Raw genomic sequence first — 487,587 nt, 5'->3', positions numbered from 1 at the left:
CAAAACACTTTTTTAGAATGAGACCACCTGTTTTATTTGGTAAAGTGCCACATCATAGGACACATTCAGATGGATGGCTGGGAGGGGATACATGTCTACGTTCAGAGGCTGCTAAATGCTGCCTTTGGATACAGCTGCACTCTGTGCTGTAGGCATATACAAACTGACCAGGGCTTTTTTTCAGGGGGAACTTGGTGGAACCCAGTTCCATCACCTCTGGCTCAGACCCTTGGGGGGGGGGGCTGCTCACCACAATCACTTGTAAACACAGAAGTCTGGTAACAACAAGTGACAGCTCTGCAATCTGTGTGTAACCCCCATGAAGTCTGCACTCTGTATGTAATACAATCCTGGTATTTAATGTCCCTTTAAGACCCTCCTACTGTTCGTGAAGTTTGACTGACCACACCCACTATTTGATGTGATTTGGAGGGTGTGTGCGGGTGGAGGGGTTTTGGGGGGTGGTGGTTGAGTTCCGAACAAAAAATCTCCTGCGCTTCGATGTTTCGCTAGACACGGTTACGTAGTCCAGTCTTTAGTTAAAGGCAAAGCTCAAAGTCTTGCAGCCCTCCTCAGAACAATGGATGTTCGTATAGCTTACCAACCTAGTGCATTACCAAATGGTAAAGCTTTATTAAAAGTGAAATAAAAGCAATAGTCCTACTCACAAGCTAGCTTAGGTACAGACTTTTCTAGCAGTAAAGCTGGATTACTTGGCATCTACAGGCAGGACTTGATGACAAGAGGATCGGATGATACCCTGAAAGGCTGATGCGTTTCTGGGGGGCACCTCTTTCTTCAGAGCCTAGGCGGTCTGTGGTTAAGTCCTACCTGTAGATGCCAAGTGATCTAGCTTTACTGCCAGAAAATTCTGTACCTAAGCTCGCTTGTGAGTAGGACTATTGCTTTTATTTCACTTTTAATAAAGTTTTTACATTTGGTAATACACTAGGTCGGTGCACCCTCCTTCTTTTCTTTTTCTTTGTGGTTGAGTTCCAGCTCCTATTGTTTGAGAAAAAAAGCCCTGAAACTTAAGGAGTAGCCAATCTGTGTGCAGCCAGATATGCCATCTAAAAGGCTGTCCCTGGATGCAAACTACCTGTGTCTGGGGTCGGTCAGAAGCTCAATTTGCATGTAACTATTTGGATGAGTTGTTAAATGTAATCAGCAGTGATTCCGAGGATTGATTTGTGCAGAGTAGAAATCTGATAGCCACCACTGCTAGTCCTGGCTGTTCTTACGCACTGTGTGCATTCAGCATTTAGTTCTGCCAGCAGGAATCCATTGATACACGTCCTTAAATGCCCTCACATGGTCAACAGAATGTGGCCTTAAAGGGCAGCTATCATTAAATAAATGTTCTTCCTGAGGCACAATGACATATTCATATTTAGCTTTTACTGCATATCTAATTTTATTTTACATTTTATCTCACCAGCACATTTTCTTATGATTCCTCTTTGGTTATAGTAGTAATCAGAAAGTGACAGCTGTGAAGTCTGGAATAAATTATACCAGTGGATGGACAATACATTGCTTTACTTCCTAGCAGATGGCATTTTCCAGAAAAATTATGACTGTAATAGATAAAAGGTGCCCTTTGGTGCTTTCTTAGAGTGGAGCATTGGCACCATCATAATTTGGATCCCCAGCTAGATTACAGGAGGATGCTTTCAAGCTGGTGCAAAGACAGGTGAATAAACAAGTCCATTTCTTCATGTCAATAAATTGCACACACATGGGGAGAGATTTTACTAAAACTGGAGCACTCAGAATCTGGCACAGCTGTACATTGTAGCCAATCAGCTTCTAACTTCACCTTGTTCAATTAGGCTCTGGCAATGAAACATGGACACCGATTGTTTTCTATGCAGAGCTGCACCAGATTTTAGTAAATAACCCCCACAGTTACTAAATCTCAGACCTGCTCCTGTAACCAATAGCAGTGTCAAAGCAGACTCAAAACAAGAAATGTGCAAAAAAAAATGCATAATCACGTCAGAATGGGCTACCCAGTTACTTGCCTGATTGTGTACAAGCTAGAAAGGATCCTTACTGCAGGCTAGAGGTTTGGAAGCAATACAAATTATGGTTGGGTCTCAAATATATCATTGTACCACAGGAAGAAATACTGTAAATAGCCTCTACTGTGATTCAGTGGCGACTGGTGCTCCACCCGGTAGGGGGCTCATGTGGTCGGGCTTTCAATTGGCGCCAGAGCACTGAGAGATCGCTCTGGGTGGCCATCTCCCGAGTCCCGGATCTTCCTGTATATCCTCCCCCTGCCTGGCCAAGACCATCGTTCTCCTCTCGGCCAACCGCGCTCTTTTTGGTTCCTGTTTGGCAAGGAGGAAAAGCAGGAAGACAATAACGAACATTAATTCGCTATTTTCACACAACTGGGTGGGCACTGCGCCTCAAGCCCACCCTTTTTTAAAACAATTAGAGCCTCAAGCTGCATGCAGATTAGGGTTCGGGAGCATGGATTAAGGGGGCGGCGCCCCTCTGTCCTGTATTGAGTGGCAGACACTGCTGTGATTGTCCTCCTTTAACTCCCACAAGGAACAACTCTTCTTACCATGCTTTTTGGTGCAGTCACCTATAGTGTGAAAATAAAAACATACTTCTGTATATAATTATAATTGTTAGTGATTTTTACACAACTGATACAGACTTTTGGAGTCTTTTTACCCAGCATCAAGACTCCACCTCTTCCATGTAGATCCAATAGATTCCTATCTTAGATACTTAGATTTGCAGGGGCCAGAAGGAATTGTTATGCCAGGTGGATAAGTGTACTAAGAGGAAAAATCTTTAGGGAGGCAGGCAATACAGAATCCAATCTCCACATTGGGAACCACTGATCGGGTGCTTTGCATCTTTAAACACACATTTCTGTAACCACCCAAAATGATACAGCATGCCAGTTTATAATGTGCTTTCTATAAAGCTCTACACACCAGTAATGAATTGTCCAGTTGATAATTAAATAGTCAAGCCAGAAAGAAAAAAATCTTATCATAAAACATTGTATTTTTTATTTATTTCTGTCTACATTGCTCCAGCCCATGGTACCAATACCAATTTTGCATAATGGTTACTAACCTATAAAAATAACTAAGTTAACCCAGTCATTCATTGTGTTCTAAAGAACAATAGATTAAGATTACTATGTGTTGCACAGTTCAAAGTTAAGCTTTTATTTTCTTTGAAATTAAAAAAATAAATATTTTGTTATTAAATAGTGAAATGCATTCTAAGTAATGAGTACATACTAGTTATGTTGATTGGAATACCATCATAGAGACAACCATGTATCATTCAAACGAAGGTTATCTTGTATTGTTTGCTCAACAGTGGCAGAAAAATTTAGCTACTGTAAATTGTTTAAAAAGGCAAAAAGGTTTACAACAAACATTAGAACTAAACCTAGTTTGTTCTAATGAGTGACGTTCTATTACCAAAATGTGATTCAAAGTCTTTCTGTAAATCTCTGGCAGAATAATAATTTGCCTAAGCCTGCCTTCAGTACTATACCACAGTGCTAATGTCATCAGCTTCATCAGGTTTTTTTTGCCTGCTCGGCAGGGACTTCAAGTATTCTAGATGTCTTCTTGCATCCTCCTGGTTTTGCCGTACATAGTATACCACATAGGAAATCACCATGGTGAACCAGCCAAACATAGTGACCAACATGGCATAGTCTGTTGTCCGTTTGGGAAGATTACAAAGGTCGGCATCATTAGCATTAGTCAGAAATGCCCTTCCTGCATGTTCGTCCAGTACAGCTGTTTTGCAGATGACATTGCTGGCAGTCTCATGGTTAGATGCCATGCTCCGAAGAACTTGCTGTAGAGTACAGTCACAATGCCAAGGGTTGTTGGCAATCCGGGCCCTGGCCTTCAAGTTATTAAAAGCATTTTTATGAACACTTACAATCTGGTTATCTGACAAGTCCAGTGTCTGCAAGGTCTCTGCAACTCCTTTAAAAGAGTGTTCATCTATAAATTCAATAGCGTTTTTGGATAGGTTGAGAACTTTCAGCTGATGGAGATCTTTGAAAATCTCATTAGGAATCGAGGTTATCTGATTGGAGTCTAGATAGAGTAAAACAGTTTCAGGGGGAATGTCTCTAGGTATTTCCTTGAGATTGGCATTACTACAGCTGACATTTAAGCCTCCGTGAAGAGAGCAAAGGCAGCCTTTGGGACACATACTGGCAGAATGAAAACACAGTATCATCAGAACAAAGCTTTGTAGGAGCAGACACATGGAGAGAGAGCGTGTTAGCCACAGGTCTACCAAATTCATGCTTGGATGTCAGCATAATAACATGACTACTCCTCATTTACCCAAAAGAAGCAGTAAAGGATGCCCCAGAGCAAATCCGCACCTTCATTGTTTTATATTTCACAGAAAAGGTAACTGGGGTGAACATCAGCTCACGCGAAGTATCTGAAACACAGAAAAAAGGACTGATAAATATAATTGTTATTCTTGTATACAATAAAGAGGAAAAAATGCATGCAAATGTATAACCTTAGGCAGCTATATAGTTAAAGAGACAGTGAGGTTGATTTTTCTAAACCTAGAGAGTGCAAAAGCTGGTGCAGCTGTGCATGGTAGCCTCCAACTTCAGCTTGTTAAATTATGAATTAAAAAATCTGGAAGCCGATTGGTTTCCATGCAGAGTTGCACCAGATTTTGCACTCTCCAGTCATAGTAAATCAACCTCAATATCACCAGAAATTACCGGTGAGGCCTTGTACACACGACCGAACATGTCCACTGAAACTGGTCCGTCGGACCAGTTTCCGCGGACATGTTCGGTCGTGTGTAGGGCCGACCGGACAGTTTCCCGGCCTAGCAGACAGGTTTCCAGCGGACAAAAGTTTCTTAGCATGCTAAGAAACTTGTCCGCTGTAAGCCTGTCCGTCGGACATGTCCGATGGTCAGTATGACTCATCGGACATGTCCGCTGGCCCGAAATCCCACGCATGCGTCCAAGTGATTCGACGCATGCGTGGAAGCATTGAACTTCCTGGTGCGCGCACGTCGCGGCGTCATCGTCGTCGCCGCCACGTCACCACTTATTCTGTCCGTGGGGAATTTGGTCTGATGGTGTGTACATACATCAGACCAAATGATCCCAGCGGACATGTCCGATGAAAACGGTCCGCAGACCGCTTTCATCGGACATGTCTGGTCGTCTGTACGAGGCCTCAAAGCACAGAAAAATCAAATATGTTTGAATTGTGCAGTGTTTTCCTTTACATTTTTATTTACTTGCAATATGCCTTTGAACACCCTAGCACAGCCCCTTTCTCTTCTGGGAGTGTCTTTGAATTACTGTCTGTACTGGCACAGCTTTTCCACCCCTCTCATCACCTCTGTACATAACCTTTTATGTAGCAGCTGGGAGAGAAGCAACTGTGAATATTATAAAGTTTCACTTAAACAAGAGATCTGACTCTCCTTTAATTGGGACCTCTAAGATGACAGGGATCAACAGAAGCCTCATAGCTTTTACAGCTAAATTACAGTATGTTCATGAATGACAGTACATGCACCTATAATCCTATGAGAATTTATTTGTTGAAATGTATGGTTTGGTGACAGGGTCTCTTTAAATATTGCACAAGCCATGCCTGTGGTCACAACACAGACTGTAAAGTAACTTTATTCATTAGGGCTTCACAATTTCACATTTGTTTTGGTTGACTGGCCCTTTAACTTTAATGTACTAATTCTGGTTGAACACTGGTCAGTTGAGTCACCCAGTAGTTGTTCAGGTCATCTGGAGACTTTGTTAGTAAGATATCTGCGCCACAGCCATTATGAGATAGTCTTTCTCTCACGCTTAAATCTATTAACTTGTTCACATGTTTTACATTACAAAGAATGCATCAGAAAGGTTAAAGCAGTTAAAATGTTGTTCCAAACATGTTATACTTACCTCCACTGTGCAGTTCGTTTTGCACAGAGTGGCCCCGATCCACGTCTTCTGGGGTCCCTCGCCGGCTGTCTCTGGTCCTCCCCGCAATTACTAACCACAGTAATGCGAGAGCTTGCATGGTGGTGAGTAATTGCGGGCCCGCTCCCGTGATACAGCGAGCGGCCATAGCCGCTCACTGTATCACTCAGCCCTGCCCCTCGGGGCGCTGCATCACTGGATGTGATTGACAGCTGCTCTCAATCCATCCGCTCTAGCCAATCAGCGGCCAGGCTGAGCGGCGAAGAGGATCTCGGGACCGCGCGGGACTTTGGACGGGTCAGGTAAGTAAAGCGGGGGCTCGGGGGGGCCGGCAACATCAGATGTTTTTTCACCTTAATGCATAGATTGCATTAAGGTGATTTTTTTATTTTTTCATTTACAACTCCTTTAAGACCCTCTTGCTTAGTTTTGCAATGGATTTAACCCCCCTGACGGTAAACCCGAGCGTGACTCGGGGTTGGTTTTACATGTTAGGATCGGTAAACCCGAGTCACGCTCAGGCTGGACGGGCTTACCTTTCGCTGGATCCACAGGCTTGGTTTACTCACCTTGTCCCTGGATCCAGCGATGCCACCCGCTGTGTGAGCGAGCGGGACCTCCTCGCTCGATTCACAGTCCCCGTGTGACGCCGATCTCCGTTCCCTGCGACGTTACGACGCACGGGGACGGAGAACGGCGCCAAATTCAAAAAAGTAAACAAACACATTACATACAGTATACTGTAATCTTATAGATTACAGTACTGTATGTAAAAAATACACACCCCCCTTGTCCCTAGTGGTCTGCCCAGTGCCCTGCATGTACTTTTATATAATAAAAAATGTAATTTCTGCCTAAAAACTGTAGATTGTCCAAAAGTGTCCCTTTATGTCAAAAATGGTTTTAGATCAGCTAGAAAACAGCGATAATAAATTATAATCACTTGCAGAAATGTGCGATAGCGATTTGCGGGAAAATTCGTCATAAAAAAAATAAAATAATGACAGCGACAATTCTGCAACTGCAAATTTCAGTGATTTTGAGTTGATTACATTATTGAATAATTTTTATTATAATTATATTATTATTTGTTATAATTATTTATAATTATTTATTATATTATAATTTATAATTTTGTTTTAAAAAAAAAAATCATACCCGGGATGCCTACAAGACTCTTGCTTGGTCAGATTTAAGTGAGTTATTTCTAAAAATTACAGGCCTACAGTATAAAACGCCAATTTCCTTGCAAAATAAATGTACCGCTTTTGGTACGTAATTCCAGACAGAATCATACCGCCAGGGAGGTTAATAGAATATAGATGCAGCAATTTTAGCAAGCTGTTTTTATCACTGGATTAAAGCATAAAAGGCGGATAATCCAACCACCTGAGAATCATATTTTAAATAGCAATGACAATTTCTATTTATAATCCTGTTGTATTTTTTTTATTACATTTTTTATTTAAAGGTGTTGCACAGGTACAATGAAAAGACAACTTCTCATATCATACAATCAATGTCAAGTGTATAAAGCACAACCAAAACTTTGTGTTATATTGCAAAAGACCGGGGCAAGTTCAAAGTGCAATAAGAAAAACAAAACGATTGTATATAGATGTATAGAACCCTTCATTCAGGTTGTGCTTGTTTGGGGGAGGATATCCCTAAATTTCCAGAGATATCTACCACACCGTAGAAGAAATTCTAAGGCTTCATGAACACGGGACGTTTTTACAATCTCTCCTGAATGATTTAACTTCACAGATAGTAACCCACATTTAAAACGTCAGTTTTGCTGCGTTTACATGCCACGTTTTGTCGTGTTTGCATTTAGAAGCGTTTAAACCCTTTTTTTTTAAATAGGCTAAAACGTAAAACGCCTATAAACGAAACGCGGCTAAACGCGCTTAGAAGCGTTTGGCGCTTGAAATGCCTCTAAACTCAGCGTCTGAACTCATTTTTTTGCTTTCCAAAAAAACCCTCAAAATTCAACTGCCTAGAAACGACTATATACAACCCTGTGTACATGCACTGATAAGATAACACTGAATGAGTTTAGGGGCAGTTGAAAAAAAGTGTCCAACTGCCTCTGAATGTCCGTTTAGCAGCGGCAGTGTACATGGGGCATAAAACGGGGTATGTAACACATATCTGTGCATACCAAGTTGCTTCTGAACAAGCACATGCAACTGATGCTGGTGTACATGCATGTAGACAGGAAGTGGCTGAAAAAGCTGGGAGAGATACTTATAAGAATGTAAAGAAAAACCTGTAAAAAACTTTATGGTATACAAGTAGGTTTAAGTTTGAATCTATAAATAATAATATTTGTTTCCTCAATGATTTAACTGTTCTTCTGACTTTATCACTATTTATTCTGTCAGACAAACCCAGCACTTACCGTATTTTATGGCGTATAAGACGACTTTCTGGATGCAAAAAAATGCATCCAAAGTCGGGGGTCGTCTTATACGCCGGGTACGGTCTCCGTGCTGCTGCGAGCTGCTGCGAGCGTCAATGATTTAAAAGACGCTCCTTCTCCTCAGTGTGTTCAAATTGTGAAGAGGTGGGCGTGTTTTATGTAAATAAAGCATGACCCCACGTAAATGACGCTTTGAATGAACGGCGCATGCGCCGTCCGTGGACGTATCCCAGTGCGCATGCTCCAAATTACGCCGCAAAGACTTATTGGTTTCGACGTGAGCGTAAATTACGCCCAGCCCCATTCACGGACGACTTACGCAAACGACGTAAAAAAAATAAAATTCGACACGGTTCCGACGTCCATACTTACATTGGCTGCGCCATCTTTTTGGTGGAATATCTTTAGGCCTGAAAACGCCTTACGTAAATGGCGTATCTTTACTGCGACGGGCCAGCGTACGTTCGTGAATAGGCGTATCTCGCTGATTTACGCATTCTAGGCGTAAATCAGCGTACACGCCCCTAGCGGCTGGCGTAAATAGACAGCTAAGATACGACGGCGCCGGCGGTCGTATCTTAGCTAGATTTAAGTGTATCTCAATTTGAGAATACACTTAAATATACAACGGCGCAGATTCAGAGTTACAACGGCGTATCTACTGATACGCCGGCGTAACTCTACCTGAATCTGGCTAATAGTGTGGTAGCATGAAAATAAAAATTGATTTTTGAATTGTCTCCATTGCTCAATATCCTAGTAATCTTGCTTCATATGTGACAATATTGTTTTCACAAAGCCTGTTATGTTTTATTATGAAAAGGAACGAAACACAAGAATTCAGTGTTGCAAGGTTCTGTTATGCTTGCATTTACAGCATGCAGAAATATTGTGTTTGGTCACGAGGAAGCCATATGGATTTATGAAGCTTCCAAATGTTTGTTCTAGTTAATTAAATTCCAGTGATGACAGTAATGTTCTTCTTTATGTTTCTTCACCATGTGCTCAAAAGATATTAGACAGACACATTAGTTCCACAGTTCAATGCACTTTGATCAATATTTGCATATGCATTTTTCTTGCTCCTTTCGAAAACCTGTCATATAACCCAATGTTCATAAATGATAGCTGGATTAACTAAGGGCCTTGGAATACTGCCACCTGCTAGCAACCAATGGTACTACAAGGGTGACTTCACCTATCTATTTACAGAAAATCCAATTCAGTACTGATGATGCAAGAAATGTAAATACATTTAGACGCAAATTATAAATCTGCTGAAGAGGTGAAGGTAACACCATGGGCAAAATAAAAATAAATAACATACTGCATAGAAACTAATCAACTTCCAGGTTTTATTGCCAAAGCTTAATTCTGAGAGCACCAGTTTTATAGGTGTGTTTTCTCTTAATATTAAAAAAGAATTAAATAGTGTTTTTGGTTTGTGGCACTCAGATGCAGTGCAGTTTTGCTTTTAAAATTGAAGGGTGGGGATTATCATATCATACCTCATAATAGAAAAAGGAACACCTTTTACCACAAAGTATGTAGGCACCCATGCCACACCCCCAGCTTCATGGACTTTGAACATTTATAACAAAAAAAACAGAACCAAAAAACCTTAAAAGCACACCTGCATGCATCCCTGCGTGCTTAGAAGTAAACAAATTAAACTCCTGTTGCAGAATGCATTCATTTATTGTAATAAAATTGACTTTTTTTTCTGCATTTCCACCTCTCCTGGTGATGAAGCCAATGCCTCCCAGTGGCCTCCTAGGAAAGCTACATTACCAGTGTCTACCAGAGAGCTCTCCTAGTTAAAGCAGTTTAGCGCTATCCCCTAAGGAGCTGCTGAATTTTGGGTCCACTTATAGTCTGCAAAGCCAGGCAACACTGATTTTCTAACTCGCATCCAGACACAAGCAAACAGTCCATGGGCTTGTTTTTAGGATTTATTGGGGTTTCAACTTAGATAGCGTAAAATGGGTTATAGGATTCCCAACGTGACTTGAAGAATGACAAAGTAAAACCCTCCTAGGAGTTTGCTGCCCCCTGAGTGGATTTTTAGCAAAGTCCCAACTTAAAGGAGCTCTTGGTCCCCTTAATGAAAAATACCAGCCCACCTGGCTACAGCATCTGATCCCAAAGCAAGGGACTGGGTAAAAAATAAAATGTCCATAGGGATGGGGAGGTACTCAGACTGTACTTGTCCTGCAGCTATGGATAGAGCTGCTTTCAGGCCTTCTGCTGGGCTGGTTCCCTTCCAGGCTATGCAGGCTGTCCTTCCCCAGTGGACTTCAGGACAGTGGAACTCCCTCTGTCAGCTTCCCTCCTTCCTCCAACCTCCATCCTGGTGGCAGAACCCCCCTTCTCCGGAGCCTCCTCCCAGGGTACACAGCAGCACCTCTACCATCCATCTTCCATCAGACTCCCCTGTTGGCCAGACTCTTTAATATTTTATATAGCCAGATTCTTATAAATATTCAGATCAGCAACCTTCTGGCCTCTGCCCACTAGCTTCTAGAAACGTCTCCAAGCCTGCAAAGCCCACCAGCCTAACCTAACGTAAATCCTCTGACTCACACCCAGGCTTCTAACAAGCCTCTAGCTACACTGAACAACTATGTACACAAGAGGGTGCTACACAGTATTAACCTCCCTGTCGGTATTCCCGAGTGTGGCTCAGGGTTAAATTTCAGTACCATTAGCGGTAACCCCGAGTCACACTCAGGATTGCATTGCAGAATTCTGGTGCAGTGTACTTACCTTGTCACCTAGATCCTACAATATCCCGTGGCTGTGTCCTCCGCCGCATGGGGGCAGAGCCCGGCGGCAAATTTAAGTACACAAAACATAACACATACAGTACACTGTAATCTTACAGATTACAGTACTATATCAAATCATTTCACATCCCCTTTGTCCCTAGTGCTTTGCCCAGTGCTCTGCATGCACTTTTATATTATATATACTGTTCTTTCTGCCTGGAAACTTGAGATTGTCCATGACTCTTGGGATTATCCCTGGTTCCAGGAATTCAGCCTAAGTGAAGCCAGACTACTTGTTATGTGTAGTTAGTTGGGCATCCCTCCATCCCCCCTCTTCATTCCTTGCTTCTCCTGGTCTTTCCTTTTTTCTGTCTTTGTCTGCTATCCCTTTTTTTCTGTCAGAGTGACTTTTTTCTGACGTTGGTGATTTCCCGGAGGACGGTCTGGGGGGTATTGAGTCCTTATTGGGCATTCTTCTGGGGCGGGTGGGCTTCAGCCCTTTAGCACAGCAAGTTTCCTGTGGGGGTGCTTGGGGGCGGGGGGCCCATTGCGCCCGTCCGCTGGTGGGTTTGGGACATCTGTGGCTGTCCCGGGGGGTTCACTGGTAATGCAGTTTATGACGTGTCTTGGGGGGGATTTGCTCCCCTTCTATATGCACTACAGGTTATCCACTCTTTTGTTTTATTTTGTTTTTCTTATTTGGTCTGTATCCTGTGTTTGGATAGCCTGTGCGCATTGTTTTTTGTAAAATTTATGTTTGTTGTATCTTATTCTGTAATCTTGCTTTAAGACGATGTCATGTCTTTGCAATTTATTATTTGTCACTCTGTATCTTGTTCTTTTTCAAAAATAAAAATCTTTTGGAAGAGATTGTCCATGGCAACCAAAAAGTGTCCCTTTACGTCAAAAGTGGTTTTAGACCAGCTAGAAAACAGCGATAGTGAATTGGAACACTTGCAGAATTGAGCGATAGTGAATAGTGAGGAAATTGAAGAAGGTATTGAAGAAAAAAAAATTATTACATACTGTCACCAGAGCAGTGCAGTGCCACCATCCAGATGAGGGACAGTTCGGAACTATAGGAATACTGACATTGGGCTTCCTGAAATCTACTGTCAAGCTCAAATCCAAACGTCTCCTTTCTGTTTGTGCATCAAGGCTTTATTTTTGAATTTACCTTGCCAACAGTTGAGTGCAATTTTTCCTTGCCCTCTGGGCAGTCAGTGAGGTTATGATAGTTCATTGTTAAACTGTGACAGGTGGGTTCACACTACTAAAATCCAATTTTGAACAGATTTTAAGTGCAATTACTGTATTTAGTGCAACGTGGTTGCCTTTTGGATGTGCTTTGCACATTCTATGGGGCCAAAATTATGCTGAAATCTTACCAAAGTAGTACAAGGCCCTTTTACAAAATCATGCTGTGCTGAGTTACATTGATGTGAATAGGCATCATTGAAAACAATGCGATTTTCATTGTCATGTGATTCTGTGCGATTGAAATTGCATCTGAAATCACATTATTGTGAACCAGTCCTTAAGCTTATCTAAGACCAAAAATTTAACCAATCCCTGGTTACTAGTTCTTAGTGTAGTAGCTGCATTTGATTTATTTTTCATGATTCTCTTGCTTTATTCTTTTTTATTTCACTTCCTGTTCCTGGGTGGCTACATCACTCATCCACTGTATCTATAAGGAGAGCCTCAATTGTCACCCTGCTCTTCTGATATGGGCTACAAGCATGCCCATATTCTTAATCTCCATTACATAAGGGGCAGGGCAATCGGCAGTTTACAGAAGATCGCTAGGAAGGAAGTTAATCCTTGGGGCAGCTCACAGAAAGTGACAAGAACGTTGCATTTCTGCCAAGATATGTTTCAAGAGAAATCAATAGGTGTCAACTTTGAAACGCCAATTGACCTTTAACATTTTACAGTTTTAAGAATTGGCCTTGACCAAAACATACAAAATTACACAATACACGTATTCTGTCTGCAGATAACCACCCTGGAAGTAAGAAACAGTCAAATACACTAACAGTGGCAGACAGGTGCACTGAAGCTAACTATATGCTTGTAGGATTTCATGTTTCTATCATGTACACCATACTAAGGAAATGCAGCATAGATGAATGATTTTAATCTCCCCTGCGCCTTAGAAATATTTCATATTTGTTAACACTGACAAGTATCTGATTCATTTGGAAGGCCACATAATAAAACAAAATGAATAGTGAAGGCTTAAATGGAAAGTGCAAAACATCTATTTAGTGATTTGTAAAGGTAGGTACTACAAAAAGCATTGCATACACTGCATGACCCATATTTATATTTTAGGACTTATAACTGTCTTGGTTATATGAAATAAATCTGTATAAAGCGGGCAATACACTAGGCAATCAGATTTTGCAATTCCTGTGCAATGTCCTTCAGATTTACCAAAAGTATAAAATATGAGGACAAACCTAAATGCAATAGTTTTAATTTGTATCTAATCAGGCAGACCCTTGTACTCAGGGCTATGACAAGGGGTGGGCGGGAGGGTCTTTTGCGCGGGCACAGTGAAGCAAAGGGGCAAATAATGGATGCAGGCTGGTACACCCATTTTACGGCATTTAGTAATAGTGGGTGAGGGGGGGGGGGGGGCGCAATTCTGCATCCTTGCCCTGGGTGCTGAAAGGCCCTGTCCCGGTACTGCTTGTATTACACAGTTGAAGGTAGATCTAAAGAAGATTGTACAATATTGTTCGGCTGCATTGGGCTGTTTTGCTTAATGTATTCCCAATGAAGGGGCAAGGCAATCTGCCTCATTTCTTCTTAAAAAAAAATTTAATTTTTTTCCTCGCAGTGCACCCCAACATGCTATAATGCACTACAGCTCATGTTTATATAATATATAAAAAAATGGGAACAAAAAGTAAAAGATGCACATGCTCATTAAACTGTACATATGCTTACCAGTGTGCTATGGTGTGAAAACATATATGAGCTTAGAAAAAAATAAAAGATATATATATACAGTACAGACCAAAAGTTTGGACACACCTTCTCATTCAAAGAGTTTTCTTTATTTTCATGACTATGAAAATTGTAGATTCACACTGAAGGCATCAAAACTATGAATTAACACAGTGGAGGTGTATACACATTTTTCTGCATCCACTGAAGTTAACACTTTGACAGAAACATCTTCTGATGAGAAGGGTTTAAGAAAACCGCCATGCATGTTCACTGCTGTTAGCTAAAGAAGTAGAAATAGACCTCGGTTTTGTCAAAACTTTGGAAGTTGTTCTTGTGTTCATTAAAATATTGATTAAAATCTTACTTACAAAAGTTGTGTACTCATTTATGCTGAGCACTGCGTCTTAACAGTTTTCCCAACCTAAGGGACAGATACCAGGAAGTAATGGAAACATTTTTTATAGAACACACTGGTGGCTGACAGAAAGCAAATGTGGATATTCACAAAGTAGAAAAAGCCAAAAAAGCCCATAATGCCATGCAGTGCGAAAACAAAAACACCATGGACAATGCACCAGGTGCGTGCACCTTCTTGTCCATTTGTTTTTTCTAGTATCAATTGAATTATCCCATCTATGGAGGGCTGCATCCGCCTAACATCTGGAATTGCTGCTGTCCTTTCTGCTTCCCACCATAGAGGACATCATAGCGCTGGAAGGGATTGCTAGCTTGTGTGTATTTACACTGGTGGCTGAGGTAAGTCCTGGCCTAGAAGACAGAGAAAGCATTTTCTTTTCTGCAACAGGGGTAGGTTAAAGCGGTGATCCATCCAAAAGTGAAACTTTTGCTTATCTTCGGCCCCCCCTCCCCGATGCCACATTTGACATCTTTTAGGGGGAGGGGAAAATGGGTACCTGTTTTTGACAAGTACTTCACTGCCAGTTTCCCTTTTGACAAATGGCTCCAAAAATAGGCTGGGGTGCCGACATTGTGGGCTCCCTGGACAGGTAAGTGTCCTTATATTAAAAGTCAGCAGCTACAGTATTGTAGCTGCTGACTTCCCCCCCCCCCCCAGGGCGGATCACTGCTTTCATGTTGTATTGGTACATCCGAAAGCTAGAATTTAGAGAAAAATTTGAACTTAGCCTATAAATCAATTTTTAATAAATTCTAAATTCTAAATGTTTCTTATGGTATTTTTCTGCCATCTTAAAATACTCTCCATAAGCTCCCTAATTTGTTCTTTTCCCCCTAACTTCCTGTTGTTTGGAATGAGCGGTGCACGTTCATTGCGGCCATGTGCACTGCTTTATGCACAATACACATCCCATAGTCCAGGGATCTGCAATTAGCGGACCTCCAGCTGTTGCCAAACTACAAGTCCCATGAGGCATAGCGAGACTGACGGCATCAAGCATGACACCCAGAGGCAGAGGCATGATGGGACTTGTAGTTTAGCAACAGCTGGAGGTCCGCTAATTGCTTATCCCTGCCATAGTCCATAGTCCCTAATCCATCCCAGGAGCAAGCAAGAGAGGTTGGCTACATCTTTATATACAGTGGGACCATGGAGAATGAACATCAGCCTCTAACAGGAAGTCAGACCACAACAGCAATAAAAAGTAATTTGAAGATTTGGAGGAGGCCAAGAGCAATAGAAGTTTAAAAAAAAAAAAGAATTTAGTGTCTCCATAAGGTCGGCTCAGACTATGTGTTGTCTCTGTCTATATTCTGAATGCAGAAAAGCATATGTAATAGAAGAGTTACACTATTTAAAAATGATCCTTTGTCCAGAGAATTATGTGTGTCTATGAGGCTCTGGCTTGTGGCACAGTAATTCAAGTGAATTTTGTATGTACAAGGACTGTAGCATATGTGTGAGGTTTATAGGACAAGTATGCTTACAAGTTATTTTACAATTTTCATTTAAGCCACTCCAATAAATAAATTCAATAAATTGTATGCACGAGTCAGTACCTAAAATGTTTGTCCTATTTTCTCATTCATTTTAGCTCAAATGTCACCTTTATTTCTTCTGATCGTTGGTCACAGCAGGGGAGAAGAATAGATTCTAGAGATGAAACATCATGGGACATATTATCTTTGCCACCATACGGTCCGTTGCTGCCAGATTTTATGCTATATTCTCTGTCAATTTGGGTAGACATGCAACATACCGGTAGCTCTCTCAAAGTGCAAAATAATTATTTACAGTGTTTCATTGTTATAGGAATGCAGAGAAAAATCAAAGTAGTTTTAGCCGCAAACTCAGTGTTTCTGTATTAATACCAGTATGAAAAGAAAGGGGGCGCTACAGGTAATAAAATACCTTAATAAACAAAAGTATATCCAGATAAGTTATTAAATAATTAATAATCAGCAAACAGTAATTAATCATAAATGGTGATAATAATATTAGTAGTAATAATGTCCATCACAGTGCAAACTCCCAATTGGGAGATATATTAAACCAATATTGTGCAGAAAAAGTCCATAAATAAAGTTGATAGTATGCTGATGCTTAAGAGATAATTCCTCTTAATCAATAAAAGTTTCCACCTCCACCAAAAGGAGAAAGCAATCAGCGCAAAAAGTGCTCAAGGGTGGCACCTTAGATGTTGACCAATTTAATTAAAAAGAGGTCAATATAGGCATAACGCATAAACCATGCATAAACCATGGATTCCAGGCGCAGCTCTTGTTCACTTGATTCCACCAAACTCCACATCACATGAAGTAAACTAGAAAGAAAAACCGCCATAGAATAATATCGTTTTATTTAAAATGTATAAAAACAGACAGCGCCAAGTGGCCCCTTACTTTAGTTGGTGCCTTTCCCCGGCACTGAGGCAGATCAGCGTTGAATGTGCGAGTGGAGAGATGGTTCCACGGTCAGGAAGCCTGCAAAGCAGCGTGCGTTCCACCTCTCAGGTTACGATGAAGTACGATGATTGTGCGTGACCAGGCGCCTCGACGTACGTTTCGTGTTACCACGTCGTCAGGAAGCACTTTTTGCGGTGATTGCTTTCTCTTTTTGGTGGAGGTGGAAACTTTTATTGATTACGAGGAATTATCCTTCAAGCACCAGCATACTATCAACTTTATGGACTTTTTTTGCACAATATTGGTTTAATATATCTCCCAATTGGGAGTTCGCACTGTGATGGACATTATTACTACTAATATTATTATCACCATTTATGATTAATTACTGTTTGCTGATTATTAATTATTTAATAACTTATCTGGATATACTATTGTTTATTAAGGTATTTTATTACCTGTAGTGCCCCCTTTCTTTTCACATATTCACATTGTTACAGTTTACTGCAATTTTGGGGAGCTGCTCAGGAATATTATTCACTTATTATTTATATATTTGGCGCGAGAGTTTACCCCCCATATTAATACCAGTAGCCTAATAGGTCTCTTTAGATAAAGCCAAAGCTAAAAACTTTTAATATATTGATGCTTACTAATCTTTAGATGTGGTGGCTGCATTCGTTTTTTCCCCCTTTGTATTTGCCTGGTGATCTGGCCAGAAACACACCTCATGTATGCCTCCACTCTGGATGAAGGAGCACGGGGGGCACAATAGACAGCAGCATTGTCAATGGGGGGGGGGCAATGTTAGATTTAACAGCAGATTTAGATACAATAAAAAAATGTTGGCTAATCTTCAGCTCACACTGCAGTTACACAAGCAGTTCCAGCAACAGCTTTTTTTTTTTCTTTTGAGTTAAAGGTATTAAATAAATAATTAGAAGGTGATACAGTGGAACCTTGGTTTTTACGAGTAACGTGGTTAACGAGCATTTTGAATAACAAGCAACTTTTTTTTTTAATTCTGACTCGGTCTACGAGTGTCGTCTCACAAAAATAGCAGAATTCAAGCTAATGGGGTGTGCAGTACCATATTTGACCAGAGGTGCGGGGGTGCCGATGACACTCTGTTCGGAAATACTAGGAATCACTCAGAATTACTCTGTTCCCAAGTGTTTCTGAAACTTTCTGAGGGTTTCCAAGATCAGCCGAGCTGTCCCAGAGTAATTCCGAGGCTCTTCAGTGCCCACCCCACATCTGGCCACATGCAGTATTGCATGCCATAAAATTCAATGCTGAACAAATTATCTTTGTTTCCATTGACATCTATGGGAAAACTTGCTTTGATATGCGAGTGCTTTGGATTACAAGCATTCTCAAGGAACGGATTATGATCGTAATCCAAGGTTCCACTGTAATTGTAAGCACCCCTGTGAGTGATGAATGGTTTGTCTCATCCCTGTAACTGATATATCTGGAAGAGAGCTTATTCTTTTGAAAAACAAGACTTAGTGGCCAGATCACCAGGTTGAAAATAAAGGAAAGAAAGCCTAAACAAGAAAACAAATGTGGCCACCAAATCTTAGAACTGGTAAGCTGCAATAAAATAAATGATTGCTATTGGATTTAATACCACTTTCAAATAAAAACAAAAGTGGCATTAAACCACTTTCTACATGCAGCAACTGGCAAGTCACACTGTTGTCTGTATTCAATAATGTAAAGTGTAATAACGTATGGAAAAGAATCATGAGTCATCTGTCATCATCGTTCTGACTGCTATAAACTGGTGATAGGGGAAATCACAGGTGTTAGGCACATCAATCCTCTTTGTACAGTCGTAATAAATTGGAACTAAAATATCTCTTATACTGCGTTAAAAACAATTTACTTAGATGATATATATTGATTTCAAATGACGAAGTGCAATTTGGAGCTGGTGTGACAAGAGACAAGACATAAGTAAATGTAATACTGTAGGTCACAGCCTAGGGCATTTTAGGGTGTAGCATACTGATTTTCACATCATTACCTCAACACATTTTGTAAGAATTAAATACACTATATTACCAAAAGTATTGGGACACTTGCCTTTACATGCACATGAACTTTAATGGCATTCCAGTCTTAGTCCGTAGGGTTAAGTATTGAGTTGTCCCACCCTTTGCAGCTATAACAGCTTCAACTCTTCTAGGAAGGCTGTCCACAAGGTTTAGGAGTATGTCTATGGTAATTTTTGACTATTCTTCCAGAAGCGCATTTGTGAGGTCAGACACTGATGTTGAAGGAGAAGGCCTGGCTCGCAGGATCCACTCTAATTAATTTCAAAGGTGTTCTATTGGGTTCAGATCAGGACTATGTGCAGGCTAGTCAAGTTCCTACACCTTAAACTCTCCCATCCATGTCTTTATGGACCTTGCTTTATGCACTGGTGCGCAGTTTATCTATTTCCAGTTATGGTTTCTGTGCTTAGACACTGCCCTGACGGGTCAGTATTTGGCGCATTATAAATCTATTAAATCAATCAATCAATCAGTCATGTTGAAACAGGAAGCGACTACCCCCAAACTGCTCCCACAACATTGGGAGCATGAAATTGTCCAAAATGTCTTGGTATGCTGATGCCTGAGAGCTGAATTTACACTGCAGCCGCTCAAGCTTTAGCTCAAGTTTTAGCTCATTTTAGCAGTGTTTTACCGCTGTTAGAGCGGCGCATTGACACCGCTATTCCAGCGGTAGCGGGGTGCTTTTAACCCCCATTCCATGGGCAGGGGCAGTCTGGGAGCGGTGTATACACTACTCCTAAACCACCCCAAAGATGCTGCTTGCAGGACTTTTTCTAATGTCCTGCAAGCGCACTGCTCCAGTGTGAAAAAAATTAAGGCTTTCACACAGGTGGCAGGGGAGGCAGTTTTCAGACACTTTACAGGTGCTATTTCTAGCGTTAAACCACCTGAAAACAGCCCCAGTATGAAAGGGGTCTAAGATTTCCCAACCCCTGAAAAAAAACACTGTCACGCCCCCTTAAAGGATAATTATACAAACAATATATTAATTAAACCCACAAGTGTTTTTTTTTTACCACTACTATTCCTTTATATTGGCTTTTGAATATACATCAATTTAAAAGTTGGAAGAAAGATTTAGCACTGGGAAACAGTTTTCGAATGATAAGAAGTGCATTTTATATACAACTATATACAGTACAGACCAAAAGTTTGGACACATCTTCTCATTCAAAGAGTTTTCTTTATTTTCATGACTATGAAAATTGTAGATTCACACTGAAGGCATCAAAACTATGAAGTAACACATGTGGAATTATACATAACAAAAAAGTGTGAAACAACTGAAAATATATTTAATATTCTAGGTTCTTCAAAGTAGCCACCTTTTGCAGCAGACACATCTCTAGAACTGGTAAGAGGAGACTGTGTGAATCAGGCCTTCATGGTAGAATATCTGCTAGGAAACCACTGCTAAAGAAAGGCAACAAGCAGAAGAGACTTGTTTGGGCTAAAGAACACAAGGAATGGACATTAGACCAGTGGAAATCTGTGCTTTGGTCTGATGAGTCCAAACTTGAGATCTTTGGTTCCAACCCCCGTGTCTTTGTGCGACGCAGAAAAGGTGAACGGATGGACTCTACATGCCTGGTTCCCACCGTGAAGCATGGAGGAGGAGGTGTGATGGTGTGGGGGTGCTTTGCTGGTGACACTGTTGGGGATTTATTCAAAATTGAAGGCATACTGAACCAGCATGGCTACCACAGCATCTTGCAGCGGCATGCTATTCCATCCGGTTTGCGTTTAGTTGGACCATCATTTATTTTTCAACAGGACAATGACCCCAAACACACCTCCAGGCTGTGTAAGGGCTATTTGACCAAGAAGGAGAGTGATGGGGTGCTGCACCAGGTGACTACCTCTTGAAGCTCATCAATAGAATGCCAAGAGTGTGCAAAGCAGTAATCAAAGCAAAAGGTGGCTACTTTGAAGAACCTAGAATATGAAATATATTTTCAGTTGTTTCACACTTTTTTGTTATGTATAAATCCACATGTGTTCATTCATAGTTTTCATGCCTTCAGTGTGAATCTACAATTTTCATAGTCATGAAAATAAAGAAAACTCTTTGAATGAGAAGGTGTGTCCAAACTTTTGGTCTGTACTGTAGATCAGACTGACATGAGGGACAAGTGAGGAGGAAAGAGGGACTTTGTTTCAAATCAGGGACAGTGCCTCGAAATCAGGGACAGTTGGGAGCTATGCCGATGCTTAGGACTCTCTCTCTTGCTTTCTTTGCGGTGGAAGCCTGCTGCTGTGTGAAAAGGCTTACTGTTGGCAAAAGTTCTAAGGGCTATTTGTTTATTTCAGAAAACCTATTAGTAGATACAAAATAAATAAAAACACACAAATTCAGTGTGAAACTCAGCGCTAAAACCCAAGGACTGCAACGTGGTGTATGGCACCCATGGATAGTGTTAATTATGTTATTATGTAAAAAAATTAAATCTTTAGAAGAAAAATTAATAAAAGATAAGAAAGTCACTCCTGGTAAAAAAAAAGTCTAAAGCCCTGTACACGCGATCGGTTTGTCTGATGAAGACCGATAGACTGTTTTCATCGGACAAACCGATTGTGTATGGGCCCCATCGGTTTGTTTTATATCGGTGAAAAAAAACAGAACATGTTTTACATTTTTCCTATGGATAAAAAAACGATCGTCTGTGTGGAAGTCCATCGGTCTAAAATCCATGCATGCTCAGAATAAAGTCGTTGCATGCTCGGAAGCATTAAACTTTTTTTCAGCACGTCGTAGTGTTTTACGTCACCGTGTTTTGGCACGGTCGGATTTATGACTGATGACTGTAGGCAAGACTGATGAAAGTCAGCTTTATCGGATATCCGACGAAAAAATCCATCGGACTAGATTCCATCAGACATCCGATCGTGTGTACGAGGCTTAAGGGGTAAACCCTATCAGAAAATTTCTGTAGTATTGGCTGCTGGTGATGGTGATGCTGCTTCAGGTGCTGGCTGGGGACCCAGAGACTGTTAAAACAAGAGAGCAAGGAAAAAAAGGAGAGAAGCGCCAAACCACTATGCCTCCAAAACGCATTTTGATTGGCCAAACACTCTGGTAGGCGGCACCCAGGCTGACAGCTCCAGAATACCTCCATGCTCAGAGACGGAGCTGGTGTCTTTCCAAGTCCCATCGAGCCTACAGCTACAGCTGATACTCGACGCTGGTGGCAGACATTATAGGATCCACTGGTGGATTCTTCCACCGTTGCACCTGGCAAGCCCTCACCCACTGAGCACTATGTGAGTGGATTTTATACTGTTGTTATTTTTTAACCATTCATTACAATGATGCTGCACTAGAAGTGGATTGGCACGTCTCTCCTTTTTTTTCCTGGCCAACCTATTAGTACACATCTTGTTACCTGGGTTTAGTTAGTGGTTGGATAAGCAGATATTTAGTTTTGTTTTAAGCTATGGACTTGGCCCACTTGCACTGAAACTGTTTGTTTATTACCTTGCAAAATAAAAGTGTAGGACAAACTTGCGTACAGTGGAACCTTGGTTTATGAGTAACGCGGTTAACGAACGTTTTGAATAACGAGCAACTTTCTTTTTTTAATTCTGACTCAGTTCGAGCAGAATTCAAGCTAATGGGGTGTGCAGTACCGCATTTGGCCCGGAGGAGGGGGGGCACCGGTGACACTCGGAACCACTCAGAATCACTCAGAAATACTCGTAAATACTCAGTTACCAAGTGTTTCCAAACCTTTCCGACAGTTTCCGAGATCAGCCGAGCTGTCCCCGAGTATTTCTGAGACCTTCCAGCGCCCCCCCCACCTCTGGCCATGCGGTATTGCATGCCATAGAAGTCAATGCGGAACAAATTATCTTTGTTTCTATTGACTTCTATGGGGAAACTCGCTTTAATATGCAAGTGCTTTGGATTACAAGCATTCTCCTGGAACGGTTTATGCTCGTAATGCAATGTTCCACTGTATACTGTTCCTGGGTGTCTGTGTATGCCTATTTGTATCAATCTGTATGTATTGTATTGTTTTCCTGTAACTGTAAGTAGTTTGTATATGCATAATTTTTGTTTTGTAAAAGCACATTAACACATCGTACTACTGGGTCAGTCGCTTAGACTTTACTGCTATAATTAAAGCGGGGTTCCACCTGCAATTTTTTTTTTAAAGTCAGGAGCTACAAACACTGTAGGTGCTGACTTTTACTAAGGACACTTACCTGTCCTACTTGCCCGCAATGTCAGCTGCCCCAAGTCCGATCCCTTGATGCTAGCAGCCGTGAAGCTAGAAGCCGTGCGGCTTCACTGGCCGTTTCCTACTGCGTATGCGCGAGCCGAGTGGCTCTTTGTGAATGTGCCGGCTGCTCTCTGGGATACACACAGTTCCCAGAGGGCAGTACGCCCCATTCACAGGAAGACACCACAAGAGGACGGAGGAAGAAGACCCACCGCGGAAGATTTTTTTTTTCACGTTTTTTTAGGATTTTTGCAAAAAAAAAATTCAGGGTGGAACTCCACTTTAAGACAAAGACCTGAAAAAAATTGCACTGTTTGCCATTTAAAAGCAAAATAATAGAAAAAAATATTAAACATCCAAATATTTTGAATGAATAATATTCTACCAGTATTGAGCAGTAATCATCACCATTTCACCAAGTCATTTCTTACATAGGACAAGGATGCTCCTAATCTCTAAAATCTGACAGTATTTTAGGACCTTTATTTGCCAAACAGATGGGTAAACTAAGTAGAGCAAACATCGAGCAGGTTTTACTCATATGCTTCAGTGGAAGCAATTAACTACTAGATGGATGACACATACGACATTTAAATTATGATTGGCCTTGCCCACTTTACAGTAAATTGGGAAGAGTGGTGCTTCTACTAATCTTTTATGATGCATTTCCTCCATGCCTCACCCCCCTCTTACCTTCGTCTTGGACTGTAGTGCAAAAATATGGAATTAAAATTGTCAAAATAAATCCACAATCAATCACCAAGCTGAACAGTCTTGTTTTTTTTCAAACTCACAGTATTTTACTGTATCTAAATTCTGGAGCAACCAACTGCCCGATGAACTGTGTCAACATGCTTTGTGTTGATGGCATCAATTCAAGATACTTCCTTTGCCGCGTACACATGATCGGAAATTCCAACAAGAAAACCGTGTTTTTTTCTGACGGAATGTTGGCTCAAACTTGTGATGCATACACACAGTTGAGTAGAATTATAGGGGTCTGATAATGTTGAGTATATATATATATATATATATATATATATATATATATATATATATATATATTTATTTATTTATTTATATGAGTCTATCACTTTAAGAATTTGTAAATACACTTTCTTGCTGTTTTCTCTAGACATAGAGGTTTTCAGTCTATGATGACCTTCAGCGCCAGATAAGAAGCAGCAGCTCCCTTTTTGCTCAGAGAAATTGACAGCCTTATCTAGCTGGAATTATCCAGTGCTGTCATGGTGGCGCCCATGTTTTCTTTCACTTTCTATCAGTCACCCATTTAACTGTTCCCTTGCTACTTAGAAGATATGAATGCTGATTGGACTAAACTATACAATCACACCTATCTCACACCTAGAATATACTTGATACACGCCCATATCTTATGCATATTCATACGTATAAATTGTATAACCCTTATGCCGCGTACACACGAACCGTTAATCTGATGAAAACGGTCAGACGAACCGATCGTGTGTGGGCCCCATCGTTTTTTTTCCCATCGGTGAAAAAACGTAGAACCTGTTTTAAAATGATCTGATGGTTAAAAAAACGATGGAAAAAAACGATCGTCTGTGGGGAAATCCATCGGTTAAAAATCAACGCATGCTCAGAATCAAGTAGACATGCCCTCAAAAATTCACTCTTTTACTCGCATTTTGCGAGTATAATTTTTTCCAGAGCGGGTGAGGATCAGGAGTGAACCAGGCTGACAGTTTTCTGGCTGGAGCGATCAGCCAGGAAACTGTCAGGCGGCAGGTGGAGTAGGACACCTTAAAGCGGGAGTTCACCCATTTGCGTTTTTTTTCTCTTTTCCCCATAGCTGGATGCTCGTTTTGTCTAGGGGAATCGGCTATTTGTTTTAAAATATGAGCAGTACTTACCCGTTTTCGAGATGCATCTTCTCCGTCGCTTCCGGGTATGGGTCTTCGGGAGCGGGCGTTCCTTCTTGATTGACAGTCTTCCGAGAGGCTTCCGACGGTCGCATCCATCGCGTCACTAGTAGTCGAAAGAAGCCGAACGTCGGTGCGGCTCTATACTGCGCCTGCGCACCGACGTTCGGCTTCTTTCGGAAAATCGTGACGCGATGGATGCGACCGTCGGAAGCCTCTCGGAAGACTGTCAATCAAGAAGGAACGCCCAGTCCCGCAGCCCATACCCGGAAGCGACGGAGAGGATGCATCTCGTAAACGGGTAAGTATGGATCATATTTTAAAACAAATAGCCGATTCCCCTAGACAAAACGAGCATCCATCTAGGGGGAAAATGTGTTCTCCATGGGTGAACCTCCGCTTTAATTGAAGGACAATACAGTGTCCCGCAATGACAGTCTGGGAACAGGGGTGGACCGAGCCGCCATAGCGCTGGCTCTGGCTCTGCTTCCACCTCTTCCACCTACTACTGATCACAGCGATGGGGCACTGTAATGCTGCAAGCGATGGGGCACTGTAAGGCTGCAAGTGATGGGGCACTGTAAGGCTGCAAGTGATGGGGCACTGTAAGGCTGCAAGTGATGGGGCACCGTAAGGCTGCAGTGATGGGGCACAGTAAGGCTGCAAGTGATGGGGCACAGTAAGGCTGCAAGTGATAGGGCACAGTAAGGCTGCAAGTGATGGGGCACTGTAATGTTGCAAGTGATTGTGATGGGGCACAGTAATGCTGCAAGTGATGGGTCACAGTAAGGCTGCAAGTGATGGGGCACAGTAATGCTGCAAGTGATGGGGCACTGTAATGCTGCATTGATGGGGCACTGTAATGCTGCATTGATGGGGCACAGTAAGGCTGCATTGATGGGGCACAGTAAGGCTGCATTGATGGGGCACACTGAGGCTGCGTTCACGGGCACAGTGAGGCTGCACAGATGGGTACTGATATGCTTTATGTTACTTTTGTTAATATTTATTTCTGGAACGTAATTCTGTTTAAAATATTTAACAGTGTAATTTCATGAGATAATTTACAAGGTCGTGTTTAGGGGCGGACTTAGGGGTGGGGCAGGGGAAGTGTTGGTTGGGGCAACTGGTGGCGAGTAACTCTTAAGGCCTGGCTAGTGGCTCAGGACTTGAAATTTTTAGCCCTGAAGTAGACGCATGCTCAGAAGCATTGAACTTAATTTTTCTCAGCACGTCGTTGTGTTTTACGTCACCACGTTCTGACACGATCGTTTTTTTAACTGATGGTGTGTAGGCAAGACTGATGAAAGTCAGCTTCATCGGATATCTGATGAAAAAATCCATCAGACCGTTTTCATCGGGTGAACCAATCGTGTGTACAGGGCATAAGATGCAAGCTCAGAAACACTCTCACTTTACTGCCTTACTCACAACTGTGTACTGTGTTTCTCCACTGCAGTGTCTGTAATTAAAGCACCTACCTAATAATCTTAAATTTTGGACTCACTGTCTCATCACAAAAAGGTCTTCATTGAGACCCCCAAATCAGATTTAACACGGTCACACAAATCTTGTCGGAAATTCCGACCGTCAAGAACGCAGTGACGTACAACACGCATGACAAGCCGAGATCAATGAAGTTCAATAGGCAGTTCGGTTCTTCTGCTTGATTCTGAGCATGCATGTTTTTTTGGACGTCGGAATTGCAAACAGATGAGCGGATTTTCCGATAGGAACTTTTTCCGTCGGAAAAATAGAGAACTTGCTCTCAATGTTTTGTTGGCGGAAGTTCCGACAGCAAAAGTCCGATGGAGCATACACACGGTCAGAATGTCTGACCAAAAGCTCACATCGGACTTTTATTGTCGGAATTTTCAATCGCGTGTATGCGGCATTAGACTATTTGGAATGTTTGACAGGTGCATTTGACCTGCAGTTGATCTTCTTCTTCTTACCTGCATTTTCAAAGGAGGGTTCAGCAATGAAGCCTCCATAATCTCCCATGTAAAAATGTTCTTTACAAAGGCAAATATTAAGACAAGTTAAAGGGTCACTAAAGGAAACATTTTTTTTAGCTGAAATGACTGTTTAAAGGGCATAGAGACATAATAGTTAACTGATTCCTTTTAAAAATGATTAAAAATAGATAAAAAAAACAATCATATAATGTGCCTGCAGTGTAGTTTCGTTTTTGCTGTTGTTTGCTGGTTCTCTGATGTACAGAGAGCCACTAGAGGGCAGTCAGCCAATAGAGAGCAGTGATACTTTGTCTAAAACTCCTCAGCACCAATCCAGTTTCGTTTTACACACAGTAATCACACCTCCTTGATTAGTGACCACCGTGAGAAATCTCCCAGTACTGTGGTTATCAGGAAACAGACAACCAGGAAGTGTCCAGAACAGAGAGGAATTACAGCAACATCAAAGCAAAAACGAACAATGAGGACATGAAACCAGGACTGCAGTAAAGTAAAGGAAGCTATTTAGCTAAAAAAAAAAAATCCTTTAGTGACCCTTTAAAGGAGTTGTAAAGGACATTTTTTTTTTTGCTGAAATGACTGTTTACAGGGTACAGAGACATAATAGTTAACTGATTCCTTTTAAAAATTATTCAAAATAGATAAAAATCAATCATATAATGTACCTACAGTTTCAGTTTCGTTTTTGCATGCTGTTTCATGCCTCTGTGATGAACAGAGACAAAGAGCCAATACAGGGCAGTGATGGTTTGGAAAACGAAACTGATTGGTGTTGAGGGGTTTTAGACACACAGTAATCACACCTCCTTGATTAGTGACCACAGAGAGAAAGCTCCAACGACTTTTTTCATCAGGAAACAGACTGTTCAGAACGGAGAAGGATTACAGCAACATCAGAGCAAAAACGAACAATGAGGACATGAAACCAGGACTCTAGTAAGGTAAAGGAAGCTATTTAGCTAAAAAAAAAAATTCCTTTAGTGACCCTTTAAGTCAATTGTTTTAGAATTAAATTGTCATATAATCTCAAGATACATACTTCTGTTTCTGGAAGGCCTCTGAGTTCTTTAGAGAACATATTCGAAGTGTTGTTACCCTTTTGCAGCCAAATTGTGATAACACCTACTTTATATTTGTTACGGGTTCCCATTCACAGAGCATAACAAATAGCAAAAAATCTCATTATCCATTGTGCACTGATGTCCCTGTCAAATTGTTCAAAATAACTTTCATTCCATTTATAATCCTGCTCCAAAGAAACAACTAGAAATTTAAAAATGATAAAAAATAAATTTAGGTATAGTGTGTGAATGGGAACACATAATAAACATATGGGGTTGTTTTCAAATTTGACTGCAAAAGTGGAAATACACTTTAACAACTTGACCTCTGGAATGTTTTACCCCCCTTCATGACCAAAGCTTTTTTTACTATTTAGCACTGTGTTACTTTACCTGGCAATTTAACTGATACCCAAATGAAACTTTAATCATTTTTTTCAGACAAATAGAGCTTTCTTTAACCACTTGCTGACCGCCTACCACATATTTACTGCGGCGGGTCAGCCCTATTGTATCATTTTGTGTAATAGCCACGTGCCGCCAGAGGAGCATTAGCATGCTGTTTGGACACAGGGGATGCCAATCAGCGGGTCGGGCTGACCCAATGTCCTGAGTTCCTCGACAAGCCTAACAAGGAACTCGTTGAGGAAAACGATGTGTCTTTTCCAACGAGTTCCTCGGTCATGTGTACGAGGCCTCACAGTGCATATTTTTAGCACTGATCGCTGTATTAATCTCACTGGTCCCTAGAAAAGTGTCAGTTATGTGTCCTATTTGTTCGCCACAATGCAATTTCGTAGTCCCGCTAAAAATCACAGATTGCTGACATTACTAGTAAAAAAATTCCATAAAAATATCCCATCTTTTGTAGACGCTATAACTTTTACGCAAACCAATAAATATACACTTATTAGGATTTATTTTACCAAAAATATGTAGCTGAATACATATTGGCCTAAATTGATGAAGAAATTCGATTTTTTTCAATTTTTTTTAATGTTTTATATCAGAATTTTTTTTTTCAAAATTGTGTATAGCGCAAAAAATAAAAACCGCTGAGGTGATCAAATACCACCAAAAGAAAGCTCTATTTGTGGCAAAAAAGGACATCAATTTTATTTGAGTACAGCGTCACATGTCCTCAGCCTGCAGCTGCCATTTTACCACAGTATATGTACTGTCGCAGACAGCAAGTGGGTAAATAAACAGAGTCATGAATACTAAGAAGGTATCAAAACAAGTGAAAGTGTTTTTATGCAAAGTATTCTCTGATAGGATGAGGTAGAGAGTGTGTCTTTACTGCCCTGCCTCTCTACCTTGTCCAATTGGGGAATGCTTTGCATTCATTGAGGAAATAGAATGTGAATAAAGCCAATGCTGAGAGGCCAAATTCCTATGTTCAAAATGTAGCAGGGCAGCTGCTCAGCTCACCCAAATCATGCTGGTCAATAAAGTAGTGGTGCCTACAAGACAGGTGCACTGCCAACAAAAATTTTTAATTTTCGTTCAATTCGTTTTGGTATTCTTTCGTTTTTCGGGTCATTCGTTATGATCAAAATGTGTTATTTTGAATAAATTCTTAAAAATGTAATTTGTTATGTTCCATTAGTTTAGATGTAGTATTTGTAAATTAGAAATTCTAAAATTTGTAAATTTGTAAATCCAAAAATGCGAAAATCCAAAATAAAAACGAATTAACTAATAATAACTAACTATTAAATTATAGGTATTGGAATTTCCTTTAAAATTTGGCTGTTTATTAACATAACGGATCAAATGTATCCAAAGTTACAAACTATCCAAAATAAAGAATGGCACATCGAAATCAATGCAACGTAACAAATTAATAATAATAAATAATAGTAATAAAAAATGTTTTTACTATTATTATTATTATTCATTATTATTATTAATTTGTTACGTTGCATTCATTAAGATATTCGTTTATTTCGGGTAATTCGTAACTTCGGATAAATTCGTATTTGTTATGTTCACTAACAGCCAAATTTGAAAGGAAATTCCAATACCTATAATTTAATAGTTATTATTATTAGTTAGTTAGTTTAATTTCATTTTTTAAAATTTTCTGGGTTTTCAATTTTTCTTATTTTCATTCTTATTTTCGGATTTTTGTTCTCTTGAATTTTAGAAATGTCATTGTTATTTACGGATTATCAGAATTTTTCTAATTTTCTAATTTACGAATTTTTACATTTTCAAATTTTTACGAATTTTCGGAAGAATTCTTTAAACGGGTTTTCATTATTTCAATTACTTCCGAATGAATGAATTTGTCAAATTTTGTCAAAAAACTAATTTGGAACAAAACAAATTGCACATGTCTAGAGCTCTAGTGATTTTTAGCTTCTAAAGGGAATGGTATATATACATAGTTGCATTGGTCCAAGCTGGGCCATTGCAACTATGTAAAAATGACTTACCTGGAATTTTTCTCTTATGTATATACAATAGTTACAAACATTTTCTAGAAACATTAATGCTTCAATTAAAATAAATACACATATATGAAGCATCCAAAAATTTAAAAGCATATACATTTCCTTTAAGTCAGTTCTCTGGGTACAGCATTTCAAATGACATCTTCAGAAATACCAATTACATTAGAAAATCTGAAGGAGGAAAGTGCAGTATGTACATTTCTATTCACAGTATATTCTGCTTTCTAAATAAGCGCACAGTATTGAATTATTATGTATGATCGCTAGTGGAAATAGACCTCCCAGCTGTATTTCAGCGATCCTATACACTGCTCGGAAATATTGGAAAGCTGTAGAACATTGCTTTATTAGCTGCTTGAATACATGTAATAGCAACCTTCCCTGTGTTTTATAATTGCTTAGCTATGTTTGTATGGCAGCACAGTCAAGAACAAACAGTTAAAAATTAAGTGTAACACCCATTGTCACAATATACCCAAAGCTTTGTTTGTTTTTAAGATAGTTTCACCTACATCTTCCTTTAAATAATTGAATTGTTGGCAGATCACCAGCCACAGGATGGACTGTAACAGCCAGATTCAGGTAGCTCGGCGCATCTTTGTGCCGGCGTAGCGCATCTCATATGCGCTACGCCGAGGCAGGAGCAGTATTCACAAAGCACTCGCTCCCTACGTTGCACCAGCGTAACGTAAATTGGCCGGCGTAAGCCCGCCCAATTTAAAGTAGGAAGGTAGTGGGCGTGATACATTTAAATGAACCGTGACCCCATGTAAATGAAGGGCCGAACGAATGTGCGCACGCATTCTGCGCGCATGCTCAGAATTGCGTCGCATATACTCCCTAAGATACGACGGCTCAATGCGTACGACGTGAATGTAACCTACGCCCAGCCCCATTCACGTACAACTTACGTAAACGACGTAAAATACGACGGCTGTTCCGTGGTCCATACCCTAACATGACTTACACATGCTTTATGTGGAATAACTTTACGCCGGACGTACGCCTTATGTAAACAGCGTAGATTACAGCAACGGGCGCAAGTACGTTCGTGAATCGGCGTATATCGGTCATTTGCATATTCGACGCGTAAATCAATGGAAGCGCCCCTTGCGGCCAGCGTAAATATGCGCCCAAGATACGACGGCGTAGGAGACTTACGTCGGTCGGATGGAGCCAAAATTCAGGCGTATCTTATTTCAAGAATCAGGCGCATAGATACGACGGTGCATCAGTGCACTTACGCGGCGTATCAGAATATACGTCGGCGTAAGTGCTTTCTGAATCCGGCTATGGGTGTCTATAGTAACGCAGTGCCACGTCCTGAATATATTGGAACAGCAGATGTTAAAGATACAAAGGCACCAATTATAAAAATACAAATACATGTATTAACATATAACCCGTTAAGGTTTGTTAAAAAAGAAAAACATACAGTACATAAAATACAATTATTTTAAAAAGAGAACTACAGTAGCAACTGCAGTGACGATATATTGATCTAATAAGGCTCCAAAAAGAGTCAACACATCTCACAAGGGATGTGTATGACTGTAGTACATAATAAGACGAATGTTAGCTCAACATGTTTCGCGAAGACCGCTTATTCGGGAGCTAGTAGTATATCTAGAGAAAAACAGACTGTTATTGGTTTTTGGATTACATAGCATTGTAAAGAATTAAAATGCAACATAACATTGAGAAAAAAATATATATCAACAAAAGGTTGATATGGATATTAATTTAGTGTACCACGTGCATTAAAGCACCCTTATAGCCAGTCAGGACATGCAGACAGAACAGGGAACACCAAAACGTCAGCACCGAGGAGCCACATACAAAAGGCACCGCAAAGAGATGTGGGGACACACCCGTTAGAATAGGGTGAAAAAGATAAAAATATTGGGCCAGATCCACGTACAGTGGGCTTAACCTCCTGGGCGGTGTTCCCGAGTCTGACTCGGGGTGAGATTTTTGGGCTAGGATCGGTAACCCCGAGTCAGACTCGGGCTCGCCTCGCTGGATGTACAGGGAGTTTTACTTACCTTGTCCCTGGATCCAGTGATGCCATCGCGCTGTGTGAGCGAGCAGGTCCTCGCTCGATTCACACAGTGCCTCCGTGTGACGCCGATCTCCGTTCCCTGCGACGTTACGACGCACGGGGACGGAGAACGGCGCCAAATTCAAAAAAGTAAACAAACACATTACATACAGTATACTGTAATCTTATAGATTACAGTACTGTATGTAAAAAAACCACACCCCCCTTGTCCCTAGTGGTCTGTCCTGTGTCATGCATGTCATTTTATATAATAAAAACGTTTTTTTCTCCCTGCAAACTGTAGATTGTCCATAGCAACCAAAAGTGTCCCTTTATGTCAAAAATGGTTTTAGATCAGCTAAAAAACAGCGATAATAAATTATAATCACTTGCAGAATTGTGCGATAGCGATTTGTGGGGAAATTCGTCATAAAAAAAAAATAATAATGACAGCGACAATTCTGCAACTGAGCAAATTTCAGTGATTTTGATTTGATTACATTATTGAATAATTTTTATTATAATTATATTATTATTTGTTATAATTATTTATAATTATTTATTATATTATAATTTATAATTTTGTTTTTAAAAAAATGTCATACCCGGGATGCCTATTAGAAGCTTGTTTGGTCAGATTTAAGTGAGTTATTTCTAAAAATGACAGACCTACAATATAAAACGCCAAATTTCCTTGCAAATAATGGTACCGCTTTCAGCATGTTTTTTTCTGAAAGAATCATACCGCCAGGGAGGTTAACTTAAATATTGGGATTTAAGTTACACCGCTGCAAAATTTCTACCTAAGTGCCCGATCCACAAAGCACTTACCTAGAAATTTTCAGCGGTGTAACTTAAATCCGTCCGGCGCAAGGCGGGCCCAATCTAATGGGGTGAGTCCCATTTAAATTAGGCGCGCTCCCGCGCCGGACGTACTGCGCATGCTCCCGACGTGCTTTGCGCGAAGTTACGTTGCGCCAAGTTTTGTGAATCGCGCGGGGTAAAAAAAGTTGCGTCGGGGAAAAAAAGAGATGCGGCGGGAAAAAAAAAAATGTAAAAAAAAATTTGACAGCGTCGCGGGAAAGAAGGGTCTACTTTTACATGGTGTACTAACTTTAAACTTTTTAAAAGCAGCCCTATCTTTGCGTTTGCAAACTAACAACTTACGGAGACTTCACGAAAGGAAACCGCTTAGTGAATCTCCGTAAGTGCTAATTTGCATACCCGAAGCGGAATTTCGACGAGAAATGCCCCCAGCGGCGGCCGCAGTACTGCATCCTAAGATCCGACAGTGTAAAACTATTACACCTGCCGGATCTTAGGAATATCTATGCGTAACTGATTGTCTGAATCAGCCGCATAGTTAGAAACAGGGATACGACGGCGTATCAGCAGATACGCCTGCGTATCCTTTTGAGGATCTGGCCCATTATTATTTTTAAAAAAAGTATGTGGATATTGAATGATTGGATAAATAGCAGAATGTAGAGGGGGGAAAAAATAGTCAGGTAGAGAAGTGTGTACGCTAAAGAAGGTATACATTGCCAGCCACCATAAACTCGTGAAACAACAAGTGAAATAAAAATAACGCGTACAATACGCATATGCATACCATATAAAGTAGCAGGATGTGCTTGAAAATTAGTTGTTTTAAAGGGCAATTATAGAAGGTGATAGGTTATGTGTATAACCAAAAAACATCCTCAATTAAAGGGGTTGTAAAGGTTCATGTTTTTTTACCTTAATGCTCCCTTTGCAATAAGGTGAAAAAACATCTGATGCTTACTGGCCCCTTCAACCCCCCCCCCCCCCCCCCGTTTACTTACCTGAGCCCTCGAAAGTCCCGCATCAATAGCGAGCTTGATTTTGGCCAGGTCTTCTCTGCTCTTCGATGGATAGATTGATAGCAGCGCAGCCATTGGCTCGCACTGCTGTCAATCAAATCCAATGATGCAGGCGCCAGGGGGCGGGGCCGAGTCCAGCATTTGTGTCTATGGATGCCTATGGATGCAAATTCTGGACTCGGGAGCACGCCCACAGTGTAACCCCCTTGTAAAAGTGCCTCCCAGGGGGTTTATCTAATGCGAGGAGGAGCCAAGACAACCTCCAAGGGAACCCAGAACATGAGGATCGAGGCCACTGTGTGCAAAACGAGCTGCACAGTGGAGGTAAGTATGACAATTTTTTTTTCAAATCTTTAGTACCACTTGAAACCTGGAAGCTGATTGGTTTCTCTGCAGAGCTGCACCAGATTTTTCCATTGTGAATTCTGTCAATAGATCAAAGAATGCAAACCGTTCTGTGAATAGGCAAGGGGAGAATAGAGGCAGATAAACAACACTGGCTTCAGTGTATGAGAGTTGCAGCTCTACTGATGCTGAGCTGGAAGGATAGCAAGAGCCATACTATCCATCTTGGATACAGAACTTACAACATTTTTAACCATTTGCCATCCGACCTATGGCATAATCATGCAGGTGGATGACATGCAAGGCTGTGCAGCGGCGTGATCTGTCACCGACTGAGTCCACCAGACACAGCCGATGACTGATCACTGTACTGGCCCACTGCCAGTACCATGTGACCGCTGTAGCCAAACACAGCAGATCACATGACAGTTGAAAACAATGGATCACTTCCTTTCAAGCCATCCATTGTATACAATTGTGTTCCTAGTCGCGATTGGTCAGGGTGATCACATGGTACAAGCTGGGCCAATCACAGCCCATCTGTACCATATGATTAGCATCTGACTAATCACAGCTAAACACAACAAAATATACTGAATTACTCAATTTCATTCAGCAAAATGTTTGCATATAGCAATGTAATGCACTGCTACATGCAAACATAATGTGTGAAAAAAAATACTGATCACTTCCCCAGAGTAGTACAACGTTGCTATGGTGACATTATATTGCATATTGCTCTGGTCAAAGCGCGTAAAAGAAAAAAATCGTAAAAACAATATATATATATGTATATATATATATATATATATATATATATATATATATATATATATATATATATATATATATATATATATAAAAAAATATTTTTTTGTACTGTCACGCCCATTATATGATAATTCTGTACCGCACTGGTGACAGTATGTAAAAAAAATATATATATATATATTTTACTTTCTTCATTTTCCAAAAAAGTACAGTATGACAAAAAATGACAACTGTCTCTTACTAAATGCCTCGGACTTTCTACTTTCCAAAAAGGAGTCAATTGAGAGATATCCTGATATTTTTGGGCCCAGGATTTTCATAAATTTTCAGATATATACCATAGTTTGTAGACTGTATAACTTTCCTACAGACTAAATAATATACTCCGATTTGTGTTATTTTCACCGAAGAAATGTAGCAGAATACATTTGGCATAAATTTATGAAGAAAGATTATTTATTTGCAAAATTTTATAACATGCCTGTGCTTTTAGTATAAATCCTGCTCAGACTGATCACTTTGAATTCTAGTGTCTTACAGCTCTGGATTGACTGCAAGAAGTGTACAAGGATGCTTGTGTTATATTTCCAAAGCAAATAATTGACACCCAATCTGACTTATTTAACATTTGAAATGCATTATGCATATGTTTACTAGTTTTCATAAACAGCCAAAAACATATAATACAGTATGAAGATAAAGTAGTAGGTATTTATTTCTAACATTTAGCTGTAATAAGCTGAGCCAATATATAGAATATATATTTTTTAGCACTTTTCTGCCTGTTCTTATAAACTCATGAATTGAAAACAAGGACTAAATGGCTACACTAAAATATTAATATTACAGCACACATACTGCACAAACTTTGCTTCCAGAGAAGTGACAGTAAATCATTTAGTTATGGATGGTGTTTTGTGTCTTTTTAGTGTGCTAATTGCTTGAGAAATAAGGAGCAATCAACATAATGCTTGCCATTGTAATTACACAATTACAGTGCAATAAAACATCATATTGTAACACTTTTTGCTTTTGTTGTTATTCTGATTGATAGCTTCCGGATGGATGCAATCTAGTGGTCAAATTGCTCTCCATTTACTTGCTGTCTACAATGACATGTTCGAAATTTACATTTTGTAATTGTTTTTGATGGGAATCAAATTTGGCCAATTCTGTTTCTAATTATTTGTTTATTTTAATATGCACAGTTCTTTTTACCTTTTAATTGCTGCATTTCTAACAGTTCATTGCAATTTCCTTATACGTCTATAGGGGTTAATTTACTAAAGGCAAATAGACTGTGCACTTTTCAAAAGGCAGTTGCACTCTGCAAGTGCAGTTGCTACAGAGTATATTAAATGAGGTAAAGTGAAGCTTTGCAAAGAGAACCCAATTGAATGCAAGGGAAAAAAAACAGCATATTTTTCCTTGGATGATGATTGGATGATGGAAGTCAGCAGAGCTTCTTCTCATTTATCAAGCTGTGAAACAACTACTCTTGCAGAGTGCAACTGCACTTTGCAAAGTGTACAGTGTATTTGCCCTTGGTAAATCAACCCCTTAATATAAACCATACCCAGTTCACTAATAGAAAAAAAAATGTACTTAACCACTTCAGTCACGGATGATTTGCTGCTCAATGACTGGGCCATTTTTTATGATACGTCACTGCGTCGCTTTAACTGACAATTGCACGGTTGTGCGATGCTGTACCCAAACAAAATTGGTGTCCCTTTCCCCCCCCACAAATAGAACTTACTTTTGATGGTATTTGACCATCTCTGCGGTTACATTTTTTTGCGCTATAAACAAAAAAAGTATTTAGGGACTATAATTGCAGCAGATATGTCCAAAATCTATGAATTACATTTTTTACCAATACTAAGTAAAGTACGTGGACTACTGGAGAAATGGCACAGGGGAACGTTTACATGGTTTTGAAGAAGCAATATAATTAAGATGAATATCCTACCAAAGATCCTGTACCTTCTCCAGGCAGTCCCAATAGCAATACCAAGAGTATTTTTTAGACATATCCAAACATTACTTATGAAATTTATCTGGGCAGGAAAGCAACCAAGGATTAAGAGCACATTATTATCTTTACCAAAACAGTATGGAGGGTTGGCTGTCCCTAATGTATATAAGTATTATCAAGCAGTGCACCTAGGACGAGTACTGGACTGGTGCCGATATAGGGATATAAAAAATCTGGCCAAATTTAGAGCAAGCACAATGTAGGAAATAATTAAGCAGAGCCCCTTAGTGTTATAAAAATATTACAATCAATACTAGGATGCACCCAATAATAGGGCCCACATTACGAGTATGTCAAAATCTCTTTTCTGGGGATAAAATATCACCATGTAATTCACCACTGATGCCTATATTAGGTAATCCCCAATTTATACCGGGTATACAAATAGGACCTTTTGGTTCATTAATGGAACGAGGGCTGTTTCAGGCCTCGCATTTCATGGTCTCAGGTAACTGGCCAACAATGCAGGAGTTGATGCAAAAGAATGGCCCTTTTCAATTAGATTTCTGGCAAGCAGCACAGATAAGACATTTTCTAAGTACGGTAGGGGCACCAAGTAGGTGAGACCGAAGCCTAACACCACTCGAGAAACAATGTATAGAAAATGGGGGGGGGGGGGCGTTATAGGAAGGAGAGTGAAAGGGGACTGTAAATAGGAAGAAATAGATGGAATATTCTGGGACAGAAGCTGAATAGGAAGAGCCATGGGATAGCACCCCCAGGCCTGATAATAGGAGACGATATGAGAGGTGGGGAGAAGCTGAGGAAGCAGTATTTTTTGTAGTTTTGCTACTATTATTACATAAAAATTTTTTGCTTCACTCCTACCTTGGGGGGAGGGAATTGGTGTGAAGGTGGAAATTGAATGTATCAATTTATTTATTTTTGCAATATGAAGAATGGGATGATATATTTAGTTTGTATGAAGTTGATTTATCGACTCTATTTTTGTACATGTTAATGAGACTTGGTTTCCTGTATAAATGAAAAGGTGAAAAATAAAGAAATTGAAAAAAATAAACAAAAAAAGGCTGTCAATTTTGAAAAAAACACAATATTTTGTACTTTTTGCTATAATAAATATCCCCAATTATAAAAAAAAAAAGCATTTTTTTTTCCTCAGTTTAGGCCGATATGTATTCTTCTACATATTTTTGGTAATAAAAATCACAAAAAGCATATATTGATTGGCCATGTCCACCCACTGGCCCGCGGACTGGCGCCCTACTAATCACACTGTGACAAACGTGACACCAAACAAAAAAATACATAAAAGTGACAACACAGGGGTAAATAAAAAGAAAGTGGGTGAGAAGGAAGATGAGGGAGAGTGAAAAGTGACCATCGTGCAATACGATGGCCAGCCCTCTGGCCAGGAAACAAAATTCCTCTGGTCCCAGCCAAAAGGCTGGGCCCTAGAGGCAGGTGTAAAAAAAAGTGTGTATATGGTGAAGTGACCACAGTGCCAAAAAGCAAAAGTGCTGAGAGAACACTAGTGCAAGTATGACACCCCTGAACTGCCACTCCAGGGGCACATTCACCATAGGCTTTTCTCACAACCCTGACCAACAGCCCAGACAGTCACAGCCCCCTTCCCCACCAGGACGGAACGAGAGCTCTGGAAGCTCAGGGAGAGAGCCCTTCAATCAGCAAGCTCTCCCCATCACCTCTTTTGCTCCCTACCTAATTATACTCGGAAGGTACTAGCCATACTATTGCCCCCCCTTAACAGTAGGGTGAGGACGATGTCCCCTCTCGAGAAACTGGCAAGGTTAGGAACTGCATCAAATCCAGGCCAGAAGGCCAGGGACCTGACCCTTCAACTTCGACCGCATGTTTCTCTGTCCCGATCAGAAGGCTTTCACCTCCACGCCAGCAGGTTTTGCATCCGCTACCGCCATCCCTTTCCACCTCGCCGTGTACTAGGGACAGTTAGGGACAGTTAGCATAGCGCCACCTCCTGGCAACTGATAAGAACAGATACTACACTTGATCTTAGCCAAAAGGCCGAGATCAAACCCTTAGGATTTCCTCTCAACTTTTTATATGTGTCTGGTACACTCAGAAGATTCTTCATTTCAAGTTCATAATCTTTTTTATTCAGAATGACCTTTGTCCGCTGGTCTGATAATGATGTTCTTCTTTTTCTCTATTTCCTTTATCATTTTCCAAATATTGTTTCTTTTAGACCTTTGTACTTTTAGTTTACTGATATCATCTTCCACCATTTTCTTAAAAACTATGAGACTTTCATTTTGCTGTGTCTTTGGGTTAAAAGTTGAGTTGTTTCTCATATTAGAATGTTTGTATAATGTGGTGTTGTCCTCAGTATCTCCGAACTATACCCGATGGATTTTTCAGCTAGACACTCTCCAGCCCTCAGCCATGAACATAGATCTAGATCTTAACTGTTTCCTAACCAATTTTTAAAGTTTTAACACTTATTCTATATTTTACCTAATTCCCATTTTATTAGGTTTTATAATTATCTTCCACCTAAGACACTTCCAATTTAACCACTTGACCACTGGGCACGTAAACCCACTTAATAACCAGACCAATTTTCAGCTTTCGGTGTTCTCAAAATTTGAATGACAATTACTCAGTCATACAACATTGTACCCAAATTAAATTTTCGTCCTTTTTTTCACACAAATAGAGCTTTCTTTTGGTGGTATTTAATCACCGTTGGGTTTTTTATTTTTTGCGCTATAAGAGAAAAAAGACTGAAAATTCTGTAAAAAAAAAAGAATTTTTCTTTGTTTCTGTTATAAAATTTAGTAAATTTTGTATTTTTTCTTCATTCTTTTGCATAAATGTGGAAGACGAAGTTACGCCGAGTAAATAGATACCCAACATGTCACCCTTCAAAATTGCACACGCTCGTGGAATGGCGCCAAACTTCGCTACCTAAGAATCCCCATAGGCAACGTTGCAGGGTATTGTGGGGTATTGTGGGGTATTGCGGAGTATTGTGGGGTATTGCGGAGTATTGTGGGGTATTGCGGGGTATTGTGGGGTATTTTGGGGTATTGCAGCAGAGTATTTTGGGGTATTGCAGCAGAGTATTTTGGGGTATTGCAGAGTATTGCTGGGGCATTGCAGAGTATTGCTGGGGCATTGCAGAGTATTGACGGGGCATTGCAGAGTATTGACGGGGCATTGCAGAGTATTGCCGAGTATTGCTGGGGCATTGCAGAGTATTGCTGGGGCATTGCAGAGTATTGACGGGGCATTGCAGAGTATTGCCGGGGCATTGCAGTGTATTGCCGAGTATTGCTGGGGCATTGCAGAGTATTGCTGGGGCATTGCAGAGTATTGCTGGGGCATTGCAGAGTATTGCTGGGGCATTGCAGAGTATTGCTTGGGCATTGCAGAGTATTGCTTGGGCATTGCAGAGTATTGCTGGGGCATTGCAGAGTATTGCTTGGGCATTGCAGAGTATTGCACAGGGAGGGATGGATGGCTGGCTGGATCTGTGACTGCATGTGTCACAGATCCAGCCCGCAGCAGCTGCTGCTGCATGGGCTCTCTCCCCTCTCCTCTCTCACACTGTACCGTTCGGTACAGAGAGGAGAGGGAGGAACCGGCGTCATCACATGACGCCGGTTTGTTTACTAGTGATCGCTCCGTCATTGGACGGAGCGATCACGTGGTAAACCGCCGCTATCAGCGGCGGTGATCCGGCGGTCACGGAGATTCCCGTGTGCGCGCCCCACAGGGCGCGCGGGAGCGCGATTCTGGGAGGACGTACATTGACGCTCTCCCAGAATTAAGCAACCGCCTTGTAGACGTATTTCGTCTATAGGCCGGTTGCTAACTGGTTAATTACACAAATGGTAGGGGGTATTTGGATAGTAGTAACATTCCTTGTTCATATTTACTTTTATTTTTTATTTTATATTTTAATTTAAAATATATCACCACATTTCATTTTATTGATTCATGCATATTCTTATTCCTGGTTTATTTTCGCCTAAATTGATGTAGGAACATAATAGGGTTAGTGCATTACCATGGCACATATATATTTAATATATTTAATATTTTTTTAACTTGTTTTTTGACCAATTTTCTGAGCTTGTTGTTATCCATCTTAATATAGCACATCATGACCTGGGGATTAGAGGTTACAATATTCCAGTAACACATAGCATGTTTTACAACCTTGTATTGATCTGTGTCTCCAAAAATAATTTAAACGGCCGTCAGGCTAATACTAACAATTTAATTATAGGAAGTAAGACTTATGTCTCCAAAATCCCACCAAACATGGCCGCTGCCTGACTACTGTATTTGTGGTCTTCGGTCTTCAAAAACCTACCCAAAATGGTGGGCGATCTATTTCAGGCTCCAGTCTTCAATATCACACCCAAAATGGTGGCAGACGGTCTGCTAAAAAAAGGAAGTTAAAGTGACGCCCAGCGTGTTCCAGATGAAGTCACACGACGAAAGCGGTAGAACACGCTACGAACGTCACATTGTTTCCAGGCATCAAACTTTTGTTAACATTATATGCCATACTGTTTTTGTCTACATGTGAGTACCCATTTTTCGTTTATTTAAATAAAGTATAAAACGATACTACACTATCTGGGGCTCCTTTCTCTCCTATGTATGGGCTATTACTGCACTAACATCATTAGCGCAGGGGGACGAGTAACGGCCAGAGGACTACACAGTGGCCTATACTGTGAAGGCACCAGACCCTAAGAAGGGGTAAAAATGTTGGTGAGTGCGGGGTGTAAGGATTAGCTCCGGCGTGTTCGCACAGTCCATGTGCAGAGCCCGCCAGGAAGTCGGCACTGCGCTGCTAATCACAGGCAGGGAGACATTTCCCGATCCCTGCAGCCGAGCATCGGGACAATGTCTCCCTCCCTGCCGACTTCCTGGCGGGCTCTGCACATGGACTGTGCGAACACGCCAGAGCTCATCCTTAGCGGAGTGTATAAGAGCTAGGATTGCAGTGATCACGGCATACAACAAGAGCACAAAGCACTTTTAGAATCACTCAGCACTTGGCAATTGGATTTGTTTACTTCCAATAAGGACATTATATTGCACTGAAAAAAAATATATATATTTGGTTTATCAGCACATCGTTTAAAGGGTTAACATAGGTACCCTAATGGTACAGGAATTTTTACGTTTTGCACATTTTCTTTACCTAGCAGTGTTTACTTCACTTTAATTTTCACAGCACTGTGATATATATTTTATGGAATTTTTTATCTATTTTCATAGCTGCATTTATGATATATACTGTGGAATCATTCTAGTAGTTTACATAGGCACGTGGCACTTTGGATCGTTTAGTATCGTAGGACCAGCACCAACTCTACTTTATTTTTATTCTCAACACTTTCTTGCTCCACTTAGGTGGAAGCAATTAGTAGAGGCAGCTGTCCACTCATCACCTTCAACCATACCTAGTCCAATACCAAATACTTTTGCTGTCACTGGTGTTTTTAAATATACTTGCCCGGATTTATTTCAACACATGATCCACATCTCATCGGAGTAAATTGTGATCTTGCTGGTATATGTCAACACCTGACTCTGGAACGCCTCATTAGAAGCCTGAATCATCATTAACATTACCCGCAAGGGAAGGTGTTCATGACCCTCTATATAACATAAGGGTCCACAGTGTGAGGTGAGCGGCCAATTTTATTACTGGTGGAGGACCCTCATTATTCACGACATCACCTGCATGTTATTTATATGTCACCATTGAAGATCACACGGATGGTACTTGATTCATACTTTATATGTTTAAAATACCAATTAAAAGTGCATTATTGTTATATCTTCCTTGAATTCAATTTAAAAAAAAGTTACAAATGGGTAGGGGAATACAATTCCTCTCAGTTCAATATGGTAATTCCTTATTAACTTATTAATGCCAAACTGAGGACTGTGGATGCTAGACTACTGCATGTTCTTAAATTTCATGTTTTGCTGTACTTTAGGTATCATTTATTAAATTATAATCATAACACTATAAAACAGGATAAAACGATTGTGCTCTGTAGACCTTCAATCTACTTTCATGATAATGAGTTTCTTGAATATGTATTTGATGAAACTGCCAATCTACTGGGAATGATGCTACACAAAGAATGAACTTATTTCATGTACTGCTCACTTCTTACAGTCTACTAAGATTAGATGATTTGTAGGAATATTCTGCATAGGCGCATCTCCGTGCTCTTTTCATATGCTGACTGTAACATGCAGTTCAGTGGTATGAAGTTAGATTAGACATCAAACAAGCCTTCAGTAACTTGGGATTTAAGCTGCTCAAAGCTTAAAATGCATTGTCAGGTTCAATGAAAACACAGCGCATGAAAGCACTGCATGTTTTATAATAATCTGGCACAGTGGGTAGATTGAGTTCTTAAGGTCACATCATCATATGGTTTCATTTCAAACAGCACATTATTCACCATCTTACCAATGAAGCAAACTAAATAAAATAAAATAAAGTATATAAACAAATACAAATAAAGAATGCAAAATACCAACCCCACAAAGATAAATTGCATATAGCTCCACAAGCAGCACTTTGGTTAGAAAAAAATGTAAAAGTATTGTTCCAGAATCTAGTGTGCTTTACAAAAGACGTACAAAAAGCACCGCTTATCAATCACTTTCAGCAGCAGAATTGTTGCCACTGCTCTCATACGCTCCTATTTACCTACCAATACTGTGTCAATGGGCACCTATTCACTTGCCATCACCTCACCAATGCTCTTATTCACTCACCGCCACTGCACTGATCCGCATAATTCACTTGCTAACACTAAACTGACATTCATATCTATATTCATCATGTTTAAAGAACAAAACACTTTTGCAGGTACATCTTTTTTTATCATTGGTTATTGAATGAACTTGCCATATAATAACTGGATGTAAAGTATTTATTAAGTTTTGTTATTTGTGAACAATCACAGGATTGGTAAGGATGCTGAAAACCTCCATTAGGAGGGTAGAGTGGGTAATAGAGTGGATTAAATGTTTCCCCAAGATATTTGCTTTGGGGGCCATGTTGTAGGAGTCAACAGATGGTGTTGTAACAAGGCATGGTTACAGGCAACATTGTGAAAGGGTAGAACATGTGACCTGAGGAAAAGAAGTGTGCACTTTAGAAACAGATACCCAGGTATGTAGGCACAATCACAAACAAATGGCCACTAATCCCACCTATAACTGGCCTTTGCAGCAAGGAGTACATGTAAGGGCAATGCATGCAAAACAAAGCCAAAGAAATTCCCCGCTCAATTTACCGACCAACCTGCAACCAATCGAATTATCCTGTCTAACAGTATACGTTAAAAACAGGGGTTTCGTTTCCACACATTTGAAAATACAGTAAATGCGTAAGCTACAGAGCCCCATCAAGGCACCCCAGTATTTTCAATCCAGTAATTTAATCCCTGTTTTTAACGCATACTGTTATAAAGGATACATAAAAAAGGGAGAGCTGCACCAATAAATATCGTTCTGAATCAGTCCTCAAGGAAGGCAAAACAACTAATGATATTTAGCAGTCCTAAATGTGACCTAAAGGTGCCAATATATCATAAAGAGAAAAAGTCACAGAAGGACCATCAGCTGTAAACGTCCAAAAGTCCAATACAATGACACCACAGTGGTTGAAAACCGGAGTGCCCACCACCATAAATAAATTGGCTGCTTATCAGAAGTAAGCTAAAAAGCACCTAGCTTTTTAACCTAGCCGCGGCCTTTAGCTTGCGTGCAGTGTGTGGATGGAACTCGGACCCAGTATGAACACCCAGGAAAGTCCTCCGGTATACCATATACCCGTATGCTGTATTGCAAGCTCCGTGTGCAGTATGGATCAAAGAAAGGGAGAGGACCATAATGTGATAACATCTAGCAAAGATTTATTAATAAAAAGTATTGTACTTACATCACATGTAATATTAAAAGCATAGAAAAAAGTGCCGGCCGGCAAATGCAAAAGCTCTTCCTCAAACGAGCTGCGTGGTGACGTCACTGCGTGCCCCAGACGCGTTTTGTCACATAAAGGATAATTTGTTTGGTTGCAGGTTGGTCGGTAAGTTGAGCTGGTTTTGTTTTTTGTAAGCACAATTAATCCAGAAGCCAGACTTGTACTTGTCAATGTTTATTGCGGCTTTACAAAGCAGCTCAGGAACAGATGTGGTTCCTTGTGTTGGGGTGTTGATAACAACTAAGTTAAAAAAAGAGTGTGTTTTACTGAGAACTTCTTTAAGGCTACAGCTGGAATAGGCTACTGTAGTACTAAAGAAAGGACAATACTGGTCTCAAAGAGTCTATACAAGCGGTCCTAAAGAGTTATTGGTGAAACCAAACTTGTATTTGTATCTGGATGTATACTTTTGTTATTAAATAAAAGAAAATCAAAACTCTCTTTATTCAGTATTAATTTTAAAGATATTCTTTGCTGTGAAGACTATCATAGTTTTACTTCTGTTCTGGCATAGCAGAGAACACACAGTGGAAGCTGGAGTGTGTAAGCTTAGAGGCTCAGGCACTTTTTAACTATGCCTTCTAAAACCATGCTCTCTTTGGCAAGGCTCATTATTTGCTGCAGTGAGCCTAGCACGCTGCAGATATTTCCTCTGAGGGGTGCCCTGGGCATTTCATAAGCCTAGCAACATCCCTTGACATCCGTATCCATACTGCATTGTCTCTTTTCTACTCATATCTATGAGAAAACACTGCTGCACAAATGTCCACATAAATGGCTGCTTTCCTGTTTCAGCATAGCCTGTAACACAGGTGACACTTTTCAGATGCAGTCTTTTTAAGTCTACGGTATTGAATTTGTGAATACAACACAAAAAGCAATCAATTTAAAAGGGAAATATTTACAATACATCCAGTACAGCTGCACTGAAGCCTAAGGCTTCAAATAGAAAATAACACGACATTTGTTTTTCTAAAATTTATAGCATAGTTGTATTCTGTACCTGCATTACATCTGTTGGGAATACAAAAAAAAAAAATAGATAAATGCACACATACATAAATAAAAAACAATAATAAATTCGATACTTGTTTGGGAACTATTCTCTGGAGATTAACTGAATTTAGCGAAACTTTTATTTGTAAAAGTTGCATGTATATTGTTAGTCTACTATTGTAATACTTTCAGAATTGTGGTGCAGTCCTGGGAAACAAGTAGAAGCAAAAGAGATCCCTGCATGTTGTTATCCAATGTTATCTGAAAAGAGGTTCACTTTCATTTTACATATGACTTTGACATCACTATTCAGCTTCCTGTGTCACTTTCCCAACAACTGATTAGACTAAACTTTGAATAAAAATGACCACACTACTGAAATCCCTCCACTAAATATGACTAAACACATTAATCCTGAATGCTACCCCAAATGTGGTGAGATTTTGCCACCATTATTGCAGTAAACTGCACGCTTAACTATTTCACTCCCAGAAGAATTTACCCCTTTAATGACCAGGCCATTTTTTTGCGATACGGCACTGCGTCAATTTAACTGACAATTGCACGGTCATGCGACGTTGTACCCAAAAAAAATTGATGTCCTTTCTTTTAGTGGTATTTGATCACCTCTGAGGTTTTTATTTTTTGTGCTCTAAACAAAAAAAGACTGACGAAATTAAAAAAATATATATATATATTTTTTACTTTCTGCTCTAATACATATCCAAAAAAATATATAAAAAAACAATGTATTCACCAGTTTAGGCCAATTGATATTCTTCTACATATTTTTGCTTAAAGAAAATTGCAACAAGCGTCTATTAATTGGTTTGTGCAAAAGTTATAGCGTTTACAAACTATGGGATAGATTTATGGACGTTTATTATTTTTTTATTGTTTTTACTGGTAATGGGGGTAATCTGTGATTTTTAACAGAACTGCGACATTACGGCAGACAAATCTGACCCCAAGTGACACTTTGGGGACCAGTGACATTATTACAGTGATCAAAAAGCGCAAAAAAAAATCACGATCAATGAATAAATTACACTGGCAGGAAAGGGGTTAACACTAGGGGGAAATAAAAGGGTTAACTGTGTTCCCTGGGTGTGTTCTAACTCTGTGGGGGATGGGTTTACTTGGACAACACATAGATCACTATGACTGATCACTAGGAACAGCAGATCCCTGAGTTGTCCCCTGTCAGAGCGGGGATCCGCCTTGCTTACATAGGCAGATCCCTGTTCTGCCTCTCTATACTGCAATCGGTGGGCACAGGTGCCCGTTGTATCTTATGCACGGACCAACGTAAAGGTAAATCGGTTTGCGCAGTGCAGTGGGCGGTCTGAAAGTGGTTAAAATTGCGCCTGGTACAGGGCCAAAATTGTCGACTGACAAACACGCATAGGGCAGCCCATTCAAATGATACAAAATGGCCAGGGAGCAAATGGATGACACAATGCAGGTTTTTTATTTTATAAAAAATTTGAGTGTATTATCTGAAAGACAAAAGCCACAAATATTATACAGTGTATACACAATATGTAAACAGCTTGATTGCGATGCAGTTTCAGAGGAAGCAATGAGGCACAAAATTACAATGTATTATCTGTAAGACATTAATTACAAAATTTGGTAATACAAGAGGAAAGGACATGGCAAGCTTTATCTTGAAATTGAAATTACAGTGTATTATTTGAGAGACAATAGCCACAAATATTGCACAATAGGTCAGCAGTATGTAAGCAATTTGCTTAGGCTACAATTTGTGAGGGAGAGATAAGGCAGGTTTTCTCTTGAAATAGAAATCACAATGTAATATCTCAGAGACAAAAAAGTTGTACAGTGGCTGGGTAGTATGTCAGCAACATGGTCAGGTCACAAATAAAGAAAATCAGGACTAGGCAGGATTTTTATTAGTTTAGAAATTACAGTGCATTATCTGAGAAAAAATTGCGAAAAATATTGTTGAGTGGCAGGATAGAATTAGAGCACCAGAATAGGCTGCAAATGTGAGGCACAACACAGGATTTGGAAAATGTGGATAAGGGGGCGCTGGTGAGCCAAAAATACATTCAAAGATATACAATTTAATACATAAAGTGCATGTGCAATGATAATAATATTGCTGAATAAAAAACTTGTGATATAATAAAGGAAAAGGTGTGCAAATTCACACAACAAAAGTCCATAAAGTGAATGAATGATCTACTAAATGTCCATAGAGATCTTGGTTTTCACTGTGCCTGTGGTAAATAGGTTAGTAGGATTCCACCTCCACCGGTCTAAAACACCCAAACGTGTGTAAATAGATGGACCCTTACCGCATGGAGTTGACCTAGTTCGTTAGAAAGAGGTCAAATAAAGCTTAATTGTCACCTAAGGACAAAGATAGGAATGCCTGGAGTTTCTGCTGGTCAGTTTTGCGGTGCCCGCATCCCGGCACTGAGGCTTAAGGCTTAGTGAAGCAGCGGATCGTGTGCCCGATCTATGGAGAGGATGGTGTCCGCGCTGGTGGAGTCTACGGCGTGCGCTTCACCTCGCTGAGCCGAGAAACCAGCCGGACCGGAAGTTTACTTTGCGTGGTCTGCGTGTCGCCTCTGACACAGGATTTACCATCCAGCAAACATTAGAAATTTGGCAGAAGAGGTCAAGCCTCAGAAACATTGTGAAGCACCTTTACCGTGTTAGAGCACGGACTTTGAAACACATTGTCTGTGCACTATAATATGCCAAGAGAGGTAGCAGGAGCTGGCAATGGTGACATGATTATTTTTGAGGGGGTGGGAGAGTTGCTGGATGACTCTTAGAAGTTTAGTCTGTAGCATAAAGCACAGAAGTTTTGCAAACATTGGTTTTATAATCATTGGTAATCCATGACCAGTCTCTTTTGATAAAATGAGCAAGCTCACACTATCAGGGGACAGGCAGATTTTCTGCTCCAATACAAAACCTCCTGCCATGTTTGAAGGCCCCACCAGACAACACACTGACTACAGAGCAAACCAGAAGCTCTAGCATATATTATGCAAGCCCAGCCTTGACATCCAATGAACATCTTTACTTCTCAAAGTGTCTGCATCACATGTAGATCCAATGCAACCAGCAATTACGTTGTTCAGGAGCTGCATATAATTTCTGGCCACATGGGACACTCTACATTCATGGTAAGTACTGTCCCTGGTGCTGTTTCTAAAAAAAACTAACTAGTCTTTTTCATGCTTGCCTAGAGTTCCACTTTCAGCAAATATTATATCTATAGCAAATAAAAAAATAGTTTATGCCATTAAATAAAAATTCTCCAACTACTTGGTGATTTCTTGGCAGATCATAAAGGTACAAACAGGTACAAAAAGGTACAAAAAGGTACAAACAATAGTTTTTGCTCTGCAATCCTCTTCCCCAGCTTCACAGCTCCTCGCTCCCATGTGATGGCCCTGGGCCAACTATAAAGTGCTTGCATTGTCACACGAAAGGTGTTACATGCTCCTTCATAATGAAAAGTATTGGGAATTTAGTTAATATATCTTTCTGCATTTTTGCCTGCTGCATATGTACAGAGCTGCATACAGATGAGCTTGTGTTTGTCCTTCCAAAACATGTAGAGGTGTCAGACACCGATGCTGTCTGCATAAGATATAACCAAATATATTTTTAAAACATCTTTTACAGGCAATGTAAAAAAAATACATGACGTCAACCTAAGCTTCTATATCATTTAACCAAAGCTCCTGAGCTTGATGTACAGAGAAGAGATTAAAAACAAGAGATGGTACAAAAAAAAGCAACACTACCTCTTCTGGGGCAATAACCCACACTAAAGTTTCAGATGTTTCAGAAAATAGTAGATGTGCATATGTATGTGGGAGGGGTGTCCTAAAGTAAAAAAATATGTACAGTTTCTGTCAGTAGAAAAATAAGCAAACCCTTAATTTCCTTGACCTGAAGACACAGCAGTAGAGCTCTGGAGAACTTATACCAGCAGAGTCTCCATGAGCTATACTAGTAGCTTCAGGTCAGATGTGGTCAATGATGTCACCCAGGATTCCCAGAGGTATTACTGCAGGGAATTCATCATGAGTGCAAGTAGAAGTGCAAAGCATACAGATTGCCCATCAGTCATTGTGATTTATGTATATTATCTTGCTGAATTACTTCAATAATGGATGCATTGCTGGGATTTATGTGGATTTACTTCTGGGGAAATTAATACATTTTATTTTGAAATTTTTTTTTTTAATCAAAAAGCAAGTTTATTGTATACAGATAGGAATACAATCATATAATTGTACACAGACAGATCAACATTATTTGCAGTTTACAGGGAAGAATCAGGATATAATCCTATATCCAACATATCCATAAACAGTACAATCATGAGAAAATGTTATACTTTACAGTACTGCATGTCATATGTAGCATCACCCTGGAAAATGTAATCTGACTGTGTGCAGATGCATCTGACTGCAATCTCAGGAGGTAAAAGAAAGTGAAATAAACTAAAGTTGGAAGGAAAGGGAGGAGGGTAAATAGGAGAGAAGGAGGAAAGAAAAGAGAAGAAGAGGAAAGAAAAAGAAAGAGAAAGAAAGAAAAAGAAAGAAAGAAAGAAAGAGAAAGAAAGAAAGAAAGAAAGCTGTGGACCTCTGTCATATTCCCCGTGCCTTTTTAGGTTCTCCAATAAATGATGTAGCATGTTCCTCTCTCTCTCCCCACCCGCAGCACCATCACACTCCCTTTACTAAAGTAAGCTACTCTATCCCTGTAGCAATCTGTCTCTCACCAATTGCAAGGGACCCAGTCCCGGTACATCCAGCCATGGCTGCCACATAGAGTAAAACTTTTTTAAGGCACCCCGGTGTTGATATGTTAGTTTCTCACGTATTAAAATACTGTTAGCCTGTTTCACCCATTGCGCACCCGTTGGTACCCTAGGGGTGATCCATAGTTTAGCAATCTCCTTGCGGGCAAGATAAAGCAGTCGTAGCACTGCAGTATGGCCATTTGGTGACAGGTCAGGTAGTTCCAAGGCACCAAGGAGGCAGACCATTGGGTCAGTAAGAACTGGTATCTGAAACACCTGAGCTATAGTATCCAGAACAAATTTCCAATACCGAAATAGTTTGGGGCACTTCCACATCATATGCAGCAGATCTCCATTTTGTGCGGTGCATTTAGGGCACAAAGGGGTGTCTCTAAAGCCCCACTTGTGTAGCCTAGCCGGGGTCCTGTACACCATGTGTAGTAGATATAAGTGGGACAGTCTCTGGGAAGCAGAGACTGAGACTAAGGGGGCAGATGTCAGACACAACTCCCAGGTTTCCCCGTCTATAGGTCCCAAGTCACGCTCCCACCCACGTCTACAAGGAAGTTTACTGGCATCATGTGTATGTTGAAGTAGCCTTGCATAGACCCGTGAAATCATGCCATTTCTATCCTCCGTGGAGAGCACATCTCTCATCAACGGGTGTGCTGTCACAACTAACGGGGAGAGTCTACTCTCGCACTGTACTGCGTGTCTCAACTGTAGATATTGATAGAATTGAGTGTTATGTAAGCCAAAGTCCTCTTTCATGGCAGCAAAAGTTTTAAAGACATTACCAGAGAACAACTGGGTGACGTAATGTATCCCAAGCATTTCCCATGAGCCGAAGCCCTTCAGAATAAAGAGTTCCCCCAGGTATTTATTTCTCCAGATTGGAGTGAACTGGCAGATTGATTTAAGTCTAAAAATACTTCTCACATACTTCCATAGTTTGTTCAACAGGCCTATTGTGGGAAAAGTATCAGGGAACTGGGTAAGACCAGCCTCCAGATACACCAGAGCCGGGAGAGCCGAATCCACCGGGACCATCAGTGACCTAATCGGATCAGAGCTATCTACCACTCCCCAGTTGCCAAGATGTTGGAGTTGCGAGGCTATAAAATAGAATCTAGAGTGTGGGACTGCTAAACCCCCCTGGTCTTTTGTGAGCTGCAGTGAGTGTAGACTAATACGAGGTGATTTACCCCCCCAAATTAATTCCCTAAACTGAGAGTCTATCCGAGTAAACCATCTATGAGTGATCCAGATTGGGGAATTGTGAAAGATGTATAGGAGCTGAGGCGCCCATACCATCCTAATGAGGTTGACCCTACCAGTCACAGATAGTGGCAACTTCCTCCAGGCTGAACATTTTAGGCGGAGTTTCTGTAGCAATGGGGACAGGTTTTTGTCTAGGTAGTTAAGCGGGAATGGCGTGACTTGTATGCCCAAATATCGAAATTCATCCACCACAGCGATGTCCCTTGCGCACTCAGGCAATGGACCCGGCAGGGGATCTAAGGGCATAAGAACAGATTTGTTCCAATTGATAGTGAAACCCGAGAGCTGACCGAAGCCAGCAATCAGGTTCATGACATTTTGTAGAGAGTTGTCTGTGTCTCCCAGGTATATCAGAGTGTCATCAGCGTAAAGGGAAACCACATCCTTCCTAGGCCCTCTCTGAAACCCCACTATGTCCTGCATGTGCCTGATATGTATGGCCAATGGTTCGAGAGCCAGGGCAAACAGCAGGGGCGACAAAGGGCACCCCTGCCGAGTGCCCCTAGCGAGATGAAAGGGTTCTGATACTTCCCCATTGATGCGCATTCTCGCCGTCGGGGAGCTATACAGGAGCTGAACCCATTTCAAAAATGTGGGCCCCACCCCAAACCGAGCCAGGACCTCCCAAAGATAGGGCCATTCTACGCTGTCGAACGCCTTGGCGGCGTCCAACGATAGAACCGCCCTGTTACCCACATTATCTGGGGGGATTTGTAAGTTCAGGAAGAGTCTGCGCAGATTCTGTGAGGTAGACCTCGTTGGAATAAATCCAGACTGATCCCTGTGAATCACCTTTTGTATACATTTCGCCAACCTGCTAGCCAGAGCCCTGGCCAACAGCTTGACATCACATGTCAGAAGCGAAATTGGCCTGTAGGAGTCCGGTGACAAGGGTTCCTTACCGGGCTTCAGCAGAACCACCACAAGGGCTTCATTCATGGATGGGGGGAGGAAACCTGTGTCAAGTGCATGGTTATAGACCTTGAGTAAAGCAGGGAGGAGTTGGGTAGCATATCTTTTGTATACCTCAGATGGTAACCCGTCCGCCCCAGGGGCTCGGCCGTTTTTCGAGTGTGCCAGTGCTTCTAGTAGTTCCTCCTCAGTCAGAGGGGCATTAAGTAGAGCAACATCCGAGGCAGACAAAGACGGAATGGGGTATTTGTCTAGGAACGAGTGGATTTCGTCCTGAGTGGGATTAACTTTGGAGGAATAGACATCCTGAAAAAAAAGTTTAAAGGCCTCTATAACTTCTTTAGTTGAGTGGCAAGGGGACCCCGCGTGGTTCGTGATCGACGCAATGTAAGATGATGACTGTTGTGATCTAGCAAGTAATGCTAACATATGGCCTGTGTTTTCACCTTCTTCAAAGTGACTCTGTTGTAGGAAAAAGCGTTTATTTTCAGCTAACTGCATGGACAGGTCTTTAAGTAAGGTTTGAGTCGCTAACCACGATCTTCTATTATCGTCTGTGGGGTCTGCAATATACTTGGCTTCAGAGGATCGCACCTCCTCTAACACTGACATTTCCCATTGCTTTGTAGACGTTTTAACCTTGGAGATTTCCCTAATAAATTGGCCTCTTAGGAAGGCTTTGGTCGTATCCCATACCACGTCTAATGCTGCAGTGTTCAAGTTTCGTTCAAGAAAATTTGTGAGGAGTTCCGGGATAGGGTCAGGATCTGGGATAAGTGATAGCCAAAAGGGGTTGAGCTTCCAGAGGGTTTTACCCCTGCGGGCCCCACACCTGATGTCTATTGAAAGTGGGGAGTGGTCCGATACCTGTCTGGGGTGATATTGGGAAGACTCCAACATTGGTAAAAGCAGATCATTCCCCAAACCTAGGTCAATTCTGGATAGACATCCAATAGAGGCAGACTGGCAGGAGTAAACTTTGGCCTCTGGATTATAGACCCTCCAAACATCTGTGAGACCCATTTCCGCCAGTAAACGGGCAAACGGAGTAGGCCCACTCCCTCCCTGCCCCCCCACCCCTCCCCGCGCAGACATCCTATCCCTAGCAGTATCTAGACAATTATTAAAATCCCCGATCACTAATACAGGTATACCCGTAAAGCGGGCCATGAAGTCAGTCAATATCTTCAATATGCTAGATGAAAAAGGAGGGGGAATATAAATTCCAGCCAAAATGCATTTGGTACCGTGTATACAACATAAGATAAAAATATACCTTCCATCCGGATCAATTTGCGTTTTCAGGGCAGTGAACTGTGTGCCCTGCTTGACCAGGATACTCACCCCCCTCGAGTACACTGAGAAAGTGGAATGAAATTGGTGGCTAAATTGCCTTACCGCAAATTGGGGCGTGGAGGTCGGGGGGAGGTGAGTCTCCTGCAGACAAATAATATCAGCAGCTATCCGCCTGATCGTGCGAAGCACGGCCAGGCGTTTAACCGGGTTGTTTAATCCCCTTACATTCCAGGACATAAATCTAGTCAGTGCAGCCATTGTAGCATAGGAACAGGTAAAACATGTATGGGAATGATAGTACTACAGTGCTGAGTAGCAGGACAGTAGTGCAGACCGGCAAGGAGAACATGGACCCGGACAGTGCATGCGATACATGCGACATTGGTAGCAGGAATAAGGCAGAGGACATCATATAATAGGTACTTGAGGTAGTCACAAGAGAGAGGACAAATTCAGGGTGTGGTCGGAACATGACGGGTAGAAATGGTCCCACAGCAAGGGTGTCCAGTAGGTGAAAAGATAGTAAAAGGGAGAACAAGGTCATATAACCATAGGCCAACATGGCCAAACTTATGTGCCCGTAGGCGAGGTGGGGCCTAAGCCAGATCCACATGGGGGCAACAGTGGAAGTGCACCAAAGCGTTCAAACTTCTCAACAGCTAAAACGAATAGCCCAATTAGTGGAGTGTGGATTAAGCATCAGCAGCTTCCCCGCCTTGGAACAAGAGCAAACAGGTATTTATCAGTGGTAATTGAATCGGTGTATCACCCATCCTGTTGAGCGCGGCGTTGGATACGACCATCCCGGAGTGAGCGTTCCTCTCTGTCCAGCCATTGTGCGGCTGAAGACGGAAGGTCAAAAAAGTGAACGGAGCCCAGCGCTTCTACCCTTAGTTTGGAGGGATATAGCATAGCATACTTTATGTCCAGAGCCCTGAGACGGCGTTTAATGTCTATAAACTTAGCACGTTGCTTTTGTAACTCAGCAGAGAAGTCAGGGAAACAGGAGATTTTTGCATTATCTATCTTCATGGCTTCAGGTTTGAGCCTGGCATTGCGTAGTATAGCATCTCTATCCTTATAATGGAGCAGTTTGAACAGAAAGGGTCTTGGAGGGGCCCCCGGTGGCAGAGGCCGGGAAGGCACTCTATGTGCTCTCTCAACTGAGAATAATGGAGTGAAAGCCTCTTTGCCAAAAGCAGTCACCAGCCAATTTTCAATAAACTCGACAGGGTTCTTTCCTTCAGCTCTTTCAGGCAAACCCACCAGCCTCACGTTATTCCTTCTCATTCTGTTCTCTAATTCCTCTAAACGGGATGAATGCTGAGTAAGGAGATGGTTGTTGTATGAGAGATCCCTTTGCATGGGGGCCATGTCATCCTCTATGGAGCTTATCCTGCCTTCTACAGCAGAGGTTCTTTCCCTCAATTTTTGTGCATCTTGCCTCAGAAATGTTATTTCAGCCTTAACCCCTTTGATGTCAGCAGTCAGGGCAGTTAGGGATGTATTGCATGTGTTAATAGCTGCAAAAATGTCTCTGAGTGAGGGCTCACTATCAGAAGCAGGACTGGGGAGAGACTGCGGCCTAGTGGGGTTGCCATTAGGTGTACTCACGTCGCTCCATGTGAATTCCGGGCCTCCGCCATCCTCCAGGGGGACAGTATCGTCCGCATCGGATGAACCCCCGGATCTCTCGTTCTGCCTCTCTGGGTAAGTGCCGGGATCTGTAGCCAGTACTCTGGAAAAGAGCCTCTCCGCTCCATCCCTGTGCTTTTCTTTGGCTGTGCGGGAGGCCTGCGCGCCATCTTGGATCGCCATGCTGTCTGCGGTCCGGGACGTAGTTTGCTTCCTATTCGCCGACATCTTCCTCGGATCTAGGAACGGAGGGCACCGGGGTGGTCAGGGCTCTGTTCTGAAGCGATCGGGCTTCAAAACCAGGCAGGATGGGTGCTGGTAAGGATGGATGTCAGGAGATTCGGCGGAGCGAGCTGAAAGTGCGTCCGGTTACATCAGCTGCCTGGCCACGCCCCCTTATTTTGAAATTTGATAAATACAGTTGTTCTTGTTTTTTCATATCCATTCCCCTAGGAAGGAGTGAATATCTGGCCACTGTTGTGATATAGATTTTAAAGGAGTTCTCTGACCTAAAACTTTTAACCCCCGCTGTGCCCGGGCTGTAAAAAAATAGAAAATAAACTTTCACTTACCTGCCTACGATCCCCCGTTGTTCCGATATCGCCGTCCCGTTCTCCGGTCCCGGTCTCTTCCGCTTCCTGTGTGTCGGTGACTCATAGTGCGCTCAGCCTATCAGTGGCCGCGACGGGACATTGCTGCGGCCGCTGATAGGCTGAGCGCACTATGAGTCACCGACACACAGGAAGCGGAAGGGGCCCGGGACCGGAGAACGGGACGGCGATATCGGAACAACGGGGGATCGTAGGCAGGTAAGTGAAAGTTTATTTTCTATTTTTTTACAGCCCGGGCACAGCGGGGGTTAAAAGTTTTAGGTCAGAGAACTCCTTTAAGCATGAGTGTTGTCATATAGTAGTGGGATGATGCTAATTGATAAATAGTATTCAAGTTAAAGTCATTCCTGCAGCAATTCGGTTCATCCAGAGAGATGCAGTTATTTAGACTTCAGAACAGCCAACATAGGTACAGACAAGGCGTAGATGACAGGATGTTTTTGAATATTCTTGCAGCATTTAGACACCATCAAAGGACCCAGTTCCTCCTGTCACAATTTAGCCAAAGAGAGCCTGCCCTATAATACATATTGTTCCCAATGGGTGACAGGGACACGAAATTGAATTGGTCAGTTTTATCTGCTTTTGTCCTGGGTGACAGATAATGCCTCTAATGCTGCATACACACGATAGGTTAGTCTGATGAAAACGGTCTGATGGACTGTTTTCATCAGACCAAACCGATCGTGTGTGGGCCCCATAGGTTAGTTATCCATAGGTTAAAAAAAATGGAACTTGTTTTAAAATTATCTGATGGATACCTTACCGATAGTAAAAAAAACGATCAGCTGTAGGCACGTTCATCAGTTAAAAATCCACACATGCTCAGAATCAAGTCGACGCATGCTTGGAAGCATTGAACTTCATTTTTTTCAGCACGTCGTCGTGTTTTACATCACCGTGTTCTGACACAATTGTTTTTTTAACTGATGGTGTGTAGGCACGAATGATCATCAGTCAGCTTCATCGGATAACTAATGGAAAAATCCATCAGACTGTTTTCATCAGACTAACCTATCGCGTGTACAGGGCATTAGCTGTGGACAGCTGCAGTCCTAAAAACCTACGGACATTTCCTAACTTGCATAAGCATGTTGTCTACAATAAACAATAACTACTTACAACCCCTTTTGATGTTCAGTTTTCCTTACGATTCCTTCCGAGTCTGACCAGACCACCTATACTCCACATTCTTTTGCAAATTTGCTTTGTTTAATTAGACTGGCTCTCAAGGACAGAGGTTACATTAACATAGCACAGAATCATTATCTGTTCTTTTGATATGTAGAATATACCTGGTTTGGTCAGTCTCTTATTTAGTCAATAACAAGTACCCCTTTAAAATGCATAATTAGATAAATAATCTGTTCCCCAAATACCAATGTGGCCTTGCGCAACATAAACATAGCAAAGAATAACTCGCCCTCCTTTTCCTATATAGTTGGCTTGTGTCAAAACTTGGCCTGCATGTCTTGACACAGAAACAACAATTTGTGAGGCATATATATATATATGTATATATATATATATATATATATATATATATATATGTATATATATATATATATATATATATATATATATACACACTGTATATATATATATATATATACACACATATACAGTGCTTTGAAAAAGTATTTGCCCACTTTTTTGCATATTTCTCACACTTAAATCATTCAGATCCTCAAACTAATTTTAATATTACACACACAGATAACCTGAGTAAATCCAAGATGCAAACTTTCAATTATTATTTCATTTATTAAGGGAAAAAAGCTGTTTAAACCTGCCTGGCCCTATGTGAAAAAGTAATTGCCCCCTCCCATGCTGAATCATGAATGAACTGTGATTAACCACAATTTTTTGGAAAGCTGAGTTCAATTTCACATGCCACACCCAGGCCTGATTACCTCCAGACCTGTTGAATTAAGAAATCACATAAATAGAAGCTGTCTGACAAAGTAAAGCACGCTAACAGATCACAAAAAGCCACACATCATGCCACAATCTAAGAAAATTCAAGAACAGATTATAAACAAACATGTATCGATCTAGGAAGGGTTTCAAAGCTATTACTAAGGCTTTGGCACTCCAGTTGGCCACGGGAAGAGCCATTATTCACAAATGGAGATAACTTTGAACAGTGGTGAACCTTCCCAAGATTGGCGGGCCTACAAAAATTACTTTGAAAGCATGACGACGACTCATACAGGAGGTCATAAAAGAACCCAAAACAACTAACGAACTGCAGGCCTCACTTGCCTCAGGTAAGATCTGTGTTCATGATTCAACAATAAGAAAGAAACTGGACAAAAATGGCATCCATGGGAGAGTTCCAAAGCCAAAGCCACTGCTGACCAAAAAGAACACAAAGGCTCATCTCACATTTATAAAAAAACATCTTGATTATCCGCAAGACTTTTCGGCAAATATTTTGTGGACCGATGAGCCAAAAATTTAACTTTTTGTAAGGTGTGCGTCCGGTTACATCTGGCCTAAAACTAATAAAGCATTTCATAACAAGAACATCATACCAACAGTCAGACATGGTGGTGGTAGCGTGATGGACTGGAGCTGCTTTGCAGCTTCGGGACCTGGACAACTTACCATAATTGATGGAACCATGAATTCTGAGCTTTACCAGAAAATCCTAAAGGAGAATGTCCGGCCATCAGTTCGTGACCTCAAGCTCATTTGCACTTGGGTTTTGCAGCACGACAATGATCCAAAACACAAGAGCAAGTCCACCTCCAAATAGTTAAAACAAAGCAAAATGTAGGTTTTGGAGTGGCCTAGTCAAAGCCCAGACTTAAATCCAATTGAGATGCTGTATCATGCATGACCTTACACAGGCCGTTCATGCTGGAAAACCCTCCAATGTGGCTGAATTAAAACAATTCTGCAAAGAAGAGTGGGCCAAAATTGCTCCACAGCAATGTGAAGGACTCATTGCCAGTTACTGCAAACACTTGATTGCAGTTGTTGCCGCCAAGGGTGGCACAACCAGTTATTAGGTTTATGGGCAATTGCTTTTTCACATAAAGCCAGGCAGATTTGGACAGCTTTTTTGCCTTAATAAATGAAACCATCTTTGAAAACTGCATTTTGTATTTACTCAGGTTATCTGTGTGCAATAATAAACATTTTTGATGATCTGAGTCATTTAAGTGTGACAAATATTCAAACAAATAAAAAATCAGGTGGCAAATACTTTTTCACAGCATTGTATATATATGAATATACTGTACATATACACTATCCTTCTTAAATCATAGACTATATTCCCCCACTTAAATCGGTTTGAATTAGAATCGATTAAAAAACAATCAAACTGCTCTGCTCAGACATTTCTAGCTCTTAAGATTGATGCCAACTCTAGGCTTTCATTATTTCTCTGAACTGTTCTTAATCTAAGTTCTTTTAGCACAACAATATAAACCAAACAAAAAATATTAATATATATTGAATAATCGCAAAAACCATGGAAAGAGTTCTCAATATCGTGTGAGTAAAAGTGTTATTGGGTATGCTCCTCCAAGGCTCCTGAACTTCTTTACCAATTTTATTAAAACTCATGAGGTTTTCCTTCACGGGTTCTTGGAATTTTATAATCTTCCTACTATTCTTCTTAAATAATGTATCCAATTCAACTGTAAGTGGTGGTATTTTCTTGAATAAAGGAGAAATCATAGAGCTCAATGTCCACAGGTACTTGATTCATCTGGATATTGGCTCGAATGTCTTCTTCTCCAATCGTCAACAGTCTATCTGTTGACGATACCAGTCCCAAGCATACCAGCAGCTCCTACAACTACAACCACGGTATTGAACACTGACAATTCAAGTGTAGTCCAATTGATCACAAAACATGGGAGATGGAAGCAGTTGCAGGAGAGATAGAACAGGTACCCTGCTATGATGTAAATAGATTCATGGAATGGTTTTGTGATTTGCAGAGAGTCAGAGACACATACAACTTAAATATGGAAGACCTATTCTGCTAGAATTTTGAAGAAAAGTGCAGGCAATGGATTGTGGGCACTGATTTTGCAAAATTGTGGCTAGCGTGATAAAACTAAGGATGATTTAAAGGAATTGTTAAAAGCATTATATGGTGTAACCATATAAGGGGTATGCTATGTAATCATAGCCTAAAGAAAAACCTACCTGTAATCCAGAAAAACTGAGAGGAAGAGGACACAGAGCTGCTATGCATCCTGGGAATTACATGAGCCTGCTGGGAGGAACTAGGACTTTGGGGGAATGTAGTCCCCTGGGAGACAGAGTCTGTGTTTTAGATTAGCTCTGCAACTCTAGATCCCAGCATGACCAGAGCTCTGCAGGATGGGGAAAAGGAAGGACTGCTCCTGGTCACAGAGAGGACTAGCGAGAACACACACAATGAAAGAGGTTGCTGTCAGGTTGGTTTGCCATGTTGTTGGTGACACACAGAGGTTGAGTTGCAAACATTTCCTGATTTGTGGAAATGTTGCTCTTCTCATTGACACCCTAAGAGTTGGCCGCAGGCCATACTCCACCATACCCTACTGAACGGAAAGTATTGACTACAGAGGAGACCAGTCAGGCAACTAAACCTGGGTTCAGAGGAGCTTAATAGTGAGTGCTCCAACATTGGATGTGGGCCCCAAAGTACAGGCCAGATGGAAGAATTTGACAAAGACTGCAGGGCCTTTGTCATAGCCTTGCCCCTTAGATGGTACCTTCTCTAGTATAGTTTTTGCTATATAGTATAGTACTGTATATAAATGTCATTCTCTGGTCCGATTGCTTATTTAAAAAAAACAGAGAAAACAAAAATGGTGCATTGTCTCTTTAAGTCTGTAAACAATAGTAAATCTATATTATAATGCTGTTGTGTGCAATACAACAAAGTGCCAATGTGCCAATTAATTCATAATTTAATAAATTCATAGCATCATATAAAATGATTTTGTTCACCATTTCACATAACAAATACATAAACATCTTAATTAAAGTGCTACTGTATAGCGCATTAAAAAAGTATGATTGATTAACACCTACAGTATAATGATTCACATGCAAACACACATGTTCATAAACAATATAGCCTTAGAGTCCATCTACTACTATCCCACCAATTCTGTGATTCAAAGATCACACCGCTGAGTGTGAGAGACCACCACCATCAGTAAACTGCTTACCGAAGATTAAACTTCCACATTATCAGAAGTTACAACAGCATAGTTCTCCACTCTCCCAAACACAGCAGGTCAGCATAAGATGGGACTCAAATGGATGGCACCCATAATCAACTCTGCTCTCCACAGTTTCAGCTCCGGGAAAAGTGCCAATATCACTGTACTGCAGAGAAGAGCTTTGTGAGCACAGATATCTAATAGATGGCCAGAATGACGTGACTGCTGCTGGTACTCCATGCACCTAGCTAATGGTTGCCTATTACTAAGTATATACTTTATTTGTTGCCACTGTTTTGTTTAAGTGGTTATTGCCATTTTCCATTTTCTTTAATAATGGCATTATTGTGTATGTTGTTGCTTTAAATATCCACCTGTCATTCCTAGTGTGTTGTAGAGTGTGGTGCTGCTTGGAAAGTCATGGGCAATGGGAACAGGGGACCCCAGGAACAGTGGCTCCTTTAGTAAGCTCTATGCCTAGGGCAGTGATTCAGGTAGTGCACCTCAAGTTCCATGCATGCAGGGGCGGACTGACCGAGGGCCCCATGCCACTAGGGGGCCCCATCAGGGTTGCCAGGCTCAATAAAACCAGGGACAATATGTATAAATCTGTGTTTTTTTAACATCTGTCCAAAACCAACATACTTTTGATGTGAAAATCCTGAGATTTTAGCTGCCCTGCCTCTGCACTGCCTCCTGGCGTGGTGGCCATCTGTAAGCCCGTGGGCCCAATAATCTTCTATTGCCCGGGGGCCCCATGAGTTGTCAGTCCGCCCCTGCATGCATCTTTCATCACCACAGTTTCTATAGAATTCACAGGACTAGAAGTAAGATACGGCAAAGGGGTGATGTAACAACTAATCTTTTAGGTAATGTCTGCACAAATGTCTCACCTTACCACATAGTAGGAACATTAGATGGGGGTATAGAATAAAGAAAAAAAAATCCCAAAGCAGCTCTAGCCTGCCCTCTAAACTCATGATGGGTGCAGTGTTCATGGATTATGTTATTGATTCTGCCATATATAAGAATGAACTATGTTTGGAAGCCGAAGTATATAGGGTCTCTTTTAAGGCTCAGAGTTAATGATGTCCAGCTCCATGTGGAGAGTACCCGCTATCTTTACATGTCTTGGCACTTTTTACAGCAGCAATGTTGAGGGCTACTGTATATACTGTGCACAGTCTATGAAGTGCAAGTGTACAATTACGGCTCCTATTGTATCATTATTTAGCATTCAAAAGTCAGTCCAGGGATGCCTGAGGCAAATTCAAGTTGTTTGGCCTCAGGGAGCAGCCTATAAATGAATCAGTTTTTTGGTTTCTACCAGCCAATTGAAATAATAATAATAATAATAAGAAGAAAACTGACTCGATTTCCCCATCCACAGATTCGAGTTGAATGGAGGAATCCTTTCCACTGAGCTGTTGCACTTTGATAGTAGGAAGACTTCACCGTCATCAGAATATACTGATCAGCACTGCTGGCTATAGCTAGCAGTGCTGATCGAGCCGCAAAAATCCACTGGGGCGGTTGATCGGTAGATCGTCTTCTATACAACCACCCTGCCCATACATGGATAGAAATCCATCCGATCCCTGCTGAACCGAAATATGATTATTGTAAATTACACAGGAATGACACCACTAGTTGCAAAAATGGCCAATCACCAAGTGCATGCGCTTACATGTGAGAGGAAGGCTAATGAGTCACATACAAGCCAAACACAGAAGTACCAGATGTGTAACTTTGCTCCATGTGGCTAAAAGGGACAATGGGGAGGGTAAAGGAAGGCAAATATAATCTGTTGGTCAGGGAATTATTAGTGTCAACCTTTTACTTTGCTCTTCATGGGCAAAGCACTGGTGCGCTTTAGGGGTTAGAGGTTCTTACTGTACGGTGCAGTACTAAAACATTCTGAGAGACGTTACATGAGCTTGGGTGCTGTAGCAGAAGACTGCTATAAAGAATATAAATCTGGTTAGGTCCTCATTTTCCCTGAGCTCTATAGAAGCCCTGTGTTCTGCTACTACCAAAGCCATTTGATACAGGCTTGCACAGTACAGTATTTAGCAGCAACAATATCGCAGACATATAGCAATCTATATAGGGTGCAGGGGACTGCATAAGCTGTATTTGGCAGCAACAGAAACTAAGCTCAAACAGAAGCATCATAGTCTATATGAAATACAATAGGAAGATGGTAGAGTTAATTTATTCAGGCATGTCTTTACAGAATAAATAAGATTCAACTTCTGGTTCAGATGAAGTAATGGAGTGTGAAATAGCTTATCCTAAATTTGAATAACAATTAGAAAAATGAATTGCTCATTAAAGTGGCCAGCTTGTAGTTACATTCCTGAGATAAATGCAGCATAATATAACTCCTACAGTGTTTTAAAGCCCTTTAAATGGTCATAATAACTGATTTGCTATTTTCTGGCTACTTGTATGTAGGCATTGAGCTCCCACCATCGTATATGTCCAATCTTTGCACTGTATGTGGGGCTGATGAATAAAGATAACAGAAGTGTATTTTTAAATTAAGCAATCAGGTGTTGGCTGTCATTTTCCAATCTTCACAAAGAAATGACAGCTGGAATTAATGACTCATCACTTCTTGATTATCCTAAATATATAATCAGGAGAATCAAATAATTGCATTGTGCAGATTCTCATTTATCTAATGTAGCTGGAATTTGATTGGCTGTTATTGGTAATACATAGGGTTGCCTTTTCTCAATTTGTAACCATCAGCCCAACTGAGATTACAATTGCTCTCTTTAGTTACAATCTCATATTTTTTTTTTATTATTTCAATGTATCAGTGCTTATGATTGTGATTCTGTACACAATATATATTCTAATATAAAACAGTTTGAATTCCTGGAAATTAATTATACACTGAATATGTAATATACTATACCAATACTGTACCAACTAACTGCACCAATCTCATCTCTTTCTAGATCTATAGAAATCTGAAAGCTGTTAATAGTAAAATGCACACAGTGCAAGGTCTAGATAGATTGTCCTGAGATTGATTTTTTCATAGCCGCTTCTTTTTCCCTCTGGGGACATTTCTCCTTGTTTTGTGTTCCAAATATGTAACAGGAAGTGAGATGAAATCTCTAAAGATTCGTTGAATCTCCCTCTTAGAAAGTATTCATTAGAACAGGTAACCCGCCAGTCGCCACTTTCCATCATTCTGGTGACAACTGTAGCATGTTGGATTTCCTTTCATTTACTGTCTTAAAGACAATGGTCACCGGGGTAAATAGAGAGGGTGAATCTATGAACAAGATAACTGCTCCAAGTTTCTTTGAATTTCCTGCAGTCTTAAACTACTTCACTGCGCCCTAAAGGTGCCACCCCAGCTCATCAACTTTGTATGCTGTTATAGAAGAAATACTCCAGTCAGCTGCACACCTTTTTCCACTTTTATTGCTTCATGTGACAACAAACAAGCACAAACACAGTAGGGGGAGGAAGGAACAGGTTGACGTATAACCAAAGAGTAAACTAAAATCAAATGTTAACAATAATAAAGTAAACAGTAAAAATAAAGTGTAAAGGCTCAAACACACTATGGGCGAGCATTTTCGTCCGAGGAACGATCGTACAATTTTCTGATATTGTGTACACAACTTTTGACAGCCAATTTCGACATTGCAAATGAAAATTTCCGAAGGGACAAATTCCAAAAAATGTCTTGTATGAGAACAAAATTAACAATTTTTGTTTAATATGTATCGTTTTCGTACAATTTTCATACGAGATAAATTAGAAACTAAAGAGTGCGCATTATCAAAAAATAAATAAAAAAACGCCTTTCTCGTACAAGAATTTTCGTACCTTATTTCCTTCCTTGGTTCTGACTTGCTGTGAAACAACGAGGAAAATCGAATGATCATTCGCCCGATTTTCTTATAGTATGTACTCCACTTAAGAGTTCAAAAAGCCTCTGGGAGGCAAAGACCAGGATACATAGCTAGATCTATAAACTTAGCTAGATTCAGAAAGAGTTAAGCCGGCGTATCAGTAGATACGCCGTCGTAACTCTGAATCTGCGCCCAGGGCCGTTTGAAGGAATTTGGGGGCCCCAAGCAAAATGTCTGCTTTGTAATTTTTTTCAAAAAGCTTTAATACATACAGTGATGAAAATAAGTATTTGAACACCCTGCTATTTTGCAAGTTCTCCCACTTGGAAATCATGGAGGGGTCTGAAATTGTTATCGTAGGTGCATGTCCACTGTGAGAGACATAATAAATAAATAAAAATCCAGAAATCACAATGTATGATTTTTTTAAACTATTTATTTGTATGATACAGCTGCAAATAAGTATTTGAACACCTGAGAAAATCAATGTTAATATTTGGTACAGTAGCCTTTGTTTGAAATTACAGAGGTCAAACGTTTCTTGTAGTTTTTCACCAGGTTTGCACACACTGGAGGAGGGATTTTGGCCCACTCCTCCACACAGATCTTCTCTAGATCAGTCAGGTTTCTGGGCTGTCGCTGAGAAACACAGAGTTTGAGCTCCCTCCAAAGATTCTCTATTGGGTTTAGGTCTGGAGACTGGCTAGGCCACGCCAGAACCTTGATATGCTTCTTACAGAGGCACTCCTTGGTTATCCTGGCTGTGTGCTTCGGGTCATTGTCATGTTGGAAGACCCAGCCTCGACCCATCTTCAAAGCTCTAACTGAGGGAAGGAGGTTGTTGCCCAAAATCTCGCAATACATGGCCCCGGTCATCCTCTCCTTAATACAGTGCAGTCGCCCTGTCCCGTGTGCAGAAAAACACCCCCAAAGCATGATGCTACCACCCCCATGCTTCACAGTAGGGATGGTGTTCTTGGGATGGTACTCATCATTCTTCTTCCTCCAAACACGGTTAGTGGAATTATGACCAAAAAGTTCTATTTTGGTCTCATCTGACCACATGACTTTCTCCCATGACTCCTCTGGATCATCCAAATGGTCATTGGCAAACTTAAGACGGGCCTTGACATGTGCTGGTTTAAGCAGGGGAACCTTCCGTGCCATCCATGGATTTCAAACCATGACGTCTTAGTGTATTACCAACAGTAACCTTGGAAACGGTGGTCCCAGCTCTTTTCAGGTCATTGACCAGCTCCTCCCGTGTAGTCCTGGGCTGATTTCTCACCTTTCTTAGGATCATTGAGACCCCACGAGGTGAGATTTTGCATGGAGCCCCAGTCCGAGGGAGATTGACGGTCATGTTTAGCTTCTTCCATTTTCTAATGATTGCTCCAACAGTGGACCTTTTTTCACCAAGCTGCTTGGCAATTTCCCCGTAGCCCTTTCCAGCCTTGTGGAGGTGTACAATTTTGTCTCTAGTGTCTTTGGACAGCTCTTTGGTCTTGGCCATGTTAGTAGTTGGATTCTTACTGATTGTATGGGGTGGACAGGTGTCTTTATGCAGCTAATGACCTCAAACAGGTGCATCTAATTTAGGATAATAAATGGAGAGGAGGTAGACATTTTAAAGGCAGACTAACAGGTCTTTGAGGGTCAGAATTCTAGCTGATAGACAGGTGTTCAAATACTTATTTGCAGCTGTATCATACAAATAAATAGTTAAAAAATCATAAATTGTGATTTCTGGAATTTTTTTTTGATTATGTCTCTCACAGTGGACATGCACCTACGATGACAATTTCAGACCCCTCCATGATTTCCAAGTGGGAGAACTTGCAAAATAGCAGGGTGTTCAAATACTTATTTTCCTCACTGTATTACCTGATTCAAAAAAGAAGCAATAAGATGGAAATGGGATGGTAAAGAAAGAAAATGGAAAGAAAGCTATGGTAATTGTTTATGATACATATCATCCAGCCAGGTAGGGTTATGGTCAGCAAGCTACCATATTTTTCAGACAAAATTGGTGATGACTGCCTCCCCCCCTTACCCCCCATGTTCTTTTTACCCCCCTCCCTATCGCGTACCATGCGGCAGGAGACTCAGTTTGCTGTTCCTGGCCGTGAACTGAAAGGAAGTGAGCACTCAGTGTGTGCACTTCCTGTCAGTCCGCCCAGGAACAGGAACACTGGCATATGTCCACGGACGGCACATTCGCCATTCGTTAAAAACGTCAATCACGTTGGGTCACGATTCATTAACATAAAACACGCCCCCCTGTTCCTCATTTGAATTAGGCGTGCTTAGGCTGACACATTTACACTACGCGTGTTGTTTACACTGTACGTGTTGTACGTCACCTTCACCACGTTCTTGACGTTCAGGATTTTCGCCAACTTTTGTGTGACCGTGTATATGCAAGACAAGTTTTAAGCCAACATCAGTCGGAAATGTATCCAGGGTTTTGTTGTCGAAATGTACGCAGCATAACACCAGAAACATGATCTATTTGATCACCTGTGCAATTTGCATGCCATTTACTACAGTGCATGCTGATGAGTGGGCCCCAGCCAATGATTTAAGGCTGGAACTCACTGATCAGCTGAACGAATGACAGAAGAGAGCCCTGTGTTGGTTAACAACACAGGGCTCTCTACAGACAGTAGCAATGTGTAAAAACCAGCACAATGCTTAGTAAAACAGTACACAGTACACAATGTTCCTATACATTGTTAGGAACACAGTTAACCCCTTGATTCCCCCCGAAATTAACACCTTCCCAGCCAGTGTCTCTAACACAGTGACAATGTATATTATTAGCACTGATAACGGTATTAGTGTCACTGGTGATGTCAGTGTCAGTTAGTCAGTTCCTCCCAGCATCAGTTAGTGCCATATTGCCTGTGGCACATCGCAGTCCCATTATAAGTCACTGATTACTGGCATTACTGGTATATATATATATATAAAAAAAACAGTATATATGCACCATTGTTTGTATACACTATAACTTTCATGCGAACCAATCAATATACAATTATTGAGATTTTTTTTTTATACCAAAGACCAGGGCTTTTTTTCTCAGAGAATAGGTGCAGGAACTCCGACCTTTACCCTTTGTTTCTGCTGCCTACCCACCCCTGAGCACCGTTCCTTGGTTCCACCTCCTACCAACCTCCCAGTACCGCCCCTTTTAGAGAATACAGAACCAAGTATCAATTTTGCTGCCAAGTCATTTGCACTGAATTTGTTAATGGTAACAAGAAAGACAGTTAAATAGATCCCCTGCAGTGAGCAACAACAGACCCACCCCAACAACAGTAGACACCCCCAGCAATGATAAACCTCATCCCTGCAAAAATAGATACCCCACACAACAATAGACGACCCGCTGCAAAAAAATACCACCCCAGCAACAATAGACCCCCAGCAGCAAAAACAGATTTCCCAGCAGACTGCATCAATAGACCCGCCAGGAGCCAGCAACAATAGAACTCTCCCTCACCAGTAGATCCCTCCCAGCAAAAATTGACCCCCCCCCCCAGAAACATAAGACCTCCCTCCTTTAGCAACAATAGACACACAAAAATAAACCTCCAGCAGCAAGCATCAATAGACCCTCCAGCACACCCCAGCAATCCCTGCCATTACATTTATTGCTGAAGGTGCCGGAACTGCGTTCCCTCGCGTTCCCGCTGAAAAAAAGCCCTGCCAAAGACATGTAGCAGAATACATTTTGGTCTAAATTTATGAATATATATACTGTATATATATATTTTTAATTGGATGTGTTTTATATCAGAAAGCAAAGAATATTACTAATATGATATAATACAGTTGTGTTCAAAATTATTCAACCCCCCAATGCTGTAAAGGGTTTTAGGGAACTTAGTGTACATTTGTAATTGTATTCAGAATGAAATCCTACAAGGACTTCTTAAAGAACCATATGCAACTAAAATAACATCAATTGGTTTTGTAATACAGTAGTAAATGTTTATTTTGTGAATTCTTCATTTACACAATTATTCAACCCCTTAAAGACTACCACTCTGAAGAACAGAGGATGATAAAAATCAATGTCAAACTGGCCAAAACAATCAATTTCAGTGGGGGTTGAATAATTTTGAATACAACTGTATATATATATACCATTATCTAATAGTGTATATATTGTAAGATTGGGGTGATCAGACTCCAGCTGTAGGTGTGTTTTTTAGTGAGTACGCCGGTCCAGAACTGAATTTTTAAGGGCCTGGTAGCCCACTTTTATTTAAAAGCACAAAAAAAGTTCACAAATACATCAGTAGCCCTCACAGGGGGGGTTCCACCATTACTCAACACTTTAGCCTCCTGGCTTTCATTCTTGCCATCCCGCTCTTTCAGGCATTTAGTCTAGGCCTTAGGTCTGCTCCTCAGAACAAACAGAGTTTTCTAGAGTTAAGCTCTCTCCTAGCTTACTCCTGATCAGCGCCTTGCTGCTCAGTCACCAATGACATCTGCCTCCTGCAAACATGCACACTCTGGATGCACCCATGCAGCGTCTGACTCGTCTCAGAGGGATGGGAGTCCACCTGACTCCAAGGCACAGACTTCCTGTCTGTTGGGTTGGGCCCTGAGCCATTGTCAGGTCAGAACTAAATAGCCCAACACACAACTGTGCAATCAGTGTGCCTTTCTCTCCAAAATCTGGCGTAAACCAACAGTCTTTAAGATCGCACAGGGTCCCACTGCCACAATATATATATATATATATATATATATATATATATATATATATATATATATATTTCCAAATTTTTGGGTCTTTTTTTGTTTAGATAATAAAAAATGAAAAACGAAAAAACACAATGGTGATCAAATACCACCAAAAGAAATTTTGTGGGGACAAACATGATATACATTTCATTTGGGTACACTGTTGCATGACTGCGGAATTACCAGTTAAAATAGCGCAGTACTGAATAGTGAAAAATGGCCTGGTGATGAAGGGGGTCACATCTTCTGGAGCTGAAGTGGTTAAGCAAAATACGATCAGAATTTGTGGCATTCGTCCAGAAAACAGAGATTTTTTATCCTGGAGTGCTGGCTTTTCTTCATTTGATATTTTAAGAGATGCAAGGGTTCATTTGTAGTTTTGCATAGTTCTTTTTAATTAGATAAAGACATTAAAACACAACAAGAATATTTACAAACAATATGTTAGGCTAACAAAGCTTAGTAGCTAAGGGCCATGGGGACAGGATTCAAACATAAAACACACATGCCAACAGATGTGTTTTTATTATCCTTCCTAACTATGCAAATCTCTGTAAATAACTTCAAGTTATGTCCTATTTGTCTTTGATTTAATTCAGTATAATTCCACTTCTGCAAACTACAATCCAATATCAAACCAACATTGGGTAAACCATGGCTTCTTTGCATCTGTGAATATGAAAGCAATGACTCTATATTAGCTTGCAGGAACAAATTGAACACCCCTTTTCATTTGCAGGGATTTGCCACATAGTCCTATATAAAAAAATAAAAATAATTATCCTCACTGATGTGACATACCTTTACTGTCCCCAATCTTTTCAACTAAAAGTGGATTATCACATGAACACAGATTATAGATTACAAACGAATGTGTTATTAATTTTATAAGTATTCTAATGTGGATTTTAACATTTTATACAGGCTCAAAAACCAGAGTGATGTACAGTATATCTGATCTCACCGACCTTAAATTTGGAAACTGTTTTTTTTTTTTATGTATTTTAGTGACCACATATTTTCAAATATTATTACAGTGCTTATTATAATGTATGTTTTCATGTTCCCCTTTCAACATATTTGTTCTAGTATTAAAATGGAATGCTATGCAAACATAAAAGACACAAATTAACCACTTAAGACCCAGACCTTTAGGCAGGTAAAGGACCTGGCCAATTTTTGCGATTCGGCACTGCGTCGCTTTAACTGACAATTGCGCGGTCGTGCGAAGTGACTCCCAAACAAAATTGGCGTCCTTTTGTTTCCCACAAATAGAGCTTTCTTTTGGTGGTATTTGATCACCTCTGCAATTTTTATTTTTTGTGCTATAAACAAAAATAGAGCGACAATTTTGAAAAAAAAATCTATATTTTTTACTTTTTGAGAATTTTTTTTTTTTTGCACACTTATAATTATCACAGAATGGCAATGAATTGAGAGCACTTTGGGTAAACATAGCTGAACACTGATTTCCGCGGACACTAAAATGAACTTTTAAGAGCTTATAATCACATATTATGGAGCACATTGGTTTGTGGCACCCTTGGGTGGAGTGCCATTTAAAGTGTTATTTTCACTCATTTTGGATCACGAATATTATAGTGACTTATTTGATGTAAATTTTTTTAGTTGAGAGATTTATTAGTAATTTTTTGGTGGATACTGTATATATTCACATTTTGTTTTCAGCACTACACTTGTTTATTATATAAATTAGTCTTGAGGTATATGTGATATGCTTTTTGGTGCAGGAAAGAAAAGTACCAAGCGCTGCACACCAACACAATCCAACAGTCGGTATAGTTAAATCAGCCTCAGCCTGGCTCTGTCCAGGTCACACCCCACGTTTATTTTGCTCGATCCTTGAGGCTTAGTCATGGACCTCCATAACTAAGCCCTGTGGGCAGGGCGAAACTTGTCGGTGTGTGTGGCCTAGACGGAGTCAAGCCAAGGCTTCTTTTACTATATCAACTGTTGGGTTTTGTTGGTATGAGGCACTTGGGACTTTTCTTTCCTGCATCTAGCAAAAGTCGGGATGGGCACTTCCCAGCCAGCACCCTCAGAGTGAGTCATCAGAGCGGGACTCAGTACCTCAGGATCGTGAAGTAGTACCTCTCTTAGTTCTTTGATGTTAGCTCACATATACTTTTTGGTGTTAACTAGCTCTACAAATAGGTTATTGATGGTGATGGGTAGCTGTACAGGGAAATATTTGATATAGTACCAAATCTCATTAGGCTAGCAGTCAGAGGCAGCAGTGTCTTAGATGATCTCCTACTGTAGATATAAAATTATGAAGCTTAGGACCCAGATAAGTCTAGGTTTTATGATAATGATGTCAGAACAGAAGATAGATTTTCAGGGTGCTAATTAGAAACTTTTAACACTTCTAAATGTTCCCTATAAGATAGAAAATCTTTACTTTTTATTTCAGTTTCACTTTACCATAGTCATTACAGAGATACTACTCCATTTCAGCGTAATCCCCTAATTATTTGTTTGTGAATTCATCCAAAAGTATTATACCATCATTTGTTTACTGGAGTCCATGTGAGATTTAATAGATGAGTATGATATTCAGCTTGCCAGCAATCATGCAAAACTGTAATATCAGTTCTGAGTGGACATGGCTTTAAAGGGCGGTTATCTTTACTGCTTCTATTATTATCATTCTGCTGCTCATATGTCACGAACCACAGGAATTAAGTAAATAAATAACACAGAATCAGTCTGTGCTACATAAATGCACATGATTATTAAATAAAGTTTCAAAATTCAGAATGAAACCTCATTATGGTTTCTGATGCTCGGTGCTATTAATGAGGATGCCCAAATGTTAGATCTTTTTTAGAAATGGGACAAGAAATCTGCCCGTGTTTGAACATACTTATGGAATGTCTGCAAACGGATTAAAAAAAAAGGATGTATAAAAACATTCCTTCAAACAGCGTAAAATTATCAGATATTGAGCGTTTTTCTTTCTAAGTTAGCATAAAAGAGCATTTACTCCAGCTGTGCTTAAAAAGGGAACAACTTGCGAAGACCATTAGTGGCATAGTGCAGCATAAAGATATATTGATAGACATCCCATGCCATGCCATGCCACACAACACCCAGAGCAGATAGAAAATATTGCTTGCCTCATTTCTTGTAGTCATCCTGGATTTGTGACTATATGTGCTGTCTGGACAGCAGAGATAGCACAGTATGCATTTATATCTCTTTTTTTGCTATTTTACATTTCATTTTGTATGTTCTCATGGGGATTTGCAGTAACAGCACCAGCAGATACTGGTCAGTGCAAATACAGTACATTCTGTATATGGATTGACAGCTCCCACAATCTAGACTTTCATTCAGTTACTGTATATACAGTACATTTATCTACCTGTAAGATGTGCTTTTTGAAGTGAACTTCATTCTATCCTGGAGTCTAGCCGTCTTTCACACATGTGGACTGTTCATTTCATCAGTTCAGTCATGTCAAAATGAATTAAGTATTCATCAGTTTTTCATCTGTTTTTCATCAGTGCTCATCATTTTTTTTTAAATCCAATACCCATGAAAAAAACGGATGAAAAAATGACCATTTGTCTGTTTACATCCATTTTTTCGTCCAATCCATTTTTTGAACAGAAGAAAAATAGAGCTTTGATCAGTTTAACCACTTAAGGTAGAACATTACTTAGAACCCCCAAACATTATACAATTTTTTCTAACACCCCAGAGAATATAATGGCGGTCATTGCAATACTTTATGTTACACCGTATTTGCGCAGCGGTCTTACAAGCACATTTTTTGGGAAAAAATACACTTTTCAGAATTAAAAAATAGGACAACAGTAAAGTTATCCCAATTTTTTTATATTGTGAAAGATAATGTTACGCCGAGTAAATTGATACCCAACATGTGATGCTTCAAAATTGCGCCCCCTCGTGGAACGACAAACTTTTTCCCTTAAAAATCTCCATAGGCGACATTTAAAAAATTCTACAGGTTGTATGGTTTAAGTTATGGAGGAGGTCTAGGGCTAGAATTATTGCTCTCGCTCTAATGATCATGGCGATACCTCACATGTGTGGTTTGAAGACCATTTTCATATGCGGGCGCTTATCACGTATGCGTTACCTTCTGCGTGCAAGCTCGTCGAGACGGGGTGCTTTAAAAAAAAAATGTTCTTATTTATTTTACTTTATTTTGACATTGTTTTTTTTTTTTTTAATTGGGTCACTTTTATTCCTATTACAAGGAATGTAAACATCCCTTGTAATAGAAAAAAAGCATGACAGGTCCTCTTAAATATGAGATCTGGGGTCAAAAAGACCTGAGATCTCATATTCCCACTAAAATGCAATAATAAAAAAAATGGCCCTTTAAGAGCTATGCGCGGAAGTGACGTTTTGATGTCGCTTCCGCCCTGCTATGGTACGGAGATGGGTGGGGGCCATCTTGCCCTCACTCGTCTCCATACCCAGCCACGGACAGGTCACATTCAGCTTTCAAGTGCACCACTCTGAGCACTGGACAGCTCTGTATGCCAGCTCTATTATCGCTGGCTTCCTAATCTGTAAAGTGGTGGTGATTCTTTAAAAATCTGTCACTGCCATAGCAACAGGTTATTAAATTGTCCGTGATAGGAACTATCAGAATTTGTGACCTGTTTCGGAAATATAACCAAAAACCGGCACAGATGCTTGCCTGAATTAGATGCAGATAGTTTTAAAGGGAATTGTCACCAGAAAAATGATGTGCATTTTGACTAGAGGGCTGATATGTTATTGCAGAGCACAAACACAACATAAGGACCCATTTACTTCCCTATCAGGAAAGCACACTGGCTCCTTGTGTTCTGTGCAAAATGATCTTAGTCTGCTTTAGAGCTTCCATACATCTGGAACCAGGGACGGCCTTTGGGGTGTGCGAGCTGTGTGGCCGCACAGGGAGCCATTGGCAACAGGGGCGCTGTGCAGCCATCACAGCTCGCAGAATGTGAGTCGCAGTCAGTTACTCACATGATCATCACAGGAGTCCGACTCCTACGAGTCACAGCAGCAGGCGCTGACAGGTCCCCCGGCGCGCTGCCAGGTCCCCCCCTGCCCTGGGACTGGGTAAGGAGCAACGCATCGGCTGCGCCACCTGAAAAAAAATGTCCGCTGCTCGGGAAAGCCCGAAAACGCTTGGCTATTCTCGGGCAGACGGCGCATGCGCACTGGCGTCTAAGCACCGGCCTGCGCCATTTTTAAATGCAAAGCCACACCGTCCACCGAAAGGTAAGTCACACTGAGCCCTTGGCCCTGCATGCATCTACTTTTTCAGATAAAAAGAAAAAGTATTTACTTTTTATAGCCAGCCTACACACAGAAGGGGAGGAGGATATAAGGGACTTTACATAAGAAAAAAATAAAAAAGAGGTAAAATACAATAAAATAATATATAAAAATAACATGTTTACTACATAATTGCATTGGTAATGGCAATTACATACATGTGTATGTTTAGGTGACCAGGGGAAGATGAGGGGGGGGGGCTCCACAGGATTAGCTCGCACAGGGCGCCTAAACACCTAAGGCCGGCCCTGTCTGGAACTGACCTGACTCTCTGAATGGCAAATTTATAGAAATTCCGAGGCACAGCAACAAAGTAACCTTTGTACTGTTAATGGCACTCTCCATATTAATATATTCCTAGCACAGAACTTTTCATTGTAGACATCAAAATGTTTAACTGAGAGCTAAACCTGACAGATTAGTGTGAAGAATTCATATTTTACAGGAAATGTTGATTTTGACCTTGACTAAAACACCTTTTCAAATCATCCCTAACCAATCATGGAAACATCTCCATAGCAACCCTACATATTCTTACACTTTTTCAGCTTCCATTTTCATTCACTGCAGCTGTTCAATTTTTCAGACATGCAACAATTGGATCGGTGAGCCATGCTGCAAAAAGACGGAACTGTCACAGAATGGGCCTCCTTGGCTACAAAAACAGCAAACATAGTATACAATATTAGGCATATGATTAAAACAGCAATTCATTTAAAGCATATCATTGAAAAATATTTCACTATTATCATTTATTTATTTTTATTCTGTTTTATGATAAATATGTGAGCTGTTATTGCTGATCTCTTTTGAATATATTAGTTGCCTGGGTGTTATGCTGATTCATTGGCTTTAAAACATTGGAATTGTGACTCAGAACAAGCATACAGGAGTTCTGATGTTCCTCTGAATTTTATTATTGCCTATTTATTTTGCAAATGCACCAGTCAATATTTAACCCCTTGTTGACTGCTGATGCTTTTTCTCGGCAGCCAATCAGGAGGGTTGATCTCATCGTTGTGCATGCTGGGAAGGGGTATTTAGGGTCGTCGTTCCTAAGCCATTTTTTTGGGTCGTCGTTCCTGCGCCATCCGCCTGGGCAGTCGTCCCACCACCCCTGTGTGTGGCCCTCCTGGCCAGGGTGTGTGTGTTGCAGTGTTCCCGGCTCCGGGGCCACATTGGCCCAGAGCATTAATCTACCTCCTAGACTCAGTAGGCAGACTGAGTCTACAATTTGCAAGTGGTCCTGCGCTGTCCGTCCAAAGTGGGAGGAAGCCGACCGATGAGGAACCTGTCTGGGGGATACCGAGCACGAGGCTGGTGTCTCAGGAGAGGCCTACTTGCTCATCGAAGGACACTTCGTATCTGAGAGGCTGGATGACGGTCGCCTATCAGTTCCTGACATAACTAAAGCTGTTTGAAGAAAATCCGAGGGGTGAATCCAGTCGAGAAGGATTTTGGACCGAGACTATCTCCACCTTTAGGAGGGTCTGTGGCAGAGACTTCACCCTAAAGCTTCCGAGTGACACTCTGGCTGCTAGGCTGGTGAGAGAGGCCTATCCAGATGCACTATACCCACTCTGGCTAGAGTGGCGAAGAATGTTTTCGTTGGAAGCATGACTGTTTCCAGTAACCAGTTAACCCTGAATCCGCCTTCTTCCATTCCGTCTATCCCTTCACCTACAAGTACCTTTTTACTGTTTTTACCCGGCTGGGTAATAAAGCACAGAAAAGACACCTGTCGTGTGGACATTGACTTTATTGCAGCTCTCATCCAGTACCCTAGACAGTGGAAAGATAGAGGTAACGTGCCACATAAATCAAACCAGCAGCTCCTTCGGGGGTAGTGCTACATATATATATATATATATATATATATATATATATATATATATATATATATATATATACCGTATATATACACATATGATTCTACACTTCCGGGTAGGGGGTGCGCGCACACGCACCACCAGTGAGACACTTCTGCTGTGATTTGCCACGGCAGAAGCTAATCAGTGGGTGGCGGCCAAACATCAGGCAGATACACAGGACAGAGCTCTGCCTATGCAAACAAGGCAGAGCTACGTCCTAACAGGAGAGAGGTGATCGATATTCTTTCCCTGCATAGCAGGGAAAGAAAATCCATCACTTCCCTTAGTAATAGCACCACACAATGGGGGTTATTTACGGAAGGCAAATCCACTTTGCACTACAGAGCTCCATCCTGACCATCGTTAGGCAGAGACACAGGACAAAACCTCTGCCTATGTAAATAAGGCAGAGCTACACCCTGACAGGGGTGAAGTGATGGATATTCTTTCCCTGCACAGCAGGGAAAGAAAATCCATCACTTCCCTTAGTAAAAGCACCACACATAGTGTACACAAACACTGGCTAGGCATACATTTAACCCTTTGATTGCCCTAGCTGTTTAACCCCTTCTCAGCCAGTGTCATTAGTACAGTGTATATTTTTAGCACTAATTACTGTATTCATGTCACTGGTTCCCACAAAGTGCCAGTTGGTGTCGTAATGTTAACCAAAATATCACATTCCTGGTATAAGATCGCTGCCATTACTAGTATAAAAAAATCCAGTATATATTCCATAGTTTGCAGATGCTAAAACGTTTGGGCAAACCAATCAATATATGTTTATTGGGATTTTTTTAAAAAAAATAATTTTTAATATATATATGTAGCAGAATACGAATTGGCCTAAATTTATGAAGAAATTTGATTCTGTACATTTTTTTATCCGATATATTGTATAGCAGAAAGTATATATATATATATATATATATATATATATATATATATATATATATATATATATATATATATATATATTCTGTCTTCTTTGCTTATATTGAAAAAAATACAAAACTGCAGAGGCGATCAAATACCACCGAAAGAAAGCTACATTTGTGGGTAAAAAAAGGACATACACTTCATTTGTATACATCGTGACTACACAGTTGTTAGTTAAGGTAACACAGCCCCCCATGCCTATATAAATTGTTGCGCACTGCTCACACGGCACTACAGCGGGAGAGAGCGTTGTGTCAACATCGGAAGAAAAGAAGAGGGAAGAAGTAGACGGAGAAGACCGGGCCAACGCTAGTAAAAGAACTGGAAGAAGATAGCCGAGGAGCCTGGCAAAAGGCACCGGAGAGCGGGAGAAGGCACCAGAGAGCAGGAGAAGAGAGCGGAGAGTCGGAAGAAGACCCCCGAAGTCGGAAGAAGACCCTGGAGCTGCCTAATAAATGACTTTAAAAACCTGTGTAGTGTGTTTTGTTCTTGACACTTTTCCCCCCAGGTGAATGGGTAAGGGTATGATGTACCCCATACTCAATCACATAGGGTGGGGGGCAGGGATCTTGGGGCCCCCTTACTAAAGGGGGCTCCCGGATTCCAATAAGCCCCCCACCCGCAGACCTGACAACCAACAGCCAGGGTTGTCGGGAAGAGGCCCTTGTCCTCATCAACATGGGGACAAGGTGCTTTGGGGTGGGGGGCGGAAGGGTGCCCCCTGCCCCAAAGCACCCACCCCCCATGGGTGCGTGCATGCGGCCTGGTATGATTCAGGAGGGGGGGCGCTCGCTTATCCCCACCCCCTTTCCTGACCGGCCGGGCTGCGTGCTCGGATAAGGGTCTGGTGTGGATTTTTCGGCGTAGGGTTCCCCTTTAGGACCCAAGGGCCTGGTATGCTCCTGGAGGGGGAAACCATGCCATTTTTTTATTTAAAATTTGGCGTGTCGTTCCCTGTCAAGATTAATACCAAACACAGTGCCTGGTATTGGCAGGGATCCAAGTCGGATCCCCGTTCATTGAAAGTTGGACATATGTTGGCTTCAAGTCACAGGGCAAGGTCAGATCCAAAGTAGGAAGAGTGTCGTGTCGCACTAGTGTGAACCCAGTCTAAAGAAATGTTACTAAAAAATAACTGCTGCGGGCACCTAGAGGTTTATGCACATACTACAACAGTGTCTAAGACCCTGGTTTCACATCAAAATCCTGGGCCATTCAGATACGTATTACAGCTGGTGTCATCTTCATATTTGTGCTTCCTATTCTCTTCAACTGATCAATCTTGGTATTACACTAGCAACATCTGACATATAGCGGAACAAGGAAAGCTAAGGCTTGGGATGACAAGACTAAAAGAGATTGTTTGACCTCCTTATACTAGTACACCTAAAACTGATGGCTTGAAAAGTAGACAAGCTATTGACCCACTGCGCTAACAGTTTAGACCCTGAGTAGGTTAGCTCCTGCTGCCTAGTACCTAGTGCACTTTTCCACCAACAAAATTGTGCAAATTCACATACTGGGCAGAGATAACTAAAATGGAGAACCAGACAGAGTGCTCTGGCAGAAAGCATAGCAGTCAAGAAACTTTTATTATTCATGGGAATGGGTTACTATCAGTCAGCAATATGATGCATGGGTGCTAGAGTTGCCATATCATCTCTTTAATCCGGGACACATAATAATTGAGGCAGAGTTAATGCAGATAAGGCACCAAGTGAGTTTAATTACCACCTTAATCAGCCACATAACCTGTGTAATTAATGTGTATCCTGAATTAAAGGGATGATGTGGCAACCCTAATGGGTGCCCATGACCAAGATGTTTGCTACTATATGCAGACACTGGGTTACAGCCATGTAAATCTTGGTGCCTGTAAAAATAATTCCAGTGTGGGGTTTTAAATTACAATAGTCAGTTGTGGTAGTTACTTTGTAAGACATGTACTGTATGTGCATGTTCCCTATTAAAATATTCTTTGCAATAACGTTCCTCGCTTCCATAAAAGGTAAAGTCCCTCTCCTAGAACATTCATTGGTTATTTTTGGTTATTTTTGAGTCTATAAATGAATCATATAATTAACAATTACCTTTATAAAATGTCAGCGAGTGAAAGATGTGGTACAGCAACTGGTATTCCAGCCATAGATATCGGAAGGCTATCAGCTGTGCAGGCAAGAGCTGATCACCCTCTGCCTTAGCTAGGAGTCTTGCTGCACAGGTAGGTGCTTTCTGAGAGCAATAACAATGAATTGTTGCAACCAACATTATAATTCCAGCAAGTCAGGCCCAGATAGTCTTGTGTTTGTCACCAGCTAAAAATGTCCATGGTAGCTAAACTGGACACTGGGCTTTTCAGTGAAGCAGAGAATTAAATCTTCGCTGCAGACATGTATTATATAAAAATAACCCAAAGCAACCGAAGAGGAAATGTAATGCTTAAAATATACTGGGACTGTTAGGTCTAATATTTTTTTTGTAGATAAACCCAATCAGATTACTAACATATAGTGGGATATGGTCATAGGCGTGCGCACAGTGTGCCTATTAGTATTATCGCTGTGTGTAGCAGCAAGAACATAAAAAAGATCTCTCTCTTACCGACTCTGCCATAAGAGCAGTGTTTATGCTCTTCTCTTTCACTGTTCCGGCACGAAGATCAATGTTCCAGGGTCATATATATATATGTAGACACGCAAACATGTGTGTTTGAGCTTAAGGGTGCATACCCTAATGCAATAGGCTGCGCACACCTATGGATATGGGGAACACTGAAATATTCTATACATACTGACAAATTGACATATTGGGGCCAGCATGCAACAGCAGTGGACAAACTTCAGGCACAAGATCTCAAAGAATAAGAGCTGTCTGACATCAGGAATTAAGAGGAATCATCAGACCTGCCATTAGAATGATATAAAAAAAAGGCATTGCAATGCTTGGATAGCATGTTATTGGAGGAATTTCTGATTGCCTGGGGCTAATCTGTAACTGCACAGGTAAAGGTATAATCATTGACAAGGTTTAACATCACTCATTGCACATCTAAGGCCCCGTACACACGGTCGGACAAAACCGATGAGAATGGTCCGATGGACCGTTTTCATCGGTTCACCGCTGAAGTGGCCTGATGGTCTGATGTGTATACACACCATTAGTTAAAAATCCGATCGGGTCAGAACGCGGTGACGTAAAACACACGACGTGCTGAAAAAAACGAAGTTCAATGCTTCCAAGCATGCGTCGACTTGATTATGAGCATGCGCGGGTTTTGAACCGATGCTTTTCTGTACTAACCATCGGTTTGGTCCGATGGGGCAGCGGTCCATCGGTTCGGTTTTGAAGCATGTTTTAAAATTTTGGACCGAAGGAAAACAGACCGATAGCCTATACACACGGTCGGTTTGGTCCGATGAAAATGAACTTCGGTTCATTCTCATCGGACCAAACCGACCGTGTGCACGGGGCCTAACAGACATGAGTGATTAATATCTACCTTTTGGAAGAGTAGCAGCATGGTAAGAAGCTGTACATAGGAAAAGCTATGGCTTTAATGGGAGCTCTAACCCAATCTCCTGTAGCTATGCTTGTCTGGCACTGCATTAAAACATATTTATAATAATACACACCGAAACTCAGACCTGAAGTTAACAATTGTTCATCTTTTATGGTTGAAAAAAAAATGCTATTTTGCAGAAGATAAATCCCTAGTTATTCTCACAGTTCAGTTTTATTATTCTACCACTACTGCACTATTATCTACAGCACACTACTACTGTGCCTATTCTTTTTTATTTTATTTTGTAAGCTCCTTGAATAGTGCTGTTAGCCCTTGTATTAATCTAATTTGTACAACTCATGTCTAAGAATGTACAGTACCATAGAACACATTGGCAGCTTAGTGATATAAAAAATATTACAGCTATTATTACATCTTAGAAAGAAGTTTTGTCAATTTAGATAAAGAACACAAATGCTGTGAACTATGTAGTGATTTCTGTAAAGTTACATTGTACAGTACTAAATGATCTATTTAGCTATGCGGATACAGGAATTTAAACTTTTCTGCTGCTTACTGAGTCACAACATTTCAAAATGAAATTTAACTCTGAGAACTGAAATTACTTTGTACAGAGAATACAATCTCATGTTTCAAGGAGTTTTGTAAGTGTTCCAATTTAAATAGCTTTTTAATCCTTGATATTGTAGTGGTCATTGTGCACAAGTTAAAAATAGTTGGTTGCGCTGTGTTATTTCTGTGTGATCTAAATTTGCTTATGAGATCAATGAGGGGAATGCCGTTACTCAGTACTGGGAACTGAAATACAGACAAATGCATTTTTAGATTCATAGACATGGCATTGTGCTAGACAAGATGATACAAAGTTTCTAACATTAACAGGACAAGCCTCTCCCAAGGGGATAGTGTACATTCAGTCCTAAACACATAGATGTCTTTTTTTTTTTATGTGGCCCTCCAGGAAATTAACATGGGTCTACTCTTTTGACATTTAAAGGAAACTCCACTTTCCCTTAAATATAATACATAAATAGAAAATTTATAAAATCCAACATTTAGTTGCTACACATGCCATGTTGCAATTTTATAGAAAAAAAAAACATTGTGTACATTTAGTGATTCTACTAAATAATATATCTTTATTGAAATGTAATCACTGAAACGATAAGAATTTACAAAGAAGAGGAAAAAAGAAAAAAACCCCAATACAATTCACAGCATAAAGACATAAAAATATACAGTAGGGCTCATAAGAGCCGTAGATATATTTAATGATACGCCTATAGATCTTAACATAAACTGCCATAAGAAATATTAAAATAGAATTGTAAATATACTTTATGTAATTAAGCATTAAAAACCATGACTAATATGGTGTAAAAAAAAAAAGGAAAAAACGACATGGGCCTGTCGACGAGATATCCGATAATGTATAAAAGAATAGGGATATTGGGGTCAGGTGGAGGGGTTCTAGGATAGTTAAGTTGCAAAATCAGGGTTATAGATAAAGGATATCCAGGGGAACCATTCGTCCTGGAAATATTGTGTAGTTGAGGCGATAGTTCTTTCATTCTCATAAGCTTATAAAATGGAACTTCTGCTTAATCCACTCCTTCACCCCTTACATGCCACACTTGACATGTAATTTTTTTGGGGGGGTCAGGAGGAGTGGGACTTCCTGTCCCACTTCCTCCTTCCGCCGAGGGGCTGGTAAGGCGATTAGCTTAATCGCCTTATTGCAACCCCTCCCTGTAGGCGAGCGCCTGTCCAATCGGACGGCACCGCGCCACTCGCGCATGCGCATTGCCGCTCCCGCATGCGCAGTGGGTGCCCGGCCGTGAAGCCAAAAGCTGTCACTGCCGGGTGTCCACACTAGGAATAAAGACGGGGGGCGAGGAGCGAAGCCCCGGCCGGCGCGTCGTTGGAACCGTGGAGCAGGTAAGTGTCTATTTATTAAAAGCCAGCAGCTACAATTTTTGTAGCTGCTGACTTTTAATAAACTTAAAAAAAGGCTGGAACACCCTTTTAACTTGGTTATCCATTCTGTTGAAGGAATGCACTGTGATTTCCAGTATCTCCCGGTTATCACCCTGGAGCCACTTAAAAGAAATGGAAAATCCCTTCTTGACCTTTGAAACTGAATCTGGAAACATGTATAACAGTACTGTTTGGGGAGTTTGGGGCACTGTCTCTAGGGCAAAGCACTATTTTGTTTAAAAATGTTATCCCAAATTGGGCGCAAAGCAGGACAACTCCACCATATATGTTGCATGGTACCTACATGGGATAGGCATCGCCAAAATTGGTCAGATGTATTTGGGAATATTGTTTTTGGCAGTATCCAAGGGCAGCGGTACCATCACTTTGTAATTTTGTTCCTTTATTTTACACGCAACAGTAGATTTATGAGTCCATATGAGTTCATATGCAAGATTTACGAACTTCTTCCTCCATAAAAATAACTCCTAGCTCCCTTTCCCATTTTATGAAATATGAAGGTTTATCAAAAACGATCTTGGTTAGAAGAAAATTATGAAGAAGGGAGACAGTATGTATAGGGGGATCAGGTTGTATACATAGTGATTTAAAAATGGTAAGGGAGCGGTGAAGATCTGCTCTTGTTTTTAACAAATTATAGGAGTTATGGAGTTGGAAATACAATTATTAATATTATTATTATTATACAGGATTTATATAGAGGCAACAGTTTACGCAGCGTTTACAATATAAAAGGGAGACAATACAGTTATAATACAATAAAATACAAGAGGAATAAGAGTGCCCTGTTGTAGAGCTTACAATCTAATAGGGTGGGGAAGGTGGTACAAAAGGTTGGAACTGTGGGGAATGAGCTGATGAAAGTGGTAAAAGATTAGTTGAAGAGATGAGTTTTCAGGGATCACCTGATGGTAGCAAGAGTAGGGTATAGTCGCACAGGTAGAGGTAGCGAGTTCCAGAGGACGGGAGAGGCTCTGGAGAAATCCTGGAGACGAGCATGGGAGTAGGAGATGAGAGAGCTTGAAAGTAGGAGGTCTTGAGAAGAGCGGAAAGGACGGTTTGGGTAATGTTTGGAGACAAGATTGGTGATGTAGCTTGGGGCAAAGTTGTGGATGGCTTTGTATGTTGTGGTTAGTATTTTGAATTTAATTCGCTGGGTGATCGGGAGCCAGTGTAGGGATTGGAGGAGAGGATTGGCAGACACTGAGCGGTTGGTAAGGTGGATAAGTCAGGCAGCAGCATTCATGATAGACTGAAGACGGGGTAGCCTATGGAGAGGCAGGCCAATGAGAAGGGAGTTGCAATAGTCAAGGCGAGAGATAACAAGGGAGTGAATGAGGAGCTTGGTAGTTTCATTTGTTAAAAAGGGGCACATTTTAGAGATACAATGGCCACTTACTCGGATAACAAGGCAAGAACTCATTCAATTGTGTCAAAGGTTTCAGGCCAGTTGATTCCACATTTTTGAGCTATTATCACAGCTTAGTTTGGGGTGACTTACACTTTCACATCCAAATTGTTTATGTTTTAAATACAGAGATTGGTCTCTGTATTCCACTTTCATCAACCAACAGATGTTGTGATGCAATATCAACTATGCAGTGGGTTTGATTTACTAAAACTGAAAGTGCAAAATCTGGTGCAGCTCTGAATGGTAGCCAATCAGTCTAACTTCCGCTTGTTCAATAAAGCTTTAACAGAAAAAACCTGAAAGGTTTTCCATGAGCTGCACCATATTTTTTTGCACTCTCTAGTTTTAGTAAATCAACCCCCGTAAGGAGTTCATGGTTTTCCAAAGGTTGGCCAACTCATAGGGATAGATTTGTTCATAGCTGAGTATAAGAATCTGCAAGCCAGGCTAAAATAACCTCTTTTGGAGATGTACATAACTATGACAGGGTATATACAGCCAATTCACAGGACAAATGTGGTTTGATCACCAGCACACACTTAGTAGTGATGTGACTAGACTCAAAATTGGAATTTCTCAAATGTTTTTGGGGCTATTGTACACCTGTTAGCTCTTTTGCATTGGCCTTTCACATAGGAACAAAACATCATGAAGTGTGCATCGTTTTCTCTAAAACAGACCATATGCATTGCAGTCTGATTGTACAATTATTACAACTATTTCAATCTACCAACTACCTGTATGTTGAGAGCCAGCTTAACTTGACACAAATAGAATGAATTGTTTAGGTAGGGTTTCTACTACATAGTTTTGGTAGATCTAATAAAGATTGCACAGACTATAAATAAACCATACTGCATGCTTTAGGGCTCTTTCACACGGACGGACTGTTCAGGTCCGCCTGACAGTTTTTTAGGCGGAACTGAACGGGCGCTCCGTGCTCCTCTATGGAGCCACGGATGTCAGCGGTAAAATGCGATCCGCCAAAGTGTGACATAGGAAAACCCTATTTTCCATCCATCTGGTGGATCGGATCGGGTGACAATGGACTCTACGGTCCGTCGTCATCCGATCCCCCATAGGGGAGAGCGGCGCTCTGACAGGTCGGTCCCTGCACAGTGTGCGGAGACAGACTTGTCATCTGCCGGCTCAGTGGAGCGATCCCCCCTGAGCAAAGCCGAGCCCAGACACGTACCGAGTGAAAGAGCCCTTATAGATATTATAGCTGTTTGTGGCTTATGTAAAACTATGTTGCCATTAGGATTATATGTATCAAGCTTGATACATGTAGTTCTAATGGCAAAATTGTTTTACATAAGCCACAAATATAGTCTTTTTTGAAAGAAAAGTTCACTGTGATTGCAATGTATCCACTGAACAGGGGTGATTAGTTCACCAGATTACTTAAAGCAGGGGTGTTAAACTCAATTTTATCATGGGCCACATCAACATTATGCTTTCCCTTAAAGGGAAATGTGTATATTTAACACTATATAAATGTATCTACTCTTTATATTAATAAATAATTGCTTCTGCATTCAATTATTATTGGTTTTAGTAATAAATTAAGATTTAAGCTGTGAAGGGCAGGTGCAGACCAGCACAGAGCCCATTCACACTTCTGTAGCAGATGATGCAAGTATGAAAAGAAGGGTCGTACACCGCTGGTATCATCCACAAGAAAATGTTTTGGATACTGCCCAGACAGAACATGATTGTGCCATGGTGTTCCGTCTGAGCAGTCTCCAGGAAAGTTTCCTGTGGATGACACAAGTGGTATGCGACCCTCCTTTTAAATTGGCATAGAATTGTATTATTCTCATAATAATTATGAACATATGTCCCGAGCTTCCCCACCATCAGAAGTCAAGAGTCCCTCAACCCTCCTCTAATTCACAGTATACCCATCTGACCTTGTGCTGCTGCCAGGAGGAATATGGGGCAAAGCTGGGAAGCAGAAAATGCAGGGTCTGGAGGAGGCCCAGAGGAGGGCTGGAGTCAGGTGCCAAAGTCTGTTGAGCACTGAGACAAGGAGAAACAGGAGAAGACGAGGAGGTGCTGCAGCCGCACAAAGAGGTGCAGGTTCTGTAGGAGGAATTCTGTCCTCCTTTCTGCTTCTGAATGCTGAGATAGGTGGGAGGGATTGGAGGCACAGAGACAAACCCCTTAATGTCTGTTGATCGAAGAAGCGCAGGATCTGACAGAGGAGCCATGTCCTCCTCTCTGCTACTGAGCACTGAAACAAGGTGGAGGCAGAGATGAGGGGGGTGCGGCAGCTGAAGAGGTGTGAGGGCAGGGGGGGAAGATTTGGCATGTGGGCCTTGTGTTTGACACATGTGACTAAAGGAGTATCTGAAGTAATTTTTTTTTTTTTTTAGTTTTGAATAAAGTGGAGAAGGGTCAGCAGCTTTGTTAAGGTCTTATTTATGTGTACACACTGGGGAGGGTCTCCATCTCTATTAGGCTAGTGATCATTTTCACCAAGACTGAAATTAAGTGAAAAATGTAAGTTTTTTTTTTTTTTTTTTTTTTTAATTATGTTTATTGAATTTTTCAAAATATTAGTGTACAAGCATTTTCAATAAAGCATTACACATCAAACTTTTGCGTTGAGAAACGCCAACTTCTTGTCTTACATAAGTTTAAATGAACTGACATATTATAAACTTTAATAAGTATATATATTTAAAGCAGGACTTAAGTAAATGGGGAGGGGAAATGATAAGAGAGAGGAGAGAAAGGTTTTTCTGTTTACTGAAATGAGTAAATAATATTACGTATCAATAGGCATATTGTATAATTTCATTTTGTTATGTGTTGACTAAAAACGTCCAGAATAAAGGTCAATTTTATCTAGAACAATCCATCAGGACTCCAGTAAGGCATGACATTCAGCGGAATTCACAAAGTGTGTCCAACAGGACCATTTATCAAGATACGATCTTGAAGAGTCCCTAGATTGATGAATTAATTCTTCCATTTTGGAAATATGGTTTACCTTACGTATCCATTCCGGAATGGTAGGTGGGAGATTTTGTTTCCACTTTGCTGGTATGCAAAGCCTCGCTGCGTTGATGAGGTGTATTATAATGGTGTCTTTGTAAACGGAGTGAGAGAGGCTAGACAAGTGTAGTAAGTATTGTCCCGCCGTGAAATCGGGAGAGTAAGTAGTTATTTGTACTATCAATTTATGTACTCCCGTCCAAAATTCAGCCAATACATTGCATTCCCACCAAATGTGTATCAAACTTCCCGGCGCGACCATACATCGCCAGCAAAGGGGCGATGTGTCGGGGTTAAATTTGTGAATGACCAACGGGGTCTTGTACCATCTTGAATAGATTTTGTATCCGTTTTCTTGTGTACAGATGTTCAATGTGCCTTTGTGCAATCGTTTAAATACATTCGCCCATTGATCATTCGTCACAGAAACTTGAAGGTCCTTTTCCCAGTGAAGGTTTGTGTTGTCCAATTGAGGGTCTACGTCAGAATTTAGAAGGTTATAAGTGAAGGAAATGAGGTGGCTCTGAGGGGATTCCCTAAGGCAAATTGTTTCAAATGGTGTCTTTGGCCTATACCATCCACTCATTGGTTCTAGCCTTTCAAGAAATCTAGTGATTTTAACATAATTGATATTGGAGATTTTACAATTAGGGTCAGTAGTTTGGAAGGATTCAAGAGACAAAAGGATAGTATTCTTAAAGAAATCTGTAGCTCTGTATAACGTTACTGGAAGAGTATATAAAAATGTAAGTTTTGAGCTGTCCCCAGAACTGGAATAGCGAAAATGTCTTCCTAAGGGGATAACAACTTTCTAAATGAAAATGTAATTTGAATTGAAAATCACATAATGATGCTCAAGTTTTATTATATCATATCACAATCTTAGAAAATAAGTATTTTAAGTAAAATATTATGTTTCTGAATGCTCAGACATGCTTGTGCTGTCTTACAACATTATTTATTGCTACATAATGCCTTTCCATCTTATAAATAATTGATGAGATAATAAGACCTTGTCAAATATTTTTAACTTGATGGAGGGTGATATAAGGCCATGTCCTCAGATTTAATCTGACAGCAATGTTACCAGCAGATATATAACATCAGTGTGTAGGTGTTGCTAAGTGTCATTTAGAAATCCACCATTGCAAAATCAAAGGCATTAATGTTTATTAAAGATAATATAATACTTCATATAAATGAGTGTGAATTCTGTAAGAGGTCATGATTAAAATAGAAAATATTTAGATAAAGTACAAACAGATCATCAATTCTATAGCTCCTAATATGCAGATAAATATTAGTTAAAAAATCCACTCCTTTGGATCCACCAGCTACTTTGGAACCAGAAATCAATTTATACAATTTAATGAGGTAAGTTCTCCAAATATTGATTGCTCAGTATAGAATACTTTATTAACCACCAACCTTATATGACACCTTATTGGGATATCAATTGAAAGTGGGATTGAGCCTCATATGATCAGTTACTGTATCATGCTTAGTTTTATTCACTCCTGTTCCCCAGTCTTTACAATTTGCAATGCAAACCAAGCTGCTTTGCATAAAGATATGTTTGGTCTTTCTGGGAGGATTTCTCTGTTCCAAAATTCTAAGCCATGTACTGTATAATGTGTGTGTGTGTCTTTATATATATATATACATATATATTTATATATACAGTATATATACAGGCATACCCCACTTTTAAGTACACAATGGGGTTTATTTACTAAAGCTGGAAAGCACAAAATCAGGCTCACTTCTGCATAGAGACCAATGAGCTACTAACCCAAGCTTGTTCAATAAAGCTTTGGTAAAAAAAAAAACCTGGAAGCTCATTGGTTTCTATGCAGAAGTGAGCCTGATTTTGCACTTTCCAGCTTTAGTAAATAAACCCCATTGTTTACTTAAAAGTGGGGTATGCCTGTATGTATGTATGTATATATATATATATATATATATATATATATATATATATATATATATATATATATATATATATAATGTAGTGGGGGAAAGCTGCACCAAGTTTTTATTTAGTGCAAAGCAATCTGGTCTTCCCACTGACCATACATATAGGAAAAAAAGTCTAAAGGATCGCTGCGCTTAAAATTGTATTTGTTCAATCATTTTTCAAAAATAGTTACATAGTAAAGGGTTCAAAAAGATTTCCGTTTCGGGCTCACATGCTTACTCCCTTCCTCAGATTCCTGTGTTCTGATATGAGGAAGGGCGTAAGCATCTGAGCTTGAAACGAAAATCTTTTTGAACCCTTTACAATGTACCGTAACTATTTTGAAAAACTATTTTAAGTGCAGCTATCCTTTAGACTTTTTTTCCTATATGTATGGTCGGTGGGAAGACCAGATTGCTTTGCACTAAATGCAAACTTGGCGCAACTTTTTTTTTAAGTTTTAACATTTTAAGTGCAGCAGTCCTTTGAACTTTTTTCATATATATATATATATATATATATATATATATATATATATATATATATATATATATATATATATATATATGTGTATGTGTATGTATATATATATATATATATATAAATGTATATATATATATAGTATATCTTACAGATTTAAGCTGCTGATTTATTTTAATTTATGACCATAAGCACCTCTTTAAAACTTCAAATGCTCTGTGTTGTGCTGCATTTATCAGAATATACACTCTGAAAAAGAAGATAAAAAAAGATACCAGCCGGAAAGCACTTAAAGTGTAACAAGGTTACAGGATGGCTTATTGGTTCACATTTATGCCTTGCAGGACTAGCATCTTTGGTTCAAATGCCTACCTGAATGGAGTTTGTATGTTCTCCCTGTGCTTGCATGCATTTCCCCCTACACTTAGGGACCTTATATTGTAAGCTCCTTGAAGACAGTGACTGTTGTAAATGTATATTAAGTAAAATGAGTGTGTAAATTGTTCGTGCTATATAAATACCTGTAATAATTGATAATAAACAATTGCTGTTAAACTGAAACATGCATCAGTTCCCAATGCCAACATGAATAGCTGACAACCATAAGAAAGGTGAATGGAAAATATCTCTATCTCCATACAGATATTTGTCTTGTAGGTGAAATAAAATAGTTGATTTTAATTCTGGAAGGGCAAATGTAGATGGTCTAGTTGAAGAACACTTAAAGGCTCCTCTTTGTAAAACTCTCTCAGGACTACTAGTCAGTGTGACTATAGCATATACTGTTTGTAAGGAGCACCTAATAGGCTAAAGACAGTGGGCCAGATCCACAGCCAGCCGCCGTAACTTAAAAATTCCCATTTAAGTTACACTGCCGGAATTTTTTTTACCTAAGTGCCCGATCCACAAAGCACTAACCTAGAAATTTTCGACTGTTTAACTTAAATCCGGCCGGCGCAAGGCGTTCCTATTCAAATGGGGCGAGTCCCATTTAAATTAGGCGCGCTCCCGTCGGGAAAATGACGTCGTGAGCATGCACAGTACGTGCATGCTCACGACGTCATTTTCCCGATGTGCATTGCGCGGTTTTACGTTACGCCGAGTTTTGTGAATCGCGCCGGGTAAAAAAAGTTGCGTCGGGAAAAAAAAAAGATACGGCGGAAAAAAAAAAATAATAAAAAAAAAAATAACAGCGTCGCGGGAAAGAAGGGTCTACTTTTACAAGGTGTACTAACTTTACACTTTGTAAAAGCCGCCCTAATTTTGCGTTTGCAAACTAATACTTACGGAGAAAAAACGAAGCTGAAAAGCTTCGTGGATCTCCGTAAGTGCTGATTTGCATACCCGACGCGGCATTTCGACTCGAAATGCCCCCAGCGGCGGATGCGGTACTGCATCCTAAGATCCGGCAGTGTAAGTCCCTTACACATGTCGGATCTTCTGCCTATCTATTGGAAACTGATTCTGTGGATCAGTTCCAAAGATAGAAACAGGGATACGCAGGCGGAACAGCAGATCCGCCTGCGTATCTCTTTTGAGGATCTGGCCCAGTGTCTTTTATTCTATGGACAGGGTATTTTAATGGTCTTTGGACATACCCTTTTTTTTCTTAGTTCCCAAGGGTAAATCTCAGGAATCAGTTCCTGGTTAATTATTTAACCCAAATCCCCATTTAAGGCTGAAGTACCTTATTTTCACAGAAGGGTGGCGAATATTGGCTATACTGATGATACCACATTATATTTGACTTTACTAATCTCCAGGTAAATATAAGAGTACACTCATACAAGGCATGGGGTCTCTGGTTCCTTACTTCTTAGCAGGCCATTGCAGGAAATAAAATCACTTGCTTCCCCCATCAACACTACCCTACTGCTGAGCTACTGTGTTCTCCCAGCAGGGGAGCACAAGGAGCCAGCCCTGTCGGGAGCACATGTTTATTGTTAACAGCTACAGCCACTGGCATTAATCGCATGCTGAAAATACAACATGCTGGTTGTTCCCAAGCCAATTGATGGATTCACTCAGATACATTCAGCATGCCCATAGATGATTTGAATCTCGGCCAGTCCCTGCTAAACTGGCTGAGATTTGGACCATCTATGGCTGGCTTTAGAGCAGTGGTTCTCAACCTGGGGTTAGGACCCCCTCGGGGGTCAAATGACGATTTGCCAGGGGTCACCAAATCCTGGACTGTTCCTGGAGCCTGTGGCCGCCCACTCAGCCTTTTTTAAGCCACCCATTCAGTTCACGGTATGGGTGGGGGGCAGAGACTAGAGGTTAGCTGACTGGTGAGGAATGTGAAGTGGGAGGGGGCGGGAGGAGACCCTATGTCCTGATTGCGGCATAGGTGTCACTTCTGCGAGACACCACAGAGTTGAAAAGAGAGGGATGGGGGGAGAAAAACAAGAAATTACGATAGTGAAAGAAAGGAGAAAAAAAATGTACCATACGGTTTTTATTACTGTACGAAGGGACTCAGGGAGCGCTAAATGTCCATGGGTTAGGGATGCAAATTACTTGTCTTGTCTTAGGTGCTGGCAACCCACGCTACGAAAATAATATTACTGTTGGGGTCCCCACAACTTGGGAAATTTTATCAAGGGGTCACGGCACTAGAAAGGTTGAGAACCACTGCTTTAGGGCTTGCTATTTTATCATTGCTGTTTCTTTAACCTCCCTGGCGGTATGATTCTGTCTGGAATTACGTACCAAAAGCGGTACAATTATTTTGCAAGGAAATTTGGTGTTTTATACTGTAGACCTGTAATTCTTAGGAATAACTCACTTAAATCTGACCAAACAAGAGTCTTGTAGGCATCTCGGGTATGATTTTTTTTTAACCACTTGACCACTGGGCACGTAAACCCCCTTAATAACCAGACCAATTTTCAGCTTTCGGTGCTCTCACAATTTGAATGACAATTACTCAGTCATACAACACTGTACCCAAATGAAATTTTCGTCCTTTTTTTCACACAAATAGAGCTTTCTTTTGGTGGTATTTAATCACCGTTGGGTTTTTATTTTTTGCGCTATAAGAGAAAAAAGACTGAAAATTCTGTAAAAAAATAATAATTTTTCTTTGTTTCTGTTATAAAATTTGGCAAATTTAGTATTTTTTCTTCATTCTTTTGCATAAATGTGAAACATGAAGTTACGCCGAGTAAATAGATACCCAACATGTCACCCTTCAAAATTGCACACGCTCGTGGAATGGCGCCAAACTTCGCTACTTAAAAATCCCCATAGACGACGTTGCAGGGTATTGTGGGGTATTGCGGAGTATTGTGGGGTATTGCGGGGTATTGCGGAGTATTGTGGGGTATTGCAGAGTATTGCGGGGTATTGCGGAGAATTGTGGGGTATTGCGGGGTATTGCGGAGTATTGCAGGGTATTTCGGAGTATTGCGGGGTATTGTGGGGTATTGTGGGGTATTGCGGAGTATTGCGGGGTATTACGGAGTATTGCGGGGTATTGCGGGGCATTGCGGAGTATTGCGGGGCATTGCGGGGTATTGCGGGGCATTGCGGAGTATTGCGGGGCATTGCGGAGTATTGCGGGGTATTGCAGAGTATGGGGGCATTGCAGAGTATTTTGGGGTATTGCAGAGTATGGGGGCATTGCAGAGTATGGGGGCATTGCAGAGTATGGGGGTATTGCGGAGTATGGGGGCATTGCAGAGTATGGGGGCATTGCAGAGTATTGCACAGGGAGGGATGGATGGCTGGATCTGTGACTGCATGTGTCACAGATCCAGCCCGCAGCAGAAGCAGCAGCTGCTGCTGCTTCCGCTCTCTCCCCTCTCCTCTCTCACACTGTACCGTTCGGTACAGAGAGGAGAGGGAGGAACCGGCGTCATCACATGACGCCGGTTTGTTTACTAGTGATCGCTCCGTCATTGGACGGAGCGATCACGTGGTAAACCGCCGCTATTAGCGGCGATTTACCGTGATCCGTCATCAGCCGGGTCCGGAGGACCCGGCGGTCACGGAGACTCCCGTGTGCGCGCCCCACAGGGCGCGCGGGAGTGCGATTCTGGGAGGACGTACATTGACGCCCTCCCAGAGTTAAGCAACCGCCTTGTAGACGTATTTCGTCTATAGGGCGGTTGTTAAGTGGTTAAAAAACAAAATGATAAATTATAATATAACAAATAATTATAAATAATTATAACAAATAATAATATAATTATAATAAAAATTATTCAATAATGTAATCAACTCAAAATCACTGAAATTTGCTCATTTGCAGAATTGTCGCTGTCATTACTTTTATTTTTTTATGACGTATTTCCCCACAAATCGCTATCGCACAATTCTGCATGTGATTATAATTTATTATCGCTGTTTTCTAGCTGATCTAAAACAATTTTTGACATAAAGGGACACTTTTGGACAACCTATAGTTTGCAGGCAGAAAGAACCATTTTTATTATATAAAAGTACATGAAGGACACTGGGCAGACCACTAGGGACAAGGGGGTGTGTATTTTTTATGTACAGTACTGTAATCTATAAGATTACAGTATACTGTATGTATAGTGTTTGTTTACTTTTTTGAATTTGGCGCCGTTCTCCGCCTCCGTGCGTCGTAACGTCGCAGGGAACGGAGATCGGCGGCACACGGGGAGACTGTGAATCGAGCGAGGAGGACACAGCGGGGAGGCATCGCAGGATCCAGGGTCAAGGTGAGTAACTTGTCTGTGGATGCTGCGAATGGTAAGCCGCGCCGCTGCACGCTCTGCACATCCACCCCGAGCGTGACTCTGGGATACCGTCCTTAGCATAAAAAATCCACCCGAGTCACACTCGGGTTTACCGCTAAGGGGGTTAAGTACTAGTTTTCCAGGGTTGCTTTTGTTACTGGAGATACTGTAAATATACTGTACTTAGGAGACGAAGTGTGTCATGGTCTTTCAAAACATGTCTTCTGTAAAAAAAAAAAAACAATAAAGAAGGTGCTTAGGTATCTAACATAAGAAATCTATCTTAAATATTGCATTCTATTTTCTGCTACAGTAAATATTACACTGTTTTTAGTGCAGCAAAAGTATTATTTATGGTTTCATTATATTGATCAAGGTTTTTCTTCCATTGAACAATAATTTCTATATTTTTACCAGGGAAATGTGGTCCACCTGTGGATATAATATTAAACAAAGTAAAAAAAACTAGGCAAACCTTTTTTAAAGGCTGTGATTGTTTAAGGCCTAAGTACAATATTTTAAAGAAAGCTTATCTGATAGAATTGTTGACTATCATTTAATCATGTAGCTGTACGTCACCCTTTTAAGCAGGGATAGCACTGCGGGGGGAAACCGATCCGCATGTCCGGTGGTCACAATGACCGATGGCCATGCGCGATTGTGGACATGAGAGCCAGAACAGGGACGTGTGTATGTAAATACACAAATCCCTGTTCTGTAAGGAGATGAGAGACAGATTGTGTGCTCCTTTTAGCTAGGAACAATGATCTGTCTACTTCTCTAGTCAGTTCTATCCCCTGAGGCCCCGTACACACGACCAGTTTCCTCGGCAGAATTCAGCTTCCGACCGAGTTTCTGGCTGAATTCTGCCGAGGAAACTGGTCGTGTGTACACTTTCGGCCGAGGAAGCCGACGAGGAGCTCGACGAGGAGATAGAGAACATGTTCTCTATTTCCTCGTTGTTCTATGGGAGCTCTCGTCCCGCCGAGCTCCTCGTCGGCTTCAGTGCTGAACTGGCCGAGGAACTCGATGTGTTTGGCACGTCGAGTTCCTCGGCCGTGTGTACGAGGCCTCACAGTTAGAACACACACACACAATGGAACACAGTTAACCTAGTGTCAACCCCTTACCTGCCAGTGATATTTACAGAGTAATCAGTGCAATTTTATAGCACTGATCGCTTTTTAAATATCAGTGGTCCCAAAAATTTGTCAAAAGTGTCCGATCTGTCCGTCACAATGTCGCAGTCCCGATAAACATCACCGCCATTACTAGTAAAAAAAATAATAGGAATAAAAATGCCATATATCGTTCCCATAGTTTGTAGACGCTATAACTTTTGGGCAAACCAATCAATATACACTTATTGCGATTTTTATTACCAGAAATATGTAAAAGAATATATATTGGCCAAAACTGATGAAAAAATAGATTTTTAAAAACATTTTTGGGGACATTTATTATAGCAAAAAGTTTAAAATAAATATTATTTTTTCAAAATTGTTGCTCTTTTTTTGTTTATAGCGCAAAAAAAAAAAAAAAAAGCGCAGAGGTGATCAAATACCACCAAAAGAAAGCTGTATTTGTGGGGAAAAAATGACGTAAATTTTGTTTGGGTACAGCATCACACGACCATACAATTGTCAGTTAAAACGGCGCAGTGCCATATTGCAAAAAATGGCCTGGTCAGGAAGTGAGTAAATCCTTCCGGAGTGGTTAAGGATATTTTTTTACGTTTTCATGTGTACTCAATTTTGCATGCATTACCAGGGGTCCTGATTTTCTTCAGCAATCCAAAAACATGTTAGTCAGTTCCACCCATATTTTCCCCACTTTGGCTCACTAAATAAACTGGAGAAAGGAACACGAGTACAACAACCATAGTATGAGTGGACACCTTTGGGCAACGATTCAAATTTTTTGTTAATTTTCAAATTTCTCATTTTAATAAGTTGGCCCCAGTGTGTGTGTTTGTGTGTGTGTTTCAGTATTATTTGTATTGTGTGATTTTGGCAGGGATATTATTTCTTAAAGCGGTTGTACAACGCTGGATGTCTTTTTTTTTCTTCCTGAAAGGTAAAGTCATAATGTGCTAGCATGCATCACATACTAACACATTATGTGCAACTTACCTTAAAACTAAGCTATTCCAGCGCCGTAGCGCTGCAGCTGCTTCCATCTTCACCTGGCTTGCTTCTGGCTTTGCAGGGTTCTGGCTCTGTGACTGGTTGGAGCCGCGATTACGTCACTCCCGCTATTCACGGCACAGGGCTCAGAAGGAACAGCACTGATGGGCAGTTGCTTCAGAGCGCATGCGCCAGTGATGTCACGGGCTGCATGTAATTTAAACATCTCCTAAACGGTACACGTGTAGGAGATATTTTCACTACCTATAGGTAAGCCTTATTATAGGCTTACCTATAGGTTAATGTTAGCAAAGGAAGTTTACTTCCTCTATAAGATCCTGCAAGGGTAGGGAAAATATTATTAAGATAAACTGTACTTTTTTGATTTATTTGCGAGTTCTCCAAACTAGTAGATGAAGAGATTTATGTACTAGGAAAAGCACATGTTCACTCTATAAAATTTATGTTCACATTGCAAATCAAATATTCACTTAGCTTAGAAAATGAGTGTTCACTTCAATCCAATCATGTGCGAGCAAAAATCCTGTTTTATTTTCTATTTTATTTTTTCATTTACCTTGCACGTGATTTAAAGCTGAGAGCTAAATATTTACTTTGCTTAGTGAACAGTCTCTGTGCTTTCAATAATCAACCCCTTTATATATATATTCTTATTTACAAGGGATAAAAGCGATAATAATGGAAAGGGGATTTATTAACTGTGTAAAAATACCTTTAAATTTGACTAGAAAGATATAAATCCATATATAGACTTCACTTTAATTTTTTTTTCAATAGTGACTAAAATGCATTTAATATACTTTTCAAGGCAAATGACAATATATTCCTTGCACAAGTAAATACAGTAGGTGAACCCGATTTTGTGTCAATCTCGCTCTCTTTCTCAGCGAGATTGAGCACCTACGAGCCCCATCGCGGGAGCCAGCGCCGAGCTGGCTTGCCGCGATGGATACAGAGCCGTCATAGAAGCGACGGGAGATCCGACTTGGATTCCCGCCAATTCTACACGTGTGCGGCGTTTGTTATGAATCCTGAAGGGGAAGTCCCCGCCGGATTTTAAATAAAAATCCGGCATGGGTCCCCCCTCAGGAGCATACCGGACCCTTAGGTCTGTTATGGGTTGTAAGGAGAGCCCCCCTACGCCAAAAAAAACGGCGTAGGGGGTCCCCCTACAATCCATACCAGACCCGTATCCAAAGCACGCTACCCGGCCAGCCAGGAAGGGAGTGGGGACGAGCGAGCGCCCCCCCCCCCTCCTGAGCCGTACCAGGCTGCATGCCCTCAACATGGGGGGGTTGGGTGCTCTGGGGCAGGGGGGCGCACTGCGGCCCCCCCCACCTCAGAGCACCCTGTCCCCATGTTGATGAGGACAGGGCCCCTTCCCGACAACCCTGGCCGTTGGTTGTCGGGGTATGCGGGCGGGAGGCTTATCGGAATCTGGGAGCCCCCTTTAATAAGGGGGCCCCCAGATACCGGCCCCCCACCCTAAGTGAATGAGTATGGGGTACATCGTACCCCTACCCATTCACCTGCAAGAAAAGTGGTAAAAACACAAATAAACCACACAGTGTATTAAAATATTTTATTTTTCTGCTCCGGAGGCCGCCCCCTGTCTTCTTTATTAGCTCTTTTACCAGGGGGGGCTTCTTCTTTGACGTCTTCGGGTGGGTGGGGGCCGCCGTCTGGTTCTCTTCCACCGCCGGGGGGGGGGTGGCTTTTAAAAAAGCCCCCACCCCCCCGGCGGGTTTCCTCCGGCGTCTTCGGCGGGGCTCTTCTTCCGCTATCCCGACGGGTCTTCTCAACTCTCCGGGGTTCTCCTTCTGTCTTCGCCGCTCTCCGTTGTTGACTCGTCGCACCCCGGTTCTTCGTCTCGCAGTCTGGTCCCTTCTTCCGTGCTGTACGTCTTCTTCCGCGCTGTGACGTCATGTTCTTCACTTCTCTCCTTCTCCCGATGTTGCCACGCCGGTCCTCCTCGCTGAAATGACGGATGCGCGCCTTGCATCGGACCTATATAGGCCTCACAGTCCCATCATGCTCTGTACCTACCCATGTGATACCTACCCACGTGGTAGGTATCACATGGGTAGGTACAGAGCATGATGGGACTGTGAGGCCTATATAGGTCCGATGCAAGGCGCGCATCCGTCATTTCAGCGAGGAGGACCGGCGTGGCAACATCGGGAGAAGGAGAGAAGTGAAGAACATGACGTCACAGCGCGGAAGAAGACGTACAGCACGGAAGAAGGGACCGGACTGCGAGACGAAGAACCGGGGTGCGACGAGTCAACAACGGAGAGCGGCGAAGACAGAAGGAGAACCCCGGAGAGTTGAGAAGACCCGTCGGGATAGCGGAAGAAGAAGAGCCCCGCCGAAGACGCCGGAGGAAACCCGCCGGGGGGGTGGGGGCTTTTTTAAAAGCCACCCCCCCCCCCGGCGGTGGAAGAGAACCAGACGGCGGCCCCCACCCACCCGAAGACGTCAAAGAAGAAGCCCCCCCTGGTAAAAGAGCTAATAAAGAAGACAGGGGGCGGCCTCCGGAGCAGAAAAATAAAATATTTTAATACACTGTGTGGTTTATTTGTGTTTTTACCACTTTTCTTGCAGGTGAATGGGTAGGGGTACGATGTACCCCATACTCACTCACTTAGGGTGGGGGGCCGGTATCTGGGGGCCCCCTTATTAAAGGGGGCTCCCAGATTCCGATAAGCCTCCCGCCCGCATACCCCGACAACCAACGGCCAGGGTTGTCGGGAAGGGGCCCTGTCCTCATCAACATGGGGACAGGGTGCTCTGAGGTGGGGGGGGCCGCAGTGCGCCCCCCTGCCCCAGAGCACCCAACCCCCCCATGTTGAGGGCATGCAGCCTGGTACGGCTCAGGAGGGGGGGGGGGCGCTCGCTCGTCCCCACTCCCTTCCTGGCTGGCCGGGTAGCGTGCTTTGGATACGGGTCTGGTATGGATTGTAGGGGGACCCCCTACGCCGTTTTTTTCGGCGTAGGGGGGCTCTCCTTACAACCCATAACAGACCTAAGGGCCCGGTATGCTCCTGAGGGGGGACCCATGCCGGATTTTTATTTAAAATCCGGCGGGGACTTCCCCCTCAGGATTCATAACAAACGCCGCACACGTGTAGAATTGGCGGGAATCCAAGTCGGATCTCCCGTCGCTTCTATGACGCGCTTGCTGGGATGTGCTGTCACTATTCCAGTGAGTGTGAGATGTCGGCGAGATCTCGGCACCCTGTCGCCGAGTATCAGCGCGACGCTGTCGTGCTAAAAGCACAATATCACAAACACCTACTGTACATGTATTCCAGGCCCTGGTGATAATTGATATGACACACTTAAAAGCTCACCTGCATGACATGTTTAGTAAGTAACAGTGTCAATCGTTATGGACATCAGGAGCCAATGACTTTTATGAAATAGTACAATATGTCAATTATAAGTGGATATGAATAAAAAAATCTGCTACCCATTAAAAAAAATATACTGCTACAGTACTGTATATCAATATGAAATATGATGAGTACATGTTGTACAATGGCTGCTAAACTTCTCACTCTAAACACAACTCTTGACAGCTCAAAATGGCCTGGGGTCAATTTCCATATCAATTTTGATGGCCAAGAATGACAGGTTTGACGTGGAATTTAAAGCACCTATCACCCATAGCTATCAACAGAATACAATTAAAATACTATAGAAAAAATAAGTCACAGAGATGATACAAGAAAAAGGATGATAGTGCAATAGCAACCAGAAAATGTAGCAATGGACGCAAAATGTAAAACATAGGGGTTGATTTACTAAAACTGGAGAGTGCATGGTAGCCAATCAGCTTCTAACTTCAACTTGTTCAATTAAGCTTTCACAAACAAAAAAAAAAAAACAGGAAGCTGATTGGTTTCTATGCAGAGCCGCACTAGATTTTGCATTCTCCAGTTTTAGTAAATCATCCCCACAGTTACAGTACCTAGCAGATAAGGTTGAAAAAAAGGCATACAACCATCAAGTTAAAACTTAAGCCTCGTACACATGCACAATTTACTCTGCAAGAACCAGCAAGAAAACTGCTGGCAGAGCTTTCTTGCCGAGTAAACCGTGCGTGTGTATGAGGCTTTCAGGTTTCTCGTCAAGAAAACTGTCCAGAATCACAATGAGAAAAATAGAGAACCTGCTCTCTATTTTCTCGTCGTGATTCTCGGCAGTGTTTTCCTGTCGAGAAACCCGAGAGTGTGTATACTTACCTGTCACCGTGGAAACCTGCGCATGCTCGAAATGACTTTGATGCACGAGCGGTAGCTTCATTGGCATAGGTAGGGTGCAGCATGATAGCGGCGACAACATCGAATGTGACGAGCGCATGCTCGTCGTACGTGATGACGTCACTGCATTCTTGCCATTCAAAAGAATGGTGGTTCTTTTGAATGGAGTGTCTGTACACTTGGGCGGCAAGAGATTGTTGCCAAGAATCTCGTCAGAAAAAACAACGTTTTTTTCCTGACGAGATTCTGGCCCGTGTATACAGGGCTTTAGATTTTTTCCTCCTCTCCCCCCAATCACATACCAGAGATCAGATAAATCCCTGGATGAATCTCTTATCATATTTAAGATTTTTGTCTAAATTGCAAAAAATATTACATATACTTCCAAATACTCAAAGCCAATGCCGACAAAGTCTTTCTGATACTGAAAAAGCATGTTATATTTTTCCTTTTTCCTCAATTATTCTCAATACTAGGGACAAGCAGAATGTACAAGGCTCAGCTCTTTAAATTTTCCTAATGATACAAATATGAATTCAAACCCCATTTAAGTCAATGGGAGTTGAATCATTAAAATCAGTTCTGATCATTTTCAGAGCTAATAGGCAAGGTATTATCAAAGAAAGGGCATATGGAGCACTGCCCTGCAGGACATCTACCAATGAAAAAACAAAATTATAAACAAATACCATTTGGTGGGGAGCAACTCATTAATAATACTTTAAGGGAAACACAAAAAATGCACAATTTAAAAAAAAACATGGGGAATGCCCTAAAACTGTCTCTAAAGTGACATAACAATACAGTGAATACAGCAAACAACAGCAACAGCAAATGTATACTGTCTCTGAAGCTTCAGCCGATATTCAGACAATCATCGATCATATCTATATGTGTCAGACAGACCCTATCAGAATCCTTTCTCAATGACATTTATCAACAGCCCTGAGAAAGGGGGAGTCCTTTGTCCCCCAAAATGTGTTGGCGTTATCCTATCATCTATATTCTCTATAAAACGTTTTTATATTTACATCTACTGGACACCGGGCGCTTCTTTACACCCACTTTCCTCAATCACATATGGAAGCAAACATAAGGCCGCACCCCGAGGTAGCAGCCCAGGCCCCCAACAGGACCCACCATTCTCCCAACAAAGCCGGGCACTAATCTTTGGAAGGAAACCCTTCGTATCTGCCCTCTTGACCTCCTATCAACAAACAATGACTGAGCGAGTCAGTCCAGCATGATCTCTACCCTCAAAGAAAAAAAACACAGCAAATGTAACATTTCACAAAAAAATAAAAAAATTAAGTTGCGAGTAAATTACATTTTTATGCCAGCTTGTTTCTCTTTGTAAAAAAGGCATTGGACTCTTCCCAAATGCATTTGGGCTAAATGTGGAGTTCCAATGACATTTTTTACAAGAAAAAAAAAAGCCAACCAGGAAACATAAACTACTGGCAAAAATGCCACTTTTGCATCCTACTACAAAATTTATGAATATAAATATAGTTGGGTCCTACTATTCAAAACTAATACCGAAACCTTATCCTTGATGATAATCTAGTATAGATTTTAGTGGGTTCCCTACACAAAATACACATGCAGCATGGCTTTGGTTTTGTATACCACCTGCAGTGCAATAAAGTTTATAAAATAAATATGGATCTATTTGAACCATACAGTATCACCATTAAATGCTGGCCAGGGAGTACCATATACTACAATGTGTAAACACCAAGACCTCTAGTGAACAACAAATAGCTGCACTGCTTGCTCAATAAATTGTTTTATTAAATACACTTTAGTAAAAATTAGATAAAATTCAACCCTAATCCATAATCAATCAACAGAATGCCTTGCAAAATAGTGTAAGGTCCGAAAATGAAATGTGGCAATATATATATATCATACCAATGCTCAAAGAATCCAATATTTTCTCTTTTTGGTTCCATACTGACACTGTGGACAACATTTGCATATTTATATGATTGGGGAGAGCATATGGACGAACTTGGATGTTGGAGATTTTAAAACATTTTTAAGGTACAGTATGTTGTCTTTTGAAGTGCCCCGTATTTATTATATTATTTATATGTTGTCTTATGAAGTGGCCTAGAATCACAATATATGTACAGCTAATTGCAAATACAATCTTATGAACTAATCTTGGCCTTGGTAATTCACTTGTTTACTAATTTTCATTATATTTGTTTAGTTGCTTCACTGGGATTTTTTTTTATTAAAAATATGTAGCAGAATACATATTGGCCTAAATCAATGAAGACTTTTCATTTTTGAATTTTCTATTTTTTTATTGGATATGTTTTAAAGCAGAAGTAAAAAAAATAATATTTTTTTTTTAAAATGTTCAGTCTTTTTTTGTTTATAGCACAAAAAATAAAAATGAGTAAATACCACCAAAAGAAAGCTCTATTTGTGTGGAATTTTATTTTATTTTATTTGGGTACAGTGTTGCATGACCACGCAATTGTCAGTTAAACTAACACAGTGCTAAAAAGCAAAAAATTGCCTCACCATGAAGGGGGAGTTAATCTTCCAGATGGCCATGAGTTAAAGGATAACTAAAGACAAAACTTTTTTTATTTTGTATAGAGTAATGGATTAGAACCCCTGACACAGTGGCAGAACTACCGCCATAGCGACCCACGCGGGCGCTATGGGGCCCGCAGCTGAGTGAGGATCAGGGGGGCCCGGTGAGGATAAGAGCATCACCGGCATGGTCTCCCAGCCAGGGGAAGAGAGAGGAGAGGAAGAGGCGAGCTGTCCGTATCAGCAGAGAGCGAAATTGCCCGCTGTAATAGCTTTCATTAGAACTTCCAGTGTTGGGCAGTATTGGGCACAGGTCACGCTGTATGGGGCACAGGCAGTTCAGACTGTATTGGGCACAGGCAGGCCAGGCTGTATTGGGCACAGGCAACGCTGTATTGGGCACAGGTCATGCCGCATTGGGCACAGGCAATGCTGTATTGGGCACAGGTCACGCTGTATGGGGCACAGGCAGGTCAGGCTGTATTGGGCACAGGCAGGCTGTATGGGGCACAGGTCACGCTGTATGGTGCACAGGTCACGCTGTATGGGGCACATGTCATGCTGCATTGGGCACAGGTCACGCTGTATGGGGAACCGGTCACGCTCTGGGGGGCCCCATACAACATTTTGCTATGGGGCCCTGTGATTTCTAGTTAGGCCCCTGCCCTGACAGTATTATTTTTGCCATCTGTGTCCCTTTCCCCACTATTAATGTTTGATGTCAACCAAAAATGTGGGAATTTCTTTTCCTTTCACTTTTTAGTGATAAGGAGAAACAGTAAAAATAGAGGGAGTGAATCTTGCTAATGGGGGAACAAACAGCAATAAAAACTGACAGGTGTTCTAATCCCTGCCCACTGTATCCATCTCACTGGATATGACATTGCACGAGATAAAACATTAAATGGTTTCATGAGATAAATACTGCATAATCCAATGAAAGAACGCATTCCTTATTTAGAAAAACATTATGGGCTATTTTACCTCTGATCTTAAAGCTGAAAATACTATTTTGTGAATTGAGCCCAATGTCAATCTTTCTTGACATTCAGAAGTCATCAAGAGTCATTTATAAAAAAAAGCACTATACTGTATGACAATTCCAATTGCATATGTTTAAAAATCATACATTTCCACCCTTTAAAAAATATACTGCAATAGTATATCAATGTGCAATATGATGGGTACGTATTGTAAAATAATTGCAAATTTTCTCACTCTAAACAAAATTCTTCACAGCTTGAAATGGCCTCGGGTCAATTTCCATATCAACTGTAATGGACAAGAATAACATGTTTGGTGGGAAATGTAAAGCACATAACACCCATATCTAGCAATAGAATCCAGTTGAAATACTAAACTAATAATAAGCCTAAGGCCCCGTACACACGATAGAATCTATCCGCAGATAAATCCCAGCAAATGGGTTTCTGCGGATAGATCCTATGGTGTGTACACGCCAGCGGATCTGTTTCCGCGGAGAAATCTCCTCTGGGATGGATTCCAGCAGATCGAATATTTGTTGTGCTGCACAACATATCCATCTGCTGGAATCCATTCCAACGGATGGATCCGCTCGTCTGTACAGACTTACCGGATCCATTCGTCCAAAGGGATTCCCCGCACGCGTCGTAATGATTTGACGCATGCGTGGAATTCCTTATATGACAGCGTCGCGCCCGTCGCCGTGTCATAATCGCGGCGACGGCGCGACACGTCATCGGCAGAGGATTTCCGCGCGGATTTCAATGGGATGGTGTGTACACTCCATCCCATCGAAATCAGCGGATATCTTTGAGAGGATTTATCCGTGGAAACGGTCCGCTGGACCGTATCTGCGGATAAATCCTCTCGTGTGTATGGGGCCTAAGACATTCTACAAGATTACATTGGCTTTGACTACTGATATTATGGGAATGATTGTTTTTTAAAAAATATAAAAATGAAGGAACACTAGTGTTGTTTAAATGTTACAAAGAATATAACAGGATATGCAAAAAGGAAATCAAGGATGCAAAAATTCAAAACGAACGACAGATTGCAAAAGATAGTAGGACAAACCCCAAAAAATTCTTTAAATATATTAATAGTAAAAAGGTGAAGTCTGAGCATGTAGGCCCCTTACAAAATAATCTAGAGTGGGTGACTGGGGACAAAGAGAAGGCAAATTTATTAAATGTTTTCTTCAGCTCTGTGTATACAATGGAGCATGGGGGAGCTCATGTCCAAAATGGGGGTGGGAGTGACACAGCCCCAAATCCACAATGGCTCAAAAGTGATATGGTCCAGAAATATTTAGACAGAATAAAGGTGGATAAAGCACCTGGACCTGATGGCATCCATCCACGGATCCTAGGTGAGTTGAGCTCTGTCATTTCAAAGCCACTGTATCTAATATTTATGGACTCATTAAAGACAGGAATAGTACCACTGGATTGGCGCAGGGCCAATGTGGTGCCCATATTTAAAAAGGGAACAAAGTCTTTACCAAGTAACTATAGACCTGTTAGTTTAACTTCTATAGTTGGGAAGATACTGGAACGTTTAATAAAAGACCACATGGATGAGTTCTTGCTGGAAAAAAACTATTTAAGCAGCAGTCAACATGGATTCATGAAAGACAGAAGTTGTCAGACAAACCTGATTTCCTTTTATGAAGAGGTAAGTAAAACCCTGGACAGAGGCGTGGCTGTGGACGTGATATATTTGGATTTTGCAAAAGCGTTCGATACAGTTCCGCACACACAGCTCATGTGTAAGGTAAGGTCTACAGGATTGGATATATCAGTTTGTAAATGGATAGAAAACTGGCTGAAAGCCAGAATTCAGAGAGTCGTGGTTAATGATTCTTACTCTGAATGGTCCAATGTTATCAGTGGTGTACCCCAAGGTTCAGTGCTGGGACCCTTACTTTTCAATATATTTATAAATGATATTGGGTCTGAGATCAAAAGTAACATTTCTGTCTTTGCAGATGACACCAAGCTATGCAGTGGAATAACGTCCTTACAGGATGTCTCCAATTTACAAGCCGACCTCAATGCTCTGTCTGATTGGGCGACTAAGTGGCAGATGAGGTTTAATGTAGATAAATGTAAAGTTATGCACTTGGGGGCTAAGAATATGCATGCATCATACATACTAGGGGGAGTACAACTGGGGGGGTCTGTAGTGGAGAAAGATCTGGGGGTTTTAGTTGATAATAAGCTCAATAATGGCATGCAATGCCAAGCTGCGGTTTCCAAAGCGAGCAAAGTCCTTTCTTGTATTAAGAGAGGTATGGACTCCAGAGACAGAGATATAATTTTGCCCCTGTACAAATCATTAGTAAGACCTCATCTGGAATATGCAGTTCAGTTTTGGGCACCAGTTCTCAAAAAGGATATAGGAGAACTGGAGAAAGTGCAGAGAAGAGCAACCAAATTGATAAGAGGCATGGAGGAGCTCAGCTATGAGGAAAGATTAGAGGAACTAGATTTATTCACTCTTGAGAAGAGGAGAATTAGGGGGGATATGATCAACATGTACAAATATATAAGAGGTCCATACAGTGAACTTGGTGTTGAGTTATTCACTTTACGGTCATCACTGAGGACAAGGGGGCACTCTTTACGTCTAGAGGAAAAGAGATTTCACCTCCAAATACGGAAAGGTTTTTTCACAGTAAGAGCTGTGAAAATGTGGAACAGACTCCCTCCAGAGGTGGTTCTGGCCAGATCAGTAGATTGCTTTAAGAAAGGTCTGGATTCTTTCCTAAATGTACAGAATATAACTGAGTACTAAGATTTGTAGGTAAAGTTGATCCAGGGTAAATCCGATTGCCTCTCGGGGGATCAGGAAGGAATTTTTTTCCCTGCTGTAGCAAATTGGATCATGCTCCGCTGGGGTTTTTTGCCTTCCTCTGGATCAACTGTGGGTATGAAGTTGGGTGTATAGGATTTTACTGTGTTTTTTTATTTTGTTTTTTGTGGTTGAACTGGATGGACTTGTGTCTTTTTTCAACCTGACTAACTATGTAACTATGTAACTATGTAACTATGCCTTTCTACATGTGTTTTTCCAGAATAAGCAAGATGCAATAGCAACCAGAAAAGGTATGGATGACGAGTTTCTCAAACATCCATCAAAGCCAGATTGTTAAATGGAAAACATAGTTACATAGTGGATAATGTTAAAAAAATATACAAATATATCAAATCCAGCCTTTATATGTGGCTTTATTGTGAGTTGTAGGTGTTTGAAAAACAACCCCTACAATTTAGGCCAATTTACTGTGAAAGGATAAAAAAATAATCCTCTTTTTTTCCCCTTTCCCTTTCGCGCTATACTGGTGATCAGATTAATCCAATTAATTAAAGAATTCCATAGCCCTGTATATTATGCTAACCCAAAGAAAATATCTAAAGTTTTTTTGTTTTTTTTTTCATTTACCCACGCTCTCAGTGAATGGGGAAGAGAGTAAACATCTTACTGATCTGTCTAAAATTATAAAAAGTATTACAAATACTCAAAGCAAATGCTCACAAGGCCAATTTGAAAAAGAAAAAGTATTTTATATTTTGGACAAATGTGCAAGACGTATCTTCTGCTCAATACATGATTCTATTATGCCGCATACACACGATCGGTCAATCCGATGAGAACGGTCTGATGGACCGTTTTCATTAGACCAAACCGATCGTGTGTAGGCCCCATCGGTTATTTATCCATCGGTTAAAAAATGTGAAACTTGTTTTAAAATTAAACGATGGATACCTAACCGATAGAAAAAAAACGATCGTTTGTAGGCACATCCATCGGTTAAAAATCCACGCATGCTCAGACTAAATTAGGGGACGGGAGCGCTCGTTCTGGTAAAACTAGCGTTCGTTATGGAGATAGCACATTCACAACGCTGTAACAGACAGAAAAGGGTGAATCGTCTTTTACTAACACAAAATCAGCTAAAGCAGCCCCAAGGGTGGATTTGAACTTCCCCTTTATAGTGCCGTCGTACGTGGTTTACGTGACTGCGTTCTGACACGATCGTTTTTTTAACCGATGGTGTGTAGGCATGACTGACCATCAGTCAGCTTCATCGGTTAACTGATGGAAAAATCGTTCTCATCGGATTGACCGATCGTGTGTACAGGGCATAAGTCAAAGCATACCTTTTACTAATATGAAGCTAAGATAAAAACACAGGGAGTTGACCTCAAACTGGCAAGATGAAAGTTCAAAACTAATCTTAGAAAGTATTATTTCATTGAAAGAGTAATTGATGCTGGCTCCAGCATAGGTAGTGAATCAGTCACCACTGAATGAATTCAAACATGCTTGGGGCAAACATAGATGTATATGTAAGGCATGCTTGTACTTTGCCCTTTTCTGGCAGTCCGACTACACTGCAAGGAGGGACCTTACTTTTTTATTTTTGCATGGGTTTCCCTCTTACAATCCAAATCTGGGGATCTGCTGAGTAGGGGGTACTACTAGGACGGGCTTTAAAACAAAGAGAAAATCAACAGACACAGGGCATTTGCCAAGCTTCATTTAAGCAGATGCATCAAAAAGCATAAAAAAAGCATGTTGAAGCGGTAGGCATTTTAATGTGTGTTAAAGCCGAAGCAAGTAAAAATGAGCCCTAAATATATTCCCACATACATCAAAACCAACAATGTCAATATACAGTACTGTGCAATATATTTATTTGATTAGAAATAAATATATCATGTGTAAAACATTAGCGTATTTATATGTCATTTACACTCAATTCTGAATACGGCTTCCAGTGTTATTACAGAACACAATATTTATGGAGATCAAAGATGCATATGTAATGAGCAAATATACCTACCCTCGTGGTGTATTAAGGTTTTGTGCTGCCCTAGGCCTGACTAAACACCTGCACCCCCTAATTTAAATATGACCCACCCCTTCCTGTCAAAGCCACACCCCTTTCTTTTTAAGACCCGCCCTGACATTTTTTGAGTGGGGACACTAGTTCTGAAGGCCTGGGGGGGGGGGCAATGGATTCCCTTAATTTGCATAGATTTCCTCTCACTTCTTGTTTGTTTATGGGGCAGGAAGTGAGAGGAAATCTCTGCAATGGGACAGGGATGGTAAAAAATTATCTGACAGGGGCTCTACCCCCCCCCCCCTTACCCTATCCAAAATGAAAAAAGAAAGTTGCCTATAGTTCTAATTTAAGCACACATGTCTGATAATTTGATGGAGAGGACTAAGAAGATATAACCATGTCAATGGTGCAGCAGAAAACATATAGCACAGTGAGGAAGGTTTGTGGTCCAGGATGATAGGACAGTCAAAATTAGAAGCCTCCTCCCCCACAGTTACAGAAAGCCGGCCGCCCTCATTCCGGAAGCAGTGCATCCGCTTTATGGGCCGCTAGACTAATTTGCCTCACAGCCCAGTCCGCCCCATAAGACTGGCATTACACTAACATTGTAGCGCAAGGCGGCGGAGACTCTTTCCGTGCTGCCTCCCCTGCAAATTGCTGCCCTAGGCCTGGGCCTTGTTGGCCTAGGCCAGGATACAGCCAGGATACAGCGTTGCATGTACATATACTATATATTGTATATTGCTATTGTAGCCTTCATTTTTGGATGCTTTATTCTAGTCTGGCTTTTGCTATTATGTTGTAGAAAGTCTGACATTTGTAGGGTTTGAGATACTGAACACTCCCACTTACAGACCAACTTTATTTTAGGGTTCGTAGAACTTTAAAATAGAGTTGAGAAAATGCTTTTATCTCTTTATTTAGGAGCAGATTTTTATTACCTTTTACGAAATGTAGGCCAACACTTATTTGAATATAGGCTTCCTTCAACAAGCTGAGTCTGCTACACCAATAAAAAAATAACAGTTATCGCTTCTACCTCTAAGGTACAAAAATATGATGAAAGTGCAATTACCTTCCACACCTTGGAGATATTCTCCTATACAATTTATAGTTGCAGAATCAAATTGATCTGCAGTGAAGCATTTAAAACTGAGAAAGCCATAACATTTGAAGATATCAAATATTATTGCAAAGCCTTGCCTTGCAAAATAGAATTTGTGTCATACTATAATTATAATTTTATAGTTCAACATAAAAGGAATAAGAAGTTATCAACAATATTAAAAATTAAGTTGATTTCTTCCAACATATGTTCAATGTTTAAGCCATCATGCTGATTAGGCATCCAGAAAAATAGCTAGTATGAGCTGCTAAGTCATTATGCTATTTCATAGATCTACTGCAGTCTACTGAAGGCACTTAAAAAGCATTTAGATAATTGACCAGCGTGTTTTATAAACCACATCATGGCCCAGATTCTCGTACATCGGCGCATCCTTATGCGGTCGTAGCGCATCCAAGATGCGCTACGCCTTCCTAACTTAGAGAGGTAAGCTCCGTATTCCCGAAGCACCGGCGTTCAAATTTGCGCCGGCGTAGTGCAAATTCGTGGGCGTATGTGGGCGTAAGTGAAAGTAGGAAGGAAGTGGGCGTGATACATTTAAATGAACCGTGACCTTATGCAAATGATGGTCTGAACGGACGGCGCATGCGCCGTCACGTGACCGGGTGTCCCCCGCCCCTATGCGCATGCGCACAACGCGATTGGCGAGTTGCTCCAAACAAGTGCATAAATACGCCCAGACATGCGCCCATCATGTGCAAAAGTACACCTGTTAGTTTACTGTTGGTGGTGAGCTTACTTTTGCAGTGCTTTGCCATGTCTGCTGAGCGTACAAGTAGAAGGAAAAAGAATTTCTCTCATGAGGAGAGGGCCATCATTCTCGCAGGCATGGAGAGGCACTATGACCGCCTCCATGGGTCCAGGAGTAAAACCACAAGCAAGGGGCGAAGGGATGAGATCCTGCAGAGGATAACGGATCAAGTGAATGCTGTGGGCAATGAGGCGAGGAGGCCCCATCATATAGGCAAGAAAATTAATGATCTTAGGAGGAGGGTCAAGGACAAGATGGCCCTCATGGCGAGGCATGCCAGGGGCACTGGTGGGGGACCTGCCTCAAGGATCCGTCTGACACCAGATGAGGAGGTAGTTGCCCGGTGCCTTACCAGGGTTCAAGTTGAGGGAATGCCGGGCTATGATTCTGTTCATCCGCCCTTGAGGACAGGTAAGTGTTTATTTCAACTATCTGGTGTGTAGCATGTGTGTGGGGGGAGGTAGGGAATATGTGACAAGTTTGTGGGTCCACCAACATGTGAATGTTTTGTGTCATCCACAGGTGTCCAGGATGAAGCTGGCCCGTCTCGTGCCCCTGCCCGTCCCACACCATCCCCTGATGCTGATGCCCCTGCCCGTCCCACACCATCCCCTGATGATGATGTCCCTGCCCGTCCCACACCATCCCCTGATGCTGATGTCCCTGCCCGTCACACACCATCTTCATCTGATGAAGATGCCCCTGACCCCCAGGGAAGGCAAGCGGCATTGGTGGAGGAGAGTGGTGGCCACGCCTCCATTGAGGAGGTTCTGCAGGATGCGGAGCATTTGGGGGAGGAGGTGTCACTGTCCCTTTTCTTGGAGGATTTGGGAAGCTTGGCTGGTCCATCCCGGACCTCAAGCCCACGATCCTCCATATCCTCGGACTCCATCTCCAACCCAGCCACTCCCTCTGTCTCCATCTCCAACCCACCCCCTCCATCTAATCCCTCACCCTATGCCAGGCCTGAAGCCTCTCGTGGACCAAGGAGGTCAACGCGGAGAACCAGGGGGGTACCCGAGTTGCTGTCTGTGACCCTGACCACTGCGCAGGAAGACCAGACCCGCCTTATGGGTGCGATGGGCCAGGACTTCACTCGAGTGGCTGACAGCCTAGGGGAGAGGGGACATGTCACCGATGTGATTCAGGACATTGCAGGCAACACCACTGCAATTATCACATGTTTGCGGGATCTCGAAACCACCACAGCAAGCCTGGTGAAAGAGGTGCAGACCCTAAATGAGTCCGTCCAGGGGCACACAGCTGCCATTGTTGGTGTTCAAACCGAGACCAATAACCTCCTGAGGAGGATAGCGGTGGCATTAGAGGGCAGGCCTCCAGCCACGGTGGATGCTCCTCTGCCTGATGAAACCCCCCCCCCCTCAACCAGGCAGTTGAGGAGCCGGGGCCGGGGCCGTGGCCGAAGGCAGGCCAATTAGTTTTTCGGGTTGATTATTGCTCTGGTAAAGAGTTTTTTTAATTATTTTTCAAAGTATTGCTCTGGTAAAGAGTTTTTTTAATTATTTTTCAAAGTATTGCTCTGGTAAAGAGTTTTTTAAGTTAGTGTTGACAAATGCACACGGTGAGGCGTGCAGAATAGTGTGACTGGTGTGAGAATGGGGGGGGGGGGTTGACACTCCTGCCAGCAAAGGGGTGTCAACCTCTGCCGTGTGAAAGGTGTATGAATGTACAGTAACATAATTGGAGCCTTGGCGCGGCGTTACTGCTCCCTAAAACAATGTGGTTTGATTGGGTCTAATCCAATTCGATGTGCATGTGGGGGGTGTGTGCTAGGGACCACAGTGGTGTGCACGTGTGCATTCACATTGTGCCATTTTTAATGTGTGTGTTTAACGTTCAAAGAGACGTTCAACGAGGCATCTCCTGATTGCTGATCCCTCAGCAGACGGGGTACCCTCAGGCAGGGGGGGATTGTCGGGTTGGGGGCTCAGGTCATCACGTAGTTCAACCTCCAGGCCCTTTCTCACTGCGAAGTTGTGCAGAATGCAACATGCCCCGATGATCTGGCACACAAAGTCTGGGGAATACAACAGGGTCCCCCCAGACTTATCCAGGCATCGGAAACGGGACTTCAGTTGGCCAAAGGTTCGTTCCACCACTGCACGGGTACTTATGTGTGCAGCATTGTAGTTTTCCTCTCCTGGGGTTTGTGGGTTCCGGAATGGGGTCATTAGATGAGGTCCAAGTGCATATGCAGAGTCACCTGGAAGAGAAAAGACAGGAGGAGGTTAGTCATGCATGTGTCCCTCGTAATGTCTGCGTCATGGGGGGGACAGTCATACCTGACACCCATGTCACTCACCAACCAGCCAGCTGTCCCCGTACACATTCTGGTCAAACTCCATTGGGATGTCGCTTTGGCGGTAGATGAAGCTGTCATGAGAGGATCCGGGGTGTTTGGCACGGACGTGCCATATGAGGCCATGGGCATCCACGATAACCTGGACATTGATAGAATGCCAGTGCTTCCGATTGCGGAATAGGTGCTCTGTGTCATGGGGGGGCTGTAGTGCCACATGTGTGCAATCAATTGCCCCGATGGTGCGTGGGAATCCTGCAATTTTGACAAAATCTGCCCTTGCCTTATTCCGCTGGACCTCCTGGGTGGGTCTGACGATTTGGTTGGACATGTGTCTCAGGATTGCGGGTACAACCTGGTGCACACATCTGCTCATGCTGGTTTGTGACATCCCAGCCACACCTCCACTTGTGCGCTGAAAAGATCCAGTGGCCAGGAAGTGGAGTGTTGCCAGGACCTTGATCAGTGGCTGCACTGCATGTGAGCGGTGTGTTGGGCTTGTAAGGTCATCCTGCAGGATTGTGGTTATTTCCTGGATGGCTTGAGTATTAAATCTGAAGAGGCGATACACCTCTGCTTCCCCGATGGCCAAGACGTCTAATGGCGTTCGGTAAAAACGCTGCCGTGCCCTCCTCCTTCTCCTTCTCATTCGAAGCGCCTGGGCGCACACTAGTTGTGCTATGACCATGCCTGCCCCTGGCATGTTGGCATACAGAAGTCTTGTCCTGCAAGTGTGGTTGCTGAGCTCGTCCGTAAGGGTGCTGCTAAAGCTGCTCTCCAGCTGACCTGCACACGTCTGGTGCAAAGTTGCCCCTGCTTTTATGAGGGGCAAGTTTACACCGGACGAACAGCTTACGCGCACCGCTCGTAGCCTGCGCCGGGCGGTCGTACGTTCGGGAATCTCGGTATATCCCTCATTTGCATATTTGATTATGAAATCAATGGGAGCGCTGGGCGTTCTCGGCGTAAATGTGCGCCTACGCTACGCCGGCGCACAAACGTTGCGCCGATCGAAACAAGACTAATTTCTGGCGTACCTGGTTCTGTGGGTACGGCGCACCGATACGACGGCGCATCTGTTCAATTGCGCCGCGCAAATCAAGGTGCCCCGGCATAACGCCTTTGAGAATCTGGGCCCATGTTCTTAACATCCTTTAATGTTGCTGATAACAACAGCTTTTTTAACTTGTACTTAGCATGTACAGTATGTTTTCTACCTGCTGCATTATACATTTCCTACAGGAGTTTTAGAAATGTGAAATTTGTATAACTTCAATAAATATTTCATATTACTAAGCATGTTTATTTCTTATACTTAGTTTAGCTAATGGGTTTTAAAGGTTAGAACACTTTGGGAATCAATTTTTTAGCCCAGTGAGAAGGCTGCAGGCTGCAGTTTTAAATCATGGGGTGCCATACAGCCTAACTGCCCCCCCCCCAAGCATGTGGGTGCAAAAATATAGCACCAAAGACAGACAGTGTGCATATGTCAAATTAGGGCCTGTACCTGTGTGTGTACAGTCGCTGCGTCCCCATTGAGTAACACATAGCTCTAGCTGCATCAACAAACCACTCAGCCAGAGTACCAAGAGATAACATTACATTCAGCCGAGTTGTCGTAATGACAATCGGCTGTTTTTTTTCCCGTACATACCTTATTTTCACCGCCGCTTCCGGCTATGTCTTCTGTGGGACTGGGCGTTCCTATCTGATTGACAGGCTTCCGACCGTCACATACTACGCGTCACGAGTTGCCGAAAGAAGCCGAACGTCGGTGCGCAGGCGCCGTATAGAGCCGCACCGACGTTCGACTTCTTTCGTCATTAGGACAACTCGGCTGAATGTAAAGTTAAATATTTTTTTTTGGGTAAACCCCCGCTTTAAGGACATTCCTCAATCCCTTTTTCTGCAGCCTCAGCTGCACTGCAGAATGAATAAATAAGAACATTTGTGAACAGAAGCTCTTTGTTTATTCACAAACTGAAGCACAGTAAACACAGTTTACTATGCTTCAGTTATACATGAACACCGGGATGATCTGTACCCATTGCTTACTGAAGGAAGGGGGTCTGATTGTGGAAGAGGGTGAAGAAGGTGATCAAAATAGCAGGGGGACAAAATCACTGGAACCCAGAGGGAGAGGAAGAAACGATGGTTACAATGCAGGGTGGATTCACGGGGATAATTGCTCCCCACTCTGGTCTACTGGACTGCCAAAAGCTGTATGGGCCTCTCAATGAACATGGTCCCATTCAGGATAACTGGTACTACCCTCTTTTCAACGGCCCTGGCAGCCTGTATATCATATAGAGTAAAACCTTGGATTGCAAGCATAATTTGTTCCAGAAACATGCTTGTAATCCGAAACACTTATATATCAAAGCAAATTTCCCCATAATGATTCGTTCCACAACCATTTATTCATAGGTCCTTCAGTTTATAGTCCATATAAAAAGTTTATAGCAATGTGATAGGTTGTGTAACCATAAATTGACCATCCACAAATGGAAGCCTCCACAAGGGGATTAGAAGTAAAATCCAGCAAGAGCTACAGAGTATAAAAGAAAAGAGAGGTGTCTTGAAGTGTAGCAATATGTTGCTAAATGTTGTTTCTTCATTAAATGTAACCATATTGCTACACTTTAAGATGCCGCTCTTCTCTTTTATACTCAGTTGTGACATGGCATTAATTGTATATCAAGACATCACTTGTATATCAAGTCAAAATGTATTTAAAAATGTTGCTTGTCTTGCAAAACGCTCTCAAACCAAGTTACTCTCAAACCAAGGTTTTACTGTATGTACCACCACCTGTAGGGAAAATATACAGTTTTTGTTTTATTATTTAAAAGTAATACACTTATAGTGTGCTTTATGGTTTTCTCCCAGTTGGATCCTTCACCAGTTTTCCCTTTATGGTCATAGTCATGTACAGCTCTGCATTAGTGCTCATGCTGATTTCCTGGGCTCCCTTTTTTTAAAGAAATATTTATTAATCATGAGTTGCTTTTCATAGAGTTTGTTATCACAAGGGTGTAAATCTTTGCTATTACTTTGTAGCTAACTTTCCATATCCTAACCAGGGGCGGACTGACCATCAGTGCACTCTGCCCGAGGGACCCATGCCACTAGGGAGCCCCATCAGGGTTGCCAGCCTCAGTAAAACCAGGGACAGTGTGTACAAATCTGTGTTTTTAGAAAAATCACAAGATTATAGCTGCCCCACTTCTCCAGTACCTTTTCAGTGTGTGTATGTGTATTCTGTGTGCATGTATACTGTGTATGTATACTGTGTGTGTGTGTGTGTGTATTGTGTGTCTGTGTGTGTATACTGTGTATGTATACTGTATGTGTGTGTGTATACTGTGTGGCCTCATAATCTATTGCCCGCGGGCCCCATAATCTCCCATTGCCCGGGGGCCCCATAATCTCCCATTGCCCGGGGACCCCATAATCTCCTATTGCCCGGGGGCCCCATGAGTTGTCAGTCCTCCCCTGGTCCTGACCTTTCTAAAACTTTGCCTGCTTTGCCTACAATGTAAAAACTGAAAAACAGTTTGTTTCTTGCACTTGTTCTTGATGCTCACATTTGATTGTCGTTTGGCATTGTCCACTGGTGACACGCCTTACTGTGTCAATTTTCCACCTTTTGACTGTCCTTTCAACAGTATTGCTGTCTGGCCCAGTCTGTTAATAACTGCCCCTGCAGTATTTAGTTAATTTTGCCTAGATACTATAATGCATGAAATACGGTCTTGGCAGTACACAAGCATAAAGTATCCCAGAGGTGTGGCTTTTAAAAGCTTATTCACACTGGTATGATTCACAGAGGTTTATCACTGTAAACATTTTAACATGCAATATTTTGCAAGTTATCGTGTATGTTAAGTACCACAACACAATTGTATGGGTAGTACAATTTTAGTACAGTGCAGTAAACCACAAATCAGAGAAGGTACAGATGTGTGCACTGTGGTGTGTTAATTAGGTGCACTAAGGTGCCTTTCAGAGTGAAAGAACCAAACTTAGCTCTATGTATTGCCATGTGTTAATGCAATACACTAGTATAAATGGACCCTAAAGGTGAAAAGGGGACTAGCAGTGCTTACAGAACCTAAGAGAAGTATAGGCGCAAAAGCTAGAAGTTCTACTGTAACCCAACATGTACATAAAAGAAAGTTCATAGGAAATCTATGAATTAATTTAATAATGATAAGAGTCCATATACTAAGGGCTGCCACCACATAGGGATAAAAGCCAGATTTCAGCAGAGCTGAAAAAAAAACAAGGAGACGCCTCTAAGTGTAAGATTTAAAGCAATTTATTGGAACAACATCCAGATGCTTGAGAAAGGAGAGTGGCTGCCGTAACACACGCAACGTGCATGCTCAGAAACGCGTTACACTCAGGTGACGTTATCCCTCCATGTTGCCCGACCACCTGCACACCAAAACTCACTTTGGTTCCCTTCACCATACAGCTGTTTTTCATCACAGCTGTGAACAGCGGAGACCCAGTGCCTTGTGGAGATAGGAGCGGAGGAGTCTAAGGCCTCGTACACACGATAGGTTAAACAGAGGACACCGGTCTGATGGACCGTTTTCATCGGTCAAAACCGATCGTGTGTGGGCCCCATAGGTTATTTAACCATTGTTTAAAAAAAAAGCCAACTTGCTTTAAATTTAACCGATGGATTCCTAACCGATAGGTCAAAACCGATCGTTAGTAGGCACGACCATCGGTTAAAAATCCATGCATGCTCAGAATCAAGTCGACGCATGCTTGGAAGCATTGAACTTTGTTTTTTTCAGCAGGTCGTTGTGTTTTACAGTGTACGTCACCGCGTTCTGACACGATCGTTTTTTTAACCGATGGTGTGTAGGCAAGACAGACCATCAGTCAGCTTCATCGGTTAACCGATGACAACGGTCCATCATACCGTTCTCATCGGATGGACTGATTGTGTGTACGAGACTTGACTCCCCACCCCATGACATCTCTTGGGATTTTCTTCACACAGATGTGCCTGTTTATTACTACATAAATGTGAGTTACCAACTGGATGCTGTTCCAAAAAATTCTACACTTAGAGGTGCCTCTCCCCTTGTTTTTCTTTCCGAACCTAAGACAGTCTCTTCTTGTTTCTTTTTTTGATCCTATATTATATAGTAGAATCATATACAGACAAAACCAATAATAATAATAATCATCAGCATAATACAATATCTTCATCACCATCCTGAATTTCAACCTTTACATTAAAAAAAAATTCTAGAATAAATTCTAGGCCAAGCTGTTTTGAAAACATCCTCGAATATTTCATCAAAGCGCTGTCATCACTGCATGGGCATCACTTCTATCATTCAGCACAACAAGATGTCCTTGCAATCTTTTGCTGTCAACGAGAAATATTTGAAAAGTGCTTTGCAATGTCACCTTTCATACTTAACTGTTTAATTTTTTATTTTGCAAAGACTCTTGGGAAGTAGAATTGAAAGTTGACAAGAAGTACATTAAACTGTGTTTATAGTCTTCAAAATGGACATTGCTTTGGATTTATATTTATGCCCATGAAACTGTATGTATGTTGATTTTGGCACAACAGAACAGCCATAAATATGTTGTTTGTAGTCAAGCTGTTTTTGCGGAGAAGATTATTTAATTAATAATGAGTAATGAACATTACCATGTTGCTCATTTTAATTAAAGCTCTCCCATATAATCTATTTTAGCAAGATGCTATTTGTCATTACACATGACACATTTGTGACAAACACTTATGGAGCCCATTTAATGACCTTATTATGTTTACAGTACATCATACTTATTAAGTACATCAGGTGTCATGCTAATAATCGGGAATGTAAAGGTAAATCTAGTTTATACTATGTTGTTTGCAAGCAATACACGGGTACCCAAATTTACCTTTTGTAATATATGTTGCTAAGCAAAAAAAAACATTGCACACCACCTATCAAATGAAGGCTGCCCTTCTTTGTCCTAGCAATGTGAATTGCTTTCCCTATAAAAATGAATATTTTATCAGCATACTGATTCGTTACAGGCGCATGTAAGATTACATCATGATGAGTAAGGAGTGAACATAAAATAGATACTTGTCTGCTCTACCACCCAGCAGGGAGATCAACATAAACCAAGCTATGGCTTGGCTATTCTTGGTTATATTACACAGTGGGGGAGATTTACTAAAGCTGGTGCGCTCAGAATCTGGTGCAGTTGTGCATGGTAGCCAATCAGCTTTTAACTTCAGCTTGTTTAATTAAGCTTTGGCAATAAAATTATGAAGCTGATTGGTTTCTATGCACAAGATTTTGCATACTCCAGTTTTAATAAATGACCCAATGTGCGGAGAACCTTCAAAGAGACCCCATCACCTACCTCTGCTCCCCTATTAAACCCCCCACACACACCCGGACTGGTTCCTGCCTTGTCCATAGCCCGTTTCAATTTGTCCCTTTACCACCGGGCCTGTTTATTCCTGGCCCCCTATGCATCCGTCGATGCAGATTGCTGTGGTGAGTTCACCCCTGACCATTCCCCCCCTCCCCCTTCCCCCCTCTCTTTCCCTTCCCGGTTCCTTCTCCCCCTTCTCCCTTCCCCCCTTTCCCCCTTCCCTTTCCCCCCCCCCCCTTTCCTTCCCTTCCCCCTGTCCTTCCTCATCCCTCCCTCCTCCCTCGTTCCCTTCCTGTCCCAACCCTGTTCTTTTCCCCTTCCCTCTCCTTACCCCTAACCCTCTGCCCCCCTAGCCCTTCCTTTCCTGTCGTCCCCCCTCCCCCCCATTTCTGTCTCTCCCCACCCCCCCTTGTCCCGCTCCACCCTCAATTGTATGTACGTACTGGGCCACCCTAATCCAGTGTATGCCATTCTTTTAGAGATCACGCACCATCCCCCATGTCTGCCGCGGGGAGATCACCTGGGTAGACTCGGCTCCATGCCTGCTTTGTTACACATTGGGTAAAATGTCTTTGTTATGTATTTTTTAACAAATTGCTGAACTGCATTACATGTATCTTATATTTTTTCATTGCATTACTGTCCCTCAGATTGGTTCTCCTGAAGAAGCGGATACTCCGCGAAACTAGTCGAGAATATGACCAATCTTCTGTTGTACATTAATTTTAATGCAATATTTTAATTTTAATAAATATGTCTTTTTTATCTAAACTGGTTTATCTATACTCATCAGTACCGACATAGTCCACACAGCAATTGAGCGGGTCTGCTTGGGGTTTAGCTTCAGCAACTATTCCCTCATTCCCACCCTCCCCTTCCACTTGTTCTACCAAATATCTAGTAAGACTGATTGGAGTGACTATAAAGCCACCCAATCAGTTCTACATATACAGTAATGGCTTTATTTAAGTCTTTGGGGACACAATCCAAGGGTGCAGCCAGTGCTTAATGGAATTGCCAGATTGGATTGTTACAGTGGTAAATATGCAGCTGAATTGAGGGCTAATGGAATTAAAGCTCAAGAAAGCGTGATGTTGTTTAAGCTATCCTTTAACCACTTAAGGACTGGAAGATTTTCCCTCTTAATGACCAGGCATTTTTTTGCGATACGGCACTGCGTAACAAGTGCCGTTATTTTTTTCGTACAAATAGAGCATTCTTTTGGTGGTATTTGATCACCTCCGTGGTTTTTATTTTTTTGCGTTATAAGTAAAAAAAAGACCATACATTTTAAAAAAATATATATTTTTTTTACTTTATGCTATGATAAATTTATATATATATATATATATATATATATATATATATATATATATATATATATATATATATATATATATATATATATATATATATATATATCAATTCTTCATCAGTTTAGACCAATATGTATTCTTCTACATATTTTTCAGCTATAGCTGTTAAAGGGGCCGACATACAGCAATGGCGATTCGCGGGAACAAGCCGACCTGCTGCAGTATAATGATGGCGGCTGGTCGGCAAGCGGTTAAATCTGGAATGATGCCAGACAGGAACCTTTTAATTATCAAGATGTTCAAACAGAAGAGAATCAATGTTGTTCTGAAATAAGGATCTTTGAAATCGCTCCAAGTGGAACCAAGGCTGCTTTGGTAAAAAGGGCTGACAGGCAGGCATTTTTTAATGACAGAAGAGACTGTGTATGTCTCTTCTGCTCTAGAAGTTTCTTCTTGCCAATTAGCAATTTTCTTCTATAAGTGTACACTGTACCATGCATGCACATTATAGTGTACAGTCTTAGCATAATTCTGTGCTGGGACAAAGTAACTCCCATGTGCATGTATAGGAGTAATGTCCTCCAAGCCTGGTCAATCAAGAGGCTTAAAGAGATATTAAAGTCTACTATTTTTTCCGTATTAAAATAAAAAAGATGGTATACTCACCTGCCCTGTGCAATGACTTTGCACAGAGCATTACCCTACCTCCTCTTTGGTGGTCCCCCGCAGGCGCTGTCCTCTCCCTTCTCTGAGTGGCCTTACAGCACTGTGCACAAGCCTGGCTGTGTGTGCCCATAGACACAGCTGACAGGGATGGCTGGTGCTTGTGCCGGGTTCAGGAGCTCACTGGGCACATTGTTACAGTAAGGTAGAGAGACTCAGAACACTACAGGACAGCTATCCGCGGCTAGTGTGTTCTGTGTAAAACATTGCCGGTACTTCATCTGCGCCCCCCTCCCTCTAGCAAATTGTACACCGCCCAGCCCAAGGTATCCGTCCTCCCTTGTACCGGTCCAGCCCTGTCTATAGGCAGTACAGCGGTGTGGTGCAGTACTCAAAGTAATGGCTGTGCGGCTCACGCAGCCATTACCTTGACACAGGCTGGCTGTCTGATTCAGAAACTGGCCCACTGAGCCATCGGCCCTCCGGGATACTCCCGGTAGTCACGATGGCCACTTGGCCAGTACATCCCTGCTGCCCAGCCCCTCACGAGTGCCCTCTTTATATGGCGCCCATGGCATGTGCCATACCTTGGATACCCCACTGCCAGTAAGGGGGAGCAGGATGTGTGCCCAACCCATGCTGTGTGTGTTAATGGCCACAGAGATTCTGGCTTAGGAGCAAGCACACTCAAGGGCTTACCACAGGAAACATCTTCTTCTTATAGTGGCACACACAGAAGGGAAGGAGAATGCCATTGGGGGGCCCAGAAGAAGGGGTTCAGGGCTGCTCTGTGCAATACAGAGCAGGTAAGTATAACATGTTTGGTATTTTAGAAAAAAGGTAACCTTTACAATCATTTTAGGTAAACAATCACTTTAAGCCTCTACGGTCTTGGAAGAAGAGCAGGAGAAGATGGAAGTACTTGCAAAGAAGAGGAGAGCTGTCACTACAGCACTCAAATAGATGGCTTTGCTAGGTAATAGACATGTGCAATTAGTTTTTTAGGATTTTTTTTCAGACAAAATTCGGCATAACGAATATGAATGCATTCAAAGTAACGAATTATCCAAAGTAACGAATGCCGCATCTAAACAAATGAAATGGAATGAATAAGAATGCATCCAAAGTTAAGAGTGATCCAAAATAACGAATGCCGATCATAATGAATGATGCGAAAAACAATAAAAAACACAAAACGAATCTAAACACATTTTTTGGTAGTGCGTATGTCCACTAGGTAACTCTGCCATAAAGTTGTAATGTGCAGTGCCTACTAGCACATTTTGGCAAATACCCCCCAAAGGTTTCTATTTGGTTGGACGGTTTAGTTCCATTTTAATATAATCAAAAAACTCAACTTAAAATAGCAAAATTGCTACCATACAGATTAACACATACTTTTTGATTACCTTTTTTATTGTTAACCTTCCTGGCGGTATTACCGAGTCTGGTTCTGGGTGGAAATCCAGTACCATAAGCGGTATCCCCAAGCCATACCCAGGATTGCATCGCAGTATCCAGGCGGAGATTACTTACCTTGTCCCCTGGATCCTACGATGTCTCCCCGCTGTGTGATCGAGCTGTCTCCTCGCTCGATTCACACAGTGCCCGTGTGCTGCCGAGCTCCGTTCCCTGCGACGTTACGACGCACGGGTGCGGAGATCGGCACCAAATAAAAAAAAAATAATAATCTTACTGATTACAGTACTGTATAAAATAAATACACACACCCTTTGTCCCTAGTGGTCTGTCCAGTGTCCTGCATGTACTTGTATATAATAAAAACTGTTCTTTCTACCTGGAAACTGTAGATTGTCCATAGCAACCAAAAAGTGTCCCTGTATGTCAAAAGTGGTTTTAGACCAGCTAAAAACAGCAATAATAAATTATAATCACTTGCAGAATTGAGCGATGGTGATTTGTGGGGAAATTCGTCATCAAACACTGAAAGTAATAATTTTTATTATTATTATATTATTATTTGTTATAATTATTTATAGTTATTTATTATATTATAATTTATGATTTTGTGTTTCAAACTTTACCATACCCGGGATGTCTACTAGACTCTTGTTTGGACAGATTTAAGTGAGTTATTCCTAAGAATTACAGGCCTACAATATAAAACGCCAAATTTCCATGCAAAACAATTGTACCGCTTTCAGCACCTAAAATCTGAAAGAATCATACCGCCAGGGAGGTTAATCACCTATCACACGAATTTCTGCTCGGCCTCGCTATGCTAATAGCAAAGTTCACATGGAGCAGATCTGAAAGCTGCTAGTCAGAAGAGGAATCTGTACTGTGGTCACCTTTTATTGCATAGTCACGGCATGGACAGATCCTCTTGCATTGCAAACTTTTTTGACTAGTTCACATGAAGGAGTGCCATCATACTACATGTGTGAATGAGTCCTCACTTGCTAGGGAAGTCATTCCGAAACAATAAACTGTACAGATATTTTCACATGAATGGTTATATATTTTTTTTTTTTAAATTGCACTGGGGTTATATTTTATGGCAATTTCAGAGATAATTATTTAATTTTAATTCCCTGTATATTCTGCATCCTAATTTTAGTCTTAGCAAAGTGAAACCTCTAAGCGTTAATTATAGTAATATCACAATACTGTGAGAATTAGCAGATACTAACAGTTAGCGTAAGTGATTTCAAATTCCATTTTCACGTTTCTCAGGAATATGTTTAATGAATTTTCTTTCAATTCAAATTTTCTTTCCACACCTTTAAATTTATATGAAGTTGAACTATTCATAACAAAGACTGCCACTGCTGATCTTTAAAACAAATGCTATTTGCGTGGCTGTCCTAAGCTTCCATCTATACTACATTTGAATCACATTTACTGCACTAAACATGCAGCAACTGAAAACTCCCAATCTGCAAATGTTTTGGGGTCAATGACTCGAGAACTGGTCATCCAAGCAACTTGAATTTCTGGCAGGTCAGCAAATGAAGCCTTTGCATTTTCCCAATTAGAGATTTCCTTAAGCCCCTCTCAGGTGGAGTTGATCCTTCCAAGTGCAATCCACCTGCTCCATGGGGGATCTCTCCCCTGATCCCAGATAAGCAGGCAGATGACAGGTCTGTGTCCGCTCCACATTGCAGAGCGGACAAGACACAGCCCGCACTCCTATATGGGGCCTGCATGTCCGTTTCCATCCAATTGTCATCCAATCTGACCCACTGGATGGATGGCGAATGCATCGCCATATGTCTATTTTTATTGGATTTATCGGATCGGATGCCGGCAGGTGTCCACTGACATCCGCCGCCCCAAAGAGATCAGTGGATGGTCCGATTGGGTCCACCTGAAAAACTGACAGGTGGATGCGATCCGCTGTTGTGAAAGGGGCCTTAGGGAGGACCTGAAGCTGTGCCTCAAAAAAAGGCGAATGAAAAAATAAAAATAATGAATAAAAAAATAAATAAAAGGCAAATGACTAGTCAACAGTATTGTTTGTGATCTTCCTGCAGCTGACCTTTAATCCCTTACTGACTTACCAAGCCTTGTTCTGCACTGTGTCACTGTGCGGAGGAGACTTGGTAGAGGCAAAGCTTTGCTTTCTTGTATCAGTGTTACCCCTAATGACTAGTGTTAGATGAGCAAAAAGCAGCAAGAAAACTTTAGAAAATACTGATAGACAGTATAAATGTAGCATAGAAGTGAGATCCTTGAGATCCTTCCACTGCAAATCCTCAGGTAACACTTTCTCTCCGGCAAATGGAGCAGCACAGTAGTGACACGACTAAAGCATTGACATGACTAGAGTTGTCCCGATACCGATACTAGTATCGGTATCGGGACAGATACCAAGCATTTGCCCGAGTACTTGTACTCGGGCAAATGCTCCCGATGCTTCAACCGATACTTGTACGTTCAGCGGTGATCAGTGCGCGGGGAAGTTACAAGCACCGATCACCACTGTATAGATTTAAAAGTAATTTCTCCGCTTCTCTCTTCACCCCCCCGCAGCTTTCAGCTGCTTTAAAAATCAGCGTTGATCGGTGCTTGTTACTCCCCCACACACGATCACAGCAGACTGTCCCGTGTCCTCATTCCAGCCCCCCTCCGTTTTGCTGCAGTCTCTCTCCCTCCGTGTGTTTCCTTCTCCCTCCGTGTCCCTCCGTGTCCCCTCGGTGTTTCCTTCACCCTCCGTGTCCCCCTCAGTGTTTCCTTCTCCCTCCGTGTTTCCTTCTCCCACCGCGTTCCCCTCTGTTTCCTTCTCCCTCCGTGTTTCCTTCTCCCTCCATGTTCCCCTCTGTGTTTCCTTCTCCCTCATGTCCCCCTCTGTGTTTCCTTCTCCCTCCATGTCCCCCTCTGTGTTTCCGTCTCCTTCTGTGTCCCCCTCTGTGTTTCCATCTCCCTCTGTGTCCCCCTCTGTGTTTCTGTCTCCCTCCGTTTCCCCCTCTGTGTTTCCGTCTCCCTCCGTGTCCCCCTCTGTGTTTCCGTCTCCCTCCGTGTCCCCCTCTGTGTTTCCGTCTCCCTCCGTGTCCCCCTCTGTGTTTCCTTCTCCTCCATGTCCCCCTCCGTATTTCTCTCTCCCTCCGTACTCCTCCTCCACCCCCTGGAACTGCCAGGATGGAGAGCGGAGCTAGGAGGCGGTAAACTGTGTTTACAATATTTCAGTTTATGAATGAAGAGAAGCGGCTGTCTTCTCTCCATTCATTTTCAGCACAGCTGAGGCTGCTGAGAAAGGGACTGGGAAATCTGTGTCCCTAGTCCCTTTCCCTATCTCAGAGGGGAGATGTCAGAGGTCTGTTAAGACTCCTGATATCTCACCAAAGCCCCCCCAACAGGGCTGATTAAAAAAAAAAATTGCAATAAATAATAAAAAAATTAAATGTAAATAATAATAAAAAAAACGGTACTTGTACTCGGTCTCAAAAAAGTGGTATCGAGACAAACCTAGACATGACCATACACTGATTAAAATGTTGCCAGTTCAGCAGGAAGTGGCCTAACTTTGACATCTTTTATTCCAGTTCACCTGAAATCAAAAGTTGGCTGGCTGAACAAAAAAGAAACTAAAGGTCTATGGCCAGCTTTAAGATCTTTTTTTTAAATATCCTTGCAGTACACAACCCCTAGAATTGCAAGGGTTAACTGCTAAGCATCGAGGAGTAAGCTAATATATTAAAATGTGTAAAGTATTTCAAAGATTTACATAAACATTCTCTGAAAATAACCTGTTTATTGTCATCATGTATGATGTTACAGCATAAGAAATATCTAATGTATAAATTCTTCAGTGTAATAACAGGTTTTAGTGTGCTTTATTTTCTCAATGACTGCTTGTCGTGTGCAGTGAAGTCACTAGCAATCATATAAGACAGCAAGTGCTACTGTGGTTTTAAAGAGCAGTATAGTATGCATATTTTATACATAAGTACATTTGTCCAGTTTTTTGTAACAAACAGTAGTGGGAGAGGGGGAATTCATTTGTAAAGTGGTTGTAATAAAAGATATCTCCAGCACTCTCATCTACCATGGTCCCAGTCTCTGACTCTCTCTGTTACCTTTCTCCTTCCACACATGTAGCATGCTCACAGTCTCTGTCCATCTCCTCCGGTATGTCTTTAGTCTCTAATGCCTCGTACACACGATTGGAATTTCCGACAAGAAAAACGTGGATTTTTTTCCGACAGAATGTTGGCTCAAACTTGTGTTGCATACACACGGTCACACAAATGTTCCCGCAATTTTTGAACATCTAGAACGCAGTGACGTACAACACTACAACGAGTCGAGAAAAATGAAGTTCAATTATTCCGAGCATGCGTAGGATTTTTGTGCATCGGAATTGCAGACAGACGATAGGAATTTCCGACAGGAACTTTTCCCGTCGGAAAATTTGAGAACCAGCTCTCAAATCTTTGCTGTCGGAAATTCCGGAAGAAAATGTTCGATGGGGCCTACACACGATCGGAATTTCCGACCAAAAGCTCACTTCAAACTTTTCTTGTCGGAAATTCTGATCGTGTGTACATGGCATTAGGCTGCATTCACACTTCAGACTTTTCAATCGCCGACAGATTTGCTGCGAATCTGCCCGCGATTTGAAAGCGCTGACGAGTGAATGGCAAATTGTGGTAGTCGCATTAGACATGCCATTCATTTGATTGACACGTCAAATTGCAACACAGGTCTGCCACAATTGTCGTGCAATAAATCACGATGCAACTGCAGCAACACGCATTGTGGGAAGCATGTCGCCCAAAAGTAGCGCCTGAACTTTTTTTGGGTCTCATGCATGTTGCTGCAATTGCAGCGTGATTTATCGTGCGACAATTGCTGCAGACCTGCACAGCAATTTGAGGTGTCATTAAAATTAATGGCATGTCAAATGCTAGTTCAAATGCGGACCCTCTGCATACACCATTCTGTCACCTCATATTTGGTGAAATATATCATCTCATGTGATCATGTTTTTTATTCTATGTGTATATTTACATGTTTAATGTCAATTAAATTATATTTTTTACTTATACAAGTTTTGTCTACTATGTATGATCCCTGCGGTTCCTCACCAAACTCCTTGTAATCTTAATACATATTCCTAATTGCATTCGCACAGTCCCATGCCACATCCCAGAACTGGGAACATATATTCATTCAGCAAATCTACCCGAGATTCAAACACTGAAGTGTGAATGCAACCTGACAGTCTTCTGTAATATTTCTGCAGTCTAAAAAATTTGCTGATGTGTGCTGATGAGGCTGCACTGATGGGCACTGATAGGCTTCACTGATGGGCACTGATGATGTGGCACTGATGATGTGGCACTGATAGACGCTGATGAGGAGGCACCAGTAGGCAGTACTGATAGGCTTCACTGATGGGCATTGATGAGGCGGCACTGATGGGTACTGATAAGCGCTGATAAAGAGGCAATGATAGGCAGCACTGATAAGCTGCACTGATGGGCATTAATGAGGTGGCACTGATAGGCTGCACTGATGGGCAACACTGATGGGTGGCACTGATGAGCACTGATAGATGATACTGACGAGGCAGCACTTATATGTGACACTGATTGGCAGCACTGGTGGACACAGTTTGGCAGCACTGGTGGGCAGAATGACAGCACTGATGGGCACTGTTGGGACTGCACTGATAATCAGGACACTGATAATCAGTGTATATGTCCCTTTTACACAAGCTAGTTATTGGCTCTCTTCTCCTCTCCTCACGCTATCAGCTTCTGTTTCTTTTGTGACCAGTTGTGATTGGACATAGCTGATCACATGGTAAAGAGCCGCTGATTGGCTCTTTACCTCAATCTGTGATCATCTGTGTCTGGACGGACTCCCAAAACTGACCAGCCTCGCTTTAGCCATCATTTGGCTATAGCATTGTCGGCAAGTGGTTAAGCCCTGAAAAAGGCGTTTTGTGTCTGAGGAGTTCTCTACAGGTGGAGAACAGAAGATGAAGACATCTTTCCCCCATTTTATTCACATTCATGCAAGAGGGGTTTGTTATCTGATATCAGAGCAGCACATGCCAAGATTATGAAATTGTGCGTAATGAATATGCCATCAGTACGGTAGAGAAAATACATTTCTTCTATTTTACATTTTTCAAGATTTACATGCTGTAAAATTCGGAAACAGTCTGATATGTTCTTGGTATATATAGGCACTTAATTTATCTGTATGGCACTTATTTTTCAAATAAACAATTATACAGGCCCCGAATTTTGGAAACACAGCATAGCCTTGTGCCTAAAAGCGCGTACACACAATACAATTGTTGGCAGGGGATTGTCTGTTGACAGACTGTTGTCATAAAATCTTACCGTTAGTACGCTCCTTTTGACAATTGTTGTCCAACTTTCGGCCAACAAATGTTGCATGACATGCTAGTAAATTTTTGGCGGACAACGGTTTGTCGTCAGACTTTCTGATGGTCAGTACTCAAATCCGTCACACAAAACTCAAAAGTACAAACACGCATGCTCGAAATCAGTGCTCACCAAACACAAAATTAGCAGAAGGGGCCCAAAGGGTGGCGATCAAGAGCTGAAATTCCTTGTAGTACGTCATTACCTTCGTGTTTTGTGGCACGACAATTGTGCTCATCAAACATGAAATTAGCAGAAGGGGCCCAAAGGGTGACGATCAAGAGCTGAATTTCCTTGTAGTATGTCATTACCTTCGTGTTTTGTGGCACGACAATTGTGTAACGTTAGTATGCAAGACAAGATCCTGGCACACGCCCTTTTGACAAAAATCAGACGCTCAGTTGGCCAACAATCGTATCGTGTGTATGAGGCTTTAGAGGGCAGTTTTTAGTGGGGTGGTTATTTAAATTTTCAAGGGCAGATCCACAAAAGAATTACGCCGGCGTATCTCTTGATACGCCGCGTAATTTCAAATTGTGCGCGTGGTATCTTTGTTTTGTATCTACAAAACAAGATACGACGGCATCTTGGATTGATCCAACAGGCGTACGTCTTAGTACGCCGTCGGATCTTAGATGCAATTTTTCGGAGGCCGCTAGGTGGCGTTTCTGTTGAATTTCGCTTTGAGTATGCAAATTAGCTAGTTACGGCGATCCACGAACGTACGTCCGGCCGGCGCATTTTTTTACGTTGTTTGCGTTCGGCTTTTTCTAGCATATAGTTAAAGCTACTATATGGTGGCGTACTCAATGTTAAGTATGGCGTCGTTCCCGCCTCGCATTTTGAATTTTTTACGTTGTTTGCGTAAGTCGTTCGCGAATAGGGACTTGCGTAGAATGACGTCACCGTCGTGAGCATTGGCTTGTTCCGGTTATTTCGAGCATGCGCACTGGGATACCCCCACGGACGGCGCAGTTAAAAAAAAACGTTGTTTACGTCGGGTCACGGTGTATTTACATAAAACACGCCCCCATCACAGAGATTTGAATGCCGCGCCATTATGCCGCCAAAGATACACTACGCCGCCGTAACTTATGGCGCAAATTCTTTGAGGATTCGAAAAAAATAAAATAAGTTACGGCGGCGTAGTGTATCTTAGATACGCTGCGCCCGGCGGAGAGATGCGCCGATGTACGTGGATCTGGCCCTCAGTGTTTTATTATTCAAGCATTCAAGAAGAAAAACATAGTCGGTAGGTGGAAAACATACATTTAGAAAAAAAAAAGGCTGCAGTTCTGATAATGCACAGAAATTATTTGTCAGGTAACTTCCTACATAAACATTTTAAATGATTTTTCAATCTTTAACATTTTTTTTTAGCGCAGTAATATTCAATTTTAATTATTCACTCTCGTAATCTTCATCATAAAGCTCCAAGTAATACCCAGTATAAGGCCAAAATTATTCATGAACTTTCCCAAGGGTTCTGATTGTGGGAACTGAAGGCACAAGTAAAGATGAATGCAGAGATCACTGACAATCGGCTATACACTTCTCATGCATATCATGAACAGGGTGAATTTAGCTACTTTATAAATGTAACCTAATTGCACTTCCCGACACTCTGCTTTTTCATAAGTTTTTGCCAAGAATCTGAATTCAGTCTGTGTTAGTAAGAGTAGAGTGATGTTGTCATTCTTTGGAGACGTTGTGTTATTTTATTGCCTGAAGCCACCTGAACTGCAAAAGTTTTAAAGTTTGTCACAATGGAATATATTTCCCAGTTGATACATAACATTTCCTTCATCTGATTGCTTACCATACACACTAAGCCTTCTTGCCTTGCACATTTTTTGTTAGTTTCTCCTAAGTAAAGGAACTTATGAATCATTCTGCTCTAGATTTTCCAGTGCTAGGGTATCACTATGTCTAGGAATGAAGCCTCGTACACGCGACCGAGAAACTCGCCGGGCGAAACATATCGTTTTCCTCGTCGAGTTCCTTGTTAGGCTGTTGAGGAACTCGACAAGCCAATTTTCTCCATTACCGTCAAGGAAATAGAGAACATGCTCTCTTTTTGGCTCGTCAAGTTTCTCGACAGTTTCCTCGACGAAAATGTACACACGACCGGTTTCCTCGACAAAAAAATATCTCCCAGCAAGTTTCTTGCTGGTTTTTGCCGAGAAACTCGGTCGTGTGTACGAGGCCTAAGTGAATTAGTCCTCTTATACCAAAGTTTGTTGTGGATTTTGCTGATCCATGTGAGACAAATTGTAGGTCTTATTTTGTATTCTAAGCTACCACAGTTTATGCCAGTTTGTGGTGTGGTAGTGCTGGGGCAATAACTTTTAACAATACAGCAATCTAGCCCCAATTACATTCAGAATGTTTGTAGACTAAAACTGCTCTTATAGCTGATCTGGATCATCCACAAAGCTACCCAGGTGAGAGCCCAAATGTGTACCTGCCTGTCACTTACCAAGGGCAGATGAACTTATAGGCAGTTGGTGCCTGATGAGCCCATGCCAGTACGGACAATGCAGATCAGACAGATTTTCTGTGCCTACTGTATACCTCAACCCTTGCTTATATATGGGGCAGCAAGGCAGAGGCCTTACATCTGGGCTGCCACATATATATGCCTATATGCCTACATGGCTCCATGGTTTTGTGCTCCACTGTTTGACGTACCCAAAACTGTGACTGAACTGTCACCAACAGCTTGTGTTTATTGCATCTGATTGAAAACAGATGGGATGGACTTCCAATCACATGAAAACCTTGACAGCGATCATATAACTGGGAAGCCCAATGTTACAAACTTTGAAAAGGCCAGCTCTTGCTAGCTGAAAAGGACTAATCAATGACATTTAAAGGGATGTAGGGGATGTGCTACCTTGCCTGGGGGATCATTATGACAGATTTCTCCCATTTTTGATTGTATACAGATGCTGTTCAGCCAATGATTTTCTGCCCTGCCCTACAAATTTCAGATTGAAGATCGTCAGACAGGATGGTTCCAATAGGGCCACAATGACAGCTCAAACTGCATCTGGTTCACCAGGAATTTTACCAAATGTACTTTGTGAATGGCCAGCTCAACAGTGCCATCTGACTTAGACAAAAAAGCATTCTGCATCTGAGATGAGCTAGTCACACAATGCCAAACCATTTTCCAAACTGCCTAAAGAGGAGACAGTTATTCTGCATATTGTTCTCCTGCTTGCAAAGCTGGCACCTTTTTTCAGTATGACAAAAAACACCAAGGGCCAGATTCAGGTACAAATACGTTACGCTGCGGCGGGGTAACGTATCCCATTTATGTTACACCGCCGCAGGTTTACAGCGTAAGTGCCTGATTCACAAAGCTCTTACCTGTAAACTTGCGGCGGTGTAACGTAAATCCGCTCGGCGCAAGCCCGCCTAATTCAAATGGGGCGGGCACCATTAAAATTAGGCGCGTTCCCGCGCCGAACGTACTGCGCATGCTCCGTTCGTCAAATTACCCGACGTGCATTGCGCTAAATGACGTCGCAAGGACGTCATTGGTTTTGACGTTAACGTAAATGGCGTCCAGCGCCATTCACAGACGACTTACGCAAACGACGTGAATTTTAAAATTTAGACGCGGGAACGACGGCCATACTTAACATGGGTTACACCACCTAGACGGCAGCCTTAGTTTTACGTGGCGTATCTTGACGGAAACAACTTAAATTTAGAGCGACGGGTAAAGCGTACGTTCGTGAATCGCCGTAACTAGTCATTTGCATATTCTACGCCGACCGCAATGGAATCGCCACCTAGCGGCCGGCCTAGAATTGCATCCTAAGATCCGACGGTGTAAGTTAATTACACCTGTCGGATCTTAGGGCTATCTATGCGTAAATGATTCTATGAATCAGCCGCATAGTTACGACGGGTGGATCACAGAGATACTAAGGCGTATCAGGAGATACGCCGCCGTATCTCTTTTGTGAATCTGGCCCCAAGTTCTCAATATAGTATTCTCTCACTAGTCACCTAGTGTCAATACCAGCAGAGGAGAAGAAAGCCTGCATGTTGTTGACCTTAGAAAAGTTTACACTTGGTTTATTTTTTGCAATATGACATTCCCACACCACCCTACCAAATTATTTGCATGTCATGAGATGAAAAGAATGGCAGTCCGTCTGTCTTTTGTTGTACTCGACAACTAAGTTGACTTGTTTATTTACCTCTTCTCGCCGAAATGCTTGGAATTTTACCAAACTTTAAAAACCACATTTCCAACACCAGAGACAGCCAGTCTACATTTAGCCATACTTATTAGTAAAGCTGATACTATTTATGTTTTTGTTATACTGTATATTCTTTGCAAGCAGAAAAAACATATAATCTATTCTAAACCTTACATGCATCTTACATCCCAAACATCAAGTGCTAGTGTGAAAAAAAATAAAAGTTGATGTTACAACCAAAAACATAAATGTATTTTATTGGGAATTTTTTAGATAGACCAATACAAGGTGGCATATAATTGTTAAGTGGAAGGAAAATGATAAATGGTTTTCACAATTTCCTACAAATAAATACCGTATTTATCGGCGTATAACACGCACAGGCGTATAACACACACAGGCATATAACACGCTCTCTAACTTTAAGAGGGAAGTTTCAGGAAAAAAACTTTCCACAGCCCCCTGCGTATAACACGCAGGCACAGTTTACCCTCTATTTTCAGGGTAAAAAAGTGAGTGTTATACGCCAATAAATACAGTATTTGAAAAGTGTGGCATGCAATTACAGCTGTTAAGCCTCGTACACACAACCATTTTTCCCGGGAGGAAGACTGCCAGGAGAGCAGTTGGCCTGGGAATACTGGCCGTGTGTATGCTCCCTAGCAGTTTTCCTGCCAGGAAAACAGCCGGGAATCCCGACTGGAAAATAGAGAACCCTGCTCTCTATTTTCTCGTCGGGTTTCCTGGCAGAGTGTTTTCTGCCGAAAAAACTGGTCGTCTGTTTGCTTACCTGTCCGAATGTAAACCTGTGCATGCTCAATAAGCCTTCGACGCATGCGCGGTAGCATACAAGGCATAGTGTGGGGTGTAGCAAGGTGGCGGCAACGGCATCAAATGTGTTGAGCGCCGGCTCATCGTAGTCGATGACATCGCCGCGTTCTTGCCATTCAAAAAAACATCGGTTCTTTTGAATGGCCGTCTGTATGCACGGCTTTGCAAGAAAAGCTTGCCAGGAATCCTGTCAGGAAAACCAACGTTTCCTGGCCGTGTGTACGGGGCTTAAGTCTTTTTGGGAATGTCTCTATCAGATTTGCACATCTGGAGAGTGACGTTTTTCCCCATTCTTCTTTGCAAAATAGCTCAAGCTCTGTCAGATTGGATAGAGAGTGTCTGTGAACAGCAATTTTCAAGTCTACAGATTCTGATTTGAATTTAGGTCTGTACTTTGACTGGGCCATTCTAACACATGAATATGCTTTGATCTAAACCATTCTATTGTAGCTCTGGCTGCATGTTTAGGGTCATTGTCATACTGGAAGGTGAACCTTCACCCCAGTCTCAAGTCTTTTACAGGCTCCAACAGGTTTTCTTCTAAGATTTCCCTGTATTTGGCTCCATCCATATTTCCATTAACTTGGACCAGCTTCCCTGTCCTTGCTGAAGAAAAGCATCCCCACAACATAATTCTGCCACCACCATGTTTCGGGTTCCATACTGATAACCATGGACTACATTTGAACTTTCTTTACATGATTGGGGTGAGCATATGGATAACGTTGGACACTGGACATTTTGAAGCACCCTCAAGGTACAGTATGTTGTTTATAAAATGCCCCATAGTTATTTATATTTCTAACTCCTTATGAAGTGGGGAAAGGGATATGACTAATAGCTTATTAGCACACCAATAAGAGGAGGAGCCAGAAGCACCACCAAGAGGTTCAGAGCAGGTAAGTATAAGCCTGTTTGTTATTTTTTTTTTTTTTTTTTTATTGATTTTACAATCACTTGTAGGAATGCAATGGTGTCAACTCCCCACCCACAATGAACAAACAGCAGCAGAAGGATAAATCATTAGCCCTGCTCACTCCACTTTCCCCTCCGGTCAGCATAGCTCCAGTCAATACATGTTAGGTTTTTACCGGGACAGTCTGGGTTTTTAATCGTATGTCCAGATTTCAGTCCACCTGAAACCCGGACACAATATTCAGACAAGAATGTGGCTCAGGACAGAGCTTCACAGGAGGGTGAGGGGACACTAAATGCACCACGTTACTATTCTATTTGGGGTTCCCAAAGGCATCCCAGGTATGTTACAATCCTATAGTGTATACTAAAAAAAATGAAATAAATAAATTACTGTGCAATGATAAAGTGTTCGGGTTTAGCTTGAAGAAAAAGTGGCAACCCTAGTACATGTGCAGGCCAAAAAGTCAGATTAGCTCCTTGTGCTGGCAAGTAGAACCACAATACACAGCACGGAACCAGGCATGGATGTGTTGGTTACCAGCAGAGGCCATGGCTCTGCATGGGCATGAAGATTGAAGTCACTTCTCTTACAGTGTGCCAGTAGTTCATTTTTTTAATCTATTGACAGGGTCTCTTTAAGTATTTTTGTAAAGCAATATACTACTGCGACAAATGGTGTTTTCAGCTTTGAAGTTCCCTAAGCCTTTGCTGCATGTGAATTAAGATAATGGATTCATACCTATTTTATTCTAATTTTTGTAAACTCAAACAAGTAAATAACATTGAATCAGCAAGATGTAAATGGCAAAATGTTTGCATGAGTTCCCAAAGAAATCATGCTGTAAAAAATACAATTTTCCTATTCTAAATGCTTTGGCTTCTTTCCCTTTCTCACGGCTGGTAGATCTGCCTTAGGCAATTTCAACCTATTATAACTGCAGTATTGACTAGGACATCACTAAGAAACAGCTTATGTATAGGCGATTTAACTATATATTTCTCAGAAATGTTTCTCTAATAAGCAGTTAAGACAAAATTCATTCATTATAAAGTTTTCTATCCATTATATATTACTAGACAACTACCAATCTGCTAGACCTGCATTACTTGAGCTAAGCTTGAAGCATTATATTGGATCAAAGTTACTTTCTAAAGACAAAAAAGAAATAGAATGCGATGCATCATCCATTTTATTGATCACATTGTTTTTCTTCCATCCACAATCCACTCTGTAACACTGAATAACTCTGTAACATAAAAACACTTTACAATATTACATACAGTATGTTATATGTCATAAGAGACAGTGGGCCAGATTCATGTAGATCAGCGGATCTTTAGATCTGCTCGATCTACGTGTTTTACGATCCGCCAGTGCAATTTAGCGAGGCTAGTGCAGTATTCACCAAGCACTTACCTCGAAAATTGCACCGTCGGATCGTAACTCCCCCGGCGGAATGCAAATTCCACGGCTAGGGGGAGTGTACAATTTAAATCAGGTGCGTTCCCGCGCCGATTTAACTGCGCATGCGCCGCCGGTGAAATTTCCCAGTGCGCATGCTCCAAATGACGTCGCTAGGACGTCATTGTTTGCGGCGGCTATGTCAATTGCGGCCATCCGTATTCCCGATCGACTTACGCAAACGATGTAAAAATTAGAATCTCGGCGCGGGAACGACGGCCCAACTTAACATTAGCTACCCCTCATATAGCAGGGGTAGCTATCCGCCGGAAAAAGCCGAACGCAAACGACGTTAAAAAAAAAGCGACGGGCGGGCGTATGGACTTGAATCGGCGGTTGTCCTCATTTGCATATCCGACGCGTAAAAAAAAAGCGACGACACCTAGCGGCCAGCGGTAGATTGCAGCTTACACCAGTCGGATCTAAGGGAGATCTATGCGGAATCTGATTCTATGAATCAGCCTCATAGATCCGACCGGCTGGACTCAGAGGTACGACGGCGGATCAGGAGATCCGCCGTCGTATCTCTTTGATGAATCTGCCCCAGTGTGTTTTTGTTTACAACTGCAAAAAATCATTCTGTTCCTGGATTGCTTTTCATCGGTTTCTGACAGGTGGTGAGGAGACAATATATCACCTTCTCACCACTTGTTTTAACCCTCTAAATGCCGCACTACCCCACCACCACCACATGCATTGCACGTGGTTGCAGTGCAGCCCCATTCCTCCTGGGGTTTAACTTCTAACGCAGCCGTGACGCATAGCGTCACAGGCATGACATATGCCTCAACTGCTGTCTTTGCAGCCTAAAAGGGAGACCTACATGGCAAATGAGGTTTAATGTAGAAAAATGTAAAAAAAAAAGGTATTTGGGTGGAAAAAATATGAATGGAATCTATACACTGGGGGGAGAACCTCTGGGGGAATCTAGGATGGAAAAGGACCTGGGGGTCCTAGTAGATGATAGGCTCAGCAATGCCAAGCTGCTGCTAACAAAGCAAACAAAGCAAATGCATGAATATTGTCATGCATTAAAAAGGGAATCAACTCCATAGATAAAACTATAATTCTCCCGCTCTACAAGACTTTGGTCCAGCCGCACCTACAGTATGCTGTCCAGTTCTGGGCACCAGTCCTCAGGAAGGATGTACTGGAAATGGAGAGAGTACAAAGAAGGGCAACAAAGCTAATAAAGGGTCTGGAGGGTGATAGTTATGAGGAAAGGTTGCGAGCACTGAACTTATTCTTTCTGGAGAAGAGATGCTTGAGAGGGAATATGATTTCAATTTACAAATACCGTACTGGTGACCCCACAGTAGGGATAAAACTTTTTTACGGAAGGGCGTTTAACAAGACACGTGGCCACTCACTAAAATGAGAGGAAAAGAGGTTTAACCTTAAACTATATAGAGGGTTAACAAATACAGATGGTGCAGCACTCAATTAAAATAATAAAAGCTGAATAGAAAGTCCATAAAATCACAGTACACCTCCAGTGAGTGCCAATGTAATCGTTTGGATAATCGTTTGCCAATCGTTTGGATAAACGATTTAATCGTAATAAAAGATAAAAAACACTCACAATGAAGGCACCACGATCGGTGACGATGTATACAGCGTGTATATTGAGCAAAGTGATAGCCGTGGGTGACGTCACGACGCTCCTTCTGTACGCATTACATCCTCTATGGGCGGGGACTTCTTCAGCGGTGAAGGAGGCATCATGTAGAGGGTCATGTAGAGGGTTCTTTATTGTAAGAGCGGCAATGAAGTGGAATTCCTTTCCACAGGCAGTGGTTTCAGCGGGAGCATCGATAGTTTAAAAAAAACTATTATATAAGCACCTGAACGACCACAACATACAGGGATATACAATGTAATGCTGACATATAATCACACACATAGGTTGGACTTGATGGACTTGTGTCTATTTTCAACCTACTATGTATCTATGTAAGGTTGTTAAAGAAGCACTTAGAAGGACTTTCACTTTTTACTGGGAAAGGTAGAAGCTCTTTAGCAACAGACTTTGGCAGCTGGGTTCGGGCACCTCAATTTACTACACCACCAAATTTGTAGTACTGTGAGGTTTACTACATGCAACCTGCAAAACACAGGTATGAAGGGGCTTTTTTTGTTTTCCTATAAGCCAAAGTGTGCCCCAGTACATTATTCCCACAGCATCCTGATGAGTTTTATGTACAGAACATCTGCAGAAACGGCATTTGCCGCACATCTGAATGACTCACTGATGTTCCTAGAAGCTTTTCTTATTGTAACTCCTAGGACTGATCCTAGAAGGACCCACTCTCAGTTCTTCTTCATCCTGTCAGTTCAAGGACATCTCTAAAGTAGAAGGCGAAGGAATTTGTAATAACACTTTCTAAAAATTCCTTGCAGTTTTGATAATTCACCTGGAAATATTTTTTCCCTCAAGAAAGAACAGTAGAGTTAATCTTTCATAAATGCAACGTTGGAATTAAAAATAGGTTTTGCTGTTCTCCGTATCTGACTGTTTCAACTTTGTCAACCTCAGCACTTTCACACTGTCGAGCTGCGGTTTGGCTGCATTTTGGGTCCAGTGCAGTGTGTCCACGGTTTTCTGGGGGTACTCTTCTGCTTTCCCATAGAATTCTATAATATCGGCCACTTTATTTTGAATTTGTTTCCCCAAAATGTTTTTTGAAAAGAAATAGAACATAGATTAAGTATAGAAATAAGTCTTACAATGAATTACAAATAAATCCACGGTAATGCAGCACATGAATGCAGGTTGGTCCTGCTTTAACCATTACAAATAGGGATGAACGCATCTCATTGAATAGGAAATCTGTTACATGAAAGGGATTAATTCTAGCATGTTAGAATAGGCATTCAAAATCTCAATATGAGAGTAAGGTATTGGATAGGCCTATGGCTTGCAAAATCCGCTATCTAACAAAGTGGTGACAATGGGAGAGTCGGGACCATTTACCTGCTTACTAATGTTTGGCAGGAGAGTAGGTAAGTTAGTCGGTAGTACTCAGGAAGCAGGTATGTCTATTAGAGTATAGGAGAGGATGTTCCAAGTCTGTATGTACCATCGAAGTTTGAGGAAAGTCAAGTTTTGGTTGTGGTACTCATATGGTGGCCAAGCTGGAGATGATGTGCTGGGGGGTAGAGATCGAGAGAAAAAAAAGGAAGGGGGGGTGAGAACAGGGGGGGGGGGGTCATCTCTTGCTCCCCTCTAAGTATTGTTGTGAATAACTTTGACACCGGCCAGGTCATGTGTACATTATGTAGTGAGGGGGGACAGCCTTACGGGCATTTTTGTAATGCATTCTCAATTGATAGTTCCACTGTTTGATATATTCGCTACCCTTAATGGAACATGTTCATGTATGTCTGTAACCAGAGCTCATCTTTTAAACTCCATCACTATATTTGAATCACACTTTGTATGATAAAAGATTTGAATAAATCCAATACTTTTTTAATTTAAATACTTTTCTGCTATAAAAAAAAACCTTGGGGGAACGTCCCATTTTGCATTGTAAATAACTTTGACCCCAGCCAGGTCATATGTACAGTACGTAGTGAGGAGGGACAGCCTATATGGGCATTTTTTATGCGTTTTCGAAAACTCACCAAAAATGTCCGATCTATAAGAAATCTATTGGAAAGCATGGGTAACCCGAACAAAAAAAATGGGTACACTGGGCTGCACCCTTGCGGAGCAGTGTGGAAACGTCTCATATGATAATAATTATTTAGAAAAGTACAGTGTAAAAAAAAGCATGTGTGCATAAGGAAAACACAGAGGAATAAAGGCTGCATTTAGCAGGCAAGCCCCCGCAAATTTTAACTGATCATCTGTTATGTGACTTTAGTCAGCCAACTGACAGAAAGCTTTTAGAATTAAAGGGGTTGTAAAGGTTCGTCTTTTATTTTCTAAATTGGTTCCTTTAAGCTAGTGCATTGTTGGTTTACTTACCTTTTCCTTCCATTTCCCTTCTTAATGTTTTTTTTCTTTGTTTGAATTTCTCACTTCCTGTTTCTCCTCAGTAAGCTTTCCACCATCATCCCAGCGGTGGAAAGTCATTTACAACAGCTTACTGAACACCTTACTGAGGAAGAACAGGAAGTGAAAAATTCAGACCAAGAAAACAAAGAAAAAAAATGTTTAGAAGGGAAATTGAAGGAAAAGGTAAGTGAACCAAAAATGCACTAGATTAAAGTAACCTATTTAGAAAATAAAAAACAAACCTTTACAACCCCTTTAAACACAGACAAAGGGATGATAATATGTTTTGTTTGCTTTTTGTATTTCCAAGAAGGACCCAATATATTTTTCATCAATGCTTCAGCATACCTACCTACTTTTGGCAAGATGAAATGCTGAAAGTTTTTAAAGCTAGATCCGTGTTGGTGACCATGGTTCATGTAACTCCCATGTTTCCTTTTATTTCCATATTTAGACTGTACCATGAAGCATGATTGTATTCCCAAATCTCACACCCTCACACATCCCCTCTCTTCATTTACCCGATTCATGGGGATCTTCTCCCTGCAGGAATGTTTTTTAAATTTATTTTTTAGTGTAGCTCTGCCCACATGGCTGTATCATCCAGCCCAGAAAAGTTAACAAGTCTTAATGGCCACTGCAGGACAGCACCAGCACCAGCGCCATCTTACTTCCTCTCCAAGACTACATTTCATTTGAGCTGCACTTCCTCCAGCAGGTTGGTACCTCTGTATAAACCAGAGACTGGGGAAGACTTTGGAAGAACCCATGCACGGCAATTAACTTTTACAGGTGCATTGCTCTGCAGGCTTCATTGCAAAACATTAGTAAATGCACTATGATTATAAGATCAATGTTGCTGCATTAACTACTTTTTTTATGCAACGGGTAAACTGTAGACATGTGCACAGAATTTTTTTGTTCTGTTTCGTATCGTTCCGTAGGTTCGTTCCCGTTCGTTTTTCGTAAGACGCCCGTTTTCCTGTTCGTTCCCGTTCGTTTTCCGTACGACGCGATTTTTTCGTATTCCGATCGTTTCGTATTTTGGTTACCGTTTTATTTTCGTACATGCGGGATGGTTCGTTATTCTGTTTAATTCATGTTCATTACTTGTTAGACAATAATTTTCGTGAATTTTTGTCATTTTGTACTTTCGTAAATATATCGCGGGATTCGCTGCACTTTCAACACGCGGCTTATCCATATTAACTATTGTTAAGCCCCATACACTTGGTCAGACTTTTTTAACAACAAACATAAAAACGATCGTTTTACCGAACGTTCGTTCGTTTTTAAACTCCATCAGAAAACCATTTTTGGGTTCCAGGTTCAAAAGTCTGGCCAACTGATCTCTCCCTTCAGACGAAAATCCACAGAAAAGTTTATTTGGCTTTACTGTACTACTGTACTCAGCACAAAAGAGAAGCTGCTTCACTAACTAACTACACTCACTGTCCATTCAAAAAAAAGAAAATGACATCTTATAACAAAAGATTTGCATTCTGTATTTTGAAACCAAATTACGAACAGAAAAAAGGAATTCAGAATACAGAATACAAATCTTTTGTTATAAGATGTCATATGAACATACAAACAGAAAAAGGATTCAAACAAAATACAGAATGAAAATCTTTTGTTAGATGTCATATGAACATACGACTGAAAATCAAAATACGAACAGAACAAGGATTCAAACAAAATAAAGAATGCAAGTCTTTTGTTATAGATGTCATATTCGTTCTTTTGCCGTTTTCGTTTTGTCGTATTTTCGTCGGATCGTTCGTTCGTATTTGCGGTTGTTCGTTATGCAACTCATTCGTAATCCCGTCGTTTTCGTATTTTGGTGCTTACATTTTTTCATATGTACACATTATTCTGCGGGTAGGAAAATGAACATTTTCGTACGAAAATAACATTCGTACGAACGGGAATGCACATATGTAGTAAACTGTCACTTTAATCCTATCCCAATATGGCAGATAAGCAATGTTTATTCCAAACTGTGGCCTCAGTGATACACTGTCTAGATTTTGCTAAGAATGACTTTGTCAAGCTGTCAGCAGGCTGTCTTGTTGCCTTTCAGCAAAACTGGAGGCAAAGGTTGTATGAACAAGCATCCTAAGAATGAGGCACCAAACAGAGATGAACTACTTTTAAATATTCTCATACCATTGGTGTCTGCTGGTTTTACTAAAAAAAGTAAAAGAATATACAAGAAAAATACACGAATATAAGACACGAAAGCACATGGATTGAGCAGTCTTATATCTACCGGTATGTAAAGGGATGTTTTCAGTTTAATAAGGGACACAATTAGCCACAAGAAGAAACTAAACTTATAATTTTAATGCAATGAGACACTGGGAAATTGCATTAATTTTGTATATTAGTTAGTAAGAAAATAGGATAAAATATGATTTTATTTTCTATCAGTTAGCATTCCTTGATATTTATTTTAATATAATGATATTACTTATGATTTTACTTTTTTTGGAATGGAGCCATGTCCAACCCGACAGTAGGAGCGACATGTGTGAGTCCATTAACAGCAGGCTCTGACATGCAGCTGATTCCAGAGTGAAGCTGCATTGTTTGCCTCCCTTCAGGCCTTCAGCCTGCAGTGACGGATTCAAACTTCATGCTGAGTAGCCACTAGACATCAATGGCCATGGTGTGGTTCTACAACTTAAGAAAGATAGGGCTGCATTCAAGGCACTTTTAATCTATGAAATATGTGACTGCAACCATGGTTGATTTTATCAAAAGAAGGAGGGGGAGGAGGGGAGGGGCAAAGAGGGGGGAAGGGAGGGAAAAAAACACAGGGAAAGCACTCACATTAGCCACATCCGTATAGGGTAGAAAAGGGAAAACAATTGCTAAAAATAGTAACTGATGGTCGGACTTTGAGGCAAGACGGAAGTATATATAAAAAATATATATTTATTACAAAAATAGAAAAATTATACAACAATGCTGAAAGATAAATAAAACCATATGAATTGATAAATAGATATGGAAAAAATCCTCTGAAGTCGCCTACGCGTTTCGCCGTTGGGCTTCCTCAGGACCAGACAAAGGGGATTTTTGACAATGTATAGGTATTATTTCATAGTCTATGGCACCATGGTGGATATAGCCATCCAAAATGTCTATAGAGCATTCCACAGAGGTATATGGAGATATCAAACAAGATTTGTAGAGATTCCAAATGTATCAAAAAAGTGTATCGACCATCAATAGCAATAAATTACACCTGCAATAAGAATCAAGTACTACCAGGGAGAAGGAGAAAAATGTAAAGCGTTGCCAAATAGTCGGCAAGGGATAAACCCAGTCTAAAAGTCCAAATATAGGATTGGAGCTGGGGCGAATCACACTGTGTCATAAACAGGCACTTGTAGAGCAAGGATCCGGATGCTGATTTAAGTAGTCAGCAATATAGGACAATATAGTCCAATAAACCAGCAGCCATTGAAGCCGAGTGTGTGTGCATGTGCCCCAGGGTAATAGCCTTTGCTATACGTTAGTGCCTGTTTATGACATGTATGACATTTATGTTTATGTGTGATTTTATTCCTGCTATTGATGATCGATACACTTTTTTGATACATTTGGAATCTCTAAAAATCTTGTTTGAGATCTCCATATACCTCTGTGGAATGCTCTATAGACACTCTGGATGGCTATATCCACCATGGTGCCATAGACTATGAAATAATGCTTATACATTGTCAAAAATCCCCTTTGTCTCGTCCTGAGGAAGCCCAACAGTAAAACGCGTAGGCGACTTCAGAGGATTTTTTTCATATCTATTTAGCAATTCATATGTTTTAATTTATCTTTCATCATTGTTGTATAATTTTTCTATTTTTGTAATAAATATATTTTTTTTATATATACTTCCATCTTGCTTCAAAGTCCGACCATCAGTTACTATTTTTAGCAATTGTTTTCCCTTTTCTACCCATGGTTGATTTAAATACTTTTATTATAAAAGGTTTAACTGCTCCAAGGTATGTGCCAGACACTCACCAGCCCAGGAGACCAGTGCTGTCTATAACTGGGCCAGTTCTCCTGTAGTCTTCAGATTCCCCTCTGCCACTATCTTGGCTGTGGGAGCTGGCTGTGACTTCCTGCTGTTTCACAGCCAGCTCCCCATTGTGTTTGCGCAAAATCGTGCTGTGCTGTTAGACATGTGATGTGTCCTAGGAGGTTATGGAAAAGAGGGGGACAGGCCAAACTTCTATAATACTTGCCTAGTCTAGAACTACAGAAGTGGTAGCTGGTACCTGTGAAAAAAGGTACCCACTTCCCCCCCAAAAAAACTTCCAAATATAGTAGAGGGGGGGGAGAGACACATTAGTATTACTTTTACTTTTAATTATTAGTTAAGCAAGGCTTCATGTACACGGGACGTTGTTCAACCTCTCCTGAACGATTTAAAGTGGAAGTAAAGAATTTTTTTTAACTTTTAGCTACAGGTAAGCCTATAATAAGGCTTACCTGTAGGTAAAAAGAATATCTCCTAAACCTGTACGGTTTAGGAGATATTCCCCTCGCAATGAGCCGATGACTGCAGCGGCACATGCTCACAGGGGATTCTCGGCTAAAGGCCCGGCAGCCGCCGGACCTTGCCGAAAAGAAGTCTCCAGCGCTCATGCGAGGGAGTGACGACATTGTGGCTCCAGACACTCACAGTGCTGGAGCCACGATACCTGGAAGATACGCAGAGGCAAAATGACAGCTGCCTCGGCATGGATCGGGATGGATACCAACGCCTCGTTCTAAGGTAAGTATTTCATAATGAGCTAGTATGCGGTGCATACTAGCTCATTATGCCTTTTCCCTTACAGGTGTAATAAAAAAAGTCAGCGGTTTACTACCACTTTAACTTGACAGCTAGAAACCGGCATCTAAAAATGTCCGTTTAGCCGCATTTACATGCCCCGTTTTGGTAAAAATGAAAAGCTTCTGTAAACAAAATGCTGCTAAATGCGAGTTGCCGCATTTAGCCATGTTTGGCGCTTGAAATGCCTCTAAACACAGCTTCTGAATGCATTTTTTGGGGTTCCAAAAAAGCCTCTAAACTCAACTGCCTAGAAGCGACTATAAACGACCCTGTGTACATGTACTGATAAAGCCCTGTACACACGATCGGTCCATCCGATGAAAACGGTCTGAAGGACTGTTTTCATCGGTTAACCGATGAAGCTGACTGATGGTCAGTCATGCCTACACACCATCAGTTAAAAAACCGATCGTGTCAGAACACGGTGACGTAAAACACAACGACGTGGTGAAAAAAACGAAGTTCAATGCTTCAAAGCGTGCATCGACTTGATTCTGAGCATGCATGGATTTTTAACCAATGGTCGTGCCTACAGACGATCGGTTAGGAATCCATCGGTTAAATTTAAAACAAGTTGGCTTTTTTTTAACCGATGGATAAATAACCGATGGCGCCCACACATGATCGGTTTTGACCGATGAAAACGCTCCATCACACCGTTCTCATCGGTTTAACTGATCGTGTGTACGCGGCATAAGATAACACAGAGGAGAGTTCAGGAGCAGTTGAAAAAAAAATGCCCAACTGCTCCTAAACCTCTGTTTACCAGCAGCAGTATACATGAGGCCTTAAAGGCAGCGCCACCACCCCTCACTATTTACTAATTTTATCCCACATTCCTCTTCTTAGGTTTTTTTTAGGGGGGCAGCAGCCTATTCCTCCCCACCCTGTATCGCGGATTACTTTTATCGATTATTAACCACTTAAGGACCGCCTCCTGCACATATGCGTCGGCAGAATGGCACAGCTGGGCACATGCACGTACAGCCGTGGGTCGCAGTCACAAAAAAAATCGCTGATCACCGCCATTAGTAGTAAAAAAAAAAAAAATGATAAAAATGCAATAAAACTATCCCCTATTTTGTAAATGCTATCAATTTTGTGCAAACCAACCGATAAACGCTTATTGCGATTTTTTTTTACCAAAAATAGGTAGAAAAATACGTATCGGCCTAAACTGAGGAAAAAAAAAGTTTTTTTTATATATTTTTGGGGGGATATTTATTATAGCAAAAAGTAAAAATAATATAATTTTTTTCAAAATTGTCGCTCTATTTTTGTTTATAGCGCAAAAAATAAAAACCGCAGAGGTGATCAAATACCACCAAAAGAAAGCTCTATTTGTGGGAAAAAAAGGACGCCAATTTTGTTTGGGAGCCACGTCGCACGACCGTGCAATTGTTTGTTAAAGCGACGCAGTGCCGAATCGCAAAACCTGGCCGGGTCCTTTAGCTGCATTTTGGTCCGGGTCTTAAGTGGTTAACTGCATTACCTTTTCTTTTTCAGCTTTTCTCCTTTTTATTTCCACTTGGTAAATTTTCCAGCAACACACTTTCTCTCCTAAGGTGGCAACACTTACTTACTGTACTATATGGGGGCAGCATTGTCACCCTTGGGTGCTCTCTTGATTTGGACAACAAACACACTCTCCTTATCCCTGTGAAATAGGGAGGGGTGTTTTGTAGTTCCCAGAGGTGAAGTGACAAAGCTAATAACAATGTTTAATTTTTCAGCTAAAAGCACAGGAAGTTACAAGTAGAGAAGATCGAATATACCAGGTAAATTTGCAAACAGAGTCTGCGCATGAGTTTACAGTTTCAGCCAACTTCCATGAGGTCTAGGGGGCTGATCTTATTATTCAATTCTGGCCATTTGTTGGCTAATAAGAATGCTTGGAAGGCAATCTAAACAAAAAGCATAAGAATCTAGTCAGTCCACTGGGAATATTGCTAAATTTAAAGTATAATATAGCACAGTATCTTTCCCCATACAGACTTGTCAACTCTCCCTAAGAACACACATTGAGAATAAAGGTGCTGGCAGAAAAAAAACAATGGACAAATAACAAAACCCACACTTGTAAAGCGAGTGGCTGGATTACCAATTTGTTTTTAGATTATTGGCTTTTGTGACTAAGCTCATAAGATGCAAAGACACTAGTATTGTATTATGGGCAGTTCCGTATTTCTGGCGGAGCCAGAAGTTCATGATTTGCAAACCCAGTAAACCCTGGAGATTTGATCAGTGTTAGTTTTGGTAGCAAATGTAGATTTAGTTTTAGTTTTAGGACTAAAATGGCATTTTAGTCCCATTTTAGTCTTCTGCAATTGTTTTAGTTTAAGTCATATTTAGTCGACTAAATCTTCTTCTAAAATGTCCTACGTTTTAGTCAACTAAAATCTCCAGTACATTTTAGTTGACTAAAACTAATTTTAGTTGTCTAAAATCTAATGGATGTATTTAAATTGTAATGCATTAGTTAACATTTCTCTACAATTTCCAAACTCATTATAAACTGCTGAAGGGAAAAATTGAATATGTTATTATTTATGATATTAAGGTTTGAACATGCACTACAGACCAGTGTTAATTTTGAAGTCAAATCTCAATTTAGTTTTAGTCTTTAGTCTTTTGACTAAAATGGTATTTTAGTTTTAGTCCCATTTTAGTCTTTTAACTAAAATGGCATTTTAGTTTTAGTCGTATTTTAGTCATCGCAATTGTTTTAGTTCTAGTCATATTTTAGTAGACTAAAATAGTATTCATTAAGTCAACTAAAACGTTTTAGTCGTTTTAGTCGATGATATTAACACTGGATTTGATGCAACCCCATGGCAGTGGTGCACACCAGTTATCTTTCTATGCTTGCAGAAAATGTACTTAACCTAAAAATGGAAACTAAGAAATCTAATGACTGGTAAGTTAAAATACAGTATATAACACTTTTGTTTATGGGTTTAGGCACATATAGTTTTTTTGCTGTGAGTTAGGTTGTTAGGCTACAGTGGGGAATGAGTGCTTGAAATGACTATATACTACAATAGTGCTTGAAATGGCTACAATTTTATATTCTTAGTTTCAGAGACATTCAGGAGATGTGAATAGCAGACACTGTAAGGATTTTGCTAGTGGAGAAGTAAGCCGCTAAAGAAAGACAAATGTCAAGGTGAGGAATGTTTTTCAGCTGAAATAGCACTTGGTCTATAAGAATCATCGAAAGAATAACCCTGTATCTAGAGAAAGCCCAAAACTTATCTCATTCATTTTTTTCATCTTAAAAATAAAATGTTGTCAATTTCATTGTCTTTGACTTCAAAAGTTGTTATTAACCGCAGCAAGGACCCGATCAATAAAACCAGCTAACGAAATTCACTGTATTAACTTCAAGTGAGCGGAACTTATAAATAATTCCCAGGTTTAAAAGTGCTCTGCTCAAAAGCGGAGCTCCGCTCTGGGATTCACTTGCATTTGTGACAGGTGCAAAGTATTAGCTATTAAATAATTCTAAGTGAATTATCCATTTAATTATTGTAAAGTACAAAAGTGTTCAAATTTGCAAGCAAGGATACATGTTCCCATGCATTAAATATATAAGCTAGAAATACTTTGAATATAGATGGAAACACTTGTTTTTAGAAAACACGGTTTTCTAATTACATATATCTTGCTATAAGTGTAGTTGATAAAAGATAACTGTAGTTCAAAGTTTACCACTGAATCGCAGTTTTGTCGCATATTCTAATGGATAATGGATTAAAGGATCATTGTAGTTAGTCTTTGCCCAAACACTACCTTGTTAGGCCAAAGACATGTGGAAACAGCTTAGTTACCGTGTTATTCTCAGCGGGGCCAGCAACTAATTAAAATCTACAGACCTATGTAGCTTTTCTGCTTTCATCTTCTTGGTTTTAAGCAGAGATGGAAAATATGTTTTTCATTAACTACTTGTCGACCTGCCGCCGTCATTCTACGGCGGCAGGTTGGCTCTCCTGCGCAAGAGCCTGCTCGCCCCCGAATCCCGTGCGCGTGCTCGGCGGGCGCGATCGCCACTGGGCACACGCGACCACTCGTTACAGAACGGGGACCGGGAGCTGTGTGTGTAAACACACAGCTCCCGGTCCTGTCAGGGGGGGAAATGCTAATCCTCTGTTCATACAATGTATGAACAGAAGATCAGTGATTTCCCCTAGTGAGTCCTTCCCCCCCACAGTAAGAACACACCCAGGGACATACTTAACCCCTTCCCCGCCCCCTAGTGTTGACCCCTTCACTGCCAGTGGCATTTTTATAGTAATCCAATGCATTTTTATAGCACTGATCGCTATAAAAATGCCAATGGTCCCAAAAATGTGTCAAAAGTGTCCGAGGTGTCCGCCATAATGTAGCAGTACCGAAAAAAATCGCTGATCGCCGCCATTACTAGTAAAAAAAAAATTATTGAGAAAAATGCCATAAAAATACCCCCTATTTTGTAAACGCTATAAATTTTGCGCAAACCAATCAATAAACGCTTATTTCTTTTTTTTTTTCGAAAAATATGTAGAAGAATACGTATCAGCCTAAACTGAGGACATTTTTTATTTTTATATATTTTTGGGGGATATTTATTACAGCAAAAAGTAAAAAATATATTTTTTTTTTCAAAATTGGCGCTCTATTTTTGTTTATAGCGCAAAAACTAAAAACCGCAGAGGTGATCAAATACCACCAAAAGAAAGCTCTATTTGTGTGAAAAAAAGGTCGCCAATTTTGTTTAGGAGCCACGTCGCACGACCGCGCAATTGTCAGTTAAAGCGACGCAGTGCCGAATTGCAAAAAGTACTCTGGTCTTTGGGCAGCAATATGGTCCGGGGGGTAAGTGGTTAAAGCGGAGGTTCACCCTCAAAATGAACTTTTTAGCTAACCTATCTCCAGCCTTAATAAAGGCTTGTAGCGTTGTCATTTTTTTTTAAATGTGTACACTTACCTCTCTTCAGCCTCACTTCCGGGTCTTCTTCCTTGCGGGGAGTGGGTGTGTCGCTCCTTTTTCCCGACGGAGAGCTCTGCGCAATGTCTCCTGGGAGTGAGTGTTGATCCTCCCAGGAGACGCTCTGTGCTCGAGGCATAGATGATTGACGTGCAGGTAAAGCGCGTCACTCCTTCCGAAAATATCCGAGGGGGACTCGGCTCTTTACGGCGCTAGACGGCGCCTGTGCCTGCCGTGTAGAGCTGACTGAGCAGGCGCCGTAAAGTGCCGAGTCCCATCTCGGATATTTTCGGAAGACGTGACGCGCTTTACCCTCACATCAATCATCTATGCCTCGTCTTAGGAACGCCTACTCCCCGGGGGAGCGAGAACCCGGAAGCCGGGTGAAAAGAATGAAAAAAAACGTAAGTACAGCGTTAAAAAAAAAAAATCCAGCATACTGTTGATGTCAGCAGTATGCTGGAAGTAACGGTATATAGATGTGTATAGGAATAAATACTGCGCTGGTCAATTCAATCATAAATGGTATGAGACCAGCCACGAATGAATAAAAAACATAAAAATAAAAAAATAAAAATAACCAGATGAAAAACAAAAAAACAAGCTGCTGCAACTCATATGTTAGATGGACATAAATACAAATGGCTGTGAAAAAAGCTGCGCTGCGAAATGTGAAACAATATCAACGTGACGTTCAAATATAAATAGGTGCTACATGCACAAATCACTAGTGAATTCTAAGAAAACCAAGAAAACAAATGAATAGTGCAAAGTCCATATGAGTGGAGAAATCGCAGAGAATATCAAAAAGAAGGCAGAAAATTCTCCAAATGGGTGAAAAGTATCCTGGCAGTATCCCGTGAATCTGTAAGACAGATGATAGTGTCCTCCACCAGTAAATCCTAGCTGCTTACCAGATAGTTGAAATAATCAAGCATGTAGCCAAGTAAAACCACCGAGACAGTTTCCAGGATCTCCAGGGTACGTTTTTCACTTTCACAAATCAGACCACTCAATCTCCATAGTGTACCCCAGGAAGAAGTCATTGGACGAAACGGCGCTGGGAAGAGCGGCGTGCTGACGTCACCACGATTTGCGCTGTCTATCCGGAAGGACGAGCGGACAGTACAGCCGGCCGGCTAAACAAACTACACGCACGATTTTTACTGCATAATTGTAAGTGCAACCTTTTTTTATTAATAAAAACCCTTTTTATGGTAAAACACTATGTCAGCCTTCTCTCTTTTGGGTTACACTATGGAGATTGAGTGGTCTGATTTGTGAAAGTGAAAAACGTACCCTGGAGATCCTGGAAACTGTCTCGGTGGTTTTACTTGGCTACATGCTTGATTATTTCAACTATCTGGTAAGCAGCTAGGATTTACTGGTGGAGGACACTATCATCTGTCTTACAGATTCACGGGATACTGCCAGGATACTTTTCACCCATTTGGAGAATTTTCTGCCTTCTTTTTGATATTCTCTGCGATTTCTCCACTCATATGGACTTTGCACTATTCATTTGTTTTCTTGGTTTTCTTAGAATTCACTAGTGATTTGTGCATGTAGCACCTATTTATATTTGAACGTCACGTTGATATTGTTTCACATTTCGCAGCGCAGCTTTTTTCACAGCCAACGGTATATAGATGTTTTAGGGTGAACCCCCGCTTTAAAGGAGAAAATTCCTGGATGATGTCCGCTAAAGAAAGTATTTCTGTCGCTGTATGATAGGCCTGCAACTAAATGCCTCACCCTTTGTTCGGACATGGAGGTTGATCTAGTAAGGGCAAATAGACTGCTCCTTTTATCGTATATATTTGCCACCTTCTTGAGATAATCAATACCACATGTGCCATAGACAGGTGAAGACCATATATGAAAAGATATGTATGTTGAACAATTGTAAGTGTTAATAAACAAAGGGGCTGATTTATTAAAACTGGAGAGTGCAAAATCTGGTGCAACCATGAATGTTAGCCACTGAGCTTCTAACTTCAGCTTGTTCATTTAACCACTTAAGACCCGGACCATTATGCAGGTTAAGGACCTTGCCCCTTTTTGCGATTCGACACTGCGTCGCTTTAACTGACAATTGCGCCGTGGCTCCCAAACAAAATTGGCGTCCTTTTTTTTACCACAAATAGAGCTTTCTTTTGGTGGTATTTGATCACCTCTGCGGTTTTTATTTTTTGCGCTATAAACAAAAATAGAGCGACAATTTTGAAAAAAAAACAATATTTTTAAATTTTTGCTATTATAAATATCGGCCAAAAATATATATAAAAAATATTTTTCCTCAGTTTAGGCCAATACGTATTCTTCTACATATTTTTGGTAATAAAAATCGCAAAAAACATTGCAATAAGCGTTTATCGATTGGTTTGTGCAAAATTTATAGCGTTTACAAAATAGGGGATAGTTTTATTGCATTTTTATTAATAATTTTTTTTACTACTAATGGCGGCGATCAGCGATTTTTTTTGTGACTGCGACATTATGGCAGACACATCGGACAATTTTGACACATTTTTGGGATCATTGTAATTTTCACAGCAAAGAGTGCTATAAAAATGCACTGTTTACTAAAAAAATGACAATTGCAGTTTAGGAGTTAACCACTAGGGGGCACTGTAGGGGTTAAGTGTGACCTCATATGTGTTTCTAACTGTAGGGGGCAGGGCTGGACGTGTGACGTCATTGATCGTCTTTCCCTATATCAGGGAACAGACGATCAATGACACTGCCACAGTGAGGAACAGGGAAGGTGTGTTTACACACACCTCTCCCCGTTCTTCAGCTCTGGTGACTGATCGCGGGACACGGTCATTCTACGGCGGCAGGTTGGCTCTCCTGTGCGAGAGCGAGAGCCCGTAGCTCTACGACGGCTCTCTAGCAGGCAACTAGAGGCGCGTGCGATCACGCCGCCGGGCACACACGATCTCTCGTTACAGAGCGGGGACCGGGAGCTGTGTGTGTAAACACACAGCTCTCGGTCCTGTCAGCGGGGGAAATGCTAATCCTCTGTTCATACAATGTATGAACAGAAGATCAGTGATTTCCCCTAGTGAGGCCACACCCCCCCCCCACAGTAAGAACACAACAGGGACATACTTAACCCCTTCCCCGCCCCCTAGTGTTAACCCCTTCATTGCCAGTGGCATTTTTATAGTAATCCAATGCATTTTTATAGCACTGATCGCTATAAAAATGCCAATGGTCCCAAAAATGTGTCAAAAGTGTCCGAAGTGTCCGCCATAATGTCGCAGTACCGAAAAAAAACGCTGATCGCCGCCATTACTAGTAAAAAAAAAATATTAATAAAAATGCCATAAAAATACCCCCTATTTTGTAAACGCTATAACTTTTGCGCAAACCAATCAATAAACGCATATTGCGATTTATTTTTTACAAAAAATATGTAGAAGAATACGTATCGGCCTAAACTGAGGAAAAAAATAGTTATTTTATATATTTTTGGGGGATATTTATTACAGCAAAAAGTAAAAAATATTATTTTTTTTCAAAATTGTCACTCAATTTTTGTTTATAGCGAAAAAACTAAAAACCGCAGAGGTGATCAAATACCACCAAAAGAAAGCTCTATTTGTGGAATAAAAAGGACACACATTTTGTTTGGGAGCCACGTCGCATGACCGTGCAATTGTTACTTAAAGCGACGCAGTGCCGAATCGCAAAAAGTACTCTGGTCTTTGACCAGCAATATGGTCCGGGGGTTAAGTGGTTAAAGTGTAACTAAACCCACAGCAGTAAAATATTACTGTTATAGTATTATACTCGCCGTGGAATCTAAAGGGTTAATGCTCTGCATTGTGTAAAAAGGCTGTTTGATCTAGTATGCACAGATCCCCCTCTTCTTGCATTGTCCCCATAACATGTCCGGATAAGACAGAGTTACTGGAGTCAGGCTGCACATGCTCAGTTTGGTGCATATTGATAGAAAGTTTTTTTCTTTCTTGGGAGAGTGCATGTGATCAGCACAGGGCTAATCAGCACTGTCCAGACAGAGGGTCAGGGGGTCCTGCATCCTGCTAGGACAGTCAGTGCAGTATGAAAACTCCTCGTTTTAACCAGGCACTTGACTGCTATATACTGCAGATGAGAAAAGGTATTTAGCAGTTTATATATACTAAAATGGTTGCATTTCCATGTTCTGTGTACTGTGGGAGGCCAGATATAGTGACTGCAGGGCCCTGGGTTTAGTAACACTTTAAGCTTTTTTTTTTTTTTTTTTTTAAAGGTTTCTATTAAAATTTTTGCATAAACACATAAAAAGAACATTTAACAAAGGTGCCATTAAAAAGTACAATTGAATACATAAGGCAAGAATAAGTACAGTAGTAAACCTGAAAAACTTGTATATCAAGGAAGGGACCAACATATAGATCACAATACAGGTAGGTGACAGTACTGATTTTTTGAAATATAGGTGCCCAAAAAACAAAACACAACACATACACACACACACACACACACACACACACCACACATACCAGCGCCTTAGTCGCATGTGCATGTAACAGGAAAAGATTGGAAAAATCAAACTTGAGTCACAGACCATAAAAAATAATTACTTACAAACAAAAAGGTACATTAATAATTCAGACTGTCTAGGACAGAGAGACCTCCCCCAGAACGACTCAGAAACATCCAACCATGGTTGCCAAATCTTAATGAATTTATTAGGGCACACCCTACCCTTATATATCAATTCAACCTCTTTAATACAGGGCACTTTCACCCCCTTCCTGCCCAGGCCATGTTTCAACTTTCAGCGCTGTCGCATTTTGAATGACATTTGCGCAGTCATGCAACGCTGTGAGCTGATGGGCACTGATGGGCATTGATGGGCAGCACTGATGAGCAGGCACTGATGGGTACTCAAAAGCTGCACTGGCTGGCATCACTGATGGGCACTGATTGCTGTCACTGATAAACACTGATTGGTGGTACTAATGGGCACTGCTGGGGCTTTCCTGTGATCAGTGTACTGATGATTAGTGCCCTGATTACCTGCCCTGGTCTCCCCTGCGAGGAGATACCACTGATCGGCACTCTTTGCCACTGGGGGTTATTTACGAAAGGCAAACCCATTTTGCACTGCAAGTTCACTTGAAAGTGTACTTGGAAGTGCAATCCCTGTAAATCTAAGGGGTAGATCTGAAATGAAGGGAAGCTCTGCTGATTTTATCATCCAATCATGTGCAAGCTAAAATTCTGTTTTTTATTTTCCTTGCATGCCCCCCTCAGATCTACAGCGACTGCACTTTCAAGTGCACTTTCAGTGCAAAGTGGATTTTCCTTTAGTAAATAACCCCACACTCTGTCAGTGTGAGACGAGGAGAGCAAATTAACGGCTCTTCTGCATTTACATGTGACCAGCTGTTAAAGAGTTGTGTCATCGGCTTTTTGCAGAGATCGGGGTCACGCCATGTCCTAGGAGAGCAGCCGTTCTGCGGCGCCGTCATATAAAGTCCTCCCAGAATGAGAGCCGCACCGCTCCTGTGTCATTTGACGGTGGGCCGCAAGTGGTTAAACTTAAGCAGATCTGTATTCACTAAACGTTAGAATTGTTTAGCTGTTGGTGAAGCAGTGTCTTTCGTTTACCAAAATCACTTTTCGTGCATAGACTCAAAGCAGTTCATTTAAGCTTCGACAAAAAAAAAAAGCTGGGTTCTCTCCACCAGTTTGCACTCTCTAGTTTTAGTAAATCAACCACAAAGTATCCATAAATACAAATTCTGTATGATTAATAGCACTTGTTGATTATACTAGTGCATCATTCATTTATGGTGTTTATTCACTTTATGCTTGCGACTTATTTATAAATTGTGCGTAAGATCTTTTTTTAAAGCTCCATTCACACCTGGTGTGAAACGTGCTGCACACACGCCTCACACTTCTGATAACATACATTTTTAATGGCACTCCAAGCACAGGTAGCAGGTGCAGGCTTGCACGGCAAATGTTCTACAAACGAGACACAACATGCAGTGAAAAAACATGCCACACTCTGCTCCAATAATTATTCTTTAGGCTGTTTGTCGCACATAGGGCGGGCCATTCCAATGACCTTATGCACAATGAACAGAAATGTTCCAAAATGCGAGCATGAACACTAGATCCCGCTATGCTCAGATGTGAACCCAGCCTTAATATTGGTTGAGGACTGTTCCCTTTGCAAGGGCAGTTGCACTGTGCAAGGGCATTTTCCCACAACTTATGGCCAGATTCTTGTAGAATCTGCGGCGGCGTAGCGTAAGCCATTTACACTACGCCGCCGCAAATTACTGGAGCAAGTGCCGTATTCTCCAAGCACTTGCTCCGTAATTTGCGGCGGCGTAGTGTAAATAACCCGGCGTAAGGCCGCGTAATTCAAAGGGGGCGGCTTGTATTTAAATTAAGCGCGCCCCCGCGCCGATCGAACTGCGCATGTGCCGGGCGGAAAAATAGCCCAGTGTGCATGCTCCAGCTCACGACGGAAAACGTCAATGACGCCGACGTGAGCGTCATTGACGTAAAGTCGTATTCGCGGACGACTTAGGAAAACGACATAAATGACGGAAAAAGCCGACGCTGACCCGACGCCATACTTAACATGGCATACGACGGACCTTCGTAAACTTGCCCCTCATATAGCAGGGGCAAGTTTACACTTACGGAAATTTTGTAAATTCACTGCGTCGTCCGCGCGTACGTTCGGGAATCTCGTGTAAAGAGCTAATTTGCATAGACGACGGGGAAACCGACGAGGCGACACCTAGCGGCGGGAAAAAAAATTGCATTTAAGATCTGACAGCGTAAGAGCCTTACGCCTGTCGGATCTAATGGTTATCTATGCGTAACTGATTCTAAGAATCAGTCGCATAGATACGAAGTCCCAGATTAGGACTTACGACGGCGCAAATGGCGTTGCGCCGTCGTAAGCCCTTTGAGAATCTGGGCCTTAGTGAATGGGGTGAGGCTGGCTTCCTTCATCTAATTATGCACAAGCAAAAATATTTTCTATTTTCCTTTCACATTGAGTTTTCTTTTGCAAAGTGAAACTTCAACACATTCACTAAGCTCTGGGAAAATTTTCCTTGCAAAGTGAAAAGCCTGTTTGCCTTTATTTAATCAACCCCATGGTTTTCTAGCACCTGAGACAAAGATGCCAAAGTGTGCCCCAAGCTACAGTTCACAGGGGGCACATATTAAGGATTCCTAAAGGTGGAATGTTATGCCATCTATATGTATAGTGGCCAGGCTGGCACAAAGCATTGTACAGAATATACAGAGTGAGATCCAGTCCTGGGCCCATATTTACGGCGGCGTAAGGCCACGTAATTCAAATGGGGATGTTGGGGGCGTGTAGTATTTAAATTTGTCTTGACCCTGCGTTTTTTACGGGTTTTTTTTAACGGCGCATGCGCCGTCCGTAAAATATCCCAGTGTGCATTGCTCTAAATGACGTCGCAAGGACATCATTGGTTTCGATGTGAACGTAAATTACGTCCAGCCGTATTCGCAAACGACTTACGCAAACAACGTAACATTTTCAAAATTTGACGTGGGAACGACGATCATATTTATCATAGGATACGCCGCACATACCCCTCATATAGCAGGGGTAACTTTACGCTGGAAAAAGCCGAACGCAAACGACGTAAAAAAAAAACGCCGGGCGGTCGTTCGTTTCTGAATCGGCGTAAATCCTAATTTGCATATTCCTCGCGTAAAACATACGGAAGCGCCACCTAGCGGCCAGCCAGAAAATGCAGCCTAAGATACGACGGTGTAAGACACTTACACCTGTCGGATCTTAGGGATATCTATGCGTAACTGATTCTTTAAATCAGTCGCATAGATACGACCTCCCGCACTCAGAGATACGACGGCGTATCAGGAGATACGCTGTCGTATCTCTTTTCTGAATCCAGCCCTTGGAGATTACACTGGTAGTCCCCATCCAAGTGTTGTTGCTGGTTTAAAGAACAAATCCATTTAGATCAGAATGATTGCAATATTTTTCTTGCTCAGGGGTGGCAGTCTATGCTCAGGCTGGGATGCTGAGATTGTTTTTGTGAGAATTTTTACAGAGAAAGCGAGGATAAAACTGGTTATACATAGTCCGAGATATTCACATTTTTAGCAGACTCTTGTGATATCCCCTGCTATGGAGTTTTAATTACCTACTTGGAAAACTACAGGCATTTAGGTTCAGTATCACAAAGATTCTCACACGTTTTATAGCCGAAAGCTGAGATTTGCATACTGAGCACCTTAGGTTCTGAGACTCCCAAACTGCTCTGGAAGCCAGAGGAAGGTATATGCAGGCTCATAGGCATTAGGTTGTGCACCCCAAAGCTCAAACACACATACACTATATTACCAAGGATATTGGGATGTCTGCCTTTACACGCACATGAACTTTAAAGGGTCACTAAAGGAATTTTTTTTTTTAGCTAAATAGCTTCCTTTACCTTGCTGCAGTCCTGGTTTCATGTCCTCATTGTTCGTTTTTGCTTTGATGTTGCTGTAAATCCTCTCTGTTTTGGACACTTCCTGGTTGCCTGTTTCCTGATAACCACAGTACTGGGAGATTTCTCACGGTGGTCACTAATCAAGGAGCTGTGTGTAAAACGAAACTGGATTGGTGCTGAGGAGTTTTAGACAAAGTATCACTGCTCTCTATTGGCTGACTGCCCTCTAGTGGCTCTCTGTACATCAGAGAACCAGCAAACAACAGCAAAAACGAAACTACACTACAGGCACATTATATGATTGTTTTTTTATCTATTTTTAATCATTTTTAAAAGGAATCAGTTAACTATTATGTCTCTATGCCCTGTAAACAGTCATTTCAGCAAAAAAAAAAAATTCCTTTAGTGACCCTTTAATAGTATCCCAGTCTTAGACGTAGGGTTCAATATTGAGTTGGCCCACCCTTTGCTGCTATAACAGCTTCAACTCTTCTGGGAATAGTGTTGCTCACGAATATTCGCATTGCGAATATTCGACTCGAATATAGCATATTCGAGAAATCGCGCTATATTTCGAATTTCGCGGTGAATATTCGCAATTCCGAATATTCGCATTTTTTCAATTTGATTTTTAAAACAGATCACATCCTATCGACGTCTAAAAGCATTGCTGGTATGATTAGGGACCCTGGGCCGAGTAGCTAAGCTGAGGCGATCCTTTTATGTTGCCAAATTGAAAAAAAAAAAATTGCGATTTTTCGCTATTGCGAATGCGAAAATGATTGCGAATTTTCGATAACTGTGGTAGGAGAACTCTGATTGTCTTTGATGCAAAAGGGGGGGGCTTTGTGTATGTGTATGTTATGAATATTTGTATGTTTGATATTATTTTTTTTTGTAAGAAGGAAAAAATTGCGCATACCTTAAAAAAAGGGGAGAATACAGCAGCAACTCAAAAATGTTATACAACATAAATTAATACAAGACAGAAAATGGAGTCGCTCTACAAGAATAAAAAATATGTCTAGTGACAAGACATGTGGGCAAATTATAAAATAAGCAAGCGCAAATAACTTGTGAAATACACAGTGAAACAAATATATAAAGAAATATAGTCCCAATAATAGAAAAATAATCTTTCATAAAAATGTCTTTGATATGTGAAGTGAAAAAAAGTCCAAAGCATGCAGCATGAACGTGTTCAATCTTCAAGGTGTTTGATTGACAAACGGCTGTGACAGATGGATAGAGTAAAGAATCACCACCAATGCAAAACACTTTTTATTTTCTATTGTAAAATATCAAGAATATTCTGAGCCAATCAGAGTGCTCCTTCCGCATTTGCCGAATATTCGCAATTATTTTGTATTGTAAAATATCAAGAATATTCTGAGCCAATCAGAGTGCTCCTTCTGCATTTGCCGAATATTCGCAATTATTTTGTATTGTAAAATATCAAGAATATTCTGAGCCAATCAGAGTGCTCCTTCTGCATTTGCCGAATATTCGCAATTATTTTGTATTGTAAAATATCAAGAATATTCTGAGCCAATCAGAGTGCTCCTTCTGCATTTGCCGAATATTCGCAATTATTTTGTATTGTAAAATATCACGAATATTCTGAGCCAATCAGAGTGCTCCTACAGCATTTGTCGAAATTGCGCAATAAATATCGCATTCGCATGTTGCGATATTTCGATAAAATATCACGAATATTCTGAGCCAATCAGAGCGCTCCTCCAGCATTTCTCGAAATTGCGCAATAAATATCGCATTCGCATGTTGCGATATTTCGATAAAATATCACGAATATTCTGAGCCAATCAGAGTGCTCCTACCGCAGTTATCAAAAAATCGCAATTATTTTCGCATTCGCAATAGCGAAAAATCGCAATCATTTACTTTCGATAAAATATCACGAATATTCGAATTTAGCGAATATATCTCGAATATTCGAATATATATTCGAGATATATCGCGAAATCGAATATGGCATATTCTGCTCAACACTATCTGGGAAGGCTGTCCACAAGGTTCAGGAGTGTGTCTATGGGAATGTTTGACCATTCTTCCAGCACATTTGTGGGGTCAGGCGCTGATGTTGGACGAGAATGCCTGGCTCGCAGTCTTCACTCTAATGTGAAGGCCAGTCAAGTTTCTTCACCCCAAACTCGCTCACCCATGTCTTAATGGACCTTGCTTTGTGCACTGGTCCAAATCATTTGGTGGAGGGGGGATTATGGTGTGGGGTTATTTTTCAGGGGTTGGGCTTGGCCCCTTAGTTCCAGTGAAGGGAACTCTTAAGGCTTCAGCAGACCAAGACATTCTGGACAATTTCATGCTTCCAACTTTGTGGGAACAGTTTGGGATGGCCCCTTCCTGTTCCAACATGACTGCGCACCAGTGCACAAAGCATGGTCCATAAAGACATGGATTTAGCAAGAGTGGTGGAAAATTTACTTCAAGTGCAAAAATTATAATAGTAACTAAAACATATAGAATTAAGTGTAACAATCTAAAAAAAAAACAAAGTGCTATAATAGTATGAACCTCTCAACTAAAAAGTTGTTGCACTTGAAATTAATTTGTATTGCAATTGTCTGTAGAGTGGTTTCCATCATTCTTGCTAAGTTTTAAATAAATATTTGTCTTATTCTCATTTTGATGTGCATTAGATGTGACATCACATATCTCTGATGCACTTAAAGTTAATCTGTATGACACCTATCAATTGGAGGGGTTTTCACCAGCCTCCTGTCCTCCTCCTCCATCCCCCTGTGTGCTTCTCTGGCCACTCCTCTGGCCCCCTGCCCTCCTTCTCCAAAACCCTGTGTGCTCCTCCAGCCACCTGTCCTCTTTCTCTGGCCCCCTGTGTGTTTCTCCAGCTGCTCCTACGGCCCCTTGTCCTCCTTCTCTGGCCCCCTGTGTGTTTCTACAGCCGCTCCTATGGCCCTCTGTCCTCCTTCCCTGTGTGCTCCTTTGGCTGCTCCTCCGGCCCCCTGTCCTCTTTCTCCGGGCCCCCTCAGTGTCCTCCTCCATCCCCCCATGTTCTCCTTCGACCTCATGTCCTCCTCCTCTACCCCCCCTCAGCCACCACAGCCGTCTTTCCTCCTCTTTTGCCGGATGCTGGGGGGATGCATCAGGATGGAGAGCTGAGGAAGGGACCAATAAATATGTAATTTACCTCCCCTTCTTTTTTTGAATTGGACACAGCAAGCTACTGATCGCTCCTGTGTCCTGTGAAAACCAAGCAGAGTAAACTATGTTTACTCTGCTTCAGTCTATGAATGGGGCGGGGAGTCTCTGTCTCCTGTCCAGTCATCTTCAATTCTGAAAAAGGCACTAGGAGATCTGTGTCCTCAGTCCCTTTCTCTGTCTCCAAGGGGAGATGTCAGAGATCTGTTTAGACTCGATATTTCACCAAAGCCCACCAACAGACCTGGCAAAAAAATGCAATAGATATAAAAAATGTAATTGTAAAAAAATTATCAAAAATGTAATTGTAAAACAATATATAAAATAAAAAACTACTGACACCACTCCCCCTACCCTACCAGCACTGTCCACTGCCTCAACCCCCTCCCAAAAAGCATTGTGATCTTTATTTTTTATTTTTTTATAAAAAAATAAAAAATAAACAACAACATTGTAAAACATAATAGATAAAATAATAAAAATAAAAAAATCTTGACACCGCCCACTGCTCTGCTGACACTGTACACTGGCCCCCAAAAAGCATTTTGAAAAAATGATGAAAAAATACTAAAAAGTTAAATTGTAAAAAAAATAATAATAAAAAAATCATAAAAAAAATAAAGAACTACTGACACCGTTCACTGCCTTACTGACACCATTTAAAAAATAAAATTGTAATAAGATAATAATAAAAAAAACATGATGACACTGTCCACTGGCCATCCACTGGCCTCCAAAAAGCATTTTGAAAAAATTGAGATAAAAATACAAAAAAGTTAAATTGTAAAAAGAGAAAAATAAAAAAAAGAATAATAAAAATAAAGTACTACTAACACCATTTACTGCCCTACTGACACCTGCACATACTACCCACCGCTGTACACTCCATAAGGCTCACGTGCACATTGTACCCACCTACATACACTCTGCACTCCTCTCCTGCACATACTACCCACCTCAATACACTCTGCACTCCTCTTCTGCTCATAATACCCACCACCATACACTCCATACTCCTCTTCTGCACATACTACCCACCACCATACACTCCATACTCCTCTTCTGCACATACTACCCTCCACCATACACTCCTTACTCCTTTTCTGCACATATTACCCACCGTGCCGTGTAATGTCATGGTCCAAGGGAGCCTCCACATTACCAAACTCATGTTGGTTTAATATAAATTATGTTTTTTGTCCACAGAAGAACAAAAAAATTCACTGTCTTCAAATACATGGCCATTTTGGCCAAAGTTTAGTGCAGTAATGTTAAATCCCTTTAGGATTCCAGCCCTCTAAGAAATGCAATTAAAAAGTTACATATCCAAGAAAGCAAAGCTGGTAAATGTTCTGTATTCCTTAAGAAGCAAAACATTTTTTACACACCAGGCACCTTATTGCTAATGTTCTAACTTTAAAAAAACAACACATAAATGTGTTAGATCGCTATAATCTTTGAAATTAAAACTCAGTGGGAAATAAAATTAAAATATGTTTACATCGATTTTTCTAAGCAAACTGATTTTGCTGTAATCACATATTCTCCCCAATTCATAAGAGCCTTCAAGATTGTCTTATCCTTTTTTTCATATTTCCTTTTATTTATTTTAAGATGAGTTTCAGTAAATACTGTCTTTATTGCACAAGAATGTTATATTTCATTACTGTGTAATTTCCCAAGCCCTCAAATATAGTTGGTTTGACTTTGCCAAATGAAAGGTACTTTTAGCAAAGCTCATACAGTACCTTGAAAAATTATTCATACCCCTTGGAATGTTGTCATGTTACAACCAAAAAAGTAAATACATTTAATTGGAGTTTTATGTGATAGACCAACACAAAGTGGAATATAATTGTGAAGTGAAAGGAAAATGATAAGTTGTTTTCAACGTAGTTTACAAATAAATATGTGAAAAGTGTGGTGTTCATTTGTATTCAGCCCCCTAAGTTAATACTTTGTAGAACCACCTTTCGCTGCAATTACAGATGCAAGTTTTTTTGGGGGATGTCTCTACCAGCTTTGCACATCTAGAGAGAGACATTTTTGCCCATTCTTCTATGCAAAATATGTCAGATTGGATGGAGAGCGTCTGTGAACAGCAGTTTTCAAGTCTTGCCACAGTTTCTCAATTGGATTTAGGTCTGGACTTCGACTGGGCCATTCTAACACATGAATATGTTTTGATCTAAACCATTCCATTGTATCTTTGGCTGTAATTTTTGTGGTTTTGTCCTACTGGAAGGTGAAACTTCGCCCCAGTCTCAAGTCTGTTGCCCTGTATTTGTCTCCATCCATCTTCCCATCAACTCTGACCAGCTTCCCTGTCCCTGCTGAAGAAAAGCATCCCCACAACATGAAGCTGCCACCACCATGTTTCATGGTAGAGATGGTGTGTTCAGAATGATGTGCAGTGTTCATTTTCTGCCACACATAAAAAGTAAAATTCTGGTCTCATCTGACCAGAGCACCTTCTTCCACATGTTTGCTGTGTTTCCCACATGGCTTCTTACGAACTGCAAACATGACTTCTTGTGGCTCTCTTTTGACAATGGATTTCTTTTTGCCACTCTTCCATAAGGTCCAGATTTGTGGAGTGCACGACTAATAGTTGTCCTGTGGACAGATTCTCCCACCTCAGCTGTGGATATCTTCAGCTCCTCCAGAGTTACCATGGACCGCCTGGCTGCTTCTCTGATTAATGCTCTCCTTGCCCAACCTTTCAGTTTAGGTGGGCAGCCATGTCTTGGTAGGTTTGTAGTTGTGCCTAACTACTTCCATCTTTGAATGATGGATTGAACAGTGCTCCGTGAGATGTTCAAAGCTTGAGATTTTTTTTTATAACCTTGCCCTGCTTTAAACGTCTCCACAACTTTATCCATGACCTGTCTGGTGTGTTCCTTGGCCTTCATGATGCTGTTTATTCTCTAAGGTTCTCTAACAAACCTTTGAGGGCTTCACTGAATAGCTGTATTTATACTGAGAATAAATTACACACAAGTAATATGCTGTTTCAATTCACTCATAGGGTAAGTTATTATTTTTCTTATACACCACATACTACAATGCTGAACTATACTATATGGTTTTATTTCATTATGTATTTTACAGATTGGTTTGTCCTGATGAAGCAGTGAATTTTCGCGAAACTAGTTGACCTTGACCAATCATTGAGATGTACAACTATCTGTTTTGTTACTTTTTATTAATAAACTTGTGTTTTATAATTCTGTTTATATTGTTTTATCAGTACCAACATAGTCCCCTTATCCAACCGTGTGGGTAACTTTGGGTCTAGCTATTCCATTGTCCCCACTCCCTCTATTTTCGCAATTAACCGGGATGATGGTACGTTTTTATCTATTCATTATTTATCTTTACATGAGGCTATACTCCCATTTTTGTCCATAATTTTCTAATTAGATGACTTCTGAAGGCAATTGGCTCCACTAGATTTTAGTTAGGGGTAAAGGGGGCTGAATACAAATGCACACCACACTTTTCACATATTTATTTGTAAATAAAATTTGTAAATACAATTTGAAAACAATTTATCATTTTCTTTCCACTTCACAACTATGTGCCACTTTGTGCTGGTCTATCACATAAAATTCCAATAAAATACTTTTACATTTTTGGTTGTAACCTGACAAAATATGGAAAATTTCAAGGGGTAGGAATACTTTTTCAAGGCACTGTAATTTAGGATGGGTGGAGCAAAAGTCTGAATGTAACAATTTTGACAAGTTTAAGTCAATGGAGCAAGGTACAACTGGCATACTTCTATAGGCCACCTAAAACAAGATTTCTTTTTTGTGACATTGCATTATTTTACCATGACTCAAGGTTAAGCTGTTTTTATATACAAGTATAATAGGGTTTAAGTTACTTATAAACATGGAAAATTAAGTATGTTATTAGAATGCTGTCAGAATCATAAGCACTGCCTGATCAAGCCATAGTTAAAGTAGATTAGACATGGTAAGTGAAAAATGTTTTTGTTAAATAATGAGCATATTGGCAAATGTACATAGCAAGTAATTAGATATTGGCTAATAAAAAATAAATATGAGACTGTCATTTTGCTCAAATGATCCTTTGCTATATGATCCTTGTCATGGACACTGGCTACGGGGACCTTTGCTGCCCACATTCACCCAGCTAATTTTTATTGTTATATTTCTCTTTTTGTTACATTTTTGAGAGACTGTTTTCTTGGATTTGCTTAAAAGACTATTGCTGGTTTGTTTGATTCTGAACTACACACGTTAATTGAAAGAGCTGGTCATATTGGCCTCTGTTCTATGTACTCCAAATGTAGCAGCTGAACAGTCTGCTACTGGGGTCTCCTGCTATTGTCTGAAGGTGTTCTGTGTTTATACTTAGGATAATGTACTTAGTTTTAGCCTTGTTGCCGGGCAGTCTGGTCGCCCAGGCTGGTTTAAGTGCTAAGTTAATTAGCATGTTAATTATATCATTGTCAGATAGTAGTTGGTAGAGGGGGATTAGCAATGAGTCAGCCCTACCATGTTATTAAACCCATTGTGTGATGTTTTGGGTAAATATTTGGGTTATTGGTCATGTGGTGATTGACATACTGTTCAAGTGTATAAAAAGCCTGTATTTTTGTTCAATAAACAATTTCCAGTTTTGCAGGTGAGCTAGTCTCGCCTAGTTATTGGTTGCAATATGTGGCTATATTATCTGATATCTATGTTTAGACTGGAGGAAGTGGTATACTGACAGAAGCACTTAAGCGGAGTATGGGACGTTTCTGTCACAGTCCTTAACTGTGACAAAAGTAATTAGATGGTACCGAAATAACAATAAATTCCTATTGTAACTACTACTGGTAAGGTTATACTAGTCTTACTGGCTTGCCATTTGTAATGGGGGGAAGTTTGATATGGAGGTACAGCATATAGCCATACATTTCAAGGCTTGACCTATCTTTTACAACTGTTTTCTGACAGAATCTAGATCATGTCTGCTTTGTAAAGTCAAGCAATTGTACCATGAAATGATAAACATGTCATTCACCCACCCTACAATTTAAATTTGTCTGTTTTTATGGGGGGTTATTCCACTGGCTTGTTATACACATCCTCTCACTACATGATCTAGTCCCAGTCTAAATAAGTTTCAATATAAATACATTTCAATAATTGCACATAGAATAATGGGAGTTGAACCAAATGGTTCTTGCACACTGCCCCATTACAACACCTGCATGGTACAGACTGGAATACAGGCTGCATCATAATGGCAGGAAGTCCACATATTTTATCCTTTTAAACCATTCAGCTATGAGCCCAGAGGCCTACAGTGCAGTCTGCTAAGGTTTGGAAGTACCCCACTTTCTTTTACCTTTTAGATATTTTAGCTCCGAAAAAAAGCAAGCCAAAGCTAAATCTTTACACAGTTAGATGAACCCAGTTATCTCTACTCATTTTTAATCTTTCTTTTTTTTTTTACACTGCTTGATATATGCTTGATAGGTCTCTGTATGAAATGAAAGGATGCTACACTTTTTCGCCTTTCATTTATCTCCTCTTATTTAAAGCAGATAACGTGTAGCATTTCCAGGCAAAACTATTAAGATGTGTACAAATCAACTATAGTTCTGATCTAAACATTTTAGGGAAAATACAAAGTGTGATACTACAATACTTTACTCCTACATAAATTTACCTATTTATTTTAATTTCACATAAAAACTATTTTCTGCTGTACATATACTGTAGATGTTATTCAACCCCTCCTTAACCACATCCTTACCGCATCATTGTAAAATGACGGCGGCAGAAACCCCTCCTCGATCCGGGTGGACGTCATATGACGTCCTGTGTCCCCGGCGATCTAGGGCGCGCGCGCGCCCGGGGCGATGCTCGTGACCCGGCGCGGGTGCCCGGTGGCCGCGATTGCCGCCGGGTGCCCGCGATTGTCGGTAATCACGGCAGAAGTGTGGACCTGTGTGTGTAAACACACAGATCCACCTACTGTCAGCGGTGAGGAGACCAATGTGTGTTCCCAGTACAGAGGAACACACATCGGTCTCCTCCCCTTGAGAGTCCCCTCCGCCCTACAGTTGGAACACATCTTAGGGAACATATTAACCCCTTTAACGCCCCCTAGTGGTTAACCCCTTCCCTGCCAGTCACATTTACACAGTAATCAATGCATATTTATAGCATTAATCGCTGTATAAATGTGAATGGTCCCAAAAACATGTCAAAAGTGTCTGATGTGTTCGCCGCAATGTCACAGTGACAGTAAAAAATCACAAATCGCCGCCAATACTAGTAAAAAAAATTATAAAATAAAAATGCCATAAATCTATCACCTATTTTGTAGGCGCTATAACTTTTGCGCAAACCAATCAATATATGATAATTGCGATTTTTTTTACCAAAAATATGTAGAAGTATATGTATCGGCCTAAACTGAGGAAAAAAAATGTTTTTTTTTTTTTAAATTGTGAGATTTATTAAATAAAAAAGTAAAAAATATTGTGTTTTTTTTTTAAATTGTCGCTCTTCTTTTGTTTATAGCGCAAAAAATAAAAACCGCAGAGATGATCAAATACCACCAAAAGAAAGCTCTATTTGTGGGAACAAAATGATAAAAAAATTGTTTGGGTACAGTGTAGCACGACCGCGCAATTGTCATTCAAAGTGCGACAGTGCTGAAAGCTGAAAATTGGCTTGGGCAGGAAGGTGCGTAAGTGCCCGGTATGGAAGTGGTTAAAAGGTTTAAGTTCCCAAAGTATTAGGGTTGCAAGTGCTCAGTATTCCTTGATGAGAAGGTACGTTTAGCACAGTATATAATAGATTCCTATTGCTCAGAGACCTGACTTGACTATGTTTCATATACATTAACAAGTTGCTACTAGGCTGCAAAACATATCTATGATGTAAATAAATCAATATCTTGGCTACAAGTGACTTTTACAGCATTAAAAAGATTTCATATTGCCAGAGCCAACCATTACAGATTGCAGAGCTGGAAACAGCAATAACAAATTGTTCCCCAGTGTGTACTACATCCTATACCTCCTTGATATATACTGTATATTGCAAAAGGAGAGGCTCAATGGTATTGGCAGCGTTAAGCCAAGACAGTGACATCTAGAAACAGACCAAGCAGGTTTTTCCTTCTTTTTTATTTGACAAGGCGGCAAACAAATGGACTAAACAAAAGAGAGCATTGTAGAGAAAATCCATGGCATAAAACAAACAAAATGTCTGATCCACAAAATAAAATAAACATGGTGTTCTCTAATGGGCTCCCTAAAACAGACAGCACACGTACCTTTTAGTGTTCTGTCAACAGTCAGCATTTTTACCCAGCAGCATGCTCTCACAGCTTGGACTAATTTACGAGGTCTAGCTAAGAGGTAAGATGTGGAACTAGAAATGGAGGCTTTATCTTACTCAAAGCTCTACAAAGTCTCTGGGTTCCAAGATCCAGAGAGAACCTATTAAGATCTAAGTAAACACATTTTTTCCCCCAGAGAAGACACAAATTCTGGAGCCCCTTACCACGTGTATTTGAGAAACCTAGGTGACACGTACACACTGTCCATAAATCTGTCAGCCAATGCCTCTATGCCTCTCTGTGTCAATCTGTGTGTGTGTCTCTCTCTCTCTCTTTCTATATATATATATATATATATATATATATATATATATATATATATATACAGGCATACCCCACTTTTAAGTATACAATGGGGTTTATTTACTAAAGCTGGAAAGTGCAAAATCAGGCTCACTTCTGCATAGAAACCAATGACCTTCTTACCCCAGCTTGTTCAATTATGCTTTGGTTATAAAACCTGGAAGCTCATTGGTTTCTATACAGAAGTGAGCCTGATTTTGTACTTTCCAGCTTAAGTAAATAAACCCCATTGTATACTTAAAAGTGGGGTATGCCTGTATATTCATATATATATAGATTTTTTAAGAACAACAATGACTTATAAAGACATTTGCTCATTTGACTAGTGTCCCTTTTACTATACATGTGCTCAGCTCCAGTATATCTGAGATTACAATTTATTGTCTCTGCCCTCCTCTACTACCAGGTCAATCAATTGCACATCTATACACTCAACAACAAATCTGCTGAGTTGGTTACCTTTCCATTTATAAATATGTGTCTGTTTTTGTTTTTTTGCATAATTTCTTACAATGGTTAATAGTTCATTTTGATGACATTCCTCGATGAGCTTTCTGTTTTTCACATGATATATGCAAACACTGCTACACTGCTATGATTTCTACCAATACGCATTAATATTCACAGTAGAGAAAAAAATTTGATCTGTCATAAAGAATTATAGCCCACTTATTTTGACTCCATTTTCTTTATACTAACATTAAAACATTGATGTACAACAACATTATCACCAAAGGCATACCTAAATCCCCTTGGGCCCTTATATAGAATGTAAACTCATCATGAAGTTCTCTCATTATTAAAAATGTATAAAATAACCACAAATGTCTCATATGATATAAACATAATTTGAGTATGAAATCCTTCTTCTGGTAATAAACACGGTGATACTTCCATTAGCTCTATAACAGGAAAAAATGTGTTCTTTTATAAAGGTCAAAGATGGTCCTCTGCTATATTGCTACTGTCATTTTAGGTTAGACATAAAATTGTGTACTGCATTATTAGTCCATCATTGAAAGAAACATTGCAAGCTTATCATAATCCAAACTGGAGACAAAGTAGTAAGAATCATGGCTTCAAAACAATCAATGCACAAGACAGTAACTGCAAACCCACTATGGGTAAATGAGCACACCAAAAAACAGTGCCAAGCATATGAAAATAAAAAGTAGCCAAAGTTTATAGAAAATCTGTTTCAAAAGAGTTCTAAGATTGGGAGAACACAGAAAAAGCCTAAATAAGTAAACTTTCTTTTGGCGTTTCACAATATAAGAGTGCATTCGAAACCAGCAACTTTTGAAATACAATACACAAGTTTAAACTAGATGCTGAATTAGAACATAGTTAATTAAATGCCCAATCTTATGGAAACTGCTCACTTTCTACCACACTACCAAAGGATGTAAAAGACTACAAACAATCGTGAAATGTAAGAAAGCTATCCTACTATATTTTACATGTCAGTATACCAACACCTATATCTACTTTAGGCACACGTAAGTCTCGCCCACATATGTAAACGCTGTTCAAACCACATATGTGAGGAATTACCGCATGCGTGAGAGCAGGAGCAACAATTTTAGCACTAGACCTCCTCTGTAACTCTAAACATGCAACCTGTAAAAAAATGTAAGTGCCGCATATGGAGATTTTTAAGTACCAAAGTTTGGCGCCATTCCACGAGTGAGCCTAATTTTAAAGCGTGACATGTTGGATATCTATGTACTCAGTGTAACATCATCTTTCACGTTATAAAATAAATTGTGCTAAATTTACTGTTTTGTTATTTTTTAATTTACGAAAAAACGCATTTGAAAAATTGTTGCCTAAATACTGTGTGATATAAAAAGTTGCGACTGCCATTTTATTCCCTAGGGCAGGGGTCTCCAAACTTTCTAAGCAAGGGGCCAATTTATTGTCCTTCTGGATTTGAGGGGGCCAGACTGTGGCCAGTGAGAGTAGAAAATGCTCCTCAGTGCCCTATCGTTGGTATTAATGTGAGGAATAGTGCCCTATTTATGGTGTCAGTAAGGGGAATGGTGCCCTATCATTGGTGTCTGTCTGTGGAAAAGTGCCTCAAGGGCCACATAATGGCAAGCAAAGGGCCACATCTGGCCCCCGGGCCATAGTTTGGAGACCACTGCCCTAGGATGTCTGCTAAAAAAAACATATATAATGTTTGGGGGTTCTGAGTAATTTTCTAGCAAAAGAAATATGATTTTTACATGTAGGAGAGAAGTGCCAGAATAGGCCCGGTATGGAAGTAGTTACACAAAGAAATAAAAATACAGAATTTTTGGCCCTTAATTTATATAATAAGTAGAAATCTATTCCTAATCATTTTAGATTATATAGATGTCTAATTACCTGTCAGTCTATTTAGACAGGTATTGCTACTCGGTACATTTTTAAGCATAAAATCTGCCAGCAAAGTTTAGAAAAGAAAATGGAGAAGTATTTGAAGAAACGTAATGCATGGAGATAAATAAAAGCAGATACAGGTATCTGTAGCCTTTGAAATCATGAACTTAGAATCAGATGACATTATCACCACTACCTCAATCAAACAGGAGCTTGATAACATTTTGTGCAAATGTATGGACAGCCTCAAAACAACTGAACATCAAGTTCAAAGAGGAATAAACTAGTACTTGATGAAAAAAATGTATATGCTTAGGGCAAATAACTTCAGTAGTTGAGAAGTCCTGACAAGAAATAAATGCAGCAATTTGAAATATGCCCATGTCACAGGACAACAAAGGTTTAAAGTGTTTTCTAGGCATCGTTAGATACTTTGATTAATATACCGAATCCCCAAAAGGCATTCTTAAAACACCACTGACGATTCTGAATAAAAATGTATTCTACAGCAGTGGGAACCATAAGCCATAAAACAACTTAAATTTGCTGAAAACCATCTATCCAATAGTAATGAATTAAACTTGATGTAATTCCGACCTAAATGGCATTTAGTTTACAAAACCACTATGGGGGAATTCATAAAGAGGGTCATAAACACCCTTTAGAATTTCTACACATTGAAATTGCTTGTGCGTTCACCAGATTCATATCCCTGTAGGAAACAGGTAAAACGATGAGGTTGGAAGTGTCGATACTGGACATTCATTTATTCCTCAATGCACTCTCTTCCTGTCCACTGCACTGCACCCATCACACAGACGTATGGTCGAGGAGATTTTAGTTGGGTGGCCAGAGCCTGATGGAGAACTAAAGAAGGGTATACATGGAGCGAAAATCACCTGGTTCAGCAGGAACCTACCGAATATCGATTCATGTGTACTGCTGTCTATCATGCTGGAAAACCAAAATTAGATCAACGTTTACAGCCAATAGCTGCAGCGCTGCTCTGTGTATTCACATGAGAAAGGGGAGTTTCTCTCGCTGTCACAATACAATACAAAAGCTGGAACGATACCTGCATCAACATCTCTTGTGTTGATGCTGGGATCTGTTACTTTTTTTGGTTCAACCAACTGGTTGAATGAACAAAAATTAACATGTACACCCTGCTTAAGCAGTCTGCCTTGCTTTTGATTGCAGTGCATGTCAGTGGGAGGATTTTATAGCTGCAGCTGTCAGATTCCCCCACCATTTTGTTACACTTGTTTACACAAAATCTATCACTTTGCCCAAAGAACTATTCTTGTACTTTCCCCCAAAATCACTTATATTTATCTGTGCAGTGCTTCCTTGTCACTCCATTGCTCTGTAATAGCCATCACGATTTCCTGTCCCTTTTTTTCATTGGGGGGCATTTGACCTCCTTTCAGGATACACTTTTAACACCTGATTAACACCTGATTAGAAGGATAACACCACTGGACACAGAGGGCCAGATTCCCGTACATCCTGCGTTGGCATCGCGTAAGCTATTTACACTACGCCGCCACTACTTACAGGAGCAAGTGCCGTATTCTCCAAGCACTTGCTCTGTAATTTGTGGTGGCATAGTGTAAATGGCCCGGCGTATGGCCGCGTAATTCGAAGGGGGCGGCTTGTATTCAAATTAAGCGCGCCCCCGTGCCGATCGAACTGCGCATGCGCCGGGCGGAAAAATAGCCCAGTGCGCATGCTTCAGCTCATGACGGAAAACGTCGGACGACTTAGTAAAACAACGTAACCGACAGAAAAAGACGACGCTGACCCGACGCCATACTTAACATGGCATACGGCGGACTGGCGTAAGGTTACCCCTCATATAGCAGGGGTAACCTTACGCTTACGGAAAGATGTAAACGACGACTACGCGACACAAATTCGTTCGGGAATCGGCGTATCAGGCTCATTTGCATAGTCAAATGAGAACTGAACGTAAACGCCACCTGGCGGCCGGCGTCGCATTACATCTAAGATCCGACGGTGTAAGTGACTTACACCTGTCGGATCTTGGCCGTATCTATGCGAAAATGATTCTAGGAATCACTCGCATAGATACTCGGGCTCAGAAACAGAGATACACCGGTGTTTCCTGAGATACACCGTCGTAACTCTTCTGAGAATCTGGCCCAGTGCTTACAAATGGCTTGTACTTGATCTTTGTAAACACTTTTTAGAGGTCTTCATGGGAATGTGCCATAGATGAAAGATTATGAATAATGCAAGGGAAAAGAGAGCCATAAACAGGAGTTAAGGACCACATTTGGCCTGAGTGCCATTGCTTCAGGATCACACTGAGAAAAATATTTGGTGTGCAAAATGTAACTGCTTAGTATTTTATGTATGAGGGACATAAACCTTACTTATCAATACCTATAAAAATTACACATTATGTGTATAAATAAAGAGTCTGCTAAAAAGATATAAATAAAGGCTGTTGAACAGGGTTGAGGTTTGGGTTTTCTGCTATCATAACTCTGCAGTAAAACTCTGAGAACTGAGAATTGCAAAACCATGGCCAAAAATGTTGAAGGTTTGCTTCCAGAAATAAGGAACAACCCATAGTGCAGTGCATAGCTTTTGTGCCTGGGGAAACCAGAGGGACAACAGGGGACCATACATCATAAATATCTAGAAATGTGTCAGTTTCCGATTCATCATTTTTTTTTTTTTCATTTAGGTGGCAACATTGACTTTTCAGATCCAAAGTAATAATGTCATCAGGCTTCTGACCCTAGCTGAGCAAAGGTGCAAACCTTCTTATAGTTTAACTTCATAATGAAGAGAGTAATATATTCATGTGCAAGATGAGATGTATTTGGATGTTCACATTCTTGCATTACTGACCTTACTTGCCAGGACTGAAAGCTTTCATTCTGCTCTACTTATATATATTTGAAAACGGCTCTGAATTTGCCATGTTTCCAATTTATACTTTCCCACATAAATTATGCCTCTGTTTGCTTTCACTGTTAATACTCTTTCATCTATGGCACATTTTTCTTCAGTCCCAAGCAACATGGTTCTGACTGTTCAATTAATTTCTCACTATCAGATTTCCAGACTTCCTGCTCCACCATCATATCATGTAATTCAAACATTCATCTGTCTTATCTTATAGGCTACTAGCACTGTTGCCTCTTTCATCGTGATAATCAAAATCAGGTTTTCTGTTCTTTTCTGTGATTTAAGTGTTCTTCATTTAACTATTTTAATGGAAATGTGCTTTCAATGCCTGACATAGGAAACATTTAAAGACAGGTTCATTCTAATGATGTGTTGTTAACCTATTAAAAATACATGAAATTATATGTGCTGCACATGCTTATAAAATCTCTTGCAACAGTGAACAAGGACTTTAAAGCAAACCTGTGCAGAAAAAACATTTATTAAGTGTCCATCACTGTTGCCTTTTAACCAGGGTACCACTTGGCCAGTGATTTTGTACGCCACAGAAACACTATGGATATATATTTACATTTGCATGCTCCTGCTAAACACAAGAACTCTCCTGGACTTTCATCCCTGCCACTCATGTTCCCATTTGAACCTAGAACAGAACCTTAAAGAACCAACAGACCCTAAAGTACCATAATCAGAATATGAAACCTTTTCAAAGAGGCCTACTAATCAGCAATGGACTACAACTTTGTTCTATGTCACTTTTCATTGCAGAGCAAATGATCTGGTGATAGTGATTACACCTCTCTTCTTAAAGGGTCTCGGAATGTTTGGAACCCTTTCAAAGGAACACATGTATTCATTATCCACAATCCTGTAATCCAAATAAGTATTAAAAAGCAAAAAAATTACTCATGAAGCTGTCGAGGCACTGGCTTGCACCTCACTGCTTGTAAACTGTCATGGAATTACCATACTTTGATTACCTATTCTAGCCCATAGCGAAGTAGAGCTTTCAAGGCAGGACAATTGTACATTAAAAGCCAGCAGTATCTGTGCTGATTAACAGTGCATTCCTTTTACCTCTGCCAGGGTTGCCACCCGCCTGCATACCCATGTCCAGATTTAAAGGGGTGGTTCACCCTAAAAACTACTTTTTTTATTACACTGGCCCCTCCACATTACAATACGATTAAGGCTATTAATTTTTTTTGATGCTGTCCATACCTTTGTACAGCATATTCACCCGTGGCTTCGGGGTTGCGAGTCCCGCGGGAGTGGGCGTTCCTAACATGTCTGTGATTGACGTTTTGACCAAAAACGAGCTCCCCCCGTCGCGTAAGCCGCGTCACGGTTGGCGTAAAGTGTAACAAGTAGTTCAGCGCAAATAAATCAATAAACAATACAAATAAATATCAAAAAAAGAAGTCCATAAAGTGCACAAGTGAAATAAGTCCAAAAAGTGCTCCAATATATAAAAGTGACTAAGTGCAGTAAATTGAAGATCAGTGATCCATAGGTAAAGATCCTCCACCAATGTATATAGATGGCCTCTCACCTCAGCCATTCGACCATGGCTAGGTCACACAGCATGTTATACCTCCAGGGTATGAGCAAGGCACTTCCTGATTCCAACAGACACACAGCAAGGAGCAGCAGAGCAGCTCAGCCAGTTTCCGAATCCACAAGGAGATATATGTAAACAAGAGAGGGGACAGACTAGTGCTCTCTGTATACCAAACTCGATTTTATTAAAAGCAATCACAGACATGTTAGGAACGCCCACTCCCACTCGCAAGCCGGAAGCCACGGGTGAATATGCTGTACAAAGGTATGTACAGCATAAAAAAAAAAAAATAATAGCCTTAATCGTATTGTAATGTGGGGGGGCCAGTGTAATAAAAAAAAGTAGTTTTTAGGGTGAACCACCCCTTTAACATTTTCATAACTAAGCATGCATTTTTTTTGCAATCATACTTTATGTACAAATGGAAATGTTTGGAAGTTACAAATCATCAGTCCGTAAGCCGAGCCACATAGATGCTTGAGAACGCAGCTCCCTCCGAATCAGTAGAATTTAGGCTAAATTGAGGCAACCTACCACCTTCTAATGGGCAAGCCTAGGTGCACCGGCACCCCAAAACCAGGGGGGGTTCTCAAGTTCCCCCTGGCATCTTCACAAATGATCCAAAGATTCTTTGAAACCCATGCAGACCGGTAACAGCAATAGAAAGACAAAATGCCACAGACTGTCCTCTTTAGCTCTTCAGCTCTCTCCACCCCAGTCCAAGCCGTTCCCAGCAGCAGAGGATGGCAAACTACCCAGGCACCAGCTTCTCTCACCGGTTAATATCAGATATTTATTCATTTTTCTCTCTGGTTATCACAGAACCATATGGCCTGCTGGAGGTCATCTTGAAGCACCATGCAACTCAATTTACACAGCAGGGTGTTTGTAACAAGGAGATGCAAATAGGAACTTATATCCTGAAGGATGTTCTTGCATAGGCCTCCTGATGTGATGTATGGGGAGTAGAGGAGCATGAACTCAGACCTCCTGCTGAGGTAAAAATAAAAATGACTGATTCCAAAGGATCAAATGTGGACTGGAGTGTTGACCTGAGTCAAGGCAGGTATTCATAGAGTAATGATGCCCCCCTTGTGGAAGACAGTAATATACTTCCTGGAGGATGTTTGGGGTAATAACATACTTCCGGTAATTAGGAAGAACAGACACGTATAGCTTCTCATTGGACAAAGGACTACATGAGCAGGCAGAGGGTCTTTGTGTGGGTTGTGTCTGTGAGTGCTTTAAAAGGTGAGGCCCAATGATGAAGATAATACATATATATAACTTAAGTAGGGGGAAGCCATAACCACCCCCTATTTATTTCACAGGAGCAGCCGGTAAACTCTAACTATGCCAGCATGTATACAGGCAGTCCCCCTTATATACCTCCCTTATCACTATCCTGCATTTGGTCTAGGTCTAAGACCAGTTAGCTGGTTGCTCATGTTTTCCAGAGCTAACTATCATTCTGCACCTAGCCTACCCTAAACCACAGAGGGTGCTGAGGTCACAGGACTCCAATTCAACCCAGCATACACCTCAATTCTTTTTGAAATCATCAGCAACCAGAAGTTACTTTACCACTCTTATGCAGATGACACACAACTATATTTTCGCATCTGCAACAAAAAGGATCATTATCTCGGACTAGAGAAATGCCTTTCTTTGATAGAAAAGTGGATGACAAAGAGTTATCTTAAACTCAATGGCTCAAAGACAGAACTTCTCCTGTTTCAGGCCAATCGGAAGATTCATCCCGCAACAACATGGACGCCTCCGCCCATTAAGGGTCAATCCATCACCCCCAGCACCAAAGTCAAAAGTCTCGGAGTCATCTTCGACACCTACATGACAATGGATGCACAAATAGGGTCAGTAGTCAGCGGATCGCACCATCTGCTGCGCCTTCTACGCAGACTCACTCCCTTTATCCCAAAAAAAGACATAGCAGTCGTGGTGGGGACAATTATCAACTCCAGACTTGACTATGCAAATGCCCTCTATCTAGGACTCCCCAAATACCAAATCACTCATCTGCAAGTCGTTCAAAATACGGCCGCTCGACTTGTGACTGGGAAAAAACATGGGAATCAATCTCACCTTCGTTGAGATCCCTTCATTGGTTGCCCGTAAAAGACAGAATCACTTTCAAAGCACTCTGTCTAACGCATAAGTGTATTCTGGGAAATGCCCCCCAATATCTATGCGAGAAACTAAAAGCTCACAACACCAATCGCATTCTGCGATCCACCAACCAAAATCTACTACAGATACCCAAAGCCAGATACAAGTTCAAAGGAGATAGAAGATTTGCGGTCCAAGGACCCAGACTATGGAACGCTCTACCAACCAGCATCCGATTGGAGGTAAACCACCTGGCCTTCAGGAGAAAGATCAAGACCCACCTCTTCTGAGGGCCCAGGGAATGGATACCAAGCGCCCAGAGGCAATTCAGTTTGCATGTGTTGCTCTATATAAGTTTCTCACTCACTCACTCACTCACTCACTCAATGCTCTGCTAGCCTATCTGATGTTAGCTTTAATTCTTCTAACATCTTGGAGCAATTTGCAGATCCTCATTCTTCCTTGCATTCTAATGCCTGGTATGAACCCTGGAACCCACCATCGTCCAATGGCCTGAACTTAACTCACACTTCAGCTCTGGCAAGAATGCATATAGGTACTCAAACATGTCCCTCATGCAACCTTGCATCTGATGACTGTACCACTTGGAAAGGATGTCTTCAATCCATCCCAACTAATCCAAGGAAAATCAAAGCTTTACAAAATGACTTCCACCATTTGGCTAATAGAGTTTACATTTTTAAGTTTTCCCTATCTGTGGCAGAGGCGTACCTTGATTTGTTCGATCAGCTCCTTGGACAGGAAAATTGGACTTCCGTTTTATTCCTTTGTTTTAGTCCCCTTATTATCCAATCTTCAACAATTGGTGAAGATACTCCTCTGCTTGGTAGAGTTAAATTTGCTTACATTTCACTTTTTGCATGTGGCATGAACTGGCTCTTAAATACACTTCTTGAATTTTGAAAAGTTCCTATAAGCCCCCAGCATCGTACCCATTTGTAGATTTTACTAGGGCGCCTCTTTTGCCATACTCAGGTTATTTTTCCATCTTCTCTCCCCCGTATTACCTTTATGCACATTTATGAGCTATCCCCCTTCTACATTACATATAGGAGGGGTTCCCTTGCTATGCACTTTTAAATTAGCTTGTCTATTGGTCTTATCCCCCTCCCAAAATGTTAGTAACTCCAAGTACCTTTTCTGTAGAACTGACTCATACCCCCACATTCAGTGATATGGTGTTGGGGTATTTAGGGACTTATATAACTGAATATTATCCACTGTTATTTGCATATTCAGTTACCTTCCTGGTGACTCATTGATTATTAATTCTCTTTTTGTTTGTCTTTAACATATTCTGTCTTTACTTTTATATTTGGCTTGTCCTCTCTTCACTCCCCAATCCACCTCAGTAGCAAGCCCTTGGAGGATTCCCGACACTCTATGTAGGCAATGATTTCTCCTTGACATATCAGATAAGTATCGTCCCTCCAATATATCAATATAAATGGTTAGGAGCCTATCTTTGAAGCTTAATGTTCTGAACTCCAAGTACAAAAGGTATCTGGCACTCTGGGAGTTTTGGCAGTCTAGAGCAGACATCATTTTTGTACAAGAAACAAATTTAGACAAGAGGGGCTTGCTAGCATTTGCAACTAAACACTACTCTCACATTTTTCAAGCTTCCAACAAGAAGAAAAGGGCAGAAGTGACCAAAGTGACCATCCCTTTTTAAAAATGGCGCTCTGTTTACTTTCCTACACTCCTATTTGGACTCACAGGGTCACTACATCATTCTTTTTTTTTTTGGAAAATTATTTTTATTCACTACATCATTCTTAAAGGCAAATTGCAATCCATTGATGTTACGTTATGCAATCTCTACTCCTCTACTGTGAATCAAAATGCCTTTCTCTTTTGGGTCTACAGCTACCTCTTCCACATAGAACATAAGTACCTAATTATAGGGGGGCTATAGTCTACCATATTCCACAACATGTATTAGGCAACCCTATTTTGCAGTCCTGTATATCGAAAAAGTCTCAACTGTTTTGGCAAATTTCTGGGAGATCCACACGTTTTGATGCTTAGTGAGTCACCCACCCATTGGACTGCCTGTATTTACACTATTCCTACTCACATCGGACCCAGATTATTTATTTTTAAACAACCCTATGCTGCTAAAATTGAAAATGTTCAAAATCGTACCTAGTTTCTGTATGTTGAAGACAACTTGTTTTTTTTTTTTTTTTTTTTTTTGTGAGTTTAAAGTCCTTCCAGTATGGTGAAAGTCATCCAAACATCAACTGCAGTATGCAATACTGTCACCACAGAGCAAAGGCACTGGAATACAAGTACCTATGAAAAATTAAAGAAATTTACTGGAAATGCAGAACACATTTACAACATATTCTATTTTTATACTAACATCAATTACTTACATTAGGAACCAAAATTCGATATAACATACATCTCATTACCTAAATGTAAATCTTTGCAGATAAGATCAATATCTTTTCAATATGTCTAAAACTGATTTGATTACATTATATATACTGTATGTTGTCAGTATGTTATAAATAAAATGGTAGTTTGTTTTAAAATGGATAAAGGTGTACAACATTTGTACATCTCTACGGCATCCGCATAAGACCTATCCTTAAATCGATTGCAAAGGAACATGAAAAGCAAAAGGACAAACATGGTTGGAGTCACTAGATAAAATGCAAAAATACTCTCTGGGTCACCATACGTAAGGTACGATTGTAGGCTTACCAGATCTAAAAAAGGGAATACAAACTCTGATAAATCTCTTAACCCTAAATTGGATTATTCTTAGATCTTCTGTGTTTCATAGGTCAGTTAAAAGGGCAGATCCTGCATTTTTAGGCTTTGGTTCAAACTAAATGCAACACTAGCAGAATATAACAGTAAAAAAGAAGTAATATTGCATTATCTGGATGCTCAAATTAAACATTTGATTAGAACCATTTCCACAATTCAGATATAACTTAGTTGATGGTATTGGTAAATGTATTTATTGTAAATGTATTCTTTCCTTGATGTTTAGCTTGCCAAACCTATGCTATGAAGCGAATTATAACATAACCCATCTACATTTTAAGCTTTCATAAAAGAAAAAAAAAATTGTGATTGAAGATTGACTTTGTGTCCCATTACTCTTTGCTGAGGTAAGCAGAACAGCTGTATACATTAACGTTATAAGGCATACTCTATTTTAATCTACTGTAATAGAATTTCAGGTATACAGCAAGACTAAAAATAATGGATTCTAACAATTAGACTTTGAAGCTGCCCTAAAGGGATTGTAAGGCTTTTTTTTTAATAACACACGTTATACTTACCAGCTCTTTGCAATGGTTTTGCACAGAGCACTCCAGAGCTTGATCTCAAGCCGGTCTGTGTGCATCTATTCAAACGCACAGCTTGGCTCTGCCACTGCCCCCCACTCAGTGCTCACAGGTTTTGCAACTGACAGCAGCAGTTGTTGGGCGAAGGTGGAATAGGCTTTCCTAAAAATATTAGGTTTTGGGGATCGCCTTGAGGCAGAATAGGAGATAGCCAAACAGGTTATGGCAAGGGGTTTGGGAAAGGCTCTAGAGAAGTCATGGAGGCTGGTAATGTAGTTGGGGGAAGAGTTGCGAATGTCTATGTGAGTTTTTTTTTATTCAGAATTGTATTTGTTGGGTGATCAGTAGCCAGGGGAGAGATTGACAGAGAGGGGTAGCAAGCACACTGAGTGGCTGGTAGAGTGGATGAGTCTGGCAACAGCATTAATAATATACAGAAATTAGTGAATTGGTAGCTTGGTGTTGCCATTGGTAGGATGAGGTGTACTTCAGAAGTGTTATGGAGGTGAAGTTGGCAATATTTGAACAGTGGTGGGATTTAGGGCTAACAGGTAGGTCAGAGTCTATCGTTACATCTATAAACCTGGCATTGGGGGGGGGGGGGGTGAAGGGAAATGGTTGTGTAATTGATCTTGATAGAAAAGTTGCAGGAGGGAGCAAGAGGAATGAAATATTATGGCCTCAGTTTTGAAAGATTGAATTTTAAGGAGTTTATTTTTAAAATACCAGAGTTCAGCTATTAACATTGGACATTCCACAAGCTGTTCTGACACCCCCTTTTTAACCCCTTCACAGGTAAGGGTAAAACAAATATTAATGCCCATGTGTTAGTAAAACCGTACATACAATTACTTTTTGCATACAGGTGGATTTTACCTTGTTTTTTTTAGGGCAAATTGGGCTTTAATTTGGTGGTAAATGGTAATAGATATCTCCTGATTTTTTGTTTTTTTTGTCAAAGGAAAACTTGCCCAAAATAGTAAAAAGATATCAAATGTGTATGTTATTTGTTGTATGTACCCGTAGTACAGCCCAGAACAAAATTTGTGCATTTTGCATTTTTTGTCCTCCCCAAAACACACTGACACTGACCCTAACTGACACTGAAAATAAATTATAATTTGGCCTCAACACTCACATTTTTGTAAATATTTTATAATATCTTTTCATGTGACAACACTGAAGAAATTACACTTTGCTACAATGTAAAGTAGTGGGTGTACAGCTAGTATAACAGTGTACATTTGCTGTCCCCTCAAAATAACTCAACACACAGCCATTAATGTCTAAACCACTGGCAACAAAAGTGAGTACACAAATTAGGCCTAAAGTATCAATATTTTGTGTGGCCACCATTATTTTCCAGCACTGCCTTAACCCTCTTAGGCATGGAGTTCACCAGAGCTTCACAGTCTTCTTCCACGCCTCCATGACAGCATTACAGAGCTGGTGGATGTTAGAGACCTTGGGCTCCGACAGCTTCCATTTGAGGATGCCCCACAGAAGCTCAATAGGGTTTAAGTCTGGAGACATGCTTGGCCAGTCCATCACCTTTAACCTCAGCTTCTTTAGCAAGGCAGTGGTCGCCTTGGAGGTGTGTTTGGGGTCATTATCATGTTGGAATACTGCCCTGTGGTCCAGTATCCAAAGCGAGGGGATCATGCTGTGCTTCAGTGTGTCACAGTACATGTTGGCATTCATGGTTACCTCAATGAACTATAGCTCCCCAGTGATGGCAGCACTCATGAAAACCCAGACCATGACACTCCAATCACCATGCTTGACTGTAGACTAGACAAACTTGTCTTTGTACTCCTCACCTGGTTGCTGCCACACACGCTTGACACCATCTGAACCAAATACGTTTATCTTGATCTCATCAGACCACAGGACATCATTCCAGTAATACCTGTCCTCAGTCTGCTTGTCTTCAGCAAACTGTTTGCGGGTTTGCATCATCTTTAGAAGAAGCTTCCTTCTGGAACGACAGCTATGCAGATCAATTTGATGCAGTGTGCGGCGTATAGTCTGACCCCCCCCCCCACCCCTTCAACCTCTGCAGTAATGTTGGCAGCACTTGTACATCTATTTCCTAAAGACAACCTCTGGATATGACACTCAACTTCTTTGGTCGGCCATGGCGAGGCCTGTAATGAGCGGAACTTGTCCTGTTAAACTGCTGTATGGTCTTGGCCACCATGCTGCAGCTCAGTTTTAGGTCTTGGCAATCTTCTTATAGCCTATGCCATCTTTATGTAGAGCAACCATTCTTTTTCAGATCCTCAGAGAGTTCTTTGCCATGAGCTGCCATGTTTAAATTACAATGACCAGTATGAGAGGATGAGAGCGATAACACCAAATTTAACACACCTGCTCCCCATTCACATTAGAGACATTGTAACACTAACAAGTCACATGACACTGGGGAGGGATGTGACTTATATACAATATATATATTGTATATACTGTGTGTACAGCAAACAGGTGGTGGTGAACAGCACATCAGCAGTCTTCCAGTGCAATCCAACCAACAATCCCAAATGGTCATATATAGAAAGTTCAGAGGATTGCTGCACAAAAGTTTGTAAAACATACATAAAATGTCTAAAAAACACTCCAGTATATAGTTACAGTTTTGAGGTATATTGCTAGTGCTAGAAATATAGCCCGAAACTGTAGCTAAATAATGGAACGTTTTTGATAATTTTTTTGTATGTTTTTAATTTCAATACATTTTTGTGCAGCAATCCCCTGAACTTTCTTTATATAATATATATATATATATATATATATATATATATATATATATATATATATATATATATATATATATATATATATATATATATATATATATATATATATATATATATATTTCTTGCTTTCAGACATGCAGGGTTTACATATCCATCATTTTGTGTCCTATCTCTCACATATTTCTGAGAATTTTCTTTTAGTACAAGATGTGACTGACCAAGATGCATCACATCTTCCAACTGATAAAAAGATACAGATACCTGATTAATACTATAGTAGTATAGTAGCATAGTTCTTAGATAAGAGATATAGGGTTCAGTAATTCATCATGTCATGTCCTATCACTGATGCATGGTTGTCCATATCTAGAAACTTTTCGGAGATTTCCTTAAGTACAAGATTTGACGGGCAAAGATGAATCACAACTGATAAAGAAATGGCAGATTGTCAAGGTCTTAACTGCAGAACACAGAAAAGGAGCATGTTGCTTTTGAGCGTTTTTGCACTGCTTTTTGCGGTGCTTGCTGCGTTTTTGACTTGCGTTTTTACCGCGTTGTTACCGCGATTTGCGTTTTTATTTTTTTACATCAATTTACATTTTTTTACATTTCATTTAACAACCAGCAAAAAACAGGTTAAAAAAAATAAAAGTGGGGGCTTCAGGAGGAGTGGGACTTCCTGTCCCACTTCCTCCTTCCGCCGAGGGGCTGCTAAGGCGAATAGTCAGATCGCCTTTTGGCAGCCCCTCCCTGTAGGCAATCGCCTGGGACACGTGACAGGTCCCATGCGATCGCCTGTCCAATCGGATGGCGCAGCGCCGCTCGCGGATGCGCAGTGGGTGCCCGGCTGTGAAGCCGAAAGCTGTCACGGATGGGTGACCACACTTAGAATGAAGACGCCGGCCGGAGAGGGGGGTAGAGGAGCGGAGCCCCGGCCGACGCGTCGCTGAAACGTGGAGCAGGTGAGTGTACATTTATTAAAAGCCAGCAGCTACACTTTTTGTAGCTGCTGACTTTTAAAAAACATTAAAAATGACTGGAACACCCCTTTAACCTACAGGGTTAGTATAAGTCATATATTTCTTTAAATGTGTGTGTACTTTACAGCAAACAAAAAATCGACGTATTACCGTATTTATCGGCGTATAACACGCACAGGCGTATAACACGCACCCTAACTTTAAGAGCAAAGTTTCAGGGAAAAAACTATCCACAGACCCCTGCGTATAACACACAGGCACAGTTTACCCTCTGTTTTCAGGGTAAAAAAGTGAGTGTTATACGCCAATCATAGGTGTACGCAGCCTATTGCATTAGGGTGTGCACCCCAAAGCCCAAACACACACTACCAATCGCTCATGGTGTTCATTCAGACAGGGAATGGGCCAGTAAATTACATATTTACTGGCCCCTTCCCCACTTCTAAAACATCCCAGCAGCAACAGCCGATAGGAGAGTTGGGAAGCTGGCAGCGCTGCAGGGGGAAAGATGGGAGCCAAAGCAGGAGAGGGAATCTGTGCTGCACAGGGTGATTAGGGTGTGCCTGTGCACACCTGGCACACCCTGTGCGCACGCCTATGACGCCAATAAATACAGTAATTTTAAATAAGACAGAAGCTGTGGCGTCGGACAGTCCAGGGGAGCCCCACTGTAGAGTGAATACGAACCTGGAGGGGTTCTCCCACACCACCCCAAAATCCTCCAGCACCAGTCACCACTGGCCTGGAGTTCTTGCTGCTTTCCAGTGTTCAGGGCAGGTAAATCTGCAATCTATGAATTTAGCTGTGGCACCACCAGCACATAATTTTATTAAAAAAAACAGCTGTTTTAAATGAATATAATACAAGTTTATTAGTGCCATGACCGCAGCCTGGACATCCTTAGGCCTCGTACACACGACCCAACATGTCCGCTGAAACTGGTCCGTGGACCAGTTTCCACGGACATGTTCGGTCGTGTGTAGGGCCGACCGGACAATTTTTCCGCCTAGCGGACAGGTTTCCAGCGGACAAAAGTTTCTTAGCATGCTAAGAAACATGTCCACTGGGAAGCTGTCCGTCGGACATGTCCGCTGGTTAGTACGTCTAACCAGCGGACCGAAATCCCGCACATGCATCGAATTGATTCGACGCATGCGTGGAAGCATTGAACTTGCGCGATAGAGAACGTCGGTGTCGTCTACGTCACCACGTTCTCTGTCCGCGGGGATTTTGGTCTGATGGTGTGTACACACATCAGACCAAAACCTCCGAGCGGACATGTCCGATGAACATGTTCGCTCGTCTGTACAAGGCCTTAGTCTCCAAAGCTACTTCATACTGTCATGCTCTCTGCTCTATGAGAGGTAGGACCCTATTAGTGGTATAATTATCACATGGCTGTATTTTCTGCAGGGACATCTTTCATTCTGCCTGATATTATTCCATTCAGAAGGCTACTACTGACTGTTGAAAAAACTATCATGACAATGTTGTAATTTTTTCTGTATTTACCTGTCTGAACATATATAATAAAAATCCTCCACTGGATTGCTGTGAGTGTTTAGCAACCTTTTCTCAAAATAAAAGTGTTTTACGGTTTTACACTCTGTGGACCCCCTTTTTCTTCCATATTGGTCACGTCTGAGGAACACCAGGGGTTTGTTTGGCCAGAAATGTTACCTTCCTTGACGGTCTAACCACTGAGGGATTTGATTTTAGTCAGTGGCGGCTGGTGCTAAAACAACCCCCCCCCCAGGTCCGCACTCAGCTCGGGTATTAAGGGGTGCTGGGGAGGCTGCTACACACAGAAGGTTTTTGTAACCTAATGTATAGAATGCATTAAGATAAAAAACCTTCTGCCTTTACAACTCCTTTAAGGGCTCATGAACAATGCATCTCAAAGAAGCAGCTCATAAAGCTTTTTTAGGAGTTTACAGACAAATGCTCTTAGTCTCGGTTCACACTGGGGTGACTTGTCAGACTATTTTATCGCCCGACAAGTCGCTCTCCATTTCAGTGCAATGGAACCATTCTAATCGGAGCCACTCAAGTCACTCCAACTTCGAAAAAGGTTCCTGTACTACTTGGGGGTGACTTGGGAGTGGCCTGAATTGCATGTAGTATCGATCCCCCTGCAGAGCAGCCGGAGGGAGAATGCCAGCAGCACTGCAGTGGGATCCACAAGGCAGTACACAAGGCATTTTTCAACAGCAAGATCCTTATTACATGTGAATGCAGCATACCTGATTGGCTTCTATCCAGTTTGAGTGGTACTTTAAAAGGAATTACAAGATGCTCATCCCAAGTCAAATTCAAGTGTCTGCATTTATTGATACATTTAATAAAAAAAACGTTTTTCTTTGCATCAGCTTTAAGCTATTTGTATATTAATGCATTAAAAAAAAGGATAGGACATTACTTCTGGGGTAAAAATAACACATGTTGCTCAGAAAATCCATATTTATACGAAAGCACAGGGTAAATGACTAAACTGGCAGCTCTTTCAGGATATGTAGACACTTTAACTCCTATCATTCTTATATAACACATTGTACAAGTGTACGGAGAACACACAACACCCAGGGGTGAACCTAGCACAAGCTTGGTTACAATGAGCATGAGAGCATCAGGATCAAGCAGAAGTTTAGAGAAAGCATTGGATGTATTGATGGGCTAGTCACGCAGGGGTGCCCAACCTTTTTGAAGCGTGAGGGCCACTTAAGCGACTTGGTAACCGGTCACAGGCCACAATAAACGGAGCGGGCGGATGGCAGGTCCATGTCTGCTCTGCATATGCACTCCTATACTTTTTTTTGCGGTTCGGATTGGAGATAGGACACATGTCTGTTTACATCTGCCACTCCATAGAGGTGAATGGAGGGTCCAATTGGGTCGGACTGACCGTGTGAAAAAGGGTCCTAAGGCTGCTTTCACACTGATACGCTGTGGTTTACCAACGCAGTGTACCTTTGGCTTTCTTGTACTTTGCAATAGACTTCTATTATATTCTGCAGGTTTGGTGCATTTTCAGAAAGCTCACCAAACTCGCAGGTAATAACAGAAGTCTATGGCTCAGTGCAGGTAACACGCAGGTGCGTTGCTCTGCATCTATAGGTCAGTTTGAAAGCAGCCTAGTAACCACTGCAGAACAGATATGCCCATATATACACTGTGTATCTCTTGATACGCCGCGTAATTTCAAATTTTGCGCGTCGTATCTTTGTTTTGTATCTTCAAAACAAGATACAACGGCATCTCGGCTAGATCCGACAGGCGTACGTCTTAGTACGCCGTCGGATCTAAGCTGCAATTTTTCGGCGGCCGCTAGGTGACGTTTCTGTCGAATTCCGCGTCGAGTATGCAAATTAGCTAGTTACTGCGATCCAGGAACGTACGTCCGGCCGGCGCATTTTTTTACGTCGTTTGCGTTTGCCTTTTTCAGGCGTATAGTTAAAGCTGCTGTTATGAGGCGTACTCAATGTTAAGTATGGCCGTCGTTCCCGCCTAGAAATTTGAAATGTTTATGTTGTTTGCGTAAGTCGTTTGCGAATAGGGATTTGCGTAGAATGATGTCACCGTTGGAAGCATTGGCTTGTTCCGGGTTAATTTCAAACATGCGCACTGGGATACCCCCACGGACGGCGCATGTGCAGTTAAAAAAAAAACGTTGTTTACGTCGGGTTGCGACATATTTACATAAAACACGCCCCCATCAGAGAGATTTGAATGGCACGCCATTACGCTGCCAAATATACACTACGCCACCGTAACTTACGGCGCAAATTCTTTGAGGATTTGAAAAAAAAAAAAGTTACAGCAGCGTAGTGTATCTTAGATACGCTGCGCCCGTCGTATTATTGAGCGCAGGTACATGGATCTGCCCCTGTGATTTTAGTAATAAACTGACTTTTAATAACAGTATTCCGGAGGTCGCGGGCCACATCAGAGGGCTCTGCAGGCCACATGTGGCCCCCGGGCCACTGGTTGGACACCCCTGGGCTAGTGAATGTTTAACAAGCCCTTGTCGACAAACTTTCAGGGCCCGTACAATTACAGTTTATAACACTGTGTTGCATTAAGACAACCCATTCATTTTGTGAAAAAAGGGAAAAACTGTGCTGAGTGTAAGAATACCAAATAGCAGCACACTACAATGTCAGGATATTTAAATGGAAATACATATACACTTATTACTTCTAGTGTTATAGCATCAGAGACCCAAATACACAAAAGCAAATGTGAATTCATCAAAATGTTGTAAAACAATGTGAAAATAAATGCTTGTACATATTTAAGTCCTGAATTTTCTTCAATTATTCCACTGTGAGAATATACAGGTCAGCTTGGGTGCACCACTGTAAACTCTAACTTGTGTGATAGTGCACAACCTCAATGATCCACTGACTCATACTGGAAGGGAAGATCTCAATTCAGTGAGATCAACAAGCGTTGGTGTTTCCTAACCCAAGTGCACCTGGCAAATGTCAGGAGAAAGTACCTCAGTACAATGCAAACAATATCTGGTAGACCATTCAGGCTTCCCAGCATTTGACAGACATCAGCACCAATCCCCCCACTCACCCCCTGCAGCAGAAGCTCTACTCCATGCAGAAAACACCAGAGGTTACAGTTCACACAGAGCACAGTGTGGAGGGAGGAGGAGCAGGGGTCGGGATTCACGGAGGGGGATAAACAAGCAGAGAATGTCTTACTCACTCTTTCATCTTGCTGACCGAACACTTCTAACCACATGCACGGGGTGGGATTATCAGAGACTCTGCAGCTGTCGGTGCTGCTCCAAAGTCGGGACAGTTGCAAGTATGTAGTAGCACCAACATTACATAGCCCTCTCCAGACACACACTGCCTACACCAACAACTATTTATAAATTCACTCAGCTCTTCTACACACAGAGCGAATAATGTATAGAGCAGAGGAAAGGAGAGGTGTCCTAGTGTCACTTATAATGGATGGTGAGGTTCTCGCAGTCCTGTAGCTGAGAATGTGATCAGGATATTCCACATGCATACAGTGATCAGGCGTTCTCCTCCTTCTCTCAGGTCCTCCTAAACGCACACAACACCGTGGGACCAGGAGGAGTCGACGAGAAACTGGAAGTGATGGCTCGGTTCCACTAAAAGCACCGCCCTTCTCCAATCCGTAACCACCACAGAAGCATAATTCTATAGTGGGAGTGTTTGGGCGCAATGCTCAGCGCCCCAAAGATACTCTAAAGCAGATATAAAAAACAATTCCGCGCCAAAAAAAATATTTATATATATTATTAAACAATAATTTGGGTGCCCATGTAAAGGTCCCAAACACACAATGTGTGCTAAGCTGCTCCCCTAGAAAGTGATGACGTGTATGTGACTTCTATCTGATGCGTGCTAAAGAGGCTGGCAGGTCAAAAAGGGCCTGGATAAACCACCGGGAATCAAGGTAGCCGGACACCGAGGGATTGATCACCTGTCGGTCGGTACCTGGGCGGCAAGTTGAAGGAGATCCAGACGTAACTCAATTAAGGAGGCATATCTCCAATAATTCAACCCAGAGGGAACCTGTGGCAGAGGTATCTTCTGAGGCTCATTGAGGGGGGTCTGTGGCAGAGATTTTCTCCCAAGTTCAAGTTCACCAAGGAGGGTCTGTGGCAGAGACTTCATCCTATAATTGTCCGAGTGATACTTCGGCTGCCAGGTCAGTGAAAGAGGCCTGTCCGGGTACACTAAACCCACTCCGGCAGGAGTGGCACATAGAAGTGTTACGTTTGGGAGCAGGACTGTTTCCCTATCATTACGCTTGAATCTGCTATTCTCCTATCTTCTTCAGCTTTACTTTCCTCACCACAAGTTTTACTGTTTTTACCCGGCTGGGTAATAAAGAGCACAGCAAAGAGCACCTGTCTGGACATTCCTTTACTTCTACTACATGCAATACGCATCATTCACCCCTAGGAATTTCGGAGGAGCCACGAGGTAACACGCCGCCCAAAAATCCAGTAGCTCCACTGGGGGTAATGCTACATATGTCTTTGCACAATTGGTTTTGTTTTGATATTGCAAACAGCTTTTTTTCACTTGGGTTATTATCACCTGTGCAGTAAGGCTACTTTCACACTGGGGCGGGGGGGGGGGCGTTAGCGCTAAAGCGCCGCTAATCTTAGCAGTGCTTTAATAACCCTGTGTGCATTAGCATTATCCAGTAGTGGCACCAGTGGTCAGTGTAAATTATATTAAAGGCTAGGTTCAACCAGAGGAACACATTACACTCGTTTTTAGAGTGTAGCATAATATGCTCCCAATCAACTGTCTCCCACCATCAGAGCCTCTTCCATGTGGCAGCAGGTGGCGTTCATGTGTGTTTAAGCTTTGGGAGCACACCCTAATGCAAAAGGCTGCGCACACCTATGCTGGCCAGTAACAAAATATATGTCTTGTGGTGCCCACAGTCTGAAAGAGCAACAGAGACACCTATGGACTAGGGTGACCACATGTCCCAGATTGCCCGGGACAGTCCCGCATTTTGCTGGGGGGAGAGTAGTATTAGAATGACTATTAGATTTTGATACACTTAACATACCAAAGTCACACTCCAGCTAACACTTCACAAGCAGTTTCAGCAACAGTTTTGTTCCTTTTGGGATAAAGGATTTATATAAATGAATAAAAACTGACCATTGTAAATACCCCTGTCAAATGGTTTGTCTCAACCCTTCTAATTGCTATATCTGAAGGACAGCTTGTTCGTTTGTAAAAACAAAGACTTACTGGCTAGATCACCAGAAGAACCTAGAAAAAAGGAAAGCCATTTTTTTTTAGCTTTTACATCTTAGAAGTTAGCTGCATTATAACAAAAACTCATACAGGCTCATTTTAGCCAGTGCACATGCTGCCAGTCAGTACCCATTTGTGGGCACTGATTGGCATCGATTGTGTTTTTTTTTTATTGGTGGTTTGTTTTTTGCACTGGGGGGCACTGGGGTCTTTGTTAGCACTGGGGGGCACTCACAGGTGGTCCAGTGTTGGCATCCGAGAGGGGCTGTGCTGATAAACAATGTCTCCCTTGTCAGGAGAGCCGCTGATCGACTCTCCTCTACTCGCGTCTGTCAGACGCGAGTGAGGAAGAGCCGATCAACGGCTCTTCCTGTTTACATCATGATCAGCCGTGGTTGGACACGGCTGATCACATGGTAAAGAGCCTCCGCCGGAGGCTCTTTACCGAGATCGGAGATGCAGGGTGTCAGACTGACACCCCGCATCGACGATCGCCGCGCTGCGCGCCCCCACGGGCGCGTGCCGGCATGAAATCCTACAGGACGTCAATAGACGTCCAGTCAGGATTTCACAACCACTTCCCGGACGTCAATATGCTATTGACCAGGCGGGAAGTGGTTAAGATAAAACCTAGTAGGGTTATTTTGCAGCCAATCGGATTATAAATTCAGCTTGTTCAATTAAAGAGGTTGTAAAGACAGAAGGTTTTTTATCTTAATGCATTCTATTTGCAGCAGCCTCCGTCAGCCATCCTAAAACATGCCTGGGCCCCATCTCTATCCAGCAATGTGCACAAGTGCTTTAGCCACCCGGGACTCTTCCTCCTGATTGGCTGACCCATTGACTCCTCCTGCTGTCAATCAAAGTCAGTTAGCCAATCAGGAGAGAGAGGGGGGTGGGCCCAAACTGTAGCTCCGTGTCTTTAAGCGGCTCACCTTGGTTCCCCCATAGCAAAGAAAAAGAGAAGAGGAGGATCTGGGCTGCTCTGTGCAAAACCACTGCCTAGAGCAGGTAAGTATATAGTTACATAGTTGAAAAAAGACACAAGTCTATCCAGTTCAACCATAAAAAAAAAATAACAACAATAATAATATCATACAATTTCATTTACCCACCCACAGTTGATCCAGAGGATGGCGAAAAACCCAAGCAGAGCATGATCCAATTTGCTACAGCAGGGGGAAAAATCCTTCATAATCCCCCGAGAGGCAATCGGATATTCCCTGGATCAACTTTACCTACAAATGTTAGTACCCAGTTATATTATGTAGATTTAGGAAAGAATCCAGGCCTTTCTTAAAGCAATCTATTGAGCTTGCCAGAACCACCTCTGGAGGGAGTCTATTCCACTTTTTCACAGCTCTTACTATGAAGAAACCATTCCGTATTTGGAGGTGAAATCTCTTTTCCTCTAGACGTAAAGAGTGCCCCCTTGTCCTCAGTGTTGACCGTAAAGTGAATAACTCAACATCAAGTTCACTATATAAACCCCTTATATATGTGTACATGTTGATCACATCCCCCCTTAATCTCCTCTTCTCAAGCTGTGCTCCTCCATGCCTCTTATCAGTTTGGTTGCCCTTCTCTGCACTTTTTCCAGTTCCCCGATATCCTTTTTGAGGGCTGGTGCCCAAAACTGAACTGCATATTCCAGATGAGGTCTTACTAATGATTTGTACAGGGGCAAAATGATATCTCTCTCTCTCTGGAGTCCATACCTCTCTTAGTACTCTTATTTTTAAAGAGAAAAAAAAAAAACCGAGACTTTAGTATCACTAACTTTGGTAAAACTGTTTTTCACTTTTAGCAAATCAACCCTATCATCCCTATCTTGTTTGTAACCCAGGGACTGGCTGTATTTTGTCCTGAAAGAAGACCATCTACATCTACATTGCTTAGTAGAATGTTAACTAAATGTCAATGATAAGTTACGGAGCATGTAGGTGTCACCTGGATGAAATGAGCAAGGGTGGCATCTCCATCTAAACTGATAAACAGAGAAAATCCCCTTTACTAGAGAAAAATAATAATATAACACAATTATGATGTAAGATGTAATACAAAAGTGAACATAAGTTAATGTATTTGTTTATTATGAAATATTTGTAAGCTTTGCTCAGGCAGAATTGATGGAGGGCTGCTGTTCACAGGAGGTGCTGTGTGGTTTCCGGTGGGTTAATAACATGTCCACAAACCTAGCTAATCAGGTTTATTACCATGGTGCCCAGAACAGCAGGCAGAATGAGTTTTTTTCCCCCCATTATAATATGCTGATGTGCAAAGAGATAATGTGCAGTAACTTGATGTCACCAGGAAATAAATTCAGCAAACCTGGTGACATCTGATAAGAACTAGAGTGTAGCTTTAACACTCGGCACAGCATGCCAAATTGAAGGCCGTTATCAGGAAGCAGCTGAAGGAAGATGATAAAAATTAATTTTTACCAAGCTCAGGCTAGCATGCTTTGAATGTCAGCAAGCATCCTTTGGTCAGTTATGTGTGAACGATTATTATAATCTGCTAAACGGTACCAGAGACAGCTCAGTCATGTTGTAGATGATTATATATGCTGGCCTTTATAATGATGCACGTGTGCCATTACATTAGAACACTGTGCACACAAGTATAAAAATCAACAGTATGATTAAAAGATAAAGGTGAAAAAATAAGTAGAAAAAAAAATACAAATTTCAAAGGTTCAGATATAGGACACCAAAAGAGGAATCCGGATCCCATTTCCAAACTGCAAAACTGCATTTGAAGGGAGACGTACAATTGTTCAAGAGGATTTTGATTTCATATTTGACAGCAAAGGGGTTTAGAGCAGACATCAGAAAGGAAAGGGCATTTGAAGTACAGAAGGAGTGCAGGGGGTATAAGAAATATGTGGTGTGGGATATGGACTGAAGAGGAACTGGGTAATAAGGTAGTGATGGGGTGGCCAAAAACTACCTGAGAGACTCAGAAGACCGAAGTGGATAGAGTCAGGAATACTCACATTAAGGGTTTATGCACACAATGAGATGTGACACATGGTGTATACAAGTCCAAAAGCCAGAATAAAAGATAAACCTAAAAAATAAGTAGGAAGAAAGGGAACAAAGGGGTCTGATTCCCATTTCTAAGAAACCAAGCTGTATTTGGATAACTTTGCATGGTCTTCCCAGAGGCATTGATTTCATGATTTCACATGCCCCAGATGACATCATTTGTGTGACGAAACGCGCGTCGGGAGAGGAGACGTGCTGACGTTTTGCGTGACAGTCCGAGTGGACTGGCGTTCGTTTTAAGCCGGCCGGCTTTATTTTTATGCTTCTATGCGATCGTTCTCCTGTAAGTGTTTTATCTCATTCAATTTTACACTTTCTATTACGGTATTTCACTATTGTAAGTCCCATTATTTTTTGGGTATCCCATCCATCTGGTGACATCTGCGCCTTGAGGATCCACTTCCACTGGTGTGTGCTGCAGTCCATGACTAAAGGCCCGGGCTGGGGTTTACAGCCGCAAGCCATCTTTGCTTGCCATCTGGTAAGCCTGCATTCCTTGTGGTGTCTTCACTTTTGGTGGTGGATTTTTTCAACATTTTGAATTATAATTTGAACTACAATTGTGCTTTATCTTTGGACTTTACTGAACACATGATTTACACAGCTGTTATTGTTTCATATAATTTTGTCACTTGTTATAGTTTATATCGTTTTTTATTTTAGCGCAACTACATTTTTTCTGGGAGCTCTTTAGCACCACCCTTTGGGCAACTTCTGCTTTTGTTGTGCTATGGTTAACATTGGTACGGAGCATACGTGTTTGTACTTTGGATTTTATTCCGACAGACTTGTGTACAGACGATCAAATAATACGACGGCACACATTTGTTGTCGGAAAATTTGAGAGCATACTATAAAACATTTGTTGTCGGAAATTCCGACAACAATTGTCTGATAGAGCGTACAAATGGTTGGATTATCCAACAAAACCCTCCCATCGCACAATTGTTGTGGGAAAATCCAATCGTGTGTACGAGGCTTTAGAGATGTCCTGCTAGCTGAAAAAATCTCTGTGCAGGGTGAAACTGAGTGCAATCGTCACATGCATGATCTGGGCACAAGTTCACTTTAAACTGAATTCTGAAATGAACAATTGTTGTGCTAACTGACAAAAACAGCTACTTCTGCTTTAACTACTTTGTACTTCAATGAAACACAGGACACTGCAATAGGTGTGTTCACGCTGGAGCAGCGCAGACACAAATCAATCTGTACAATCACCCACGTCTCCTTGGATCTGAAAGGACCTGTAGGTGTCTGTGTCTGATTCGTACTTTTTACATTTTATTATAACATATACATTGTTCCCAAAACCATTCTACTCAGGAATAGCATCACTGAATTAGAATCGATTTTCCACTTGCAGTTAGGCTCTGTTATTATATGTGTCTGCTGCTTCTGTACAGTAACAGACCAGAAGAATATGGCATTTGCTACACAATACTATGCTTATAATGACATAGCAGAATTATAACTGCCAAATGGACAATTACTTCAGTGCAGCTGTCCCCAGGGTCCAACAGGTTAAATGTTACATATTCTACAGATCTGTATAGATATCTAATTGAGCCCAAGTGACTGAGCAGAAACAGTCATGTATGGATGGTTTCTCTCCCAATAGTCAGTTAACACACAGAGGATGTGCTTTAAATTCCCCAAAGATAGAAAATTAGTGTTACATGCTTTTTGCTACTTCACCAAAATGTTACATTTTCTTTGCATTTTCTTTCTATTCATTTCAATTGGCTAACAACGCAACACAACTACAGGGGCGGACTGACAACTCATGGGGCCCCCAGGAAATAGGAGATTATGGGACCCCCCGGGCAATAGGAGATTATGGGTCCCCCGGGCAATAGGAGATTATGGGGCCCCCAGGCAATAGATTATAGGGCCACACAGTATACACACATACAGTATATATACACAGTATACACACACACACATACAGTATATATACACAGTATACACACACAGTATACACACACACACTGAAAAGGTACTAGAGAGGTGGGGGCAGGGCTCAAGTCCTGCAGGAATGGGTGGGAACGGAGTTCCTGCACTTTTTTCACAGCAGGAACGCAGTTCCCTTTGCAGGACTAGAGCACCCGAGAGCAGCCGAGCCGCCCGAGCCAATCCTTCACTAAGCGGGGATGCCCAGCTCGAGTCCTTGCTTCTTTCTAAATCCCGCGGTAAACTCGCGGCAGACCTCCGCAATGTCTCCTGGGAATAATGACAAAAGCTCCCAGGAGACATTGCGGCATCGAGGAAGTGACGGAATACCTGCACACTACCCGATGAATCCATATACAGGAAGCGGCCAGTAACATAAAGGATTACTAAGGTACAGTGGATCGAAAAAAAAACAAACATGCGCTTTAGTAATTATGCATATGAGCGTATCATTTTTTATTTATTTTTTTTAGGTGGGGGAGTGGATCTTGGGTGGGAGTTCCCAAACTTTTTTCCCCAGGACTTGACCCCTGGGTGGGGGAGCTATAATCTTGGGATTTTTTAAAAAAAAACACAGATTTTTGCATACTGTCCCTGGTTTTACTGAGGCTGTCAACCCTGATGGGGGCCCCCTAGTGGCATGGGGTCCCTCGGGCAGTGCCCAAGTGCCCGAATGGTCAGTCCGCCCCTGCACAACTGACACTTGTGTGTCCCTGACAGGCACATACAGTAATTCAGGCGTAAGCACAAGAAAATTTGGGGTGACACCCCATGACATTCTAAGGGGTATCTACAACACACTTTATGAATTTCCCCCAGTATGTATGATAGAAATAAGCAAACATAAAAATGTATACAGCAGTAAATTACTTTTATAAAGATAACTAGGCAGCAGTGTCCACACATAGGAAACTGTACAATGCCACGTGTCCCTATATACAATATGCAGTATAGTAACAAGTACAATACTTATACATACTTATATACATATTCAGTGGAACCTCGGATTACAAGCATAATCCGTTCCAGGAGAATGCTTGTAATTCAAAGTACTCGCATATCAAAGCGAGTTTCTCCATTGAAGTCAGTGGAAACGAAAATTATTTGTTCCGCATTGACTTCAATTGCATGCATTGCCGCATGCGGCCAGAGGCGGGGGGCACTGGAGAGCCTCGGCAACCTCGGCAAACCTCGGAAAGTCCCCGTTCAGTTCACAAGCCTTTCCGAGGTTTGCCGAGGTCAGCCAAACTGTCCTTGGGTCTTTACGTGCATTTCCGAATGGCGCCGTTCGGCTCCAGCGCCGAGCGGCGCCGTTTGGATCCGGCGACCCCCCCCCCCCACTTCAGGCCACCTCAGGCCAAGTGCAGTACTGCAGGCCACATTAGCTTTAATTCTCGCAACACTCGCAAACCGAGTCAGAATTTCTTTAAAAAAGTTGCTCGTTTTTCAAAATGCTCATTAACCGTGTTACTCGTAAACCGAGGTTCCACTGCATATATATATTATTATTATATACTTATACTTATATATTTATACATATATATTATATATATATATATATATATTATTGTATATATTATATATTTATACTTACGTATAATAATAATAAATTGTGTATAATAATAATAACTATGATAATAATAATACAGAGGCAAGCAAAATACAATGGTAAGAGTCACAGTACACAAAGTGGATCAAAGATTAAAGGGGTTGTAAAAGTACATTTTTTTCCCCTAAATAGCTTCCTTTACCTCAGTTCAGTCCTCCTTCACTTACCTCATCCTTCGATTTTGCTTTTAAATGTCCTTATTTCTTCTGAGAAATCCTCACTTCCTGTTCTTCTGTCTGTAACTACACACAGTATTACAAGGCTTTCTCCCTGGTGTGGAGTGTCATGCTCGCCCCCTCCCTTGAGGGGGGAGGGGAAGAGCAGGAGAGTCATACAGCTCCTTTCTCTATCTGCAATGTAAAGAGCGTCCTGACTCTCCTGCTCGCCCCCTCAAGGCAGGGGGTGAGCACGACACTTCACACCAGAGAGAAAGCCTTGCATTATTGTGTGGAGTTACAGACAGAAGAACAGGAAGTGAGGATTTCTCAGAAGAAATAAGGACATTTAAAAGCAAAATGGAAGGATGAGGTAAGTGAAGGAGGACTGCACTAAGGTAAAGGAAGCTATTTAGGGGATTTTTTTTTTTACAACCCCTTTAAAACTTAAAGCGCCCACCCCTTCAAAAATTAAAAAGTCAGCAGCTACAAATACTGCAGCTGCTGACTTTTAATGATAGGACACTTACCTGTCCTGGAGTCCAACGATGTGAGCACTGCAGCTAATGTTTCCATCAGCTGTCGGGTGCTGCCGCCTCTATTAACGGTAAGGGAACTCGGCAGTGAAGCATTACGGTTTCACCCCAGGGTCCCTACTGCACATGCACGAGGCACCACTACACTCTAATACTGGCCCGGGGGCAGGGAAAGGAGGAGGAGGAGGGAGCTGAGCTGCTGACATAATACACCGTGGCCCCGTCTCCCAAAAGTGGGGATAGGGTACCTGTCGAATATAGGTATGCGCTCTCCCCTCCCCCCGAAAGGTGCCAAATGTGGCACCGGAGGGGGGAGGAGACAAATGAGCAGAAGTTCCACTTTTGTGTGAAACTCTGCTTAGGGTTTAAGTAAAATGCTTCTAAAAAATCAGCCCACGGGATGGTACTTAGATTTGATTCAAAGTGTCCCTTGTGCTGGTGCCTGCTGTCATAGTTTGAATTGTCCTCTGCCACATTTCCATGCCTCACGGTTTTAATTTTCCAAGGCTGTGGGGGTTAATAGATCTGAAAGACCTATCACAGCCCTTCATCAAGATTGCCGACTATGCCTGCCTTTTCCACCCTCTCCTATTTTCATAGAAACTGTACTATAGCGTCCGTGAATGAAAAGTGTTCTATGAATGGAGAAGGTAGAACATGTAATTCATCCACCTGTACTACATTCATAGGTAGCTTTCCTTCATAGGAGCTATAGTACATCTTCTATAAAAGGAGGAGGTGGGCAGAAAAGGTGGGCATAGTCGGGCACTCTTGAGAATTTCACAGCACCAGAAGATTTTGGCTGTGGGGTGTGGAAGGGAGGCATAGGCAGGGCTGGACTGGGACATAAATTTGGCCCTGGACTTTATCGAGACTGGCCCACTTTGACAGGTCTCTCCTATGGCGGCTGGACAACTCCCGCCCCCCCCCCGGCCACCCAAGCCCCCTCTCCCCCTTCACTAGCCACTAGCCATTCTACTTTATTAGAGTAGAACAGCTGGGACTGGTACTCTTATAGGCAGTACCAGTGGGGAAGATAGACATTATTTCACCCGGGCAAAGAATCAGTTTGGTGCCCCCCCCCCCCCCATGGGACAAGATTAGACAGAAGTGAGGTACTTCCAGGCCATAGCTGTTGAGTCAGCTGTCTGTCCCCTCTCCCGTGCTCCTTCTGCCCCCCCCCCCATGCTCCTCTGTCATCCCCCCTGCTCCTCTGGTCCTCCCCCTGCTTCTCTGTTCCCCCCCAGATGAGCACTGCAGGGAGGAAGAGGAGGTGAGCGCTGCGGGAAGGGAGAGACAGAGGAACGGAGGGGGGCGGTGGTCTGCTGTCACTGAAGCCGGCCCACTAAGCCATCGGCCTGCCGGGAAACTCCCTGTAGTCCCAATGGCCAGTCCATCCCTGGGCATAGGACAGAGGTTTTCAACAATGAAAGCTGGCTCCAAGTTTCATGGATTTCATTTTATTAGTACATATATAATATCTTTACATTGTAAAAGGAATAATGTATACAATCAATGGTAATATTTCCCATTGGTAAGATATTTTGCTGTAACAAATGTTGCTTGATAATTTAATAGAATTTCCAAGTATTATTTAACTATGACTAATAAATAGTATCCAGATCCTTTTTCTAACTCAGCATATATTTCAGGAAATGCTTTCTACTGTAAAAAAACGAATATAAATGCACCTTATTGATTTCATTGATTAACCCTCCCGCCTACCGCACAAGAACCATTAATAAAAATAACAGGTGCCCCAATACAGTGACAGTTATATCCCAACAAAACAATAACATACAGAACAATATACTGTATGATAGGCTCAAATGCATTTCCCAAATGTCCAATTTATTTTAAAAGGATGATCAGAAAAAAATATGGTTTATAACCATTTCTTCCACATACCAGTGGCTATCAGCTAAGCATAAGGCTCCATGCACACTGAAGCTAAAAAAAAAGCTATAAAAAAACGCCAGTAGCTTTGCAGGGAGCCTTTCAAAGTTTTTTTGCGTTTTTGCAATAGCGTTTATTCACGTTTTTCAGTGTAGCATTTTTCAGCTTTTTTTTTTTTCACTGGATAAACAAACGCAAAAAAACGCTGGCGCCAGCGTTTTTGAGCATTTTTTTGTGTTTTTCTGCGTTTTGCAATTTTTAGCGTTTTTTCCCACCAAAAAAACGTCACTTTGAACGCAAATTTTGGGCGTTCAGAAAAAAGCCAATAAACTCCAAAGCTCATTAAGACTAAAAAAAACACCCATGGGCACATAGGCTAACATAGAGTTCAGTTTATGGGCTTTTAAAAAAAATAACAAAACGCCAATAAACTGCAGTTTATCAGCTTCAGTGTGCATAGAGCCTTAGGCTCCATTCACATCTCCGCGACAAGCAACGCCGCGTAATCGGCGTATTTTGCCGCGGATAGTGTATCTTTTTTTTTTTTTTTTCAAATTCTTCCCATTGCTGTCAATGGGCGAACGCCAATGTCGCCTGAAAAAAACGGTCCGGGACTTTTTTTCAGGCGACAGGCGTACGGCGTCTATGAGATGTGAACCATCTCCATAGACAGCAATGGGAATTCCCCCCTCTAGTGGCACAAGCGTCCGGCGTCGGGCGTTTTGTCGCCTAGATGTGAATGGAGACTTATGCTTGAAAAAGGCAGATGTTTGTTATAAAAAAAAATGATAATTGTTTATTTATAACTTTAATGACAATAAAAGAAAATAAAGGAAAATGGTGATCGAGGAAAAGATAAAAAGCTGCCCCCGTTTTACTTAACTGAGCCCCGAATCTCCGTGGGCGCGATCCTACGTTACTTTCCCACAGCTCTTCATTGGATGATTGATAGCAGCGCAGCCATTGGCTCCCGCTGCTGTCAATCAAATCAAATCGGCAGGGGCCGAGTGTATCATCCGATCCCCTCCATAGGGGAGAGCGGAGAAAAGACAGGGCGGTCCCTGCAAAGTGTGCGGGGACTGCCCTGTCATCTGCTTGCTCAGCGGCGATCAACGGAGCGATCCCCGCTGAGCATACAGAGCATATGGAGGCGGATCAATACTGATCCGCCTCGTGTGAAAGGGGCCTTAGTCACTAGAACTAGTGTCCTCATTGGAAGATTTCCCCTCTATTACTTTCAATTTCAATGATATCAGTAAACAGGACAGATAGAGAGGGTGAAGCTCCTTAACAGGGGCACAGACAGCAATAAAAACTGACAGGAATTCTATCACCACAAAAATTTTAAAGGGGTTGTAAAGGTTTGTTTTTTATTTTCTAAATAGGTTCCTTTAAGCTAGTGCATTGTTGGTTCACTTACCTTTTCCTTCGATTTTCCTTCTAATTTTTTTTTTCTTTGTCTGAATTTTTCACTTCCTGTTCCTCCTCAGTAAGCTGTTCTAGCTGACTAACCCCCAGCCAGAACACGGGGGCAAGCTTACTGAGGAGAAACAGGAAGTGAGAAATTCAGACAAAGAAAAAAAACATTTAGAAGGGATATCGAAGGAAAAGATAAGTGAACCAACAATGCACTAGCTTAAAGGAACCTATTTAGAAAATAAAAGACGAACCTTTACAACCCCTTTAAGAGTAAAGAATCGCTGCGCTGTCTGTGCTCAATGAAATGTCATAAAGATGTGAAAAACCATAAACAAATCTCCTACAGCAGGGGTCTCAAACTGGTGGCCTACCAGCTGTTGCGGAACTACAAGTTCCATCATGCCTCTGCCTGAGGGAGTCACGCTTGTGTAGCGCCCCCTTACTTTCAGTATGGGCACTACGCTAAAGTTAGTGGGGAATGGGAGAGTTATTTTGCTCCCATTCACAATTTGTTAAATTATGGGCTGCTGTCATTCCAGAACTGTCCTGTGGGTCAGTCTGCGCTCCAGGGGTGTTGTTTCCACCCCTGGGCGACAGATGGCGCAAGAGGGGTTCTGGCAGAGCCACTTTTCCCCAGCAGCCAATTAGAGGAGTTTTTCCCTTGCGGGGCATGCTGGGGAGGGGTATATCTGTGGCAGACGCCATCTTTATTGGTTCTTCCCGCGGGTTCCAGGTTCCAGGTGCGGCATCCACCTTTAGAGTGCGTGCATCCAACGGACCCCGCCGATGGCCTTCCAGGCCGGGGTCGCATGCTACGCGGAGCTCTAGATTGCTGAGAGGGGCCCCAGTGACTTACTGGGTCCCCCGCTTTACTGAGAAGATCCCAGGCTGGGTGCCGCTCGATTGGGGGGTCGGCTTGAGGAGAACCCGGAGGCAGGTTATCCAACAGGGCTTGAACAAACCAATCGGGGATCTGGTGACCGGAATGCTGACAGGTACTCTTCACTGTCATCCGGTGATCTATGTTCAATCTACTGGGAGGATTCGCTCAATTCGTCCATTTAGCTCATTCAAGTACTAGGCCTGTGGCAGAGGCTCTAGAGCCAAGCCTGTGGCAGAGGCCTGTTCCTCCCAGCAACTTAAAGTGACACTTCGGCTGCCAGGCTTGTGGCAGAAGTCTGTCCGGGGGCACTTCACCCACTCTGGCTAGAGTGGCGACGAACGGTGACTATTATTATTGTGCTGCTGAGAGCAGGATTGCTCTCTCTATATCCAGGCCTGATACCGCAAGTTCTCTATCGCTTCATCAACCTTTCCTTCCTACTGCATGTTGATGTTAGCTATGTTGGGCCTGAAATAAAGCATTTGAAAACCTTCCTTCATGTACTGGACATTCGCTCACTACTTCATTCATCAGCTACGCCCCTAGACAACATTGAGGTAACTTAATATGCCGATCCCAACAACAAACCAGCGGCTCCTGCGGGGGTAGCGCTACACTTGTAACTGTCAGCCTTGCAATACCTGATGGGACTTTGTTTCGCAACAGCTGGAGGACCGCCAGTTTGAGACCCCTGTCCTACAGTATCAGCCATAAATTCATATACCGTATTTATCGGCGTATACCGCGCACTTTTTTGCCCTGAAAATCAGGGCAAAATCGTGGGTGCGCTGTATACGCAGATACCCGCTTTCCCGCGCCGAGTTTGAATACTGCGCCGGCATATACCGAGCGCAGTACACTTGTGTATAGTCGGGCAGTCTCGGGTCCTCTCGGGCTCCTCTCGGGCTCACGTCCTGGACGTACAGGACGTGAGCGCGAGAGTAGCCGAGCCTGCCCGACTATACACGAGTGTACTTCGCTCGGTATATGCCGGCACAGTATTCAAACTCAGCGCGGGAAAGCGGGAAACGAGCGGGGAGGACGCCGCAGAAGGATGCCGGACCCGACAAAGAGGACACCCGAAGCCGCAGACGGACGCCGGACGCGACGAGGTCGCCGATGGACGCCGCGCAAGACACCAAAACTGTAAGTACAAAAATCTTTTTTTCACAGGAATGCGGGTCCACTTTAGGGGTGCGCGCTATACGCCGGAGCGCGCAATACCCCGATAAATACGGTACATAAAAGTTTTTTTTTTTTTAAGTTTATAAGTTCATAAAGTGATATCAATTTTCAGTGCCAGTGCAATGGAATATAGCAAGGTGATGAAAGTGCTGTGCTCCCCTTCCTCTTGTGCCCTCACTCACCAGCTATCCATAAAGAAATCGCCTGTAATGGTGAAATCCTATAGCCTTAATAAAAATATCCTTTTCTCTTCCTCGTGTTCTCACTGGTTAGATGTAATCAGAGGAGGAGAATGGAGCATGCATGGCGTGATATCATTTAAACGTTTTTTAATATAATAAAGCAGTGTACACTCACATGGTAGTCTTTTAAAACAAGCAAACCCTCTTTCAAACCCTCCTACTACCCACATTATAAGCTTCCACTGGTCTCAATCGTGACCACCTAAATGTGAATTGTAGGGCGATATCTGCCTGCGGATTCATCTTATGATTTGCACAGAAATATGTTGCATATTAAAATCCAAATATGGAAATGTGACAAAAATGAAATATAATAAAAAGATTAGTTAAAAAAAAAGATGAACAAATTATTAATATTATAATATTAAAATGTATATTATGAAATTGTATATATTAAAATGAATATTATAATATTATTAATAATTAATTTTTTCATCTTTTTTTTTTTTTAACAAATCTTTTAATTATATTTAGTTTTATTAACATTTCCTTCTCTGGATTTTAATATGCAACATGAATAAATAAAAATAGTCCACGGCGCTTGGTGTATACACGTAAATATGGAACAGTCCCAATATAAAAACAATATAAAGTGTTTGTGCTCAATATTGATATCTCCGTGTTCCAATGTGTTTAGACTTGGGTGCCCCACATAGATATAAACTCACCCCTAGAGGTTGACCAACTATCTCTAGTATGGTCATTCACGCATGTGGGGATACCCCTGTAGACATCCGTTGCTGGCGTCTCATGCAGTGTGATGCCTCATACAGATAGATCAGGGGTGGGGAACCTGCGAATGGGTCACCCCGTTTGGATCGGCACACCCCGCGATCCGCGGAGCACTCCGGAGCCTCGGCCTAGGAAAGTCCCCGGCTTCGGCCTAGCTCCGGAGCGGCGGCCATTTGGTACACCCGGCAGCGGCCCTCCTCTCTGTTGACACCCACAGAGGAGGAGGAGCCCGCGCTCGAGGGAAACACACGCCGCTGTCTGAGGTCTGCACTACTGTGGGGGTTACTGTCTGAGGTCTGCACTGCTGGGGGGTTACTGTCTGAGGTCTGCACTACTGCGGGGGTTACTGTCTGAGGTCTGCACTACTGCGGGGGTTACTGTCTGAGGTCTGCACTACTGCGGGGGTTACTGTCTGAGGTCTGCACTACTGCGGGGGTTACTGTCTGAGGTCTGTACTACTGCGGGGGTTACTGTCTGAGGTCTGCACTACTGTGGGGGTTACTGTCTGAGGTCTGCACTACTGTGGGGGTTACTGTCTGAGGTCTGCACTACTGTGGGGGTTACTGTCTGAGGTCTGCACTACTGTGGGGGGTTACTGTCTGAGGTCTGCACTACAGCGGGGGTTACTGTCTGAGGTCTGCACTACTGCAGGGGTTACTGTCTGAGGTCTGCACTACTGCGGGGGTTACTGTCTGAGGTCTGCACTACTGTGGGGGTTACTGTCTGAGGTCTGCACTACTGTGGGGGTTACTGTCTGAGGTCTGCACTATTGTGGGGGTTACTGTCTGAGGTCTGCACTACTGTGGGGGGTTACTGTCTGAGGTCTGCACTACAGCGGGGGTTACTGTCTGAGGTCTGCACTACTGCAGGGGTTACTGTCTGAGGTCTGCACTACTGTGGGGGTTACTGTCTGAGGTCTGCACTACTTTGAAGGGTACTGTCTGAGGTCTGCACTACACCAAAAAAACGTTTGACCAAATATAACAGGCTAATTTTTATGTTGATCATTTTGTACGGCCCCCGAATGATGTTACAAAAATCCAAATGGCCCTTGGCAGAAAAAAGGTTCCCCACCCCTGAGATAGATAAACCAAAAAGAATCCTCATTGCGCAAATATCGTTCTAAAGTATTTTTTTTGTTAAAAACAATAATAAAATTCCACTTGCATGTTATGGTGCCTTATCATCCTGGCACCCGGCGTGTGTAGCAGGTGATTTTTTAGGGGAAATCGGCCCACAATGGTGGTATCACCGTTTGCAGCAGTTCTGCTCAATCCCCGGTGTTTGCTTGGGCAAAAGTATGTCGCCGTGATGCGGTAATCTCTCAACGCCTTTCAGCCAATAATGCCTCATCATTGATGTCAGTAGGAGGAATAGTGCACCTTTATTGGTATAAATGGGAGGAATTGTGCTTCATCAGTAGTGTCAGTGGGTGAAATATTGCCCCAAAGGCTAGTTAAAGGCATGTGAATGGCCATGTCTAGCCTTCAGGCTGCAGTACGAGGACCACTAGTGAATATATATATATTCCTATAAATAGGAAAAATTTATAGAAATAGTTCATATTTCTTTTATTATAAACTTTCAAAAAGTAATTAGTAACTATAAAAAATAATTAAAGAATATAGGGCCATATTCTCAAATAATTTACGCCGGCGTATCAGCAGATACGCCGACGTAAGTCCGATCCTATGTTTAAGTGTATTCTCAAACTGAGATACACTTAAACATGCCTAAGACACGACGGCCTGCGCCGTTGTATCTTAGGCTGCAATATTTACGCTGACCGCTAGGTGGCGGTCAGCGTAGAATATGCAAATGACTAGTCACGCCGATTCTCTAACGTACGCTTGCCCGCCGTAGTGTTTTAACGTTGTTTCCGTAATCGATACGCGGCGTAAAGATAAACATGCCCCCTAGGTGGCGTACTCAATGTTAAGCATGGCCGTCGATCCCGCGTCGAAATTTGAAAATTTAACGTCGTTTGCGTAAGTCGTCCGTGAATGGCGCTGGACGCCATTTACGTTACAGTCAAAACAAATGACGTCCATGAGACGTCATTTAGCGCAATGCACGTCGGGTAATTTACCCGACGGAGCATGCGCATTACGATCGGCGCGGGAGCGCGCCTAATTTAAATGATCCACGCCCCCTACCAGGATCATTTGAATTAGGAGGGCTTGCGCGGGTGGACTTTACGCGACGCCGCCGCAAGTTTACAGGTAAGTGGTTTGGGAATCAGGCACTTGCCACTTAAACTTGCGGCGGCGTAACGTAAAGGACATACGTTCCGTCGCCTCAGATCTTTAAGAATATGCCCCATAGGCATTAATTTAGTTTTGACAGTAATGAATTAGGAATGGGCACATTTAAGAACCTGAATACTGCTCAGTTTTTTAACTTAATGTAAAGAATGCATTACGGTAAAAAACAAAAGATAACCAAAAAAAACTTATAGGGGTTGTAAAGCTCCCTGTTTTTTCACCTTAATGCATCCTATGTATTAAGGTGAAAAAACATCCGATGATTACTGGACCCCCAGCCCCACGGTTTACTTACCTGAGCCCTCGAAAGTCCCACGTCAAGAACGCGCTGGCTTCTCGGCTCTTCTCGGCCCGGTCTTCTCGGTTCTTCATTGGATAGATTGATAGCAGCGCAGCCATTGGCTCCTGCTGCTGTCAATCAAATCCAATGACATGGGTGCCGGGGTGGCGGGACCAAGTCCGGCATTCGTGTCTATCGCGTTTCCCAGAGGGGGTTATCTGATGCAGGGAGGAGCCTAGACAGCCTCTGAGGGACCCCAAAGGCTGAGGCTTGGGGCCACTCTGTGCAAAAGGAGCTGCACAGCGGAGGTAAGCATGACATGTTTGTGAATTTTATTTTAAATCAAACCTTTAGTGTCACTTTAAGCGTTTAGTACTATTTTAAAGCCTTATGTTCAGCAAATACTTAAGTACTAACAGGGAGAAAACACAGCTAACTAATACAAATGAAGACATACCTGAAAGGTAAGGCTATACTGATATAGTAAATTAAGAGTGGAAATCTGATTATTAACCACTTCCATACCGGGCACTTATACACTTTCCTGCCCAGACCAATTTCTCAGCTTTCAGCACTGTTGCACTTTGAATGACAATTGCGCGGTCATGTTACACTGTACCCAAACTAAATTTGTATCATTTTGTTCCCACAAATAGAGCTTTCTTTTGGTGGTATTTGATCACCTCTGTGATTTTTATTTTGTGCAAAAAAAATTAAAGACCGAAAATTTTGAAAAACAAATGCTTTTTTTTTTGTTTCTGTTACAAAACTTTGTAAATAAGTACGTTTTCTCCTTCACTGATGGGGCTGCACTGACGGGCACTGATAAGGCGGCACTGATGGGCACCGATGAGGTGGCACTGATGAGGTGGAATTGATGGGCACTAATATGCAGCACTGATGGGGCATTGATAGGTGGCATTGATAGGCGGCACTGATAGGTGGCGCTGATAGGCGACATGGATGGGCACAGATAGGCAGCACGGATAGGCACAGATAGGCAGCACGGATGGGCACAGATTGGCGGCATGAATGGGCACAGACAGGCGACACAGATGGGCACAGATAGGTGGCATTGATGGGCACTGATAGGTGGCACGGATGGGCATGGATGGGCACTGATAGGTGGCACGGATGTACTGTATTATATTGTACTTATGGATGCCAATCAGTGCCAAACAACAATGCCTGCCAATCAGTGATGCCCATTGTGGGCACTGATTGGCATCCATTGTGGGCACTGATTGGCATCCATTGAGGGCACTGATTGGCATCCCTGGTGGTCTAGGGTGGCATACCTAGTGGTGAGCATCCCTGGTGGTCTGGTGGCATCCCTGGTGGTCTAGTGGCATCCCTGGTGGCCTAGTGTGGGCATCCTCGGGGGGGCTGTGCTGATAATCGATCAGAACAAACCCCCCCCCTGTCAGAGGAGCAGCCGATCGTCTCTCCTCTACTCGCGTCTGACAGGCGCGAGTGAGGAAAAGCCGATAACCGGCTCTTCTTTTTTTCATCATGATCAGCCGTGATTGGACACGGCTGATCACGTGGTACGAGTCAGAGTCAGAGACTCTTTACCTAGATCGGTGTTGCGGTGTGTCAGACACCCTGCAACAACGATCGCCGTGATGTGGTTAAAGATGTCCATTTGTGACATATTCTGTAAAAAGTGTATCTAAACCCAAGGAAAAAAAATACTTATTGCAATCCTTAGATATTGTAGCTTCTTTTCTGAAAGTACAGAAAAATATGTCTTGATTGTGAGAGAAATCATATCCTTGTGTACTGAAATGAAATCTCAAACAATGCTTTTAGCTTTTCAAGCAATCCTCTGTGGCTCACACAACCCCTTCTCCTTAAGTAACGGAGGTGAGGAAAGGAGGAAGCATTTATAGTGCAATTTAGGAGAGCTGCCTAGGATGACAAAACTGCTCCTCTATAAATACAGAATAGTTTGTGAGAGTTTATTTCCAGATGCCATGTTCTTTCTCTCCTTCTCAGAAACTGCAGCCTATCAAAGGAAGTCTTAAAGTGATATTATGGGGTTATTTACTAAAGGCAAATCCCCTTTGCACTACAAATGCAAACTACAAGTGCAAAGTGCACTTGAAATTGCACTGAAAGTGCACTTGGAAGTGCAGTCGCTGAAAATCTGAGGGGTAGATCTGAAATGAGGGGAAGCTCTGCTGATTATATTATCCAATCATGTGGAAGCTAAAATGCTGTTTTTTATTTTTCTTGCATGTCCCCCTCAGATCTACAGCGACTCAACTTCCAAGTGCACTTTCAGTGCAATTTCAAGTGCACTTTGCACTTGTAGTGCAAAGTGGATTTACCTTTTGTAAATAACCCCCAATGTATTCTTTACTTTTAAAAAAAAGTACCTTCTATTGTCTGCAGCCACCTCCAAAACTATAAATTCCTTCTTTTTTTTGCTGCTGGGATCTGACTTCCTGTTAGAGCATGGAGGCTCAACTTGTGGCCCTCCAGCTGTTCCATCATGGGTTTGCCTTTGGGAGTCATGCTTGTAACTGTCAAGCCTCGTACACACGAGCGAGTTTCTCGGCAAAAACCAGCAAGAAGCTTGCTGGGTTTTTTTTTTGCCGAGGAAACCGGTCGTGTGTACACTTTTCGACGAGAAAACCGTCGAGGATCTCGTCGGGCCAAAAAGAAAGCATGTCTTCTTTTTCCTCAACGGGAATGGGAAAATTTGGCTCGCCGAGATCCTCGGCGGCTTCACAAGGAACTCGACGAGCAAAACGATGTGTTTCGCCCGTCGAGTTCCTCGGACGTGTGTACGAGGCTTTAGCCTTCCAATGCCTGATGGGACTTGTAGTTCTGCAACAGCTGGAGGGCCACAGGTTAAGCACACATGCGTTAGAGGGTGGGATGGTCCCACTATGGACAATGGACTATGGGATTTGTATTGTGCATAGAGCAGTGTTCATACCCACAACCAGGGCTCGAGTCCTGCGGAAATGTGTGGGAACAGCATCCCTGCACTTTTTTCACAGCAGGAATGCCGTTCCCTTTGCAGGACTAGAGCAGCCTCAAGCAGCCGAGCCGCCCGAGCCGATCCTTCACTAAGCGGCAATGCCCAGCATCGCTGCATAGTGAAGGACTCGAGTCACTGTCAGGGGCAGGCGAACTGAGCCGAGCAGACTCGGAGCTCCTCCTCCAGGCTCCGACCTCGCCTGTTACCTGTCCTTCAGTACGCGGCCGGTTGAACTTATTCTCTCTGGAGAAGAGACGCTTGAGAGGGGATATGATTTCAATTTACAAATACCATACTGGTGACCCCACAATAGGGATAAAACTTTTTCACGGAAGGGAGTTTAACAAGACACGTGGTCACTCATTAAAATTAGAAGAAAAGAGGTTTAACCTTAAACTACGTAGAGGGTTCTTTACTGTAATGCCGCGTACACACGATCGGTTTGTCTGATGAAAACGGTCTGATGGACCGTTTTCATCAGACGAACCGATCGTGTGTGGGCCCCATCAGTTTTTTTCCCATCGGTGAAAAAACGTAGAACCTGTTTTAAAATGATCTGATGGTTAAAAAACTTCTCACTTCCATGTGATAGCACTGGGCCAATCACCAGGCTCTAACGCCATCACATAATTGTATGCCCCTAGTGGCTAAGCAGAAAGTTGGGGGAGAAAAGAAAGGCCAAATTTGTGCTGCTGGCAAAGGGCTGTTGGCTTAAATGCTTTCTTTTAACAACAGTTAAATTGTTATAAATACTTTTAATTATTATAATGCACAAAATGGCACAATTAAAAAGCAGAGTTTTCACAAAGCATAATCTTTTCACCTTCAATTAACTAAGGTAATATATTCTGAAACATATTATCATACTGTTCTATATTTGTGCTGTGGGCAGAGTAAATAGTACCAGAGAAAAAGCATTATTAAATATTTCCAATAAATTATAGTAACTTGTATCGCTGTAGGGTATTTAGCAACAATTTGCACATAAAAATATTCAAAAAACTGAATTAGCAATGCAAAAATGGTTTATTACATTTAAAGTTAGAGCAAGCATTTTAATGCAAAATCAAGCTAATTTCCCTAGTAGTATTTAATTTATTTTTAAAACATTGCACAGGATTAATGTGATTTGATCTATAATTTAACAGCAAGGACATTATTTTAAATTTATGGGAATGAAGAGATATTATGGAAAAAGTGTAGTAGCTATGGTGGCAGCAAGGATTAAAGCGGATCTCCACTCTAAAGTGGAGTCCCGCTGATCGGAACCCTCCCCCCCTCCGGTGTCACATTTGACACCTTTCAGGGGGGAGGGGGGTGCAGATACCTGTCTACAGACAGGTATCTGCACCCACTTCCGGCCCTACGATACGGGCAAAGGACGGGTTTTTTCCTTCCTTCCCGTCCGTCCCCCGTTGTATGCTGGGAACACTCGGCTCCCAGCACACAGCGGGAGCCAATCGGCGGGCGCAGCGCGACTCGCGCATGCGCCGTAGGGAACCGGGCAGTGAAGCCGGAGCGCTTCACTTCCTGGTTCCCTCACCGAGGATGGAGGGGGGAGCAGCAGGGTGACGAGCGATCGGCTCGTCATCTGCTGCGATCGCCGCTGGACTCCAGGACAGGTAAGTGTCCTTATATTAAAAGTCAGCAGCTGCAGTATTTGTAGCTGCTGGCTTTTAATATATTTTTCCCGTGGCACATCCGCTTTAAGATGATCACAGTGCCCATGTCAAACCATCATGGGGTTTGGGTAGTTTGGCAGTCATTTGTTACTCCCATAAACAAAAATAGCCAGCACACCGATAAAAGATATAGAACTTTTACTGAGATCTTAGCAGCCAAACATAGCTAGTGCAGTAAAAAAAAAAAAAAAACACTTAGGTCTAAGTCTAGGTTTTCACAAAAACTGAATACAAATGTGGATGCTCCTTAAAGCGGAGTTCCGGCCACAATTTCACTTTTTAAATATAAATACCCCTGTAATACACAAGCTTAATGTATTCTAGTAAAGTTAGTCTGTAAACTAAGGTCCGTTTTGTTAGGTTGTTACAGCATTTAGACACTTTATAAAATAGAAATTGACTGGGGCCATCTTAAGTGTGTGCATCATGAAGCCAGACTGTATGACTTCCTGGATTTCAGCTTTGCAAATCTCGCACATGCTCAGTGCTGCACAAGCAGTGTCAGATCAGGATTCAGCACCTGTGCTGTCCAAGTCACATGATTCTTTGAGACTGGGGAATGCACAGACTCCTGGAAAGTTACACCCACTACATTCCCAGGAGTCTGTGCGGTGTAGGTTAGGAAGCATTAAGCACCTAGGTGCAGGAAGTGGGAAGATTAACTATTCTGCCTAGCAACAACACTTTGAAGGCATCTAAAAAATAATTTTTTTTTTCGTAAAGGACTAATGACATTTTTTTAAAACTACTGATGTAATGTTATATTTATGGGTGGAACTCCACTTTAACATGCAAAAGGATTTGTATTTATATCCATTCAGTCTTGAGATTTACACTGCTCTGCCAAACAGCACGAGCCAGCCTGGTGACCTGACGTTTCTGTGCTGTAATTAAGCAATATAGCTATGACACCTCCCCACCCCTACCTTGTGATTGGGCAGGTAAAGCACTCCAGGTATGAAGTGGATGAAGTGAAGAGGTGGGTGGTGATGCCATTATCTACCACATCCAATTGGTGAACATCTTGTCTTTAATGAAAACGTATTTCTGTGAATGGCAGCTGCACCAAGCGAGTTTGTTCACTATGCAGGACAGCTACTCAGCACATGGTGGTCACTGTAGTTGTGCTAGCTACTATAGTGAATATCTATAACATATAAATGTAGCATTACCCCCAAAGGAGCTGCTGGATTTTTGGGCGGCATATTACCTCATGGCTACTCCGAAATTCCTAGGGGTGAATGATGCGTATTGCATATAGTAGAAGTAAAGGAATGTCCACGACAGGTGCTCTTTGCTGTGCTCTTTATTACCCAGCCGGGTAAAAACAGTAAACTTATGGTGAGGAAAGTAAAGCTGAAGAAGAAGGGAGAATAGCAAATTCAAACGTGATGATAGGGAAACAGTCCTTCTCCCAAGCGTAACACTTATCTGCGCCACTCCTGCCGGAGTGGGTTTAGTGTATCCGGACAGGCCTCTCTCACTGACCTGGCAGCCGGAGTATCAAGTACAACTTGTAGTACAAAGTCTCTGCCAAAGACCCTCCTTGGTGAACTTGAACTTGGGGAAAAGTCTCTGCCACAGACCCTCCTCAGTGAGCCTCAGAAAGATACCTCTGCCACAGGTCCTCTCTGGATTGAATTCTTGGAGATATACCTCCTTGGATAAGTTACGCCTGGATCTCCTTCAACTTGTCGCCCAGGTACCGACTAACAGGTGATCAATCCCTCAGTGTCCAGCTACCTTGATCCCCGGTGGTTTGTCCAGGCCCTTTTGGACTGCCAGCCTCTCAATGGCGCTCCTCAGACTGACTCCCCACCGAACAGCAGTACAGCTTGGGATCCTCAAAGGTGGGAACCCAGTCACTCACTGGGTCCCCGTCGCTGTTCAGATGCTCCGGACCAGCCTGGTCCCTAAACCAGGAACACTGCATGGCACGCACACCCCGGCCAGGTAGGCCATAACGCTGGGGCGCCGTGATGTGGTCACCCTAAAGGTGGGTGCCACACTGGACGAAGAAGACCCAGAACAAATGGAGTCTGTCTCATAAATACCCCTACCCAGCATGCACAGCAAGGTCAAACTGTCCTGATTGGCTGCTGGAAAGAGCACCCAAACCTTGACTCCACTGCTGCCACCTGCAGCACCGGGGCTGGAAGAACACCCCAACGCAACAGAATAGCCTACAGCACAGCCCAGCTGAGACAAAGACCCTGTTTTGCACTTAACAATCTGGATCAGACTCTAACTACACTCTGATCTACCCTTAAATTGAACTAGCACTGGTACCATAAAGTACACAGGCGCTACATAAAATATGTATAGTTGCATATATCCAAGCTGGACCAATGTAACTGTGCAATAAAAACCATACCTGGAGTTTAAATTTAGGCTCATTCCTTATTCATGCAGCGTAAACACGATGGCATATTTTGGTGCCCGGGAAGCCTTGTTGCTACGTATAGTCACCCATAGACATGAATAGGTGTAGACAGATGTACGCAGGTATGCCCCACTTCATGCATACTGTCATCAGTTAGTCCTCAGGCATATGAAAATAAAATATATGCCAGGGGAGCAACGGGCGCCACATACAGCATACAAGTGAATTGCTTCCTGTGGTCACACTTTTGCTTCTGTGCATCAACTTTTTCTAGTGAATATTTCTCCTGTGCCATTGGGGCTACTTAACCAAAATCCAAGCAATGCTTGAGCCTTCTCTCCCTCTGTGGAAGGCATTGCACCTTCGCCACTTTCTAACCCACCGTTGGGGAAGAGTCCTATCTCTTCTGACTCCTACAGAGTTTGAAAACCTTTGTCTATCAGAGGAGGTGATTACACATAGACTTTCGCAGTCATATTATATATTATCTTATTCACAGTGTTTGTCACCTCCAGAGTACCTTCTGAAATGGGAGTGTGATCTGGGTGTTACCTTTACTGATCAGTAGAGAGACAGGATTATATAGATAACTCACAAGACATCCATCACTTCCAGGGCTGGTGCAAGGGATTTTGACACCCCAGGCGACACTTCATTTTGCCCCCCAGGCCCTGCGCCTGAATGCCCCCCCTTTTGTCCGAGCATCAGTGTGACAGAAGCCGGCACTAGAGGAAGTATGCGGCTGTAGTAGAGAGCACTGATTACAGAGGCACGCAGGGGATGTTTGCTCTCGTTCCATCAGGACATGTCCTCCATTGCTGCGCCTCTATAATGACACTACAGAGCGGCTGCCTGAGTAACATGCAGCAGAGGCATCCCCTGCATCCCCCTAGATGTGCAGGCTTTATACCAGCAGTGCACGTTAGAGGTTATAACATTTATCACAGAGGTATTTATAACACAGCACTAAAAACTTACATAGTGTGGAGATGGAGAGTAGGGAAACCAGCAGCCGGGCGCCCTAGGCAGCAGTGCGCCCTAGGCAGCCGCCTAGTTTGCCTAGTGGTAGCACTGGCCCTGATCACTTACAAGGTTCAAGAGACTGGATAGAAAATCCTGACTAGATGGTATAAAGTCCCTTACATCGATTGTTCCCTGAGAGCTACCCGCTCAGCTGGAGTTGTCAATGGGAGGTGTGCTCTATGCTCCACATTTTCTGTTCCGCTGAGTGTTTTAAAGATTTCTTGACACAAGTCAAATACTGGATTCTGAAGTTTACTGATACTCACCCCAGACGAAGTGCTATGTCACGAAACGCGTCGGGAGGACTCCACTGCCGCCCCACTTGTATACAAGCGCATTTAATCTCAGCTAAATCCTGTGGATCCCATTTCTAGGACAGCTCCCAGTTTCTTCCATCCATCTACCTAATAGAAGATAGGATGATCAGTTAAGGTGTTATTCTGCCATGGATCGTTTATGACATCAGTCATTATAAGCCTTTTTTGACTTTTGGTGGCATATGTCATCCTAAGTTAACGTGCTCTGGTAAGCCTGCATTGCTTTCGGTGGCGGGATTATTGCACATGGGAGAAGTCACTTATTGAATTTGCTCACTCGTTCACTTGATTGACTTTCTGACTCATACGGACTTTCATACCTAGCACTGGTTGATTTTATTTGTTTTGTGTCTCTTTTCAAACCAATAGGTGCAACAGTTTATGTTGTATCATGTGCTAGCGGCACATTTTTTGTTTTTTGAAAAAGGGACTCTTATATTATTGATGCACGTTTATAGTGCTCTTATTTCATATATTGTTATGTGTTCTCATATTTTCACATTCACTGGTTATTGATCTTCATTAATGATTGTCATTATTTAAGCGCTACACATTTATTTTCCTTTGCCTTTTTGCTTTTCTCAAACAAGCCGTGTTAGCAGCTACCATTCACTCATTGTTGGCAGCGCAGGGTATCCACATTTTTCCATTGATGTCCAGATGCCGGATGACGCAGCTGCCTACTTACTGCACTTTACCTATATGTCGATGAAACGCTATAAACATTCCCTATTACATTATTTACTCAATACCACAAAGGTGTGTATCCCACTATTCTGGAAACAGGATCAATGAAGTTCAACTGATAGAAGATCTGTTGTCTGTGGCACACCATAGAGTGGAACAGATCCAGGAAAAGGTGGTTTTATTGGACTGAATTCACATATTCATCTAACTATCAGGATATTTTGGGTTCCCAACTGTGACACCATTGTTCCTTCCCTTTGTGATGATCCCTGCTACCCCCAACAGAAGTTCTTGGGCTCGGGTTTTATTTGGGCCTTGCACATACTTATGCCGCGTACACACTATCGAAATTTCCGACAAGAAAAGTTTGATGTGAGCTTTTGGTCGGAAATTCCAACTGTGTGTAGGCCCCATCAGACATTTTCTGTCGGAATTTCCGACAGGAAAAAATTGAGAGCTGGCTCTCAATGCTCGGAATCATTGAACTTAATTTTTCTCGGCTCGTCGTGGTGTTGTACGTCACCACATTCTTGACGTTCGGAATTTCCGACATTTGTGTTACTGTGTGTATGCAAGACAAGTTTGAGCCAACATTCCGTCTAAAAAAATCCACGGTTTTCTTTTTGGAAATTCCGATCGTGTGTACGCGACATAAGCATTTTTCTATCCATATTGAAAAGATATACAAGATCTACATTCGCCAGAGGCCACTGGGTGAGGTGCACAACACTGAAATTGTGTTTGAGAGTAGCTATACACTATGCTAGCTCCTCTGTGATGGTACTATTGATTGATGTTTTCATTTTTGTATGTGTAACATGCTCATTGCACATTCCGCTTGTTGTTTTGGAGCCTGCAGGCCCCAATTATTTGTGTATGACTTGAATATTTGTAAATAAATAATAATTAAAAAAAAAAAGTTCCTCCAAACAGAAAACAGAAAAAAATCGATATAAAAAAAAGTAATCCAAAGACTAAAAAAGGCCCTGGGACAACTGTAATAAATAATAATTATTTGTTTCTACAATGAAATATCGTTTATTTGCTTTACCTTTTCTCATGTAATCCCAAAAACAGTTAAAAATAAAAGTTTTGTTGTGTTTTACAAATGCTTAGTCCAAACACTTCATATTAAACATTTTATCTGTCTCAGATGAAATACATAATAGTTCACAGGAGGACCAGTAGTAGTAGATTACAACAATGAAAGCTTCAGGCAAAGAACATAAACCTTGTTCCATAAACTTGTTGCTACAAAATAATTAAAATCTTCTATCAGTTATTGGAGTCTGGGGTGAGGGCACTGCAGTCCACCGTGAAATGCTGGTTCCCCCAATTCATGTGGAACCCTTTGGTTTACTTATAAACCAGATAACAAAGTATGATGTGAGGACTGAAGATGTGCTTTCAATCACATATGAAATAATGTCTCTTTTCTAGGGCTGTTACTGATCAAAATTTTTGTGTTCGATTAATCGATTTTTTTTAAATCGATTAATCGACTAATTTCGATTAATTACAACGCACATACAGATCCAACTACTTTTAGCTGATCTCCTTGCAGGCTGATTCCCAGTGCAGCTACCAACCACTGGAAAAATGGAAAGCAGGATACAAAAAACACACAAAGGCAGCGCTCGATGGGAATAGCATTAAAACTTTTATAGTCTTCAAGTAGGTAACAAAATAAATATTGCACTGAAGATAAAATCGATGTACATAAACTGTAAAAAAGGTGCGAGTAATACCAAACGGTAGCAAAAGCAGTCATAAAAACATGTAGCTAAGTATGATACTGGTGCCACTGCTGAATCCAGATGAGGAGAGGTTAACATCAGTCCGTCGGCATGTAGATGTCCCGTGAAGGGAACTATCACAACTCCCAGTGGATGGTTGTAGAATCCCAGGTTGATAGAGGGAAGTGATAGAGGGAAGTGTAACAGCCCTTGCCTGTGGCAGATAGTAAGGTCCCGCCGGCATGCAGATATAAAGGCACAGCAAAGGAGCCCTTCAGATGGACACGGCAAGCCCCGCCGGTGTCCATGACGTCACCGGATCTCCCGCCGACGGAACTCCCTGAAGACCCGGAAGCCGGCGGAGAGGTGAGTACCAATCAAAATAATTTTGATCGATTAAAAAAATTAAAGATTAATCAATGAATTAATAGTTAATTTCCACAGCCCTACTCTTTTCCTAACACATAAGGCTAACAATGGAGAATACACCAATTAGGTTGTTAATACCAGCCCATATGTATTCCTTCAAGCACTCATTGTAACTTCAAGCTTCTACTTCTTCAACTAAAGGATCTGAGAATGTTCACAGTAAAATGTGTGAAGATTCGCTCCAATTATTGAGTCATGTGAAAAGATACATATTTTATCTCCACATGACTGAATAACTGCAGTGAATATTCACACAATTTATTGTGTGAACATTCTCAAATCCTTTAGTAAATCAGCCTCATTATGACCAGGTGCTTCTTGGTCACCAATTCTTTAGCTCCAAGGGTGAAGAATTACATAGGGGTTGATATACTAAAACTAGAAAGTGCAAAATCTGGTGCAGCTCTGCATATAAACCAATCGTATAGTTACATAGTTAGTCTGGTTGAAAAAAACACAAGCCCACCTAGTTCAACCAATAGAAGGAGAAAAAAATATATACAATCTTATATATACAATCCTATACCCACAGTTGATCCAGAGGAAGGCACAACAAAAAAAAACAATAAAGCTGGATCCAATTTTCTGCAGCAGGAGAAAAAACTCCTTCCCAATCCCCCAAAAGGCAATCAGATGTTCCCTGGATCAACCTTACCTATAAATATTAGTATCCAGTTATATTATGTGTATCTAGGCCTTTCCTACAACAATATGCTGGCCTTGCCAGAATCTTTCTTTCAATAGTTTTTATTATTTTCCAAAGATAAACATTACACGAATGCAACAGTGCATAGTACATTGGGTGACAAGGTGGATACATTACACAAGTCAGCATTACTAGTGGTTATAACTGGTGTAGGCCAATAGATTAATCAATACACATCTGAACACAATCAAAATAACTGGTCGATAAGTAGCAGGAGGTTAGTACAAGGAGAACTACCAAGTTAGAGCATGCAGCAGAAAAACTGATAACATGGAAGTTGCAAATCTGAGTATGTAAACACTCACCAAAGGCGGTGGACCGCTAGCAAACAGTAGATTGGATCGCCGAGACCCCTCGGACGCCCCTTACGGGATCACACTGCGTCTGACAAGGTGCCGGTTCTCCTACAAGGAGGTTTGCCAGAATCTTGATGGAGTCTATTCCACATTTTCACAGCTCTTACTGTGAAGAAGCCTTTCCATATTTGGAGATTAAATCTCTTTTTCTCCAGAAGTAAAGGGTGCCCCCTTGTCCTCTGTGATGACCTTAAAGTGAATAACGCAACACCAAGTTGAGCTTCCAATTTTTTTGCCAAATACAGTTTGTATTGCTGTCTGCACCTCCGTTACAGAGATTCACCATCTCTGTTTTTTCTATTTACCATTATTATTGAAAATCAAAGTAAAAGAAAATCCCAAATTTTGGGTTGTCCCCAGAAAAGTAATAGAGGGGAAATCTTCCAATGAGAACACTAGTTCTGGTGAGCTGGGGGCCCCAAGGGCATCCTTAATTTGCAGGGATTTCCTCTCACTTCTTGCTTTGGTGCTATGAGACAGGAAGTGAGGGGAAATCTCTGTAACGGGACCAAGATAGCAAAAAAAATAAAAAAATCTGACAAGGGTTATAAACATCCTTTACTCTATCCATAATGAAAAAAAAAAAGTTTTACCTATAATTCTACTTTAATTGAACAAGCTGAAGTTAGAAGCTGCTACTGCCCGGCAGCCGAACCTCAGCATTTTTTTAAATGCCTTCGTATCTCTGCACATCAATGTGTTCCTCCTTATGTATCAGTGCATAATGTCACATTATTTTTCCTTTCACAGGGCCCTGGTTATTTTGCCTTTGCTTGGCTGGTTACCTGGGGATTGGGAAGTATCTCCTCTGTGGGGCCGGATTGTCTCCACGCGGCGCACAGGGGGGTCCACCGTGATTGGCTTGTGTGAGGCCCATCAGATGGCGTAATTGGTAATGGATAGAGCGTCCCTTTAGGGTTCTGCCTGTGGACATTACATAGGGGGGCAAGTAATTTTTTGCTTGTGATTTCAATGCAGTACACAGGAATGGATAAGGACATTGAATTTCTAGCAAAATCAATATGTTCTTGCCTAAGATGTTGAAAACCAAATGCAGGCAGTACATCTAAGGACTAATAAGCTGCTGTATAATACATTTTTAGGGTTAAATATCCTTTAATTATTTGTATCATCTTCAACGCAGCACAAACTACAAGCTCATAAACATGTTTCTGTTCTTCCTCACTTACTCTTTACACTGAATTAGAAAAATATCTGTTAAACAGCACCAACAGTGACTGTAAAATCCTGTGTACCTGCCATGACACCTAGCAGAAGTGTGAAATCACTTCAGAGGAAAGCCTCTACAAAGCAAGTCTTTAAGGGAACACTGAATGTATTTTCCCTTGCAGTTGTGAAATATAGCTACAAAAAGTCTAACAAGTAATGACTTTCTTTGAGATTTAAACATTAAAGTGGATGTAAACCCTCTCCTCTCCTCAGATGATACACAGAGATGAAACAAATCTCCCTACATACGTTTTACATGTACAGTGGGGATCGAAGGTTTGGGCACCCCAGGTAAAAATGTGTATTAATGTGCATAGCGAAGCCAAGGAAAGATGGAAAAATCTCCAAAAGGCATCAAATTACAGATTAGACATTCTTATAATATGTCAAAAAAAGTTAGATTTTATTTCCATTATTTACACTTTCAAAATTACAGAAAACAAAAAAATGGTGTCAGCAAAAGTTTGGGTACCCTGCAGAATTTATACCATGCACTGCCCCCTTTGCAAAGCTGAGACCTGCCAGTGTCATGGATAGTTCTCAATCATCGTCTAGGAAGACTAGGTGATGTCAATCTCAAAGGTTTTAAATGCCCAGACTCATCTGACCTTGCCCCAACAATCAGCACCATGGGTTCTTCTAAGCAGTTGTCTAGAAAACTGAAACTGAAAATAGTTGATGGTCACAAAGCTGGAGAAGGCTATAAGAAGATAGCAAAGTGTTTTCAGATGTCAATATCCTCTGTTCGGAATGTAATTACGAAATGGCAGTCATTAGGAACAGTGGAAGTTAAAGCAAGATCTGGAAGACCAAGAAAAATATCAGATAGAACAGCTCGCAGGATTGTGAGAAAAGCAATTCAAAACCCACGTTTGACTGCACGATCCCTCCAGAAAGATCTGGCAGACACTGGAGTTGTGGTACACTATTCCACTATAAAGAGATACTTGTACAAATATGGTCTTCATGGAAGAGTCATCAGAAGAAAACCTCTTCTACATCCTCACCCCAAAAATCAGCGTTTGAACTTTGCAAATGAACATATAGACAAGCCTGATGCATTTTGGAAACAAGTTCTGTGGACCGATGAGGTTAAAATTGAACTTTTTGGCCGGAATGAGCAAAGGTATGTTTGGAGAAGAAAGGGCACAGAATTTAATGAGAAGAACCTCTGTCCAACTGTTAAGCATGGGGGTGGATCAATCATGCTTTGGGGTTGTATTGCAGCGAGTGGCACAGGGAACATTTCACGAGTAGAAGGAAAAATGGATTCAATAAAATTTCAGCAAATTTTGGATGGTAACTTGATGCCATCTGTGAAAAGCTGACGTTAAAGAGAGGATGGCTTCTACAAATGGACAATGATCCTAAACACACCTAAAAATCCATGGGGGATTACATCAAGAGGTTTAAACTGAAGGTTTTGCCATGGCCTTCACAATCTCCTGACCTCAACATAATTGAAAATCTATGGATAGATCTTAAAAGAGCAGTGCGTTCAAAGAACTGGAGGACTTTTGTAAGGAAGAGTGGGCAAAGATACCTCAAACAAGAATTGAAAGACTCTTGGCTGGCTACAAAAAGCGTTTACAAGCTGTGATACTTGCCAAAGGGGGCAGTACAAGATATTAACTCTGCAGGGTGCCCAAACTTTTGCAGACGCCATTTTTTTGTTTTCTGTAATTTTGAAAGTGTAAATGATTGAAATAAAATCTAACTTTTTTTACATATTATAAGAATGTCCAATCTGTAATTTGATGCCTTTTGGAGATTTTTCCATCTTTCCTTGGCTTCGTTATGCACATTAATACAAATTTTTACCTGGGGTGCCCAAACTTTCGATCCCGACTGTATATCTGCTGTCTTCCCCTGTCTACACTCATTAGGAAGTGTGCATTGTGTTCCTTCCTGTTTCAGCAGTAGGAGGGCAGTCCGGTCATAGAGAGCTGATTGGAAGAAAGGCACACACCCACACTCCACATAGGCCGAGGAATGAAGAAACTTGCAGAGCTGCAGTCTGATTAGATAAGCTTCTCTGCTAATCTATCTCTATGTTCCTTCCCCAACACGAATTTCCAGCTGCTTTTATCTCCTGTGTTGGAGAGCTTGTCAGAAGTTATGCTGATAACAAAGGAATGAAGCAGCAGAAAGACACAGGATTTAGAGCTTTGGAGAGAGATCCGTAAACACTACAGATATATGTGAGATTTCATGAATGTGGTTTACAAATTAACTTTTCATTATTCACAAAACACATACATTATGCCCCGTACACACGTGCGGGATATCCGACGGGAAAAGTGCGATGGAGCCGTGTGTATGCTTCATCGCAGTTTTTCCCATCGGAAAACTGCCAAAAACCGCCGGGCAAAAGTCCTCCGGTTTTCCCAGCGGGAAAAAAGAAAGCCGGTTCTCTTTTTTTGTCCGGCGGTTTATGGGCAGTTGTCCAGCCGGAAAAACTTTGTTCCCATCGGGAAAAACAGCCTCGTGTACGAGGCTTCACTTTTGTTTTAATTTTTTCAATATCATTAGAAATTTCTCTAGTAAAAAGTGTTGGAATAGTAAAAAACGGTCTGAGGGGTAGAAAAATTGAGATCTAGCCATATTACACAATTGGAGAGTTTTGAATATTGCCTAAACTAATTATTATCTAATATATATATATATAGTTATATCCTATAACTGCTTCAAGGCCCTCTTATTCACATATACGTGTAGTTTATTGAGGGTTAATAACTTGTATTAGAATGGGAGATTATGGGTTGACTTCAGCAACAAAACTTTGGCAACATCTTCAGGAACATCTTCCTAAACAGTCTTTATACAGTCTATTTACAGCCTCCTTGGCACTCCTCCTGCACTTTACTTACTTGCAGACTCCAGCTGGATAACTATAAATGGATCTTACAGGCACAGTCAGATTTAGAAATGGTCCTTTGCAGGCAGGAACTCAAAGAACCTTGTTAAGCAGAACACATTGATCAGCTTGCACTCTCCTGTGGCTACTGATCCAGTAACACCTCTTCAGACACTGTCAACCCACCTAGCTGCAGCTGCCCCTTTTACTAGCCCACCAGGCTAACTTCTCCCCACAATCCTCCAGACTGACTCCCACCAGCCCACCCAGCTAAATCTCAGGAGATCTCCCAGGGAAGGGATGAAGACTTGGCACAGTGCTGTCTTCAGAAAAAACTGGCTACATTTGGCAGTTTCCCCCTTGTAAGGTCCCAGTAGTGCTGCTCTACTCACACTGTCCTTTCACTTGCTCTCGTGCCTCCAGGAAGGTCTTCCTTTGGGTGTTGTGGCAGGATACTTCCAGAACCTGAGCCCCAGCCCAAGGTCAACCCTCCCCCCAGACTTGGGGATACCCCAGAGGGCCACCGACAGTCTCCACAGCACTATATCTCCATCTTCCACCTGACTGCCCCTGCTGGAATGGCTCATGCCTATTTATGAGGTAAGCCTTGCCCCCGGCCAGCCCTTCACTGGGTATTGGCTGAGACCCTTATAAATATTCCAGGCAGCTCCTCCTAACCTCCACCCACTAGCTCTTGAAATTTCTACAACCTTCTAGACCAGGGGGAGGCATTAGAGGAGCTGTCAGGATGAATCATCCAGCCTTGACTCACTGAATCTTGACCAAGTCAAAATCATTAAAACCTAAAATACCCTAAGTGCAAACATCTAAATATGCAGCTCAAGTATATATATATATTTTTACAATAGTTCCCAACTGTCCCTGATTTCGAGGCACTGTCCCTGATTTTGAGGGACTGTCCCTGATTTTGAGGGACTGTCCCTGATTTGGAACAAAGTCCCTCTCACCCTCTTTCCTCCTTAATTGTGCCTCATTTTGGCCTTATCTATATAGTTGTATATAAAATGCACTTTTTCACTTTCAAAACGTGTTTTACAGTGTTAAACCTTCCATCCAATTTCTAAATTGTTGCATTTATATACATTCCAAAGGCCAGTAAAAAGGAACAGTAATAGTAAAAAAAGCACTTGTGGGTTTAACTAATAATTTTTGGGTAAAATTTTCCCTAAAGGGGGCGTGGCAGGGGGTGCATCCTATGCCTACATACTTTTACTAGTAGATGTCGATTGTTCCCATCTCAAAAAGTTGGGAGGTATAAATTTACTGCTTCACTTTTTCCAGTTCTGTACAGCCAATCTTGTGATAGACATATCAGCCACACTGCACAGCCAGTCAATGCAGCCCTCTTTATCACGTATCTTCCTCCAGGAAGCTTACAAGCCAATGAATCAGCATTGACATTTCTGTTCAGTTGACAAAGTGATGATCCAGAAAGTAGAAAAGCTTAAGCATGAATTAGTAAATCTGATAACCAAAAAAAAAAAAAAAAATGTATGTGTAAAACACAAGAGTGACTGATCAAATATGATATAATTTAACAGTTCTGCTTCTGCTCTGCAATAGAGTTTTGCTTCGGCTTGCAAATCATTTTTATACTGGTAATTACCATTCTTTGCCAATTGACTTATATATCAACTATTTAAAATTTAATTCGTTCAAAGCAATTCAGGAAACTGATGTATAATGGCGTGAAGTCCTTTGCAGTACTAAAAATAGCTACAGAGCCCAGAGATGAAAATTGCGTGCATTTATATTCCCCATCATAATTCAGATATATGCCTGCATGCTTCATTAACAACACCCCTGTTTTGTTATTTTAATGGCAGCATTGCCTTCCATGAAACACTCCACTCACAAGGGTCCAGTGAAGCCAGTCAGAAATTATTTAGCTCAATATACTATATATTTAGACTAATAACAAAGAACAGCAAGACTTCAGTCATGCGTGGTAACATCAACTGTTTTCACTGTATAGGTCATGTGCTGCTTTCGAAATCAGCTCCCTATACCAAATAGGCAAATTGCTTTCTTTGACCACAAAGCTATGACATAATTCAAACCGGAACACTAATGCATCTAATTTATGCTTACAATAATGTACAATAATGTACATAGGCCCTTATTATCATAGCATTATAATGAGGTTATCAAGTCAGACAACATAGCTCATTAAAAATAAGTGAAGTAAAGAAAGATGGGCAATAGCATTGAATGTGGTTTTTCTAAATTTTGGATAACTCTTTTACAGGATAACAATCATTTGTGCACTTATTTTGATCGACAAAATGGCACCCCTAAAGGCTCGTACACACGATAGGTTAAACTGATGAAAACGGTCTGATGGACCATTTTCATCGGTCCAAACCGATCGTGTGTGGGCGCCATAGGTTATTTAACCTTCGGTTAAACTTGCTTTAAAATTTAACCAATGGTTTGCTAACCGATAGGTGAAAACCGATCGTTAGTATGCAAAACCATCGGTTAAAAACCTGTGCATGCTCAGAATCAAATCGACGCATGCTTGGAAGCATTTAACTTCGTTTTTTTCAGCACGTCGTTGTGTTTTACGTCACCGTGTTCTGACACGATCGGTTTTTTAACTGATAGTGTGTAGGCGCGACGGACCATCACTCAGCTTTATCGGTTAACCTAAGACAACTGTCCTTCAGACCGTTTTCATCAGATGGACTGATCGTGTGTACGAGGCTTTATAAGCTGTTCACCTCTGTAATGAGACAGATCAAGAAAAATAAACAGTAGCCTCTCTTATACTTTTAAATGTATTGTATTTGGTATGTCACCTGCACCTAGTTAGACACTCCCAGTTTCTCTATTCTCTAGTTAGTTTCTGTTTCACCCAACATTTCTAAGAATCCAATCTCAATCTCTCTTCTTCAGAGGTGTATGGAAAAAACAGTCATGTATATATTTAGAAAAAAACTCTTTATGCATAACACTCCATAACAAGTAAAAACCAAGAAAGAAAGAATGGAGCTGTGTCCCGAATATGCTGCTCTGCACTCATCTATCGCTGATGTTAAGCCACGGTTTAGCTCTTCCCAAAGAGGGGGGGTCATCTGACTTAGTAATACTAAAGTCAACTATGCTCAGCCCTTTAACATACAGGTAGGCCGTATAAATGAGTCCCGGTGGTTGTGCTGTGTTTATAAAGCCAACGATCACAACAATGAACACTCCAGCGTCCAAGCAGTATGCTGGATCCAGCATACTGCATCCAGCATGGATCCAGCTTTGGGAAGAGCTAAACCGTGGCCTAACATCAGCGGCAGATGAGTGCAGAGCAGCATATTCAGGACACAGCTCCGTTCTTTCTTTCTTGGTTTTAACTTATGGAATGTTATGCATAAAAAATTTTTTCTAAATATATACATGACTGTTTTTTCCATACAACCCTGAAGAAGGAGATTGGATTCTCTGAAACGTTGGGTGATCCTTTGAAAAATGTGTGTCTTCCATTGTGGTTATTTGATATAAACTCAGTTGCTGAATTGTATACATTCCATTGATGCGCAATTTTATAAATTTTTCATTATCTTTTTTGTACTTCATAATAAATTATACAATTTTGAAAACTTGTTTAGAGGTGAGTGCCTTTAAAGTCCAAATTAGGGGACAAATCCCATTTGTCTATATTACACAGATGTGGCACATAACAGAGACTTACTGTATACCGACGACTTTTTTTCGCTTAATACAATAGGCTGTGCGCACCTATGCTGATGACACAGCCAAATATGTCAGTATGGTTAGTTTAAGACAAAATCACAAAATTCAGGTTGCTGACCTTTATATTTGATGGTTGAGACTGCAAGCATCAACCATCAGAGAATATGATTTTAAACTCTAATAAACTTACATTACAGCATTGAAGTAGAACTATGGCCTTCTATTAAAAACCATTGGTGCTATAGCACTAATTATAAGTGCATCTGCGTTTACAGTTTTTTTCTGCAAAGTCCCACAAATACACATTCAGGCCCTGTACACACGGGCAAGAATCTCGTCAGGGAAAACCCGTTGTTTTCCCTGACGAGATTCTTGGCAAGAATCCTTTGCCACCTGAGTGTACACACTGACCTTTCAAAAGAACCGCGGTTCTTTTGAAAGGAAAGAATGCGGTGACGTCATCGCGTATGACGAGCATGCGCTCACAACATTCGATGCCGTTGCCACCATCTTGCTTCACCCTACCTATGCCGTGGAAGTCATTTCGAGCATGCGCAGGTTTCCACGGCGACAGGTAAGTATAGACACTCTCGGGTTTCTCGTCGGGAAACAGGCCGACAAGAATCTCGACGAGAAAAAAGAGAGCAGGTTCTCTTTTTTTCTCGTCGAGATTCTGGACAGATTTCCAGACGAGAAACCTGAAAGCCTCGTACACACAAACGGTTTTCTCGACAAGAAGCAGTTTTCTTGCTGTTTTTTGCCGAGAAAAACGGTCATGTGTACGAGGCTTAAGCGTTCTAGTGACGTTCACCAATGCCTTTCACTCTCCGCTGAGCAGGCTGATGACAGGTCCGTGTCTGTTCCTCTATGCAGAATGGAAACGGATACAGCCTGCTCTTCTTTATAGGGCAGTCGCATGGAAATGGACTGCATCTCAGTTTCCATCTGATTTTTATCTGATCAGCTGGACGAATGGCGAACGTATCACCATACGTCTGCTGACATCTCCCGCCCCAAATAAAACAATAGGTGATCTGATTAGGTCTGCCTGAAAAACGGACAGGTGGACCTAATCGGTCTGCTGGTGTGGAAGTGGATTATCCCCCTGCTACACCTAGCACTGCTCATTGATTTCTTGATTAACAGTACTAGGGCAGGCCATGGATTATTATTTTTTTCAACCAGAAACCAGCCGCTTGAAAAAAAAAAAACTTGATTTGAATGATTCATTCATTCAAGGTGGCCATATGGGGGAATCAGTGTTAACCACAGAGCCTCGTTTTGAGATTTTGTGTTTACAAGTTAAAATCCTTTTTTTTGCTAGAAAATTACTTAGAACCCCCAAACATTATATATTTTATTTTTCAGACACCCTAGAGAATAAAATGGAGGTCATTGCTATACTTTATGTCACACTGTAATTGCGCAGCGGTCTCACAAGTGAAATTTTTCTTGAAAAAATACACTTTTTTTCATAAAAAATAAGACAAGAGTAAAGTTATATTTTATATGGTATATTGTAATATTTTATATTGTGAAAGATAATGTTACGCCGACTTAATTCATACCCAACATGTCATGCTTCAAAATTGTACCTGCATGGGGAATGGCGACAAACGTTGACCCTTAAAAATCTCCTTAGGCAACGTTTAAATTTCTACAGGTTACTAGTTTTGAGTTACAGACAAGGTCTAGTACGAGAATTATTTCTCTCACTCTAATGATCGCGGTGATACTTCACATGTGTAGTTTAAACTCCATTTTCATATGCGGGCATGACTTACGTATGCGTTTGTTTCTGATCGTGAGTTTGGCGGGAGGGGGCACTTAAAAAATAAATTTCTTATTTATTTTACTTTGTTTTCTTTATTTTACAGTGTCTTTTTAAAAAATAAATAATTGGGTCACTTTTATTCCTATTACAAGGAATGTAAACATCCCTTGTAATAGAAAAAAGCATGACAGGACCTCAGAAAGACCTCAGATATCATATTTACACAAAAATGCAATAATAAAAATAAAAAATAAATTTAAAAACGTTTTTGTTTTACAAAAAAAAAAAAAATACCCTTTAAGAGCAAACGTCACTTTCACCCTCCATTGCTTTGGAGCCGAGTGGGAGCCATCATTCCCTCACTTAGCATCCAGACTGTGAGGGGAGCAGAGGCTATGATCTCAGTCATTACCGCCGGCTCCGGTAAGCGGCGGAGATGACCGGAGCACGGTGGGAGGGGGGCCCTCTATTTGTCTTTTTTTATTTGTCCTGTTTACCATTATCATTGAAAGTGAAAGTAAATCTCACATCTTGGGTTGTCCCCAGAAAATGAACAAAGGGAAAATCTTCCAATGATGACACTAATTCTGGTGATCTGGGGGTCCCCATGGTATTGCCTTAATTTGCATTGATTTCCTCTCACTTCCTGTTTTGGCTATGAGATAGAAAATGAACTATTGTCCAATGGGACAATGGTTGCAAAAAAATAAAGTGATAGGGGTTATGACCCTCCATTACTCTATCCAAAATAAAAAATAAGTTTTACCTATAGTTCTACTTTAACAGCAACATGATCACTAAGAAAACTGCATAAACACTCACATGGTTCTAAGGCATCATTCCATTGCTGGTCAAACCCACTCCTTTGCTGCTTCCTTAATGGGTACTGAGATTCTTCAGCATTTTGGCTTATAAAAGAGAAGGAGTAGGTGAGTGCTCTCTATGATGATTCTAATGTATATGGTATACTGATTGTATTGCTCTTCTATGAATATTATGTTATTTGATAGATTAGAGCACCGTTTTGTATCGCAATGTGCTGTTGATATGTTACCTTGACCTTTTGTACTGCAATTGTTTACTTTTCTAATAAAAAAGCGTTCAGTATAAAAAAAAAAATCTGTACATCGTATTATTTTGATAATCATATTCATGAATGCTTGTACAACGTTGTACAGTAGCCTGATTATCTTAAACAATGCATTCAAATGAAAGCCAAACCTCACTTAACCACTTAAGCCCCGGACCAAAATGCAGCTAAAGGCCCAGGCCAGGTTTTGCGATTCGGCATTGCGTCGCTTTAACAGACAATTGCGCGGTCGTGCTACGTGGCTCCAAAACAAAATTGGCGTCCTTTTTTCCCCACAAATAGAGCTTTCTTTTGGTGGTATTTGATCACCTCTGCGGTTTTAATTTTTTTGCGCTATAAACAAAAATAGAGCGACAGTTTTGAAAAAAATTCAATATTTTTTACTTTTTTCTATAATAAATATCCCCCAAAAATATATAAAAAAACATTTTTTTCCTCAGTTTAGGCCGATACGTATTCTTCTACATATTTATGGTAAAAAAAATCGCAATAAGCGTTTATCGGTTGGTTTGCGCAAAATTTATAGCGTTTACAAAATAGGGGATAGTTTTAATGCATTTTTATAAAAAAAAAATTTTTTACTACTAATGGCGGCGATCAGCATTTTTTTTCGTGACTGCGACATTATGGCGGACTCTTCGGACAATTTTGACACATTTTTGGGACCATTGTCATTTTCACAGCAAAAAATGCATTTAAATTGCATTGTTTATTGTGAAAATGACAGTTGTAGTTTGGGAGTTAACCACAGGGGGCGCTGACGGAGTTATGTTTCACCTAGTGTGTGTTTACAACTGTAGGGGGGTGTGGCTGTAGGTCTGACATCATCGATTGTGTCTCCCTATAAAAGAGATGACACGATCGATGCAGCCGCCACAGTGAAGCACGGGGAAGCCGTGTTTACATACAGCTCTCCCCGTTCTTCAGCTCCGGGGAGCGATCGCGAGGGGGTGGCTAGAAACGAATAGCCGCCCCCTCATCCCGGATCACTCCCACGGAAGAACCGACCGCCGCATGTACGGAAAGGCAGGGACGTACATGTACGCCCATCTGCCTGTACGTGCCATTCTGTGGACGTATATGTACATGCGGCAGTCTTTAAGTGGTTAAATAAGTAAACAATATTAACAGACACACAATGTTATATAAATCAACTACTCAGAAGGAACGCTATATCACCCAGGAGTCCCAGTGTAAGCCAGCAAGAGGATTTCTGATCACCAACACACCAGTCCCAGTATCCCAAGACCAGTGCAGCCAGCATCAGTGTTACTGATTGCTGTCATACCAGTGCCAGGGCCACCAGAACCAGTACAGCCACTAACAGTGTCCCTGATTGCCACCACATGAGTTCTAGTATTGCCACACCAGTGTAGGTCACCACCAGTATTGCTGATCGTTAGTCATACCAGTGCCAGGGTCATCAGAATCAGTGCAGCCACCAACAGTATCCCTGATTGCCACCACATGAGTTCTAGTGTTACCACACCAGTGTAGGTCAACACCAGTATTGCTGATCGCTAGCCACATCAGTCTCAGTAATTCAACAATTGTGTTTCTAATTGCTGCATCATCAATCCCAGGGTCACCAGGCCAGTGCAGCTCTTAACAGTGTTCCTGATCACTGTCACACCAGTGCCAGTGTCACCAGAACCAATACAACCATCAAAAGTGTGCATGATTGCAGTCACATCAGTACAGTATCATCAGAGCCAGTGCAGTCAGCAACAGTGATCCCTGCCACAACAGTGCAGTGTTGCCTCTGCCTCATCTGCACATCCCATGGACTACGTTCCTGCAAGACACCAGTCCCAGCCCTTCTTTGCAGACAACTGTACTCTTGCAACCATAGGAACTCCTATTTTGACCCTTTTTCATGCTCCTGTACTTCATCGCCATTGAACATAGCATTCCTAGGAGCAGTCATATGCCAGTAGGCTAGACTTGCTTGGCTTAAAGGAAAGGATGATGCTACACTAAGTTTTATTCTCTGACCACTCATACAGAGGTGAGCATCACAGTACACTGTTTTTGATACAATGTTGGTTGATTTTTGTGATATGCAAAGTACCATGTTTCTCACATATTTAGTCCAACACTTAAAAAGTCTCACACATCCTTATACTCAGGAGAAGAAGCAGAATGTGTTTTGGGGTGTAATTCTAAGTGTGTCCAAGTTGTGTACTATACATATCTTATTAATTGACAATGTTGTGTGAAAAATAAATTGTAATTTTCTTTCCACATTTGATAAAAGCTTGTGACACACAAAAAAAGGATCCCTATGCCTCTTACAAATACATTGGGGTGCCTGCTCTTCAAAACTTGATAACTTTTGGATAGTTTCTACTGTCCTGGCTTCCCAGGATCTCCAAACATGTGACAGATAGTCAGGGAATTAGATTGAAAAATCTGACTATTAAAGCTCAGAGGGGCTGCAGGGATTTTGGGTCTCCCTATACAGCTAGGCTGCAAAAAAAAAGTCTCACATGCAATATCCTCATACTTGGGAGGAGTAGCAGAATGTGTTTTGGGGTGTAATTCTAGGTATGCTTGGCTGTGCATGTGCAATATCTAATTAATTGACAGCTGTGTGTAACACAAATTTTATTTTCTTTCTTGTGGCAAAAATGTGATCTTCAAAAGACTCACCATGCTTTTAAGTAAACACACTGGAGGATTTACTTTGAAAACTTTACTCATTTGCTGGGTGTTTCTCCTGTCTTAAAACTTTATGGGCTTAGGAAATGTGATAGGTAGTCAGGAAACCAGATGCATTATATATGCCCCTTGAAAATTTGAAGGTGCTCCCTGGATTTTTGGCACTTCTATGTGTCTAGGTCAGCAAAAAAAATGTCTCACACATGTGGTTTCGCCATACTTGAGTAGAAGAATGTGTATTGGGGTGTAATTGTAATTGTAAATATGTTTATGCAATGAGTGAGAAATAACTTGTTGAGACTACAACTTTGCGAAATAAAATCAAATTTAACTCAAACTCACTATGCACTAGTGACAGCACACAGGCCAAAGCCACCCACCCCAAGAAACATAACAAACACTTTTTTTTACATAAGCCTGGAATAAAATGTAATTCGCAGAAATTTTAAACACTTTTCCTTGGTAAATATCAATGCTGCCACAGCATTTTCTGTACAACATAAGGATGAGCAGAAAGGAATTTGAAATTTTTAGTGTTTAACTTTAAGCATTTACTCTCATTGCTCTGGCCAAATAGATTTTTTTTTGTTGCATTGGTACAAACATCCCCACCCTTTGCTTGGAGCTCCCTTGCCTTTAAGCCCAGAAAACAGGCATTTTTTTAATTGACAGATTCCATTCCCATTGATTTCAATGGGGGTTGGGTTCAACATCTAAACCCTGCTCAAACTGAACCCAAGGCAGTTCGGGTAATTCCTAGTCAGCAATTTGAAGTATTGGAGGATCGTTACAGCAGAGGGGGTTGAAAGGATTATTAAAAAAGCAGCTTGGTGAGTATTTACTTGAACCCGTTTGACTCCAACCAGCTCCCCCTCATTAACCGGTCTCCCCATTCTTTAAAACAATATCAATGACATTGCCATCACAACTCCACTTGAGCCCAACCATCTTTCAGGATTATTTTTCACTTAGGCCTCGTACACACGACCGAGTTTCTCGGCAAAAACCAGCAAGAAACTTGCTGGGATTTTTTTTTTTGCCGAGGAAACCGGTCGTGTGTACATTTTTCGACAAGGAAACTGTCGAGAAACTCGACGAGCCAAAAAGAGAGCAAGTTCTCTATTTCCTCGACGGGAATGGAGAAACTTGCCTTGTTGAGTTCCTCAACAGCCTAACAAGGAACTCGACGAGGAAAACAATGTGTTTCGCCCGTCGAGATCCTCGGTCGTGTGTACGAGGCTTTACAATAAGGGAATTATGATGTCTCAATAGTTAGCTGCTCATAGAATGGAAGAGAGGATTGACCTAAAGGTCTTAGAGTGGGTGAAAAGTACAAAAATCCCAAGCCTTGTGTGGGTTATGATCAGTGCAATGGATCGTAGCTGTTTCCTTAATGGCTCATCATGGATAACACGTTGACCTTTTTGTACAAGACAAAAAAACTTGGTATGCTCAAATAGGTCAATTTTTTTGCTCCTCCGCATCAATTGTGTTTTGAAATACTGTGCAAATAACACATTTAGGTTTTTAAACTATTACTGTTATATCTTGAGAAAAAATTACATTAGTAGCTCCGTGATTTCCAAATGATTTTCTCAGTCATTGAGATCACAAACCCAATTTAAATACTAATACCAATCCATGAAGCACCACTGAGGTTATAATGATTCTCTACTAAACAATATGGTAATTAATAACTGAAAAAGTCCAAGAAACCAACCTTTTTTCAAGGGTGCAAATTAAATTGGGCTATGCCTTCACCTGGATCAACTGTGACCATTGGATTCTGTATATGGAGGTTTTTTATTTATTTCTAATTATCTTTTTTATTTAATTTTTTTAATGGCTGAAGTGTTTTGTTTTTTCAACCAGATGTAACATAAACTAAAATGCAATAACTTTGCTAAATTAACCTAAAAGGTTGCATAGAGAATATATAACCATGAAGAGAAAGGGTGTTGGTTAGGGCTCTCCTTCCTTGAAGGGGTAATAGAGTAGTACAAAGTTGGAAACGTGGTGCAAAAATATCCAACGTTTTTAAATATCACTGGTTCTAATTTAAAAGTCACCTAACCTTGCTAAACACATTACCAATACAATACTTGTAGTATGCTACTGCAAAGTTCCAGCAGATGCTCTTCTTAAAATAGAAATGTGACATAAGTAAACCTGAATCCCAGGCATTAGCAAACTGATATGTGTTTTTTTTTTGCAACAAACATGCTACATTCAAGTGAATCTAAATCACAACGTTAATGTAAAGGCAAAATGTGTTTTTAAGTTATGGATAGCATAATGAAGAGTTAGGCCTTATGCCAAGTAATCACAACTGTGTAAGAAGTGCACTCCTATCACTTTGGGAGATTTCCTTTCACTTCCTGTTGCATCTCCATGGCAGGAAGTAAAGGTAAATCTCCCCAGCAGTGATGGGAAACTCTAATTTTTAAAGTTGTCGTGAGACAAGTGACAAGTGGTGAAATCTTTCAATGAGGACAGATGTTCTGGTGAGAACTGTCTAAGAAGTGCACTCCTCTCACTTTGGGGAGATTTTATTTCACTTCGTGTTGCATCTCCAAGACAGGAAGTGAAGCAAAATTTCCTCAGAAGGACACAGGCAGCAAAAAATAAATAAAAAAAAAACTGATAGTGGGCTTAATCTTTCCCTATTGTCTATCCAAAACAAATACATAGGAAAAAATGTTTGCTTTACTTACACTTTAATCAGTTATAGAGGTAAATAAAGAATGTATATATTTTTTTTAATTGATACATCTCAAAGCCCTCTATCCATTTTCATGAACATATTGAAAGTATAGTAGTATTAAATAAAATTGTAACCACCTTTATTCCTTATAAAAAATCCAGAAACTCTAGGTCTCATGGTCTCCACTGCCTCATACACCGGAGAATGACACCACAATGGTACAGTACACTGCTTATAAGAAGTAAGACTATCAAGACGGGGGACATGGATTGAACACCCGGTAACTAACCATGGACTGAATAGGAGCTGGTGGTTAAAAGCAACAGGAAAAGGAGGGCACTTTATTCTACTGAATAGTACTGGCTGATTACAGACTGGGGAGGACACTTTTGACACATTGTTGGGACCATTGTCATTTTTACAGTGACCAGTGCTATAAAAATGCACTGTTACTGTGAAAATGACAATGGCAGTAAAGGGGTTAACCTCTAGGGGCGCTGTAGGGGTTAAGTGTGCCCTAGTGTGTGATTCTTATTGTAGGGGGGCGTGGCTGGGCGTGTGATGTCACTGATCATCGTTTCCTATGACAGGGAACAGACGATCACTGACAAGCCACTAGGAAGAACGGGGAAAGGTTTGTTTACACTTACCTCTCCCCGTTCTTCAGCTCTGTGACCCGATCGTGGGACACCGTCTGCAATCGGGTTTGCTGGCCCCGCGGGCGCGGTCATGGAGCTTCGGACCGGGTCGCGAGCTCACTTCCGGCGGCGCGCACGTGACCCACGGCTGGGTTCTTAAAGGGGAAGTACCTTGCCATTCTGTCGACGTATATCGTGACGCGGCGTTCCTTAAGTGGTTAAGTTCTAAATATATACTATTGTAAACTTTGAGGATGATTTGCTCCACAGTTCCTGCTGCTACAGAGATTGATGGGGGCTTGTTTTAAAGCATACCCACAGGTTCTCTTTAAGACTTATTGGAGTCTAACATATACAAAGCCTAATAATATGACTTGATTAAGACTTTGATATGAATATAGGGCCAAATCCTCAAAAGAGATACGACGGCGTATCTACTGATACGCCGTCGTATCCCTGTTTCTAACTATGGAACTGATCCACAGAATCAGTTTTCCATAGTTAGCCAGAAGATCCGGCATGTGTAAGGGAGTTACACTGCCGGATCTTAGGATGCAGTACCGCATGCGCGGCTGGGGGCATTTCGTGTCGAAATGCCGCCTCGGGTATGCAAATTAGCACTTACGGAGATCCACAAAGCTTTTCAGCTTCGTTTTTTCTCCGTAAGTTTTAGTTTGCAAACGCAAAATTAGGGCTGCTTTTACAAAGTGTAAAGTTAGTACACCATGTAAAAGCAGACCCTTCTGTCCAGCGACGCAATTTTTTTTTGTTTTGAATTTTTTTTTTTCGCCGTATCTTTTTTTTTTTCCGACGCAACTTTATTGACCCGTCGCGATCCACAAAGCTCGGCGTAACGTAATTTCGCGCTATGCACGTCGGGGAAAATGACGTCACGAGCATGCGCAGTACGGCCGGCGCGGGAGCGCGCCTCATTTAAATGGGAATCGCCCCCATTTGAAGAGGAACGCCTTGTGCAGGCGGAATTTAAGTTACACCGCTGCAAATTCCCAGGTAAGTGCTTTGTGGATCGGGCACTAACTTGGGAAATTTGCGGCGGTGTAACTTAAATGGAAAAAGTTAAGTTACGCCGCCTGGCTGAGGATTTGGCCCATAATGTAGATTAGATATATCCCTTTAAAGCTATACAAATTATTTAGGCTAATGTATTTGTTGTACTATCATTATTTGCAATGTATTTTTATTTTCCGCATAAACTCTATAATAAATCAGGGAAGGGTGATTTCTCTTTGCTCTGCTCTTTGATCTGACCTGTGTGCTTTGTATTGCTTTAACATTTGCTTTAACTTTGTGATGCTTCAGTACAGTAAATCAGATATGCGTCATTAGAGACCCAGTAAACAGACAGAACAAAGCTCTAAGTAAAATCCGTTTTTTAGCTTTAGGGAATGAGTTGCTTAGTGTACTTTATATTTATATGGATTCACTTTTTTGTTCTTGGTTCATTCAAAATGAATAATTAATCTCTATTTTTTTTTTAATTACCAATCTTCAAAAGGAATATTGCACACATTGTATGAGAAATTATAGCAACGGTCTATTGTCCCAGTATAATAAAGATTTAAATTTAATCCAATGCCAATTTTTAATCAATACCGCCTTAGAATGTTCTCTGCATCAAAAATAAACATCCCCATGGGTGTAGGCTAAAATTTACATTTCTTGATCTATTTTGGGAAATATGTCCCCTAGGGCTAAAAAATGCCATGCATGTTAGTAATAAGATTTACTTGTGTCAAGGGCAGAGACAATAATGTTTTTATTTGTATTATTATTATTATTGCTTGACAATATAAAGAGGAAAGACGATGTTCAAAGTACAGTAATTGATACAAACCAACAACCTAATTGGTTTCTAATACATAGGCTACTTAGCACATGGCTCTGAACTGAGGGCAAGGTTCCAATACTTTAAATAGCACTGAGACATCTATTATGTGCCCCTTAGTAATCCTTGTGTTTAATAGATTTTTAACCTGATAATACCTGGTAATAAGTGAAATTCAAAAATCCCTGTTGGATAAGGTATGATATATATATATATATATATATATATATATATATATATATATATATATACACACAAACAGTATATACAGTAGGTATATATATATATATATTCACAACAACAACTCTGTCCTTTAGTTTTTTACTATAGTGCAAAAAGTAAAGTGATAAAACATGTCAGCCAACAAGAAGCCGTACTTCCATACTTCAGTAGCATAGCATTGCCAGACAAATGATTTCTAAAGGTGCACGCGGCTTCTTGTACTAATGACAATAAATACGTTTGTTTAGCATAGATAGGTTACTATATACAGTATCTCACAAACGTGAGTACACCCCTCACATTTTTGGTAAATATTTTATTATATCTTTTCATGTGACAACACTGAATAAATGACACTTTGCTACAATGTAAACAAGTGAGTGTACAGCTTGTATAACAGTGTAAATTTGCTGACCCCACAAAAGAGCTCAACACACAGCCATTAATGTCAAAACCGCCGGCAACAAAATTAAATAAAAATTGGGCCAAAAGTGTCAATATTTGGTGTGGTCACCATTATTTTCCAGCACTGCCTTAACCCCCTTGGGCATGGAGTTCACCAGACACTGGAGTCCTCTTCCACTCTTCCACATGATGTCATCAAAGAGATGGTAGATTTTAGAGACCTTGCGCTCCTCCACCTTCCATTTGAGGATGCCCCATAGATGCTCAATAGGGTTTAGGACTTGAGACCAGTCCATCACCTTTACCCTCAGATTTTTTAGCAAGGCAGTGGTGGTCTTGGAGATGTGTTTGGGGTCATTATCATGTTGGAATACTGCCCTGCAGCCCAGTCATTGAAGGAAGGGGATCATGCTCTGCTTTAGTATGTCACAGTACATGTTGGCATTCATAGTTCCCCCAATGAACTGTAGTTCCCCAGTCCCGGAAGAACTCATGCAGCCCCAGACCATGACACTCCCACCACCATACCTGACTGTAGGCAAGACACACTGGTCCTTGTATTCCTCACCTTGTTGCCGCCACACACGCTTGACACCATCTGAACCAAATACGTTTATCTTGGTCTCATCAGACCGCAGAATATGGTTCCAGTAATCCATGTCCTTAGTCTGCTTGTCTTCAGCAAACTGTTTGTGGGCTTTCTTGTGCATCATCTTTAAAACAGGCTTCCTCTTGGAATGACAGCCATGCAGATCAATTTGATGCAGTGTGCGCCGTATGGTCTGAGCACTGACAGACTGACCCCCCACTCCTTCAACTTCTGCAGCAATGCTGGCAGCACGCACTACATCTATTTACCAAAGACAACCTCTGGCTATGACCCTGAGCACGTGTACTCAACTTTTTTCATAGACCATGGCGAGGCCTGTTCTGAGTGGAACCTGTCCTGTTAAACCGTTGTATGGTCTTGGCCACCGTTCTGCAGCTCAGTTTCAGGGTCTTGGCAATCTTCTTATAGCCTAGGCCATCTTCATGTAGAGCAACCATTCTTTTTTTCAGATCCTCAGAGTTCTTTGCCATGAGGTGCCATTTTGAACTTCCAGTGACCAGTATGAGAGAGTGAGAGCGATAACACCAAATTTAACACACCTGCTCCCCATTCCCCCATGCAACCTTGTAACACTAATGAGTCATATGACACGGGGATGAAAAATGGCTTGTTGGGCCCAATTTGGACATTTTCACTTAGGGGTGTACTCACGTTTGTTGCCAGCGAATTACACATTAATGGCTGTGTGTTGAGTTATTTTGAGTGGACAATAAATTTACACCGTTATACAAGCTGTACACTCACTACTTTACATTGTAGCAAATTGTAACTTCTTCAGTGTTGTCACATGAAAAGATATGATCAAATATTTACAAGATATGAGGGGTGTACTCACTTTTGTGAGATATGTAACATGCACAAATTATTAACAAACAAAAAGATGCAACATTGCCATTTCATGTAATATATTCCGAAGAAATAAATATGACCAGAGGCTTCATTCTTTCATTTCCAATCAAAACTATTTTAATTGACTCTTTCCTTCCTCCCCGCCCTGCGTTCTGCTTGTCTAAGCTACCCTGTCATAAATCCTAAGACATATACAGTCTGACTGCACAGCACCCAGTATAATAAACAGCAGTTCAATCCAACTTGAATGTGGAATAATTAGAATGTATTGTGGCTATGTTACAAAGGGTGTGCACGCAGTATTCGGAGGAATCCACAGGCTGCAAAAATCTACATTGCATGCTTTCCTCTATCTATCGTTGCCTGCTGCTTCTAACAAACTCTGCTTATTTTATTGTTACCACCACTGTGGTGTGAAGACATCCACAGCATATGTAATAACAGGGGGAAATTCTCAAACTCAAGGACTGGACAAGGGGCACAGTGCCCAGGCTTGGCTCTTGTCTCAGGGATCACCAGCTGTATTCATAAATAACCTCATTATATCCCTCTCCTTATAAACAGCATGCTCCATGTACTCTGTGATGTCATGGTAAACTGATCTGGACTGACAAACAACAATGGAACTAGGTTACATATACATTGGATCTTATGTGTGTGGTTTTCAGAGCAAGCATATTTTTATGAATGTGTATAGGTTATACTACTATGGTCACGTGACCATTATGAATGCATATTGACTAGAACTCTCAACCCTGAATAGGAAAATAATTAGTCAAATAGACATGATAGATAGATAGACAGATAAACTGAACAATAAATTACTCAGTTCCAGTATTTCCCAGAGTTCTAGAACAAAACAGTAGTCTCTTACTCTGGCATTCCTGATTTGAATCAATAATTCTTCTGCTCCAGAGAATTAAAGAGGGAAATAATTGAAACAAACCCCAGACTGCACGGCGTGCTCCTGGCCCACTCTGTACTTGTTTCATGGTAAATAAGTTATACCATGCCCAGAACAGGGGCGGACTGATTATTCGGGCACTGCCCAAGGGCCCCATGCCAATAGGGGGCCCCATCAGGGTTCCCAGCCTCAGTAAAACCAGGGACAGTATGTAAAAATCAGTGTTTTTAAGAAAATCCCAAGATTATAGCTGCCCCGCCTCTCCAGTACCTTTTTAGTGTGTGTGTGTGTGTGTGTGTGTGTATTCTGTGTGTATGTATACTGTGTATGTGTGTGTATGTATGTATACTGTGTGGCCCTATAATCTATTGCCTGGGGGCCCCATAATCCCCTATAGCCCGGGGGGCCCATAATCCCCTATTGCCCGGGGGGCCCATAATCCCCTATCGCTCGGCGGGGGCCCAAAATCCCCTATCGCCCGGGGGGGCCATAATCCCCTATCACCCGGGGGGGCCATAATCCCCTATCGCCCGGGGGGGCCTATAATCCCCTATCGTCTGGGGGGCCCATAATCCCATATCGCCCGGGGGGGCCTATAATCACCAATTGCCCGGGCGGCCCATAATCCCCTATCGCCCGGGGGGGGCCCAAAATCCCCTATCGCTCGGGGGGACCCATAATCTCCTATCACCTGGGGGGCCTATAATCCCCTATCGCCCGAGGGGGCCTATAATCCCCTATCGCCTGGGGGGCCCATAATCCCCTATCGCGTGGGGGGCCCATGAGTTGTCAGTCCGCCCCAGGCCCAGAATCATACAACCAATGGGTCCAGGGGCGGACTGACAACTCATGGGGCCCCCGGGCAATAGAAGACTATGGGGCCCCTGGGCTTACAGATGGCCACCATCTCAGGATTTTCACATCAGAAGCATGTTGGTTTCAGACATATCAGGGACAGATGTAAAAGAAACATAGATTTTTACATACTGTCCCTGGTTTTACTGAGCCTGGCAACCCTGATGGGGCCCCCTAGTGACATTGGGCACTTGGGCAGTGCCCGTGTGACTCAATGGTCAGTCCACCCCTGAATGGGTCTCATGTTCAAAACTGAAGGCAAACATGCCAAGTAAAGGTTTTATTGAAGAGTCAACACAAAAGAAAGGAGCCTCAGTCTAGCTAGAGGACCAGAATGATAAAAAGCCAATATCAATTTCTAGCCATTAAATTATACTGGGGACATTTAATAGAAGGGTTAATGAGCAGGTCATTGTGATTTATCAACTCTCAGCTGTTGAAAACTCTGGAATAAAATCAAACAAATTCTTAGAAGCGAAACCAGACGGCGACTTTTTCCGAATATCCAAGACAAAGTGATCAAAAAAATAATATGGGGATTTTTTTTTTTTTTTTTTTGAGGGGGGGGGGGGGGGGGGTGATAAACTATGATCTCATTTTTAAGCATGCTTATTGAGAACAATTAACACTCAGCCATTGAAAACTTTGGAAATACATGAATTCCTACAAGTCAAAACACAGTAATCAAAAAAGTAAAAAAGGGCTAATTCTGTTGCCCCCCCCCCCAACAGAATGAGCTCTATTTTACTTTACTATGATCTCATTTTAAGCATGGTTATTGTGATATAGCAACACCCAGCTGTTCAAAACTCTTGAATAAAATGAATTCACAGAAACGGATAGCCAAAACAAAGTGATCATAAAAGAAAAATAGGGCTTGTCCTGTTTGGGGGGGGGGGGGGGGGGGGGTAAACTATGATCTCATGTTTAAGCATGGTTATGGTGATCTATCAATACTCAGCTGTTGAAAATTCTGGAATAAAATGAATTTCTAGAAGCATACAGATAACCAAGACAAAGTGACAAAGTGGTTATAAAAGTAAAACAGGGCTCATTTTGTTTGGGGTGGGGAGGGGGGGATAAACTTATGATCTCATTTTTAGGCATGCTTATTTATCATCACTCAGCTGCTGAAAAATCTGGAATTAAATGAATTCACAGAAGCAAATATGAATAACCTAGACAATCTGATCATAAAAGTAAAATAGCGCTCATTTTGTCTGGGGGGAGGGGAATAAACTATGATCTCATATTTAAGCATGGTTATGGTAACTTATCATCAATCAGCAGCTGAAAATCTTGAATAAAATGAATTCACAGAAGCAAATATGAATAGCCAAGACAAAGTGATCATAAAAGTAAAATAGGGATAATTTTGTTTACGGGGGAATAAATTCTGATCTCATTTTAAGCATGGTTATGGTGATCTATCAACACCCAGCTGTTCAAAACGCTTGAATAAAATGAATTCACAGAAACAAATCCGGATAGCCAAAACAAAGTGATCATAAAAGTGAAATAGGGTTTGTTCTGTTTGGGGGGGGGGGGATAAACTATGACCTCATAGCATGGTTATGGTGATCTATCAATACTCAGCTGTTGAAAACTCTGGAATAAAATAAATGTCTAGCCAAGACAAAGGGGGTTATTTACGAAAGGCGAATCCACTTTGCACTACAAGTGCAAACTACAAAGTGCACTTGAAATTGCACCGAAACTACACGTGGAAGTGCAGTCGCTGTAAATCTGAGGGGTAGATCTGAAATTAGGGGAAGCTCTGCTGATTGTATAATCCAATCATGTGCAAGCTAAAATGTGCATGTCCCCCTTCGGATCTACAGCGACTGCACTTCCAAGTGTACTTTCAGTGCAATTTCAAGTGCACTTTGCACTTGTAGTTTGCACTTGTAGTGCAAAGTGGATTTGACTTTCGTAAATAACCCCCTAAGTCAGTGATTCTCAACCTGGGGGTCGAATGATGATTTGCCAGGGGTCACCAAATCCTGGGCTGTTCCTGATGCCCGCACTGCCCTCCCAGCCCTTTTGCCCACTCAGCCTCTTTGCGGCCGCCCATTCAGTTCACAGCATGGCTGGGGGGGGCAGAGACTAGAGGTCAGCTGACTGGTGAGGAATGTGAAGTGGGAGGGGCTGGAGGAGACCCTAGCTCCCGATTTCGGCAAAGGTGTCACTGCTACGAGACACCACAAAGGGGTTTTAATATTGTACAAGTGGAAAGGAACTCAGGGAGCTCTAAATTTTCATGGGTTATGGGTGAAAATTACTTGTCTTGCCTTGGGTGCTGACAACCCATGCTACGAAAATCATTTTACTGTTAGGGGTCCCCACAACCTGGGAAATTTTATCAAGGGGTCGCGACCAGGGGTCAAGTCCTGGGGAAAAAAGTGTGGGAACTCCCATCCAAAATCCACTCCCCCACCAAAAAAAAAAAAAAATGATACGCTCATATGCATAATTACTAAATCGCATGTTTTTTTGTTTTTTTTTCGATCCACTGTACCTTAGTAATCCTTTATGTTACTGGCCGCTTCCTGTATATGGATTCATCGGGTAGTGTGCAGGTATTCCGTCACTTCCTCGATGCCGCAATGTCTCCTGGAAGCTTTTGTCATTCTTCCCAGGAGACATTGCAGAGGTCTGCCGCAAATTATCGCCGGATTTAGAAAGAACTTTAAGCAAGTTCTTTCTAAATCCCATGATAATTTGCGGCAGAACTGCCCCTGACAGTGACTCGAGCTGGGCATCGCCGCTTAGTGAAGGATTGGCTCGGGCGGCTCGGCTGCTCTCGGTTGCTCTAGTCCTGCAAAGGGAACTGCGTTCCTGCTGTGAAAAAAGTGCAGGAACTCCGTTCCCACGCGCTCCCGCAGGACTTGAGCCCTGGTCGCGACACTAGAAAGGTTGAGAACCACTGCCCTAAGTGATCATAAAACTAAAATAGGGCTCATTTTGTTTTGGGGGGGGGGGTAAACTATGATCTCATTTTTAAGCAGAGTTTACCTCCAGAGAAGAAAATCACTGGGATTAGAACAGTTGGGTCCAATTCTAGTCTATGAAAGAGATGAAGGAAGACCTTCTCCATTAACATGATCAGGAATCCTTCTCTACGTTCACAATAAAAGAGAGGTCCATCAGTAAAGCTGGGGCTTATGCCCTGGAATAAGACATATTACAAGCAGCAGGGATATTATGCAGGCTCATTCCCAACATCTCATTATTGGAAGACACAGCAGAAGCTTCATCTTAGAACTGCTTTGATTGATCGATTGGTTGATTGATTATAGGGTCCAGGGTCAGATACAGAAGCCATGATCCTTCTTATAGGCGATCTAAAATAAAAGTGATCCTAAGCCCCTTCATACACAGCAGGAATCATGGAAAATTATCACATCTAACAGAAGCAATAGGATGAAAGAGCAGCAATGACACCTTAGAAGCACTTTTCCATGGTGGCTTATTGATGGGCACAGGACAGAACTCCTCCATCAAAGTTGATGGTAGTTGAATACCGATGGAAGGCTCTCCATAGTGACAGCGATCTGTCATCCTCCAGCATCAGCACCAACAAGCAAACACGCAGCATCGGAGGGAAGAGCTGGAAGGCAAGAAGCATCTGAAGCGCAACAGGCGTCATTAGAAGAACTGGAAGATCTCTTACCTGGAGGAACTACCTGACGCCGCTGGAAGGGGAGGATGACAGCGACAACATGCTGCTTGTGGTCTCCTAGATCTCCGACGTGTTGTGACAGATCGCAGGCGGTGACCCGAGCTGTCACTGCTCTCCATCCATCCTGAGGATCGCAGGCTTCTCCCAGCAGCCAGTGCCCCTCCTGCTGCAGCCCAAGGGAGGAGAGACACCGGTGAGTGTGTGTATGTGTGTGTGTGGACTAGGCAGACAATGAACAAGCTGATCACACACAGACACACACACACCCAGCACACACACACACACACCCAGCACAGTCACACTGTGGATCTGCTCAGCAACATTCAGCACTGAGGATGGGTTGGGTGCTGCTGATGTGGGTGGGTGGGTGTGATGGTGACTCTATACCAGTGTCATCTCTCTGGAGGCTTTCTGATTTTCAGACATGACCCTCTCATTCCAGCTAATCATCTCTTAGAAGCCATCAGAACCTTCTTCTCTATAGCAATCTTCTTTTTTTTTCTCTCTCCCTCTTTGCTTTTGCCTGGCTGCTTTCTTACCAGTCACATCGCAGGAACCTGTCTGGCATAAATAATTCCTCCAGGTTGAAAAAACAGCAATGCTAAATTGTGAAATAGTTTCATGGAAGGCAGGGAGAGATAAATCATCTACCTGGTGTGCAGAATGGACTGTTTTAACCACATAATATTAGATGCACCCATTTGCAAAAAAAGACAATTGTGCATAATTTTTTTTAATTTTTTTTTTGTTTTCTTTTTTTTTTTTTTTTTTTTGCATCAGAGCTTGCAAAGCATTGCAACAGCGATTCGTGTGATGCGCAGGCTGCTGCAGACTATTCCTTCAGCCCCAGGTCTGACTCTGTAGTGAGATAGCTGGAGGAAAATTAAATTGATATACAAGTCTTGGGATCAGTGCAGGGCTCAAGTCCTGCGGGAACGCGTGGGTACGGAGTTCCTGCACTTTTTTCACAGCAGGAACGCAGTTCCCTTTGCAGGACTGGAGCAGCTGAGCCGCCCGAGCCAATCCTTCACTAAGCGCCGATTCCCAGCTCGAGTCACTGTCAGGGGCAGGCGAACCTTAGTAATTCTTTATGTTACTGGCCGCTTCCTGTAAATGGATTCATCGGGTAGTGTGCAGGTATTCCGTCACTTCCTCAATGCCGCAATGTCTCCTGGGAGCTTTTGGCATTGTTCCCAGGAGACTTTGCAGAGATCTGCCGCGAGTTATCGCGAGATTTAGAAAGAACTTGCATTTTAGTAATTATGCATATGAGGGTATAATTTTTTATTTTTTTTGGTGGGGGAGTGGATCTTGGGTGGGAGTTCCCACACTTTTTTCCCCAGGACTTGACCCCTGGATCAGTGGGATGTGTTCCATTGGGAACTATAGGGGTCTTGGCAATCATCTTATAGCCTAGGCCAGGGGTGCCCAACCAGTGGACCGTGAAGACCCTCTGATGTGGCCGACCAACCATCCCAGAGCATCAGTTTTGTGAATGAAGGCAGCGGTAGCACAAGCAAGCGGCTGCGCAGCAGAGTCGCACAAGCTGATGCTTCCTGTATAGCACTGGCTCCTAGCATAGGCCAAATCCCAGATGCACTTTGCTTGGGGCCACAACAGCTGGTGATACCTGAATGGAGGACTTATTAACCACTTAAGCCCCGGACCTTTAGGCAGCTAAATGCCCAGGCCAGGTTTTGCGATTTGGCACTGCGTCGCTTTAACAGACAATTGTGCGTTCGTGCGACGTGGCTCCCAAACAAAATTGACATCCTTTTTTTCCCACAAATAGAGCTTTCTTTTGGTGGTATTTGACGGTTTTTATTTTTTGCGCTATAAACAAAAATAGAGCGACAATTTTGAAAAAAATGCAATATTTTTTACTTTTTGCTATAATAAATATCCCCCAAAAACATATATAACATATTTTTTTCCTCAGTTTAGGCCGATACGTATTCTTCTACCTATTTTTGGTAAAAAAAATCGCAATAAGCGTTTATTGATTGGTTTGCGCAAACTTTATAGCGTTTCCAAAATAGGGGATAGTTTTATTGCATTTTTATTATTTATTTATTGTTTACTACTAATGGCGGCGACCAGCGATTTTTTTTCATGACTGCGACATTATGGCAGACACTTCGGACAATTTTGACACATTTTTGGGACCATTGTCATTTTCACAGCAAAAAATGCATTTAAATTGCATTGTTTATTGTGAAAATGACAGTTGCAGTTTGGGAGTTAACCACAGGGGGCGCTGAAGGAGTTATGTTTCACCTAGTGTGTGTTTACAACTGTAGGAGGGTGTGGCTGTAGGTCTGACATCATCGATCGTGTCTCCCTATAAAAGGGATCACACTATCGATGCAGCCGCCACAGTGAAGCACGGGGAAGCCGTGTTTACATACGACTCTCTCCCGGTTCTTCAGCTCCGGGGAGTGATCGCGAGGGGGCGGCTAGAAACGAATAGCCGCGCCCTCATCCCGGATCGCTCCCCAACGATTTCCGACCGCTGCATGTACCAGGGGGGTCCCGATCGGACCCCCGACCCACGTCTAGGCAGCACTGAGCCATAAGCTTCTGTTTTTTACCTGTGGGTTTGGTCCAGTTTCAGAAAGTGCACCACACCTGCAGGATATAATAGAATTCTACGGCAAAGTGCAGCTTACCCATAGGAAAGCCACAGGTGCACTGATCTGCACCCGCGGTGCGGGTAAACCGCACCACATCAGTGCGAAATCAGCATTAGGCACGCAAACGGTCCAGCCCTCCATTCATCTCTATGGGGCAGCAATGTAAACGGTCTCGTGTCCCTTCCATCTGGGTGGATTGGATCAGAAGGCCCATAGAGTAGAGTGTCCTCTTGTCCTCTTTCCATATGCAGAGTGGACACGAGCCTGTCATCCCCCCGCACCGCTCATTGTGGCCCGCGACCAGTTACTAAGTCGCTTAAGTGGCCCTCGTTCTACAAAAGGTTGGGCACCCCTGGCCTAGGCCATCTTTATGTAGAGCAATCATTCTTTTTTTCAGATCCTCAGAGTTCTTTGCCATGAGTTGCCATGTTGAACTTCCAGTGACCAGTAAGACAGAGTGAGAGCGATAACACCAAATTTAACTCACCTGTTCCCCATTCACACCTGCAATCTTGTAACACGAGTCACATGACACCGGGGATGAAAAATGGCTTATTGGTCCCAATTTGGACATTTTCACTTAGGGGTGTACTCACTTTTGTTGCCAGCAAATTAGACATTAACCACTTGCTTACTGGGCACATAAACCCCCTCCGTGCCCAGGCGAAATTTCAGCTTCCGGCACTGCGTTGCTTTAACCGACATTTGCACGGTCGTGCGACGTGGCTTCCAAACAAAATTGACGTCCTTTTTTCCCCACAAATAGAGCTTTATTTTGGTGGTATTTGATCACCTCTCCGTTTTTTATATTTTGCGCTATAAACAAAAAAAGAGCAACAATTATAAAAAAAAATCAATATTTTTTACTTTTTGCTATAAAAATTTTCAATTTTTTTTTTAAAAAAAAAAACATATTTTTTTCTCAGTTAAGGCCGATACGTATTTTTCAACGTATTTTTGTAAAAAAAAAAAAAATCGCAATAAGCGACTGGTTTGCGCAAAAGTTATAGCGCCTACAAAATGGGGAACAGAATTATGATTTTTTTTAATAATTTTTTTTTTTACTAGTAATGGCGGCGTTCTGCGATTTTTATTGAGACTGCGATATTGCGGCGGACGTATCGGACACTTTTGACACAAATTTGGGACCATTCACATTTATACAGCAATCAGTGCTATAAAAATGCACTAATTACTGTATAAATGTGACTGGCAGGGAAGGGGTTAACACTAGGGGGTGAGTAAGGGGTTAAATGTGTATCCTGGGTGTGTTCTAACTGTGTGGGGGAAGGGGACTGACTGGGGGAGGTGACCGATGCTGTGTCCCTATGTACAAGGGACACAGATCGGTCTCTCCTCTGACAGCACGTGGAGCTCTGTGTTTACACACAGAACTCCACGTCCCTGCTGTGTTACCGACGATCGCGTGTACCCGGCGGACATCGCGCCCGCCAGGCACACGCATCGGCTCCCGAGCGATGCGCCGGGACAGTGTTTACCCGCTGCGCGCCCCCCAGTGGCACGCGCGGGTAATGCACAGAAAAGGACGTCTAAAGACGTCCACTTGGCACTTGAGAGCCGCGCTGTGGACGTCTTTTGTCTATAGCGCGGGTCTCAAGTGGTTAATGGCTGTGTGTTGAGTTATTTTGAGGAGACAACAAATTTACACGGTTTTACACGCTGTACACTCACTACTTTACATTGTAGAAAATTGTAACTTCTTCAGTGTTGTCACATGAAAAGATATAATAAAATATTTACAAGATATGGGGGGTGTACGCAAAGCATCACAACAGCGATTCGTGTGATGCGCAGGCTGCTGAAGACTATTCCTCCAGCCCAGGGTCTGCACAGAGGTATGGATCTGTAATTAGATAGCTGGAGGAAAAAGAAATTGATCTACAAGTCCTGGGATCAGTGGGATGTGTTCCATTGGAAACTATAGGGGGAAACTGAAGCATAGACGATCTGGAGCAGCAGCTGTGCATGACAACCAGTCAGCTTCTATCTTCCAGGTTCAAATTTTGAAGCTCAGGGCCTGGGACAAGGGGTGAGCAGAAGCGACGGCTACCATGGGCACTGTAGTATCATGTGAGATGGAAAGGGGGGAGGTGTGCAGAAAGAAAATTGGAGAAGAGAGGATTTGTGTTGGGGGGGGGAGCAGGGGGAGGGGAAATAAGGGGGGTGCTAGGAAAGGTGATTTGTGGGGATTTTTGTTGGAATGGGGATTTGGGGTGTTTGTGTTAGAAGAGGTAATGTGGCATAGGGTGAGCGGATCTGTGCTAGGAGGGGAATTTTTTTTTGGAGGGGGGGGGGGGGGTGGGATGTGCTGGGAGGACTTGTGGAGACAGAGTTTTCAATCTGGGATGGGCGATGGGGGAGGCAAAGATTAGTTCTGTGAAAAGGGATTTCAGCAGGTGGCAGATTTGACCTGGGAGGAGGGGGAATTTATGCTTAGGGGTTTAAGCATGCAGGTTAGGGCTCAATTATTATCCCCGGGTGGAGGGGATTTTTGCTAACACATAATTGTATATCTTGGGGAGGGCAGGGGCAGTTTGGCATGTTTGCATACAAACTGGCAGATTAAATTTGCCCAGTTTGTGTGTGTCCAAAACTGCAGAAATGCCAAACCTGGAAGCACACATCTCAGTACAGTGTTGGTCAAAAGCATTACTCACATGTAACCGCTCCCAAGTCCCATCAAGCAGCTTGCTATTGGGGTACCCAAGCTAAGCCGCTGCTCTGTGTGTCCATTTAGACTCACCCCCTCCTAATTCTCATTGACTCACTGACTTTGATTGACAGCAGCAGGAGCCAATGACCTAATGCTGCTGTCTTAGCCAATGAGGGAGAGTCCCTGGACAGCTGAGGCTCTTGTGCAACATCGCTGGATCAAGATGGAGCTCGGGTAAGTATTAGGGGGCTAAGGGGGGGCTGCTGCACCCAGAAGTTTTTTTTTTTTAATTTTAATGCATAGAATGCATTAAGTTAAAAAACCTTCTGCCTTTAGAAACACTTTAAAGTGGTTGTATCAACTTTATGCTACAGGTAAGCCTATATTAAGGCTTACCTGTAGCTACCCTGGATATCTCCTAAACTTGCACAGTTTAGAAGATATCCCCCTGTGTCTGCATGTCCCGCTGTGATCGACACATGGGCACTGAAGCAACGGCACGTTAGATGTGCCGTTACTGGCGGCTCCAGCGCATGCTATGCATACTAGCTCATTATGCCTTTGTTTTGCAGGTTTTTTTTTAAGGGTTTACAACCACTTTAAATGACCATGCACAGCTGTACCAGATTTTGCGCTCTCAAGTTTTAGTAAATCAACCCCAGTGTGTGCATGCAACATTTACAATAGAATTCTGTCAGCAGCCACTTTCTGGCTGCTGCTAAACTGCCTTGTGAATGTAGCCTTAGACCCCTTTCACACTGAGGAGTTTTTCAGGCGGTACAGCGCTAAAAATACCGCCTAAAAATCTCCTGCCCTGCCTTCTCAATGTGAAAGCCCGAGGGCTTTCACACTGAGACAATGTGCTGGCAGGAGAGAAAAAAAATCTCCTGCAAGCAGCATCTTTGGAGCGGTGAGAGGAGCGGTATGTATACCGCTCCTTCATAGCTCCTTCCTATTTAAAACAATGGGAAACCGCGGTAATACCGCCCGCAATGCGCCTCTGCAGAGGCGCATTGCGGGCGGTATTAACCTTTTATCGGCCGCTAGCGGGGGTTAATACCTCACCGCTAGCGGCTGAATCCCGCGGCAATTCCGACGGTATAGCGCCACCGCGCCTCCCGCCCCAGTGTGAAAGGGACCTTACTGAACAAACTGAAGACAGAAGTTGATTGGTTGACATGCACAGGTGCTATAGATTCTGGCTGCTCTGAGTCCCTTTGCCATGATGGCAGACGAGGCATGTCATTTTTGTTTTATTCATAGAGCCTATGTATCGATCATGAATGAATATGTGATTGGATGACATGGCCAGGGCCGGACTTACCATTGGCCTTGACTGGGCTCAAGCCCAGGGGCCCCACCCAATAGGGGGCCCCCTTTAAAAAAAAAAAAAAAAAAATTTTTTTTTTTTTTTTTTTAGGGGTCCGGAGGTCCCCAGGGCCCTGGATGGCAACCCCCCTTTTTTTTTTATTAATTTTTTGTAAAAAAATGTTTTTTTTTATATATTTTTTATTTTTATATATATATAATTATATATATATATATATATATATATATATATATATATATATATATATTATTATTATTATTAAAGGGCCCAGGGGTCTCCAGGGCCCCGGACGGCAACCCCCCTTTTTTTTATTTATTTTTTGTAAAAAAATGTTTTTTTTTATATATTTTTTTTTTTTTATTATTATTATTATTATTAACCACTTAAGCCCCGGACCAATATGCAGCCTAAAGACCCAAGGTGTTTTTACAGTTCGGGACTGCGTCGCTTTAACAGACAATTGCGCGGTCGTGCGACGTGGCTCCCAAACAAAATTGGCGTCCTTTTTTTCCCACAAATAGAGCTTTCTTTTGGTGGTATTTGATCACATCTGCGGTTTTTAGTTTTTGCGCTATAAACAAAAATAGAGCGACAATTTTGAAAAAAAAGCAATATTTTTTACTTTTTGCTGTAATAAATATCCCCCAAAAACATATATAAAAACATTTTTTTTCCTCAGTTTAGGCCGATACGTATTCTTCTACCTATTTTTAGTAAAAAAAATCGCAATAAGCGTTTATCGATTGGTTTGCGCAAAATTTATAGTGTTTACAAAATAGGGGATAGTTTTATTGCATTTTTATTTTTTATTTTTTTTTTACTACTAATGGCGGCGATCAGCAATTTTTTTCGTGACTGCGACATTATGGCGGACACTTCGGACAATTTTGACACATTTTTGGGACCATTGTCATTTTCACAGCAAAAAATGCATTTAAATTGCATTCTTTATTGTGAAAATGACAGTTGCAGTTTGGGAGTTAACCACAGGTGGCGCTGTAGGAGTTAGGGTGCACCTAGTATGTGTTTACAACTGTTTGGGGGTGTGGCTGTAGGAATGACGTCATCGATCGTGTCTTCCCTATAAAGGGAATGACGCGATCGATGCGCCGCCATAGTGAAGGACGGGGAAGCCGTGTTTACACACGGCTCTCCCCGTTCTTCAGCTCCGGGGAGCGATCGCGACGGAGCGGCTATAAACAAATAGCTGCGCCGTGGTCCCGGATCGCTCCCCGAGCGGACCCGACCCCCGCATGTAGCGGGGGGGGTCCCGATCGGACCCCCCACCCGCTAATAGGCGAGGACGTACGTGTACGCCCATGTGCCTGTACGTGCCATATTGTGGACGTATATGTACATGCGGGGGTCGGGAAGTGGTTAAAGGGCCCAGGGGTCTCCAGGGCCCCCGGATGGCAACCCACCTTTTTTATTTTTTTATAAAAAAAATTACATTTTTTTTTTTATATATATATATATTTTTTTTTATTAAAGGGCTCAGAGGTCCCCAGGGCCCCATGTGGCAACCCCCCCTTTTTTATTTTTTTTATAAATGTTTATTTTTTTATTTTTGTTTATTTTTTTATTTTTTATTAAAAGTCCCAGAGGTCCCCAGGGCCCCGGATGGCTACATATATTTATATATATTTGTTTTCTTCTTTATTTCTTCTTTTTTTTGTAAAGGCCCCCCCGCTTCTCAATTTGCGGCAGCCCCCACGCTTCTCAATTTCAGGCGGCAGCACCCCCACCCCCCCCTAGGTTCTCTGCTTCAGGGGGCCTATGCCTTAAGCTGTGCAAGGGGCCCCAAAATTCCTGATGGCGGCCCTGCGCATACCTCCCAACACGCACGGATTCTGTGGGACTTTCCCGCACAGACAGCTTCTTCCCGCAGTCCCGCAAAAGGGTTAAATTTCCCGCACTGCAAGAGGAGGCAGCACGGAAGCAGGAGGAACCGGAGCGGTGTGTGGAGGACTGTGGCTGCTGAAGGGAAGAAAGCCGACAGCCGGGCTAATGACAGTCTGTGGCCCCGGCTGTTGGCACAGGTGAGAGGCACTCCCCCCTCAACAACTGCAAAATCCCCCCCCGCTCAACAACTTTAATGCGCTCCCCCCCGCTCAACAACTTCAATTCCCCCCCCCCCCCCCCCGCGCTCAACAACTTCGATCCCCCCCAATTCTCGGCTCCAGGGGGCCCCTTCAACACTCAAGCCCAGGGGCCCCCACCACCCTAAGTCCTGCCCTGGACATGGCTGTGTGCGCGGAGCCATTTACATCCAAGTCAAATTAAGGAATCTACAGAATGCTGCAAGGAAAATTGTTCTGCGATTCAGGTAAAAGGGGATCAGTTTGAGGGTGGGAGGCTGTGAAATAGTACCATGTTACACCCTAAAAATGTGTGTAACGTAAATCATGATAAAAAGCTGGAATTAGCTCTTGAGAGAAACAATAGTAATGAGGAATTAGCCTGTTAAGGGCACTGTACATTAACATTTGAAATTAGGACCAGTTTTTTATGAAGACTTGGCTTGACTTGTAGGTCTGTTCATATATTGCTTGAAATAATATTGTAGCGCCTGGTTACTTTAGGTACCGGTGCTATTTAAATTTAGAGGTAGATCAGAGTGTAGTTAAACTCTGATCCAAATTGTTATGTTCAAAACAGGGTCGCTGTCTCAGCTTGGCTGAGCTGTGGGCTCATTCTGCTGTGCTGGGGTGTTCTTCCAGCCCCTGTGCAGTAGGTGGCAGCGGTGGAGTCAAGGTTTGGGTGCTCTACCCCATCAGCCAATCAGGAGGGTTTAGCCTCGCTATGCATGCTGGAAGAGGGTTTTTTATGGGGCAGACGCCATTAGTCTGGGTCGTCTTCTTCACCAAATGTGGCACCCATCTTTAGGGTGGCCACATCACGGCGCCCCGGCGTTATGGCCTACCTGGCCAGGGCGTGTGTGCCACACAGTGTTCTTGGTTCCAGGGCCATGTTGGCCCGGAGCATTTGAGCAGCGATGGGTACTCAGTGAGTGACTGGGTTCCCACTTTTGAGGATCCCAAGCGGTAGTGCTGTTCGGTGGGGAGTGCGTCTGAGGAGCGCCATTGAGAGGCTGGCGGTCCAATAGGATTTCAAAAAGCCACCGGGGATCAAGGTAGCCGAACACTGAAGGATTGATTACCTGTCAGTCGGTACCTGGGCGACATAAAGAAGGAGATCCAGGCGTAATTCATCTAAGGAGGATTGCCTTTGTAACTACAATCAGAGAGGTTCTGTGGCAGAGACTTTTCCTCAAGTTCAAGTTCATCCAGGAGGGTCTATGGCAGAGACTTTATCCTACTAAGGTTCGAGTGATAATCCGGCTGCCAGGTCAGTGAGAGAGGCCTGTCCGGGTACACTAAACCCACTCAGGCAGGAGTGGTACGGAAAGTGTTACATAAATACTACGCCTGAATCTGCTGTTCTCCATCTTCCTGCAAACTCTATCGCAGTGGTTCTCAACCTTCTAGTGCCGTGATCCCTTGATAAAATTTCCCAAGTTGTGGGAACCCCTATTAAAATATAAAAAAATATTAACGTGGCATGGGTTGTCAGCACCCAAGACAAGTAAATTGCGCTTCTAACCCACGGACATTTAGCGCTCCCTGAGTGCCTTCCACTCGTACAGTATTAAAACCTCTTTGGTACATTTTAGGATGTACAGTATCATTCTTTCTCTTTGTTCTCCTTTCTTTCCCTTGTATTTCTCTCTATCCTAATTTCTTGTTTTTTCCCCCCAATCTAGCCGTCTTTCTTGTTTTTTCTCTTATTATTTATCTCCCTTTTTCTCTGTTCTTCCGCCCCTTTTCCTCTCCCTTCCATGTATTCTCTATTGTTATTCCTTCTCTTACTCATTGGTGGTGGGGGGGAGTAGGGATGAGTGGCAGTGCTGGCGGGGAGTTCTGATCAGCCAACTTAGGGGCTCTTGATCAAGGTCCTCTGTTGAACTATAATCACATGTTACTCATGTTAATCACTGTGTCTCCGACTTTGTGGTGTCTTGTAGCAGTGACACCTATCCCGAAATCAGGAGATAGGGTCTCCTTCAGCCTCTCCCACTTCACATTCCTCACCAGTCAGCTGACCTCTAGTCTCTTCTCCCCAGCCATGCCGTGAACTGAATGGGTTGCTGTGAAGAGGCCGAGTGGGCAGCACGTGCTCCAGGAAGAGCCCAGCTGGGTGGCCACAGGGACAACCTTGCTGGGCGGCCGCAAAAAGGCTGGCGGTGTGGGTTTCAGGAACAGCAGGGGATTCGGTGACCCCTGGCAAATCATCATTTGACCCCCAGGTTGAGAACCACTGTTCTATCCCTTTCATCACCAGTTCATTGTTTTTACCCGGCTGGGTAATAAAGAGCACAGCAAAGACACTTTTGCGGACATTCTTTTACTATTGCTATATGCACAATTCACCCCTATGAATTCGGAAGAGCCACAAGGTAAATGTGCCACCCAAAACAATCAGCAGTGCTACAATATGTATTCCTGTTATTAACCACTTAAGGACCGCCTAACGCCGAAATACGTTGGCAGAATGACACAGCTGGGCACAATCACGTACCTGTATGTGATTGTTAAATGCCCAGCCGTGGGTCGCAGGCGCGCACCCACGACCCGGTCCGAAGCACTGTGACCGCGGCAGCGAGACCCGCAGACCCGATCACCGCCAGAGTCCTGTGATCGGTCCCCGGAGCTGAAGAACGGGGAGAGGTGTGTGTAAACACACCTTCCCCGTTCTTCACAGTGGCGCTGTCATTGATCGCGTGTTCCCTAAAATAGGGAAACACGATCAATGACATCACACGTCCAGCCCTGCCCCCCTACAGTTAGAAACACATATGAGGTCACACTTAACCCATTCAGCACCCCCCAGTGGTTAACTCACAAACTGCAATTGTAATTTTCACAGTAAACAATACATTTGTATAGCATTTTTTGCTGTGAAAATGACAATGGTCCCAAAAATGTGTCCAAATTGTCCGATGTGTCCGCCATAATGTCGCAATCAAGAAAAAAATCGCTGATCCCCGCCATTAGTAGTAAAAAATAAATAAATAATAAAAATGCAATAAAACTATCCGCTATAAATTTTTTGTGCAAACCAATCGATAAATGCTTATTGCGATTTTTTTACCAAAAATTGGTAGAAGAATACGTATCGGCCTAAACTAAGGAAAAAAAATATTTTTGATATATTTTTTGGGGGATATTTATTTTAGCAAAAAGGAAAAAATATTGCATTTTTTGCAAAATTGTCGCTCTATTTTTGTTTATAGCGCAAAAAATAAAAACCGCAGAGGTGATCAAATACCACCAGATTCATTCAGAACCTGCATTCTTAGGCCTTGTACACACGAGAGGATATCCGCTGGAAACGGTCCGCCGGACCGTTTCCAGCGGATAAATCCTCTGGCGGATTTGGATCTGATGGCTGTACACACCATCAGATCGAATTCCCCGCAGAATACATCCGCGGTGATGTGGCCGCGGCGACGTGCGCGACCCTGAAGGTAAATACTTTCACGCATGCGTCGAATCATTATGACGCATGCGAGGGATGGGAGCGGGCGGACTGATCCGGTGAGTCTGTACAGACGACCGGATCAGTCCGCTGGACTGGATTCAAGCGGATAGATTTCTTAGCATGCTAAGAAATTTTTATCCGCTGGGAATCCGTCGGCTGGATTTTTATCCGCTGGGAAATGTCCGCTCAGACGTACACACGACCGGATCTATCTGCTGGAACTGATCCGCGGATCAATCCCAGCGGATAGATCCGGTCGTGTGTACGGGGCCTAAGTGAGAGGAGGGATAGTGTTGCTGCTGCTGAATTGATAGGGAAAGCTATAGCTAGGCTAGTGTTTTCAGTGTCCACTCCAGTCCTGAATGACTCATCTGATCTCTGCTGTAAGGACAGCACCCCAAAAAGCCCTTTTTAGGGCTAGTAACCCCAAAAAGCCCTTTTTAGGGCTAGTATATCAGTCAGCTGTTTTTTTTCTCTGTAATCTAATTGTAGTTGCCTGCTAGGAAGGCAGCGTGTGTGTCAGGATCACAGCGTACACTGTGCCCAGTGCCACCCACCACTCATCTATCTTGGTGGCACAGTAGATAACATAAAAAAAAATTGTTTTACTGCAATAGAATAGTAGTCATTTGCCTGGCTGCCAGCGTGTGTCAGGGTACAGCGTACACTGTGCCCAGTGCCACCCACCACTCATCTATCTTGGTGGCACAGTAGATAACATTTAAAAAAAATTGTTTTACTGCAATAGAATAGTAGTCAGTTGCCTGGCTGGCAGTGTGTGTCAGGGTACAGCGTACACTGTGCCCAGTGCCACCCACTACTCATCTATCTTGGTGGCACAGTACATAACATTTAAAACATTTTTTTTTACTGCAATAGAATAGTAGTCAGATGCCTGGCTGCCAGCGTGTGTCAGGGTACAGCATACACTGTGCCCAGTGCCACCCACCACTCATCTATCTTGGTGGCACAGTAGATAACATTTAATTTTTTTTACTGCAATAGAATAGTAGTCAGTTGCCTGGCTGCCAGCGTGTGTCAGGGTACAGCGAACACTGTGCCCAGTGCCACCCACCACTCATCTATCTTGGTGGCACAGTAGATAACATTTAAAAACATTTTTTTTTACTGCAATAGAATATTAGTCAGTTGCCTGGCTGTCAGCATGTGTCAGGGTACAGCGTACACTGTGCCCAGTGCCACCCACCACTCATCTATCTTGGTGGCACAGTACATAACATGGCTAGCTTGGTATCCAACCTTGTGTAAATGGGGAGTTTGCAGGTGTTTGCGGTGCATTAAACGGGGAGTTTGATCTGTCAGAGTTTGGTCTGTCACTGTGAACCCTAACCCTATTACAGATAGGGTTAGGGTTACAGATAGGGTTAGGGTTAGGGTTACAGACAGGGTTAGGGTTACAGATAGGGTTAGGGTAGGGTTAGGGTTACAGATAGGGTTAGGGTTACAGATAGGGTTAGGGTTACAGATAGGGCTAGGGTTAGGGTTACAGACTGTAACCCTAACCCTATCTGTAACCCTAACCCTGTCTGTAACCCTAACCCTAACCCTATCTGTTACCCTAACCCTAACCCTATATGTAAACCTAACCCTAACCCTATATGTAAACCTAACCCTAACCCTAACCCTAAGCCTTACACTACCTGATCGATATAACATTATGATGTTTGATGTTTTAAAGCACGTTATTCCAAACAATTTATGAAAGTTAGGTGATTTATGCCCTTTATGGATTAAAAACGAACTCTGCGACAACTACGTAATTTTCCATGGGATTTTTGCCATGGATCCCCCTCCTGCATGCCACAGTCCAGGTGTTAGTCCCCTTGAAACAACTTTTCCATCATTATTGTGGCCAGAAAGAGTTCCTGTGGGCCTGCCCATTGAAGTCTATGGCGGTTCGCCCGGTTCGCGCATTCGCGAACATATGCGCAAGTTCGCAATCGCCATTCGCGAACGCAACATTTTAGGTTTGCGACATCACTAATGACGGCAGGCTGTAGGCTAGTGGTTAAAGATGCACTGGACTGCAACTGGTGTGAACCAGCCCTTGCTGATTTATTTAGCAATAAGACACCACCCCGCCCCACCACATTAAAACTCTGTGCACGGGGCAGCCACTCCTTCTGGAATCTGACCAACTCAGCTGTTCCGGCCCTGGACCCCAGTGTAGTGTTGACTAACTGACTCCAGTACCAAATGTGTACTGCAAGTCACCAACACAAAGAAGAGCAAGGTGGCAAATATTCCATATGCTTAACTCCTAGAAAAATGTCTACACAAGCCAAGAGGAGAGGGACCTGATAGACCATGTGATATTTTATTTATTACAGGTATTTATATAGCACTGATTGGGAGTCGATTCAATGACCCTAGTGCTGCAAGGTAGCATATCTAACCACTTACTCATTGTGCTGCCCCTGATATCAGCATGTGACATCATCAATAACCCTGGTCACAGCTGGGAGCAGATAAACTTCTCCCGTCCCTTCTCCTGCTTCTGGCCAAACATAGAAATGTTGCTAAGATAGATTACTCTGAAGCCGTTCAGGCCAGGGACAACATTAATAAAGCAAGAAAGAAATCAGGGACACATTTTTTTAACCTGTGACAAAGCCAGGGACACTTTTTCTTAGGGACAGCCTGTTAAAATTGGGGACTATCCCCTGAAAACTAGGGGAATCTGATCTCCCTTACTATGAATAAACAAACGATCAGTGCTGTAGGGCTGTATGATAGTGCTTACACCTGCTAGTAAACATACATTGAACTTGCAGCTCAATCGCATAACCTCAAACAGTGCTTATTGTTCAATCATAATAGTGAAAGATCTGTTAGCTTGCATGGGCCGTGTGGTCTATCTGCGACTGCTTGTTATAATGCACAGATCATGCAGATGAATTACACAGACTAGCATGCTAAATGACCTTTTACTATTATGAATGAATAATCAGCCCTATCAAGGCTGGTGCCATGTATGACACTGTTCATTCATATTATAAAAAAAAAGTCTGTTCATTCATATTATTTTTAAAAAATCACTTAGTGCTGTAGGGCTGTGTGATCCATCTGACGGCTCTGTGTATGTTAACAAGCAGCCGCAGATTGATTCCTCTATACATTTTTTTTTTTTTTTTAATAATGTGGTGCTACAAACAGAAGGAAAAACAAATTTAAAGATGAACTCTAAAGCTTCATACACACAATCGGATTTTCTGCGGACAAAGCGTAGGACTTTTGTCCGAAGGGCGTTGGCCATGAATTTGTATTGCATACAAACGGCAAAGAATTGTCAGCCGACAAACGCAAAACTACGCGGTTTTTCAGCTCTTTAGCGCCACCCTTTGGGCAACTTCTGCTAATGTTGCGTTATGGTTACCATTGCTTCTGAGAATGCGTGTTTGTACTTTGGAATTTTTTCCAAAGGACTTCTGTACACGATCGGATAATCCGATTTGTTGTCGGAAAATTTTAAAGCATGCTATCCAACATTTGTTGTCGGAAAATCCGAGAACAATTGTCCGATGGAGCATACAAATGGTCGGATTTTCTGACAACAGAGTGTCATCACACAATTCCTGATGGAAAATCCGATTGTGTGTATGGGCTGTAAGGGGTCAGCTCGGTAGCGGGGTGTGTGACCCCTTGGATGGGTTCACTACACACTGAATTTTTTACAGATAGGCAGTCGAAGACAGTTGAAAACAACGATTTTGGTTTATTCTTCCATCTTGCTGGAAACAAGTGCAAGCATCCAAACAGCATAAACAAAATCAAACATAAAATAAACCCTGGCCACTTGGGGCGTCTACCTTCACCACACAGGAACCTATCTATGGAGTCTGGCACAACCTAGTGCTGGGCAGACACTGCTGGTCATAAAGCAAAAAAACAATAGTCTTTTGATTTTTATCACACAGAAAAATCAATCACCTCCTAACCTTCTCAGAAGACTTTCAGCTACTGCTCTCTTTCACTCAGAAAGCCTCAGGATGCAGAAATTCAGCGGTAATCCTCTGGATTACTTATAGAGGCCTTAATTGCCTCATTCTGAACAGCTGAAGTTTTCCATATTTAAATAATATGAATGAACAGACTTTTTTTTAATAATATGAATGAACAGTGTCATACATGGCACCAGCCTTGATAGGGCTGATTATTCATTCATAATAGTAAAAGGTCATTTAGCATGCAAGTCTGTGTAATTCATCTGCATTATCTGTGCATTATAACAAGCATTCGCAGATAGACCACACAGCCCATGCAAGCTAACTGATCTTTCACTATTATGATTGAACAATAAGCACTGTTTGAGGTTATGTGATTGAGCTGCAAGTTCAATGTATGTTTACTAGCAGGTGTAAGCACTATCATACAGCCTTAGACCTTTTCTGGCTACTTCTGCAGCTGACGCCTAATAACAATTGGTGTATTGTCTAAACAAGGCAGAAATGTATGTCCCGTCCCGTCTGTGACAACACCCACAGATTTACCTGACTTCCTGTCACAGGGCCTTAAGAATTCTGCAACTTTGATAAATGAGAAGGCGCATTATCAGTTAAGTCCAATGAGGTGCATGCCAATTCAATTGACATTTGATCGTTTTATGGCATTCCCGGAGGATACACTGCGGGGCTCCAAGAGGAGAGATGCCTCCTCTGCCTCTGTCTTGGCGTGGTCCTTCTGATCACATCCTTCATTGCAGTGACACTTCAGTACACATCCCCTGTGCTTAGTCAGGTGATATAAAACTACCCATAAAAAAGTACACAGTGTCCATGGTGCATGGTGTCCATTCCTAGGTGTAGCTTTGCAGTAAAAGATGATCCAACACCTCTTTGGTCAGTACACTCTATACTTAAAGTGAACTTGTTCCCTCATTATGCACACACACACAAGTATTTACAGATTCTGAGCAATAAGAACATTTTGAAACAAGCCCTCGTTCACATCTGTATTAATTATTGAGGAGAAAATATTGTAAAAAGTTACAACACAGGCAGTGAAAACAGATTTTGCCAGCCTGCCAGGTCTCCAACACACATCAAGATTTCTAAGGCCTCTTTCACATATTTAGCCAGGGGACTAAAAAAAAAACATGGTTGAGCCATGGTTTACAACCCCTGACTGCCCATATAAAGCCTACAATACAGCCAAAGGAAGATGTTCATATGTCACAGCTGCAATAATGTGAGTTCCAGCTATGACTCTTTTAATGCGGCATGTTGAGTTGACAGGTGGCACTGTGCCATTTAAGTCAATGGGCTGAATTTGTAAGTCTCATTAAAAAAAAAAGTGACAAAAAAAAAAAAGAATAGCCCCTGAATGCCTGACAGCGGCTGTTTAGCTGCATTTTGAAACGACTCCACCGTGGGCGGCTTTTCAGAGAATAGACAAGTGTGAACTTAGTTGTTAGAAACCAACTGAAAAACCTGTTTTTTTTTTGTAATGTTTGAAAATCTTTAAGCCTAGGTTCACATTGGAGCGATTTGTCATGCGATTTGAGAGATCAAATCGCATGACAAATCGCAACCTATTGGAGGCAAAGGCACTGTTCCAATTTGTGCGACACCGATTTTGTGGTGCCGCACCGATTTGAAAAAGTAGTTCCTGCACTACTTTTGCTGATTTCAGGTGCGATTTCCATAGACATTTGTGCATGAAGCCACACAGATTTCTATCAAGTAGCAGCTGAAATCGCGCTACTTTGAAATCGCACTACTTTAAGTGAAGTAGTGCGATTTCAAAGTAGCATCAATGTGAACCAGGGCTTGAATAGACTGAATAGTTTAACATTAAAAGCAGCTAGATAGGTGACTGAAAGCATGTTTTAAGCTTGTTATAAGAATATAAATAATTTATTATCCATAGTCTGGGCACAGGTAGTTTTTAGGGTTACCACCTTATGTTCTGTAGAAAACTGAATGGATATAAAGGAGGGGGGGGTGCAACCTAGTGCTCTCTGTGTATTGTGGTAAAAGTTCAGAGCAAGCTTTTTAATGTTCAGTCTTGCATTTGTTAGAGATTTTTTATTTTTTTCTTCAGATTCCAGGGATATTATAAACCCATTGCAATTTATGTAATGAAGATCGACATACATTGTTCCTTATTGCATGTTATTGCATGTCCACTTCTTCAGGGTAAAAAATATTTTTAATTAACTTCACATTAAAAATAACTTATCCTATAGCCGCTGGAGTGTTTCTTTATTCCTAATCTTTCCTTCTTCTGCTTTCCTCCCCTTCCTCTCTGACTCTCGTATCTGCCTTTGTACTTTTTGAACTTTTTTGTTCCATATGGAGTACTAGTTACGTTAAATAATCCTCCCTTATAAAGACAGTAAGTGGTTCCTGCAGCATATCATTGTCTCTGAGAAAGAGTCTATTAGTATAATGTACAATGCTTCAATGATTATCATGCTTAAACTTTTTTCAGGAAACCAATGTCAAGTTATTCTACCTTCATACTTGTCGTATATTTTTATATTGTTTTCAATTGTTGCCTTTTTAGAGGACTCAAACATAGAGTCTAAGACCATTTTTTTGTACATGTTATCCTTCATACAATACGTTTATATGACAACACCGTTGTAACCTGTAATGATGAAACTATGTCCTGTTTTGCTTTACCTTCCAATAAAATAAGATTGAACTAAAAAACATATTTTCAAAAGTATTATTTTTATATAATATACAACCCCACAATTTCCAAAAATCCAAACTAGCATGTTTAGATTACGATTAGCAACAGCAGCCTCTGTTTTTGTTTCATAACAGGTTTACTTTAATACTTGAGAATGCCTTTCACTGGTATTAAAAACAATCCTCTTTGGACTGATCTGAATCTGGGTCTGATTCAGCATGTAATCTTTTATATCTAGTATAAAAAAATTTTTCCTGGAAAAAATAATTGGTCTTAAACATTCAAAGCTGCAAATTTAATTTTATAAATAAGATGACAGGGCTAAAATTCGACTTGAGTTTCAAATAAAATACTTATCTGCTCTAACTTGGTGCGCCTTGCGTACTGTTTATCTGCCCATGACTGTGCCTTTTCCTGCATACAGAAATATTTATCCTTTCTGGGGGCTTTGGTAAACTGCTGGCTCTACTACCATGAGGCCCATGATTTCTATTTGCGGCCTTGCCCCCTGTAGTTATACATACTAAAGGGTTGATCAAATTTTCTACTTAATGCCCTGTACACACGATCGGAATTTCCGATGAAAAAAGTCAGACGGAATTTTTTTCATTGGATATTCCGACCATGTGTGGGGCCCATCGGACTTTTTTTGTTGGAGTTTAGAAATATTTAGAAATAGTTCCGATCGTCTGTGTGGAACTCCGACGGAGAAAAAAAACATGCATGCTCAGAATCAAGTCAACGCATGCTCAGAAGCATTAAACTTCATTTTTCTCGGCTCATCGTAGTGTTTTACATCACCGTGTTTTGGACGATCGGAATTTGGTCTGACAGTGTGTATGCAAGACAGCTTGAACGGAATTTCGACAGAAAATTCCATCGGATTTTCCCCCTATTGTAAATTACGATCGTGTGTACAGGGCAATACTGCTAAATCCATTCTTCATGCTGTCTTACTGAACTATACAAAGCAGAATGTCATCTGGGATGTGTACGCCTCTGCTTCCTATCCACCTACAAACGAGAATGTGGAAAGAAAAAGACTAGAGAAGTCATGTGACTACAACTTTTAATTGTGTTGGGAGTTTTTTTGCTATCATAAATAGAGCTCAGGAGGATGGACAAGCGTGGTATATATTTTATCTTAATTGGAGTTCTAGACATTCACTTGCTCCATGGTGAAGGAAACCACTGGGGATTTTACACTAGAAAATGGGAGAAAATGTAATTCCTGGTGGATGTAAAAATTTATGAATAAGATACAAAAAGTATCAAACCTGTAAAAACCTTTTTAATAGAAGATCAAGGGAAGTTCTTTAAGGGTAAATTCACCTTTACAGAAAACTCTGTAAGGTGAACTTACACAGGTCCCCCTCCTCGGCCCCACCCCCTGAACCGGGACTGCGGTAATCTCCAGTTCTAAGCCCCGTTATATCCGCGCCAGGTGTCCAGGGCTTAGAAATCCTCTCTGCCGAATGTCCAAAATGTCCCTCATCAGGGGGACGTTTTGGAGCATTCTAATTGGTGAGCACCGTCACATAGGCCCGCCGACAAATCAGCAGCCACATAGCCCGTCCTCTCAGCTATGAAGACGCCGCATGGATGCAGAAAGGATCACTAACCCCCGGGCTCCTGACACTGATATACCGGGGCTTAGAATGGGAGATTTCAGCGGTCCAGGTCAGCGGGACCGGGGGAAAGGGGGGGACCTGTGTAAATACTGTGAACTTACACTTTAAGTGCATACCCTGGGTGCTAGGGTCTATAAATTACACTGTGCTTAAAGCCCAGTGGGCACCAAATGCGCTTAAAGATCATTCCTTCCATCTCCTGCCACTTGTGTTTTTTCTTATTTCTGTCTAATCATCACAGGTCCTCTTCTTCCTATAGTGGTGGGTGGTCCTGAATGCAGCAGGCAACACAGATAAAGCACAATTCACTGCAGCCTTCTAGTATCAGCTTAGGGTAGCTTGATGACATGTCCCAGGAGAGTGGGCACGCTGGGCACAAAGCACCAGTCAACATGATGCGGATCAGCCCTGGATTGCTTAGCTGTGTGTCTGCAGGAGACAGCACCACTCACAGGGTGAGTATTGCAGTTAGACCTGCTGTTTTATTTTTAAGTTGTGTAAGGTTACGGCTCTTTAACATTTTTTAAGCTGATGCTAGGCTTTCAGTAAATATGGAGCCCTTCAAAACAGTATATATAGGGAATACCCATGCATGGGTTGTTGAAAATAAGTTTTAATTATAACAGATTGTAAAGAAAAAATTGAAATATTAAAATTAAAATGATATAGACCTCAAATCACAAACAAGTAAAAGTCTCAAGTTTTAACCTTGTTAATTGTCCAGTATACTTAGAAAAGGCTGCTAAAGAGTGTTTGTCCATTACCTTTTCACTGCAGATATAACATTTAAAGTGTAATTACATTTAAATTCAACTTAAAGCTAAGCCTACTCCCACCCCCATTCTAAGACTATTCTATCTACCCACTAATACGGCCCCTAATACGGCTACAATCACGTCAACTATCTACCCAGTGAAAGTAAAGATGCCTATTCTTACCTGTTCTGAAGCTGGTCACATAATCGGGTCCATAAGCTTACTATGGGGCATCAGTTGTTGGCTGTACCTGTTCTAAACTAAAGCCGGCGCTGTGACCCGGTCATGTGACAGGACTGGAACAGCTTCAGAATAGGTAAGTATAGGCATCTTTTCTTTCCCAGGTTAGATAGAATAGTCTTAGAATGGGGGTGAGGCCCCGTACACACGACCAGTTTCCTCGGCAGAATTCAGCTTCCGACCGAGTTTCTGGCTGAATTCTGCCGAGAAACCCGGCCGTGTGTACAATTTCGCCGAGGAAGCCGACGAGGACCTCGGCGAGGAAATAGAGAACATGTTCTCTATTTCCTCGTTGTTCTATGGGAGCTCTCGGCCCGCCGAGCTCCTCGGCGGCTTCAGGGCTGAACTGGCCGAGGAACTCGATGTGTTTGGCACGTCGAGTTCCTCGGCCGTGTGTACGGGGCCTGAGAGTAGGTTTAGCCCTAGTTAGAATTTGACTGGGATTACACTTGCACACGGACCGTCTGCGCCCATTCAGCATAATACCTGACATATTTTCTCCATCAAGGCAGCCCAGGTGCAGCATACAGCTTGTCATTTACATGAAAGGCTTTGAGCTGCAATACCTGTGTATACAATGATGCTGTTGTGAACACTGGTACAACATACAAGCATTGCAAAAAATAGAAAATGTCATATTGCTAAATCATCTACTAGTAACAGGCAATTGTACAAGACTATATAGCTATTGGTTTTCTTTCTTGAGGGAAGGAAGAGAAAGTCCAGCCTACCTGCATTCCTATAGAGCCTAAACTGTATTTTAGAGGCATTACAGAGAATAACGTGAAGGTGGATAACAGCAAATGGTGTGCAGCAAGGACAAGAAAAGACACGAAATACAAGAAACTACAATGAAAGATAAAAAAGGTAATTGTCACCAAGAGTCCTCATGTCTATTAAGTCCACACTCGTATTTTCACAAAGTACAAAAAAGTATATTTAATTTATATTTTATACACGATATCTAAGCCTGGCCCTAGACCACGCACCATCTGCATACTACAGCAACAAGTGAAATACAAATATCAATAAACATAATGACCATAGCATGGATGTTGTGCTTATATATTTTGGCAAAAATTGTTATACTTTCATTCATCAGGAGAAACAGGACTGGGGATTTGTACTTATGTACTTCCTAACTTCATCCCAAACTTCTAATTAGGAGGAGGGAGGATTAGATCCTCTGTCAGGATTTGTTTTATCCAAAAAATTAATTAAAAATTATATATATATATATATATATATATATATATATATATATATATATATATACACACACACTTTATTATATTTAAACAGAAATATAGGCACAATGTCATAATAGTTTCAAAGAATGATACATAAAAGGATCAAAAGACATCAAGCAATGTGATCATAGATTAAGGAGCATACCATGCATAAAAGAATGAAAAGCAGGCTTCACATTGTCCAATACAAAGAAAGGCAAAGGTATTACATATTCAAACCGATTTTTTTTCCCAAAAGAAACAAATCACTGCTACATAATAACCATTATTAATTAAAATAGTTTCAAACCAACCAGTGTTTTGTGTTCACCCTTTCTATTCAACTATACGTGAACAATATCTCACTACCTCATTATTTGAACCTATAGTAATGCAATATCCATTCATGTAGGCACACAAGGGAACCCAAAAAATCCATACCGCCACCCCACTGGACACAAATGTGTGGCATATTAAGAAGAAATATCCTGCACATCAAAAAGGCAACAAGTAATCAATTCAGCCTGCCACAGTGTTTATTTGGAACTTATTCTATGTTTATAAAGCAGTTTCTAATATGAATGCATTTGCTTTCCACTGCTGCAAAGCAGCCACCAGTGCTGGTATCCAGAATTTAAACAATAACTCTATCATTCGGATATTAACTTTTTGGCAGTTAATAAGGCTTCAAGAAATAAGTTGCAAGAGTATCTGACTAACCCCAATGTCAGCAATAACATATACCAACATATAGGAATGTTACTATCTGTTTTAAATATACCTGTAATTGAGAACAGGTCCAAAGTAGAAGAAAAAGAGTACTCTTAAAGTGTTTGTTGCCCTAAAAAAAAAAAAAAGATCATGTTCCCTTAAAGCAGTGTTTCTCAATTCCAGTCCTCAGGCCCCCCCAACAGGTCAGGTTTTCAGGATTTCCCTCAGATGAAAAGGCTGTGGTGATTACTAAGGCAGTGAAACTGATCAAATCACCTGTGCAAAATAATGGAAATCCTAAAAACCTGACCTGTTGGGGGGGCCTGAGGACTGGAATTGAGAAACACTGCCTTAAAGCATGAATAACAGAACAGTGCTTGTGCTGTGTCATTTGGTCCCCCCCCCCCCCATTTACCTAAAAAACCTGGCTGACCCTATATGATTCTGCCATCCCCCCCTGTAAACTGACCACAGTTTATCATGGCTGCTGAACCCTGATGCCTTGGTCAGTTTATGTGCCTCTGTCATCCATAGCTCTGCTCTCTGCTTTCCCCCTGTCCTCCCCCCTCCCCTCCCTGCCTGTCAGCTCAAGACACTGCCCGCCCCTCCGATTCTGCTGCTATAAAATAAACTATATTATATGTATACCATCGCATCTGTTATATAACGCTATGTGTCCCAATGCCTGTGCCTTAACTCAGAGCCAATGACAGATCTCACCACTGTGTAGCGCTTCTTGACAGGACGTCATATAACATCCAATCAGCAGGGAAAAGCCACCGCTTGGCAGTCATCCTGCTATAGCTAAGTGAATAAACACTACAGCCCTGTACACACGGCCCAGATTCTCGTCAGGAAAAAAAAACGTAATTTTTCCTGACAAGATTCCTGGCAAGATTCTCTTTCCGGCCGAGTGTACACACGTACGATTAAAAAAAAAACGCCGTTCTTTTGAATGGCACGAACGCGATGACGTCACCAACTACAACGAGAATGCGCTTGTCACATTCTATGCCATTGCCACCATCTTGCTTCACCCTACCTATGCCTTGGAAGCTATCGCGCATGCGTCAAAGTCATTTCGAGCATGCGCAGGTTTCCACGGAGATAGTTAAGTATACACACACTCGGGTTTCTCGGCAGGAAAACACTGCCGAGAATCACAACGAGAAAATAGAGAGCAGGTTCTCTATTTTTCTCGTCTAGATTCTGGGCAGTTATCTTGACAAGAAACCTCAAAGCCTCGTACACACGCTCGGTTTTCTTGCTGTTTCTTGTCGAGAAAACCGTGCGTGTGTACGAGGCTTACTACCTTGGCATATTAACTGTTTGATCTTGATGGCATCTGATCTTTCTTTTAGGCTCCATGCACACTGGGCTTAAAAAACGTTGCTTCTACATGGGTTTTGTGATCTGCCTGTAGAAGAAGCTCAATGTTATCCTATGTGTCAATGCACATTAGGATGTTTAGAGGCAAATTTTAGAGGCGTTTAGAGGCAGAAAAAAAACCTTCTGGTTTGTGTTTTTAAAAGACGTTTTCTGGAAGAAAAAAAAATGCTCCTAAATGTACCTAAGCTCCTGTACATTAATTATATGAGCGTTATTTTCTGCCAAAAGACTCTTGCTTTTTTTCAGTACTGCACATTGATATTCCCTCCACGTCATGCAGCTAAGGAGTTAAACACATAATGGATCATCATATTACTGTTATCCAAACTAATTTTATCTTCTGTTAAACTACTTTGTAATTGATCTCTGTATATACTTTTCTAATGCCTTGCTGTGCAAATTTATATTTGTTCTAAGGGTAGCACTATGTACTCTCAAGCAGAAAGCTAGTATAAAATGACTTTCTAGTAGTAAATGTCATGAGTCAGCCTCTTATGACACTTCTATGAATAGTATGCCCTGTGCTTGTATTTTGGAAAGTCAGGATAGCATTGAAAGGGACATTAATCAAAATGGCTTAGGCAAAGGTATATTAAAAAGTTAACTGCTTCTCATATCTACAAAGATTTTTTGATCATTTAAGAACATAATCAGGCTTATGTAATAAGGAACTGCAATGTGTAATGATGATGTGCAAAGTGCAGTAGCAATCAATAATATTTCACTTTTTACTGAGCTGACCCCATTTAGCTGCAATTCAATTGGTTGCTTTCGGTTATTGCAATGTGCACATAGTCATTGTTATTGATCATCGAATCACTAGGGATAGGACCTATAGATTGATCTGCTCAATAAACTAGTAAAGGGACCTAATAAAGAAGCACATTATTTTCTTGTCATTGCAATGATATTATTGGGGGTTCCCTGCAACCCTCTAAAACCTAATAAAAGCAGGATCTAAATACATAAAAGGAGGCAAAATACTATATGGCAAATAGATAACTATGTTAATTTAAGAATCATTTGTGGATAAAAATGATATATGACATAATTTTTAATTGCTAGGGGATGTATTTGCAAAAAGTCCAGAGATCTATTTATCCTGTGAAACTGCATGTACACTTGTTCTGTGATAAAGCGGTTCTATACCGCTGGACATTTTTTTTTCCTTCCTGCAAGTTAAAGTCATAATGTGCTAGTAAGCATCACATACTGTGTGAAACTTACCTTAAAACAAAGCTGTTACAGCGCCGCAATGTTAATGCTGTAGCCCCTTCCATTTTCATCCATCTTGCTTTCGGGTTTGGAGGCTCACGACCGCCAGCCATGAGCATTGGCACCCCCACAGTGCAGCGGGCTTAAAGGAGCCAACGTACAGCTATGACGGCTCGCAGGCTCGTGGCGACCTGCCACCGTATAGTGTCGGCGGCTGGTCGGCAAGGGGTTAAATGAAGATACATGCTGCATTTCTGGCTTCAGAATTTTGAACATATTGATGTCGATTTATAGTGGATTTAGGTACACCATCTAGTAGAGCATTGCAGTAGTTGGAAGAACACAAATGTATTCTCTCACGCGCGATTGTGGGCACGAGAGGCAGAACAGGGGCGTGTGTGTGTAAACACACACATTCCAGTTATGTGAGGAGAGAGAGATCGTGAGTTCCTACTAGCTGGGAATCACAATCTGTCATCTCCTATAGTCAGGCCCCTCCCCCACAGTTAGAACACACACTAGGGAACACAGTTAACCCTTTGATCGCCCCCTAGTGTTAACCCCTTCCCTGCCAGTGATATTTGCACAGTAATCATTGCATTTTTATAGCACTGATTGCTTGTATAGTTGTCAATGGTCCCTAAAATGTACCAAAAGTGTCCGATCTGTCTGCCATAATATCGCAGTCCCGATCGCCGCCATTTCTAGTAAAATAAATAAATTATAATAAAAATGCCATAAATCTATCCCTTATTTTGTAACCGCTATAACTTTTGCGCAAACCAATCAATATACGCTTATTGTTATTTTTATTACCAAAAATATGTAGAAGAATACATATCTGCCTAAACTGAGGAAAAAAATGTACTTTTTAAAAATAAAATCGGGGATATTTATTATAGCAAAAAGTAAAAAAAATTTGGGGGTTATTTATGAAAGGTGAATCCACTTTGCACTACAAGTGCAAATTACAAGTGCAAAGTGCACTTGAAATTGCACTGAAAGTGCACTTGGAAGTGCAGTTGCTGTAGATCCGAAGGGGACATGCAAGGAAAATAAAAAACAGCATTTTAGCTTGCACATGATTGGATGATAAAATCAGCAAAGCCTCCCCTCATTTCAGATCAACCCCTTAGATTTACAGCGACTGCACTTCACAGTTCACTTTCAGTGCAATTTCAAGTGCACTTTGCACTTGTAGTTTGCACTTGTAGTGCAAAATGGATTTGCCTTTAGTAAATAACCCCCATTGTGTTTTTTTCAAAATTGTCGCTATTTTTTTGTTTATAGCGGAAAAAATTAAAACCGCAAATACCACCAAAAGAAAGCTCTATTTGTGGGAAAATAAATACGTCAATTTTGTTTGGGTGAATCATTGCACAACTGAGCAATTGTCAGTTAAAACGACACAGTGCCGTATCGCAAAACAATGGCCTGGTCATTGAGCAGCCAAATCTTCCGGGGCTGAAGTGGTTAAAGCAGCTTACTAAACTTGTTGCAATTTTGAAAGTTTTTTTGGTAGTTCCCCAACAATGGAATAATCCTGAGAATGTGAGTGATCATTAAAAGTGCACTGTACATTTTAATTGCAACTACCTCTCTGACTAATTCCGTGTTATTTGAAGTTGTCATGTACTTGGAAAGGTTAATCTGTCTTAATGACCTTTTAAATATCTAGTGATGGATCCAGACTACCATCATCAATTAGAGAAACATGCTGATGGCTTATAAAAAGTGAGAAAGGCCCTACATCCTAGATTTTCAGAGATAGAAGAATTAAGTGTGCAATGAGCTCTGAAACTCCATATACAATGCTGATTCTAACTTCCTACGATGTGAGTGTCATGTTAAATTCTTCACATAATAATATGATGTATGTATGTATGCATTAAATGTATCAAGGTCAATGACTCATGGATGCATGTAGTACTTTTGCTATTTGGAGTCAAGGGAATCTAACATAATTCAAAGAATGATTTAACAAGAATGATGAAGGTCATATTGTTATAAAGAAATGACAATGCTACTGGAAAAAAATAAGGCAAACATTAAAAGGATGTATACATAAATATATTTGAGGCACTCTCACTTTAAGAATAGTCAATATAATTCCAACATATTAGTGAATGCAATGCAAAAATAACTGCAAAATCCAAACATAAATATTATTGGTTCAACAGAAGAAAGACCAAAAGGAACAGATTGTACATTTACAGTAACAGTTAGGTAGCACTGCATGGAAGAGTATGCATGTGGCAATTACAGTTATTTACTTAGGTTCAATATAACCTGATCATTGATGTGCAAAGAAAAAACAATATTACAGAACAAACATTCTATAACATAGACAGATATAACGTTGCTTAACCGTACATGTATCACATCCGTCTGTAATAAACATAGTGGCCCAGATTCTCAAAGGGCTTACGACGGCGCAACGCCATGTACGCCGTCGTAAGTCCTAATCTGGGCCGTCGTATCTATGCGACTGATTCTTAGAAGTTACGCAAAGATAGCCCTAAGATCCGACAGGTGTAACTGTGTTACACTGTCGGATCTTAGGCTGCAATTCTAGGCCGGCCGCTAGGTGGCGATTTCATTGCGGTCGACGAAGAATATGCAAATGACTAGTTACTCCGATTCACGAACGTCCTCTTTGCCCGTCGATCTAAATTTACGTCGTTTCCGTAGAGATGCGTCGCGTAAAACTAAGGGTGCCCTCTAGGTGGTGTAACCCATGTTAAGTATGGCCGTCGTTCCCGCGTCGAAATTTTAAATTTCACGTCGTTTGCTTAAGTCGTCCGTGAATGGCGCTGGACTCCATTTACGTTAACGTCAAAACCAATGACGTCCTTGCGACGTCATTTAGCACAATGCACGTCGGGTAATTTGATGGACAGAGCATGCGCAGTACGTTCGGCGTGGGAACGCGCCTAATTTAAATGGTGCCCGCCCCATTTGAATTAGGCAGGCTTGCGCCGAGCGGATTTACGTTACACCGCCGCAAGTTTACAGGTAAGAGCATTGTGAATCAGGCACTTACGCTGTAAACCTGCGGCGGTGTAACATATTTGCACCTGAATCTGGCCCCTGTGAATAAAGCACTTGCCTGAAAAACTTGCGGCAGCGTAACGTAAATGAGATACGTTACGCCCGCCCTAAGTTACGCCGTTCTACGAGAATCTGGGCCACTGTATATAACAACCATCTATAATGCAAGTGTCTGAGCATGACCCCCTCCCTTCCTGGCAAACTCTCACAAGAGAGAGAGAGAGCTGTGCATGATGTCATAAACCTAGGCTTTTTTTTTATGGATGAATGTATTTATTTCCTTTATAAAGATTTTTATTGAATTTTCCAAAAGTAAAGCAAAAATTATCCAGTTATATATTAAAACATTGTTATCACAGAAATGCCTATATAGGCTTCAAAGTAAATAATTACTTAGAGTAAGTTACTATAGAAAATTATAGTCAAATGAGAAACTGTTAAAGTGATTAAACATTTATATATTCCCTGTTTACCCCAACGGGATCACACTGTAAACAAGGGGTTGAGGCTTAGTGTAGTAAAATAAAAATAAAAAGAGGGAAGAAAGCAGAGGTAGGAAGGGGGGATGGTTGTAAGAAACAGGTGAGCTGTATAAGGTATTTACTGGCAGAAAAAATTTACTATCCAAAGTTAAAACAACAAGGGCAGAAGATGTAATAGATGGAAAGTTGAAAAAATTACTGAAGTTCCGCTTTAATAAAAATTGTTGAAACAGAACATGGGTGGGCTACCATGTAGAAGAGGGTAACATAGTAATTATCCAGTGGGTATAAACCCGGAAATATGCAACCTGACGATCCATAAAGAGATTAACAAAAACTGCAGAAAGAGAAAGGAAAAAGAAAAGAAAAGAAGAGAAGAGATAGAAGAGAGAGAAGAAGAGTTTCCCGAGGGTGACCCAGCCACCAATGAGGCACCAGCTGCCGTGCAAGGATACCTTTTAACTACCATGGCATAAGGACTGCCTCATCAAAGTCTGGTGGCAAGCAATGCTTGATCCACAGCTGCCAGATTTTTTCAAACATGGACATTCCATTTTTTTTTTCGAGGCCTTCCATCTTTGAATGGATCAGTGTGCGGTTCATTCTATGTTTTGTCTCAGCCACCACTAAGGCGGGAGATTTCCATGCTTTAGCTATTGTTTGCTTCAGGGCTGTCAGGACCAAACATTGTTTTGATTCAAACTTTCCCCAAAATTAAAAAAAGTTCAATGCATTGATCATGTGGTAACATATGGAAGTCCTGTAAAATGATATAATATATAATAATGATTTCTTGTGACAACTTATTTTTCCAACACCCAATTAATCACAAGTGGGGACACTCCTTCACCAGCACAAAAATATGCCTCTTACTGAATTCAAAGACCTCTTATTAAAGAGGTCACAAGCACTTTATCACAGTATTAAACAGATTGAAAAATATAAGCTAAGGGGCCAATTGTATGTTCTGTGGTTGGTTTGAATAAAGGCTCTACACATAGTCCGGGATCCCATGTAACTTATTGCTAAAGCCATTTTTAAGAAGGATGCTTGGCAGTGCATATCTATCTTTGTCGGTATACCAAGCCACTCAGAAACCTGGATCAGAGCAACACCTGATCTGAGAGACAGTGACAGACTTTTGGATTAGTGTTGACAAATGACAGTTGTCTGCCATCTCTAAGGCCTCGTACACACGACCGAGGAGCTCGTCGTAAATTAAACATCGTTTTCCTCGACGAGTTCCTTGTCAGGCTTGTCGAGAATCTTGACAAGCTTTCTTTGCGTACACACTGTCAAGACAGAATCTCGTCGTTCTCAAACGCGGTGACGTACAACACATACGATGGCACTAAAAAAGGGGAAGTTTGATTCCACTGGCGCCACCCTTGGGGCTGCTTTTGCTAATCTCATGTTACTACGTGTTAAGTAAAAGTTTGGTGAGAGACGATTTGCGCTTTTCAGTCTGTTCCAGCGTGATGAATGTGCTATCTCCATTACAAACCCTACTTTTACCAAAGGCACGCTCCCATCTCATACTTTATTCTGAGCATGTGCGGGTTTCCAAGCATACACACAAACGTGTTTCTCGTCGAAAACCAGCCCGACGAGGAACACGACGAGGAAATTGAGACTCCCGACGAGGAAAAAGAGAACTTGTTCTCTTTTTTTCTCATCGAGTTCCATGACAGTTTTCTCGATGAAAAACATACACACGATCGTTTTCCTCAGCAAAAAAGCTCTGCCACCAAGTTTCTTGATGGATTCTGTCGAGGAAAACGGTCGTGTGTACGAGGCCTCAGAGTTGGAAAGCCTTGAAGCCATGCTGTCTGGGAGACATGGCTGACCCTGGACATCATTCTCTTGACTGGTGAGCCCCAATACTTTGTTGCATGTTCAATGATACTGAAGGAAGTTAGAGTTATGACTTAACATTAAAAAGTATCTTAGTAGAAAGTTGTCAGATTTCTATGAGTTATGCAATTCATTGTTTAAAAAAATATGTATATTTTTTTAATATATTTTTTAGTAATGATTTTCCTAATTTTAATTTTATAGTAAGAATAGGCAAGAGTTCTGCATTGATATCTGCTAAAAGGTTTGTGATGTAAATGATTGACCCGACAAATAGAGTTTTATTTTAAATAAAGGCCCAATGTGATTTGTTGAATCCTACTTTTCAGTATAACAAATGTATTTTACATACATTTTTACTTGTATCCCTATGGTTTGAATAATCTAAATTGAATATACAATGTATAGTCCCAAATAATATATTTTTTGATGCATTTATACCCCTAAATCAGGAATTACAAAATAAACAAAAAGAGAAATGGCATAGTGTAAGTTCCTCAGTAAATCTTATTTAGGTACATATATTGCATTGAATAAAGTCCAAAGTCTCTGGAACCAGTGCCTATGTTGGCTTTGACGGTTCAGCAGTAAATGTCTTGTGTGTATTGATTTGAGAGACTTTGGGTTTTATGAGATATGCATTAACACCAAGTATTTTTGTTACTACAATATATTTATTTAAATAAAATGTATTGAAGTTTGTACACTATGCCAGTGCAAGACTGTTGTTTCAAGTCTTCATTCACTTACATATGTATTTACAGCATTCCTTTAGAGGGGCCTATGACGTTGTCTCCTCCTCTTCATTTCCTATTTCTGTAGAGGTCCCTTAATGCTCTGTCCTCTGACTCTTTTCTCTATCTATGTCTCCTACCCTGGTCACTTGATAACCTCCCACGGCTTCCAATACCATTTCGATAATGATGAAACTCAAATATATCTTTCTATTCCCCACCTCACCCCTACAATCTCCTCCTGCATTACTAACTTACTAACTGACATATCAGTATGGATGTCATACCATTTCCTCAAACCAAATTTTTCTAAAATTGAACTTTTAATTAGGGATGAGCCGAACACCCCCCGTTTCGGTTCGCAACAGAACATGCAAACAGACAAAAGATTTGTGCAAACATGCAAACACACTTAAAGTCTATTGGACACGAACATAAAAAATCAAAAGTGCTAATTTTAAAGGCTTATATGCAAGTTATTGCCATACAAAGTGTATAGGGACCCGGGTACTGCCCCAGGGGACATGTATCAATGCAAAAAAAGTTTTAAAAACGACTGTTTTTTAGGAACTCCCATCCTAGGTGGACGTCATATGATGTCCTGGGCCCCTGGCACACCCGCGGCATCGTGCGGGACCCGGTGCGTGTGCCCGGCAGCCGCAATGTCTGCCGGGCACCCACGATTGCCCACAATCACAGCAGGACTGTGAATCTGTGTGTGGAGACCGATGTGTGTTTCCAGTACAGAGGAGCACACATTGGTCTCCTCCCCTTGTGTGTCCCCTCCCCCTACAGTTAGAATCACACACACTATCTAACATATTAACCCATTCAGTGCCCCCTAGTGTTAACCCCTTCCCTGCCAGTCACATTTATACAGTAATCAGTGCATCGCTGTATAAATGTGAATGGTCCCAAAAATGTGTCAAAAGTGTCCAATATATCCGTCGCAATGTCACGGTCACAATAAAAATCGCAGATCACCGTCATTACTAGTAAAAAAAAAAATGCAATAAAACTATCCCCTATTTTGTCGATGCTATAACTTTTGCGCAAACCAATCAATATACGCTTATTGTGATTTTTTTACCAAAAATATTTAAAAGAATACGTATCGGCCTAAACTGAGGAAAAAAATTTTTTTTTATAGATTTCTTGGGGATATTTATTATAGCAAAAAGTAAAAAATATTGCATTTTTTTCAAAATTATCACTCTATTTTTGTTTATAGAGCAAAAAATAAAAAACGCAGAGGTGATCAAATGCCACCAACAGAAAGCTCTATTTGTGGGGAAAAAGGACATCAATTTTGTTTGGGTACAGCGCAATTGTCAGTTAAAGTGACGCAGTGCCGAATCGCAAAAAGTGCTCTGGTAAGGAAGGGGATAAATTCTTAAGTGGTTAATAATGCTTCAAGTGAAACAATTTAAATTGAATATTCCTTTAAATATTGTGCACGGGGGCGTCCCCTTCATCTGCATGTAAAGTAGCACATCTTTCCAATGTTTGTTGCAGTACAGCAGAAAAATAAAATTTCTAAAGGAAAAAATGTAATGTAAACTTGCTTGCAGCTGTAATATATTGTCGGCTCCTGGCAATATAGATAAAAAAAGATTTAAAAAACTTTGTGTCTCCCCCAGTCCATACCATGCCATGGCCAAAAAAAGTGTCAGAAAAGTAAATAAGACAGGGGACAGTTTTTGACAATTCCTTTATTAACCACTTCATGCCGATATACGTTGGCAGAATGGCACGGCTGGGAACAATCACGTACCTGTACGTGTCTCTTTAAGCTCAGCCGTGGGGTCGTGAACGCGCCGACGCGCTTGCAACCCGGTCCTAAGCTCCGTGACTGTGCCCCTGTGACCCGTAGGACCCGCGGACCCGATCGCCGCTGGTGTCCCACGATCGGTCACCGTAGCTGAAGAATGGGGAGAGGTGTGTGTAAACACACCTTCACTGTGGCAGTGTCATTGATCGTCTGTTCCCTAATATAGGGAAAGACGATCAATGACGTCACATGTCCAGCCCAGCCCCCCTACAGTTAGAAACACATATGAGTTCACACTTAACCCCTACAGTGCCCCTTAGTGGTTAACTCCTAAACTGCAATTGTCATTTTCACAGTAAACAGTGCATTTTTATAGTCCCAAAAATGTGTCAAAATTGTCCGATGTGTCCGCCATAATGTCGCAGTCACAAAAAAAAAAAACACTGATCGCCGCCATTAGTAGTAAAATAAAATTATTAATAAAAATTCAATAAAGCTATCCCCTATTTTGTAAACGCTATACATTTTGCGCAAACCAATCGATAAACGCTTATTGCGATTTGTTTTACCAAAAATATGTAGAAGAATACGTATCGACCTAAACTGAGGGGAAATTTTTTTTTTTTATATATTTTTAGGGGATATTTATTATAACAAAAAGTAAAAAATAAAAACCGCAGAGGTGATCAAATATGACCAAAAGAAAGCTATTTGTGGGAAAAAAAGGACGCCAATTTTGTTTGGGAGCCACGTCGCATGACCGCGCAATTGTCAGTTAAAGCGGCGCAGTGCCGAATCGCAAAAATGGGCAAGGTCCTTTAGCTGCATAATGGTCCGGGTCTTAAGTGGTTAGAAAATGTCCCGTGATGTCCATCCATCTTTAATCATGGTGCCCAACGGACCCCCCAAAAAAAGAAAACCCCCGCCTCAATGGGAGGCACCCTGCAGACTGCTGGCTGTTGGCTGTGACAGTTGTTATATAGGCAAGGGCGGGGCCACCCGGTAATGTAAATTTTAATGCAAAAAAACACAATATATAACCCAATTAATTAGATATCTAACATGTCACGCTTTAAAATTGCACACTTTTGGAATGGCAACAAACATGATACTTAAAAATCACCAAAGGCGATGCTTTAAAAATGTTTACAGGTTACCTGTTTAGAGTTACAGAGGAGGTCTAGTGCTAAAATTATTGCTCTCGCTCTAACGTTCTTAGTGATACCTCACAAGTGTGGTGTGAACATTTACATATGAATTTGCTTCTGTGCACAAGCACGAAGGGAATGCAAGCATCGCTTGTAATAGAAATAAGAGATGACAGGTCCTCTTCATGGAGAAATCTGGGTTCTATAATACCCCAAATCTCTCCACTATCTTTAAGAGCAAAGGATAAAAAAAACAGTATGTTTTGCTTAAAAAAAAAAGATGTTTGCTTCTGCCCTAGACTGGAAGTGAGGTCATGATGTTGCCCCAGTCCTAAAAGATCAAAGAGGTGATCAGAGATGATCTGGTCTCTGTTCACCTCTATGGCCAGCTGCGCAAATCATCAAATCGTTTATCAAGCGCGCTGGTAAAAGAGGTAAGCCCGAGAAACACCGGGGGTGACTCCTCACGCTCCTTCTGAAACTGATCCAGCGGCTAATTAACCACTCAGGCCTTGTACACACGGTCGGACGGTCCGATGAAAACGGTCCGCCAGACCGTTTTCATCGGACATGTCCACTGACGGATTTTGGTCTGATGTGTGTACACACCATCAGATCAAAATCCCTGCGGACAGCGAACACGGTGACGTGGTCGCGACGTGGCCGCGACAATGACGCAGCGACGTGCGCGACCCTGGAAGGTCAATGCTTCCACGCATGCGTTGAATCACTTTGACGCATGCGAGGGCTTTTGTCCGGTGAGTCGTACAGACGACCGAACATGTCCGACGGACAGGCTTCCAGCGGACATGTTTCTTAGCATGCTAAGAAACATTTGTCCGCTGGAAACCTGTCCGCTAGGCCGGGAATCCGGTCTGGTCGGCCGTACAAACGACCGAACATGTCCGCGGAAACTGGTCCGCGGACCAGTTTCAACAGACATGTTCGGTCGTGTGTACGAGGCCTCAGACATCTTTCATGAGAAATACAATTGACCGGCTGAAAAAGAAATACCAGGTTTGTGACTGATAGCTTCAGCCATAACCCCGGTAAACCACTTGCAAGCTACAACGAAAAGCATTGTCTTCTCATTCCTTCATCTTATGCAATTCTTGCAAAGTCATTACATTTTCTCTGTGTTTCACATTCCTGTATTAATTTCAGTTCATAAGAGTATGTTTCACATTCGGCATTACAGTTATATTACCCCAGCTTGACGTATTTTGGAGTATACACTGTATTTTACTATGCTCAGCTTGGGCTCTGACTCACACTGTAATTATTAAACTGTTAGTAGTGAATGACTGATCTGTTTAACAAGAATAAAAACTTAGAAGGTGCATTAACTGATATGTGCATAAAAAGTACAGTAAAAGAGATTATTACACATAGTTTTCTACTGTTCTTTTTTTTGGCACATGGTACATTAATTTGGAGATAAATGTCTTTCAAACAGGTTTTAGAATATTTGCAAATTATCTGTTATCTTATTAGAAAAATCAAAGAGTAAGGCATCTGCAGTGACTGCGATTGATGTAAATGAAAATAGAATCTAAATTTACTGCACAAGAAGTAAGATCTCAATCTCCTTAACTCATGCTTTTATGTACAGCACAAGAGTGTATGTTAATAAATTGGGGGTTTAGGCTTTGTTGGCTTGAAATTCTGTTATCAAGGCAGGTTTTCCTTGCTAAGGGAAAATGCATCTGCAATTACAGCAGTTTAAAGGTCATTGAATGTTGGATTTGATTTGTAAAGGTTTCACATTTTTAGATTTCCTGAATTGCATTTTATTGCAACTAATGTAAATATGTATTTTTGGCTACAGTTTAGAAAGGTTAGAACCTTTTCAGGTTTTTACTGCTATCTGGTATTTCATTAGAGTGATTTCCACTCATTTTTTGTCCTGCTGGCAATGGTTTTACCAGAATGAAAATGAGGAAAAGTACAGGACAGTTGAGTCACTTACTCCCTAGGGAGCTTCTAAAATAATGGGTCCTACTACTGCTCCCTGTTGTGACCCACCATAGCCTGAGCCCAACACTCAGGCCTCGTACACACGACCAAGTTTCTCGGCAAAAACCAGCAAGAAACTTGCTGTTTTATTTTTTTGCCGAGGAAACCGGTCGTGTGTACACTTTTCGACGAGGAAACTGTCGAGGATCTCGTCGAGCCAAAAAGAAAGCATGTCTTCTTTTTCCTCGACCAGAATGGGGAAATTTGGCTCGCCGAGATCCTCGACAGCCTAACAAGGAACTCGACGAGCAAAACGATGTGTTTCGCCCATCGAGTTTCTCGGTCGTGTGTACGAGGCTTTACCGACACAGCAAAAAAAATGCAAAAGCTTTTATTAGGCCCAGGACAAGCCCTGCAATGTGAAGCTTAAACAGTTACAGCAACAACAGGGTTAACTTAATATTATATATATATATATATATATTAAGAACAACAAATCCTTACAACAGAGTGTATGACTTTTGTTCCCTCTTAGGCCCTGTAAAAGGCCTTGCCAAATGTATTTGGCAGATAAGAGCAGAATGATTCAGCTGACAACTGTGTAATAAAAACAGTAAAAAATAACTCTGAAAGAGAACACTAGGAGAAGTATTAATGGTATGGCCTATCTATTGTTTTCAGGTCCTATGTATATCACTGGCCAGTGGAAGAACAAGTATAAAGTCAGCCAGCAGTGGGGCCTTTACACTTTTGTTGGTGCGTTCACTCTCAAATTGAAAGTATTTGTAATCCACGGGGGAACTCCTCTGAGTGACCTGGCCGGATTCTCCTAATGACAGCAAAGTCCTAGGGTAGCCAGCAAGCCTAGCAGAAGTAAAAGTTAGCCAAGCAGTCCATTACCCTCTGGGGGTTTCTCCTCCCTGTAGAACACAAGGTAGCCTATCTCACCTTATTGGCTTTCTCTCTGCTCAGAAAACAGTGCCTCCAGGCTCCTGCCTTGTCTCTCTGTGGCTCTCTGCTAAACAGTCTCTCTCTGTGAAATTAAGTTTCTTTCTGAACCCCATAACACAGTGCACAGCACTTCCTTTGCATCTCTCTCTGCCCAATCTTCCTCACTGGACCTGCTGTTTAACCCACAGAAAAGTGTGCTTGGCCACACAGATTCTGGCTTAATTTATAGCTGAGCAAAAAAATGAAAAATTTATATCATCCCCATACCATGTTTCTGTGGGCTGTTCTTTTGAGAAACGTAATAAAAGAACTGCTGCAAAGCTGCTTTTTTTGCACTGGGACATTGTGTGCGAAAAATGCAGTAAGTAATCTACCACCCTCAAAGCATCGAGACAATTTCAGAGACATGGACTGGCACACTGAGAAATGTACTTAGGCTTTTGGAGTATGTGGATCCTCCGTCAGAGAGACTTAAGGCTCAGGTCACTTCAAGTGCATCTGCTAAGGCCAGAATCACTGACAGTTCATCTGCCTTGAGCCTGAGTACAGTCTCCATGGCTGAAGCCTTCCATGGCTGCGGTGGAGGGGCGTTGACAAGAAAGCAGAATATGGTAGGAGAGACCATTAACTCTGTGGCATATATAGGTGGATTCAGAAAGACCGCCTTAACTTTGCGGCGGCGTAGTGTATAGTGTTTACACTACGCTGCCGTAAGTTAGCGAGGCAAGTACATGATTCACAAAGTACTTGCCTGCTAAGTTACGGCGGCGTATCGTAAATGCGGCGGGCTTAAGCACGCCTAATTTAAAATAGGCTAAGGGGGCGTGTTTTATGTTAATATGGGTTGACCTGACGTGATTGACGTTTTTTTAGGAACGGCGCATGCGCCGTCCGTGTACATATCCCAGTGTGCATATACAAGTACCCTGCACGGATGTATTGGTTTCGACGTGGACGTAAATTACGTCCAGCCCTGTTCACGGACGACTTACGCAAACAACATAAAATCAAATTTCGACCCGGGAACGACGGCCATACTTAACATTACTAGTCCAGCTATTTGATGGAATAACTTTACGCCTGAAAATGCCTTACGTAAACGGCGTATCTGTACTTTGTTGGCCGGGCGTACGTTCGTGAATCGGCGTATCTAGCAATTTACATATTCTACGCCGACCGCAATGGAAGCGCCACCTAGCGGCCAGCCTAAAAATTACACTTTAAGATACGATGGTATAAGACACTTACGCTGCTCGTATCTTAGCCTAATTTAAGCGTATCTGGTTACCAGAATACGCTTAAATTTGCGTCGGCGCAGATTCAGACTTAGGCTGGCGTATCTACTGATACGCCAGCCTAAGTCTTTCTGAATCCACCTAATAGAGTTCTACAGGAAGGTGAGGCCTTTGGGTTTAGGGGGGAATCAGAGGCAGAGTCACCCACCTGGAACCTAAGGGATCACAGGTAGAAACAAACAGTCTGAGATAGATTATGAGGAGTGGGAAGCTCCAGAGGTACCACCTTTTGAGGGGCCATGAGCTGAGATTGTAGAAGAGGAGCCACTGGAGAGTGTCCCTGTGACAACTCAACGAGACACTGTGAAGGCTGTAATCCAGATATCATAGATTGTTAAAGGTCTTAACATGTACAAAGTTTACCAGGAACACAGATTAGAGCTTTCTTTAACTTACACTCCAGCACAAGTCCTAGTCCATAACCAGATGTATTGTAAACTCTTGATTCATGTGCCCCTCTGGGGAAAGGAAATGTGTTTAGGAGTTGGTCGCCCACATTAATGGAGGTAGAGTCTAAGAAGCCCTCCAGTATTCGTCAGTGCACCATGCAAGGCTCTTTGCTGTGGTATGGCACCCATTTTGTGACCCTTGGACACACTTGTTCAGACAGCATCTGACAAGGGAAAGAACGAGAAGGAAGTACCGAATGATAATAACTCTCAGAAACATTTCTAAGTGACGTGGGATTCACAAAGAGTGTACTGAGGTCACAGGGGTGAGGGTCTCTTGCAGCACTGAGGTTCTGGGACCACAGGAGTGAGAGAATAACAGAGTCACTGGAGGCATCCAGGTGCAAGGATTGCTGGGGGCACTGGAATTAAAGGAATACTTCTAGTACCTGACACAGGAACTAGAAACTGCAACTTATGGTCACTCAGAACTCATGGTTACTCAGAAACACTGGAACATGGGGGCTACAGCTAGGAACACAATCTGTTGCTCAGGCAGCACAGTTTAAATAGAGAGGTTGATTGGGAGGCTGGACAGAAAGTGGCAATGAAGCAAGTTATATTATTCATCAGGTGAGATGCCTTGCCTGTTTGTAAAACTTGCCTGTTTGTAAACTAAGGAAATTACACTGGAAGATGGATTTGAATATCATAATGAGGATTCTGCTATGTATTAGGAAAATTTCCTGGAATCTAGGTGGACCTGGAGTTTGGGAAGATACATTTTCAAGGACAAGGTGATATTCAAAAAAGGTAGGGCACAGGGAAGAAGAATGATCCATTACTACCTTTGATGTAGAAGGAAGAATGGCTCAGGCCTCGTACACACGACCGAAACTTGCTGGGATTTTTTTTTGCCGAGGAAACCGGTTGTGTGTACATTTTTCGGCAAGGAAACTGTCGAGGATACCGTCGAGCCAAAAAGAGAGCATGTCTTCTTTTTCCTCAATGGGAATGGAGAAACTTGCCTTGTCGAGTTCCTCGACAGCCTAACAAGGAACTCGACGAGGAAAACGATGTGTTTCGCCCGTCGAGTTCCCACGGTCGTGTGTACGAGTCTTCAGGCTCCAGATCCCCACTGTTTTCTGCTTGTTTAAGTTTGAAGACCTAGGCTGTTTGCCAAATGCAACTTGGAAATTGAGTTTATTTCCGCATCTGAACAGAGTTCTTCATCCAAATTCTACAGAGGCGAGCCTCTGCATTTGTTACAGATGTCTGAACTTTTTCTTTTTACTCCCAAGAGAAGGACAGTTTGCAGCAGTTGATTCTTTTATTTAATTTTTTAGTTTTTGTAACACAGTTTTTTTTAAACAGTGAGGTTAGTCACAGCAGTCTATGTGGACAGTTTAACCTGTTGTTTTGGTTGCACCTCTTCCTTTTTGCTTTATTTAGTAAAAGAAAGAATGTCTCCTTGTCAAAACTAACTGAACTTCAGCAACAGTCCTTCGTTGTATGTACTTTATGTTTGCTGCACTATATAATTTTTGCCACTAGGTGCTGATAAAGTTATATTACATGGGTGGGGGCAGATTCAGATAGAGATACGACGGCATATCTCCTGATACGCCGTCGTATCTCTGAGATCCGACGGTCAGATCTATGCGACTGATTTATAAGAATCAGTTACGCATAGATCTCCCTTAGATCCGACAGGTGTAAGTGACTTACACCGTTGGATCTTAGGCTGCAATCTACTGCCGGCCGCTAGGTGGCGCTTCCATTTGTATACACGACAAATATGCAAATGAGGAGATCCACCGATTCAGAAACGAACGCCCGCCCATCGCTTTTTTTGTTACGTCGTTTGCGTTCGGCTTTTTCCGGCGGATAGTTACCCCTGCTATATGCGGCGTATCCTATGTTAAGTATGGCCGTCGTTCCCGCACCGATTTTTGAATTTTTGCGTCGTTTGCGCAAGTCGGTCGCGAATACGGATGGACGTAATTTACGTTCACGACGAAACCAATGACGTCCTAGCGACGTCATTGGGAGCAATGCACGCCGGGAAAATTTGCGGACGGCGCATGCGCAGTTAAATCGGCGTGGGGACGCGCCTGATTTAAATACTACACTCCCCCTAGCCGCGGAATTTGAATTCCGCCGGGGGATTTACGATCCGCCGGCGCAAGTTTCGAGGTAAGTGCTTTCTGAATACTGCACTAGCCTCTCAAATTCGTGCCGGCGGATCGTAAATCAGATAGATTACGCGGATCTAAAGATTACTCATTCTGGTAAAACTACCATTCATAATGGAGTAAGCACATTCATCATGCTGTAACAGACAAAAAAGCGCGAATCGTCTTTTACTAACAAGGAATCAGCTTAAAGCAGCCCAAAGGCGAATAGAACTTCCCCTTTAGAGTGCTGTCGTACACGGTGTACGTCACCGCGCTTTGTTCATAATTTTTCAAAAACGATGGTGTGTGGGCAACATCATTTTTAATGATGAAGTTGGAAAAACTTTGTTTTTTTTTCATGCCGAAAAAACGACCGTGTGTCCGCATTAGGCTATTCAATTTCAATTGCCACAAATATGATGCAATGCCATTTCTAATGAAGTTGCCCTTGTTGTAATAGTAGCTGTCATTGCATGACTGTCTTTGCCCTGTGACAGCCTCGGTTTGCAGTATATAACTACTATATTTTGCAGTCATAAGACATTGTACCTGTTTGTCTATTTTATTCACCTAAACCTATCCACTTTCACTACTGAATATACCCAGATCTTGGGAACAACAGAATTTTTGAGGATTTTCAGTATACAAAGACAAAGTCCGTTTTTGAGAAGAGGGAGAGTGTAGAGCAGTGGCGGCTGGTTCTACATTTTTTGGGGGGCAGCAAACAAACCCCTCCGTTGTTCAGTCGGTTGGTCCATCAAACCCCCCATCGCTCGATCGATCAACAAAACACCCCCCCCGTCACTTGCTCGTCCACCCACCAGCTCTGCACTTGCCCCATCTAGGTTCCCTGCATCTCTTCCTCTGTGGTTTCCCCCTGAGTCTCCTCCTCCTTGGCGACTTCCTCCTCAGTGGCCAATACGGTCGCTTCTCCTCTCTGCCAATCTGGTCTTAAGAACCGCTTCCTGATTGGCCAAGAGGAGAAGCAGGAAGACAATAGCGAATATTAATGCGCTATAGTCACACAACTGGGTGGGCTCAGTTAGAGTTCTCTGTGTATACAATGGAGCATGGGGGAGCTCATGTCCATAATGGGGATGGTAGTGACACAGCCCCAAATCCAGAAATATTTAGACAGAATAAAGGTGGATACAGCCTGAGCTGTATCATTAATGAGTTCCGCAAGTCTTCCTTAACCACGTGCTGATCAGGCCATAGCCAAATAACACAGCGTGGTTGGATAACTCTGGAAGGGCGTATTATAATGTCCTCCCAAATCATGCTCCTGCGCAACCCCTGGAATGTCCATGTCCCTGGAATGTCACCCAAACCTTGCGTGTCATGAATCGGTGTAAAGGGCCAATGACAGCTGCCCTTTACCACATGATCACTCCTTCCAATGATGGAGTGATCACTTGTAAACAAACCGAAGCATGTCCTGAATTAGCTCCTCCCCTCTCCTAATTCTGATTGGTACAGCGTGTGAGGAGAGGAGGGAGCCGGTGCAGCAGGGCTGTGGGATGGATCTGAAGTTTCCACAGCACTGATCTCTGCCAATCCCTGGCTCATCCATCGCTGGCTCATCCATCCACATTCATTCTCATTCATGCTTTATCCCTGGCTCATCCATCATCCATCCCTGGCTCATCCATCCACATTCATGCTCATCCATGCTCCATCCCTGGATCATGCATCCACATCTATGCTCCATCCCTAGCTCATTCATCCACATCCATGCTCCATCCCTGGCTTATCCATCCTCATCCATCCTCATTATTGCTCATTCATGCTCCATCCCTGGCTCATCCATTTTCATCCATGTTCCATGCCTGGCTCATTCGTGCTCCATCATCGATCCACATTCATGCTCCATCCCTGGGTCATCCATCCACATTTATGCTCCATACCTGGCTCATCCATCCACATTCATGCTACATCCATGGCTCATCCATCCACATCCATGCTCCATCCCTGGCTCATCCATGCTCATCCATCCCTATCCATGGCTCATCCATGCCACATTATTGCTCTTCCGTGCCACATCAGTGATCATTCATGCCACATCCATGCCACATCAGTGCTCATCCGTGCCACATACATGCCACATCAGTGCTCATCCGTGCCACATACATGCCACATCATCTGTGCCTCATTTGTGCCACATCCATGCCACATCATCTGTGCCACATCCATGCCACATCAGTTATCATCTGTGCCACATGCATGCCACATCAGTGATCCTCTGTGCCACATCCATGACACATTAGTGATCATTCCTGCCACATCCGTGTCACATCAGTGCTCATTCGTGCCACATCAGTACTCATTCGTGCCACCTCAGTGATTGTCCATGCCACATCCATGCCACATCAGTGCTCATCCACGCCAAATCAGTGCTCATCCACGCCACATCCGTACTACATCAGTACTCATCTGTGCCACATCCAGGCCACATCGGTGCTCATCTGTGCCACATCTATGTCACGTCAGTTCTCATCCGTGCCACATCATGTCACATCAGTGCTCATCCATGCCACATCAGTGATTGTCTGTGCCACATCCATGCCACATCAGTGCTCATCCATGCCACATCAGTTCTCATCCGTGCCACATCATGTCTCATCAGTGCTCATCTGTGCCACATCAGTGATTGTCTGTGCCACATCTATGCCACATCAGTGCTCATCCACGCCAAATCAGAGCTCATCCGTGCCACATCCATGCCACATTAGTGCTCCATGCATGTTGGGCCTCTGTATGTGGCCAGGCTGTGTAAAAGTCTCACACATATGGTATCTCCATACTCAGGAGGAGTAGCAGAGTATATTTTGGGGCATAATTTTGGCTATGTACATGCTATGTGTTAGAAATGTCTTATAAATTGACAACTTTGTGTAAAAAAAATGAATGCGTTTTAATTTTCTTTACACATTTTCCAAAAACTTGTGGGAAAAAAATGACATTTTTAAAAGACTCATTATGCCTCATAGAATATACGTTGGGGTGTTTACTTTCCTAAATGAGGTCATTTTTTGGGTGTTTCCATTGTTCTGGTGCTCAAAGGTGTAAGGCCCCATACACACGAGAGAATTTATCCGCGGATACGGTCCAGCGGACCGTTTCCACGGATAAATCCTCTCAAAGATTTCCGCAGATTTCGATGCGATGGAGTGTACACACCATCGCATTGAAATCCGCGCGGAAATCCTCTGGCGATGACGTGTCGCGCCGTCGCCGCGATTATGACGCGGCGACGGGCGCGACGCTGTCATATAAGGAATTCCACGCATGCGTCAAATCATTACGACGCGTGCGGGGAATCCCTTTGGACGGATGGATCCGGTGAGTCTGTACAGACGAGCGGATCCATCCGTTGGAATGGATTCCAGCAGATGGATTTGTTGTGCATGTCAGCAAATATCCGATCTGCTGGAATCCATCCCAGAGGAGATTTCTCCGCGGAAACAGATCCGCTGGCGTGTACACACCATAGGATCTATCCGCAGAAACCCATTTGCTGGGATTTATCTGCGGATGGATTCTATCGTGTGTATGGGGCCTAAGAGGTAGTCAAGAAATTATGGGCCAGATCCACAAAAACCTGGCGTAACTTAAAAAATCCCATTTAAGTTACACTGCCTTAAAATTTCTACCTAAGTGCCCGATCCACAAAGCACTTATCTACAAATTTCAGGCCGTGTAACTAAAATTCCGCCGGCGCAAGGCGTTCCTATTCAAATGGGGCGAGTCCCATTTAAATGAGGCGCGCTCCCGCGCCGGCCGTACTGCGCATGCGCAAAGTTACGTTACGCCGAGTTTTGAGGATCGCGCCGGCTTAAAAAAGTTGCGTCGGGAAAAAAAAAAAAAAATGACAGCATCGCTCGGCATGCATTCCTGAGGGAGAACTCCATGCCAATTTTCAAAGAAAAAACCGGCATGGGTTCACCCCCCAGGAGCATACCAGGCCCTTAGGTCTGGTATGGGTTGTAAGGAGACCCCCCTACGCCGAAAAATCGACGTAGGGGGTCCCCCTACAATCCATACCAGACCCGTATCCAAAGCACGCTACCCGGCCGGTCAGGAAGGGAGTGGGGACGAGCAAGCGCCCCCCCCCTCCTGAGCCGTGCCAGGCCGCATGCCCTCAACATGGGGGGGTTGGGTGCTCTGGGGCAGGGGGGCGCACTGCGGGCCCCCCCACCTCAGAGCACCATGTCCCCATGTTGATGAGGACAGGACCTCTTCCCGACAACCCTTGCCATTGGTTGTCGGGGTCTGCGGGCGGGGGCTTATAGGAATCTGGGAGTCCCCTCAAATAAGGGGGCCCCCAGATACCGGCCCCCCACCCTAAGTGAATGGATATGGGGTACATCGTACCCCTATCCATTCACCTGTAGGCAAAAAGTTAAAGTTAGTAAACACACAACACAAGGGTTTTTAAAATAATTTATTATTCTGCTCCGGATGCCCCCCCTGTCTTCTTTATTAGCTCTATTAGCAGGGGGGGCTTCTTCTTCCACTCTCCGGGGGTCTTCTTCCACTCTCCGGGGGTCTTCTTCCACTCTCCGGGGGGGGTTTCTTCTTCCGCTCTCCAGGGGGGGGCTTCTCCGCTCTCCGGGGGTCTTCTTCCATCTTCTCCCCTCTTCCGCTGTTGACTCGGCGAACCCCGGTTCTTCTGCAGATGTCCGGTGCCTTCTTCTTCAGCGCTGGCTGCCTGCTATCTTTGTGTGTTAGCTCAATTTCTAACAGGCAGCCGGCGCGGTCTTCTGTGACGTCACCTTCTTCTCTTCTGTTCCTCTCCCCTCTTCCGATGTTGCCTCGTCGCCTCTTGTCGCTGTAATGATGGAAGCGCGCCTTGCATCCCATTTATATAGGCATCACCGTCCCATCATGCTCCGGTAGGTACCCACGTGGTGGGTGCACGTGGGTAGGCACCCACCACGTGGGTACCTGCCGGAGCATGATGGGATGGTGATGCCTATATAAATGGGATGCAAGGCGCTCTTCCATCATTACAGCGACAAGAGGCGACGAGGCAACATCGGAAGAGGGGAGAAGAACAGAAGAGAAGACCCTGACGTCACAGAAGACCGCACCGGCTGCCTGTTAGAAATTGAGCTAACACACAAAGATAGCAGGCAGCCAGCGCTGAAGAAGAAGGCACCGGACATCTGCAGAAGAACCGGGGTTCGCCGAGTCAACAGCGGAAGAGGGGAGAAGATGGAAGAAGACTCCCGGAGAGCGGAGAAGCCCCCCCCCCGGAGAGCGGAAGAAGAAACCCCCCCCGGAGAGTGGAAGAAGACCCCCGGAGAGTGGAAGAAGAAGACCCCCCTGCTAATAGAGCTAATAAAGAAGACAGGGGGGCATCCGGAGCAGAATAATAAATTATTTTAAAAACCCTTGTGTTGTGTGTTTACTAACTTTAACTTTTTGCCTACAGGTGAATGGATAGGGGTACGATGTACCCCATATCCATTCACTTAGGGTGGGGGGCCGGTATCTGGGGGCCCCCTTATTTGAGGGGACTCCCAGATTCCTATAAGCCCCCGCCCGCAGACCCCGACAACCAACGGCAAGGGTTGTCGGGAAGAGGTCCTGTCCTCATCAACATGGGGACAGGGTGCTCTGAGGTGGGGGGGGCTCGCTCGTCCCCACTCCCTTCCTGACCGGCCGGGTAGCGTGCTTTGGATACGGGTCTGGTATGGATTGTAGGGGGACCCCCTACGTCGATTTTTCGGCGTAGGGGGTGTGACGGTATCGGTATGATATCCCCGTCAAGCATTCCCTCCTCTCCATACAAGAACATCACAGGATCCCCCACACATGAGTCAAGACTGGATGCTGGAACCAAGACACTTTATTGACACAAAAACTCAGCTTATATGTGGTTACAACCTGTTAGGAACGCCCCCCCTCACACAGTGGGGTTTCCCATACAGATTATAGGAGACAAGTCGGAGCCGACCATGCAGACACGTTTCTTTAGATAAAGACATCAGTGGAGTTAATTAATACACTGAAGCAATCAGAATAATTAACATACTACTTCTCTAATCATTTAGCCTGATGATACAATACACATCTTTTAAGGGTAAACACAGATCTTCTTCACACAACACAATAGATCAATTAACCTTTAGAATAGTGAGGGGACATTAGCACGTCAATAACCTGTCAGAGGAATGAATCACACATGAAATTCCTTTCTACCTCTACCCATATGGCTAGCAGGGAGCAGTAAACTGAGACATATAGGCAAATGTATCACAATGGCCCCCCTTTTGCTCCCTGCTCCGGCAAACCCGGTTGGACCTTCCCTGGTCCAGTAGGGTTGACGGGTTCAGAGCTTTTAGTCCGAGGTTAACTCCGTTTGGCATGACTGACCTCCCTTGGCAACTGCTTCAGACTCAGGTATGTCACCGGGTCGTCAGATCACACGCCGGTCAGTCCCCAAGTCTTTGTGCGATCTGCAAAGTCACCAGAAGTCAGTGTGAAGACAGCGAATGGGTCTGTGCGCCGCCGTCTAGGTGTCCCGCTATGGGAGGGGGCAGGTTATGGCTCTGAAGTGACAATCACAGGAGATTCATAAAAAGAAAAAGTTATATTTGTTGAAATGCTGTAGCACTGGTGCTCAGAGTCCGGGGGGGGGGGGGGAAGGGGAATCAGAGCCCCATAAGGTCAGCCACCCCCTGCTCCCTCCGCAGCCGCCAGTTCTCCTCTTGGAGCTTCTCCAGCTCCATCTCCAGTTCATGGAGCCTGAGGGGGTCAGCCTGCTGTGACCTCAGGTGGTTGTTTTCCTCCTCCATGCGGCTTATGCACTCCTCCAGCTCCATGTACTCACAGATCAGCTCCTGCTTGCTCATGTCCTGCAGGCTCTCCACATGGTCCTTCATCATCAGGAACTGGGTGGTGGTGTAAGGGGCCACCGGTGGGCCCTTGGCGAACATCTCGGCCCGCATCTGGGATGCCCGCTGCGACTCCCTCTCCTCCAGTCGCTTCTTCTCCTCCCTGGTCAGCTTGTTATACGGCTTCCAGGACCTCTTCTTCTTGAAGGGTGGCCGGCGGTGCCTCTTTCTGCCCAGCTCCCTCCAGGGCCCCTCCGGCTCAGGGCTGGAGCCCATGACCAGCTGACAATGGTGTTCCCTGTTGTCCGTAATAGCAGATTGTACCATGAGGGCTTCGTAAGGGGTGCCCAATGGTTCTTCCCGACCCAGCTCCTGGGGATCCCAAGCCGAGTCTACACAATGGGCTGCTGCTGGTGGGCGGTACCCAGGTTGAGACCAATTTGACCTGGTGTTGTCATTCATGGGGCAATTCTGCTTGAAGTGACCCAGCTGTTTGCACCGGAAGCAGCGTTGTTCGTTGCCCTCCTGGCGTGGATAGCGAGGGCTAGATGTCACCGGTCTGTTAGGAGGTTGGTATCTAGCGGCTGGTGGGTGTGAGGGCACCGTTGGTCGTGGAGGTTGTACCCGTGGTGTGACCTGGTTCGTCTTGCGAGTATCTGCATATTCATCCGCCAACTTAGCGGCCTCTGGTAGAGTCATGGGCCTGCGATCTCTCACCCAATCCTTGACGTCCGTCTGGATGTGATTGTAAAATTGCTCCAGGAGCATTAGTTGCAAAATGTCCTCTGCGGTGGTGGCCTGGCTGCTGTTAGCCCAGTTAGAGGCCGACCGGGACAACTGGCATGCCCATTCCGCATAAGAGTCTTTTGTGGTTTTGCGTGAGTCCCTGAACTTCTGTCGGTGGGACTCTGGGGTTACTGCATAACGAGCCAGTAGCACTTCTTTAACCCGGGCGTTGCTATGGATATCCTGATCTGGCACGGTCCGGAAAGCATCAGAAGCTTTGCCTGACAGTTTGCCTGACAATATTGCAACCCACTCTCTTCTAGCTATTCGGTGCAGGTTACATTGTCGCTCAAAATCCGCCAGGAAGTTATCAATCTCACAGTCCTTTTCATCAAAAGCTTTAAAATCGCTAAACGGAATCTTCCTTGCGTCTGCTGTGCTGTACTCACTGTTTGGAGAATGTGCGGCTGCTGGTTGGACTGCTGCCAGTTTTAACTGTAGCTCTGCGTCTCTTATTTGTTTAGCCTCCTGTAGTTCTGCGTCTCTTATTTGTTTGTCTCTTATTTGTTTAGCCTCCTCCGCTAACAGGTCCATCACTTTCAGCACCACATCCGGCGTTGGGTTCGGGCTGAACCAAGCTAGCTTCTCTCTCATTAGCTTGTTGGCTGGTGATTCCTCTTCCTGAATCACTGGTGTCTCCATCTCTTGTACTGCTGGCATTGCTGCAATCCCGTCCTCCTGGTCTAGCTCCATTGATTCTGCTATGATGACCCGCTCGGTTTTGTTGCTAGCAATCCTTCCACGAACTTCCAGTAGTTCTTCCAGTGTCTGCTTGGAATCCCGGGTGTAAAGGAGAGTAGAAGGGAAAATCCCACTGCTACCAACCAATTGTGACGGTATCAGTATGATATCCCCGTCAAGCATTCCCTCCTCTCCATACAAGAACATCACAGGATCCCCCACACATGAGTCAAGACTGGATGCTGGAACCAAGACACTTTATTGACACAAAAACTCAGCTTATATGTGGTTACAACCTGTTAGGAACGCCCCCCCCCCCCCCCACACAGTGGGGTTTCCCATACAGATTATAGGAGACAAGTCGGAGCCGACCATGCAGACACATTTCTTTAGATAAAGACATCAGTGGAGTTTATTAATACACTGAAGCAATCAGAATAATTAACATACTACTTCTCTAATCATTTAGCCTGATGATACAATACACATCTTTTAAGGGTAAACACAGATCTTCTTCACACAACACAATAGATCAATTAACCTTTAGAATAGTGAGGGGACATTAGCACATCAATAACCTGTCAGAGGAATGAATCACACATGAAATTCCTTTCTACCTCTACCCATATGGCTAGCAGGGAGCAGTAAACTGAGACATATAGGCAAATGTATCACAGGGGGGTCTCCTTACAACCCATACCAGACCTAAGGGCCTGGTATGCTCCTGGGGGGGAACCCATGCCGGTTTTGTTTTTACAAATTGCCGTGGAGTTCTCCCTCGGGAATGCATACCAAATGCCGTCGCTGGAATGGGCTTTTACATGGTGTGACTAGTTTACACTTTGTAACACCAGCCCTAGTTTTACACTTGCAAACTAAAACTTACGGCGAAAAAACGAAGCTGGAAAGCTTTGTGGATCGCCTTAAGTGCTAATTTGCATACTAGAAACGGCATTTCGACTCGAAATGCCCCCAGCGGCGGATGCGGTACTGCATCCTAAGATTCGGCAGTGTAATTCAATTACACATGCCGGATCTTCTGCCTAACTTTGGAAAACTGCTTCTGTGGATCAGTTCCAAAGTTAGGACAAGGGATACGATGGAGTAACAGCAGTTACTCCGCCGTATCTCTTTTGAGGATCTGGCCCAAAATGTGTAATTTATGTCCCTAGAACGCCTGATAGTGCTCCTTGCATGTTGGGCCTCTGTATGTGGGCTGTGTAAAAGTCTCACACATGTGGTATCGCCATACTCAGGAGGAGTAGTAGAATGTGTTTTAGGGTGCAATTTGTGTTATGCATGTGCTATGTGTGAGAAATAACTTGTTATTATGACAATTTTGTGAAAAAAAATCTTAATTTTGAATTGAATTGTGGGAAAAATTACAACTTCAAAAAACTCACAATGCCTCTTACTGAATACCTTGGACTGTCTACTTTCTAAAAAATATGTTATTTGGGGAGGCATTTGTACTGCCCTGGCTTGTTAGAGTCTCAAGAAATGAGATAGGCCGTCAGTACCGTATTTGCCGGCGTATAAGACGACTGGGCATATATAAGACGACCTCCTAATTTTCCAGCTAAAATTTTGGTTTTGGGATATACTCGCCGTATAAGAGGACCCCTTCCTACTAGTCTGTCTGGAAGCTGAGGGGTAGCCAGAACAACCGCTGACAGGAAAAAACGCTGACAGGAACATGCTTTATTCAGCTTTTTCAAATCTCACTGTGCCCATTACATGCCTCACTGTGCCATCAACATGCCTCACTATGCCATTACATGCCTTACTGTGCCATCAACATGCTTTACTGTGCCATCAACATGCCTCACTGTGCCATTACATGCCTCACTGTGCCATCCAAATGCCTCACTGTGCCATCAACATGCCTCAATGTGTCATTACATGCCTTACTGTGCCATCAACATGCCTCGCTGTGCCATCAACATGCCTCACTGTGCCATCAACATGCCTCACTGTGCCATCCCATGCCTCACTCTGCCACCCCATTCCACACTCTGCCACCCCAAGAAGCCGAGGATGAGAAGACATCCGTGATAGGCAGAACAGCGAACAAAGGCTCTGCTGGGAAACCAAGTGTTCCGCCTATCACAGAACACCACAAGGAGGAGGCGCGGCTTTTAAATAATGGATGCCCGAGGTCTGGTACCGGCATATAAGACGACCCCCGGGTTTTGGGGCAAGTTTTTAAGCCCAAAAGGTCGCCTTATACGCCGGAAAATACGGTTTTATTTTTTGCACTATAAACAAAACAAGGCTGACAATTTTGAAAAAACTAAACAACATTTTTGACTTAACTTGACTATAATGCATATCCAAAAAAAGTTAAAAAAAATAATGTATTCATCAGTTTAGGCCAATATGTATTCTGCTACATATTTTTGGTAAAATAGGTCCCAATAAGTGCATATATATTGATTTGGGCAAAAGTTATTGTTGTCTACAAAATAGGGGATAGATTTAGGGACTTTTAATTGTTTTATTGTTTTTACTGGTAATGGCGGTGATCTGCAAATTTTAGCGGGACTGTGACATTGCGGCGGACAAATCTGACGCTAAGTGACACTTTTTGGTGACCAGTGACACCAATACAGTGATCAGTGCTATAAAAATGCACTGATCACTGTAAATACACTGGCAAGGAAGAGGTTAACACTAGGGGGTGATCAAGGGGTTACTTGTTCCCTAGGGAGGTACTTTCTTACTGTGGGGGGAGTGGACTAATAGGGAGTAGAGAGAGATCGCTGTTCCAAATCCTTAGGAACAGCAGATCTCTCTCTCCTCCCCTGTCAGAATGGGGATCTGCCTTGTTTACATTGGCAGATCCCTTTCCCTTTGTGAGGAGTGCGCACGTGCTCCCTCAAGATAGGGACTCCCATAAACGGAAGAAAAAGAATGGTGAAGTACGTAAAGATTTATCGCAGCATCAACCCTCGCAACAAACTTGTTGCCCTGCTTTGATTGGCTGTTTGTTGGGAGGCTTAGTGCCTCAATACATTTGTATGTACTTCACCATGGGAGGCATCCCTTTCTTTTTCTACTGTTTGTGAGAGTCCCTATCTTAGGTTCATTGATACTGGCTTGGTGGTGACCAGCCGAGAGCAGCATCAGAAATGGCATCTTTATCCTGATATTAATGACTACCTGTAATGGGTGTCAAATAAGTCTGGGGAGGGGCCGGGGGCAGTGTGCATAGTGTTGGTGGAGGGGAACAATGTATCACAGTGGTGTGGAATTGTTATGAAGATAGCATCGTATTATCAGCACCCAGTTGGAGATATCTAGTGGCAGTTTTTTTTTTTTTTACTTTATTGCACAGAAAGCACTTTGTTATCAGCACTTGTATTAATTGATGTATCATATCACGATTTATATTTATTTGGTTGGTATATATTAACATCTGATGGAGACACCTGGTGGAGTTTTTCGATATATATACGTATATATTGATGCACTTAGGGGGGAGTAAACCCACGCTCATCATTTACAAAGTAATGGCATACTGGTGTTCTATATGTATATACATGCCTCCTGCCTAAGAATTGTCACCCCCTTCTGCATTTGAAGTCCCGCAAAACTCTGTAATCGGTGGGTGGGTCTATTTTCTGGGGGTCGATGGGTGGAGTCGTGACATCACCAGACTCCCTGCCCACCTCTACACTCCCCTTGTCCAGGCAGCGTCACAAGGATGAACCTTGCGCCTGTAGAATGAAAGAGAGTGCGCGCACAGCAGAAGGAGCACATGCGCACAGCAGAAGGGGAGGGCGCTTATGGCCCCCTATCATATACACTCCTTCCTGCACATGTCACACACTCAGTGCCAAAGAGACACTCTGCTCTCATGCTATTGCATGAGATAAGGAAAGCAGATGCCAGTCACAGCAGTGGGGGAAGTGGTGGAACAGATTTGTGTATGTGTCGCTTTTTGTCTCAGTAAAAAAGATTGCTCAGAGCTGGAGTAACTCTTCGTGGCGAGACTGGGCACAGATGACTTGACATCCTCTACTCTACGACGTAGAAGTCTTCATTAAAAAAAAAATTCGGGTTTACATCCACTGTAAGTTAAAGCACTTTATAGGAGTTGTTTGTACATTTTTGTAATTACTGACACCAGGTTTGAGACCCAGATGGCAGTCCATGAATATTGCAGTACATGCACTTCATTGTAACAGGTGATAATTGTCTGCGCTGTGATATGGCTTGATCAAATGAGTGAAATGGGAAAAAGGTGAGTGAACGGGCTAGTGAGGCCTGGGGAGTGACAAGCAATGCAGACACATATTAACCTTTGCCGGTTTAAAAATAGGTGCAGTCCTGTCTGGACTGTAAAATGATACAGTGAAATTTTACACATAAGGATGTAAGTGAAAATCAAAGCAAAAAACTTGAACGTGAACATAAAATCTTAAATAAGTGCAAACCAAAAAAGAAAAGGGCCACAGTCCAACACTGGAACTGGTGCAGCAGTGAGGAAATGAAAAAAAATGGAAAGGATTCCAAATTCTGCAAAGCGAACACAGTCCTGACCAATCCAAACGCATGCAGCCCACACCTCAGTGATAAGTGCAGCTTACCTTCCAGCTGACATGAAAGGTCAGACACATAGGATATAAACGTTACCAGTTTTCTGTTGGGTGAGAATCTTGCTGCCAGTTCTCAATAATTGTTCACACATAGAGAGACAGAAATAATAAAGAAAAAGTTGTTGTAGCCTTGTCCTCCTAGCACTTATACAGCTGTAGGGAAAGGGATTTGGTTGGCAAGGTGGTAGATTGAGTCTCCACTTACACAACTTACACATTGTGTAGGGAAAAAATGCACATCTCCACGAGTGCCGAACTCGTCTCCTGGTACTTCTCACTGTTGACAGCTTGTGGCTCTTTATCTTGTATCAGGCTGTCCACTCGTGTCAGAATAAGGAGAGCAGGGGACGGAGGGAGGAGAAAGTGCACATAGCATAAAACTGTACAGAACTTTAATAACTAAAAACATAAAATAAAAAAACTCACATGGAGCAGTGAGGTGGCGATCATGTATCCACGAGCGCCGCGCTCGTCTGCCGTCCGTTCGGTACTGCTCCCGGTTAGTGCTCTGAGTCCCGACGCGTATTCGTCACACCACGTGACTTCATCAGGGGATAGACTCTTCATTTGTTTGCTGCAGTGTTCACCATATCGCACTCGTTCCTTAGCTCATTTCCCCTCCCCCCTCCATTTCTTTTGTCACGTCCCTTTCCCCGTATCCTACACAGCGCAGGAGTTTTCACCTATTTTTACATGCACTTCATTATAACATTAAAATAGGATTTTTTGGTGTATTTTGAATATTAATTTAGGGAGCACTGTCAAATATTATTTAACAATCAAAGTCAATGAGCCAATAAGGAGAGAGAGGGGGTGGGGCCGGGCCACGGCTCCATGTCTGAACAGAGCTGCAGCTTGACTCGGGTGCCCCCATAGCAAGCTGCTTGCTGTGGGGGCACTCAGCAGGGGGGAGGGGCCAGGAGCATGGAAAAGGGACCCGAGAAGAGGAAGATCAGGGCTGCTCTGTGCAAAACCACTACACAGAGCAGGTAAGTATAACATGTTTGCTATTTTTAATAAAATAAAAACAAGACTTTAGTATCACCGTAAGCCTGGTTGGGCCTTTTACAGGAAGAAGATTCCAGTAAGCAGTGTAGAAGGGTCAGCTCCTTTGGTTGTGAATATTTATCTGATATATCTGACACAGCCAATCCCTGAAGAGCTCAATTTAGTGGATTGGCTTGGGGAGACAAATGTTTCAGCCCTGAGGCATATGATGAAGGCACATAAATTGAAACCAAAAATTGAATAATTTACCGAAGGCAGCTGGGCCTTAAAAGGACTATTCTTGCTGAAGAGTGTCACAGAGGATCTGGGTTAGAAGCTACCATCTGGACATTATAAGACACATTCATTGCTCACAGATGAAAGAATTTTTGATTGCTTCCACCGAGACATATTCACTACAACTAAAGAAAGACTGTAATTGTTCTTACATGATAATAGATCTGACTGGCTGTTTTTCTTCCTCAAGCATTTATCAACAGGCCACATTTAAATGGCCTAGTACTACATTACAATATCTGTCCTCCATTTGTGTACTATTTTCTAGCATCCTGTACCCCTAAACCCTCTCTCCTATTGTGGCGTTAAGCATTGAAAGATGAATAAACTAAAGTGACTCTGACCCAACTTATTTTTCACTCTACCATACACCAAAGGACCAAATCCAAAATGCTGCCCCACCAAGTCACAAGAGGATCACCCATCCTGCTCAGGGCTAAGAAGGTGCTACACTGTCTTAATAAGGGTGATTTTTCTCTAATTTAACACAGTATATTTGTAAATGTGTCAAACAAGATTCATGCTTTTTCAAATTGAATCCAATTGGAGAAATGTGTCAATTTTGGGTAAAAGTGTAAATTATTATTAGACCCATGTAACTGGAAGTGAGTGGACATTTCTAAAACTGGGACAGCATCAGCAATAAACAGATTTTTTTAGCACATAGAGATAGCCCCAGCGATGGTGGTTAAGGTTACATTCACATGGGTGACTACAAGTGGTGACTAGTGGGTTCTTCTTTTGGGGGGTGGCAAACAAACAAAACCTGCCCTTGCCGCCCGGCTCTGAGACAATACCCCCCGTGGGCGATCCAGCACTTACCACTCGTGTGGCACTCATGTGGCAGGGTTGTGGTGTCCTCTCCTCCTCTCCTGGAGTGTGGGCAGCGATGGCTCCGGTGTCCGCCCCTAAAGCTTCCTTCGCCGTGTGTCTCCTCTTCCGCCTAAGCACTAGAAATCCAATAGGATCACCTGACGCTTTGACCAATTGGGAAACAGGTTTCACAACCCGCCTCCTGATTGGTGGGGAGCAAATTTAGTGTGAAAATAGCAAAAATGTATTTGCTATTGGCACACAACAGGGTGGGATTGGAGCGTTATGCTCTGCACTCTGAGGCCACCCTTTTTTGAAGCCTATTAGAGCATCTGGCTTTAATCATGTGCTTCACAAAAACACCTCCCCCGCATGGTCTGATATGTAGATCAGGGTGCCTGACGCATGAATAGGGAGGCGGGACCCATGCACCCTCTATGGATGGGCCCCCACTGACTACCATCAATGCGAATGACAACAGCAGTATGTAGCTATGCCCCGTAGCGGTTGCTGAATATTGTGGTTCACCTGTCACTCTGCCCAGCCCTCATTCATCTCTCAGGCACTCAGAGACATGGAACAGTCCATTGGCTTTGTTTTTTTTGTTTTTTTTTTAGATTTAACTTGGATGGGACTGGTAAATTATGGGATGCCCAGAAAGATTCAGTGTAACCTCCTTGGGACTTCTATATACACTCCAGTCTTCTCTCCAGCACAACTCTTGCATTTTCCCAGATCTGCTAGCACTTATCTCAACCTGAAAACTCCCAGTTTACTCAGGCATGCCTCCCCAGTCCTCTTGGCTGTGCTTCACTCACTAGCCCTCCTGGCTGCGACCTATTTTCCTCCCTGGATTCTCTTAGCAGTGCTCTCTCCCACTGTCCTCTCCTTGCTCCCTCATATGCCTCTCCTCCAGGATCTCTTCCCCTCCTGGCTCCAGCCCAGGCCCAAGGTCACCCCTCCCCCCAGATTGGGGAGCTCTGTGTGGACCTCAACAGCCTCCACACTCTCTCACTCCAGCTCTTCCACCTGACAACTTCCCCTCAGCTGGGCTGACCCTGAGTAATAAGGAGGCCTGCCCCCTGACAATCCAAGTTGAGGATTGGTCAAGGCTCCTTAGAATACCCCAGGCAGCTCCACCTCTCCTCTCCTCCTCTCTTTCTAGCACCTTCTAGAAAGAAAAGGGAGGTGACAGTGATGCTACCCATGTGTCACCCAGCCCTGCCCTAAGCCACTCCCAGCCCGGGATAAAAACAAACAGGCCTAGCCACCAGCCAGGCCTGCCTACATTTTCCTACTCTATAGAAAAATCTAACCTCTAGCACCTACCTAGCTAGAGGGCACTACAAATATGACATGAATGACATCAGCTGTTTCTGCCACCTTTAATGACTGGTCTGCAGCAGCCACCGCTATTCATGGCCTACTGTCCAACCAGCCATTATCTACAGGGATCTCTGCTGGAAAAATGGGGAGCTCAGTATATATGTTACTGAAAAAAAAGGAACATGTTTTTTAAAAATTCATGAATAAAAAATAAATACATAACTGATAAGGTTTACATATACTTTATGCTTATATTTTTCAGTTCTCCTCTTCTCTCCTAATTATTAAGTGTGTCTTCCCTGGGGTTTAGATGTAAAAAAAAACATGGGGATACCTTAAAGCTATGCATGATGTTACAGAATAGTACAAGTTTCAAAAGCAGTCTTAGCAACAATGTGCATTGGCAGTGCATATTTGGCTGGAAATTCTTTAACAATTAGTTTGGTTAACAAACAGTTCAGCACCCAAATCAGATTTATTTTTGTTTGAAAAAAAACAAATAGCTGGCAGATAATTTTTATCAAGCTCTCAAGAATTAAAAGGATTGTAAAGGAAAACATTTTTTTCCCCTAAATAGCTTCCTTTACCTTAGTGCAGTCCTCCTTCGATTTTGCTTTTAAATTTCCCTATTTCTTCTGAGAAATCCTCACTTCCTGTTCTTCTGTCTGTAACTACACACAGTAATGCGAGGCTTTCTTCCTGGTGTGGAGAAAGCCTCTTGAGGGGGGAGGGGGCGAGCAGGAGTGTCAGGACGCCCACTAACACACAGCTCCTTTCTCTATCTGCAAAGTAGAGAGTGTCCTGACTTGCCTGCTTGCCCCTTCCCCCTCAAGAGGCTTTCTCCACACCAGGGAGAAAGCCTTGCATTACTGTGTGTAGTTACAGACAGAAGAACAGGAAGTGAGCATTTCTCAGAAGAAATAAGGACATTTAAAAGCAAAATCGAAGCATGAGGTAAGTGAAGGAGGACTGCACTAAGGTAAAGGAAGCTATTTAGGGGGGAAAAAAATCCTTTACAACCCCTTTAAGGAATATTGCAACATAAAACTGGCGAGCAGCAGGAATTTTTAATTAGGGCGAATTGGGCAAACTGTACTAGAAACAAGAGAAGAGACAGATGTTATACTGCAGGAGTTAAGAGACCGCAGCACTATAAAATTGCCCAGCAGGGGGACAATTTTAATGGGCAAGGCTAAGCCCAAATTTACTAGAGAAAAAATGCACAGACAGGGATTAAGATACTGTAGAAGATACAGAAGTGCATAACTGGCTAACAGCAGGACATAGACCAGGACAATAAGTCTAATTACTGTATGCTTAAATTTTTTCTGTGGGGATAGGAAGGTGTAATGAATGGGACTGATACAATTTGATGTATTTTAGGTGCACACTGTTCATAATTCTGAACTTAGATTTTTTTTTTCTTTCAAGCAATGCAGCTATGTGCTGTGAACAAAAGGCAACTCCATAAAAAAATGCAAGGGTCAGCACAGTGGCTAAGGGGTTAGCACTTCTGCCTGGCAGCACTAAAGTCATCAGTTTGAATCCCAACCACAGCACTACTTGTCTGGAGTTTTCATGTTCTCCCTATGCCTGCGTGGATTTCCTCTGGGTACTCTGATTTCCTCCCACACTCCAAAGACAATGCTGGTAGGTCAATTGGCCCTAGTATGTGTATGTATGAATGTGAGTTAGGGACCTTACATTGTAATCTCCTTGAGGGCATGGACTGATGTAAATGTACACTATATTTAAAGTGCTGCTTAACCACTTAAGGATCAGACCAATATGCTGCTAAAGGACCCAAGGGGTTTTTACAATTCGGCAGTGCGTCGATTTAACAGACAATTGCGCGGTCGTGCAACGTGGCTCCCAAACAAAATTGGCGTCCTTTTTTCCCCACAAATAGAGCTTTCTTTTGGTGGTATTTGATTACCACTGCGGTTTTTATTTTTTGCGCTATAAACAAAAATAGAGCGACAATTTTGAAAAAAATGCAATATTTTTTACTTTTTGCTATAATAAATATCCCCCAAAAACACATATCATTTTTTTTTTCCCTCAGTTTAGGCCGATACGTATTCTTCTACCTATTTTTAGTAAAAAAAATTGCAGCGTTATATATGTACCTGTAATAATAATGGTCAGTACAAACAAATACTTAATTTGAGCATTCCCAATTCAAGAAAACTTCAAAATGAAAAACTTCAAAATACCACTTCTAAAACAAAAGATCACGTTTTTTATTTAAAGGGAATCAATGCAGCAAAAAAAAACATAAAAACAAAAAAAAAACTGCTTAACTTAAAAGTCCCTATCAACTTACATAAAATAACAACAATATACTCACAAAATAAATGGAAAAAAAAAAACTGACGGGAAGCCTTGCTGCAAAGCAACACAAAAGGCAGCATCAGTGTTGATTGGCCATCAGAATTAAAATACAGTTTCCTAATGAACCCAACTCTCTCCCTATGCAGTTTGTTAGCTTTTCCTTTCCTTTCCCTTCCAGTACAATGACAGGGTGGCTGCCCTGTGCCCCCTCTTTTATAGTGAGGAGGCTGGCTTACCCAAAATCCCCTTAGTTGCCATTTTAAGTCTACTGACCATAGTTCAAAGGCCATGCAGTGCATTATGGTTTTAAAACAAAATCACCAAGCTCCAAGATTTCTACACAGCCTTACCAGACTCCATCCATGAACCAAGCCTTGTAATACAAATATTTTGCAGGACAGTGATTGATGATAAATCCCGGGAAGAGGGTTTGACTAGCCACCAATTAGCCTCTCTGATAAGCTCACCCATACATTTATTCTTCATCATACCTATCTCACACCATTTTGGTTAGCAAGATATTAATTGTCTTATAACCAATTTTCTCCTAAATAGCAGCTGGCAAATGTCTCCATTAGAATAGCCTGCTCAAGTCATAACTGTTCAAATTTGCAGAAGCAAGGCGATTTATGAACTGCAGTTGCTATCTTTCATTTTCAAAGCTTAAGTGAACAAGCTGAAGATAAAGCCGATTGGTTGTCATGCACAGAAGCTCCAGATTCTGTCTGCTCCAGTTTTAATAAATTCACTCATAAAACTCATGAGACTTGCAGTCATAGGTAGCAGTGTCTTAGATCGCTCGTACAGCAGATACACAGATATGAGACTCAAGGCATCCAGAGGAATTCCAGGTGAAAGGTTTTTACCTTGTTTGACATCATTTAAAAGTGTATGTAAAGCCAATCCCATATTGGCTTAAATTTGGATAAAATGAAGAAGGGCTAGAATCAATGCCCGGCTTTTGTTCCTGTTATCTTCCTGCTGGGGAGAATTACCATTAGTGATGTCGCGAATCTAAAATTTCGCGTTCGCGAACGGTGATTGCGAACTTGCGCATATGTTCGCGAATGCGCGAACCGGGCGAACCGCCATAGACTTCAATGGGCAGGCGAATTTTAAAACCCACAGGGACTCTTTCTGGCCACAATAATGATGGAAAAGTTGTTTCAAGGGGACTAACACCTGGACTGTATCATGCCGGAGGGGGATCCATGGCAAAACTCCCATGGAAAATTACGTAGTTGTCGCAGAGTCCGTTTTTAATCCATAAAGGGCATAAATCACCTAACAATCATAAATTGTTTGGAATAACGTGCTTTGAAACATCAAACATCATAATGTTATATCGATCAGGTAGTGTAAGGCTTAGGGTTAGGGTTACAGATAGGGTTAGGGTTAGGGTAACATATAGGGTTAGGGTTAGGGTTACAGATAGGGTTAGGGTTAGGGTAACAGATAGGATTAGGGTTAGGGTAACAGATAGGGTTAGGGTTAGGGTAGGGTTAGGGTTACCGACAGGGTTAGGGTTACAGATAGGGTTGGGGTTACAGTCTGTAACCCTAACCCCAACCCTAACCCTATCTGTAACCTTAACCCTAAGCCACCAAGATAGATGAGTGGTGGGTGGCACTGGGCACAATGTACGCTGTACCCCTGACACACGCTGGCAGCCAGGCAACTGACTACAATTATATTGCATTAATAATTTTTTTTTAAATGTTATGTACTGTGCCACCAAGATAGATGAGTGGTGGGTGGCACTGGGCACAGTGTACCCTGTACCCCTGACACACGCTGGCAGCCAGGCAACTGACTACTATTCTATTGCAGTAAAACACTTTTTTTTAAATGTTATCTACTGTGCCACCAAGATAGATGAGTGGTGGGTGGCACTGGGCACAGTGTACGCTGTGATCCTGACACACACGCTGCCTTCCTAGCAGGCAACTGCAATTAGATTACAGAGAAAAAAAAAGCAGACTGATATACTAGCCCTAAAAAGGACTTTTTGGGGTGCTGTCCTTACAGCAGAGATCAGATGAGTCTTTCTGGACTGGAGTGGACACTGAAAACACTAGCCTAGCTATAGATTTGCCTATAAATTCAGCAGCAGCAAAACTCTCCCTCCTCTCACTAAAAATGCAGGTTCATAATTAATCTAAAATGGATGCTGCCCGAGAGGTGGGAGGGTCAGGGAGGGAGGGTATGCTGCTGATTGGCTGGAAGGTGTTTGCTGACTGTGAGGTAGAGGGTCAAAGTTTGCTCAATGTTAATTAATAGGAGGCGGATCGAACAGCGCATATGTTCGTGCGCATCGGCAAACGCGAACGCGCAAAAATCGCCGCAAATTATTATTAGTACATCTCTAATTACCATCACTATTGGTCTTTGTAACCATGGCCCTAGCACAGAAAGTGACAAGAAATCCCAAATGTTTGGGTAGTCAGAGGAAAAGAAGGTGAAGAGATAACTAACAATGGGGTTCCGGTGACCACTGTCTAAAAGGATATTTCACCTTGCTATAGAAAGATTACTCAGTGTTCTGTATCCTAGGAAGAAAGTGAAGACAATTTAAAAAAAACTTAACCATTCCCTATGCTATCCAAAATGGGGAGAGGAAATGGGGGTTATTTACGAAAAGCAAATCCACTTTGCAGTACAAGTGCAAAGTGCACTTGAAATTGCACTGAAAGTACACTTGGAAGTGCAGTCGCTGTAAATCTGAGGGGTAGATCTGAAATGAGGGGAAGCTCTGCTGATTATATTATCCAATCATGTGCAAGCTAAAATGCTGTGTTTTATTTTCCTTGCATGTCCCCCTCGGATCTACAGCGACTGCACTTTCAGTGCAATTTCAAGTGTGCTCTGCACTGGTAGTTTGCACTTGTAGTGCAAAGTGGATTTGCCTTCCGTAAATAACCCCCACTGTCTGGCTTTACATACACTTTAACAATGGCATATTCAAAGTTTGGAAAGATTATAAGAATGCAACACAGATGTGTCGATACCTCCTTCTTCACAATACTGTTTACCCAAATATAATTTCCAACAAACTGAGGATTTGTTAACAAAGCTCCCCTAAAAAAAACTGATAAAAATTCTTTCTTTGATAAAAATTCTTTCTGCTATGGACTATATGGACCAGGGCTTTTCCCCCCATAAAATAGGTACTCAACCATGCCCCCCCCCCCCCCCCCTCCCACAAACACACACCCTCTAAAAAATGCATAAAATAGTGGGTGTGGGTGTGGTCAGTTTATTAAAAGGGAAATAAAATACCAGGAGTGCAGAGTTCGGGGGGGCTACACACAGAGTGCAGAGTTCAGGGGTGCACTACGTGTAAACTTCCAGTGTGCGCTACGTGCAGAGTTCTGGGTGCGCTTTGTGCAGACTTTGGGGGTGCACTACACGGAGTGCAGAGTTCCGGGGTGCACTACACACAGAGTGCAGAGTTCAACCTTCTTCCACAGCTGCTTTCCTCTGCATTCCCTATCCACATCTCACTTTTACCCCTCTTCGGCTTGGACCTCTGCATGCAACTCCCAAATTTTCCTCAAATTGGGATTTTAAATGGACCACAGGCAGTGAATTTATAAAACTTATTTCAAATGTATTAATAAGTATAGAACATTGCATGACACATAATCAAACAAAAGACAGTATAAATTGGACAATGCTAAAAACAAACACATGAAAATTGGGACAAGTATAGACCAGCTGAAAAAGAAGCCCAGAAACTGTGTGTCTGGGCTTCTTTTTCAGCTGATTTATACTTGTCCCCATTTTCATGTGTTTGTTTTTAGCATTGTCCAATTTATACTGTCTTTTGTTTGATTATGTGTGATGCAATGTTCTATACTTATTAATAAATTTGTAATAATCTTTATAATTCACTGCGTGTGGTCCATTTAAAATCCCAATTTGGGGAAAATGTCTTCACTATACGTAGCTGGGATGGAATCCACAGGTAGTTCAGTAATTTAGCTGGGGCAAACCTCTTTCATATTGCATGCAACTCCCCCTCCACTGCCTCCATCTTCTCCCTCCCTCCTTAAAAGCTCCACCATCTTGGACATGTCTTACTTGTGTTGCTGTATTAAGTTGAAGCACCCAACTGGCTCTACTACCTGACTGCAAACTATCCAGGGGGGGTGGGGGGGTGTTACATCCTGGGCACCTGCATCTCCCTTGTCCCCATCCTACACTTAGTGGGAGCTGCTTAGGAGATCAGATCTGTGGGAGCCGTTGGGAGACAAACTGTTACTTGTAAACACAGAAGCTGGACTTACAAGTGATAGTGGTGAGCAGGGAGAACACTGTATATAAAGTCAAACACTATTTCGCAATATTGAACAATTAGAGCTCAAGAAAATAAACGATAAGCTATTAAAACCCTGAAAATCTGAATATTAACTACATTGTTATTTACTGCTGTAGTACCACAGCTAGTAAAAATACACACTCACTGGCAATCTAATTTTAATTCATACAAAAATAAAATGTACTGGAACACACAGATGGCCTCTTGGTGTATTTTGATATTTAGCTAAAAAAAATGACACACAGGTACAATGCTAATTCAATAGGATGTGGACCGTTTTAAGTTAAAAAAGAGAAACTTAAACAGCTGTTAAATGAAAAATAATATAACCCAATCCAGCAACAATTATGTGACAGTTGCTTGTAACAGCTGTTGTAGAAATTATTTTAAATGTGAAAGATTCTCATTTAAATACCCTAAAATGTCTGTCTGGAGAATATTTCTATATGCAGGTATGTAAGTAAAATTCTATTAATGTCATAGTCATTTTACACTCCTAGACCTTCTGCCAACCCCCTCCCCCAATGACTATTTCTGATTGAAACCAACCACCCCCCAAAATATATCACTGGAAAAATGTCCAAAGAAACAAAATGACACACAAGTACAATCAAAAGCATTTCCAAAGAGACACTATTAGTACCATGATGAAAACCAGAAGCATCTTAACAGAGACACAGTCATTACCTTCTTAACCACTTGACAACTGGGCACTTAAACCCACTTAATAACCAGACCAATTTTCAGCTTTCGGTGCTCTCACATTTTGAATGACAATAACTCAGTCATACAACACTGTAACCAAATGAAATTTTTGTCCTTTTTTTCCCACAAATAGAGCTTTCTTTTGGTGGTATTTGATCACCTCTGCGGTTTTTATTTTTTTCGCTATAAATGAAAAAAGAACGAAAATTTTGTAAAAAAATGAATTTTTCTTCATTTCTATTATAAGATTTTGCAAAAAATGAATTTTTCTTCATAAATTTGGCCTAAAATGTATACTGCTACATATCTTTGGTAAAAAAAAAAAAAAAAAAATTGGATATTATTTAGTCTGGGTGAAAGTTATAGGGTCTACAAGCTATGGTACCAATTACTGAAAATTTATCAATTTGATCACATCTGATGTACTGTCAGCCTATCTCATTTCTTGAGACCCTAACATGCCAGAAAAGTACAAATACCCCCTAAATTACCCCTTTTTGGAAAGAAGACATTCCAAGGTATTTAGAAAGAGGCATGGTGAGTTTTTTGAAGTTGTCATTTTTTCCCACAATTCTTTGCAAAATCAAGGTTTTTTTTTTTTTTTTTTTTTTTTTCCACAAAAGTTTCATATTAGCAGGTTATTTCTCACACACAGCATATGCATACCACAAATTACACCCCAAAACACATTCTGCTATTCCTCCCGAGTATGGCGATACCACATGTGTGAGACTTTTACACAGCGTGGCCACATACAGAGGCCCGACATGCAGGGAGCACCATCAGGCGTTCTGGAGCACCCAAGCCAATTCTGACATTCCTCTCCTACATGTAAAAATCATCATTTATTTGCTAGAAAATTACATAGAACCCCAAAACATTATATATGCTTTTTTAGCAAAAACCCTAGAGAATACAATGGCGGTCGTTGCGACTTTTTATCGCGCATGGTATTTGCACAGCAATTTTTCGAACGCATTTTTTTGGGAAATAAAACAGTTTTGTGCTTTTTAAAAAAAAACCATTAAAGTTAGCCCAATGTTTTTGCATAATATGAAAGACGAAGTTACGCCGAGTAAATAGATACCCAACATGTCACCCTTCAATATTGCACACGCTTGTGGAATGGCGCCAAACTTCGCTACTTAAAAATCCCCATAGGTGACGTTTTAAATGTTTTTACTGGTTACATGTTTTTAGTTACAGAGGAGGTCTGGGGCCAAAATGATTGCTCTCGCTCTAACGTTCGCAGCGATACCCCACATGTGTGGTTTGAACACCGTTTTCATATGTGGGCGGGACTTACGTACACATTCGCTTCTGTATACGAGCACGCGGGAACAGGGGCGCTTTAAATATTTTTTTTTTATTTTTATTGTTCATTTTACTTAATTTATTTTAGTTTGAGACGTTTTTCCCCAAAAATAAATGTTTTGATCACTTTTATTCCAATTACAAGGAATGGAAACATCCCTTGTAATAGGAATATAGCATGACAGGTCCTCTTTACAGTGAGATATGGGGTCAATAAGACCCCACATCTCACCTCTAGGCTGGGAAGCCTGAAAAAAAACAAGAAAAAAAACGATCCTGGCTTCGATCGCAGCGGTGAGTCAGAAGAAGCACCGGAGGGCGAAGGGAGTGGGGACGTCCCTTTTTGCCTCCCGTAAGAACGATCAAGAGGCGGAACAGCCGCCATGATCGTTCTTATGGTGTAGAGAATCGCCGGCTGAAAAAAATGATATCTGAATGATGCCTGTAGCTGCAGGCATCATTTAGATATCCCTGCACAAAGTCAAGGACCTCATATGACGTGGGCGGGAAGTGGTTAAAACACATTTTTTTCCCCAGAGTATTTTCTGGGTATTGCAGAGTATTGGCCGGGGTATTGCAAAGTATTGGTGCGGGGGTATTGCAGAGTATTGGTGCGGGGGTATTGCAGAGTATGGTGCGGGGGTATTGCAGAGTATTGTGTGGGGGGTATTGCAGAGTATTGGTGCGGGGGTATTGCAGAGTATGGTGCGGGGGTATTGCAGAGTATGGTGCGGGGGTATTGCAGAGTATGGTGCGGGGGTATTGCAGAGTATGGTGCGGGGGTATTGCAGAGTATTGTGCGTGGGGTATTGCAGAGTATTGTGCGTGGGGTATTGCAGAGTATTGTGCGGGGGGTATTGCAGAGTATTGTGCGGGGGGTATTGCAGAGTATTGTGCGGGGGGTACTGCAGAGTATTGCGCGGGGGGTATTGCAGAGTATTGCACGGGGGGTATTGCAGAGTATTGTGCGGGGGTACTGCAGAGTATTGCGCAAGGGGTACTGCAGAGTACTGGCAGGGGGTACTGCAGAGTATTGCGCGGGGGTATTGCAGAGTATTGCGCGGAGGTATTGCAGAGTATTGCGCGGGGGTATTGCAGAGTATTGCGCAGGGGTATTGCAGAGTATTGCGCGGGGGTACTGCAGAGTATTGGGCAAGGGGTACTGCAGAGTATTGCGCGGGGGTATTGCAGAGTATTGCGCGGGGGTATTGCAGAGTATTGGTGCGGGGGTATTGCAGTGTATTGAGCGGGGGTATTGCAGAGTATTGCGCGGGGGTATTGCAGAGTATTGCGCGGGGGTATTGCAGAGTATTGCGCGGGTGTTTTGCAGAGTATTGCGCGGGTGTTTTGCAGAGTATTGCGCGGGTGTTTTGCAGAGTATTGCGCGGGTGTTTTGCAGAGTATTGCGCGGGTGTTTTGCAGAGTATTGCGCGGGTGTTTTGCAGAGTATTGCGCGGGTGTTTTGCAGAGTATTGCGCGGGTGTTTTGCAGAGTATTGCGCGGGGGTATTGCAGAGTATTGCGCAGGGGGTATTGCAGAGTAATTGCGCAGGGAAGGCAGAGCATTGCAGAGTATTGCGCAGGGAAGGCAGAGTATTGCAGGGGTTAATGCAGAGTATTGCACAGGGAAGGAAGAGTATTGCAGGGGGTTAATGCAGAGTATTGCACAGGGAAGGAAGAGTATCTCAGGGGGTTAATGCAGAGTATTGCACAGGGAAGGAAGAGTATCTCAGGGGGTTAATGCAGAGTATTGCACAGGGAAGGAAGAGTATTGCAGGGGGTTAATGCAGAGTATTGCACAGGGAAGGCAGAGTATTGCAGGGGTTAATGCAGGGATGGCTGAGCAGGGATGGATGGATCTGTGACTGCAATAGTCACAGATCCATCCCACACTGCTGCTGCCATCCGCGCTCTCCTCTCACACTGTACCGATCGGTACAGCGAGAGGAGGGAGGAACCGGCGTCATCAAATGACGCCGGTTTGTTTACCTGTGATTGCGCCGTCATTGGACGGCGCGATCACATGGTAAAAGACCGCCGTTGCCGGTCAGTTACCGTGATCTGTGTAGCGCCGGGTCTCATAGACCCGGCGCGCACAGAATTTTCTGTGTGCGCGCCCGAGGCGGCGCGCATTACTGCTTCTGGTGGGCGCCGTTTCAGAACGGCGACCCCCAGTTAAGCAACCACCTTGCCGCCGTTTGTAGACGGCGGCTGGTGGTTAAGTGGTTAATAAACAGGAGGGCACAAGGGCCTATTACCATAAAAAAAGCACATGCTAAAAACATACAGTTGAACCTCGGATTACGATCATAATCCATTCCAGGAGTATGCTCGTAATCCGAAGTACTCGCATATCAAAGTGAGTTTTCCCATTGAAGTCAATCGAAACGAAAATAATTTGTTCCACATCAATGACTTCAATGGGATGCAATACCTAATGCGGCCAGAGGTGGGGGGCGCCAGAGAGTGAGGAAAACGTCCGAAAAGGCCCGAGGACACGTCGGCTCGTTTCTTGCGCCCCGTACCTCAGTCCAAATGAGGTACTGCAGGCCTATTTTGCTTGAATTCTGCTCATCTTGCAAGTCAACACTCGGAAACCGAGTCAGAATTAAAAAAAAAAGTTTCTCGCAAATCAAAACGCTCTCAAACCAAGTTACTCTTAAACCGAGGTTCCACTGTACTCAAAAATAGACTCATAAGGTAGATTTGTCAACAGCCACACTATAAGATGGTCCAGCAGGGACATCACCAAACCATCACTTAAATTGGCAAGTTTACGCATTTTGGGAGACATGCTCCCTTCCTTCAGAGCCCTGGATTGGGTTAGCTCTGAGGAAGACAGTGCATGAGCTTGCCAATTGAAGCAATGGTTTAGACTTGGTGCACTGCTGGATCATGTAACAGTGTGACTGTTGACAACGCTGGGAAATTTTGATAAAGTATTTTTCTGAAAAGTAAGACCCCTTTCACACTGGAGTGTTGTTCAGGCGCTTTGGGGCTAAATATAGCACCTGTAAAGCGCCTCAGAAACAGCTCCCCTGCAGTCTCAGTGTGAAAGCCAAATGGCTTTCGCACTGAGGTGATGGCAGGACGTTAAAAAAAACTCCTGCAAGCAGCATCTTTGGAGCGGTGAAGGAGCGGTGTGTATACCGTTCCTCCACTGCTCCTGCATATTGAAATGAATGGGCACCGCTGCTGAAGCGCCTGCAAAGCCCCTCGGCAGCGGCGCTACGCGGGCACATTTAACCCCTTCATCGGCCACTAGCGGGGGTTAAAAGACTAAATTGACAGTAAAGCACCACTAAAACTAGTGGCATCTTACTGTCAATGCCTGCCAATCCCAGTGTGAAAGGGCTCTAAAACATGTTTTACAGTGCACTGTAAATGTGTTTCTTCTTGTGGTGATCAGGGCATACTGTATGTAAGGAAACTAGTGCTTATGACAAGCACTGAAATTGTGCCCCTGTCTAAATACTTGACCCCCATATTTTAGATAATGTTACAGTATTATCAACTCAAGCATGGAAATCAAATTTGTTAACTTTTTTTTAGCAAGCATACATTAATGACAGACAGTGGTTGGTTTTCTAACCCAGCACACTGTAAGTGTAGTGTAACATGACTCTGCACTGTGTGACAGTGAGAGTGTTGCCTCTCCTCTCTCTCTGCAGTCTCTGTGAGTCAGTGAGCTTTAACAACAGGAGCCCCTTTAAATCAGGAACCAGTCCTTCACATTAGGGGACCCCCTTCATATCAAAGCACCGTCCCATCAGTTTTTTCAGAGCCTCCTCACATCAGAGTTCTCAGAACAAGAGCCTCCTCACATCAGGGTTCCGCCTTCTTCTGAATGTTGGCTGTGTCTCTGGATGCTGCCCATCCTGGATCAGCATCATGCATTTCCAAGGTGGGGATAGGCCTGCCCAACTGCACTATAAAAATACATGCAGCTGGGGGACATGGCCTGGATGGAGACCTGAATGGCAGCATAAGCTGAGAGCTCCTGCGATCCAGGGACTGAATCCTGCTTTTTAGGGGAACCTACTCCTTACAATCGCTATGAGCATATCTACACGGAGCTCCTCTGCATCCCGGGCAGCCTTTGACTCAGGTACGCAGCTCAGCAGAAACATACCGGAGCTGTTTCGGTCCCAACGTATGGTGGCCCAAACCCCGGCCTCGCCTAGCATGACAACCAATCCACCGCTACCCGGGGGTTCAGTCATGACCGTGGATTGCGCTACCCCCCCTAGCATGTGTGATTTGAAGGAAATGACTGCCGATATTAAAAACACTGTTGCAGCAGCATTCACTGAACTTAAAGCCGAAATCCATGCGGTAGCTCATCGGATTGATGGGGTTGAGCAAACTACCCAGAGGCATGCGGCGGCCATCCGACAAGTACAAACTACATATGACGCCCAACTCGCCCAACTCCTGGATATCCATAGACATGTCGAGGACCTCGACAATCGAGGCCGGAGACACAATATGAGAGTGATGGGGGTCCCTGAGAGTATAGAACCGGGTTCCCTGCAGCAGACAACATGTACAATCTTTAACGATCTGCTTGATCGCCCGCAGACTATCCTGTGGAAATGGAGAGGGCCCATCGCACTTTACGCCCGCTGCCCTGTGAGAATGAGCCACCGAGGGATGTAATTTGTTGTGTGGTTAACTTTCCACTTAAGGAGGAAATCCTCTGCAAGGCCAGAAAAAGAGACAGAATCCTCCATAATGGTGCAGAACTCAAACTGTTTCAAGACCTGTCCCAGATAACACTCCAGAACAGGCGAGCCCTGCGCCCCCTGCTGGAAGCCTTGCGTTCCAGAAATATTCAATATCATTGGAAGTTTCCTTTTGGTCTCTCAGCATCGGCTAGGTGTCGCTCTGCGTTACTGCGCACACCCGAGGACCTACAAGGCTTCTGCGAGCAACTCGATCTCCCTCACATCGAGCTTCCAGAGTGGTATGCCTTCTATTTTCCCGCCGACCCATGGCTCCCGGTCTCTCTTCACTCATCGCCGAAAGCCCAGCACCACAGATCCCTTGCCAAGTGCCGTCACCTGCTCTTATCTTCCGCGGAACCAGTCATCTTTACTACACCACAAATGCTACGACCAGCTAGCAAGACGACGAAGGTGAAGGTCTACTCACGTTGACTCATCATTCTCCATCCCCCTGGTCATCGCTATCTGCTCCTGCAATCCCCCCCGAGGAACTGTCAACACGTTCCTAAAGATGTTGCCTTGATCCTCTGGCAGTGTCACTTTATACTACACACCAGCATTCTTGCAGTGTCCGTGACACGGGTTGGGTGAGCAGAACTTTCATATTGAGAACTGTTGTGCCCTTCCTTTTAATCCCTTGATGGGGGCCCCCCCCCTTCTTCCCTTTTTTTTCTGAACTTTATTATTTTTTATTTTTTATTTTGCTTGCTTTTATTTTATTTTTTTTCAAATATTTCTAATAAGGTTATTTAAAAAAAACATTTTTGCCACCTCACATCCTCGATGCTCTAGGTATGGAGTTATGCATATGAGGGAGGCAGAGACTTTAGTCCTGTTGGGTTAATCTCTCTTCACTGATAGTACTGTGATTCACTTTGACTGCCTGAGATGTCCATCAAATTTGCAGTTATGGGGCTGGGAGATGGCTCTCCAATTCCGACTAATCAGATTAGGTGGTTCAAGAGCTTATGCTTACCTACAAGGTAATGATCACTTGCCTTAGGCGATTCCCCAATTTTTATTTGACACTCCAGGCACTCAAACCATCACATATTTTTGTTGTTTCCCTTTTTTTTTTTGCCCCCTTGATGGTGCGCACTTCGTCAGATTAAGTTGGTGACATCAATGGCGGCACTTGGCAGAACTGTTTGAACTTGTTTGTACTGTTTTGAATTACTTACTTATGACATATTTGTTGAATATTGGGCTCCCTAACCTTCTAGTCCCACACTTTTCAAAGGGCTCTTTGGCTTTAGCTTTCTCCTAATTGGTAGTTTCCCCACTGTAACCACCTTCTTCTATCCATGTCCTGTGTGTTAGTCCCTGGGTTGCAACCTTTCTGAGGTTTCCGTCCCTTGTTTCGTTCCCACACAGCAATCCTATTGGGATTTCTGCTGACCTTCCAGACTCCCCCCTTTCTAGGTGATTTACTGTAGCAAGACTAATATCACCTCTGGTTGAAGTCTTTCTTATTTTTCTCTACCCCCTTCCTTGTCTTCTTGTTTCTCTGTACCTCCCTCCTTACCTCTCTTTGCTGTACCCCCCACTTTCATTCTCTCCCCCCCTCTCCACCCCCCTTTTTTTCTTCTTTTTTTTTTCTTTTTTCTCTTTCTTTTCTCTTTTCTCTTCTCTGATCCCTGTGCTCCTTCTCCCCCTCTCCTCTTGTTTTCTACCTAATTTCTATCTGTTCTTATTGGCTGGATCCGCGCCGGCCCTTCCAGGTGGTTTAACAATCATCGTCCCTCTACCTGCACTTTGCCCTTTAAGATCAGCAGCCTCACTCCATTTTATCGCACAATATTCTGCAGCATCAGCCACAAGCTATGCCTCCCCTGACTTTGAAATGCCTATCCCTCAACGTAAAGGGCCTTACCCTGCCAGAGAAAAGATCGCAAGTCTTGTCTTCCCTCACCAAACATAGAGCTAATTTTATTTTCCTGCAGGACACCCACTTCTGTTCTGACACCATCCCTAAACTTTCCAACCACATCTACAGTGTTCCACGCCACTAATCCTGTCTCCAAGATGAAAGGCGTTTCTATCCTCATATCTAAAAATGCAAACTTCCCCCTATCGGATTTCCTTATTGACCCGGAAGGTCTTAAGGGTGTCTACGCGTCAAAACCAATCACGCTAGCTAACCTATACTGCCCAAATGAACATCAGGTGGCCTTCTTTCGGAAAACATGCAACCTATTAGCTTCTTTTCAGTCGGGCATAGTACTTCTAGGAGGGGACTTCAACGTCCCCTTAAATCCTTTATTAGATTTTTCCACGGGATCTTCCACTTTGACTTACAAAGCGTTAAGGCAGATCAACCTACAGCTTCAATCTTTAACCCTGCACGACGTCAGGCGCACATTGTTTCCCTCGGATAGGGATTATACTTTTTTTTCAACCCCACATCAAAAATATTCTAGGATCGACTATTTTTTCCTCTCCCACTCAGATCACCCCCTACTCCAGCAGTCCACTATAGAACCAATGTTTCTGTTGGACCATCACCCGATCAGTGTCACCATATCTTTCCCCGAAACCTCCTTCAGAACAAAGACTTGGCGTCTGAACCCCTCCCTGCTTAAGGATCTCTCAGTGACTGACCAAATACGCACATGAATCCAGAAACACTTTGCGGAAAACTCGAGCCCGGAGGTCTCACCGGTTTTGCTCTGGGAAGCGCATAAATGCGTGATCCGAGGAGAACTGATTGCCCTGGCCACAAAGGCCAAGAAGCAACACCAAGAACATTTAAATTCCCTTATCAGGACGATCGAGTCCCTTGAAACCTCTCATAAACTGACCCACGCTCAAGCCACCTTACAGTATTTGACACGCATCCGAGCAACTCTCCTGAAGGAGCTGGGCAAGCGTTCTAGGAGACGATACATTCTTGGCCAGAGGATTTTCTACGAGCAGGGTAATGCGGGCATCTCTTGGCACGCACAGTTCAAACCTCGAAAGCCACCTCTACAATTCACCATATACGTAACCCTGGGGGTGATCTTCTGGTCAAGAATGAGGACATTGCTAAAGAATTTGAGAGATTTTACTTTAAGCCTTTATAACCTGCCGTCCTACGACTCCTCGCTGAACAAAGCCAATACGCGAGCCACACAAATTAAAGAATTTCTCTCCCGGTACAGCCCTAAATATCCACACCTTCAAGAAGCTGTGGGTATTCCTTAAGAAAGCCTTCTCGTCAGGGCCCTTGCACCTATTCACGTGGTTGCCCTCTAAGAACTGGTCCCATTCCTTGCTAGCCCATCCGCTTATCTACCCTTCGCTCCTGGCATTCAAGAAGGCCTCGTTGCACGGGTCCCCGCCCCCTCTCCCGAGCCATTTGACAACCTTGCGGGGGAACACAGACTTTTCTCCAGGGATGTCTGAGGAATTTTTGAGACAGGAATGGCCCTTTGAAGAAGTACTAGCACTCCAGTTTTACTCGGATGGGAGGACTGTATCTTATGAAGCCTTGAAAACTATCACCAAGACGTCCTCTCTACCCTTTTGGGCTTTCAGACAAATCCGACACTTTCTCACGACCCAGGTCAGTCAGTCCTGTTGGTCACGACAACTTACGCCCTTCGAATCCTTGTGCCACCGTAAAATGCCACAAAGACATCTAATCTCCCTCCTGTACACCCACCTTTTGGAGGCTCCATCACAGACCCCCACCCCATCACAGACCTCCTGGAATAGAGATCTCCAAACGCCCCTGTCAATGGAAGATTGGAATACTATCTATGAATACGCTCATAAAGGTTCTACAAATGTGGTCAGTCAATATAATGGCTATAAGGTGATCACTAAGTGGTATAGGACCCCGTCCCACCTTCACAAATGTTCCCCTAGATACTTGTTGGAGGTGCTGGGCGGGGGTGGGAACCATGCTTCATGTGTGGTGGGAGTGTGGAACCCTTTAACCCTTTTGGAGGGAGGTCCATGGTCTCATCTCGCATATCACTACTTACACTCTGGACTATACCCCATCCCAATTTCTCTTGCACCATGCATCACTACTCAAAAAGGACTACTACAAATCCTTAGCCATGCATATGGTTAATGCTGCCAGACTTTGTCTACCCAGGCATTGGCACTCCACTGTCGTTCCAACAGTCAGGGAGTGTCTCACACAGATTTCCTCCATAAAAGAAATGGAGGAATTTATTTTCATTTCGCAAGATAGAATGCATACATTTTCTACTATATGGGCTTGCTGGAATCACTTTGTCACCACTGATCGCTACCGTCGGTATGTCTCTTAGGCTGTCTGATGGGATGGGCGATCCTCCCTTTGCGGCGTGGGGGGCTGGAGGGGCTGGCGCCGATCCACTCATGCCCCCTCTGATTTTCCCCTTGCTGTGTTTATGTGTCTTTTCGTCGTGCAGCTCCAATAATTAGAAGACTCTGGAAGCCAAGATTTTACAATAAAAAAAGGTTGCTTTGATGTTCTAATGGGATGCTTTTGGGGATACCTGTAGAATTTATAGCACACCCAAGCACCCATCTGGTGCCACGTTAGCACAGAGCTCTTTTTCAAATGGTGCCCAGAGCATATGCCATACATGCCATATCCTGGATATGCCCCTGGTGTGGATGCAAACTAGTTTTCCTGTGAGTTTTTTACATGCATTTTTTCATTTACTGCGAGCTTGCACTGTGCATCTACACGTCAAAAATGTTAATGACTCCTTTTTACTGTAATACACAGGTACATGTGTTTTGGTGCAATCCTGAGTTTTGACTTGTGAACATGTGCTTAGGGCCCATTGCTTTGGAAGTAAATTGATATTGAAACGTTGTTCAAGGTCCCAACACAAACTCATGAGCACACTAACAAACAAGTTGGATAATTTCAGTTTGTTTAGCTAGATAGGATACAATTAACTGCTATATAACAATTGTTGATGTTCTAATACCATTACTATAAATCCACTTTATATAACTGCTCTTTGTGCTCTGTTAACTGTCAGGTGTCTGTGATAGTGCACTGATTTGGAGCCTGCACAGTGCAATACATTATGGTGCCTGGCTCGGAGTGGCTCCCAAGGACGATGTTACTTTGGGACCTTTCAGCAAATGGTTACAGTATTTCTATGTGTGGCATTTCTAGGAGTATGTCATTATATACTCTATATGTATATATATATATATATATATATATATATATATATATATATATATATATATATATATATATATATATATATATACATATATACATATATAAATAACAAAATACACAAGGAAAATGGGGAGGAAAGAACACCAGGACTTTGTGATACCAGAGAAATAACATGTGATGTATCATATAAAGCAAAGATTTTATTGAAAAAATGTAAAATGACCCCTGTAACAACACTATTAGGCCCCATACTCACGAGCAAACATGTCTGCTGAAACTGGCCCGCAGGCCAGTTTCAGCAGACATGTTTGGTCGTGTGTGGGCGCGAGCGGGCCGAATTCCAGCAAACATTTGCCCGCCGGGCCTTTTCCCAGCGGGCAAATATTCCTGGACTTGTTTTAAAACAGTCCGCTGGAATTCAGCCCGCTCGGACATGTACGGTCGTCAGTACAGACCTACCGTACATGTCCAGGCGCCCGCCGTCCCTCGCATGCGTCGAATGACTTCGACGCATGCGTGGAAGCATTTTAAAGGCGGGCCGCCCACGTCGCCGCGTCATTGTCGCGGCGACACCGCGTCATCGACGCGGCGACACCGCGGACACGCCCCGCGTATTGTTTACGCGCGGACTTCTGTACGATGGTGTGTACAACCATCGTACAGAAGCCCTCTGGCAGACATGTATGGTGAAAACGGTCCGACGGACCGCTTTCACCATACATGTTTGTCCGTGTGTACCCGGCCTTACGGGAAGTGAATATAAAAAATGTTGACAAACAAGTTAAGCATAAAAGAAACGTTTCATACAACCTATAGCAATATTCCTAAGTGTAAGATTCCAAGAAGCCCCAACGTGTTTCGACCTTGGCAGTCTTCCTCAGGGAGATGCCCTTGGATAACATGTCAAGAAGCTCTCTAGGTTACAAAGGTACAGAAAATATGCATATACACAAAGATACAAACATGCCTATAAACAGTCTCTCACAAAATGAGGATCATAATACAATACGCTTACATAGTTTATGATTTTAATACAAACAGAGCAGGTTGTGTGATGATAGGGAGGGTAAACCTCAATAACCAGTATGTGTGTCCCAAGCACAAGGGATGCGGCCAGTCTGATGGTGTGGAGCTAACTGGCAGAAAAATGGGGTAGATGACATCGAAAATAGAAATGATATAACAAGCATGTGAATATTCACAAGAGTAAAAAAAATAATGAACAAATGAAAAAAATGCATATACCTTTAATAATGTAAAAAAGCATCTACTGGGACCACAGAGCGAAAACACGATATGGAACACACCCTCTAGTATACCAATGAGGCCATGAAGCCAAAGCCCACCCTACAGGATCTAAAAATACATGGACAAAAAAGTAGCTATAAAATTGAAGCTCAAGAAGAGAAGGGATGGTAACTCATCCTCAAAATCTCAACTTACCAGCATGAAAGACTAGCATTGGAACCAAAAAAACAAGTTTTTGTCAGAATTCTCACAGCTGTGGCATCATCAGACTGATTGGGGACATGCTGGTAAGTTAAAGGCTTTGAGGATGAATTACCATCCTTTCTCTTCTTTAGCTTCAATTTGATAGCTACCTTTTTGGTCTATATGCATATTCACTGTACCTTTGTACCCTAGAGCTTCTTGACATGTTATGCAAGGGCATACCCTTTAGGAAGACCATCAAGGTCGAAACGCGTCCTCACTTCTTGAAATCTTACAATCAGGAATGTTGCTATATGTTGTATGAAACTTTTCTTTTATGCTTAACTTGTTTGTCAACTATTTTTATATTCACTTCCCTTAATAGCGTAGTTACAGGGGTCATTTTATAATTTTTCAATAAAATACTAAAATACTATGATACATCACGTGTTATACTTTTCTCTGGTATCGCAAAGTCCTGGTGTTCTTTCCTCCCCATTTTCCCTTGTGGATTTTGTTATGTACAATTTTTGGGGCTGATACCAATTATTGGGGTGTTTTGGCTGCATCAGCATTGTGTGTGTGTGTATATATATATATACACACACACACAGTATATAAAAATATATAGTATACACACAGTATATATATAGTATACACACAGTATATATATAGTATACACACACAGTATATATATATATATATATATATATATATATATATATATATATATATATATATATATATATATATATATTTATTTTTTCAGTTCAAGTTATGCTTAAATATAGCCAATATTAAATGAGTCAGGGCAATATTTTTCAATACAGTTGGTAAACATTATAGGTTCCAAGTGTTTTTGCCTTAGGTGGAAATTGATTATATAAAAAATCTATTATTTACGGAATACTGTTGACCTTAAAACACTTGCCCTCCTCAGAGCACGGCAAACCATTTTTCTCTTCTCTCCCTCTTAATTCACTTGAATATACTAATGGACTGTGTTTTTTTTCTTTTAAATGTAAAAAATGCTGAATGAAAAAAAACGAACAGCTTTTTTTTCATTGCATGATATGCTTACAATCAGGGGAAAAACTACAGATTACAGGTCCCAAAGCAAAATTTTGCTGGGGCACCCTATTGTCATTGATCTTAACATAGATTATGTGTAAAACAGGTATATGTGGCAGGGGAGCTGTCAGCATAATTAGAATATTACTAGGGTCCAGGGACCGTTGCCATAGACAGAAGTTGTCAGGGAAGAAGGGGCATCGGTGCAGGGAATAAAAGGCTAGATTCACCTAATTTGTTTAAAGAAAAGAGCATGTGCAGTTAGGGGGGCTTTAAACTCTGCAGCTTTTTAAAATGTTGATTTAATTTATTAATATAGAAAAGAAATTATCGCGCTAAGTGTAACACTAATATGAAGCTGCAACTAAAAAGTGATATACACACCAAACAGTCAATAGAAAAAATGTAGTTGCGCTATTAAAAAACTATATAAACTAAACAAGTGACAAAAAATATTAAATGAAGCAATGACAGCTGTGTTAATCATGTGTTCAGTGAAGTCCAAAGATAAAACACAATTGAAGTAAATTCTTCAGTGGTTCAAAATATAATTCAAAATGTTGAAAGAATCCACCACCAAAAGTGAAGACACCACAAGAAATGCAGGCTTACCAGATGGCAAGCAAAGATAGCTTGCGGCTGTAAACCCCAGCCCAGGCCTTTAGTCATGGACTGCAGCACACACCAGTGGAAGTGGATCCTCAGGGCACAGATGTCACCAGATGCATAGGATACCCAAAAAATAATGGGACTCACAATACCTTGCCGCTCTTACAGTAAAGAACCCTCTACGTAGTTTAAGGTTAAACCTCTTTTCTTCTCATTTTAATGAGTTGCCACGTGTCTTATTAAACTCCCTTCCGTGAAAAAGTTGTATCCCTATTGTGGGGTCACCAGTACGGTATTTGTAAATTGAAATCATCTCCCCTCCCAAGTGTATCTTCTCCAGAGAGAATAAGTTCAGGGCTTACAACCTTTCTTCATAACTAATATCCAGCAGACCCTTTATTAGCTTTGTTTCCCTTCTTTGTACTCGCTCCATTTCCAGTACATCCTTCCTGAGGACTGGTGTCCAGAACTGGACAGCATACTCCAGGTGCGGCCGGACCAAAGTCTTGTAGAGTGGGAGAATTATCACTTTATCCCTGGAGTTAATCACATTTTTTAATGCATTTCAATATTCTGTTGCTTTGCTTACAGCAGCTTGGCATTGCATGCCATTGCTGAGCCTATCATCTACTAGGACCCCCAGGTATTTTTCCATCCTAGATACCCCCAGACGTTCACCCCCTGGTGAGTAGATTGCATTCATATTTTTTTTACATTTTTCTACATGAAACCTCATTTGCCATGTAGTTGCCCATCCCATTAATTTGTTCAAATCTTCTTGCAAGGTTTCCACATCTTGCAGAGAAGTTATTGCCTTGCTTAGCTTAGTGTCTTCCACAAATACAGAGATTGAACTGTTTACCCCATCCTCCGGGTTGTTTATAAACAAATTAAACAGGATTGGTCCCAGCACAGAACCATGGGGGACCCCACTTCCCACCCCTGACCATTCTGAGTATTCCCCATTAATCACCACCCTCTGAACTCGCCCTTGTAGCCAGTTTTCAAACCATGTACTCACCCTATGGTCGATGCCAACAGTCCTTACTTTGTACAGTAAACGTTTATGGGGAACTGTGTCAAATGATTTTGCAAAATACAGATACACCACTTCTTCCTTTATCTATATGGCAACCCTCCTTCTCATAGAAGGTGTAATGTTTGGGGGACCAGCTTGATCGCAGGACACAGGCTTCTTAAATCAAAACTATGGTTTATTAAACTTAAATGGCTTAGCAGCAGCAAAAACAAAAGAAATAACAGTCTCACCGACTTGTACAGCTCAGAACTGCTATCGCAGTTAAACAGTCCTTCCAGGTAAGTCCTTCAGTAGCAGGTTTTTAGGCAGGACACTGCCAAGTCCTTTCACAGCTTTTCATAGCTTTTCATAGCTTCCACAGCTTTCCTTGTCCACCATTCACCATGCATTGGACTCTCCTACACTCCTTCCCTCTCACCTGCACTTCCTGTCTGCTTTAAACCACTTCCTTACACAGGTGCGTTAACCCTTTCCATTCCCTTAAAGGCACCACAGTCCAAACAGAGGGGAAATATAACGTCCTTCCAGGACCCAGCCATGGCGTCCTGTACATATCCCCCCCTGTGCCCCAACGCCAAGGAGGTGGAGGCAACAGTGGAGCTCAAACAATGGACTCGGGAGAGGGCATCTGCATTTTGATGCAGTCTCCCGGGCCTATGCTCCACTACAAACTTAAATTCTTGGAGCGCCAGGAACCAACGTGTAATCCTGGCATTAGTCCCTTTACCCTGCCTCATCCATGTTAAAGGGGCATGATCAGAAATGAGCCTAAACTTCCTCCCCAAGAGGTAATACCTGAGGGAATCCAGAGCCCACTTAATGGCCAGACACTCTCTTTCAATAATAGCGTAGTTTTTCTCCGCTGGTGTCAACTTTCTACTGAGGAAGACTACTGGGTGTTCCTCACCACAAACAACCTGTGACAACACAGCTCCCAATCCTACATCGGAAGCATCAGTTTGGACAACAAACTCTTCTGAAAAATTGGGCGCTATCAAGACAGGGTGTTGGCACAGTGCTGACTTGAGCACCAAAAAAGCCTTCTCAGCGTCTGCATTCCACTCCACCATGACCGATTTCCGACCCTTAGTCAGATCGGTCAATGGAGCCGCCAATGTGGCAAAGTTGGGTACGAACCTCCTGTAGTATCCCACCATGCCCAGGAATGCACGTACCTGCTTTTTTGTGAGGGGGCGGGGCCAACTCTTTATAGCCTCTACCTTGCTGACCTGAGGTTTCACCACCCCTCTACCCACAATATAGCCCAGGTATTTCACCTCCTCCATTCCCAAAGCACATTTTTCAGGGTTTATGGTAAACCCCTCTTTCCAGAGAGAGTCCAGTACTGCCTGGACTTTGGGCAAGTGTGACTCCCAGTCTCTGCTAAAAATGACTATGTCGTCCAAGTACACTGAGGCATACTCCCGATGAGGTCGTAAAATCCTATCCATTGCTCGCTGGAACGTGGCTGGAGCAGTTTGCAGTCCAAAAGGCATTCTTTTGTACTGAAAACTCCCCTCTGGAGTAGAAAAAGCAGTTTTCTTTTTAGCAGCCTTAGTTAATGGGATTTGCCAATACCCCTTGGTAAGGTCTAATGTTGTGATATACCTAGCTGGACCTAGTCTCTCAATAAGTTCATCTACCCGGGGCATGGGGTAGGCATCAAACCGTGAAACTTCATTAAGCTTCCGGAAATCATTGCAGAATCGCAGAGTCCCGTTGGGCTTTGGTACCAACACAATCGGGCTCGACCACTCACTCTGCGATTCCTCAATGATCTCCAGGTCCAGCATCTTCTTTACTTCCTCTGAAACGGCCTTCCTTTGAGCCTCTGGGATGCGGTAGGGCCTGACAAAAACTTTGACTCCAGGTTCCGTGATAATATCATGCTCTATGATACTAGTTAGCCCCGGCAAGTCTGAAAACTTCTCTTTATTTCTCTGCAAGAACTCCTTTGCCTGCTGACTTTGGTATTTAGATAGGGTATTTGCTACTTGGACACTCTCCACCCCAACCTGTGGCTCAAGCCTTGCACTAGCCAGGGAGGTCACCGGTTCCCTGTCTGTCCAGGGCTTTAACAAGTTGACATGATATATCTGATATGGTTTCCTCTTGCCTGGCTGGTGGACTCTATAATTGACCTCTCCCACTTTTTCCACAACTTCAAAGGGTCCTTGCCACCTGGCTAAGAACTTACTTTCCACAGTGGGAATTAGCACCGCTACTCGATCCCCCACTTGGAAGTGCCTTATTTTAGCAGCCCTGTTATAGACCCGTCGTTGAGCCTCCTGGGCTTTTTGCAAATGCTCTTTGACTAGCGGCATCACGGTTTGGATCCTTTCCTGCATTTGGCAGACATATTCCAGGACACTCTTATGCTGAACAGGTTCACTTTCCCACTCCTCTTTAACCACGTCAAGAAGTCCGCGAGGTCTCCGCCCATATACCAACTCAAAGGGCGAAAAACCCGTGGAGGCCTGGGGCACTTCCCGGATAGCAAACAGGAGAGCTGGTAACAGGCAGTCCCAATCTTTCCCATCCCTTTGTACCACTTTCTTGAGCATAGATTTAAGGGTCTTATTAAAGCGTTCCACCAACCCGTCCGTTTGGGGATGGTAGACCGATGTGCGTAGCTGTTTAATCCGGAACAGCTTACACACATCGGCCATAACCCTTGACATAAACGGGGTACCCTGGTCTGTGAGTATTTCCTTGGGGAAACCAGTCCGTGTAAACATCTGGAATAATTCCCGGGCAATGGCCTTTGAGGAGGTATTCCGCAGGGGTAGCGCCTCAGGATATCGGGTGGCATAGTCAAGAATCACCAATATGTAGGAGTGACCTCGAGCTGACTTTACCAAGGGACCCACTATATCCATGGCTATCCTCTCGAATGGGACCTCAATTATGGGCAGAGGGACCAAAGGGCTCCGAAAATGAGTCACCGGAGCGGTCAACTGACAGGTTGGACAAGAGGTACAGTATCTCTTTACCTCTGCTTTCAGACCTGGCCAGTAAAACCGGTCGGTGATCCGTGCCTCCGTTTTTTCAACTCCCAGGTGTCCCCCTAACACATCGTTATGGGCCAGGTCCAGAACCTTTCGTCTATATTGTTGGGGTACCAACAATTGCTCTACCACATTTTCTCTCTCCTTGGTAACCCGATACAGCAATTCATTATATATTGCAAAGTGTGGCCACCTCTCATTCGCACCTGGCTCTTGGGGAACCCCATTTACTACTACCACTTGTTCCCGTGCATGGGCCAAAGTGGGGTCCTGCATCTGAGCAGTCCCAAATGCCCCATGGGGAACACCCAAATCCGGCAGCGCAGGGGTAGAGGCCACTTCCTCATCCTCTTCCCCCAGCATTACCTGAAGTGGGAAAGGCTCCTCCCCCTTAGTGTTTTGGTAGGTCTGTGGACCACATATCTTGACATCCTCAATAGTATCAATACTACTTTCATCACCATTAACCCAATCATTAGCATTTTCCCCATCTGGGTCCACATTAACGTTTGGCAGTTCAGGGTTATCCCTCTCAGCAGCAGGAACAGGGGGGCTAGTTTCTCCCCAGTCTCTGAACTGTTCTCCTTGTTCCCACAGTTTTGTAAACAATGGACAGTCTCGTCCTATTATAACATCATGCACCAAGTTCTTTATCACCCCCACCTCTTGAGTAACAGTGCCACATGCTGAGGAGATAGACAACGTGATGAGTGGGTACTCTCTAGTGTCCCCGTGAATGCATACCACCCGTAAAGTTTTTCTTACCGGACCGATCTTCCCAATCACTCTAGGATGAACCAGGGTTACCATGCTTCCAGAGTCCAACAAAGCCCGGGCAGGGAGGTGGTTCACTTGGACTTCACACTCAAACTTTTCCTCATCCAGGTCGAGGTGTGTGGTGCACACTTTGTGGGCACAAAAAGACCCCCTCCGAAGAACCCCGCATTCCATGGGCTCCTCTTGCAGTGGGCAGTGTGCCCGGGTATGACCCCAGGAATGACATCGCCAACATTGTACATCCCCTCCTCTCCGAACAGGAACAGAACGCTGCAAAGGTACCGGGAGTGTCTCTTGGCCTTCCGGGGTGTTTGTCCCAGGGCTCCTTGGAACATCCTTTCGAAGGGCAGCAGTTGGTCGAACAGGCCGTGGCAGACTAGGCCCTATGCGCTTGGTAGGTCCGAGCAGGTCCTCCACCACTGTATATCGTTCCACCATCTCAACAAGGAGGTTTGCTGTTTTGGGGTCTCCATGGCTGACCCACCGTTGGAGGTCATCTGGCAGGGACCTCAGGTATCGGCCCAGCACGACCCGCTCCACAATTTGGGGGCCAGACAACACCTCAGGCTGCAGCCATTTTTTTACTAGTTGCACCAGGTCATGCATTTGAGACCGGGGTGGCCGATCTGGACGATATTTCCATTGGTGTACACGTTGGGCCCGAACGGCCGTAGTCACCCCCAGACGAGCCAGAATTTCTGCCTTTAGCTTTTGATAGTCTTTAGCATCATCTGGTGGCAGGTCAAAGTAGGCTTTTTGAGGATCTCCAGTGAGAAAAGGAGCAATGAGGCCGGCCCATTGGTCCTGAGACCATCCTTCTCTCTCCGCTGTCCTCTCAAACGTAGCAAGAAATGCCTCTACATCATCGCTCAGGGACAACTTCTGTAGAAAATGGCTTGCCCTCACAGTCACCTGGTTGCCAGGGGCAACAGCCGCTGGCTCCTGAACCTGAGACAGCTGTTGCACCGCTTCCTTTAAGGCAGTCACCTGAGCCTGCATAACCCCTTGCTGGGCTGCTTGCTGGGCTGCTAACTGGGCCACCAACAGGCGAGTATTTTCTTGCTGCAGAGCCAGCGCCTCTTTGTGGTAAGTTTGCGCTTGTATGTTAGCCAGGGTCAGCTGTTTAATTAGCTCCTCCATTGCTTCAACTTTCAATGTTTGTGCAGCTTTAACCCAGGACATAAATTCAATGTACTGTCCCTTTAAATGTTAGTTCAATATAAAGTCCAATGCAACAGAAAAAAAAAACGTTTTTTTTTTTTTTTTTTTTCTTCTTCTTATGCCTGTTATTCAGTCCTGCCCGCATTCGAGCACCAGTGTAATGTTTGGGGGACCAGCTTGATCGCAGGACACAGGCTTCTTAAATCAAAACTATGGTTTATTAAACTTAAATGGCTTAGCAGCAGCAAAAACAAAAGAAATAACAGTCTCACCGACTTGTACAGCTCAGAACTGCTATCGCAGTTAAACAGTCCTTCCAGGTAAGTCCTTCAGTAGCAGGTTTTTAGGCAGGACACTGCCAAGTCCTTTCACAGCTTTTCATAGCTTTTCATAGCTTCCACAGCTTTCCTTGTCCACCATTCACCATGCATTGGACTCTCCTACACTCCTTCCCTCTCACCTGCACTTCCTGTCTGCTTTAAACCACTTCCTTACACAGGTGCGTTAACCCTTTCCATTCCCTTAAAGGCACCACAGTCCAAACAGAGGGGAAATATAACGTCCTTCCAGGACCCAGCCATGGCGTCCTGTACAAAGGTTAATAGATTGGTTTCCTAAATTGCCCCGTATTTCCATATCTGTGATCAGGTCTGTATTGTTGGTAATCAGTAGATCTAGTAACATTTCTAGTTGGTGCGTCTACCATCTGACCCATGAAATTGTCCTGCAAGACATTTAGCAACTGACGAACCTTAGACAAATGCGTGCTTCCCTCTGCCCAGTCTATGTGTGGATATATAAAATCACCCATTATGATAACACTTCCATCCTTGCTGCTAATCCAAATTGAGATAGGAGGTCAGTCTCCCCCTCCTCCCTCAGGTTAGGGGGTCTATAACATACTTCCAGTATTATTTTCCCCTTAGCTTAATCCCTTTGGAGCTCTACCCATAAGGATTCCACCTCCTCCCTGGCTCCATTATTGATGTCATCTCTCACATTCACGTGTACATTATTCTTAATATATAGGCATACCCATCCCCCTTTTTTACCCTCTCTATCCCTGCGATAAAGGGAATACCCTTAAATGGTTGCCAGACAATCATGAGAGCTGTTGAACTAAATTCTCAGAAATTCCAACAAAATCTAAATCCTCCTTGTTTAAGAGTATCTCTAGTTCACCCATCTTGTCCGCCAGGCTCCTGTCACGTAGTTTTGACCGGTCACATACTGTCCTCTTATTGGTTGTTCTGAGGATGCAAATAGGACTTGTTACTATACTTACCTTGGGTTTATGTGGTTTAGTCAACCTACCACTAATGCCCCCAACAGGGCTGGACTGGGATAAAAATTTGGCCCTGGACTTCATCCAGTCCGGCCCACTGACAGGTTTCTCCAATGTGGGCAGCCAGACAAACCCGCCCCCCCTGGTTGGCCAACCCTGATGGCCACCCAAGCCCCCCTCCCCCTTCACTAGCCATTAGCCATTCTACTTTATTACATGATGCTGCGGGGAGGGAGAGGAGGTGAGCACTGCAGGGAGGGAGAGGAGGTGAGCGCTGCGGGGAGGGAGAGGAGGTGAGCGCTGCGGGGAGGGAGAGGAGGTGAGCGCTGCGGGGAGGGAGAGGAGGTGAGCGCTGCGGGGAGGGAGAGGAGGTGAGCGCTGCGGGGAGGGAGAGGAGGTGAGCGCTGCGGGGAGGGAGAGGAGGTGAGCACTGCGGGGAGGGAGAGGAGGTGAACGCTGCAGGGAGGGGGAGACAGAGGAGCAAAGGGGGCGGCGGTCCGCTGTCACTGAAGCCGGCCCACTGAGCCATCGGCCCACCAGGAAACTCCCTGTAGTCCAGATGGCCAGTCCATCCCTGGCCCCCAATACCACCCTCTGGAATATGTTCATTGCTGACCATCCCTACCTCTGAACCCCAACCCCCCCCCCCCCTTTGCCTAGTTTAAAAACCCCTATAACTTTTTGGCCATCTTCACTCCCAGCATATCTGCACCCTCCTCATTTAGGTGCAGTCAGTCTCTTCTATAGAACTGGTGACTGACTGAGAAGTCGGGCCAGTTCTCCAGGAACACAAACCCCTCCTTACTACACCAGCTCCTCAGCCACTTGTTTACTTCCCTAATCTCCCTCTGCCTTTTTGGTGTGGCTTGAGGTACCGGTTGTATCCTTGAGAGGTGCTTTTCCTCAATTTAGCTCCTAATTCCCTAAAATTGTTCATTTGCCTCTGACTTTGTCATTGGTGTCAACGTGCACCATGACAGCCGGGTCTTCACCCAGCCCCTCCCAGTTATCTGTCCAACTAGATGTGTGATGTGCCGAACCCGAGCGCCGGTAGACAGCATACAGTTCTGCGCTTCAGGTCTTTGTCACAGATTGCACTCTTTGAGTCCCCTACAGCAGACCCGCTCTCTATGGAGCCGGTTCACACATCTCCGGACCCACTCCAGTGAGAATTGCACAGGAGTCTTGTGCATCTTTTTGGTCCATTTCAGGTCCAAATTCAGACAAAAATTTGAGATGAAATCGAACCTGAACCGGTGAATGGAGACGCACCGGACCCCTGCTGTGAGCCGCTCTGTGCTCTAATGTGAACCCAGCCTTAGGGAGATTCACTCTCTCTAATGTCTATTACACACTAATGTAACGTTAGTACTGCGATCTTCCCGGCTAAGCTTTTGTGGTCTGACAGAGCCCGCCCCCTGCCAGAACATTCGGGTCAGAGCTCTTGGCTGAGAGCACTGATTGGGAGCCAGACGGCTGCTAGTTTTCCAGCATGCCTGTCCAACAGAAGTTGATCAGCTTCTGTTGGATGGGCTGAATGTCGGCCTGTTTTTATTGAACCAGCCGGATGACGCCCAACATTTGGCGTCATAACTGTCATGATCAGCACACAGTTTAAACAAATGGAAGTGAAAATTTTGAGTTGTCACCAGAACAGAGGAAAAATCTTTAAGTGAGTACCATTGTTCCAGTGACATCTGTCTTTCGCATTGGAATGATATCCTCTCACTTCATGTTGAGTCTTTAGGACAGGAAGGGAAGGGAAATCTTCCTGATACACAATGGCAACTAGTTTTAGCCCTCCCCTACTCTATCCCAAATGAAAAAAAAAGTATTGCCTTTAGTTATACTTTAATAATACAGTTATAAATGTTTATCTTCACATGCAGACAGATTTTCTATGTTTAAATGCCTCAACTGTTCCCCTAATGGGAACCCCCAGGCCCCTTAGCATTTGTGTGGGCTGATATGGCTATTGTTACACCACTGTTTACTGTACTAATTATAAAAGACAATGCACTAGTCTTTGCTAAATTGGAGAAATGTATAGGTCACATTCAAATATAGCTAATTGCTATATATGGATCACTATACAAATGCTACCCCCTGCTGAGATACACAAACAGCAAATGCACTAAAACGTCTTACATGTTAAGTAGTTAAAAGCTCCAAAAATAATTGACATGAGTCCTCAGGAGGATGCTGGTGTAACATAATCAAGGTCCTTAAAGTGTATATAAAACAAAACTTTTATTGTAGTTTTGTTAAAAACTCTGGTTTCATTGCTGTCTGCGTCCCCGTTTGGAAGATTGAGGCACACTTGGTTCTGTTGACTATTTTCTCCAGTACAAAATGTGATGGGAAATCCTATTTTCTTCAGCTGTCACAGAAACAAGAATTGAGGGAGAATCTTTTAATAAGTAAATTATTTCTGCTGATAACTGCCTAAGAAAGGATACAGAGAAACAAGTATGTCGGTGAATGAATGACTTCCTCTTGAGCAGCAGTCACTCACAATCCCATCAAAATTGTAGAAAATAAAAAGGTTAGCTTATATAAGGGGAAAGAATAAATTTCCTCCCCAAATATAGGGATTTTTACGTGAGATGTGTTGCTCTTAGTATCGAAGGTAGGCGCACAAAACACAAGGTTTTTAGATATCAAAAATAATTTAATTATATAAATATAGAGTTTCACATTTCATAAAATAAATTAGCAAAGTGAAATATACATGATCACGACCAATTTTACATGATTTATACAAAAAGGAAATCAAGAATATGATTAGAAGAAAAGCAGATGCGATATTGCCAACTAGTTTCGCACTAGATGTGCTTCATCAGGGCTTGCATGATACTTCTGTTCCTTAATTACATGTAGTGGTCTGTGTATGACACAAAGGTTCATTATTAATTCAGGTATGGTCAATGTAGTATCTTTAAACTTTGTAAATAAGTGTTAAACACATATGCAATTAAAATAAGAATAAGAGAATATAGTGCGCTTACCAATTATGTTTAAAAAGCTCAGAGAACCTGGCAGAACCAAGAGGAGCTGCCAAGAAAAATAGCGAGGGCGAACCTGATGCGGACAGGAGATATTGGATGCTGCACTTTCAATCAGCGGAGGCCAGATCCACTTGATTTTAGCAGGTGCGGACAATGAGATGTAAAGAGGGGGTTCACCACAGTTAAGGAGGAAGAGATACAGGTAGGAATACGTTGTATCTATTTCTCTCCTAAGAAAAAAGGCACATAATTAAAATTGAAGATAAAGAAAAATAATATTGATTGAGAGGATGAATGAAAAAATTACAATAATGTGACAGATTAAGGATGTATCCATATATATTTTTATAGACATTTTTTTAAGTAAAACAGATATCTCATATTCAAATGAACATAGATAAAATAAATATCCATGCATTAAATGAATATGGATGAAGTCTAAAGAATGTATAAATCTAGAGAGTATTACCTCAATAGTAGTGAAGTTTGGATATAGGCTCAATACTGCTAATAGATTCCAGTAGAGTTCACACTGATTTCACGGTAAGCTCTACAAGTAAATAAAGCACAAAATGTGCATGCATATAGGTATATAGATGAATTCAATATAATATGAAAAACATGAATTCAATAAAGATGACTATTGCGACGCAACATAGTAACCGTCTATTAGAGAAGAATATAGTTGAAAAGGAGGAAGAAAGTTTACCTTAGATGGTTAATGACATGAAGTATCTAGTAAAATACGCTGATGTCCTAGGGGGATATAATATCCCAATAGCATTTTAACCAAAGGCAATGCTGTAGAATAGTCCAAGGGCAGTTATATATGTTGTTTATACTGCGATTCTATAAACAAAATAATAGATAGGTTAAGTTCATGCATATGGCAAGGAAAACCTGCATAGAGCACTAGATCTAAGGAAGATGGACTGAAAGGTAATTACCTTATTTGTGTCATGACACCGCAAGGCTAAGTAAAGCAGCGTTCCATGTGTGGCGTGATATCCTCCCTCAAGCCGTCCAAGTCAGCGTCTGACACACACTGTGTCAGCGCTGACCTTAAGAGCAACATCTCCACCGGAAATGAAGAGAGTCAAGCATGACCCCTGGCGTCATATCCGGTCCACGTGTCCCAAGACACTTGCGCGCGCATCCCATGCGCTCCAGCGTGATGATGTAAGCTGGAGCGCATAGGAAGGAGACATGTGTTGACAGTCTCAGACCGGCCAGAAACGAAATAGTGGCCGGATATGCGCGCGCGTCCCATCAGATGTTGATAATAGGGACGGGAGGCATTGAAGAAAGCACGCCCCCTGTGTTGGGACCTGTGATTGGCCACACCAAGGCTGTGCAGGATCCGACCTCCCTCCGCATCAGGAATCCCTCCCCATGTTAAATGGAGTGGTTCAGAGCTCAGAAAACGTAAAAAGAAAATTTTAATAAACACTAATAATAAGTTATGCGCAATAACGCGTGTATTTGACTATAAAGAACTATATTAGAATATACTACTGATTTCTCTCAGCTGGACATCCAATGGCTCATTTTTACACTGTCTTATCTGAGGGAAGGTTAATGAAAAAGACATCTACAATAATGAATATTTTTAAAAAAGTTTTAACATTTTCCAATTACTAACTCATAAATCATAATATAACAAGGCAAGGTGGAACAAAGCAAAATACAATCCAAGCAAGAAAATAAATAAAACAAAAACAAAAAACATAAAAAAGCATAAAAAAGCAAAACAAAAAACAAAAGACAAAAAACAATCAAGAAACAAAAAACAAGAAGCATAAAACAAAACACAAGAGATACATTTCAGCCAATGATAGAGGGAGAAGCAATATAGCCATAGATCATAAAGTTCATATCATATATTTATCACCAATGATTCATTATATCTATATAGGACCAGTACCCAAGGCAAGAATATAATTTGCCTTATATGTATATAGGACTGGTACCTAAGGTAAAGATATAATTAGCCCCAACAGGGCAACCTATATTAAAGTATATATATGAGATTTATAAGTTAAATCTCTGTGATTTGAACCAGTGATAAATGAATATATAAAATGTATTCTAATAGGGTTTAATGATGATTAATCACAGCCATGGCATTACCCTACAAAAAAGGTTTAAATGACAGGGATGTGTTGAGCCCTGGTACATAGGTGGCCCGTTGGTCAAAAATCCAACGGGCCTCACGTTGGAGGATTTTTTTATCAAAATCCCCTCCTCTTTCCGGAGGGGAGATCACTTCTAATGCAAAGAAAGTAATGAAAGATGGATCATAGCTGTGGTGCAACCCCACATGTTTGCAAATGGGTGTATAGAGCAAACCTGCCTCTAGATAATAGAGATGATCCTTGATTCTTCTAGAGAATGCCCTTTTCGTCTTTCCTATATAGAAAGCGCCGCTCGACACTTTGCAAGATATACAATACCTATAGTTGAACAATTGGCATGTTTCTTGGATTTAAGGAAACCTCCTCTAGGGAGGGGACAACCGTCCCCTTCTTCGATCCAGGGGCAAACATCACAGTGTCCACATTTGTATGTACCTGGTATCTCAGGCTCCTGTGAAATGGGAGCCTCAGGTACCAGGTGACTATGTGTGAGGCCATCTTTGATGGACCTACATCTTCTATAAACAATCTCGGGTCTTTGTGAAATATACTTTGAAATGATAGGGTCCTCAGCAAGGAAGTGCCAATTATGGTTAATCAGTTGGCGAAAAATGTTCTGATCAGAGCTGAAAGTGGTTATTAATTTGGTTGTTGGATTGGACTCCTTTACCTTTTTCTTAAATAGTAGTGAATCTCTTGTGTTTATCTTTGACTTTGCATATGCCTGTTTGAGAACTTTTTTACTATATCCTCTCAATAAGAGGCGTGAATAAAGGGCAGACGCCTCTTTTTCAAAATCTTCCTCCTTTGCACAATTGCGCCGAAGTCTTAGGTACTGACTGTAGGGCATGCTTCGCACCAAGGATCTTGGGTGAGAGCTGGAGTAATGTAAAATAGTGTTTCCTGCCGTTTCTTTCCTATACAAATTAGTGGACAAGGTGCCGTCATCATTTACTGAGATTTTTAAATCAAGAAAGGGGATACTTTTGGTATCCGACTGGATCGTAAATTTTAAATTATAATTGTTAACAGATAGATATTCCATAAATTTGGACAAAAGTCCCGCACCGCCAGTCCAGATGATCAAAACATCGTCAATATACCTCCGCCATAATAATATATGGCGGAGGTATATCACGGCGGAGTCATCTGAGAAGATGGCTCTCTCCCACCCCCCCAGGTACAGGGTGGCATACGATGGGGCACACGAAGTCCCCATCGCCACACCCTGCACCTGGAGGTAGGTTGAGCCATTAAAAACAAAAACATTATTAGTCAATATATGCTCAAGCAAGGCCGTAACGAAATTACAAAGTTTCCAATTATTGTGGTCTTGTTCACGTAAGAACTGGGAAATGACCTCAATCCCTTTTGTATGAGGGATACTAGAATAGAGGGCCTCTACGTCTATTGCTGCCAAAATTGATCCTGGGGGTACACTCATACCTTCGACTATTTTTAGAAGTTCCAACGTATCTTTAAGATACGATGGTAATGCCATTACATGGGGTCTCAATTGCATATCTACATACTTACTTGCAGTTTCCGTATGGCTGCCTATACCTGAGATAATGGGGCGCCCGGGTGGATCCCCGATGTCTTTATGTACTTTGGGCAATGAATAGAACGTAGGGGTTATAGGCCACTTAATCTCTAGATATTCCCTCAAATCTTGATCGATCAATCCCTGCTGAAATGCCAGTGAGATTAATGAAATATAATCAGATCTGGCTTTTGGAACATCATCTTCTGATATTATTTTGTACCAGCTGTTATTACATAGAATTTTGTCACACATTCGAATGTATTGGATCTTTGTCATTACAACCACATTGCCCCCTTTATCGGAGGGTTTTATCACCAATTCACTATTGCTAGTGAGTTCGGTAAGTGCTTGCTGTTGTTTTTTTGATAAATTATTATCAGAGATTTTGGGAATTACTAAATTTTCAATCTGTTTCCTTGTTTGCTTAAGGAAAGCCCATACTGCTGGGGAGGTTTGTAGGTTAGGGAATCTTTGTGATTTTGTCTTAAACTTACAGGGTTCCGGGATCAGTTCTATTTCTGGTTCTATTTCATCGGAAAGGTCAATAAGCTCTTCAGAGCTCTCGTTTTCATCCAACAATTGGATCAAGATTTTCAAGGCTCTGAAGTCTTGTACCTTGAAGTCTTTATATAATTCTTCTTCCCTAGACGCTATACGTCCCCTGTCAGTGTCAAACATAAATTTATATGTAAGGTTTCTAGCAAATAAATGTAGGTCTTTAATTAGGGTAAATTTGTCCACTTTTTGTGAGGGGCAGAAACTAAGTCCCAGTTTCAGCACTTCAATCTCAGTGGATGAGAGATTGTATGTCGAGAGGTTTACAATGTCTAATCCTGGGTCAGCTGCATCTGCTTGACCACGAAAGGGTCCATTTTTCCTAACTTCATTGTGGCCACTGGTGTAGATGGAATTAGGCAGGGTCCTAAAGGGATGTTACCTGAGTTGGTTATTCTATTGTTAGTCTTTGGGATTGCTCCCTGTTCTTTTAGGCTTGTAATTTCCTTCTCCATAGCAAACATTACCAAAGGAGTGTTACCCACCACCAGGTCACCACTTGTGTCTATTCCCAGTTCCTGGTTCTTTTTAGAATGATCTATGGGGACCTGAGGAGAGACCATGCGTTTTTTAAGTGTCCCCCCTTGTGCATTCTGCCCACCACCGTTACCGCGTTTTGGTGCGCGTCCTCTTCCTGCTGGTCCTCGAAAGGGTTTAGAAGTAGTTCTCTGTGAAGAAATGGAAGAGGATGAAGCTGATACATCTGAGTCAGATTTATATACAGTAGATTCATGTTGATTATTACGCCTAAAGGTTTTATTTCCCTTCTGGTTGGGATTATGATGCCATTTGTATGCATAGCCTCCTGCAAATGCTAGTTGGTCCTTATAGAATTTTTGATCTTTTCTCATTATAACGTTCTTATTGTATTTTTCTAGATGTTCAAGCAGATCTGATTCTTTTTTCTGATATTCGCTATTGGAAATTAGGTGATTACTTGAACTTCGTAAGTTCTCAATTTCCCTATCCAATTCTGCCAGATCAATGATATGTTTATCCTTTAACATTATCATCATGTTAGAGGAGCATGTGTTTAAATTTTCCTCCCATTTGTCTTTTAATGTCGATTCGGTCATTTCAAACGTGGGGAAAATTTGCACTCTTAATCCCTGAGGGTTGACCTTTTCTTTAAGATAACGGTCAAAAAATCGAATGTGCCACCCTAGATTGGACTTTCTTTCCATTAACCTTTTAAGTTTCAGAAAGAAGACGTCAAGCCCGACTTCCGTTTTCGCTTGTGAGGTATAAGAATTTTGAATGGTATCCAAAAACTTTTCCCAATCCAAGCCAGAAAACTGTGACATTGTGAGAGGGTGTGGGACACAAGAAGAGAGAGGGGAGAGTTGGGAAGGAAAGAGAGGAGATAGGAAAAATGGAAGTTCACTTCCTTCAGTACCTATATATAGATTAGGCACAGTTTGTGCAATTAGACAGTGTTAAACCTAGGATATCCCTGAAAGTTTCATAAATAGTTCAAATAATAAATCGGAAAAATAATAAATCAATAAGTTTTGATTGTCACCTTAGTACTGGAGGTCATTCATTCCACCGTAGCGGGTTTTGCACCCAAGATAAGGAAACAGAGAAACAAGTATGTCGGTGAATGAATGACTTCCTCTTGAGCAGCAGTCACTCACAATCCCATCAAAATTGTAGAAAATAAAAAGGTTAGCTTATATAAGGGGAAAGAATAAATTTCCTCCCCAAATATAGGGTTTTTTACGTGAGATGTGTTGCTCTTAGTATCGAAGGTAGGCGCACAAAACACAAGGTTTTTAGATATCAAAAATAATTTAATTATATAAATATAGAGTTTCACATTTCATAAAATAAATTAGCAAAGTGAAATATACATGATCACGACCAATTTTACATGATTTATACAAAAAGGAAATCAAGAATATGATTAGAAGAAAAGCAGATGCGATATTGCCAACTAGTTTCGCACTAGATGTGCTTCATCAGGGCTTGCATGATACTTCTGTTCCTTAATTACATGTAGTGGTCTGTGTATGACACAAAGGTTCATTATTAATTCAGGTATGGTCAATGTAGTATCTTTAAACTTTGTAAATAAGTGTTAAACACATATGCAATTAAAATAAGAATAAGAGAATATAGTGCGCTTACCAATTATGTTTAAAAAGCTCAGAGAACCTGGCAGAACCAAGAGGAGCTGCCAAGAAAAATAGCGAGGGCGAACCTGATGCGGACAGGAGATATTGGATGCTGCACTTTCAATCAGCGGAGGCCAGATCCACTTGATTTTAGCAGGTGCGGACAATGAGATGTAAAGAGGGGGTTCACCACAGTTAAGGAGGAAGAGATACAGGTAGGAATATGTTGTATCTATTTCTCTCCTAAGAAAAAAGGCACATAATTAAAATTGAAGATAAAGAAAAATAATATTGATTGAGAGGATGAATGAAAAAATTACAATAATGTGACAGATTAAGGATGTATCCATATATATTTTTATAGACATTTTTTTAAGTAAAACAGATATCTCATATTCAAATGAACATAGATAAAATAAATATCCATGCATTAAATGAATATGGATGAAGTCTAAAGAATGTATAAATCTAGAGAGTATTACCTCAATAGTAGTGAAGTTTGGATATAGGCTCAATACTGCTAATAGATTCCAGTAGAGTTCACACTGATTTCACGGTAAGCTCTACAAGTAAATAAAGCACAAAATGTGCATGCATATAGGTATATAGATGAATTCAATATAATATGAAAAACATGAATTCAATAAAGATGACTATTGCGACGCAACATAGTAACCGTCTATTAGAGAAGAATATAGTTGAAAAGGAGGAAGAAAGTTTACCTTAGATGGTTAATGACATGAAGTATCTAGTAAAATACGCTGATGTCCTAGGGGGATATAATATCCCAATAGCATTTTAACCAAAGGCAATGCTGTAGAATAGTCCAAGGGCAGTTATATATGTTGTTTATACTGCGATTCTATAAACAAAATAATAGATAGGTTAAGTTCATGCATATGGCAAGGAAAACCTGCATAGAGCACTAGATCTAAGGAAGATGGACTGAAAGGTAATTACCTTATTTGTGTCATGACACCGCAAGGCTAAGTAAAGCAGCGTTCCATGTGTGGCGTGATATCCTCCCTCAAGCCGTCCAAGTCAGCGTCTGACACACACTGTGTCAGCGCTGACCTTAAGAGCAACATCTCCACCGGAAATGAAGAGAGTCAAGCATGACCCCTGGCGTCATATCCGGTCCACGTGTCCCAAGACACTTGCGCGCGCATCCCATGCGCTCCAGCGTGATGATGTAAGCTGGAGCGCATAGGAAGGAGACATGTGTTGACAGTCTCAGACCGGCCAGAAACGAAATAGTGGCCGGATATGCGCGCGCGTCCCATCAGATGTTGATAATAGGGACGGGAGGCATTGAAGAAAGCACGCCCCCTGTGTTGGGACCTGTGATTGGCCACACCAAGGCTGTGCAGGATCCGACCTCCCTCCGCATCAGGAATCCCTCCCCATGTTAAATGGAGTGGTTCAGAGCTCAGAAAACGTAAAAAGAAAATTTTAATAAACACTAATAATAAGTTATGCGCAATAACGCGTGTATTTGACTATAAAGAACTATATTAGAATATACTACTGATTTCTCTCAGCTGGACATCCAATGGCTCATTTTTACACTGTCTTATCTGAGGGAAGGTTAATGAAAAAGACATCTACAATAATGAATATTTTTAAAAAAGTTTTAACATTTTCCAATTACTAACTCATAAATCATAATATAACAAGGCAAGGTGGAACAAAGCAAAATACAATCCAAGCAAGAAAATAAATAAAACAAAAACAAAAAACATAAAAAAGCATAAAAAAGCAAAACAAAAAACAAAAGACAAAAAACAATCAAGAAACAAAAAACAAGAAGCATAAAACAAAACACAAGAGATACATTTCAGCCAATGATAGAGGGAGAAGCAATATAGCCATAGATCATAAAGTTCATATCATATATTTATCACCAATGATTCATTATATCTATATAGGACCAGTACCCAAGGCAAGAATATAATTTGCCTTATATGTATATAGGACTGGTACCTAAGGTAAAGATATAATTAGCCCCAACAGGGCAACCTATATTAAAGTATATATATGAGATTTATAAGTTAAATCTCTGTGATTTGAACCAGTGATAAATGAATATATAAAATGTATTCTAATAGGGTTTAATGATGATTAATCACAGCCATGGCATTACCCTACAAAAAAGGTTTAAATGACAGGGATGTGTTGAGCCCTGGTACATAGGTGGCCCGTTGGTCAAAAATCCAACGGGCCTCACGTTGGAGGATTTTTTTATCAAAATCCCCTCCTCTTTCCGGAGGGGAGATCACTTCTAATGCAAAGAAAGTAATGAAAGATGGATCATAGCTGTGGTGCAACCCCACATGTTTGCAAATGGGTGTATAGAGCAAACCTGCCTCTAGATAATAGAGATGATCCTTGATTCTTCTAGAGAATGCCCTTTTCGTCTTTCCTATATAGAAAGCGCCGCACCGACACTTTGCAAGATATACAATACCTATAGTTGAACAATTGGCATGTTTCTTGGATTTAAGGAAACCTCCTCTAGGGAGGGGACAACCGTCCCCTTCTTCGATCCAGGGGCAAACATCACAGTGTCCACATTTGTATGTACCTGGTATCTCAGGCTCCTGTGAAATGGGAGCCTCAGGTACCAGGTGACTATGTGTGAGGCCATCTTTGATGGACCTACATCTTCTATAAACAATCTCGGGTCTTTGTGAAATATACTTTGAAATGATAGGGTCCTCAGCAAGGAAGTGCCAATTATGGTTAATCAGTTGGCGAAAAATGTTCTGATCAGAGCTGAAAGTGGTTATTAATTTGGTTGTTGGATTGGACTCCTTTACCTTTTTCTTAAATAGTAGTGAATCTCTTGTGTTTATCTTTGACTTTGCATATGCCTGTTTGAGAACTTTTTTACTATATCCTCTCAATAAGAGGCGTGAATAAAGGGCAGACGCCTCTTTTTCAAAATCTTCCTCCTTTGCACAATTGCGCCGAAGTCTTAGGTACTGACTGTAGGGGATGCTTCGCACCAAGGATCTTGGGTGAGAGCTGGAGTAATGTAAAATAGTGTTTCCTGCCGTTTCTTTCCTATACAAATTAGTGGACAAGGTGCCGTCATCATTTACTGAGATTTTTAAATCAAGAAAGGGGATACTTTTGGTATCCGACTGGATCGTAAATTTTAAATTATAATTGTTAACAGATAGATATTCCATAAATTTGGACAAAAGTCCCGCACCGCCAGTCCAGATGATCAAAACATCGTCAATATACCTCCGCCATAATAATATATGGCGGAGGTATATCACGGCGGAGTCATCTGAGAAGATGGCTCTCTCCCACCCCCCCAGGTACAGGGTGGCATACGATGGGGCACACAAAGTCCCCATCGCCACACCCTGCACCTGGAGGTAGGTTGAGCCATTAAAAACAAAAACATTATTAGTCAATATATGCTGGGACACGTGGACACGGATATGACGCCAGGGGTCATGCTTGACTCTCTTCATTTCCGGTGGAGATGTTGCTCTTAAGGTCAGCGCTGACACAGTGTGTGTCAGACGCTGACTTGGACGGCTTGAGGGAGGATATCACGCCACACATGGAACGCTGCTTTACTTAGCCTTGCGGTGTCATGACACAAATAAGGTAATTACCTTTCAGTCCATCTTCCTTAGATCTAGTGCTCTATGCAGGTTTTCCTTGCCATATGCATGAACTTAACCTATCTATTATTTTGTTTATAGAATCGCAGTATAAACAACATATATAACTGCCCTTGGACTATTCTACAGCATTGCCTTTGGTTAAAATGCTATTGGGATATTATATCCCCCTAGGACATCAGCGTATTTTACTAGATACTTCATGTCATTAACCATCTAAGGTAAACTTTCTTCCTCCTTTTCAACTATATTCTTCTCTAATAGACGGTTACTATGTTGCGTCGCAATAGTCATCTTTATTGAATTCATGTTTTTCATATTATATTGAATTCATCTATATACCTATATGCATGCACATTTTGTGCTTTATTTACTTGTAGAGCTTACCGTGAAATCAGTGTGAACTCTACTGGAATCTATTAGCAGTATTGAGCCTATATCCAAACTTCACTACTATTGAGGTAATACTCTCTAGATTTATACATTCTTTAGACTTCATCCATATTCATTTAATGCATGGATATTTATTTTATCTATGTTCATTTGAATATGAGATATCTGTTTTACTTAAAAAAATGTCTATAAAAATATATATGGATACATCCTTAATCTGTCACATTATTGTAATTTTTTCATTCATCCTCTCAATCAATATTATTTTTCTTTATCTTCAATTTTAATTATGTGCCTTTTTTCTTAGGAGAGAAATAGATACAACGTATTCCTACCTGTATCTCTTCCTCCTTAACTGTGGTGAACCCCCTCTTTACATCTCATTGTCCGCACCTGCTAAAATCAAGTGGATCTGGCCTCCGCTGATTGAAAGTGCAGCATCCAATATCTCCTGTCCGCATCAGGTTCGCCCTCGCTATTTTTCTTGGCAGCTCCTCTTGGTTCTGCCAGGTTCTCTGAGCTTTTTAAACATAATTGGTAAGCGCACTATATTCTCTTATTCTTATTTTAATTGCATATGTGTTTAACACTTATTTACAAAGTTTAAAGATACTACATTGACCATACCTGAATTAATAATGAACCTTTGTGTCATACACAGACCACTACATGTAATTAAGGAACAGAAGTATCATGCAAGCCCTGATGAAGCACATCTAGTGCGAAACTAGTTGGCAATATCGCATCTGCTTTTCTTCTAATCATATTCTTGATTTCCTTTTTGTATAAATCATGTAAAATTGGTCGTGATCATGTATATTTCACTTTGCTAATTTATTTTATGAAATGTGAAACTCTATATTTATATAATTAAATTATTTTTGATATCTAAAAACCTTGTGTTTTGTGCGCCTACCTTCGATACTAAGAGCAACACATCTCACGTAAAAAACCCTATATTTGGGGAGGAAATTTATTCTTTCCCCTTATATAAGCTAACCTTTTTATTTTCTACAATTTTGATGGGATTGTGAGTGACTGCTGCTCAAGAGGAAGTCATTCATTCACCGACATACTTGTTTCTCTGTTTCCTTATCTTGGGTGCAAAACCCGCTACGGTGGAATGAATGACCTCCAGTACTAAGGTGACAATCAAAACTTATTGATTTATTATTTTTCCGATTTATTATTTGAACTATTTATGAAACTTTCAGGGATATCCTAGGTTTAACACTGTCTAATTGCACAAACTGGGCCTAATCTATATATAGGTACTGAAGGAAGTGAACTTCCATTTTTCCTATCTCCTCTCTTTCCTTCCCAACTCTCCCCTCTCTCTTCTTGTGTCCCACACCCTCTCACAATGTCACAGTTTTCTGGCTTGGATTGGGAAAAGTTTTTGGATACCATTCAAAATTCTTATACCTCACAAGCGAAAACGGAAGTCGGGCTTGACGTCTTCTTTCTGAAACTTAAAAGGTTAATGGAAAGAAAGTCCAATCTAGGGTGGCACATTCGATTTTTTGACCGTTATCTTAAAGAAAAGGTCAACCCTCAGGGATTAAGAGTGCAAATTTTCCCCACGTTTGAAATGACCGAATCGACATTAAAAGACAAATGGGAGGAAAATTTAAACACATGCTCCTCTAACATGATGATAATGTTAAAGGATAAACATATCATTGATCTGGCAGAATTGGATAGGGAAATTGAGAACTTACGAAGTTCAAGTAATCACCTAATTTCCAATAGCGAATATCAGAAAAAAGAATCAGATCTGCTTGAACATCTAGAAAAATACAATAAGAACGTTATAATGAGAAAAGATCAAAAATTCTATAAGGACCAACTAGCATTTGCAGGAGGCTATGCATACAAATGGCATCATAATCCCAACCAGAAGGGAAATAAAACCTTTAGGCGTAATAATCAACATGAATCTACTGTATATAAATCTGACTCAGATGTATCAGCTTCATCCTCTTCCATTTCTTCACAGAGAACTACTTCTAAACCCTTTCGAGGACCAGCAGGAAGAGGACGCGCACCAAAACGCGGTAACGGTGGTGGGCAGAATGCACAAGGGGGGACACTTAAAAAACGCATGGTCTCTCCTCAGGTCCCCATAGATCATTCTAAAAAGAACCAGGAACTGGGAATAGACACAAGTGGTGACCTGGTGGTGGGTAACACTCCTTTGGTAATGTTTGCTATGGAGAAGGAAATTACAAGCCTAAAAGAACAGGGAGCAATCCCAAAGACTAACAATAGAATAACCAACTCAGGTAACATCCCTTTAGGACCCTGCCTAATTCCATCTACACCAGTGGCCACAATGAAGTTAGGAAAAATGGACCCTTTCGTGGTCAAGCAGATGCAGCTGACCCAGGATTAGACATTGTAAACCTCTCGACATACAATCTCTCATCCACTGAGATTGAAGTGCTGAAACTGGGACTTAGTTTCTGCCCCTCACAAAAAGTGGACAAATTTACCCTAATTAAAGACCTACATTTATTTGCTAGAAACCTTACATATAAATTTATGTTTGACACTGACAGGGGACGTATAGCGTCTAGGGAAGAAGAATTATATAAAGACTTCAAGGTACAAGACTTCAGAGCCTTGAAAATCTTGATCCAATTGTTGGATGAAAACGAGAGCTCTGAAGAGCTTATTGACCTTTCCGATGAAATAGAACCAGAAATAGAACTGATCCCGGAACCCTGTAAGTTTAAGACAAAATCACAAAGATTCCCTAACCTACAAACCTCCCCAGCAGTATGGGCTTTCCTTAAGCAAACAAGGAAACAGATTGAAAATTTAGTAATTCCCAAAATCTCTGATAATAATTTATCAAAAAAACAACAGCAAGCACTTACCGAACTCACTAGCAATAGTGAATTGGTGATAAAACCCTCCGATAAAGGGGGCAATGTGGTTGTAATGACAAAGATCCAATACATTCGAATGTGTGACAAAATTCTATGTAATAACAGCTGGTACAAAATAATATCAGAAGATGATGTTCCAAAAGCCAGATCTGATTATATTTCATTAATCTCACTGGCATTTCAGCAGGGATTGATCGATCAAGATTTGAGGGAATATCTAGAGATTAAGTGGCCTATAACCCCTACGTTCTATTCATTGCCCAAAGTACATAAAGACATCGGGGATCCACCCGGGCGCCCCATTATCTCAGGTATAGGCAGCCATACGGAAACTGCAAGTAAGTATGTAGATATGCAATTGAGACCCCATGTAATGGCATTACCATCGTATCTTAAAGATACGTTGGAACTTCTAAAAATAGTCGAAGGTATGAGTGTACCCCCAGGATCAATTTTGGCAGCAATAGACGTAGAGGCCCTCTATTCTAGTATCCCTCATACAAAAGGGATTGAGGTCATTTCCCAGTTCTTACGTGAACAAGACCACAATAATTGGAAACTTTGTAATTTCGTTACGGCCTTGCTTGAGCATATATTGACTAATAATGTTTTTGTTTTTAATGGCTCAACCTACCTCCAGGTGCAGGGTGTGGCGATGGGGACTTCGTGTGCCCCATCGTATGCCACCCTGTACCTGGGGGGTGGGAGAGAGCCATCTTCTCAGATGACTCCGCCGTGATATACCTCCGCCATATATTATTATGGCGGAGGTATATTGACGATGTTTTGATCATCTGGACTGGCGGTGCGGGACTTTTGTCCAAATTTATGGAATATCTATCTGTTAACAATTATAATTTAAAATTTACGATCCAGTCGGATACCAAAAGTATCCCCTTTCTTGATTTAAAAATCTCAGTAAATGATGACGGCACCTTGTCCACTAATTTGTATAGGAAAGAAACGGCAGGAAACACTATTTTACATTACTCCAGCTCTCACCCAAGATCCTTGGTGCGAAGCATGCCCTACAGTCAGTACCTAAGACTTCGGCGCAATTGTGCAAAGGAGGAAGATTTTGAAAAAGAGGCGTCTGCCCTTTATTCACGCCTCTTATTGAGAGGATATAGTAAAAAAGTTCTCAAACAGGCATATGCAAAGTCAAAGATAAACACAAGAGATTCACTACTATTTAAGAAAAAGGTAAAGGAGTCCAATCCAACAACCAAATTAATAACCACTTTCAGCTCTGATCAGAACATTTTTCGCCAACTGATTAACCATAATTGGCACTTCCTTGCTGAGGACCCTATCATTTCAAAGTATATTTCACAAAGACCCGAGATTGTTTATAGAAGATGTAGGTCCATCAAAGATGGCCTCACACATAGTCACCTGGTACCTGAGGCTCCCATTTCACAGGAGCCTGAGATACCAGGTACATACAAATGTGGACACTGTGATGTTTGCCCCTGGATCGAAGAAGGGGACGGTTGTCCCCTCCCTAGAGGAGGTTTCCTTAAATCCAAGAAACATGCCAATTGTTCAACTATAGGTATTGTATATCTTGCAAAGTGTCGGTGCGGCGCTTTCTATATAGGAAAGACGAAAAGGGCATTCTCTAGAAGAATCAAGGATCATCTCTATTATCTAGAGGCAGGTTTGCTCTATACACCCATTTGCAAACATGTGGGGTTGCACCACAGCTATGATCCATCTTTCATTACTTTCTTTGCATTAGAAGTGATCTCCCCTCCGGAAAGAGGAGGGGATTTTGATAAAAAAATCCTCCAACGTGAGGCCCGTTGGATTTTTGACCAACGGGCCACCTATGTACCAGGGCTCAACACATCCCTGTCATTTAAACCTTTTTTGTAGGGTAATGCCATGGCTGTGATTAATCATCATTAAACCCTATTAGAATACATTTTATATATTCATTTATCACTGGTTCAAATCACAGAGATTTAACTTATAAATCCCATATATATACTTTAATATAGGTTGCCCTGTTGGGGCTAATTATATCTTTACCTTAGGTACCAGTCCTATATACATATAAGGCAAATTATATTCTTGCCTTGGGTACTGGTCCTATATAGATATAATGAATCATTGGTGATAAATATATGATATGAACTTTATGATCTATGGCTATATTGCTTCTCCCTCTATCATTGGCTGAAATGTATCTCTTGTGTTTTGTTTTATGCTTCTTGTTTTTTGTTTCTTGATTGTTTTTTGTCTTTTGTTTTTTGTTTTGCTTTTTTATGCTTTTTTATGTTTTTTGTTTTTGTTTTATTTATTTTCTTGCTTGGATTGTATTTTGCTTTGTTCCACCTTGCCTTGTTATATTATGATTTATGAGTTAGTAATTGGAAAATGTTAAAACTTTTTTAAAAATATTCATTATTGTAGATGTCTTTTTCATTAACCTTCCCTCAGATAAGACAGTGTAAAAATGAGCCATTGGATGTCCAGCTGAGAGAAATCAGTAGTATATTCTAATATAGTTCTTTATAGTCAAATACACGCGTTATTGCGCATAACTTATTATTAGTGTTTATTAAAATTTTCTTTTTACGTTTTCTGAGCTCTGAACCACTCCATTTAACATGGGGAGGGATTCCTGATGCGGAGGGAGGTCGGATCCTGCACAGCCTTGGTGTGGCCAATCACAGGTCCCAACACAGGGGGCGTGCTTTCTTCAATGCCTCCCGTCCCTATTATCAACATCTGATGGGACGCGCGCGCATATCCGGCCACTATTTCGTTTCTGGCCGGTCTGAGACTGTCAACACATGTCTCCTTCCTATGCGCTCCAGCTTACATCATCACGCTGGAGCGCATGGGATGCGCGCGCAAGTGTCTTGGGACACGTGGACCGGATATGACGCCAGGGGTCATGCTTGACTCTCTTCATTTCCGGTGGAGATGTTGCTCTTAAGGTCAGCGCTGACACAGTGTGTGTCAGACGCTGACTTGGACGGCTTGAGGGAGGATATCACGCCACACATGGAACGCTGCTTTACTTAGCCTTGCGGTGTCATGACACAAATAAGGTAATTACCTTTCAGTCCATCTTCCTTAGATCTAGTGCTCTATGCAGGTTTTCCTTGCCATATGCATGAACTTAACCTATCTATTATTTTGTTTATAGAATCGCAGTATAAACAACATATATAACTGCCCTTGGACTATTCTACAGCATTGCCTTTGGTTAAAATGCTATTGGGATATTATATCCCCCTAGGACATCAGCGTATTTTACTAGATACTTCATGTCATTAACCATCTAAGGTAAACTTTCTTCCTCCTTTTCAACTATATTCTTCTCTAATAGACGGTTACTATGTTGCGTCGCAATAGTCATCTTTATTGAATTCATGTTTTTCATATTATATTGAATTCATCTATATACCTATATGCATGCACATTTTGTGCTTTATTTACTTGTAGAGCTTACCGTGAAATCAGTGTGAACTCTACTGGAATCTATTAGCAGTATTGAGCCTATATCCAAACTTCACTACTATTGAGGTAATACTCTCTAGATTTATACATTCTTTAGACTTCATCCATATTCATTTAATGCATGGATATTTATTTTATCTATGTTCATTTGAATATGAGATATCTGTTTTACTTAAAAAAATGTCTATAAAAATATATATGGATACATCCTTAATCTGTCACATTATTGTAATTTTTTCATTCATCCTCTCAATCAATATTATTTTTCTTTATCTTCAATTTTAATTATGTGCCTTTTTTCTTAGGAGAGAAATAGATACAACGTATTCCTACCTGTATCTCTTCCTCCTTAACTGTGGTGAACCCCCTCTTTACATCTCATTGTCCGCACCTGCTAAAATCAAGTGGATCTGGCCTCCGCTGATTGAAAGTGCAGCATCCAATATCTCCTGTCCGCATCAGGTTCGCCCTCGCTATTTTTCTTGGCAGCTCCTCTTGGTTCTGCCAGGTTCTCTGAGCTTTTTAAACATAATTGGTAAGCGCACTATATTCTCTTATTCTTATTTTAATTGCATATGTGTTTAACACTTATTTACAAAGTTTAAAGATACTACATTGACCATACCTGAATTAATAATGAACCTTTGTGTCATACACAGACCACTACATGTAATTAAGGAACAGAAGTATCATGCAAGCCCTGATGAAGCACATCTAGTGCGAAACTAGTTGGCAATATCGCATCTGCTTTTCTTCTAATCATATTCTTGATTTCCTTTTTGTATAAATCATGTAAAATTGGTCGTGATCATGTATATTTCACTTTGCTAATTTATTTTATGAAATGTGAAACTCTATATTTATATAATTAAATTATTTTTGATATCTAAAAACCTTGTGTTTTGTGCGCCTACCTTCGATACTAAGAGCAACACATCTCACGTAAAAATCCCTATATTTGGGGAGGAAATTTATTCTTTCCCCTTATATAAGCTAACCTTTTTATTGCCTAAGAAAGGATATCTTCTTGATTTAGAGAAGTCTCCTCTTACTTCCTTCTAGTTGTCTGGGACAGGGAATTTTGTGAAATCTCCCTAGGGGACATCAACAGGAAGAAACTAACAGGGGTCTTAACCATTCCCCAAATTATCCAAACAAATAAAAAAGGTTTGGCTTTACATACAATTTTAATAGGCAAAAGTAGGTATGATAACCAACATTACATACTTTGGGGCAGATTCACAAAGATCTGCGCCGGCGCAGCGTATCTGAGATACGCTACGCCGCCGTAACTTACTTTTTTTGGTTTGAATCCTGGAAGAATTTGCGCCGTAAGTTATATCGGCGTAGTGTATCTCTCGCGGCGTAACGGCGCCTAATTCAAATCGGCGAGTAGGGGGGTGTGTTTCATTTAAATGTAGCGCGTCCCCGCGCCGAACGAACTGCGCATGCGCCGTCCCTAAATTTCCCACCGTGCATTGCGCTAAATGACGTCGCAAGGACGTCATTGTTTTGACGTGGACGTAATTTACGTCCAGCCCGATTCACGGACGACTTACGCAAACGATTTTTTTTTTAAAAATGATACGCGGGAACGACAGCCATACTTAACATTGAGTACGCCACCAAACAGCAGCTTTAACTATACACCGAAAAAAGCCGACTAGAGACAACGTAAAAGAATGCGACGGCCGCTCGTACGTTCGTGGATCGTCGGAAATAGCTAATTTGCATACTCGACGCGGAAATCGAGGGGAACGCCACCCAGCGGACGCCGAAGAATTGCATCTTAGATCCGAAGGCGTACGAAGACGTACGCCTGTCGGATCTAACCCAGATGCCGTCGTATTTTGTTTTGAGGATTCAAAACAAAGATACGACGCAGGAAATTGAAAGTACGCCGGCGTATCAGTAGATACGCCGGCGTACTCGCTTTGTGGATCTGCCCCTTTGCCTATACACATTGAAGTGATCTAAGAGTTAAAGTTTTGATAGTTCTGGTTGATCCATTGTATTCCCTGATACCATAAAACATCTGAGCTCCTCAAATCTTTTTTAATCTCTGTTTTAACACTCTGAGCCCATCACAGTATCTAACATTTTTACTTTGTAAACTCTAATGCTAAAGTTTCAGGCATGATTGAGAGAATGGATAAGAAATCCTTGGTGTTCAGGTGTTTGGTGTAACCAGTAGGTACAGTGGATCCACTGGAACTTTCTGACCTTTAGGTCACTGGAACTGTGTAAGTATATTACAATTTGGTGATACTGGTAGATAAAGCTAGTCAGGTAAAAAAAAAATCTAGTTCAACCAATGGGAAAAAAATATATATAATAGAAAACCTTCATATAATGTACATGATCCTATACCCACAGTTGATCCAGAGAAAGGCAAAAAAACAAACAAAGCATGGTTCAATTTTCTCTCTGATACAGTTCAGAGTATATATTGCAGTCCGTGTAGTATTTATAATACAGTGCAGAGTATATAGCGCAGTCCGTGTAGTATATATAATATGGTTCCGAGTATTTAGCGCAGTCCGTGTAGTGAACTGTATTATATATACTACACGAACTGCACTATATACTCTGCACTGTATTATAAATACTACAGCAGCCTTATATAGTGTAGGGCGTGGTCTTAGCCCTTGAGCCATGATTGGCTCTCACAGCACATCAGCACACCGCACTGTGATTTAGCCAGAGCATGCAGGTCAGGTGCATGCTTTGGCCAATCAGCAGCCGTCAGTGCAGTGCAATCTCGCAGTGCAAAATGGGGCACTCCGCAGCGGGCGAACTTGCCGCGAGTGCCCCATATTTTCGCTTATTCTTCAAAAAATGAACAGCTGATGTTCGAGTTGAACTTACGTTCGACTCGAACATCGAGCCCATACTTACTCTTAGGGGACCAGGAAGGAAATTTTTCCCCTGCTGGAGCAAATTGGATCAGACTTTGCTGGTGTTTTTTGCCTTCCTCTGGATCAACTGTGGGTATGGGATTTTGTATATATGATTGTAAAAAATGTTTTTTGTTTTCCCCTTTTTCATGGTTGAGCTAGATGGACTTTTTTCAATCAGACTAACTACATAACAATGTAACTTACACATTAGGTGTGTGTGGGGGGAACTGTGACAAATTATTTTGCAAAATCAGGTTTATTTGACAACTTCAACCTCATTGCTGACTATTGCTTAACCACTTGACCACTGGGCACTTAAACCCCCTTAATAACCAGACCAATTTTCAGCTTTCGGTGCTCTCACATTTTGAATGACAATTACTCAGTCATACAACACTGTACCCAAATTACATTTTTGGCCTTTTTTTCCCACAAATGGAGCTTTCTTTTGGTGGTATTTAATCACCGTTGGGTTTTTTTTTTTTTTTTGCGCTATAAAAACAAAAAAAAACCAAAATTCTGTAAAAAAACGTTTTTTTCTTTGTTTCTGTTATAAAATTTAGCAAATTTGTAATTTGGTAAAAAAAAAGTACAAATTGGTGAATATTATTTGGTCTTTGTGAAAGTTATAGCGTCCACAAGCTATGGTGCCAATATCTGAAAATTGTTTGGGGGTATTGCAGAGTATTGTGCGGGGGTATTGCAGAGTATTGTGCGGGGGTATTGCAGAGTATTGTGCGGGGGTATTGCAGAGTATTGCGCAGGGGGTATTTCAGAGTATTGTGCAGGGGGTATTGCAGAGTACTGCGCAGGGGGTATTGCAGATAGGCTCTTAATCCTCAATTTTTTAAACTCCAGGGCTGTATAAATGGAGAGACGGGGTTCGGCCAGATGATGGCTCTTGGACTCCAGACCATAAGAAGGAACATCGATGGAAAACCAGGCAGAGGATCCATCCAAGGAATGATAATAATGGTGTATGTTTTCATCGAAGGCCCCAAAAAAGGATAATATGCCAAAATAGCTCCATATGGAGCAGGTCAACTAAGGACGGTTTATTAAAATAATACATTTCATACATGCTAGCATCTTTTTGTCACATTGCTTTTAACTATTGTGATCACCTTTTATTCTCATTTTTCTACATCTTTTTTTTTTATTATTATTTACTTGTGTTTTTGTGTTTAGTGGACTCATTCATATTTGTGTTGTTACAGTGGTTCAGTATCACTTCACATTTTTCCTGTTTGTTGTTCCATTATTAGTTTGGTGCACATTTAACGTAAATAATTTTACTATTATGTATTTTCACACATAGGGCTACACTATATTGTCACATGATGTCATAAGCCTAGGCTTTTTACCAGACAAGAAACAGGAAGTGGGCTGTATAAGGTATTTACTGGCAGAAAAAAAAATGTTTTACCATCCAAAGTTAAGCTCTTCACTCTACGCCCTGGCGGAGGAATACCGTTAATTTTGCGATGTCTTTGACAAAGGTCTGCACCGGTCGTATGATTGTGCAATTGACCTCCCACCTGGTAGTCGTGTCTACCCTTTGTCTGTCTCAGAGGATAAAGCCATGTAGAAGTATGTGGCGGACACACTTTCTTGAGGATTCATGTGTAGATCCTCGTCTCCTGATGGTGCTGGTTTCTCTTCTGTGAAAAAAAAGAATGGGGAACTGAGACCTTGTATTGATTATAGGGGTCTCAAACGCATCCTGATTAAGGGAACACGTATCTGATTCCTTTGATTATGAAGTTATTTGACTGCCTCAAAGCCTCAAAGCTTTTTACGAAGCTTGATTTGCAAGGGGCATACAATCTCATAAGGATCAAGGAGGGCGACAAATGGAAAACTGCGTTTAAAACCAGAACAGGCCATTATGAATACTTAGTTATGCCCTTTGGTCTTTGCAACGCTCTGGCAGTTTTACAGGAATTTATCAACAACGTCCTCAAGATTTTTTGCAGATATGTGTGGTGGTTTATCTCAACAATATTCTCATATTTTCCAAGTCACTAAAGAGCCATCACACAGATGTCCGCAATGTGCTTCAGAGGTTGAGAGATAACAACCTGTATTGCAAATTGGAGAAATGCAAGTTTCATTGTGAACAGGTTAAATTCCTAGGTTTTTTTCATTTCTACTGCTGGTTTTTTGATGGACCCAGAGAAACTTTCAGCAGTACTACAGTAGTCTTGACCTGTGGGTTTACGAACATTGCAGCGTTTTCTTGGCTTTTCCAATTATTATCAGAAGTTTATTCGTAAACTCCTCATCTCTGGTCAAACCCCTGACTAACATGACCAGAAAGGACGGTAACTCACATAATTGGTCTCCAGATTCCATGAATAACTTTGAGAGTCTCAAGGCTGCCTTTGCTTCTGCTCCTGTGTTGGTACATCCTGATCCTACAGTACCTTTCATCCTTGAGGTGAGGTTGATGCATCTGAGACTGGAGTTGGTGCCCTGCTGTCCCAATGTCCTACCTCTGAGAGCGCTATGCATCCTTGTGGCTACTTTTCCAAGAAATTATCTCCTGCAGAATGCAATTATGAGATTGGAGACAGAGAGTTGTTAGCGATAATTTTAGCCCTTAGGCCTCGTACACACGACCGAACATGTCTGCTGAAACTGGTCCGTGGACCAGTTTCCGCGGACATGTCCGACCGTGTGAGGGCCTAGCGGACCGGATTCCAGCGGAAAAAAGTTTCTTAGCATGCAATACATAATAATCTCACATCACTCTGATGCTAAATGCCTCTCTCCCAGAAGGGTGCGATGGGCTCTTTTCTTGTCAAGTTTCAATTACAAAGTCTCATTCTTACCCGCTACTAAGAATGTAAGGGCTGATGCTTTGTCATAACAGTTTTCCTCCACTTCCAAGATGGAGTCAGTTCCTGTTCCTGTGATTCCTTCTGATCGTATTCTGGCTATGGTTCGCACCAGTCTCACTTCTCCTTTGGGTGACAAAATTCTTGCCACTGAGATCCATTCTCCTCCTGAGACACCTTGTGACCTCTGCTTTGTCCCTGAGAGTCTCTATACTGCTTCAGAGACTTACCATTCTCCCAAGGCTGCTGGCCACCCAGGGAAGAATCAACTATTTTGGGCCATTTCCCAACAATTCTGGTGGCCTAGTCTACGCGCTGATGTAGCCGCATTCGTACCTGCTTGTTACGTGTGTGCTCAGAGTAAGACACCAGAACACCTTCCAGTGGGCCTTCTACAACCAATACCCAATGGAGAGAGGCCTTGGACCCACCTGTCAATGGATTTCATTGTGGAGTTACCCAACTCGTAGGGCAACACAGTTATACTTATGGTGGTTGACCGTTTCTCGAAGATGCTTCATTGTATTCCACTTAAAAAGTTGCCCACCTCTGAAGAACTGGCTTCCATTTTTGCTCTGGAGATCTTTCACTTACATGGGTTACCCAAGGTGATAATAGTCTTGGGCAGTGGTAGCCAGTTTGTGTCCAGGTTCTGGCGAGCCTTTTGTGCACAGTTGGGAATTCAGCTTTCTTTCTCCTCTGTGTATTACCTGCAGTCTAATGGGGCCGCAGAATGAGCCAACCAGTCCTTAGAACAGTTTTTATGTTGCTACATTTCAGACCACCATACCAACTTGTCAGACCTCTTACCTTGGGCGAAGTTTGCTCACAATAGTCCCGTCAATACCGCTTCCCATTCTTGGCAAAGTATGGTTTGCAATCATCCATTTTGTCTGACTCATTTGTTCCTCAGAGCATTCCTGCATTGGAGGAGCATCTCCGTGGTCTTCGTTCCACTTGGATACAGGTTCAAGACCCCTTGCAACATGCCAATGATAGGTACAGACTTCATTCTGTACCTTCCTACCAAGTTGGGGATAGTGTCTGGCTGTCATCTCGCAACCTACAACTCTGTGTTCCCTCATTAAAACTGGCACCACAGTTTATTGGGCCTTTCCGTATTCTCCGTAGGATCAACCCAGTGGTTTACGCTTTAGACCTTCCTACTAATATGCGCATTTCAAATGTATTTCATATCTCCTTATTAAAACCCTGGGTATGCAACCGTTTCACCACTTCAGTACCACGTCCTCCCCCAGTTCAGGTTGAGAACCATGAGGAATATGAGATTAAATCTATCATTGATTCCTGTAGTCTCCGTAGGCTACCTGGTTCATTGGAAGTGGTACGGAACGCTCTTGGGTCTCATCCTCAGACGTACATGCTCCTGTCCTCCTCCGTGCCTTCCAAAGACATTTTCCTCTCAAACCTGGTGGTTGTTGAGGAGGGGTACTGTCAGGGCTGGGCTCAGCACTTCCTTCTCAGAGCTCTGTGCTCAGCTATTGGTTAATTGCCAAAGACTCTTCCTTCCACAGTGACTCGCCTGGTCTTCATATCCTGCTCATCAGCTAGAGCTGCTGGTTATAAACTCCTAGGTTCAGATCTTCTGTGCCTTGGCCTTGGTCAACATATCCAGACTCTCTTTGCTGTGTTTTCCTGTGTAAGACTTGCTTGGCTGTCTTACACAGGAGGTTCCTGATCCTGTTTGCTGCACCCTACTTCCCTGATCTCTGGACTTGTTCCGACTACCCATCCTGGCTACCGAACTCTGGCTATGTTTTGACTTTGTTTGCTCTGTTTGTACTATTTTATTAAATAGTGTGATTTTTACTGCACTTCTGTCTCAGTCTAAATCATGGTTCCTGACAATTTGACCACCAGCAGGGGTTGTACTTTTGTTTTATGTGCCTAGTGTCCCACTCCTGAAGGTGGCACTGTAACCCAACAGTCAAGACAGAAAGATCTCCACTATGTCCTTCAATGAACAGAAATTCTACAGACTGGCTTACTCCCAATGTGTTATATGTTCAAGCCAAGATTGTCTATATGCTCCCCAAACAGCTTTCACATTCCAGTCACTGATTTAAAGTGGTTGTAAACCCCTTTGTCTTACTTTTATCTATAGGTAAGCCTAGAATAAGGCTTATCTATAGGTAGATGAAATATCTCCTAAACGTGCACCATTTAGGAGAAATTTCACTTGCAGTGCGCCGATGCTGTCATCGGCGCATGCACTGTGAAGAAACGATCCTCCGTGCCATTTCTTCCCCAGCGTGTGCCATGACTGATGGCTCCAGCTCGTATGTGCGGGAGTGACGTCACATGGCTCCGGCCAGTCAAAGAGCTGGAGTCCGCAGCCCTGGAAGAAGGAGGGGCGAAGATGGGTGCTTTGTTTGCAGGTAAGTGTCACATAAGGGGTTAGTATGTGATGCATCCTAGTCAATTATTCTTTTCATTTGCTTTTCATTTGCAGGGTTTGCACGGAGCAAAAGAGGAAGTAAAACCCATCTGGGTTTACTTCCTCTTTAACTACTTTTTGTTGTCCAACATTATTTGACAGCCCAGTGGCTTGAGGATGGAGACTACATTTTCCCCCAGTTTTGAAAATCTTTTTGAGGACTTTGCATTTGGCATTTATGATGATTCTCATTTAAAATTACTATTGCCTTATGTGAAGCTTATTTTTGAACACAGAGGTTTCCCAGCTCAACATAACAAGGTGTGGGATGTGTGGTGTTCAACTGACCTCACTGTAACCAATGTTAAGTAACGATAATTTATAATTTTGTGTTTCTTTGTTATTCAACATGTATATCAGGATTGATTTGAAGAAGAGTGCTGTATGATTATACTTATGCAAAATATCAACGCACTGTAAATGTATTATTATGTATTATTATTGTTCTATGTGGTCATGTTGATTGCATTGTTTATTTTCACTGTTTTATACCTTTTTCAATAAAAATAATAATAATAAAAAAAAAAAAGTTACTGCTAAATATGCACCCTCACCATAATGTGACACTCTGACTACTGCAATAAGGAATTCTCAGACTTGCTGCCATACAGCCTTCCTCTATAGAGTCAAATGAACTAAAGCTTCGATAGAAGAAGTGAAACTCCTTCAGGATGGCTAAAGACATATGTGTAGATATATAGATGTAATTTCCTGACATTTGCAATATACTATTTTGTTACTAGCAGCTTATAGCTACAATTTAAGTTCTATATCCTGTAACAGCAAAACATAACAGCTGCTCCATGTGTTACTGCCCATTCTTCCTTCGCCTCAGTGATATTATTGACTATGACAAGCTCACGATTAACCCAACTGCTGTTTTTACATTCAGATAAACAGTTCAGTAAACTGAATGTGTCAACTAAAACTGAGTAGCTTGCTGGTAATTAATGAAAGTTGATCTGGTATACCATATTTCACAGACTGTAACAAAAGACATTAATGTGTGTATGTACGAGCAAATTCTGTCTGCATATTGGCTTCGAAAACATGTGATGTTGTTTTTTTTTTATTTAAATACACAGCTAAAGAGCTAACAGGGTCATTTTGTATTAGTGATGTGCAAAATTACCATACTTCCAAACTTTATGTTGGCCCAAACAGTCATGACTACCTTCTGGCTGCATTCAGCTGAATATTCACAATATTCAGAACAATGTGGCTTCATTGCATGGAATATTGAGCATGGCTTTAAGGGACATGCTTATAAGTCTGAAACTGCTTGCACTATAATGCCCACATGTGCCAAAGTCCTTGTTCCTATAAAATAATTTTTATTTCCAATGCCACACACAAGAACCTCAAGGACGCCCATAAACGTTAAGATAAAGGATAGGAAAAAAATAAATTTAAATTTGCCATTAAATATACTTTTCTGTATGCAGCTTAATGAAGTTGCGCTAACATCTCATTTGGCTTATTATAAAGAAGAACCTAATTCAAATGAGTGTATATTTCCCAAATAAGGGTTTTTATTTTGAGGAGGTATATTTTATTTTATTTTACTTTACTGTGGCCTTTATTTATTTTTTGGCAGCTTACATTTATTGTTAACACAGGCAAAGCTAACTTTTTTTGCAGCTCATGGACATATACTTGTGCAGTAAAGTCATGTGCACCAAACTACTACATATTTATTTCCCCTATTGCTATAGCTGCCAATAAATTTAGGAAATCCCTGTTTAAAAAAAAAAAAAGTCAGGCAGGCCTAGGTAAGGGGCAGATGCATGAGACATACTGGGGTAGATTCAGGTACTGCTGCGCAATTCTTACGAAGGTGCATCGTTACGTTTTTAGGCTACGTCTCCGTAAATTACTTGCGCTACGCTTGATTCAGGAAGCAGTAGCTCCGTAATTTGCGGAGGCGCTCCGTAAAAATGGCCTGCGTAAGTGCGCGCAATTTAAATGATCCTGTAGGGGGCGTGGATCATTTAAATTAGGCGCGTTCCCGCGCCGAACGTAGTGCGCATGCTCCGTCGGGAAACTTTCCCGACGTGCATTGCGGCAAATGACGTCTCAAGGACGTCATTTGCTTTAACGTGAACGTAAATGGCGTCCAGCGCCATTCACGATTCACTTACACAAACAACGTAATTTTTAAACATCGCGACGCGGGAACGACGGGTATACTTAGCATTGGCTGCCCCTGCTAATAGCAGGAGCAGCCTTACGTGGAACCCGACGAACGCAAATGACGTAAAATGCGTACGCAGGGCGCGCGTAGGGTTGTGAATCGGCGTGAGTATGCAATTTGCATACTCTACAATTTGCATAATGCGCGGAGGTCCCCGCAAATTCAATAACCAGACCCTTTAGGTCTGGTATGGATATTAAGGGGAACCCCGCCGTCAATTTAAAAAAAAAATGACGTGCGGTTCCCCCTAAATATCCATAACCAGACCCTTCGGGTCTGGTATGGATATTCAGGGGAACCCCGCCGTCAATTTAAAACAAAAATGACGTGCGGTTCCCCCTAAATATCCATAACCAGACCCATTATCCGAGCACGTTGACCTGGCCGGTCGCAGAAAAGAGGGGGGACAGAGTGCGCCCCCCCCTCTCCTGAACCGCACCAGGCCACATGCCCTCAACATGGGGAAGGGTCTCATCCCCACAACCCTTGCCCGGTGGTTGTGGGGGTATGCGGGCGGGAGGTTTATCAGAATCTGGAAGACCCCTTTAACAAAGGGGACCCCCAGATCCTGACCCCCCCCTGTGTGAAATGGTAATGGGGTATACTGTACCCCTACCATTTCACGAAGGAAGTGTAAAGTCTTGTAAAAAAAAACACACTGACACCGTAGAATAAAGTCCTTTATTAATAAAAAAAAACTCCAGCGGTGATAATCCACTCGTTCCCGGCTTCCTGCGTTGTCCTGATCCTGCGACGGCTGCGGGTGATCTCCAGCGATGAGAAGATCCTGCGTCGGGTGATCTCCGCTCCAGCGATGAGAAGATCCATCCATGCAGCGCAGCAGCATCCCCAACCTCCTCTCAGTGCTGGACACAGCCCAGCGAATGACGTGCTGGATCTGTGACATTACTTATATAGAGGAGGCAGGGCCACCCGTCACGTGACCCCGCCCCCTCTGACGTACCCTCTGCTACGTCACTGGGTAAGCCCGGCTTCCCTCTTCCTGGGCTTCCCCAGTGACGTAGCAGAGGGGACAACGCAGGAAGCCGGGAACGAGTGGATTATCACCGCTGAAGTTTTTTTTTTTATTAATAAAGGACTTTATTCTACGGTGTGTGTTTTTTTTTACAAGACTTTACACTTCCTTCGTGAAATGGTAGGGGTACAATGTACCCCATTACCATTTCACACAGGGGGGGTCAGGATCTGGGGGTCCCCTTTGTTAAAGGGGTCTTCCAGATTCTGATAAACCTCCCGCCCGCATACCCCCACAACCACCGGGCAAGGGTTGCGGGGATGAGACCCTTGTCCCCATCAACATGGGTACATCCTCCCCATGTTGAGGGCAAGTGGCCTGGTGCGGTTCAGGAGAGGGGGGGGGCGCACTCTGTCCCCCCCTCTTTTCTGCGGCCGGCCAGGTCAACGTGCTCGGATAACGGGTCTAGTTATGGATATTTAGGGGGAATCGCACGTCATTTTTGTTTTAAATTGATGGCGGGGTTCCCCTGAATATCCATACCAGACCTGAAGGGTCTGGTTATGGATATTTAGGGGGAACCGCACGTCATTTTTTTTTAAATTGACGGCGGGGTTCCCCTAATATCCATACCAGACCTAAAGGGTCTGGTTATTGAATTTGCGGGGACCTCCGCGTATTTTTTTTTTCCCGAACTCCGATCCCGGACCCAAACTTTTTTCAATTATTTGGGTTCGGGTTTGGGAAAAACCCAAAGTCCGTACCGAACACGAACTTTACAGTTCGGGTTTGCTCAACCCTAGTCAGGAGAACTTCTCCCTGCTGGTGTTATCATCTTTGGGACGCAGTACTGGTCTCCACCAGCGGATAGATCCTGGCAGTGTGGAGCATACTGCTCTTTCTGCACTCAGGTGTGACTTAAAGCCAATCATTGACATCCCTATTTATACACGGCGAGTACAAGCACACCTCGCCTTGATTTTAAACACTTGTGTTCATTGGTCATGCACTGCCCAGTTAATTAGCTTGACATCTAAGTGTGGATTTCCTGTTGGGTGCACCCTTAAATAGCTGAGGCTATGTCTTTGTTATGAGTAAGCATGAGTGATTTGTGTGAAACGCGTCAACCATTCCCTGTGTTTGTGTCTGGCATGGTGACAATAAAGGACTTCTAGGAATTTGACTTTGCTTGTGTGTCTTGTGCCACCATTCTCCTCGTTGTATTTGCATTTGCAAGACATTGTTTTTTTTAAACAGTATTTGTATATACAGATTTATATATATATATATATATATATATATATATATATATATATATATATATATATATGTATATTTTTACAAAAATAAAAAAAAATGTGTTTCTTGCAGATAAGGCCACAAGCTCAGAGTTAGAACATAGAAGGCTACTTATTTTAGTAACCAGGGGTCAGACTTTTAATGCATGGAAACAATGGAGAAGTACATGTCAAAAAATTATATTTATTAGAAAAAGTACAAAATAGATAACAGTGTTCAAGAATTAAAATCGTATAGATCATATAAAATGAAATCGTTTGTACAATGAACCCTTGTGTGTCTACGTGTTTCGCCTTTAGGCTTCTTCAGGACAATGATCAAGGTTCAAAAGAGTTGACAAGAAAAGAGAACGAGTCTCACTATCTGAAATGAGATACATTCAAATTATAAATCTGACCAAAGAACATACATATATCGTACAATTACTTGTTTAATAGGGCATCTGCTGGACTGCCTTAATTGATAGCCAAAGGACAAGAGGACACAGACATAAATAGATAAACAAAAAAGAAGAGACAAAGAAGAAGAAAGGAAGAAGAAGGGAAAATAAAAAAATGGGAAAAGGGGAATATGATACCTTAAAATAGACTGGGCCTCATATACAACATCCGATAAACTAAAACATGGAGAATTTCCAAAACATAATAGAGAGTGCACCACACAGATGATTCTAATGGATAAAACATGTGGTAAGTAGTTTAAAGAAATTGAAAAATTTGAGATAAATACCTATTCACAAATCCAAAAAAGATATCCAATGGGGTATGGATTATCAAGGATGTGTACAACTCTTCTGATAGATAGAAATAACCACACTCATGATGAACCATGATAATAAAAAAAATAGTAAAGTCTGCACAGCAGATGAGAGTATACATACAAATATACCTACTTGTGATTACAGTAAGCCGAGATTAGAACAGGAAATATTAATTAACACAGAATTGTAAAGGAGATCAATGAAGAGATTTGTCTTAATGAAGGTAATATGTATCTACTCCCTTGAAGTCAGTGTCATGGATATGCAATAAAGTCTGGCAGTTTACCTGTCTCCATGTGTTCTTTAGAGGCCTGACTCTCTTCCTGGCTGTCTTTTATCACCTTCCTCCCTGTATGGCTCCACCCCAGGCCATCCCAGGAAGCCTATAATAACCACTGCACTGCTAGTCTGCTTTGCTGTTCAACATTTGTTTGTAGCTTGAGTTCCTGTCTGCTGTGTGCTAAGTTTACCTTCCTGTGTACCGATCTTGGCTCGTATCTGACCACTCCTGCTTGCCGGTTTCCCTGACCTTTTGCCTGTCCCTCGGTTACCCTTGTCTGACTGTTGCCCTGACCTTGGCTTACCCATCACTATCGCTTGTCCTGGTTGCTGCTTCCCCTCTCTCCCAGCGGAGCGTGACCTAGGGGACCCCAGGGGTCGCGACCTGGATCCAGCCGCAGCGAAGGCCATCCTCACCACCAGAGGCTCTGGTGAACACCAAGCTGGGTCTTAGACTCCGCGCCCTGGGGAATCTTGGGCTCACGCTTCCTCTCTGTTCGCAGCAGTCGCTATAGGATTCACTACCCTGTGGTGCATCCCTGACCCTAACGGGGTGCACTTGTCACCTGGCCACAGGTGACCTGACAGTCAGTAGCTGCAATGGTATCCCCCTCCAGGTTAGTCCATGTGCAATATGGAGGAAGAAAGGGGGATTCCAGATAGTGTAGTATGTAAAACCAAAAGATTTATTTCTAAAAACAGCTGTGGTACTCACATCTCAAACAGTAGGTAAAAGCTTAACACCATGAGCGGCGAGCTGACATCACTTCCGGAGCCTGTCTGTCCCAACACATAGCATCATGGTCATGTGACTTCATCAAGGACCAGCTAACTTTTTGGGGGAAATAGAAAAAAACTAAAATATTTGTATTTGTTTATTCATCTCATGCCCAAGGATTGATGTACACTAGCAGCTTCTAAACTTGAGTTTAGGAGCTTTTGGTGTTTTTTTTTGGCCAGGCTCTCCACCTGCTGGGCTGCCCCCTGAGATTGATAGAGCTCCCATAAATAATGAGGTTTCCATCTCCATCCCTCCACCCCAATAGGTTCTGTAACTTTCTGGAAACTTCCAGAAGCCAGGGGGAGGCGACAGAAGCTCAGCCCTCAGAGCCTGCCTGCTGAACTCTACATGACCCCCAATTAATCCGAGCTCCACTGGCTGCACTGAGCTCCACTGGCTGCAGTGAATCTTAACTAAATGTACCTAACCTATTCACATTATGTACACAAGGGGTGCTACACAAGCAAAGTCAGATAAAAGCTGAATTTGATTAGCCGGAAACCAGACCACAGGACTATGGCTAGAAAATAAACTAATATTCACCCAACAGATGTTGGTCTGAGTTTGGCTAAATAGTGACTGACCAATTGGGTGGGGACTTATTCTGTAGGTGCTTTATAAATCAGCAGGTGGGTTCTGGACCTCCCAGTCCTAAAACAAAGCACTCTGTAAAAAGGAAAGGGGTGACTAATTGCAAATGTCTATTTCGGGCTTCACAGAATGTACATATTTCCAGATACTAAAAAAACAAACAATCTCCTTTACATTTGCAATTGTGATGGGTCTTTTTTGGGTTAATGATTAGGAGTCTAACTAAATAACAGACATACTGTAGATACTCACTGGCCACTTTATTATGTACACCTGTTTAGTTGCTTGGTAACACAAATCGCTAATCAGTCAATCACATGGCAGCAACTCAATGCATTTATGCATCTAGACGAGGTGGAGGCGACTTGCTGAAGTTCAAACCGAGCATCAGAATGGGGAGGAAAGGGGATTTAAGTGACTTTGAACATGGCAGAGTTGTTGGTGCCAGACGGGCTGGTCTGAGTATTTCAAAAACTGCTGATCTACTTTTCACGCACAGCCATCTCTAGGGTTTAGAGAGAAAGGTCTGAAAAAGAGAAAATATCTAGTAAGTAGAAGTTGTGTTGACGAAAATGCCTTGTTGATGTCAGAGGTCAGAGGAGAAAGGACAGACTGGTTCGAGATGATAGAAAGGCAACAGTAATTCAAATAAGCATTCGTTTCATCCAAGATATGCAGATTACCATCTCTGAATGCATAACACATTGAACCTTGAAGCAGATGGGCTACAAAAGCAGAAGACCGCATCGCGTGCCACTTTTGTCAGCTAAAAACAGGAAGCTGAGGCTACAATTCACACTGGCTCACCAAAATTGGACAATAGATTAGAAAAACATTGTCTGGTCTGATAAGTCTCGATTTTAGCTGCCAAATTCAGTTGGTAGGGTCAAAATTTGGCGTAAACAACATGAAAGCATGGATCCATGCTGCCTTGTATCAATAGTTTAGGCTGGTGGTGGTGGTGTAATGGTGTGGGAGATATTTTCTTGGCACACTTTGGACCCCTTAGTATCAATTGAGCATTGTTTAAACGCCACGGCCTACCTGAGTATTGCTGCTGACCATGTTCATCCCTTTATGACTACAATGTACTCATCTTCTGATGGCTACTTCCAGCAGAATAATCCCACAAAGTTTAAATCATCTCAAACTGGTTTCTTGAACATAACAATGAGTTCACTGTACTTCAATGACCTCCACAGTCACCAGAACTCAATCCAACAGAGCGCCTTTGGGATTTGGTGGAACGGGAGATTCACATCATGGATGTGCAGCCGACAAATCTGCAGCAGCTGTGTGATGCTATCATGTCAATATGGACCCACACCTCTGAGGAATGTTTCCAACGCCTTGTTGAATATATGCCATGAAGAATTAAGGCAGTTCTGCACCTAGAATATTAAACATATTTTCAGTTGTTTCACACTTTTTTGTTATGTATAATTCCACATTAATTGTTAAATGTTAATTCATAGTTTTGATGCCTTCAGTGTGAATCTACAATTTTCATAGACATGAAAATAAAGAAAACTCTTTGAATGAGAAGGTGTGTCCAAACTTTTGGTCTGTACTGTATTATATATATATATATGTAGCGCTACCCCCGGAGGAGCCGCTGATTAGATTTGGGATCGGTGTGTTTAAGTTACCTCTTTACTGGGGTGATGGTAGTGCTGAGAGCAATAACAGAATGTCCAGGACCGTTGGTTGGCGTTTTCAAATGCTTTATTTTCCCGGTCCAACACGACTAACATGCAAACTTGAGGTAGACAGGATAGGTTGGTGCAGGAAGAGCAACTTCACAGTATCAGGTCATGGATAGTAAAGGCAATCCTACCCTTTAGCAATGGTATTTGTGTACATCGCCACTCCCGCCGGAGTGGGTGAAGTGCCCCTGGACAGCCCTTCTCACAGGCCTGGCAGCCAGAGCGCCACTTAAAGCTTCTAGGAGGAACAAGTCTCTGCCACCGACTTGGCTCTAATTATATTAGGATGTTAGGTGAGACCTCTGTCACAGGCCTAGTGCTGAAATTGTGAACAGTAGAGCGAATCCTCCCAGTATGTCCCTTTGGGGTTACCGACTGACAGGTTGAATGTGACCTGTCAATGTCCGGTGACCCAGATCCCCGATGGTTCGTTCAAGCCCTGTTGGATCTCCTGCCTCCGGCTTCTCCTCAGACCGATCCCCCACCGAACAGCACCCAGCTTGGGATCTTCTCAATAGAAGTGGGGACCCAGTAAGTCACTGGGGCCCCTTTGCAGCATCGGTTGCTCCAGGATATGGGAGCCCAGAGTCAGGAACTCCGCGTAGCTTGCGACCCCGGCCTGGTGGGCCACAGTGGTGGGGCCCGTGATGTGCGCACACCCTAAAGGTGGGTGCCGCACCTGGAACTAGGAACCCGCAAAGAACCCTGAACAATGGCCTCCGCCACAGAAATCCCCCCCCCAGCATGCCCCACGAGGCAAACTTCCTCCAATTGGCTGCTGGGAAAAAGCAGCTCCGCCTGGACCCCTCTGGTGCCCCCTGCCGCCCAGAGATGAGACTGCATCTCTGGGGCACAGACTGACCCACAAGACAATCCAGATTTGGCGACAGCCAAATTTGTCAAATCAAAGAATGAGAGTAACATAACTCTCTCATTCTCCCACTAAATTTAAGCATAGCACCTGTACGGAAGTACACAGGTGCTACACATATATAAAAGGAAGAAATTAAAGGTACCAACATCCCAAAAAAATTAGGAGAGGATTTGGGAGGCAAATAGGATTTTTCTGGTACCGTCATGAGACATTACACCATCATAATATTTTCTAATAAATGTAATAAATAATAATAAATAATAATGTTAAAGGAACACTAAAGGTTCGTTTTTTTTAGATCAATTGATTGCTGTAGGCTAGAGCATTTAAATAATACTTACCTCGTTTTTCCTTTTGACCTCCAAAATACAGTAATCCAGGTTTGAAAATGCCATTTCCTGTCACTCCTCTTCTTGCTTTCCACCAGCATCTGAGCCGTTTTGCATGGTGGAAAGCAGAATGTGCTCACCCCCTCCCTATGACTACAGCCCTGCATGAAGATGCTCTTTTATCCCTCACAGGCATGGAGGCTAAGCCTAATGGGAACTGTAGTTCCCATTAGGCCGTGATGTAGCAAGAATGAATGCGCACCGCAAACTAGGAAATCAGTGAGAATAATGATTCAGGAGTGACAGAGGTGAATAAAACAGCTCGATTTCAACAGGTATCAAACTAGTTATAATGTAAAACATTACTTTTTACTTTATCAGCTACTGTCAGACGTTAATTTAAGAGGAAAATATTTTTGTCTTTACAACCCCTTTAAGTATTTACATAACATCAACATACATATTAAAATAGATATTGAAGGACACTTTTCACTCTGAGTGGCAATAACCCCTCTACTAGGTTTCCACCGAGACCGAAATTGTCCCCAATTTACATAGCATGTATAAAATCAACCTTCCACCAACCATATAGGGTCATGCTCCCAACATGTTTCATGGATTACCCGCTTCTTCAGGAGAGAGCAAATGGAAGAACAGAGAGACTTTTAGGTTGGAACATCAAACTAGAAAAAGCAACTGTGATCCTATATGTCCCTAGGAAAGCATTGGAGCGACAACAAAGGAGTCCTATAGAAACCAGATAGATCACCAATAACTAGATATTTACCCTTTAGACCCCATTCACACCTGAGCATTTTGTAGCTTGAAGCCTGAAGCTACAAAACGCTGGAGGGGAAAAAATCTATTATTCTCTATGTAGATGGTTCACATCTCCACTCCAAAACGCCTGAAGCCAGAAGCTCTAAAACGCCTGAAGCTCAAACAAGTTCTGGGACTTTTTATTAAGACAGATTTGGGCGTTTTTCTGCTTTTTACATTGGTGACCTTTTGACCTGTACAAAATCGCTGCAAAAACGCGGTAAAAAACGCTGCAAAAACACAGTAAAATTGCACGACTTTCTGCCTGAAAACGCTATGCTCAGGTGTGAATGGGGCCTAAGGGATAATACCAATAATAATAATAAACAGGCGCTGGGAAAGTTGGAACAAGGCTGATTTAGTAGATCTGCACAAAGAATCTTCCAGGAGGTTGGCACCAGGCAAATTGGCAGTGCAGTATCAATTAGATGTAAAACCCTTTCAGCAGGTGAAGTGCGATATTCAAGACTAAACAGCCCTGTTTCATCCTAATAAGGGTCCTGACAAAAATGCACTGGACTGCATGTGGTGTGCACTGGAACATGCTGCATTTTACCTGTATTGGACTGTGCTCCAAAGCTGTAGAATGCATCGCAAATGTACTGGAATCTACCTAAATGTACAAAAAATTTACTGGAACACATATAAGGTTAAGAAAAAAGAGGGGGAAAATGCACTGGACTGCATCAAAAACGCAACAAAAATGCACTGGAACGCATCAAAAACACGCATTTCAGAAAAGCATCTGGAACGCGACTGCATTTTTATGGTGTGAACTGGCCCTACCTCAAGGTCAATAGGTCCAACTGATGTACAGTATGCCTAACTTTAATTGTATCTATAGGGGTTTAGCATTGCAGAGTACATAAGTGATGTCATATGAGGTGGTTTAGGAACTCAGGGGCAGATTCACGAACAGCCGCGTAAAAATTGTGCGGGCGTAACGTATCTGATTTACGTTACGCCTCCGCAACTTACACGGGCAAGTGCTGTATTCTCAAAGCACTTGCTCCGTAAGTTGCGGCGGCATAGCGTAAATCGGCCAGCGTAATCCCGCCTAATTCTAATTTGGTTTAATGGGGCGTATTTTGCGTAAAACAACTGTGACCCGACGTGATTGACATTTTTGCGGAACGGCGCATGCGCCGTCCGTGGAATTTCCCAGTGTGCATTGCTCCAAAGTACGCCGCAAGGACGTCATTGGTTTCGACGTGAACGTAAATGACGTCCAGCCCCATTCACGGACGACTTACGCGAACGAAGTAAAAAATTCAAATACTTAACATTGGCTGCGCCTCATATAGCAGGGGCAACTTTATGCTGGGAAAAGCCTAACGTAAACGTCGTATCTGTACTGCGTCGGCCGCGCGTACGTTCGGGAATTCGCGTATCTAGCTAATTTGCATACTCGACACGGAATTCGACGGAAGCGCCACCTAGCGGTCAAAAAAAATGCAGTTTAGATCCGACGGCATAAGAGACTTACGCCTGTCGGATCTAATGGATATCTATGCGTAACTGATTCTAAGAATCAGGCGCATAGATACGATGGCTCAGATTAGGACTTACGACGGCGTACATTGCGCTGCGCCGTCGTAAGTCCCTTCTGAATCTGGGCCTCAGTGTCCTTCTACCTATTTTTTTTTTCTTTTTTTTCAAATAATGCTACAAAAAACAGTCTCAGACAGACTGCCAGCAAACAATTGTCTGATGCACTCCAATCAGCTCCAACTTATAGTAAAAAAAAAAAGGAATAAGAGAAAAAGACTCCATTTAATAGAAAAATGAGCTCAGGCATTGACAATTGAAGAGCTAGATATAAATCAGTTGTTGCAGACATCTAAAAAAAGATTTTAGGGTGTACAGATCTGTAAACAAAGGCAGAGGCACAAAGGCAGATCGCAAAAGAAAATGTACCCTAGCACTGCAATTTGAGGATTCTTTTTTTCATTTTGGATAGGGAGGGTTATAACCAATGTTAGAATTGTTTTTTTTTTCACTATATGTGTCCCATTGTGGAGATTTCTCTTCACTTCCTGCCCTATACACAAACAGGAGGTGAGAAATGCAAATTACGTGAATTTCCCCTCTATTACTTTTCTGGGGACAACCCAAAATTTGGGGTTTTCTTTTACTTTCACTTCCAATAACAATGGTAAGCAGGACAAATAGGAAGGCGTGTATCTCCTTAACGGGAGCACAGCCAGCAATAAATTACTGACAGATGTCCTAATCCATCTCCACTCTGTCTTTAGTTATATTTTAAAGTATATGTACTGTAAATCCAACCACTAAAATCTCTTATAAACTTTAACAGTTAGTGATTCTGATATGAGGGTCCTTGTTTGGACACTTTGTCTGGTGGGTACTGCCCCTGTCTTCCTGTTTGAAGAAATCCCAACCATGACCTAAAGCTTATGCCTTCTCTTTAACCACTTGCCGCCCGCGCTAAAGCCAAAAGACAGCTACAGCGCAGGCCTAAATTGCCGGGAGGGCGTCTATAGATGCCCTACCATTCTCACGATTCCCCAGGCGCAAGTCCATGAGACTCGGGTGATCATAGAACGGATAAAGGACCAATCACAGCAGGCCCTTTACCACATGATCAGCTGTCACGCAATCACAGCTGATCATTGAAATAAACAGATGCTGGTTATCTTTTTTTTCCCTTCACGATATCAGCGTGAAGGAAGAAAAAAACATAGCTTCTGTTACAGGAATTAGAGGGACATTGGTCCCCTTAGCACCCGAATGTGCTGCAAATCAGTGCCATCTATCAGTGCCCTCTAGTGCCACCTATAAGTGCCCACCAGTGCCACATATCAGTGCCCATCAGAGCTGCCAATCAGTGCCTCATCATCAGTGCTGCCTATCAGTGCTGCCTACCAGTGCCTATCAGTGCCCATCAGTGCCGCCTAATAGTGCCCACCAGTGCCACTCATCATTGCCCATCAGTGCCACCTATCAGTGCCCATCAGTACAGCCTATCAGAGCCACCTCTCCATGCCGCCTATCAGTGCCCATCAATGCCACCTGTCAGTGCCCATCAGTGCAACCCACCAGTGCAACCTCATCAGTGCCTTCTGATCAGTGCCCACAAGTGCCACTCATCATTGCCCATCAGTGCAACCTATCAGTGCCCATCAGTACCGCCTCATCAGTGCCCATCAGTGCAGCCTTTCAGTGTCCATAAGTTCCCACTAATCAGCGCACATCAGTGAAGGAGAAAAATTACACACTTTCAAAATGTTATAATAACATTTTCTGTCTATTTTCGTTTTTTTTAACAAAAAATAGAAACCTCAGTGGTGATTAAATACTCCCAAAAGTAAGCTCTATTTGTGTGAAAAAATGGGTTCAGTGTTGCATGACCGCACAATTGTCATTCAAAGCGTAAGAGCGCTGAAAGCTGAAAATTTGCCTGGGCAAGTGGTTAAGCATATAGAAGGTCTAATAAAACTGAGGACATACGTAATATATAAAGGAATCCATAGTAAAAAATGAGCATGTGACTCACTTTTTGTAAATGGTACTTGGTGATTGGCTCAGGTCTGTAACATTGAGGTGGAAGAGTTCTCAACGTTGTATATACTCCAACTGGAACAACATACAACTTACCCAAGGAGGTCTTTCGTTGCTCCGAACGGCTGAATGGAGCAGCAAAGTAAAAGGGAGTTCAGTATACACAGCGGGGGAGAGGGGCTTTAGAGCAAACCCATTCTTTTGTTGTACATGGGCAAAGCTAAAGTTCACTTTAAAGCTGTATATATGGTAATGTTGAGTTAGCACTAGTTAAACAAGATGAAAATCACACCCTGAAAATTCAATAACATCTTGGCAATGTTGCCATGGTTTAAAGTAACACATACAGTATGGTGTCCTTGGTCTCTCTCGCTAATATGTAACTGTAATAACAATTTTCGCCTTTCCCTCTAAATTCATTCAGTGTTGGATAATGACACAAGATCTGCTAGGCAAACCCTGGATCAGCCAATATATTTGTAGAACCCTTTACTGGAGTGTTATAAATGATTAACATATCTGTGAAGGTGGTAACATAATATTACAGCATACTTCTCTTGTCATCCAAGGATAGCAGTATTTGTATGTAAAAATAACAACAAATCCACTGGAAAAAGCAGAATCTATAATCTTTATAGTCATATGCATGTGAGTGTGATTAACTTGTATATAATATCATCTGTGGCTCTATAGCCTTTTAAATTATTTATCTATTTTTGCATATACACATTATTGCTGTACATTTTACGGCACGTATCGTCTACATAGTTAGTCAGGTTGAAAAAAGACACAAGTCCATCCGTCTATACGTTACACCGCCGCAAGTTTTCAGCGCAAGTGCCTGATTCACCAAGCACTTGCGTGTAAACTTTCGGCAGCGCAGCGTAAAGCCGTCCGGCGCAAGCCCGCCTAATTCAAATGGGGCGTGTACCATTAAAATTAGGCGCGTTCCCGCACCGAACGTTCTGCGCATGCTCCGTTTGAAAATTTCCCGCCGTGCTTTGCCCAAAATTACGGTGCCCCGACGTGTTTGTGAATGGCGACGTGCGTAACGTACTTACGCCAACAAAAAAAATTAAAATTTGACGCGGGAACGACGGCCATACTTTAACATGGCTGGTGTAAAGTTAAGCCATGAAAAAGCAGGCTTAACTTTGCGACGAGAAAAAATGACTTGCGACGACGTAACGCACGTGAGTACCTTCGTGGATCGCCGTAAAAGCTAATTTGCATACCCGACGCTGAAAAACGACGCGAACTCCACCCAGCGGCGGCCGAAGTATTGCAGCCTAAGATCCGAAGGCGTACGAAGCCGTAAGCCTGGCGGATCTTAGCCAAATGCCGTCGTATCTTGTTTGTGAATCACAAATTAAGATACGACGCGGCAAATTTGAAAATACGCCGGAGTATCATTAGAATCTGGCCCAAAGTTTATTGCCTTGTAGTTGAATCAGAACACATACGCTTTGGCGGGCATATACAGGTATATAAAATAAGTGTGTGTGTGTATGTGTATATATATATATATATATATATATATATATATATATAAATATATACAGTGGGGAGAACAAGTATTTGATACACTGCCGATTTTGCAGGTTTTTCTACTTACAAAGCATGTAGAAGTGTGTAATTTTTATCCTAGGTACACTTAAAAAAATCCAGAAAATCACATTGTATGATTTTTAAATAATTATTTTTCATTTTATTGCATGACATATGTATTTGATCACCTACCAACCAGTAAGAATTCCGGCTCTCACAGACCTGTTATTTTTTCTTTAAGAAGCCCTCCTGTTCTCCACTCATTACCTGTATTAACAGCACCTGTTTGAACTTGTTAGGCCCCGTACACACGACAGAGGAACTCGACGTGCTTGGCACGTCGAGTTCCTCGTCAAGTTTTGGGATGAAGCCGCCGAGGAGCTCGGCGGGCCGCCTTCTCCTATAGAACAACGAGGACAACGAGAAAATAGAGAACATGTTCTCTATTTTCTCGTCGAGTTCCTCGGCGGCTCCATCGGGCCAAAACTGTACAGACGACAGAGATTCTCGGCAGAATCCGGGTTTTGACCGAGTTTCTCGGTGAATCCTGCCGAGAAACTCTGTCGTGTGTACGAGGCCTTACCTGTATAAAAGACACCTGTCCACACACTCAATCAAACAGAATCCAACCTCTCCACAATGGCCAAGACCAGAAGCTGAGTAAGATCATCAGGGATAAAATGGTAGACCTGCACAAGGCTGGGATGGGCTACAGGACAATAGGCAAGCAGCTTGGTGAGAAGGCAACAACTGTTGCCGCAATTATTCGAAAATGGAAGAAGTTCAAGTTGATGGTCAATCTCCATCGGTCCGGGGCTCCATGCAAGATCTCACCCCGTGGGGCATCAATGATCATAAGGAAGGTGAGGGATCAGCCCAGAACTACACGGGAGGACCTGGTCAATGACCTGAAGAGAGCTGGGACCACAGTCTCAAAGAAAACCATTAGTAACACACTATGCCATCATGGATTAAAATTCTGCACACACAAGGTCCCCCTACTCAAGCCAGCACATGTCCAGGCCCGTCTGAAGTTTGCCAATGACCATCTGGATGATCCAGAGGAGGAATGGGAGAAGGTCATGTGGTCTGATGAGACAAAAATATATATTTTTGGTCTAAACTCCACTCGCCGTGTTTGGAGGAAGAAGAAGGATGAGTACAACCCCAAGAACACCATCCCAACCGTGAAACATGTAGGTGGAAACATCATTCTTGGGGATGCTTTTCTGCAAAGGGGACAAGACGACTGCACCATATTGAGGCAAGGATGGATGGGGCCATGTATCGTGAGATCTTGGCCAACAACCTCCTTCCCTCAGTAAGAGCATTGAAGATGGGTCGTGGCTGAGTCTTCCAGTATGACAACTACCCGAAACACACCGCCAGGGCAACTAAGGAGTGGCTCCGTAAGAAGCATCTCAATGTCCTGGAGTGGCCTAGCCAGTCTCCAGACCTGAGTGAGTGAGTGAGAGACTTATATAGTGCAGCACATGCAAACTGAATCGCCTCAGGGCACTTAATATCCATTCCCTACTGTATTTTTTGCCTTAGAACAGATGTGTTTTGAGTTTTTTTCTAAAGGCCTGGTGATTCACCTCCTTTCGGATGCTGGTTGGTAAAGCGTTCCACAGTCTAGTTCCTTGGACTGCAAATTTTCATTCTCCTTTGGACTTGTATCTGGCCTTGGGTATCTGGAGTAAATTTTGGTCGGTGGATCGGAGAACGCGATTGGGGTTGTGACATTTTAATTTATCGCATAGATATTGGGGGGGCACTTCCATGAACACACTTATTACCCTTCACGCCATTTGTTTAAAAATTTGGGGTGGAGTTCCCCTTAAAATCCACACTAGACCTGAAGGGCCTGTTAATGGAATTTGGGGGGACCCCCAGCTTTTTTATTTTTTATGAATGAATCATCTCTGTAATTGCCAGAGCCGACAATTCATTAGAGCCGCAAAGCCGGTTTTAAATGACTTTTTTTCTTTCAGAAATGACACTTTGTGCAGGGACAGTTCTATATACGGGAAACATGCGCTTTTTCACATGCTGACTTTACACCCCCCCTAGGTACGAAATTTAAAGTAATATTACACTTTTATTGTTTCACTTTTAGCATTATTAAATTCACTGCTCCTGAAAAAAAAAAAACGCAGTTTTTAAAACTTTTTTTTGCATTGATACATGTTTCCTGGGACAGGACCCAGGTCTCCAAACACTTTTTAGGACAATAACTTGCATATTAGCCTTTAAATTTTTTTTCAAATGTTCGAGTCCCATAGACTTTAACGGGGTTCTAAAGTTTACACAAACATTTGGTGTGTTCGCAAGTTCTGATGCGAACCTAACAGGGGGGTGTTCGGCTCATCCTTACTCCCCAATGAATGGAAAAGTGATAAGGTTGATTCAAGAGCAGTGACAGTAGTGGCAAAATTATACCCGATTCTCTGGTCAAAAGAATGGCACTGCATCAAGCTAACGCACTTAACAGATGCGTGCAGTAACACACACTTTACAGCACTGCACCCTACTACAAAGACATGGGCGGTACAATTATGCATTGCTTTACAGCTATAATCTACCCTACTTTCTTTGATCTTTAACCCTATTGTTCCATGGGCAGTTTTGTTGCTACACTCATGTCCTTAGTTACAGAGTGGATCCATCTAACACAGCTGTTTATCAAATCACTTGAAAAGTTTATTGCCCTCAGTTCAATCATAATTAGTACATAAACATTTTATAGTAAAAGTTTTAAATTCACTTCTTTCTCCAGTTAATTGGACATGAGCTGGGATGATCTGAATAGGCTGCAATATTCGTTTTACATGTACATCCACTGACAGGATTAGCACAAAGTGGCCACTGGGCCACATACACTGTGTGCACAATTATTAGGTGTGAGTATTTTGACCAAGTCATCATTTTCATGCATATTGTCTGACTCCAAGCTGTATACACTTGAATGCTTATTGGATTTAAGCTTATAAGGTGATGTGTATTTATGTAATGAGGGAAGGTGTGGCCTAAAGAGATCAACATCCTACATCAATGTGTGCATAATTATTAGACAGCTTATTTTTCTCAGGCAAAATGGGGCAAAAAAGACATTTAACTGACTCTGAAACATCAAAAAGTGTAAAAAGTCTTCCAGAGGAATGTAGCACTCTTGAAATTGATAAGATATTGGGTATGGGTCACAGAACCATCAAATGTTTTGTTGCACATAGTTAACAGGGTCTCAAGAAACGTGTTTATAAAAAAAGAAGCAAATTAACTGCCAAAGATTTGAAAAGAATCAAACGTAAAGCTATGAACCCATTATCCTCAAGTGCTGTCATATTCCAGAACTGCAACCTACCTGGAGTGCCCAGAAGTACAAGGTGATCAGTGCTCAGAGACATGGCCATGGTAAAGGAGACCTGACCACCACTGAACAAGACACACATGTTGAAACGTCAAGACTGGGCCAAGAAATATCTGAAGACAGATTTTTTTAAAGGTTTTATGGATAAGTTTCAGAAACCATGAATCAGACCGACACAGAAGTGCATTTAAAATCATACTTGTTTATTAATAATAATAATAATAATAGTAAAAGGTAAACAGAGCAACGTATTCAAATCATAGCCAGAGTTCGGTAACCAGGGTTTGATATTCAGACTAGCCAAGACGTCAGGGAGTCAGGGATCAGCGTACTTCAGGACAAGCTAGGAAATCAGGAGAATCAGCGTAGTGGAACAGCAAGCAGGATCAGGAACCAGAAGGAATGTCAGCCAAGCAAATCTTCAACAGGTACACAGGAGAGAGTCTCTGGATGTGTTGTCCAAGGCGAAGGCAGAGAGGAACTGAACTGAAGAGCTTAAGTAACCAGCAGGACTGATGAACAGAATATCATCATCATGTGAGTCACTGTGGAAAAAATTGGAGTTGGCAATTAACTGATAGCTGAGAAGGAAGGGCTGAGCCCAGCCCTGAAAATGAGTGACTCTTGATGGACCAGATGAATGGGCCTTTGGCTGGATCAGTAATGGGCACAGAGCTCCATTTCAACTCAGAACCGAGCAAGGTGGAGGTGGGGTACTGGTATGGGCTGGTCAAATCAAAATCAAATCCCAAACCGTTTGCCAGTTTTTCGAAGACACTTTTTTCAAGCAGTGGTACAGGAAAAAGTCTGCACTTTTCAAGAAGATCATGATATTTATTCTGGGCAATGCTCCATCGCATGCATCAAAGTACTCCACTGTGTGGCTAGCCAGTAAAGGCCTTAAAGATGAAAGAATAATTACATGGCCCCCTTTATCACCTGACCTAAGCCATTTTGTGAACTCCTGGGTCCTTCTTAAACTGGAAATTTATGGTGAAGGAAAACAGTACACCTCTCTTAACAGTGTCTGGGAGGCTGTGGTTGCTGCTGCACAAAAAGTTGATTGTCAACAGATCAAGAAACTGACTCCATGAGAGGAAGACTTATGGCTTATTGGAAAGAACGGTGGCTATATTGGACTCTGATTTTTTTTTCCATGTCAGAAATGTTTATTTGTAAATTTTAAGTTGTTTGTTTATTATTCTGACTTTAATAGATGAAAATAATTAAGTGGGAGGGGAAAATTTCCTATTTTAATTTAGTTGCATAATTCTGCACACACAGTTACTCTCCTAAAAAAGCCAAAACCTCACTTTTACTTTAGCCTCGGTCGGATTTCAAACAAACTTTTTCGTGGATTTTTGTCCGAAGGGAGTTGGCCGGGCACACCTATAGCATACACACACTCAGACTTTTCTTCAAACTTTCCGAAAACTTTTCCAAAATCACATGTTTTTTCTGCTGTAATTCTGCTTTTTACCGCCACCCTTTGGTCAACTTCTGCTATTGTTGGTTGATTTTAACATTGGTTCTGGGAATGCGTATTTTCACTTCGGACAAAAGTCCGATGGATTTCTGTACACACTATAGGACTTTGCACCGTAGGACTTTTGTTGCCGAAAAGTTTGTCCGCTTGCAGAAGCTAACTTTTGTCCAATGAAAACCGAAAAAGTTTGTCCGATGGAGCGTACACACGGTCATATTTTTTGGAAAACTTACTCATTTTGCAGTTTGTTGGGAAAAAGTCAGATCGTGTGTACGGGCATTTTCTTAAATATTCAGGTTTGTGATTTATTAACATTTCTGATTGACCCAGAGCACCGTAGTTGTTCAGTAACTAAATTAATCCTCAAACATACAGCTTGCCTAATATTTGTGCACACAGTGTATAAAGTCAGTGATCACTGACTCTGTCCATTTGGAGCAGTAAGGAGCCGGATTTACCGGCTCCTACCCCGCTCTACATCCTGACAATTCCAGGGGGTGGAGGAGGTACACGGCGGGATACACGGCAGGATACACGGGGGACACGGAGAGAGAGAGAAACACGGCGGGGGACATGAAGGGAGGGAGACAGACTGCAGCAAATCGGAGGGGGGCTGGATGAGGACACGGGACAGTCAGCAGTGATCTTGTGTGGGGGAGTTACAAGCACCGATCACCGCTGATTTTAAAGCAGCTGAGAGAAGCGGAGAAATTACTTTTAAATCTATACAGCGGTGATCGGTGCTTGTAACTTCCCCATGCACTGATCACCGCCAACAGTACAAGTATCGGGTGAAGCATCAGGAGCATTTGCCCGAGTACAAGTACCCGGGCAAATGCTTGGTATCGGTCCCGATACCGATACTAGTATCGGTATCGGGACAACCCTAGTTATAACCACTGTAAGGTCTTTGTCCCATTGAGGAAATTTACCTTCACTTCCTGTCCTATAGCCAAACAGGAAGTGTGTCCCCATTGGAAGATTTCCCCTCTTACTTTTCTGAGGACAACTCAAAATTTGGGATTTTCTTTTACTTTTACGTTCATTGATAATGGTAACAGGACCAATAGAAAGGGTGAATCTCCCTAACAGGAACACAGAGAGCAATAAAAACTGACAGGTATTCTAAACCCGCTTTACTCTATAAAAAATGAAAAAAAATAAAGTTTTGCCTTTAGTTATACTTTAATCTTAATCGCTAAGCTCTGGTGTAAATTCCCTTGGTAAGTGAATAGTCTAATTGCCTTTAGTAAATCAACCCCTATATGTAGAGAGGAGACAATAACTGTGTATTTCTACCTACCACATTGATTGATGGTAAAATGCTGTTAGGAGGCTTCAACATGTTTTCTCAAAAGATGTTACTGTTTGAATGATGCACAAAAGTTGAGAAGATAAAGAGACTGGACACGCATTATTGGGTTTTTCTTCTCCTTATTGGGAAAATAAATGTGCACTGCCGAGAACCTAGCTTGCATGGTTTATTTGTATCTTAAAAATGACCCTTACATCGCCTTTATAAAATTAAATTTATTTTATTGTGCATGCTTCTACAAATTTAGTTGCTAAGACATAATGGATCATTTACAATATATTTTATGTGCACTTTACTATATAAAGAAATAACCGATTTAGTCTTTTGCAGACATCATGCCTAAGATTCCTTTGTGTATGTTGTATAACTTTGTCTTGGAGTAATGTTGGCATAGCAACTGGTTTCACTTCACACTTGTCTTGTTATTGATTGCAATAATCTTAAATGACTGTTTATCCCAAAAGATTCTAACCTTTGTGTGCTCTAGCAGCAGCAACAACAACAACCATCTTATAAGCTTTGCCACATTACCAATTCCTCTTCAGGGACCAGATGTGTTACTAAATGAGTATGCTCTTTACTGCAGCCATTTTTTCATTATTAATGTGCACTCAATACACATTATCCTATTTGAAGGGCCATCTTTAGAAGGCTTTATTTAAAAAATGACACAATAATATAGCACCGGGCGGAAAATGGATGCACTGCAGCGAAACCCCTCTGGGCAACATTACAAAATGTGATCCAGGCACCCATGAGGTCTCATTAATAATAATATCTACAATACATACAAACGTCTCATAAAATATAGCAAACCTATGAGCATGAATGTGGCTTCCAACAGCTAAAATCATGGTATTGTTTCTTGTAGTGCAATGAGCAAAAAGAAAAGCTTTCTTGATGCAGGGTTGCAGCTGTACTCCCTCAGGGCAGAGGCCCTTTTATAGTTGCTGCCTCTGCTACCCCATTGCTATGCTACAGTTAAAGCTAAATTGATATGACTTGGTATCATGAAATCAACCTCTTGTTGGTATTTTTCAACGGTTTGTTAAATTGGGTGATAGAAAATGTCCTGTTTTGTTTAGACTTTAAATGCATTTTAAAATGCCTTCCACAAAATCTGTACTGTATCTGCAGGTGTTGACTTATGCGGGAAATTAATATGCAAATAATTATTACATTCCCTACTTGTTCATTAGAAGGCACAGGAGGATATTTAAATATGTATGGGTTATGCAGCTACTTTTAGGAGAATGCCACTGGCAACCAATCAGAGCTGTTGGAAAAGCTCAACCCTAAGCTTTCCTATTCCCATCATGCTCAGTTTTTTTGCTAGTGTCCTAGAAGAATGGATAACTTCTCTCTGCTAAGAGAAGAAACCCTACTACTTTTGTTTTCATCAAAATTTATGTTTTTCTTCTTCAAGCAAGATTCTTCAATGGGGTGCGCTTCCTATTGCAGTTGTCCAGGTAAACCAATACTTGGCATAGCCTTGATGACCAAACCTAGGCCCCACTGAAAGGAATATGCAGGGCCTGCCTATAATGCCTGCGGGTACTGGTCTCTGTTGATGACACCTTCTAGACATCTAGCGTACTGTGTGTAGCTAGCTAAAAATCACTTTTTAGAGCTGTTCTGCAATCATCTGGTGGAAGCCTACCCCTGAAGACCTCTGTAGGGGTATACACACTGTTGATGTGAAGACTGTTGGGTTGCTCCAGATGTTTTATGGGGGCATCTGCTAACAACCTGGACCTCCTGTGGTGAGTATAAAGCCCTGTACACACGGTCGGTTTGACCGATGGACTTTTTTCATTGGACAAACCGAGCGTGTGTGGGCCCCATCGTTTTGTTTTCCATCAGTGAAAAAAAAAATAGAACATGTTTTAAATTTCTCCTATGGATAACAAACCGATAGAAAAAACGATCGTCTGTGTGGAAGTCCATCAGTCAAAAATCCACGCATGCTCAGAATCAAATCGACGCATGCTCGGAAGCATTGAACTTCATTTTTTTCAGCACGTCGTAGTGTTTTACGTCACCGCATTTTGGCACGGTCGGATTTTTGACTGATGGTGTGTAGGCAAGACTGATGAAAGTCAGCTTCATCGGGTATCCGACGAAAAAATTAATCGGATTAGATTCCATCAGATATCCGATCATGTGTACGAGCCTTTAGGGACTTGCTCCTATTTCTTGGCATCTTGCTGCAACACTTTATAAAATACGTAGCAGACATGCCATTTTGGTAGTGCAACACTTTACTGTTTTGTTGCACGCTCCCTGTATGTACTGAAACAGTTGGTACCACAATCATTTTTAATTCTGTAGCACACCACCTGGATGGCTCTTCAGCAAGGTCCTGGTCCTGATCAGGAGACAAAGTCAAGGTACACAGGAGACTGAAGCGATAATCCAGCAATGAGCAGCTCCAGCAGCAGGCTTAAATAGACCAGGAAGTTAGTCATGTGATCTGTTCAGATTACAAGGAGGAAGTACCGCCCACCTTAGTCACCATGGCGGCCATGATTGTCTTGGGCAGAATTGCCAGTCCTTCTTCGGCCATTTCCCTGACACTACCACAGTTTATGTTGTCCAACATTTGATCTCCTTGCAAAAACTTGTGGACCACCATACTGCCTTACCACATCCATCATTGCTCTAGTCTCAGTTAGAGAAAAATATAAAGGGTTCTACTCAAACCCATTTATCATTCACAAAGCCATTGGAGGCAATCAACCTATACTGGATCTACAGGTTCTCAATACCTTTCTGTGAATACATAAATCTTGCATGGAATCTGTGAGGTCAGCCATTGCTTCCCTCAATCTGCTAGAATTTGTATTTCAAATTTTACAACTTATCACTGCTTCCCATGTTTTGCTGTGGGCACAAAATACTTCCAGTTCATTGCTCTTCCCCTTGGACCGTCCACTACACTTTGGGTATTCACAAAGATGCTGGCCCTGCTAATCGCTTTGGGGTATTTGAACAAGTGCTAATAAGGGAAAAGTTTGCACAGAGCCTAGCAATCAATATCCAATGGATTTTTTCAGAGGTTACAGAGATTTGTGTAGATCCTAAACCTTCAAAAGTCTTCACTGGAACTTGTTGCTTGAAGTGCCTGAGCCTCATCTTGGACAAGGCCCTGTCCAGGGTTTTTCTTCCCCAGATGAAACCGCAGATGTTCCACTCACATGTTCAGAGTCTTCAGTCCAGCAGCCAGCCAACCCTTCTCTTCTGCATAAGGGTCTTGGGCTTCACTGTAGCATCCTTTGAGATAGTCTTAATTGCTCATTTCAACTCCAAACTATTACAGCTGAATATTCCATCTGCATGGAACAAAAATATCTCATGCTTTGGATCTTTACATTTAAGTATTTCTAAAGACCAGATTGTTTCTGTCCTGGTGGCTCTACAGTCAGGTAAGTCCTCCTTCTTCTTTGTTTTGGAAGGTTTTCATGACTGACGCCAACAAAAAAAATCCAGTGGTGATTAAATACCACCAAAAGAAAACTCTATCTTTCTAAAGGGTGCAGTGTTAAATAACCATGCAATTGTCAATAAAAATGTAACAGCGCTGAAAGCCGAATATTGGCCTGGGCAGGAAGAGGGTGAAAGTGTCCAGTATTGAAGTGGGTAATGACTTGGCTTTTGAAACCCAGGTCCTAAAGAATAGGGATCTTCCTGATCCTGTTATGCTTCTAAATATGGAAAGTCCACCTTAAGGATCACCTCCTGAAGATATACGTCGGCAGAATGGCACGGCTGGGCACAGGCACGTACCTGTACGTCCCCTTTAAGTGCCCAGCTGTGGGTCCCGTTCCGGTCCGCGACCCGGTCCGAAGCTCCGTGACCATGGCCGCGGGACCCGATCGCCGCTGGTGTCCCGCGATCGGTCCCCGGAGCTGAAGAACGGGGAGAAGTGTGTGTAAACACACCTTCCCCGTTCTTCACAGTGGCAGCTTCATTGATCGTGTGTTCCCTGATATAGGGAAACACGATCAATGACATCACATATCCAGCCGCGCCCCCCCTACAGTTAGAAAAACATATGAGGTCACACATAACCCCTTCAGCGCCCCCTAGTGGTTAACTCCTAAACTGTAATTGTCATTTTCACAGTAAACGATGCATTTTTATAGCATTTTTTGCTGTGAAAATGACAATGGTCCCAAAAATGTGTCAAAATTGGCCGATATGTCCGCCATAATGTCACAGTCACGAAAAAAATCGATGGTCGCTGCCATTAGTAGTAAAAAAAACATTATTAATAAAAATGCCATAAAATTATCCCCTATTTTGTAAACGCTATAAATTTTGCGCACACCAATCGTTAAACGCTTATTGTGATTTTTTTTTTACCAAAAATATGTAGAAGAATACGTATCAGCCTAAACTGAGAAAAAAAATGTATATCTTTTTTGGGGGTATTTATTATAGCAAAAAGTAAAAAATATTGTTATTTTTTTCAAAATTGTCGCTCTATTTTTGTTTATAGAGCAAAAAATAAAAACCGCAGAGGTGATCAAATACCACCAAAAGAAAGCTATATTTGTGGGAAAAAAAGGACGCCATTTTTGTTTGGGAGCCACATCGCACGACCGCGCAATTGTCAGTTAAAGCGACGCAGTGCCGAATCGCAAGAACTGGCCAGGTCCTTTACCTTGCATAAAGGTCCCGGTCTTAAATGATTAAGGAAGTTCTCCATGGGACAACTAATTGATGGTCAAATATCAGCTCTAGCATTGCTTTTTCAAATAATGTTTGCCTCTTACTCCCTTTGTTCAGTGTGTCACTCATGTTGTCCCCCTGCTTGTTCTGAACAAAGGGAGTAGAATCTCAACCTGGTAAATTTTCCAGCAGTCTCACTTTGAACATTGCAGAGATATCCTCTCATCTATTCTTACTGGCAAACTAGCCTCCCTGGTTGACATCACCTGAGTGAGGCAAGTTTCTGAGTTGGCTACCTTAACCTGTAAGGAGTAGATTCTTGTGTTACACAAGAAAATTGTCTCACTAATCTCCTTTTTCCCAGTCTCAGCTGCAGATCATTCCGCATATGATGTCACAAACTCTAAAAGCTGGCAAATGTAGTTGTCATTTCTGTAGCCATCGAATAGAGGTAAATTGTGGTGGGCATTTTTAGGTAGTCTGAAGCTGATTGCTCGCAGGCTGTTAGGAACAAAGCCTAATCTAGCGGTAGAAAACAACAAAACAACCATTACCGAAAATATGTCTAATAGAGCAGAGGAGTCTCCAGTAAAATGTCAATGAACTAACCCAAAAAGAAATAAAAGCATAGCTATAGAAAAACAAGCCCAAAGTCTATTAGGTAGATTCAGAGAGATGGGATTAAATTTAGGACGGCCTAGCCTAGCCTGTTTAGGCTACACCGCCGGAAATTAGTTAGGCTAGTAGTGATTTTCAAACTACTTACCTGCTAATCTACGGCGGCGTAGCCTCAAACGAGCGGGCGTAAGGGCGCCTAATTCAAATGACTTGGAGGGGGGCGTGTTGTATGGAAATGAGGCTTGACCTCACGATTTTTTACTTTTTTTGACACTGCGCATGCAGTACGGGCCTATTGATTTCGACGTGGACGTAAACAACGTAAATCCCGATTCGCGGACGACTTACGCAAACAACGTTAACATTTCTAATTTTGCGACGGGAACGGCGGCCATACTTAACATTGGCTAGGCCACTAGAGCATAGCTCTAACTTTAGGCGGCCTATCCCTTACGGAAACGACGGAATTCGATGGCGTAGGCCTGGCGTATGTTTGTGAATCGGCGTATCCCCTCATTTACATAATCTACGCCGGCCGCAATGGACGCGCCATCTAGCGGCCATCAGAAACATTGCAAGCTAAGATAGAACGGCGCAAGCCGGCCTATCTTAGCTTTGTTTAAGCGTATCTCTGTTTGAGCATACGCTTAACTACTTCCCGACCCGCGTATTGTAAATGTACGTCCTCTTTTTAAACATGGATATCTCAGTAACGGCAGCAGCTGCTGCCACAACTGAGATATCCATGTTTTCAGCGGGCGGCCGTGTAAACGATAACGGCGGTCTCCGCGGCGAATTCGCCGCGAGATCGCCGTTATCGGTGGCGGGAGAGGGCCTCCCCCCCCCTCCCGCCGCTTTTCCGCGCCCTCCGCCGCTTACCGGAGCCGTCGGTAGCGGCGGAGGAGATCCGATGCTGCCGCCTGGAGAGTGAGGACTTGAGTGAGGGCAAGATGGCCCCCACCCGTCCTCATAGCTCTGCTGGGCGGAAGTGACGTCAAAACGTCAGTCCCGCCCAGCCTCTTAAAGAGACAATTTTTTTTTTGTCATTTTTTTAAATGACAAATTTTCCTTTTTTTTATTTTTTTTTGCATTTAAGCCTAAATATGAGATCTGAGGTCTTTTTGACCCCAGATCTCATATTTAAGAGGACCTGTCATGCTTTTTTCTATTACAAGGGATGTTTACATTCCTTGTAATAGGAATAAAAGTGATCATTTTTTTTTTTATATTTTAGTGTAAAAAATAATAAAATCAATAAAATTAAATAAGAAAACAAAAAAAAATTTTTTTAAAGCGCCCCGTCCTGACGAGCTTGCGCGCAGAAGCGAACGCATACGCGAGTAGCGCCCGCATATGAAAACGGTGTTCAAATCACACAAGTGAGGTATCGCCACGATCGTTAGAGCGAGAGCAATAATTATAGCCCTAGAGCTACTCTGTAGCTCAAAAAATGCAACTTATAGAATTTTTTAAACGTCGCCTATCTAGATTTTTAAGGGTAAAAGTTTGACGCCATGCCACGAGCGGGCGCAATTTTAAAGCGTGACATGTTGGGTATCATTTTACTCGGCGTAACATTATCTTTCACAATATATAAAAAAATTGGGCCAAATTTATTGTTGTCTTATTTTTTAATTCAAAAAAGTGATTTTTTTCCAAAAAAAGTGCGCTTGTAAGACTGCTGCGCAAATATGGTGTGACAAAAAGTATTGCGATGACCGCCATTTTATTCTCTAGGGTGTTAGAAAAAAATATATATAATGTTTGGGGGTTTTAAGTAATTTTCTAGCAGAAAAAACTGTTTTAGTCTTGCAAACACCAAATCTGAAAAACACCTAAGGTCTTTAAGTGGTTAAACAAACGCCGGCGTAGATTCAGAGTTAAGGTCGGCTTATCTGTAGATAAGCCGGCCTAACTCTTTGTGAATCTACCTATATATGTTATACACAAAATACAACATAAAATGTTGCATGTTTATTCTGTTTTATGTGTACATTATTGACTGTGGGTTTTTTCTTATTTGTTTTTACAAATTTTTGCATGAAGAGTGGGAGTTCAGGAGTCACAATTAGGATTTTACTTATTTTTGGGTTAGGTCAACCTGCCACATAAAAGGTGAAAATGTCAGTTTTTAAAAGTGAAACAGTTTTGCTGCACCTCCACACAACATGTAGCATAGCAAATGTCTCTGAGGTGGCCATATATCCTTTCATTACACTGCAAGAAATACTGTAAGTCTATGCTGCAAGGCTTCACTACAAAGATGAACAAGCCTGCTGACACCCTTTTCTGCTGTAAGTAAATAAATAAAGAGCTCAGCAGCAATATAACACCTCCCAATGAACTTAATTGTCAAGCAGAGACTGGAATTGGGAAATCTGGAAGGGGAGTCAAGTAGGGAATAAAAAAACTGATCCTAACACAAGAGTCTGATATATAAAACACAATCACTGCAGTTATCAGCGGTGGGCCAAATTAAAACAAATGTTTGGTTGGTCTGTTCAAGTTCCAGCAGTGTTTTCAGACAGATTTTCATCACTATTCAACTGTGTTTTCTCTTTACCTCAGCCTGTGATTTAAGTGCAGACACTGTAGTACTATACTGGGCTTTTTTTTTTATTTACAATGTTCTTGCACTAAGCTTTATAAACAGAATTTAGTCAGTAAATAAATGTTCTGCATAAAAAAGCTAAACATTTCCTATTCTGGTATAAAACAATATAATCATTTATTAACACTTAAGGAAAAAACATATAAAACAGTTAGGTAGATTCAGGTAGAGTTAGACCGGCTTATCAGTAGATAAGTCGACCTAACTCAGAGTCTACGCCGACGTATGTTTAAGCGTATGCTCAAACAGAGATACGCTTAAACATATCTAAGATAGGACGGCTTGCGCCGTCCTATCTTAGATTGCAATATTTTGGATGGCCGCTAGGTGGCACTTCCATTGCGGTCGGCGTAGAATATGTAAATGAGTTTTTACGCTGATTCACGAACGTATGCCCGGCCGCCGCAGTCGATTTACGCCGTTTCCGTAAGGCATTAGCAGGCCTAACCTAATAGGTGGAATAACAATGTTAAAGTATGGCCGCCGTTCCCGCCGCGAGATTCAAATTTTTTACGTCGTTTGCGTAAGTCGTCCGCGAATCGGGATTTACGTAGTTTACGTCCACGTCGAAATCAATAGGCCCATACGGCGTACTTAGCCGCAATGCACACTGGGAAATGTAGGCGCCCGGCGCATGCGCAGTGAAAAGAAAAAGTCAAAAACGTGAGGTCAAGCCTCATTACCATTAAACACGCCCCCTCCAACACATTTGAATTAGGCGCCCTTACGCCCGCCGCATTTACGCTACGCCGCCCTAAGTAAGGAGGCAAGTACTTTGAGAATACAGTACTTGCCTCTCTTACTTAAGGCGGCGTAGTGTAAACACGCTAGGCTACGCCGCCGTAAATTTGCGCGCCCCTACCTGAATCTACCTAAGTGATTTTGAGCTAGCCATACATCTGTAGAATTATGTTTAAATGGTTGCATGGAAATGTTGAACAATTGTTTGTCAGGGACGCATTAGTACTATCAGTGACTTCACAAATTTCATTGGAAAGACTCTAAAATTTTGTTTGATTGTTATGTCAATAATTCAAATGTTAAAGGGTCACTAAAGGATTTTTTTTTTTAGCTAAATAGCTTCCTTTACCTTACTGCAGTCCTGGTTTCATGTCCTCATTGTTCGTTTTTGCTCTGATGTTGCTGTGATTCCTCTCTGTTCTGGACACTTCCTGGTTGTCTGTTTCCTGATGACCACAGTACTGGGAGTTTCTAGTTTCGTTTTCCAAACCATCACTGCTCTATGGCTCTGTATAGCACAGAGGCAGGAAATAACATGCAAAAACGAAACTAGATGCAAAAACCAAACTAGAAACTACAGGTACATTATATGATTGATTTTTATCTATTTTTAATCGTTTTTAAAAGGAATCAGTTAACTATTATGTCTCTATACCCTGTAAACGGTCATTTCAGCAAAAATAATAATTTCCTTTACAACTCCTTTAATGTTCGATTTTATGATGCATGGAAGGGAGGTAATGTTTATGCCTATGACCCTACCATGTACCCTGCCCACAATTCTGCTAGCCAATGGGGTTGATTTACTAAAGATAAATAAACTGTGTGCTTTGCAAGACGACTTGAGAGCAACTTGCAAAATGACTTCTGTATTGAAGTTAATGCAGGTCGCCCCAAGTCGCCCCCAAAGTCGTACAGGAACCTTTTTCTAAGTTGGAGCGACTTGCGTCGTTCCTATTAGAATGGTTCCATTGAATAGAGCGGACCGCGACTTGTCAGGCAGCTGAGTCGCCTGACAGGTCGCCCCTGTGTGAACCGGTACTTAGACTCCATGCACACTGGGCATAAAAAAAACTTCTGTTCTCTCGGGAGTAAAAAAATGCTCATATAGAGCATTTTGTGTCCAAAGTTTAGAGAGAGTTTTCATTTTTTTCTGCCTCCAAGTTCCAATCAGAAACGCGAACCAGAAGTATTTTTTTTTCTGCCTCTAGACGTTTAGCTCAAAATCTGCTTCTTAACGTCCTAATGTGTATGAGCTGCTTCTACAGGCAGAACAAAAAAACTCCTGTAGAAGCAACGTTTTTTAAACCAGTGTGCATGGAGCCCTACTTTGTGAAGAATACCCAACACATGCATGGAAATAAAAACAGCATTTGTGCATGCACATGATGGAATGATGGACGTCAGCAGAGCTTTTTTTTTTTTTTTTTCACAATCCAAGGTTTATTGAAGCAAAAGTTAGATTGTACAGAAATTGTATAGTAATAACATTCGTAAATAACATACAATTGAATGTAATTGGGTGGTACAGAGCAGAATGCAATAACAAATACATGAACTTAAATGTGTTCCAGTTAGAGAGACATATAGGAAGGGAAAGTAAGGGTAGGGAGGATGGGGGGAAGGTGGGGAGAGGAGAGGGGGGTAAGGACGTGAGCAGGGACATGAGAAGGGTAGCAAACCCCGAAGCAAAGGGTCATTAATCATCTAGAGGAGACCAAAGGGGAAGCGAGAAGGGAGCAACATTTATCATTACTACCATAGAGTGAATGGTTTTGTCTAAAGAGACTGAAGTAGTAAGGCTAGAAGGGCGACCTGTCAACGAGGAAAGAAGAGATCGTATTCCCTTGAGTACTTGAAAGTCACCCAGGGGGACCAATTTTCAATGAAGGCGGAGCTACGTTCGTTCCTCATTGCTACCAGCTCCTCCATTTTGTATATGTAGTTCACTTTTTCCAACCATTCTCTGACTCCAGGGACCTTATCCGTTTTCCAGTGTATTGGAATCAATGACTTTGCAGCTGTGAGAAAGTGTCTGGTTAAAGATGTTTTATAACGTTTTATGGAAAAGGAGTTGATGTGTAGCAGGCAAGCTGCGGCATCTAGGGTTATTGTCGTGTCAGTGATGTGTTTAATCCATGTGGAAATCTCATCCCAAAAACTGCGGATCAGGGGGCACTCCCACCAGATATGTAAGAAGGTGCCTTCCGCCGATTTGCAGCGCCAGCAGGTACCAGGGATTGTCGGGGACCATTTGTGAGCTTTCACAGGAGTAATATACCACTGAGTGAGTACTTTATATGAGGTCTCTTGGTGTTTGGTGCTCAATGAGCACTTGTGTGCGAATATGCAAGCCCTTTCCCACTGGCGTTCACTGAATTGCCTATCTAAGTCCCTTTCCCATCTCTCCCTGTGCTTGTTACTATCAACTGAATCGCGAAGGATCAACCATTTGTATGCTAGGGAGGTGGTTTTAAGCACAGGGGATCTCTTGAGACAGACCTCTTCTAGAGGGGTCATGCCTCGGAGGTAGGAGGCTTTGTGTTTACTGTTTACAAGGAAGTTCCTAAGTTGGAAGTGAAACCAGGGGCTTGGTGCCGAGTTCCCATATTCAGATTGTAGGGAGGATAAAGGTTTAACCACATTGCCCGAGAGACAGTTAGTAGCCAAAAATGTATTAGACGGGAAGGGGCAAGGGATAGATTTTTGATTCAGTCCTGGAGGGAAATCGGGGTTTCCCGCAATCGGTGTCAGAGGACCCGGGATCGTGGCCAGATTGAAGGGTGTAGCTAGTTTGTGCCATATTTTTAGTGTGCAGGCTATGAGAGGGTTGGCGGAGCTCTTGAAGGATTTGGAGTGGAGGGTCCAAGGGTAGTAAAGGAGAGAATGTGAAGTACAATCCAATTCCAGTTGCACCCAGTCCTTATTCGGGCCGTTACAGTGCCAGTCTATTACCCTAGTAATGTGAGAGGCGAAGTGATACTTTTTATAATCTGGAAGTCCCAGGCCACCTCTATTTTTGGGGAGTTTGAGAATTTTCAGCGAGATTCTGGACTTTTTATTCGACCAAAGGAAACCTCTTTGGGCAGATTGGAGTTTGGCAAAAAAGGAGTTTGGGATGTGGATTGGGAGAGCATTGAAGAGGTACAGCAGCCGTGGAAGCACCACCATCTTCAATATAGCGGCCCTTCCAAACCAGGAGAAAAATTTGGAATTCCATCTCTTCAGATCTCCTGAAATCGTGTTCAGTAGAGGAAGGAAGTTAGTCTTGAACAAGGAGTTCAAAACAGGGGTGAGTTTAATCCCCAAATACTTCAGGGAGTCTTTTTCCCATTTAAATTTGAAGTTTTGTTTTGTGAGTTTAGTTTGTCTGGGGGGAGGGTAAGATTGAGTGCCTCGGATTTGGTCTGGTTGATCTTGAAGTTTGAGATGAAACCAAATGTTTTAAATATTTTAGAGAGGTTTGGCATGGAAATATGTGGATGGGTAATGAAAAATAGAAGGTCATCGGCGTAGGCCGCCAGTTTAAATTCCCTATCACGAACCGAGAAGCCTCTGATGTCTGGGGAAAGGTTTATGGTTCTGATAAGTGGTTCCAATGAGAGTATAAAAAGTAGAGGGGATAAAGGACAGCCTTGGCGTGTGCCATTTCGTATATTTATGGGGTCGGATAGGGTGGAATTTACTTTAATCTGAGCAGTCAGGTTTTGATATAGGGCTTTGATCCAATTTGAGATGTTCCCTCTAAGGCCTATGTGGGAGCACATTGCAAACAGGTAGTCCCACGAAATCCTATCAAAGGCCTTCTCCGCATCTGTGGACAGGAGAAGGCCTTCGATTTTTGAGATGTTTGCGTGGTGGATGAGGTTAAGTGATTTAGTTATGTTGTCCCTGGCTTCTCTGCCAGGCATAAAGCCCACCTGCTCAGGGCCTATGATTTTTGATAGAAGTGGTTTGATTCTGTTTGCCAATATTTTTGCTAGGATTTTTATATCTAAATTTAGTAGGGAGATGGGCCTGTAATTTGCGGCTGCAGTATGATCTTTATCTGGTTTTGGAACTACGGCTATGTGGGCTGAGAGTAGGGAATTGGAATTATGTGGTTGTAGAGCCAGGTGATTCAGGGCCTTAAGTAGCGGGTCTGTGAGGATAGGAGTGTATGTTTTGTAGTATTGTGATGTGTAGCCGTCAGGCCCTGGGCTTTTCCCTGTCTTCAATTCTTTAATCATCAGTTGTAGTTCAGTGGTGGTGATGGGTTTATTTAGTGTGGAAATCTCTGCAGGAGAGAGGGAGGGGAGTTTACTGTCAAGTAGGAATTGACGGATCGTTTCTTCTTTGGAAGAGTGTATATGATGTGGTTTATGTTGTGGGGGAAGGTCATAAAGGCCAGCATAAAAGTCGTGGAAGATTGCTGCAATTTTTTCTGAGGAGTGTTCAAGGATGCCTGAGTTGTCTCGGATAGAGAAAATTTGGTTCGCCAGTGTGGCGTTTTTAAGAGCCCTGGCGAGTTGTTTCCCCCCCTTGTCTCCTTTTTCATAGAAGATGTTCCTTTTAAAGAATAGGGATTTTTGTGTTTGGAACGTCAGTATTTGTGTAAGGGATTTTCTATGCCTAATCAAATCCTCCATTACTCCATCAGACAGCGATTTTTTGTGTTGCGCTTCAAGTGTGGCTATGGTGTTTGAGAGGCGAGTGATCTCCTCTACCCTCTCTCTCTTCCGTCTCGCACCCCAGCTGATAAGCTCTCCTCTTATAACACTTTTGTGTGCCTCCCAGTTGTTGAGTGGGTTTGTGTCAGAGTCCTTGTTCAGACTGAAATATGTTACAATGGAGTCATGGATACTGTCATGTATGGATGGGTCTGTAAGCAGGGATGCATTAAGCCTCCAATTAAACGGGGGTCTCTGTTTAGTTCCTAGCGAAAATGTTGCAGCAACTGGGGCGTGATCAGAAAACGCAATTATGCCTATTTCCGCCTTCGATAGTGCTGTTAAATTCCTTTGGGAGACAAAGATCAGGTCTAGTCTAGAATATTTTTTCTGAGGGGGGGAGAAGAATGAGTAATCTCTGTCCGTGGGGTGTAGGAGTCTCCAAGTGTCTACCAATTTAAGTGATTGAAGCAGTGTCTTAATCCTCTTTAGGATCCTGTAGGAGACATGGGAGCTTCCTCTCATTTACTAAGCTCTGGAGAAAATGTCCCCGCTGAGAGCATCTACACTTGCAAAATGCATAGTCTATCTGCTTTTAGTAAATTAACCCATTTGGCTAACAGGATTGTGGGCAGTGTATATGAGTCACCTACACATAGTAAGGGGCCAAGAGTTAAAGAAAATAAGCTTTTAGTTATCTCAGGATCATAAGCCCTAGTTTGGGACATAGAATCACTATTAGTTAAGCCTTTCCCCATTACAATCTATATAGAATACAATCTTTACAATAAACATGTAATGCATGAAAAAAAAATATTTGATCCTCTTACAGAGCATTTGGAGGAGGAACGAAAAAGGAGTCACTCTTGTGACACATTTACACGTGTTTGTAACTTTAAGTTTAAATTGTTAAACTAATATTCTCTATAAGCAGTTAGTGCTTTACTATTTCAACTATTAAATTCTGGGAAAAAAAACAATTTTTTTCAACAAGCAGTTAGGGTTAACCTAGAAAAAAATGCTGTTAACATTGCACTGAGCCCAAAACCTAGGTGTGCAATTAAGCTGCTACCTTTAACATTTCAAACAAATAAATCAATACATCACCAGGAAGCACTTAAAATAATATAAATAAATACAGTGGAACCTTGAATTACAAGCATAATCCTTTCCAGGAGAATGCTCCTAATCCAAAGCACTCGCATATCATAACGAGTTTTCCCATAGAAGTCAATGGAAACAAAAATAATTTGTTCCGTATTGACTTCAATGGCATGCAAAACCGCATGTGGCCAGAGGTGGGGGCACCGGAGAGCCTCAGAAACACTTGTAAAGGCCCGAGGACAGCTCGGCTGAACACAGAAAACCTCTGAAAGGCTCGGGAACTGAGTATTTTCTATTTTTTCCGAGCATTTCCAATCGGCTCCGCTCGGTTCTGGCATCCCCCCCCCCCCCACCTCAGGCCAAACACGGTGCTGCACACCGCTGTGGCTTGAATCCTGCTAGTTTTGTGAGACAATACTGGCAAACCGAGTCCGAATTTTTAAAAATACAGGGCCAGATTCACAAAAGAGATACGACGGCGTATTTCCTGATACGCCGTTGTATCTCTGTGTTAGGGCCGTCCTAACTATGCGACTGATTCATAGAATCAGTTACGCATAGCTAGCCCTAAGATCCGACAGGTGTAATTGAATTACACTGTCGGATCTTAAGAATGCAATTCTAGGCCGGCCGCTAGGTGGTGAGGCCATTGCGGTCGGCGTAGAATATGCAAATGAATACTTACGGCGATCCCCGAACGTCCGAGCTGCCCGTCGATCTAACTGTACGTCGTTTCCGTCAAGTTACGCCACGTAAAATTAGGACTACCTCCTAGGTGTCCTAAGCCATGTTAAGTATGGCCGTCGTTCCTGCGTCGAAATTTAAAAAACAACGTCGTTTGCGTAAGTCGACCGTGAATGGCGCTGGACGCCATTTACGTTAACGTCAAAACAAATGACGTCCGTGCAACGTCATTTAGCGCAATGCACGTCGGGTAATTTACCCGACAGAGCATGCGCAGTACGTTCGGCGCGGGAACACGCCTAATTTAAATGGTGCCCGCCCCATTTAAATTGGGTGGGCTTGCGCAAAGCGCATTTACGATACACCGCCGCAAGTTTACAGGTAAGAGTTCTGAGAATCAGGCACTTACGCTGTAAACCTGCGGCGGTGTAACGTAAATCACATACGTTACGCTGCCCAGGAGCAACGTAATTGTATGTGAATCTGGCCCACAGTGCTCGTATTGCGAAACGCTAGTTTTTGACAAGTCCTTTATATAAAAAAAATGTCCCGTGGTGTAAATTCATTGTCAATTACGATGCCCGGAGCTACAACCGACCCGAAAAAGAATTCAGCACTCGGAAGTGATGGTATCCCCTGAGTATGCACTGACACCACCCTGGAGCTTACCCAGGATGCGCTAAAGCTTGACAAAAACACAATTATCATTACAGCCAGCTATTCCAAGGAGATCTGTATTCCAAGGCTGCAGGTGAAGGGCTGTTGCTAATTCTGAATTATTGAATTATTAAGAGCATTGAGAGGCGTTTGACAGGTGTTAAAAACGCCCCTCAAACGTCTATACACGAGATCTAATAGACAGCACAATTGTGCTGTACATACATAACTAAAGCCTCATGTCGAGTCAGGAGGCATTTGAACCCTTTGAACGCCCGGGAACGTCTATGGTAATGCTCTGCAAACGCTCTGGCAGGCATTTTCGGCGCCGTTTTAGTGTGGTTGCCGTGTATTAAAATGTGTTAATTTCTGTCACTTTCCATTGTGGAGCAGTTTTAACACACCCTAACGCTCATTAAACGCTACGAAACCGTGCATTGAATGTTTAGGGAGCATTTTTAATGCTTGTAAAATGCCCTATTCTAAAGGTGCCTGTCTGACACCTATACTAATGCCATAAAAACGCTATAGGAGCGTTTGCTGACCTCCAGAAATTGAGTTAAGTGTGAACAAGCCCAAAGACTCATATTATTTGGTGTAACATCCCTAGTACCATTTTTGCATGATAATATTCTCTTAATTTCCTACTGAAATGGAAAGCACTCTCAAAAGATGCTTTGCCAGGAAAGCCCAGGAGGAACTTGCATGCTGTGATGTGTAAAAATAATTAATGCCAGATGTTACAATTTATTAAAAAAGATAGCTGATCTATATTTACTGTGACAGACATCTTGATGCTATATATATATATATATATATATATATATATATATATATATATATATATATATATATATATATATATATATATATATATATATATATATATATATATATATATATATATATATATATATATATATAAATGATACAATGCCAGTCGGAAATGAATGCTCATTTCTGGGAAGATATGAAAAATATGTGTTAAAAGGAAAACAATCACATTACATTACAGCCATTATTTTGTTTTTAAAAACCCTACAGTGTAGCATTTAGATAATAACAATGCTGTTTTCACATCCATCTGCTTTGAACTGAATCCTAATAATTATTGATTTAGGACATTAGAGTCCAAACAATCCATTGGACATAGTTTCATAGTGATTAGGTAAAACATAATGCATAAGGTCTATCAAGGTCATCAGCTTACTCTATGTAAGCATTATTGTGCTTGCCGGTGCATAAAATTAAGAGTGCAAAGAGTGCATAGAAATATACTGGGGCAGATCCACAGAGAGAGTACGCCGGCGTATCTACTGATACGCCGGCGTACTTTTAAATTTCCCACGTCGTATCTTTAGTTTGAATCCTCAAACCAAGATACGGCGGCATCTGGGTTAGATCCGACAGGCGTACGACTTCGTACGCCTTCGGATCTTAGATGCAATACTTCGGCGTCCGCTGGGTGGAGTTTGCGTCGTTTTCCGCGTTGGGTATGCAAATTAGCTTTTTCCGACGATCCACAAACGTACGCGCGGCCGTCGCATTCTCTTACGTCGTCTCTAGTCTGCTTTTTCCTGCGTATAGTTAAAGCTGGTATTTTGCGGCGTATAGTTAGACTTGCCATGTTAAGTATGGCCGTCGTTCCCGCGTTGCATTTGAATTTTTTTTTTCCCGGAAGTCGTCCGTGAATCGGGATGGACGTAACTCACGTCTAAGTTTAAAAAAATGACATCCTAGTGACATCATTTAGCGCAATGCACGGCGGGAAATTTTGGGACGATGCATGCGCAGTTCATTCGGCGCGGGGACGCGCTTGATTTAAATGAAACATGCCCCCTAATCGCCGATTTGAATTTCGCCACCAGAGATAGACTACGCCGCCGTAACTTACGGCGCAAAATCTTCCTGGATTCGAACTAAAGCCAAGTAAGGTCTGGCGGCGTAGCGTATCTCTGATACGCTGCGCGGGTGCAGATCTCTGTGGATCTGCCCCACTGTATATATCTATATTACAGAGCTTTTTTTCTCAGAAAATAGGTGCAGGAACTCAACCATGACCCCGTTCATATTTCACAAACAGTAGGAGGGTCTTAAAGGGGCATTAAATACCAGGATTGCATTACATACAACCAAAGGGTCTGAGCCAGAGGTGGTGGAACTGAGTTTCCCCAAGTTCCCCCTGAAAAAAGCCCTGTATATATATATATATATATATATATATATATATATATATATATATATATATATATATATAAAATACTGAGGAGGGTGAGGTGCATCACGGCAGGTGCAAGTGCAAAGCAATCAGGCCTTTCCAAGGGCCGTATATAGAGAAAAAGGAGAAGATTCCTGCACAAATAGCATTAAAAGTTATACACTTTCCATATTATGCAAGGAAGGCATTTGAAGAAGGGCATTATCATCTTAGCCCAAAACTGTTCCTTGCGCAATATGGAAAGTATGTTTTTTTTAAATAAACATTTTATTTGTGAGGCAATCTGTCATGATCACTTAGTGCCCCTGTTCCTCATTCCAGCACCCGGGTGTTGGCTGTTGTTTTTCCCCTGTCTGTGTTCACCTGCAAGATGATTAATCTGATCAGTCACCTGATATAAGCAAACCAAACACTCTATCCCTTGCTTGTGATAGAGACAGTTACCTGCATTGTTCCTGATCAAGCCTCCAATTTGTCTGCCTTGCTTTGCTGTTGGATTTCCCTGTGTATGACCCAGATCGAATATTGGACTATTCCCCAAACTCAGTCTGCCTTATTATCTAGACTGTCATTGGATCTGATATTGGAATATTCCCTGAACTTAGCCTGCCTTATTGCCTGGACCATCTTAGAACCATGCTATCTGTTTGCTAAACTGCAAATAGCCTGTTTTCTATGTTCTGCTATAGGTGAAGCACACAGTAGCTAGCTATAGTGTCTGATCACCTGCATTGGGGTAGATGTGATATTCATGAATTCATGACATAATCCCTCTCCTTTTTATTTTTATATATATATATATATATATATATATATATATATATATATATATATATATATATTGATATTGATATTGTGACAGGAAGTCAGGTAAATCTGTGGGTGTTGTCACAGATGGGAGATACATTTCTGCCTTGTTTAGACAATACACCAATTATTATCAGGCGTCGGCTGCAGAAGTAGCCAGAAAGGTTTAAAGGATCACTAAAGGAAAATATTTTTTTAGCTAAATAGCTTCCTTTACCTTACTGCAGTCCTGGTTTCATGTCCTCATTGTTCGTTTTTGCTTTGAAGTAGCTGTAATTCTGCTGTGATCTCCACACTTCCTGCTTGTCTGGCTCCTTATGAAAAATCTCATGGGAGCTTCTCACTGTGGTCTAAGCTGTGTGTCTAAAACTCCTCAGAACCAATCTGATTCATTTTAAAAACAAAACACTGCCCTGGATTTGTTTGTTTTTGTTCTGTGGGTCTCTTTACTTCACATAAACATGAAACCAGTTTAAAACCGAAAGTGAAACTAGAGGCACATTATATGATAGAATTTAATCCATTTTTAATCATTTTTAAAAGGAATCAGTTAACTTTTATGTCTCTATACCCTGTAAACAGTCATTTCAGCAAAAAAAAAAAATATTTTTGTGACCCTTTAAGGCCGTTGGAAAACTTCAGCTGTTCAGAATGAGGCATTTAAGGCCTCTATAAATAATCCAGAGGATTACTACTGATTGCTGCATCCTGAGGCTTTTTGAGTGAAGGAGAGCAGCGAACAGAAATACTTCTGAAGAGGTGAGGTGCTGTTGATTTTTCTGTATGATAAAAATCAAAAAGACTATTTGTTTTTCTGCTGTATGATCAGCAGTGTCTGCTCAGCAGTAGGCTGTGTCAGGCTCCATAGATAGGTTCCTGTGTGGTGAAGGTGACGCCCCAAGTGGCCAGGGTCTATTTTATGTTTGATTTTGTTTATGCTGTTTGGATGCTTGCACTTGTTTCCAGCAAGATGGAAGAATAAACCAAATTCTTTGTTTTCAACCGTCTTCGGCTGTTTCTCTGTATCGTTCAGTGTGTAGTGAACCCATCCAGGGGGCCACACCCCCCCCCGCTACCGAGCTAACCCCTTACACATGGTGGAGAATGCGGGCAGTTAAAGTAAACCCAAAATGGAGGAGATACTGAAACCGCTGGCTATAGCAAATGCAAATCAACAGCAGACGAATGCAGGTTTGCAGCGGAGCATTGCAGCTCAACAACAGGCTCATGCAGCTCAACAACAGGCTCACACAGCTCAACAACAAGAGAGCATTGCAGCGCAACAACAGGCTCACCAAGAGAGCATTGCAGCTCAACAACAGGCTCACCAAGAATAGCATTACAGGCTTGGAACAGAGACACCAGCAGCAAATGGAGGCCATCGTGACACAGCTTCAGAGACAGCAGACCGAGGCTGGGAGTCAGGCCAGTAACATACAGACTTTTCGGGTAAGACACTTATTGCCAAAGATGACTGCAGATGAGGACCCGGAGATGTTTCTGACCACGTTTGAGAGAGCAGCGGAAAGAGAGAGTTGGCCTAAAGAACAGTGGGCTGGACTAGTGGCCCCCCTATTATCTGGAGAAGCCCAAAAGGCATATTTTGATTTGGAGCTTGCAGACACAAAAAACTATGATCGGTTAAAAGAGGAAATATTGGCACGTTTTGGTGTAACCCTGGATGTCCGTGCTCAGCGGGTCCACAATTGGAGTTATCAGCTGAAGAAGCCACCTCGGTCGCAGATGTATGACCTCATCCATTTGGCTAAAAAATGGCTGCAGCCAGAAACTCTGTCCAGACCAAAAATTTTGGAGCGAGTAGTCATGGGACAAATTTCTTAGGTCTCTTCCTAACACCCTGCAGAAATGGGTGAACCATGGTGGTCCGGAAACCGCAGACAAACTTGTAGACCTGGTTGAAAGGTACCTAACAACAGAGAATTTGTCCTCTTCCACCAGAGACGCACAGACTTTCCACTCCAAGACCAGACCCTCCCCACCTATAGGTAAGACTGCATCAAGGGATGGGGGTGGAGAGAGGAACCAAGGAGCAACTAGAGGAATTATCGGGACTACTGCTAATGTTTGGCGAGAGCGGCCTGGAAGACCCATCCCACAGGAGAGGACCAGAAGGTTGATTTGTTACCGTTGCCGGGAAGAGGGACATGTAGCAGCGGTTTGCCCAGCGGGTGATGAACCCATGCAGTGTGACTTTCTGACAGAGAGACGACGTCCCTTTTTGCAACCACATGCACTGCAGTAAAGGGAAATGAGAAACCTTTATGTAGAATGTGCTTAGATGGTAAAGATGTTGTGGTATTGTTGGATTCAGGTAGCCTGGTCACCTTAGTGAAAAGTGATCTAGTGGTGGGAAAAACCTTGCATCCTAGGAAAATGGCTGTAGTTTGTGTACATGGGGACACTCGAGAATATCCGGTGACTTTGGTTTCCTTTGAAACTTCCCTCGGTAACTTGTGTCACCAGGTGGGTTTAGTTCCCAAACTGCCACATGATGCCATTGTGGGAAGAGATTTCCCAAAGTTCTGGGAACTCTGGGACTGCCCAGATTCCCCAGTAGGTGGTTTTTCTGAGCCTAAAACATCTACTCCAGAAACCTCTAACTGTGAGGATTCTCCTGAGTTTCCATTCTCAGTCTTAGCAGGGGAAACACCAGTCCCTAGGGAGGAGCCTGCTACCTCAGAAGAGGAATAGCGGTCGATAGGGTTTGATGACCTTGAAGTGCACAGAGAAAATTTCATCACTGAGCAATTGAGGGACCCCACATTGCTAAGAGCCCGGGAGAATGTAGTGAAGATATATGGGGAGTTAGTTAACCCTGACAAGAGGGTTGCCCTCCCTTACTTAATTATTGAAAGGAACCTGTTATATCGTGTGTCACAGAGGATAGAGGACACCATTGTATGGGAGGCACCCCCGGGGCCTACTGGACATTGCCAGGGAAACATGGGAGAGTGAGAGTTCCCCTCATCGAAGTGCGATTGAACATGTGGCCCAAATGCAAGATAGAATTGCCCAAGTGATGCCGATTGTGAAGGAACATTTAGCCCAAGCCCAATTGGCGCAACAAAGGATTTACAATCGTGGGGCCCAGGTCCGTTCCTTTGCACCTGGTGATAGGGTGTTGGTGCTGGTCCCCACGGTCGAAAGTAAATTCCTAGCCAAATGGCAGGGTCCCTATGAAGTGTTGGAGAAAATTTGGGTGGTGAATTATAAAATTAGCCAACCGGGAAGACAAAAACCTGAGCAGCTCTATCACGTGAACTTGATGAAACCATGGAAGGATAGAGAGTCCTTGGTCATTAAGACTACCCGATTTTCTGCTCCATTTCACCTGGCTGTCCCTGAAGTTGGGATAGCGGAGACTCTATCCAAAACACAGCAACAGGAGGTTAAAGAATTTGTGCTCCGTAATAAGGAGAAGTTTTCAGACCTGCCAGGTTGGGTCTCCGGAGTTGAACATGACATTATCACCACACCAGGGGATAAGGTCAAGTTGAAGCCTTATAGAATTCCAGAAGCAAGGCGAGAGGCAATTCGCCAGGAAGTAAAAAAAAATGCTTGAGCTGGGGGTGATAGAAGAGTCAAATAGTGATTGGTCCAGTCCCATTGTCTTAGTGCCCAAACCAGATGGAAGTTGGCGGTTTTGTAATGACTTTCGCCGCCTGAATCAAATCACTAAGTTTGACACCTATCCTATGCCCCGCATAGATGAACTGATTGATCGCCTAGTGTAAAGACCCTGCTGTCTTGGAATAAGAAAACACTGTGGATCGCAGCTGCAGAGGTTTCTCAGTAAAGATACCCTTATTCACTCTCTGTAGTGTTAAGAGAGTTCAGGGATCAGCTCATCACAACCTCAGTTAAACCAGCAAGTGTGTATCTTATCAGTTCTGCCTATTCCTTCATAGGCAATTGGTTAGAATAATGAGTCTCTGCCTATTCCTTCATAGGCAATTGGTTATAACTATGAGTCTATGAACTCTATTAAGATCTGGCAAAGAATAGTATGTAACTGATGCAGCAGGAGGTACAGCTGAATGACATATGTCAGTTTATGATTGCAGCAGTAGTAAATGGCTTGTCTCCGAATGGCATATGTTTAGATTGTGACTTCTCTCTGGTCTAATGTATATCTAGCAATCGTAAATGTTCAGTCAATGAATAGCATGTGCCAAGAATATGATTTAACACATTATCAGTCACTGGGTAACATATGCTACAAGTATACTTAAACTCTGGTAACCAGTATACTTGCGGTTAGGTGATTCAGTCCTTGAAGATAGCAGAAGATCTGTTGTTCTGAGCCAAGTTGTTGTTGGTACATGAGGATGTTATTCTAATGAGCAGGAGCAAGTATTGGGAACCAGAGTGGGGTTAGATGGGATGCTACGAGTATGTAGATGAGTCAAGTCTCCAGATGGCGAATGGCTTGTCCCGGGTTCAGGGTAGAGCGAGTCAGGACTGCAGAAGGTGAGTGGCGTGATCCGGGTTCAGGGTCTGGTAATCCAGGAGGTGAAGCAAGGTTCAGATATCCAGGAGGCGGCAGGCGTCCTACCAGAATAGTGGAACACCTTGCCGCCATTTATGAAGGTTTAAATAGGGAGCCAGCGTGTGAGGGAATCGGAGAACGCCGAGGCGCACTTCCGCGTTCCAGGGTGGAACGCAAACACGCGCGCACCGGAAGTGACGCGGCGCATTGGTCAAACGGAGCCTGAAAACAAGAATCTGCTTGAGAATAAGTGAGGACATGTTGGGGGAAGCGAGAAACAAAAGAGATAATGACAGAGGCATTACATACTCCCCTCCTCAAGGGGGCCCTAATGGTAACATCAACTGGAGATGGTCTCTGAGGAAATCTGCGGTGAAATTGTTTGATTAATCTTGGGGCATGAATATTTGAGGAATCTTCCCAGGAGTCATCTGATTCACCATAACCGAGCCAACGAATTAAATATTGTAACGATGAACCACGTCTTCTTGAATTAATTATCTTTTCAATCTCATATTCCGTTTCACCTAAAACATCAATTGGATGAGGAGGTTGTGGGATTCTGTTAGGAAAGGAATTGGGAATATAGGGCTTTATAAGTGAAACGTGAAAAGATGGATGTATTCTCCAAGCTGTAGGTAATTTTAATTTGACAGCATTTGAGTTGATTATATGTGATATAGGGAAAGGACCAGTAAACTGTCTACCAAGCTTTTTTGATGGTACTTTGAGGCGTAAATTCTTTGTAGAGAGCCAGACTAAATCTCCAATCTTGTAAGGAGGTGGAGGTGTTCTACGAGAATCATAGTATGTTTTCTGTCTTTCCTGAGCGGCCAATAAATTTGATTTTAATTTGATGAGAGTATTATTTATGGTGGTAAGATAATGTTCTACTGCTGGAACATTATTAGACGGGATGGAGGTTGGTAAGCTGTTGGGATAATAACCATAGTTAGCGAAGAAAGGTGAAAATTGAGAGGAAGAACTGGTAGTATTATTATAGGCAAATTCAGCACAAGGAAGTAACTGGTACCAGTCATCCTGGAGGTGACTACAATAGCATCAAAGATATTGTTCGAGAATCTGATTTACACGTTCAGTTTGACCGTTGGTTTGAGGATGATAAGCGGTAGACATACGATGGTCTATTTGAAGAGATTTACATAAGGCCTTCCAAAATTTGGAAATAAATTGTGTGCCTCGGTCAGAGATAATCTGACTTGGAATGCCATGGAGTTTGAGGATGTGGTTAATGAAGGCCTCCGCTGTCTGTAAGGATGTAGGTAGTCTCTTTAATGGTATAAAATGTGCCATCTTGGTCAGAAGATCGACTGAAACCATAATTGTGTTGGCACCTTGTGATTTAGGAAGATCGACAATGAAGTCTAAAGAGACTATTTCCCAAGGTCTGTTTGGTATAGGAAGAGAAGTGAGAAGTCCGAAAGGAGGTTTCCTAGAGTGCTTATTGGTGGCGCAGGTCACACAAGATCGGACATATTCTTGAACAGATTCAACCATGTGAGACCACCAGTAATTTCTTTTGAGAAGATGGAGGGTCTTGTTGAGACCAGGGTGTCCTGCTAATGGAGAATCGTGGGATTGTTTGAGAGCTTGAACTTGAAGATCAGGCGGAACATAGAGTTTATCCTTAAAAGTGTAGACACCATCAGGTTGTTTTGTGAGGTCATAAGGTAAGGATGGTACATTGTTAGCAAAGGAACGTGATAGTAAGTCTCTAAATGAAGTTGTAACTCCGATGAAGCGAGAAGGAGGTATGATGGAGAGTGGTGGTATCTCGGTTGTTTGGTCTTCATGCATGCGAGAAAGGGAGTCTGCTTTGGTGTTTTGAGAACCTGGTCTATAAGTTATAAAGAAGTTGAATCTGTCAAAAAAAAGACTCCATCTGACCTGTCTGGCCGATAATGTCTTACATGCCTTTAGATGTTGAAGGATTCGATGATCTGTAAGTATAGAAATAGGGTGCAGAGCTCCTTCCAACAGGTGTCTCCAGTTTGTGAGTGCATCCTTGATGGCTAAAAGTTATTTTCCCCCGATGGGGTAATTCTTTTCTGAGGGTGACAAAGTCCTGGAGTAGAAGGCAACAGGATGCAGAGGTTCTGTTAAAGAAGGCCGTTGAGATAATATTGCACCTAAAGCAAAATGAGAAGCGTCAACCTCTAAAGTAAAGTGGCACGTTGAATCTGGTAATTGAAGAATAGGTGCAGTGGTGAATGATTCTTTTAGTAGGTCAAAAGATTTCTGAGCCTCGTTGGTCCAACAAAACTGAACTTTTGAACTAGTAAGACTAGTCAATGGTTTTACTGTGGAAGAGAAATCTTTTATAAACTTGCGATAGTAGTTTGAAAAACCCAGGAAGCGCTGTAGAGCTTTTCTGGACTTGGGAACTGGCCAAGAGAGAATGGTGTGAACTTTGGATTGATCCATCTGGATACCCGAAGGGGTGATTTGATACCCCAAGAAAGAAATAGTACTTTGACTAAAAACGCATTTCTCCAACTTGGCATACAAGGAATGTGTTCTTAATCGGGCCAAAACCCATTTTACATGTTTTTGATGATCATGCAAGGTGTCGGAATAGATTAGAATATCATCTAAATATATTACGACACATACATCAAGTAAATCACGGAATATATCATTGATGAACCATTGAAAAGTGGCAGGTGCATTACAAAGACCAAAGGGCATGACCAGATATTCAAAAAGGTCATAACGGGTTTTGAATGCAGTCTTCCATTCATCGCCAGGTCGGATCCTAATCAAATTGTAGGCACCCCTGAGGTCCAATTTAGTGAAGATCTTGGATGTTTGAAGTCTTTCAATGAGTTCCGGTATGAGTGGTAAAGGATAACGGTTCTTCACTGTGATGTTGTTTAGGGATCTATAATCTATGATGGGTCGTAGAGATCCATCTTTGTTTTTAACAAAAAACATTGCAGCACTTGCTGGTGATGTAGAGGGCCTAATGAAACCTTTTTTTAGATTGTCATCTATGTATTCTTTCAGATGAACCAATTCCGGTTGGGAAAGAGGATATATACGAGCAGTAGGTATAGTACTACCGGGAATTAGATCTATAGGACAATCGTAAATGCGATGAGGTGGTAAAACATCAGCATTAGATTTGCAAAAGACATCTGCGAATTCATGTAAATACGTAGGGAGACTAGAGTTCTGTGTACTGGTTACTAAGAGCGGTAGAACTGGTAAACAGAACTCTTTACAATAAGTAGATTGTAGGGTTAGAGATCTAGTTAACCAATTGATATTGGGTTGATGGAGATGTAACCAAGGTAACCCTAAAACAATTGGAAAAAGAGGGGAGGAAATTATATCAAAAGAGATCTCTTCTGTGTGTTGATTCATACACGAAACCCTTAAAGGGATGGTTTGTGTACAAATTGGGCCAGAGGAAGCACTTGAGCCATCAATAATGCCGCGTACACACGGTCGTTTTCTGCGATGTAAAAAAACGACGTTTTTAAAAACGTCAATTTAATTGACCGTGTGTGGGAGAAAACGACGTTTTATGTCTTCTGAAAAACGACCAAAAAAAATTGAAGCATGCTTCAATTTTATGTGTCGTTTTTCAAAACGTCGTTTTTGACTTCACAGAAATTGACCGTGTGTGGCAAAAAACGAAGTTTCAAACGACGTTTTTACACCCGCGCATGCCCAGAAGCTAGTTATGAAGCGAGCTTCAATGGAAAAACGTGGTGAACGTAACCTCGCTTTGCTAGAGCACTGTGAAAAAACGATGGTGTGTAGGCAACATCGTTTTTGAAAAGTGTCGTTTTAAAAACGTCGTTTTTGACTTCACAGAAAACGTCGTTTTTTTACATCGCAGAAAACGACCGTGTGTACGCGGCATTAAGGTGACTGACAATGGTGTTGCCTTACGGAAGAAAGGAATTTTATTATAGTGAACAATGTCAAAGTCGATGAAATTGCCACAAGCCCCAGTATCCACCATGGCTTTAATAGGAATCTTTTCTTGGTCCCACTGCAAAATAAGAGTAATATAAATATAGGAATTAGTGGAGGGTCTTCGAGAGGTGGGCATACAAATGTTGGAAAAATTACCTTGAGTATTCTTCTTGAGTAAAGGGCAGGTGAAAACAATATGATCTGGTGCAGAACAATACATGCATAAGTTGTTTATTCTACGTCTGTGTCTTTCTGCAGGAGATAGAGGACCTCTTATAGAACCTAGCTCCATAGGCATTTCTTTGGGAGGTGATTTGGATCTCTTAAGAGGAACGGTAGGGTATAAAAGAGAGCGTTCAGCCTTCCTTTCACGCAGACGTCTATCAATCGCAACGGAAAGATGCATTAATTCTTCCAAAGAGGGGGGTAGCTCTACTCGAGCTATCTCATCCTTTAGAGCCTCAGATAGGCCAATTCTGAATTGGTTCCTGAGTGCGATGTCAGTCCATTGTGTTTCACGACTCCAGCATTTATATTCGGATATATAATCTTCTACTGGTCTCTTGCCTTGTCTGAGGCTACGAATTGTATTCTCTGCAGTTAATTGTTTATTGGAATCTTCATATAGTAGAGACATCTCGTCTAAAAAGGTATTAAATGCACCAAGAAGATCTCCATGCTCTTCTACATAAGAGTCTGCCCATAGTCTAGGTTCACCTTTAAGGTACGAAATTAAAGTAAAAATTCTTATCCTGTCGGAGTAGTAAATCCGGGGGCAAAGTTCAAACATAAGTCTACAAGAACTAATAAATTGTCTAAATTGTCTTCTTTCACCAGAAAATGGTTCTGGTGGACAGACTTTTGGTTCTGGCCGTTCCCTGGGTTGGGCGAAATCTTGATTACGGAGGGCATCATTTTCGAGTCTAAGCTCATTCATAGAAGCAGTTAAAGTGTCCATCCGTTGAGAAAGACCAAGCATATGGTTAGCTAACTCTGCTGGATCCATTTGACAAAAAATAAATGCTTCTTATATTTTTTGGGGTTCCACTATTATGTAAAGACCCTGCTGTCTTGGAATAAGAAAACACTGTGGATCGCAGCTGCAGAGGTTTCTCAGTAAAGATACCCTTATTCACTCTCTGTAGTGTTAAGAGAGTTCAGGGATCAGCTCATCACAACCTCAGTTAAACCAGCAAGTGTGTATCTTATCAGTTCTGCCTATTCCTTCATAGGCAATTGGTTAGAATAATGAGTCTCTGCCTATTCCTTCATAGGCAATTGGTTATAACTATGAGTCTATGAACTCTATTAAGATCTGGCAAAGAATAGTATGTAACTGATGCAGCAGGAGGTACAGCTGAATGACATATGTCAGTTTATGATTGCAGCAGTAGTAAATGGCTTGTCTCCGAATGGCATATGTTTAGATTGTGACTTCTCTCTGGTCTAATGTATATCTAGCAATCGTAAATGTTCAGTCAATGAATAGCATGTGCCAAGAATATGATTTAACACAATATCAGTCACTGGGTAACATATGTTACAAGTATACTTAAACTCTGGTAACCAGTATACTTGCGGTTAGGTGATTCAGTCCTTGAAGATAGCAGAAGATCTGTTGTTCTGAGCCAAGTTGTTGTTGGTACATGAGGATGTTATTCTAATGAGCAGGAGCAAGTATTGGGAACCAGAGTGGGGTTAGATGGGATGCTACGAGTATGTAGCTGAGTCAAGTCTCCAGATGGTGAATGGCTTGTCCCGGGTTCAGGGTAGAGCGAGTCAGGACTGCAGAAGGTGAGTGGCGTGATCCGGGTTCAGGGTCTGGTAATCCAGGAGGTGAAGCAAGGTTCAGATATCCAGGAGGCGGCAGGCGTCCTACCAGAATAGTGGAACACCTTGCCGCCATGTCTGAAGGTTTAAATAGGGAGCCAGCGTGTGAGGGAGGCGGAGAACGCCGAGGCGCACTTCCGCGTTCCAGGGTGGAACGCAAACACGCGCGCACCGGAAGTGACGCAGCGCATTGGTCAAACGGAGCCTGAAAACAAGAATCTGCTTGAGAATAAGTGAGGACATGTTGGGGGAAGCGAGAAACAAAAGAGATAATGACAGAGGCATTACACCTAGGCACTGCCCGATACATGACGATGTTAGACCTGACCAAGGGTTATTGGCAAATTCCTCTCTCAGAGTCGGCCAGGGAAAAAACAGCATTTGTAACTCCAGACAGATCTTTCCAATATCGGAGGATGCCTTGTGGGTTACAGAATGCTCCCGCCACATTTCAACGCACCATGGATAAGACCCTTCGGCCTCATCAAGCCTATGCTGCTGCATACCTCGATGACATTGTCATCCACAGTGAGGATTGGGACTCACACTTACCAAAAGTTCAGGCTGTGTTGGATTCCATCTGGAAAGCTGGGTTTACAGACAATCCAAATAAATGTACCCTTGGGCTAGAAGAGGCGAAGTATCTGGGGTATACCATTGGAAGAGGTCTAATCAAGCCCCAAATAAACAAAGTTGAGGCTATTCAGGATCACCCCAGATGATGTTCTTTTTGTAACGAATCATGTCGGGATGAACTGCTGTTGTTCCTGTTACCCTTTTTTATGAGCTCGATTGAACATTGCAAAATGTGAGTTACTCTCTTTTAAAATAAATATAGTTTTTTTTACGGAATTATGCTATGTGCACCCTGCTTTTTCTTTTTCATACTTATCGGTTGGATTACTGATATACCCTCTGTGTGAACATCGCTGCTTGCTGGAAACCATTTTCATACCATTTGCCTGAGGTTTTCTTCATTGATACCGAATCGCATGACGTGTATGGTGTACCCTCTTCAGCGTATCATCTTTAACAAAGTTTGATTGGCCTAGTAGGTATATGCCTGTCTGGGTCCAATCGATCCGGTAAGCCCCTTGTCATAAGTGGTGGTGGACCCTTCACATTTTTTAAGCATTGGATTATGTGTGCGTTTTCCATTCATTTGAGAAGGATTCACCGATTCAGTCATTAATATATGGACTTTAATATACCATTATTTCACGTGGTGTTGCACGTTATCTTTTACAATTGTTTATCACTAATACAACAGGGTCCCCCCGGACTTATCCAGGCATCGGAAACGGGACTTAAGGATGCCAAATGTGCGTTCCACCACTGCACGGCTACGTATGTGTGCAGCATTGTATTTTCTCTCTCCTCTGGTTTGGGGATTCCAGTATGGAGTCAGGAGATGGAGCCCAAGTGCATATGCAGAGTCACCTGGAAGAGAAAAGACAGGAGGATGTTATGCCGCGTACAGACGGTCGTTTTTTGTGATGAAAAAAAAAAACGACTTTTTAAATCATGAAATAAAACAAAGTTTTTGAAACTTCATTTTCAAAAACGATGTTGCCTACACACCATCGTTTTTTCAAAATGCTCTAGCAAAGCGCGGTTACGTTCAGCACTCTTTTCCATTGAAGCTAGCTTCATAACTTGCTTCTGAGCATGCGCGGGTTTAAAAACGTCGTTTTAAACGTCGTTTTGCCCACACACTATCATTTTAATTGACACAAAAAACGACACAAAAAATTCAAGCATGTTCGAATTTTTTTTTTGTCGTTTTTCAGAAGACATAAAACAACGTTTTCCCCACACACGGTCATTTTAAATGACGTTTTCAAAAACGATGTTTTTTTTTTATCACAAAAAACGACCGTCTGTACACGGCATTAGTCGTGCATGTGCCCCTCGTGATGTCTGCATAATGGGGTCGGACAGTCATGCCTGACTCCCATGTCACTCACCAACCAGCCAGCTGTTCCCGTACACGTTCTGTTTGAATTCTGTTGGGATGTTGCTTTGACGGTATATGTAGCTGTCGTGGCTGGCCTCTGGGTGTTTGGCACGGACGTGCCATATGAGGCATTGGGCATTGGCTATCACCTGTACGTTGATGGAATGCCAATGCTTACGATTACAATATATGTGCTCTGTGGCTTGGGGGGGCCGTAGTGCTACATGTGTGCAATCAATGGCCCCCACGGTGCGTGGGAATCAGGCAATTCTGTAGAAATCCTGCATTGCCTTCTGCCGCAGATGCTCATGGGTGGGTTTGATGAAGTGGTGGGACATGCGTCTGAGGATTGCGGGGACAACCTGGTGCACACATCTGCTCATAGTGGATTGTGACATCCCAGCCACGACTCCACTTGTACGCTGAAAAGATCCACTTGCAAGGAAATGCAGTGTTGCCAGTACCTTGACTAGTGGCTGCACTGCATGTACGCGTTCTGTCTGGCTGGTGATGTCATCATGCAGGGCTTTGGCTAATTCCAGGATGGCAGCAGGGCTGAATCTGAAGATGCGATACACCTCCGAATCACCCATGCCAAAGACGTTCATGCCTGTTCGGTAGATCCTCTCCGGTGCCCTCCTCCGTGCCTGTAGACGCAGTAGTGCTATGACCACGGTTGCCCCTGGCATGTTGGCATACAGATGTGTTGTCCTGCAAGTGTGGTTGCTCAGCTCGTTCGTTACGGTGCTTCTGTAGCTGCTCTCCAGCTGACCTGTGCAATTCTGAAATTCCTATTTGAATAGGAAATCAATGGGAGCGCCAGATGCGTCCAGCATAAATATGCGCCCACGATACGCCGGCGTCGGAAAGTTACGTCGGTCGGAAGAAGCCTATTTTCAGGCGTATCTAGTTTTGTTGGTACGGCGCATTGATACGACAGCGCATCCGTGGACTTACGCGGGGTATCAGTAGATACGTTGTCGTAAGTTCTTTCTAAAACCTTGCCAGGGTGCGTGTTATACGTCTGTGCGTGTTATACGCCGATAAATACTGTAACTTAAAATTTCGCTTTTGATTACTTTAAGAAACTCTCACTATTGTTGAAAAAAATGAAGAAAAAGACGACGGCGTATCTCCAGATACGCCGTCGTATCTCTGAGTCTGAGCCGTCGTATCTATGCGCCTGATTCTTAGAATCAGTTTTGCATAGATTTGTATTAGATCCGACCGGCGTAAGTCTCTTACGCCGTTGGATCTTAACTGCATATTTACGCTGGCCGCTAGGGGCGTGTACGCTGATTTACGCCTAGAAATATGTAAATCAGCTAGATACGCAAATTCACGAACGTACGCCGGCCGACGCAGTACAGATACGCTGTTTACGTTAGGCTTTTCCCGGCGTAAAGTTACCCCTGCTATATGAGGCGTACATGCGGCGTACCAATAATAAGTATGGACGTCGTTCCCGCGTCAAATTTTTAAAATTTTACGTTGTTTGTGTAAGTCGTCCATGAATGGGGCTGGACGTAATTTACGTTCACGTCGAAACCAATACGTCCTTGCGGCCGCCTATTTACGCTACGCCGCCGCAACTTACGGAGCAAGTGCTTTGAGAATACTGCACTTACCCGTCTAAGTTGCGGCGGCGTAACGTAAATAGGATACGTTACGCCCGCTCAAAGATGCGCCGATCTAAGTGAATCTGGGCCACAGAGTCCAAGTTGTGCAGTAATTTCCTGTACACACGATCGGTTTGTCTGATGAAAACGGACCGTTTTCATCGGACAAACCGATCGTGTGTGGGCCCCATCAGTTTGTTTTCCATCGGTGAAAAAAAAAACACATGTTTTAAATTTTTCCTATGGATAAAAAACAATAGAAAAAAACGATCGTCTGTGTGGAACTCCATCGTAGAAAAATCCATGCATGCTCAGAATCAAGTCAACGCATGCTCGGAAGCATTAAACTTAATTTTTCTCAACACGTCGTAGTGTTTTACGTCACCGCGTTTGACACGGACGGATTTTTGACTGATGGTGTGTAGGCAAGACTGATAAAAGTCAGCTTCATCGGATATCCGATGAAAAAATCCATCCGATTAGATTCCATCAGATATCCGATCGTGTGTACAGGGCATAACAATATATTGTAGAAAAGTTCAACAAGTACAACAGGCCCAGTGGGGGAGCACACCCGGCTTACAACTGGGTCAGCTATGGACCCCTTAAGATGCCAACAGCGTCTGCCATGAGGAGCGGAATGCGGTGTGGCCGGTCCACACCCAAAAGGGAAGGCTTCCTGTAAGGTAGACATTGACCCCGCACTGTCCCTACTCCTCTGGAACTTTTCCCTATCTTTAGTACTGTCCCTGACAGCGGTTCCCCTACGCTAGCCACTTGCATAAAAGACTCTGCCTGACCCAAGATGGCCACTCAAGTTACATGGTGTTCCAGCATCCAATTGCATAGCTTCCTCCCTGTGACCCAGGAGATCGTCAAGGAACTTCCCCTCGATTTCCCCTGCCACCTGCTGCTACTGCTGTCAAGAACCACCTGCAGTGTAAATTACAGACTGCATCTTCCTACGTGCTAGCTGAAGATATGATTTTGATTTAATAATTAAAAAAGTCTTAATTCTCATGATCAATTTACAAGTGCATTGATATTTTTCCTACAATAGAACCTCCCAGGCATTAACACTTCCCAAGGACTATTTGGTGTCTGAAAAAGTTTATCTTGACACTTTAAACGATGTACTAAATATAATTATTCTATTCCCTAATGTGTAGCTTCATCTCACCGCATTTAGTGACTTGTATTTTTTATTTTTTTGCTTTGTTATTTTGGCTCATCAAAGATTCATCTGTACTGGAAAGTATCTAACGGGAATTTCCTAGGGACTTAAACATTGCTTCTTCTTTTTTTTGAGAATACTAAAGAGAGATGAGTATGTTAGTGTATACTACTGATTTGGGATGAGCCATTATTTAGTATTTAAGGCATTGTTATGGAATCTACTACTTTTACAAGAAGCTGTGTTGCATTTTGTACAAGAGAATAAATGCAAACAAGACAGTAAAGCTGTGTTTAGTGAATACAGTGGTGTCCTGTATTCTGAGAGGCAGCGTTCCTAAAGAGAGCCGAAAACCCCCGTGGTTCAGTTTGTGGCAGAACATGCGAACGGACCGAAAGTTCTCGTGAACATTTTCAAACACTGTTAAAGTCTATGGGACTCGAACGTCAAAAATCAAAAGTGCGAATTTTAACCACTTAAAGGGTCACTAAAGGAATTTTTTTTTTTTTTGCTGAAATTACTGTTTACAGGGTATATAGACATAATAGTTAACTGGTTTCTTTTAAAAATGATTAAAAATAGATAAAAAAACAATCATATAATGTACCTGCAGTTTAGTTTCGTTTTTGCTGTTGTTTCCTGGTTCTCTGATGTACAGAGACAAAGAGCCAATAGAGGGCAGTGATGCTTTGTAAAACGAAACTGGATTGGTGCTGACACACAGTAATCACACCTCCTTGATTAGTCACCACAGTGAGAAATCTCCCAGTACTGTGGTGATCAGGAAACAGACAACCAGGAAGTGTCCAGAAAAGAGAGGAATTACAGCAACATCAAAGCAAAAACGAACAATGAGGACATGAAACCAGGACTGCAGTAAGGTAAAGGAAGCTATTTAGCTAAAAAAAATGTCCTTTAGTGACCCTTTAAGGACCTTGGCTGTTTTTCAGATTGGGTGTTTACAAGACTAAAACAGTTTTTTTTTTTGCTAGAAAATTACTTAAAACCCCCAAACATTATATATATTTTCTCCTAACACCCTAGAGAATAAAATGGCGGTCATTGCAATACTTTTTGTCACACCGTATTTGCGCAGCGGTCTTACAAGCGCACTTTTTTTGGAAAAAAATCACTTTTTTTAATTAAAAAATAAGACACCAGTAAAGTTAGCCCAATTTTTTTATATATTGTGAAAGATAATGTTACGCAGAGTAAAATGATACCCAACATGTCACGCTTCAAAATTGCACCCGCTCGTGGAATGGCGTCAAACTTTTACCCTTAAAAATCTCCATAGGCGACGTTTAAAAAATTCAATAGGTTGCATATTTTGAGCTATAGAGGAGGTCTAGGGCTAGAATTATTGCTCTCGCTTTAACGATCGCGGTGATACCTCGCTTGTGTGGTTTGAACACCGTTTTCATAGGCGGGCGCTACTCACGTATGCGTTCGCTTCTGTGCGCGAGCTCGTCTGGACGGGGCGCTTTAAAAAAAAAAATGAAAAGGTGATGTCAATCCGCGCCACGGAAAAAAACTTTAAAATACAGGCTACAGGAAGGACGGTGAAATAAGTGCAAATTAATTAAAATAAAGAATAAAGAATGTCAGTTACAGTGGCTGCCCCTACAGATGTACCCCACCGAGGTGGGATATATATTTGAAAGAAGGGGATTAGTAGGTGGTGGTACCTACTGTGTAAATCATACCATAAATGTGCTGGTGCTATAAATACTTAGTGAAAATAAATAAATTCATTAATTTAGATTAAATTAATAAATAACATGAATAAAATAATTGATGGTGAATAAATATGTCACATATAAAATCTGATAATGACCAATACATGCATAAAGTCCATATAATATTTAACGTGCTGAATAGTTGATATTCTAAAACATTGTGCTGCAATATAAAGTGCTGATTAATCCGTGCAAAGGTGCTGCATGCCACTCTTAATGAGATATTCTGGTGATTCACTCTGTGCACCCTTTCTCTGTGCTCAGGTATTTCCCGCACTCACCAGATTGAATCCCCCTCCTGGGGTAGCAAGCATCCACAGTGTACGCCCTGTGCTGCGCTCTGGCAAATCTTTACTTGTCCCCCTGTATATGGCTTTGTTTCCAGAAACCACTCAAAAGAAGGGAAAAGGATGCCCAAATAGTGTGATACCGATGTAAATCTGATGTTTATTGATTAAAATCGCTGGGTACTCACATTTCATAAAAACAAATCAGGCGTATGTACTCGTGGAAGTGTTGTAACAGCGTGCGTCCGCTCGACCGGTTTCGTCGTGATGACGTCGTCTGGAGCGTGCAGGCTGTTACACCCACTTCCCTATTTATGTATTTTCACATTGCGTGTTAGCGGCCGCCATCTTGCCTGAGCTGAAGACAGAATCCCGGCCACTGGTATGACTATTGTCCAGCGCCATATTTGTGGAGGTTTTGCAGACCGTAGTCTGTATATAACCTATGCCAATTATGCTCCTCAATGTCTACACTTGCCGCAATGTGAAAGATAAACATATAGGGCCAGATCCACAGCCAGCGGCGCAAATTAAGTTAGTCAAAACTTATGTCATTTAAGACTGCCACAACAGGCGTGGCCCAGGAGGTGTGTGCCCTCACCCAGGCTGTGCAGGCCAATACCCGGGCTGTCCAGGCCAATACGGCAGCCATGACTGTGTGCCTGAACAGAATTGCAGTGGCCTTGGAGGGCAGGCCAGCAACAGTACAGTCACCAGGGGAGGCTCCTCCTTCCCCTGCTTCACCCCCCCCCAGGAGCCTCCCCTGGTTGGCCGTGGCCGTGCCCATGCCAGGCCTAGGCAAAGCTCCCGCCGCCGACATTAAGTTTTGGGGTTACTTTTGTATTTTTATTTTTATTCTTTTATTTTTTATTATACTGTATTTATGATTTGATTTATGTGTGTGAATGATGTATGAATGTGGGGGTGGCATTCCTGATTAAATAAGGGTGTCACCCTCAGTTTTGGTTGATTAAGGGATCCCCAGGACCAGGGAGAAGTGTAATCCCAGGTCCGTGTGAAAGGTGTATGAATGCACAGTAAAAGAATTGGAGCCGTGGCGGGGCGTTACTGCTCCCAAGTACCGGGGGGGGGGTACTTGGATCTAATCCAATTAGATGTGCATGTGATGTGTCTGTGATAGGGACCACAGTGGCGTGCATTCATGCATTCTCATTGTGACATGATTAAGGTGTGTGTTTACTGTGCAAAGATGCATTCTCCAAGGCGTCTCCTGGCTGCTGTTCCCTCAGAAGAGGGGGTACCCTTGGTTACTAAAGTCACTAGTCTAGCTATGCGCATGTTGGCATACAGATTGTTGTCCTGCAAGTGTGTGTGTGCTCAGCTCTTCCTTAATGGTGTTGCTTTAGCTGACATTTACACGGCATGTGTAAATTTAGGGCTGCTTTTATAAAGTCTAATTTTACACCATGAAAATAACAGAAGCGCACAGGGCGTAATCTACGCCGCACACACTTAATTTCGTGGATTGCCTTATCTCCCTCATTTGCATCTTTGTCTATCAAAACAGCGGTGTGTCTAGCGTATTTTGCTCTCGGAGAAGCGCCGGTGTAAGTTTTTTAGGTAGGACGGAAAAAAGCAGATTTCAGGCGTAACTCGTTTTCAGGATCAGGCGCAAAAAATATGCGTGGCGCAAATTTCAATTACGCCGCGTATCTCGAGTTAAGTCGGCGCATCTGCTTTGTGGATCTGGCCCATAAATCCTAATTTACACATTCGCAGATATCGAAACCATATATATATTAGATGTTTTTTATACACAGGATCCGCTAGCTGTTAAATGGGAAATAATAATAATAAAGGGTGTATATGTTTGAAAACGATCGCTAGTTGTCAGCAGTGGATGAACTAATAGGTGATATGTTACACAGAGGTATTCACCCTTACTGCTGCCGCGTGACTATAACAGTTCAAAAGGAGGTATTAAATATGAACAATAATGATTGTGTAAATACATAGATATGTAAGCAATATATATTAAAAAACAAAATTAGAAAAACAAAAGAAAAAATACAGTTTAAACAAATGAGCCTACAATGTTAATGTCTCTTTACCCTATTACCTATTAGAAAGCATTTGGAAATATATACCAGAATATTACTAATAGTGGTGGGAAAAAGTATGTTGTGCACGTACGTATAGGTATGGACATCATATATGAAAAAACATCCCTACGTGCTAGAATTACATACCCAAAAATCAACCCATATAATGTTCTAGCTATGAGCTATGGGCCATTAGATATACATATAACATTAATTAAAAAATATAGTGATGTTAAAATTAATTAAAAATGTATTAAAACATTTAAAAATTATTATACAGTATTTTTAAAGGGACAGTATGTGGAAAATACTGTTTTAAAATACTAATTTAAAAAATGCAATTTTTAAAAAATTGGTCAGGAAACAGTTTAGGTCAAGGTCTATGTTCATTCCCATGGGTTGGAGGGTACAATTGTTTCTGGGCCAGACTTTATTAACCTTGTGAGATCTAGATGAACTTGTATGTCAATCCTTTAAAGGCTATGTTAACCCTTGGCCATCAAGATTATAAGCTATAACACATATATATGCTATGATGATCTATTACCTAGCAATACTTTCTGCCCACCTGCTTATTTCTGGGGCTGCTATTAATGCACTCATGATGCTTTTTAACTCAAGTTGTTTGGTAATGGCTTAAAATAAGTAGGCATGATGTTATAGATATTGTTGGTTTCCTCGCTACATTGTTTCACATTTGTAAACTTTTTGAAACATACAGTAGTCATTTTTGCTAAAAAGGAGATCACCATTAGTTATATGCTCTTGTATCTTCTCCCTCTTCTATTGATGTATGCCTATTTTGGTGCAGTTACTATTAACGCTCTGATATGGAGCAGAATGGAACTCTAAATAAACTAATAGCCCAGAGTCCGGTCCGTGTTTTTATTTGCTGACAAAGTTGTCATGTTTTAACTGTGTTAGGTGGAGATACCTTTAAAGTGGTGGAATGTTATGTTATTTATTTTTGATAATTGTCCTAATAAAGATTGTCTATTTTAGTCCCACTACTTGGATCGTAGTAAGTACCACACCTTCTTCCCTAGTTTTTGGATTGTGGCTTCTATTTTTAGTACATTGATCCACAACCATAGTTGGTGAGTTTGTGGACTATTTAAAATGTCCCCTCTAAATATGTTGATGCTATGATAACAAGTTGCTAATTTGGATATTAAATATAAGTGAGTTGCCAACATTTATTTCTGTTTTTCTGTTAACCCACATAAACCATATATACTTTTATGCGATCCACCATAAAAATACTTTTATGGTGGATCGCCAAGCTCCCTCTTACTAGTGTGGGGCATTGGACTTTGGGAAGATGGGGTCAGAAAAGGTGAAGGATTATTTAACTTTTTTTAGTGCAAGCAACAGATATACTTCTTATCCCTGTTTCACTACTTAGTCAGACTGAAAAAAAAACATGCCATGAACTATTGGATCTGCAAACCAACTCGTTGCTTATCTTTGCTTTACTGTTTTGTGAAAACTGGACTTAGAATGAATATGCTATCAGTGAATTCAGAAATCCTAAATAACATGTCTGGTCCAGGCAATGGCTCATTAAGCTTTGGAGCTTGCATCTGTTCATATCCCGTACAAGGCCTTAGCTTTGCTCCTGAATTTTATTGTAATTGTCTTCTTGAAGGACTGAGTAAGGTAATTTTTTTATTATTTACATTGGAAATTATTTACTGCATGACTCATATAACATCACATTTTATATGATCTTCTAAAACATTATCCTGACCTTTTTTTTTTTTTACAACTGCAGTATTTCATCTAAAAGTATTACATTATTTTGTCCTTTTTCTAATCTATATATTTTTTTGTGTAATGTCATGGCTTTTTAGATACAGAGGTGCTGCTAGTGATATGGAGCTGAAGTGATTGGTTTTAGTTGGAAACTGAAATTACAGACTTGCGAAAATTAATGATCCTCAGAAAATAAGAAACAGTTCAAGTTTGTGAGGTTTAGAAGATTGGAAGTTAGGCAATAAGATTAAGATTTAGTATAAAATATGCATTATGATGTGAGGACAAATACAAACACACTATATGCATATTGAATTTTCTGTGTGATGAACATTGATTAAATCTGTATTTTTAAATTATTATTATTATACACTCTGTGTGTGTCGTGGTGTTGATTTGTTATTGATGAACTGTAAAGCAGAATAAATCTTTTGCATTTTAATGCTGAAAGTTTAGCAGTGCCTTTAATTTGGTTTGGATGTACAAGTTAGAATGATAAAGTATATGATTACCTAGAAAAAAAATTGTTGTAATACGTATTGCTCTGTGCTTGAAATGAGTTTCTGTACCCATAAAGAATGAATAAAAACAATGCATGTGGCTCTTTTGTTTTCAAGACTATGGGGCTTATTAATAAAGAGACAATTTGTTCTATCATCATTTTGTTCAAGAGAAATATTGTTGCAACAGTTTTACCCATTCATAAAACTAGGGATGTACTGATACCCTTTTTTATTGGCAAGTATGGGTACCGACACTTTCCGTCAAGTACTTACTCGCCAATACCGAGTGCCGATACTTTGCAGTGTGATTTGCTCCCATACAAAATTAATAGATGCAAATCGCACTGAAAATACGTTTTGGTGACAGTGGTCTAAGGCCGCGTACACATGATAAATCCATCCAACGAGAACGTAAGCTGACTGATGGTCTGATGTGCCTACACACCATCAGTTAAAAAACCGATCGAGTCCAACTAAAACACAACGACGTGCAGAGAAAAATGAAGTTCAATGCTTCCAAGCATGTGTCAACTTGATTCTGAGCATGCACAGGTTTTTAACCGATGCTTTTGCGTACTAACCATCGGGTTTTGACCTATCGGTTAGGCGTCCTTGGTTCAATTTTAAAGCAAGTTCTCTTTTTTTGGACCGAAGGACAACTGACCGATGGGGCCCACACACGATCGGTTTGGACCGATGAAACTGAACTTCAGTCCGTTTTCATCGGTTTTGTCCAATCGTTTGTACGTGGCCTTAGGGTCTCTTTCTTTTTTTAAAGGGTAAATTTTATTTCGATTTTCAACAGTATTGTACATTTCCATGTTACATCACATATTTTCGAACAATATACCTTAATTACATTTCAGACCAAACTCAGTAATGTGTAGTTAAACCATGTACATGATGTCAATCAAACATCTCTTATGTGTTCCATCTTGTTTAGAAGGGTGCATTCCAGTACACCAGCATTTCCATGCAGTCATTTCCAATTATAGTATTTTTCTTTCGAATATATATATACCCCATCTATCATACCATTACTTCTCCTGATATATTTTAAATCCAGTCCACCCATACCTTCCCAAACATCTTAGAACACCCTCTAGCCGTATTGGTTAACTTATACATTGGTAGGGCATTATTAACTAGTTTTGCCCAGTTTTGCAGAGTTGGTGGGGACAGATTCCGCCATCTAAGGGCCAGTGCTTTCTTAGCATAACAATAATTTTTTTTCAGAAGAATCTTCTGCGAGGTGGATATCTCTTCTTCCTCCAGGTCTCCTAAAAGACATCTGGCTGGAGAGTATATGTTTAGGAGTTCCAAGGTATCCTCCAAATATGTCAGGACTGCTTTCCAATATTTCTCCACCTGGCGAAACTGCCATACCATATGGAAAAAGTCGCCCTCTGCTGCATTGCAGCGAGGGCACTCTTGCGACTCCCGTTTACCCATTTAATGTAGTCACTTGGGGGTATAGTATATTCTATGAAGGTAGTTGAACTGTAGCAGTTTGTCTCTGGCCGAGATCATCAAGGGCACTAGTGTATCAAGGGCCTCAGACCAGGACTCCTCTGGTATGTCAGCCTTCCACTGTGCGGCCACCCTCTCCATTCTGGGGGAAGAGGATGTCAGCAGTGGGAAATAATATTTAGAAACCAACTTTGAATGATCCTCGTCAGCTACTAATTTTTCCATACTGGAAGGGGCAAGCGACACCCCCCCCCCCACACACACACACACACCGTATTGGGCCGTTGCTGTGTGACACAGCTGAAGGTATCTAAAGAAGAATGTGTTTGGAATTCCGTATTCGGTCCGCAGGTCTATCAAAGATCTAAAGACCCCCTAAGGGTCTCTTTTAGACAGTAGATGAGGGGGGGGGGGCATAAAAAAGCTTTAGTGAAATGACCCCTTACTGGCCCCACTGAGAGTTTGAGTCTTTACTTGTTTGAGACAAAAAATGTAAAGCTATTTTTGGTTTACAGGAGGTGGTTTGCAATTATTTGCCAAAGAGTTGCATTTTTTTCTGATTTATCTTTACCAGAGCACTTCTAAAATTTACAATGCTAACACAAATCTGTGGAAATCATGATTAAAAAATGAATGCTATAAGATATAGGTAAATTATAAGAGATTTAATTTACTGAAGCAGTCAGCGAGTTATAATTATTATGTAAGTGATCTCGAATGAATCATGCTGGTTTGAGAAATCAAAAAATACATATTATGTAAATCAGTGAGATTGTGCATAGTCAAATTAAAAGGGGAAATACAGTCAGGTATATACTTAAATAAAGGTCCTTTTATTTTTTATTGTGATCTTTATCAAAAGCATTTTAAAGCTTTCCTAGGTGCTTTAAGAGGTGGCCATAAAAGCTTAAGGTGTATCTAAACCCAAAACCCATTTTTTTTTATATATTGCAGCTAGCCAAACTGTGATCCGGCTAGTAACACATTTACTCTCCTAGTGTCTCCTAGTGTCATCATAGGCTGGTCCCTTGATTTGGACACCCCCCCTTCACATCTCCATCACATAGAGTTTTGTAATTTTTAGAAAATAGCTGAGAAAGCTGATAGCATTGTTCAGCATATAAGTTTAGTGTACAGGAAGTTACAAGAACATTATAATGGTCAGAGGGTAACTTTGTACTTGAAGATTCATGCAAGAGGGCCCTTGGGCATTGCCCAGAGTCCAGCTTTGCAATGGCAGTAAGCCAAGACTATGAGGCCTCGTACACACAGCCGAGGAACTCGACGTGCCAAACACGTCGAGTTCCTCGGCGAGTTCAGCCCTGAAGCCGCCGAGGAGCTCGGTGGGCCGAGTTCTCCCATAGAAGAACGAGAAAATAGAGAACATGTTCTCTATTTTCTCGACGAGTTCCTCGGCGGCTCCATCGGGCCGAAAGTGTACACACGACAGAGTTTCTCGGCAGAATCCGGCGCTGAATTCTGCCGAGAAACTCTGTCGTGTGTACGAGGCCTGACTCTTTATGCCGAGTGATGACTCTTTACACACTCAGGTTCTCAGTATTTTAAAGTCAGGCCTAGTCAGGAGTCACTAATTATGCCCTATTATGACCGATGGACCGCTTTCATCGGACGAACCGATTGTGTGTGGGCCCCATCAGTGAAAAAAAATAGAACCTGTTTTAAATTTTTCTTCTGGTTAAAAAACCTATAGAAAAAAAATGATCGTCTGTGGGGAAATCCATCGGTCAAAAATCCACGCATGCTCAGAATCAAGTCGACGCAAGCTCAGAAGCATTGAACTTCATTTTTCTCAGCATGTCGTTGTGTTTCACGTCACCGCGTTGGAAACAATCGGTTCTTTAACCGATGTTGTGTAGGCAAGACTGATGAAAGTCAGCTTCATCAGATATCTGATGAAAAAATCCATCCGTTCGTTTTTCATCAGACAAACCGATCGTGTGTACAGGGCATTACACTTTTCTTTTGAGGTTTCAACTTTCCACTGTTCCAAGTCTAAAACACAAGGGATCCAATTCAACACCCAAAGGCCCATAGGAATGGAGACCTAGATGGTGGGCATGTGCGCCCAAGGGAATATTCCCTGATAGACTGATAGACCGCCTGTCACTAGACCACCACTCTGGGGGCTGATCAGGATTTTTTTTTTAACTCTTGGTTTTGTAATGATCACTGTAATGAGCAATCTCTAAAACTGTTGGAAGGTTTCATTCATGGAACCATGCTTGCTACTGTGATTCTCTGATTGGTCACAGCAGGCATATAGTACATGGCCAGTGATTGGCCCTGGTATCATGTGATACTGTGACCAATCACAGAGATCATCACAGTAGTACAGTAGGCATCATGAATGACAGCCTAGCTTACTATTGTAAATGTGATTGGTCACAGCAATCACAGGGTACCAGGGCTGCCCACAGCGGCCAGGTACCTGAATCAGTAATTGTCGGCGGACACAGATCGAGGGGGTGTGCACAAGGCACAGATCTTGGATGATATACAGGTACATCCTGCTGGAACTAGAGAGGGCCTGCCTAGCTGTTTATGTACAATGGCCAGGCAGGAAGTGGTTAATTTTTTTCACAAGTCTATTTGATATAGTGCACCTTAGTTTTCTTGTAAAAAACACACTTCTCTGTTTGTGTTGGTACAGTTTGGACTTTTCTACCTGTATACATTAAGCTAGCGCCTTGCTGTAATTCATTGTTTTCTAAAGTATATCTGGGACAGTACACTTTTATTTTTAGTGCAACAAAACACTTACCTTATTTACTAAGAGCCCATTCACACAGGGACGACTTTGGATCTGACTTCAAGTCGCCCCAAGTCGTCCCTAGTCGCCTCAAGTCGTGCAGCATGAGAAAATCAATGTAAGTGAATGGAGCCATCTTAATGTACACTACTGCAGTCACTCCAACTTCAGAAAAGGTTCCTGTACTACTTCAATCCGACTTGTAGGCAACTTGTACCCATCGATTTCAATGGAAGTCGCCTCAGAAGTCGGATCACTGTCTTAACAGAAGCAACAATACAGGAAGATAACATACATTTCTCAGGCTTCTACAGAGCACAGCAGGGAAAATAATGGGAGGTCAGCATGGGAGGGTACAGGGGTCAGCAAAGCAGAGGACAGGGGTCAGGAGGTTGGAGAACAGGGTTCCGCAAGCTGATCAAAAGGGGCAACCAGGGCAGAGGAAAGGATATCTGCAGGGCAATGTACAGAAGTCAGCAGTGCAGAGGATGGGGTCAGCGGGGCATAGGACAACATTCGCAGACCATAGAACAAGGGTCAGTAGGGCACAGGACAGGGTCAGAGGGGCATAGTAGGGTCAACAGGGCATAGGATAAGGCAGGGCATAGGATAAAGAGGTCAGTTGAGCATAGGACAGGGGTCAGCGAGGCATAGGATAGGGGTTAGGGGGGCAAAGGATGGAGTCAGCAGCACTCAGGATGTGAGTCAGCAGGGCATAGAACAAAGGTCATCGGGGCTCAGGATAGGGTTCAGTAGGGCATAGAACAAGGGTATAAGGCTGAGAGCTAGGTCTGAGTTGAATCTGGGACAGGGCTGAGTGACTCAGAGAGGCTAGATGACTCAGTAAGCAGCACCTCTGGTAACTCCTCCTGCTCTCTGGAACCTTGGAGAAGCTTCCAGAAGTAGAGGGTGGAGTCTAGGATGACCTATTTGGAGTATTGATGAGGGCCCTAGACAATCCCCAGAAAAATGGGCTGGCAGGGGGCAAGCACCTCATAAATACTCATGAGTTATGCCAGCAGGGGCAGTAAGGTGGAAGATGGAGAAGGAGTCTTGAGGGTGCCCCCTAGTCTGGGAGGGGGGTGGTGACCATGGGCCTGGGGCTTGTGTGCTGGAGAGACCCTCTACAACACATGGAGGAAATCCTTCTTGGAGGCACAGGAGCAAGGTCAGGACAGCAGGAGAAAGTCAGCATGTCCAGAGGTTTTCCAGAGGAGTTAGCCATGTGGGCTGGTGAGCAAACAGTCTGGGAGGAGTGTGGCCTCATTCTGGGAGGATTGAGGAGAAGTAGCCAAGATGGCTAGTAAAAGGGGCAGCTGCAGACAGGTGGGCTGGCAGTGCCTGAAGAGGTGGGGCTGCTATCAGTAGCAACAGGGATGTATGCTGGACACTGATTTTTTTTTTTTTTTTGCTACACAACCAAGGGGCCTGGCTTTTTGCTCAAGTGCTGTGTCAGAATCATTTTTATCAGTCTGCCAGTGGAGTTCTGCAAGCAAATGTGCTGAAGGAAGCAGAGGAGTGTATATAGGCTGTACACAGGAAAAGTTGTCCCTGAAGTTGTCTAAGTCAAGCGGGCATCCTATAATACCCCTACTCCCTATCCAAGTTTAATTCCCTCAATAAACAAACAAAACAAAGTGCTGGACTATTTTCTGACCATTTCACCTGCGGCTCCTTAGGGGGTGCAATACACATCCTAAACACCCGTAGTTTTAAGCCCTACCAATTTCCAGCTTGCAGAGTCAGAATCACCCACTTAAATATGACAACTGAGTGCATGCACAGTCATATGACTAAGACCTAGCAAAATTAAGGACCTTTGTTTTTCCTGCAGTAATTCATACTTCCAGATCAAGATAATTACTTTTTCTGTACTTAGCAAAGCTTAATTTTAATGCATAGAGCATCTTTTAAATACCAGAAGATGCTGCACATTTATTAATCACTGAAACATAAGTACATTAAATAAACTGAAGGTCATTAATGCCTAAAATAAAAAGGGCATCCGTGAATTTAAATTTAGTCACAGTTTAAAAACATGATTTGTTTGCTTCGGAAGTCCTGATATTTATCATACAAATAGTCTGTCTGGATACCTGCAGACTGCTTGGAGAAGTCATATCAGCAAACAGCTATTTGTACATAGCTTAAAAACAAAAAACAAAAAAATCAGATAATGCATCTAAGATTAGAACCATCCATTTTCCCCGTGAGAAATCACATTGTTTGTCAAGGCACTTTAATTAAAAAAAAAAAAACACATGATGTGCGTTTCCAATTTGAATGTGGTTCTAAATAGTATTCAGGTTTATATTTTTTTTCACAAACAATACGGTGACAGCAAATTGCATCTTTGACCTACACAATAATTAGAAATCATGTGGAACTTTGCAGACAACAAATAGTCGATCAATGGAGTTGATGTTTTTGACAAGCTGCAGACCATGGGGCCCCAAAGCAAACAAAAGTCGCCAGACAAAAGAGAGGGAGCAGTGCGGGGAATTAAATCCCAACAAAAGACAAATATTTTTTTTTAATGAAATAGACCTTCAGAAGTGTTAAAATTAAAAACAAGCTTTGATTCAATACTTGCCCTTGATTTGAAGGTTCCCAGATCAGCTAGCACCACATGGTTGGGCCTGACACTAACTCAGCCAAGCCTCAGTGAATTGTCTTTTGCAGGCAGGGACCTCGGGCCCCTATGATGTAGAAATAGTTTAGTTGCTAACTGTCCTCTACCCAGCTACTGATCCCAGATAGCTCTCTTCAGACCCTGCCAGCCAGCCTGGCTGCAACAACCTATTTCCACTGCCCTTCCCACAGTCCTCTTTTCTGGTTCTGCACCCGTTTTAAACTGCAAACTCCCAGTTCTCTCAGGTGTGCCCTCCCAGTCCTCCCGATTGTGCTTGACTCACCAGCCCTCCCAGCTGTGACCAGTTGTCCTCCTGGGAGTCTCTTAGCAGTGCTCTCTCCCGCTGTCTTCTCTTTGCACTCTCATGTGCCTCTCCTCCAGCATCTCTTCTCTCCTCCCAGATGCACCCAATCCCCGGCCCAAGGTCACCACCCCCCAGACTGGGAAGCTCCCTGTGGGCCCCGACAGTCTCCACACGCTCTCACTCCAGATTTTACACCCGACAACTCCTCCCCAACTGGGCCGACCCTGGGTATATAAGGAGGCCTGCCCCCTGCCAATCCAAGTTTGGGATTGGTCAAGGCTCCTTAGAATACCCTAGGCAGCTCCACCCCTCCTTTCTTCCTCTCTTTCTAGCACCTTCTAGAAAGAAGAGGGAGGTGACAGTGATGCTACCTGTGAGTCACACAGCCCTGCCCTGAGCCACTCCCAGCCCAGATTGAAAACAAACTGGCCTAGCCACCAGCTACTCTATAGAAAAATCGAACCTCTAGCACCTACCTAACTAGCTAGCTGGTCCTAGCCCCAGCCTGAGGAATGTGCCAGAGACCCAAAGACTATATGCTGGATTAAATATAAATATCTGAAGGAAGCTGAGCTACAAAGGTATCTTCATGCTGAAGCATGTTGCAGAATAGCTGGGTACATCTGCTATCTGGACATTGTTAGAAGGAATAATTGCCCACAGACTCGGGTATCTTTCACTGCTTTTAAAAAGACAAATCCAGACTTATTATAGAGAGATCCACTGTATCTCAGTTTTAAAGTGATGTGTCACGCTAGATCCCACACTTGGGACACGTCACATCCGCCATAGTGGAACGCAGGTCGAGCGCATGTTGGCGTCCCTGCTTTAATTTTGAGCTTGTTTTAACCCCCCTGGCGGTATCCCCGAGCGTGACTCGGGGTGGGTTTTTCTTGCTGCGATCGGTATCCACGAGTCACGCTCGGGGTAGACATGCAGAGCCTGCAGCGTGCGCTGGCTTACCTTCTCCTGGATCCAGCGATGTCACCGCGCTGTGTGAGCGAGCGAGACCTCGCTCGATTCACACAGCGTCCTCCTGTGCCGCCGATCTCCGTTCCCTGTGACGTTACGACGCACGGGAGCGGAGATCGGCGCCAAATTCAAAAAAGTAAACAAAATCTTATAGATTACAGTACTGTATGTAAAAAAAACACACCCCCCTTGTCCCTAGTGGTCTGCCCAGTGTCCTACATGTCATTTTATATAATAAAAACCTTTCTTTCTGCCTGAAAACTGTAGATTGTCCATAGCAACCAAAAGTGTCTTTTTATGTCAAAAATGATTTTATATCAGCTAGAAAACAGCGATAATAAATTATAATCACTTGCAGAATTGTGCGATAGCGATTTGCGGGGAAATTCGTCATAAAAAAAAATAATAATGACAGCAACAATTCTGCAACTGAGAAAATTTCAGTGATTTTGATTTGATTACATTATTGAATAATTTTTATTTTAATTATATTATTACTTGCTATAATTATTTATAATTATTTATTATATTATAATTTAAAATTTTGTTTTTAAAAAAATGTCATACCCGGGATGCCTATTAGATTCTTGTTTGGTCAGATTTAAGTGAGTTATTCCTAAAAATCACAGGCCTACAGTATAAAACACCAAATTTCCTTGCAAATAATTGTACCGCTTTCAGCATGTTTTTTCAGACAGAATCATACCGCCAGGGAGGTTAATCCTACTTGTTGTAAGTAGAACTTTTATAGCGCTATTTTAAATAAACCTTACATACTTCACTGTGGGAGGCACCCTTCTGTTTTTACCAGTCTTTGGAGATCTAGTGTGTGTTTAACCGATTGTTGGCTTTGCTGGACAGCTGAGAGGACCATCGGGAACGGAATCTCCATTTCTGCTGTATATGACAGTGATGGCAAACCTTTGCACCCCAGGGCCGGGATTCATATAGGACCTACGCCGACGTATCTATTGATACAGAATAGAAAAACAACATATAGAAACAATATATGTATACAGCAGCGCTCCTTTATGGAATTTGAATGCTATTTTGTGACAGTCCAAAAATTCATTTGAATAGCCTATGGTGAAAAGAATAGTCCCAAACAAGATGTTCCGTGAGAAGACTAAGAAATCCCCACTAGAGACAGTCCAGCGATATCCTTTAAAACCACCACCACTCGTGCAATGAGCAAGTAAAACTCTTACCAGACAACGCTGGGTAATAAGCGTTGTATTATAACTTAAATCACAGCAGGGGTTAAATCCAATCCAATCCTCATTAGATATCCTCTCCCATGTGTGAAAAGAAACAAACAATGGCCCATAGCATAATTCCGTTTGGTTTAATATTAAAAAACAAAAATATATAAAATGTGCACTTACATTTGAATAAAGTAAGTCAGGCAATGTACATAACAGCTTGCGTCATTCGATCTAGGAAACGAGCATCCAGAGCGGCGTCCACCGCTCGGTTCGAAATTGTTTCTCCCGCTGCGCTGTGTAATCACACGCCAGTAACGATCGACGTGATGACGTCACTATGATGGACAGCCGTACCAACCAACCCAGACGCGTTTCGTCATAGAGTTGACTTCATCTGTGGGTGAAGTCACCCACGGGCCGTGTAAGTCCACGGATGCGCCGTATTCTTGAAACCAGATACGCCTGAATTCTGGCCTCATCCGACCGATGTAAGTCTCCTACGCCATCGTATCTTGGGCGCATATTTACGCTGGCCGCAAGGGGCACTTCCATTGTTTTACGCGTTGAATATGTAAATGAGCAAGATACGCCGATTCAAGAACGTACTTACTGCCGTCGCAGTAATCTACGCCGTTTACGTAAGGCGTACGTTCGGCGTAAGTTTACTCCTCATAAAGCAGGGGTAAGTCATGTTAAGGTATGGGCGCGGGAACAGCGTTGTATTTTACGCCGTTTACGTAAGTCGTACGTGAATGGGGCTGGGCGTAGGTTACGTTTACGTCGTACGCATTGAGCCGTATCTTAGGGACTATATGCAACGTGATTCTGAGCATGCGCACACATGCGCCGTTCGTACGGCCATTCATTTACATGGGGTCACAAATCATTTTAATACAACACGCCCACTACCTGCCTACTTTGAATTAGGCGGCCTTACGCCGGCCCATTTACGCTACACCGCCGTAACTTAGGGAGAAAGTGCTTTGTGAATACTGGCCTTGCCTCTCTATGTTACGTTGGCGTAGCGCATATGAGATGCGCTACACCCGCTCAAAGATACGCCGGGCTACATAAAGCAGGGGTAAGTCATGTTAGGTATGGACGTCGGAAACATTGGAACAGCGTCGTATTTTACGTCGTTGGCGTAAGTCGTACGTGAATGGGGATGGGCGTAGGTTACGTTCACGTCGACTAAGCATTGAGCCAGCGTAATTTACAGAAAAAATTCGACGTGATACTGCGCATGCGCCGTTCGTTAGGTGCGTCATTTACGTGGGGTCACGATTCATTACGATACAACACGCCCCCTACCAGCCTAGTTTGAATTAGGCGGGCTAACGCCGGCCCATTTACGCTACGCCGTCGTAACTTAGGGCGCAAGTTCTTTGTGAATACGGTACTCGCCTCTCTAAGTTACGGCGGCGTAGCGTATATGAGATACGCTACGCCCGCCTAAACTTAAGCCAATCTTTCTGAATCTGGCCCTTGATATGTTGAATTATATTTTGCTAATGCTTGTTTTTGAATACTTGCACAAGGGAGCGTGGTTACATATATTATTTATCACATACAGGTTGTTTAATCTCACAATGGGCAGCTCCGAAATGTACACAATTATATATAGAATACTGGATAATTTGTGCAGGTTAAGGGAACTTCCTCAATTTGTTTCATATTCCAACATTTATTTTGTCCAATGCAGACTGTTAATAAAATCAAAACCACACAGTGGAGATTTCTGTTATTTGTGTTTATCTCTTAATTAAATACAAAAAAAAAAATCCCTGTGAAAGAAATATAGAATGGCTGTAACATGAAAAGTAATATTTTACTGGATGCTGTCTGCAGTATGATTTTCCATTTACATTCACATTTGAGAATGTGTTGTACTGACAGCTTGGACAGGAATATAAATATGGGAATGGTATAAACAGTTTTTGCATTGAATACTTTTAATAAAACAGATCTAAAAATTTTTTTTTTTTTTTAATCATTCATCTGAAGATCAGAATTAGAATGCAACTGCACATTATGGAGCCACGTACCAAACTTTCAATGCAGCATCCCAGTAACTTCTCTCTGTGGCATATGGCAATGTCAACACTGTATTACTGCATTATCATGTTTATTTATGATAAGACAAGCACCAGTAGCTACATTCCATAAACATGCATGCTGAGGGGGTACAAGGTTGTATGTTTATGAAATAATTATTTTAGGTCAACATTTTGCAGTCTGATCGATCTGTCATTTAATGTCTACAGAAGGTTTTATTGATCACACACATTTTTTCAACCTTCACCTTATGCTAATAGAGGTGTCTCCGGACAGTGACCTAATGGGACATTGTATCTTCAACAGGAAGGCACCTTTTCTATGGAAGGATGAATAGAAAATAAGGGACATGGGTGCATAATTTATTTTGAGAAACCATTGCCTCGTATTATCTCCCCATGGTGCCAACTCTAGTTGTAGATGCACCAAGGATCATGTATTTTCAAAACAATGCAAGCGCCAAGAATATGTGCAAAGCGCACTAAGCAACACCAACTAATCATATCGTTTTATGTTACTTAAGTAGTACAAATAAACATTAAAAAACATAAGTTTTGCTCACAAATGATAATCCCTACATGAACTGCTAGGTCTCAAATGAACATTTATTTACAACTTTGTCTCACCATCGACAGCAGAATTATGTATTTTTTCCACAGAAGTAAATACAGTTTTTAGGAGTTTGTGCTGTAATTATATTATTTTACCAGTCTAAATAGAAGTTTTGGTGAATTTCATAAATTTAAATATTTTTAATGGAATTTTTCAATTTAATTGGACATTTTTTTAATATACATTTTAGTCTACAGATTTTTCTTTGCTACAAAACCGGTATTTATGTAGTTTGCATTTGAAGATTTAATTTACTATTCTGCTTTCAAACATTGATTAAAAAACGTGCCCTAAAGAGGAACCTCACCTTTATATTAAAAATTTCAACCAAGTCGCTTTAGAAATGTTCAGTAACCCCAATTTACCAATAGATATTTATAGATTATTGCAGGCTTTTTATTCTTTGCATACCTTGGTTTTATTTTCCTCCCCATTCTTCTCATTAATCGTAGATTAATTCATCTCCCCTTATTTCCTGGAATTCTGGATCATGAAACATGTAATAGGCTACATCATCTGGGGAGGAAGGCACTGGTGACTTTGCGGGATGCACCCGTGAGGTCAGGGCTACATCACCTGGAAAAAAAATTTGTTTAGTGGTAGTAAAGTTTGTTAAAAAAAATTCACCCTGCAAATCAATGTCAATGTGCTAGAAGGCATTGCGTACTGGTGCATTATGAGAGACTTACCTTAAAACAAAGCCCTCCAGCAGGGCGGTGTCACCGCTGACGGGGATTCCATCTTCACTCGGTCTTCCTTCTGGGTAGGGATGAGCTTCGTATTCGAGTCAAACTCATGTTCGACTCGAACATCGTATGTTCGATCGTTCGTCGAACTACAAACAAAACGGGTCGTTCGTGCCAAATTCGAGTTAAGTTTCACAGACCATAATTCACTGCGGCATCGCTGGCTGATGATTGGAAAAGCATGCACTATGACCCGCATGCTTGGCCAATCACAGCTTGCAAAAAACGGAGAGCCATAATTGGGTGGCTTTGGCAAATTATGGCTCAGGGGGTTTAGTACACGCCCCACACTATAAAAGGCCGCCTGCAGGTCGGCCTTGTTATGTGTGTTGCTTTGGTTAAGAGAGGACAGAGAGAGTGTCATTTTTTGCAGGTAGATAGAGCAGGCAGGCAGGCTAGTCAGTAAATGCTACAGTGTGTAGAGGATATATATACATCCCAGGTGTTGTACATATATTTATACACTATATAGTTCAGCTAGATCAGTTCTTCCTAATTTACTGGCAGGCAGGTGATTGTGCTAGCTGCAGTATTCTTACGTGGTTTATTGCCTGTGTCCTCTGTAGTTTGCACCTAAAGCTACTTGGTGTGTACTGGCCGTGTGCTCTGTAGTTTGCACCTAAAGCTTCTTGGTGTGTACTGGCCGTGTGCTCTGTAGTTTGCACCTAAAGATTCAGGAGCAGTGATTTTAATGATGCTTAAATTAAAAAAAAAATGAAAAATTCCTTTAAATATTGTACCTGCTGGGTGTCTATTGTATGCCTGTGAAAACGTCTTTGAGAACCCAGGTTTTGCCCGAGGGAACATGTATCAATGGAAAAAAAGTTTTAAAAACGGTTGTTTTTTCAGGAGTCCTGAAAAAAACAACAGTTTTTAAAACTTTTTTTCCATTGATACATGTTCCCTGGGGCAAGACCCGGGTTCTCAAAGACGTTTTACGACAATAACTTGCATATTAGGCTTTAAAATGAGCACTTTTGATTTTGAATGTTCGAGTCCCATAGACGTCAATGGGGTTCTAAATGTTTGCGCGAACGTTCGGTCCGTTCGAAGGTTCTGGTGCGAACCGAACGGGGGGGGTGTTCGGCTCACCCCTACTTCTGGGTTCACATGCTCCAGATGTCTGACTGGCCGACTGTCACACCCGATGTGGCGTTCCTTCAGAGCGCATGTGCCAGTGACGTCCCCAGCTGCTGCTCCATGGAATATCTCCTAAATGGTGCACGTTTAGGTGATATTAATTTTACCTACAGGCAAGCTTTATTATAAGCTTACCTGTAGGCATAGGTATAAGCAAGCCTATTGCATTAGGGTGTGCACCCCAAAGTTCAAACACATGTGCATGTGTGTGCATGTGTATATGTACTGATTGTGTCAGTAGAGCAGTGGATGGTGTCATAAGGGCAGAGATTGGTGTCAGTAGGGCAGTGTTGGTAGTTTTATTTTTATTATTTTTTAAGATTTTATCTTTTACATTTTTTTTATTTGGTGAAATATCAGTGGTCTAAACACGTGGGAATATGCACCACACAAGGTGATTAGGGTGTGCCCAGGCACACCTGGCACACCCTGTGCACACGCCTATGCCTGTAGGTAAAGGTACCAGAAACGACTTTACCACCACTTTAACTTTGAACTTAATATGACTTCATATACATTACGAAGAGCTGTATGCTAATGTGGTTAATAAGTAAGGTCTGGTTTAAGTCTCATAGAGAAAAATTTCAGTAAATTTGGAAGACCCCACAACTGCCTTGTTTTACCTGTTACAGTACACTTTTTAAAAACATACACATTGCTTCCTAGCTTGTACCAAGGGAGAACAAGGCTTTCTCTAGCATATAAATAATTGCAGCGGTGAATATAGCACAGAGCAGACAGCAGGGTAGAACACTGTTCGATGTCAGCGGCTAGTTCTGAGGTCTCTCTGTCACTAACAACACAGCTGGAACCCAGTGTGCTTTTGTTTCTGTACTGATTTATGCTGGATACAAAGGGCCAGATTCAGAGAGAAATACGTTACGCTGCGGCAGCGTAACGTATCCCATTTACGTTACACCGCCGCAGGTTTACAGCAAAGGTGCCTGATTCACAAAGCTCTTACCTGTAAACTTGCGGCGGTGTAACGTAATTCCACTCGGCGCAAGCCTGCCTCATTCAAATGGGGCGGGCACCATTTAAATTAGGCACGTTCCCGCGCCGAACATTCTGCGCATGGTCCGTGTTCAAATTTCTCGACGTGCATTGTGCGAAATTACGGCGCCCCAACGTTTTTTTGAAATGTGACATGCGTTACGGCGTTTCGTATTCCCGAACTTACTTACGCAAAGAAAAAAAAATTGAAATTCGACGCGGGAACGACGGCCATACTTTAACATGGCTGATCTAAAGATAAGCCATGTTAAAGCAGGTGTAACTTTGCGACGGGTAAAAACGACTAGCGACGACATATGGGATTGCGACGAACGCGCGGATCTTCGTGGATCGCCGTAACTATTCATTTGCATATTCTACGCCGACCGGAATGGCCTCGCCACCTAGCGGCCGGCATAGAATTGCATCCTTAAGATCCGACAGTGTAAGTCAATTACACCTGTCAGATCTTAGGGCTATCTATGCGTAACTGATTCTATGAATCAGTCGCATAGTTAGGACGGATCAAGAGATACGCCGTCGTATATCTTCTATGAATCTGGCCCAAACTGTTTAACAGTGAGTGTGCTATTTTTTTTTTTTTTTATCAATAAATTCACCCAGTGTTTTAATCAAATTCTGCGCTCCTGTCCTTGTTTTTCACATTTGTGAACACTGAACAGAAGCACAAGGGCATTCTGGGACTTAGTGACTCTTTTATAGTAGTTTTCATGTATGTGCTGGAGTCTCTCCTACTATCAAAAAGGCCTGGACAATGTCCACATCTAGGTCAGGTGAGAAGGGGTGTAATATAAAACTGGTATCTGGCAGTAAACACCTTCCTCATCCCATGTCAGATTGGCACTGAAACAGGCAGAAGAATTATCCAATTTCCCAATGCCACTTTTTGGAGTAGAAGAATGGAGTGTTTTCTCAAGCAAAAAAAGAACCATTATGAACCATTAAAGAGTTCTATCTGTCTAATCTCAAGGGGGAGTTGCTCGTTGAAGAAAGTAAACATTTTCATCAACCAATGTCATACACAATCGACTGAGAAAAGGGACTGGGAGCGAGATACAATAATCTATAAAATTTAAATCTATAAATGATAATCTGTAAACTATAGTTTTCATTCATTGTGTTACATAAAGTTTCCATTGGATTAACAAATATTTTATTACAGGCAGTCCCTGAGTTGCAAACATCCGACATACATGCGACCTATACTTACAAACGGAGGGAGACAACAGGAAGTGAGAGAAAAGCTACCCCTAGGGTGGGAAAATCACTCCTGTAAGATTTATCATGGGAAAAAGGTATATCCACTGAAGTTTTATCACCAATCCAATTCACAACAACCTAATGTTTTCAAAATCCAATTGTCAACGGGACAAAAAGTGAAGTGACATCTTCAGAACAGGGGCACAGACAGCAAAACAAATTTTACAGGGGTGTTAACCCTTCCCTATGCTACGTAAAAATTATTTTTTGGGCTGAAAGTACACTTTAAAAATGTACCTGTTATATTTTTTTGGCAAGAAGATGTCTGTGGGTGGAGTTTTTCCATAGGCGGCAGTATTGTCTACAGTGGATATTGCTAACCCACCTGGGGTGGTGGCCGCTGCGAAAATGAATAAAGGAATTACCAGCTATAGGTTTCACAAAACTCTTGGCATATATTAGTCTATCTTCGTGACACAGTTCAAGGTCTAGAAAGGCCAAGGAATCCTGAGCTAAGACATGGGTATAGGACAGGCCTAGTGCATTATTATTACAATGCTGGACAAAGGTATCTATTAGCTGGTGTGGGCCATCCCATATGATCACTATGTCATCGATGTAACGACAATAATAGACCACATGGGTGGCGAAGGGGTTATTGCAGGTGATGTAAAGTAATTGCCAATAGCCCTTTGTCAGGTTAGCTTAACTGGAGCAAATTGGCCCCTATAGCCATTTAGTCTGTACATAAAAGGTCCCGTTTAACTCAAAATAATTATGCTTTAAGCTAAATAATAGGGCCCCCAAAATAAAATTAGCTTGTCTGGGGTTGATGTGGGGGTCCTCAGCCAGAAAATGTTTGCTCGCAAAACCCACCTTGCGAGGAATGGAGGTGTAAAGGGATGTGACATCCAGGGACAACCATCAATAAGTAGGTTCCCACTCATATGGTGCAAGCATATCCAAAAAGTGGGCTCCATCATCAATATACGATGGTAGGTTTTGACTAAGCTAGTGGTTGGAGAAATAAGTCTACATATTTGGAAAAACCACTAGTGACACTATCTTTAGCAGGCACTATGGGACGGCCTGGTGGGTTGTCTAGATCTTTATGGACCTTGGACAGATGGTAAAAATAAGGTATCTTATAAAAATCCCTCTTGAGAAATGAAGCTTCGGTTTTGGAGATGATACTTTCATGCAGTGCCCTGTTGATAAGCTGGGTAGCCTCTTTTAGGAAGCCCTGGAGTGGCTTATTCAGTATGGTTTTATATGTGTGTGAATCTGAAAGGAGCCTTAGCGCTTCTTGAATGTAATCCTCCTTATTCTGAATCACCATTCCTCCCTCTTTATCTGTGAGCTTGATTATTATACTATCATTGTTGGTAAGGTTTTCAAGGGCCTTCTATTCAAGTCGTATAAGATTGGACTTTTTGGAAGACATGGGAGAGTTGGATTTTCACATCTGAATAGACCACCTGATGAAAGGTCTGGAGATAAGGTCCATTGCTATGGACATGATTGAAAATTGATTTAGGACGCAAAGACGTGTGTACTATAGGGAGAGATTTAGGGCAGTGCTGTGTAAGCCAATCTAAATCATCATAATAGATTTCAGTATAAAATTCCTCAAGATGGGCAAGTGCTGGTAAGTCAGGTAAATCGGTATCAGGGGTAGGCGACTCTATGACATCACCAGTAGGGCATTGTTGCTTAATGATTTTAATATTATAGAACCTTTTCACTGTAATGTCCCTGATGAATTTATTTTATTCAAATCCTTAAACAGGACAAACGGATTAGGTTGGTTTGTGGGCGCAAAGGTCAGACCTTTGCTTAATAAGGAGATTTCATAAAGAGAGAGTGTGTGGGCAGAAAGATTGTACATTTTTATAGTTTCTGGATATTTTCTTTCCTTCTTACTACCTCTGCCCCCTCCGCCCTCTCCTCCGTATTTTCTTTTTGTGGTGCTCGGTGGGGGCCTTTCACTAAAAAATCATCACAATGCAAGGAGGATTCTTCGGGACTGATATGGGTAGTGTATTGGGTGCCTCCTTGATGTGGACCAGTATCTATATCTAGTCTCTGTATGGGATTGCACAGAGCTTATGGGAGCCATGGCAAATGACGGTGTTGGCTTCATTGGCTTCATTGGGGTGATCTCCAGCAAGACCTGGCTGCACTATAGGAATCTCAGGAGAAAGGATTAATATAAGAGGTAAAGTGGGTGGTTCTGCCATGGGAATGGATGCCGTACACTTAGGTTTAAGCACCTTCTCCAATTTTGGTCCAGGTATTTTCTTTTGGCGTTGGGGTTTGGGAGGGGGTGCTATACTTATTTCAATATGCTGTCAGGGTACCCTGGGGGGAGGTGATTGAGGTATTGGTGGTGGTGTTTGTCTCGAAAAGGGACGACAAGACATGGATTATTCCCATGAGCTTAGTGATTGAGGTAGAGCTCTGCTGACTTTCATTATTTATTAATGTGCACGAAAAAATGCTGTTAATTTTATTTTCTTTCCGTGTAATTTGATTGAATAATCTTTGTAAAGTGAAACTTTCACTTTGGGTATCTAATTTAATTTCTGTGATAGTCTAAACATTTTTAGAATTTATCTTTCCAAAGTCAAGGAAGCAAAGGCAATAGAGACCTTTAAGGTTATATTTGTTATAAAAAATTGTCATTGTTCACCAAAAGATGGAGCAACCAAACATTGCTGAACTATGCTAATCAAATCTGCATAATTATATCATCTAGCCTAACACTTCACTGTCTTAGTGTTGCAGACTGCAGAGAAAGAAGGAAGAAAATGTAATCAAATGCAATCGGTCAATAAAATGGCAAGAGAAGAAAGAGCTAATTAATAAATGCCATGCAAATTTAAGTGTAGACAGATATAAGAGACCCCTATTTCATCCAGTTAAGTATTTATTAAAAACACTTAAATGTATTTTTGAATAGTAAAAAAACAATCTGTCTTGGTAGTAGACTCCTGCAATCCCTTGTACATTAGTATTCAGTCTAGGAAAAGAAGATATTGAACCATACGCCAATCTGGATTTACTGCAAGGCAAAGTGTTTTAAATCTAATAACTAGATTTTACCTGTCAGGGATGACCTCATCAGTGAGTTACTACTTTTTCACTATTAAATCACCAGCTTAATCAAGCTGTTATGCTTTGATTAAATGGTTGGGACCTGGCTGTGCTGTCCAGAAAGGTGTTTGGATTCGAAACCTGACTAAACAGAATTACAGAAGAAATATATTGGCAGGTTGCTATTTACAGATGTTTAAATTGTGTATTTATTTGGTTTCCTACAATTACACTTAAAGTGATTGTAAACGATCAACTTGTAAACCAATCTATTCTGTATAAAATAGAAATGAAAGGCAAATCATTTGTGTATAGATGTAAAAACACATTATAACACATTTTTGCCTTTTTTTATATACCGTATATACTCCAGTATAAGCCAAGTTTTTCAGCACATTTTTTGGTGCGGAAAATTCCCCCCTCGGCTTATACTCGAGTCACCTTTTTGCGCCTGATCTCCCGGACTTTGGGGACCCGGTGCTGGCTGGCCATAGGTCCCCTGGACCCCAAACTTGGCACACATATAGCACTTCTTCACACATATAGCACTCTTCGTCTACAAGTGTGCAAAGTTTGTTGTCCGGGGAACCTACGGCTGGGGAGTACCAATTTTTCAAAGTCGGGCACCCCTTCCATAGACTCCCATGTTAAATGGTAATTTCTCCGGTAAGTTTGGGGACCGGGTACTGGTCCCCTGGACCCTTGGCACACATGTAGCCCCAGTTCCCCTCTACAAGTGTGCAAAGTTTGCTGTCTGGGGGACCTACGGCCCAGGGAGCACCGATTTTTCAAAGCCGGGGACCCCTTCTATATACTCCCATGTTATACGTAAGTCTAGTTATGGACACAGTGAGGCATGGGCACAGTGAGGCATGCACATGGACACAGTGAGGCAAAGTGAGGCACAGTGAGGCATGCAGATGCACACCCTAGGCCTTTACTCGAGTCAATTAGTTTTCCAATTTTTTTGTGGTAAAATTAGGTGCTTTGGCTTATACTCGGGTCAGCTTATACTCGAGTATATACGGTAAGTGACCACATTCCCTCTGTTCTCAACTGCATAATAGCTGGGGAGGAAAAGCAACACCACACTGAGCTTGCTAGTGAAAGGCTGTGCAGAGGGGGAGTGTCAAGACAGTTCTGATCATTGGAGGAAAGCAGAGTTCCCAGCATGGAGGGAGAACTGACCATGGTGTGTTCTCATGCCTAGTGTGGTCAGTTTTTAATAAGAAAGCAGAGGGACTGAAAGGAATACCAGGAATTTCACCCAAAGGGAGCAATACAAAGAGAACAGGATACTTTCTCATACAAGTACATGGTACAGCAGGCACATATCAGGAATATGAAATGTTCTTACTATGAGACAGATAAAAAATGTAGTCTCTGATGATACACTGTAAGTATTGCACCAGACAAAAGGCTTTCCCCTACCCTCTGACTGTTTCTATGCATTCTGCCCCTTGTGCACAACAAAAAGTTTATCTTTTTAGTTACGGAAAGTCATTATGGAATGAGATAAAAGGGATTCATAATTCCACAGGAACGGGTAGTGCATGAAGCATCTACTCTGAAAAGTAGGGAAGAGAGGGTAACAATTTCTGTTAAAATGTTTCCAATGTTGCAGGGTAAAGCATTATTTGCAAGCTGTAACATTTACTGCATACTGAAAATGTTCTTACTGAAGCAGAAAAGGCTGGCAAATAAATTCAATAAAAAAATTGACTCTGCATTATAAATCTGTAGCAGTGCTTTGGCCCGTTATTGCTTTCCATGGACAACATGTAAAAGCACTCTCTACCTTAAAAGTCATTCAACAGAAACAGTGTAGCAGGTGCAGAGAAAGTTAAAGATCATTGATTTCCAGCTGTCCTTGGATGTGTTTGAACTCTGTTTTGTCAGAATTATTGAGTGGATTCCACAAGCCTTAAGCACAACACTGTACATTTGAGGTTCCCAGAGAACACATAACTATAGGAAAGCAATGAAAAAATAAGAAATAACTTAATTCTCCCAGAATGCTGGAATGTATTTTGGGAGCTCATGCTTTAGAAATCAAAAGCCTTTAGGCCCGTTTCATGCCAATGCGAATAGAATGTGTGTTTCCCTGCATTCACTTCGCATAGCAGGATAATGTGACTGGCTCTCTATGGAGCCGGTTCACATATCTCTGCAATGGGTAGGGTGCCGCCTGCCGAAAAAACGTGTGCCTTTTTGGTGCGTTTCAGCCAAAAATTTGTGCTGAAATCGGACCTGAACTGGTGAACCAGCACTCATTGGACCCCTGCTGTGCGCCTCACCCAAGGAACCACTTCATGTTGTTGAAAGGAGGCATTAAAGTAGTAATTCTTTGCGCCTCCTCTATTTTAACTTAAAACTCCTCACTGGGCAGATTGATGGCAGTCAATCAAATGAGATGATGATGTGCTGAAAGATTGGGGGTGGGGCCTAGCTGTCCATTCTGTGTCAATAGACGCAAACAGGGCGGCTTTGGAGCAGCTTTCTCAGGAGCAGCAGTTCCAGCAGGAGATCCCAGAAGAGGAGGATCAGGGCTGTACTGTGCAAAACCATTGCAAAGAGCAGGTAAGTATAACTTGTTTGTTATTTTAATAAAAAAAACAAAAAAAAAAGTTAAGTTTAATATCCCTTTAATGCCTCGTGCACACGATCGGATATCAGACTGATATTCCGACAGTGTGCACCATCTGACTTTTTCCTTCGGAAATTCTGACGGAGTTAGAAAGAGAACTGAAATTCCGTTCGTCTGTATGGAATTCCGACGGAGAAAAAAACACACATGCTCGGAAACAATTTGACGCATGCTCGAAAGCATTGAACTTCATTTTTCTAGGCTTGTCGTAGTGTTGTACGTCACATTGTTTTTGACGTTTGGAATTGGTGTGAAAGTGTGTATGCAAGACAGCTTGTACGGAATTCCGTCGGAAAAACCCGCCAGAGTTTATTCCGATGGAAACTCCGATCGTGCGTACAGGGCATAAGAGTTTGTGCCCAGGAAGGAATATCTAATGAATTGGTATACATTGAATTTCTTTAAACAGCCACATTGCCAGAGAAATGTTTTTTGTCTCCGGAGTCTGAAACTCTATAGATATACAGTATGTATGCAGTAGAATAAAGCGTTTCACCTATGTGTTAGAACACTGAGAGAGAAAAACACAGTCAAGCCAATAACTATGAGTGATAGGCTTCCTTGGTACACCTCTAGATAATTATTCTAATGGTACAGAATACTAATTGGAATAAACATTAGCAATCATATACAAGCTCTTGGATTATATAAATATTAATTTTATGCAAATAAATTGCTACTGTATACAGTAATGACACCTTTGGAAACAGTTGTTATTTATTACACACCTGTGTTTATACTAGAGTATTCAGTACTACATGCAGGACAAGTAGCAGCAAACCTTGTAGTTTTATAAACCTTGTAGTACTTGTATTGACAGATCCACAAACTATTCATAGCTAAAGCCTGCTTTTGTCTAAAAACTATGGGACAGATTCACATAGAAATATGTTACGCTGCGGCGGCGTAACGTATCCCATTTACGTTACACCGCCGCAAGTTTACAGCGTAAGTGCTTGATTCACAAAGCACTTGCCTGTAAACTTGCGGCGGCATAGCGTAAATCCCCCCAATTCAAATGGGGCGGGGACCATTTAAATTAGGCGCGTTCCCGCGCCGAACGTACTGCGCATGCTCTGTCCCTAAAATTTCCCGATGTGCATTGCGCTAAATGACGTCGCAAGGACATCATTGGTTTCGACGTTAACGTAAATAGCGTCCAGCGGCATTCACGGACGGCTTACGCAAACGACGTGAAATTTAAAATTTCGACGCGGGAACGACGGCCATACTCAACATTGGCTAGACCACCTAGAGGGCAGCTTTAGTTTTACGCAACGTATCTCTACGGAAACGACGTAAATTTAGAGCGACGGGCAAAGCGGATGTTCGTGAATCGGCGTAAATAGTCATTTGCATATTCTACGCCGACCGCAATGGAATCGCCACCTAGCGGCCAGCCTAGAATTGCAGCCTAAGATCCGACGGTGTAAGTCACTTACACCTGTCGGATCTTAGGGCTATCTATGCGCAACCTGATTCTATGAATCAGGCGCATAGATACGACAATCGTATCTCTTTTGTGAATCTGGCCCTATTTGCATACCTCCCCACTTTTTGAAATGGGAACCAAGGATACCTATTGCCAAAAGTAAAGGAGGGTAATACAGAAAAAGTTAAGCAAAAAAAATATTAGATAAACCCACAAGTGATTTTTTTTAACCACTACTATTCCGTTATACTGGCTTTTGAAATTTACAAATGCAGCAGTTTAGAAATTGGATTAAAGGTTTAGCACTGGGAAACACTTTTTGATAGATAAAAAGTGCATTTTATATACAACTACGGTATATGGGTCAAACCAAAATGAGGGACAAAGTAGGAAAATAAAAGGGAAAGAGGAACTTTGTTCCAAATCAGGGACAGCTGGGAGCTATGTACTGTATATGTATTCATAGTACACTGAGTAAAAGAAGTTACTGACAGTTTGTGATTGGGATGAACATAAGGAGCGACTAGCAGCAAGAAATAAAGCGGGGGTTCACCCAAAAAAAAATGTTTGAAACATTACATTCAGGCGAGTTGTTAAAATGACAATCGGCTGTTTTTTTTTAAATCCTTGCCGTACATACCGTTATATATATATATATATATATATATATATATGTTCACCGCGGCTTCTGGGTATAATCTGCGGGACTGGGCGTTCCTAATTGATTGACATGCTTCCGACCGGCGCATACAGCGCGTCACGAGTTTTGCCGAAAGAAGCCGGACTGCAAGTCGGCTCTATACAGCGCCTGCGCACCGACGTTTGGCTTCTTTCGGCAACTTGTGACACGCTGTATGCGCCGGTCGGAAGCATGTCAATCAATTAGGAACGCCCAGTCCCGCAGATTATACCCGGAAGCCGCGGTGAACATATACCGTATTTATCGGCGTATACCGCGCACTATTTTGCCCTGAAAATCAGGGCAAAATCGTGGGTGCGCGATATACGCCGATACCCGCTTTCCCGCCATGAGTTTGAATACTGCGCCCGCATATAGCGAGCGCAGTACACTCGTGAATCTTCGGCCAGTCTCGGCGCCTCTCGTACTGACGTCCTGAGCGTACAGGACGTCAGTGCGAGAGGCGCCCGAGCCTGCCCGAAGATTCACGAGTGTACTGCGCTCGCTATATGCGGGCGCAGTATTCAAAGTCGTGGCGGGAAACGAGCGAGAGGACGCCGCCGAAGATGGACGCCGGACCCGCCGAAGATGGACACCGGACCCGCCGAAGATGGACACCGGAATCTTTTTTTCCCACAGGATTGGGGGCCACATTGGGGGTGCGCGGTATACGCCAGAGCGCGTTATACCGCGATAAATATGGTATATATAAAACGGTATGTACGGCAAGGATTTTTTTAAAAACAGCCGATTGTCATTTTACCAACTCGCCTGAATGTAATGTTAAAAAAAAATTTGGGGGTGAACCCCCGCTTTGATGTAATTTTGCTCAAAAATGACAATCACTCTGTTCCTGCAAATCCTTCTGTATGGGGTTCATTTGTGAAGACTTAAAGCGGGGGTTCACCCCCAAAAACATTTTTTTAACAGCTGTATGCGATGGTCAGAAGCCTGTCAATCAATTTGGAACGCCCAGTCCCGCAGATTATACCCAGAAGCCGCGGTGAACATATATCTATAAAACGGTATGTACGGCAACGATTAAAAAAAAAACACCCGATGTGATTCTAACAACTCGCCTGAATCTAATGTTAAAAATTATTTTTTGGGTGAACCCCCGCTTTAAGCTCCACTGACTGACTGTGGAAAAGGCAGACAGTCACAGGGATTGATGAGATGGCACCAGAAACACAACAAACTACAAATCAGATATCTATATCAAGTAGGGTTGCCACCTCTTCTTCAAGTCAAACTCAAACACTTTAGCGGAGCACAGCAAATTATTTTTATACATATATATATTGCTAATAAATAACATTTCTAATCATATGAAGTCCACAGAGTTCCCCTTCACTGTACATCTTACATTTGAACTTGGAGATTTCCCCTTTCACTGTAAGGGGGACTCTGCAGACTCTGATGTAGGGGAGAAGTCTTGGGACTCTAACAGAAGGGTGGCTCTGGGAACCCTGATTTAAGGGGGAACACTGAGAACTCTGATGTACAGAGAGAACTCTGATGTAAGGGGGAACACTGTGGCCTCTGGTGTAAAGCGTAATTCTGATGTAAGGGCTGATCTGCAGATTGAGCTCTCTCTCCTCTCCCATCTGTGTGTGTATATTTAGGGGGAGATTGTTAGTGCTGGCTTTGGGCAGCATTAAAAAAAAGAGTGTAACAGACACTTAGATAACTGCAGTCAGCAACCTAGCTGGGAAGCCATAGTCCAGTCAAAATAATGTGTCTGGGTTTCAGGCACCTGGATGCATGATTCCAAACACGAACTGTCCGGGTGAATCCCGGACAGGTGGCAACCCTAACATCAAGCCAGGAATTATGACATATAGAAACACCGCTTTGCCAAAGCAGTTTCAAACAAACCAAGCTTTTTTAATGTTCACTCCTGTCATTTTATCAATTGTTTCACTGTTTATAAGGTATGTGGTCGTATATACTTTATATGTTTTTTGTTTTTTGTTTTTTTTTGTACACATAAAATCTAAATTAAAGAATAAAAAAAAACAGTTTCATAGTTCTCCTGTTTTGTTTTCATATGTTTTTTATACAATATATGTGTCTATGCAGTACTGCCCCAAGGCCCTCTAAGATGAAGATGAAAACGTGCATCCTCCACACCAAACTCTGACTACACATCGCCATTATTTTTATTTGAACGGTGCCGCTGCTTACCATTTAATTAGCAGTTTAAGCAATTTCATATTCAGAACTTTCTTACTGTGCCAATTACCTCTCTCATTGACCTTATCACCAGCCAGTATGTGCTGAAATCCCAAATTTAATTATTCAAATTATGTAATTGTTCTCTTTTTCTTAAAGAAACTTTACCGGCCTTTACCTTGTCATGGGCTTGCCAAGTTTTCTGTTACTAATTCTACCTTTTGACAGGTTGAGGTACTTGGGCCCACTAGAGGTAGTAGTCACTAGAGGACACTTACTTACCCAAAAAGCCGCAAAGAAGCTGTGTAATGGAATCTATCATGGTTAAAAATATCATGGTTAAAAATAAGTTAATTAATGAATATGGCTTTTTAAGTGAGCATGGAAAAATTACACACAGAAGGCATCTGTAATATTTCTTACCTTCAAATTTTCTAAACTAAAAAAGAGGGACACCTTTGAGCACAAAGTATGAAGGCAAAGGACATACGCAGTAATGCCGCGTACAGACGGTCGTTTTTTGTGATAGAAAAAAACAACGTTTTATGTGATGAAAAAAAACGACATTTTTCAAACTTCAATTTCAAAAATGATGTAGCATACACGCCATTGTTTTTTCCAAAAGCTCTAGCAAAGCGCGGTTACGTTCAGCACGTACTGACGGCACTCTGTTCCATTCAAACTCGCGTCCTAACTTGCTTCTGAGCATGTGCGGGTTTAAAAACGTTGTTTAAAACGTTGTTTTAGCCTACACACGGTCAATTTTTATAACACAAAAAATGACGTTTGGGAAAAACGACACAAAAAATTGAAGCATGCTTCAATTTTTTTTTTGTCGTTTTTCACAAGACATAAAACGACGTTTTCCCCACACAGAGTCATTTTAATTGACTTTTTTAAAAACGTCGTTTTTTTTTATCACATAAAGTGATGGTGTGTACGCGGCATTACACATACCATCAGGAATTAATATGTAAAAATATGTTTGACTACCTACAAAGGTTTTTTTTTGCACCACTACTTTTCCTTTTAACTGGATTTTCAATAAATAGCAATGCAATCATGGCTAAAAGTTTAGTGTAGTATAATGATTTTTCTTAATGTTAAATTATTTAGGTCTACCAGACCAATAGAGACAACCGAGGAGGAAAGAGTTCAGAAGAATTTTGTTCCAACAATGGCAAAGGGGAAAGGGAGGGGAGTAGAAAGGAATAGTTATGGTGAGGTAGGAAAAAAAGGCAGATGGTAGGGATCAGTAACAGTAAGAATAGAACAGAGACCTTGGAAATGCATAGTCAAAAAGGAAATATTTGGTCTACACAGCTACAGGCTCAGTAGCTATCTATATTTTAATTGTAAACTCTAGAACAGGGCTCTGGGTTCTTCGTGACTCCCTGTCTCAAGCCAAGAATGGCTGCTCTTCTCCAAATGCCTATCCCATGCCCCCCCACTATTCTCACTTTACAATATGCATTACAGTAGTTGGAAGAAGCAGTAGTAGGGAATTAGTAAAAACGACAACACCTTCACTGCCAATACCAAATTATCAAAACAGCTTTAGCATCCTTTACTTGAGGCTGTTACCCTTTACAGTGCACTTTCCCCCCCTCGGCTATGTTCCTAGGATCTAAAATGACTCCTAGTAGCTGACCAGGACAGCAGTACTAAAGGAGTTCAGACTGGAGGGTGAAGAAGGGCAAAAACAGCAAGATCGCAGAAGAATGTGTCTATAGTACAAGTCTTCAAAAGCAAGGGCTTAAGGAGATGAGCAGGGTTACCAAAGATTCAGTCTGACCCTGATTTTAAGGTCCGCCTCTGATGGCACCTTTTTTGCCTGTTCATTAGTCAGCTCTTAGGCCTCGTACACACGATGGACCGTTTTCATCGGTCAAAACTGATCGTGTGTGGGCCCCATAGGTTATTTAACCATCGGTTAAAAAAAAGCCAACTTGCTTTAAATTTAACCGATGGATTCCTAACCGATAGGTCAAAACCGATCGTTAGTAGGCACAACCATCAGTTAAAAAATCATGCATGCTCAGAATCAAGTCGACGCATGCTTGGAAGCATTGAACTTCATTTTTTTTTCAGCACGTCGTTGTGTTTTTTGTCACCACGGGTTTTTAACCGATGGTGTGTAGGCGCGACGGACCATCAGTCAGCTTTATCGGTTAACCGATGACAACAGTCCTTCAGACCGTTCTCATCGGATTGACTGATCGTGTGTACGAGGCTTCACTCTACGCATGTATGCAAAAATGTGTACCATGTAGACATATCTTCAGACCTACAATGTATGCCTACCATCTTCAACCAAATTGAAAACATAATCAACGCACCTGACTTGTTAACAAGTTCAAATTCATCCTACGAGGGTACATTGAGCAAGGACTAATGAACAATGAAAGCATGAGCATAAAGACAAAAAGTAATCACAATGCTTTCTAGACAAAAGTAGGAAAATATCTTGTAAAAAACACTTGTAAAAGAAGATGCATTGTAGCAGAAACACAGTAGGACATCTGATCAATAAAAGTCACAGTGATCGAGATCTAAGTTAACATTCCAATCTAACAGGTTATTATGATGTAACTATCCACTGGGCCACCACCAGATATGTAATTTTGTTGTAACAAGAAAAGAATAAAAATAGAAAGACATAACACTGCTGGGATAATACTAAATCCCAGAAGCTGCCTTTTGTTTGTATGAATATAAAATGAGCAACTGGTGAATTTACTGGAACTGTGTTCTGTGTAATTACCTGATATCCAGCTTTATATTAAACTCTCTTCACCCTCTGCACAACAGTTTAAAATTCAAATTAGACTGAAAAAAGGAACAGAGTCGGAATTATTGACACAAACTGAAATCTATAGACTCTTTTATCTGATGCTGTGATAGGGTCATATTCCATGCATTTATGTTGGATGGAACAATAATCAAAGGTTAGAAGGAGAGCTCAGACAAAATGTTAAGAATCACAGATTAAACTCTGAAAAGATTTTGCAGGTCCGACACACACTGTAGGTACTAGCTGTTATGTTATGTGAAATATACTGTATATTTTTTGTCATTTTGAACATAACTTTCAGCTTACGTTTGATGATTCTAAAAAGAGATGGCATGTCATAAATTATTTATCTTCTTACTTTCAATGTTTCATGTTACTTATGTCACATCTGCTGGCACTGTATATAGACTACGCCTACTGTCAAATAAATTACTATTTTCCTCTGGAAGGTTGGTGTGATTTTGTGATCTAGTGGGATAGGTAACTCTCGTAAGACTTGATGGATCGCAAACAGAAAGTGGAGATGAATGTGTTGTATGTTAGAATTAAGTGCTCACAGACATTAGCACCAACAGCCTTGTGTACAAGACACTGGTATTTTAAAATCTTCTTCTACATGCCCAGGAAAGCTATCAGCAAGAACTGGTCCCACAGCATCAAACCCATATGGAGATAGAAACATCGGGGCCAGATCCACATAGATAGGCACCGGCGCAGCGTATCTAAAATACGCTACGCCGCCGTAACTTACTTGGCTTTGTTTCAAATCCACAACGAATTCCCGCTGTAAGTTACGGCGGCGTAGTGTATCTCTAGCGGCGGAATTCAAATAGGCGATTAGGGGGTGTGATTCATTTAAATGAAGCGCGTTCCCGCGCCGAATTAACTGCGCATGCTCCGTTGCGAAATTACCTCGTACAGACGGGCAAACATGTACGATGAAAACGGTCCGCGTACATGTCTGCCCGGAGATTTCTGTATGATGGCTGTACACACCATCATACAGAAATCCGTGCGTACTCGATACGCGGCGACGAGTGCGCGGCCCTGGCAGTTCAATGCTTCCACGCATGCGTCGCAGTCATTCGACGCATGCGAGGGATGGCGGCCGCTCGGACATGTACGGTAGGTCTGTACAGACGACCGAACATGTCCGACGGACAGGATTCCAGCGGGCATGTTTCTAAACATGTTTAGAAATATTTGCCCGCTCGAAAAAGGCCCGGCGGGCAAATGTACGCTGGAATCCAGTCCGCTCGGCTGTACAGACGACCGAACATGTCTGCTGAAACTGGTCCGCGGACCAGTTTTAGCAGACATGTTCGGTCGTCTGTACGGGGCCTTAGACGTGAATTACGTCCATCCCGATTCACAGACGACTTACGCAAAAAAAGAAAAAATTCTAATTTTGACGCGGGAACGACAGCCATACTTAACATGGCAAATCTAACTATACGACGCAAAAAAGCAGCTTTAACTATACGCCGGAAAAAGCCGACTAGAGACGACGTAAGAGAATGCGACGGCCGCGCGTACGTTTGTGGATCGTCGGAAATAGCTAATTTGCATACCCGACGTGGAAAACGACGCAAACTCCACCCAGCGGACGCCGAAGTATTGCATCTACGATCCAAAGGCGTACGAAAGCCGTATGCCTGTCGGATCAAACCCAGATGCCGTCGTATCTTGGTTTGAGGATTCAAACTAAAGATACGACGTGGGAAATTTGAAAGTACGCCGGCGTATCAGTACATACGCCGGCGTACTCTCACTGTGGATCTGGCCCATCATCCCTATGACTGTACATTGAATCAGACAGTTCACTAGCTATATGCTTCATATATTGAGCAATATAGTTCAATACTCCCTTATTACACATATAAGTCTACAAACAAAAATTTGATATATTGAAGTTTACCAGTCCTTAGATGTGGTGGCTGTTTAAGCTTTATGCCTTTTTTCCTTTATTTTTACCAGGTGATCTGGCCAGTAACACATGTCCTGCCTTAGGGTCATCCTCCCCTATATCTGCATAGATTGCAACTGTCCCTGATTTCTAAGGACTGTCTGATTTGGAACAAAGTACCACATGAAACCCTTGTGGCAACAGAGGGGGCAGGGTCACCCGTGTACGTCACTGGGTGTCTCTGCCCTCAGCTATATAAGAGCTGTCACGGCGGGAGTAGTGTCACTCGACGGGAGTCTCCTATGGAGGCGCATCAGTAGTGGCCATTTTTTTTTGTATCGTCGGAGCTACATCGCTGGACTTATTTAATTTTTCTGTTTTAATAAAGGACTTGTCCCAAGCTGGCTCTTGGTTTTTTTTACACTTTTTTACACTTTTTTGGGGGAAATGGCAATTCACATGGGGGACGGGATCTGGGGGTCCCCTTGTTAAAGGGGGCTTCCAGATTCCAATAAGCCCCCCGCCCGCAGACTCCCACAACCACCAGGCAAGGGTTGTGTGGATGAGGCCCTTGCCCCCATAAACTTGGGGACATGGTGCTGTTTTTAGAAACTTTTTTGCATTGATACATATGTCCCCTGGGACAGGACCCAGGTCCCCAAACACTTTTTATGACAATACCATGCATATAAACCTTTAAAATTAGGACTTTTGTTTTCTCCGCGGCTTTTGAATTTGCCACGAACACCGCTAATTGTTCGCTATTTGGCGAACAGACGAACACCCGATGTTCGAGTCGAACTTCCGTTCAACTCGAACATCGGTCTCATCCCTAATTGCATTGCAATACATCCCTTCCCTGCAATTCTAGATGAGGAAAGTGAAAGGCTGACCCAGAAGTGACATCATGCAGGTAATTTCTGGGTCCCAGCAAGAAGGGGAAGAGAGTGGACGTGTATCCACCTGCTATATCGGTCCTGGGCTCAAATACTTCCACCTGACAGTCTGACAGGCTCACGGTCAGTGTTGATGGGGGAGTCAAGCTATTTTCTTTCTTTCTTTCCTTTGGTGGAAGGAAAGAAAATTGAGTCTTCTACTGGCTGCTTTAGACAACATCTCCAGCACTGCTGTCTCTGTGGGAAACAATGATAATTACCGGTAGCTGGAAAAAAAATCCAACCTTGTTAATTAAAGCATTAATTTAACTACTTGCCCTCTTTTTCAGCTTTCAGTGCTTTCAAATTTTGAATGACAATTACATCTTTGTGAAAGTTATAGGCCTTGTACTCACGACCAGATCTGTGCGCTGGAAACTGTCTGCCTGACAGTTTCCGGCGTACAAGGCTGATTTGTGTTTTGTTCCGCTGGCGTGTACACACCAGCGGACCAAATTACCGTCGTACCGGAACGCGTGCACGTAAACTACGTACGACGTCACTATAAAGGGGAAGACCAAACTTAATGGCGCCGCCCTCTGTTCCTCTTTTGCTAGTTACGGGTTTGCTCGTGTTAGTGAAGGTTTGGTTAGAGCTGATTCGCGCTTCTCGGTCTCCAGGCTTTGACAGCGTGTATTCACGGGTTCAGTGCGTGTGCTTGCGGTAACGTAGTTGTCATTCGGCTATAGGCTAGCAGGTTGTTTCTGCTTTAGCAGTTGCATCCTGTGCGCTCGTATCTGTTTGTCACGCGTTTGTCGCAGGTAGTGCTGGATTTGCGAGTGCTTTCTGTTTCAGTGTGTTCTTGACTGACCAGCCGGCCGGTTTGAAGCCATGATGGAGCAGCAGCGTCAATTTTCGCGAGTTGGTGCTGTTTATGGGATGGCTGCTGGATATGTTCATTTGTCCAGTACTTTGGCCAGAAACAGGGGGCGGAGGCGTTTCTGGACCAAGAATTGGTTGCGCCAGCGTGACCAGTTCTCACATATGCCTCTGCTTAGGGAACTCCAGGAGAATAATCCTAATGACTTTAGGAATTTTCTCCGCATGACGGACCCCGTATTCAACCGTCTGCTGGATCTTCTGTCCCCCTATATCACGAGGCAGGACACTGTGATGCGCCAAGCCATCACGGCCGAGCAGAGGCTTATTGCCACGTTGCGGTACCTGGCGACTGGGAGGAGCCTGCAGGACCTCAAGTTCTCGACAGGCATCTCTCCGCAGGCGCTTGGGGTCATCATACCGGACACGTGTGCTGCCATCATCAAAGTTATGCATGAGGAGTATATTAAGGTAAGTTTCCTGGCTGTAATAATGTGGCCAACTAACTTTTTTTTTAATTTCCCAGATATGCTGTGTGTTTAACTAACGTTCCCTTTTCTCCCTATGCATGTTGATATAAGCTTTACATGTTTTATTCTTGGCCTACCTGCATATTTGTCCCTTACCCAATATTAACCTGTCCAGCATGCTATCCTAGGGACAAACCCACCTTGCCATTTTTTAAAACAGGACTTTTTGGTTTTTGTGTCCCCCCCCCCCTTCAAACTTTTATTGTCCCCATCAGAGGGCTGTGGAGTCTCTTAATGAAGTGGCCCTATATATTTCATTTCCCAAATTCTCCATGCACATTTTTCAAATGCAATTTTAATACTGTGAACTGTCACAAGGATGCTTGTAGGATGTTTTTGTTACAAAGTACTAAATCTCTTTTTTTGTTTGTCCCCACAGCTACCCTCCACACCACAGGAATGGCAGTCTGTGGCTTCCCAATTTGCCCAGCGGTGGGATTTTCCAAACTGCGGTGGAGCAATAGATGGGAAACACGTCCGCATTGTGCCCCCACCCCGCTCGGGGTCCTACTATTATAATTACAAGGGTTATCATAGTATTGTGTTGATGGCGGTGGTGTCGGCACAGTATGAGTTTCTATATGTGGACGTGGGGAAGAATGGCCGGATGTCTGATGGGGGAGTGTTCGCACGGACTGATTTCTATGATCGTCTCCAAGCTGGTGGTCTGGCATTGCCACCAGATGAAGATAATGTGGAAGGACTTCCGTTTGTGTTCCTAGCGGACGAGGCTTTCGGGCTTGGTCCTCACCTCATGCGGCCTTTTCCCCAGAGGACCCTCACCTCAGAGAGGAGTGTGTTTAATTTTCGGTTGGCCAGGGCTCGGAGGGTAGTCGAGAATGCCTTTGGGATACTCACCAACCGGTTCCGCCTGTTCAGGACATCGATACATCTGGCGGAATATAAATTGGACACCGTTGTATTTGCCTGCTGCATTTTGCACAACTTTTTACGCAGGCACTCCCAGACGTACCTACCCGACATCGGTTCTGAGGCAAGACTACCCTCAGATCCCCTTCCCGGGCTGGACACTGGTCGCGCTGGCTTGGCCCCCCAATCAGCTCGTGAGGTACGCGACAAATATGTTGAGTACTTCATGGGTCGGGGGGCCATTGCTATGCCAGATCATATTTCTTTCTAATTCGGCCCCCAAAGAAAGGAATATTCTCTCAAATAAAAAATAATTAGACCATTGGACTTTATACAGTTGTTTGTCATTAATGCTTTTTCTCTTTTTATCTGTCTTCCTGGTTCTCTAACTAACTTCTGCCATTTTAATGCATAATTGATTTCTCCACTTTTAGTAACTAACCACATTTTGCACAGTATTCACTCATCTACAAACAGGGTATTGAGTCTAGAAATAAGAAGCAACTCCATTTTTAAATTTTGAGGTCAAGTATTTTAATTTTTGCTTGTTCATGACCCCAAAAATTAGTTTATATTTTTTTCATTACTCCCTGCTTTTGTACTTAGGAGTCTACAAAAATTTTTTTTTTTTTTTTTTTTTTTTTTTCAGGTAATTCAACCAAAAATATTATGCAGATTATACATTTTTTAACAAGTTCACATTTTTTTTTATCAAATATAGTTAGATTTATTGTTTACATATATATATATATATATATAGACTATTTTTGGTGGGCTGTTTACCGCCTTTTTTTATTTTTTTTTCGGCATATTTTTTATGCACAAAAACCAATATTTTTTTAAGCATTTTTTTTTGGTGTGTTTTTCAGTAAGCAAATTTTTTTGGGAGATTTTGGAGTCAAATCTCGACTTCACTAAATTCAGTGATTAGAGAGATTTATAATTCTATATATATATCTTTTTTATTTTTTGGCGTTGTTTATTCTTTATGGTCTAAACTTTATAGTATCCCAAAATGTTCAACATGGTCAAAAAGTAACAAAATCCAAATCAAAAAATATAAAAAATCACAACAGCAGTCAGTCATGGTGTGCTTTCACACTGGAACACGCCAAAATTTGAAGATACACACATTCAGTGCAAACTCGCCAAATGTCATTGGTTCAACAGACAAATGGCCACATGTGCTATCTGACATCATGGGTGATCAAGGTCTGTGTTCTGTGGGAGCAAACCCTTCCTCTCAACTACTTGAGGATGGAGGAAGGGGTTGGACCCACAAAGCACAGACACTAGATATTCTGTGATGGCAGATAGCACATGTTGGCACACTGTGTGTGTATCTTCAAATTTTGGCGTATTCATTATTAAAACAGTAAAAATGTTTGTGGGGGCGGGGGATGGGCGGGGGGTGTTTCAGTCTTTGACACGGCCCATCATGTCAATAATATTTTTAAAATTAGATTCGATGACCATCATTCTTTGCCGCATATTGTCCATTTCCGTGCAGCATTCCAAAAGGACATTTGTTAAATTCTCTTCCATGACAACCATCCTTTCACGCATATTGTGCATTTCAGTGCTGCACTCCATTACCTGCTGAATAATTATAGCAGCACTTGCACGTGAAAATATTGGCACACCATCCTCCTCCCCTAAAAAAAAAAAAAAAATTGTCATTTACAACATTATTTTTCGATGAGGCCTATCTACATATGTTTTTTTTAATCAAGCTAGGGTGACACTGACCTGATGGGCTTCTCCTTTCCACCTCTTCGACATCTTCTATCACTCCTCCTTCTTCCACCACCTCCCCATCATCTTCTATCACTCCTCCTTCTTCCACCACTTCCCCATCATCTTGGACTCCTCCTTCATCCATCAATCCACCTTCTTTCAATTCGCCAAATTGTTCTTCCGCCACTTGCCCTTCATCTGCTATAAATTCTAAGTCCAAAATTACTTCTTCCTCCTCTCTTCCTTCCTCCTTTCTTCCTTCCTCCTCTCCTTCCACATCCTCTTCTCCTTCCACATCCTCTTCTCCTTCCACATCCTCTTCTCCTTCCACATCCTCTTCTCCTTCCACATCCTCCTCCTCCTCCACATGTTGAGATGGCAGATTTTGGCCTTGTCTGGCCCTCTCTGCCTCCTCCAAATGCTGGCGACTTCTTTCCCCTGAAATAAACAAAAAAAAATGTAGACTCATCAGCACACAGATATTGGAGAGCATAAATTGCACACATTGCTTAGAAGATGCTTTCATTTAGTTACTTTTAGCTTTCACCAAACCTACATTTTGCAATTACTTCTATATGGCAAGCTCTGATCCTGCCCCTTTTTAGCAAAGTGACACACATGGATGTCCCCCCTAAACAGTATTTCTGGGAGACCCTACCAAAACCCTTTTTTGGTTTGGGGAGACACAGGTGCTCTGCATTGCAGATGTGAAAACATCTGCTTTATTACCACTGTTTTTAGAATGAATCCTGTTTGCCTTTCCCATTCTCATAATTTTATTTTCTAGAACTAGCTTTTACACAATGTTTACAAACAAAGTTTTTGGCCAGTGAGCCATGTCCAGGTGTGTTGTTCCTGGAATAACCGAGCCTTTCTGAGAAACTATGTGATGTTACGTGGTTTACTAAGAACACTATTTGTAAATATGTAGTTATTTATGTCATAAAAAATAAATGACAACATGTCTTTACAATTACAAGCAGGCCAAGGAGGCAGATGGTGAAATATACATGGCAACACATTATTGCAGACAATCACCCCCCCCCCCCCCAACCCCAATATATATTTACTTACTTTTACGCAGAATTTTAAGTATTTTCTTCATCTGATGTGGCTCCCTCAATTTTAAGTCTGACCATCGTTTCCTCAGCTGTTCCTTGGACCTGGTGATCCCAAACATCCTCTGCATTCTCCTCGCCACCTTGTCCATAATATGTGCCTTTCGGCGGTTAGGGGTCTTGTATGGCCCTAATTCACCATCATAGTCCTTCTTTCGCATGATGTAAACTAACTCCACCATTTCCTGGAACCGCATATTAGTGGCTTTGTATCTTCTTGGCCTTGATCGGGACGTCCCTGCCTCTGTCCCTTCACTTGTGGCATGAGAGCATCGTGCCCGCTCGTGTGACATCGCCATCTTTCCTTTCCCACAGAGATTATGGGCGTGGAAAAGATGAATTCTTACGCCATGGGCGGAGAAGAGGGCGGCGTTTAATACATACGCGGAGTGTAGAGAATGCAAACAACGTGTTTACGTCGTTTACGCGGAGAATCTTCGATCGCATCCAGAACATACACAGTTAACGCCATATTTCCTAAACTCATTGATTAGGGGCCTCGCAAAGGTGACGAGGGCGGGGTTTAATAAATACGCGGAGTGTTTAAAAGGTGCACGCCGTGATTACGCATCTTACGCGGTAATTAGGCGAGCGTGAGAAACGAGGAGCGAGAGACAGGAAGGTAAGGAAATTAAAAATGTGATCAGCAGAGGCCTTGAAAATGTAGACACATGGGATGGGGGTTTGGGCTGTTGGTTGCACCCTTTTTAAGCTATTCTGTCTATGGGGTACCACAATGTTATTTTGGTATCCAAATGCTTTTGGACACCTCACAAAATAGAGATGTGAACAATGCTGTACCTCATTGACAAGTTTTTGAATTCAGATCAGGCAAAGTATTGTTCAAGTGTTGGTTGTACAGAGGTCATTAGGAAGTGTCTTTTATGTCATCCATTGTCAGGGGCATGAAATTTACACATGAAAGAGTGCCTAGATGAATACTGTCATTTGTAAGCATTGTTTATTTTTCTATATTAAAAATATTTACTGCAATGTTAACAATGGCTCTGCATCTAGCAAATCAATGTTTGGTACAAGCAATGCGGCCGAGCTGCCAATCATTGTTTAAACAAGAGAGACTGTGTTTGTAATTAGATATAGGTAATAAATTTGAAGACACATATTAGATCAAGGTCAACGCTGATCCTTTTGAATATTTTTTTTTCTGTGGTTTATGTTTTTGGAATCTAGACTCAAAAAGAAATATAATTTTTAAAACAATTCAATGGACCAACTACAAACCAAGGAAGCTATAGAGCCCTTACTTCAAAAATATCAGGACACGCCCATCCTGTGGAATTCAAAACACGCATTATATTGCAATAAAGAGGTACGAGCGGCAGCACTAGAAGAGCTAGCAAACTATATGCAAACTTGGTTGCCAGGATGCACTGCCAACATGGTGAAGGATAAACTTGCCAACCTCAGAAGCACATACAGGAGAGCATACAAAGCTAATAAAAGCAAAAAATCGGGAGCAGCAGCAAGACAAGCAAAGGAACCCAAACTGTGGTATTATAAACAGATGGCTTTTTTGCGGGACGAAATGGAAGGCAGGAAAACGATGTCGAGTCTTTCTTCCAACCTTTCCTCCATGCTACCTTCCAGCGGACCTTCCCCAGATGACCACAGCCCTGCAGAGTCGGAGGAAGAGGGCCTGGCTGACAGAGATGCAGATCTGCCACCCTTCGATGAGGAGGTATAGTAGTTTCCTCTATATTTCTGGCGTAAATAATTCTTGGTGGATTAATGATTTGATATTGTAAAAAAAAAGCCAAGCTGGGAAAAAGCAAACAAAAAGGTGTACAGACAAATAGGTGTCAGGGATGACAACTGCAGGGGTCAGAAGTAGAGTGTATTCAAGTAATAATGAACAGAAAATACTAAACGAAAAACATGAAAATGAGTGTGGTTTTATTTAGCGAAATTGTAAAAAATGTCCTTTTTTTTCCACACAGGAAGAAGAGATCAGCCAGGAGGTGGCAGATCCTCAGGTGTCTGTCAGCCAGGAGGAGGCCGGGGTCAGTGGCAGCCAGGAGGAGGCCGGGGTCAGTGGCAGCCAGGAGGAGGCCGGGGTCAGTGGCAGCCAGGAGGAGGCTGGGCCCAGTGGCCTGCAGCAGGTCCCCCCGGCCAGGAGAACCACCACCAGCCAGTCTTCTCCCCCCCAGGTGAGGCCATCAGGCCGAAGGAGGCAGTTGAGGCCTGTGGAGGAGGCAAGCCTCCGCATGATACAGGAGGCAAGCGCCATCATGAGGGCCCCCCTCAACCCCACAGAGGCCTTCAGTGCCTCATTGGCCCACGATTTAAATGAAGGGGAGGAGGACCAGAGAAGACTGGCAAAGGCCCTGATGAACCAGGTCCTTTGGTGGATGCAGAGGGGCCTGCTGACCCCAGAGACTGGGCTATGTGACCCGGCCCGGCTTGCGGAACACCATCCTCCTGCTGCCACATCGACCCCACCTGCAAGACCCCGTGTTAGATCCGCTGGAAGGCTGCCTGGAGGGAAGGCTGGAAAGAGGAGGAAACGTTGATTTTCTGCCTTCCATTTCCTTCCACATAAAGGACATATTGTTTGTACTACCACAGTTTGGGTTCCTTTGTTTGTGTGCTGCTGCTTCATATTTTTGTGTTTGGCTCCTGAGGCTTGGAAGTTTATCCTTCACCATGTTGGAAATGCAAGTTTGCATATAGTTTGCTATCTATTCTAGTGCTGCCGTTCTGTTTTTTTTTTGTGATGACATTTGCCTGAATAAAAGGCTTTTTGCTTTCATTTGAAAACATGTCTATTGTTTGTTATACTGTGGGGATTATTAGGCAGCAAACCTTTAATAAATATACAATGGGTAATTTACAAAGGACACACTCCTTGGGGGGGGGGGGACATTTGGTGTGCCAACATGGTTTAATATTCTCTAATGAAACACAAAAAAAAAAAAAAAAAAACATGTAAAAAAAATATATTTTAAATGGTGACATAACTAGAAACAACAAAAAACCAAAAAAAAATGCACATTCCTTTACAAAAATGACTACTATAAATTATGGAGGACCACCAACCAAAACACACGTCTGGCATAGAAAACATTATTAAAGGATTACATCACAAGCAAGAAATGTGACATTTCAGTATGGGACAACTCTATTGAAATTGCATCAGCAAGAGAACGGGGTTATTCTAGCAAGAGAAGAATTAATAAAACGAGGCAAGAAAATGTGGTTTAGTGCGCCTTTTTAAGACATTGTTCTCTTGCTAGAATAAAAGGTTTATAATGACGAATGTGCCATATCCCAAACAAACGCGAGTTTTACCTGAACGAGCGCTCCCGTCTCCTCATTTGGACTGAGCATGCGCGGGGTTTTTGTACGCTGCTTTTGTGTACAGACGACCGAACATGTCTGGCGGACACGATTCCAGCAGACTGTTTTAAAGCAAGACCAGGAAACAGTTGTTCGTTGGAAAACGGTCTGGCCGACGATTGTTTGCTGGAATTCTGTCCGTTACTGCCTACACACGAACGAACATGTCCGCTGAAACTGGTCCGCGGACCAGTTTCAGCAGACATGTTTGGTCGTGAGTACGGGGCCATAGAGTCTACAAGCTATGATGCCAATCACTGAAAATTGATCACACCTGATCTACTGACGGCCTATCTCATTTTTTGAGACACTAACAAGCCAGGACAATACAAATACCCCCCCCAAATAACCCCCTTTTGGAAAGTAGACATTCCAAAGTATTTAGTAAGAGGCATGATGAGTTTTTTTAAGTTTTATTTTTTCCCATAATTCTTTGCAAATTTAAGATTTCGTTTTTTTTTTTTTTTTTTTTTTCAATTGTCATATTAACAGGCTATTTCCTTCACATGGCATATGTATATTTGCAACTACACCCCAAAACACATTTTGCAACTCCTCCTGAGTATGGTGATAGCACATGTGTGAGACTTTTTCCCAGCCTGGCCACATACAGAGGCCCAACATGCAGGGAGCACCATCAGATGTTCTAGGTGCATACATTTCAAATTTAATTTGACTACCTATTACATTTTTGTGAGGCACTGTAGTGGAACTGTTGGGCACTGTAGTGGCAGGGATGAGAACTGATGTTGCATGGATAAGCACTGATGTGGCATGGATGTGGCACAGATGAGCACTGATGTGGCATGAATGAGCACTGATGTGGCATGGATGAGTACTTATGTGGCATGGATGAGTACTAATGTGGCATGGATGAGCACTGATGTGGCATTGATGAGCACTGATGATCACTGATGTGGCATAGATGAGAACGAATGTGGCATGGATGAGGCATGGATGAACATGAATGAGCTATGGATGGGGATGGATGAGCATGAATGAGCCATGGATGGAGATGGATGAGCATGAATGAGCCAGGAACAGGAATTGATGAGCCATGGATGAGCATGAATGAGCCACAGATGTGGATGGAGGAGCCATGGATGTGCATGAATTAGCCATGGATGGGGATGGATGAATCATGGATGGGGATGGATGATCCAGAATGAGGATGGATGAGCCGTGGTTGGGGATGGATGAGACAGAAGGAGGATGGATGAGCCATGGATGGGGATGGATGAGCCAGAATGAGGGTGGATGAGCCATAGATGGGCACACATTAGCGCTGTGGGCACTTCAGATCCAGCCCACATGCGCTGCTGCACCCACTCCTTCCTCTCCTCACACACTGTACCGATCGGTGTGAGGAGAGCAGAGGAACTAAACCGGAAATGCGCCAGGTTTGTGGACAAGTGAACGCTCCGTCATTGGACAAAGCGATCATGTGGTAAAGGCATTGGTCCTTTACCCTGATCCATGACACTCTGGGTCTGGAAGATACGACGGTCATGGACAGTTCCCATGCGTGGGAAGCGAGATTCTGGAAGGATGTCATTGTACGCCCTCACAGAGTTATCCAACCACGCTGTAGCTGTCATTCGGCTATGGACCGGTCGACAAGTGATTAAACCCAAAACCAAAAATTAAATTTATTGCAGTTTATTAGTCAATGTGACAACTGCATTCATTTTCTTTTTTTATGTGCTTTCCCTGTTTTCATTTAAATGGGCTGCTGTGCATGCAGGAAGCACAGAAAAAAGGTCCCTGCAACTCTTTTAAATTGCTTTTAAACCATACGATTTCCTGAAACCTTTTTTTTTTATTTGTCAGCTAAATAATTTTTTTTACATTGCCAATGTGTGGTCACATGACCGCCCATCGCTCTTCTTTCCCAACCTAAGAACTACAGTGGGAGGGGCTGGGATTTCCCTCTGATGTCAGCTGGGCGGTCACGTGACCACACATCAGGGATGTGAAAAAGGGTATTTAGCTAACAAATTAAAAAAAAAAAACACACATCAAGCAGGTATATTACAATATAGAATAGAACAAATGACACTGCACAGTTTCAATTCACTATTTAACCAATTTTGTTTAGTTAGATTTGTTAAATTTGTTTAACTCACTTTCGGAATTCGTTTTGGTTTATCCGTATTCAAATTTGACCGCATTCGAAAATATTGCAACCAAATTCAAAAACATTTCAACCAAATTTGAAAACATTTCAACCACATTAGTAAACATTTTAACCGCATTAACCACTTACCCCCCGGACCATATTGCTGCCCAAAGACCAGAGTACTTTTTGCGATTCGGGACTGCGTCGCTTTAACAGACAATTGCGCGGTCGTGCGACGTGGCTCCCAAACAAAATTGGCGTCCTTTTTTTCCCACAAATAGAGCTTTCTTTTGGTGGTATTTGATCACCTCTGCGGTTTTTAGTTTTTGCGCTATAAACAAAAATAGAGCGACAATTTTGAAAAAAATTAATATTTTTTACATTTTGCTATAATAAATATCCCCCAAAAATATATAAAAAAACATTTTTTTTCCTCAGTTTAGGCCGATACGTTTTCTTCTACATATTTTTCGTAAAAAAAAATCGCAATAAGCGTTTATTGATTGGTTTGCGCAAAAGTTATAGCGTTTACAAAATAGGGGGTATTTTTATGTCATTTTTATTATATTTTTTTTTACTAGTAATGGCGGCGATCAGCGATTTTTTTTTTCGGTACTTCGGTACACTTCGGACACTTTTGACACATTTTTGGGACCATTGGCATTTTTATAGTGATCAGTGCTATACAAATGCATTGGATTACTATAAAAATGCCACTGGCAGTGAAGGGGTTAACACTAGGGGGCGGTAAAGGGGTTAAGTATGCCTGGGTGTGTTCTTACTGTGGGGGGGGAGTGGCCTCACTAGGGGAAACACTGATCCTCGGTTCATACATTGTATGAACCGAAGATCAGCATTTCCCCTGCTGACAGGACCGGGAGCTATGTGTTTACACACACAGCTCCCGGTCCCCGCTCTGTACCGAGCGATCGCGTGTGCCCGGCGGCGATCGCGCCCGCCGGGCACACGCACGGGAGTCAGGGGCGAGTGGGGGGCGCGCGCGCGCCACCTAGTGGCTGCTGGGAGAGAGGACGTCATATTACGTGCTCTCGCCCAGCCGAGCCAACTTGTCGACGTATAACGGCGGTGGCTGGTTGGCAAGTGGTTAATAAACATTTCAACCGCATTAGAAAACATTTTAACCTCATTAATAAACATTTCAACCACATTATTAAACATTTCAACCGCATTAGAAAAGATTTCAACCGCATTAGAAAACATTTCAACCTCATTAATAAACATTTCAACCGCATTATTAAACATTTCAACCGCATTAGAAAACATTTCAACTGCATTAATAAACATTTTCAACCGCATTAGAAAACATTTCAACAGATGTTTTAGTATGCGCTTGTACACACTAAAACAGATGTTGATGGGACACTAGTTGTACAGATGGTTTTGTGCAGTATAAGAAGTAGTATTTTAATATTCTGTTATATTAATTTATATTCTAATCTATGCTTTTATTTTTTAATTCTATTCTAATCTATTATTTTCTATCTTATTGTAATTCAATCTATTTGTAATTCGAATTTCAGAAGAGGATTATATTTTTTTCTATTCTGTTCCATTCCTTTGTTTTCTATTCTATTTTATTCTGTTCTTTTCTTTTCTATTCCATTTTGTTCTGTTTTATTCTATTCTATTCAATGCTATTATATTATTTTCTATTTTATTCCTTTATTATCTATTATATTTTATTGCATTCGGAAATTTGAATTTAATCAAATTTGAAAATGATTCAAATTCTAAAATAATTTGAATCAAATTCTAAAACAGTTAAAATTTTATTTGAATTTCGTCCGAAATTTTGTTTCGTTATTTCAGATTAATTTAAATCCGTTACTTTTGAAATTCGGAAATTTAGATACATACGAATTTTTGAATAACGAAAAAAATGCATAAGGCCTTGTACACACGATAGGTTAACCAGAGGACAACGGTCTGAAGGACCGTTGTCCTAGGTTAACCTTTGAAGCTGACTGATGGTCCGTCGTGCGTACACACCATCAGTTAAAAAAACTATCGTGTCAGAACGCAGTGACGTAAAACACAACGAGGTGCTGAAAAAAAACGAAGTTCAATGCTTCCAAGCATGTTGTGACTTGATTCTGAGCATGCGCGGGTTTTTAACGATGGTTTTGCATACAAACGATCGGTTTTGACCTATCTGTTAGCAATCCATCGGTTACATTTTAAAGCAAGTTGCCATTTTTTTAACCTAAGGTTAAATAACCTATGGGGCCTACACACGATTGGGTTGGACCGATTAAAACGGTCCTTCAGACTGTTGTCCTCTGGTTAACCTATCGTGTGTACGAGGCCTTAGTCTAACAATTGCAGACATAACATCTAAGAATTGGTAAGCTGCAGTACAGAAAATGTTTGTTTTTGGGTTTAATACACCTTTCACTCTTCCTCTGAGAAAACTCGGCTACAGAAATGAATATTTTTCAATTTGGAACACTAGAATAAAATTTATAGAAATACTCCAAATCCTAAATGGACCTTTACTAATCAAGAACAATCAAAATTCTTCATGAATGTATATAAACCAAACTTGTTTTTAGGCCTGGTTCACACCTATGCATTTTTTAGTACGTTTTCAGTTTTGCAGAAACACACTATAGTCCATTTAACATGGTTCCTATGGGTCATGTTCACATCTGTGCATTTTATGGAAAGGGCCAGGGACTTTTTTCTGGTTTTTGGTTCCATAGACTTCAATGGATCAGAAACGTGTATTGAAAACCTCAAAATGCACCCAGGCTACTGCAACCTGCATAGGTGTAAACCAGGCCAAAAAAAAACTGCAATTGAGATATTCCTCCACAAATCAGTAACATGGGAATTACAAAGTTTAGCTTTTCAAAATCAAACTATGGCCATCCCATCTAAAAAGATTTAGTTTTTTAAATATATATACATGTTTTAGTTTATTCTAAGCCAGAAAATTAAAAAAAAAAACAGTCACAAATTCTTCGAAAACAGCTTTTATGGATAGTAGAAATAAACAACAGCTTATGTTGTCAGTCTTCAAAAAGTTATTTTGGATTTGGGTACACATTGACATCTGCTCACATATGACTATGCAACAAAGACTGCATATCACAAAAATGAAGTATGGAAAGCTAATAACGTGACACATACCTAAGCCTAACATACCTTTCAGAACCATATGGCAAAATGCCTAATGAAAACTATAAATACAATACATTATGAGCTCATTCTAATAGTCATTTTTGTTCATCTTCTCATAAATTTCAAGTACAATGGTAAAGGAAACTCAAAAAAGAACTCTGGGCCAGATTCACAAAAGAGATACGACGGCGTATCTCTTGATACGCCGTCGTATCTCTGTGTTACGGCCGTCCTAACTATGCAACTGATTCATAGAATCAGTTACGCATAGATAGCCAAAAGATCCGACAGGTGTAATTGAATTACACTGTCGGATCTTAAGGATGCAATTCTAGGCCGGCCGCTAGGTGGCAAGGCCATTGCGGTCGGCGTAGAATATGCAAATGACTAGTTACGGCGATTCCCGAACGTCCGCGCTGCCCGTCGATCTAACTTTACGTCGTTTCCGTCGAGATACGCCGCGTAAAATTAGGGCTGAGCCCTAGGTGTTCTAAGCCATGTTAAGTACGGCCGCGTCGAAATTTAAAAAATCACGTCGTTTGCGTAAGTCGTCCGTGAATGGTGCTGGACGCCATTTACGTTAACGTCTAAACAAATGACGTCCGTGCGACGTCATTTAGCGCAATGCAGGTCGGGTAATTTACCCGACGGAGCATGCGCAGTATGTTCGGCGTGGGAACGCGCCTAATTTAAATGGTGCCCGCCCCTTTTGAATTGGGCGGGCTTGCGCCGAGCGCATTTACGTTACACCGCCGCAAGTTTACAGGTAAGTGCTTTGTGAATCCGGCACTTACGCTGTAAACCTGCGGTGGTGTAACGTAAATCAGATACGTTACGCTGCCGTGGAGCAACGTAATTGTATCTGAATCTGGCCCTCTAAGTTTAAAGCCGAACTGCAGATATAAATATACACCTGAAATACTGTGAACAATTTCATCAGTGAAAATATTTGTAATTCTGTTCAGTCAATTTTCTGATGTAAGCACCCCTGCCAGATACAACAACCAGGCCTTGAACCTCGCTTGAACTGGAGCAACGCGGCCTTGAATGGAACTCATTTTAGCCTGTCGTTGAACAAAGGATGATTAGCATTACTCTGCTAAGGTCATATCTGTGCTGTCCACAGCTGTGTGTAATTTCTCTGTAAGCAGTAGAGCTCTGATTAAAGCAAAACTTTGGTTTGCATCAATACCTCCCTCACCAGCAGAGCTCAACTCCAGCCAAAACACTTTTGTAGAAGGTAGAAGGATTAGAGCCTCTGTTGTTTTTTTACTATTTTCAGAGTAATTTCTGAAGAAATGTACCTTAAAGGAGTTGTAAAGGAAAACATTTTTTTTTTTTGCTGAAATTACTTTTTACAGGGTATAGAGACATAATAGTTAACTGATTCCTTTTAAAAATTATTAAAAATAGATAAAAAACAATCATATAATGTACCTCTAGTTTTGTTTTTGCATGTTGTTTTCTGCTTCTGTGATGTACAGAGCCAATACAGGGCAGTGATGGTTTGGAAAACGAAACTGATTGGTGCTGAGGGGTTATAGACACACAGTAATCGCACCTCCTTGATTAGTGACCACAGAGAGAAAGCTCCCAGCACTGTGGTTATCAGGAAACAGACAACCAGGAAGTGTGGAGATCAGAGAAGAGTTACAGCAACTTGAGAGCAAAAACGAACAATCAGGACATGAAAACAGCACTGCATTAAGGTAAAGGAAGCTATTAAGATAAAAAAAAATTCCTTTACAAACCCTTTAACAGGGAAATGCCTTGTTTACAAAGGCATCTCCCCTGTCTGCAGCTCCATGACACAATTGCGGGACACCGGCGGACATCGCACAGCAGGTTTTTTAAAGCAATGTACCTGTATGTTGCTTTGCCCACAGGAGCCATTCTACCGATGTATATCTACAAGCGGCGGTCTGCAAGTGGTTAAGGGCCAGTTCACACACCGCACGCAGGCCTGTGCGTTTCATTTATGCATCAAAGAACGCATGGAAAGTAGCTAATATGGTTTCTATTGCCATAGTTTACACCAGTGCTTGCAGTTCCAGTGCAGGTGCATATCGGCGCCCTAACAGTGCCCACCAGTGCCACCTACCAGTGCCACCTATTAATGCCCTGCAGTGCCATCTATCAGTGGCCATCAATGCTGCCAACAAGTGTCCATCAGTGCCACCTATCAGTGCTGCCTATCAGTGTCACTTACCAGTGCCTATCAGTGCCACCTATCAGTGCCTTTCAGTGCCACTCCTCAGTGCCACCTCTCAGTGCCACCCCATCAGTGCCACCTCTTAGTGCCACCTCATCAGTGCCATCAGTGCCTACCTGTGCAGCAAATCACTGCCCATCAGTGCAGCCTATCAGTGCCCATCAGTGCAGCCTATCAGTGCCCATCAGTGCAACCTACAGTATCAGTAGCCATTAGTGCTGCCTCATCAGCGCAAATCAATTAAGGAGAAAAATTACCTGTTTTGAAAATGTTATAGCAAACGATGAAACCGTTTACAGCACCTGTCACCGAGAATGTGTTTCCAGCACGACGGCATTGCGCTGATTCTCGGTGACATGGTGCCGACATCTCTCACTCGCTGGAATAGGAAAAGCACATTCCAGCGAGCTCGTCATAGAAGCGACGGGGATCCGACTTGGATTCCCGCCAATTCTAGCCGCGGCGTTTGGTATGAATCATGAGGGGGAACTCCACGCCAAATTTTAAATAAAAAAACGGCATGGGTTCCCCCCCATGGGCATACCAGGCCCTTAGGTCTGGTATGGATTGTAAGGAGAACCCCCTACGCCCGAAAAAACGGCGTGGGGGTCCATACCAGACCCATAACCAAGCACGCCTCCCGGCCAGTCAGGAAAGGAGTGGGGACGAGCGAGCGCCCCCCCTCCTGAGCCTTACCAGGCCGCATGCCCTCAACAGAGGAGTAAAAGCAGCTCCTCTCCTCTAACTGGCTGTGCAGGCAGCAAGGGGAGGGGAGAGATGTCAGAGCTGGCTGTGATACGCCCAGCTCATCTCTCTCTCTGGAGCTCTCAGTGTGCTCCGATCCCCCTGCTGATCTGTCCCACTTGCGGCCGGCACTGTGCTAGTGGCTGAGCTTGCTGCAAAATGTGATGTCCACACGGTGCCCCTGTTTGCTCAGGGCGCTCTGTGCGGTCGCACGGCTCGCACACCCCAAAGGCCAGCCCTGGGGACATCGATCGGTCACCTGCCCCAGTCAGTCCCCTCCCCCCACAGTGAGAATCACTTCCAAGGGAACACATTAACCCCTTGATAGCCCTAGTGTTAACCCCTTCCCTGCCAGTCACATTTATACAGTAATCAGTGCATATTTATAGCACTGTTTGCTGTATAAATGTGAATAGTGCCAAAATAGTGTCAAAAGTGTCCAATGTGTACGCCGCAATATTGCAGTTCTAACAAAAATCTCAGAAACCGCCATTACTAGTAAAAAAAAAATAATAAAAAAATGTCATAAAACGATCCCCTATTTTGTAGGCCCTATAACTTTTGTGCAAACCAATCAATATATGCTTATTGCGATTTTTTTACCAAAGGTATGTAGAACAATACGTATCGGCCTAAACTGAGAAAAAATATATTTAAAAAAAAAATAAATTGGGATATGTATTATAGCAAAAAGTAAATATTTTTCAAAATTGTTGCTCTTTTTTTGTGTATAGCGCAAAAAATAAAAACCGCAGAGATTATGAAATACCACCAAAAGAAAGCTCTATTTGTGGGGGAAAAAAAGGACATCATTTTGTTTGGGAGCCACATCACACAACCACGCAATTGTCATTCAAATCGTGACAATGCTGAAAATTGGCCTGGGCAGGAAGGGGGTGAAAATGCCCGGTATTGAAGTGGTTAACCGCTTCCAGACCGCCGCATGTACATATACGTCGGCAGAATGGCACGTACAGGCACATTGGCGTACCTGTATGTCCCTGCCTAGACGTGGGTCGGGGGTCCGATCGGGACCCCCCCGCTACATGCGGCGGTCGGATTCCCGCGGGGAGCGATCCGGGACGACGTCGCGGCTATTCGTTTATAGCCGCTCCGTCGCGATCACTCCCCGGAGCTGAAGAATGGGGAGAGCCATATGTAAACACGGCTTCCCCGTGCTTCACTGTGGCGGCGCATCGATCGAGTGATCCCTTTTATTGGGAGACTCGATCGATGACGTCAGTCCTACAGACACACCCCCCTACAGTTGTAAACACACACTAGGTGATCCCTAACTCCTACAGAGCCCCCTGTGGTTAACTCCCAAACTGCAACTGTCATTTTCACAATAAACAATGCAATTTAAATGCATTTTTTGCTGTGAGGCCCCGTACTCACGACCAAACATGTCTGCTGAAACTGGTCCGCAGGCCAGTTTCAGCAGACATGTTTGGTCGTGTGTGGGCGCGAGCGGGCCGAATTCCAGCAAACATTTGCCCGCCGGGCCTTTTCCCAGCAGACAAATATTCCTGGACTTGTTTTAAAACAGTCCGCTGGAATTCTGCCCGCTCGGACATGTACGGTCGTCAGTACAGACCTACCGTACATGTCCAGGCGCCCGCCGTCCCTCGCATGCGTCGAATGACTTCGACGCATGCGTGGAAGCATTTTAAAGGCGGGCCGCCCACGTCGCCGCGTCATTGTCGCGGCGACACCGCGTCATCGACGCGGCGACACCGCGGACACGCCCCGCGTATTGTTTACGCGCGGACTTCTGTACGATGGTGTGTACAACCATCGTACAGAAGCCCTCTGGCAGACATGTATGGTGAAAACGGTCCGACGGACCGCTTTCACCATACATGTTTGGTCGTGAGTACCCGGCCTGAAAATGACAATAATCCCAAAAATGTGTCAAAATTGTCCGAAGTGTCCGCCATAATGTCGCAGTCACGAAAAAAAACGCTGATCGCCGCCATTAGTAGTAAAAAAAATTAAATTAATAAAAATGCAATAAAACTATCCCCTATTTTGTAAACGCTATAAATTTTGCGCAAACCAATCGATAAACGCTTATTGCGATTTTTTTTACCAAAAATAGGTAGAAGAATACGTATCGGCCTAAACTGAGGAAATTTTTTTTTTTATATATATATATGTTTTTGGGGGATATTTATTATAGCAAAAAGTAAAAAATATTGCATTTTTTTCAAAATTGTCGCTCTATTTTTGTTTATAGCGCAAAAAATAAAAACCGCAGAGGTGATCAAATACCACCAAAAGAAAGCTCTATTTGTGGGGAAAAAAGGACGCCAATTTTGTTTTGGAGCCACGTCACACGACTGCGCAATTATCTGTTAAAGCGATGCAGTGCCGAATTGTAAAAACCCCTTGGGTCATTTAGCAGCATATTGGTCCGGTCCTTAAGTGGTTAAACAAAGACGTTAATATTTTTTTTAGAATCCTAAGAGGGTATGCTTTTGTTTCATTTGCATTTTTCCTATATCCCATTTATTTTGGAAGTTCTACAACCGGATCGCTTTTATGTCAAAATAATTCAAGTACACAGAACTACTGAAAGAGTTTTTAAACTTTGAAAAAAGATAAAGTACCATCTGGCGGACTGTCTATTGTCTGTGATCATGTTTATCAGTAAAATCACAAATGTAAATCCACTTAACACAAAAGATGGTCTGTTTAAAATCAAGCTGCAGATGGGGTATATCCACTTGACTAAAAAATAAATCTTTTTTGAAAGTACCCATTCTAGATTATTGACAAAATGCTTAAAGTTCAGAGTGCATTAAAATCGTATGCATTATGGAATATTGATTCTACTGAAATGGAAATGTTCATATTGTTTGAAAGCATCTAAACTGAAACAAACTATAGCTGAGATCACTGCTTGAGCCATTGACATATGAAATTACATCTCGCCTTAAACACAGAAGAACCTAAGAATAGCCAGGAATGGCCCAATAATATCAAGTGATGCTCCTAATTTCTTTTTTTTTTAAAAGAAGTTTATTAAATATTATCATTGTACATTTTAGTTTCTCCGGAACAATCTGGAGCAAGAAGAAATACATACAATTCATTTGAAATAGATAACATAGCATAGGATAAATAGAGGCATAGATTAACCAAAAATAAATATAAATAAGAAATAAATAAATAGCACTAATACCTTGACTCACACCCATCATTAAATAAGTTAACCTATCCAACCCTGGGTGAATCATTCTGTAATAGTGGAAAAAATAAAATCATAGCATTGAGCTATTCGCTTAACTGAAAAGTCTATTTCCGACACCCCTGATGGGGACACACTGTGCCGAAAAAAAAAAAAAAAAAAAAAAAAACATAAGCCTCAGGTGCTATTGGAGCCACGTACTGAACAGGACTGGCCAAGCATCTCCGGAAAAAAACAGAAAGTTCCAGAGCCGTGCAGGTGTCCATGAGTGAAGGTATTAGCGGTGGACCCCATAGACTCAGTAATACCCGGGAAATCCCTACTGATACAGCATACCTAGTACAGATTCTCAAGCAAAACAATGAACATCATTGCAGAATCCCTTTATCCTATGTAATTCTTCATAGTAATATTGATTGATAGCAAAACTGAGAGGTGATCCGAGAAACAAAAAGAAGCACTGAAGATAAGAGAATCAGAGGAAAAGAGCAGAATAGGAAAAGGAAGAAAGAAGAAAGATAGAAATAAGGTGATTGCCAGCTGATAAATTAGGAGTTTGTGGGTGTCATCGTGGTACCCGGAAGTAGGGAAACCCCCACATATTTGGCCCAAGGCTCCCATATAGCCTCAAATAGCTGAGATGTGTTTAGAATGGAACTAACCAGTTTCTCCTGAGTCATTACCCAAGAAATCTTCTTTTTGGCAGCCATAATGGAGACTCTCGGTTGTTTCCAAGCCCCTGCCGGGGTGGTTTTTGCGCCCAAAAGCATAAAGGTTATCAATTTTTGCATATGTTTAGAGGCTTGAGGGATCCTTGTTCCAAGTAGTGCTACTTGTGGGTTCTTTTCCACTGGAACACCTGTAACTTTTCTGATGAGATTAAAGATCTTATTCCAAAACCCTCTGATTTTAGGACAATCCCACCAAATATGCAGCATGGTGCCCTGGGCTTGACAATCACGAAAACATAGCGGAGAAGCTGTTGGGAACATAGATGCCAGCCTACTAGGAACTAGATACCATCTCATCAGTACCTTCAGATTGGACTCTATCAAAGATACGTTAAGTAATCCTTTATAAGCTCTCGTTCCTACCTTATGCCACTCATCCAGGCTCCAGGTCTCCTGCAGATCTCTCTCCCAAGCCTCCATGTATAAAAATTTGAAAGAAGCCTCAGATAGTGATGCATATATTATGGAAATTCCTCCCTTGCACTCCTCCATTTGGTAGCACCAACGCTCAAATCTAGTAAAGACTGGGGGAGAGGGTTTATCCCTCCTAAATAACTTTACAAAATGAAAAATTTGAGAGTACCGCAATTTCTCAGATACCGGTAGATCCCAATTTCTTATGCAATGCTCCATAGAAAGCGGGGCGGTGGATAAAAGGAAATCCCCTATCCTATAGATTCCTTTGTCTAACCACCATTGGATTGCTTTGGCGTCCATTCCTGGCGTAAACTGGGGATTATGAAAAATATGTGATAAGGGACTAGCCTCCGAAATCAGAGAGGGAAGACGTCTCAGATCATCCCACAGCTTAAATGATTGGGATAACGCAGGAGACATTATAGCTGGCCTCGATTTTTGTGGTAACCATAATAGACTTTCCAGTGGAAGATTAGGGACGGCCAAACTCTCGATATCAATCCAATCAGGTTTTTCGCTTTTTGAAAAGAGAGAAGATAGTTGGGCTAACCTGGCCGCTTGATAATATCTGAATAAGTTCGGGAGCCCGAGACCCCCCTGCGTTTTGGGCCCATAAAGGACATTTTGGGCCAGTCTATATCCCTTACCCGCCCAAATGAATTTAAGAATTTTGCCTTGGAATGATTTCAGTTGATCTTTTTTAATAGGTATCGGAAGGGATCTGAATAGGTAGAGCAGCCTGGGTAAAAGAGTCATCTTAATCGAGTTAATTTTACCTAACCACAAAATTTTATGTCGAGCCCATGTCTGAAGGTCTAATTCAAGTTTGTGAAACATAGGGGGAAAATTTGCCTGGTACAGTTGTTCATTTTTGGGAGTTAGGTTTATTCCTAAATAACGTATAAATGATTGAAATCAAAATGAGGTTTCGGACTTTCGACTATGGATGTTCGTGTGGATATATTAAGTGCCTGGGATTTATTCATGTTGACACGTAGCCCCGAAATATTCCCGAAAGACTCGAGTAAGTTACATAATTTGGGTAGAGAGGTAGTCGGGGATGAGATAAAAAGGAGGAGATCATCCGCAAATAATGCGCATTTGTGAACTTGGGGACCACAAGATACCCCTTTTATATCCGGCTCAGATCGGATAGCGATAGCTAATGTTTCAATTGCTATGGCAAAGACCAAAGGGGACAGGGGGCAGCCCTGTCTCGTACCTCTGGCAATAAAAATGGGATCTGAAAAATATCCCTGCAATTTAACCCTTGCCTTGGGCTCAGAATACAAGGAACGCAGCACCTCAAATAGATACTGCCAAGATAAGGAGTCGAAGGCCTTCTGCAGGTCCAAAGACAAGAGGAGCCCCTCCTGAGGAGGGCCCCCATCCCATCCCGACTGGAGTTATGATATAATGTCCACTGCTCGTCTTACCAGGTCTGGACCCTGTCTCCCTGGGATGAAGCCTACCTGATCTTTATGAATATAAAGGTGAATAAAAGAATTTAACCTATTAGCTAGAATTTTGGTCATTATTTTCAAATCATTGTTGATTAAAGAAATGGGCCTATAGTTTTCTACGTGTTCGAGATCTTTGTCTGGTTTGGGTATAACTGAAATAAACGCCTCATTCAGGTGAGAATGCAGGGCCTCACCCCCTCTCATTGAATTGAAAAATTCAGTGAGATGAGGAGCTAAGGTTTCTGCAAATGTTTTATAATACGGGGCCGAGAGGCCATCCGGTCCGGGAGCAGATCGACCCTGTAGGTTTTTGATCACCCCCATGGTTTCTTCCACAGAAATTAGGGCCTCCATCAAATCGACATGGTTCTCATGTAAGTTCGGAATAGGTAGGTGATCCAAAAAGGACTTAATATCTAATTGTTTGGCTGTACCAGTCTTCTGGTAGAGGGTAGAATAGAAAGTCTGGAATTGCATTGCTCCAGTTTAAGGACTTTTCAGCACTAACTGTGAGTGATAAATTCAAAGCTAATCTAGCAGCGTCAAGCTGTGCGACCTGAACCTTTGTCGGGTCTTTTTTATGCTTTCTACATAAGGTCATAAAATCCTTTTCCAGTTTAGCTACCTCCGCCTTTTTTTCTTTTTTTCGTTTAGAGGCTATCTGAATTATTTTACCGCGGATGGTAGCTTTGTGAGCCGCCCAAAGCAGCTCAGCCGAGATTCCATCAACATTATTTAATGTAAAGTATTCTTTTAAGGCCTTGTTAATTTCCGAAACTACAGTAGGATCGTTAAGGAGGGATTCATTTAATTTCCAATGAGATTTGTGGGGATCCAAAATTTGTGTTTGTATAGAGCAAACAGCCATGGAATGATCTGAGAGAGGCGTGACTTTTATGGTAGCTTTAGTAACTGAGGGGATATGTCTAGTGGAAATGAGAATATGATCAATCATGGAATACGATTTATGTGGGTTCGAAAAATGGGTATAATCCCTTTTAGTTGGATTAAGTTCCCTCCAAATGTCTACCAGATTTTGTTGATATATCATTTTTGCTATGTGAGAGCTGGCTCTAACTGGGCGTGTCAGCCGTGTCGCTAAGGGTTTAGATTTGTCTAAACTTTGGTCAAAAGCTATATTAGAGTCACCTCCACACACTATTGTCCCCTCTAGGAGAGGTTCCAGAGTGGCAAACATAGCTTGAAAAAATTTCGTCTGACCTCTATTGGGGGCATAGTATGAGATGAATGAGAACAATTGATCATTCAACTCTCCCTTGACCAAGAGAAATCTGCCATCTGGATCCCTATGTATCAAAAGAGAATTGAATTTGCAGGTCTTCGCAAAAAGGATCGCCACCCCTCTAGTCTTGTCCTCAGCGTTCGCTAAAAAAAATTGGGGAAATTGAGAATGAATAAAGGAGGGAGAGTAACTTGTTGGAAAATGGGTTTCCTGCAAAAGGACAACCGATGTTTTCTGGGAGTGGTAAAATTGGAATACCTTCCTTCTCTTAACAGGTGAGTTCAATCCCTGAACATTATGTGAGGTTATTCTCAAAGTGATAGGAGGTGTGGAGTTATTTGGTGTAGCCATTGTGGAGGAAAAAAGATGAGATGATCATATCACTTACCCAAAATGGAGAGAGGCCTGGGAGAGACGAGTGAGAGCTATGTACTGGACCTGGATCCAAGGCATGACAAAATCGACTTAGTATGAGCAATCTGGCAATCAAGAAAAATAAGTTAGAATAGAGAAAGATAGAAAGAAGAAAAGAGAGTAAGAAGTAACATCTCGTGAAGTGAAATAAACTAGACCAACGAAAGTAGGAGGGAGAAAAGTCCATCCCACCTTCGTTATTCAGGAAACTAATGTAGCCCAAAACATGGGCTACTAGACCAGCCCCCGACAGTGAAAAACCCACCGTTCTGGAGTGATCGGAGGCATAATGCATCTGCCTCAACCCCAACCAACCCTTAGAGCGAACAGGCAAATTAAACAACTGCGGAATACGCTCTAATCAAAAACTATAACATTTCATGTAATAATATACGGATCACGGTCAATGCGATCAAATTAACAACAGTGTAAATCTATCACATCTGAAAGGCGCCAGACATTTAACAATACTTTCCTCTTGTCCATTTAAAGAGCTGCATGTAACCTATATACCACTGTATACATGCATTAAAGAAACATTCTGTCTTCCCCTGTTTTTTTTTAGTTATATTTCCCCCCCCCCCTTCTCTACTCCCCTCTCCCTCTCTCATATAAACACATGAACATATGTATATGAATTCGTCCATAAATATGCCCACTCATATACCTATACCTACTCCCACACATAAACCTATGAACATACATACACACACACATACCGACTTAAACATCCAATCACCCATACACACGCACATATATACACATACTCCTACATGTACCAACACAATATGAGAGAAAATAAAATAAGGAGAATGGCAAAAATAAAAAGGTGCTGGTCAGAAAGTCTATCTATAAGAGGAAAGAAATAAATAAATAAATAAAAAAAAAAAGTTTTGCAATAGGTGGTGAAACAAAGAGTCACATGGGTCCCCAGCCACGGATAGGAAACCCAACTCAGTGAGACCGGAAAGGTGTCTAACTAGCAAAAAGAGAATAAAGTCTAGGTGAAGTTCTTAATTCAGGTATTTGTTGGATCCTTGGTGCGTCTGCTTTTAGGCTTCTTCCAGGTAGGAGAAATAGGACTGGTGGGGGTGGGACGCTTAGATGACCCTGCTTGTAAATTTGAAGTGTCCATTGCTGAGTCCAGTGAAATGAACTTTAGTCCAAGTAGGATTTTCTCGCCTTCAGAGAGAGTGGAAAAAGCATAGGTTTTGCCTTTATACGCAAATTTTAGAGCAAAGGGAAAAGCCCACCAATATTTTATTTCTTTCTGTATCAAGGTCACTAGCAGTGGTTTTAGTGTTCTGCGTTTTTGTATAGTCACGAGGGAGATGTCGGCAAAAATTTGAATGTCATGTCCTTGGAATGAGATGCGGGGTTGTTGACGAGAAATTCTCATAATCTCTTCTTTCACAGTATAGTAGTGTGGTTTCACCACTATGTCCCTGGGTGATCCGTCTTTCCTCAGTGGGCCCAGAGATCTATCAGCTCTATCCAGCTCTAGTTTGTGTGTGGCAATAGAGGGGAGCAGGCTTTTGATAAAATCCTGGATAGCTTTGGGGATGTCCGTGATAGACTCAGGAAGGCCCCTGACCCTAAAATTGTCCCTTCTGGAGCGGTTCTCAAGGTCATCTATTCTGTCCAGGGCCACATCCAGTTGCTCTTGTAAGGACTGTATTTGGTCAGTATTTTGATTGGCTCTGGAGACAGTAATGTCCAGCTTATTCTCTATTATCTCCATCCTGGAGCCCAAGTTCTGGAAGTCAGAGCGTATTTCATTTGTAATAGTAATGGCTGTTTGAGCAAGTCCCCGCTCAAGCAGTTCAGAGAATTTCAGAAAAAGTTCTCCTGCATTCTGAGGAGTCACAAAGTCAGCATTCCCTGAGGGGACAGTGTTGATAACATGTACTGGTGATGATTCCTGAGGGAAGCCAGCATAATGAGATAATGTGGATTCCACTGTGACTTCTGAGGTGGAAAGTGGTGCTGATATGTGGCCTGAGGTACATTGGACAGTCTGAGGGGGAAGGTTTAATGTAGCAGGAGAGATTACCTGTCTCACCTCAGGACATCCCCCCGCATAAGACGCCTGTGTCTGAGGTACGGCCGCCATCTTGGATTCGGCCCGATTCTCCAACGCCGTGTAGCTCGGTTCCAGGCCCTTCCTGACCGCGCTACTGTACATGGGGATGGTGGCGGGATGTTCCCCTAACGAATCCGCCGTGTCTGGGCTGTCGCACCACCGTGAATCCGGTGCTAGGGCCGGGTAAAGGCTGTGACAGAGCGGAGCTTCCGGCTTAAGCGCCCATCTTAGGAGCCTCCGCGCATGGCTCGATGCTCCTAATTTCAAGAATTTCTTGCCATTTCTGTGTTTTTGACCTTCTGAGATGTGATAGGAAGCTTAAAAATCCTACCAGTAAGAAGGGCTCAATCCTTCACTTACATAGAAGAGTTAAGCCTGGTACACACGGTAAGTTTTTTTTGGGTTGAACAAAAAAAAAAAACGAGGAGTTGTGGAAAAGGTTGCTGTATTAACAATGCAATTTTAGTACAGCGATCTCCCCGCTGAGCTATCAGGTTCTGACAGGGGGAGCGCCCTTCCTCAGCCAGAACACACCAATCAGCGCTCACAGCCATTGGCTGAGAGCACTGATCGGATGCCGCTCGGCTGCTGGCTTTCCAGCAAGCTCATTCAACAGAACTGTCTGTGGGATCAGCTTCTGTCCAACAGGGATATTTCTGTCAGATGTTGGCGGGAAACTACTGTAACGACTAATTGCGGCTGATTTTCGGCCTGTGGGTACAGGGCTTTAGAGAAAAAAATGCTATGCATGCAAAGATGTGTTTATGCAAGAAATGTAGAGAGTCCCAGAGACAAAACACTTGAATGGGCAGATATGTCCCCACCCATACTTCTTAGGGAGATATCTGGCTATAAATAGGTAGCCACTTTAACCACTTGCCGCCCACCATATAGCAAAATGACGTCAGCAAAGTGGTTGTGTTATCCTGACCGGACATCATATGTCGTGGTAAGGATGACAAGTCACTGCGGACCCCCGGAGGCGCACATCGCGGCAATCGTTGTTGAGGCCTTTCAATGTAACACACTGCAACTCCGATCTAGGTAAAAAGTCTCTGACAGAGATTCTTTAGCAAGTGATCAGCTGTGTCCAATCACGGCTGATCACAGTGTAAGCAGGAAGAGCCGTTGATCGGCTTTTCCTCACTCGCATCTGACAGACGCGAGTAGAGGAGAGCCGATCAGCTGCTTTTCTCACAGGGGGTCTGCGCTGATTGTTTATCAGCGCAGCCCCCCTCAGATGCCTGCCCAGGACCACCAGGATGCCACCAAGAGCTTATCAGTGCCCATCAGTGAAGGATAAAACTTACTTATTTACAAAATTTTATAACAAAAACAAAGAAAACTTTTTTTTTTTCAAAAATTTCTTTTTATTCGTTTAGCAAAAAAAAAAAAACGCAGAGGTGATCAAATGCCACCAAAAGAAAGCTCTATTTGTGGGAACAAAATGATAAAAATGTTGTTGGGTACAGTGTAGCATGACCACACAATTGTCATTTAAAAAGTGACAGCACTGAAAACTCCCCCCTTTTTTCATAAAAAAGGGGGGGCTTAGGCTTCATATATGACGATTCATTAAAATGCTCTAAACTATATATACAGGATGTATATATGCCTAAACCATATAATTTTGCAGCAGCTGGTGGAAAAACTCTCCAAGTCTTTGGTGTATTTCTATGGAATAATCTTCCTGAGAGTATGCGGAAAATTAACTCGCTAACTCATTTTCGCTAGGTACTGAAGACTCACCTACTTTCCAATGTATATGGATAAGGGACGTGTGCTATCTACTACTAAAAAGCTCATCAGCCTGCCCTGACTTGTTGCTGCTTATTTAAATGTGGACTGTTTTTCTGCTTTTTCAACTTTTTAATTGTTTTCCCTCTGTTTAGATGATCCTCCTTATGCTATCTCAGCTGTTATTTATTACTAATCTATCCTGTATGTGATATCTGCTATGCTTATTTTTGAATGTCAGTATGTGGATTTGGTCTGTCTAGCGCTTAGATGCAGTTCATGAACTGTATTTGGCGATTTACAAATATTCAAATCAAATCAAATCAAAAGCTTAAAATTAGCCTGGGCCCTGTATTGAAGTGGTAAATTTAAATATATAATTCATGTAAATTCAGTTCAATGGAACATGAACTCAACAACATACTGAATAAACTATACTGTATAGCCAAAAGTTTGTGGACGCCTGCATGGCTAAAAGTATGTAGACACACCTACAATTCAATGAATTCATGTGTTTCCAATGAAGGATACTGCTAATGCTACAGCATGCCAAGTCATTACCGGTAATTGTGCACTTCTAATATTGTGGCAACAGTCTGAGGAAGATCCCCTTTTGTTCTAGTATGGCTGGGCCCCTGACCATACAGATGTGGTTTGATGATTTTTTTGAGTGAAGAAACTTTATTTGCCTGCACAGAGCTCTGACCTCAATGCCCATGGCTTTGAAATGGGAAGTCCAAAAAATTCATATAGGTAGAAATTTTGTTGGAGATATGGGAATTTTAGAGGTGCAACATATAGAAATTCACTCAGAGTTTATATAAAAATATAGAAAAAATATTTAAGACAATATTTTAAAAAGTAAATGAACATAATTTATATCAAAGCCATAGGTGTACACACACTACCTACTGTTGACAATCAAACACTGTAATCACATACATATAAGTGTTGCATCCGAAAATGTCAACATGTTTCGCCGTGGAGGCTTCTTCAGGAATTGAAGCACGCACACATTTATTGGTTATAGAGGAATGTAATTCACTCAACTTTTGATGTGTATATAAAAAAAAACTCATATAGGTGTGATGGTCAGGTCCTCACAAATGTTTGGCCATATAGTGCTTTTTCACCATTATGTGCCACAGTAAGAGCATTTAGCATATTGTTAGTTATTATTTTAGAAGTTTCCAGGTATAAGACTGCTTCTGTAATTAAACCAAACACCAGCAATTTTTTTCCTTTTTTTGTTTGAGGGTTTTTCAAACCTCACTTAGTGCCTCCCTTTTACCATAAAAGGAAATTAAAAAAAACTCTTCAATACAGAATTAAATAGTCATATAAAAAAAGAACTCTATGAGCTTATAC

At 42.1% G+C, this 487,587-nt stretch overlaps 1 protein-coding gene and 1 pseudogene across 2 annotated transcripts; both read right to left on the bottom strand.

Annotated features, from left to right (window-relative positions):
• Nucleotides 1-3,013: 3,013 nt before the first annotated feature.
• LRRC3B (leucine rich repeat containing 3B) lies at nt 3,014-249,931 on the bottom strand. Of its 2 annotated transcripts, none has more exons than XM_040353016.1 (2): nt 249,480-249,931; nt 3,014-4,455 (listed from the first exon to the last, which is right to left on the bottom strand). In XM_040353016.1, the coding sequence occupies exon 2, from the start codon at nt 4,309-4,311 to the stop codon at nt 3,532-3,534; it is 780 nt and encodes a 259-aa protein (XP_040208950.1). In that variant the 5' UTR covers nt 4,312-4,455; nt 249,480-249,931; the 3' UTR covers nt 3,014-3,531. The 2 variants fall into 2 exon arrangements, with proteins under 2 accessions (XP_040208950.1, XP_040208951.1); XM_040353017.1 differs by lacking the exon at nt 249,480-249,931 and adding an exon at nt 192,747-192,830.
• LOC120942252 lies at nt 39,610-39,701 on the bottom strand (annotated as a pseudogene).
• Nucleotides 249,932-487,587: the final 237,656 nt, after the last annotated feature.

Source organism: Rana temporaria, chromosome 5 (assembly GCF_905171775.1).
Source record: "Rana temporaria chromosome 5, aRanTem1.1, whole genome shotgun sequence".
In the NCBI taxonomy this organism is placed as follows: Eukaryota; Metazoa; Chordata; class Amphibia; order Anura; family Ranidae; genus Rana; species Rana temporaria.
The sequence above is the reverse complement of the archived record's forward strand: the minus strand, read 5'-3'. Positions and strand labels throughout refer to the sequence as shown.

Excerpts from the sequence above, each read along its gene's own strand:
- LRRC3B (XM_040353016.1), bottom strand. The coding sequence starts at position 4,311 with ATGAATTTGGTAGACCTGTGGCTAACACGCTCTCTCTCCATGTGTCTG.